Here is a 576716-nt window from a genome sequence, read left to right on the forward strand (position 1 = left end):
GTTCCCCCCAAGGCCTTAAAAATTAACTCCTTCCCGGCCCCTACTTCCACAGCACTTATGTACACATCCTTATACTCCTTTGCATCTTTCAACCTGTAATCTATTTTAATGTTGGTTTCCCTGCTAGTCTTTCAGCTCCTTGAGAGCAGCGATTATGTCTACTTAACTCTATTGTACTCTCCCTAGTGCTAAGTACAGTGTTCTGTCCTCAGTAAGTGCTCAATTAATACAATTGGTTGATGGATCCAAGGGGCTGATCACCATTTTATGAGATGATTTAGGGATCCCTGCCAGATTCTGAAATCCACTGTAATTTGATTCTTAGTTGATTCTGTCCTGGGACTCAGAGCCACCCACACTCCCATGACCGCTAGACTGTAAGCTCCTTGTGTGCAAGTAATGTGTCTTCTACCAACTCTGTTTCATTATATTCTCCCAAAGCTTAGTGCAGTCTCTGCATAAAATAAGCACTCAATGTCTTGTCTTACGCCATCGAGTCGTTTCCAACCCATAGCGACACCAAGGAATGCATCTCTCCAAGAACGCCCCACCCTCCAACTGCAATCGTTCTGGTAGTGGATCCGTAGAAATTCCACTAATTGATTGCTGTGTCCACCCTCCCAAAGAGAGATGAGGGTGTGTGGTTGCCATCCTGCATTAGGGCTGCTGAAAACCCACAAAGTTTCTAGTCTCCCTCACCTCATTCTGTTTGTCAGCTGGGGAATCAGGACTGGAGCAGATGATAACCCTCCGGATGGCTTAGTAACAATGCTCGGCACATAGTCAACACCCAGTAAATACCATGGATTGCTTAATTGGTCTTGGTTAGGGCTCTAATTCCTAGTCCCTGTTGGGCAGTTAGTGGTTTCAAAACTTTGTGAGAACAAGGCTAACCCAAAAACATACCCGCAAAAGGAGCGGCTAGAGCTACTCCGGGGAATAATCTCAATTAACAGATGTAAGGAAGAAGCCACGAGGCCTATTGGGAAGATAATGGGGGGATTCAGGGCAGCTGGGTTCTCATCCCGGCTCTGCCACTTGCCGACTGTGTGACTTAGGGCAAGTCACTCAACTTCTCTGTGCTTCAGTTTCCTCATCTGCAAAATGGGGATCAAATACCTGTTCTCCTTTCTTCTTAAACTGTGAGTCCCATATGGGACAGGATAATCTGACCTAATTATTTTTAACTTCTCCAGTATTTGGTATAGTGTTTGGCACATAGTGAGCACTTAAGCCGTACCATGATCATTACTGTTAAGTGCTTCTGGTTCTTCTTAATGTTTCTTTAGGGCACAAAGTCACAGTCTCTCTCCCCAGCATTTTCCAATTTTACAGAATCCAGTCCCAGAGAGAAGCATTTACTGCAATTTCTCCCACCAGTAACATGGCCTGAAATGACTCTGGTAGGAAGCAATTCAGCATTAAAGCTTCTCTCAGCAACTCTACAGCCCCTAGTTTTTGGCATTTAAATTTCAATTTAGCATCCTCTTCTCCGATCAAGGTACGCTGGAGCTGAGTGGCACCACGAAATGATTGTCAGGAATCAGAGTTTTCCCCATCTGTTCTCCCATTTACCAGTGTCCTATCTATCAATAATCAATTTATCAATCAATAGAATTTACTGGGCATTTAATCTGTGCATTTAATCTGTACTAAATGCTTGGGAGAATACAGTAGAGTTAGTAGATACGGATCCTGTCCTCAAACTGCTTACATTCTAGTGAGGGACAGACATTAAAATACATTTCAGATCAGGACAAGTAAGAGTAAGAAGATTTGTTCATACATGCTAAAGAGGGGAAGGAGTTCCCAAATGCTTAGGTGATGCAGAACTGCTGGAATATCCCTTGGGAGGAAAATAGGGTTGAGAGAAGAGGAATTAACCAGGGAAGGCCTCCCAGTTCAAATGACATGTGCAGTGATAATGTGTCAGCTGAAAAAGCAATTAATCAATTAATTGTATTTATTGAGCATTTACTGTAGCAGAGAATGGTACTTAGCAGTTGGGAGAGTACAATATAACAGAGTCAGTTGACATACTCCCTGCCCAAAGTGACTTTACAATCTAGAGGGGGAGACAGACAGACATGTACATAAGTGCTGTGGGGTGGAGGGAGGGGTGAAATAAAGAGTGCAAATCCAAGTGAAAGGGTGTCACAGAAGGGAGTGGGAGAAGAGGAAATGAGGTTCTATTTAGGGAAGGCCTCTTGGAGGAGATGTGCCTTTAATAAGGCTTTTAAGGTAGAGAGAGTGATCATCTTTTGGATGTGAAGAGGGAGGCTGCTTCAGGCCAGAGGCAGGATGTGGGTGAGAGGTCAGTGGTGCCATAGATGAGATTAAGGTAGGGTGAGTGGGTTGGCAATAGAAGAGTGAAGAGTACAGGCTGGGTTTTAGTAGAAAAGCAGCAAGATAAGTAGGAGGGGCCAAGGTGACTGAGTGCTTTAAAGCCAATGGTAAGGAGTTTCTGTTTGTTGTGGAGGTGGATGGGCAACCTCTGGAAGTTCTTCAGGAGGGAGGAAACATGGACTGAACGTCTTTGTAGGAAAATGATCTGGGCAGCAGAATGAAGTATGGACTGGAGTGGGGAGAGGCAGGAGGCAGGGAGGTCAGTGAGGAGGCTGATGCAGTAATCAGTCAGCGTGGCTTAGTGAAAAGAACATGGATTTGGGAGTCAGAAGTCGTGAGTTCTAATGCTGGCTTTGCTACTTGTCAGCTGTGTGACTTTGGGCAAGTCATTTAACTTCTCTTTGCCTCAGTTACCTCATCCTTAAAATGGGGATTAAGACTGTGAGCCCCTCGTGGGACAACCTGATTACCTTCTATCTACCCCAACTCTTGTACATATTTACTATTCTATTTATTTTGTTAATGATGTGCATCTAGCTTTACTTCTATTTCTTCTGATGACTTGACATATGTTTTGTTTTGTTGTCTGTCTCCCCCTTCTATACTGTGAGCCCGTTGTTGGGTAGGGACCGTCTCTATATGTTGCCAACTTGTACTTCCCAAGCGCTTAATACAGTGCTCTGCACACAGTAAGTGTTCAATAAATACAATTGAATGAATGAATGAATACCCCAGCATTTAGAACAGTGCTTGGCACACAGTAAGCGCTTAACAAATACCAGCATTATTATTATTATTATCAAGGCAGGACAGCATAGGTGCTTGGATTAACATGATAATGGTTGGGATTCATTAATTCAATCATTTTTATAGAGTGCTTACTCTGTGCAGAGCACTCTACTAAGAACTTGGGAGAGTACAATATAATAAACAGACATATATCCTGCCCACAACAAGTTTACAGTTTAGAAGATTGAGAGAAAAGGGTGGATTTTAGTGGTGATAATAATAATAATGTTGGTATTTGCTTAGCACTTATGTGCAAGGCACTGTTCTAAGCACTGGGAAGGTTGAACTGACAGGATTTCGGGACAAATCAAATATGTGGGTCGAATGGGAGAGATAAGTCGCGGATAATATTAAAGTTATGGGCTTTTGAGATGGAGGATAATTGTGCTGCCTACAGTGACAACAAGGGAAGCAGAAGGATTGAGTGGGAAGATTTTCCTGGGTGAAGCTCACTCCATTGGAAAAACTGGAACCAGGTTTGTGGTATCTAGCTCCCCTGGAACCTGGGACATGACATGGTAAGTCCCTGGAACTTGACTTGACTGTGACCACCCAGGGACTTGACCCTGGGGAATTAAGGGGGGGGAGGGGGGTTGCTGAGGAAGACATGCCCCTCCCCTCTTCCACCATCTCTCAAATAAAACTCACATGTCCACCAAGAAGCCTTCCTTGACTTACCCCTCATTTCCCCACCCTATTTGTCTTCCCCTCTGAGTCACCTAAGCACTTGGGTTTGTACCCCTTAGGCACTTGATATTCATCCCACCACCAGCCCCACAATACTTATGTATATATTGATGTTTTGTTTTGTTGTCTGACTCCCCCTTCTAGACTGTGAGCCCGTTGTTGGGTAGGGACTGTCTGTATATCAATCAATCAATCGTATTTATTGAGCGCTTACTGTGTGCAGACCACCGTACTAAGCACTTGGGAAGTACAAGTCGGCAACATATAGAGACGGTCCCTCTATATGTTGCCAACTTGCACTTCCCAAGCGCTTAGTACGGTGCTCTGCACATAGTAAGCACTCAATAAATACTACTGAATGAATGTTTTGAACATGTTAAATTGGAGGTGTCTGTGGGACATCCAAGTAGAGATGTCCTGAAGGCAGGAGGAAATGTGAAATTGCAGAGAAGAAGAGAGATCAGGGCTGGAGTTGTAGATTTGTGAATCATCCACACAGAGATTGTAGTTGAAGCCATGGCAGTGAATGAGATCTCCAAGAGAGTGGGTGTAGATGGAGAAAAGAAGGGGGTCCAGAACTGAATCTTGAGGGGCTCCCACAGTAAGGAGGTGGGAGAAAGAAGAGCCTGGGAAAGTGACTGAAAATGAGCAGCCAGAGAGATAGGAGGAAAACCAGAAGAAGACTGTCAGTGAAGCCAAGGTTGGATAATGCTTTCAGGAGAAAGCGTTGGTTGGCAGTGTTGAAGGCAGCTGAGAGGTTGAGGAGGATTGATTAGACTGGAGTAGAGGCCGTTGGATTTGGCAAGAAGATCATTTGTGACCTTTGAGAGGGCAGTTTGTCTACAGTGAAGGGGGAGGAAGCCAAATTGGAGGCAGTAAAGGAAAGATTTGGAAGAGAGGAACTGGAGACAGTAGGGGTGGACAACTCAATAAAGGAGTTTGAAGAAGAATGGTAGGAGGGAGATTGGGCAACAAAATGGAGAGAATCATGGGATTAAGGGAAGGTTTTTTTAGGCTAGGGGAGATCTGAACATGCTTGAAAGCAGAGGGAAAAAAGCTACTGGAGAGAGACAGTTGAAGATAGTGATCAGGGAGGAAAGAAGGGAGGAGGCAAATGTTTTGATAAGGTGTGAAGGGATGTGGTCAGATGCCCAGGTGGAGGGGGTGGATTTTGAGAAAAAATCAAGAGATCGCCTATGGAGATACTGCTTGGAAAGATGGAAGAGTTGTTGCCAACTTGTACTTCCCAAGTGCTTAGTACAGTGCTCTGCACACAGTAAGTGCTCAATAAATACAATTGAATGAATGAAGAGTTGAAGGGGCAGGAGGATGGAAGGATTGGGGGAGAGCAGGGGAGACTTTAGGGAGCTTATAATAATGATAATGTGGGTATTTGTTAAGGGCTTACTATGTGCCAGACACTCTGTATTAAGTGCTGGGGTGGATAAAAGCAAATCGGGTTGGACACAGTCCCTTGTCCTACATGGGGTTCACAGTCTCAATTCCTATTTTTCAGATGAGGTAACTGAGGCACAGAGAAGGTAAGTGACTTGCCCAAGCTCACGCAGCAGATAAATGGCAGATCCGAGATTAGAACCCATGACCTTCTGACTCCCAGGCCCAAGTTCTATCCACTATGCCATATGCCTGATTGTTTCAATTTTCTCAAAAAAGGACCTAGTCAGTCATTAGGGGCAAGAGATGCAGAAGATTAGAAGAGATGCAAGATTAGAGAAGCAGCATGGCTCAGTGGAGAAGAGCCCGGGCTTTGGAGTCGGAGGTCATGGGTTCAAATCCCGGCTCCACCACTTGTCAGCTGGGTGACTTTGGGCAAGTCACTTCACTTCTCTGGGCCTCAGTGACCTCATCTGGAAAATGGGGATTAAGACTGTGAGCCCCCCGTGGGACAACCTGATCACCTTGCATCCCCCCCAGAGCTTAGAACAGTGCTTTGCACATAGTAAGCGCTTAATAAATGCCATCATCATCAATCATATCATTAAGAGATGGGGAAGGGAGGGGAATGAGTGTAGAACTCTAATCAACTCAGAAGACCGATATTCTTAGCCTACTGTTCTTTATGCCCAGGTTAATTTCTTTAGGTCTCAAATCCCTGCCCTGACAGGACCAGGCAAGTTTTCACACCCCCTCAAGAGTTCCTTAAGGCGTTTCTACTCACCAATAAAACATCGGCAGGGCCGTGTTCACAAGAATTATTGGGATTTTTCCATCCACTAATTTCTAAAGGAGCTTCAGGATTTTCAACCACTTTGCAGATTCAGAAACTGGGGCAAGAGCCAAGATCTCTGCTCAAGGTCCTTGGAAACTGCTACCCCTGGTCTGCTGGGCTGGAGTAAAAATTCCAACCTTTATCCTATTCTGCTGGTTTTGTGCACTCATTACCCAATATTTGGAATTCATTTAAGTGCCTGTGTCCTACACTAAATTGTAAGGTCTGAGAGCAGAGATCATGTCAACCACATTGATAGCATAGTTCTCTCTCAAGCGCTTAGTAGAGTGCTCTGCATACAGTAGATGCTCAATAGACACAATTGATTGCTTGAAGTGGCTTAATCTCAATAAGCAATAACCTTCAGGGAGTGGGGGTGCTTAGGGTTCACCCCTGAATTAGCTTCCACTCTGGACCTTGGCTGGTAAGCAGGATGAAGTAATACAGAGTCAAAGGAATCAAGGAGCTGCTCATCACATTTGCGGAGAAAAGGACAGGAACAGAATTCAAAGTACACTTGATCAGTTAGAATAAGGATGACACCAAAGCAGGCAGAAATTTCATACGTGTGGACCTCGACTTAAGATGTTTAGAGTTGTCAGATATTGGTTGTGTTCCTAAATTCACACCTTGTTCTAACTTTACAATACATTTGTTGTGACTTGACCCATTAACTTCCCTGATGGCACTAAGTTAAAGTACTTACATTGTGCCAAGCACTGTATTAAGCGCTGGGGTAGATACAAGGTAATCAGATGAGACATGCTCCCTGTCCCACATGGGGCTCACCATCTAAGTGGGAGGGAGAGAAGATAATTAATCCCCATTTTACAGAGGAGGAAACAGGCACAGCAGAATTAATTGACTTGCCCAAGGTCATACAACAGGCAAGGGTCAGGGATTAGAACTCAGGCCCATGCTTTTTCCACTAGGTCATATTTTAAAAATTTATAACAACTGTCCCTGGGTGAAAGTTGGCTCTGACTTAGGTTTTGCCCTGCGATGAAGTCAGAAACAACTGGACCTTGAGTTTAAGAACTACCCGGAGGGGCAAAATATAATAACAAAATCCTGGATGGAGAAAAAAAAAAACAGCTTGGCACAAGAACAGCAGAAAAAGATCAGGAGGACAGAATTGACTGGAAGCTGAATGTGAGTCAGCAGTGTGTTGTTATTAAAACAGCCCAATTTAGCACTGAGCTATTCTCAGGATGTTTGTGAGTTGGGACGGATATCTTCTACTTTGTTCCGTTGAGATTCAGGCCTTCATTGCAATGTCCTGTCCCACTTTGGTCATGCCACTGATTATGACTAATGAGACGTAGTGAGAAATGCCCCAATCGTCTGCGGAATCTATCGTGTCTAACTAACCCTGTGCCTCCAGTTCGTTACCCGGTGAAGTACAATACCATTGAAATGCTTCTCTTGCTGCTTTGGTTGCTATTCAGAATGTGTTTTAGGTCTTCTGACCCTTCGGAAGCCTTGCCTCAAGGAGAGCAACTGGTCTTCTGAGCCCCTCCCACTAGCTTAGTCTATTTCCAACTTTACCATTGGCTTTATCAGTCGGTCAAGTGTATTTATTGAGCGCTTACTATGCGCAGAGCACCCTAGTAAGTACTTGGGAGAGATAATATAGAAAGAAATAGACACTTTCCCTGCCCACACTGAGCTTGCAGTCTAGAGCAGGGACTGTGTCTGTTTACTGTTGTATTGTATTCTCCCAAGTACTTAGTACAGTGCTCTGCATATAGTAAGTGCTCAGTCAATACATTAGAGTGGCTGCCTGTCAACCTACAAATCAGGCAAAAACTCTTCACTCTTGGCTTCAAGGGTCTCCATCACCTCGTCCCCTCCTACCTCACCTCCCTTCTCTCCTCCTACAGCCCAGCCCACACCCTCCACTCCTCTGCCACTAACCTCCTCAATGTACCTCGTTCTCGCCTGTCCCGCCGTCGACCCCCAGCCCAAGTCCTTCCCCTGGCCTGGAATGCCCTCCCTCTGCACATCCGCCAAACTAGCTCCCTTTCTCCCTTCAAAGCCCTACTGAGAGCTCACCTCCTCCAGGAGGCCTTCCCAGACTGAGCCCCCTTTTTCCTCTCCTCCTCCCCATCCCCCCCGCCCTACCTCCTTCCCCTCCCCACAGCACCTGTATATATTTTTGTACAGATTTATTATTCTATTACTTGTACATATTTACTATTTATTTTGTTAATTATGTGCAATAGCTTTAATTCTATTTGTTCTGTCAATTTTGACACCTGTCTACATGTTTTGTTTTGTTGTCCGTCTCCCCCTTCAAGACTGTGAGCCCGTTGTTGGGTAGGGACCGTCTCTATATGTTACCGACTTGTACCTCCCAAGCACTTAGTACAGTGCTCTGCACACAGTAAGCGCTCAATAAATATGAGTGAATGAATGAATGGAGGGGGAGACAGACATTAATAGAAATAAATTACAGCTATGAACATAAGTGCTGTGGGACTGTTGAGGTGGATAAATAAAGGGAGCATGCCAATGTGACGCAGAAAGGAGTGGGAGAAGAGGAAAGGAGGGCCTAATCAGGGAAGGCCTCTTGGAGGAGATGGGCCTTCAATGAGGCTTTGAAGAGGGGGAGAGTAATTGTCTGTCGGATATGAGGAGGGAGGGCATTCCAGGCCAGAGGCAGGACTTTAGGCTGTGTGACATTGGGCAAGCAATTTAACCTCCCTGGTCCTAATGCCTCATCTGTAAAATGGAGATAATACTTGCCTCAGCACACCTCACCAGGATGTTGTGAGGATAAAATGGAACATTTGATGAGAAAGCACTGGGGAAAATAAAAGCGCTCTCCAAATACATTCTGTTATTAACAAGCTATTGCTAATCCACATTTTCCAGACTCTGCTTCACCACGTCTTTAAATAATTTGTTCTGTCCTCCCAGCTTGCGTAGGTTCCATTTCAGTTCACTCCACAGCAGTTGCTTGGGTTCCCTGCTGTCACCCCTTCCCTTCCCAAGCCCCAACTTGTGAGGCTGTGCTGCTTGGAGTGTTCTCTCAGTGCCGGTGAGAGTCCTGGTTCCAGGACCTCGTTGTTGGCACCTTGTCCACTGTGCCTCAGTTTCCTCATCTGTAAAATGGGGATTAAATATCCGTTGTCCCCTTCAGGCTAGGAGCCCCTTGTTGGACAAGGACTGTGTCTAATAATAATAACAAATAATAATTATGGTACTGGTTAAGCATTTTCTATGTTCCAAGCCCTGTTCTAAGTGCTGGGGTAGATGCAAGTTAATTAGGTTGGACACAGTCCCTGCCCCACATGGGGTTCACACTCTCAATCCCCATTTTACAGATGAGTTAACTGAGGCCCAGAGAAGTTAGGAGACTTGCCCAAGGTCACACAGCAGACAAGTGACAGAGTCAGGATTAGAACACAGGTGCTTCTAACTCCCAGGCCCACGCTCTGTCCACTAAGCCATGCTACTTCTGTGTTTAGCACACTGCTTGGCACATAGTAATTCCTTACCAATGCCATTGTTATTATTATCATCATTATGAATGTGAAGTACACATCATAGAAGACCATAAAGAGACTGCCCAGGAAGCTTGATGTTTTTTCTGGGGAAAGACCAAATCTCCCAGTCGTAAAGATAGTAGAACTGTAGCGCAGGTTAGATTTCTTGGATGCTGGGATGCTTTGATGCTGCCCAATCCTGTCAATTTTCCAGAGGACATACTGGCCTTCCACCACTCACTCGAGCCCAGGAACTGACTCCCAGGGGCTGGGGGAGACCACCGCCCTGCTCCCTAGGCTGTTGGGGGCTGCTGCCGCTATGGGAAGTTACATTCGGAAAGCCCACTCTGCAATGCAGCCACGAATGCTTCAGGCTACGAGAGAAAGAGAAGGAGTGTAGGCTGAGGAAAGAAGATGAGTTTATTGTTGTTTCAGAGGGGAGGACACACTGTCCTGGCCAGTGCTTTGCTTTGGGAGGGAAAGGGGGAGGCGAATCCCAGGGGTTCCAACACCTAGCTCCATCTCCTCAGCTCTCGGCCTTCGGGAGCGTGTCCTTCTCCATGCTCAGCTGCCATTTCTGCTGCTGCCCACGTGCCAGCAGTTGGCAGGGTGGCAGAAGGGATGACCCTTCATGGCCGCAATCTGGCGGAGTGTGGAGGGGAGACGAGGTGACTTTGTGCAGCCCCGATCTGTTCTCGCCCCCACCCACATAGGCTTTCGTTCTGTTCTCCGCTTGCATTGCCAGCTGCACTGCCCAGGACTCACTGGGGAGAAACATCTATTGTCTTTTCACAACACAAAGGAAACCCTAAAACAAAGACCGCGACACCAGTAGATGATTTTCTTCCAGTCCAGCGGTCGAAATGACAGTTTGCCAAGTGCTGGCTCTCCGGGTTAACTCTCTCCCTCCCCTCATCCTCCAATGCGGACCTCTGGCTTCCTGTCATGGAGAGACACTGGTCTTCCTGACAGGCATGGAGGGCAGAGCTGGCCCAGGGCTGACCCTGGCTACTCCAACAAGCCAGTTGGCCTAAGGAAATGGGCCCCTTCCAAAGGCCTACTAAAATCATATCACCTCCAGGAAGCCTTCCCTGACTAACCTCTCATCTCCCTATCCTCATTTCCCTCCCTCTGTGTCATCTACGCACTTGGGTCCATAATCAGCAAATCAATGAATCGATGAGTGAATCACATTTATTAAGCACTTACTGCATGCAGAGCTAAGCGCTTGGGTGAGTAGACTACAACAGAGTTGGTAGACATGTTCCCTGCCCACAATGAGCTTACAGTCTAAGCACTTTCTGCTAAGGACTTCAATAATTGCCCCACCCCCTGCCCCCCAACACAAAAGTAAATATCTTTACGCTCCCTTGCTTCTTCTGTCTATAACTTATTTTATTATGTCTCCCTCATTTTCTCAATGGAAAGAGCCCGGGTTTTGGAGTCAGAGGTCATGGGTTCAAATCTCAGCTCTGCCAATTGTCAGCTGAGTGACTTTAGGCAAGTCGCTTCACTTCTCTGTGCCTCAGTTTCCTCATCTGGAAAATGGGGATGAAGATTGTGAGCCCCATGTGGGGCATCCTGATCACCTTGTAACCTCCCCAGCACTTAGAACAGTGCTTTGCACATAGTAAGCGCTTAATAAATGCCACTGTTATTATTATTATTATTATTATTATTATTATCATTATTACCAACTCTTTCATATTGTACTCTCTCAGTGCTTAGTATGGTGCTCTGCACATGATGAGTGCTCAATAAATATTGTGCATCTGATTCATTAGATACCATCGATTGATCGATTAGGTAGAAACAAAAATTGCATGGGGCAATGTCAGAAAGCAGATGGAAACGAGCGGGTGTTCTGCCGTGACCATCGACTAGGCTGAATGGACATCCAGGGAGGGCAATGGCAGGGTGAGACTAGGCTCTGCTCTCCTGTGGGGAGCCCAAATCCAGCTGGCCCTGTTTTCTAGTCATTCAATCACTCATTCATTCAATCATATTTATTGAACGCTTACTGTGTGCAGAGCACTGTACTAAGTACTTGGGAAGTACAATCGGCAACAGATAGAGAGGGTCCCTACCCAACAACAGGCTCACAGTCTAGAAGGGGGAGACAGACAAAAAAAACGAAACAAGTAGATAGGTGTCAATACCATCAGAATAAATATAATTATAGCTATATACACATCATTCATAAAATAAATATAGTAAATATGTACAAATAAAATGAATAGAGTAATAAATATATACAAGTGCTGTGGTGAGGGGCTGGGGGTAGGGCAGATAGAGGGAGGGGGGGTGAAGGGGAGGGGAGGAGGAGGAGGAGAGGAAAAAATGGGGGGCTCAGTCAGGGAAGGCCTCCTGGAGGAGGTGAGCTCTCAGTAGGGCTTTGAAGGGAGGAAAAGAGCTAGTTTGGTGGATTTGTGGAGGAAGGGCATTCCAGGCCAGAGGAAGGAGGTGGGCCAGGGGTCGACGATGGGACAGGCGAGAACGAGGCACAGTGAGGAGGTTAGTGGCAGAGGAGCGGAGGGTGCGGGCTGGGCTGGAGAAGGAGAGAAGAGAGGTGAGGTAGGAGCGGGCAAGGTGATGGAGCCGCTAGATGAACGGACAGTGGGATGGCGTCCCACAGAGCTGGCTCTGGCCAACAAGGACTGGAATAGCTTTGGTGACTATTTAATCAGCTTTTACACAAGAGGAGAGGCAGCGTGGCCTGGTGGAAAGAGCACAGGCCTGGGAGTTTGAGGACCTGGGTTCTAATCCCTGCATCGCCACCTGTCTGCTCTGTGACACTGGGCAAATCACTTTTCTTCTCTGGACTTAAGTTACCTCATCTGTAAAACGGGGGTGGTGATGATGATGGTATTTGTTAAGCACTTACCATGTACCAAGCACTGTTCTAAGCGCTGGGGTAGATACAGGGTAATCAGGCTGTCCCACGTGGGACTCACAGCCTTAATCCCCATTTTACAGATGAGGTAACTGCGGCACAGAGAAGTGAAGTGACTTGCCCAAAGTCACAAAGCAGATAAGTGATGGAGCCGGGATTAGAACCCACAACCTCTGACTCCTAAGCCTGGGCTCCTACCACTAAACCACGCTGATTCTCTATCAGGACGGTGAGCCCCATGAGGGACATGAACTGAATCCAACCTGATTAGCAAGTATCTACCCCAGCACTTGTTATAGTGCCTGGCACTATAGTAGATGCTTTACAAATTCCATTAAAAAAGAAAAAAGTGGTGGGGTGGGGGGAGGAGAAATTCAGTTTCAGCTTCCAACATTTTAAACTTGTAATAAAATATTTGTTAAGCCCTTACTATGGGCAAAGTACTGCATGGGGGTAGATAAGATCAGACCCAGTTCCTGGCCTACACGGGGCTCACAGTTTGTCTGCTGTGTGACCTAGGGTAAGTGACTTCACTTTTTTAGGCCTCAGTGACCTCATCTGGAAATTGGGGAATTGAGACTGTGAACCCCACGTGGGACAGGGACAATGTCCAACCCAATTTGTAGACACACCAGCGCTTAGTAGAGTGCCTGGAACAATGCTTTGCACATAGTAAATGCTTAACAAATGCCATCATCATCATCATAACAAGTACTTAACAAATACCATTATTATTATTATTAAGTGGGACAAGAACAGGTATGTAATCTCCATTTTACTGATGGGGAACCTGAGGAACAGAGAAGTTAAGTGGCTTGTCCAAAGGGCCACAGCAGGCCAGTGGCAGTGCCAGCATTAGAATACAAGTCTTCTGATTTTCAGGAACCCAGGCCTGGTCTCTTTCCACTAGGCCATTCTGCTTCTACACTTAAGTGTAATGGCAGGCACATTGACATTTAAGGATTGAAATGGTCATTTCCAGGTCAGCCCGAGGAGCTCAAAAGAGAGACGCCCCAAAGCAGGCGATCTCATCCCAGGCAGCGGAAAGTAATGATAATGATGCTGGTATTTGTTAAGTGCTTACTCTATGCCGGTCACTGTACTAAGCACTGGGGTGGATACAAGCAAATCCCGGCTCCGTCACTTGTTTGCTGTGTGGCCTTGGGCAAGTCACTTCGCTTGTCTGGGCCTCAATTAGCTCATCTGCTAAATGGGGATCGAAACTGTGAGCCCCATATGGGATTGTGACTGTATCCAACCCGACTTGCTTGTATCCACTCCAGAACCTAGTACAGTGTCTGGCACACAGTAAGGGATTAACAAATACCACAATTATTATTACTATTATTATTCATGAGACTTGGTATGAGGCATCAATAATAAATGTTGTTGACGATAATGAAGAAACTACAGTTTATCAGGGGACCTGACTTGTCGAACCACCTGAATTAACTAGGAGTAATAATTGTGGTGTCTGTTATGCACTGACAATGTGCCAAACACCGGGGTAGGAACAAGAGATTCAGGTTGGATACAGTCTCTGTCCCACATGGGGTTCACGGTCTGGAGGACAGAGGCTGAACCTCCATTTTACAGATGATTAAACAGAGGCACAGAGAAGTTAAGTGACTTGCCCAATTTTACACAGTAGGGAAGTGGCAGAGCTGGGGTTAGAACCCAGGGCCCCTGACCCTCTGGGCTATGCTCTTTCCACTAGACCACACTACCTCTCAGGCTGCTGTGGCTACTAGCTGTACCTCGATCTCATCAATCTCACCACCTACCCGTTACCCATGTCCTGCTTCTGGCCTGGAACGCCTTCCCCTTCATATCTGACAGACTATCACTCCCCCACTTTCAAAGCCTTATTAAAATCACATCTCTTCCGAGAAGCCTTCCCCTACTAAGCCTTAATTTTCCCTACTGAGCCCTCATTTCCCCTACCCCCTCTCCCTTCTGTGTCACCCTTGCACTTGGATTTGTACCCTTCAATTCACCCCACCCTCAGCCCCACAGTAATAATCATAATAATAATGATGGTATTTGTTAAGCGCTTACTCTGTGCCAAGCACTGTTCTAAGCACTGGGGGGGATACAAAATGATCAGGTTGTCCCACGTGGGGCTCACAGTCTTAATCCCTATTTTACAGATGAGGTAACTGAGGCACAGAGAATTAAGTGGCTTGCCCGAGGTCAAACAGCTAAGTGGCGGAGTACTTATGTACTATTCTATTTATTTATTTAATTTTGTTAATATATTTTGTTTTGTTGTCTGTCTCCCCCTTCTAGACTGTGAGCCCGCTGTTGGGTAGGGACCGTCTCTATATGTTGCCAACTTGGACTTCCCAAGTGCTCAGTACAGTGCTCTGCACACAGTAAGTGCTCAATAAATATGACTGACTCACTGACTGAATGAATGAATACATAAGGTGGTCCTCTATACTGAAAGCTTTGGGCAGGAAACAACCCCAAGCGCTTAGTACAGTGCTCTGCACACGAAAAATATTCCATAAATACCATTGAAAGATTATTTTAATGTCTCTCTCGCCCTCTGGGCTGCAAACTCCTTTTAGGAAAGGAACAGGTCTACCAATTCTGGTATATTGTAGTCTCCCAAATGTTTGGTACGGTGCTCTGTACACAATAAGCGCTCAATAAATGTGATGGATTGATCTTCAAAAGTTATAAATCCTTACACCTATGGGTGACTGCCTGAAGACCCTGACTTAAAATTCATCCCCAGAACTTGACACTGGGTGGGAAGGATTGAATGAATGGCCCTGCCTCCGCAGCCTGTCGAAACGGGTGAACCAGATGGTCGAGTGGCGACAACACTTCGAGCTTTACTGGGAGATGGTCTCTAGCTGCAGTCCGTCACAGATGTTGCCAGATGCAGGCAGGACTTGTATATGGGGTTGGTCTAGCGTGGGGGAAGTTACAGCTTTATATCTCTTTTATGGATGGTATTAAATTGAATGTTGTTTTTTTATGGAACAGAGTGGCTTTCTGCCAGTTTCTTTTATTCTTTCCCCTTGTGAGTTGAGGGGCATAAATTTTGAGTAGTTTTTCTGCATTTATTTGGGTACTTCTGGATTCGTGGCAGTGAAACGAGGACTCTAACCTCACGGTAGTATTAGGTGAACTCATATCCCATTTTGTCTTTATTTTCTTCAGCTTCCTTCTAGACTGTGAGCCCACTGTTGGGTAGGGACTGTCTATATGTTGCCAACTTGGACTTCCCAAGCGCTTAGTACAGTGCTCTGCACACAGTAAGCGCTCAATAAATACGATTGATTGATTGAAGACTGAAGGATAAAGGATTCAAATAACTCTTTCATTTCTTCCTTCTGTGACTTTGTGCAAGTCATTTAACTTCTCTGTGCTCCATTTGTAAAATGGAGATTCAATATCTGTTCTCCTTCCTGTGGGACCAGGGACAGTGCCTGACCTGATGATCTTGTTTCTACCAGGGTTTAATATAGTGCTTGGCACATAGTAAGTGGTCCACAAATAACCCAGTTATTATTATTATTATTAGTATTATCATCATTATTACATGTGGCGAATACCACCAGGCAACTTACATGAACCCAGAAAACCAACTTGTGTAATAATTTCCAATTAATTCAAGGCTAAAAAGAGAGTCCAGTATATGGGACTATTTAAATATATTGGAAAAACCAAGAGCACAGATTAAGTTCTTAAGAGGAACTGAGGCTTCAAAAAAAAACCTCATACTGTATAGAATGTATAAACAGTCTACTATATTGTACTGTAAGGTATATTATATACATATATATATATATGTATACATATATCATATAAGCTTTAGACTGTAAACTTACTGTGGGCAAGGAATGTGTCTACCAACTCTGTTGTACTGCACTTTCTCAAGACCTTAGGACACCACCAGGCACATGGCAATCACTCAGTAAATACCATTGGTTCATTGTCTATGCTTTAAGAAAAAGAACTAGAGTTGCCTAAGTCTGTGAAGAATTAGACAAAACTTTAGCCTATATAAGAGGCCAAAGTAAACTGTTTTCATCCAACTGTACATTTTTCAATGCAGATTAACATCTGCTGTATAATTAAAATCTCCCAACTGAGTTCTACCAATGAAACTTCAATAGTGGAAATTGATGTGTTTGTGAGACGAAACAGGTCAAAATGAATAGCGTAGTCTCACTCAATCCACCAATCAATAGTACTTACTTAACACCTTCTGTGTGCTTGGGAGAGCCCAATAAAAGTAAGAGAAACTGTTTCTGCTTGCAAGGAGCTTCTGGGAAATATAAAGGCAGACTGGGGAGGGAGAGAGATTGTGCTGGTTAAGCCTTTCCTTATCGTCACAGCTCATTAGGGTTGTTTCACTGACTCTGGTAATGATACTAATAATAATGGCATATCTTAAGTTCTTACTATGTGCCAATCACTGTATTAATAAGCACCGGGGTACATACAAGATAATCAGGTGGGACACTATCCCTGGTCCCACATGGGGCTCACAGTCTAAGTAGGAGGGAGAATGGGTATTGAATCCCCATTTTACAGATGAGGAAACTGAGGCACAGAGAAGTTGAATGATCTACCCAAGGTCACACCATTGGCAAATTGAGGAGTAGGATTAGAACCCAGGTCCCCTGACTCCTAGACCTGTGCTCTTTCTACTAACTTATACAACTTTAAGTAAATTGTTATCCTTTCCGTCACCCAGTTTTCCCGCTACTTAAAGGGACTATCCACTTTTATCTATCCCGTTTGGGTAGTTGTAAGAATTCAGAATTTAATAAGCTCAAGAGAAGACTTTCTTGAGTAATTGCAACAACATGAAAATATATAAACTCTGAAAACCCATGTTTATGCATAATAAATAGCATTTCACACTGATACAATTAATGAGTCTGTATTTAAAGTGCAGCAGAGTAAAATATCTTCCTGATGACAATTTCATTTAATCACATTAGAACTGTCTCTGATTACCCGTTCTTAATTGCCATTTGCAGTCTGAATTATTTTCATGGAAATTTCCAGGTAGTGGTTTACATTAAAATGAAATCGTTATTAAAGGTGCTGGAAAAAATAGCAAGGCTTGTTTTACTCTCCCAAGTGCTTACTGTAGTGTTCTGCACATAATAAGCACTCAATAAATACCATTGATTGACTGATTGATTCATACTGGCTTAGCCCATTAAGCGTCAGAGAAGGGATTTCCATAGTTCACCTATCTGGTTTTCCTGTCTCCTTCCCCTGCTTTTGAAACCTTCATTTTGAGTCCTGTTCTTTATGAGATGAAGTCTCAAGGCCAAATATGGACACATTTGGTCATGTGAGTTTACCGTCCACTGAAAACAAGGTTAGGGACCGATCTAATCAGGTTGTGATTTCCATCCCTTCTGCAGGGAGGGTTGATCTGCACTTCCAGTGCTGAGCTGCATTGAATGCTCCTTATTAATTCATTTATTCAATCGTACTTATTGAGCGCTTACTGTGTGCAGAGCACTGTACTAAGTGCTTGGGAAGTACAAGTCGGTAACATATAGAGACGGTCCCTACCCAACAACGGGCTCATAGTCTAGAAGGGGGAGATGGACAACAAAACAAAACATGTAGACAGGTGTCAAAATCGTTGGAATACATAGAATTATAGCCGTAATAAAAGGTAGTCAGGTTGTCCCACGTGGGGCTCAGAGTCTTAACCCCCATTTTGCAGATGAGGTAACTGAGGCTCAGAGAGGTTAAATGACTTGCCCGATGTCACACAGCTGACAAGTGGCGGATCTGGGATTAGAACCCATGATCTCTGACTTCCAAGCCCGGGCTCTTTCCACTGAGCCACGCTGCTTGGGAAACCTCCAAAGTTTCAACTCTTTACGAAAGTCATCATTCATCATACCTAGCACTGGTCATAGCAGAGGCAACAGTAGCTAAACCATCACTTCTCGCACTATGCCATGTTGCCTTGGAAAAAGGATCTGTAAAAACAGACCAGTGCTTCTTTTGGTCTGTCTCCCTCACTAGCATAGAAGCATCTTGAAGGCAGGGAATGTGGTATGTGTGCAGAGCACTGTGCTAAGTGACGGGAGAGATAATATAGATGGGAATTAGACACAAATTCTGTAACTTGTGGGACTCACAAGCTAATGTTTGTCCTCCTTTATGTGGTAGTCTCCCAAGCATTTAGTGCAGAGAATCAGCATGACGTGGTGGGTAGAGCATGGCCCTGGGAGTCAGAAGATCGTGGGTTCTAATCCCGCTCTGCCACTTGTCCGCTATGTGACCTTGGGTAAGTCACTTAACTTCTTGGTGCCTCAGTTACCTCATCTGTAAATTGGTACTGAGACTGTGAGCCCCACATGGGACATGGACTTTGTCCAACTTGATTTGCTTGTATCCACCCTAGTGCAGTGGAATGAGCACTGGCTGTGGAATCAGAGGTCACGGGTTCAAATCCCGGCTCCGCCACTTGTCAGCTGTGTGACTTTGGGCAAGTCACTTCATTTCCCTGTGCCTCAGTGATCTCATCTGTAAAATGGGGATGAAGACTGTGAGCCCCCCGGGGGACAACCTGATCACCTTGTAACCTCCCCAGTGCTTAGAACAGTGCTTTGCACATAGTAAGTGCTTAATATATGCCATTATTATTATTTATTATTAGAGTGCCAGGCACAAAGTAAACACTTAACAAATACCATTATTATTTTTATTATTATTACAGTGCTTCACACAGTAAGTGTTCAGGAAATATCACTAATTTTTTTCATTAGTCATGGAACTGGGCAGAAAAAGAGATCAAACAGTGCTTGGCACATAGTAAGCGCTTAACAAATAATAATAATGATAATAATGTTGGTATTTGTTAAGCGCTTACTATGAGCCAAGCACTGTTCTACGAGCTGGGATAGATACAAGGTTATCAGATCGTCCCACGTGGGGCTCACAGTCTTAATCCCCATTTTACAGATGAGGTAACTGAGGCCCAGAGAAGTTAAGTGACTTGCCCAAAGTCACAAAGCTGACAAGTGGCAGAGCTGGAATTAGAACTCATGACCTCTGACTCCCAAGCCCGGGCTCTTTCCACGTATCCTGTGGGCAGCTGAAGGGCTTTCTTGGCACTGAACTGACATCAGGCTTGAGGCCTAGAGTCATTGTAAACACGAACACCAGATCCTTCTACTAAGCAGAAGCAAAAAGTTATTGCCACCCGCATGTGATTTTACCCGTGAGCTGCCTGCCGGCTGGCTCTTCATCAAGTCTCTCAGATGTGAGGATGACGATGCTATCAGCACATACACACATGAGATTCCTTGTTGCCGAGGCAACACCACTTTGGAATGGCTGGAACCCTGTCTGTTCCCCAGAGCAGTGACCTGATCACAGACATGTTGGTGTGCGATAATTTTAACTTCGGATGTTGTGCCTATCCTTTGTGCTTGAAGAAGGTGTCACCAGTGGTCAAATTCACCTGTGAATTTGTGTGTTGCTGAAAAGACCAAAGTAGAGCCATCCCACAATCCCAACTTCATTAACACACACCAGTGCTCTTTGGTATTGTGCTTTCACACCACTGTTTGCAGCACCTAATCCGGTTTTCACTCCCGCTACGTGACCATCTGTGACATTCCTCATCTGTGAAACGGGGATCCAATACCTGTTCTTTCCCCTACTTAGATTGTGAGCTCCACACGGGACATGGACTGTGTCTGACCTGATTATTTTGCATATACCCCAGTGCTCAGTACAGTGCTTGATGCCCACTGTTGGGTAGGGACTGTCTCTATATGTTGCCAACTTGTACTTCCCAAGCGCTTAGTACAGTGCTCTGCACACAGTAAGCGCTCAATAAATACAATTGATTGATTGATTGCTTACCAAATCCCCCAATTATTATTTATTGTCTTATGGTCCTTAGGAAGTTTCTGCTCAGAAAGCACTGCTCCTTTGTTAATTGCACTGCTCTGTGCTTGTCCCTCTGTGTCAACCGACTGCAAGTTTTCATCTGAAATGTAGCACTAGAGGAGGCTTTGTTTTATTATATCCGGTAAATGTTGGATTAGGTGGAAACCAAAGCCTCCTTCCCCCAAAAGGCTATTTGAGATTTGAGTCAAGAAAAACCTGCATAAAATGAATGGCCTTAAATTCTTCCCAGCTTTTCAGGATGTTGACCTATCATGCAAACGATTAGCTCTGCAGCACCTGTCCATTCAGACACAACTTCTAATCAAATGCTTTTCCCATTTTGATATGATGTGATCAACGGGAAATGTGCCAGACTTCCCAGGAATTGAAGCACCTTAAGGTGCCCTGTCTCACTCAGAGCCTCACAATTTAGATTTTAGTAATAGGGGGAAAATTCCAAATTAAACACAATTGAGAAAAACAATCTGCTAAAGACCCTGATAAAATAGCATACAATCTGTAATTGACAGGTTCCACCCAGCCACAAATGGAGACAAGGAAGAAGGGTGGGGGGTGTCTTAGGAAGAGAATTAAACTAATGAAAGGAAAGAGAAAGAGAAAGAGAGAGAGAGAGAGAGAGAGAAAGTAAGCACAAGAGAAAAAGCTCTTCTAGGAAAAATGCCACAGGAAATTCTGAGAGAAGATTCTGCAGTGACCTCTGGGAGGGAAGGAGACTTTGAGGAAAACTTCCATAACAAAGTAATCCAAACCAAATCTCAGGCCAATTCCAAGAAAAATGAGGGCTTCTCTGTGAGATTAAGATGTCTCAATGTACATATGACCACCATTAGACAGTTAGTGGACATATACACTCCCTCTACACCACTGAATGAAAATGTCATGTCTATCTTATGTCACCTGTGAGCACATCCAAAGACTTTTTAAGAAATGAAAGGGAAAGAATGCACTCAGTTAATTTAGGAGCAGCTTGGCTTAATGGAAAGGGCATGGGGCCGCCACTTGCCTGCTGGGGGACCTTGGGCAAGTTATTTCCCTTCTCTGTGCCTCAGTGTCCTCATCAGCAAAATGCAGATTCAATGCCTGTTTTCCTTCCTACTTAGACTCTAAGTCCCATGTGGGACAGGAACTGTGTCTAACCTGATTAACTTATATCTACCCCAGCACTTAAGGAAAGTACTTGACACATAATGAACACTGAATAAATACCCTAATTACAATAATGATAATATATAATAATAATTCAGATCTTCTTCAGCCCCTATCTTCTTTAGCGGAGCCTAGGTAATATTACTGAGAATTCTGGCACTTAATCATACCCAAAGCCTTTGAAACTTCAGAATTTTACCATAAAATTCCCTATCCTCTTTCAATCAAACAGTTCAGTTGAGCATTACTGTCTGTTGCAGCTTGACAATTTCCAAAAATCCTTTAGGAAAATCTGGGTTTAACCTGGAATTTTCATCGCTCTCTGTTCTTCATGTATTAATTTCACTTGCTGAAATTACTGGCAGGATAAATTGGTTTCAAAGAGAAGGCAATGCAGAGTTTACAGGGGGTTATCATGCAGACAAAACGAACGTTAACATACTACCAAAACAGCGCCAAGGGAAGACACTCACCCATTCATTTCATTTCATTTCTAACTGTGAACCATGAAAACTCAGATTGTTATTTGTCTCGTGGAAATTTACAGAATTGAGCCTGGCAGAGCATTGACTCAATCAGTTGAACAATTAGTAGTATTTATTGAATGCTTAGTGTGTACAGAGTTCAATGCAGTTGGATCTGTGACCTTCGGAACCTTCCCACCCTGAGCCCCGCAGTTTTTATGTACATATCTATGAATTATATGTTGTAAGTTATTTAAAGATATTAATGTTTGTTACCCCCGCCCCCCCCCAGACTGTTAGACTGTATGATCGTTGGGGGCAGGTAATGTGTATACCAACTCTGTTGTATTAAACTTTCCCAAGCTCTTAATACAGTGCTCGGCAGACTATAATTTCTCAAAAAATACAACTGATGTTGGTGATGATGAATGCATTTTGTAGACACAATCCCTGCCCTCAAGGACCTTACAGTATTTACACATCTTTGGGTCTCTAAAGATATGCAGGTCATATATTTTCACCAAACCATTTCACACCATTCTCGTAGAGATGATGCATCTTTGTAAATGAGCATAAGTAACCTAATGGCAAGGAAATCACATATCATTATAGCAGACACGTTCCCTGCCCATAATGAACCCCAATTCATCAGGTTGCCCAGCTCATTTTTCTGAAGAACCATTCAGTCCACATCTCCCCACTCTTCAAAACCCCCAATGGTTGCCCATTCTACCTCTGCGTCAAACAGAAACTTCTTACTATTGGCTTTAAAGCACTCATTCAGATCCCGGACTCCTCCCTAACCTTGATGACTTCCTACTATAATCCAGTCCATGAATTCTGCTCCTCTAATAACAATCTTCTCACTGTATCTTAATCTTGTTTACCCAATCAATCATAGTCATTGAGCACTTACTGTGTGCAGAGCACAGCACAACAGAGTTGGTAGACCTGACCCCTGCCCAATTGAGCTACTACTACTACTACTACTACTACTACTACTACTACTACTGGCATTTATTAAGCACTTCCTATGTGCAAAGCACTGTTCTAAGCACTGGGTAAGTTACAAGGAGATCAGGTTGTCCCACGGGGGGCTCACATCATCATCATCATCAATCGTATTTATTGAGCACTTACTGTGTGCAGAGCACTGTACTAAGCGCTTGAGAAGTCCAAGTTGGCAACATCTAGAGACAGTCCCTATCCAACAGTGGGCTCACAGTCTAAAAGGGGGAGACAGAGAACAAAACCAAACATATTAACAAAATAAAATAAATAGAATAGATATGCACAAGTAAAATAAATAGAGTAATAAATCTGTACAAACATATATCCATATATACAGGTGCTGTGGGGAAGGGAAGGAGGTAAGACGGGGGGATGGAGAGAGGGGGCGAAGGGGAGAGGAAGGAGAATGCTCAATCAATCGTATTCATTGAGCACTTACACTAAGCGCTTGGGAAGTCCAAGTTGGCAACATACAGAGACAGTCCCTACCCAACAGTGGGCTCACAGTCTAAAAGGGGGAGACAGAGAACAAAACCAAACATACTAACAAAACAAAATAGAATAGATATGTACAAGTAAAATAAATAGAGTAATAAATATGTACAAACATATATACATATATACAGGTGCTGTGGGGAAGGGAAGGAGGTAAGACGGCGGGATGGAGAGAGGGGGAGAGGAAGGAGGAATCAATCAATCAATCAATCGTATTTATTGAGCGCTTACTGTGTGCAGAGCACTGTACTAAGCGCTTGGGAAGTCCAAGTTGGCAACATATAGAGACAGTCCCTACCCAACAGTGGGCTCACAGTCTAGACAGGGGAGACAGAGAACAAAACCAAACATATTAATAAAATAAACAGAATAGATATGTACAAGTAAAATAAATAGAGTAATAAATCTGTACAAACATATATCCATATATACAGGTGCTGTGGGGAAGGGAAGGAGGTAAGACGGGGGGATGGAGGAGGAATGCTCAATAAATACAATTGATTGATTGACTGGCTTGGGTGTGGGGGGGGGGTCCTCCCTTCCCCATCAGCGCGTAGAACAGTGCTTTGCACATAGTGAGCGCTTAACAAATGGTATGGTGATTATCATCCCCCACGCGTCCCGACGGTAGGCCCGGGCAGGGCCCAGGCTCCTCTCCCAGGGGGTGTCCCCCATCCCCCGACCAGTCGGTCCCGGTTCAGGGGTTGTGGGGCTGGGGGAGTCACCCCTGGGCCCGCCCTCCCCCCCGTCCCTCCTGGATCCGGGCTCACCTGCACCCGACCCCGGGGAGCGGAAGTGTCGGTTGGCTCAGGGGCCCATCCAGACGGGGGTCGCTGTCGGGGGGCTCCGTCGGGGGGCTCCTCCGTCATCGGGGGACCGGTCCTGCTCAATCCCGGCAGCCAATGCAGCCGGCCGGCTGCCCCTCACAGTCTTAATCCCCATTTTACAGATGAGGGAACTGAGGCACAGAGAAGTTAAATGACAGAGAAGTTAAGTGATTTGCCCAAAGTCACACAGCTGACAATTGGCAGAGCTGGGATTCAAACCCATGACCCCTGACTTCAAAGCCTGTGCTCTTTCCACTGAACCATGCTGCTTCTTCTACTACTTGTTAGGACAAGATATAAAACCATCAGGTTTGACACAGTCCCCGTCCCACATGGGGCTCACAGTCTATGTTAGAAGGAGGATGATTTAATCCCATTTTACAGTTGAGGTAACTGAGGCAAGGAGAAGTTAAATGACTTACCCAAGGCCATGCAGCGGACATGAGGCTGAGTCAGGATTAGAACCCAGGTCTTCTAGACTGTGAGCCCACTGTTGGGTAGGGATTGTCTCTATATGCTGCCAACTTGTACTTCCCAAGCAATTAGTACACTGCTCTGCACACAGTAAGTGCTCAATGAATATGATTGATTGATTGATTGATTGATTGTGATCCCAGCCCACTTGCTCTTTCCACTAGGTCCTACTGCCACTTCGGCACTTTTGGGTCACCTAAGCACTTATTATTATTATATTATTACATTTGCTGAGCTCTTACGATGTGTAAAGCACTATTGTTAAGTGCTGGGTTAGATACAAGTTAATCATTTTGGGCACAGTCCCTGTCCTACATGGGGCTCACAGTCTAATTAGGAGGAAGAACATGTATTTAATCCCCATTTTACAGTTTAGGAAACTTAGTCATGGAGGAGTTAAATGACTTGCCCAAGGTCACACAATAGGCATTTGGCAGAGCTGCAATTAGAACACTAGGCCATGCTGCTTCTGTTATATCTTTATATATATATATATATATATATATATAAACACCCTATTGCCTCTTTCTACTGGTAAATTTAATCTCCATTTCTCCCATTAGATGGTGAGCTTCTTGAAGGCAGGGATCACGCTGACCCACTCTACTGAACTCTTCCAAATGCTTCCATTTGTCTGCTGAATGACCTTGGGCAAATCATTGATCTTTTCTCTGTCTCAGTTTCCTCCTCTGTAAAATGGGGATTAAGTACCTATTATACTTCAACTGTAAGCCCCATGTAGGATGGGGACTGTGTCCGACCTGATTATCTTTTATCTAGTCCAACATTTTGTACAATGCTTGGCACATAGTCAGTGCTTTACAAATAACACAATTACTACTAGGTACTTGGGAATATACAGGCATTATCTCTGCTCTTAAGAAGCTAACAGTCCAATTAAAGACATCATTTCCTTTTCTATAAAAAAACCCAGAAAATGACTAATGGGAGACATTTCATTCATTCATTCAATTGTATTAATTGAGCGCTTACTGTGTGAAAAGCACTGTACTAAGTGCTTGATCATTGTGAAGGTGTCAAATAGGTTGAAATATATCAACTACAAATTGCCTAACTTTTACAAGACAGAAAAATAATCAGCTACAAACAGGATTCTGGTTAGTTAAAATTTTTAGCTGCAATTCAATCTCCCTCATTAACAGAGACAAATTTATTTCCCAAATCCAACAAATTCAGACGTGAATGTTTCCTTTGCCTCCAAATGTTTGGCATCCCACTCTTCCCATTTCAACTTAGAAAAACAAAGCTTTGGACATCACGGAATCATTTACGTGGGATGCCGTGTTCAGAAACACACTGGGAGACCTGTGTATTCAACTTGTTTATTATCAGTTAAAATATATTAAAATATGAACGTAGAGAAAGTGAGAGCTTCCAATGTCCAAGGAAAAATTTTGTAAAGCCACGGAAGTCAAAATTTACATCAATCAGTAATATATTAAAATTTAACTCGAAACAAGAAACTTCAAGAAACCTAATGTATGTAGTACAACTCACAGAAGAAATAGCTTCCCTCAGTGACCTGGTCTTTGTCAACCCATTCAAGTCCCCAAAATAAATTTCAACCTTTGAAAACCTAAAGGGTTTGGAACCAGTGGAACGGTGTGCTCAGAGTTTTGCTCGGATGGCCTAGATAGTATTAGATTGTCTGTGATCTGTTTCCCTGCCTGTCCATTAAAAGACAACTGCAGGTAAAAACAAGCTAGCACCTACTTGATTCAAACTTCGGTGTAGGCAAGAAGGAAACTGTCCTACAAACACACACCAACACTAGGTTAACAAACAACATTATTTCAAACCTCTCCCCCCTACTCGGTTCTTTCCCTTTATGAAGACCCACCCATGTCCCCCTGCCCCGCAAACTCCTTTGTTAAACAGCAGCTCAAAGATGATTGTCCTTAAGGATCTGGACCTTTCTTTTATGGTGTTTAAATGCTTACTATGTGCTAGGCACTATTCCAAGTGCTGGGCTGGGGTAGACTCAAGATCATTAGGTTGGACCCAGGTCACGTCCCACATGGGGCTCACAGTCTTAATCCCCATTTTACAGATGAGGCGACTGAAGTCCAGAGAAGTGAAGTGACTTGCCCAAGGTCACGCAGCATACAAGTGGTGGTGCAGGGATTAGAATCCAGGTCCTTCTGACTCTCAGGCCCATGGTCTATCCACTGTCCACTTTTATAGAAGCAGCATGGCCTAGTGGCAAGAGCACGGCTTGGGAGTCAGAGGTCACGGATTCTAATCCCAGCTCCACCACTTGTCTGCTGTGTGACCTTAGACAAGTCACTTCACTTCTCTGTGTCTCAAACACCTCATACGTAAAATAGGGAGTGACACTATGAGCAACCTAATTGGCTTGTATCTACCCCAGTGCTTGGAACAGTACTTGGCACATAGTAAGCACTTAACAAATACCATAATAATAATAATTATTATTATTAAAAGACCCAGGCCTGAGTTTTATATTGAATATGGCACTTTCTGGGCCCAGAGAAGCTGTCTGAGAGAAACAGTGGACTGGATACATGAACAAACAGAGCACGAAGAATAAATCTTGAAAAGATGTGCTTTACTTACAAAAACCTCCCAGCACATTCACACTTTCCTGAGTAAGTACACAAAAATTTCACATGAAGTCTTTTTCAAGCCCTAGGCCTTTTTCACTTCTCTCAATATGCCTTTTGCAGACATGTTATGGTACAGGTAATAACTTTGAACCCAGTTCAGATGTTGTTGTTCTGGTGACAATATTAGCAACCTATTTAAGAATACCGGTTTTCTAATATTTCACCACTTACGGGTTTTATGCTTGTAACATGGCAAATGGAAGATGCAGAATAAAAATGTACAAATAGACTTCTTTTGTATGTCTGCTTGATTTGACGTAACCAGGCTGAAAAGACTCCACCAAAGATAGTTTTTTTTTTACAAGTAAATGTGCCCAAATCTCTTGTTGTTGTTTTTGGCACTTAATCATCAAAATCTTCCGAATGTACAAAACTTGGACCCTTTTACATTTTCGGATTAAGTTTAGAGGCATAAAATGTGAAACGCTAAAATCAAGTTCACTTATCCCAAATGTTATTGCTTCAGTGATAAGAAGAGAACATTGCACTTATCCCCTGATGACCTAGCTAGATGAAGAATCCACTTCTACAACGTCTTGGGCATTTTTGAACATCAGGATGGAATTATAGATCTTTAATGCTGGACCAAGTTTGATGTTCATCACCTTAACGATATCTGTCTGGGTCAGAAGAAGGAACGCTCTGCCATCAATCTGCTGCAGATAAACAAATAAAAATAAATGGGTTGTAACCACTTTCCAAAACAAACTCTATGCTATTGTGACCTGAAATGCTCAGAACTGCTCTTTAATCTGTTTAAGGCAGAGCAGGTCAAATGTTTGAAATATGATCAAGAAGAATAGAGTCGGCTCTCAGGCCTTGAATTCTCTCCCCTTCATATCTGAAAGTCCACCATCCTACCCACCTTCAAAACCCTCCTTAAATCACACCTCCACTAAGAAGCCTTCCCAGATTAAGTCCCCATTTCCCCTATCTGCCCTCCCCTCTGTGTTGACTACACACTTGGCTGTGTCCCCTTTAAGCACTCTGAAAACTCACCTCAGCCCCACAGCACTTATATAAATCTCCTTACAATCTATTATTTTCCCTATAGGTAACACATTTTAATGTGTCTCTTCCTGCAGACTGTAAGCTCCTTGTGGGCAAAGACCACATTTTACTTGTTTTGTCTTATGCTGTCGAGTCACTCCCGACCCATAGGAACTCCGTGGACACATCTCTCCCAGAACTCCCCACCTACATCTGCAATCATTCTGCTAGTGCATCCATAGAGTTTTCTGGGTAAAAATATGGAAGTGGTTTACCACTGCCTTCTTCTACGCAGTAAACTTGAGTCTCCACCCTCAACCCTCTCCCATGTTGCTGCTGTTCAGCACCGGTGAATTTTGACTTGTAGCAGATTGCCTTCCACTCACCAGCCACTGCCCAAGCTAGGAATGGAATGGGTATGCCTCTGCTTGACTCTCCCTCCGGTAGGTGGGACTGGTAGAGTATTGGAAACTCTCCAGGTACAATCCTGAGAGAGGCATATTTTACTATATTATATTGTACTGTCCCAATAACTTAGTGCAGCACTTGGCACACAGTAAGTGCTTAATAAATATCATTGATTGACTGATTGATTAATTTGCTTCTCATAACTTATTTGAAGGTGATCTTTGAGATTCGGGTGGAGCTCGAGCAGGCGAAACCCCAAGTGCCTATGGGGAAGCCCTGCTTAAGTTGCCCATGACCAATGTTGTTAACCAATAATAATAATAATTATAATAATGGTATTTGTTAAGTGCTTACTATGTGCAAAGCACCGTTCTAAGCGCTGTGGGGTTTACAAGGTGATCAGGTTGTCCTATGGGGGGCTCACAGTTTTAATCCCCATTTTACAGATGAGGTAACTGAGGCACAGAGAAGTGACTTGCCCCAAAGTCACACAGCTGACAGTTGGTGGAGTCGGAATTTGAACCCAGGACCTCTGACTCCAAAGCCCGTGCTCTTTCCATTGAGCCATACTGCTTCTCCCAATCACTTTGGGATTTTTTTTTATAGTATTCATGATGAATTTACTATGTGCCAGGCACATAGATTCGTGGGGCAGATACAAGATAAACAGGTTGGCCACCGTCCATGTCCCACATGGGGCTCGCAGTGTTAATCCCCATTTTGCAGATGAGGTGACTGAAGCACAGAGAAATGAAGTGACTTGCCCAAGGTCACATGGTACACAAGGTAACTGAAGCACAGAGAAATGAAGTGACTTGCTCACGGTCCTCTGACTTTAAGGTCCATGCTCTATCCATTAGGCCACACAGCTTCCTGTTAGGTCTGGGCAGCAGGGAATGGGTGACCAGGGTGGATTGAGCCAGGAGTACTCAACACTGGGACATTGTTGGACATCGGGAAGGAAAATTCCCTTTCATCATGGTTGTTGTTTCTGTTTTGGTTGATTTTTTGACTAGTCGGGTCCATCCCAACTTGAGTTCTGAACTACCCTCTAGTTGTTCTCATTTCTGGTCCCTCATGGATTATTCTTTTAGAAAGAGGGTTCATTCATTCACTCAATCATATTTATTGAGTGCTTACTGGGTGCAGAGCACTGTACTAAGAGCTTGGGTGATCACAATACAACAATAAACAGGCATATTCCCTGCCCACAACGAGCTTACAGTGTAGAGAGTCAGTGCGGCTCAGTTGAAAGAGCCCGGGATTTGGAGTCAGAGGTCATGGGTTCGAATCCCGGCTCCGCCACATGTTTGCTGTGTGACCTTGGGCAAGTCATTTCACTTCTCTGAGCTTCAGTTCCCTCATCTGTAAAATGGGGATTAAGACTGTGAGCCCCCCGTGAGACAACCTGATCACCTTGTAACCCCCAGTGCTTAGAATAGTGCTTTGCACATAGTAAGCACTTAACAAATACCATTATAATAATAGAGGGGGTGGGTTCTGAGCCATGCTATGTCTAGAGCTGGAGATGACGCTCTCTAATAAACCCTTACCTCTTTTTGGAAGTCTTTCGCATGTTCTTCACACCCTGGAAGGGTCTGGATAAAGGTCGCCACCTATAGCACAAGAAAAAAACTCTAATTTAAACATGCATTTAATAAAATAATGATATTAACAATAATTATGATAATGATAGTGGGATTATGTTCAGCACTTACAAACACTGTGCCTGCCAAACCCTTTCCTAAGGGCAGGGGTAGATACAAGAAAATCATGTTGGACACACTCCTTTTCCCTATTGGGGCTCACAATCTGTCAGAGGTATTAAACAGGTATTAAAACTCCCTGTTATAGATGAAAAAACTGAGGCATAGATAAGTTAAGTGACTTGTGCAAGGACACACAGCAAGTCTCTGATTCCCAGTCCCATGCTTTTTCCAATTCCACTAAGCCCTGTTGCTTCCCTGAAGATCTTGTGCCATAGACAGCGCTGCTCAGTGGAAAGAGCATGGGCTCGGGAGTCATCGGTCATGGATTCAAATCCCGGCTCCTCTGCTTGTCAGCTGTGTGACTTTGGGCAAGTCACTTAACTTCTCTGTGCCTCAGTTACCTCATCTGTAAAATGGGGATTAAGATTGTGAGCCCCACATGGGACAACCTGATCACCTTGTATCTTCCCCCGCGCTTAGAACGCAATAAGCGCTTAACAAATACCAACATTATTATTATTATTATTATAGACATTAGGATTAGAGACAGCTCGGTACAATCCATCAGTTTTACAGAGAAAGGGAAGCTTTGCTTTGGCTAACTCTATAGTACTATCACTCCCATGCACCTAGTACAGTAATCTGCAAGAGAACACACTATTGACAGACCGAGAGGCAGTATGGCCAAGTGGAAAGAACACGGGCTTGGGAGTCAGAAGATCTGGGTTCTAATCCTGGCTCTGCCACTTGACTGCAGGGATAGGATTGGTTTGATCCGCTAATACTGTGTATCCACCACAGGGCTTAGTATGGTGTTTGGCACAAAGTAAGCATTTAACAAATACTATTATTAATATAAAATGATGGATTGTGGCAGCAAAGAGCATATTGACGAGGAACAAGGTGGAAGAAGCTCTGTCTTCCCAAACTGAAGCAGTGAGGCTTAGTGAAAAGAGCATGGACCTGAGAGTCAGATGACCTGGTTTCTAATCCTGCCTCTGCCACCGGTCTGCTGTGTGACCCTGGGTAAGTCACTTAACCCAGTCACCCACGGGCTGGGTTGTAGGGGGATAGAAGTGACATGAGGTAGGATGGGGTAAGGTGGTGGAGTGCTTTAAAAACAATTGTGAAGAGTTTTTGTTTGATGTAGAGGTGGATGGCAACCTCTCGAGCTTTTGTGGAGTGGGGTGAAGTGTTCTGACTGTTTTTATAGTAAATAGTAATAATAATAATAACAATGGTACTTGTTAAGCGCTTACTATGTGCCAAGAACTGTTCTAAGTGGTGGGGTAGATACAAGGTAATCAGGTTGGATACAGTCCCTGTCCCACATGGGGCTCACACTCTTAATCCCCATTTTACAGATGAGGAAACTGAAGCCCAGAGAAATTAACTGACTTGCCCAAGGTCACACAGCAGACATGTAGTGGAGCAGGGATTAGAACCCATGACCTTCTGACTTCCAGGCCCGTGCTCTATCCACCAAGCCACACTGCTTCACCTCTAGACTACAATGTTTCTCATTAAACAAAGTCTTGATTCTTCAAATTGTGTCCTGCCTTTCATTTACCTGCTAGAGTGTGACTGGGCATCAAGTCCAGTAACCAGTTAGCTCAAGAGTCCTGATCTTTACAGAAGCCCATATAATTGTCTCCCCTAGGCAGTGCTCTTTGGGTCCCACTGGACTCCGACATTGGGTGACCTGCTCCTCCTTTTCCAGATTCCCCACGATGATCGTGGTGGTTGACAGTAGAATGTGTTCAGGCAGCAGAGTGAAGTATAGACTAGAGTGGGGAGGTCAGCAAGGAGGCTGATGCAGTCATCCAGGCGGGATAGGATGAGCGACTGTAGTAACGTGGTAGCAATTTGGATGGAGGAAAGGATGGATTTTAGTGATGCTGTGAAGGTGGAACTGACAGAATTTAGTGATGGATTGAATATGAGGGTTGAGTGAGAGAGAGGAGTCAAGGATAACACCAAGGTTCCGGGCTTGTGAAACAGGAAGAATGGTGGTGCCATCTACAGTGATGGGAAAGCCATAGGGAGGACAGGGTTTGGGTGGGAAGATAAGGAGCTCTGTTTTGGACATGTTAAGTTTGACACTTAAGCTGCCTTTGACACTTTCGACCACTCCCTTCTCCTGGAAACATTATCCAACCTTGGCTTCGCTGACACTGTCCTCTCCTGGTTCTCCTATCTCTCTGGCTGCTCACTCTCAGTCTCTTTCATGGGTTCTTCCTCTCCCTCCCATCACTTTGCTGTGGGGGTCCCTCAAAGTTCAGTTCTGGGTTCCCTTCTTTTCTCCATCTACACCCACTCCATTGGAAAACTCATTAGCTGTAGGGAACTGTAGGGAGGTCATCATTCCTCCCACCACTTGTTAAAGCACTGGGGACCACGACTGGGCTTCAGACTAGGGAGGAGGACGAGGCAGCATCACAGAGTTTGACAAAGAGTAAGTGCTTAACAAATAGCATTAAAAAAATTTCCTTTGACATGGCAGGTCCAGTCAAGGAATAGAATTCTGAAGACGTGGCCACTACAGCCAAAGATGAGTTTGGCTCTCATCCTTAAAGCCAAACTTAGTGGCTGTTACAACATCCACAAAACTAAGAAAAACAAACTGTCTCACAGGGATTTCCTACCAACAATCTTTGAATACTGCCGTAATCACCACCTTCCTGAGGAAAATTGGCTCTAGAATGGTTGTTTCCATGACCATCCCAGATTCAAAGGGAGTCCCCTTTACACTTTATCATTTATCACCACAGCTTGTTTATCCAAGAAAGATTTCATTCCATGCGTTTTGAGCAAGGCCTCCGTAGTGTCTGAGACAGAGGTCTGATCCGTGATGGGCTTAATGCCAAATAATTATTTATGGGGTCACAACATTTCACACTGCTCCTAAGCCTCTGTATTTACTGGAGAGCTCTGTTGCACCATCCTTGACTTATAAAATACTTCAAAAGGCTTCCCAGAATGCTTGGGGTGTCACCCCTGGCTAAGCTACTTGTCCAGAACAAGAGTACAGGAAATGCAGGTCCATTTCCCCTTTGGCAAACAATAATTCAACAGCATGGCCTAGTGAGAGAGCATGGGCTTGGGAAGCAGGGGACTTGGGTTCTATCTCAGCCCTGCCTGTGGCCTGCTGTGTGAACTTGAGCAAGTCAATCAGTCAGACAGTCGGTCAACTGTATTTAGTGTGCAGAGCACACTGTACTAAATGCTTAGGAGAGTACAAAATAAAAACAGACATATTCCCTGCCCACAGTGAGCTTACAATCTAGAACCTGGTTGCTTCATCTGTAAAATGGGAATTCAATACCTATTCTCCCTCCCCCTTAGACTGTGAGCTTCATGTGGAACCGGGACTGGGTCAAATCTGATTATCAATCAATCAATCAATCAATTTTATTTACTGAATGCTTACTATGTGCAGAACACAGTACTACGTGCTTGGGAGAGCACAATAAAACAGAATAATCAGCCCCAATATTTTGCGCAGTGCTTGGCAACAGTAGTGATTGTGGGCAGAGCACTGTACTGTGCACTTGAAGGGGACAATCCAATTGAGTTGGGAGATATGATCCTTCCCCACAAGGAGCTTACAGTCTAGAGGGGAGACGGACATTGAAATCTGTAGATATAAGGGGAAGTGGCAGGGTATAAGGATAATAAGCATAGAGTAAATGGTCAACAAATTCAACAACTAATCAACTAATAATGGAGTGACCCTGGGAAGAGTTTTCCTCCAAGTATAGAGCCTGGGTCTGGAAGGCGGAAAGTCATGGGTTCTGATCCCGGCTCCACCACATTTCTGCTGTGTGACCTTGGGCAAGTCACTTCACTTCTCTTTGCCTCGGTTATCTCATCTGTAAAATGAGGACAAGAGTGTGAGCCTTATGTGGGACAGAGACTTTGTCCAACTTGATTAACCTGTATCTGCCCCAGCACTTAGAACAGTGCTTGGCACATAGTAAGCACTTTATAACTATCATAATAACAATAATCATTATTACTATTAATACAGCAGAAAGGAATTCTGCTTTGTCAAAAATAATACAGATCTGTGGGATTACATAGTTTCCTCTGGGCACATATGCACTCTTGTTCACAAAAAGAACACGGTCTGTGTTCAAGGTACATTTTCAACGGGACCTGGCATTACTATTCTTCTGCAATACTTCAGAGACCTGAATTCAGGGAATAACATCCCTGAATGGTGCTTAACAAGTTCCCTGCGGCTTAATGAATGTGTACCAATAGTACAGAAATTATGCTCTGTGGCCTGTTTTATGCTATTGCCATTGCAAAAGCATCCGTTAACCTTAGTGGTCTCACCTCCCGGTGTGTAACACCCATCGCCTCTGGAAACGTCACAGTGAATATGAGCAGTATAGACTTAGCATGCCAAGCCTGCCAACTGTGTTCCATTCTATTGTCTTAAAACTCAACCTGCTCACAAACTGTGGAACTCTCTCTTCATTTGCCTATTACCAGATATCAGAGAATTTGAGGGCTAAATACCACGGCCCTCTGGGGCACAAATAAAAGAAGGAGAAAAATTAAATATTCTCTACTTCCTCCTTTTTTTTTAAGAGCCACACAGTTTACTTTTTGTACATTTTGGGGGACTCATGGGTAGGGTGTCTATCCATATGTCTGTCTGTCCACATCCATCATTTTCCTCCACTGTGGAATCCTACTGGGGCAATCATGTTTGCTTTTTTCTCTTTCTGGGGGCAGATAGGCATACCAATTCCTTTTAATGGGCGGGTTGCAAAACCCATTCTGAAAGCTCCTTGGATTGTTTATACCTACTCTCATGCACTGTACTCTCCCAGTGCTCTGCACATATTAAGTGATTGAAAAATATGTTCTGCCCAAATTGCTTTTGGTTTATGCAATTCTCTAAGTGGTAGCGAGGACACCAAACATGTCTTTTTTTTTGTTGTCTTCTTATGGTAATTTGTTAGGTGCTTACTGTGTGCTAGGCACTGTTTAAAGTGCTGGAGTAGTAATCAGGTTGGACACAGTCTTGATCCCCATTTTACAAATGAGGTACCTGAGACACAGAGGAAGTGAAGGGACTTGGTCCAGGTCACACAGCAGACAAGTGGTGGAGCCAGGATTAGAACCCAGGTCCTTCTGATTCCCAGACCCATACCCTATCCACTAGATAACACTGCTCTATTACTGCCAACTTTGTTGGAAGGGTACATTCAGGAAGGTGGAAGGGAATTTTTGTTATGTGACTGTTTCAACATCCCAAATGCCAATCATTGTCACCGATCACTTGGTCATTCATTCATTCAATTGTATTTACTGAGTGCTTACTATGTGCAGAGCATTGTATTTGCGCTTGGGGCAAGTACAATACAACAATAAACAGTGACATTCCCTGTGGTCCTGAATGATGTGATTGGGTGTGTCCAGGCAGCTAAAAATACAGGCAATAGCTCGCTACTCTGGAAAATTTTGTTTCTTGTAGGCTCAGGTTAACCTCAGAGCTGACAAGGCCAATGAAATGTGCTGGAAAGGTTTTTGTTCGAGGGCATTTGTTTTAAAAACTTTTAAAAATATTTTATAAGTTGGGTGTAGTGTAGTAGTGCTGTCCAGTAAATATAGAAGCTTAGGAACACCTTTGAAGGTTGTGACCCCATAAATGGTCATTTGGCATTACATCAATCACAGACAGATCAGACCTCTCTGTCTCAGACACCATCAAGGCCTTGCTCAGAACACATGGAATGAATCTTTCTTGGACAAACAAGTTGTGGTGTTTATTCCACAATAAATGATAAAGCATAGAGGGGACCCTTTGAGTCTAGGGTGGTCATGGGAACAACCATTCTAAAGTCAATTTTCCTCAGGAAGATTGTGATTACAGCAATATTCAAAGTTTGCTGGTAGGAAATCACTGTGAGAGAGTTTCTTTCTCTTAGTCTTATGGGCGTTATAATAGCCACTAAGTTTGGCCCTGAGGATGACAGGCTTCTGATTCAACACTGTACCAGGTTGTAGTGGCCACCTCTTCATAATTCGATTCCTTGGCTGAACCCAACTAGTCAAAGGCAATTTTTTAATGGCATTCGTTAAGCACTTACACTGTGTCAAACACTGTTCTAAGCTCTGGGGAAGGTACAAGTTAATTACGTCTGACACGATCCCTGTCCCACATAGGGCTCACAGTCCAAGTAGGGGGGAGAGCAGTTATTTTTAACATTTTACAGTTGAAGAAACGGAAGCACAGAGAAGTTAAGTGGCTTGCCCAAGGTCACACAGCAAGCAACTGGCAGAGCTGGGATTAGGACCCAGGGCCTCTGACTCCCAGGCCTGTGGTCTCTCCTCTATGCCACGCTGCTTCCCTATTTTTTTTTTACTACTTCAGCTAAAAGTATGCCTGCTTTGGCATGGGGTTTTCCAAAAACCTGTCAGATATTAGACCAATCAATCCCTACCTCCAACCTCTCCTTTTCTACTAGTTAGTTCACTCCACTGCCTGGATCTGTGTTCTAAAATATTGTTCTGCACATGTCTTCCCAGTAGTCAAAAACTTGCAGTGGCTGCCAACCTTGACATCAAGTAGAAAGCCCTGGCCACAGGCTTTAAGGCACTCAGTCAGCTCTGTCCCCACTGTTGATTTAACCCTCCTCTCGCACTATAACCTCTGTCTACTGTATTTCATTGGTAGTCTCAGGGAAAAAACGTGGTTTGTGGATAGAGCACGGGTTTGGAAGTTAAAAGATAGGGGTTCTAATTCCGGCTCCCCCACTTGTCAACTGTGTGACTTTGGGCAAGACACTTAACTTCTCTGTGATGATAATCATGATATTTATTAAGCTCTTACTATGTGCCAAGCATTCTGTCTCAGTTACCACATCTATAAAATGGAGATTAAGACTGTGAGTCCCACATGGAACAACCTGATTACCTTGTACCTACCCCAGTGCTTAGAACAGTGCTTGGCACATAGTGCTTGGTACAATTATTTTCAGTATTATTATTGCAGAGGTTTTTGTCTAGGTAATTCCCCTCAATACAAGAGGAATTAATCAAAGGGTGGAATTGGTTTGGTATTTAAGACAAAGTCACTCCCAAACATATGCACTGGATTTGTTGTCAGAGGAAATAAATGATGGTATTTGTTAAGCACTTACTAGGAGTCAGGCACTGTTCTGAGTTCTAGGATAGATACAAGCTAATCAGGTTGGACACAGTCCCGGTCCCACATGGGGCTCACAGTCGTAATCCCCATTTTACAGATGAGGTAACTACCAACATGTCTACCAACCAGAGAAGTGAGGTGACTTGCTGAAGTTCACACAGCAGGGGAGCGGGGATTGGGATCCAGGTCCTTCTGACTCCTGGGACCGTGCTTTATCCACTAGGCCGTACAGAAGTGCTTTTGTTCACCACTGTAAGAAAAGTAATTCTCCTCTTGAAAATACACTTAATCAGGGGTCCAGCGTCAGGAGAAATAGTTATCTAAACATGGATGCTCCCTCCTCTAGGTTCATTGACAAAATCTCACCTTAAAAATGGATGAGAACGTCTGCTTTTGGAAAGCTTGGGAGTCTTGCTTCATGCTTTCCACATGGGCGATGAAGCCTCTTATCAGAAAAGCATTTCAACACCTCTGACAATCTTACGTCCTCAATGCTAGGCTCTGCTTTCTTCAGCTGAAAGTTGGTTCCTGCTTGGCCTGAACGTTTTTCCTTGAGGTTGACAATATGCTGTCTGGTTAGAGTTGATTGCTCCAGCTCATTTTTATTTTAGAAAAATATGGGCATATCTATGTCAGCCATTCCCTCAAAGGAGGAGAAAAGACAGGTTATCAGCCCCTACAGTATACCGTGTACCTGCAAATGACTGGTGTCCTGCTCATTTTGGAAGCAGTTTAATGAGCACACTCAGAGGTGAAAAGTAAAAAGAGGAAGTATGTGCAAAGAGAAAGCTGAACCTGAATGTTCAGCCCAGTAAATTTCAGAATAAGAAGTAGTCTTCTGCTTTGTCTTTCTTCTGCTCACTTGACAAATTGATTTCTCTCTCTAAACTGTAAGATCACTATGGGCAGGGACTATTTCTACCAACTCTGTTATACTGTACTCTCCCAAGGGCTTAGTACAGTGCTCTACACAAAGTAAGCGCTCAAGAAATATGACTAATTTATTGAAAGTGAATTTCCTTGTCTATGTAAACATTTTATTTTATATCCTTGCTGTTAAGGACACTAGAACATTTGCCTTGAAAAGCATAACTATGGCACCATTTTCAAAGTGCAATCTTTTTGAGGAGTTTTACGTGAATTTCTGAACATGATGAATTTCTGAACCTCATAGTTCAGTGCAGGCTGGATTGAACTACTGATCTTGGACTCTCACCTTTTCTGTATTTCTAGCCTCCTGTAAATAGTCTGATTAAATGGTAACTATGATCTAGTCTTTGGAAAGGGAAAAAACTTGCTATCCCATAGTGAACCCAGATTCAAACTCTGTGACTTTCTCATCACTGTAGACAGCACCACCATCTTCCTTGTCCCTCAAGCCCATAACCTTAGTGTTCTCTTCCACATGTCTCTCATTCACCACACATTTTTAATTTGTCACCAAATCCCATTGGTTCAATCTTCAAAATGGCTAAAATACTTCTCTTCTCCGTCCAGACCGCTACCACATTAATCCAAGCACTTATAATAGCTTTCATTACTGCATCAGCTTCCTTGCTGACCTCCCTGCCTCCTGTCTCCCCCACTTGACTCCCTACTTCACTCTGCTGCCCAGGTCATTAATCTCTAAAAACGTTCAGTCCGTGTTTCCCCACTTCTCGAGAACCTCCAACGGTTGCTCGTCCCACCGCCACATCAAACAGACCCTCCTCACAATCAGCTTTAAAGCATTCAATCGCCTTGCCCCATCCTACCTCACCTTGCTACTCTCCTACTCCAACCCAGCCCACACACTTCATTTCTCTAATACCAACCTACTCACTGTACCTCGATCTCGTGCACCTCTCCGCCGAACCCTCGTCCACATCCTGCCTCTGTCCTGATTGCCCTCTCTCTTCATACCTGACAGACAATGACCTTCCCCACCTTCAAAGCCTTATTAGAGCATAGGCTTTGGAGTCAGAGGTCATGGGTTCAAATCCCGGTTCTGCCAATTGTCAGCTGTGGGACTTCGGGCAAGTCACTTAACTTCTCTGTGCCTCAGTTACCTCATCTGTAAAATGGGGATGAATATTGTGAGCCCGACATGGGACAACCTGATCACCTTGCAACCTCCCCAGCGCTTAGAACAGTGCTTTGCAAGTAAGTGCTTAATAAATGCCATCATCATTATTATTGCTATTATTATAACCCACTTGAAAACCTTTTCACTGCTCAAGCCAACCAACGAGCTGGGCCTTATTCTTGTCTCTCTGGCCACCACCTCTTGCTCACAACCTCCCTTCTGGCTAGAACTCCCTTCCTCTTCAGATCTGGCAGACCACTGTTTTCCCCATTTTCAAATTCCCTCTGAAATCACATCTCCTCCAGGAGACCTTGCCTGATTTATCTGCCTCCCCAATCACTGCCATTTCAGCATTTCTACATCCTTTCAGATCACAGCCCATTAATTAATTAATTCATTCATTCATTCAATTGTATTTATTGAGCACTTACTGTGTGCAGAGCACTGTACTAAGAGTTCGGGAAGTACAAGTTGGCAACATATAGAGATGGTCCCTACCCAACAGTGGGCTCACAGTCTAGAAGGGGGGAGACAGACAACAAAACAAAACATATTAACAAAATAAAATAAATAGAATAAATATGTACAAGTAAAATGAATAGAGTAATAAATATGTACAAACATATATACATATATGCAGGTGCTGTGAGGAGGGGAAGGAGGTAAGGTGGGGGGATGGGGAGGGGGAAGAGCGGGAGAGGAAGGAGGGGGCTCAGTCTGGGAAGGCCTCCTGGAGGAGGTGAGCTCTCAGTAGGGCTTTGAAGGGAGGAAGAGAGCTAGCTTGGCGGATGTGCGGAGGGAGGGCATTCCAGGCCAGGAGGAGGACGTGGGCTGGGGGTCCACGGTGGGACAGGCAAGAACGAGGCACAGTGAGGAGGTTAGCAGCAGAGTAACGGAGGGTGTGGGCTGGTTTGTAGAAGGAGAGAAGGGAGGTGAGGTAGGAGGGGGCGAGGTGATGGAAAGCCTTGAAGCCGAGACTGAGGAGTTTTTGCCTGATGCATAGGTTGATTGGTAGCCACTGGAGATTTTTGAGGAGGGGAGTAACATGCCCAGAGCATTTCTGCACAAAGATGATCTGGGCAGCAGTGTGAAGTACAGATTGAAGTGGGGAGTGACAGGAGGATGGGAGATCAGGGAGGAGGCTGATGCAGTAAAACAGTCGGGATAGGATGAGAGATTGAACCAGCAGGATAGCGGTTTGGATGGAGAGGAAAGGGCGGATCTTGGCGATGTTGCAGAGGTGAGACGGGCAGGTTTTGGTGAAGGATTGGATGTGAGGGGTGCACGAAAGAGCGGAGTCGAGGATAACACCAAGGGTGCGGGCTTGTGAGATGGGAAGGATGGTAGTGCCATCAACAGTGATGGGAAAGTCAGGGAGAGGGCAGGGTTTGGGAGGGAAGATAAGGAGTTCAGTCTTGGACATGTTGAGTTTTAGAAGGCGGGAAGACATCCAGATGGAGCTGTCCTGAAGGCAGGAGGAGATACGAGCCTGGAGGGAGGGAGAGAGAGCAGGGGAAGAGATGTAGATTTGGGTGTCATCAGCGTAGAGATGATAGTTGAAGCCGTGGGAGTGAATGAGTTCACCAAGGGAGTGAGTGTAGATAGAGAACAGAAGGGGACCAAGAACTGACCCTTGAAGAACCCCTACAGTAAGGGGATGGGAGGGGGAGGAGGAGCCCGCAAAAGAGACTGAGAATGAATGGCTGGAGAGAGGACAGAGTCTGTGAAGCCAAGGTTGGAGAGCGTGTTGAGGAGAAGGGGGTGGTCCACAGTGTCGAAGGCAGCTGAGAGGTCAAGGAGGATTAAGGATAGAGTCCTATCCTCCACCACAGCAAATATGAACCTGTCTTTAACACTCTCACTTACCATTCCCTATAATTTCTTTCAGTGCATGTCCCCCGCTATCAGTCAATCAATCAATGATATTTATTCATTCATTCATTCATTTAATCATATTTACTGAGTGCTTACTGTGTGCAGAGCACTGTACTAAGCCCTTGGGAAGTACAAATCGGCAACACATAGAGACAGTCCCTACCCAACAACGGGCTCACAATCTAGAAGGGGGAGACAGACAACAAAACTAAACAAGTAGACAGGTGCAAATACCATCAAAATAGATAAATAGAATTATAGATATATACACCTCATTAATAAAATACAGTAATAAATTTGTACAAATATACACAAGTGCTGTGGGGAGGGGAGGAAGGAAGGGCAGAGGGAGGGAGTGGGGGAGGTGGGGAGAGGAGGAGCAGCAGAGGATAAGGGGGGCTCAATCTAGGAAGGCCTCCTGGATGAGGTGAGCACTCAGTAGGGCTTTGAATGGAAGAGGAGAGCTAGCTTGGTGGATGTGTGGATGGAGGGCATTCCAGACCAGAGGTAGGACATGGCCCAGGGTTCGATGGTGGGACAGGCAAGAACAAGGCCCAGGAAGGAGGTTAGCAGTAGAGGAGCAGAGTGTGCGGGTTGGGCTGTAGAAGGAGAGAAGGGAAGTGAGGTAGGAGGGAGTGAGGTGATGGAGAGCCTTGAAGACAATAGTGAGTTTTTTGCTTCATGCAAAGGTTGATAGGCAACCACTGGAGATTTTTGAAGAGGGGAGTGACATGCTCAGAACATTTCTGTAGAAAGATAATCCGGGCAGCAGCGTGAAGTATAGACTGAAGCGGGGAGAGATAGGAGGATGGGAGATCAGAAAGGAGCTGATACAATAATCCAGTTGGGATAAGAAGAGAGATTGAACCAACAAGGTGGCAGTTTGGATGGAGAGGAACTTATTGAGCATGTGCTATGTGCAGAGTACTGTACTAAGCACTTACTAGACTGTAAGTCCTTGAGGATAGGGAATGTATCAATTCTACTGCACTCTACTAACAGTTCAGTACTGGGCACTGCACAGAGCAATAGTAATTACTGTAATTATAGTAAACAAACTATGGCATTTGTTAAGTGCTTGCTATGTGCCAGGCACTGTACTAAGCACTGCACTGAGCAATACTGAGTGATGCTCAATAAATTCAAGCTACTTGAAGGCAGGGATCATGTCTACCAACTCCATTTTACTGTACTCTCCCAAGCACTTAGAACATGGTCTGGACAAAGAAAGTGCTCAATAAATATCACTGATTATTTGACTGACTGATTGGTATTTTTTAAGTGTACTCAGAGCTCAGAACCCATACCTGAGCGTCAGATGGACCTGGTTTCTAATCTCAGCTCTGTCACTTCATTCATTCATTCATTCATTCATTCATTCATTCATTCATATTTATTGAGTGCTTATTGGGTGCAGAGCACTGTATTAAGCAGTAGGAAAGTACAATTCAGCAATAGACAATCCCTGCCCACAACGGGCTCACAGTCTAGAAGGTGGGGAGACAGACATTGAAACAAGTAAACAGGAATCAGTAGCATCATTCTAGACTTCTAGACTGTGAGCCCGTTGTTGGGTAGGGACCGTCTATATATGCTGCCAACTTGTACTTCTCAAGTGCTTAGTACAGAGCTCTGCACACAGTAAGCGCTCAATAAATACGATTGAATGAATGAATCATTCTAAATACATAGAATTATAGAGATATACACATCATTAATAAAATAAATAGAATTATAATTATAAATAAGTACATATTTACACAAACGCTGTGGGGCGAGGAGGGGGGCAGAGCAAAGGGAGGGAGTGGGGTGATAAGGAGGGGTGACCTTGGGCAAGCCACTTTACTTCCTATGCCTTAGTTACCTCACTAGTGCAGTTTGGACCTTGTGTAAACAATGTGTGAAACTTAATGTCCTTCAGCATATCGTTTCCTGTGATCACAGCCAGACAGACAGATAGGCTCCAAGTGAAGACCAAATGATAATACATACTGGCTTATTCTTCCTATCTTTATGGCTATTGATTTGCCTAATACTCTGTTGTTTGCCTCTGTGTCCTGGATGTCAGGTTTATAGTCCCCCTGGGGCTACTCACAGCCTGGACACTGGAAATGAGCCAGGGCCACACTTTTGCTGTGGCCAGGTTGGAGTGTAGAAGGAAAACAGGCTAAGCTACAGGCTAATACAGACCTTGGTATTAACTTGACCCCAACCCACTTCCTAAAACTAACTCCTGGTAACAAAGCGCAACCCTGGACCCACTTCTTGAGACTACCTCTTTTTAACATTAACCCAACTCCTAATCCACTTCCTAAACTAACTCTTTCAACAAAAAAACACGACCCCCAGCCTTCTGCTTACTGGATCCTGACTAGGTGAAGGGACCCACGGCTTAGTGTGTTACTCCCCTCCTCAAAAATCTCCAGTGGCTACCAATCAATCTGTGCATCAGGCAGAAACTCCTCACCCTTGGCTTCAAGGCTGTCCATCACCTCGCCCCCTCCTACCTCACCTCCCTTCTCTCCTTCTACAGCCCACCCTGCTCCTCTGCCGCTAATCTCCTCACCGTGCCTCGTTCTCGCCTGTCCTGCCATCGACTCCCGGCCCACGTCATCCCCCGGCCTGGAATGCCCTCCCTCTGCCCATCCGCCAAGCTGGCTCTCTTCCTCCCTTCAAGGCCCTACTGAGAGCTCACCTCCTCCAGGAGGCCTTCCCAGACTGAGCCCCTTCCCTCCTCTCCCCCTCGTCCCCCTCTCCATCCCCCCATCTTACCTCCTTCCCTTCCCCACAGCACCTGTATATATGTATATATGTTTGTACATATTTATTACTCTATTTATTTATTTATTTTACTTGTACATATCTGTTCTATTTATTTTATTTTGTTAGTATGTTTGGTTTTGTTCTCTGTCTCCCCCTTTTAGACTGCGAGCCCACTGCTGGGTAGGGACTGTCTCTATATGTTGCCAACTTGTACTTCCCAAGCGCTTAGTACAGTGCTCTGCACACAGTAAGTGCTCAATAAATATGATCAATTGATTGATTGATTAGCGATTGGAGAAGAAAGAGAACTGGAGAAGAAAGAAAATCGTAGAAGTGAGAAAACTGTGCTGTCATCACAAATGCCAGAAACCAAACATACTATCCAGCGTGGTTCAATGGAAAGAGCACAGACTTTGGAGTTAGAGGTCATGGGTTCAAATCCCGCTCCGCCAACTGTCAGCTGTGTGACTTTGGGCAAGTCACGTCACTTCGTTGTGCCTCAGTTACCTCATCTGTAAAATGGGGATTAAGACTGGGAGCCCCCTGTGGACAACCTGATCACCCTGTAACCTCCCCAGCGCTTAGAACAGTGCTTTGCACATAGTAAGCGCTTAATAAATGCCATTATTATTATTAGTAGTAATAGATTAGGACACACCCAGAAGAATCTCGATGTTACATGAGAAGCAGCATAGTGTAATGGATACAACACAGGCCTGAGAGTCAGATGGTCATGGGTTCTATTCCTGACTCTGCACTTGTCTACTGTGTGACCTTGGGCAAGTCACTTCACTGGGCCTCAGTTACCTCAGTTACCTGTAAAATGCGGATTGAGACTGTGAGCGCCCACCTTGGGACAAGGACTGTGTCCAACCCGATTTGCTTGTATTCACCCCAGAGCTTAGTACAGTGCCTGGGCACATAGTAAGCGCTTAACAAATACCGTAAGAAAGAGAAAAGAATAAGAGGAGGAGAGGAGCGGGAAACAAGTCCCATGCTGCTGCTCGCCGTGCTCCGAAGGGAAGGCAAAGACAGTCCTGCTCCAGGGACTCTTAGGCCGGGGGCATCCATGCCAGGCTGCCTAGTTAAGGACCCGACCACCGGATTTGACTGATCGTATTATGGTAGGAAACATCTCTGCCTGGGTTGGGTGGGGTACAGTTGTGTTCTTTGCTATAGCTGAAACTTTGACTTTCTGCTGATTGCATATTGAATATTAAAGTATCTCATTCCTAATTAAATTATGGTGGTCACTCCTCGGTGACCTCAAGATCCGAGGAATATCTAATAATCTCAGGTAATGAGTTGGCAACGTGGGACATGGACTGTGTCCAACCTGAACAGCTTGCATCTACTCCAGTGCTTAATAATAATGATGGCATTTATTAAGCACTTACTATGTGCAAAGCACTGTTCTACGCGCTGGGGAGGTTAATACAGTACATGGGACACAGTAAGCACTTAAAAACCTTAAAAAAAATCACTTGGGAACTCAGCTCTCAGCCCCACAGAACATATGGCATATCTTCATACTTTATTGCTTCCCCCACCTATATTTATTTTCTCTAAGCTTGTTGTGGGCAGGGAATCTGCCTGCCAAACTTCATTGTACTGTACTCTCCCAAGCGCTTAGTACAGTGCTCATCATATAGCAACCGCTCCATAAATATCATTGATTGATGGGAAAGTGAGCAGAGCAGTAGCAAAACATGCATTCCCTAACTTCTCGCAGTTTTCAATGGCTACAATTTGGTGGATGGAAAATAGTCTGGTTTCACTTTTTCCAGCTTCATAAAAAGTCCCTTGTTACTTTACCTCCCTCCCGCCTAATGACCTACTTGAACTGAAATCTCTCTTTGGATCTCAGCAACTTTAACTTTTCCCGGTGCAGCTGAAGCTCTTCCCAATTCCTTCCAAATGATGGCATTCTGGGATTCACCAAGCCCAGCACACTGGGTACCATTTTATTTGCTTGGATTAATATTTCAGGTCTGCTCTCATTTCTCTGGCAGTAGAGTTTGAAATTTGCTCTCTACTTAGAAGGCTGAATTGTAAAACATTCCTCTGTTTGCGTAACAGCTATCTTATATTTTTCGCATTATTTTCCCTTCGGGAAAACCAGCTTTTTAAGTGTCTGACATCCTTTAGAGTTAACACACCTTTGGGGAATGCTTGGTTGAGACAGGGACATTTTTAGATATAGGGCTCGAAAGGGATTTTTTGAATATGTGGAATGGAAATTTCCATTGTGGTGCCAAGCACCGACTGCAAGTCTTCTTGAGGGCTACAGACATGGGCACCTTGGCACTGCACTGAGGAGAGCTCAAATGAATTCAGCGGCATGAAGCCAGATTGAACCCAACAGAAAATGGACACATCAAGCACTATCCCTTTCTTATTGTCTACCTGGCAGCCTTTGCTCCTCCCCAAAATCTCACTATCAATCTCATTTACTGAGCACCTACTTTGTGCAGATCACCAAGCTAAGCACTTGGGAGAGTACCATGGAATTAATGCACACGTTCTCTCTCCATAATGAGTTTATAGTCTAGAGGGGGACATGAATGCATACGTAATTTATAATATATCATTTGAAGATATGGACGTAAGTGCTGTGGGGTTGGGGGTAGGGTGAATATCGAATGTCCAAAGGTCGCAAATCCAAGTGAACAGATAATGCAGAAGGGAGAAAGAGATGGGAGAAGAGGGCTTAATTGGGGAAGGCCTCTTGGAGGAGCTGTGTATATTGTACACATTAGTACAGTGCTCTGCACACAGTAAGCGCTCAATAAATACAACTGAATGAATGAATGTGGCTTTAATAATGCTTTGTAGGTGGAATAATAATAATAATGATGGAATTTGTTAAGCGCTTACTATGTGTGAAGCACTGTTCTAAACTCTGGGCGGGGAATACAAGGTGATCAGGTTGTCTCACGTGAGGCTCACAGTTTTAATCCCCATTTTACAGATGAGGTAACTGAGGCCCAGAGAAGTTGAGTCACTTGCCCAAAGTCACATAGCTGACATGCAGCAGAACCGGGATTAGAACCCATGACCTCTGGCTCCCAAGCCCGTGTTCTTTTCACTGAGCCAAGCTGCTTCTCTAGCCATGATACTTTGCAGGTGGTAGTTTGGCATATATGGAGCGGGAGGGAGTTCCAGGCAAGGGGGAGGACACGGGAAAGGGGTCAGTGGTGAGACAGACAAGATCAGGGCACAGTGAGTAAGCTGGAGTTACAAAAGTGGAGTGTTTGGGCTGGGCTGTAGTACGAGATCAGTAAGGTGAGGTAGGATGAGCTAAGCTGATTAAGTACTCCAAAGCCAATGGTTAGGAGTTTTTGTTTGATGTGGAGGTGGAGATGAAATGGAAACTCTTGTTCAAGGCTGCCTGTAACATGCCTTCCCTCCCGGTCACCGCTTTCTTATCTGCTCCCTCCAGGCTCATATCTCCTCCTACCTTCAGGACATCTCCATCTGGATAACTGCCCACCATCTAAAACTCAACGTGTCCAAGACTGAACTCCTTATCTTCCCTCCCAAACCCTGCTCTCTCCCTGACTTTCCCATCACTGTTGACGGCACTACCATCCTTCCCGTCTCACAAGCCCGCAACCTTGGTGTCATCCTCGACTCTGCTCTCTCGTACACCCCTCACATCCAATCCATCACCAAAACCTGCCGGTATCACCTCCGCAACATCGCCAAGATCTGCCCTTTCCTCTCCATCCAAACCGTTACCCTGCTGGTTTAATCTCTCATCCTATCCCGACTGGATTACTGCATCAGCTTCCTCTCTGATTTCCCATCCTCTTGTCTCTTCCCACTTCAATCTATACTTCACGTTGCTGCCCGGATTGTCTTTGTGCAGAAACGCTCTGGGCATGCTTCTCCCCGCCTCAAAAATCTCCAGTGGCTACCAATCAAGCTAGGCATCAGGCAAAAACTCCTCACTCTCGGCTTCAAGGCTGTCCATCACCTTGCCCCCTCCTACCTCACCTCCCTTCTTTCCTTCTACAGCCCAGCACGCACCTTCCGCTCCTCTGCTGCTAACCTCCTCACTGTGCCTCGTTCTTGCGTGTCCTGCCGTCGACCCCCGGCCCACGTCCTCCTCCTGGCCTGGAATGCCCTCCCTCCATACATCTGCCAAGCTAGCGCTCTTCCTCCCTTCAAAGCCCTACTGAGAGCTCACCTCCTCCAGGAGGCCTTACCAGATTGAGCCCCTCCTTCCTCTCCCCCTCCCCATCCCCCTGCCTTACCTCCTTCCCCTCCCCACAGCACCTGTATATATGTACATATGTTTGTACATATTTATTACTCTATTTATTTTACTTGTACATATTTATTCTATTTATTTCATTTTGTTAACATGTTTTGTTGTCTGTCTCCCCCTTCTAGACTGTGAGCCCACTGTTGGGTAGGGACCATCTCTACATGTTGCCAGCTTGTACTTCCCAAGCACTTAGTACAGTGCTCTGCACACAGTAAGCGCTCAATAAATATGATTGAATTAATGAATGAAATGAATGCTCCCATCTTCTTTACTTCATCTGATTCCATTAGATTGTATGCTCCTTGAGAGGGAGTATGGCCTAGTGGAAAGAGCACGGGCCTGAGAATCAGCGGACCTGGTTTCTAATCCTGGCTCTGGCACTTGTCTGCTGTGTGACCTTGGGTAAATCAGTCATCTGTAAATTGGGGATTAAGACTCTGAGTCCCACGTGGGGCAAGGACTGTGTCCAACCCGATTATCTTGCATCTACCCCACTGCTTAGTATAGTGTCTGGCACATAATAAGCACTTAACAAGTACCACAATTATTACTGGGGGCAGGGAATAGGTCTATCAGCTCTCCCAAATGCTTAGTACAATGCTATGCACACTGCAAGAGCTCAGTAAATCCCAAAGATTGACTGACTATAGCTGAGTTTCCTGGCTACACACTTGGCTCTCCCACCACCTTGTCACTGCTCACACAATTCCCCCTCCTGGATTACCTCCTCACTCCCTCTTGGTCAAATTATGCTAAAGCCCTACCACTGTCTAATATATCAATCAATTAATCAATCAATCATATTTATTGAGCGCTGTGTGCAGAGCACTGTACTAAGCGCTTGGGAAGTACAAGTTGGCAACATATAGAGACAGTCCCTACCCAACAGTGGGCTCACAGTCTAAAAGGGGGAGACAGAGAACAAAACCAAACATACAAACAAAATAAAATAAATAGAATAGATATGTACAAGTAAAATAGAGTAATAAATATGTACAAACATATATACATATATAATACATCTTCCCAGATGGACCCAACCCAATTCCAGGCATTACAGTCACTCCAGTCCACCCAAGCACATTAACAACAGAACACCTAAAATTAAACCAACTAAAACGAAAACCCAATTGCTGAGATTTTTAACTTGTCCTTCCAAGTGACTGGAGAAACTGTCTCTGGGTAGAGTCTGTCTGCTTATCCTTACCTGCCTCATGGACTCCTCTGACAAGTCTTAGTGGCTGAATCCTTTCTGCCCCCAGATCTCCCTCTCCCCTTCTGACTCCCGCTCTTTCATTGCCTAATTCATCTCCTTTCCTATCTTCTGCTCTCTCTTACCTCCTCTTTCTATTCTCTTGTACCCTGGGGAATGGGGAAGAGTGAAGAGCAAGAGGGAGGGGGGTAAAGGTGAAGGTAAAGGTGGGGGTAAAGGTGAAGAGGATAGGGGAAGAGATGAGAAGACGGAAGGTGAAGGAGGGAGAAAGGGGAAGATGGGAGATGTAGGCAGGAAAGTGAGGCAATTAGGGATGTGAGTAACCACAAGAGGTAGCACCAATAAAGTCGGGCAAGTTTCACATGTAGTTGAGTCCATTCATTAAATCCAGGTTCACAGGGCTTTGGTTTTTTGGTTAAATAATTAGTGTTACAGTGAAACATTTTTCTGTATGCTTTCCAATTTCTGTAACGGTTTTTGGTTTACAAACTCTTGTTGCTTCAAATGTATGATTTATTATTGCATCAATTTCATTTATAAAGTTTAGTGGTTCATTTACATGTTTCATATATCCCTCTAGATTGTAAATTACTTGAGGGCACTGGTTGGGTCTTAATTTTACCTTTCTAATATTCCTTTCTAATTTATTTCCTTTCTATTTCCACTGCCCAGGAAAGTACTCTATACAGAGCAGGTGCTCAGTAAACACTATTGAATATATCATTATCAAAGGAATTAAGAAGCCGTCCAAAACTGTGCCAATAAAACAGTGTAAGGAGAGGGATGCTTTTAACTTGAGATTTTCTTGATACAAGATGACAGGTTAAGGAATGGATATCATTCGGGTTCATGGGATGATAGATGTGGGAGATGTATTTTTACTTTTTTTTTTACTATTTTTACTCACACATGTAGATGGTAAGCTCCTCATTGACAGAAAATGAGTCTACCAACTCTGTTGTACTGTACTCTCCCAAGAGTTTAGTATAGTGCTCTGCACACAGTAAACATTCAATAAATACCACTGATTGATACCCACCTTTTACCCCATTTAAGACTCACTCAAAAGAAGGTCCAGATGTTTGCTTCCAACTACACTGTACCACTGGCCAGTAACTTTCCCTCCATTACTATGCTAAACCAGCAAGAAATTAATCAATTAATCAATGGTATTTATTGACCATTTACTGGGTGCAGAGTGATTGATCAATAATAATCATGGTATTTGTTAAGCGCTTACTATGTGCCAAGCACTGTTCTAAGTGCTGGGGTTAATACAAGGTAATCAGGTTGTCCCACGTGGGGCTCACAGTCTTAATCCCCATTTTACAGATGAGCTAACTGAGGCACAGAGAAGTGAAGTGATTTGCCCAAGGTCACTCAGCAGACACGTGGAGGAGCCGGGATTAGAAGCCACGACCTTTGGTTCCCAAACCCGTGCTCTTTTCACTAAGCCACCTGTTGTATTTATTGATTGTTTACTCAGTACAGAGGAATCAACCAATCAATGGCATTTATTGACCCCTTACTGTATGCACAGTAATCAATCAATCAATGTAATTTATTGATTTTTTACTCTGTGCAGAACATTCAATAAATGTATTTATGTATGCAGAGTATTGTACTGTTTGGGAGATTACAGTATAACAGATTTGAAAAAAAGATATCCCTCCAAATTCCTCTGGTCACGAATTGCCTTCTCCAAACAATTCTCCTCTTCAGTCCAATCTTGATAAGAAGGTTTTGTTTTTAGTCTGTGCCCAGTGGCATAAAGGACATACAACAGAAAGTGACAGTCTATTTACTGCCTTTATTATGTCTCACAAAAGGTTCTCGCTATCCCTGATCTTCAACCTTCAAAATTCAGAAAAGCATTTCTTCTGAAACGCAAATACCTAAATTATTCAAGTGGCATTTTAATGGAATCACTGCATCCCTTTGTATGTAATGCCATTAAATGTTCTTCCAACTTTAGCCTTGCTTAGCTAGCTCAGTCCCTTCCAAAGGGACTGGGAGTCAGAAGGAACTGAATTCTAATTTGGCTCCATCACTTGACTGCTGTGTGACCTTGGGCAAGTCATTTAACTTCTCTGTGAAGCAGCATGGCCCAGTGGATACAGCATGGGCCTGGGAATCAGATGGACTGGGGTTCTAATCTCGACTCTGCCACTTTTCTGCTAAGTGACCTTAGGCAAGTTCATTCATTCAATCGTATTTATTGTGTGCAGAGCACAGTACTAAATGCTTAGGAGAGTACATTACAACAATAAACAGCAACTTTCCATGCCCATAACGAGCTTACAGCCTCGAAGGATGAGTTTACAATCCAGAGAGTCATTTAACTTCTCTGTGCCTCAGTTATCTCATCTGTAAAATGGGGATTAACACTGTGAGTCCCATGAGGGACAGGGACCGTGTACAACCTGATTAGCTTGTATCTACGCCAGCACTACGAACATGTTGGACAAATAATAAGCACTTAACAAATACCGTCATCATTTTTATTATTCTCTGTGCTTCAGTTGCCATGTCTGTAAAATGGGGATTAAGAACGTGAGCCCCACCTAGAGTGTGTCCAACCTGATTACCTTATATCTACCTTAGCACTTAGAACAGGGCCTGGCACAAAGTAAGAGCTAACAAATACCATAAAAAGAACTGTTGAAAGGAGTAATGTCCATAAATTTCCCTTACTCTGGATGCCTGACAGGGAAAGGAAGTCACACACATGAACCTTGGCTTGTATAGCAAGGAAGAACTCTGAGACGATGGAGTCTACGTGTGTGGTGAGGAATCAGAAGGCTTTCTGAAGGGACAGATCATAACTGGAATATGGTATCAGGAACCTGAAACCTTTCCAGTACAATCAGTTTTTTAATCGATCACACACTGGCCTGGTCACTGGGTTCTCCAGAGCACGCCTGCTACACCTGGTGAATGCATTCAGCACTTATGTACATGTCTTGATACCTGGTTGCTTCCCCGCTTCCCCGCTGGATTGTTTGATCCTTAAGAGCAGAGATTGTGTCTGCTAACTCTCCTGGACTTTAACAATCAATCAATCAATCAATCAATGAGCACTGTACTGAGCACTTGCTATCTCAGACACTTGGGTAAATACAGTACAGTATATTTGGGAGATATGATTTCCATCTTCTAGGAGCCTGCAGTCTATTGTGGGAGACATATTAAATGACCTAGAGGGGAATTAGCCAAGTATAAGAATATACAGATGATTGCTGTGGGCCTGACTTGTGCTGAGTATCAAAGTATTAAAGTGCTTAAGGGTGATGTGGGCTGAGATGGGGAGGGAATCAGAGAGCTTAAAGGGTAAAGAGCTAAGTGCCTAGGCAAAGCAGAAGGGAAGGCAAAATGAGGGGTTAGTCAGAGGACCTGTGATTTTAGTAAGGCTTGGAAGGTGGGGAGACTGGCAGTCTGTCAGATATGAACAAGGAGGGAGTTCCATAAGTTCCATAAGCAAGGGGACGATGGCAAAGCAAGGTCCAGTGAGCAGGTTGGAGTTAGGAAATGGAGTTAGCAGACTGGGCTGTAATGGGAGATTAAAGTTAGGAAGGAAAGGGAAAGCTGATAGAGTGCCTTAAAGCCAAGGATAAGGAGTTTTTGTTGGATGTGGACATGGATGGACAACCACAGGAAGTTTTTAAGACTACAGAGAGGACGTCTGAGTGTATTTTTCGAAAAATGATCTGGGCAACAGAGTGAATTATGGACTGGAGTGGGGAGAGACAGGAGGCAGGGAAGTCAGCGAGGAGGTTGATGCAGTAGCCAAGGAGGGATAGGATAGGTTTTTGGACCAGTTTGCATAGAGAACAATGGGCGGATTCTAGTGATTCTGTGAGAGCACTGTGACCTAGTGGAAAGAGCATGGGCCTGGGAATCCGAGGATTTGGGTTCTAATCACATCTCCACCATTGTCTATGTGACCTGGGGTAAGCCACTTCTCTGTGCCTCGGTTTTCTCAACTCTAAAATGGGGGTTGAGACTGTGAGTCCTATGTAGAACTAGGACTGTATCCAATGTGATTCTCCTGTATCTATCCCAGCACTTATTCCTGTAAGCGGTTAAAAAATACCATAAAAGAAAGTGTTGTGAAGGTAGAACTAGCAGAATTTGGTGACAGACTAAGTGGGGTGAATGAGAGAGGAATTAAGGATACTGCCAAGATTATGGGCTCGAGAGAGAGAGAGAGAGAGAGAGAGAGAGAGAGAGAGAGAGAGAGAGAGAAGATAGTGGTATGGTCAACGATGACAGAAAAGAGAGCAGGAGGACAGGGTTTTGCACATCAATCAATCGATTATATTTTATCAATCGCCCAGGGAGGTGACATTTAATGTGCACGTTGGTGGTTTTCTAAAGACTACTTGCTATTTGCAAGGCTGTGACATCTGCCTTGCAGAGAATAGAAAGACTAGAGCTGCAATGGGAAACCGAAGCTGGGGCAAATGAGGGTGAGATGTCGTCTGCTCCTCCACCTCACGCCTTCTTCTCCAGTTCGCTCCTACTCTACCCCGGCTAGTTTGGCTGGTGGGGTGTGGTCCAGAGGAAACAGCACCAGACAGGAAGAGACCCTACTGGGGAGGTGGTGATGAGGGGCTTCAAGGGGCAGCTCTAATAATAACAATAATAATAATAATTATGGTATTTAAGTGCTTACTATATGCCCTGACTTGCCCCCTTTGTTATTCTCCCCTCCCAGCCCCACAACATTTATGTATATGTCATCTGTCATTTATTTATTTATAATAATGTCTGTCTCCCTCTCCAAGACTCTAAGCTCATTGTGGGCATGGAATTTGTCTGATTATTGTTGTACTGTATTCTCCCTAGCACTGAGTACAGTGCTCTGCACACAATAAGTGCTCAATAAATATGACTGAATTGAATTAAATCAAGCTTATTTATTAAGCATTTACTGTGTGCAAAGCACTCTACTAAGTGCTTGGGAGAGTATACTATAACAGAGTTGATAGACGTGTTCCCTGCCCATAACAAGCTTCCAGTCTAGAATGGGAACATATTAAGTGTTTAGTACAGTGCTCTGCACACAGTAAGTGCTCAATAAATATGACTGAATGACATTTGAGGAGTCAGAGGGACACCTAAGTAGAGATGTCCAGAAGGCAGGAGGAAATGAGAGACTTCAGACAGAGAGAGGTCAGGGTTTGAGGCATAGATATGGGAATCATCTGCATAAAGGTATTAGTTAAAGCTGCTGGAGCAAATGAGTTCTACAAGGGAGTGAGGGTAGATGGGATCCAGAACTGTGCATTGGGGGACTCCCATGGTTAGAGGGTGGGAGGTAAAGGAGAAAGAAACTGGGAAGGTGTGGTCAGAGACAGGAGGACAGCCAGAGGAGGACAATGTCCTGGATAATGTTTCCAGGTGAAGGAGGTGGGTGACAGTGTCGAAGACAGCTGAGCAGTCGAGGAGGATTAGGTTGGAGTGGAGGCTGCTGAGTCTGGCAAGAAGGGGGTCACTGTTGACCTATAAAAGGGCAGTTTCCATGGAATAAAGGGGGCAGAAACCAGATTGCACTCTGCACAGAGTAAACACTCAATAAATAGCACTGATTGATTGGTTGACATGTGTGTACATGCCAGAAAACAACAGGAAAGACCCGACTGCCATGAAGGGGCACACTGAAAGGCGAGAGAGTGTATGTGAGCTCTCCAGAGTTATAGTCACAGTACCGTGCAAGTGCTTAGTACAGTGCTAAGTGCTTAATGCAGTGCAAAGTGATTAGTACAGTGCTTTGCACACACTAAGCGCTCAATAAATACGACTGAATACAAAGTTACAAACGATTTTTGCCCCAAATGGCAGAATTTCTAAAGTCCTACAAAGTATATTCTTAGTGCCACCTGACTGGAGAATGATGGGGGCAAATTTAGTGGCCCAGGATTGATTTCATGTAATGGAGTCTGGAGCCACTGGATTCTCTAACCAATGGAAGATGAAAATTCAAACTGAAACTCACCCCAGTCCAAAACAAATAACCCATCAGTGAGTGCCTGGCTTATTTTCCCTGCTTTACTGGGTGTTATATCAAGGTAAAAAAGATCTTGGAAAAAAAGGCTCTGTTTATTTTTTAACCACAGGAACAATAATTTTGGTTATTTGTTAAGCACATAATATGTGTTAAATGCTGTACTAAGAACAGAGGCAGATATAAAACAATCAGGTTCAGACACAGCCCCACTCCCATGTGGAGCGCACAGTCTAAGAAGGATGGAGAAGAGATACTGAATCACCATTTTACATATGAAGAAACTGAGGCATGGAGAAATTAAGTCCAACTCGATTTCCTTGTATCCACTCCAGTGCTTAGTACAGTGTCTGGCACATAGTAAGCGAATAACAAACACCATTATTATTATTATAATTATTGAGTAACTTGCTCCATGTCACCCAGAAGGGAAGTTCATTCATTCATTCAATCATATTTATTGAGTGCTTACTGTGTGGAAAACACTGTGTTAAGCTCTTGGGAAAGTATAATATAACAATAAACAGACAAATTCCCTGCAGAGACAGGAGGAGAAACCAGGCCCTCTGAATCCAGGTTTGTCCTATTTCTATTAGTCCACTAGGCAACACTCCTAACTCCCTTAGTCTTTTGGCTGGCCTCTTAAAAATACCCAGTTAACAAATACCCAGTTAGAGAAGCAGTGTTACCTAGTGGATAGAGCATGGGTTTGGGAGTCAGAAGGATCTGGATTCTAATTCTGGCTTTGCCACTCATCTGCTGTGTGACCTTTGATAATCTGCTTAACTTCTCTGTGCCTCAGTTACCTCATTTGTAAGACTGTGAGCCCTTATGGGACATGGGCTTTGTCCAACCTGATTATCTTGTATCTACCCCCAGCACTTAGTACAGTGCCTGGCACAGAGTAAGCACTTATCAAATACCAAAAGCAAACAAACAAACAAAAATCAGGTGAGGGGCAGAGCATGAGACCATAGAGAAAGCTCTGGTCATGGACCACTGAGGAACTCCTGGCAAATCTGTTACTTTTAGTCTCCATTTCCTTGCCTTCACCCACCTCTCTGGGAGAATAAGAGAGGGATCATTCTCAACAAACATTCTGACTTTTTCAGACAGTGGAATTCTGTTAAGCAATGATGCTTAATGGAACCCCATTAAAAACCACTATAGAAAGCAAAGGCAATGTTAAGCTGCCTGTTTAATCTTTCTACTTTCTCCTCAGTATTAGCTCTTGCACCAAACAAGTTAATGTTGGAGCTATATGTGTGTCTGTTAAACCTGAGACGTAATTTGAGCAATGCACCACCAGAGAGATTCTGGCTCCGGGGCCTAAGGATTCAGTCACAAGCCATGTGGAGGAGTGTTGATGGGATGTAAGCTTCTTCTGGGCAGGATGGCGTCTACCAACTCTGTTGTACTTCCCTAATCATTTAGTACAGTGCCCTGCACCCAGTCTACTCGATAAATGTCATCAATTGGTTGACTGATGAGACTTCTGGAGAGGAAAAGGAGCAAAACATTGGTCACATGATTTTCCAGGTTTCCTCAACATCTCTGCCAGTCCCTCTCACACTCTGACAACAGATCACAGTATTCTCATCCATATTTACCCGTTGGAGCTGTGAACAGTAGTTGGTTGTTCCTCCACATTTCCAGAATCTGGCCCTTCCTCTCCATCCAAATGACCATCACTCTGGTCCAACCGTTTTTCATATCACAGCTTGAATACTTCATCAGATTCTTTGCTGATATCCCTGCCTCTCTCTTCACTCTGCGGCACAGATCAGTTTTCTAAACTGTCATTCTTTACACACACCCCCTTCCTTGAAAATGTCCAATGGTTGCCCATTTTTCTCTATACCAAGCAGTAAGTTACAGCTAGTGGTTTTAAGACACCCATCAATTCTCTCCCTCCTTACTTACCTACTGTTTTCTCCCACCACATCCCCGCTCTCACTCTTCACTCCTTCCAAGCTCCTCTACTCACTGTGCCTCCGTCTCATCTCTCCCGCTGCCGACCTCTTCTTGCTTGTGTTCTCCACACCACTACCGGGGACTCCCTTCCCCATCACATCTGTCAGACAACTCTCTCCCTCTTCAAAGTCCTTAGGAAATCCCACTTCTTTCTGAAGGCCTTCCCCACTTAATTTATAATCTCACTTTATATCCCCTCAACTGCCCCTTTAGCAACTGAACTTCATCCTCTTAGATCTTGAACCCCTGGAGAGACAGAGACTTCTTAATTCCCATCTGTGCCTGCTCTCCCAGGGCTCAGGATAGTGATCTGTACACAGTAAGCACATAATAAATATCATTACTTCTCACATACTCACAACCTCCTATAGCAAAGAGTCCTGAAGCATTTATATGCCTATCTTATTTACTCTAGTACAACCTCCAATCAATAATTTCTTTCTGTGTCTGTCTCCCCCACTACGCTGTAAATTCTTTTGAGGTCAGGGAACATGTCTGTCTACTCTATTGTAACAACTGTGAGGTTTGTGAAGTACTTCTTATATGCAAATCAATCAATCACATTTATTGAGTGCTTACTTTGTGCAGAGCAGTTTATATGCATTTGGGAGAATACAGTATAATGAGTTGGCAGACATGAGTTGTGGGAACCCTGCCCTAAAGGAGCATACAGTCTAGAGGGGGAGGGCGGTGCTAAAGACTGGGGTAGATACAAAACTCACAAGCGCTTAGTATAGTGCTCTGTACACACTAGCCACTCAATAGATTTTATTGACTGATTGACCTACTAACCCTTTCAGTGCATCTGTTTTTGAGCACAATAAATCTTCACAAACAGCATTAGGGCAGGGAAAAAACGATCCCTCCAGAAAACATAAATCCAAATGATTTTTCTGCCCTACTTTTGGGCAGCCTCTGCTGACTTCTCTGGGGCAGGGGAGAAGAGGTAGGCCCCAGGCAGCACGATGCAGAAGAGAAATGATTCCCTCACCTGGTCCACGGTCCATTTGACAACTTCATTCGCCTGAATATCTCCCACTCCGGGAAGGAGCTTGCAGTGCTGCTCCCAGCAAAGGGGCAGGTCGCGGGAGGGGTGAACCGACATGGCCGACATGAAGATGGATTGGTGCAGGGCGCTCTGGATGCTCTCCGTGGAGTCTTCTGAGAAAGGAAGCAGGGTTGCATGAGGTCTTTCAGCTCACTGGACTGTGTGCTGGGGTGCCTGGACCACCCACCCTCCGGCTTCCCACCCATGACCAGGAAAAATGCACCCTTTCTGGAAGGTCCACATTGACTCACATAATTGCCTCCAGTCGATCATCACATAATAATAATCGTATTTGTTAAGCGCTTACTATGTGCCAAGCACTGTTCTAAGTGCTGGGGTAGATACCAGGTAACCAGGTTGTCCCACATGGGGCTCACAATCTTAATCCCCATTTTGCAGATGAAGTAACTGAGGCACGGAGAAGTGAAGTGACTTGCCCAAGGTCACCCAGAAGGCAAGTGGTGGATCAAGGATTAGAACTCAAGTCCTCTGCCTCTTTCCACTAAGACACGCTGCAATAGCCCCACCCTGATTTTTGAGGAGGAAATAAAACATCGTTATTTTTGTATACCACACAGTTGTAAGCGGTGATAGCCACGAATGCCAGGGGAAGCGGAGGGTGAGAACACGATGCCACAGAAGGAGTCAGGAGAGTTAACTCGTGAATCAATCAATCAATCGTATTTATTGAGCGCTTACTATGTGCAGAGCACTGTACTAAGCGCTTGGGAAGTACAAATTGGCAACACATAGAGACAGTCCCTACCCAACAGTGGGCTCACAGTCTAAAAGGGGGAGACAGAGAACAGAACCAAACATACCAACAAAATAAAATAGGATAGAAATGTACAAGTAAAATAAATAAATAAATAAATAAATAGAGTAATAAATATGTACAACCATATATACATATATACAGGTGCTATGGGGAAGGGAAGGAGGTAAGATGGGGGGATGGAGAGGGGGACGAGGGGGAGAGGAAGGAAGGGGCTCAGTCTGGGAAGGCCTCCTGGAGGAGGTGAGCTCTCAGCAGGGCCTTGAAGGGAGGAAGAGAGCTAGCTTGGCGGAGGGGCAGAGGGAGGGCATTCCAGGCCCGGGGGATGACGTGGGCCGGGGGTCGACGGCGGGACAGGCGAGAACGAGGTACAGTGAGGAGATTAGCGGTGGAGGAGCGGAGGTTGCGGGCTGGGCAGTAGAAGGAGAGAAGGGAGGTGAGGTAGGAGGGGGCGAGGTGATGGAGAGCCTTGAAGCCCAGGGTGAGGAGTTTCTGCCTGATGCGCAGATTGATTGGTAGCCACTGGAGATTTTTGAGGAGGGGAGTAATATGCCCAGAGCGTTTCTGGACAAAGATAATCCGGGCAGCAGCATGAAGTATGGATTGAAGTGGAGAGAGACACGAGGATGGGAGATCAGAGAGAAGGCTGCTGCAGTAGTCCAGACGGGATAGGATGAGAGCTTGAATGAGCAGGGTAGCAGTTTGGATGGAGAGGAAAGGGCGGATCTCGGCAATGTGAAGACTCCAGGGGAGCAGGAGAGGAGGAAGGATAGTTCATTTCCTGCCTATTTTGTTCAGCACTTGTGAGAGTGCAAAGGAAATAAGAGTTGTGGTGCCAAGTGACCCCTTACTTTCCTTTTTCTTCTCCCCTCCTAATTGTGACCTGGTTAATAGCCCCACCTCATTTTAATGTTACCAAAATTATGCCGAAATGGAAATAATCACGTAGGTAAATCTGGTAGAGACTATTTTGATGGACAGTCCAGCTCTTCTGTGGTTGGCTAGTAGCAATGTGCTATTATCTTACTTGATGCTCCCTCCAAGACTGCATTTACCATATGTGGTAACTGCTGGCATTTGGGACATAAACAAGTTGTTTTCAAAAATGGACATACGCCGTTGAATGGAACCACAACTCTCCATACGAGTAACCTCAAATCACACTGGTCAAGCATTAATGACCAAAACATAGACACACGGGCCACGGTGGCAGGCAGGGTGGGGAAACTGGTCCCACGTGGGGCTCACAGTCTCAATTTCCATTATACAGAGGAGGTAACTGAAGCCCAGAGAAGTGAAGTGACTTGCTCAAGGTCACAAAAGTGCTGGAGCTAGGATGAGAACCCACGACCCTCTGACTCCTAGGTGCGTGCTCTATCCACTATACCATCCTGATTGGCTACACACACACACTCACACATAAACACACACTATGAAGGAGACTGTTGGCCACACACTAGTCTTATCAGCCATATGTGGATAAAATCTAATTGTCAGTAGCTTTACCTTTGGCCGACCATTGATTATTTTCTTTTTCTGTCTCCCCTCTTTTTCTTTCTGAAGCACTGTCTGCCAAACCTCTCCTTTCTGAAAGAGTGTAGCAGATGAAGTAGGGTTTAGAACACTGGGGATTTGGGTGCTTCTGGGATGGAGAACAGGAGGAAGATTAGAATTGATTCTGATGTTAGAAAGTTCAGGTTTTTATGTTCTTGTCTAAGCCCGTTGTAGTCAGGGACTAACTTCGATCTCTACGTTCTCTGACTAGCTTCGGTCTCCTCTAATGCAGAGGCGGCCTTTCTGAAGGAAAGGAAAACTTGCACCTTCAGACTTCACCCCATGACTGACGCGGCTTTCCTGACCAAAGCTGTTTCTTCTAACGCCACATCGTGTTCTGTCCAGACAGATGAGGGTAGTTGGAAGAACATTCTGTAATTCTGCTGTCACATTCTATCTAAAATGTGTCATGAAAACCCAAATTACATAAAAATGGAGTATTTCCAAAAGGCTTAAATAATGCCACGCTTAAAAGTAGTTACTTAAAAAATGGTAGCTATCTCTGTATATAAGGGCTTACTATGTGGTAAACACTGGGGTAACAAAGGGTTATTAGACTAGACAATGTTCCTGCGCCACTCAGAGCTCACAGTCTATTTTATTCCTGTTTTTTAGAGGAGGAAACTGAGGCTGAGAGAAGTAGCTTGCCAATGGTCTCTCAGCAGGCCAGTGGCTGATCTGAGTCTAGAATCCAGCTCTCTTGAGAAGCAGCATGGCCTAGTAGAAAGAGCAGAGGTTTGGGAGCCAGGGGACTTGGGTTCTAATTCAGGCTCTGCCACCTGCCTGCTGTGTGAGCCAGGGCAAGTCACTTACCTTCTCCGTGCCTGTTTCCCCATCTATAAAATGGAAATTCTATCCTATTCTCCCTGCTAATTAGACTGTAAATCCCAAGTTGGGCAGTGACTGTGTCTGAGCTGATTATCTTGTATTTTTTATGGTATTTGTTAAGCACTTGCTAAGTTCCAGGCACTGTACTAAGGAATGGGGTAGATGCAAGTTAATCAGGTTGGACACAGTCCCTGTCCCACAGTCTCAATCCCCATTTTACAGATGAGGTAATTCAGGCCCAGAGAAGTGAAGTGACTTGCCCAAGGTCACATGGCAAACAAGTGACAGAGCTAGGATTCAAACCCGGGTCCTTCTGACTCCCAGGCCCATGCTCTATTAGTAATAATAATGGCATTTATTAAGCACTTACTATGTGCAAAGCACTGTTCTAAGCGCTGGGGGGATACAAGGTGATCAAAGTTGTCCCACGTGGGGCTCACAGTCTTCATCCCCATTTTACAGATGAGGTAACTGAGGCTCAGAGAAGTGAAGTGACTTGCCCAAGGTCCCACAGCAGACACGTGGCGGAGTCGGGATTCGAACCCACGACCTCTAACTCCAAAGCCCGTGCTCTTTCCACTGAGCCACGCTGCTTCTCTATTCTCTATTCATTAGGCCACGCTACTTCCGATTTTGTATCTATCCCAGAAGTTAGTTCAGTGTTTGGCACATAGTAAGTACTTAACAAAAACCACAATTATTGTTATGGGCCCCTTTAGACTGCAAGCTCATTGTGGGCAGGGAATGTGTCTACCAACTCTGTTATATTGTACTTTCCCAATTGCTTAGTACACGGTAAGTGCTCAATAAAAACCAATGATTGATTGATTCCAGTCCCATGCTATTTCCATTAGGACATCCTGCCTCCCTACTAGTAGGAATGGAATTTTGGTTTATGGATAAGGATCGGAAACATGATGACATAAAAAGCCAAAATCAGTGTTTACATGAGAAGGGAAGCGGGCATTTGCAAAAGTCCCTGCCGTCCCTGCAGATCCTTGTAAGAGGCTTCCTCTGAAATGAGCAGGAAGGGAAATATTTGAAGCCAATCTAAAACCTACCTCGACTGACTCGCATGGTAGGTTCGGTAAACAGTGATTTAAAGACCATTATAGTGGCATGGACTTTGCTAACACAGATCTGAAGAGAAGCTGTAACTATTATGTCAATATTATGTTCTTGAATCTGTTAGTTTCTAGTTGATGAGTCTGACCTGTGGGCTACATGTTTCTCTCCACAGTCGTATTCCCACCAGTGATCAGAAAGGTTTGAAACTAAAGGAATCTGTCAATCACAGGCTCCCCTCTAAAACCCGGTTGCTAAAGCTCGGCAAGGATGTCTCCAGCATATTTACCTATGCTGGCGGAAGCTACTGATAAAGAGACAGCAAAATTGCTGGCTTCTCCCAGCCTCAGTTGCACACAGCGCAAATTCATCTCCAAATGCTGAGGTGTCCAACCCTGACCTTATCAGAATGTAAATAGGTTATCTCCTTCCGTGTAGTGCCGTTAACAGCATGTAAGGCGGCGGGTTCACAAGAAAATCTGGTCTTGTCTTCGGAAAGCCCACGTCTTTGCTAATGAAAACCTTCTTTGATGAAATCAGCAGGTTGGCAGCAAACGACCCAGCATTCTCTGGCACTCTCACTGCAGGAGTGGGAAAGGGCCTGGCACCCAAATGGAGTTTGATTTCGGTATTACCACCAGACTTTAGCCAAGGTGCGGTGCAGAAACAGCGTGCAGTCTGAAGGACATGGGTGCTAATCCTGGCTCCACCACATGTCTGCTGTGTGACCTTGGGCAAGTGCCTTCACTTCTCTGGCTCTCAGTTCCCTCATATGTAAAATGGGGATTAAGAGTGTGGGCCCCTTGTGGGAGAGGAACTGTGTCCAATCTCCTTAACCTGTAAGTGCTCCAGTGTTTAGAACAGTGCTTGGCACATAGTAAACCCTTAACAAGTACTAGAATTTCCTTTTTCATTGGTACAGGAGTCAGGAGCTCTGGGTTTTAATCCTGAGTCTGACACTTCACTGCTGTATGACCTTGGGAAAATCAGTTAACTTCCCTTTGCCTCAGTTTCCTCACCAGTACAATGGGACTTCAATAGCTGTTCTCCCTCCCATTTAGATTGTGAGCCACATGTGAGACAGGGACTGTGTCTGATCCTCTTATGTTCTAACCTGGTGTTTAGAACTTGGCACAGAGTAATCACTTAACAAATATCACTATTATTATGAGGCAAGGGTAATAGTATTAACAGCATTTACTGAGCACCCACATGATAATAATAATAATGATGATGACATTTATTAAGTGCTTACTATGTGCAAAGCACTGTTCTAAGCGCTGGGGAGGTTACAAGGTGATCGTTGTCCCACGGGGGGCTCACAGTCTTAATCCCCATTTTACAGATGAGGTAACTGAAGCACAGAGAAGTTAAGTGACTTACCCAAAGTCACACAGCTGACAATTGGCAGAGCCGGGGTTTGAAACCCATGACCTCTGACTCCAAAGCCCGTGCTCTTTCCACTGCGCCACACTGCTTCTCATCAATCAATCATCAGTTTTGGGTCCCTTTTATTCTCTCTCTGAGACTGTGAGCCCCATGTGAGACAGGGACTGTGTTTAACCTGATGTGATTCTATCCACCCCAGTGCCTAGCACAGAGCCTGGCACATAGTCCGCACTTTACAAATACCATAATTATTACTACCATTATTACACCCACTCCCTTGGAGAAATCATTCACTCCCATGGCTTCAACTACCACCTCAATGCAGATAATACCCAAATCTACAACTCCAGTCCTGATCTTTCTCTCTCTCTCCAGTTTCGCATTTCCTCCTGCCTTCAAGATTTCTCTACTTGGATGTCCTCCTGTCACCTCAAATTTAATATGTCTCTCCCCCTCCCTCTCCCCCTCCTCCCCCTATCTCCCCTGCCTTACCTCCTTCCCTTCCCCACAGCACCTGTATATATGTGTATATGTTTGTATGTATTTATTACTCTATTTATTTTACTTGTACATATTTATTCTATTTATTTTATTTTGTTAGTATGTTTTGTTTTGTTCTCTGTCTCCCCCTTCTAGACTGTGAGCCCACTGTTGGGTAGGGACCGTCTCTATATGTTGCCAACTTGTACTTCCCAAGTGCTTAGTACAGTGCTCTGCACACAGTAAGCACTCAATAAATACGATTGAATGAATGTCTAAAACTGAACTTCTTGTCTTCCCGCCCAAACTCTGTCCTCTCCCTAATTTTACCACCACTGTTGATGGCAGCACCATCCTTCCTGTCTCACAAGCCCATAATCTTGGTGTTATCCTTGACTTCTCTGTCTCACTCAACCCACATATTCAATCTATCACTAAATCCTGTTGATTCCACCTCCACAACATCACTAAAATCCGTCCTTCCCTCTCCATCAAAACTGCTACCACATTAATCCAATCACTTCTCCTACGCCACCTTGATATTGTATCAGGCTCCTTGCTGACCTCCCTGCCTCCTGTCTCTCCTCATTCCAGTCCATACTTCACTCTGCTTCCCGGATAATTTTTCTACAGAAATGTTCAGGCTACGTTTCCCCACACCTCAAGAACCTCCAATGGTGGCCTATCCACCTCTATATCAAACAAAAACTCACCCTTGGCTTTAAAGCACTCAATCACCTTGCCCCCTTCTACCTCCCATCACTACTTTCCTACTACAACCCAGCCGGCACACTTCACTCTTGAACTGCCAATCTTCTCACTGTACCTCGGTCTTGTCTCTCTCACACTGACCTCTTACCCATGTCCTACCTCTGGCCTGGAATACCTTCCATCCTCAAATCTGAAAGACAATTGCTCTCTCTCCCCTTCAAACCCTTATTGAAGGCACATCTCCTCCAAGAGGCCTTCCCTGACTGAGCCCTCCTTTGATCTTTTTCCCTCTACCTTCTGCATTGCCCTGACTTGCTCCCTTTATTCATATCCCCCTCCCAGACACAAAGCACTTATCTGTAATAACTGCTTACCTGTTATTTATTTATTTATACTAATGTTTGTCGCTAGTCTATAAGCTTGTTGTGGGTAGGGAATGTGTCTGTTTATTGTTACTGCATTCTCCCAAGAGAATGTGTGCTCTGCACACAGTAAGTTCTCAATAAATACGATCGAATGAATGAATGAAAAGCACAGGCCCGGGAGTCAGGAAGATCTGGATTCTAATCCTGGCTCTGCCACTTGTCTGCTCTGTGACACTGAGAAACTCACTTAACTTTTCTGTGCCTCAGTTACCTCATCTATAAAATGAGGATTAAGACTGTGACCTCTATCTTGCTTCTATCCCAGGCCCTAGCAAAGTGCTTGGTACATTGGGATTGATAAGTACTAATTATCAAATTATTATTATTATTTCATTATCATTACTGTTATAATTCAACAGCCACCCCCTAGTAATTATGTATTTATGTATTATACACATTCAATGTACATTCCAATTGTATATTCAATTATATATGCTGATTTATTCTAATATTGCATCCTGGTTGCATAGCTCTGCTAACTCTATGTTCCTTGTTCTAACTACTCTCCACTACCTGTAAACAGTATTTTACTTCTGTTTCCCCGTTACATCATCATCATCATCAATCGTATTTTATTGAGCGCTTACTGTGTGCAGAGCACTGTACTAAGCGCTTGGGAAGTACAAGTTGGCAACATATAGAGACAGTCCCTACCCAACAGTGGGCTCACAGTCTAAAAGGGTGACACAGAAGGGAGTGGAAAAGGGGATAAGGGCTGAGTCTGGGAAGCCCTCCTGGAGGAGATGTGCTTTTAATAAGGCTTTGAATATGGGGAGGGTGATTTTCTGTCGGACGTGAAGAGGAAGAGCGTTCCAGGTCAGAGGCAGGACATGGGCGAGAGGTTGGTGGCGAGATAGAGAAGATCAGCGTACTGAGATTAGGTTTAATAAGGCTTTGGATGTGGGGAGAGTGGTGGTCTGACATATATGGAGTGGGTGGGTGTTCCACCAGAGGGAAGAAAGAAATCCTTTTCCACTGTGTATAAAATAGACCTGAAATGTCTGTGGGTCCCAGAGCCAATCCTTGAGGGACCCATGGTGATGAAATCGGAAGAATCACAGTCCTCAATACACCAAAAGGAGCCAATAAAAAGCCAATAAAAAGGAGTCAATGTTTCCAACAGAATCTCTGTCACAGAAAGACAGGATAACATTCTCACTGCAGTTCCTGGGAGAGTTAGGATATTTCATCCAGTAAGCTCCAGAGTCTTTAAATAACAGTCAAGGGAATACAACGTTATGACACCATTTTTCTCGACTGGACAGTTTGTGTAACTAATGAGAGTGCTTCAATATACCAGCAACATATCATGAAATTTGTAGTGAACTGCCTGAGCTTTGCCTAACTTGAAAGGTGAAACCAAATAAAAATTTAAGTTGCTTTTAAACTGACTGCCAAGTCACCTTATGCCATTTTGGGTGAGTTTATTATTATTATTAGTAGTAATAATACATCAGAATATAATGTGACATGATATAATGATAGTAGTGGTATTTGTTAAGTGCTTACTATATGCCAAGCACTGTCCTAAGTACAAGATGAGAAGATCTTTCATTCACGGGCCATTTTGCTGGCAGGATTTTTTTAAGCTCATCTTCCACTAGGGATGAGAAGCAGAGTCGCCCAGTGGAAAGAGCAGTGGCCTGCGAGTTAGAGGACCTGGGTTCTAATCCTGGCTCTGCCACTTGCCTGCAGCATAACCTTGGGCAAGTCACTTCACTTCTCTGTACCTCAGTTCCCTCACCTGTAAAATGGGGATTAAGACTGAGCCCTATGTGGGACAGAGATTGTGTCCAACCTGATTAGCTTGTATCTACCCTGGCACTTTGTACAGTGCCTGGCACATAGTAAGCGCTTAACAAATACAATGAAAGGAAAGATTTATTTAAAAGAATCTTGCCATTTTGGGGGTTGACAATCAAGTTATTATTGCTATTATTGTATTTGTTAAGCACTTACTATGTGCCAAGCACTGTTCTAAGCACTGGGGTAGATACAGGGTAATCAGGTTGCCCCATGTGGGGTTCACAGTTTTAATCCCCATTTTACAGATGAGGTAAGTGAGCCATAGAAAAGTGAAATGGCTTGCCCAAGACCACGGAGCAGACAAGTGACGAGCCGGGCTTAGAACCCATGTCCTCTGATTCCCAAACCTGTGCTCGACAGCAAGAGCGATGGGGGTGGTATGGAAGGCGTAAGCAGTTACACTTCTGTATACAGCAACTCTTACCTGGCATCTAGTCTGCCAGAGAATCAAAAACACCTTCCACACTGTGAACCACAGAACACTACCAACTGAATTCTCAACAAGCCTATACTCACTCCCTTGGTGAACTCATTCGCTCCCACGGCTTCAACTATCATCTCTACGCAGATGACACCAAAATCTACATCTCCACCCCTGTTCTCTCTCTCTCTCCCTCCAGGCTCACAACGCCTCCTGCCCTCAAGACATCTCCACCTGGATATCCGCCCGCCACCTAAAACTCAACATGTCCAAGTCTGAGCTCTTTATCTTCCCTCCCAAACCCTGTCCTCTCCCTGACTTTCCCATAACTGTGGATAGCACTACCATTCTTCCCATCTCACAAGCCCGCAACCTTGGTGTCATCCTTGACTCTGCTCTCTCATTCACCCCCCACATCCAATCCATCACCAAAACCTGCCAGTCTCACCTTCACAACATCACCAAGATCTGCCCTTTTCTCTCCATGCAAACCACTACCATGTTAGTACAGTCACTCATCCTTTCCCAACTGGATTACAGCATCAGCTTCTGTTCTGATCTCCCGTTCTACTGTCTCTCCCCGTTTCAGTCTATACTTTACTCTGCTGCCTGGATTATCTTTCTACGGAAACACTCTGGGCACATCACCCCCGTCCTCAAAAATCTCCAGTGGTTGCCTATCAACTTTTGCATGAAGCAAAAACTCCTCATTATTGGCTTCAAAGCTCTCCACCACCTTGCCCCCTCGTACCTCACCTCTCTTATCTCCTTCTACAGCCCAGCCCGCACCCTGTGCTTCTCTGCCACTAACCTCCCCACTGTGCCTCATTCTCGCCAATCACACTGTCGACCCCTGGCCCATGTCCTACATCTGGCCTGGAATGCCCTCCATCCACACATCTGCCAAACCTGCTCTCTTCCTCCCTTCAAAGCCCTACTGAGAGCTCACCTCTTCCAGGAGGCCTTCCCAGACTGAGCCCCCCCTTTCCTCTGCTCCTCCCCCATCACCCCCACTCCCTCCCTCCGCCCTACTCCTTTGCCCTCCCCACAGCACTTCCATATATTTGTACATATTTATTACTCTATTTATTTTATTAATGAGGTATATATATCTATAATTCTATCTATCTATTGTGATGGTATTGACACTTGTCTACTTGTTTTGCTTTGTTGTCTGTCTTCCCCTTCTAGACTGTGAGCCCGTTGTTGGGTAGGGACTGTCTCTATCTGTTACCGAACTGTACTTTCCAAGCACTTGGTACAGTGCTCTGCACAAAGTAAGCACTCAATAAATATGACTGACTGAATGAATTAATGAACTATTTTTGAGGATTTCTATCATGCTGCCCAGAAGGTGTGGGAGCGGAGCCTACTTGTGATGTCAATGATGGCAGTCCTTGGAGAAATTCCAGTGCTCCAGTGTTGCTACTGCCATAACCAGACTGCTCAGTCCCCTTCAAAGGCTGTCCAGGCCAGACAGAGGGCTGATGCGGAGGGCAAAGGCTGACAAGTCTCTCCTGGAAAACTCATAAAGGACGGATAAAATGGGTGGGTCTTTCCAAAATTTAAGTTACCAAGCAACTATCTCCTCAATGCTTACTGTGGATCCCTGATAATAATTGTGGCATTTGTGAAGTGTTTACTATGTACCAAGCACTGTACTAAGCGCTGGGGTAGATAAAAGCAAATCGGGTTGGACACAGTCCCTGATGAAATTCAAGGAATAACTGATTGACTCTCAATTGTCAGGGAAGTGAAAAAGGCCAGAGTCTTGTCTCCTTTTGTGGTGGAAAAATATACCCAGACAAAAGTTTCTTCTTTAAACAACAGTCTCTCAAACAATGGGCTGAATGAGATGGATCATGTGATTTAGAGGAAGAAAATGAACCGGAGGGAAGAAAATACAATAAAACTGTCCAGGTGCAGAAGAGCAAATGCTGTCATTTTCCTACCTTTTCGACCCAGGGCATTAGAGGCCCTGGAAAAGCAACCTATGGCCACCTTTGATTGTCCCTCCTACTCCTGTTCTTCCTCTTACTTATACTGTGAGCCCCAGGAGGGACAGGGACTGTGTTTGATCTATATCTACCCCAGTACTGAGAACAGTGCTTGACACACTGTAAACGTTTAACAAATACAATGATAATAACAATAATTCTCCACAAACAGAAGTGCGAAAAGATTGTCCTTCCCCCTTCATTCACTCCGTTGCATTTATTAAGTGCTTACTGCATGCAGAGCACTGTACTAAGTGCTTGGGAAAGAACAATACAACAATAAACAGTGACAATCCCTGCCCACAACGAGCTCACAGTGTAGAGGGGGGAGAGAGATATAAGTGCAGTGGGGCTGGGAGGTTGTGGGGGAAGAACAAAGAGCACAGGTCAGGGCGATGCAGAAAGGAGTGGGAGATGAGGAAAAGTGGGGCTTAGTCTGGGAAGGCTTCTTGGAGGAGATGTGCCTGAATAAGGTTTGAAGGGGGAGAGAGTAATTGTCTGGGGGATTTGAGGAGGGAGGGAGCTCCAGGCCAGAGGCAAGTCATGGGCCAGGGGTTGGAGGTGAGACAGGCAAGGTCAAGGCAAAGTGACCTCATCTGTAAAATGGGGATTCAGACTGTGAGCCCCATGTGGGTCACAGGGACTGTGTCTGACCTGATTAGCTTGTATCTACCCAGCACTTAGTACAGTTCCTGGTATATAGTAAGCACTTAACGAATAAAAAGGGTTCATATACAACTTAATTTCTGTGATACATCTGGGAAATAAGATGACTGTCAAATTCTAATCAATCAATGGTAGTTATTGACCACTTACTGGATGCAGGACACTGCATTGAGAACTTAGGGGAGTACAATATGATTCCTTCACTGGCCTCAAGCCTAGTGATGTCAGCCAGTTACTAGAGTAAGCAGGGATACTCAATTTTGCATTCGACATGCCCACCACTAACTATTGCCTTGGGCAATTTAAAAAACTAAAGTCATCTATAAATTTCGTTTGTTTGCGATTAAGGCAGAACTTTAATTTGTTTCTTCTCAGCAATAATAAAGAGCAAGTGGACTCATTCCAATCAAGAAGCCTCTTACCGATGAATAAAATGAATAAAACAAATAATCAGTGAGGGAAGCCACACGTTTTCTTTCAAAATAAATACCACTTGGAGAAGCAGCAAGGCCTGGTGGAAAGAGCATGGAACTGGGAATCTGATCCAGGCTCCATCACTTGTGTGTTGTGTGTCCCTGAGAAAGTTGCTTCTTTGTGTCTCTGTTTCTTCATCTGTAAAATCGGGATTAAGTAACTGTTCTCCCTCCCTGTGAGACTGCGAACCCCGGTGTGGGACAGGGATTGCATCTGATCTATTTATATTGTATCTACCCAGCACTCTGCACAGCACTTGACATAAGAGCTTGATAAATATTATTATTATTATTAGCAGGCCTCTATTGAATTTGACCACATCACTCGCAGAGGTAACAGCTGACTTAATGAATGCTGACATCATCTTAAGGAAAATGCGCAAGAGATTTCTTCTCAAAAGCCTCCGACCTGCCTATGAACAAATGAAGAGGCCTTGCCAAGTCAATCTTCTAGTGCAACCAAAGGAAAATTTTAAATAAAGTGTGTCAAGTTCCTTGACAACTGGAGTTCTGCATGCTCCAATGAGCTCTTGAATACAAGAAGTGACAGCTTCAGCTTCTACAATTCTATTCACAATAAGCCAATCTTCAAATTAGGGGAGGGAGGGAGGGAGGGTAATGCCAGTCTTCCAATGGGGGAAAGAAGAGAGGAATGGAGAAAGGTAGGAAGCAATAATAAAAGTAATAATTGTACAAGCAATAGTAATTGTAATACTTGTACTTGTTAAACTTGTTAAACGCTTACTATGTGCCAAGCACTGTTCTGAGCACTGGGGTGGATACAATTTAATCATGTTGGACACAGTACCTGTCCCACATAGGGCTCACAGTTTTACTCCCCATTTTACAGATGAGGGAACTAAGGCCCAGGGAAGTGAAGTAACTTGCCCAAGGTCACACAGCAGACATGTGGCAGGGCCGGAATTAGAACCCAGGACCTTCTGCTCTATCTAATATGTCATGCTGTTTCACATTAAGCCAAGCTGCTTCAACTGGGGTCTTCAATGGAGGGAAAGAAGGATGGAGTAGAGGGAGGGAGAGAGTAATTCAGGGTATCATGCAGTTTCAAACTTTGTCTCAACTCTGCTCAACAAAAGGTTTCAGCCACCCATCTAACTGGTCATGCATTGTGACCATGGAGATTTAACACTCCAGGATTTCACAGGTCAGAAAGAGACCACATAATCTTTTTTTTATTTCAGTGAGCAAATATCTCCCTATCTATTTATGTATCTGAGCGACAGTGTACTATGGACTGATACATGATGGCTGAGCTGGAAGACTAAGGTTTTGACCAAGAGAATTGATTCTGAGCTTGAAACTTTTCTGAGAAGACGCACGCCAGAGACAGGCAGTATTTCATGGTGTCACCAGTAGGGAGTGAAGTCTGTAAGCCTCAAATGCGCCTACAGTACTGAAATGGTTCCATGTCAGTCAGGCAGAAATCGCTTCTCTGAAATGATTGAAGCTTGGATCACTGTCTAAGTAAATTAATCGGAGAAGTAACTTCTTAGCCCAGTCCTCCCTGTTCTTGTGGAATTCCCAGCCCCTTTCCCAGACTTCCAAGCTCATTCCCCATCTTGCCAATCCCCAGGCCTTGCAGAGTGAGGGAGGTGGGGAGTTTGAAGTCAGACTGAGGGGGCAGAGGGAGGACAGAGGGGTAACGGCTTCAGCAGATGGGGAGGGGCGGAGGGAGGTTTCTCTCCTCTCTGGCATCCTGTGGCTGCCAGTTCTCCAGTTGGTGTTGGGTGGTATTTATGCCTATAAGTGGGGAGAGGGCTGGGGAGGAGAAGCTTTGAGCTTGGTGGCAGGTGGGCTAACAGTCATAAGGGAATTCCCGTCACCCCGCCCTCCCTCCGACCCACCCTCCACCCTGGATGGGCAGAGGAAAGGGCCTGGAAGAAGTAGGCATGGGGCTAGTATTACCAAACTCAAGAGGAAAGGTTCAACTACTTCTCCATCTCCTAAAGGAGCAAGATTTGCCTCTCTGATGGGTAACTTTCAAAATATTGAAAACAATATTGAAAGTTTGGGGGTGGGCAGTGGAGGAAGGGCCTTGAAATTTCTTCTGGATTTTTTTTCCTTTGGTCCTAGATCTCAGGGAATGATTATACTCCCAATGATTTGCAGCTGAGCTGTATCAATAGTAGCAGCAGCAGTAGTAACAGAAGTAGGAGTAATGATAAGAGTAATAGTAGTATTTATTGCATTTTTCTAAGTATGGGGAACACAAAACAAGGCAGTAACCTACTTCCTACCCAGAAATAGCTTATATTCCAGTGGAGGAAACAGGCATTAAGTTATTTCAAGGGAATAAAAACTAATAATTGAATGAACAATTGAATAACTCTATACGCCTAAAGGCTGGGGATCAGAATAAGTAGGTTCCTGAGTGCTAGAGATGACTGATGGGTTTCTATGACTTGAGGTGCTGGAATTAAGCAGGGAAAGCATGTTAATAATAATAAAAGTAATAACTGTGGTATTTGTAAGCGCTGACTATGTGCCAAGCACTGTACTAAGCGCTGGGATAGATACAAGTGAATAGGGTTGGACTCAGTCCCTGTCCCACATGGGGCTCACAGTTTCAATCCCCATTACACAGATGAGGGAACTGAGGCACAGAGAAGTGATGTGACTTGCCCAAGTTCACCCAGCAGAATGTGAAGGAGCCAGGCTTAGGACCTACATCCTTCTGACTCCTAGGCCTGTGCTCTATCCATTAGGAAACACTGCTTCTCCAGGCCACGCTGCTTCTTGAGGAAGTGGGCTTTCAAGGGGGCTCTGGACATGGTGAGGGCTATTGTCTGAGGTTTCCAAGGTTTATAGTTGGCTCCTGTTGCCTGGGGATGGGGATGGAACAAACAATGGAAAGTCCAACCTTGAAGCTAATGTAATGGGATGAATTTCCCAGGGCCCCCATAGATCTGCCCCTGGGCGACCCCAGAACTGATCCAGAGATGAGCCTAATGGGCATTTCCCTTCAGGTTTCCTGGGACATTGAAGGACTTTATCAGAATCCATAGACGGTGGCCATCCAAACCCCTAGCCCCTCTCCCTCAACCCCTATTATATTTAAGAAGAACCTCAAAAAACAAGGAGCTGCGTGGCCTAGTGCAAACAGCACAGGCTGGGAGTCTTCTGTTCACAGAGCTCCGCTGCTGAATGAGACTTGTGGAAATTCTGATCTTTGCTTCTCTGAAATCTGCCTCTATCCTTGGCAAGGAGCTCTGCACAGAAGTCAGAGTTGTTGCCAAGTTCCACCCTCATGGAGGGGCTGATGTTTTCACACCTATAAACTGGAAAACCGTTAGAATTTGTGGAAGCCTCCAGAATACAGGGAGAGCTTCAAAGCTCCTTTAACTCATCTTGCAATCGCAGTTTTCATGTTCTGGGATCTGATCCCATGATGTGATTTTCAGCAATCCCTTTGGATTTCTTAATAATACTACTGCCTAATTTTTTTTTCACTGATAATTATTCTTTAGAAAATGAGAGGAGCTGAAGGAAAAATGACGACCCCAAACTTTGCAATTTCCTGTTTTCTTCGATATATGAAACACTAGAATTGAGATGTCCTTCTCTGGTAGTTCAACTTTGATTCCTTCCCTTTCTCCAAAATGCAAAGAAATAAGTTCCTTTCTAATCCCAGAAGGATTCCCTTTTGAATCCCCCAAAAGGATTTCCCTCTACTAATCTTTTTTGCAGGTAAAATCAGGAAGCCATTAAGGAGAAAAGCATTTTTGGTCTATGGACAGCCTAGATTTTCAGACAGAAAAGAAGATTATAAAGTCATGGGGGGTAGAGAACATATGGTTTGCATCTATTTTACTCTCCCAGGCACTTAGCCTGGTGTTCTGAACACAGCAGGTGCCTGAATATAACCATGATTGATTGACTGATAGGACAATGACTGGGAATTGTACTAATTGGAAGATCCCAGACATTGTATATTTGGGTTCCTTTGTGCTTTAGATACTGCAGTGCAGTGCCAAGGCTAAGGAACATCAGTGGGGTTTTGTGTTTGGTTATCCATTCCTGCTTACTACTCAGACAAATTTTAAGCTCTTCTCACCCTTCAAATGGTCTCCTCCTCATCAAGCAATCAACAAATCGACGGTATTAATTGAAGGCTTACTGTGTTCACGGCGTTGTACTGAGCAGTTGGGAAGGCACACTACAACAGAGTTGGTAGGTGCGTTCCCTGCCCGGCAAGGAGCTTATGGTTTGTAGGGTTGGGAAGGAAATTATATTTTATTTTTTATTTACCACTATCCTCCATCTTCTACACTGACTTTGTATTTTTATAATAATAATAATATATATGTATAGATGTATTATATATGTATAGATGTATATATGTTTGTACATATTTATTACTCTATTTATTTACTTGTACATATTTATTCTATTTATTTTATTTTGTTAATATGTTTTGTTTTGTTGTCTGTCTCCCCCTTCTAGACTGTGAACCCACTGTTGGGTAGGGACCGTCTCTATATGTTGCCAACTTGTACTTCCCAAGCGTTTAGTACAATACTCTGCACACAGTAAGCGCTCAATAAATACGAATGAATGAATGAATAATAAAAATAATGATGGCATTTGTTAAGCACTTACTATGTGCGAAGCACTGTTCTAAGTGCTGGGGGGGATACAAGGTGATCAGGTTGTCCCACGTGGGGATCACAGTATTAATCCCCATTTTACAGATGAGGTAACTGAGGCACAGAGAAGTGAAGTGACTTGCCCAAAGTCACACAGCTGACAAGTGGTGGAGTGGGATTAGAACCCATGACCTCTGGCTCCCAAGCCCGGGCCCTTTCCACTGAGCCACACTGCTTCTCCAATCTTTTTCTTTTCTTTCTCTTTTTATTATTTCCTTAGGTGTCTGTCACCAGTCTAATTCTCACCTGTGTACTCATTTCCAGGGCATAGGATGGTGCTTTGCCCACATTAAGTGCTTAATAGATACTATTATTACTACTCAAATCACATCTCCTTCAGGAACCCTTCCTTGCTCTCCTCCTGCTATTTTCCCCTCTTTCTGCATCACATGAATATATCCCCCTTAAGCACTTAGGTATTCACTCCTCCCCTTCCCCCCTGACAGCATTTATGAACATACCCTTACATTCGGTGTCTTCCCTTACCTGTAATTCATTTTAATGTCTGCTTCCCCAGCTAGATTGTAAGGTCCAGGAGGGCAGGGTTCATGACCACTTACTCTGGTATACTCTTCTAAGTGCTTAGTACAGTGCTGTGCATGCAGTGAGTGCTCAATAAATATCACTGATGGATTGGTTGATTGAGTGAGTCTGGGTGCCAGGGCTGAGATGTGCACATTCATTCATTCAATCATATTTATTGCATGCTTATGTGCAAAGCACTGCACTAAGCACTTGGGAGAGTACACTATAACAACAAATAGATCCATTCCTGACCACAAGGAGCGCTCAGTCTAGAGGAAGAGACAGACAGTATTATAAATAAATAATAAATGACATTGAGAAAATAAGGTCATTTAGAACGGGGATCGGATCATTTCTTTCTTTTGCCGCCAATGTTTAGCTCTGTGCTCTGCACCCAGTAGGAGCTCAATGCATCCTGTTGATGAGGATGAGAGAATGTGAGGAAACTCCTTCATGCCTGGGCCCAGAGTAGTGAGATGGGCAAAGGGAGAGGGGTCTGGGCAGGACATAGGGGTTGGCCATTAAAATCAGCTGATGTGATCCATGAGTGTTGCCTTGGTCCACAATTTCCTGTGGATTGTTCCTGAATTAGATCAATTATTCAATGAAGATTTCTGAGTACTGCATTGCTTCAACTATTGCATCAGCCTCTTGGACGACCTCCCCGCCTTTGTTCTCTCCCCACTCCTGTCCATACTTCACTCTGCTGCCCAGATCATTTTTCAAAAATGTGTTCTGCGAACAACTCTCCACTCCTCAAAAACATTCATTCAATCGTATTTATTGACTGGTTATAATGTGTAGAGCACTGCACTAAGCTCAGTACAATTCAAAGTACAATTCAAAACATCCATCTATCCGTTCATCCATCCATCCACCAATCCATCCATCCTCCCATTGATCCATTCCCACATCACGCAGAAACTCCTTATCATTCTCCAACCTAACTTTACTACTTTCCTTTCACAACCCAGCCTACTCACTTGGCTCCTCCAACACCAACTTACTGTACCTCAGTCTTGTTTTTCTCACGACTGACACCTCACCCACATCCTTCCTCTGGCCTCGAAATCCTTCCCCCTTCACATCCGACAGACCACTACTCTCCCTATCTTCAAACCCCTAATAAAATTATCTTCTACAAGAAGCCTTCCCTAACTTCTCATATGCCCACCTCATTTTCCCTCTCCTTGCATCACCTCTCCACTTGGGTCTGATCTTCAGTAACAGTTTGATAATCACGCCATGCCCAACCTCATAAACTTATGTCCATACATTTACACTCTGTCCTCTCCTCTCTGAAATTAATTTTAATAGCTGTCTTTCTCACTAGAATGTAAGCTCCTTGAGTTCAGGTATAGTGCTTATCATTCTTTTATTTTGTACTCTTCCAAAACGCTTAGTACCGTACTCTGAACACAAAAAGGGCTCAATAAATAACACTGATTCATTGAGTCAGATTTTGTACGCAACTCAAGGCTATGCTGCCTCAAAGTGAGTTTTTCATAGGCAGGAATCACGTCTACTAACTCTATTGCACTCTCCCCAGTGTGTAGTAATTTGCTATGCAGAGTAAACCATCAATAAATACTACTGATTGATTGGTGCTAAGTAATTCATTGATGCTAAGTAATCCACTGATCCATGATCCATTTTCACCTAAAATAAATGCACCCTATGGCTAATAGACAAAGGAAAAATAACTTCAATTTATCAGCATCTGACATGAAACCCTTTCAGTATTCTTAGACAATTAAAAATAGAAAGGAGATGGTACAGGCTTGTCACCATTATAATATCTGGTCTAGCAGAAACAAAAAATGCGTCAAAGGAAACTAAAAAAATTCGAGTCAAACACACTTAGTCGAAATCTTGTATATTTAAAAAGTCTGGCAGCGAGAAACATTAGCATAAGACCTCACTATGACCTGCCACAATCTCAATCATGTGCCTTTCTTGCCTTACACCACTTAAAATCCTTTTTGTGTGTTCACTACCTCACCATCTTCATATCTTTCTGACAAGTTCCTTGACGGCCTGCCCTGAGCAATCTGGTGACTTCATTTAGCCTTGCTGTTTTCCTTATCCATGCTGGACAGAATTCCCTGAGCTGCTGCATTACTAGTATGGTCAAAGGCTTTCCCGTTAATCTGGCTGGAATCTCCATCCACAAGTCAAGCGAATGGGAAATTCACTGGACTTTGAAGACCTGTCACCTGGAGGTCACATAATTCAATTTATGGTCTTCACTAGCATGTATACTATACTCTCCCAAGAGCTTAGAACAGTGCTCTGAACATAGTAAGCACTCAATAAATATGACTGACCTATTGAGTGACATACAAGTCAGAGGGAAACAAAAGGGCTGTTGAAATCTGACAGAAATTGGGAAATATCTGGAATCATCTTGCCTGGATCTTGACAGGATAAAAGTGATGTAGGATGAAGTTACAGTCTATCCCACGATAATAATAATAATAATGATGGCATTTGTTAAGCACTTACTATGTGCAAAGAACTGTTCTAAGCACTGGGGAGGGGATACAAGGTGATCAGGTTGTTCCACGTGGGGCTTATAGTCTAAATCCTCATTTTCCAGATGAGGTAACTGAGGCCCAGAGAAGTGAAGTGACTTGCCCAAAGTCACCCATCTGACAAGTGGCGGAACCGGGATTAGAACCCATGACCTCTGGCTCCCAAGCTCAAGCTCTTTCCACTGAGCCACGCTGCTTCTCTCAATGATGATATTAATGTTCCAAATGAAGAAAATGTTGTTATCAATCAGTGAAGCATCATGGCCTACTGGAAAGAACAAGGCCCTGGGATTCAGAAGGACTTGGACTCTAATCACGACTCTGCCACTCGTCTGCTATGTGACCTTGGGCAAGTCATTTCACTTAACTGTGCCTCACTTACCTCTTCTACAAAATGGGGATTAAGACTGTGAGCCCCATGTAGGACATGGACTGTGTCTAACCTGATTAGTTTATATCTATCCCAGCACTTAGTACAGTGCCTGGCACACAGTAAGCGCTTAACAAATACCATTAAAATGTTATTTATTGACTCTTTATTCTGAGTTGGGCACAGCATTAAGCATTTGGTAGAGTACAACAGAGTAAGAAGACACTAACCTTGTCATCAAGGAGCTTACAATCTAATCTCCCCCTCTAGACTGTAAACTTGCTGTGGGCAGAAAATGTGTCTATTTATTGATGTATTGTACTCTCCCAAGTGCTTAGTACAGTGCTCTGCACACAGTAAGTGCTCAATAAAAATGACTGAATGAATGGGGAGTGTTCTCAAGGAGTCCTCATGGATCTGAAACCGCTCCAGTTTACGCTGCTTTTAATGAGCGGTCTGTTTCCTCTCGGCTCCTCTGAGGAAATGGACAGTGGCAATTGGGAATTTCCTTCTTTTACTTGAAAATATTTACTAAGTCATCTCTCAGCACCCTTTCTGCCAGTCTCTTTTTACCTAGTCTTTTAAATCTTTCCCCAGAGAACCTATTTTCCACTCCCCTCATCATTTTGCTCTTCTTCTCTGGGCCCTCTCCAATTTCAGCAGATTCTTATTGAAGTGGCGTGGTAAAAGTGGGATACGACAATGCAAAGAGGGCCTGAATCCCACAGAGCGGAGACAAAGGATTCCATACCAACTCTCAAAGCTCCTGAGAGTAGTAGGTTAGTGCTCAAATGCCTGTTTTAATGACACCCCACACTGCTGACTCATGTTCAGCTTCTGGTCAACTCTGCCCCTCTAAGTCTTTCGTGGCTGTTCTTGCACTAAGCTGGGCTTTGTCCATCCAGTACTTGTATTGTTGCCCATCCTTGGTGCTATTACTCAAAGCAACTATAATCATACCAATTATGGTATTTGTTAAGTTCTTCCTATGTGCTAGGCACTGTACTAAGTGAAGGGGTGGATACAGGCAAATAGGGTTAGACACAGTCCCTGTCATGCACAGGGCTTACAGTCTTATTCCGCATTTTACAGATGACGTAACTGAGGCCCAGAGAAGTGAAGTGATTTGTAGCTGACAAGGGGTGGTGCCGGGATTAGAACCCATGTCTTCCTGTTTCCCAGGCCCGTGCTCTATCCACTACCCCATGCTGCACTAGAGAGACTAGAACTCACGAAGTGGATGATGGGGTAGGGGGGCCTCTTGCTACAGGATGACTTTAAGGTTCAAGTAGCAAGCTCATAACTAATCCATAAATTGAACTAACCATGAGGAGCAGCTTCAGAGAAAATGAGTTTACTCAGGGCAGGTAATGTGTCTACCAACTCTGTTATACTGTATTCTCCCACGCATTTAATACAGTGCTCTGCACAGATTAAAGTGCTCAATAAATTCCATAGATTGCTTTACTCAATGAACTCCCTCTGAGTTGAATCCAGTGAGGAGTCACTAATGAAACAGACTTTGGGATAGAAGCTGGACTTTCCCCTGCAGGAGGCCAGAAAGGAACAACAAAACAAACTATTAAGAAGTAGCTGAATTATTTGCTTTTGGGGAAGCTATTCTGGAGAGATGAGACCATGGCGTCGCTATGGGTTGGACACGACTCGACAACAACAACAACATTCTTTTATGAATGCAAAACATGATTTCTGGTACTCGATGAATATGAACACAAAAAAATTCACTTGAGAAGAGGAATAAAAGATTGTGAAAATTAATGAATAAAAAATTGTAGTCAGCTAGAACTGCCAAACTGTCACGAGAAATAAAATACTTAGACCAATACACAATTTGGTCCACAACATGCATGACAGCAAAGAAACAGCATGGCTTAGTGGATACAGCAGTGCTCTAGGAGTCAGAAGGATCTGGGTTCTAATCCCAGCTCTGCCACTTGTCTGCAGTGTGACCTTGGGCAAGTCACATCATTTCTCCATGCCTCAGTTACCTCATCTGTTAAATGGGGATTAAGACTGTGAGACCCATGTGGGACAGGGACAGTGTCCAACCTGACAATCTTGCATCTACCCTATTTATCTATGTACATGGCATATAGTAAGGGCTTAATAAATACCATAAAACAGTAGAAAAAAGGTGAAGAGTTCAAGCAGTTTGCCTGACTAACAATAGGGGGATTTACTGTTTGTGCTTTCTGTTACAAGACAGGAGACCAGGGCAGAGCACTGTACTAAGCGCTTGGGAAGTACAAGTTGGCAACATATAGAGACGGTCCTTACCCAACAGTGGACTCACAGTCTAGAAGGGGGAGACAGACAACAAAACAAAACATATTAACAAAATAAAATAAATCGAATAGTAAATATGCACAAGTAAAATAAACGGAGTAATAAATATGTACAAACATATATATAGGTGCTGGGGGGAGGGGAAGGAGGTAAGGCGGGGGGGATGGGGAGGGGGAGGAGGGGTGGAGGAAGGAGGGGGCTCAGTCTGGGAAGGCTTCCTGGAGGAGGTGAGCTCTCAGTAGGGCTTTGAAGGGACGAAGAGAGCTAGCTTAGCGGATGTGCGGAGGGAGGGCATTCCAGGCCAGGGGGATGACGTGGGCTGGGGGTCGACGGTGGGACAGGCGAGAACGAGGCCCAGTGAGAAGGTTAGCGGCAGAGGAGCGGAGGGTGCGGGCTGGGCTGTAGAATGAAAGAAGGGAGGTGAGGTAGGAGGGGGCGAGGTGATGGAGAGCCTTGAAGCCAAGAGTGAGGAGTTTTTGCCTGATGCGTAGGTTGATTGGTAGCCACTGAAGATATTTGAGGAGGGAGTCATTTAGGCCTGCAATTAGGTTCCTCCTTATTGGAGCAGAAGGCTGTGTGATTGACAGCTGCTGTCCCAGGGTTGGATTCTTGAGAGGGCACCGAGGTGACAAGAGGGTTGGGGTGAAGTGCAGAAACAACAAAAGCTCTACCGATTGGGAAAATGTGAAGAACAATGGAGTTCCTAAGGTAAGCTCAGTGCTTAGTTCAGAGGCACTGCGGAAATGGGGCCACCCACAGATCCTTAAATTTGGGGATTAAAGTATGAAGTTTTAAAAGGGTATTAGCAAAGCAGCATGGCCTAGAGGCATGGCCTATTAGCAAAGCACATTCCATGCCTGCATGGTGCAAGTTACCCTCTAGACTATTCTCTGCTCCCTGTGGGCAGGGAACATGCCTACCAAATCAGTTGCATTAAAGTTTCATTCACTCATTCAACCAATTGTACTTATTGAGCACTTATTGTGTTCAGAGCACTGTATTAAGCGCTTGGGGAAGTACAATAGAGCAAAAGGGAGATACAATCCCTGCCCACAGCAAGCTCATTCATTTATTCAATTGTATTTATTAAGCACTTACTGTGTGCAGAGCACTGTACTAAGCACTTGGGGAGTACAATAAAGCAATAAAGAGAGACAATCCCTGCCCATAACGAGCTCACAGTCTACAGGAACTCACAGTCTAGAGAGTTTATAGTCCAGTGCTCTGCACAGTAAGCACCATGGATTGATTGATTGATTCCCCCATTACAATCAATACGGAGCAGAGCACGGGCCTGGGAGCCAGAAGGTCCCGGGTTCTAATCCCAGCTCCACCATGTGTCTGTTGTGTGATCTTGGGCAAGATCACTTCTCTGGGCCTCAGTTACCTCATCTGTAAAATGGGGATTAAAAGTGTGAGCCCTATGTAGGACAGGGACTGTGTCTAACCTGATTACCTTGTATCTACCCCAATGGTTAGAAAACTGCTTGGCATATAATAATAATAATAATGATGGCATTTATTAAGTGCTTACTATGTGCAAAGCACTGTTCTAAGAACTGGGGAGGTTACAGGGCAATTAGGTTGTCCCACAGGGGGCTCACAGTCTTCATCCCCATTTTACAGATAAGGGAATTGAGGCACAGAGAAGTTAAGTGACTTGCCCAAAGTCACACAGCCGATAACTGGGAGAGCCGGGACTAGAACCAATGATCCTCTTTCCACTGAGCCACTTAACAAGTACCATAATTATTATTATTATTATCATTATGAAGCACGCCCCATGTATATTCAATTCCCACACAGTTTCCACTGAAAATTTGCTGCATTAGCCTCAGGCCAATCATTTATGAGAAAAGCCAGTGTTAGTTTAGAGGCACTGGGGAAATGGGGCCACCCAAAGATCCTTAAATTTGGGGATTAGAGTATGAAGTTTTAAAAGGGTATTAGCAAAGCAGCATGGCCTAGAGGATAGAGCACGGGTTTAGGAGTCAGAGGACCTGGGCTGTAATACTGGCTTTGGCACTCGCCTGCTATGTGACCTTGGGCAAGTTACTTCGCTTCTTTGTGCCTCAGTTACCTCATCTGTTATCTCATCAGTCAATCAGTGACATTTATTGGGCAGTGTATTACGTGCTTGGGAGAGTGCGAAACAACAGAGCTGATGAAGACACCATCCCTGCCCACAATAAGTTTACATTCTAAAGATGGGGATTACTTATCTGCTGTGTGACTTAAGGGAAGTAACTTCATTTTCCTATGCCTCAGTTACCTCATTTGTAAAATGAGGATTTTAAGACTGTGAGCCCCAAGTGGGACAGGGACTGGGTCCAACCTGATTAGCTTGTATCTACCCCATGATTAGTACAGTGCCTGGCACACAGTAGGCACTATAGTACAGTGCCTGGCACATAGTAAGCACTTAACAAATAGCGTAAAAGAAGAGCATGATTTTTCTCTTAAAGGATTACATATTTGAGATAATTATTTCAACGCATTTACCAAAACCCTTAATTATCAAGTGAAAAAAATAAGCAGTTTACGTTCACGGAGCAAGGAAAACAAAACAGGTGTCAGAATATTAGGAAATGAAAAATAAAGCTGTTATCCCAGATGGAAAGATTTAGAGAAAATCACTGCCACAAACTCAGAATCTTGTTGGAGCCAGTGGGCATAACTTGGGACCTTTTCCCTACGACTGTTCTTAAGCCTTTTATAGAGAAGGATCAGATGAAGAGATTGAATGATTACCAAATCCAGTGCCAATGATGGCTGGGAAACATGGCCGATGAAAACAGGAAATGGAAAATTTCTTGGACAGAAAGGCTTTCCTAGCCTCACTCTATCCAGAATATTTCCGTAGGTGGGAACCGTTCAGATTTCCACAGACTTCCTCGGTCTTAACATCATCCTATTAAGTCTTATTCACTTTAGTTCCTCAGCGTGTTGCCTGGGAGTTGAATTTTACTTTAGTGCTTGAATTGCAATATTGTACAGAGTTGGTTGAAAAAGGTCTTTCAAAATGATTAGGTAGGACAGAGTACTGTAATCCTTTCTAAAACTTAGGATAAGGAGGTTTGCTGTCCAGAGGCCTATCTTTCCAAGATTAGATAAATTGTGCAGTTCACAGTCCCTGACTGTGTCTAACCTGATTATCTCAAATCCACTTCAGCACTTAGCCCAGTGTCTTAGCTCTTCATAATCAGCTAATGCCATCATTACTTTCGATGTTTTTCTCAGGTAAATTGGAGCCACCAAGGAACTGAAACAAGCCCAGGGGAAATTTGATATTTACTTGGCAATGCTTTATATCTTTTTAGAGGCAGCTATAGGATTACTCTTATTACTAATGTGGATACGTGTAAAGCAAATATTAAAGGAAAGTCCTAGAAGGATTTGTGCAAGAACATAATCTTCAAGTATTTTAGCACTTGAAAGGAATTGGTCCTCTCCTAAATTTCTCATCTTTAGAGCTGAAGTTTAACAGGTCGAGTGTAGTTTTTCCACTGCAATATATCCAGCTCTCAGTGATGGTTATTTCTGGTATTCACATGTGTCTCCTCCTAACTCTCTTACTACTCCTTCTCAGTCTCATTTGCAGGCTCCTCTCCTCTCAAACCCTAATTGTGGGTGTCTCACAAGGTTTGGTTCTTGATTCCTGGCTTTTCTGGCCTTATGGTACTGAATCTATCCCAGGACCTAGCACAGTGCTTGGCACATAGAGAAGCAGCATGGCCTAGTGGATAAAGCAACAGTCTGGGAGTCAGAGGACCTGGACTGTAATTCCAGCTCCACCATTCATCCTGCCATGTGATCTTGGGCAAGTTACTTAACTTCTCTGTGCCTCAGTTTCCTCATCTGTAAAAATCATTCAGTGGCATTTATTAAGTGTTTCCTATATGCCGAATACTGTACTAAGTGCTTAGGAGAGTACAATACAATAGAGTTGATACATTCTCTGCCCACAACGAGTTAACAGTCTAAAGATGGAGATTACAGTCTAAAATGGGAATTAAGACTTTGAGCCCTATGTGGGACAGGGACTGTGTCCAACTTGAGTATCTTGTATCTACCCCAGCATTTGATACCGTGCCTGGCATGGGGTAAACACTTAACAAATACCATAAAATTTATTATTAGTAACATCATTATCATTATTCATTCAATCATATTTACTAGGTGCTTACTGTGTGCAGAGCACTGTACTAAGCCCTTGGGAGAGTGCAATACAACAATTAACAGACACATTCCTTGCCCACAATGGGTTTACAGTTTAGAGGACAAGCTTACAGTCTCTACTCTGTAAACTCACTGTGGGTGGGAACGTTTCTACCAACTCTGTTGTAATGTACTCTGTCAAGTGCTTGGTACAGTGCTCTGCTCATGGTAAGAGCTCAAAAAATACCATTGATTGATTGATTGAATCCAACTCTTGGGGCATTCACCTGCGTGCAGGGCTTCAGTTACTACCTCTGTGCGGTAACTCCCAAACCTACCTCCCTAGATTTAACCTCCGTTCTGCTATATAATCTCACATGTCCTCTCGCCTCCTGATCATCTCCCTTTAGATGTTCCGCTGACCCTTTAACCTGAACAAGTCTAAACCTGAACTCAGCTTCCCTCCTAGACCCGATGCTCTTCCCAACTTCCCGTTTCTACAAACCACACTGCCCCATCCTCTCTTTCTCAGAATCCAACAACTACAGTGTTGTCTTTGATGGCTCACTATCTTTTAACCCTCTCATTCAGCCTGTTGCTCCATATTGTTTTTTGTATTTGTCAAATGCTAAGACATTGTATTAAGCACTGGGATAGATACGAGCCAGTCTGGTTGGACACCATCCATGTCCCACATGGGGCTCAGGTTATTAATCCCCATTTCTAGATAAGGTAACTGAGGCACATAGAAGTTAAGTGACTTGCCCAAGATTACACAGCAGACAACTGGCCTCCATTCCACTCTAAGCCCTCACCTTCTCTCAGTGAGATTACTTTATCAGCCTCCTCCTCACCGGTCTCCTGGATTCCAGTCTTTCCCTACTCCAGTCTATACCCCTATTTGCCATCCAGAGCATCTTCTACTCACATGGTTCTCTTCTTCCAAAACCTCTGATTCCTTCCATGTCAAGCAAAAACAACGAACCACTGACTTCAAGGCTCTCCACCAGTCTCTCCTTTTCCTTATCTGCCTTCTTCAATGTGTTAGTTCCTATCCAATCAATGTTTGACCCTCTTCCCAAAGGAACCCCTCATTTTCCCTCACTCTCATCTCTCTTGCCAGCTCCCATCATCTTCAAAACCTTTCAGAAATCCCACTACCTCTCAGAGGCATTCCTTGATTAGTTTCCTTCTCCCCAAGGCATACTACTGCCAAAGCACTACGAACTCCCAGGCTGTGAACTGCATGAGGGATAGGGTCCATGTAATAATAATAATAACAATAATAATAATAATAATAATAATAATAATAATAATAATAATAACGGTATTTGTTAAGTACTTACTGTGTGCCAGGCATTTTACTAAGTGCTGGGGTGGATACAAGCAAATCAGATTGGACACAGTCCCAGTCCCACACGGGACTCCCAGTCTCAACCCCCATTTTACAGATGAGGTAACTGAAGCCTAGAGAAGTGAAGTGACTTGCCCATGGTCACACAGGAGGCAACTGGTGGAGCCGCGATTAGAACCACAGCCGCGTGACTCCTAGACCTCCTAGACCTGTGCTCTTTCCACTATGCCATGCTGCTTCTCACATGTGTATTCTCTCTCAGCATTTAGTACAGTGCTCCACACAAAGTTCTTAATAAATACTATTACTACTATTACTTCTATTACTCAGAGCCACACAAGGAACTGAGATACGCAACGGTTTATATACTCTGCTCTTTAGGTGCTTATTTATTCACATCCATTTTTCCATTATCCTTTTCCTCATCTATAAATCATTTCTTGTCTGTTTCCCTCAACAGACTGGAAACTCCTTGAGAGCAGGGATCAAGTCTTTTATCTCTATTGTACTCTCCCAAGCATTTACTTAGTAGTGCTCTGCAAGCAGTCAGATCTCAATAAAATTCTACCGATTAATTTCCTCTTTCATGAAATAATCACTTAGACTGAGAGACCCATGTGGGACCTGATTATCTTGTATCTATCCCAGCACTTAGTATAGTTCTTGGCGCATAGCAAGCATTTAATAAACACCACAATTATTATTAATAATAATATAATTATGTTAATAATATATTGATGATAATGATAATAAGTAATCCATTTATGCTGGGTAGGAGTTTGCAGTCTTGGGATAATGATTTAGGGCTTCTTTTTTGCAGGGAGATGTAGTTGGGTGGCACCCTGAGAGAAGTCTTAGCCAGTGTGATGTGGTTTCATTGAACTGTACTTTCCAAGTCCTTAGTTCAATGCTCTGCACACAGTAAGTGCTCAATAAATACAACTGAATGAATGAATGAATGATAGCATGAACAAGTTCCCCCTTCTAGACTGTGAGCTCGCTGTTGGGTAGGGACCGTCTGTATTTGTTGCCAACTTGTACTTCCCAAGCGCTTAGTACAGTGCTCTGCACACAGTAAGTGCTCAATAAATACGATTGAATGAATGAATGAATTTCAGCTGTCATTAGACCCTATCTATCCTCTTCAAAATGCTCTAAATTTTCAGTGATCTTCAAATTGCTGGAAAAATTCTTTCATCTAGCCTATTTCCATGGCACTGTGGCCAGGTTCTGGCTATTAGAATGATATAGAGGGCATTATACGCTCTGTGATAGTGTATATTTCCCCATAATATAGCACTTTTATGGCTAATGTGGAAATGGACATAGAAAATCATGAACAGAAAGCCATTACCAGCAGAACTAATTAGCTATCTGGGGGAAATAAAGCCAAAAAGCTCTGCAAAGGAGATAACACATAGCTCTGATAGCACCTGCAGCACATTTTTGACTATCCAAATATGAGCTACCGGGACTTTTTTAGCTATGTGAGAGTGACACTGTACAGTCTCTGCCGTGTTGCCTGGAATTCCAAACTGCGAAGGATTAACCACAACACTCCTCCTACTGAATCTGGGATCCCTGGAACCTGATTTTGATCCAGGGGTGGGCCCAAGATCAAACCCTCTTGGGTCAGAATCAATCAATCCATCAGGGTATTTACTGAGCACTTATAATAATAATAATAATAATAACAATATTTGTAAAGCACTTACTATGTGCCAAGCACTGTTCTGAGCGCTGGGGTAGATACAAGGTAATGAGGCTGTCTCATGGGGGGTTCACAGTCTTTATTCCCATTTTACAGATGAGGTAACTGAGGCACAGAGAAGTTAAGTGGCTTGCCCAAGGTCACACAGCAGACAAGTGGCAGAGCTGGGATTAGAACCCATGTCCTCTGACTCTCAAGCTGTGCAGACCATTGTACTAAGCACCCGGGACAGCAGAATATAACAGACTAATCCCATGCTCTTGGATTCTTGGAAACACTTTGCAACTTGAAGGAGACCTACCTTTCTCAGATAAGTTACAAAGTCCCTAGATCTAATCAATCAATCAATTAATCAATGGTATTTATTGAAAGCTTATTGTGTACAAAGCACTGCACTAAGTACTTGGGAACATGAAATGTAAGAGTTGGTGGACATAATCCCTGCCCACAAGGAGTTTATAGTCTAGAGGAGGAGCTGATCAAAAGGTTTTCTCTCCTTCCCTTCAACCACAATTCCATGTGGAGAAGAACCTTCACTTAAAATGTCAAATTTGGGCTTTCTCTGTTTGTGGGACTGTGAGCTGTGTTGGGTCTGATAAATGTTTGATTCATTTTCGACACCTCATCCAGCTGCTAGAATACTGCCCCCCTTTAAAAATAGTATTTGTTAAGCGCTTACTCTGTGCCAGGCACTGTATGAAGCACTGGGGTAGACACAAGCTAATCATGCTGGACAGAGTCCCTGTCCCACATGGGGCTAACAATCTTAATCCCCATTTTACAGGTGAGGTAGTAACTGAGGCACAGAGAAGTTAAGTGACTTGCCCAAGGTCACACGTCAGACAAGTGGCAGAGGCAGGATTAGAACCCAGGTTCTTTGACTCTCCAGCCCATACTATTTCCACTATGTCATGCTGCATCTCTGCCACTTCACTTCACCCCGTGAGGTGGTAAAAAAATATTTGAGGATAATGTGGTCCTGCCCTACGAGTGTGACACTGACTCTTCTGGCACAAGGGCTAAGCACTCTGGTTAAGCGCTTAGTACAGTGCTCTGCACACAGTAAGTGCTCAATAAATACGATTGAATGAATGAATGGTTGCCTACAGAGGAGGCAAGATTGGGAATGTTCTAAATATCCCTAACTGCAAAGCCATGTACTCTGAGGATTCACTCATTCATTCATTCAGTTGTATTTATGAGCGCTTACTGTGTGCTGAGCACTGTACTAAGCACTTGGGAAGAACAAGTTGGCAACATATAGAGACGGTCCCTACCCAATAATGGGCTCACAGTCTAGAAGGGGGAGACAGACAACAAAACAAAACATGTGGACAGGTGTCAAGTCATCAGAATAAATAGAAGTAAAGATGCACATCATTAACAAAATAAATAGAATAGTAAATATGCACAAGTAAAATAAATACAGTAATAAATCTGTACAAATATGTATACAGGTGCTGTGGGGAGGGGAAGGAGGTAGGGCGGGGGGATAGAGAGGAGGATAGGAAAAACGGGGCTCAGTCTGGGAAGGCCTCCTGGAGGAGGTGAGCTCTCAGTAGGGCTTTGAAGGGAGGAAGAGAGCTAGTTAGGTGGATGTGCGGAGGGAGGGCATTCCAGGCCAGAGGAAGGATGTGGGGCAGGGGTCGATGGCGGGATAGGCGAGAGCAGAGGCAGAGGAGAGGAGGGTGTAGGCTGGTCTGTAGAAGGATTCAACTATGACCTCTAGGTAATGGTAGAAATGCTGCACTTTCTAGCCGAAAAACCCCAAACACACCAAGCTATCTATTTCTAAATGGTTTAATAATAAGGCGATCCTTAGAAGGGGTAATTCTGATGGCTTTCAGAACACTGCAGAGTGAAGCCGAACTCTGGGGATTCTGAGAACAGGAAGCTCCTGGAAGAGAGCAGTTTTGACCTTATGCCAAAGAAGACATGTTCTTCTAAGAGATAAAATGCTATCGAAAAGATAAAGTGGTTGAACTTCAGGTCTTTTAAAAATATATGGAATGCAGGTTGTTGTGATGACAATGCCACCATGATTTGGGGGATATCAGATATGGTATTTTCCATTAATACTGGCTGAATGATTCATCACACACAGTCCTGGATGAAATCCTCTAGACTGTGAGCTCATTGTGGGCAGGGACTGTCTGTCATTATTGCTGTACTGTACTTCCCAAGCACTTAGTTCAGTACTCTGCACACAGTAAGCGCTCAATAAATACAACCAAATGAAACGCTTCTTAACTTTTTTTTTAATGGCATTTGTTAAGCGCTTACTATGTGCAAAGCACTGTTCTAAGCACTGGGGGATACAAGGTGATCAGGCTGTCCCATGTGGGGCTCACAGTCTTCATCCCCATTTTACAGATGAGGGAACTGAGGCCCAGAGAAGTGAAGTGACTTGCCCAAAGTCACACAGCTGACAATCGTCGGAGCCGGAATTTGAACCCATGACCTCTGACTCCAAAGCCCAGGCTCTTTCCACTGAGCCACGCTGCTTCTCTGAACTTTGCTTCAGTACTAATCCATTGAGCACAGGCCTGGGAGACGGGGACCTAAGTTCTAATTCCGGCTCCACCACTTGTCTGCTGTGTGACCTTAGGCAAGTCACTTCACTTCTCTGTGCTTCAGTTTGTTCATCTGTAAAATGGGGATTCAAAACACGTCCTCCCTCCTACTTAGACTGTGAGCCCTATGTCGGACAGGGACTATGTCCAACTTGAATATGTTGTATCTACCACAACACTTAGTACAGTGCATAACACATAGTATGCACTACACAAATACCACTATCATCATCATCATCATCATTAGAGTTGCGAGGAGGGCACTACCAACTCTATTGTACGGTGCTCTCCTAAGTACTTAGTACACTGCTCTGCACATAGTAAGTGCTCAAAAAATATTACAATATTATTATTATTAAAATTTAATTATTAAATACAGTACTTATAAGGGCTTACTATGTGCTAAGCACAGTACTAAGTGCTGGAATAGATACAAGAGAAGATTGGACACCGTCCCTCTCTCACAGGGGACTCACAGATTATTATTATTAATAATAATTAATAATTATGGTATTGTTTACACATTTACTATGTGCCAAACACTGTTCTAGGCGCTGGGGTAGATACAAGGTCATCAGGTTGCCCCACGTGGGGCTCACAGTCTTAATCCCCATTTTGCAGGTGAGGGAACTGAGGGCCACAGAAGTGAAGTGACTTGCCCAAGGTCACACAGCAGATAAGTGGCATAGCTGGGATTAGAACCCATGACCTTCTGACTCCGAGGCCTGTGCTCTATCCACTAGGCCATGCTGCTACTCTAATAGATTATTATTGTTATTATTATTATTGCTGTTTTTGTTGGTATTATTATTGTTATTATTCCCATAGCTGAATTCAGATGTTTGTTGGACAGATGAGGCAGCCTAGAGGATAGAGCAGGTCAGGTTCTAATCCTGGCTCAGCTACTTGTCTGCTGTGTGACCTTGGGCAAGTCACTTCACTTCTCTGTGCCTCAGTTGCCTTGTCTGTAAAATGGCGATTAAGAATGTGAGCCCCACAGACTGTGTCTAAGCTAATGAGCTTTTATCTATCTCAGCGCTTAGCACAGTGCTTGGCACATAGTCAATGCCAAATACCATATAAAAAGAAAAAGATGACCTTAGCAAGAATAGTTAAGGCTTAGTGCAGCCATTAGTAATGAGCTCTATGTCACCTGAAGTCATTTTAAGGCATAATCTCGTAAAGAACAATATCTTAAATTCCCATTTCAGGATCTGATTCTTAGCTTTCCACAAATCTAAACGTGTCTGTGGCAAAGCGTTCTTCAAATGTTTCCCCAAGAAGAAGTATGAGAGGCTTCTATAAGGACACAACAAAGAATCAACAGTATATGTTGTCTTTTAGGAAATGTAAAAATAACTTGCAGCTTCCCAGAATCCTACGATGAACCTCTGAGCCACAGTTCTCTGGAAAGGCACAACATTTCCAGACAGCTTTTCACCTCCCTATGAAATAGGGCTATATATAGTTTGCCTTGAAATCTGTTATGCAGAAAAGCTGCTTACCACCTCGTAAAACCCATTTAGAGGGTCAGGTAAAAAAAAAAAAGATTGCACATCATAAAGTTCATTAAGAGAATCAGGGAAAAAGACTGCAAAGAAAAAATATTAGAACAATCAATCAATCATTGGCCTTATTGAGCACTTACTGTGGTTGGAAAGCACTATACTTAGGGCTTGGGAGAGGACAATTCAACAGAGTTGATAAACAGGTTTCCTGCCCACACAAAAAATAATCCCATAATGGACTGGACCCAACAGGAGAGGGTGTGAAATAACATGCAAAGTGCAGGTAAATCAGAAATCAGAGCCAAATAACACAGAAAGAAGGGTCTCCAGGGATACATAAGATGACCCTTTTTATGACAAGGAAAAACCAAGCCTGACTTTTTATGAGGAGAATCCCAAGACTACTGGAGTAAACTCTGGAATGAAACACACTGACTGCCAACTGTAGTTCAATAAGCCAAGAAAAATGAAGAGTTTGCCTTTATCGGGCTAAACTGGCTCAGATCCCAGAAATGACAAGCGATAGAGGAATGCAGACCACCAGCGGAGCATGCCAGATTTCCAAAAGGATGGGGATGGCTTTTGGACTTCAGGAAGTGACAGCGATGACTTTACAGGAGCGGAAAATTAAGACTGGCATCTGCAAGCAATACTATTGTCCATTTGAAGGTTCATGGAGGAAGACGAGGAGGTGTTTCAGGGAAGAAAATAAACCAAGGCAACAACCAGATCAAGGAGAGGCAAAGGGCACCTAGCTTGAGTGACAGATTCACATGAGCAAGGGTGACCCAATGCAGTTAAAGTAGAGGCTCTACAAGAGATCACAACCATCTCTTTTCCCCACTTGCAGATGAATCCGGCTATGACCAAAGGAGCCTTTTTTCTTCTCTTAATGATTCACGGCAGCACATCCGCATAAGCAGCCTGGCCTAGTGGAAAGAGCACGGCCCTGGAGTCAGAGGACCTGCATTCTAATCCTGCTCTGCCTCTTCCCTGCTGTGTGACCCTGGGCAAGTCACTTAAGTCTTCTGTGCCTCAGTTACATCTTCTGCAAAATGGAGACTGAAGCCTCTCTCTATGTGAGACCCATGAGGGACAACTACTGAGTCCAACCTGATCATCTTGAATCAACCCAGTGATTAGTACCATGCTTGATTCATAGTAAATGCTTAACAAGTACCATAAAAAAATCATAGGTAGAATACGATTGATCTGGTCCATATTTAGTGAAATGGGAATACTGAATAACGACAATAATAATCATAATCATAATAATAATGGTATTTGTTCAGCATCTACTATGCACCAATACTGGAAGGGTGGGTTTTTTCCTAAGAAAATTGGGTTCAGATTGTGATGTTGGAGACAAGGTAGAAAGAGCTGATCCAATCCAGAGGCATCCAATTGGGAAGAAGCCTTTAAAAGGAGTTAGGAAGCCTGTGTTTGAGGTTTTAACCAATGAACTGAAAAATATTTCTTCTCACCCGTACATCAATATTTTCCCAGGCACGAAATCTGCTGTCTAATCTGCATTCAGATTCCCTGTTTCTGAAAAATTTCCATTGTTAGGTGCATTGTACTCAGGCATACCTGAAAATCAGACCCACTGGGTGTTTGTGATGTATAATTATGTATGATTATATTAAAATATTAAACATTTACAGCCCTATTAGAAAATCATGCAATTCACTAGTGGAGAGTCACTGTGTGAATTACTGTGGTGATTGTTGCGACCCTCATCAAAAAAATCTGGAAGAAAGAGCCAAGGCTTAACTCTTGACAAGGTAGTGCAATGGATCAGCAAATCAGAGGACTTTGGGGAAAAAAATCCAAAAGTGCTATAGCATTAGAAACAATGGCTGACACATTCTTGGATGGATGATACCCCTTACTCAAGGGTTTATATAATTGACCAAAATGGTTAAATATGATTTGCACAAAATGATTAGAAAAACCCTAAAGCAATTAACCAATAAGATTACACAGTAACTCCCAGAATCACAGTTAAGAAGTAGTATGGTCTAAGGGATAGAACGTGGGCCTAGCAGTCAAGAGTACTTGGGTTCTAATGCCAGCTCTGCCACTTCTCTGCTGTGTGACTTTGGGTAAGTCACAATTTCTCTGCGCCTCAGTTACATCTCTAAAATTGGGGATTAATACTGTTAGCCCCATGTGGGACATGGACTATGTCCAACCTGATTACCTTGTAACTACTCCAGAACTTAGTAAAGTGCCTGGCACACAGTAAGCACTTAACCAACATCATTTTAGGAAAAAAAAATCACATTGTGACTTCATACCTGAACACGGCAGACATAATCTTTTCCACTTGACAGACACAAGAGAAGAGAGGAGAGCAACCACAAGAGGTCTGTAATGAATTCGGAGTCTGTACAAAAACATTTGACCCCACTGGCACTCCAGAATTCTGCCAACTACTAAGAACATTTTTATTTATCGTACCCTGAGCACTTTTGTATATAAAGCTATTCAACCATGCCTTCAAGTACTTCCTTTGATTACTTTGTTTGCAAATATTTTCATGACTTTTCCCCTTCCATTAGATTGTAAGCTCTTTGAGGGGAGGGAATTTATCATTTGCTTATTTTGCACTTCCCATGTGCACATTCATTCACTCATTCAATCGTATTTATTGAGGGCTTACTGTGTGCAGAGCACTGTACTAAGTGCTTGGGAAGTACAAGTTGGCAACATATAGAGACGGTTCCTACCTAACAAAGGGTTCACAGTCTAGAAGGAGGAGACAGACAACAAAACAAAACATGTAGACAGGTGTCTAAATTGTCAGGACAAATAGAATTAAAGCTATATGTACATCATTAACAAAATAAATTAAATAGTAAATATATACGAGTAAAATAAATAGAGTAATAAATCTTTACAAATATATATACAAGTGCTGTGGGGAGGGGAAGGAGGTAGGGCAGGGGGGATGGGGAAGAGGAGAGGGAAAAGGGGGCTCAGTCTGGGAAGGCCTCTTGGAGGAGGTGAGCTCTCAGGAGGGCTTTGAAGGGAGGAAGAGAGCTAGCTTGGTGGATGTGTGGGGGGAGGTCATTCCAGGCCAGGGGAGGGACGTGTGCCGGGGGTCAATGGCGGGACAGGCAAGAACGAGGTACAGTGAGGAGGTTAGTGGCAGAGGAGCGGAGGGTGTGGGCTGGGCTGGAGAAGGAGAGAAAGGAGGTGAGGCATTAGGGGGCGAGGTGATGGAGAGCCTTAAAGCCGAGAGTGAGGAGTTTTTGCTTGATTCGTAAATCAATACAAGATAGAAGGTAATTAGTTCAGTTCACTGTAACCCATGGGTAATCAATCATTACTACTACGACCGCTACTTCTAGATTACTATTACTAAATTACCAGCTAAGTTAGAGGTAAACTGCTGCATTATGGCCAGTTCGTTTCCAATCAATCAATCAATCAAGTAACTTGACTGATTTACTTCACAGGTCCTGGGTTCTAGTGCCAGTTATACTACTCATCTGCTGTGTGACCTTGGGCAAATCACTTTACTTCTCTGTACCTCCGTGACCTCAGCTGTAAAAGGGGGCTAAGACTGCGAGCCCCACTGTCCTGCGAGCAGGACAGGGACTATGTCCAATCTTATTTGCTTGGATTCATCCCAGTGTTTAGTACAGTGCCTTGCACACAGTAACTGCTTAACAAATACCATTATTATTATTATTATTATTATTATTATTATTATTGTTATCAATAAATTTATTAAGTACTTAATATGTGCAGAATATTATGCTACACATTTAGGAAGGTAAATTAGAGCTAGTAGACATGATCCTTGCTCTGAAGGAGTTAAAATCCAGTGAGACCTTTCAATAAGTCTATTCTGCGGTGTTTGCGGATGTAAGAAGATCTCTGTTGAACTGGAAGTAGGAGTAGGAGTAGCAGCCAAAGTAGATAGTAGCAGTAGTAGTAACAGAAGTGGTAGTAGTAGCATTTGTTTACTTATTATGGTATTTGTTAAGCACTTACTATGAGTCAAGCACTGCTCTAAACGCTGTGGTAGATACACGTTAGGACAGATACAAGCCTGTCCCACAGTGGGGCTCAAGGTCAAGTACAAAGGAGAACAATTAATGAAATCCCCTTTTACAATTGAGGAAACTGAGGCACAGATAGGTTAAGTGACTTGCCCAAAGTCACATAGGCAAGTGGCAGAGCCAGGTTTAGAACTCAGGTCACAATTCTCTCCTATCTCTCATTCAACCCACTTATACAATCTATCATTAAATCCTGTTGGTTCAATCTTCACAACATCACTAAAATCCACCCTTTCCTCTCCATCCAACTGCCACCACATTAGTCCAAGTACTTATCCTATACTGCCTTGACTATTGTTTCAGCCTCCTTGCTGACCTTCCTGCCACCTGCCTCTCCCCACTCCAGTCCATTCTTCACTCTGCTGCTGGGATCACTTTTCTACAAAACCATACAGTCCACGTCTCCACCTCCTCAAGAATCTCTGGTGTTGCCTATTCACCTCCGCATTCAACAGAAACTCTGCCATCTGCTTTGAAGCACTCAATCTGCTTGCCCCCTTCTAACTCCCCTAGTTGTCCCACGTGGGGCTCACAGTCTTAATCCCCATTTTACAGATGAGGGAACTGAGGCACAGAGAAGTTAAGTGACTTGCCCAAAGTCACAAAGCCGACAAGTGGCAGCGCCGGGATTTGAACCATGACCTCTAACTCCCAAGCCCATGCTCTTTCCACTGAGCTACGCTGCTTCTCACAACCAAGGTTACGGGTTTGTGAGACATGGAGGACAGTGGTACTGTCTACAGTGATGGGAAAATCGAGGGAGGACAGGGTTTGGGTGAGAAGATGAGGAGTTGGACATGTTGAATTTGAAGTATTACCAGAATATCCAAGTAGAGATGTCCTGAAAGCCAAAAGACATACAAGACTGCAGAGAAGGAGAGAGATCAGAATTGGAGATGTAGATTTGTGAATCATCCTGCACAGAGATACGAGTTGAAGTCATGGGAGCAAATGAGTTCTCAAGGGAATATAAACACAATTATAAGTACAATTACAAGCACAAAACTCAATAAGCTGCGGGGGTCTGAAAATAATTTTATCATTAAATTACTCTGAATATAAAGCCCTTCAATTTTTACCACCACCCCTCTTCCTCCACTTAAAATGCTTGATGACAGGTGCTTGCATTTCACAATCAATCAGTCAATCAATGGTATTTACTGAGTGCTTACTCTGTGCAGGGCACAGTCTAAGTGCTTGGGAAACCACAAAACAGTTGAATTGGTAGATGTGATTTGTGCAATGCACTGTGTGCATAAGTACATAATAATAAAAATTATTATTATGGTCTTTGTTAAGCACTTACTTTGTGTCAGGGACTGTACTAAAAGCTGGAGTGGATACAGGCTAATCGGGTTGTACACATTCCCTGTCCCAAATGGGGCTCACAGTCTCAATCCCCATTTTAGAGATGAGACAACTGAGGCACAGAGAAGTGAAGTGATTTGCCAAAGGTTACACAGCAGACAGGCAAAAACTCCTCACTCTCGGCTTCAAGGCTCTCCATCACCTCGCCCCCTCCTACCTCACCTCCCTTCTTTCCTTCTACAGCCCAACCCGTACCCTCCACTCCTCGGCCGCTAACCTCCTCACTGGCCCTTGTTCTCGCCTGTCCCGCCGTCGACCCCCGGCCCACGTCCTCCCCCTGTCCTGGAATGCCCTCCCTCTGCACATCCGCCAAGTTAGCTCTCTTCCTTCCTTCAAAGCCCTACTGAGCGCTCACCTCCTCCAGGAGGCCTTCCCAGACTGAGCCCCCTCCTTCCTCTTCCCCTCCTCCCCATCCCCGCCACCTTACCTCCTTCCCCTCCCCACAGCACCTATATATATATGTGTATATGTTTGTACATACTTATTACTCTATTTATTTTACTTGTACATATTTATTCTATTTATTTTATTTTGTTAATATGTTTTGTTTTGTTGTCTGTCTCCCCCTTCTAGACTGTGAACCCGCTGTTGGGTAGGGACCGGCTCTATATGTTGCCAACTTATACTTCCCAAGCGCTTAGTACAGTGCTCTGCACAAAGTAAGCTCTCAATAAATACGACTGAATGAATGAATGAATAGTGGAGGCGGGATTAGAACTCATGACCTTCTGACTCCCAGGCCCATGCTCTAACCATTATGCCATGATGCTTCCCATGGACTATGTACCCTGTATCTTTGAGTCCAAAGCCATATCCTTAAGCAATCCATTCCCAAATAAAATACGCAATCACAGTATATCTGAGGGCTCATTCCCAGTGTGGAGACGGAGATGAAATTAAGATCAAGGGATATTTAGAAAACAGACTAGTTTTTTTCCCCTGTAGAAAAATTCCTCTATTTTTAAATGATTTTAAAAGGGAATTGCTTTAGAAGGATATTTCCTGAAGGTTTTTTTTGTGCGACAGTTGTACAGCATTGCTTTTATCTTTGTTGCTAAATGTTTGTTCTACAATGAGATGGGGTAACTAAATACTCACTCTCAGAATATTTGGTTTTCCTTCATGTGTTTTGGCAATTTTCAGAAATATGAGACTATTATGGTCTTCCTGTGAGTTATGATTAGCAGATTTTACCTCACCCAAGGAACAGATTATATAGAATGAAATCAAAAGAAACCAAGTCTGGGTGAATGTAAATTTTTTTGTGCAGACTGTGAAAACAGAAATTGTTTGATAGAAATGAACTATCAAAACATTTCTATTAACATTTCACATTTGAAGAAATCCCAAGGGGTGAAAAGGACAAAAAATTAGAAATTACAAATATTGGAAGCAGCATTGCCTAATGGTTAAAGCAGGGGCCTGGAAGTCGGAAGGACCTAGGTTTTAATCCTAGCTCCACCACTTGTATGCTGTGTTACCTTGGACTAGTGACTTAATTTCTCTGTGCCTCAGTTTCCTCACCTATAAAATGGGGTTTAAGGTGGTGAGCCCCATAAGGGACATGGACTGTGCCCAACCTGAATAGCTTGTATCTACCCTAGTGCTTACTAGCATTTAACAAATACCATTTAAAAATAAATAAACAAAAAACACTGCTTCTTTACCGATTCAACATGAATTCACATTCCTAATTTACGGTGCCCTGGAAAATGATACCTAAAATAGCCCCAGGGTGAATTTTTAGTTCCAAAATATATCTAAGCATTCCAGCTAAATTTTCCAAAAGTTTGAAAAATGATTACACAGAGATAAATGACAATCTTTGTCAACAGGATGGACACAGATTTGATGCATGAATCTTGACAGCTGCCATCTGTGTGTGTTCTACCCAAACGATCATGCTTTTTGCAGCACTGAAAGGTAAAGATGCAATCAAGCACTTAGAAAAATAAAACAGCAGTAGGCAGAGCAGATTAGATTAAAACCTAAAGCAATCACTATCATGCATTACCCCAACAACATGCTGACACAACCTTCACTTTAGTGCAGAGCAGAGGTTGCAACCTAGATGCTGAAACACTTATTCAATCTTAAGTGGGGAACTTAAAGAAAAATAATGAGTTGCTGACAAGATGGACTTCTTTCACAGTGACCAAGACAAGGAAAATGGAAATCCAGGAATTTAGCCAGTGTTAGAAGCAAGTGAAATATTTTATTTTCAGAAAAGCTTGAGATTTATCTGTCTCTGCTTCTCTCTCTCTCTCTCTCTCTCTCTCTCTCTCTCTCTCTCTCATTCACTGCTTATGATTATCTAAGCCTATACTATTTATGTGAGCCTGAAAAAAACGATTTAAAATAAACATGCTTTGAAGGTGCTGAATGAAGTGCAATAAAATAAAATGTATCATAGAATAGCAGGAAACACTGCCTACTGCAGTAAGGGAAGGGAGGCTTCATAGCAAAATTAGAAACCACAGAGCCACTAAAATCCCACCTCTCCAACATACCCTAAGTCCCAACATCCCCTCGAATCAATCCAACAGATAATTTTTACACTGATTTCTACCTATACTCAAAACTTGAATTTGTGGGTGAATATACATAAGTGTACATTTCTTAATTTATTCTCATAACTCTATTTGTAAATGTTTTTGTTCCAGTCTCCCATTGGATGGGAAGCTCTTTGTGGTCACAGAACACATCTTAGACTTCTGTTACACTATCCCAAGTGTTTATTACAGTGCTCTGCACCCACTAGACATGCAATTAATACCATTACAACGTCTTTCAAACAAAGCCTGGACAGAATAATTCCAGAACTGACTTTCTCGACAGCGCTTCCTCCTGAAAAGTTAACCTCTAGTTTCTTTTCTCTAAAATGGGAGCAATTCTAACTCAGTGTATGATATGGCACTCATTTATTCAAAAATATGTATGGAGCCCCTGCTATGGGCAGAGCACTATGGGCACTTAAGAGAGTATGATAAATATGATAGGCATAGCAAGGGAAGAGTTCAAACCAACTTGGAGGTAGGGGGAGAAACTCTGGATTAGAAAGCCCCAAACATCTTTGAAACAAATGCCCCATGGTGGAAAAAAACCCAACAGATTATTCACATCTCTCTTGCCAACAATTTCTTCCTCATGCTCTCCTTTCTGCTTGGAATTTCCTCCCCCTTCATGTTCAAGCAGACCTCTGCTCTCCTCATCTTCGAAGCCCTTTTGAAATCACATCTCCTTCAGGAAGCTTCCCCTGGCTAATCCCTTAGCTCCCGACCCTATTTTTTTCTTCAGTATCACCTAAACGCTTAGTCCAACCTGAATTGATAGCCTGTACCCCACAAGGATTTCTGCACAGGTCCTTATGTTCAGTTGTGTCCCCTATCTATAATTTATTTTAATGTGTGTTTCTCCCTCTAGATTGTAAATTCCTTGAGGGACCTATTTTTATCAATCAGTCAATTGTACTTATTTAGTGCTTAATGTGTGCAGAGAAGTTTACTGAGTGCTTGGGAGAGTACAACACAACAGAGTTGGTAGACATGTTCCTTGTCCACAATGAGCTTACAGGCTAGAAGGGGAGACAGACTTTATTATACATAAATACATTAAAGATATGTATGTAAGTGCTGTGATGCTGAAGGAGGGATGTATAAAGGATGCAAATCCAAGTGCAAGGGTGACACAGAATAGAGTGGGAGAAGAGGAAGTGAGGGCTTAGTCAGGAAGGCCTCTTGGAGGAGATGTGTCTTCAAATAAAGTAATGATGGTGGGGAGAGGGATCCTCTGTCGGATATGAAGAGGGAGGGTATTCCAGGACAGAGGTAGGACAAGCAGCACGGCGTAGTGGATACAGCATGGGAGTCAATCAATCAATCATATTTATTGAGCACTTACTGTGTGCAGAGCACTGTACTAAGCACTCGGGAAGTACAAGTTGGCAACATATAGAGATGGTCCCTACCCAACAGTGGGCTCATAGTCTAGAAGGGGGAGTCAGAAGGTCATGGGTTCTAATTCTGGCTCTGCCACTTGTCTGCTGTGTTACCATGGACAAGTCACTTTATATCTCCGTGCCTCAGTTAACTCATCTGTAAAATAGGCATTGAGACTGTGAGCCTCACAGGGGACAGGGACTGGGTCCAACCCAATTTGCTTGTATTCACCCCAGAGCTTAGTAGTACCGTGCCCTGGCGTTCAGTACAGTGCCTGGCACATAGTAAGTGCTTAACAAATACCACAATCATTATTATTATTAGATATGTACATAAGGCTGTGGGATTGGGAGTGGGGTGAAATCAAATGTCCAAAGAACACAGATCCAAGTGCGAATAGATTGCGAATGTCTAGATGCAAAGAAATCTGAGCCCCCCTTTTTCTCTGCTCCTCCTCCCCTCCCCATTGCCCCCCTCCCTCCCTCTGCCCTACCCCATTCCCCTCCAAACAGCATTTGTGTATATTTGTACATATTTATTACTTTGTTAATTTTATTAATGATGTGTATAAGCATGGCTCAGTGGAAAGAGCACGGGCTTTGGAGTCAGAGGTCATGGGTTCAAACTCCGGCTCTGCCAATGGTCAAATTGTCAGTTGTGTGACTTTGGGCAAATCACTTAACTTCTCCATGCCTCAGTTACCTCATCTGTAAAATGGGGATTAAGACTGTGAGCCCCCTGTGGGACAACCTGATCACCTTGTAACCTCCCCAGTGCTTAGAACAGTGCTTTTCACATAGTAAGTGCTTAATAAATGCCAACATTATTATTATTATTATTTACTCTGATGGTATTGTCACCTATCTGCTTGTTTTGTTTGGTTGTCTGTCTCCCCCTTCTAAACTGTGAGCTCGTTGTTAGGTAGGGTCCATCTCTATATGTTGCCGATTGGTACTTCCCAAGGGCTTAGTACAGTGCTCTGCACACAGTAAGTGCTCAATAAATACAACTGAATGAATGAATGAAGCAGACAGAAAAAATAAAGTGACATTGCTCATGTTTTTAAGAATTTACTATCATAATTTTGTTGGTATGAATTGTTTTTAGGGAAGTATTTTTTAAAAATCAGAGCCTCGGAGCCATAGCTGTCAATTAGACAGCTTCCTCAGCCAGTCAGGGGTAGGCACGCAGCTGAATGCTTCTTCTGCTGTTCCTCTTAGGTCTTCTTGTTCAACCTCTTAATCCTTCCCATGCCTCTTCTCTGAACCTCCCCAAGTCCTCCCCGGCTCTCTTCCATTTTGCTTTTGCCTTGGCATGCTTTACGGGAACTTTTTTTAAAGCAGCTAAATTGGAAGTAATGTATTCCTGATGGAAGCCCTTTTTTTAACACAGGCATTAAAATTTAAAAGCCAGCACATGGAAGAAGTGCTAATGAAAATGCCACCGAGTGAGAGTTTCCATTTTAAAATGTGACTAGTCTGGAATGAAATACAGTATGATTGGGAAGTGCCTAGCAACTTTGATTTGATCCGTTCCACACCTCTGCTCTATCCCTTTGATTTCATATCAAAAATATTTGTCAGCTGTGTGTTTGGATTGGATTAAAAACTCAAATAATGGAAAAACAAAGCAGAAGATGTTGGTGTTGAAAGCAACTGTCCAGATACCTTTGCAAACAATTTCTTCAGTCGGAAACATTTACAGTTTGGAGGGTGAATGAACACTTCTTCTTTTGACATGGAAATGGGAAAAACAGATTGAAACCAGAACTTTTAGTGTTGGCCTGGATTTCCATGGCAGTTAAGAGATTTGGTTCACACTACCCACCTCCTCTTACTTAGACAATATAACATTTTTCATGGATACCTCTTTTAGCTCTCAGGCGCAGGGAAATAGAGACCTAAGAACTGGAAACGTTCTCATTAGAAAGGGCAAGGACACCATATTCTGAGCCTCCTTTGAATCTGATCCCGGCCATAAAAGAACAAGTACCAGCCTATGAGTCAAACTGCAAGGAGAATCAGAAATCCAGGAATGAGAGAGTCCTCTGAAACCGCTCCGAATTATGAGGTGAAATTGCATGGGTGGCTGCCCTGAGGGAGAGTAAATGAATATTTAAGGTAGTTCCTGGATACTTAATAATGCTAGCATCTTCACCCTGAGAGTGATAAAACCAATCTGGGTAATTACTCTCTACAATACCAGTCTTAGAAGTGTTTACGATTATGCAAACTCTGCTATTATTTCTGCTGACACCATAATCATTTAACAAATTATGGTGTCTTACTGGGAATATTGAAAAGTGCATGTCTGGGGAGAGAAGTCCTCTAGAGCAGATTTAATGACTCCATGTGCTTTTTATGTTTCTTTGAAAAAAGGCAAGATGACCAGCAGAAGCACTGTTTGTCCATCACTCAAAGTGACCTTCCAGAGAGAGATTAAAATACAAGATAATAATAATAACAGTAACTGGAAGTGGGAATGAGAGGTTGGAGTAGAGATGCCTCCTGCTTCTGATTTCTCAGACACTGGCCATAGTTACTTAGGGCTGGTGTATTTTGAGAAAAAGACTTTCTGCTGGAATCAATCAATCAGTAGTGGCAGTAGCCACAATGTTTATTATGTGTTTTCCATGTGCAGAGCACTGTACTAACTGCTGAGAAAGGGTGGGTGGGGGACATTAGTATTTATTGAGCCCCTTTGGGTACAGAGCATTTCACTAAATGCTTGGGAGAGTATGATAGATTTAAGAAGAAACGCTAAGGCCTTAATCTGCCAAGTGCACATTTGAACCACCTTGACAACCAGACATCTTCAGTGGGAGATAATAATAATAACTGTAGTATTTGTTCATTGCTAACAATGTGTGAAGCTTTGTTCTAAGCACTGGGGTAAATACAATCCAATCATATCAGACGCAGTCCTTGACCCACATGGGGGTCGCAGTTATTTAATCTCCATTTTACAAATGAAGAAACGGAGGCACAGAGAAGTTATGTGACTCAACCATGGTCACATTACAGGAACGTCTGTGAAGCAGAACGAAGCACCAAGAAGCAGCATGGCCTAGTGGATAGAGTCCAGCACTGGGTTCAAATCCCAACTCTGCCACTTGTCTGCTGTGTGACCTTGGGCAAATCACTTCACTTCTCTGTGCCTCCGTTACCTCATCTGTAAAATGGGGATTAAGATTGTGACCCCCATGCGGGACATGGACTGTATCCAACCTGACCAGCTTTACCCTGGCATTGACATGTAACAATCACTTAATACCATCATTATTATTGTTGTGTGGCAGAACAGAATCAGAATCCTCTTTCCACTAGGCCCCCCTGCTTCTCACAAAGGAAAATATTTGGAGCTGTAAACCACCCACCGTATTCAGAGCTCATTCCAAGAACCTGGACAGCAGCACATGGCCAGATTAGCAGGGAGTCCACCCTGCTGTCAGGCAGGACCCAATGGTCTAGATGGGCTAACAGAGGGGTAATGGGAGCCTCCTGGGGCCACCATTTAGTCATTCATTCATTCAACTGTATTTATTGAGTGCTTACTGTGTGCAGAGCATGGTACTAAGCGCTTGGAAAGTACAATACAGCAATGAAGAGAGACAATCCCCGCCCACAGCAGGCTTACACTCTAGCGGGGGGGAGACAGACAACAAGACAAGTAAACAGGCACCAATATAAATGAATAGGCTAACAGACATATGTATATATATATCTATATATATATATATATATCTAGCTATCTATATATCTATATCTCTATATATGGAGAGAGAGAGAGAGAGAGAGACAGAGAGAGAGAGAGAGAGAGAGAAGGAGCATGGCTCAGTGGAAAGAGAACAGGCTTGGGAGTCAGGTCATTGGTTCAAATCCTGGCTATGCCAATTGTCAGCCGTGTGACCTTGGGCAAGTCACTTAACTTCTCTGTGCCTCAGTTACCTCATCTGTAAAATGGGGATTAAGACCGTGAGCCCCCTGTGGGACAACCTGATCACCTTGTAACCTCCCCAGTGCTTTGCACATACTAAGTGCTTAATAAATGCCATCATTATATATATATACACATAAGTACACCAGACTACAGCTGTCAATTAGACAGCTTCAGCCAATAAGGAGAAGGCATGCAGTAGAAAAACTCTGTCTGTACTACCCCCTCAAGAAGACAGCTTTTAACTGAACTTTAAATATATGGACAAAAATAACTAGTGACAAATCTCCCTTTCATAATGATAATAATAAATGGCAATTATTAAAGCCCTACCATAAGTAAAAAGACTGGAAGATATAAGGCTGTGCAACACAGCCCCTGTTCCACATGGGGCTCATAATCTGTCTTATCCCCATTTTGCAGTTGATCAAACTGGGGCCCAGAGAGGTTAGGTGACTAGTCCATGGTTACACTGTGTGCAGAGCTGCAACCAGTCTCCTGATTATCCCTCCCAAATGCTTTCCACTATGCCAAACTGTGATTCTTCTTCCTTGCTGCCCCTTTCAGGAAGTTCTGTCAATCACAGAATCAATTAATCAGCCAATCACTGATATCTCTTCTGTTCTTACTGTGTGCAGAGCACTTTTCTAAATGCTCGAGAGAGTACAACAGAATTGGTACATATGTTCCCTGCCCACAAGGAATTCACAATCCAGAGGGACAGACAGACATTAAAATAAATTTGGGTTATGTACATAAGTACTATGGGTCTGAAGGTAGGGCGACTATCAAGTGCTTAAAGGATACAGAACTAAGTGCACAGGTGACACAGAAGGGAGAGGGAGTAGGGGAAATGTGGGCTTAGCTGGGGAAGGCCCCCTGAAGATGTGCTTTTGGTAAGAATATGAATGTGGGAAGAGTGGTGGTCTGTCAGATATGGAAGGGGAGGGAGTTCCAAGCCACAGGGAGGATGTATGTGATAAACTGTCAATGAGATAGGTAAGATCATCATCATCATCATCATCATCGATGGTATTTATTGGGTGCTTACTGTATGCAGAGCAGTATACTTGGGAGAGTGCTTGGGAGAGTGCAATACAACAGAGTCCCTAGACATGTACCCTGTCCACAAAGAGCTTACAGTGTAGAGGGATGATGAGATCTTGAACCAGGGTGGTGACCGTTTGGGATCTGGGAGAAGTTTAGAGGAAGAACTGGTTGGATTAACAATAGACAGAATGGGTGACCTAAAAGACAGTGGAGCCAAAGAAGACAACAAGGGCTCCTGGGATAGGGAGACAGTGGTGATGTCAACTATGATAGAAAAGTTATGAAGGGGAGTGGGTTTGGAAAGAAAATCAAGATACAGTGAGTAGATGGGTGTTAGAGGAGCAAAATCTGTGGGCTGGGTTGGAGTAGGAGAACTGTGAGGTCAGGAAAGGTAGGAGGGGGCAAGGTGACTGAGTGCTTGAAGGCCAGTGGTAAGGAGTAAGTGATGTGGAGGTGGACAGGCAATCACCGGAGGTTCCTGAGGAGTGGGAAGATTCATGAATAGAGAACAGGCCTGGGACTCAGAAGGTCATAAGCTCTAATCCCAACTCCACCATTATCTGCTACATGACCTTGGGCATGTCACTTCACCTCTCTGGGCCTCAGTTCCTCATCTGTAAAATGGGGATTAAGACTGTCAGCCACAGTGTGTCAGGGATTCTGTCCAACCTGATTTGCTTGCATCCACCCTAGCAGTTAGTACAGTGCCTGGCAACAGTAAGCGCTTAACAAATACCAAAATTATTATTATTACTATTACAAGAAGAGAGATCGGGGTACTTTTGATCTGGCCCCTTTACAGCAAGTCTGGCTGGGTCTTTCTGGTAGTTATGGAAAACTGGTAGCAGTGTAGTGATTCCCAATTTCAGGGATGGGAGTAAGGGGAACCAGCCACCCAGAAACTACCGGGGCCCCATAATGGCTTGATAACCTCCCATTGGACCAGGGAACCACAGACTATGCCCCTGACAACCTCCCATTAAGGTTGCTGTTAGGTCTCCCAGGCCCCACCCAGTTTGGAAAGGATGCAGAGGGTAAAAACCCCTCCAACTGGTTGGAAAATATTCTCTGCATCCACGCAATAGGGTGGGAGCTGGGGTTTCCTGGCCCAGTTTCACTTCTCCTTCTTTTAATTTTGCCTGGCAGACTTTATTTTCCAACCCTTTAGTCATCGTTGTGCTTTCCTCTAAATTCTCTCAAAGCCCACACATCCCTCTATTCCTGAAGAGCCCAGAACTGGAGACAGCACACTAATAAAGCTCCAACCCATTCTGAGCTAAAAAGGATTATCTCACAGCCCCCAAATGCTATTCTCCTGCCCTGGCATTCCAATATCAGATTTTTTGTCTTCTGGATACAGTGCTACCTTCTGAACATGTAATCAATCTGTGACCCACTTTGACCCTTGGATATTTTTCTACTCTTCTTGCCCATAGTCAATCAATTAATGGTATTTACTGAGCACTTGGTATGGGCAGAACACTGTACCAAGAGCTTGGGATAGTACAATAAAACAGAATTAGCCGGCATGTTCACTGTCTATAATGAGCTTAGAGTCAAGAGGAGAAGACAGATGTTAATATAAACAAAAAATGTAATTTATAATGTATAATTTAAAGATATGTACATAAGTGCTGTGGGGTTGAGGTTGGGGCGAATATCAAATGGTCACCTTCTAGTCAAGCATGTTGATTTTTCTTCCCAGAGGTTGATTTTTCATTTATTCATTCATTCATTCAATTATATTTATTGAGCGCTTACTGTGTGCACAGCACTGTACTAAGTGATTGGGCAGTACGAGTTGGCAACATATAGAGACGGTCTCTACCCAACAACGGGCTCAAAGTATAGAAGATCTTCAATGATCTTTAGCCTGGCAGTTTCTGACCACTCCAATGTAGTGTGCATTCTCTCACTGCACTCCATAGCATGCTTCACTCCTTTCAAGCTGACCTATGCACTGTGCCTCTTTCTCATCTCTCTTGCCACTAACCTCTTGCTCATTTCTTCCCTTCTGCTTGGAAATCCCTTCCCCTTCACATCTGCCAGGCCCTGCTCTCTCCAGCTTCGGTACCCTTCTGAAATCATCTCCCCTCCAGGAGGCCTTCCCTGATTAATCTACACATAGTACTTTCCCTCCTACTCCTCACCCTATACCTCACCAGTAGCCACGTCAGAACTTTCACAACTGCTAAACACTAGGGTACTCACAGCCCCCACTGAAAGTATGCATATTTCTTTATTTTCTATTGTTCTTCCTTTCTGCAATTTATTTTAGAGTCTCTCTCCCCTGCTACACTGTAAACTCCATGAGCTTACAGGTTGACCAACTCTACTGTATTTTTCCTAGAGATTAATACAGTGCTCTGCATAAAGGAGGTGCTTAGTAAATCTTTTAAGTAACTTCCAGCCTAGAGCATAGTAGACTAACTTTCCCTTAATATCTGTGATTTGCATAAACTGGCTGATAAAGGCAACTTAATTTAGAGGTGGAGATGGGGATACTGCAATAACAGTAGATTAGGCATCTCAAGAAACCAGAGCATCATAACCAATAACCAAAACTTGGATACTTGAAAGAGAAAACAGAATCCAAGATATAAAAATACCATTGCAATAAGGAAACAGAATTAAGAAACAGCTAGATAAGCACCTTGGTGAGGTCTGGGAAAAATACAGATCCTATAAAGCTATGTAACAAACCCACCTGCAGATAAGTGAAATAAATATCAGAAGACTAAAAACTCACTTGAAGAACATTTCATAAAAATGATGCAGGAGAGTACTGACGTTATTGTTGTCAATCAACATCATTATCATAAATAATAATGATGACAGTATTTGTCAAGTGCTGTCGGAGTCCCTTAAGGTTCAGTTCTTGGTCACGTTCTATATGTATATATGTTTGTACATATTTATTACTCTATTTATTTATTTATTTATTTTACTTGTACATATCTATTCTATTTTTTTTTTGTTAGTATGTTTGGTTTTGTTCTCCGTCTCCCCCTTTTAGACTGTGAGCCCACTGTTGGGTAGGGACTGTCTCTATATGTTGCCAACTTGTACTTCCCAAGCACTTAGTACAGTGCTCTGCACACAGTAAGCGCTCAGTAAATATGATTGATTGATTGATTTGTACATATTTATTACTGTATTTATTTTACTTGTACATATCTATTCTATTTATTTTATTTTGTTAATATATTTGGTGTTGTTCTCTGTCTACCCCTTCTAGACTGTGAGCCCACTGTTGGGTAGGGACTGTCTCTATATGTTGCCAACTTGTACTTCCCAAGCGCTTAGTACAGTGCTCTGCACACAGTAAGTGCTCAATAAATACGATTGATTGATTGATTGATTCTATTCTCCATCTAAACCCACTGCCTTGGAGAACTCATTCACACTCATGGCTTCAACTACCATTTCTATGTGGATGATTCCCAAATCTACATGTCCAACCCTGATCTCTCTCCTTCTCTGTAGTCTCACATCTCCTCCTGCCTTCTGGCACTTCTACTTGGATTTCTTGCTGACACCTCCAACTTAATATATCCAAAACAGAACTCCTTATCTTCCCACCCAGACCCTGTCTTCTTCTTGTCTTTGTCATCACTGTAGAAAACACCACCATCCTCCCTGCCTCACAACCCCCTAACCTTGGCACTCATCGTTCTCATTCAACATGCACATTCAACTTGTCACCTAATCCTGTCGGTTCTACCTTCACATCTGCCCTTTCCTCTCCACCCAAACTGCTACCACGTTGGTCCTAGCACAAAACCTATCCCGCCTCGACTACTGCATCAGCGTCCTTGCAGACCTCCCTGCCTTTTGTATCCAGTCAATACTTCACTCTGCTGCCCAGATCATTTTTCTAAAAATAAATTCAGTCCATGTTTCCCAACTCCTCAAGAACCTCCAGTGGTTGCCCATCCACCTCCACATCAAACAGAAACTCCTTGGCAATGGCTTTAAATCATTCAATCGCCTTGCCCCCTTTTATCTTATCTCACTGATTTCCTAGTATAACCCAGCCTGCACACTTGACTCCTCTAATGCTAACCTACTCACTCTGCCTCAATCTTGTCTCTCGCTACTGAACCGCTTGCCCATGACCTCTGGACTGGAAATCCCTCCCAGTCGATATACGATAGACCATCACTCTCCCCACTACAAAACCTCATTAAAATCACTTCTCCTTCAAGAGGCCAACCCCTACTAGGCACTCATATCCCGATTCTCTCTCATTCACTCAACTGTATTCATTCAATTATATTTATTGAGTGCTTACTGTGTACAAAGCACAGTGCTAAGTGCTTGAGTACTGTACTTAGCATTCTCACTGGATAAAGACTATCTAGTGCTTAAACCATGAGAACCAGGCACTTCTGTACATACCAGTAATTGATTTTAATGCCCGTCTCCCATCTACAACATAAGCTACTTGTGGGCAGGGAACATGTCGACCAACCGTATAAAATTGCACTCCTCCAAGTCCTTAGTACAGTGCTCTGCACACAGTAAGTGCTCAATAAAGACAATAAATTGATTGATTGCTTGACAAAATGCTTACTATGTGCCAAGCCCTGAACTAAGTACTGTGGTAGATTCGAGACAGTCAGGTTCTCAGTTCCTGACCTTCAAGGGGCTCATGGTTTGAATAGGCTGGTACCTAGGGTCCCTGATTTTAAAGACAGATTTTTGATGAAATCTTCTGACGATAATTTGCATGTCTGTGGGGTGGTAAAAATGATAATGATAGGAATGATGTTTTTATCTTATGGTACATGAGGAATGCTTTTGTGTGTACTCATGTAAATTGTACCCACAATGTATAGGTACACAATGGGAAACAGCATGACCTAATGGAAAAAACACAGGAACTGGGAGTCAGTGGACCTGGGTTCTAATCCTGCCTTTGCCACTTGTCTGTTTTGTGCCCTTGAACATGTCTTTTAACTTCTCTGTGCTTCAGTAATCTCATCTGTAAAATTGGGGATTGAAGCTGCTTCCTGCTGATTTAGACTGTGAGACCCAAGAGGGATAGGGACTGTGTCCAAACTGATCATCTTGTACAATGCTTGGCACAGAAAAAAATACCATTAAACCAAATATGTATTTGCACATATGGGTACACTGTGATTTCTACAAGATATTTCTGTTTGCTGATTAGAAAATCCTTGCAGCAGTTGTCATTTGATTTTTCCTCTGGCCATCAACTCTGCTCTGTCGACCCGATGATACCAAGTGGAGACCTTGGCTTCAATCTCAACCTTCTTCTTTCTTGGACTGAATGATCACTGATCGAATGGATGACTAATACTTGCTGTTGTTCACTCTCCTAAACTTGCCAGTTCATTTATCCTGCTAGGACAGACCGGCCAAATTGGAACTGACTTTTTGGAGGCCGATACAGGCTGACCCCTGCCCGTGGCTGCCAGGGCAGAGAGTCTTTCCCAAACACTATACAATGGTCAGTCAGCCAGTCAATCATATTTATTGAGCACCTACTGTGTGGAGAGCACGTGCGCAACGGACTCCATTCCTATGCCTTATAAAAACTCTCCCCTCTTCCCTCCTTAACTACCATCTTTAACCGCTCACACTCCAATGGCTTCTTCCCCACTGCCTTCAAACATGCCCATGTCTTCCCCATCCTAAAAAACCCTTTCTTGACCCCACAGTCCCTTCCAGTCATCGCTCCAACTAGGTAGGAGGAGGCTAGGTAATGGAGTGCATTAAAGCCAATGGTGAGGAGTTTTTGTTTGATGCAGAGGTGGATGGGCAACCACTGGAGGTTTTTTGTGGAGTGGGGTGTCATGTCCTGAACGTTGTTGTGTAAAAATTATATGGGCAGCAGCATGAAGCATGGACACACATATCTGTAATTTATTTATTTATATTAATGTCTCTCTCCTCCCCCATCCCTCCATCCCAGAATGTAAACTCACTGTGGGCAGGGAATGTGTTTGTTTATTGTTCTATTGTACTCTCCCAAGTACTCAGTAGAGTGCTCTGCACACAGTAAGTGCGCAATAAAAACGACTGAATGAATAAATGATTGAATGACTGGAGGGGGAGAGACAGAAGGCTGGGATATCTGCAAGGAAGCTGGTACAATAATCAAGATGGAATAGAATAAGAGATTGGATTAACATTAGCAGTTTGGAGAGGAAAGGGTGGATTTTAGCACCCAGTGGTCAGTGTTGAGATAGAGTTAACATTCATTCATTCATTCAATCGTATTTATTGAGCGCTTACTGTGTGCAGAGCACTGTACTAAGCGCTTGGGAAGTACAAGTTGGCAACATGATTGTGGTATTTGTTAAGCGCTCGCTACCAGTTAAGCACTGTACTATGAACTGGGGTTGATACAAAATAATCACGTCTGACAAGGGGCTCAGTCTAAGTAGGAGAAAAAACAGGTATAGAATCCCATTTTGCAGATGAGGGAACTGAGGCCCAGAGAAGTTAAGTGAGTTGTCGAAGGTCACACGGGAGACAAGAGGCAGACAAACTACAGATGACTAAATTCCAAGGCGGAACCGAAGCTGGACTAATGCTTGGCCCTTTGCTGAATACAAACAATGGGAGATCTTCAAAATGACAAATTGCCTGGGAATAAAAAGACTTGGATGTGAGTCCCAGCCTGACCACCTCTCCACTTAATGACTTTAGAAAAGTCACTTAATGTCTCTGTGCCTCATTTTCCTCATCTGTCAAAGGGGTTTTCATTCCTACTTAGCTTGGGAGCCCCATGTACATAGATTGTGCCCGAACTGATTATCTTGCAATCACCCCCAAGGACTGGGACATTATTTTTATTAATTATAATTTTTATCATTGAATATTCTAAAATGAGCATTAAATGGTGAACCCCCTGCAGAACAGGGACCAAATCTAAGTCCCATCTGTGATGTTTCTCCTAGTATTTAGGAAAATGCTCCGCACACAGTCAATGCATAATAAATACCATTACTACTATTAGAAAGTGTGCTCTACCACAGTAAATCCTTAATAAATTCCATTACTCCTATTAAAAATTGGGCTCTGCTTTGTGGCTAGGGTGTGCTTGAGTGCTCTGGATAATATCTCCTTAAACTCCTAAGACAGCTCCCTTGTTCAATGGGATTCCAATGAGGTTGGACGCATGAACTTGCTCCTCCCCTCTTCCCTCTTTGACTGCCATCTTCACCTGTTCACTCTCTGACGACTTCTTCCGCACTGCTTTCAAAAAAGCTTCTTTCCCCTTTCTTAAAAAAAAAAAACAATCTCTTGACCCCACAGCTTCCTCCGGTTATCACCCCATCTACCTCCTACCATTCCTCTCCAAACTCCTTGAGTTGACTACATCTGCTGCCTGCCTCCATGTCCTCTCCTTCAATTCTCTCCATGATCCCCAACCTTCTAGCTTTTGCCCCCTTCAAGCCACCGAAACTGTACTTTCAAAGGTCACCAATTATCTCCTTCTTGCCAAATCCAACTGTCTCTACTCCATCCTAATCCTTCTAGACCTCTCAGATGCCTTCGACACTGTCGACCACACACTTCTAGAAACATTATCAAATCTCGGCTTTACTGACACTGTCCTCTCCTGTTTCTCTTCCTATCTCTCTGGCCGTTCATTCTCAGTTTCTGTCATTGGCTCCTCCTCTGCCACCCACCCCCTACCTGGGGGGGGGGGCCCTCAATGCTCAATTCTGGGTCCCCTTCTGTTCTCCATTTGTATTCACTCCCTTGGAGAACTCATTTGCCCCCATGCCTTCAACCACCATATCTATCAGGCAGAAACTCCTCACCCTCGGCTTCAAGGCTGTCCATCACCTCGCCCCCTCATACCTCACCTCCCTTCTCTCCTTCTACAGCCCAGCCCACACCCTCCACTCCTCTGCTGCTAATCTCCTCACCATGCCTCGTTCTCGCCTCTCCCACCGTCGACCCCCGGCCCACATCATTCCCCCGGCCTGGAATGCCCTCGCTCCCAACATCCGCCAAGCTAGCTCTCTTCCTCCCTTCAAGGCCCTACTGAGAGCTCACCTCCTCCGGGAGGCCTTCCCACACTAAGCCTCCTCCTTCTTCTCCCCCTCCTCCCCCTCTCCACCCCCCCGCCTTACCTCCTTCCCTTCCCCACAGCACCTGTATATATGGTATATATGTTTGTACGTATTTATTACTCTATTTATTTATTTATTTATTTATTTTACTTGTACATATCTATTCTATTTATTTTATTTTGTTAATATGTTTTGTTTTGTTCCCTGTCTTCCCCTTCAAGACTGTGAGCCCACTGTTGGGTAGGGACCGTCTCTATATGTTGCCAACTTGTACTTCCCAAGAGCTTAGTACAGTGCTCTGCACATAGTAAGCACTCAATAAATACGATTGATTGATTGATCTATGCAGATGATTCCCAAGTCCATTCATTCATTCATTTGTATTTATTAAGCACTTACTGTGTGCAGAGCACTGTATTAAGCTCTTGGGAAGTACAAGTTGACAACATATAGAGACGGTCCCTACCCAACAGCGGGATCACAATCTACATCTTCAATCCTCATCTTTATCCTTTTCTGCAGTCTCATATTTCCTCCTGCCTTCAGGTCAACTCTACTTGGATGTACTGCTGACATCTCAAACTTAACATATCCAGAAAAGAACTTCTCAACTTCCCACCCAAACCCTATCCTCCTCTGGACTTTCCCATCACTACAGGTGGCACCACCCTCCCTACCTCACAAGCCGTGACCTTGTTATTGTCCTCAACTCATTGCTCTCCTTCAACCCACATATTCAATCTGCCAACAAATCATGCCCCGGCCCACGTCATCCCCCGGGCCTGGAATGCCCTCCCTTTGCCCATCCGCCAAGCTAGCTCTCTTCCTCCCTTCAAGGCCCTACTGAGAGCTCACCTCCTCCAGGAGGCCTTCCCAGACTGAGCCCCTTCCTTCCTCTCCCCCTCGTCCCCCTCTCCATCCCCCTCTCCATCCCCCTCATCTTACCTCCTTCCCTTCCCCACAGCACCTGTATATATGTATATATGTTTGTACATATTTATTACTCTATTTATTTATTTTATTTTATTTGTACATATCTATTCTGTTTATTTTATTTTGTTAGTATGGTTTTGTTCTCTGTCTCCCCCTTTTAGACTGTGAGCCCACTGTTGGGTAGGGACTGTCTCTTTATGTTGCCAACTTGTACTTCCCAAGCGCTTAGTACAGTGCTCTGCACACAGTAAGCACTCAATAAATACAACTGATCGATTGATTGATTGATTGATGTCACTCTCCTCCTCAAAAATCTCCAGTGGTTGCCTGTCAACCTACACATCAAGCAAAAACTCCTCACTCTCAGCTTCAAGGCTGTCCATCACTTCGCCCCCTCCAACTCACCTCCCTTCTCTCCTTCTCCAGCCCAGCACACACCCTCCGCACCTCCGCCGCTAACCTCCTCACTGTGCCTCGTTCTCACCTGTCCCACCGTCGACCCCCGGCCCATGTCCTTCCCTTGGCCTGGAATGATCTCCCCTCACACATCCACCAAACTAGCTCTCTTCCTCCCTTCAAAGCCCTACTGAGACCTCACCTCCTCTAGGAAGTCTTTCCAGACAGAGCCCCTGTTTTCCTCTCCTCCTCCCCATCGCCCCCGCCCCGGCCCTACCTCCTTCCCCTCCCCACAGCACTTGCATATATCTGTACATATTTATTACTCTATTTTACTTGTACATTTTTACTACTCTATTTTATTAACGCTGTGCATATAGCTATAATTCTATTTATTCTGACAGTTTTGACACCTGTCTACATGTTTTGTCTTGTTGTCTGTCTCCCCCTTCTAGACTGTGAGCCTGCTGTTGGGAAGAGACCGTCTCTATATGTTGCCAACTTGTACTTCCCAAGCACTTAGTACAGTGCTCTGCACACAGTAAGCACTCAATAAATACGAATGAATGAATGAATGAGTGAACTGTGCTTTCCAAGTGCTTAGTACAGTGCTCTGCACACAGTAAGTGCTCAATAAATACGGTTGAATGAAATGAATTGGCTTTAAGGCACTCAATTACCTTGACCCCTCTTATCTTACCTCTCTGATTTCCTACTGCAACCCAGCGTACTCACTTCGCTCTTCTAACACCACCCTTCTCACTGCAACTTGACCTCATCTATTTCACTGCTGACCTTTCTCCCCCATCCTGCCTCTTGTCTGGAATTCCCTCCTCATTCATACCTAACAGATCATCGCTTTCTCTACCTTAAAGCCTTCTTCATAGCACATTTCCAAAAGGCTTTCCCTAAGTCCTCAGTTCCCTAACTCCCTTTCCCTCTTGTGTTGTCCTGGCACTTGGATTTGTAATAATAATGATGATGGCATTTGTTAGGCGCTTACTATGGCAAAGCACTGTTCCAAGCTCTGGGGAGTATACAAGGTGATCAGGTTGTCCCACGGGGGGCTCACAGTCTTAATCCCCATTTTACAGATGAGGGAACTGAGGCACAGAGAAGTTAAGAGACTTGCCCAAAGTCACCTGACACGTGGCGGAGTCGGAATTAGAACCCATGACCTCTGACTCCCAAGCCCATGCTCTTTCCACTGAGCCATGCTGCTTCTCTTGTACTTTTTACTCACTCTGCCCTCAGCTCCATGGTGCTTATGTACATATCCGTAATTTATTTTTAAACGAGTAGCCCAGCCTAGTGAAAAGAGCACAGGATGCAGGGGCCCTGGGTTCCAATCCTGCTCCAACACTTTCCTGTTCAGTGACCTTGGGCAAGTCTCTTAATTTCTCTAGGCCTCAGTTCTCAAATCTGCACAGTGGGGAGTCAATACCTGTTCTCCCTCCTCCTTAGACTGTGGCCTCATGTTAGATCAGATTATCTTGAATCTACCCCAGCGCTTAGTATAGTGCTTGAAACATAAAAAAGCACTTATCAAATACCACAATTATTATTATTATTATCTTTACTATTATTTATTTTAACATCCATCTTCCCCTTTAAACAGAAAGCTCTTTGTGGGCATGGAACGTGTCTAACAATTCTGCCAAATTCACTCCCAAACCCTTAGTAGTACCCTGCCCTGCATACAGCAAGTCCAAATAAATATGATTGATTCGTGAAATTTTATCTGCTGATTCAATCAATAAACCAATGAATGGTATTCACTGAGTGTATACTGAGTGCAAACCATTAGGCTAAGGGCTTGGGAGAGTACAAAATAAGAAGAAACCCTTTCTCTACCTGCCCTTAAAGATCTGACAAAATAAAAATAATACTTATTAAGCTCCATGTCCAAGTACTGTACTAAGTGCTGGTACAGAACCAAGATAATCAGATCAGACACCGTCCTGTCCCCATGTGGGACTCAGAGTCTAAGAGAGAGGGAGAGTGGGTATTTAATCTCCATTTTACAGATGAGGAAACTACAAATGTTATTTACCAACAATGGGAATAGGAGGAAGAACACAGATTTAATAGGAAGCAGTTCCTCCAATTAATAAATTGCTTTATGCCTGCTTGTCTGTCTCTCTTTCTCCCTCTCCCTCTCTCACCCAATCCAACCAAGCCTACCAGGTGAACCTATTATTTTTTTAAAGGGGTGGGGGTAGTGGTTCGAGATTTTCTCTTTTTGTTATAGATCATTTTTACTTGACACATAGTAAGTACTTCATGCTCAATAAATACGAATGACTGATTGATAGAGAACCTGCATAAAGCAAATAGGGCTAGTGGTTTGCATACCACCACTCACGCACTCTCATTCCTGCCAGTGGTTTTCCTATTGTGGCTAGGAGGGCAACAGCTGGATGGGTGGCCAATCCCCAACAAGGGCACTTATGTATACAAATGACCACAGTACAGTGCCGCCCTCCCTGAGCCCTTTGGCACTCATGAAAATCCTCCTCATACACATACCACTTATATACAAATCTTTAAATTCTGTTGCTTCCTCCTACATGTAATTTGATAATAAGAGGAATAATAACTGTGGTATTTGCTAAGTGCCTAATATCTCAGCAGAAGCAGCATGGCTCAGTGGATGGCTTTCCACTTGGGAACCAGAGGTCATGGGTTCTAATCCCAGCTCTGCCACTTGTCAGCTGTGTGACTTTGGGCAAGTCACTTAACTTCTCTGTGCCTCAGTTACCTCATCTGTAAAATGAGGAGTAAGACTGTGAGCCCCACGTGGAACAACTTGATCACCTTGTATCCCCCCCAGCGTTTAGAACAGTGCTTTGCACACAGTATGTGCTTAACAAATGCCATTATTATTATTATTATTATTATTATTATCATTATTATTATTATTATTATTATTATTATTCCAGCACTCTACTAAGCACTGGGGTAGTTAAAAGACAATCAGGTCCTACATGAAGCTCACAGGATGAGGAGGAGGAAGAACAGGTAATTATGGCAGTGTGGTCAGGGAACACATCTGCCAACTCTGTTGTACTGAACTCTCATTCATTCAGTTGTATTTATTAAGTGCTTACAGTGTGGAGAGCACTGTACTAAGTGCTCGGGAAACTACAATACAACAAAAAAGAGTGACAGTCTCTACCCACAACAGGATCACAATTTAGAGGACACTCCCAAGAACTAAATACAGTGCTCTCTGTGCAGTCTGTAAGGTGTGGATTTGATGACTGTTCTCCCTCCCCCCTTGACTGTGAGACCCATGTGGGATGGGAGCAATGTCTGTTGTATAGAACCCAGTGCTTAGTGCTTGGCACCTCATAGGCACTTAAATAGTTATTATTGTTTGAGGATCCAGCTGGAGTGTGAGGGTCAGGTCTGGTTGAAGCTGTAGGGCCTAGGAACCAGAATGGAAAGAAAGTACTAGGAGTCAGAGTACATGAGTTCTCATGCTGACGCTGCTAGTTCATTCATTCATATACTCATATTTATTGAGCGCTTACTGTGTGCAGACACTGTACAAAGCACTTGGGAGAGTACAATACAACAATAAACAGACACATTCCCTGCCCACAATAAAGTTACAGTCTAAAGATTAGGTTACAATATAGAGGTGACCTGCTGTGTGAACCTGGCAAGTCACTTAATGTCTCTAAGCCTCAGTTTCCTCATCTGTAAAATGAAGCTATAGAACCTGATCTCCCTTCTACTTAGACTGGGAGCCCTTTGTGGGACAGGTACTTTGTCTGACCTGATTAACTTGCATCCAACCCAGTGCATAGCATAGTGCTATACAAATAGTAAGCACTTAACTGATACAATAAATAAATAAGAAAGCACTCAGTAAGTACTATTGACTGATTGATGCATGTTCTATTCATCATTCAGTTGTATTTATTGAACACTTATGTGTCCAGAGCACTGTACTAAGTGCTTGGAAAGTACAATTTGGCAACAGAGACAATCCCTATCCAACAACTGGCTCACAGTCTAGAATCATTGATTCATTCAATCGTATTTATTGAGCGCTTACTTTGTGCAAAGCACTGTACTAAGCGCTTGGGAAGTACAAGTTGGCAGCATATAGAGACGGTCCCTACCCAACAGTGGGCTCACAGTCTAGAAGACTGAAGAATGACAGAATCATTCTGTCATCATCTTCTATCATCAAAGATAATGCCACTGATGGGGCAATTTTTTAAATGGTATTTAAATTCTTACTATGTGCCAAGCATTGTATTAAGCACTGGGGTAGATGCAAGCTAATAAGGTTGGACAAAGTCCACGTCCCACATGGGGCTCACAGTCTTAATCCCCATTTTACAAATGAGGTAACTGAGGTCCAGAGTGGTTAACGCCTAGCCCTAAATCACACAGCAGAAAAGCAATGGAATGGGATTAGAACCCAGATCCTTCTGACTCTCAGGCCTGTGCTATATCCACTAGGCAATGCTGATTCCCTGTGATACTGAGCCCTCCCTGAGATAATGGTAATAATGATGGTACTTGTTAAAGTGCATACTATGTGCCAAGCACTGTTCTCAGCACTGGGGTAGATACAAAGTTATCAGGATGTCCCACGTGGGGCTCACAGTCTCAGTCCTTATTTTGCAGATGAGGTAGCTGAGGCACAGAGAAGTGAAGTGACTTGCCCAAAGTCACAGAGCTGACATGTGGCAGAGCCGGGATTAGAACCCATGACCTCTGACTCCCAAGCCCGGGCTCTTTCCACTAAGCCACACTGCATCCTGCGTAACGTCATGAACACCTCTCTTAACCTCCCTGTGCTTCACTTTCCACAACTGTAAAATGGGATAAGATTCCTGCTCTCCCTTCCTCTTTGACTGTGAGCACACCACGTGGGGTGGAAGAAGCATCTTGGGGGCCAGAGTTTTGATGCCCTTCTCCCAGGACATCAAGCTTTTACTGACTACCTCTGCTCATGTCCTGCTTTGGAGATTCCCATTCTGGATCAGGAAACGTTCGTCTGGATCTGAAAGCTACTTCTGGCAAAGAGCTGAAAGATCCAGGCTGTATCATGAGTCCTAGGTGGCTGCTAAAGAAGTTTCACTTAAAAAGAGCTTAACTATGTGCCACACATTGTGCAAAGCTCTGGGACGTGTACAATATTATGAGATTGGACAGAGGCCTTGGACCCCGAGGTGCACACATTCTTAATCCCCATTTTACAGATGAGGTACCTGAGGCCCAGAGAAGTTAAGTGACTTTCCCAAGATCTCACACACACAGAAGACAAATGGCAGAGCCAGGATTAGAACCCAGGTCCTTTGACTCCCCAGGCCCATGCTCTTTCTACTAGGCCACAGTGCTTCTCAGTTATACTGTTGCTTTAGTGGAACGATTCAGAGGAAAGTGATCTCCCATTAAGTATTTGGGCAACTCTTGATTATGGGAAAATTCTGCATTTTATAAGGATGTACGCTCAATGGCCTTAGGGGAATGAAGGAACAATGAGACATGGTTTCTTCTTTAAAGCTTCACATGTGAGTAATTGAAACATTCTAGCAATTACAGAACAATTACTGAAATTTCAAGAGCAATTACAGAAATCATGGGGGAAAATGGCTTCCTAATGCTTTTTAAAATCTTCCATCTCTGAATTAGCTAAAGGTAAAACTCGGAAAATGGGTATTTGATGCCAAAAATCTCAATCTATTTTGTTTTTTATTATGTTTTCATTTGTTATTATATCATTCATTACTTTTTAAGGGCTTCATGTTGTGTATAGCCTTATACCCTTAGAATGTGTGATGGGACAAATAATTGAGACCCCATCCTGGCAAAAAATGTATTTGCAGACACTTTGGCCCAAAATGCTCTCTTTATCCAGCTAAAGAGTTGACCATCCGGTCCATTTTCCTAAGGAAGCTATTCTTTGGCAGGCAGCTCACCTTCCCTTTCTACTGCCTCATAGAGACAGAAATGTTCCCCAAGCAAGAAATCTCTCACAGTACTCGTGATTCCACACCACGATACCATTTCCGGGCTCTTTCCGCTTCATTGGGCTCCGACATTTTTCAGTGGCTATTTAAGCAAGTCTTCCTGGGGACATGGATTTATCTTTTGATTGTAATTGACCTAGACTTAGGTGTGTCCAATCCATTATTTAGAGCATAATGGGTCTTCTAGTCTTCCACTGACAGAGACTTCCAAAAGGAGACAGCATGGCTTACTAGAAAGAGAATGAGTTTGGGTAGTCTGGAGTTCTAGTCCCAGCACTGCCCACTAGCCTGCTTTGTGACCTTGGCTCAGTCACTTAGCCTCTGTGGGCCTCAAGTTTTTCATTTTTAAGAAAACTTCTCTTCCCACCTTCACAACTGTGAACCCCATTTGAGGCAGGGACTGCATTGAAGGGACTCTTTTTGTATTTAACGGCCACTCCCTTTGCCATTGCACCACTGAATCTGCTGCCGTCCCTCATGTCATCAGGTCTCCCGGCAGCCCCTGTTGTCTTGAGTTAACGGACACCTATGGCCTGCGCTGTGACTGGTCCTTAAACCATCGGCAACAAGTCTCCTCAATTCTTAAAACATTAGAAAGGCTGTGAGTGCGACTATTGCGATTCTTAGCTGCAAAGAGTCTGTACCTCTGTTCCTTTAGCCACAGCATCCTATTGCTTTATCTGCTTTACCATTCTTTTAGAAGCAGTGTGGCCCAGTGGAAAGAGCCTGGGCCTGGCAGTCAAAAGGACCTGATTTCTAGTCCTGGTTCTGCCATTGGCCTGCTGTGTGACTTTAGGCAAGTCACTGAATTTCTCTATGCCTCAGTTTCCTCATCTGCAGAATGGGGATCCAATACCTGTTCTCCCTCCTACTTATGTTGTGAGTCCCAAATGGGACTTGATCTTTTACCTACCCCAATGCTTAGTACAGTGCTTGACACACAATAAGCACTTAACAAATGTAACAATGACTAACTTTAGCATTTATCATTTCATCTTTCCTTACACGTCTTTTGCCCTTACTCTTATATTGTCCCATGGCCCCTTGAATACTCATTTTTGAAGCAGGTGGGAAAAGGGTGACTCCCCTTGATGTAAGTCTGAGTGTGACCATCTTTGCAGAGGGAAGGCTGGGAAATCGCGGTAGTACTAGCAAACATATTTATCGAGCACACAGGAGTACTTACTGTGTGCAAAAACATTATACTACCCTCTGAGCCCTCCCAAAGGACAGGAGCCATGCTAATTTCCACCTGTTTTCTTTCCCAGGGCTTAATATAGCGCTCTACACACAAGTATTTAATAAATACTGTTACTTGAATGAGAAGCAGTGTGGCTCAGTGGAAAGAGCACGGGCTTTGGAGTCAGAGGTCATGGGTTCAAATCCCGACTCCGCCACTTGTCAGCTGTGTGACTTTGGGCAAGTCACTTAACTTCTCTGTACCTCAGTTACCTCATCTGGAAAATGGGGATGAAGACTGTGAGCCCCACGTGGGACAACCTGATCACCTTGTAACCTCCCCAACGCTTAGAACAGTGCTTTGCACATAGCGCTTAATAAATGCCATCATTATTATTATTATTACTTTAAAAATATCATTAAAAACCCCTAGTATTAAGTCATGTCATGTCACCACTGCTCTCAAAAACCAATACAGCTGTCACCAGTCTTTCTCCAGCTTCCCTGTAACACCCACCAGTCATGACAGAAAGTAGGACACAGGAGTAACAGCGATCCTGTTTGGAGCCGATGGGAAGATGTGATTTGCTACCTGTCCTATTCCTCTCTAATCCTCTCCCTTGTCCGGCAACCTCTTACCATGCGCCCCTGCCTCTGATATTCACAAAGCATTTAGAAAAAATATGCTAAGAAGCCTCTCGATTCTGTTGAAAAATCCAAGTCTAAAATTGCTTTTTAGAATTCCCTGAAAATCCAGTTAAACAGAAAAATCAAAGCTCCTTCTGGAGACGGTAAGCTCCTCATGGTCAGGGGTCATTTCTAGCAATTCTGTGGTATTGTATTCTCCCCGGTTCTTAGAACAGTGTTCTGCATATAGTAAATACTCCATAAATACCACTGAGTGAAATAAAATATCTGAAGGTAGTGAAGCTTGTAAAAACCAACTTGTGTATTCCTGAGAGTAGAAATGAAGTGAACTGATTAGGTGAGTTTCACAGCTATTAAGCTTCTTCCTTGACTCTTCTTCCCTGCACCAATCAACCAACCAGAGGTATCTACTGAGCGGTTACTTTGTACAGACCAATATCCTCACCAAATTTACATTATCCTGAAGATATACAAAGACAAGACTTCGTTAGGTACTTAAAAACAAGAATGAAGCTAGCATAATTGTTCACATTAGTTCATTAATTCATTCATTCAATCGTATTTATTGAGCGTTTACTGTGTGCAGAGCACTGTACTACGTGCTTGGGAAGTACAAGTTGGCAACATATAGAGACAGTCCCTACCCAACAACAGGCTCACAGTCTAGAAGGGGAAGACAGACAACAAAACAAAACAAGTAGACAGGTGTCAAAACCGTCAGAATAAATAGAATTATAGCTATATGTACATCATTATTAATGATAGCATTTGTTAAGCGCTTACTATGTGCGAAGCACTGTTCTGGGCGCTGGGGGGGATATAAGGTGATCAGGTTGTCCCACGTGGGGTTCACAGTCTTAATCCCCATTTTTCAGATGAGGTAACTGAGACTCAGAGAAGTTAAGTGACTTGCCCAAGGTCACACAGCAGACATGTGGCAGAGCCAGGATTGGAACCCAGAACCTCTGATTCCCAAGCCCATGCTCTTTCCACTGAGCCATGCTGCTTCCCTAATTAATAAAATAAATATAGTAGCTTGGGGACACAAAAGAAAACATCAAAAATTCAGGGATTAATACAAATTCCTCAAGCCATAAGGCTCTCTGAAAAGACCCTGAGGCCCTGAAGGCAACTGAGATAGTCAGTCAGCCAGTCAATAGTATTTATTGAGCACTTACTGTGTGCAGAGCACTGTGCTAAATGCCTGGTAGAGTGTGATACCACAATATGGCACATTCCCTGCCCACAACAAACTTACAAACTTGGCTCTGAAAGCGACCTGAAGCTTCAAGAGGCTTGTTCACAGTGAAGCCTCAATGAAACAGAAAAACCCATCTCTTGGGAAAGCTTCCTGTCAATAATAATTGTGGCATTTGTTAAGCGCCTACTATGTGCCAAATACTGCACTAAGTGCCGAGGTAGATACAAGGTAATTAGGTCCCACATGGGGATCACAGTCTAAAAAGGGGGGAAAAACAGGTATTGAATCCCCATGTTGCAGACGTGGGAACGAAGGCACAGAGAAGTTCGTGACTTGTCCAAGGTCACACAGCACACATGTGGTGTAGCCAGGATTAGGACTCTGGTCCTCTAACTTCAAGATTTATGCTCTTTCAACTGGGCCAGGCTGGTTTCCTTTATCATAATAACGATAATAATGATATTAGTGGCATTTGCTCCCAAGCACACAGTAATCGCCCCAAAACTACCAATGATTTATTGATATGTTCCAAGCACTGTATTAAGCACTGGGGTAGATACGAGGTAATTAGGACATATACAGTCTCTGTCGCATACAAGGCTCACAGCCTAAGGGTAAGGAAAAACAGGCATTTAATCCCCATTTTACAGATGAGGAACCTGAGGTGCAGAAACCTGAGGGACTTGCCTAAGGTCACACCACAGGCAAGCGGCACTGGTGGAGATAGAATCCAGGTCTCCTGACTCCCAGGACGGGGCTCTTTCCGTTAGGCCAACCTGCTTCTTAATTTCTTAATTTTGGCATTTATCAAAACTGTGTGGTCTATCCAGGGGTGGCACTTTTTTTTAAATCTGCTAGCTATTTTATCTAATAAAGGCAGGACATTCATCTAATATTTGAAATAAATCACTTCCAAGTCCCATCACATCGATGTTACCAGAACATCACAATGTCTTCAAGGAAGAATAGGCAGGATTTGAAGATTGCAATGTCTTCATTAAAGACCTGACCAAATTATCCAAAGCAGTGCCCCTTTTGTATAGGCCAAGTGAAGAGTAATTTGAAGCCACACATTAGCTTGCTCCTTGACTTTGCAAATTACTCAATTTCTTGCTCAGCGACCTAATTTTCTCAAACAAAAACAAACCCAAGAGCTACTTCTTTGTGTGGTGAGCAGTAGCAGAATTGTTTCTCATGAACTTTGGAGGAAAAAAATTAATCTGGGAAAAAGGGAAGATGGTGACAGCGATCCTTTCAGCTTTAAAGAATAAATCTCTGATTGAAATGGTTTCTGCACTCAAAAGCAAAACCAAGAAGCTACCTGCTCCGGTAGGGAGTATATTTGCTGACCTCAAAAACCTTTAAGCAAGCAAAAAAACTAGCTGATACCTGTGAAACTTTCATGCTCTTTCAACATTTCTCTCCTCTCTCTCCATCTACTTAGAACATTCTGCACTCTTTTGCCTGCCTGATTTTCTTCCTAATAACATTCCTGATTCTCTTCTTTTAATTGCTCTGTGCTCCCTCTCCTTTTCATTTCTATCGCTGCCTCTCCGCACCCATTCCCATATCCACCTCTTCTTTCCTCTTTCTGTTCTTTTTCCTATGTCTCCCTTCCGGTCTGTTTTTCTCTCCCTCCAAAACTGTCCTCCTCTCATCTTTTTCCTTATTTTCTCCTCTTTGTCCAGTTGACTCTCGCTTTCCTCTTTCCCTTCTACCTTCCAGTCCTCTTCCTCAGAATCCCCTCTATTTTCCTCCTCCTTCTTCCAGTTTCTTAATAGTCCTAATATTTATTAAGCATACTTCCAGTGCCAAGCACTGTGCTAAGTGCTGGTGTGGTATCTAAAAGTTAAACAAACCAGGACATGCTAAACAAAGCTCAGAAGCCATGCAGCCTAGTGGATAGAGCACAGGCATGGGAGTCAGAAGGACCTGGATTCTAATCTGGGCTCTGCCACTTGTCTGCTGTGTGACTTTGGGCAACTCGTTAAAAGTCTCCGAGCCTCAGTTACCTCATCTGTAAAATGTGGATTAAAATTGTGAGGCCCATGTGGGACATGGACTGTGTCTGACCTTATTACCTTGTATCTACCCCAGTGGTTAATACAAAACACCTGCCCCCTCCCCTCTTTCCTCTTTGCCATCTTCAACTGTTCATTTTCCAATGGCTCCTTCCTCACTGCTTTCAAACATGTCCATGTCTCCCCTACCTAAAAAAAAATCCCTTGACCCCACACCTCCCTCACATTATCACCCCATCTTCCTCCTACCATTTCTCTCCAAACATCTTTACCACTAGCCATCTCCACTTCCTTTTCTCCAAATCTTTCCTAGATCCCCTCCAATCTGGCTTCTGGCCCAAGCACACCACAGAAACAGCCCTCACTGAAGTCACTAGTGACGTTTTTCTCACCAAATCCAACAGCCTCTACTCTATCCTAATCCTCCAAGATCTCTCAGCTGTCTTTGACACTGTAGACCGACCCCTTCCCCTTGAAACTTTATTGAACCTTGGCTTCAGTGACACTGTCCTCTCTTGGTTCTCCTCATCTCTCTGATGGCTCCTGAGTTTCTTTTGCTGGCTCCTCCACTGCCTCCCATCCTCTGACACTTGCAGGGGGTCCCCTCAGGGCTCAGTTCTAGATCTTCTGTTCTCCATCTCCACCCGCTCCCTTGGAGAACTCATTTGCTCCCACGGCTTCAACAACCATCCCTATGCAGATGATACCCAAATCTAAATCTCCAGCCCCGACTGCTCTCCTTCCCTGCAATCTCTCATTATGTCCTACCTTCAGGACATCTCTTACTTGACGTCCCACCAACACCTTAAGCTGAACATGTCCAAAATAGAACTCCTTATCTTCCCACTTAAACCCTGTCTTCCTCCTGTCTTTCCCATCAATGTTGACAATACCACTACTCTCATCACACAAACTCATAATCTTGGCGTTATCCTCCATTCATCTCTCTCATTCCATCCACATAGTCAATCTATCTCCAAATCCAACTGTGTCTGCCCTCACAAAATTGCTAAAATCTTCGCTTTCCTCTCGATCCAAACTGCCACTGCACTGATCCAAAAGCTTTTCCTATCCTGCCTTGTCTACTCCACCTGCCTCCTCACTGACCTCCTGGACTGCTGTCTTTCCCTACTCCAGTACACACTTCACTCTGCTCCAAGATCATTTTTCAACAAAATCTTTCAGTCCATGTCTCCCCATTCCTCAAGAGCCTCCAATGGCTGCCATTCAACTTCAGCATCAAAAAGAAACTCCTTACTGTTGGCTTTAAAGCAGTCAATCATCTCATCCCATCTTACCTCACCTCAGTGATTTCCTACTACAGGCCAGCCCACACACACTGCTCCTCTAGCTCATTTCCTCATTGTGTCCTGATCTTATCTATCTCACCACTATCACTTTTCTACATCCTTCCTCTAGCCTGGAAATCTTCCCCCTCCATATACACCAGACTACCATTCTCTCCATCTTCAAAGCATTCTTAAGGTCATATCTCCTCCAACAGGTCTTCCCTGATTAAGCTCTCTTTTCTCCACCTTGCTCTCCCATCTTTGTTGTCTATATAGTCTGATCTGTGCTTTTAAGGCATTTGATATTCACCTCACCCACAATAATAACAATAATAATGATAGTAACAATAATTATTATATTTGTTAAGCACTAACTATGTGTCAAGCACTGTTCTAAACACTGAGGTAGGTACAAGGTAATTATGTTGTCCCACGTGGGGCTCACAGTCTTAAATCCCATTTGCCAGATGAGGTAACTGAGGCACAGAGAAGTTAAGTGGCTTGCCCAAGGTCACACAGCAGACAAGTGGAGGAGCCAAGATTAGAACAGACGTCCTCTGACTCCCAAGCCCGTGCTCTTTCCACTCCGCTACGTTGCTTCTCACAACAGTACTTACATACGTATCTTTAAATCATATATTACAAATTATTCATTTATATTAATGTCTACATCCCCCTCTAGACTGTAAACTCATTGTGGGCAGGGAGTCTATCTACCAACTCTGTTATGCTGTACTCTCCCAAGCATTTAGTACAATGCTTTGCACATTGAATACACACCATTGATAGACTGATTTAAAGCACCCTATAGCTTTGCCCGCTTCTAACATACCTTGCTGAATTCCTACTACAACCCAGCCCAAACAATTTGCTTTTCTAATGCCAACCTACTCATTGTACTTCAATCTCTTCCATTTTGCTACTGGCCTTTTGCGCTTGTCCTCCCTCCGGCTTGTAACTCCCTTCCCGTTCTTATACAACAAACCACCATTATCTCCACCTTCAGAGTCTTATTAAAATCACAACTCCTCCAAGATGCCTTACTTGACTAATCCCTCCTATCCTCTAACCCCTCTCCCTTCTGTGTTGGCTTTGCACTTGGAACTATATCCTTTAAGCACTTGACATTCACTCCACTCTCAGCCCCAGAGTACCTACATGTGCATATCCAAAATTTATTTTAATGTCTGTCTTTCCTTCTAGGCTGTAAGCTCCTTGAGGGCAGGGAACACATCTCCCAACTCTCTTGTACTGTCCCCTCCCAACTGCTTAGGATAGTACTCTGCCCACAGTAAGTACTCAATAAACACCATTGATTGATCCAATAATTTATTGAATCCTCAGCCCAATTTTTCCCAGTTCCTTAATTCACACCATGGAGAGAGTTAATTCTTCCTCCTGAAGTTCCCAACTGACTATCTGAGAGGAAACTTACAGGCTGGGTGAAATGGAAGATATATATAAGACATCATTAGAAAAGGTTCTTTTAAGTCCCCTAGAAAATGTTCAGGCAATTTTAGAAGGGTGCTGAACTTTATTTTCAAGTATGTGATCTTTTCACAATCACATACAAATTTCCGGGATGTGGTAGAGTGCTAATTATATATATATATAGTAATATATATATAGCGTGGCTCAGTGGAAAGAGCACAGGCTTAGGAGTCAGAGGTCGTGGGTTCTAATCCCGGCTCCGCTGCTTGTGAGCTGTGTGACTTTGGGCAAGTCATTTCTCTGTGCCTCGGCTCCTTCATCTGTAAAATGGGAATTAAGACTGTGAGCCCCACGTGGGACAACCTGATCACCTTGTATCCACCCCAATGCTTAGAACAGTGCATTGCACATAGTAAGCGCTTAACAAATGTCATTATTTTTATTATATAAATTAAATATTATATATAATTATACATAATATATAATATTTCATAATATAATGTATTATGTATAATATATAATAAAATTATATATGTCATTAAAGAGGGCATTCATCTTTCAAAGAGTTGACAAATTATATCAAAAGAAGCCAATCTGCCTTATTTCAAACAACAGTATCCCTAGTACATTTCAATCCTCACCTAGTTAAGAACAAGAGACGCGAAGGCCAACTCCTACTGCTTCAAGTTGTTTAATACACAACGGGTTCTTCTCACATGATTGACATCAGTGGTATTTAAAATCATTGATTCTCATAGGGTGAAGCTTGCTTGCGCCTGTCACAGTAGCTAATTAGCACTCTACCACACCCCAGAAATTTGTATGTGATTGTGAAAAGATCACATACTTGAAAATAAAGTTCAGCACCCATCCAAAATTGGCTGACTATTTTCTACGGGTGCTTAAAAGAACCTTTTCTAGCGAAGTCTGTCAAACATCTTTTCCATTTTGTTCTCTAGCTTTACTAGTCTTCTCCCAATTCCTCTGCATCACACTTGCACTTGGATTTGCATCTTTTATTCATCCCTCAGATCCACAGCACTGATGTACAGATCTGTAATTTCTTTATTTATATTAATGTCTGTCCCCCTTTGTAGTCTGTAAACTTGTTGTGGAGGAGGGAATCTGTCTGTTACATTGTATTCTCCCAAGCACTTAGTACAGTGCTTTGCACACAGTAACACTCAATACCTATGACTGATCAGTTGATTGGTTTTCCTTCTTTTTCTTCACATTGCTCCCCTGCGATTCCCTTTTCCTTCTGCTCAGTTTTTGAGTCATGATTTTTCAGATTGTCCAGGATTCTTATGGGTCTGCTTTGGTTTCAGGCAAATAGACATCTTTAAATTGGACACCTCAATACTATCAGAGTAGCATGGCATAGTGGATAGACCAAGGGCATGGGAGTCAGAAGGACCTGGATTCTAATCCTGTTTCTGACACTTGTCTGCTCTGTGACCTTTGGGAAGTCACTTCACTTCTCAGTGCTTCAGTTTCCTCATCTGTAAAATGGGGATTAAGACTGTGAGCCCACGTGGGACAGGGACTTTGTCCAACCCTCTTTGCTTGTATCCATCCCTGTGCTTCATACAGTGCCTGGCACTCAGTAAGTGTTTAACAAATAAGATAATTATTATTATTACTAATAATAACAATAATCATTATTATGGAATTGGTTAATAATAATAATAATGATGGCATTTATAAAGCACTTACTGTGTGCAAAGCACTGTTTTAAGCGCTTTGGGAGATTACAAAGTGAGCAGGTAGTCCCACAGGGGGCTCACAGTCTTAATCCCCATTTTACAGATGAGGTAACTGAGGCACAGAGAAGTTAAGTGACTTGCCCAAAGTCACACAGCTGACAATTGGCAGAGCCGGGATTTGAACCCCTGACCTCTGACTCCAAAGCCCGTGCTCTTTCCACTGAGCCACGCTGCTTCTCATATGTGCCAAGCTCGGTGCTGAATACGAGAAAAGCAGATCAGACTTAGTCCCTGTCTAACATAGGTCTCATAGACTAAGTAAGAGGGAGAATGGGTACTTGATTCTTACATTTTAGAAAAGGAAACAGAGGCATTCAGAAGGGAGGTGCCTGGTACAGGGTCATAGAGAAGAGAAGTGGCAGTCAGAATTAGAACTCAGGTTGTCTGACTCCCAAGCCCCTGCTATTTCCACTAGGTCACACTGGTGCTCTTTGGTAGCACTATGGTGGCTCAGAAAAAAACCTAATCAACAATTCTCCCATATTTTCTGCTAAGCAATCATCATCATCATCAATCCTATTTATTGAGGGCTTACTATGGGCACAGCACTGTACTAAGCGCTTGGGAAGTACAAATTGGCAACATATAGAGACAGTCCCTACCCAACAGTGGGCTCACAGTCTAAATGGGGGAGACAAAGAACAAAACCAAACACACTAACAAAATAAAATAAATAGAATAGATAGGTACAAGTAAAATAAATAAATAAATAGAGTAATAAATATGTACAAACATATATACATATATACAGGTGCTGTGGGGAAGGGAAGGAGGTAAGATGGGGGGGTGGAGAGGGGGACGAGGGGGAAAGGAAGGAAGGGGCTCAGTCTGGGAAGGCCTCCTGGAGGAGGTGAGCTCTCAGTAGGGCCTTGAAGGGAGGAAGAGAGCTAGCTTGGCGGATGGGCAGAGGGAGGGCATTCCAGGCCAGGGGGGATGACGTGGGCTGGGGGTTGATGGCGGGACAGGCGAGAACGAGGTACGGTGAGGAGATTAGCGGCGGAGGAGCGGAGGGTGCGGGCTGGGCTGGAGAAGGAGAGAAGGGAGGTGAGGTAGGAGGGGGCGAGGTGATGGACAGCCTTGAAGCCCAGGGTGAGGAGTTTCTGCCTGATGCGCAGATTGATTGGTAGCCACTGGAGATTTTTGAGGAGGGGAGTAATATGCCCAGCGGGTTTCTGGACAAAGATAATCCGGGCAGCAGCATGAAGTATGGATTGAAGTGGAGAGAGACACGAGGATGGGAGATCAGAGAGAAGGCTGATGCAGTAGTCCAGACAGGATAGGATGAGAGCTTGAATGAGCAGGGTAGCGGTATAGATGGAGAGGAAAGGGCGGATCTTGGCAATGCTGCGGAGCTGAGACCGGCAGGTTTTGGTGACGGCTTGGATGTGAGGGGTGAATGAGAGAGCAATCCAGAAATCAATCAAGAAATGGACTTTTTTAGCTAGATAGTTTAAGCCCTTCTCCTCTGCCTTTCACTTGGGCCCTCCAAATTTGGAGAGCAGGCCCTAGCTCTGAAACGTCTCGACTTGATTTGACTCAAGCATCTGCCTCCCTCACTGACACCGATGATGAGTTTGGAGACTGCGTTTTCCTGAATCCAGGTCAGTCTATTTGTTTACATGCTTTCACTCAGCCAAAAATAGGCCCGGATTCCCACCTCCACTTTCTGAAACTGCCTCCCACCCCTCCCTTCTAAATCGCTAATGCTCCCATGATCACCATGTTCATTAATCTGATAGGAGCATTTTCTCTCTCCATTACACCTTAATTATTAGTGGTTTTTACCGATGAACATTCTCCTCTCAACTCCACTCCTAGCTTTCCCCTACTCCATTACTGGCTGGGTAGTAGCTGTAATTTCCTGACCGTTTATTAGACAGAAGCACATTAAGGGGAAACAATAGCTCCACACCACCGGAGCTATCCGACCATTTACTACCGCATTATCTCCCTCTGCTTGAGTTTCTTCCCGCCTTCCCTGATCCCTGTGATATCTCCTTGGAGGAACTCATCAAGCACAGAACCAGGGAGAGAGGCGGAGGAGCAGAGCTGTAATTTTCCCCAAAGGATCAGTGGTCCGCGGCCATGCCCATATTGGAAAGGGGCAAAGGTTAGACTCTCCCAGATTCATCGCTTTTTACAAGCTTATCTCCCCGCTGCTATCCTTCCATGGACAATGAACGGTATTTTTTTTTCTCTTTTTAATTTCCACTGCTTTAATCTGCTCATCAGTACGGGTGCTAGTAATTCATATCATATTCCTAGGCGATGAGTCAGTATTTACAATGAGCCGGGCTCTTCTACCCAAGGCTTCCCAGGGCAAGCCCTTGTCTCTCCATACTGTTTTTCATTTCAAGCAGATGGGTAGCTGTTTCAGCAGGAGACCGGCCAGCCAGGGAAATGCTGCCAATGCCGCCCTTCTACTCTGGTCCTTCCTGGCCTGGCTGGTGAGCTAAAGAATGAGCAGAATCAGTCCGGATCTAAGCCAGCCCCCCGCCACTTCCCCAGCATGGCTCAGTGGTCAGAGCATGGCTGGGAGTCTGAAGAACCTGGGTTCTAATCCCGGCTCTGCCACGTGTCTGCTGTGTGACCTGGGGCAAGTCACTCAACTTCTCTGAGCCTCAGTTACCTCAACAGTAAAATGGAAATAAAGAGTGTGATTCTTATGTGGGACAAGGACTGTGTCTACTACATGAGTCTATGAATGACAACAAATAATAATTATAATAATGCTAATAATACTTGTAGCATTTTTAAAGCACTTACTATGTTCCAAAGACTGTAATAGGAACTGGAGGAGATACCATATAGTCAAGTCCCATATTGGGCTCACAGTCTAAGTAGGAGGGAGAACAGGTATCGAATCCTTACTCTGCAGATGAGGGAAGTGAAGTTAAATGACTTGCCCAAGATCACACAGCAGACAAGTGGCATAACCATGATTAGAAGGTCCTCTGACTCCCAAGTCCCTGCTCTTTCCAGTAGGCCATGTTGCTTCTCCCTGCAATCTCTACTGCATTTACTATCACTCAAGTAAGCAATCAAGAAATCAATCATATTGAGCACTTACTGTGAGTTCAGAGCTATGGTCTAGGAGCTTGGGAAAGAATAAAATAATGGAGTTGGTAGACATGTTACCTGTCCATAGGAACTTGCAGTCTAGACAGGGAAACAGACATTAAAATAAATTACTGATTGTATGTAAATTCTGTGAGGCTGAGGGTGGGCAGTGACCGAAAGGTACAGGTAATAATACTGATTGTGGTATTTGTTAAGTGCTTATTATGTGCCAGGCACTCTACTAAGCATTAGGGTGGTTACAACTGGACACAGGCCCTGTCCCACACGGGGCTCACAGTCTTTATTCACATTTTACAGATGAGGAAACTGAGGTACAGTGAAGTGAAGTGACTTGCCCAAGGCCACCAGCAGAAAAATGGCAGAGTCAGGATTAGAACCCACGACCTTCTGACTTACAGGTTTGTGCTTTATCTACTACCCAATGTGACTTCTCCTACAAATCACAGTGCTAGGACAACACATAAGGGAGAAGGAGTAGGGGAAATGAGGGCTTAGTCAGGGAAGGCCTATCATCTATTCTCCCCTCCAAAGTGATGGGGGAAGAGGAGGAGGAGCCTAAGAAGAAAGGGGAGGAAGTGGAGAATGAGGTTAGGGAGGGGAAGGAGAAAAAGAAGGAGAAAGCACGCAGTACAGTCCTATGTGCTTAGTACAGTGCTCTGCACAATGAAAGACCTCAATAAATACCCTTGATTGTTTAATTGAGAAAGAAAAGTGGGAGGACAAGGAGGAACCTTTTTTGTCACCTATGCCTTTATGCCCTTACCCCTGAAAACAGTTCTGTGCATATCCTTATCCTGTGCCGCCTCACCTAGCGGCAATTTATTTCAGTGTCTGTCTCTCCTGCTAAACTGTAAGCGGCTGAGGGCAGCACTCCCCCAAAGGCTAGGTACAGTGCTCAGCACCAAGAATCACTCGATAAATTACAATGATCGATCGAGGAGGAATAAGGTCATTAAGTGTTTCATAAGTACCATGATAATTATTATAATTGCCATATTAAAAAAGAAGGGGGGGGGGGAGAGGAGGAACTGCACTCAATATTTAAAACTCCAAATGTCCAGTGAATATGACAAAGAGGTAGCAGATTATCCCCCGCTGAGCCACTGAAGGAGAGGGAATGGCCACCCCTGCATTCCAGCCTAAAACTAAAGTGGTCTGTGTACTCTGACTCAGTCTTGGCCATTCTCTTTTTTATGGCTGTGGGGCAAGATGTGTAACCACCCAGTCACTTTGTCTGTATGACAGAGAGAAAATCAGAAGCCTAGGCTATGATTCACGATGTGCTGGGGTAGATACAAGATAATCAGGTGGAATACTGTCCCTGTTCCACAACAGGCTCACAATCTTAAGTTTTGTTCTTTCACTATTGAACAAAGTCTTGAAATGATTGCTAACTCTTATTTCTTAGAACTTGTTTTTTTCCCAATTTTTACAGAATGCTAAAAAAAGAATTAAATATGAAATGAAATATCACTTTATTGCAAAGCCATGTGTCATTTTAAAATAATCTTGAAAAAGTGAAGTTGATCTATAATAAAGAATGATCACAGGACTTTCAAAGATTTACCTTTTATTGATAATACAGCCACCTATCTTGGGTAGATGTACTTATGAATGAATGATAATAAAAATTTCAACCAAGGAAAGACTCTCTTCTACATTTCCTAATCTTGCTACCCTCTACTAGACCTCCCCCTTGTAGTCTGTGAGCCCATTGCTGGGTTGGGACTGTTTCTATATGTTGCCGACTTGTACTTCCCAAGCGCTTAGTACAATGCTCTGCACACAGTGAGCACTCAATAAATACGATTGAATGAATGAATGATGGCAGTTGCTAGCAATTCCAGTCAACCTCAGAAGTAACAAAGAAAGAACAAAGGAAGAAAGAAATAACAAAGGAAAGGAGAGGAGGCAAAAAAACGGGCAAAAGGGGGCAAACAATTCAAAATCAGAAGAGAAAAGGACAGGAATCAATCCATCAGTGGTCTTCACTGAACGTTCATTCATTCAATTGTATTTACTGAGCGCTTACTGTATGTAGAGCGCTTGGAAACTATAATTCGGCAATAGATAGAGACAATCCCTACTCAACATTGGGCTCACAGTCTAGAAGAGGGAGACAGACAACAAAACAAAACAAGTAGACAGGCATCAGACATGGCCCTACTTGAAGAGTCAGGATTAAACCCCAGGTCTCCCGATAGCCAGAGCTATACTCTGTCTATCAGACTGACTGCAGGACACACTACTGATTAATATTGGTGGGTTGTGAAAAGGTGCCAAGGACTGGCATCATTTGGGTCTGAACAGTTACTGAGCTGAAGGAAGCAACTGGGAGAGTACACTTCAACAGAGGTGGTAGACACGATCAGTGACCACAAGGAGCTTACAGATGACGGGGAGGATGAGAGACATCAAAATACTTTCCCAAGCACTTAGTACAGTGCTCTGCACACAGTAAGCGCTCAATAAATATTCATTCATTCATTCAATTGTATTTATTGAGCGCTTACTGTGTGCAGAGCACTGTACTAAGCGCTTGGGAAGTACAAGTTGGCAACATATAGAGATGGTCCCTACCCAACAACGGGCTCACAGTCTAGAAATGACTGATTGAATAAATTATGGATATGTACATAAATGCTACGAGGTAGAAGAGAGAGAGAGGGAGTGTGTGTGTGTGTGAGACACACACACACACATAGAGAGGGAGGGGGGAGAGAGAGAAAGAGAGAGAGAGAGGGGGAGAGAGAGAGAGAGAGAGAGAGAGAGAGAGAGAGAGAGAGAGAGAGAGAGAGAGAGAGAGAGAGAGAGAGAGAGAGAGAGAGAAAGGCTTGTGAGGGCTAAGAGGGGTAGTAGTAGGTGAGTGAGAAGATTCTGGAGGATGTTAGCGAAGTGAACACGAAATGCCAGTTGTGTCTGTGATTCCTTTGTACAGTCATCCCAGGGCCATAGGTCTGTGCTATCTCAGTCACGTTCCTGAATACCAAGAATCCAAAGTCCTTTCATTTCTTTAGGTCCTGAAAATATCACATTCATGAACAAAACTATGTTGTTTCAACTGATGATTTTTTACACGGTCTAGATGCTTGCCTGATTTCTCCCAGTGCTATAAGTTAACTGGGAATCTTTCAAATTCAAATGTTATTTACCCATTTTTAATTCCCGAAGACAACCTATCTTTTTTTCAGAATATGGGACGCAACATATTTTAAAATGGGACCTAAACACACACAGTCTAGCAATACCTGCAATCCGAACAGCTCGAAAAACCGCCTGTTCAATTAACTCAGAAATGTAACACTCTTCCTTTATTAGTATAATGTACTCATTGCTAACCAGTAATTAGAAAATGGCACTTCGTACTTACCTCATCTGTAAAATGGAGATTAAGACTGTGAGCCCCACGTGGGACCCTACTCCTCCCATCTTTGTACCGGAGATGAACACCTGGGTATTGCTTTTAAATCCTTCTTAATTTTTATGCATTTTTGGCTTCTCTATGGATTGTCAGAGATCCAGAATGGTTATTGAACCTGGCTTCAATCAATCAATCAATGGTGCTTACTGAGCACTTACTGTATGCAAAGCATTGTATTAAGCACTTAGGAGGGGTTAAACAACAAAGTTGATAGATGTGTTTCTTGCCCAAAAGGAGCTTACAGTCTGGCGGGGGTTGGGAGGGGGGGAGACAGATGCCAATATAAATAAATTATGGATATGTACATAAGTGTTTTGGGGCTGAGTGAGGGGTGAACACTTAGTGCTTAAAGGGCTTCAAATGATCCAAATTGCAGCTCCTCAACTATTCTTCAGTTTATTGGGAAACTGGAGCTTCCTCCCCTTTGTAAAGGGGTCGTCTCGCATGAGGGGTCCGCACCTCATTCACTCTCCCCGGACACTTGTGAGCATTTCTGTGTGTCTGAGTGTAGTTCATCTAGAGAGGCTGGGAAATAAGAATTTAATCTCACTTGAAGATAATCAATGTGATGAGGAATGTTTGTAGCTATCTCTCCCCCTACTGCCCTCTTCCAACTACTTGAAGGGGAGGGGGGAGAGAAAGGGTTAGCTTGGCCTCGTTTAATGAAGGATGGCAAGACCACTGGCACGTGGGCAGAGGATTTTCCTCAGGGAATACTGCAGAATGAAGGTAGTGAAAAGAAGACGGGCCTGGGATTCAGAGGACCTGGAATCTGGATGAGCTTGGGTAAGTCATATAACTTCACTGTGGCTCAGTTTTCTTGTCTGTAAAATGGGGACTCAATACCCATAGTCCCTCCCCCTTAGACCATGAGCTCCCTGTGAGACAGGGATGTATCTAACATGCAGTGTGGCTCAGTGGAAAGAGAACGGGTTTTGGAATCATAGGTCATGGGTTCACATTCCAGCTCCACCACTTGTCAGCTGTGTGACTTTTGGCAAGTTACTTAACTTCTCTGTGCCTCAATTACCTCATCTGTAAAATGGGGATTAAGACTGTGAGCCCCACGTGGGACAACTTGATCACCTTATAACCTCCCCAGTGCTTAGAACAGTGTTTTGCACATAGTAAGCACTTAATAAATGCCATTATTATTAGTATTATTATTAACACATATCTACCCTAGTGCTTAGCTCACTGGGCTGGATTAATTTAGCAGTTTGGATAGAGAGGAAGGGGTGGATTTTAGCGATGTTGTGAAGGTCGAACCGACAGGATTTAGTGATGGATTGAATGTGTGGGAGGAATGGGAGGAGGGGAGTCAAGGATAATGCCAAGGTTATGGGCTTGTGAGACAGGAAGGATGGCGGTGGTGTCTACAGTGGTGGAAAAGTCAGGGGAGGACACGGTTTGGGTGGGAAGATACGAAGTCACTGGTCACTGGGGTCACCTACCTGCAAGCAAATGATCAGGTCGGAGGCAGCTCTTCTCCCTTTGAAGCCCAGGGAAGATGGCTCGCTGGGTAGGGGAACCCTCTGCTGACCCCCATGGCTCCCTGCACTTATCACCCCATTTCCCTCCTACCATTCCTCTCCAAACTCCTCAAATGAGTTATCTACATCTACTACCTCCTCTTCCTTTCCTCTAATCCTCTGTTTCAACCCATCCCATAAACCTCCCAGAAGACTGCTAAGGAAGCCACCCCTAAGTTCAGAGAAGCAGCATGGCACAGTGGATAGAGCATGGGCCTGGGAGTTGGAAGGTCATGGGTTCTAATCCCAGCTCCACTACCTGTCTGCTGTGTGACCTTAGGCAAGTCACTTCACTTCTCTATGCCTCAATTATCTCATTTGTAAAATGGGGATTGGGACTATGAGTTCCACATGGGACAGGGGCTGTATCCAACCCGATTTCCTTGTATACACCTCAGCGCTTAGTGCATTGCTTGGTACAAGCTTGGTACATAGTAAACACTTAACAAATTCCATCATTATTGTTATTATTATTATTCTCATCTCCCACATCCTATTTTCCTTCCCTAACATCTCTATGTGCTTAGTCTTTTCACCTAAGCACTTAGGTACCCCCTCCACCAACAGCACTTAGGTACATATAAACTCAGTTGCTTTTCATATCTGTAATATTCTTTCATGCCCGTTTTCCCTGCTAAATTGTAACCCACTAGGACATATATGTATATGTGCATGCGCACACCCACACACAGATGCGCAAATATACACGTATATACACCCCTACCTCAAACCATTTAAAATTAAACCGGAAGGTAGTTACAATAAAAATAGTTACAACAGAGCAATTAACCTGCCAGAGAAGATATCACTACTTAGCACATCAAATTAGGTTTGACAGTCCTAGTAAATGTTTTCTTTTTCAAATATGCCCAACTTGAACTGATTAAAACTTTGACAACCTTGATTATGAGAAAGAGACTGCATCAATCATGAGCAAATGAGCGCAGCAAGGAGCTTCATAAATCATTTGCTATGAGAACTAGACCGGTTCAGAAAAGACGCTATATATATCAGAGTTTCAAGCCTTGATGACGACACAAAATCATTAATCAAAGATGTTTTCTTCAATTCTCCTGCAGAATCATGATGGAAATGGAGCTGTCTAACAAAGGCGGAAAGAAGGTATGGTTCTCTTAATAAGGAAAAGTCAGCACAAAAAAAACTCTACTGAATCACAGGCAGGAAAAGATTACTCTCTCTAGGAGCATAGCAGAGATCCTTTCTTCGAGTCTATTATCTTCTCTTCAAAGAGCAGTGGATTTAGCCAGCGAAAAAATACCTTTTTTGATATGGACGCTACTAGACAGTGGTATTTATTGAGCACCCGTTAGACTGTAAGCTCCTTGAGGACAGGTATGGGGGTGGTGACTACCAATTTTACTGCATTGTTTTCTCCCAGGGACTTAGTACAATGCTCTGCACACAGTTAGCATTCAGTAATTACCATTGTTTGAATTGTTGATTGAAAAGCTGAACACGTATCAGGCACCATTTGCTTCAAAACTAAGACTGAGAGGCGTGAGGCCTATTGGAAAGAGCCTAGGCCTGGGAGTTAGAGGATTAAGGTTCTAACTCTGGCTCTGCCAGTTCTCTGCCATGTGACCTTGGGTAAGTCACTTCAGTTCTCTGTGGCTCAGTTACCCTATCTGTACAATGGAGATTAAGACTATGATATCTAAGTGGAACAGGGATCCTATCCAACCTCATTATCTTTCATCTAACCCAGCACTTTGTATAGTGCCTGGCACATAGTAAGCACCTGATAATAGCAATAATAATAATAATAATAATAATGGTATTTGCTAAGCACTTAACAAATACCATAAGAAAAAGCCATTGCTCTAAGGCCTTAATTTTTTAATGGTATTTGTTAAGTGCTATGTGCCAGGCACTGTGCTAAGCACTGGGGTAGATTCAAGCTAATCATCATCATCATCATCATTCTTATTTATTGAGCGCTTACTATGTGCAAAGCACTGTACTAAGCGCATGGGAAGTACAAATTGGCAACATATAGAGACAGTCCCTACCCAACAGTGGGCTCACAGTCTAAAAGGGGGAGACAGAGAACAAAACCAAACATACTAACAAAATAAAATAAATAGAATAGCTATGTACAAGTAAAATAAATCCTGTTGGACATAGTCCATATCCCACATGGGGCTCACAGTCTCGACCTCCATTTTTTAGATGAGGTAACTGAGGCCCAAAGAAGTGAAGTGACTTCCCCAAGGTGTCACAGCCGATAAGTGGCAGGGCCGAGATTAGAACACAGGTTCTTCTGACTCTCAGGCTTGGGCTCTACCCACTAAACCATGATGCTACTTCCGTGATGCCTGCCAAAGGCCGGGGTGACCTTCTCGTCAAGCAGCATGGCCTAGTGGATACAGCATGGATAGTGGATAGGATAGTGTGTCCAACCTAATTTGCTCGTATCCACTCTAGCGTTTAGTACAGTGCCTGTTATATAGTAAGCACTTCACAAATACCATAATTATCATTATTATTATCTGCAGTATATACTCTAAAAAACATATTTGCAGCACTGTACTGAATTTAAAAGGAAAAACGTCATAGTGTGAAGCTGTCCATCTGCATCTGCTCTCGCTCCCTCTTGGCCCGTGATTAGCCCTGCCATGTCCCCCCTCCCCGAAGGTCCCTCCTCCAGCCCCCAAGCCCTGGCATTTTCTATGCCCAATGAGCTTAGTACAGTGCTCTGCACACCGTAAGCGCTCAATAAATATGACTGAATGAATGAATGAATGAAAAGCTGCTCCCACATGCCCCTGGACCCCTCCAGATCCACAAAGACTTTCAGCCTAGTTTGTATACTTGTGTTATGTTTTAATGTTTCATCACTCCTGATATGTCTGGCTCCAATCCCTTCTGTCTTCTCAAAAGTCTTCAATGTGAGCCCCCAAAGAGGCAAGAACCGTGCCAAATTCCTACCTGTCTTCTCTCCCAGTGCTTACTACAGTGTTCTGCACATAGTAAATGTGTAATGAATACTTCTACTACTACTACTCTTCCAAGTACTACTACTACTACTACTGCTGCTACTCTACTACTACAACTATTACTACTACTACTACTTTTCCAATGGGAGTCAGAGGTCATGGGTTCTAATCCTGGCTCTGCAACTAGTCAGCTGAGTGACATTGGGCAATTCACTTAACTTCTCTGTGCTTGAGTTACCTCCTCTGTAAAATGGGGATTAAGACTATGATCTCCACGTGGGACAACCTGATTACCTTGTAGCCCCCCACTCCAGAGCGTAGAACATAGTAAGTGCTTAGCAAATACCATGATGATCATCATAAGCTTGTTATGGGAACAGGTCTACCAACTCTGTTATATCGTATTCTCCTAAGCACTTAGTATGGTGCTCTGCAAACAGTAAGCACTCAATAAATATCATTGATTGATTGATTGATTGACCCCCTACATGGGAGAGGGACTTTATCAGATCTGATACTATGTTACCTCCTCCTGGGCTTAGTTAAGAGCTTAATACTTGGTTAGTACTTAAAAATACCATAATTAAGTTATCCACATTAGCCTTCTGGAAATTTCTTGCAAAACGAGCACGGAAGAAGAGGAAAATCCATGCCATGCTCTTAAAGAGGTGACACTTTTGAATGCACCTCTCACACGTGAGTGACATCAGAGGATAAGGGAATTTTTGCCCACAGAGAGCTGCCCAGCTTGCCCTGGCTGTCTGGGGAAAGTCTACCCACAAGGTCTTTCCGATATGAAACACCAGCACCAAGTATTGCAATGGTCACCAAACGGCCACAATGCCAGGGGCAATGCACCAATGGCATAGGTCCTTTTTTATGCCATTTGTTAAGTGCATACTCTGTGCCAGGCACTGTATTAAGTGCTGGGGTGGATACAAGCTAGCCAGGTTGTACACAGTCCATGGTCCACATGGGGCTCACAGCCTTATCCCCCATTTTACAGATGAAGTAACTGAGGCATAGAGATGTTACGTGACTTGCCTAAAGTCATACAGTGAACATATGGCGGACTTGGGATAAGAACCTGGGTCTTTCTAACTCCCAGGCCTATGCTCTATCCACTGAACAACAGGGCTTCTCACTTGAGGAGAGACCTAGTCCCCTCAAGGGGTTTACAGATATCACTGGGGAGCAGAGGACAAATAAAATGCGGCTAAATAAGTACACTGGCTAAAAAACAGGAGACAGAGGGGTGAGATGAACAGCCACTTTGGGATAATAATAATGATAATAATAATAATGATAATCACATTTGTTAAGCGTTTACTATGTGCAAAGCACTGTACTAAGTGCTGGGGTAGATACAAGGTAATCAGGGTGTCCCACGTAGGGCTCACAGGTTTTATCCTCATTTTACAGGTGAGGTAACTGAGGCCCAGAGAAGTTAAATGACTTGCCCAAAGTCACACAGCTGACAAGTGGAGGAGCCGGGCTTAGAACATGACCTCTGACTCCCAAGCCCAGGCTCTTTCCACTAAGCCATGCTGCTTCTCAGATGGAGAGGAGGAAATGGTGTTATTCTTCAAGGATCAGAGGTAGGATGATTTAGCATTCAAAAATGATCTGAAAGAGGAAACGTACTGTGAAATCCCTAAATGAACAGATAACACTAAGCCTTTCTAGATGGTTAAATGAAGCACAGATGAGGATGAACTGCAAGAAAACAATACAAAGCTGAGTGGTGAGGCAGAAGAATGACCTATGAGCTTCACTGTGAGCCAATGCAAGGAAATCCACTAAAGAGAAATTAATCCAAGCTTCAAGGCCAGGACTGGGGCATCCATTGGACCTGGGCAGTGGCAAGTTCAGAACACAAAACTGACACAAAACACTTGTTTGTAGCTTGAATGATAATAATAATAATAATAATAATGGCATTTATTAAGCACTAACTATTTGCAAAGCACTGTTCTAAGCACTGGGGAGGTTACAAGGTGATCAGGTTGCCCCCGTGGGGCTCACAGTCTTAATCCCCATTTTACAGATGAGGGAACTGAGGCCCAGAGAAGTTAAGTGACTTGCCCAAAGTCACACAGCTGACAAGTGGCAGAGCCGGGATTTGAACCCATGACCTCTGACTCCAAAGCCCGGGCTCTTTCCACTGAGCCATGCTGCTTCTCAAAAAAAAATGGCATTTGTTAAGTGCTTACTATGTGCAAAGCACTGTTCTAAACACTGGGAGGAAACAATGTGATCAGGTTGTCCCATGTGGGGCTCACAATCTTCATCCCCATTTTACAGATGAGGTAACTGAGGCTCAGAGAAGTTAAGTGACTTGCCCAAGGTCACACAGCAGACACGTGGCGGAGCTGGTATTTGAACCCATGACCTCTGACTCCCAAGCCCGGGCTCTTTCCACTGAGCCACGCTGCTTCTCAATAGAATTGAATAGAACATAATGGAATTTACTGCAGCAGGAAACGGTGCAGATGAGAAGCAGCATGGCTTAGTGGATAGAGCCCAGGCCTGGGGGTCAGAAGGACCTGGGTTCTAATCCCGGCTCCACCACTTGTCTACTTTGTGACCTTGGGCAAGTCACTTCACTTCTCTGTGCCTGTTACCTCATCTGTAAAATGCAGATTATGACTATGAGCCCCAAGTGGGACAGGGACTGTGACCAATCTGATTAGCTTGAATCTACCCCAGTGCTTAGTACAGCACCTGGCATGTAGTAAGTACATAACAAAAACCACTGAAAACAAAAAAGGATAAACATATGAATCTGTTTAGAAGGGACTCAGGGAAATTACTGGGAAAGACAGCCAGGATGGGGTATCTGAGGGGAATTTAAGGCGGAAGCTCAGCCTGGAGGGTCCAATGAGCAGCCCCCGTGGGCAGGGAATGTGCCTGTTTATCATTATTTCGTACACTCCCAAATGCTTAGTACGGTAAGCACTCTATTAATACGACTGAATGAAGGAATAAATGATATTGCTTACATGCAAAGAATGACCCTTTTAAATCTAAAATACTCCCTCAGCAAACACGACCTCCTGGAAACCTTCCTCTTTCTATTATGAGCAATAGGAACTGCCCATTCTCTTTTCTCACTAGCATTTGTCACCAGAGAATGTGAACAAGATTCAGTGCCCTTCCTGAGCCAGATCACTTAAATACTATGTTTAAATTGGACAATCCAGTAACACCTGAAGTCTAGGCATTTAGGGAAAATACAGAAAGCCTCACTCCCCTTTCTTTTTAAAATGCTGTTTATCACCCACACTTCAATCCCAGGGCAAGCTCTGTGCACTTAATGAATACCATTAAAAAAGAAAAAAAAAGTGACTTGCTCAAGGTCACTAAGCAGAGAAATGGTGGAATGGGATTCGAACCCAGGTCCCTCTGACTCCAAGACCTGTGCTCTATTTATTAGGCCAGGCTGGTAGTTTTGAAATTCTGTTTGGAGCACATGTGTTTGGATGGACTACTTTTAGCAAAAACTACCTGAAAGGATGTACCACAAAACTGGACAATGACATTAAGCGCTTAGTACAGTGCTCTGCACACAGTAAGCGCTCAATAAATACGATTGAATGAATGAATATGGCATTGTTGCGGTTAAGCCCCACAAAAGTGCTTTACTGATCAATAGAGATGCGGCGTAGCCTAGTGGAAAGAGCACGGGTCCATGAGTCAAAGGACCTGGGTTCTAATCCCGACTCTGCCACTCGTATGATGTTTGACAGTGGGCAAGTCACTTAACTTCTCTGGGCCTCTCTGTTCCCTCATCTGCAACATAGGGATTCAATACCTGTTCTCCCTCTCACTTAGACTCGGAGCCCCACGTGAGACCTGATTACCTTGTATCTATCTCAGGGCCCAGTACAGTGATGATGATGGTATTTGTTCATTCATTCATTCATTCAATCATATTTATTGAGTGCTTACTGTGTGCAGAGCACTGTACTAAGCGCTTGGGAAGTACAAGTTGTTAAGCGCTTACTATGTGCCAAGCACTGTTCTAAGTGCTGGGGTAGATACAAGCTAATCAAGTTGTCCCACATGGGGCTCATGGTCTTAATTCCCATTTTACAGATGAGGGAACTGAGGAACAGAGAATTTAAGTGACTTGCCCAAAGTCACACAGCTGACAAGTGGTGGAGCCAGAATAGCACCCATGACCTCTGACTCCCACACCCGTGCTCTTTCCATTAAGCCACGCTGCTTCTCATGATCATGGTATTTGCTATGTGCTTACTATGTGCCAAGCACTGTTCAAAGCGCTGGGGTAGATACAAGGTAATCTGGTTGTCCCACGTAAGACTCCCAGTCTTAATCCTCATTTTACAGATGAGGTAACTAAGGGACCGAGAAGTTAAGTGTCTTGCCCAAGGTCGCACAGCAGATAAATGGTGGAGCCAGGATTAGAACCCATGTCCTCTGACTCCCAAGCCTGTGTTCTTTCCACTAAGCCACTGGGTAGACACAAAGTAATCAGGTTGCCCCACATGGGGCTCACAGTCTTTATCCCCATTTTACAGATTAAGTAACTGAGGCCCAGAGAAGCAAAGTGACTTGCCTAAGGTCACACAGCACACAAGTGGCGGAGCCGGGATTAGAACCTGAATCCCAGGCCTGTGTTCTATCCACTACACCATATATGTTTGTACATATTTATTACTCTATTTATTTATTTATTTATTTTACTTGTACATATCTATTCTATTTATTCTATTTTGTTAGTATGTTTGGTTTTGTTCTCTGTCTCTCCCTTTTAGACTGTGAGCCCACTGTTGGGTAGGGACTGTCTCTATATGTTGCCAACTTGTACTTCCCAAGCGCTTAGTACAGTGCTCTGCACACAGTAAGCACTCAATAAATACGATTGATTGATTGATTGATTGATTGATTGAAGGCATGACGGCTACCAGCCAGCACATCCCTCCCAATTGTTGGGCCTAAATGTTTGGGGTGGGTCTCACTGAAGTGACTCGGGAAAACAAGTGGGACACTAGCTGGCCTTCATTGCTCTAGCTCTTAATGAGACCTTTTCATTCATTTTATCATAAAAATCTTTACACTGGATTTACTAATGGTCCCTGATAGGACAGTTCTGAGAAAGAGGAGTAGGGATAAGACTCTTAAACTCATGTCCATGGATCCTTCTCATTCTCCCTCAGGGTTTGTCTACACCAACTGAGTTTAAGCTCTCTGAGGGTGCAGATCATGTCCACTAACCCCACTGTACTCTTTCGAGAGCTTTTTCTTTATGCATTTTGTTAAGTGCTTACTATGTGCTGGGTATCTTTCTAAGTGCTGGGGTAGATATAGACTGTGAGCCTGTTTCTGGGTAGGGATTGTCTCTGTTGCCAAATTGTACTTTCCAAGCACTTAGTACAGCACACTGCACACAGTAAGCGCTCAATAAATAAGATTGATTGAGTGAATGAATACAAGCTCCTTTCCGAATACCATGGACTGCCTGAGTAACAAACAAATGGATTTTAGAGCAAATTAAGTCAAAGTGGTCTTTGGAAGGCCGAATGACTCGACTTAGATTAGCATATTTTGGATACATAATCAGGAGGAATAATTCTCTGGAGAAGACACTAATGCTAAGAAAAGTCCAGGGAGAACATGGAAGAGGCATGCCGGCAGCCAGATGGATAGAGACCATAAAAATGATGACGGAAGAACCGTTAGAAAGGTTGTAAGTTCTGGAGAAAGTATATCCGTGGAGTAGCTATAAATAGGAAATGACTCGATGGCATTTAGTAATTATAATTGATACAAGCTAAAAGGGTTGGACACAGCACCCTGTTCCACATGGGGCTCATGGTCCTAATTCTCATTTTACAGATGAGGTAACTGAGGCACAGAAAAGTTAAGTGACTTTCCCAAGGTCACAGAGCAGAAGAGTGTGCATTAGAACCTGGGGCCTTTTGACTCCCAGGCCTGTGCTCTATCCACTATGCAACACTGCTTTTTATGGTATTTGTTAAGTGCATACTTCGTGCCAGGCACTGTTCTAAGCACAGGAGCAGATACAAGGTAATCAGGTTGGACACGGTCCCTGGCTCACACAAGACTCACAATCTTAATCCCCATTTTACAGAGGAGTTACCTGAGACACAGAGAAGTTAAGGGACTTGCCTAAGGTCACATAGCAAACATGTGGCAGAGTCAGGATTAGAACCCAGGTCCTTCTTACTCCCAGGCCCCTGCTCTAACAATAAGATGAGGTTGCTTCTCCATTAGTCCATTAGGGCACTGTTTCTCAGTCTTAGTATAGTGCTCTGCACATAGCAGACTGTACACTCCCCAAGGACAGGGATCATGCTTATCATCCCTACTGTACTCTCCCAAGTGCTTAGCACAGTGCTCTGCACACAGAAGAATGCATGTTCTCTAAGACAAGGGATTGGTGTCTACTAACCCGATCGTTTTCTCCCAAGTCTTAAGTACAGTGCCCTAAATCAATCAATCAATCAATCATATTTATTGAGCACTTACTGTGTGCAGAGCACTGTACTAAGCGCTTGGGAAGTACAAGTTGGCAACATATAGTGACAGTCCCTACCCAACAGTGGGCTCACAGTCTAGAAGGGGGAGATGTAGAACAAAACCAAACATACTGACAAAATAAAGTAAATAGAATAGATATGTACAAGTAAAATAAATAAATAGAGTAATAAATATGCACAAACATATATACATATATACAGGTGCTGTGGGGAAAGGAAGGAGGTAAGATGGGGGGATAGAGAGGGGGACGAGGGGGAGAGGAAGGAAGGGGCTCAGTCTGGGAAGGCCTCCTGGAGGAGGTGAGCTCTCAGTAGGGCCTTGAAGGAGCTCAACAAATACCACCAATTGATTGATTGATGATGGGAATACTGAAGCTTGAAAGTTGAATAGTCTTGTCTAAAACCACAAGTACAGAACACTATACTAAATGCTTAGGAAAGTACAGAACAGCAGAGTTGGTAGAGTGTCTGTCGGACATGGGATCAGAATTGCAGCTGAGTTAATTTCTGCGCCCCATAATTAATTCCTCTCTTACAAAGGCAGTTCCTCATCTTTAAAATAGGGATTATATACCTCTTCTCCCTCTCCTCTAGACCATGAGCCCCATGTGGGACAGGGACTGTGTCTGACTTAACTGGTATCTTTCCCAGTGTTTAATACAGTGCTTGGCACTTAGGAAGCATTCAATAATAATAATAATAATGATAACAATAATTATAATAATAATGGAGGGCCCAAAATATAAAGTTAGATGGGAAGCAAATTTCCCTCCTAAGGCTTTTTATCAGAGAGAACTGCAAATAACTAATTTTAAATAATAATAATAATTACAGTATTTGTTTAGCACTTACTATGTGCCATGTTACTATGTTCTAAGCGGTGGTGTAGATACAAGGTAATCGGGTTGGACACAGTCCCTGTCCCACCCAGGGCTCAAAGCCTTCATCCCCATTTTAAAGATGAGGGAACTGAGGCACAGAGAAGTGAAGTGACTTGCCTAAGGTCACACAACAGACAAGTGGCAGACCCAGGATTAGAACCCATGACCTACTGATTCCCAGGCCCATGCTCAATCCACTATGCCACTCTGCTCCTTGTGTTTGGTGTGGGCCACTACCTAAGCTGACAGCTCAACACACTCTTTGGTAAAGCTTTAGGCTCCCCCTGCCCCCCAAAATTAATGAAAAATATAAACTATGTGCAACTAGCTATTTATTGTGTGACTCCAAAGAGCAATTAACCGTGGTAATAATAATAATAATGGTATTTGTTAAGCGCTTACTGTGTGCCAAGCACTGTTCTAAATGCTGTCTCTGGAATGATAAAATATATTATTAACTTCAATAGTATGTGCAGAGCACTGTAGTAAACACTGGGAAAGAATCCACAGTCCCTGTCCCTGGAGGGCTGACAATCTAAAAAATAAAAAGGGGTAAAGGGGACTGGTGACAGACAGATATGGAGAGATGAAGCTAAAGGCACTAAAAGAACATAAAAACGAAAACCAGGAACTGTAGGGTTCTATGTTTCAACACGTTAAGAACAAACTTCTTTCACCCTGTATAAGCTGATCATTTCTATTATAAAAACCTATATAGGGATTTCAAGGACATACAATTTCATTCATTTGGTCGTATTTATTGATCGCTTACTGAGTGCAGAGCACTGTACTAAGCACTTGGGAGAGTACAATATAACAAGAGACACATTACCTGCCCAAACACCTCAAAAGAATCAATGTCATGCAATATTTTTCAAAATGCAAATACAGGTCCAAATGTGCACAATAATTCTTAGCATTTGTCACTAGTTGAACTGAATCAATAGTTTCCTCTGTCATTCCAATAATTTGGCCTTTCAGGATAGGGCTTCTATTTTTAATGGGAGTCTTCTCTTAGGATAATACCTGGCTTTAAAAATGAGTTCCGGAGAGGAAATCTGAATATTTCTCCTTCTAGGTTTTCTCAAAAATTATCTTCTTAAATGAAATAAAATAAAATTAATTGAATTACCCGATTTAAATATATTGGAGTTACTTCTTAACTTAGCTCTTACACTGCCCATAATGAGAACAGAACAAGAGAGAAGCAACAAAGCGAAGTGGATAGAGCACAGGAATGGGAGGTAGAAGGTCTTGGGTTCTAATTCTGGCTCTACTAATGTCTGCTGTGTGACCTTGGGTAAGTCAATTCACTTCCCTGTGCCTCAGTTTCCTCATCTGTAAAATGGGGATTAAGACTGTGAGCTCCATGTATGACAGGGACTGTGTTCAACCTGATTACTTTGTATCCACCTCAGTCCTATAACAGTGGTTGGTGCGTTGTAAGTGCTTAACAAATACGATTATTATTAAGAATGAAACCAGAGAGACCTGACTGGTAACTATTACTATACACGAGATTGTCCAAATCCAGATTTGAAACTTCGGTCCCTAACCGACATCTAATTAAATTAGTTTTCCCACTTCTCTTCCATCTGCAATGAGTTTCTGGAGGGAACAGAAGGACATGATCAAGGCAGGTAAAATCGCATTACTAACTCTAGTCAATTAGGTTTTCATTAAGACCAAAAGTGTTCTTTAGTTCAGTGCATCTCATACATTTTTTGAAAGGCAGAATTTCAATGCAAGCTGCAATACCTGGAACTTGAATACATGTGCGATAATCAGTGCCCTGATTTGAGCACAACAAGAATATCTGCAGAGTTTTTAAGTTCAGGCATCTATTTTCAGAAATGATCCATCTTAAAACCTACAAGTTTTTCAATCAAGACACAGTTAAATCACTTTGCGTAGGGGAGGTGAAAAGAATTGGAGGAATCATTCAGTCCATAAATGCCACTGCTTATGCAAGGGGCTGTTCGATCTTGTCACGTGTTGATACTTGGCTGTTTAAGGCACCTCGGCTTCCCAACACATCACTATTGCAAACGACCTAGTTTCCCTGATGAGGCTTTCTGCATCACATTCAAAATTCCTCCCTTTGGAGCATTAACATTCCAAAGTGGAAATGCATGCATCCCAAGACCTCTCTTTCCACTGGACAGTTGGGGCAGCCACTGGGAAAGAATGTCTCCTTGAATCTGTCTTCTAGACCATGAGCCCACTGTGGGCAGGGATTGTCTCTACTTGTTGCTGAATTGTACTTCCCAAGCACTTAATACAGTGCTCTGGGGGAAACAGCGTGGCTCAGTGGAAAGAGCACGGGCTTTGGAGTAAGAGTTTGTGGGTTCGAATCCCGGCTCTGCCAATTGTCAGCTGTGTGACTTTGGGCAAGTCACTTCACTTTTCTGTGCCTCAGTTACCTCATCTGTAAAATGGGGATTAAGATTGTGAGCCCCCCGTGGGACAACCTGATCACCTTGTAACCTCCCCAGTGCTCAGAACAGTGCTTTGCACATAGTATGTGCTTAATAAATTCCATCATCATTATTATTATTATTATCATCAATAAATACGGTTGAATGAATCAATCAGTCACGGGACTTACTGAGGCTTACTATGTGAGGAGCACTGTATTAAGCGCTTGTGAGAGTACGATACAACAGAAGATAGATAGTGGACATGCTTCCTGCCTAAAATGAGCGCACATGCCCAGTGCACGTGGGGTCCTTGGGCATTCAAACAGCGGCTCCATGAGCTCTCTACCCACTGAACAATTCTAGGGAGCTTTGGATGCAAGCAGACCCTCGATGCCCTGGGGTGCAGCGGCCTCAACTTCCTCCATCTTCCCTTGACCACTGGACTTGTCAGATCCTGAACTTGGTCTTTCGTGTTGTTTTTGTCTTTGTATCACTGCAGCCTTTAGATGGTAAGCTCGTTGTGGGCAGGGAATGTGTCTATTGTTGCATTGGACTCTCCCAAGTGCTTAGTACAGTGCTCTGCCCACAGTAAGTGCTCAATAAATGAACTTGACTGACTGATTTCACCTTTTCCATCTTATCTTTGGCCAAACTCTTTCCCACCTTATTCTAACTCTCTAACATAGGTCTAACACTCACCTAGGCATCTTCCCTAGCACTTTGTTCAGTTTTGTGCACACAGTAAGTGCTTAATAAATACTATTTCTTCTTCTTCTACTACTACTATCACTATCAATCAATCCATCAATGCTATTTATTGAGTACTTACTATGTGCTGAACACTCTACTAAGCACTTGGGAGAGTAATAATGATAACTGCAGTGTTTGTTAAGCACTTACTATGTGCCAGGCACTGTAATAAGAACTGGGGTAGATACAAGATAATCAGGTTGGACACAGTCCCTGTCCCACTTGGGGCTCACAATCTTAATCCCCATTTTACAGATGAGGTAACTGAGGTGCAGAGATGTGAAGTGACTTGCCCAAGGTCAGACAGCGGACATGTGGCAGAGCCGTGACTAGAACCCACATTTTCTGTTCTTTCCATTAGATCATGCTACAACACTACTTCTACTATTACTACTATTACTATGGTGTAGTGGATAGAACCCAGGCCCTGGAGTCAGAAAATCATGGATTCTAATCCTGACTCTGCCACTTGCCTGTTGCGTGACCTCAGGCAAGTCACTTAATTTCTCTGGGCCTCAGTTACCTCATCTGTAAAATGGGGATGTGTCCAACTCGATTTGCTTGCATCCACCCCAGGAAGTAGTACAGTGCCTGGCACAGAATAAGTGCTTAATAAATACCATAATTATTATTATTGTTACCACTACTACTAGTATTAGGGTTCTTGTCTTTCAGAGTAAAGTACTGTAAGGTGGTTTCTTGTGCTCAGCATCGCCTGTTTCCCTTGTTGAATTTAACGGCCACAGAACATACATGGATCCTGAACTTTATATTTAATTGCTGACGGATAATCCTTGGGGCTTCTTTGCTTAGATGACTGGGTTTGGAGGCTGCTGCTTTGGTGCTGAGCTGGGCTGTAAAATAAAATGTCCAATTTCAAGGTCTCAGAGTCAAGAAGACTTAACTCCAGAGCTTCTCAGGGCCTCAGAGGAGTATGGAAAATGAAAGACTGGCTGACGTTTCTCGTGGGAGTCTGAGGCTGTATGTGCAAAGGGAAAAACAAACAGCTCCTTGAGAAAAACCCGCAAAATCACCTACTTCTTAATAGCAGGCACTTTTCCAATGGCACCGATAGAGAATTTTGGCATGTATTTTCAAAGACAATAATGATCATTATTAGGGTTTTGTTAAGTTCGTACTATGTAATGATAATAATAATAATAATAATGATCGCATTTGTTAAGCGCTTACTATGTGCGGAGCATGCTCTAAGCGCTGGGGGGGGATATGAGGTGATCAGATTTTCAAAGACAATAATGATAATTATTAGGGTTTTGTTAAGTTCGTACTATGTAATGACAATAATAATAATAATAATAATAGTGATCGCATTTGTTAAGCGCTTACTATGTGCGGAGCATGCTCTAAGCGCTGGGGGGGGATATGAGGTGATCAGATTGTCCCACGTGGGGCTCAAAGTCTTAATCCCCATTTTACAGATGAGGTAACTGAGGCTCAGAGAAGTGAAGTGACTTGCCCAAGGTCATCCAGCAGACATGTGGTGGAGCCGGGATTAGAACCCATGACCTCTGACTCCCAAGCCCATGCTCTTTCCACTAAACCACACTGATTCCAGGCATCGTAATAAGTGCTGGGGTGGATACAAATTGAGTTGGACACAGTCCCTTGTCCTGTGTGGGGCTCCCAGTCTCAATCCCAATTTTACAGATGAGGTTACTGAGGCCCAGAGAAGTGAAGTGACTTGCCCGAGGTCACACAATAGACAATTGGCAGAATCAGGATTAGAACCTAAGACCTTCTCACTCCCAGGCCCGTGCTCTACCCATTAAGCCATGCACAGATGAACTGAACTTAGTGGACAGGGCCAGAGTCCAAGCACGGCTGAACTGGGCTGAGCCTGGAGGACACACTGGTGGAGGTGATCAGGGCTGGATCTGTCATCATCAATCGTATTTATTGAGCGCTATGTGCAGAGCACTGTACTAAGCGCTTGGGAAGTACAAATTGGCAACATATAGAGACAGTCCCTACCCAACAGTGGGCTCACAGTCTAAAAGGGGGAGAGGCTGTCGAGAGGCTGCCATTGAAGCAGCAGCCAGTCAAATCTGAGCTTCTATTCCTCCGCCTCTTCCCTCATTTCCCTGCCTCAAGCCTTCAGTTGGGAAATGATACTAACGATAATAATAATTGTGGTATTTGTTAAGGCAGGGAATGCCTCTGTTTATTGTTAAATTGCACTCTCCAAAGTGCTTAGTACAGTGCTCTGCACACATTAAGCACTCAATACATATGACTGAATGAATGAATGAATGAGTATGTGCTAGGTGCTTGTAGTAAGTGCTGGGGTAGGTACAAAGTAATTGGGTCAGACACAGTCCCTGTCCCTTGTGGGGCTCACAGGCTTAATCTCCATTTTACAAATGAGGGAACTGAATCACAGAGAAAGTAAGGCTTCCCCATGAAGCTTCTCAGAACCAATCAATCAATCAATCAATGGTATTTAATAGTAATAATGGTGGTATTTGTTAAGTGCTTACTGCACTGTTCTAAGTGCTGGGGAAGAAACAAGAAAATAGGGTGGGACAAGGTCCCTTTCCCACATAGGGCTCATGGCGTTAATTCCCATTTTAAAGATGAGGTAACTGAGGCCCAGACAGGTGAAGTGACTTGACCAAGGTCACACAGCAGCTAAGTAGTGAAGCCAGGATTAGAACCCATGACCTCTGTTCTTCATAGTCATAAATAAATGTATTTATACATTATAGTATTTATTTATTAGTTCTATTAGTTTTCCTTTATTTACTTTAGTTTTATTTACTAGTATTCCTTCACAGTCTTAGACAACTAAGAAGATATATATTAAGTAGTTTGGTTGGCCAGGGCAAAGAAAGTTTATTGCAGTTTTCAGGCCTGAGCTAAATAATTCTACATAAAATACAGTTTTTTCTACGTTTCAAGATGCAGTGACTAAGGACCCAGGGTACTGGAAATCAAGAATTGAGGTCTATTACTTTAAATGGAAAGAATATTTCACTAATCAGGAAACATGCAGCAACAATATGAAATTATTTTGCAATTGCACATGCTATAAATCCTCAGAATGGCCCCCACGCAAGCAGATATGGGAAAACACATTTAGGAGGCAATAAACTCCATCACAAAATTCCAGCACGTCCATTTCCCATTGGATATTAATTGTATTTGAAGGCTCCATTTAATGCCCATATGAAACGTTGGTTTCATTTCCCTGCCTGCCCCGCTCGACTGTTATAAGAGACTTCCATTCTATGTTTTCCGGTAGCCCTGGATTTTAATAGACGCAATATCATTACAGTGGCAAATGAAATTTGAAACCTGGAGATAATTGTTTATTTAATCACTGTAGACATCTGAATTATAATTAACTAAAAGAATGACTCAGGCTTTAGCTGGGGCTGGGCAGACGCATACCTGAAGCGCTCAATCTCCCTTCCTGTTCCTAGAAAACGTTTAGTCACCCACAGATGTACACACACACACACCCCAGTACACACAGGTGTACACGTGCCCACACGTGTACACACCCACACACTCATAAACACACACACACTCAACACCAACAGCCATTATGGTCAGTCAGTAAGTGACTTCATTCATTCAATCGTATTTATTGAGCGCTTACTGTGTGCAGAGCACTGTACTAAGCGCTTGGGAAGTACAAGTTGGCAACATATAGAAACTGTCCCTACCCAACAAAAGGCTCACAGTCTAGAAGGGGGAGACTTGTATTCGTTGAGCGCTTACTTTGTGCAGAGCACTGCACTAAACACTTGGGAGAGGACAATATAACATTATAACAGAAACATTCCCAACCCACAACAAGCTGACAGTCTAGAAAGGGAGACATTCATATAAATAATTCTGATGCACACACAGAGACACAAGTTGAATGTCACATCTCCAGAGCAGAGCAGGCCAGCCGAGACAGGAGCAACAAAGAGAAGCTTCTGCTCCTGCCATCATTCATTCATTTAATTCAATCGTATTTGTTGAGCGCTTACCGTGTTCAAAGCACTATACTAAGTGCTTGGGAGAGTACAATCCAACAACAGACACATTCCCTCCTCCGCCAAGCAAAACTATTTTTCCTCCCTTACTGACACCCATGCCCATCACCCCTGTCAGCACTTAACTCCCTCCTCAGGCCCCCTGTTTCTCCCCCTCCTCCATCACTTACCCCCAATGCTCTAGCCTCCTACTTCATTTGAAAAATTAACACCATCAGGTATGAGATCCCCAGTCACCCCTCCTCCTTCTCCATCCCACCCGCTCTCAACCCTCTCTGCTACTCTGCCATCCTTCCCAGCAGTATCTTCATATGAAATCTCCTTCCTCCTCTCAAATTCTACTCCATCCACCTGTGATTCGTACCCCATTCCCTCTCATCTTACGAAAACTCTCGCCCCTTCCCTCCTTAACTTCCATCTTCAACCACTCACTCTCCACTGGTTTCTTCCCCTCTGCCTTCAAACATGCCCATGTCTCCCCCATCCTAAAAAACCCTCCCTTGACACCACTGCCCCTTCTAGTTATTGCCTTATCTCCCTCCTACCCTTCCCTTCCAAACTCCTAGAATGAGTCTACACTCGCTGCCTCGAATTCCTCAATGCCAACTCTCTCTTGACCCCCTCCAATCTGGCTTCCGTTCCCTACACTCCACCAAAACTGCCCTCTCAAAGGCCACCAATGACCTCCTTCTTGCCATTGGGGCTCCTACTCTATCCTAATCCTCCTCAACTCTCAGCTGCCTTCAACACTGTGGACCACCCCCTTCTCCTTAACATGCTATTGAACCTTGGCGTCAGACTCCGTCCTCTCCTGGTTCTCCTTTTATCTCTCTGGCTATTCATTCCCAATCTCCTTCGTGAGCTCTCCCTCCCCTCCCAGCCCCTTACTGTAGGGGTTCCTCAAGGGTCAGTTCTTGGTCCCCTTCTGTTCTCTATCTATGCTCACTCCCTTGGTGAACTCATTCGCTCCCATGGCTTCAACTATCATCTCTACACTGATGACACCCAAATCTACATCTCTGCCCCTGCTCTCTCTCCCTCCCTCCAGGCTCGTATCTCCTCCTGCCTTCAGGACATCTCCATCTGGATGTCTGCCCGCCATCTAAAACACAACGTGTCCAAGACTGAGCTCCTTATCTTCCCTCCAAAACCCTGTCCTCTCCCTGACTTTCCCGTCACTGTAGACGGCACTACCATCCTTCCCGTCTCACAAGCCTGCAACCTTGGTGTCACTCTTGGGTCCGCTCTCATTCACCCCACACATTCAATCCCTCAACAAAACCTGCCAGTCTCACCTCCACACCATCACCAAGATCAGCCCTTTCCTCTTCATCCAAACCGCTACCCTGCTGGCTCAATCTCCCATCCTTTTCCAACTGGATTACTGCATCAGCCTCCTCTCTGATCTCCCATCCTCCTGTCTCTCCTCGCTTCAGTCTATACTTCACTCTGCTGCCCAGATTATCTTTGTACAGAAATGCTCTGGGCACGTCACTCCCCTCCTCAAAATCTCCAGTGGCTGCCCGTCAACCTACAAATCAAGCAAAAACACCTCACTCTTGGCTTCAAGGCCCTCAATCACCTTGCCCCCTCCTACCTCACTTCCTTTCTCTCCTTCTACAGCCCAGCCCGCACCCTCCGCTCCTCTGCCACTAACCTTCTCATTCATTCATTTATTCATTCAATTGTATTTATTGAGCGCTTACTGTGTGCAAAGCACTGTACTAAGCGCTTGGGAAATACAAGTTTGCAACAAATAGAGACGTTCCCTTCCCAACAGTGGGCTCACAGTCTAGAAGGGGGAGACAGAAAACAAAACAAAACATATAAACCAAATAAAATAAATAGAATAAATATGTACAAGTAAAATAGAGTAATAAATATGTACAAACATATACACATATATACAGGTGCTGTGGGGAGGGGAAGGAGGTAAGGTGGGGGGGATGGGGAGGGGGAGGAGGGGGAGAGAAAGGAGGGGGTTCAGTCTGGGAAGGCCTCCTGTACACTCATTCTCCCTATTCATTCACTCATTCAATCATATTTATTGAGCGCTTACTGTGTGCTCACCTGTCCCGCCATCGACCCCCGGCCCATGTCCTTCCCCTTGCCTGGAATGCCCTCCCTCCACACATCCGCCAACCTAGCTCTCTTCTTCCCTTCAACGCCCTACTGAGAGCTCAACTCCTCCAGGAGGCCTTCCCAAACTGAGCCCCCTTTTTCCTCTCCTCCTCCACATTGCCCCCCTGCCCTACCTCATTCCCCTCTCCACAGCACTTGTATAGATTGGTACATATTTATTACTCTATTTTATTGGTACATATTTACTACTCTATTTTATCAATGATGTGCCTATAGCTATATTTCTATTTATTCTGCTGGTTTTAACACCTGTCTACATGTTTTGTTTTGTTGTCTGTCTCTCCCTTCTAGACGGTGAGCCCGTTGCTGGGTAGGGACCATCTCTATACGTTGCCGACTTGAACTTCCCAAGTGCTTAGTACACTGCTCTGCACACAGTAAGTGCTCAACAAATACGATTGAATGAAATGAATGAATTCCCTGCCCACAACGAGCTCACAGTCTAGAAGATCTTGGTGGGGCCTAGAGTTTCTTAGCATCAATGCTACCTCTGAGCCTTTCCTTGCAGCAGCAGGTTGGTTTCTTTTCTTACCTGCTCATTTTTCTCTCGTTGGATCCCACTCTTGGGAAGCCAGAAGTGGCGGGGTGATGAGCAGTGACACTTCCTACCTTCTGCTCTGTCTCTTGCTGGCTCCCCACCCGCAATTCTTTCCCCACCCAGGAGACCAGCTAGAAGAGGACTGATCAGTCAGTCCGTCAGTCCCTTGTATTTACTGAGTGCTTGCTGTGTGCGAGCACAGTACTAAGTGCTTGGGGAGTCGAATATAATAGAGTTGGTAGGTCTGCTCCCTGCCCACACAAGCCTTACAGCCTAGATGGAGAGAGACATTCATATAAATAGATCAATTACAAATATGTGCATTCATTCATTCATTTAATCGTATTTCTTGAGTGCGTACTGTGTAGAGAGTGAGCACTTGGAAAGTACAATACAGCAATAAAGAGAGACAATTCCTACCCATAGCGGGCTTGGACATAAGTGCTGTAGGGCTGGTGGGGGGAAGGAATAAATGGAAGCAAGTCAGGACAATGTGGAAGGGAATAGGAGAAAAGGATTGGATGGCTTAGTGAGGGAAGGCATCTTGAAGGAGATGTGCCTTCAATAATGCTTTGAAGTGGGGGACAGTAACTGTCTGTTGGATTTGAGGAGAGATGGTGTGGCCTAGTGGATGGAGTGCAGCACTGGAAGTTTGGATACCTGGGTTCTAATCTCTCCTCTTACATAATAATAACAATAACTGTGGTATTTGTTAAGAACTTACTATATGCCATGCTCTGTTCTAAGTACTGGGGTAGATACAAGATAATCTGGCCCCACATGGATCTTACAGTCTCAGTAGGAAGGAGAACAGGTATTGAATCCCCATTTTGCAGATGACGGAACTGAGGCACAGAGAAGTTAAGTGACTTCCCCAAAGTCACACAGTGGGTATGTGGCAAAGTTGGGATTGAAACACAGATCCTTTGTCTCCCAGGCCTGTGCTCTTTCTACTAGACCACGCTGCCTGCTATGTGTCACAACTTTTCTGTGCCTCAGTTTCCTCATCTGTAAATGGGGTTTAAATATCGTTTTTTTGCCTCCCCTTTCAACTGTGAGTGATGTTGTTCAGGTGCTGTGTCTGACCTGCTCCTACATCTACCCCAGCACTTACCACAGGGTTGGGCACATAGTATAGTAAGGGCGTAACAAATATTATCATTAATAATAATAATAATAACAGAAGTCCTAGTTGCTGCCACAACTACAGCCATATTGATTAAGGTGTGCACAATCACAATCAAGTTAGGGGCTGGATTGCTGAATAACCATAAATCAATCATCAGTGGTATTTATTGAGCACTTACTGTTTGAACACCACTGTACTCAGCGCTTGGGAGAATGCAATTGAACCATGAACATCCACTACTGTACTTTAGGTCACCAAAGGAAGATACATAATTAGGTAGTTCATAAGTGGGCACAGAACGTGAGTGCATAGAGAGTTACTAAGTGCTTACTGTGTGCAGAGCACTGTACTAAGCACTTGGCAGACTGCAATATAACAGAATGGGCAGACGTTACCTGCCCACAATGAATTTACATTCTAGAGGGGGAGACAGGCATTAATATAAATAAATTAGGTATATGTACATAAATGCTGTGGGGCTGACGGTGGGGTGAATACAGCCTGCATGTCTAAGTGCAAGGGTGATGCAACAGGGAGTAGAAGAAAAGGAAATGAGGGCTCAGTTGTGGAAAGCCTCAAAGAGGAGATGTGCTTTTAATAATAATAATAATAATAATGATGATGGTATTTATTAAGCGCTTACTATGTGCAAAGCACTGTTCTAAGCGCTGGGGAGGTTACAAGGTGATCAGGTTGTCCCACGTGGGGCTCACAGTCTTCATCCCCATTTTACAGATGAGGTAACTGAGGCACAGAGAAGTTAAGTGACTTGCCCAAAGTCCCACAGCTAACAATTGGCGGAGCCGGGATTTGAAACCATGACCTCTGACTTCAAAGACTGTGCTCTAATAAGGCTTTGAAGGTGGGGAAAGTCATTGTCTGTCAGGTATGAAGAGAGAGGGCAATCAGGACAGAGGCAGGATGTGGACAAGGGTTTGGAGGAGAGGTGGACGAGATCGAGGTACAGTGAGTAGGTTGGTATTAGAGAAATGAAGTGTGTGGGCTGGGTTGCTGTAGCAGAGTAGCAAGGTGAGGTAGGATGGGGCAAGGCGATCAAGTGCTTTAAAGCTGATGGTGAGGAGGGTCTGTGTGATGTGGCGGTGGGACGAGCAACCGCTGGAGGTTCTCGAGGAGTGGGGAAACACGGACTGAACGTTTTTAGAGATTAATGACCTGGGCGGCAGAGTGAAGTAGGGACTCAAGTGGGGAAAGACAGGAGGCAGGGAGGTCAGCAAGGAAGCTGATGCAGTAATGAAGGCTAGGATAAGTGCTTGGATTAATGTGGTAGCAGTCTGGATGGAGAAGAGACGTATTTTAGCCATTTTGAAGATTGAACCGATGGGATTTGGTGACATTAAAAATGTATGGTGAATGAGACAGACGTGTGGAAGATAACACTATGGGCTTGAGGGTCAGGGAAGATGGTGGTGCTTCCTACAGTGATGAGAAAGTCACAGAGTTTGAATCTGGGTTCACTATGGGATAGCAAGTTTTTTCCCTTTCCAAAGGCTAGATCATAGTTACCATTTAATCAGACTATTTACAGGAGGCTAGAAATACAGAAAAGGTGAGAGTACAAGATCAGTAGTTCAATCCAGCCTGCACTGAATTATGAGGTTCAGAAATTCATCATGTTCAGAAATTCACGTAAAACTCCTCAAAAAGATTGTACTTTTGAAAATGGTGCCATAAAGTTATGCTTTCTAAGGCAAATGTTCTAGTGTCCTTAACAGCAAGGATATAAAATAAAATGTTTACATAGGTAGACAAGGAAATTCACTTCCAATAAATCAGTCATATTTCTTGAGCGCTTACTTTGTGTAGAGCACTGTACTAAGCCCTTGGGAGAGTACAATATAACAGAGTTGGTAGAAATAGTCCCTGCCCACAGTGATCTTACAGTTTAGAGAGAGAAATCAATTTATCAACTTGAGTGAGCAGAAGAAAGACAAAGCAGAAGACTGCTTCTTATTCTGAAATTTACTGGGCTGAACATTCAGGTTCAGCTTTCTCTTTGCACACACTTCCTCTTTTTACTTTTCATCTCTGAGTATGCTCATTACACTACTTCCAAAATGAGCAGGACACCTGTCACTTGCAGGTACACGGTATACTGTAGGGGCTGATAACCTGTCTTTTCTCCTCCTTTGAAAGAATGGCTGACATAGATATGCCCATATTTTTCTAAAATAAAAATGAGTTGGAGCAATCAACTCTAACCAGACAGCATATTGTCACCTCAAGGAAAAATTTTCAGGCCAAGCAGGAACCAACTTTCAGCTGAAGAAAGCAGAGCCTAGCATTGAGGAAATAAGATTGTCAGAGGTATTGAAATGTTTTTCTGATAAGAGGCTTCATCGCCCATGTGGAAAGCATGAAGCAAGACTCCCAGGCTTTCCAAAAGCAGACACTCTCATCCATTTTTAAGGTGAGATTTTGGCAATGAACCTAGAGGAGGGAGCATCCATGTTTAGATAACTATTTCTCCTGATGCTGGACTCCTGATTAAGTGTATTTTCAAGAGGAGAATGGCTTTTCTTACAGTGGTGGACAAAAGGGCTTATGTACAGCCTAGTGGATAGAGCATGGGCCTGGGCGTCAGAAGGACCTGGATTCCAATCCCGCTCCCCTACTTGTGTGCTGTGTGAACTTCAGCAAGTCACTTTACTTCTCCGGTTGGTAGACATGTTGGTGGTTACCTCATCTGTAAAATGGGGATTACGGCTGTGAGCCCCATGTGGGACAGGGACTGTGTCCAACCTGATTAGCTTGTATCTACCCCAGAACTCAGAACAGTGCCTGACACCTAGTAAGTGCTTAACAAATACCATCATTTATTTCCTCTAACAAATCCGGTGCATATGTTTGGGAGTGACTTTGTCTTAAATCCCAAACCAATTCCACCCTTTGATTTATTTCTCTTGTATTGAGGGGAATTTCCTAGACAAAAACCTCTGCAATAATAATAATGAAAATAATTATAGTATTTGTTAAGCACTTACTATGTGCCAACCACTGTTCTAAGCACTGGGATAGATACAAGGTAATCAGGTTGTCCCATGTGGGACTCACAGTCTTAATCCCCATTTTATAGATGTGGTAACTGAGGCAGAGTGCTTGGCACATAGTAACAGCTTAATAAATATCATTATTATCATCACAGAGAAGTTAAGTGGCTTGCCCAAGGTCACACAGTTGACAAGCAGTGGAGCCGGGATTAGGACCCATGTCTTTTAACTTCCAAGCCCATGCTCTATCCACAAACCACGTTTTGTCCCTGAGACTACCAATGAAATACAGTAGACAGATAATTAGAAAATAAATTCTGGCCCAATATGGAACACAAAACATCTCTGGGTCATATACTGTGTGTGGAAATTTAACAAAAAGGAGGAAAAAAGATGTTTTCAGCTTGGAAGAGTAAAAATAAGAGTAAGAGAGTAAAAGAGTGCTCTGCTCCCTATTTACCATATTTATTCACATAATTGCCTCTGCTAGTTCTCACCCCCGACCATTTATTTGAAGAGGGTATATGTTTCTTTCCCCTCTCAAAGGTGGCACGTGGAGAGTTTCCAGTCCTCTACCAGTCTCGTCTATGGGAGGGAGAGTAAAGCAGAGACGTATTGATTCCATTCCTACTTTTGGCAGTGGCTAGCAAGTGGAAGGCAATCTGCTACAAGGCAAAACTCACCCATGCTGGGCAGCAGCGGCATGGGAGAGAGTCGAGGGTGAAGACTCGAGTTTACTGTGCGGAAGACGGCAATGGTAAATCACTTCTGTATTTTTACCAAGAATACCAGAACAACTGCAGATGGAGAGCGGGGAGTTCCAGGAGAGATGTGTCTGTGGTGTTGCTTATAGGTCGGAAACGACTCGACGGCATAAGATAAGATACATCTCTTTGGATTTTTTGCACCACGAACTGCTAACTAGAAGTGGTTGGACTGGTAGGAATAACCAGTCATATTTATTGAGTGCTTACTATGTGCCAAGTACTGTACTAAGCAATTGGGAGAGTACACTATAAGAGTTGAAAGACACATTCCCTGTCGACTGACCTTACAGTTTAGAGGAAAAGGGCCAGAATGACGAAATGCTGAAGAGATAGGTTTGGGCTGGGGAAGGGGAGTATTTTCTTCAAAATGATCTTGCTCTGGAGTAGAAAGTGCAGAAGAGCAGAGGGGTTACTGTAATTTATTAAAGGCCTACTGTTTGCTGCAAGCTGGAGACTGGAATAGAAATAATCAATTGAACAGTCAGTCAATGGTAATTATTGATTCATTCAATCATATTTATTGAATGCTTACTGTGTGCAGTGCACTGTACTAAGCACTTGGGAAGTACAAATTGGCAACATATAGAGACAGTTATTGATAGCTTACTATATGCTGTGCATTGTTTGAAGTGCTAGGAGAGTACAAAACAATAGAGTTGGTAAACATGATCCCTGCCCACAAGTACCTTAGTCTACAGGAATCAATCAATCAACAGTATTTATATAGAGCTTACTATGTGCAGAGCACTGTACTAAGTGCTTGGGAGAGTACAACAGAATTAGCAGATATGTTCCCTGCTTCTAATGAGTTTACAGGCTGGAGAGGGGAATGTGGATAAATGTGAATAAATAATTCATAATATGACAATTTGAAATATGAACCTAAGTGCTGGGTGGTTGGGGGTGGGGAGAATATCAAATGTCCAAAGGACACTGATTCAAGTGCATAGAGGATGCAGATGGGAGAACTAGATTGTGAAAAGAGGGCTTAATTGGGAAGGCCACTTGGAGGAGATGTGACTTTAATAATGTTTTGAAGGTGGAGACAGTGGTGGCCTGGTGTAGTTCACGGGGAAGGGAGTTCCAGAGTAGGGGGAGGACACGGGGAAGGGGTGGGTGGTGAAATAGATGAGATCAGGGTACAGTGAGGAAACTGGTGCTAGAGAAACGGAGTGTGTGGGCTGCGTTATAGTTGGAGAGCAGATAGGGGAGGTAGGAGGGGACTAGGTGAATGAGTGCTTTAAAGACTATGGTAAGGAGTTTCTCTTTGATGTGGAGGTGGATGGGCAGCCACTGAAGATTCATGAGGAGTGGCAAGACATGGACTGAACCTGTTTGTTGATGAATGATCTGAGCAGAGTGAAGTATGGCCTAGAGTGGGGACAGACAGCAGGCCGGGAGATCAGAGAGGAGGCAGATGTAGTAATCAAGGTGGGACATGATAAGTGCTTGGATCAGCAAGGTAGAAGTTTGGATGGAGCGGAAAGGGCAGATTTTAGTAATGTGGTGAAGGCAGAACCAATAGGATTTGGTGACATATTGACTATGTGGGTGGAATGAGAGCGATGAATCAAGAACCATGCCAAGGTTAAGGGCTTGTGAGTTAGGGAGGATGGTGGTGTTGTCTACAGAGTTTGGATGTGAACACAAGGAGTTCTGTTTTGGACATGTTTAATTTGAGGTTTTGGCAGGATATCCAGGTACAGAAGTTCTGAAGGTAGGACATAGTGCGAGACTGCAGGGAAGGAGAGAGGTCGGGGCTGGAGATGTAGATTCGGGAATCGTCTGCTGAGAGGTGGTAACTGAAGCCATGGGAGCGAATGAGTTCTCCAAGCGAGTGGGTGTAGATGGAAAGGACCTAGAACTGAGCCTTGAGGGACCCCCCCTTCCCCCCCGCCCCCCTCACCACCATCAGAGGGTGAGAGACAGAGGAGGAGCCTGCAAAACAGATTTAGATGGAGCGGTCAGTGAGATAACAGGGAGGAAGAGATGCAATCTTAAGTATCCTCCTACCTTCCTATTCCTTCTTCCCCCATTCCTCCTCTCTCTCTCTTTTTTTCTTTTCCTCTTTTTTGTCCTAATCTCCTTAATTGCTTGACTTAATTCCCAGTATTACCATCCTCTTGCCTGTTTGGGGGTTGCAAAAAATTGGTCCAAAAAGTGGCAATTATGCAGATAAAATGTTAACTATCTCTTACTTGAAGATAAATGTTTTAAAATGAGCCATCCAGTAGTGTGGAGATACTTACCTTTGGTCGATGTAGCCAGAGATTTCAGAGTCCACTCAGCTATAATGAGCTTTAATTTAATATAAAATATATCAAAGTGGAACAGCATAACTTGCATTAAAAATTATCTGATTGTTTTGCCTTGAATGATATATAAATGTAAGTGTTAAAAGCCCAAGTCAATTAACAAGAGCTCTCATCTTTTAGGTTAAGACACTACCCACAGATTAATGCAACTTGAAGATGAGAATGATCAGATGAGGTTCAATACATCTAGTTTAATGAGGTTTTTCACCGGGGTTTGGCCAGGTCTCTGGTTACTGTGTGGCCCTGTTTATTATCTTCTACATAATTGCCACCATGATAGTTATAAAGGGCACATCTCTGACCCCTTTTCACCTCTGAACATGCTGAATCACTTCTCCCTTCTCTTTATTGGTTCACCAAATAGCAATTGCAGTGTTAAGATGTTATAGTAAATTCAGAGCTACTGCTCGATCAAACTGGTGAGGTGCAGATAATTTTCTGCCATTCTATCATTACAAATAAATGTCATCTGAAAGGGATCAGATAATTAGTATGAAACCTGCAATGTGGCTCTCTTCCACATATAAAGCATTGAAGGTTTTACATTTGTCAGCCAAATCTTGGAGGTAAAATAGTATTACCGCTCATGCCATTTGCTTCATTTGAAAACACACACATCATTTCACAAGAGAAATGTCTGTCCAGAAAAACACAGCCAAGAAGGGAACGAAATGGAGAATGATGTAAATAATAGATGAAATTGCTGTCTTTTCCAGTAAATAAAGTGCAAGACATAAGTAATACACAATGTACCTTACAAGGCAATGGTAACTATGGCAACAGCTAGAGATGCCATGTATTCTTGTGACTCAATAAAATATCTCACTGATGTACAAAATTAATGTCTAATACCTTCTTATTATATAGGTCTTTTCTTACATCAAACTAGTCTCCAAATATTCTAACGTAAAACATCTATTTTCATTGCTCGCTCTGTGTTCTAAAGATGACCCAGAGTATTAACTGCCGTGGGTCATCTTTATAGTCAGTTCAACAGACTGGGATGAATTCCAACAAGGGACTTAAAAGCCCGAAGGTCTGGAGCCACAGTCTTCTAATTCTCTAATGAGCAACTTTCACTTCCAAAATTTGACTTGAAGCATGTCTGAGACTCTAAATAGGGGCTAATGAGCAGTACTATGGTTCCATGCTGTTAAATCTATGGATTTTGATAGCTGTCTACATGTTTTGTTTTGTTGTCTGTCTCCCCCTTCTAGACTGTGAGCCCGTTGTTGGGTAGGGACCGTCTCTTTATGTTGTCGACTTGGACTTCCTAAGCACTTAGTACAGTACTCTGCACATAGTAAGCGCTTAATGAATATGAATGAATGAATGAATGAATGAATGAATGAATGAAAGCAATGTGACCTAATGGAAAGAGCATGGGCCTAGAAATCAGAGGCCCCGGGTCCCAATCCCAGCTCTGCAATGTGTCTGCTGTATGACCTGGGGAGAGTCATTTAACTTCTCTGTGCCTTAATTACCTCAACTGCAAAATGGGAACAATAATGATTGTGGTATTTGTTAAGAGCTTACTATGTGCCAGGCACCGTACTAAGTGCTGGGGTAGATACGAGAAAATCCAGTTGGACCCAATCCATGTTCCATGTGGGGCTCACACTTTTAATATCTATTTTACTGATGAGGTACCTGAAGCATACAGAAGTTAAGTGACTTTCATTCATTCATTCATTCAATCATATTTATTGAGCGCTTACTGTGTGCACAGCACTGTACTAAGCGCTTGGGAAGTACAAGTCGGCAACATATAGAGACAGTCACTACCTAACAACGGTCTTACAGTCTAGAAGGGGGAGACAGACAACGAACCAAAGCAAGTAGACAGGTGTCAATACCATCATAATAAACAGAATTATAGCTATACACACATCATTAATAAAATAGAGTAATGAATATGTACAAATAAAATAGAGTAATAAATATGTATAAATATATACAAGTGCTGTGGGGAGGGGAAGGGAGTAGGGCAGAGTGGGGGGGTGATGGGGAGGGGAGGAGGAGGAGAGGAAAAAGGGGGGGCTTAGTCTGGGAAGGCCTCCTGGAGGAGGTGAGCTCTCAATAGGGCTTTGAAGGGAGGAAGAGAGCTAGTTCGGCGAATGTGCGGAGGAAGGGCATTTCAGGCCAGGGGAAGGATGTGGGCCGGGGGTTGACGGTGGGACAGGTGAGAACGAGGCCCAGTGAAGAGGTTAGCGGAGGCAGACGAGGGGGTGCCGGCTGGGCTGGAGAAGGAGAGAAGGGAGGTGAGGTAGGAGGGGGCGAGGTGATGGAGAGCCTTGAAGCCAAGAGTGGGGAGTTTTTGCTTGATTAAGCTTTTTTGCTTGATTAAGCACTCTCCCAAGTGCTTAGTACAGTGCTCTGCACACAGTAAGCATTCAATAAATATGGTTGAATGAATAAACGGATAACCGCAAACTATTTAGATTAATGTCTGTTTCCCCATCTAGACTGTAATTTAACTGTGGGCAGGGATTGTGTCTTCTCACTCTGTTGTACTTTACTCTCCCAAGTGCCCACTACGTACAGTGCCCTGAACGTAGTAAGTACTCAATAAATGCCACTGAGCATGATGAGAAGATGATATGCACCATAATTCTAAGTCACTCAACAATAATAAAAATGGTAATGACAATTGTAGTATTTGTGAAGTGCTTACTATGTGTCAAACACTTTACTAAGCACTGTGGTATATACAAGATTATTAAATCTGGACACTGTTGCCGTCCCACATGGGGCACAGAGGCTTTCAATCCCTATTTTACGGATGAGGAAACTGAGGCCCAGAGAAGTTATGTGACTTACAGAACGTCACACAGCAAGCGACAAGAGCTAACATTACAATCCAGATCCTCCAACTCCCAGACTCAAGCTCCTTCCCCTAGGCCATGTGGCTTCTTTAACTCAATAGACCAGTGTATTTTATGGTATACCCAGACTTACTGGACTCAAGCTTTGCTGCTGGAAGAGACCTCTATGAAAGATAGAGATGAATTCATCTCTGAAATAAGATTTGCTTTTGGAGTTTTGGGGCTTGTAGAACTCCTATGGAGTGGCTCTGCTTTGGCCTAAAATGAGTCATGAATCAACTGCAGGCTCAGAAATACAGCCTAATGGCTGCGGATCAGTTCTAATTAATGTTAATCAAAGTTAGTCACAAACTTAGTAGAGTCCCTTGAACAAACCTGCATGGGGAAATAGGGGTCTTTCCTTCCCTGGTCACCATTAATGATTAGATAATGATTCTCTAATAATGATAATGATCATAATATTATCATTGATAATAATATCATTATCTTGGTGGCCTCATTCGCTCCCATGGCTTCAACTATCATCTCTACGCTGATAACACCCAAATCTACATCTCTGCCTCTGCTCTCTCTCCCTCCCTCCAGGCTCGCATCTCCTCCTGCCTTCAGGACATCTCCATCTGGATGTCTGCCCACCATCTAAAACTCAACATGTCCAAGACTGAACTCCTTGTCTTCCCTCCGAAACCCTGCCCTCTCCCTGACTCTCCCATCTCTGTTGATGGCACTACCATCCTTCCCATCTCACAAACCCGCAACCTTGGTGTCACCCTCGACTCCGCTCTCTCGTTCACCCCTCACATCCAAGCCGTCACCAAAACCTGCCTGTCTCAGCTCCGAAACATTGCCAAGATTCGCCCTTTCCTCTCCATCCAAACCGCTACCCTGCGCATTCAAGCTCTCATCCTATCCCGTCTGGCCTACTGTATCAGCCTCCTCTCCCATCTCCCATCCTCCTGTCTCTCCCCACTTCAATCCATACTTCACGCCACTGCCCAGATTGTCTTTGTCCAGAAACACTCTGGGCATGTTACTCCCCTCAAAAATCTCCAGTGGCTACCAATCAACCTACGCATCAGGCAGAAACTCCTCACCCTGGGCTTCAAGGCTGTCCATCACCTCGCCCCCTGCTACCTCACCTCCCTTCTCTCCTCCTACAGCCCAGCCCGCACCCTCCGCTCCTCTGCCACTAATCTCCTCACTGTGCCTCGTTCTCGCCTGTCCCGCCGTCGACCCCCAGCCCACCTCATCCCCCTGGCCTGGAATGCCCTCCCTCCCAACATCTGCCAAGCTAGCTCCCTTCCTCCCTTCAAGGCCCTACTGAGAGCTCACCTCCTCCAGGAGGCCTTCCCAGACTGAGCCTCCTCCTTCCTCTCCCCCTCCTCCCCCCTCCTCCCCCCTGCCTTACCTCCACCCCTTCCCCACAGCACCTGTATATATGTATATATGTTTGTACGTATTTATTACTCTATTCATTTATTTTACTTGTACATATCTATTATATTTATTTTATTTTGTTAATATGTTTTGTTTTGTTCTCTGTCTCCCCCTTCTAGACTGTGAGCCCACTGTTGGGTAGAGACCATCTCTATATGCTGCCAACTTGTACTTCCCAAGCGCTTAGTACAGTGCTCTGCACACAGTAAGCGCTCAATAAATATGATTGATTGATTAATAATGATTCTTGATTCTCTAATAGTGATTAGAGGAGCAGCACGGCTCAGTGGAAAGAGCACAGGCTTTGGAGTCAAAGGTCATGGGTTCAAATGCCGGCTCTGCCAACTGTCAGCTGTGTGACTTTGGGCAAGTCACTTAACTTCTCTGTGCCTCAGTTACCTCATCTAGAAAATGGGGATTAAAACTGTGAGCCCCCGTGGGACAACCTGATCACCTTGTAACCTCCCCAGTGCTTACAAAAGTGCTTTGCACAGAGTAAGTCCTAAACAAATACCATCATCATTATTATTATTAAAAAGAAAAAAAAATGGAACTGCCCTGACTAGGATCATTTAGGGGCAGTCCTGCCAGGAGGCTGGGGAATGGACTTGGCAAACTGAAGTTCTCTCCACCGGATGAGTTATCCATGAAGTGGAAGGGCCCTCTTCTCAGATACACCCATAGATAGGGACTGTGCCAGTTTGGAGAGCAAGGAGACCTGACAGAGATTGACTGCACTAAGAGAGGCATATTATTTTTGGAATTCCTTGAGGAAGCTTACATCAGATTAAACGGTGTGGGATTCAGTTTACAGAGATGACAGTGCTCCTCCAGCCTCATATCCCAGAATATATATTATTTATTAAACGGATTTATTTTTAGCCTCATTTCCCAGACTCTTCCATTTTATATAATCCCACGTTTTAATTTTTTTTTAAATTTCCAGGGCAGTTTTACCCTATACTCACCCACACACAGAAAACAGACAACAAATTCAAGTCAAGTACATGAGTAAGAAATAAAGAAAAAGTTCTCATTTGATATCTGCACTTGGATCTGTATCCTTCAAGCACTTGCTACCTCACCCTCACTCCAAAAGCACTTATGTACATCTCTGTATTTCATTTATTTATATTAATGTCTGTCTCCTGCTCTAGACTGTAAAATCCCTGTGGGCAGGGAACTTGTCTACCAACTTTATTTTATTACTCTCTGAAGCGTTTGGTGGCTTCCCTTCCGGCTCCACCACGAATCTTCTGTGTGACCTTGGGCAAGTCACTTCACTTCTCAGGACCTCATTTACCTCGTCTATAAATGGGGATTAAGAGTGTGAGCCCCATGTGGAACAGGAACTGTGTCCAACCCAATCAACTTGCATCAACCTCAGTGCGGAGAACAGTTCTGGCACATAGAAGGTGCTTAACAAATACCATCATCATTATTATTATTATTGTAAGCACTTAACAAGTACCATAATTATTGTTATTAAGTGTTCAATGAATATCACTGATTACTCTGTCCAGTGAATTGCTAAATGATAAATTAACTAGTAAAAGTCTTAAAAGTCTTACAACATCCTCACAAATTTAGTGCATAACAATTTCCTAAAAATATTCATGGCACAAGTTGTAAAAATCCACATGCATACAGTAGTAATAATAATAATAATGATGGCATTTGTTAAGTGCTTACTATGTGCCAAGCACTGTTTTAAGCACTGGGGGCGGGGGGAGATACAAGGTGATCAGGTTGTCCCCTGTGGGACTCACAGTCTTAATCCCCATTTTACAGATGAGGGAACTGAGGCTCAGAAAAGTTAAGTGACTTGCCTAAGGTCACACAGCAGATATGTGGCGGAGCCGGGATTAGAACCCATGGCCCCTGACTCCCAAGCCCGGGCTCTTTCCACTGAGCCATGCTGCTTCTCTAGTAGTAGTTAAATGTGTGCACATACACAATACATATGCAGTCTCATATCTTGAGTTCAATAAGAAAATTGCATATTATTATTCAAGCATTCCAAGGAGACATTTTTGCTGTAGAAAGTGAAAATTTCTCTCATTGTTTTTAAATATGACTGAAACCAGAAAACAAATGTTATCACCATGATTTAAAGACTTAGAGTTGCATGACATCAAAGAAATTTTCACTACGGAGGAGGTTGTTTCAGTAATTCAAGTCAATTAGAGCTTAAATGCCCTGTTGAAAACCATGCACCTATCTTAATACCCTTGTCATCAAGCTTAGGGTTAGAGCACCTCTGTTTTTTGGGAAAATGCCATGAATTTTCTCGGGTTCCTTTTTAATAAGCATTTGAAAAATATCTGATTTTTCAATGAAGTTCTTTTTGTTCATATTGTAATTCAAATCCAAAGCTGGGAGCAGATTGTCTGCAGGAGGGGATAGGAAGGAACAGATGCAATATACATGCACTGTCTAAAAATGGCACTATTCACGTCACTGAAGGGAATCTCTCGGCTCATCATTCATGCACTCCTACAGCATTTCAGAGGCTTGGAATGAGCTACTAAAACTTCTCTGGACTAAAATTTGAATATATGTTCCATTTTTTACATAGTTTGGGAGGAAAGCGTTGTTTATAATCTTTCCAATGCCTAGCTCTCTCTTCCCTCTCACTCTCACTCTCACTCTCTCTCTCTGTCATGCACTATCACACATTGCTTTTTTTCTGAAGGAAGATAGTGAGATTCCAGCTTTTATTAATGGGGAAACAAAAAAAAACCATGCGGAAATGGCTCAGTCGAACGTTAGAACCAAATACCAACTTTCTGCAAAGCACTGTGCTAGACATTGAGGGGATGTTCAAAAGAAGTAAATGAAATAAGTGCCTGCTCTCAGAGCTTGAGAAACACAAGAAAATGTAATAATATATGGTATTTGTTAAGCGCTTACTATGTACCAGGCACTATACTAAGCACTGGGGTAGATACAATTAAATCAGGTTGGAAACAGTCCACGTCCCACATGGGGCTCACAGTCTCAATCCCCATTTTACAGATGAGGTAACTGAGGCACACAGAAGTAAAGTGACTTCCCCACGGTCAGACAGCAGACAAGTGGCAGAGCTGGAATTAAAACCCAGGACCTTCTGATTCACAGGCCCGCGTTCTATCCACTACACCATGTTGCTTTAACTAAGACCATAAGCAGTTGAGAGTGTAATAAAATGAAGAACTTCATTTCTATAAGAATAAATTATCAAATCCATCTTAACTATATGAACTGTTTAAATAAGAAATGGTAAAATAATATATTCCATTTTCCCCATGGAGAGAGTCAAAAACTTAAACATGAATTAAAACATCATGTTTTCAGATTCACTGACACTGATAGTGTTTTGATAAAGCAGTGTGGTAGCAGAAAATGTTATTTGGAGGATATCTCTTAAAATGAAGAATTCAATATTTGTTAAAGATTTCTACTATACAGGGCCACTTCAAGTCTGATCTCCAATCAATCAATCAATTAATGGTATCTATTAAGCACTTACTGTATGCAGGGGCATTATACTAAATGCTTAGGAAAGTACAGTACCTTAGAACAGTGCCTCAGAGCCTGATACAGTGCCCGGCACATAGTAAGTGCTTAACAAATACCATTATTATTATTATTATTATTAATAAAAATATTATTACAACAGTGTTGGTAGACATATTCCCCACCCACAACGAGCTTACAAAAAAGAGAGGGAAATGGACACTAATAAAAATTAATAAAACCCCAAATGTATATATATACACACATAATTCATAATATAATTCATACATTATTAATAAAAATATTATTACAACAGTGTTGGTAGACATACTCCCCACCCACAAGAGAGGGAAATGGACATTAATATACATTAATAAAACCCCAAATGAATATATATATATATATATATATATATATATATACGCACACAATTCATAATATAATTCATATACACTGTAAATCATAATTTATAATTATATTGTAAATATGCTGGGAATGTCATGGTTATATGGGTGTGAAATACAGCCATGGTGTTTTATCCAACCTTTATGGTGTTTGTGACAGAAAAGAGCCTTCTTCGTGGCTAGGAGGAAATTAAGAGCTGTATTTTCAACCACAAGCTGTGCTTCGTCCCCAGCTGCAATTAGCAGAAATAGACTGGTGTATTTGTAGGAATCGCAAACTCTGTTCAAAAAACTGCTAAGTACACTTTGTTTGACGGTGAAGAAAAGTCTAATGGGCATAGAATTACAAAACTTGGGGGACTCCAGCTGGGTTAATTTGAGACCCACTTTTGGCTCAGTCAGTGGAAACTGGCTTCACGCATGATGTTTTGTTTTTTTTTTACACCTGGCCAGGAAGAAGCCTATGAAGGTCATGAATCTGGTTTGAGACTTTTATTGATGGTGACATGGAGATGTGTGATGGGGATTTGTCATTTGTGATTTCCTTGACAACTGCATCAGCCTCCTTGCTGAACTCCCTGCCTCTCCCCACTCCAAGTCCAAATTTTACTCTGCTGCCCAGGTCATTTTTCTGCAAAACAATTCAGTCCATGTTTCCCCACTTCCAGTGGTTGCCCATCCACCCCCATATCAAACAGAAACTCCTTATCAGGGGCTTCAAAGCACTCAATCATCTTGCCCCCTCCTAAACTTATCTCTCTAATTTTCTGCTACCACCCAGCCCACACACTTTGCTCCTCTTAGGCCAAATTACTCACTGTACCTAGATATCTATTTTACCACCACCCTATCACCCATGTCCTGCCTCTGGCCTGGCATATCTGACAGACCATCACTTTCATCATCTTCAATACCTTATTAAAAAGCACATCTCCTCCAGGAGGCCTTCCCGAACTAAGCCCACATTTCCTCTACTCTCCCTTCTGTGTCTGTTGCCTTTGCCCATGGATTTGTGCCATTTATTCACCCCACCCTCTGACCCACAGCACCTATGTACATGTCTGTAATATTTTAGTGTTTATCTCCCCCTCTAGACTTTTAAAATCCTTGTGGGCAGGGAGTGTGTCTACCAACTCTGTTATACTGGACTCTCACAAGTACTTAGTATAGTGCTCTGCACCCGGTAAGCACTCAATAAATACCATAGACTGATTGATAAAATGAAAAATACAATGGCAAGTGATGGGATCCCCAAAGGGGCTGATCTGAAAACCAGCAACTAAATTAATTCCATCCTCAATCATGGAGTCATATAGCAGATAGGCAGCTGACAAACAAACAGCTGAACTTAGTCTCACCCTAGCTACCTGGTCTCAGTACCGGGCTAAAATATCCCCAGGGCTTTAAGGCAAAAATGAAAAGTCCCAGATTATCCTCCAGTCCAGACCCAAATCCATCAGGCCAGATAAAGGTATACACCCTCATCCTTCAACCAGAATCCACTAATACCCCGGCTGGAATGGCGATCTTGACTACTTCACATCCAGGGCAGGTTTATGAGATTTTCCTGATGAAAAATGATGGTTGCAGCAAGTAAATTTCAGGCCCAGAGTTATGGCCAACACAATCCATTTCTGCTGGAAGCAATGCAGTGCACTATCATCCGCTCAAAACGCCGAGATGTTCCGGGATTTAAGAGGACCTTCAGAAACCTGCTCCTTCTGAATGAACCTGCTACTTCTGAGAGGTGAATACTATTTCATCTTTCTACTCAGCTTTCTGGAAATCTCTGCGTCTCTCTTTCCCTTTCCACCTTTCTCCCCCTTTCAACTGACGTGTTACATTTGCTAAAGTCCAGCTAAATAAAAGGCTTCTGGCGGATACTGAGGAAGCCTCTGATGAAACAGACATAGAGAGGCTGTGTCTTTCTATGGGGAGAAAGAGGCAGAGGGAGAGGAGTTTGAGGCAGGGAAATTGTAGACTGTGAGCCCATTGTTGGGTAGGGATTGTCTCTGTTGCTGAATTGTACTATCCAAGCGCTTAATACAGTGCTCTGCACACAGTAAGCGCTCAAAAATAATAATGATAATGATAGCATTTATTAAGCGCTTACTATGTGCAAAGCACTGTTCTAAGCGCTAGGGTGGTTACAAGGTGATCAGGTTGTCCCACGGGGGGCTCACAGTCTTCATCCCCATTTTACAGGTGAGGTAACTGAGGCCCAGAGAAGTGAAGTAACTTGCCCAAAGTCACACAGCCGACAAGTGGTGGAGCCAGGACTTGAACCTATGACCTCTGACTCCAAAGCCCGGGATCTTTCCTCCACTGAGCCACGCTGCATAAATACGATTGAATGAATGAAATGGACAGGCAGGGATTTAGACATGGAAGAATGGGAAAGAAAAGATGCAAAGCAGAGAAAGGTTGAAGTATCACGAGGGAGGGAAGAGAGGAGTAGCAAAGCAAAGGCTAGCCACTCCATGCAATTTCCCCTGCAAAAATATTCTCCCAGGGCTGCGTTCTGCCCGCTTTTCAAGCAAGAGGCCAACTCCTCCCTCTGGCCTGAAACTTCCTTCCCATTCAGAAGTGACAGATTATCACTTTCCCCACCTCCTAAACTGCCATCTAATAATAATGGAACTTACAAAATTCCATTGTGCCAAGGACTGTTCAAAGCACTGGAGTAAATACATCATAATGAGGTCGGACACAATCCCTTTCCCACATGGGGCTCACAAACCTCATAGGAGGAAGTAGGATTTGGTTCCCATTTTACAGCTGGGGGAACTGAGGCACAGAGAAGTTAAGTGACTTGCGCGAGATTACACAGCAGGCAAGTGGCAGAAGCCAGGGTAAGAACCGAGGTCCTTGGAGTTCCAGGCCTTTGCTCTACCCCAGCTGCTTCTTATGGGAAGCAGCACGGCGTAGTGGATAGAACACGGCCTTGGGGATCAGAAGGTCATGGGATCCAATCCCTTCTCTGCCACTTGTCTGCTGTGTGACTTGGGCAAGTCACTTTACTTCTCTATGCCTGGTACCTCGTCTGTAAAATGAGGATGGAGACTGTGAGCCCTACGTGGGACAGGGACTATGTCCCACCCAATCTGCTTGTATCCACCCCAACGTTTAGTACAGTGCCTGGTACAGAGAAAGTGCTTAACAAATACCATAATTATCACTATTATCCACTAGACTTGTGACTTCCAACAAGAGGCCTTCCCTAACTAAACCCTCATTATTCGCCTTCCCTTCTGTGTCACCTCTGCACTTGGGCCTGTAACCCTTCAGCACTTTGCTTTTCACCCCACACTCACAGCACTTCAGTACATATACAGCTGTAATTTGTTTGAATGTTCGTCTGACCTTCTAGTGTGTAAATGCTTAAAATCACATCTCTTCCAGTAGGTCTTCCTCATTTCCCAATTCTCCCTTCCTCCTCCACTGCCTAGGCAAATGGACCTGCACACCTTAAGAAGGCTGTGAGCCTGATGTGGGACAGATCTATTAACTTGTATATATCCAAGTGCTTAGAACAACAGTGCTCAGTACATAGTAAGTGAGCCCGTTTCTAGACTGTGAGCCCATTTCTAGACTGTGAGCCTGTTATTGGGTAGGGACTGTCTCTATTTTTGCTGAATTGTACTTTCCAAGCACTCAGTACAGTGGTCAATAAATGCGATTGAATGAATGAACAAATACAATAATGATACTAATAATCAGCAGACTTGTTTTCTAGTCCTGGCTTTGCCTATAGATGACTAATAATAATAATAATAATAATAATAATAATAATAACAACAACAACAATTGTAGCATTTGGTAAGCGCTTACTATGTGCTAAGCATTGTTCTAAGTGCTGCGGTAGATACAAGGTAATCACATCGGACACAGTCCCTGTCCCACAAGTAGCTCACAGTCTTAATCCCTATTTTACAGATGAGGTAACTGAGGCCCAGAGAAGTAAAATGACTTGCTCTAGGTCACACAGCAGACATGTGGCGGAGTAGGGATTAGAACCTACGTCCTCTGACTTCCAAGCCTGTGTTCTTTCCACTAGGCCATGCTGCTCCTGCTCACTTCCTGGCTGGTCGCAGGCCACGGCCCAGTGGGAATACGACTGGTAGGGAAGAGAGTGGCACTGTGCAGCTCACCAGAGGACCACCGATTCCTCTCTGCCCGCCCTCGGGCCAGAAGGTCTCAGAGCTGAGTCTTGGCTGTCGTTTCCGACTCCATCAACGGCCATCAGTGTGACATATCTGGTTCCTGGGCCCCAGCCCTCCTCTCCGCAAGCCTCCAGAGAAGAGTGGGGAGAGGGACTGAAAATCTACTGAAGGAGCGTGGCTCAGTGGAAAGAGCACGGGCTTGGGAGGCAAAGGTCATGGGTTTGAATTCCCACCCTGTCAAGTGTCAGCTGTGTGACTTTGGGCAAGTCACTTAACTCTTCTGTGCCTCAGTTACCTCGTCTGTAAAACGGGGACTAAGACTGTGAGCCTCATGTGGGACAACCCGATGACCTTATATCCTCCCCAGCGCTTAGAACAGTGCTTTTCACATAGTAAGCGCTTAACAAATGCCCTTATTATTATTATTACTGGCTTAGAATTCAGGATAGAACTATCTGAAGGGCACACTGGTAGGCAATTGCTATCACTGTGATGTGGACAGGATGCTTTGGTTTATAAAGAACTCAATCAACCCTCTATCTCCTACCTCCTATAGTGCTTGTTAAGCGCTTACTATGTTCCAAGTCCCTGTCCCAGTTGGAGCTTACACTCTAATCCCCATTTTTTACAGATGAGGTAACTGAGGCATAGAAGTGACTTGCCCGAGATCACACAGCAGACGCGGTGGAGCCGGGATTAGAACCTAGGTCCTTCTAAATTCCAGGTCCATGCTCTAACTACTGAGTCCCGTTACCTTGCCCTAACATCATTCCTATCAATCAATCAATCGTATTTATTGAGCGCTTACTGTGTGCAGAGCACTGGACTAAGCGCTTGGGAAGTACAAGTTGGCAACACATAGAGACAGTCCCTACCCAACAGCGGGCTCACAGTCTAGAAGGGGGAGACAGAGAACAAAACCAAACATGCTAACAAAATAAAATAAATAGAACAAATATGTACAAGATAAATAGATAAATAAATAGAGTAATAAATATGTACAAACATATATACATATATACAGGTGCTGTGGGGAAGGGAAGGTATGTCCTGGATCTCCCTCCATTTTCATATCTGAAAGACTCAATCTCTCCACGCTCAAAACCATCCTAAAATCACATCTCCTCCAATAGGTCTTCCACGATTTAACCCTCATTTCCTCAATTTGCCCTCCCTTCTCCATTGCCTAAGCCCTTGGATTTGTACCCCATAAGCACTTGATATTCACCCCATCTCCGGCCTCCCATATGCTCTTACTCCCTCCTTTCCCCTACGTGTAGTTTATTTTAATACGTGTATCACCCTCTAGACTGTAAGCTCCTTGTGGGCAGAGATGGCCTACCAACTACTGTGTTGAACTCTCTCACACACTTAGTACAGTGCTCTGCACACAGTAAGCACTCAATAAATATCACTGATTGATTAATGGTTTTAAAATGAAAGGAGGAATGACAAAGGAATCAGAGAGGTGGCCTGGCCTAGTGGAAAGAGCATGGGATTGGGAGTCAGAGGACATGGGTTCTAATCTTGGATCCATCACTTGTATGCTGTGTGACCTTGGGCAGGTCACTTAACTTCTCTGTGCCTCAGTTACTTCATCTGTAAAATGGGGATTAAGACTGTAAGCCCCATGTGGGTTAACCTGATTATCTTATATCTACCCCAGCACTTAGAACAGTGCTTGGCACATAGAAAGCACTTAACAAATACTATAATTATTATTATTATTAAAGAAAGAAGAAAACAAAACTCATCTTGGTTTTGAAGCAACCGTTCTTCAGGTTGCTAAATGTAATTGATTGATTCTTGGAAGTGTAAATAAAACAAAAGTGAAAAACTTGATTTGATGATCTGTAGATAGTAATTTCAGGCAACACCTATACCATAGGATATCTCAGGGAAAATCCAGACAGATTGAGGAGACGGATAGTTTGCTTCTGTTTCCAGATTGTGAGTCCACTGCTGGGTAGGGACTGTCTCGATTTGTTGCTGAATTGTACTTTCCAAGCATTTAGTATAGTGTTCGGCCTACAGTAAGCGCTCAATAAATATGATTGATTGAATGAATGAGAATATGGAGGAACAAAAACAACTGGAATGTTTATTACTGACAACTTAGGGTGGGAGGAGTTGAAGACAAGGTAGATGGACCTGAAATGGTGCCTTGGCAACCTTTCCTTCTTCCAGATTTCCCCCCTCGCAAAATTTCCCCTGGGAAAGACCTTTCCTCACCACAGAGCCCCATGTGGGACAGGGACAGGGACAGGGAATTTTCTGGGAGAAAGACTGATCATGACTGAATCCTCGATAGTTCAAGCGGCTCTGACAGCTTTCATTCAGGAGTACTTTGTCCTCTTAACTTCTCGTGTTCATGTACCAGATCTTTTGACTTTCTTATCCAAGTGGCTTCTTTCAGCTTTAACAGGTCGCTGTTCCATTTTTTTTCTTTCAATTTTGGCAGGGAGGAAAGGGCAAGGGAGAGGGAATTCTTCCCAGGAAAAAGCAAAATGATCTTACCTCTGAGTAGATGATCTAAGTCAATATCTTCTTTTCCTTTCATTTTCAGACACTTTTCCTGCGGTACAAGGCTGGCAAAGGAACAGAAATAAAACCTAGGTTCATTATCCTGGAAGGTGGAAATAAATCAAGATAGCACCAATTTAAATAAACACCACAGGGCAAACACAAGTGATTTACCCAGCACTTTACAGCAGCAAGCTTTCCTTATTTTTTTCAGGTAAGAATTCATTCATTCATTCAATAGTATTTATTGAGTGATATGGTGAGCGGAGCATTGTATTAAGCCCTTGGGAGAATACAATACAACAAAAGACACATTCCCTCACAACAACCTTACAGTCTAGAGGGGGAGACAAACATTAATATAAATAAATAAACTAGTGCTGTGGGGCTGGGAAGGGGGATGAATAAAGGGAGCAAGTCAGGGTGATGCAGAAGGGAGTGGGAGAAAGGAAAGGTAAGAAGAGACTGACTGTTAAATGTGGAAAATATAATTTTATAATCTGCTGTAGGGAATGCCACAGACCTTCAAGAGACAACTCCCTTTGGAAAGGGAAAAAGAGGTGAGCACAGGAAAAACAATTGCTTTTGGAGACTTTAACTCACATCAGGACAAAGAGATTAATAGTAACACGGTACTTTACTGCAAAACAGGGACTCCAACTGAGTTGTTGAATGTCAGGGAATTCACTAACTTTTAAAATATTACAGTAGGCACTAAGGTTTAATTTTTTAACCATTTCATCATTGAACTTTATTAAAACCGGTTAGCAGACTTGATAATACATATGCAAGCTTTATTGAAAGAAATATGTCTCGGGCTGCTAAGTACTAGAAGGAGGGTAGACACTGAATATATTTATATGGCTTCTGATTATAGAAACCATATACTATGATAATAGAGGAACTGGGATGTGAATCTTATGTCCTACTCAAAGATCTGAGAGAATCTGGGAGTTTATTGTATTGGGAGTAATTGAAGTAAACATCTTACAACAACAAAGGATGACTAAATCCCCTGTGTCCTAATCATGGCAAAACCAAACCCCAAGGAAATGCACGTTCAAATCTCAAAGCTTATTTTGGCTACTCAATTTGAGAATCGTCTCAAAAACAACTGGCTTTCATCGAATTCTAATACTGTACAACTGGGTTACTTATTCATTACACTAAAGTTCCTTCTCCCACATTCCCCAGACCTCCAGCATTCTTGCTTCTAAGGGGAAAACACAAAACACAGGTGGCCGACGAGTCCAAAATAAGAGTGTAAGCTCCTTGCGGGCAAGGTCCTTGCCACTTCATCATACTCTACTTCTTGAGTGTCACGTCAAGTGGGAGCTCAATAAATACTGCTCCTATTATTACTGCTATGACTACTGCTATTGTTGCCGTTGATACTACAACTCCAATACTATTGATAGTGCTGATACTACTACTTCTGCAACTTCTATAGAGAAGCAGTATGGCTTAGTGGAAAGCCACACTGCTTCTCTAAAGCAGCATGGCTTAGAGGATAGAGCACAAGCCTGGGAGTCAGAAGGCCATGGGTTCTAATCCCAGCTCCAACAACTGTCTGCTGCGTGACCTCGGGAAAGTTACTTGAATTCTCTGTGCCTCAGTTACCTCATCTGTAACTCACTTGGCATATAGGAAGCACTTAACTCATATCAAAATCATCATCATCATCACCATGAAGGAGAATGGAGTTGCAGGATAGAGAAAGGACTTGAGCAAGGGGTTGATGACTAGAGACATGAGATGAAGTAGGTGGCTATTAGAGGGATAAAATGTGTGGGGTGAATTGTTGTGGAAGGTGAGTGTAGTTAGGTGGGATCGGGAGAAGTGACTGAGTGTTTTAAAGCCTATGGTGAAGAACTTCTGAGTGATGTGAAGATGGATGGGCAACCACTGAGGGGTTTTGAGGAGTTGGGACATGTGGACTGAATGATTTTTTCAAAAAATGATCTGGGAAAAAGAGTGAAGTGATGAGAGACTGCAGGCAGGGAGGTCAGAGAGGTGATTGATAAGAGTAGTCATTCATTTATTCAACTGGATTGTATTAACTGCTTAGAAAGTACAGTTCAGCAATAGAGAGACAATCCCTCTCCACACCAGGTTTACAACCTAGAAGATGGCATTTGTTAAGCTGTTACTATGTACCAAGCACTGTTCTAAGTGCTGGAGAAGATATAAGATAATCAGGTTGGACACAGTCTCTGTCCCCCATGAAGCTCACAGTCAATCTCCCATTTTACAGATGAGGTAACTGAGGCCCAGAGAAGTGAAGTGACTTGCCTGAGGTCACACAGCAGACACGTTGCAGAGCTAGGACTAGAACACATTACCTTCTGGCCCCCAGGCCCGTGCTCTATCCACTACTCCATGCTGCTGTCTAGTTGAGATGGGACTAGACAAGTGGATTAGCATGGTAGCAGTTTTATGGAGAGGAAGGGATGGATTCTAAAGATCATAGAAACATAGGACTGATAGGATTTAGTGATAAACTGAATATGAAGGTTAAATGAAAATGATGAGTTGAGGATAATGCCAGGGTTTCAGTCTGATGAGACAAGAAGGATGGTGGTGGCTTTTACAGTGATGGGAGAGTTGCGGGGAAGATAGAGTTTGGGTGGGGAGAAAAAGGAGTTCCAGGAGAAAGGCCTGGTCCAAAATGTTAAAAGTAGTTGGGAAGTTAAGGAGGTTTAGGTAGGAGTGGAGTCCACTGAATTTGTCAAGGAGGTCATTAGATGACCTTAGAGAGGACTATTTCCTTAGAATGGAGGGAGTGGAAGCTGATTTCAGGAGTCAAGAAGAGAACCGGAGGCTAAGAAGCGGAGGCATCAGCAGTAAACAACTCACTTGAGCTTGGGAAGAGAATGATTAGGACGGAGGTGGAATGATAACTGGAAGGAGTTGGGGGGAGGCGGTGGTGGTCAAGGGAGCGGCTTGGGGGATAGGAGAGACATGGACATTTTTGTAAGCCGCTGGGAAGGAGATGAGGTGATTGAGTGGTTGAAGATCAAGGCCAGGGAGGAAAGCAGGCAAGGGTTTTAATAAGAAGTGATGGGATGGGGCCAGAGGCAAAATGGAAGGGTGAGATTTAAAGAGGAGGTGGGCATTCATGCGTTTAGTACAGTGTTTTGCACATAGTAAGCGCTCAATAAATATGACTGAGCTGAACTGAACTGAACCTGTTGAGATCCTGTTTGGAAAGATGGTAGTCTTAGAGGGGATAACGAACTTGGTGGAGGATAAAGAATAGCATTGGAGACCATCCAGGAGCTCTTTTGTGGGTAGGAGTTGGGGGATGTGGCATTATCCTTCTATTTGAAAAAAGCACAGGACTGGGACTCAGGAGACCTGGGTTCTAACCCCTGCCCGTCCATTTGCCTGCTGTGTGACTTGGGTAGGTCACTTCCCGTCTCTTTGCCTCAGCTTTCTCACCTATAAAATGGGGCTAAAATATTCGTTCTACCTTCTAGGGAATGAGTCCCGGGTGCGAGTGGGACTCTATCCAATCTGACACAATCCAATGTTGTAATTATCCCAGTTCTTGGACAAGGTTTGGCCTTGTAGGAAAAATTTAACATACAGCATTATCGTTATCATCACCATCATCATCATCATCACCATCATCTGTAGGTAGCAACCCTAATACAATCTGCCTTATTTTGGGGTTGCCAGAAAACCGAGACTAGCACTGCGCACAGTGTGCTGGAAATGAAATGAGGAAACTGGGGGTAAAGGAAAGCTAGGAACCCTATACAGAACCCCACAACTAAGTTGTGCTGCTCCTGAAAAGTGTAGTGATCCCCCCGCCCACCCCCAAAAAGTAAGACCATGGGTCTTTAAGAGGTTGGCTATTTAATTCAAATTTCTCCTAAAGAATATCACCGATACCTCTCCTCCAACTGGCCCATCCGTAGAGCAGAGCAAATTTTTGGTTCTCTGTCAGATAGGGTAAACTCTTGACGTGGAGAAATACATTTCTTCTTATAATTACAATGTTAGTAAATATTTTCAACTGAATACAAACATGATTTTCCTTGCAACTCAAGTTCATTCTGTAATCAAGGTCTCAGCACAAAGCCACAAACTCAAGATGGGCTATTATGCTTGGTAATGATGTTGATGATGATGATAATGGGGGAGAAGAATATATGTGCTGAAAAGAACAAATCACATTTATTTTTCTAAAAGAAGACGAAATTTCCTGGCACAAGGAACCCAGCAGTAACATTGTGTTCTCTTTTCCTGGCCTCATATCTATTTTTTCATTTTTAAGGCTTGAATGATTTTACATTTGCACAAATGATGGGATGCCATTGTGCTCCTTAGAGATCACGTTTTTGATACTGTTAGGAATCTGATTTTATAAGCATAGGGGTGACAGAAAAGGTTTTAAAATATCGAAATCATCAGAGTCTTTATTTTACAAATTATGCTCTTGGGGTTTAAGCTAATGAAACTTTCCAAAATCTTCTTTTTTTCCTCCCTTCTAGTAATCTGAAACCAGAGTTGGCAACCTGGGGCTTCAGTGCGAAACTACGGGGTCCCAGTTGCCTGTTTCCCGATATAAACATTCTTCAAAATATATTTTCCAGACATTATTTTACCCAGGTTTGGCAGAAAAAAGATCCAAGCTTAAGATGTTGTGAAAATTTGACTAACTTAATTCCTAGTTTAAAGGGGGGAGAGTGCTTCCTAATAAGATATTTATGCTTAAGATGAGAAGAATAAAGCTCAACAAAACTGCTGGATTACCTTCTCATACTGTTCTGCAGTGCTTTGTGACAGATCGCCTCTTCAAAGCCAGGTGAGTGTGAAGAGGGAAAACAAGCAAACCTATGCTTTATTCCTAATGGCAGAGGTTTGTTTCCTTTCAGCGCCACAGAAATGTCACTATCTCATTTAGGGATGGAACCATGGGCAGTTTGAGCACAGATTGTTCCATCAAATTTAATTACCAAAGACCCAGGCCAAAATTGAAATTAACAGATTCCACCTTGAATGACAAAATATTTTAAGAAAATCCGCTCAGGAAATTGTTTTCCTATAGTGCTTTTTTTACAGTTGACAACCACAGCCTTGGGAATACGATATTTCCTGGACTTTGGAAGAGTGCATGTGCACTTAATGAATTCCGGCTACTTTGCCATCTCATCAGCTTTGACTCCTATTCTGGTCCATTACACAGCAGTACTAGTGGTCCTAATAACATAGCTGACTCAGAACTAGGTTAGGGATAATAACAATAACAATGATTATGGTAATTGTTAAGCACTTACTACGTGCCAAACACTGTTCTAAACCCTGGGGTAGATACCTGTTGAGCAGGTTGGACATCCTCATTTTACAGATGAGGTAACTGAAGCCCAGAGAAATGAAGTGACTTCTCCAAGGTCACACAGCAGACATGTGGCAGAGCCGAGATTAGAACCCATGACCTTCTGACTCCCAGGCCTGTGCTCTCCACTAAGCCACGAAAGTAGGTAGACACCATCCCTGCCCACAGGGAACTGTTCATCACCAATTCATCCTCACCTAATTTGATTCTGCCTTCTCACCCAATGGCAATGGTACTTCTCCATCTGTATTAATTCCCATGCTCACTGTCCATGACAGCCATTTCATCTTTAAATTCTCTACTCAAACCCTACACATTCCCGCCTCCGCCGACCCCCACCCCACCCCGCATCTCTTCTCCCCTAATGACCTGGCCGTGTACTTGGTCGGTCACTGTGAAACCATCTCCCCTGCTCCTCTACAGTTCCTTTCTCCTCCAAGCCCCTCTTCAACTTTCCTATCCATTACAGCAATACCATCCATTCCTGCCTCCTCTCAACAGTGCTCTGCAATCAATCAATTAATCAATCATATTTATTGAGTGATTAATGTGGCCAGGGCACTGTAAAGACGCATGGGAGAACACAATATAACAGAGTTGGTAGACAAGGTCCCTGACCACAAGGAGCTTACAGTCTAGAGGGGGAGACAGACATTAATGCAAATAAATAAATTACAGATATGTACATAGGTGTATGTCTGTCCCACCGTTGACCCCTTGCCCACATCCTCCTCCTGGCCTGGAACTCCCTCCCCGCTTCATATCTGACAGACCATCACTCTCCTCACTTTCAAAACCCTCCTAAAATCACATCTCCTCCAAGAGCCCTTCCCAGAGAAAGGCCTTTATTTTCCCTATCCATCCTCCCTTCTTCATCGACTACAAACTTGTCGCAGTAACTCTTAAGGTCTTTGACACTTACCCCAGCCTCACAGTACTTTGGTAAATATTCTTAGTGGCTTAGTGGCAAGAGCCCAGGCTTGGGAGTCAGAGGATGGGGGTTCTAATCCCAGCTCCTCCACTTGTCAGCTGTGTGACTTTGGGCAAGTCACTTAATGTCTCTGTGCCTCAGTTCCCTCATCTGTAAAATGGGGATTAAGATTGTGAGCCCCAGGTGGGACAACCTCATTATCTTGTATCTACTCCAGCGCTTAGAACAGTGCTTAGAACATAGTAAACGCTTAACAAATACCATAATCTTCTAGACTGTGAGCCTGTTGTTAGGTTGGGATCGTCTCTATATGTTGTCAACTTGTACTTCCCAAGTGCTTAGTACAGTGCTCTGCACACAGTAAGCACTTAATAAATACGACTGACTGAATGAATAATGATAATAATAATAATATTTTTATACTCTACTACTTCCCTTTTCTCTAATCTACTTTAAATCCTGTCCCTCCATGGACTGTAAGCTTCTTGTGAGCAGGGACTGCACCTACCCACTCTGTTATGCTTTCCAAGTGCTTAGTATAGCCCTCTGCACACGGTTAAGAGCCCAATAAGTATGACTGATTGATTGATTAAGCAGGAGGGAGAGGCCTCGTGGAAAGCACAGAGGCCTGAGAGTCAGGGGACCTGGGTGCTAATTCTGGCTCTGCCATTTGTCTACTCCATGACCTTGGGCAAGTCACTGAATTTTTTTTTGCTTCACTTTCCTCATCTATAAAACAGGGGATCAAATACCTCTACGCCTTTGTCCCTTAGAGTATGAGCCCCATATGGAATAGGAAAGGTAGCTGACCGGATTAGCCTGTATCTGCCACAGCACATACCTTAGAACAGTGCTCGTTACATTCATATTTATTGAGTGCTTGCTGTGTGCAGAGCACTGTACTAAGCGCTTAACAGATACCACAAGTATTATTATTGTTATTGCCTTGTCCCCCTCTCCATCCCCCCGTCTTACCTCCTTCCCTTCCCCACAGCACCTGTATATATGTATATATGCTTGTACATATTTATTACTCTATTTATTTATTTTACTTGTACATATCTATTCTATTTATTTTATTTTGTTAATATGTTTGGTTTTGTTCTCTGCCTTCCCTTTCTAGACTGTGAGCCCACTGTTGGGTAGGGACCGTCTCTATATGTTGCCAACTTGTACTTCCCAAGCACTTAGTACAGTGCTCTGCACACAGTAAGCGCTCAATAAATACGATTGATTGATTGATTATTTATCCACAATGTATTTATTCATATTTATGTTTGTCTCCCCCTCTAGACTGGGAATGTATCTATTTTATTGTACTCTCCCAAGTGCTTAGTACAGTGCTCTGAATACAGTAAGTGCTCACTAAATACGATTGACGGACTGACTGACTGTCTGTTAGTCTCCTCGGCCTGTAAAAATCAAGGGGGTAAATTTCTCAATTCACCTTTAAATTAGTGTGTTCCGAGGTTTGGCTCCGAGGCTCCGGGTGAGAAAAGGTCTGGGGCCCAGGGGTGTGTGTCTCCACATTCACCTGGCCTTCAGGCGGCTGTGCAGGATGCCCGTGAGGCTGGATGCCCGACGGACTGAGGAGCTGGTCCCCTCATCATCTTCATCATCATCATCATCATCATCAATCGTATTTACTGAGCGCTTACTATGTGCAGAGCACTGTACTAAGCGCTTGGGCCGCTTGGGCACCTGGCTGCTGCCCTGTTGGCTTTTCAGGTGGCACTGCTGCCCTAGCAGGAGAAGCCTGAACCAGGGATGCGGACTTTGGTGTGTGACTGGCCCCATCACCCTACAAGGAAGGAGTGTGGCCTAGTGGATAGAGCTCAGGCTTGGGAGTCTGAAGGACCTGGGTTCTAATCCGGCTCCACCACGTGGCTGCTGTGTGACCTTGGCCAAGTCACTTCACTTCTCTGGGCCTCAGTTCCCTCATCTGTAAAATGGCGATTAAGACTGTGAGCCCTGTGTGGGACAGGGACTGTGTCCAACCTGATTTTGATGTGTCTACCCCAGCGCTTCATGCAGTCCCTGGTATGTAGTAAGCACTTAGCAAATACCACAATTATTATTACGATGGGCTGGCCTGATGCTCTTTCTAGCTTCACCCCTGCCCCCTCAGTTCTGAGGGCCTCATTTGTCCAATGAACTTCGGAATGTATGAGGCCTTCTGTCTTCAACAGAAGAGAGGACACACTGGCAATTGCTCTTGTCAATCAATCAATGCTACTTAGTGAGTGTTTACTTTCTGCAGAGCATTGTAGTAGTAGTAGTCGTAGTAGTAATCCAATTCAATTCAATCACACTTATTGAGCGCTTACTGTGTGCACAGCACTGTACTAAGTGCTTGGTGGTGGTAGTAGTAGTTGTAGTAAGAGAGTAGTGGCAAGAACTTCTAGACTGTGAGCCTGTTGTTGGGTAGGGACCGTTTCTATATGTTGACGACTTGTACTTCCCAAGCACTTACTACAGTGCTCTACAATCAATCAATCGTATTTATTGAGCGCTTACTGTGTGCAGAGCACTGGACTAAGCACTTAGGAAGTACAAGTTGGCAACATATAGAGACGGTCCCTACCCAACAGTGGGCTCACAGTCTAGAAGGGGGAGACAGAGAACAAAACCAAACATATTAACAAAATAAAATACATAGAATAGATATGTACAAGTTAAATAAATAAATAAATAAAGTAATAAATATGTACAAACATATATACATATATACAGGTGCTGTGGGGAAGGGAAGGAGGTAAGACGGTAAGCACTCAATAAATACGACAATGGATGAACACGGGTGTCGGAGTCACGGGCTGTGTGTTCTAATCCTAGTTCCACTTGTCTGCTGTGTGACCTTGGGCAAATAACTTCTTCGTGCCCCCGTTACCTCATCTGTGAAATGGGGATTAAGACTGAGTCCCCCAGGGGACAACCTGATTACCTTGAATCTAACCCAGTGCTTAGAAAAGTGCTTGGCACTAGTAAGCGCTTAACAAATACCATAATTATTATGATTAGTAGCAGTAGTTAGAATTTGTAGTAATAGTACTCATAATGCTTTTACTGTGTGCAGAGCACTGCACTAAACACTGGGGGAGAATACACAGGAGAGAAGTAGGCATGGTCCCTGACCCTCAAGGGGCTCATAATGTAAAACTATAAATGGGGAGAAGGAAATGGAGGCAGTCATATCAGGACTTCTGGAACATTAAAACCCAATGTTAGTCCAGGTCATGCAGTCATTAAGCAGCGTGGCTCAGTGGAAAGAGCACGGGCTTTGGAGTCAGAGGTCATGGGTTCAAATCCCAGCTCTGCCACTTGTCAGCTGTGTGACTTTGGGCAACTCACTTAACTTTTCTGTGCCTCAGTTACCTCATCTGTAAAATGGGGATTAAGACTGTGAGCCCCCCGTGGGACAACCTGATCACCTTGTAACTTCCTCAGCGCTTAGAACAGTGTTTTGCACATAGTAGGCGCTTAATAAATGCCTTCATTATTATTATTATTATTAGGAGAGCAGAAATACAATAATTCTGCAGGACCTCAGTTTGACCTTTTTTTTGGTATTTGTTTAGCACTTACTATGTGCCAGGCACTGTTCTAAGCACTGGGGTACATACAAGATGATCAGGTTGTCCCACGTGGGGCTCACAGTCCGAATCCCCATTTTACAGATGAGGTGACTGAGGCCCAGAGAAGTGAAATGACTTGCCCAAAGTCACACAGCTGATAAGTGGCGGAGCCCGAGTTCATTCCACTAAACCACGCTGACTATGCTGTCAAACAGTGGACTTAATCGAGCACTTCCTATTCACAATATTATTCATCATAACAATAACAACTGTGGTATTTTTAAGGACTTACTATATGCCAAGCACTGTACTAAATTCTGAAGTGAATACAACAGAGCATGTGTTGAATCACCACTTTGCAGACGAGGTGCCTGAGGCACTGAGAAATTATGTGACTTGCCCCAAGTCACACAACAGGTAGGTAGTGGAGTCATGTTTAGAACCCAGATCCTCTGACATTCAGGCCTGTGCTCTTTCCATTAGGCCATGCTGTTTCTCTGTTGTGTGCAGAGTACCATATCGACCCTTGGGAGAGTGCAAACAAGGTTCTTTGTTTGGCAAACAGCTTTTTGGAACAAGACAACAATGAAGCTGCTATTGATTTTCTACTCCAATATCATTTGAACAGCCTATCCCTTGTCTTTTGATTTGCAAGTATCATGCTCATCATAGATTTACATTATGTCTCTTGCAATACTAAGGTAACAACAGGGACGTACAACAGAAAAACAGACTGTTCTGGGATCATAAAGGAAGCAGAGGCAAGGAACTGATCAAACAAAACCAAATCTCTTTTCCGGGATAGGATCACAATCCCTTTTCTGCCCAGGGCTTTGTTTGCTCCTTCTGCTTTTTCACTCTAAGAAGGAAAATCTTGAGGTGACTTGAAGGGAAGGAGAAATTGACTGGCTTTTCAGAATGAAAGGGCCAATGATCGGCACAGCTTATCCTTGGTAAATCCGGCGAATTTGGAGGGAATGAGCAGTATGAAGTCAATTGCAATACTGGAGCGATATTCACTATTGTGTCTACCAATTCTGTGTACTGTATTGTCCTCTTCCAAGTTCTCAGTTCAGTGCTCTGCACACAGGAAGCTCTTAGTAAATATAATTGATAGACCGACTTGCACCAGAGCTGTGAGAAGAGGGTGGTAGAGGAGGGGAAGATGGAACCACTGTAAGCTCCTTGTGGGCTGGGAATCTATCTGTTTATTGTTGTATTATAATAATAATAACTATGGTATTTGTTAAGTGCTTACTATGTGCCAAGCACTGTTCTAAGCACTGGGGTAGAAACAAGGTAATCAGGTTGTCCGACGTGGGGCACACAGTCTTAATCCTCATTTTACAGATGTGGTAGCTGAGACAAGAGAAGTTAAGTGGCTTGCCCAAGGTCACACAGCTCGTTGTCTGTCTCCTCCTTCTAGACTGTAAGCCCGTTGTAGCATAGGGACCGTCTCTATATGTTGCCAACTTGTACTTCCTAAGTGCTTAGTACAGTGCTCTGCACACAGTAAGTGCTCAATAAATACGATTGAATGAATGAATGAAGTGGCGGAGCCAGGATTAGAACCACGATATCTGACTCCCAAGCCCATGCTCTTCCCACTAGGTCAAGCTGCTTCTCTAAGCAGCCTGTACTCGCTCAAGTGCTAAGTACAGTGTTTTGCACATAGTAAGCACTCAAAAAATATAACTGACTGCCTTTCCAAGTGTTGCTGGAATTCATGGTTCATGAGTTGCTGGAACTCATGGTTGTGGTGAGACCACAAGAAGCTGCCTTATTAGTTATTGCAATCCCATGAACAACAATAAGGAAGAGGCTGGGGAAGGCATTGTTGGGCTCTACTCGAGGATAGGTGGTTGCCAGCCTGTGGGGGTGGCACACGGAGGGATAGCCTTTTCTATCCCTAACCCTAACAATATCCCAGAGCCTATCCCTATCCCTAAGCCACAGCTGCGACGCCTAAAGCAGATAAAAGGCGGGCATTTTGAACTGCGATGAAGCACGCGGAGAGAAGCAAGGAGGAAAACAGCTTTGACACAAAAGCAGCAGAAGGCAGAAGTACTTGGAAGCAGAGAGGAAGCAGTGTTTTGGGGGAAGCAGCAGTGGCAGCTTGCAGCCTCAGCGGTCCATGCCACCAGGAACTTCTCCCAACCTTCCGCCGCGGAATCGGCAGAATGGGCTCCCTTGACCAGCAGACTGGTACTGCACCATTGGTGGAGTGGAGTGAGTGAGAGTATGTATGCATCACTCCCTTGCACGTTGGTAAAACTCAATAAAGAACCTTTCAATGGTAATCTTGGTGGTGTGGTCTGACTCTCTATGTGTCACTGAGGCTCCTTCTGGACCAGAAAAGTCCTGGCTTCTCCTGGAAAGCCCCAGGGGGGCTTGTGCCAATAGTCTCCCCAATCACTGCCTCACGGTCCAAAACTATTCTAGAACCTCAAGCCGCAGAAATGCTTGTCGGACACCATGTTCCCACAAATGCAGATTCCAAGGTATTCGTGGAGCCAATACAGAAAGTCCTGTTCTTTTGAAAAATAAAGAAGGAAAAGGAAGAAAATAAGGATGTGTCTATACGAGCAAATAGCAAAGATGTTAGGGGTGTGGGAGCTCTCCAAAACTTGTAAACAGTGTGGGTGTGAAAAAACACTGAAGAACAACTAGATCCTGAATGATTTCTATGAAGGGGAGTGGGTGGATAACAAATGATAAATTGAAAAATGCAGATTCATCCACAGCATGCCCTAGTGGATACAGCAAAAGGGCCTGGGTTCTAATCCCGGCTCTGCCACTCGTCTGCTTTGTGACCTTGGGAAAGTCACTTAACTGTGCTGGGCCTCAGTCACCTCATCTGAAAAATGGAGATTAAAACTGTGAGCCCCATGGAGGGTACAGGCTGTGTCCAACCTGGTGCTGCTTAGAAGAGTGCCTGGCACATAGTAAGAACTTAACAAATACCATAAAAAAGAGATAACATAATACAGAAACAGAGGGAAGTTCATCTTCCTGGGGTTAGCGAGAGGAATAATTTGTAAAACTGAAAGCAATGTCTTTTATAAACATGAGTCTATCATGTGATAAATAAAAATGTCAGTGAAAAAAGAGAAAGCAAACCTTCCAAATTCTCCATGTAAACTTCAACTGCATTGTAACAGTGATTCAAATTCCACTACTACAAAAGTCAGGTCTGTAAGCTCTCTAAGCCCCCTGAATTCCATTTGACTCTGAGTTAAAAAATGGTGTCCTGAACCAATCAATCCATGGTATTTACTGAGTGCTTATTATGTACAGAGCACTGCACTAAGTGCTTGGCAAGTACAATGCAACAGAGTTGATAGACATGACCCCTGTATCAATTCAGCACTTACTGTGTTCAGAACACTGCACTAAATGTTTGGGAGAGTACAATGCAAGAGAATTTATAGACACAATCCCTGCCCACAAGAAGCTTAAAGTTTAGCGGGGAGATAACCATCCAAATTGATTATTGAGAAGGGAAAGAGAAGACCATAAGACTACTTACATAAATACTGTGAGGCTGGGGTGAGTATTGAAGTGCTTATTGGGAACACAGCAATGTGCAGAATCAATACAGATGGGAGGGCAGATAAGAGAAGGCCTCTTGGAGATGTGATTTTAGGGGGATTTTGAATGTGGGTAGAGTGGTGGACTGGCGGATACTGAAGGGACAGGAAATTCCACACAAGGGGTGGACATGAGCAAAGGGCAGGGGCATGATACACCAGACAGAGGTACAAAGAATAGGGTGGTGTTAGAGAAGCAGACTGCGCAAGCTGGGTTGCAGTTGGAGATCAGCAAGGTAAAGTTGGAGGGAGAGAGCAGACTGAGTGTCTTAAAGACCAATGTGAAAAATTTCTGTTTGAAGTGGAGATGAATAGGCAAACACTGGAGGTTTTTGAGGAATGGGGAGATATGGGGAGAAGCAGCGGAGCCTGGCAGTCAGAAGCGCCTGGGTTCGTTCATTCATTCATTCATTTGTATTTATTGAGTGCTTACTGTGTACAGAGCACTCTACTAAGCGCTTGGGAAGTACAAGTTGGCAACATATAGAGACGGTCCCTACCTAACAACGGGCACACAGTCTAGAAGGGGGAGACAGACAACAAAACAAAACATGTGGACAGGTGTCAAGGCGACGAACAAATAGAAATAAGCTAGATGCACATCATTAACAAAATAAAAACAACAGTAAATATGTACAAGTAAAATAAACAGAGTGATAAATCTGTACAAACATATATGCAGGTGCTGTGGGGAGGGGAAGGAGGTAGGGCGGGGGGGGATGGGGAGGAGGGGAGGAAAAAGGGGGCTCAGTCTGGGCGCTAATGGCACTCCACTATTTGTCTGCTGTTAGACCTGGGGCAAGTCACTTCATTTCTTTGTGCCTCAGTCATCTCATCTGTAAAATGGGGATTAAGAGTCTGAGCCCCAGTGCCTGGCACTGGTTGGAGAAAAACTGGGTGAAAGACTTTCACCAATCATCTTCGAACCTTTGTGAAATGAATGAAGCAAAAGTTGTCCCACTACAACTGTCAGAGCTGTTACCATGAGCCTCACACATGCACGTTTCTTACCTGGGCTGGCTGGCTGTCTTCTTGTGTCTCCCGTTAATGTTCAGGTTACAGAGGTCTTTATGTTTTGAGGGCGGAGCATCTGGAACTGAATTTGCCTGGGCTCTTTCTCCGAGACGGTCATGAAGTGTTGCCTCCTTTTTCAAGTTAACGTCTGAATACGGGCATCCAAAAGCACTGGGTCACACAGAGAAGAGAAAGGTGCTGTTAGTATGAGAAAGCAAAAATCCACCAGAAGCACCCTGGCCTAGTCGAAAGAGCCTGGGCCCAGGCATGAGGACCTGGGTTCTAATAGGTTTGTTTTCAATTTTTTTTCAATGGTTACAGCTATGCTACAACCACATTTTATTTCAACTCACCAGTTTCAAAGGAACAGAAACCCTCTTTCTGTTAATTTAACAAAATAAATAGCTTAGTGATTGAAAAAGCCACAAATTATAATGAGGGGATACATACTGACAAGGAGTATAGATATATGTCAATAGATCTCTCTATCTAAAGATAGATGCTATATTTCATCATGGAATTGAGGGGTGGAAAACCACTGCAAAGTCCTTAATAATAATAATAACAGTGATGATTATAATAACAATAATAATAATGATATTTATTAAGGGCTTACTAGGTGTCAAGTACTGTTCTAATCATTAGGGTAGATACAGATTAATGTGGTTAGACATAGACCCTGTCCCATATGGGGCTCACAGTCTAAGTAGGAGGGAGGACTGTATTAAATCCCCATTTTACAGATGAGCAAACTGAGGCACAGAGATGTTAAGTGATTTGCCTAAGGACATACAGCAGGCAACTGACTGAGCTAGGGTCAGAACCCAGATCCTCTGACTTCCAGACTCATGCTCTTTCCACTAGGACACACTGCTTCTCATGAATTTAGTTTTTTAAGTATCTTGAAATTCCAAACATTTTTTTGGCTTACGAGGCAAATTCAAAGAGATCTATCAGTTCACAGAGAAATGGAGAAGAAAGATTTTAATCATTTAAACCACTTCCTGGAAAATGCTAAATTGCTCCTTATAATAACTCTCATTGTGTTTTGTCCCATCAAGTTTAAAAAATCAATGAAGATATAACCATTTCACTAGCTTCTATGAGAGAACCTTGCAATTCAGTTCTTTTCTCTGAGAGAATTTTTATTACCATTTTAATTCCTAAATTTCTTTGACTGTGAGCCCATTGTTGGGTAGGGACCGTCTCCATATGTTGCCGACTTGTACTTCCCAAGCGCTTAGTACAGTGCTCTGCACATAGTAAGCGCTCAATAAATATGACAATGAATGAATGAAACCTTTGCACTACCCATTTTTTTCTTCTAAACTTTTATCTTTTATTCACTGACAGTTACCATTTCCCTTGCTTGTTGCTTATTCAAGTTACACAAATCTATTTTCATTTATCTTTGCTTGCAAATCAATCCCTCCAGCCATATTATCTTCTTATTTCATCTTTCCTGAGTACCCTCTAGCTTGTCTTTATCTCTCTGTTAATGAGGGATTCAGAACTGAATGTAAACTCCCACAGCCTCACTAGAATTTAATACCTCCAAGTTTCACGAGGCATAGTTTATAAGGATGTTTCTGCCCCAAAACCTGAGTTCCCAAGGAAAACCTGAAGCTCAACAGGAAATCTTAACAGATTAGACCAAAAATCTGCCAAACCCAGAAACTTCTGGTTAAGAGGGAAAACTAATTGCCGGAGGAAAAGAGAGAGAGAGAGGAAAAGAGAAAAAAAAGTAAGAGACCATATGTTGGAGATTTTGGAACAAAACTATTTTGCAATGACCTCAGATTAGTATTGAGTGGTTCAGTAATTTGTCACCTTTCCTCTCTTCATAACCGAGGCTAAACTATACCTGTTCAGAGTCTTATTGCCTTTAATAAGTAGGTACTCCAGACTGCTGGTTCACGTTAAATGGATGCCTTCTATTATTATGAAAAGACTGCTTTCTTTGCCGAATGCCATCAAAGAGACAAGATAAAGACTGTAATACCAGCTATGGCCTTAATTACAGAATAGCAACAGTACTTGCCATAAAATATAGAAGTCTTTTGAAGATGCTCCATTTTCTACTTCATGAATTTTATCACTGATGCTGATTTCACCTTTATGAAAATTAGCTAACAAGGAAATGCAGAGAATGCATATTGCGATTAACAATGGAAGAGTGGCAAGACTCTTTGCGCTCTAATGTCTTTTGGCTATAATTATTATGAAATTGCTCCTGGAGGTCGATAGAAGTTGGGCCCAAATATTGAGGGCAAATAGAAGTCACTTAGTAAAACTCTTTCACACTCCTGCATGTTTAGAGTGTAAAATGTCAAAATTTGTGTCATGTCTCTCAACTGTAATTACATGTATTCCTTTTTCACGGAACATTAACTTAAAGCAAACTGATGGCTTTGATTGAGGTATTAGCTCCAAGAGTTTGGAAACCTCTCCAACATAATTACCACTGTAAAGTTGACTAATATAGTTAACAATGGTTGACCCACAAATTGATTTTGGATCAATCTTCTACAGAGTCATTGTGGGCTCTTCTATACAAAATCACATAAGATGTTCCGAACCCACAGTGAGCTAGGAGATAGTAGAAAGTTGATAGAAAATGATCTCCCTTAATCCCTTTCAGGAAGCTGATTTATAATGTTAGTGATCCCTCTTACTGTTCTCAACCACAGGAATTGAATTAATCAATAGTATGTATTGAGTTCCTACTGTGTGCAGAACAGTACACTAAATGCTTGGCACAGTACAATAGTAATAGGCCTGATTGTTGCATGTTAGGAGCTTGTGATCTAGGCAAGAGGGGAAGACAAGCATGAAAATGAATTGCAGATGGGAGCAGTAATAAGTATAATTCCGCATACTCCTCTTGCCCCTTCATCGATTCTCCCATCTTTCCTACCAGTATTTTAAGAAGAGATGTACCACTTTTTCTGAAAATCTACCCCCTCCACCTGGGCCTTGAATCATATCCCTTCACATTTTATCAAACAGAACACTTGCTTCCTTCCTTCTTCCCTTTCTGACTACCATTTTCAACCTGAATCACTCCCTTCTCCTTGAAATTTTATCCAACTTCGGCTTCCCTGAAACTGTCCTTGCCTGGTTCTCCTCCTAACCTCTCTGACTGGAGGTATAGATTTGGGAATCATCTGCATAGAGATGGTAGTTGAAGCCATGGGAGCAAGTGAGTTCTCCAAGAGAATGGGGGCACATGAAGAATAGAAGAGGACCCAGAACTAAGCCTTGAGGGACCCCCACAGTTAGGGGGTAGGAGGCAGAGAAGGAGCCTGCAAAAGAGACTGAGAATGAGCAGCCAGAGAAATAGGAGGAGAACCAGAAGAGGATGGTGTCAGTGAAGCCAAGTAGTGATAATGTTTCCAGGAGAAGGGGATGATCAACAGCGTCGAAGGCCGCCTAGAGGTTGGGGAGGATTAGGATGGAGTAGAGGCCGTTGGATTTGGCAAGAAGGAAATCAACTACCATTGGATGATTTCCAAACTACATCTCCAATTCTGATCTCCCCCCTTCTCTGCAGTCTTGCATTTCCTCTTGCCTTCAGGAACATCTCTACTTGGATGTCTCACTGACACCTCAATCTCAACAATGTCCAAAACAGAATTCCATATCTTCCCACCCAAACTCTGTCCTCCGGGTGACTTTCCCATAACAAAAGACAGTATCACCATCCTCTCTGTCTCACAAGCCCCTAACCTAGGCATTATCCTTGAATTATCTCTCATTCAACTATTCAATCTGTCACCAAATCCTATCAGTTCTACCTTCCAAACAACTCTAAAATCCACACTTTCCTCTCCCCACAAACTACTGCCATGTTAAGCCGCGCACTTACCCTATCCCTCCTTGACATCAGCCTCCTGGCTAACATCTCTACCACCTGTCTCTCCCCACTTCAGTCCATATTTCACACTGCTGCCTGGATCATTTCTCCACAAAACCCATTCACTCCATGTTTCCACACTCTGCAAGAACCTCCAAGGTTGCCCATCTACCTGCAAATTGAACTTAAACACCTCATTTTAGGCTTTAGAACACTCAATCACCTTGCCCCCTCCTACCTTACCTCCCAGATTTCCTACTACAAGCCAACCCACAAACTGTGCTCCTCTAATGACAACCTACTCACTGTACTGCGATTGCATCTATCCTCAAGGCCAACCATTGCCTCTGGCCTGAAACTAACTCTGACAGAGCCCATGCTCTTTCCACTAAGTTATGCTACTCATGATCATTTAAATTTACAATTTATAATTTTAAGGGTACAATTACAGTGTTTCAGATCTTTCTGTACAAAGCTGTGATGAAGATGATGACGATGATGGCATTTGTTAAGCGCTTACTATGTGCCAAGCATTGTTCTAAGCGCTGGGGTAGATACAAGGTAATCAGGTTGTCCCATGTGGGGCTCACAGTCCCCATTTTACCGATGAGGTAACAGGCACAGAGAAGTGAAGTGACTTGCCCATGGTCACACAGCAGCAGCACACAGCAGACAAGTGGCAGAGCGGAATTAGAACCCATGTCCTCTGATTCCCAAGCCCGTGCTCTTGCCACTAAGCCTGAGCTGCCTTTCTAGTGACTGTTTGTGATCCTGCAAACAACAAGAAAGAAGAGACTGGTGAAGCTACTGATGGGCTCTACCTGAGGCAGGTGATTGAGGGGCTGTGCGGGTGGAGCATGGAGGAAGGAGGGGCTTTCTCTCCCTGCTCTACCCAGTAACAGGCCTGGACCAATCAATGACAATCTGAATTGTACTTTCCAAGCGTTGAGTACGGTGCTCTGCACACTGTAAGCGCTCAATGAATACGATTGAATGAATGAATGAATGAATGACTGCCACGTGGAGCCACAGCTGCGACGTCTAAGGCAGATAAATGGCGCTCGTTTTGAATTGCAAGAGGGCATCTGGAGGCAGCACGGAGGCACAAAGAGGGGCAGAAGCACACAGAAGCATAACGGAAGCACTCTGAGAGCAGGCAGGAGCACCAGGAGAGCAGCACTCAGAAGTAGCAGAAGGCAGCGGCACTTGGAAGCAGAAAGAAGAAGCACTGGCAGAACCAGCTCCATTGACCACAGATTGGTATTGGACCTTTGGTGGAGTGGAGTGAGTGAGTGAGTGAATGTGTCACTCTCTTGTATGCTGGTAAAACTAAGTAAAAAGCTTTGCACAATAACCTTGGTGATCAGAGGTGTGATTTGACTTCTACTACGTGTCACACTGAGGCTCCCCTGGTCCAGCAAGGTCCTGGTTGGTACGAGCTGGGGGCTCACGACACAAGCAACATTAAATTAGATATTAAATCAAACATGAGACAAGATTAATATATCATTATGAATGCCTTACGATCACAAACATAATCATGAATTTGTGTTAATAATAATAATGGCATTTGTTAAGCGCTTACCTTGTTCCAAGCACTGGGGTAAATATAAGTTAATCAGGTAGTCCCACTTGGGGCTCACAGTCTCAATCCCCATTTTACAGATGAGGTAACTGAGGCACAGAGAAGTTAAGTGACTGGCCCAAGGTCACACAGCATACAAGAGGTGGAGCTGGGATTAGAACCCATGACCTCTGAACTCCCAAGCCCATCATCTGTTGCTGAATTGTATTTTCCAAGCACTTAGTACAGTGCTCTGCACACAGTAAGCGCTCAATAAATATGACTGAATGAATGAAGCCCATGCTCTTTCCACTAAGTTATGCTGCTCATGATCATTTAAATTTACAATTTATAATTTTAAGGGTACAATTATAGTGTTTCAGATCTTTCTGTACAAATGGTTTCAACGTGTCTATTCTTTGTCTGGCCTTATGATTTGGCAAAAATATTTATTTCACTGATCAATTTAACCTAGCACTGTTACTTAACTTCTCTGTGCCTCAGTTCCCTCATCTGTGAAATGGGGATTTGGGGATTAAATCCTACTCACTCAGACTGCGAGCCCCTGTGGGACAGGAACTGTGTCCAACCTTATGTTCTTGAATCTACCTTAGCATACCTGGCACATAGTAAGTCCTTAACAAGTACCAGTTTTAAAAAAAGAAAAGAAAAAGATGGATTTGGGGGTTAAAATGTTGAGACAATTTCATTCATGAGGATGATTAATTGAGCAGGCTCAAATGGATCTTAATTTTTTCTTGGACACAGTGCTAAAATAGGCAAATTACAATCATTACAGTTCAGGCCATTTCATTACCCAACTTCGAAGACTCCTTCGTTGTTTAATCAAAGAAGAGTGCAAATGCAGAAGTGCAAATTTTTGAAAGTCAGTCCAGAAGTTAAAAGCACCTGTTTCAGTGCTATTTACATATCAGACCATCTGTTATGACCTGGCTTCAGTATAATGTTAGAAATTCAAATAAACTTGTAAAAAACAAAAAAGCTCGATTTTAGGGATTTGATAAAGATTGGCAAATACGTACAGTCTGGAAAAAAGATATTTTCTTTCTCAACTTGCATGATTGACTATTTCACAGAATTTCCCTGAGTTTCCTGTTCAGGCGCTGACCTTCAAACATTCTATAGTGCAGCCAAAAAGCACCCCCACATTCCTAAATTCAAATATACATAGGCAGATTCCTCATTTAACGCAGCTGACTGCCAATTCCATTCTCTTTAAATAAATTGAGTAAACATCCAGTGGCAAACATGTGCAGTAAATTACTGTTCAGAAAGCAATATTGTTTTAATTAGCCAAAGGTATAGACACTGGGAATCTTTAAATGAATCTTGAGGGGACGTTATTTCCATATTTTTAATTCTGAGCAATTAGGTTACAGGGCAGAATTGTAATTTATTCATAAGGGTGGATTTTCACTTTGTTTCAGGAGAAGAATTCTGGAGTATGCTCAGATGGTATGGCCTATTTATGGTTTATCTTTCTAGTAGAGCAAATATAAAAAAAGTGTGTGATCTTTCGAGTCACATCAGATGGACCAGAAATGGTAAGGGGGCTTGTAATTTTTCTAGTGAGAAAAACCTTTAGATATCAACTTTGCCCATTAAATGAATAGGGAAATTTTGTCAACAATCAGTAAATCATATTTATTGAGCGCTTACCAAGTACACGCATTCTACTAAGCACATGGGAGACAATATAAAGCAGTTTTAATTTTAGACACCACCCCTTCCCACAAGAAGCTTACTATTTGAGAACAACTTCCACTCTCGTCTAGAAACGATTCCTTTCCACTCTGATTCTATAATGTATCCACTGTAATTGCAAACTATAAGGGGAAAACAGGGGAAGAAGTTGTCTGAAGAAAATTCAACTACTTTTGGGAGTTGGAAATATCTTTTTCTCTAAAATATCGCAATGCCACCGAACACAATATGTGGTAGGATGAGTAGACTGAGCCTTGGGAAACAAAGGCATGTTGTCGCCACAGAATAAAATGGAATGTGAAGAATTGGCCATCTGGATCATTTTATTTGGGGACAAGCTGTTTTTCATAAAGCCTTAGGACAAGAAAGGAAAATGGAAGAGTAGATAGCCCTGAGACGTTGCCACAGAAAGATCAAATGATCCAGCCCAAACCTATTAGAGGAAGATAATTAGATGATTATTTTTATTTTTCTAGTAGTGCACTAAGTGTTTACTCAATTCATGAGAACATATAGCAGCATGTCTGCATGTGTGTGTGTGTGTGTGTGTGTGTGTGTGTGTGTGTGCAGGAAGTTTAAAGCAGAGTGCTGTGACAGTGGGAGATTAAAATTAACTCCCTACCAAGTTGAAGGTCTAGACCTGGTGGTAATAATATTATTTCTCAGGCGCTTACTGTGAATAGAACACTGTACTAAATGCTGGTAAAGAATGTAAAGGTGGGACCTAGACATAGTCAATCCATCCATCAATCAATTGTATTTACTGAGCACTTCCTGTGTGCAGAGCACTGTACTAAGCACTTTGGAGATGATAACACAACAATATGAAAGAAATACTTCCTGCCCACAATGAGCTTACAGTCCAGAGGGAGAGACAGACATTATTATAGGTAAATTACGAATATATATACAAGTGCTGTGGGATTGGGGGAGGGGGCAGTTGGTAAATAAAGGGAGAAAGTCAGGGTGATGCAAAAGGAAGTGAGAAAAGAGAAAATGAAGGCTTAATCAGGGATGGCCTCTTGGAGGAGATGCGCCTTTAGAGAAGCAGCGTGACTTAGTGGAAACAGCATGGGTTTGGGAGTCAGAGGTCATGGGTCCTAATGTCGGCTCCACCACTTACAAGCTGTATGACTTTGGGCAAGTCACTTAACTTCTCTGCTTTTCAGTTCCCTCATCTGTAAAATGGGGATTAAGACTGTGAGCTCCACATGGGACAAACTGAAAAGCGCTTACTACCATCCTTATTATTATTATTATTAAATAAGACTTTGAAGGTGGGGACAGTAATTGTCTGTCGGATGTGAAAAGGGAATGCATACCAGGCTAGAGGCAGGACGTGGGTGAGAGGTCAGTGGCGAGATAGATGAAACTGAGGTACGGTGAGTAGGTTGGCATCAGAGGAGTGAAGTGTGTGGGCTGGGTTGTAAAAGGAGAGTTGTGAGGTTAGGTAGTAGGAGGAAGGGTGATCGAGTGCTTTAAAGCCGACAGTAAAGCATTTCTGTTTGATGTGGAGGTGGATTCAATTGTATTTATTGAGCGCTTACTGTGTGCAGAGCACTGTACTAAGCGCTTGGGAAGTACAAGTCGGCAACATATAGAGATGGTCCCTACCCAAAAACAGGCTTCAGCCTAGGTGGATGGGGAACCATTGGAGGTTTCTGAGGAGCGGTGAAACATGGCCTGAATGATTTTGCAGAAAACTGATGCAGGCAGCAGGCTGAAGTATAGACTGGAGAGATAGGAGAAAGGAGGCAGGGAGGTCAGCAAGGAGGTTGATACAGTAATCAAGGTAGGATAGGATAAGTGATTGGATTCATGTGGTAGCAGTTTGGAGGAGAGGAAAGTGTGGAACTTAGCAATGATGTGGAGGTTGAACGGATAGGATTTAGTGATAGACTGAATATGTGAGTTGTGTGACAGGAGTCGAGGATAAAACCAGGGTTATGGGCTTGTGAGACAGGTAGGATGGTGGTGCTCTCTACAGTGATGGGAAAGTCATGGGGAGGACAGGGTTTGGGAGGGGAGTTGAAGAGTTCTGTTTTAAGTTTGAGGCAATAGCGTGACATCCAAGTGGTAATAATCTTCTAGACTGTCAGCCCATTGTTGGGTAGGGACTGTCTCTATATGTTGCCTACTTGTACTTCCCAAACGCTTAGTACAGTGCTCTACACACAGTGAGTGCTCAATAAATATGATTGAATGAATGAATGAATCATAATTCCGGTATTTGTTAAGCACTTACTATGTGCCAGGTACTGTTCTAAGTGCTGGTGTAGATACAAGATAATTGGCTTGGACATAGTCCCTGTCCCACAAAGGGCTCACAGTCTTAATCCCCAATTTTCAGGGGAGGGAACTGAGGCCCAGAGAAGTGAAGTGACTTGCCCAAGGTCACACAGCAGACAAGTGGTGGAGCTGGAATTAGAACCCATGACCATCTGACTCCCCTGTCTGTGCTCTATCCACTTGACCATGTTGTTTGGAAGACAAGAAATCATCCTCATAGAAATGGTAGTTGAAGCCATGGAAGTGAATAATTTCTCCAAGGGAGGGGGTATAGATGAAGAAAAGAAGGGGACCCAGAACTGAACTGTGGAGGACCCCACATTGTGGGGGGGGAGGCAGAGGAAGGGCCCGTGAAAGAGGCTGAGAATGAGCAACTCGAGAGGCAGGAGAAGAGTCAGGAGGACAGTGTCAGTGAAGTCAAGGTTGGATAATGTTTTCAGAAGGGGGTGGCCGACGGCATCAAAGACAGCTGTGAGGTCGAAGAGGATTAGGATGGAATTTGAGGCCATTGAATTTGGAAAGGAGGAGATCATTTGTGACGGTTTCTGTGGAGTGAAGGGGATGGAAACCTGACTGGAGGGGGTCAAGGAGAAAATTGGAGGCGAGGAACTTTGGACAGCACGGGTAGGCAACTCACTCAAGGATTTTGGAGCGGAATGGTAGAAGGGAGATGGGGTAATAACTGGAGGGAATTGTGGGGTCCAGGGAGGGTTTTTTAGGATAGGTGAGATATGAGCATGTTTGAAACGGTGGGGAAGAAGCCATTGGAAAGCTGACAGTTAAAGATAGCAGTCAGGGAGGGAAGAAGGCAGGTGGCAAATGTTTTGATAAGGTGCAAAGGGATGGGGGGCTCAGAATCTAAGAAACAAAGCTGAAGTGGGGGTCCATTTCCATAAGACAAGAACACCTGACCTTACTAAAGAAGACACTTTCTGCTCCTGAAGGACTTTTGTCAGCGTCACCTACTCAACATCAAATGGCAAGGCAAGGCTACCAAAAGCAACAACTTGAAAAACGATCGATTCTCCAGCATGGAAGCAAAGCCCAGCCCTAATAAATGTGATGAAGACAGGCTCGGAAAACAGCACCATCAATCAATCATAGGCACTAATTGAGTGCTTACTGTGTGCAGAGCACTGGACTATGTGCTTGAGAAAGGACAATACAATAGAATCGACAGAGGTGCTACCTTCCCACAAGGAGTTTACAGTCTACCTGGAGAGACGGAGATTAAAATAAATGACAGAAAAATTCCAGATTTCAAAAGCAGACAGACCCAATGTGGAACAAACTTACTAGTATCATAAGCCTCTAAGTTGGGTCTATTCTTCATTGGTCCTTTCAGCCACACATGTGGCTGTGGATAGGACCTCACTGCGAGTAATAACAAATTTGAATATATACCACATGTAGTGGAAGATGACCATGCTGATGATGGTAAGATGACAATGAGGGATGAATGTGGCTGAAAACACTGATACCGGGACAAGACTGTCTGGACTTGTGGAAAGACCATGGGCCTTAGAGTCAGATGATGTGCTTATCTGCTGTGTGACCTAGGGCAGTCACTTAACTTCCTCAGTTTCCTCATCTGTATAATGGGGATTTAGATTGTGAGCCCTATGTGGGACAGGGACTGTATCCAACCTGATTTTTGTTTATCTACCTCAGGGCTTAGTACAGTGCCAGCACATAATAAGCACCTAACAAATAACACAAATATTATTATTACTATCATTCCCTACTGTGGGCTCTAGTTCCCTGTGGCAATCAATCAACCAGTCATTCATATTTATAGAGCACTGACTGTGAGCAGTGCACTGTACTCAAAACTTGGGAAAGAATACAGTATAACAGAGTTGGCAGACATGTTCTGTGCCCAGAGTGAGTTTACACTATCGGGTAGGGACTGTCTCTATGTGATGCCAATTTGTACTTCCCAAGCGCTTAGTACAGTGCTCTGCACATAGTAAGCGCTCAATAAATACGATTGATTGATTTACAGTCTAGCACCGGTGCATTATCCTCTCAGACCAATTTGGCATCTGTACCACCAAAATAACCAGGATGCTTTGACAACTACTTGGATAACTTGGTCCGGTTGTCCTGTTGGACAGCACACATTCATAAAGGATCGACCGTTGGATTCAAAAAGGAACCTGGCATTTCTTCTGGCTTCTAATCCTGGTGCTACCACTTGCTGCTGCGTGACCTTGGGGATTAAAATGGGGATTAAGACTGGAAGCCCCACGTGGGACATGGACTGTGTCCAACCTGTTAGTTCATATCTACCGCAATATTTAGTAGTGTGCCTGGCAAACAGTTAGCAATTAATAAATACCATATATTAAAAAGACACCATACTGAATATTTTTTATGCTTCACCGAGCTACGTAAAGTTCTGCCTTCCTGGTGCCCATACATACTGTGTTGCCCAAACTGTAAGCTCATTGCGGGCAGGGGATGTGTCCGTTTACTGTTGTAACATACCCTTCCAAGAGTTTAGTACGGTGCTGTGCACACAGAAAGCGCTCAATAAATACAACTGACTGTCTTTGGGCCAGGAATTCTCCAAGAACCTAGTTAGTCTATATGATGGTGCTTAGTACAGTGTGGAGGTGCTCAGTAAATCCTCCTGACAAAGTGACTGGAGCTCACTGGATCTGGATCCAAATCCCTTTCTACCCACATTTTTTAAAATGTGGCCACAAAGAGGTTGTGGCCACCAAAATGATGAACCCCAGATGAACTTCCTGAAAAGGCCATAGGTGTAATCTTGCTTTTTCTACCTGTTTTCATATTCAATCGTACATATTGAACGCTTACTGGGTGCTGCACACTGTATTAAGCGCTCGACCCACTCAATAGTGTTAGCAGATATTTGTACTTTGGGTCTTTAGGTTTCTTTATTTCATTTTATTACACTGCCATGCAGAAACACCTACAATTGGGACTTGCCTTAAAAAAGTTTTCCCATTAGTGTTCGGGAACGGATCTTTGAAACCTATTAAGCCATTCGAACAAAACCAGTTCCAATTGCAATCGTTTGTCCCATCAGGGGGCAGTAAGGTGAAGACGCTTTTATTTCATACAATTAGCTTTCACAGCTAGAGTCATGGATGGGGTATATACCCTCCATGAAACTGGAGGCAGATTTGCCGTCCCGGAACAGATGGTCTTCCCCTTAGCTTGGAAAGCACAGCTGTGTCAACTTCCCTCTGCAGAAAGCACTTCCTGAAAATTCTGTTTTAGTCCTTCGACAAGTAGCTCAGAGGGGAGGAAACAGTAAGGCTGATCAATTTGGAACTATGCTAATTTAAAAAAGAAAAATTACCATCTGAATTCCTGGGACCTCAAGTCTCCCACAGTTCTCCACATAGTGAGGCTTCTAACTAATAACAGTAGTAGTAATAATTATGGTATTTAATAATAATGGTATTTGATAAGCGCTTAGCTATGTGTACTAAGCGCTGGGATGGATATAAGCAAATCGGGTTGGACACAGTCCCTGTCCCACGTGGGGCTCACAGTCTCAATCCCCATTTTACAGTTGAGGTAACTGAGGCCCAGAGAAGTGAAGTGACTTGCCCAAGGTCATACAGCAGACAAGCGGCGGAGCCGGGATTAGAACCCAGGACCTTTGGACTCCCAGCTCCGTGTTCTATTTGATACGACATGCTGCCTTGTCCACCATCTACTTCCAATGTAAGTTCTTTCTAATGTGAAACCCAAGAGATTCCTCGATTCCCCACTGTTTTCCCTGGAACTACGCTCATTAATATTCTACTTTTAGCTCTCCCCACTTCTAGACTGTAAGCCCGGTATGGGCAGGAATTGTCTTTGTTGCTGAATTTTGCTTTCCAAGCACTTAGTACAGTGCTCTGCACACAGTAAGCGCTCAATAAATATGATTGAATGAATGAATGAGCTCGATCTGGTGGTTCAGTATTTTCCTACCACAAGGTTTCAGCCAAGTGCAATGAAAGCAGTAAGTGCTCGATAAATACGATTGATTTATCAAATGAAAGTCTCCTATTTCCTCTAATTTGCACAATTTTGGGGTCAACAATTTCTGTTCATGCCTCTGCAGGTTCCACTCATTTACTTTCAGCCAGGCATGTACAATTCACTTCTGCAGACAGGTGACATTTGTGTTGTATGCATATGGACTGTGATTCATGCAATCATCATCATCAATGGTATTCATAATAATAATGATAACTGTGTTATTTGTTAAGCACTTACTATGCGCCAGGCACTGTACTAAGTGCTGGGGTGGATACAAGGAAATCAGTTTGGATACAGTTCCTGTCCCACATGGGGCTCACAGCCTTAATTGCTATTTTACAGATGACGTAACCGAGGCACAGAGAAGTGGAGTGACCTGCCCAAGGCCACACAGCAGACCAGCTGTGGAGCCAGGATTATAACCTGTAAGTAAGAAGCAGTGTGGCTCAGTGGAAAGAGCACGGGCTTGGGAGCCAGAGGTCATGGGTTCCAATTCTGGCTCTGCCACATGTCTGCTGTGTGACCTTGGGCAAGTCACTTAACTTCTCTGTGCCTCAGTTACCTCATCTGTCAAATGGGGATTAAGACTGTGAGCCCCATGTGAGACAGCCTGATTACTTTGTATCCCCCAGCGCTTAGAACAGTGTTTTGCACATAGTAAGCATTTAACAAATACCATCATTATTATTATTATAACCCATGACCTTATGACTACCCATTTATTAAACCCTTTTCTATGTGCACAGCACTGTACTAAGCACTTAATAACAATAATAATTATGATGGTATTTGTTAAGCATTTACTATGTGCAAAGCACTGTTCTAAGCACTGGGGGGATACAAGGTGATCAAGTTGTCCCACGGGGAGCTCACAATCTTAATCCCCATTTTACAGATGAGGTAACTGAGGCCCAGAGAAGTTAAGTGACTTGCCCAAAGTTACACAGCTGACAATTGGCAGAGCCAGGATTTGAACCCATGACCTCTGACTCCAAAGCCCGGGCTCTTTCCACTGAGCCACGTTGCTTCACTTGGTAGATATCAGGATTGGTAGGCACCATCCCTGCCCGCAAGGACCTTAGAGTCTACTACACTGTGAATTATGAAGAAATTATTTGTAAAACTATTAGTGGTAGTAGTAGTAGTAGCAGTAGTAGTGTAATAGCATTTTTGACTTTCCATTTGGCAAGGGGCACTGTATTAGGTGTTTGGGAAGTACAGGATAATGAACTAGAAGGTTTCCTGCACCTAAGGGGCTTACAATCCAATGGAGAAATAAACTAAAATATTTACAACTCTGACAATAAAATTGGGTAGACATATATAGGTGAGTGTTAAGGAGGGTGTAAATATATTCATGATATGGCTCCAAGATATATGGCGATTAATCACGGAAAGCTTATCGGAGGAGGTGGGATTTTACGAAGGATATGAATGTAGGGAGACCTGGTATCTGTCCGATAAGAGGATGGAGGAAGTTCCAATTCAGGGGAATAGTGTGTACGAGAGAATGGAGATGGAAGAATCAAGTACAACTAGAAGGTTGCCAGAGGACGGAGAAAGAGTGAGTTGGGGGAGAGCAGATGCAGAGAATAGATAGGTGGTTGGGGGAGGATGGTGGAGAGCCTTTAAGTAGATTGTGAGGTGTTAGATGTGGAGACAGAAGAAGCTGATGGAGGTTTTTAAGGAGAGGAGAAATGTGGGCCGAGAGATAAGGCTTAAAGAATGATCCGTGGAGTAGAGATTGGACCGGGGTGCCGGGGGGGAAGGAAGGAGACAACGGAGGCTGGAAGACCAGTGAGGAAGCTAAGGTGATGCCTGGTCTAGCAACGGGTAAGACCAGAACTTGTACCAGAGTGGTAGCAGTTTGATGGGAAAGTAAGGGGAAGAGCCAGGAGATCCTCTAGACTGTCATCTTGTTTTTTTAATGGCATTTGTTAAGCGCTTACTATGTGCCAGACACTGTACTGGGAGTTAATCAGGTTGGCCATAGTCCCTTGCCCTACATGGGGCTCAGTCTTAATCCTCATTTTGCAGATAAAGTAACTGAGGCTCAGAGAAGTGAAGTGACTTGCCCAAGGTCACACAGCCAACAAATGTTGAAGCTGGGATTAGAACCCAGGTCCTTCTGAATACCAGGTCCATGCTCCTTTCAATAGGCCATGCTGTTTCTTTTGTTGTGGTCAGGGAACGTGTCTACCAACTCTGTTGTACTGCATGCTCCCAAGTGTCCAGTACAGTGCTCTGTACATAATGAGCACTCAGGAAATATGATTAGTTGATTGATCCTGGAGAAAAGCAGTAGTGATAAGAAGCAGTGTGGCCAAGTGGAAAGAGCAAAGGACTGAGAATAAGTAGGCCTGGGTTCTAATTCTGGCTCCACCAACTGCCTGCTGTGTGACCTGGGACAAGTCAGACAGTGGCCCTCAGTTTCCTCATCTGCAAAATAGGGACAACATACCTAGAGAAGCAGCGTGACTCAATGGAAAGAGCACGGGCTTTGGAGTCAGTGGTCATGGGTTCAAATCCTGGCTCCACCAATTGCCAGCTGTGTGACCTTGGGCAAGTCACTTAACTTCTTTGTGCCTCAGTTTCCTCATCTGCAAAATGGGGATTGACTGTGAGCCCCCTATGGGGCAACCTGATCACCTTGTATCCCCCCAGCGCTGAGAACAGTGCTTTGCACATAGTAAGCACTTAATAAATGCCATTATTATTATTATTATTCTCCCTTCCCTTTAGGCTGTGAGTCCTAAATGCGGCAGTGACTGTCTGAAACGATTGTATTGTATCTGCTTCAGGGTTTAGCACAATGCTTGGCACAGGGTAAGCACTTAACTAACCCCTCAAGTAGTAGCTCAGTGGAAAGAGCCCAGCTTTGGGAGTCAGAAGTCATAGGTTCTAATCCCGGCTCTGCTACTTGTCAGCTGTGTGATTTTGGGCAAGTCACTTCACTTCTCTGTGCCTCAGTTACCTCATCTGGAAAATGGGGATTAAGACTGTGAGCCTCACGTGGGACAACCTGTTCCCCAGTGCTTAGAACAGTGCTTGGCACATAGTAAGTGCTTAACAAATACTATTATTATTATTATTATTATTATTATTGTAGCAGCAGCACTAGCCCCTTCAGCCGTGACCAAGGAGCTGGGGTCTGGTGTGGGATGGGCCCCTTGGCTATAACGTTTTCTTTCCGATTCCCTGCTGCAGCCGGCTGCTGGCCTGAAAACCACTGTCGCTTCAGAGTGAAGCTGTGTGATCTCTGAATTTGATATAGCCTGTTCTGGGCCACCAAAATGACTAGGGGGGTTTCTATTTCTAGCGAGTGAATATGGCTTCCTCTGCTTTTGATGTCACACTGTAAAAAGAGAGCAGTTTGGATGAGTGTGATCAATTGGTCAATCCTATGTAGTGAGCACTTACTGTGCGCAGATCACTGTACTAAACACTTGGAAGAACACAAACTCACAGGGTGGGTGTACGCGTCTGCTGCCCACAATGAGCTTAAGGTCTTCAAACTCATGAGTTCATGGTAGATAGAGCTCTAATAATAATGATGGCATTTGTTAAGCGCTTACTATGTGCAAAGCACTGTTCTAAGTGCTGGGGCGATACAATGTGATCAAGTTGTCCCAATGTGAGGCTCACAGTCTTAATCCCCATTTTTACAGATAAGGTAACTGAGGCTCAGAGAAGTTAAGTGACTTGCCCAAGGTCACACAGCAGACGTGGAGGAGCCGGGATTCAAACCCATGACCTCTGACTCCAAAGCCCGTGCTCTTTCCACTGAGCCACACTGCTAGAGTTCTAGATAAAAATAGTCCCAACTAATCTGGGGTTTCAGGCTTGCTTTAAGATGTTTTCAAACCAGGAGGGAGTCTTTTTTGTTTGTTTGTTTTTGTTTTTGCATTTTCCCTTTTCGTTTGTCTATCTTTCCTTAAAGAAAAGTGGCAGGAGTTCTCCCTTCCCTTTCTTCCAGCTGGCAGTGCCAACTCCTGCTGTGTATATCGACTTTGTTACAACTTTTGTGTTTACAAAGACAAGTCACTCAGTGGACATAAAAATACCTGGATCCATGGAACATCAGACTACATAAAAGGCAATACCAAGTAGCTACTGTTGGGTGATATCATTCTTCAGGATGTGCTCATTCCTTTTCTGTTTGTTAATCTTCCTAGAAAAAAAAATCCATTTGCACCACTTGGATTTGAGGGCCCTGTCGAGCTTCAATAATTAATTTGCTAGGTTTAGTGAAGGAACACGAATGCACTAATCAGCCATTATTTCTGAAAGGCATTATGAAATATATATGTGTGTGTTTGCCATCGTGCAAATTGCTATCTAATGAATTTGTATTACTGCCCAGAATTCTCAACTTCCAATGAGATCATTTACTGATACATCCTTTAACTGGCTCACAGGGCTGGCGACAAATACATCGTGAGCTATTTCCTATTTCCAGCACACAGTCTTTTCTTTTGCAACTATTTTGCAATTTCTGTTCTGCTTCATCTTCTAAAACTGAACAATGCTACAAATATAACTAAATAAAAATAGATTCACCTTACCTACAGTTTGTATTTAGATTTTTTTAGAGCATAATAAAGTCACCTTATCCATTATTTCCAATAGGAATCCCACACATGAAAGAAGAGAAAAACTTATTTTCTGGGATGTCTTAAGGTGTTCCTACCCTTCAATGGAAACTTGGTCATTTGTGTTCAAATTAACGGGTAAGAATCTATATGATGATTAAGAGAGAAGTTCCTTTTTGCCCCATGTAGTTCATTCGACATAATCAATTTTAAATCCCAATCAAGCTGAAAAAAAAAAAAAACCCTCAGAAAAAATCCATCTCTGTTATTTGGAAGTGCTCATGTTAATAATGAATTTTTCCATTAGTGTTAATGAGCTATGCCTGCATAACACCTTAACTCATTAATGGAAAATAAATTAGGTCCCAAATCCTGTAATTGCTCTTCACATTTAATTCAATTTAGTTGTGTCTGGGAGCTTCCACACAATGTCTCTGAAAGAGGGAATTCCATGAGAGATAAAATAATGAGAAATGCTTTACAAAATTGGATATACTGATAACAAAAACAAAAGGAGATGGACCAAACTAGAGAAAGAAAAATTACTGACTCATGTTCTTTGATTGTTTGGGTATTAACTGATTAGAATTAAAAGCTAACATATTCGTCCCCCAGGAAGGGAACTGCTTCCTCCTTTTCTAGAAACTCTCTGATACGATGGAACGAGGACTTAAACAAATAAAAATTTTCAAATGAGGCAAAAATAAATAAATGTACACTACGGCACGCATGAGTGCATCAGAATTTTCATTTCATCTTCAGCAAAACAATGACATCTGTAAGTACGTGCACTGGGGGCGAAGTGAGAAAATAAGAGAGAAATGAAAATCACAATAGCACATGGAGTAGTCACGAGCCTCTAAATTTACCTAGCCTTTCTCACCAACCAACCTCCAAATCTTACAAATGTTTCATTAAGAAAATTTAGAGTGAATTGTAAGTGTATCGGGACGTGTATCAGGATGTTGCAGAACTCCATTTGGCATTCTGGATGTGATCTCCGCTCTGCATCAGATCCAGGACAAGGGCTAGGAAAAGCACCCGACTCTACACCATCCACAGAGCTCTCAAACAAAGCTTTTGATGCTCTCTGTACATCTGGGCTCTGGAAATTACTATGAAGATTTGGTGGCTCTGAAAAATTCCTCGAGATCCTGAAACAAGCAGCGTGGCTCAGTGGAGAGAGCACGGGCTTGGGAGTCAGAGGTCATGGGTTCTAATTCCGCTTCTGCCAATTGTCAGCTGTGTGACTTTGGGCAAGTCACTTAACTTTCCGGTGCTCTCAGTTACCTCATTTGTAAAATGGGGATTAAGATTGTGAGGCCCCAGTGGGACAACCTGATCACCTTGTAACCTCCCAAGCACTTAGAACAGTGCTTTGCACATATTAAGCACTTAATAAATGCCATTATTATTATTCATTTATTCATATTTATTGAGTGCTTACTGTGTGCATAACACTGTACTAAGTAAGAGCTTGGGAGGGTACAGTATAATAATAAGCAGACACATTCCTTGTCCTCACTGAGTTTACATGACAGCATGGCTTGCTAACTGATCAATTCCCCATTAGCAATGGAGCAAAGTAAGGCTGTGCAATGAGCCTGATCTTGTTCAATTTGTTTACTCATTCACAACACCACTAAAATCCTCCCTTTCCTCTCTATCCAAACTGCTACCATGATAATATAATCTGTCATCCTATCTCACCTGGATTACTGCATCAGCCTCCTTCCTGACCTCCCAGCCTCCTGTCTCTCCCCACTCCAGTCCATACCTCACTCCGCTGCCCGGATCATTTCTCTACAAAAATGTTCAGAACATGTCACCCCCTCCTCAAAAATCTCCAGCGGTTGCTGATTCACCTCCATATCAAACAAAAACTCCTCACCATTGGCTTTAAAGCAGTCCATCACCTTGCCTCCTTGCTGCCAACCTGAAGCAGCGTGGCTCAGTGGAAAGGGCATGGGCTTTGGAGTCAGAGGTCATGGGTTCAAATTCCGGCTCCGCCACTTGTCAGCTGTGTGACTTTGGGCAAGTCACTTCACTTCTCTGGGCCTCAGTTACCTCAACTGTAAAATGGGGATGAAGACTGTCCCCCCATGGGACAACCTGATCACCTTGTAACCTCCACAGCGCTTAGAACAGGTGCTTTGCACATAGTAAGTGAAGCAGCGTGGCTCAGTGGAAAGAGCCCGGGCTTTGGAGTCAAAGGCCATGGGTTCGAATCCCGGCTCCACCACAGGTCTGTTGTGTGACCTTGGGCAAGTCACTTAACTTCTCTGAGCCTCAGTTACCTCATCTGTAAAATGGGGATTAAGACTGTGAGCCCCACGTGGGACAAATTAATCCCCTTGTATTCCCCCCCCAGCGCTTAGAACAGTGCTTTGCACATAGTAAGCACTTAACAAATTTCATTATTATTATTATTAATAAAATGCCACTATTATTATTACTACCTCATCTCACTTCTCTCCTTCTACAACCTGCATACTTCAATCCTGTGGTGCTAATCTGTTCACTGTGCCTTGATTTCTGCCGCCAACCCCTGGCCCAAATCCTGCCTCTGGCCTGGAACACCTTCCCTCTTCTCCAGACAATGACTCTCCCCCAACCCTTCAAAGCCTTACTGAAGACACATCTCCTCCAAGAGGCCTTCCCAGACTAAGCCCCCCATTTCCTCATTTTCCACTCCTTTCTGCATCGCCCTGACTTGTACTCTTTGCTCTACCCTCCGCCTCCCAGCCCCAAAGCACTTATTTCTCTCTCCCTGCCTCTAGACTCTGTGCTCGTTGAGGGCAGGGATTGTCACTATTTACTGTTGTATTGTTCTTTCCCAAGTGCTTAGTACAGTGCGCTGCACACAGTAAGCGCTTAATAAATGCAACTGAATGAATGAATGAATAAATGATAAGGACTGTGTCCAACCTCTTTAGCTTGTATCTACCCCAGTGCTCAGAACAGTGCTTGACACATAGTAAGCACTTAACAAACACCTTCATTATCATCATGAAATCCTTCTGACTCCCAAGCCTGTGCTCTATCCACTAGGCCAGGTTGCTTCTCATCCATTTAAAAATACATTTGAATATAGAGTAATAATTAATGATAATTATGGTATTTGTTAAGGCTCTTACTATGTGTCACTCACTGTACTAAGCACTGAGGGAGGATAAAAGTTACTTGAGTTGAACACAGTCCCTGTCTCACACGGGGCTCAGAGTCTCAATCCCCATTTTGCAGATGAGGTAACTGAGGCACAGGGCAGTGAAGTGACTTGCCTAAGGTCACAGAGCGGACCATTGGTGGTGCTGGGATTAGAACCCATGATCTTCTAACTCCCAGGCCAGTGCTCTATCCACTATGCCATGCTGCTTCTCTATAAATCACTATATGTATATATATATATATATATATCTCACTATATATCACTATATTTCTACCTACCTATAATCTACAGCATATACACACACACACACACACACACACACACAAACACTTACATACCTTCAGTTATATATTTATGCTACGGTACAGGAGAGGCATTGAGAGATGAGAGCTTCCCTGAAACAAACTCAGTGATTTCCCTCTGATAAGAATTTATGCAACTATGATTGGTAATACCAAGCCTCCCATCTAGCTGATTTCCTTCCCGTTACACAGCAGTGGCAAGACAACCACCATCACTGGAATTATTAATGTACTCAACCCTGTGGCTTTCATCAGAATTTATTTAGCACCCAGTGCATAAAATGCACCGCATGTGGCACTAGGGGAAAATACAAAGGAAAAACATAATTCCTGCTCTCGGGGAATTTACGTTCTACTGGAAAGGGGAGATGAGAATAAGGGTACAGGAGTAATACTGTGAGGAACATTTAAATGTTCAAAAATGTTCAAAAACCACAGGGCAATGGGATAGAATCAAAAAGGCAGATAAGTGCAGTTGACATGCATCGTTCACAGTGATGGGTGGTTGGAGGTAACAGAAGAGATTGGAAAGCTCAGTGGCTGAAGGGGTTAGGGTGAGAAGGGTTCAGGGGATGGGTGAGGCTATGTGCTTTAAAAAAAACCTCTTAGATTGTTTTAATTGAATTTGTTAAGTGCTCACTAGGTGCCAGGCACTCTACTAAGGTCTAGGGTAGATAGAAGATAATCAGGTTGAACACAGTCCCTGTCCCACATAGGGCTCACAGCCCTATTCTCCATTTTTACAGATGACGTAAATGAGGCCCAGAGAAGTGAAGTGATTTTCCAAGGTCACACAGCAGATGAGTACGGGGCTGGAATTAGAACCCAGGTCCTCTGACTCCAGCTCATGTTCTTTCCACTGAGCCATGCTGCTTTTCTTATGGCCACCTACACAATCACAGAATGCCAAAAATAAATGCTAAAAAATTAAAAAAAGGTCAAGATCACAGTCCCCAAATGCTTAAATAAGCACTACTCTCTGCCCACAACTTCTGTGATCTTTCCCGAAAATGTCATTGATATCTTTTTTTATTTTTATCCATTTGAAGTGGTTCTATCAATAACTCTCAATAACCTAGGCAACAATTTTAACTTCTCTGACGGTCCCTTTCCTGATCAATACACATCACTCTTTGACTCTTAAACCATTCCTCTTAAACCATTCCACCTAGAGAAATCCCACTCCTGGGCAGATATGGATTTGGCCTTCGCGGAAGGCTGAGCTGGGTGAGTTCCATCCTTGTTACCTAACCCACCGGAATGGCTTTTAACAGCAGCGGTATTGATCTGCCAACAATCTGCCCTTCAGAAGATCTCCTTTGGGCAAAAACTAAGTTCACAGCTTCCTCTTCATTGCTTTGCCTTGGAGGAAGAAGTTCAGTCCCAAGACTATCTACAATGTCTTCAACAGTGGCCCAGCAAGGAGGCATAAAATTTTCCCGTAATGTACGCCTGTGGCACTGAGCTTTAGAATCAAAGACGATGTCATGGAGGATAAGCTCCAATATGTGTCTAGGTGTGTGAGGCTGAAGAGACTTATAAATGCACAATCGCACGATGAAAATCCAAATACAGGAGGAGAAATATACAAATCAAACATTATTACTACTACTTTCTATTATGTTATATAATAATGATATTGTTTGAATTGGGTTTTTCTCCTCCTTAAACTGGACTTTCATCATGTAAGTGTTCTATATTGTTGCCATTTGTAGGCCTCATAATAATAATAATAATCTGAACAAATCATAACCTTGACATATAGACAAGTCAATCAATTGATAGTCAATCAATTGATCATATTTCTTGAGCACTTACTGTGTGCAGAGCACTGTACTAAGTGCCTGGAAGACAATATAACAGAGCTGGTAGACATGGTCCCTGTCCAAAATGTACTTACAGTCTGAAGATAATAATCTAATAATTATCTAATAATGACAACAATGGTAATGCTACTGGTATTTGTTACTTACTACGGACTAAGCACTGTGGTAAGCATTAAGCAAGTTACAAGACCATCAGGTTGTATACAGTCCTATGTGGCACTAACAGTTTAAGAGGGAGGGAAAGCAGGCATTATATCTCCATTTATGGTGAAAAAGGGGGCATTGAGAAGTTGAATGATTTCTCCAAGGTCACCAAGTGGGCTAGTGGCAGAGCTGGGCTTATAAATCAGGTCTCCTGACTACCCATCCTGTGCTCTTTCCACAAGAAAATGCAGCTTCCCTATGACTATTTTAGGGAAAAGAGTCTATCTCCCTCAAGCTCTTGTAAAGGCAAAAACTGCTCCTCAAAAACCCATTTACTTGTAGGGCATACTGAGATATGGTCTGTGGAAAATGATTTTTTTTTTTAAGCTGGGGAAAATTTTTAGGAGATAGAAGGGAAGTGACATTTCATCCGCACTTTTGTTATAAGCTGCTTGTAGGCACTGGGGGTGATGGGAAGAGGCCACATCTGGACACTCCTTATTTGGGGAGATCTTTCCTCAGAGGGCAGTGCAAGAGTAGTTTTGTTAAAAGTTTAAATACTCATTCATTTTTGTTTGGTCTCTATTCATTTCCACACTGTTTTCCAATGGTAAATGCCCCAAGTACTAGTTAATTCAAAGGAAAATATTTACATTCTTTTTGGTATTTATCAAGTGCTTATGATGTGTCAAGCACTATTCTAAGTGCTGGGGTATATTCATTCATTCATTCAGTGGTATTTATTGAGCGCTTACTGTGTGCAGGACACTGTACTAAGTGCTTGGGAGAGTGCAGTTACAACAATAAACAGACACAGTCCCTGCCCACAGAGAACTTACAATGTAGGTGGTGGTGGTGTTGGGGGGAAAACAGGCATTAATCAATCAATCGTATTTATTGAGCGCTTACTATGTGCAGAGCACTGTACTAAGCGCTTGGGAAGTACAAGTTGGCAACACATAGAGACAGTCCCTACCCAACAGTGGGCTCACAGTCTATTAATATGAATAAATAAATGACAGATATGTACCTAAGTGCTGTGGGGCTGTGAGGGAGACAACAGCAAAGGGAGCAAGTCTTGATGACGCAGAAGGGAGTGGGAGAGAAGAGGAAAGGGGGGCCTAGTCAGGGAAGGCCTCTTGCATAAGATTTACCCTCAATAAGTTTTTGAATGTGGGGTAGAGTAATTGCCTGTTGGATCTGAAGAGGGAAGGCGTTCCAGGCCAGAGGCAGGATGTGGGTGAGGGGTCGGTGGTGAGATAGATGAGACTGAGGTACAATGAGACGGTTGGCATTGCAGGAGCCAAGTGGACGCGCTGGGTTGTAGTAGGAGAGTAGCAAGGTGAGGTACGAGTGGGCAAAGCGATGGAGTGCTTTAAAGCTAATAATAATAATAATAATAATAATAATGGCATTTATTAAGCACTTACTATGTGCAAAACACTGTTCTAAGTGCTGGGTTTGATGAGGAGTTTTTGTTTGATGTGGAGGTGGATGGCAACCACTGGAGTTGCTTGAGGAGCGGGGTGACATGCCCTGAACATTTCTGTAGAAAAATGATCCGGGCGGCAGACTGAAATATGGGCTGGAGTGGGGAGATACAGGAGGCTGGGAAGTCAGTAAGGAGACTGATGCAATAATCCAGGCAGGACAGAATGAGTAATTGTATTAACATGGTATTCATTCATTCATTCAATCGTATTTATTAAGCGCTTACTGTGTGCGGAACACTGTACTAAGCGCTTGGGAAGTACAAGTTGGGCTTGGGAAATACAAGTTGCAGTACTGGTAGCAGTCTGGAGGGAGAGATTGGACACCATCCCTGTCCCTCATGGGTCTGATAGTCTTAGTTGGAGGGAAGAGCGTTCAATTCCCATTCTACAAACAGAATAAATGAGGTATGGACAAGTTAAGTGAATAGCCCAAGGTCGCACATCAAGCAATTGGCGGAGGCGGGATTAGACTCCAGGTCCACGGACTCCCAGGCCCATGTGTCTCTTTGTTGTCATATTGTACTCTCCCAACCACTTAATACAGTGCTTTCACACCGTAAATGCTCAATAAATACAATTAAATGAATGAATGAATGCTCTTTAAAACAGAGCCATGTTGTTTTCTTGTGGTTTTAAGGTTAACAGGCTAACAGCCTAAGAGGCTCTAGACTCATTGTGGGCAGGGAATGTGCCTGTTTATTGTTATATTGTACTCTTCCAATTGCTTAGTACAGTGCTCTGTACACAGCGTTCAATAAATATGATTGAATGAATGAATGAACTATATCACAAATCTCGAACATCAGTACTGACTGAAAAAATGTAGATTAAAGACAACATTTTTTAGGGCTTCTACTCTGGTTCCTTCTGTAATGGAGACATAGAAGTTCAATAATTTCATACAAACATTTTCTTTAAGTGAAATTGACTTTATAATTCTCCTTTAATGTATTATATCTTAGTGTTGATTTATTGCTGGGAATGGCTGGTAAGTTAGTGCCTGCCAAAGAGTGTCTTTGACAAATGAGGCACCGAACCCAGGTGAACTAGTACTTCACTAATTACTTAATTGTCAGAAGTCACAACAGAGTTAGTCTTTCAGAAACAGGCTGACTCAAACAGTAAAAGAAATGTTAACTTTTTATCTAGTAGAAGGTGAATCAGCAGATCCTGGCTTGGATTCAAGAAATACAATTATCACAGTCCTTAGATACTTTATCTGTGTGCAAAACTAAGGAGTCATTCAAAAGGAACTCTAGAGAAAATAACAGAACTGAATCAGAGTTCCCAGCACCTGAGAGTGATTTTCACAAACCGTTGAAAAACAATGACTGACCTTCATATTTTTTACCGACACCATTTTACGTGTTACAAGATGGGTCCAAATTAAAAAACTGAATGACACAAAGTTTTTTACATCGGACAGTCATTTCATTAGGCAAACTTAGCCAAGCTGAAGCAGCATGGCGTAATGGATACAAAACGGGCCTGGGAATCAGAAGGTCATAGGTTCTAATCCCTGTTCTACCACATGTCTGCTGTGTGACCCTGGGCAGGTCACTTTCTTCTCTGTGCCTCAGTTACCTCATCTATAAAATGGGGATTGAGACTGTAAGCCCTCCATGGGACAGGTACTGTGTTCAACCTGATTTGCTTCTATCTACCCCTGCACTTAGTACAGTGCCTGGCACGTAGTAAGAGCTTAACAAATATCATTATTATCATTGTTATTATTATTGATAATGCTGCACTACTGACATTGCTGCACCATTTTTTTCCAAGACCATTTTTGACAGAATAGAGAAATAATCCTATTTCTTATATCATACTTTATAGTTTTCATGGCTGAGCAAGCACTTTCTGCTTCTGCAGTTCCATACAGAGGTGCAAATATGGAACTGCAGAAGCAGAAAGTGTTTCCTCACTTGGGTTACATGCAAGGCGAAGGCACTGATGACCAGAGAGATCAATCTACCATACTCCGTTGCCTCCCTTGGAGAGAGAATGGGGGTAACCCAGGTTGCAGATTCTGAGACTACCAAGGCAAAGGGTGATGCCCTTCTTTAGCTAGACTCCACATCCACCCCCTGGCCTGGATTGCCCTCCCTCCACACATCCACCAAACTAGCTCTCTTCCTCCCTTCAAAGCCCTACTGAGAGCTCACCTCCTCCAGGAGGCCTTTCCAGACTGAGCCCCCTTTTTCCTCTCCTCCTCTCCATCACCTCCCCTCTGCCCTACCTCCTTCCCCTCCCCGCAGCACTTGTATATATTTGTACATATTTATTACTCTATTTATTTTACTTGCACATATTTACCACTCTATTTCATTAATGATGTGCATATAGCTATAATTCTATTTATTCTGATGGTTTTGACACCCGTCTACATGTTTTGTTGTCTGTCTCCCCCTTCTAGACTGTGAGCCCACTGCTGGGTAGGGACCGTTTCTATATGTTGCCAACGTGTACTTCCCAAGCACTTAGTACAGTGCTCTGCACACAGTAAGCGCCCAATAAATATGAATGAATGAATGAACGAAAGAGCCTGGGCTGGGTGGTGTTTTTAGGCCTGCCTCCTCAGGTCAGGGCCCTAAGGGCATCACCCCCTCACTCCCTTCCCCCACTCATGGAGCTCTTGGTCTTAATCCCCATTTTACAGATGAGGAAACGGAGGGCCAGAGAAGTGAAGTGACTTGCCCAGGGTCACACAGCAAAGTGGAGCGCTTAGTACAGTGCTCTGCGCACAGTAAGCACTCAATAAATACAACTGAATAACTGAATGAAGTGCAGGAGCCAGGATTAAAACCCACGTCCTCTTACTCCCAAGCCTGTGCTCTTGCCATTAGGCCATGCTGCTTCTTCTCTGTCCCTGCCAGCTCCAGGGATGATGAGGGTGGGGAGGGGACTCTAGGTGGAGGAGGAAGATGCTTGTAGAGGACTCTCCTTTCCCCCAAGCCTGCAACTGTCAATCAATCAGTTGGTCATTCGATCGTATTTATTGAGCACTTCCTGTGTGCACAGCACTGTACTAAGCACTTGGGAGAGTACAATACAACAATAAACAGACACATTCCCTGCCCACAACCATCTTACAGTCCAGAGCAGGGGAGACCAACATTAACATAAGTAAATGAATTAATAAATGAATTACAGTTATGTACTTAAGTGCTGTAGGCCTGGGATGGGGGATGAACAAAGGGAGCAAGTCAGGACGATGCAGAAAAGAAACTGGAAAGGGGGGCTTAGACAGGGAAGGCCTCTTGAAGGAGATGTGCCTTCAATAAGGCTTTGAAGGCGGGAGGAGTAATTGTCTGTCGGATTTGAGGAAGGAAGATGTTCCAGGCCAGGGGCAGGATGTGGGCGACAGGGCGGTGGTGAGACAGACGAGATGGAGGCACAGTGAGAAGGTTGGCACTTTGGAGCAAAGTGTGCGGGCTGGGTTGGAGTAGGAGAGTAGTGAGGTGAGGTAGGAGGGGATGAGGTGATTTGGGCACCTTTAATCCAAATGGTAAGGAGTTTTTGTTTGATGTAGAGGTAGATGGACTACCACTGGAGTTTCCTGAGAAGTGGGGAAACATGTCCTGAACTTTTTCGTAGAAAAATGATCAGGGCAGCAGAATGGAGTATGGAATGGAATCGGGAGAGACAGGAGCCTGAAAGGGCAGGTAGGAGGTCGAAACGGTAACCAAGGCAGGAGAGGATAAGAGATTCTATTAGTGTGGTAGCAGTTTGGATGGAGAGGAAAGGGCGGGCTTGCCCAGTGTCACACAGCAGACATCTGGTGGAGCTGGGATTAGAACCCAGGTCTTTCTGACTCCCAGGCCCAACTTGTACTTCCCAAGCGCTTAGTATAGTGCTCTGCACACAGTAAGCGCTCAATAAATATGACTGAATAAATGAATGAATGTTCTATCCACTAGGATCTGCTTCTTTTGGGTAACACGAAGATTATGGGTTTGTGGGAAAGTCTTGGAAAGACAGGGTTTGGTTGGGAAGATGAGTTCAGTTTTGGACATGCTAAGTTTTAGGTGTCGCTGGACATCCAAGTACAAATGTCCTGAGGACAGAAGAAAATGCAAAACTTCAGAGAAGGAGAGTGATGAGGGCTAGAGATGTAGATTTGGGAATCATCCGCTTAGAGATGGTAGATGAAGCCATGGAAGCTAACAAGTTCTCCAAGGGAGTGGGTGTAGATGGAGAATACAACAGGGCAGACTGTCAACTGCCCCACTCTAAAACCCAACAGACATAAAAAGAGGAAGATCCATAGTAAAACAAGGCCAATACCCCCTCTTCCTTTGGGGTGATCCAAACAGTCCAGGCCTGCTCTGTTCCCTAAACCACAAGATGGATTTCTTCCTCCTCAACAACATCAGTATTTATAGAGGGCCTCCTGGGTACAGAGCACTGTACTGGGTTCCAGAGTGCTCTCCTCATTCCTTGTAAAGTGCTCAAGGGAGATTTCAGGGTAGACACTAGAAACCTAAAGTGGAGGGGTCTTTCTGGACTAAACACTTGGCTGGAGGTCAGTCAGTTGAGAAGCAGCACGGCCCAATGGATAGAGCATGGGCCCCAGAGTCAGAGTACCTGGGTTCTGATTGTGTGTCTGCTGCATAACCTTGGGCAAGTTGCTTAACTTCTCTGTGTCTCAGTTACTTCATCTGCAGAATGGGGATTAAGACTCTGAGCCCTATGTGGAACAGGGACTGTGTCCAACCTGATTATCCTGTATCTACCCCAGCGCTTAATACAGTGCCTGGCACACAGTAAGACCTTAACAAATACCATTTAAAAACAAAAGGCCTTAAAGAAGACGGATGCTATACTTGCTTTGCCACACCAAACTGTGTAAGGCCTACACTCACACATTTCTTGATTCTAGCAACAGGCTAATCTTTTCTTGAGTTAGACCATCTGCTAGTGTGCCCTGTTGGGAGCAGATTTCAGTTTGGGCTTGAATTTTTGGATTAATTTTGGGCTTGAAGTGGAAGGGCACAATGAGGGATTTCTTTGCAAAATAAACCCAGCTGGCCAGACTTTCACTGGGGGTGTATTCAGCTCTGCTTTAGGCAGAGTCAACACCAGTCTGCAGATTCTGTTTGAAATGGTTGTCTAAAAGAATGGCCAGGCTTCCCATGAGAGTTTTTGATTCTTATCTAGAAATGCTGTTTTACAGCATCCCATAAAGATTTATAATCACTAGAAAATGATAATAATAATTATTATGGTATTATTATGGCACTTACTATGTGTCAGACACTGTACTAGGTGCTGGGGTGGGTGAAACTGGGATGGACAGTCCCTGTCCCACATGAGACTCACAGTCTTAATCCCCCTTTTTACAGATGAGGGAATGGGGCCCAGAGAAGTTAACTGACTTGCCCAAGGTCACACAGCAGATGAGTGGTGGAGTTGTGATGAGAACCCATGACCTTCTTATTCTATGGCCCATGCTTTATCCGCTATGTCATGTTGCTTCTATTTTAGCATCATTCTATTTCTAGTTGCAGAAAATGTGAAATGGGGTACCTTTGTGGTGGGTTGGGGAAGGACTTCCCGTCCCCCTCATCACCTTCTGAATAACAATCCCGGACCCTTCAGAGGTACTAATCTCCCACAGCATTAGGGGCATCCCTCTTAAGAATGCTCACCATTTTTTTTTTTTGGAATAGTACCTACTAAGCACATACTATACATTAATGACTGTTCTAAACACTGGGGTAGATACAAGATAATCAGGTTGGGCACAGTCTCTGTCCTACATTAGGCTTACAGTCTATGACGGAGAATTTAATCCCCATTTTACATATGCGGTAACTGAGCCACAGAGGTATATTCTCCCAAGAGCTTAGTACAGTGCTCTGCACCCAGTGAGTGCTCAATAAACATCACTGATTGGTTAAATGACTTGCCCAAAGTCACCCAGCAGACAAGTGGTGGATCCGGGATTAGAACCCAGATCCTCTTACTCCAAGGTCTGTGTTCTTTCCACTAGACCACGCTCCTTGATCGAACAAGGAGCTAGAAATTTATGCTATTCTTCCATCTGTTTCACACAGGGGGAAATCATTTTGCATCACACATGGATGAAATGTCAGTATCAGTAGCTTTATCTTCAAATCCAAAGGACAGCTGGACTGGTGATCAGCTTTAAAGACTTGGACAGCCAAGCCTCAGATGACATATCACAGTGGGATTTTGGAAGACAGCAGCGGGAGACAATTTTTCTGACATAATAATAATAATTATGGTATTTTTAAGCACTTACTATGTGCCAGGCATTGTCCTAAACACTGGGATGGAAACAAGCAAATCAATCAATCAATCAATCAATCGTATTTATTGAGCGCTTACTATGTGCAGAGCACTGTACTAAGCGCTTGGGAAGTACAAATTGGCATCACATAGAGACAGTCCCTACCCAACAGTGGGCTCACAGTCTAAAAGGGGGAGACAGAGAACAGAACCAAACATACCAACAAAATAAAATAAGTAGGATAGAAATGTACAAGTAAAATAAATAAATAAATAGAGTAATAAATATGTACAACCATATATACATATATACAGGTGCTGTGGGGAAGGGAAGGAGGTAAGACGGGGGGATGGAGAGGGGGACGAGGGGGAGAGGAAGGAAGGGGCTCAGTCTGGGAAGGCCTCCTGGAGGAGGTGAGCTCTCAGCAGGGCCTTGAAGGGAGGAAGAGAGCTAGCTTGGCGAATGGGCAGAGGGAGGGCATTCCAGGCCCGGGGGATGACGTGGGCCGGGGGTCGATGGCAGGACAGGCGAGAGCAAGGTACAGTGAGGAGATTAGTGGTGGAGGAGCGGAGGGTGCGGGCTGGGTAGTAGAAGGAGAGAAGGGAGGTGAGGTAGGAGGGGGCGAGGTGATGGAGAGCCTTGAAGCCCAGGGTGAGGAGTTTCTGCCTGATGTGCAGATTGATCGGTAGCCATTGGAGGTTTTTGAGGAGGGGAGTAATATGTCCAGAGCGTTTCTGGACAAAGATAATCTGGGCAGCAGCATGAAGTATGGATTGAAGTGGAGAGAGACACGAGGATGGGAGATCAGAGAGAAGGCTAGTGCAGTAGTCCAGACGGGATAGGATGAGCGCTTGAATGAGCAGGGTAGCGGTTTGGATGGAGAGGAAAGGGCGGATCTTGGCAATGTTGCGGAGCTGTGACCGGCAGGTTTTGGTGACGGCTTGGATGTGAGGGGGGAATGAGAGAGCGGAGTCGAGGATGACACCAAGGTTGCGGGCTTGTGAGACGGGAAGGATGGTAGTGCCGTCAACAGAGATGGGAAAGTCAGGGAGAGGACAAGGTTTGGGAGGGAAGACAAGGAGCTCAGTCTTCGACATGTTGAGCTTTAGGTGGCGGGCGGACACCCAGATGGAGATGTCCTGAAGGCAGGAGGAGATGCGAGCCTGGAGGGAGGGGGAGAGAGCAGGGGCAGAGATGTAGATCTGGGTGTCATCAGCGTAGAGATGATAGTTGAAGCCGTGGGAGCGAATGAGGTCACCAAGGGAGTGAGTGTAGATTGAGAACAGAAGGGGACCAAGCACTGAACCTTGGGGAACCCCCACAGTAAGAGGATGGGAGGGGGAGGAGGAGCCTGCAAAAGAGACTGAGAAAGAACGACCGGAGAGATAAGAGAGAACCAGGAGAGGACGGAGTCTGTGAAGCCAAGGTCAGATAACGTGTTGAGGAGAAGGGGGTGGTCCACAGTGTCAAAGGCAGCTGAGAGGTCGAGGAGGATTAGGACAGAGTAGGAGCCGTTGGATTTGGCAAGCAGGAGGTCATTGGTGACCTTTGAGAGGGCAGTTTCCGTGGAATGAAGGGGACGGAAGCCAGACTGGAGGGGGTCGAGGAGAGAGTTGTTGTTGAGGAATTCTAGGCAGCGCGTGTAGACAACTCGTTCAAGGCAACTTGAACAAGACAACTTGTTCAAATCGGGTTGGACACAGTCCCTGTCCCACGTGGGGCTCACAGTCTCAATCGCCATTGTACAAATGAAGTAACTGAGGCACAGAGAAATGAAGTGACTTGTCCTAGGTCACACAGCAGAAGAGTAAAGGAGCGGACATTAGAACCCATAAACTTCTGACTCTCAGGCCTGTGCTCTATCCACTACGCCATGCTGACATGATTGCCTCAATTAAATTCCCAATATCCCATCGGCCATCTCTATCAATCGAAGGTAGTCCCCTTCTAATAATAATAATAATAATGGTGGTATTTATTAAGCGCTTACTATGTGCAAAGCACTGTTCTAAGCGCTGGGGAGGTAACAAGGTGATTAGGTTGTCCCATGGGGGGCTCACAGTCTTAATCCCCATTTTACAGATGAGGTAACTGAGGCACAGAGAAGTTAAGTGGCTTGCCCAAAGTCACACAGCTAAGTGGCGGAGCCGGGATTTGAACCCATGACCTCTAACTCCAAAGCCCAGGCTCTTTCCATTGAGTCACGCTGCTTCCCTAGACTGTGAGCCCATTGGGTAGGGACCATCTCTATATGTTCTTCCCAAGTGCTTAGTACAGTGTTCTGCACACAGTAAGTGCTCAATAAATACAATGGAATGAATGAATGAATTTATCAATCGGCGGTGTTTACTGAATAATTACTATGCATGGAGCACTGTACTAGATGCTTGGGAGAGTACAACAGAGTAAGTCCACACAATGCCTGCACTCAAGAAGATAGCACTCTAGTAATTATGGATTCATTTATACTAATTGTCAAATTTAACCACTCAAGTATTTATTCCAAATACCCCATTTGTAAACATATTTATGACTACCATCCTGTTAGACTGTAGGCTCCCTGTGGGCAGAGAATGTGTTCTTTGAGGTCAGAAAAGCCACATGAACATAGGCCCCCGAATCAGAAGGTTATGAGTTCTAATCTTGGCTCCACCATTTGTCTACTGTCAGACACTGGGCAAGTCACTTCATTTCCCTGTGCCTCAGTTACCTCATCTGTGAAATGCGGATTGAGACTGTGAGCCCCATGTGGGACAGGAAATGTGTCCAACTTGTTTTGCTTGTATCTACCCCAGCTGTTTGAACATTGTCTGGCACATAGTAAGCACTTAAGCCCCCGTGTCCTCTATTTGCCTCTAGCCCCGTGTCAGCTATGCACTGGCTGCATACCCCTTGAGCACACAGTTATCCCAATCACATCAATTATGTACATATTCTTATAATCTATTTCCCCATCCATATTTTTTTTAATGTCTGTCACTCCCTACAGACTGTAAGCTCTTTGTGGGCTGGAATGGTATCTGCTAACTCTCTTGTACTGTACTTTCCCCAGCGTTTAGTTCAGTGCTACCGCTGCTTGACTGATAAATAGATGGTACAAGGACAATTAAGACAGCCTGACCCGATGGTTGGAAATTACAAATGGAGTCACAAGAGAGACCGGGAGGATTCGACGCCAGCAGAGAGAAATGGAAACAGTGCAAGTCAAAGCAGGTAAGAAATGCTAAATATTGCAGCCAAGGATAAGTCCTTCTATGCACATTATATGGAAGGGATCATTAGTTTAGTATCGATCTGCTGATTAATCACTATTTGCAGACACAAGGAAAATGTCACAGTCTGTAGCATCAGCTTCATACCTAAAAGGCAGCTCTAACTGTATATAGACACATGTAGATGTGTGTACAATGTCCTTGAAACTGAACCTTCGCATTTTAAAATATGCTCAATGAAAATCAATATCCTTGTGCATTGTTTGCAATTTGGATGAGCCTATTATACAAATATTCCACAATGTGTCATTTTCCATCGATCACAGCTTTGAGATTTGTTTATGCATTTGCGACATCCTCAATCTCACTGCTCTCATTCGGGGAATTTGGAAAATGCAGTAATCACTACTTGCTCTTTCTAAATGGGAAATGTACTTCTTCCATCTGGCTCCATGCACACTTACACAAGCAAATGGATATAAAAACTGACATATGCACATAATAAAATGAAATAATGAAGGATGATATGAAATCTAGTCCATCAAAACGATGATGACGACTAAAAAGTCAATCTCTTTTTGCACACACCTTAACTCCCTTATTTTGCAGCTAAAGCTATTATTCCACTTTGTCAGCTTCATATAATTCTAGGGCAATTTAGCTGTTACACACCAAAAGCTGAGCAGCTTGCACTCAGATTGCTTTCTGTTTCACATTTCGAACAGGAACTACATTTGGCAAGAAGTGTGGGTTGTTGTAGTTGGTGAGTTGATGTTTAATGTGGAGTTGAGCAGCTATCTCTACAAACCTCTGTCTCTGAGCTTTCTAGCTGAGACTAAGCAACTTCTCAACGTACACACACACACACAAAAACAAAAAACAAAAAACAAAACATTCCTGGAACTGGCTTTTAAGCCAGTTTGTATTTTGTTAATGATGTGCATCTAGCTTTATTTCTATTTACCCTGATGACTTGACACCTGTCCACATGTTTTGTTTTGTTGTCTGTCTCCCTCTTCGAGACTGCGAGCCCGCTGGTGCGTAGGGACCGTCTCTACATGATGCCAACTTGTACTTTACAAGCACTTAGTACAGTGCTCTGCACACAGTAAACACACAATAAATACGATTGAATTGAATGAATGAATGCCCAGTTTTCTTTACTAAAACATAAGCAGCTGGGTTCTCATCTTACCTGAGAAACTCCCTGGAGTACATTAAGACATTTTGTGAAGATGCAGTAGTTTTGTTGCCAGGCCACGAGGGTGTGTTCATTATACAACACCACTTGCAAAGATAGCCAACGTATTACAGGGAACAGAGGAATGCCAAGAAGACCTGCCTCGATGTGTCTCGATCAAAACCCAGGAAAAGCATTAGTAGAGTAAGAAACCTCCTTACTAGTGAGTTAGCTGAAAGGATGTTGGCTAAAACTGAAAAAAAAAAAACAGATTTTTTTTTTTGTGTGTGTGGCATTTGTTAAGTGCTTACTACGTGCCAGGCACTACCCTGCGCACTGGGGTAGATACAAATTAATCAGGTTGGAGACAGTCCCTGACCCACATAAGGCTCAGAGTATTAATCTTATTCATTCATTCAACCATAGTTATTGAGCGCTTACTGTGTGTAGAGCACTGTACTAAATGCTTGGGAGAGTACAATACAACAATAAGCAGTCCCATCCCCTGCCCATAATAAAGGAAGGAGACAGGCATCAATACAAATAGATAAATGACAGATATGTATATAAGTGTTGTGGGGCTGGGAGAGCGGAAGAACAAAGGGAACAAGTCAGGGTGACCAAGAAGAGATTGGGAGAAGAGGAAGGGGGGTGGTGGGTTGTCTGGAAAAGCCTCCTGGAAGGCCTCTCCATTTCACAGATGAGGCAACTGAGGCACAGAGAAGGGCAGTAACTTGTGCAAGGTCACACAGCAGACTGTCTCAGAATTAGGATTAGAACTCAGGTCCTTCTGACTCCCAGGTTCGTGTTCTATTCACTAAGCCATGCTGCATTCCCCTGCACCAACTTGGTCATTCCTAGCCTGTTCCAACCAAGGACACCTTTCCCAGCCCCTTCCTGTTGGGGCTTCCATGCTTGGGAGGACAAAGTGACCCTGAATCCTCCCTCAGACCCCAAGGGCTGGCCACAAAAAATGTGTCTGCCTCAAAATTCGCCATCCAATTTGCACTTCATACCTGGAAACACCCTGGGATCACAGTAAATGTTGATGGAAGCATTTCCGCTCAGTAAGATAGGGCCGGGATTTCACCTTAGAGTATCTGACAGGACTGCAGGAGATAGAAAGGTTTTAAACACTTGTGCCCTACCTTTGGTTACTTAATGAACAATTTTAACAGTTGCAAAGGGAATCAGGTCACTTAAAAACCCAAACGGGATTTTGAAGGTGGGGATGCATAACTTCTCTTTTCATGGTTCACTATCTCAGGTCTTCCACTAATTCCTAAATGGCCTTATGCCTCTGCATACCTTCCTCTGCATATCTTTTGCAACCACACCCGTATACTGAATGATTCAAAATTTTCCCACGTCAAGAACTCCTGATTGAGCACTCTGTGGAAACAGTAACAGACAGTCCCATTTACTTGAGAAAATGGCTGAATAGAACACAGCTGACCTCCAAACCCAAAGAAGAACATAACTCATAAAACACAGGAAATATGGTTTGCATTTTATGTCTTGCCCATCTTTATCCATCAATCAATGGTAACTACTGAGTGCTTAGTTTGTCCAGAGCACTCTACTAAGCCTTGGGAGAGTCCAACAGAGTAAGCACCCATGATCCCTGTCCTCAAGGAGCTTACCACCTGATGGGGGAGACAGACACTAAAATATATTAAAGAGAAGCAATATAATAGTGATAATGATGATAATAATAATAAGAATAGCATGGCAAAGTCAACAGAGCATGGAATAGAGAGTCAGAAGGTCATGGGTTCATTCATTCATTCAATCAACCGTATTTATTGAGCACTTACTGTGTGCAGAGCACTGTACTAAGCGCTTCTGCTGGGTGATCTTGGGAAAGTCATTTCAACTTTCTGTGCCTCAGTTCCCTTATCTGTAGAATGGGGATTGAGACTGTGAGCCCTATGCGGGACAGGGACTGTTCCAACTCAATTTGCCTGTATCCACCCCAGCACTTAATACAGTGCCTGTCAAACAGTAAGTCCTTAACAAATACCATAATTATTAGTTATTCATTCAATCGTATTTATTGAGTGCTTACTGTGTGCATTGTTAAGTGCTTATTTGTTAAGTGAGTATTTGTTAAGTGATTCTATGTGCCAGGGACTGTTCTAAGCACTGGGGTAGATATAAGATAATCGGGTTGGATACAGTCCCTGTCTCTCATAGGGCTCACAGTCTTAATCCCCATTTTACAGATGAGGGAACAGAGGCACAGAGAAGTGAAGTTATCGCGAGTCCCCCCTCCCCGGTTTGTACCAACCAGGACCTTCTTGGATCGGGGAAGCCTCGGTGACATCATTCATTCATTCATCCAATTGTATTTATTGGGCGGTTACTGTGTGCAGAGCACTGTACTAAGCGCAAGCGCTTAGTACAAGTACAGTCGGCAACATCTAGAGATGGTTCCTACCCAACAACGGGCTCTCAGTCTAGAAGGTGGAGACAGACAACAAAACAAAACATGTAGACAGGTGACAAAACATGTAGACAGGTGACAAAACATGTAGACAGGTGCCACGTAGTAGAGTCAAACCACACCTCTGATCAACAAGGTTCCTGGAGAAAGCTTTTTTACTTAGTTTTACCAACGTGCAAGGGAGTGACACAAACACACACACTCTCTCACTCCATTCCACCAAGGGGCCAATACCAGTCTGTGGTCAAAGGAGCCCACTCTGCCAATACTTCTTCTTTCTGCTTCCAAGTGCTGCTGCCTTCTGCTGCTTCTGAGTACTGCTTTCCTGCTGCTCCCTTCTTCTCTTCGTGCCTTCTCGTGATTCAAAACGAGCGCCTTTTACCTGCCTTAGGCGTTGCAGTTGTGGCTCTACGTGGCAGTCACTGATTGGTTCATTTATTCATTCAATCGTATTTATTGAGCACTTACTGTGTGCAGAGCACTATACTAAGCTCTTGGGAAGTACAAGTTGGCAACATATAGAGATGGTCCCTTCCCAACAAAGCGCTTAGTACAGTGCTTTGCACACAGTAAGCGCTCAATAAATACAATCAAATCATCATCATCATCATCAATCGTATTAATTGAGTGCTTACTATGTGCAGAGCACTGTACTAAGCGCTTGGGAAGTACAAACTGGCAACATATAGAGACAGTCCCTACCCAACAGTGGGCTCACAGTCTAAAAGGGGGAGACAGAGAACAAAACCAAACATACTAACAAAATAAAATAAATAGAATAGATATGTACAAATAAAATAAATAAATAAATAGAGTAAAAAAAATGTACAAACATATATACATATATACAGGTGCTGTGGGGAAGGGAAGGAGGTAAGATGGGGGGGATGGAGAGGGGGACGAGAGGGAGAGGAAGGAAGGGGCTCAGTCTGGGAAGGCCTCCTGGAGGAGGTGAGCTCTCAGCAGGGCCTTGAAGGGAGGACTTGATGACTTGACTGTGAACAACGGGCTCACAGTCTAGAAGGGGGAGACAGACAATGAAACAAAACATGTGGACAGGTGTCAAGTCATCAGAACAAATAGAATTAAAGCTAAATGCACATCATTAACAAAATAAATAGAATAGTAAATATGTACAAGTAAAATAAAGAGAGTAATAAATCTATACAAACATATATACAGGTGCTGTGGGGAAGGGAAGAAGGTAGGGCGGCGGGGATGGGGAGGAGGAGAGGAAAAAGAGGGCTCAGTTTGGGAAGGCCTCTTGGAGGAGGTGAGCTCTCAGTAGGGCTCTAAAGGGAGGAAGAGAGCTAGCTTGGCGGATCTGTGGAGGGAGGGCACTCCAGGCCAGGGGGAGGACATGGGCCGGGGGTCGATGGTAGGACAGGTGAGAACAAGGTACAGTGAGGAGATTAGCAGCTGAGGAGCGGAGGGTGCGGGCTGGGCTGTAGGAGCAGAGAAAGGAGGTGAGGTGGGAGGGGGCAAGGTGATGGAAAGCCTTGAAGCTGAGAGTGAGGAGTTTTTGCTTGATGCGTATTCACTGAGCACTTAACATGTGCAGAACACAGTACTAAGAATTTAGGAGACTAGAATACAACAGGGTTGGTAGATAGGTTCCCTACTCACAGTGAGACTACACTCATGGGACAATTGTTTGCAGATTTGTTGATTTCAGTGTCCAAACTTCGAAATTCCAGCAGGAAAAAAAAGGCAATCAATTGAAACAACAAAGAAAAATATGGTACTTAGCCCTGAAGTCGAGAGTGAGGGGTTTTGCTTGATGGAGGCATTTTTGCTTGATACAAATGGTTCAGGCCCTTTACCAGGTACAGTAGAGATGGAAGGGCCAGCCTCCCTCCATACTCTGCCCCCACAGGGCAGCCATCACCTGCCTCAGGTAGAGCCCATCAGTGCCCTCCCCAGTCTCTTCTTCTTGTTCACGTAAATACAAACAGTCACTACTAAGGCAGCTTCTTCACACAGCAGACAAGTGGGAGAGACAGGATTAGAACCCAAGACCTTCTGACCCCGAGACCCATGCTCTATCCACTAGGCCATGCTCCTTCTCTAATCTCCTACCAAGCCACTGACATAAAAACCCTAACCACTACAGCAGGAATGCAGAGCATTAGCAGTAGCAAATAAATTCACACTGTACACCTACAATGAGCAAAGAGTACTTTAGGAATCCAATCTGGAAAAATTTTTGGTAGACTTAAGCAGTGTAAGCAAATCAAAAAATGTGGTCCCCATTAATTAGAGGGTGAGCCCCTTGAGGGCCAGGAACCTTGCCTATTTTTAATCTAAATACCTTTCCCCAGTGCGTAATACAGTGCTTTGAACACAGTAAATGCGTAATAAATATTACTACTCTGGCTGACCAGTCCAGTGGTTAGTACAGTCCAGCACTGGCACCGGACTAAGCGCTAGGGTGGTTGTAGGTTGGACACAGTCCCCGTCCCATATGGGGCTCACAGTCTTAATCCACATTTAACAGATGAGGTAACTGAGGCACAAAGAAGTGAAATGACTTGCCCAAGGTCACAAAGCAGAAAGGGGTGGAGGCAGGATTAGAACCCATTACCTTCTGACTCTCAGGCCTATGCTGTATCCACTAGACCACGCTGCTTCTCACTAAGCCTCCCAATAAAGGTATGGTCACGGTATAACAGAGAAGAAGGATTATGTCTGATTGTTGCAGACCCATATATTCTTAAGTGAGAGTTCCCCACAAGTGGCTCAAAGTTGAATCTTTACACTACAGTCATCTTAAAGTTGAGACAGTGCCTCAATCATCAATCATATGTATTGATCAGTTACTGTGTGCACAGCACTGTACTAAGTGCTTGGGAGACTGGAATATAACAAGAACCAACACATTCCCTGCCCATGATGAGCTTACAGTCTAGAGGTTGGAAGCCTCAAAAGCACAATGGAATAAACAACTGGAGATGTGATTCTTAAAGTTTTGATGATGATGATGATATTTGTTAAGCGCTATGTGCAAAGCACTGTACAAACCAAGTGACATTTCTCAGGTTGGAAAGCAGTGGGTTTTTTTCCAAATTTCAGAGTCAACATGGAATTCTTTCCAGGTCAGGAAACTTTCATACAGCATAAATTGGAGAATGCAGCATTGGAGTCCCTGCTTACTACCTGATAATCAGATTCTAGTTATTCATTCCAAATTTAATCTAGCATATAATCTAGCATATTCCTTGCTTTGAGCATTTAAATATGGTCTTTTTTTAAAGGCCAGTGTTAACGGAGTTTTCCTTTTCCAACAACAAGCATTATGGTAATATAATATGGAAAGACTTCTATTAAATTGCCAAACGGTAATGGGAGTGGTATTGGCTGATTTCTCAACCATATGCTAAGGGACAGCTGTTTTCAATGACCTCGTTGGAACTCTGCATGCATAAATCTAGAGAAGCAGGGTGGCCTAGTGGAATGAGCATGGACTTCATTCATTCCTTCATTCAATCATATTTATTGAGTGCTTACTGTGTGCACAGCACTGTACTAAGGACTTAGGAGAGTACAACAATAAATAGTCACATTCCCTGCCCGCAATGAGCTTGCCGTCAGCCTCCTCTCTGATTTCCCTTCCTCCTGTCTCTCCCCGCTTCATTCTATACTTCATTCTGCTGCCCTATCTTTGTATAGAAACGCTCTGGGCATGTCACTCCCCTTCTCAAATATCTCCAGTGGTTGGTTGTCAACCTATGAATCAAACAAAAACCCCTCACTCTCGACTTCAAGGCTCTCCAACACCTCACCCCCTCCTACCTCACCTCCCTTCTCTCCTTCTACAGCCCAGCCCGTACCCTCCGCTCCTCTGCCGCTAACCTCCTCACTGTACCTCGTTCTTGCCTGTCGCACTGTCGACCCCTGGCCCACGTTCTCCCCCTGGCCTGGAATGCCCTCCCTCCACACATCTGCCAAAACTTGCTCTCTTCTTCCCTTCAAAGCCCTACTGATAGCTCACCTCCTCCAGAAGGTCTTCCCAGACTGAGCCCCCTTTTTTCTCTCCTCCTCCCCGGTCCCCCTGCCCTACCCCCGTCCCCTCCCTGCAGCACTTGTATATATTTGTACAAATTTATTACTCTATTTATTTTACTTGTACATATTTACTATTCTATTTTTTAATGATGTGCATATAGTTGCAATTCTACTTATTCTGATGGTTTTGACACCTGTCTACATGTTTTGTTTTGTTGTCTGTCTCCCCCTTCTAGACTGTGAGCCCGCTGTTGGGTAGGGACCGTCTCTATCTGTTGCCGACTTGTACTTCCCAAGTGCTTAGTACGGTGCTCTGCACACAGTAAGTGCTCAATAAATATGATTGAATGAATGAATGGAGTGGGGGAGAAAGACATTAATACTAACAAACAAAATGACAGATATGTGCATAAGTGGTGTGGGGCTAAGAGGGGGGTAAGAGCAAAGGGAGCAAGTCAGGGTAATGCAGAAGGGAGTGGGAGCTGAGGAAAAGTGAGGCTTAATCTGGGAAGGCCTCTTGGAGGAGATTTGCATTCAATAAGGCTATGAAGACTGTGAGCCCACTGCTGGGTAGGGACCGTCTCTCTATGTTGCCAACTTGTACTTCCTAAGCTCTTAGTACAGTGCTCTGCACACAGTAAGCGCTCAATAAATACGATTGAATGAATGAATGAAGGTGGGGGGAGAGTAACTGTCGGTCGGATTTGAAGAGGGAGGGTGTTCTGGGCCAGAGGCAGGACACGGGCTAGTGGTCAGCGGTGAGACATGCGAGATCGAGGCCCAGTGAGAAGATTAGCGCTAGAGGAGTGAAGTGCAAGGGCTGGGTTGCAGAAGAAGAAAAGCGAGAGAAGGTAAGAAGGGGCAAGGCGATGGAGTACTTTACAGCTAGTGGTGAGGAGTTTGTGTTTGATGCGGAGGTGGATGGGAAATCACTGGAAGTTTTTGACAAGAGCAGTGGTAGGTCCTGAACGATTCTGTGGAAAAATAATCCAGACCCAGAGTGAAGTATGGACTGGAGTGGGGAGAGACAGGAGACTGGGAGGTTAGCAAGGAGGCTGATGAAGCAATCCAGGTGTGATAGGATTTCAGATAGAGAAGGACATATTTTAGCTATATTGTGAAGGAGGGACTGATAGGATTTGGGTTCTAATCCCAGCTCTGCCAATTGCTTGTGGTGTGACCTTGGGCCAGTCACTTAACTTCTCTGTACCTCAGTTTCCTCAACTACAAAATCAGGATTCAATACCTGTTCTCTCTCCTATTTAGGCTGTTAGCCTCTTGTGGGGCAGAGGTTGTGTCCAACCTGATTAACTTCTAGCTACCTTACCTTAAGGGTAGATACAAGTATCGGAAGCAGAGTGGCTTAGTGGATACAGCAAAGACCTGGGAGTTAAAAGGACCTGGGTTCTAATCCCAGCTCCACCACGTCTGCTGCGTGACTTTGGACAAGTCACTTAATTTTCTATGCCTCAGTTACCTCACCTATATAATGGGGATTAAGAGTGTGAGCTTCATTTGGGACAGGAACTGTGTCCAGCCTGCTTAATATATATCTACCCCAGAGCTTAGAACAGTGCTTGGCACACAGTAAGAACTTAACAAATACCACAATAACAATGAAAGAGGATGTGACAAAGCATATATTTTATATTACTACCACAATGCAAAACTACTCTTTGCAAGATGGAGAGGATGGGAGTTGGAGGGAGGAGATGAAGAAAGAAGAAAAGAGAGGCAATTCAGGGGTGCCGATCAGAGGGGGGTCTCTGAGTGTTTTTCTGAATCTCCTATTGGTGCCCCTGAAGACTCTGCCCAGCTCACTCAGCCTTTCAGGAATAATATTTTCTAATCAGGAAAATGATGGGAAAATGGGGCACTGACCACAAAGGAGATGGCCCAGTGAAAAACGACATGGCAATATTTAACAATATTGTTAAAGAAAGGCAGAGAATTGTATCAAAGTCTTCTGCTGCGAATCAGAGGGATCATCTGTGGAGAATAAAGCTCTGCACTGACTGTTTTATTCATTCACTTATTTCACTCATTCATTCAATCACATTTTTGAGTGCTGACTGTGCACACAGCACTGTACTAAGCACTTGGGAGAGTACAATATGACAATAAACAGAAATTAATATAAATCAATCAATTATTTGTGAGGTTCCTTCATGGGTTCACAGTTCAGGAAAAACTGACATGCTCTCGACATTCCCGAAATCAACATGGCTGATATACTGTCTGGCTCAATCAGGCAATCATAATTATTGCGGGCTTTCTATGTGCAGAGCACTGTACTAAGCACTTAGGAGAGTACACTACAACAGAGTTGGTGGACACATTCCCGGTCCGCAAGGAGCTTCAGCCGGAAATAAACAGAAAAAATCAAGTCTGACTTTCATTCATTGTTCTAATAATAGACTGTAACCTCGCAGTGAGCAGGGAATGTATCTTTTTACTGTTATACTGTATTCTCCCAAGCATACAGTACAGTGCTCTGTACACAGTAAGGGCTCAATAACTACTATTCAATGAAAGAATGAATCTCCATTTTACAGATGAAGTAACTGAGGCACAGACAAGTGAAGCAACTTGCCCAAGGTCCCACACAGCATACAAGTAGGGGGCCCGGGATTAGAACCCTTGACTTTCTAACTCCCAAGCCCCTGCTCTATCCACTACACCCTGCTGCTTCTCTATGTAAACACCTTGAGGGCAGGAATTATGTCTACCACATGTACTGAACTCTCCCAAGTTCCTGGTACAGTGCTGTTCAAACTGTAAGCACTCAATAAATACCACTGATTGATAAGCGTTAGTCTAGTTAAGAGTGAATATGGTCTTGCAGAATGGGCTTGCAACTGGGCATTCAGGACAACTAAGATGCTCGTCACAGCCCTACAGCTGTTTGAGCTGGAGAAAGGTACTTAACTTCTCTGTACCTCAGGTTTTTCGCCCCTAAAATGGGGATAAGATATGTTCAGAAAAGACCAGCTTGATGGTGAGGTTCATGTAGATAAGGAACTGCATCTTGTCTGATTGTCTTGTATCTCTCCCAATGCTTAGTCTAATGCTTAGTGCCATATAGACAGTCCTACAAAAACTGTGTTTCTCCAGCATGGGTTTAAAGGAATTATTGTGCTGCCTTCTCTACTTCTGCCCCCAGGCAATATATGGCCTTCTGTTGGGGTAAACTGAGAGGCCAGTGGACTATAAACAGTCTTTGGCTACGTCACCTCTGGTCAGGGAACATGTCTACCAACTCTCCCAAGAGCTTAGTACAGTGCTCTATACAAAGTAAGCGCTTAGTAAATATGATTTATTGACTGACTGAATTGCTAGGAGGACTCTTCCTTAGCCAGGGTTTACTTATTACCAGCCCTTAAATAGATCCTCCTCTCGGGTTCTACGGACAGAAAGTACTAGAAGATGGCTTCCAAAGCTTGAATATTACTAATCGAGGCTAAATAGAGGTCTTTTTTTTTTAATAAGGAAGTGGAATAGCAAGTTCTTGACTTGCAGCCTATTCCCTCCCATTTTCACTTGTTTATTTCTCTATTAACAAATACACCTATTTAAATTTGATCACTATGTAAATGCATTCAAATAAAATGTAAATTGGGGGATAATTGTGTTCCCAGTGTCCCATTTTCATCCAGATAAGAACGGTTGCAATTCTTTTCAAATAATGGTTTATGCAGATTCCACATGTTCTCAGCAAGGCCTTGACTATTACTGTTTATCCCTTGACTGTTTTGATGAAAGCAAAATGAAACCCATCTGCAGTAAATAAAAAGAGTCGAAATGGTCCATTTAATGTACTTAGATGATTGAAACATTTTCAGATTTCCTAATATCTTCTCCCTCAATCAATCAATGGTACCTACTGAGCCCTCACTGTGGACAGAGAACTATACTAAGCGTTTGGGAGAGTACAAGGCAACAGAGTTGGTAGAGGCATTCTCTGCCTACAGGGAACTTGGAGGCTAGGGTCTTATTAATCTCCATATCCTAGCTACCTCCTCAGCCAAAGTAAGAAGCTCCCCAGCTTATACTAGGAAGCAGGATTTTCTTCCACTTAAAGCAGAAAACCTTCGTCATAGAAAACTTTGTAACTTAAAAGCAAATGGGGAAAAATACATTCGACACTATATTTAACTAACTGTACATTTTTTACTGTACAAGAGAAGCAGCGTGGTCCAGAGCACAGCCCTGGGAATCAAAAGGACCTGGGTTCTAATCCTGAATCCAACACTTTGTCTGTTGTGTGACCTTGAGCAAGGCATTTAACTTCTCTGTGCCTCAGTTCCCTCATCTGTAAAATGGGGATTAAGACTGTGAGCCCCAGGTGGGAAAAGGATTGTGTCCCACCTGCTTACCTTTTATCTACCCCAGCAATTAGTACAGTGCCTGGAACGTAGTTAGCACTTGACAAATGCCATAAAATAATACATAACTCCTTCCCCCAAAATATGCATTTTTATCGACTTGCAGCTCAACAACAGCCCTCTTAGAGGAGAGTTCTGATTTGACACTTTTTCTGGCATCTTCTAGTGCCATCCTGTCAAACATGAATATGGATTTGCATCAGTGCAACAAGGGCCAACCTATCTGCAAAATGTGTCAGGAACTGTGGATCCCACATTGGTATTTTCAGCCACACATACACTCACTGGTGAACTTCACCATCAGTGTCTTCAAATAAACACACACAGTGGCAACACAATCTAACAGATTCTTCTTAGATGCCATCGAGTCATTTCTGATTCATAGAGACTGTACAGTTCTTTTGCCATAGTGTTTTCTTGGTAAAAATACAGAAGTAGTTTACCATTATCTTCTACTATGCAGTAGTCTCTGCTGTTGTCTTTTACTGACATTTTGATCACTTTATCATCTGCCTTTGACTATTACTCATGCCGCTGCTGCCCAGCATAGTAGAATCAATTTCGTCTGACACTTTGGCTTAGTACAGTGCTCTGCACACAGTAAGCGCTCAATAAATACGATTGATAATGATGACCTTGCCATTATGGGTAACCCTGACTCAGTATCTCAGTGGCAAAGCTCTAAGCCTCATTAGCAAACACAAACTCTCCTGCCTTGGTAATGTGTTGATTCATAGGAGACAAGAGATTCTAGGTGACAGTAATACGGCTTTATCTAACCATATATGCTTGAAAAAAGAACCTAAAAACACATGGTTTCTCACTTCCATCTGTAGGGTACTTTAATTGTACACTCCATGCAGATCCTTTCTAGTAAATTATGGTATTCCCACAAGATTTAGAACAGTGCTCTGCACAAAGTGCTCAATAAATACCACTGACTGAATGAATTATGGTATAGGGAGCGTGGTGATGTTCACACGTGACCTGAGATGAGACAATGGCCCAACATGCGGAAACAAAATATGCGGTAATGGCAGCCTCATCTCCTTGCAGGCTTTGGAAGATCCTGAGGCAGGTTTCTGAAGGGCAGGAGGCTGAAAAACGTTCAATTAACCCTGATGCTTTGTGGATATGTGTTTATCCAATTTGTAAATGTGGCATTTATTACACATTTGCTATGTGCTAAGTGCTGGGGAAATGCAAGGCTAGGAGATCAGAAACAGAACCTCTCCCGGATAGTGCTCACGATCTGTCTCATCCCCGTTTTACAAATGAGAAAACTGAGGCCCAAAGAGGTTAAGTGACTTACCCCAGCTCACCTTGCAGGCCAGTGGCACAGCTGGAATTTGAGTCAAAACTCACGATTCCCTGTCCTGTGCTCTTCCCATTAAGGTATGTTATCTTCCAAATTAGGCATACAATTATTTACTTTGACTCCATTTGTAAATATTTTTATTATAATAATAATAATAATAATGGCATTTATTAAGCGCTTACTATGTGCAAAGCACTGTTCTAACTGCAGGGGAGGTTACAAGGTGATCAGGTTGTCCTACATGGGGCTCACAGTCTTCATCCCCATTGTACAGATGAGGGAACTGAGGCCCAGAGAAGTGAAGTGACTTGCCCAAAGTTACACAGCTGACAAGTGGCGGAGCCGGAATTTGAACCCATGACCTCTGACTTCAAAGCCTGGGCTCTTTCCACTGAGCCACGCTGCTCCTCCTCCTTTTATGCCTTTATCCTACATTAGAGTGTGAGCTCCTATTGGGCAGGGAATGCACTGTCTCTTATTTTTGCACCGGACACTCAGAAAGTACTAAAACTACCTCAACTACTGTCTCAGTAGGCAAAGGAAAGAGAAAAAAGGAAGATAAATGTCCAATTAAATGTTCTTTCGATTTGGGTTTCATTCTTTCCTAAACTCAGGTAGATTCAAAGCAAAGGTAGGAATGTGAACTTTTATCAATCAATCAATCAAACTATTTATGGTATGTGTAAGCCACTGACTATGTGTCGGGCATTGTACTAAGCCCTGGAGTAGATACAAGCTGCTCATAATAATAATAGTTTTGGCATTTAAGCACTTATTATGTGCCAAGCACTGTACTAAGCACTGGGGTGGGTACAAGTCAGGTTGGACACAATTCTTGTCCCACATGGGGCTCACAGTCTTAGTCCCCATTTTACAAATGAGGTAGCTGAGGCACAGAGAATAGAAGTGATTTTCCCTAGGTCACCCAGCAGACAAGAGAAGCAGCATGCCTCAGTGGAAAGAACATAGGCTTGGGAGTCAGAGGTCATGGGTTCTAAACCTGGCTCCGCCACTTGTCAGCTGTGTGACTTTGGGCAAGTCACTTAACTTCTCTGAGCCTCAGTTACCTCATCTGTAAACTGGGGATTAAGACTGTGAGCCCCAAGTGGGACAAACTGACCACCTTGTATCTCCCGCCCCCACTGCTTAGAACAGTGCTTCACAAATAGTAAGTGCTTAACGAACGTCATCTTTAATTAAGTGGCAGACCCAGAATTAGAACCGAGGTTCTTCTGATTCCAAGGCCCAGGCTCTATCTATTAGGCAATGCTGCCCTTAATCAACTCACAAGTGATTGCAATTGCTACCTGGACTGATGGAGTAATAATAATGATGATAATTATGGTATTTGTTAAGCACTTACTATGTTCCAGGCGCTGTACTAAGCACTGGAATGGATATGAGAAAATTAGGTTGGACACAGTTCCCGTCCCACCTGGGGCTCACAGTCTCAATCCCCATTTTACAGATGAGGCAACTGAGGCACAGAGAATTGAAGTGACTTGCTGAAGGTCACAAAGTAGACAAGTGGTGGAGCTGGGATTAGAACCCATGGCCGGTGCTCACTGACCAAAACGATTGGCAGGGCAGCTCACAGCCTGCGTGGACCCTGAACAATCGGGATTTGGCTTGTATAGAGTGCAAACGTCCGGTGGAGTAACAGAGTGGAGGAAATACAAAGTGTTTGCTGATTTTCCCCAACGCGTTGGAGGAAGAGACTTGGAGGACTGAAAGTGTTCCATAAATTCTTTACTTGTCTGCGGGTCCCATTTCCCTCATTTTATTGCCCTCTAGGCAAACTCATGATCCCGTAACGTCGACTGTGTTATGGTAAATCCCTTGCAGTAATGTGCACATAGCAACAAGGAAAATGCCCTCGATGCCTTTCTCAGATGAGAAATATTGTAAATCAATGTGGTTTTCCCTTAGGAAGCATAAAACTGAAGAATACTGCAATCTACACCGCATGAAAACAAATACCAAAATTACGGGTAATGCCAAAACACCCCAGCCTTGTCAATCATAGAGGAATAGAAATCTGTTCATTTACTTTGTGTGCGTTGTTAGCAAACGATGCTGATGGTTTGCCAAGTGAAGTTTGGAAGCAGTGATTCTCAGAGAAACAGGCAGAACTCATTGCTTTCAAAGAAAGAAATCATACCTCAGTGCTCTGCACACAGTATTCACTCAATAAATACTATTGATTGGTTGATCACTGAAATGTGATTTCATAGAATATTCATCATTATTGATATTCATTCATTCATTTAATTGTATTTATTGAGCACTTACTGTGTACAGAGCACTGTACTAAGTGCTTGGGAAGTACAAGTTGGCAACATAGAGATGGTCCCTACCCAACAGCGGGCTCACAGTCTAAAAGCGGGAGACAGACAACAAAACAAAACACGTGGACAGGTGTCAAGTCATCAAAATAAATGGAAATAAAGCTAGATGCACAGCATTGACAAAATAAATAGAACAGTAAATATGTACAAGTAAAATAAATAGAGTAATAAATCCGTACAAACATATATACAGGTGCTGTGATGAGGGGAAGGAGGTACGGCAGGGGGGATGGGGAGGAGGAGAGGAAAAAGGGGCTCAGTCTTGGAAGGCCTACTGGAGGCGGTGAGCTTTCGGTAGGGCTTTGAAGGGAGGAAGAGAGCTAGAGGACGTGGGCCTGGGGTCGATGGCGGGACAGGAGAGGACGAGGTACAGTGAGGAGGTTAGCGGCAGAGAAGCGGAGGGTGCGGGCTGGGCTGTAGAAGGAAAGAAGGGAGGTGAGGTAGGAGGGGGCGAGGTGATAGCCTTGAAGCTGAAAGTGAGGAGTTTTTGCTTGATGCGCATTCACTGAGCACTTAATGTGTACAGAACACAGTACTGAGAATTTAGGAGACTAGAATACAACAGGGTTGGTAGATAGGTTCCCTACTCACAGTGAGATTACACCCATGGGACAATTGTTTGCAGATAAACATTTGTTTATTTCAATGTCCAAACTTTGAAATTCCAGCAGGATAAAGATGGCGATCATTTGAAACAGCAAAGATAAATAAGGATCGAGACCCCCTTCCAGCCTCAGAGCTAAATGAACATTTTCCACCTCCCGCCCATCAGAAAACTGCCATAGAAGAATCCAGATTGTAGCAACAAAATTCTTGCTGGCCCCATTCATTTAATTGTATTTATTGAGCGCTTACTGTGTGCTGCGCATTGTAGTAGGGAAGCAGCACAGTGTAGTGGATAGAGCATGGGCTTGGGAGTCAGAAGGGCATGAGTTCTAATCCTGCCTCCTCCATTCCTCTACTGCGTGACCTTAAGCAAGTCTCTTCACTTCTCCATGCCTCAAGTTACCTCATCTGTAAAATGAGGACTGAGACTGAGAGCCCCAGGTGGGACAGGAACTGTGTCCAACCCGATTTGGTTGTACCCACCCCAGTTCTGAGTTCAGTGGCAGGCGCATAGTAAGCAATTAACAAATACCATAGCTATTATTATTATTATTATTATCATTATTATTACTAACCCTTGACTAAAGCAGTCACAAGCAGCATGACTTGTCTCACCCCTTCTAGACTGTGAGCCCTTTGTTGGGTAGGGATCCCAGCTCCACCAATTTTCAGCTGTGTGACTATGGGCAAGTCACTTAATCAATCAATCAATCGTATTTATTGAGCGCTTACCATGTGCAGAGCACTGTACTAAGTGCTTGGGAAGTACAAGTTGGCAACATATAGAGACAGTCCCTACCCAACAGTGGGCTCACAGTCTAAAAGGGGGAGACAGAGAACAAAACCAAACATACTAACAAAATAAACAGAAATGTACAAGTAAAATAAATAAATAAATAGAGTAATAAATATGTACAAACATATATACATATATACAGGTGCTGTGGGGAAGGGAAGGAGGTAAGACTTCTCTGGCCCTCAGTTACCTCATCTGTAAAATGGGGATTAAGACTGTGAGCCTCCCATGGGACAACTTGATCACCTTGTAACCTCCGCAGCACTTAGAACAGTGCTTTGAACATAGTAAATGCTTAATAAATGCTATTATTATTATTTGTTGCCGAATTGTACTTTCCAAGTGCTCAGTACAGTGCTCTGCACACAGTAAGCATTCAATAAATACGACTGAATGAATAGAAACTGAGGCACAGTGAGATTAAGTGATTTGCCCAAAAAATTGCACAGAAGACCAAGACAGTCAGTCAATCGTAGTTATTGAGCACTATACTACGCACTTGGAAGAGTACAACAGAACAATATAAAAGGCACATTTCCTGCCCACAGCTAGCTTACAATCTAGAGGGGAAGACAGATACTAACAGAAATGAATAAATGAATGAATCACTGGGATTAGAAACTGGGTATCCTGGCTTTAAGCCCAAGCCTCTTTCCACTAAAGTGTACTGCTATCCTACGATGCTGGGAGAGCAGAAGGGGTTCCACTGTGCGATACCTGTTGGGGCTTCATCATCATCAATCGTATTTATTGAGCGCTTACTGTGTGCAGAGCACTGTACTACGTGCTTGGGAAGTACAAGTTGGCAACATATAGAGAAAGTCCCTACCCAACAGTGGGCTCACAGTCTAAAAGACTTCATTCCCCTATGGCGCTAGGCCAAGTTGGTTTTTCTCTGCTGACGTGACTTATTTAGTCTTCTAGACTGTGAACCCGCTGTTGGGTAGGGACTGTCTCTATGTGTTGCCGACTTGTACTTCCCAAGCGCTTAGTACAGTGCTCTGCACACAGTAAGCGCTCAATAAATACAATTGATTGATTGATTGATTATTTAGGAGGGAATTCCAAAAGGAAAAACCTTACCTGTGGTGGCCCGCGTAGCGGGGACCTCGGATGTGGCCAATTCCCCGGCACTCAGGGGTAGGACAACAAGCCTGCCCCGGTGTTGTCTTCAAATCTTTTGCTCCTGCAGGAAAAAAAAGAACTTATATTGAAAAATAAAAACCTCCTTAATACATAACAGAAAAAAAACTAAAATGACGCCAGGAGGAGATAATAATAATAATAATTATGGTATTTGCTAAGCACTTACTTAACACTGCACTAAGCACTGCGGTGGATATTAGCAAATCAGGTTGGACACAGTCCCTGGCCCAAGGAGGGCTCACAGTCTCAATCCCCAATTTACAGAAGAGGTAACTGAGGCCCAGAGAAGTGTGAGCCCATTGTTGGGTAGGGACCGTCTCTATATGTTGCCAACTTGTACTTCCCAAGAGCTTAGTACAGTGCTCTGCACACAGTAAGTGCTCAATAAATACGATTGATTGAATGAATGAAGGAATGATGGGACTTGCCTGAGGTCACACAGCAAACAAGTAGCAGAGCTGGGATTAGAATGCTTGACCTTCTAATTCCCAGGCCCAGGCTCTATCCACTACGCCATGCTGCTTAATTAATTAATTAATTGATGTAGATATTTGTTAAGCGCTTATTATGTGCCAAGCACTATTCTAAGCGCTGGGGGGAAACAAGGTAATCAAGGTTGTCCTATGTGGGGCTCACAGTCTTAATCCCCATTTTACAGATGAGGGAACTGAGGCACAGAGAAGTTAAGTGACTTGCCCACAGTCACACAGCTGACAAGCGGCGGAGCTGGGATTAGAACCCACGTCCTCGGACTCCCAAGCCCGTGCTCTTTCCTCTGAGCCACGCTGCTTCTCTGCTTTTCATATAGGTAGATACACAGATAGATGGAAAGATAGATTGGAGCACCTTTGGATGGAAAACACAGCAGGAGAAGGTGGAAGAGAGATTGTATCTGCTACAGGTGAACTGCAGGGAAGTTTGGGAACACTGCCTTGAGGCTTTGAAGTCAGAGTCACGAAGACGAGCCAAGCAATCAACTAATCAATCATCTTTATTGACAACTTAGTGTGAGCAGAGCACTGTTTTACGCACTTGGGAGTGTACAACGTAATCAAGCTGGTAGAGGTTCCCTGCCCTGCAAAAGCTTATAGTCTAGGGGGAAGACGGACATTAAAATGAATTACAGATACGTATGTAGGTGGAGTGGGGCTGAGGATGGAGTGAATAGTAAGTGCTTAAAGAGCACAAATCCAAGTGCAAAGGTGATGCAATGCCCTCCTTCCGCACATCCGCCAAGCTAGCTCTCTTCCTCCTTTCAAAGCCGTATTAATAATAATAATAATCATGGCATTTGTTAAGCGCTTACTACGTGCAAAGCACCGTTCTAAGCGCCAGGGGGGATACAATGTGATCAAATTGTCCCACGTAGGGCTCACAGTCTTAATCCCCATTTTTACAGATGGGGTAACTGAGGCTCAGAGAAGTTAAGTGACTTGCCCAAGGTCACACAGCAGACTTGTGGTGGAGCCGGGATTCGAACCCACGCCCTCTGCCTCCAAAGCCCGGGCTCTTTCCACTGGGCCACGGCTGCTTCGCTCACCTCCTCCAGGAGGCCTTCCCAGACTGAACCCCCTCCTTCCTCTCCCCCTCCCCATCCCCCCCGCCATACCTACTTCCCCTCCCCACAGTACCTGTATATATGTTTGTACAGATTAATTACTGTATTTATTTTACTTGTACATATTTACTATTCTATTTATTTTATTTTGTTCATGATGTGTCTCTAGCTTTAATTCTATTTATTCTGATGACTTCACAACTGTTCACATGTTTTGTTTTGTTGTCTGTCTCCCCCTTCTAGACTGTGAGCCCGTTGCTGGGTAGGGACCGTCTTTATATGTTGTCAACTTGTACTTCCCAAGCACTTAGTACAGTGCTCTGCATACAGTAAGCGCTCAATAAGTACAATTGAATGAATGAATTAGGGAGAGGGATTAGGGGAAATGAGAGCCTGGTTGGGTAAGGCTTTTCGGAGGAGATGGGATTTTAAGGAGGCTTTTGAGGGTGGGGAGAGAGTGGTGGTCTGTCACAGATGAAGGGGAAGGCAGTTCTGGGCCAGAGAGAGGATGTGGCTAAGGGCTTAGTGGAGAGATGAAGGTAGAGAAGCGGTGTGGCTCAGTGGAAAGAGCCCGGGCTTGGGAGTCAGAGGTCATGTGTTCAAATCCCGGCTCCACCAATTGTCAGCTGTGTGACCTTGGGCAAATCACTTCACTTCTCTGGGCCTCAGTTACCTCCTCTGTAAAATGGGGATTAAGACTGTGAGCCCCCTGTGGGACAACCTGATCACCTTGTAACCTCCCCAGCGCTTAGAACAGTGCTTTGCACATAGTAAGCGCTTAAAAAATGACGTTATTATTATTATTATTATTATTATTATTATTATTATTATTATTATTACCCGGCTCCTGGGTGGGCCAGTGAATGCCACCCTGGTCATATGTCCACTTCCTCAAGATTTGGTGAGTCCATGGGGCCTGCACATTACGACCTATAGGACTGTGAGCTCGTTGTGAGCAAGGGAACGTGTCTACCAACTCTGCTGTAGCCGAGAAGCAGTGTGGCTTAATGGATACAGCACAGGCCTGGGAGACACAAGAACCTGGGTTCTATTCTCAGCTCTGTCACCTTGGGCAAGTCACTTCACTTCTGAATGCCTCAATTACCTTACTAGTAAAGTGGAGATTAAAACTGTGAGCCTCATGCAGAAGAGGGACTGTGACTAACTGATTACCTTGTATCTACCCCAGCACTTGGAATACTGCAGGCCACTTAGTAAACTCTTAATAAATATCACATGGTGGTGATGGTATCTCCTAAGTGCTGAGTACAGTGCTCTGCAAACAGTATGTGCTCAATCAAAACCACTGATGAAGACAGGTCACTTTCTTTGTGGGCAGGTAATGTGTCACTTCATTATTCTGTACTTTCTAAGTGCCTAGTACAGTGCAGTGCACGAGTGAGAAATCATTAAATGATACTTCTATTACTAGGGAGTCATAGAAGTACTACTACTATGGGAAGCAGCATGGTCTAGAGGAAAGGGTCCGGAATCAGAAGACCTGAGTTCTAATCCCTCTTCTCCCATTGGCCTGTTGTGTGACCTTGGGAAAGTCACTTAACGTCTCTGTGCCTTAGTTTCCTCATCTGAAATGTGGGGGATTCACTGTCTGTTATCCCTCCTACTTTCAGCACTATGTGGGGCAGTGTCCACCCTGATCATCTTGTATCTACCCCAGCGCTTAGTACAATGATTCCCACATAGTAAGTGCTTATCAAATCTCAGTGCCCGGTGAATCTGAGTCTTAAACACCATGATTAGTTATTTCAAGTATCAGAGATTTTACAGAAAAAACTCAAAAAGCAAAAACCTTGCATGCCTGGTGTACACACACTGAGATGTACATGCAAAGTACAACTGGTGTACAAGCAATGAGGGAAGCTGGAACTCCCTCCCCCTCCGTATAAACCAGACAACCATTCTCGCCACTTCCAAAGCATTAATTAGGTCACATCTCCACCAAGCGGTCTTCCGTCATTAGCCTTCTATCCCCGGCTCACTCTCCCTTCTGCGTCATCTATGCACTTCGATCTGTGACCTTTGGACATTTGATATTCATCCCACCCGCAACCCCACAGCACTTATGTACGTATTTTCATATATTATAAATTACTTATTAATTCATACCAATGTCTGTCTCCCCCTCTAGACTGTAAGCTTGTTAAGAGCAGGAGATGTACCTGCTAATTCTGTTGCACTGTACTCTCCAAGTGCTTAATATAGTGCTCTGCTTAGTACAGCGCTCAATAAATACCACTGATTAATTGACTGATTGCATGAGTGGGCAGTGGAATAAGTATTTTGCTCTTAGCCTGAATTAATAACTAAAATTTAGCCAACAAGAAGGTCTATGGCTTTGACCTACAGTCACGAGTAAATGTCCTTCCTTATTTGCATAGGATCCAGGGAAGAATTTTAGATCTCCCATAAGTCTCCACCCTCTTTCCCCTCGAAGGCTCCTTTCCAGTGCTGATCACCAAGTCAGGTGTCCCCAGCACCAGCTGGTCCATCAGCCAGTCAATCGTATTTACTGAGCGAATACTGTGTGCAGAGTTAAGCGCTTGGAAGAGTACAATATGACAATGAGCAGACACATTCCCTGACCAAAACGAGCTTACAGTACTAGACAGGGAGTGGAGAAACCAGCAAGGTCATGGTTACCTCCTTGTCCTTTAGCTCTTCTTTCCATCCCCAGGGCTAACTTTCTGTGAACTTGAATTATTGTTTTGGAGCTGAAGTGCCCCTCCATGGAGGTAGTTCTCCTTTGCAATTGGATTTGAAACCATTATCTGACTCTCCCCCAGCCTATGGCACTATTGTATATATACCCAAAATTCATTTAATCAATCAATTGTATTTACAATAATCTGTTTATAGAGCACTTACTGTGTATACAGCACTGTACTAAGCACTTGGGAGAGAACAGTAGGATGGAGTTGGTAGTCACATTCCCTGCCCACAATGGTTTTGCAGTCCTGGGAGGTGGTGATTAATTTAACTTGCTTAATAATGACAGTATTGGTTAAGTGCTTACTATGTGCCAATCACTGTTCTAAGCGCTGGGGTACATGCAAGGTAATCAGGTTGTCCCACGTGGGGCTCACAGTCTTAATCCCCATTTTACAGATGAGATAACTGAGGCTTGGAGACTTTTAGTGAGTTGCCCGAAGTCACACAGCTGACAAGTGGTGGAGCGGTGATTAGAACCCACAACCTCTGACTCCCAAACCCGTGTTGTTTCCACTAAGCCACGCTGCCTCTCATTTATTCATATCAATTGATGAATTCATATTCATATCATATCAATGAATTTCTCCCCCTCTAGACTCTAAACCCCCTGTGGGCAGGGAACGGGCCTACCAACTCCATTAAATTGCACTCTCCCAATCGCTTAGTACAGTGCTCTGCACACAGTAAGCGCTCAATAAATACAGTTGATTGACTGGCCCCTATAGATACTTAGAGTTGTGGGCTAGAGGAGGATTTTAGGAACTACAGAATTCTCCTGAAATCATTGCCAATCAGTTATACAAGCCACTCTCATCAAGAACCACCTTTTCTTTCTACTCAGCTTGACTGCGTTCTTCTCGTCTTTCAAAATGGTGCTGAATCTATCACTCAATCAATCAATTCTATTTATTGAGCACTTACTGTGTGGAAAGCACTGTACTAAGTGCTTGGGAGAATACAATAAAACAATGTAACAGACACATTCCCTACCCTCAGTGAGCTTACATTCTAAAAGGACAGATAGACATTAATACAGATAAATTACCTATAAGTATGTAAGTGCTATGGAGCTGAGGTGGGGGTGAATAAAGGAAGCAGATGAGAGCGATGCAGAAAGGAATGGGAGAAAAGGAAATGAGGGCTTAGTCAGGGAAGGCCTCTTGGAGGAGATCAATCAATCAATCAATCGTATTTATTGAGCGCTTACTATGTGCAGAGCACTGTACTAAGCGCTTGGGAAGTACAAATTGGCATCACATAGAGACAGTCCCTACCCAACAGTGGGCTCACAGTCTAAAAGGGGGAGACAGAGAACAGAACCAAACATACCAACAAAATAAAATAAGTAGGATAGAAATGTACAAGTAAAATAAATAAATGAATAAATAAACAGAGTAATAAATATGTACAACCATATATACATATATACAGGTGCTGTGGGGAAGGGAAGGAGGTAAGACGGGGGGATGGAGAGGGGGACGAGGGGGAGAGGAACGAAGGGGCTCAGTCTGGGAAGGCCTCCTGGAGGAGGTGAGCTCTCAGCAGGGCCTTGAAGGGAGGAAGAGAGCTAGCTTGGCGGATGGGCAGAGGGAGGGCATTCCAGGCCCAGGGGATGACGTGGGCCGGGGGTCGATGGCGGGACAGGCGAGAGCGAGGTACAGTGAGGAGATTAGTGGTGGAGGAGCGGAGGGTGCGGGCTGGGCAGTAGAAGGACAGAAGGGAGGTGAGGTAGGAGGGGGCGAGGTGATGGACAGCCTTGAAGCCCAGGGTGAGGAGTTTCTGCTTGATGCGCAGATTGATCGGTAGCCATTGGAGGTTTTTGAGGAGGGGAGTAATATGTCCAGAGCGTTTCTGGACAAAGATAATCCGGGCAGCAGCATGAAGTATGGATTGAAGTGGAGAGAGACACGAGGATGGGAGATCAGAGAGAAGGCTAGTGCAGTAGTCCAGACGGGGTAGGATGAGAGCTTGAATTAGCATGGTAGCGGTTTGGATGGAGAGGAAAGGGCGGATCTTGGCAATGTTGCGGAGCTGAGACCGGCAGGTTTTGGTGACGGCTTGGATGTGAGGGGTGAATGAGAGAGCGGAGTCGAGGATGACACCAAGGTTGCGGGCTTGTGAGACGGGAAGGATGGTAGTGCCGTCAACAGAGATGGGAAAGTCGGGGAGAGGACAAGGTTTGGGAGGGAAGACAAGGAGCTCAGTCTTCGACATGTTGAGCTTTAGGTGGCGGGCGGACATCCAGATGGAGATGTCCTGAAGGCAGGAGGAGATGCGAGCCTGGAGGGAGGGGGAGAGAGCAGGGGCAGAGATGTAGATCTGGGTGTCATCAGCGTAGAGATGATAGTTGAAGCCGTGGGAGCGAATGAGGTCACCAAGGGAGTGAGTGTAGATTGAGAACAGAAGGGGACCAAGCACTGAACCTTGGGGAACCCCCACAGTAAGAGGATGGGAGGGGGAGGAGGAGCCTGCAAAAGAGACTGAGAAAGAACGACCGGAGAGACAAGAGGAGAACCAGGAGAGGACGGAGTCTGTGAAGCCAAGGTCAGATAACGTGTGGAGGAGAAGGGGGTGGTCCACAGTGTCAAAGGCAGCTGAGAGGTCGAGGAGGATTAGGACAGAGTATGAGCCGTTGGATTTGGCAAGCAGGAGGTCATTGGTGACCTTTGAGAGCGCAGTTTCCGTGGAATGAAGGGGACGGAAGCCAGACTGGAGGGGGTCGAGGAGAGAGTTGTTGTTGAGGAATTCTAGGCAGCGCGTGTAGACAACTCGTTCAAAGGAGATGTGCTTTCAATGTGGCTTTGAAGGCTGGGGGAGAGTAATTGTCTGTCAGCTGTGAAGAGGGTGGGCATTCAAGGCCTGATGCAGGATGTGGGTGAGAGGTTGGCAGCGAGATACATAAGATCGAGGTACAGTGAGTAGGTTGGCATCAGAGGTGCAAAATGTGTGGGCTGGGTTCGAGTAGGAGAGTAGTGAGGTGAGGTAGGAGGGGGCAAGATGTTTGAGTGCTTTAAAGCAAATGGAAAGGAGTTTCTGTTTGATACAGAGGTGGATAAGCAACGACTGGAGGTTCTTAAGGAGTTGGGAAACATGGACTGAACGTTTCTCTAGGAAAATCATCTCAGCAGCAGAGTGAAGTATGGGCTGGAGTGGGGAGGGACAGGAGGCAAGGATGTCAGCAAAGAAGTCCCATGTGCAGAGCACTGTACTAAGCACTTGGGAGAGCACAACAGAACAATAAACATATTCGCTGCCCACAACTAGCTAACAGTCCAGAGGGGGAGACAGACATGGATATTAAAAAAAATAAATGATGGATATGTACATAAGTGCTGTGCGGCTGGGATGGGGTTGCAGTAAGGGAGCAAGTCGGGGTGAGGCAGAAGGGAGAGGGAGAAGAGGAAAGGAGGGCTAAGGCAGAGAAGGCCTCTTGAAGGAGATGACAGGGAGAAGTGGCAGGTCAGGCTTCTACCTCCTCCTGTTTTCCCAATTCACTCGGCCACTCTGCCGCTACACAGAACCAGGGCACCGTGAAAGCACTGCAGGGCTGCCTTCCAAGAGGAACATCTTAAAATCAGCTCCATCCCACTAAATGTAATATGGTTTTATTCCCACTGGAAAAACAAGGAAGGAAAATCACCATTCCTGTCTTAAGAAATGATTCAAATGGATATAGATATACGCCTCTAGACTGTAAGCTCGTTGTGGGCAGGGAATGTGTCCATTTCTTGTTATATTGTACTCTCCCATGTACTTAGTACAGTGCTCTGCATACAATACATGCTCAATAAAAACGATTGACTGATTGACTAGACTGTGAGCCCACTGTTGGGTAGGGACTGTCTCTATGTGTTGCTAACTTGTACTTCCCAAACGCTTAGTACAGTGCTCTGCACACAGTAAGCGCTCAATAAATACGATTGATTGATTGATTGACTAGCCCCTTAACAGAGAGTTAAGAAGTCAAGAGGCCTTTCCCCAACTAGACAGAGTCAGAAACGATTTCCACTCAGAGCAGCTCTTGACTTACACCTTATTTGATGGGATGAGGAGTGACTGCATCTAATGAAGATGATTTCATGGAGTTGGGCAAGATCTTTTTCCAAAGTGCAGATTTAGAGATGTCAATATTATTGCACAGGTAGAAAAATCAACACATGGGAATGAGGATGTTTCAAACTATTTAGTAGCTGTCAAGCATAATTACCCAATTGACTAGTACTTGATAATTTTGTCAATTCTTCCTACACAGAAAATAACAGTAGTACTGAGGCGGTAACATCATCAACATCATTTTGTCTTTTTGTTGATAAAACAATTACAAGGCTTCTAATGAAAAAGAGCTACATGGTGCCATCACCTTCCCATCTGAGAACTTCTTCACATCTTTTCATAAATGACTGATTTACCAAAGAGAAAATACAGAGTAAAAAAATTCAAACTTTGTAATTGCAAATATGACAGATTCTCAGAGACTTAATTTCACTCTTCTTGCCTGGATTTGGAGAATGTCCAGGGGAAATTAATTTTCTCTGAGAAAGTTTCTGACTTTCTCAAAGTCACTGACTCACAGGATTATTAAGAGTCACTTACTTCAAATGTGGATAAAGTAAACATTCTGCACCTCTCTGAATCTAAAACCATAGGTTGATCATGAGTTAGTCAATCTTTGTATGATGAGAATGGATTCAATCAGAGCTGATTTTCTTTATAATAGAAAAAAAGGTTCTGCCAGCAGGAATTAGAAACAAAAATTCCCTGGAGTCCCTTTGTCCCCTCTGCCAAGAGAAAATGATACTAATGGTGGTATTTGTTAAGTGCTTACTGTGTGCTAAAAACACTGTACTAAGTGCTTGGGTAGATTCAAAATAATTAGGTCAGACACAGTCCCTGTCCCACATTCATTCATTCATTCATTCAATCATATTTACTGAGCACTTACTGTGTACAGAGCACTGTACGAAGCGCTTGGGAAGTACAAGTTGGCAACATATAGAGACGGTCCCTACCCAATAGCAGGCTCACAGTCTAGAAGGGGGAGACAGACAACAAAACATCAATCAATCAATCAATCAATCGTATTTATTGAGCGCTTACTGTGTGCAGAGCACTGTACCAAGCGCTTGGGAAGTACAAGTTGGCAACATATAGAGACAGTCCCTACCCAACAGTGGGCTCACAGTCTAAAAGCGGGCTTACATCCTAAGACGGAGGGAGAAACAGGTAGTGGTCAGAACACGGGCAGGAGTTAGAAGGACATGGGTTCAAATCCTGAACACGCAACTTGTCAGCTATGCGACTATGGGCAGTTCACTTCACTTCTCTGGGCTTTGGTTACCCCATATGTAAAATGATGATTAATAATCATGGCATTTATTAAGCGCTTACTATGTGCAAAGCACTCTTTGAACTCTGGGGAGGTTACAAGGTGATCAGTTGTCCCACGGTGGGCTCACAGTCTTCATCCCCATTTTACATATGAGGCAACTGAGGCACAGAGAAGTTAAGTGACTTGCCCAGAGTCACACAGCTGACAATTGGCAGGGTGGGATATGAACCCATGACCATGCTCTTTTCCACTGAGCCACACTGCTTCTCTAATTAAGACTGTGAGCCTCATGTGGGAAGGGACTGTGTCCAACCCCATCTGCCTGTATACCCCCAGTGCTTAGTACAATGCCTGGCACATAGTAAACACTTAAAACCACAGTTATTATTATCATTATTATTATTACTATGTTTCAAACCCCCAATTTGAACCCCCAATTTACAGATGAGGGACCAGAGGCACAAAGAAGTTAAGTGATTTCTCCAAGGTGACACAGCAGACAAGTGGCAGAGCCAGGGATTAGAACCCAGTTCCTCTGACTCTCAAGACTGTGCTCTTTGCATTAGGGCATGCTACTTCCCTTGCTCAAATCTGGGAGGTCCCTTGCAGGAAGAATGCTGCAGCAGGACACTATAATTAGCAGCTGAGATGCTGCAAGAAAATAAAAAGCGTGGCTCAGTGGAAAGAGCACAGGCTTTGGAGTCAGAGGTCATCATCATCATCATCAATCGTATTTATTGAGCGCTTACTGTGTGCAGAGCACTGTACTAAGTGCTTGGGAAGTACAAGTCGGCAACACATAGAGACAGTCTCTACCCAACAGTGGGCTCACAGTCTAGAAGGGGGAGACAGAGAACAAAACCAAACATACTAACAAAATAAAATAAATAGAATAGATATGTACAAGTAAAATAAATAAATAGAGTAATAAATATGTACAAACATATATACATATATACAGGTGCTGTGGGGAAGGGAAGGAGGTAAGATGGGGGGATGGAGAGGGGGACGAGGGGGAGAGGAAGGAAGGGGCTCAGTCTGGGAAGGCCTCCTGGAGGAGGTGAGCTCTCAGCAGGGCCTTGAAGGGAGGAAGAGAGCTAGCTTGGCGGATGGGCAGAGGGAGGACATTCCAGGCCCGGGGGATGACGTGGGCCAGGGGTCGATGGCGGGACAGGCGAGAGCGAGGTACGGTGAGGAGATCAGCGGTGGAGGAGCGGAGGGTGCGGACTGGGCTGTAGAAGGAGAGAAGGGAGGTGAGGTAGGAGGGGGCGAGGTGATGGACAGCCTTGAAGCCCAGGGTGAGGAGTTTCTGCCTGATGCGCAGATTGATTGGTAGCCACTGGAGATTTTTGAGGAGGGGAGTGATATGCCCAGAGCGTTTCTGGACAAAGATAACCCGGGCAGCAGCATGAAGTATGGATGGGTCATGGGTTTAAATCCCAACTCGGCCACTTGTCAGCTGTGTGACTTTGGGCAAGTCACATAACTTCTCTGTGCCTCAGTTCCCTCGTCTGTAAAATGGGGATTAAGACTGTGAGCCCCACGCGGGACAACCTGATCACCTTGTATCCACCCACCGCTTAGAACAGTGCTTTGCACATAGTAAGCACTTAACAAATACCATTATTATTATTATTATAGTTGTGATTTCATGTCCAAAAGAAAATACAATCCTGTATCCAATGAATATACAGTGTGCTGACACCAGGAGTTTTTCAAACAGACAAATCTGTGCAACTACATGCTATGTGACTTTGGGCAAGTCACTTAACTTCTCTGGGCCTCACTTTCCTCATCTGTAAAATCGGCATTCAACATATGTTCTCCCTCCCTCTTGGACAATAAGCCCCATGCAAGACAGGGACTGCAACTGATCTGACGTCACTGTATGTACCCCAGCCCTTAGTAACAATAATAATAATAATAATAATGATGGCATTGTTAAGAGCTTACTATGTACAAAGCACTGTTCTAAGCACTGGGGAGGATACAAGGTGATCAGGTTGTCCCACGTGGGGCTCACAGTCTTAATTCCCATTTTACAGATGAGGTAACAGGCATGGAGAAGTTAAGTGACTTGCCCAAAGTCACACAGCTGACAATTGGTTGAGCTAGGATTTGAACCCATGACCTTTGACTCCCAAGCCCTGGATCTTTCCACTGAGCCACGCTGCTTCTCTTAGTACAATGTCTGGCACATTGTAAGCGCTTAAGAAACACAACAATTATTATTATTCCATGAGTCTGGGTGAAAAAAGTCCTTGAATTTCTAGAAGCAAATGGTTCACCAAAAGAACCAAAATTTCAGGATCAATTTATTTGAGAGTGGAAATGCTCAAATGATTAGATGTGGAACTTAGGTTACACATAAGAGATTGAAGTGAAAAGGGATTACTACTGGAAGATACTAGGGCTGCTAACTCTACAAAAAGTATTCTCTAAGACTCATCTGTCTTATTCAACCCACACATTCAATCTATCACCAAATTCTGTTGGTTCTTCCTTCACATCTCTAGAATCCACCTTTTACTCTCCATCTAAACAGCTACCACTGCTGAGCCAAGCACTTTACTTATCCCTCCTTGACTACTGCATCTGGCTCAGAGTTGACCTCCCTGAATCCTATCTCTCTCCACTCCAGTCCTTACTTCCCTCTGTGCCCGGATCTTTTGTTTCTTTAAAAAATATTCTGTCCATATCTCCCCTCTGGTCAAAAACCTCCAAAGCTTGCCCATCAGTCTCCGCATCCAGCAGAAACTCCAGACCATTGCCTTGAAGGTGCTCATTTAATTATCCATCTCCTTCCTTATCTTGCGGATCTTTATTACTAGGACACAACCAGCACATTCTGTTCCCCCAGTGTCAACCTATACCTTGATCTTATCTCTCTTACCACCAAAGTTATCACACGTCTGTCTCCCTGCTCTGGCCTGGAATCTTTCCTCACTTCATAGCCCGCTGCTGGGTAGGAACCGTCTCTAAATCTTGCCAACTTGTACTTCCCAAGCGCTACGTACAGTGCTCTGCACACAGTAAGCGCTTAATAAATACAACTGAATGAGTGAATATCCAACAGTCCCCCATTCTCCCCACCTACCAAGCTCTACTAAAATCACATCTCCTCCGTGAGGCTTTCCCTGACTTCTCATATTTGTGTCTCCTTCTGTGTCACTTATGTACTTGGATTTTCTTCCACTTGAGTACATTGATATTCACCGCAACCCCAGAATTTATATACATATCCTTACACTCTGCCATTACTCCTTTCAGGAATTTATTTTAATGTTCATTCAATTCACTCCACCATATTTATTGACTACTTACTGTGTGCAGAGCACTGTACTAAGTGCTTGGGATAGCACAATATAACAATCAATCAATCAATCAATCATATTTATTGAGCGCTTACTGTGTGCAGAGCACTGTACTAAGTGCTTGGGAAGTACAAGTTGGCAACATATAGAGACAGTCCCTACCCAACAGTGGGCTCACAGTCTAGAATGGGGAGACAGAGAACAAAGCCAAACATACTAACAAAATAAAATAAATAGAATAGATATGTACAAGTAAAATAAATAAATAAATAAATAAATAAATAGAGTAATAAATATGTACAAAAATATATACATATATACAGGTGCTGTGGGGAAGGGAAGGAGGTAAGATGGGGGGATGGAGAGGGGGATGAGGGGGAGAGGAAGGAAGGGGCTCAGTCTGGGAAGGCCTCCTGGAGGAGGTGAGCTCTCAGCAGGGCCTTGAAGGGAGGAAGAGAGCTAGCTTGGCGGATGGGCAGAGGGAGGGCATTCCAGGCTCGGGGGATGACGTGGGCCGGGGGTCGATGGCAGGACAGGCGAGAACAAGGCACGGTGAGGAGATTAGCGGCCGGTCTGTCACCCCCTTTAAGAGATAAGCTCTTTGGGGCTGGGCACTAACTCTATCATGCTGTATTCTCCAAGTAACAACAGCACTTGTTAAGCACTTAATGTGTGCCAAGCACTGTTCTAAACACTGGAATAGATACAAAGTCATCAGGTTGAACACAGTCCCTGTCCCACATGGGGCTCACAGTTTTATTCCCCATTTTACAGATGAGGTAACTGAAGAACAGAGAAGTGAAGTGACTTTGTCCAAAGTCACACCACAGGCAAGGGGCGGGGCCAGGACTGGAACCTGAACACCTTGACTCCAAGGCTCGGGCTCTTTCTACTGGGCCATTCTGCTTCCCATCAGATGATTTCTGAACCATATAAAATGAATGTGAACTAGAGCAGAAACCCTCCCTGAGAAGTTGTTTTCAAAATGACACACTACCAAGCCGCCTGGCTCCTACCCAGGCCCCAAAATGTACTGCAGCACTCCACGACATCAGCCATTAGTGACCAAATAACCTAAAGGCCACTTTAAATCAGAAAGGGCTCGGCAGAATACAATCAGCTAAAACGTTTCCCTCTCTCTCTCTCCAGATGATTACATTTTCTTTTGCCTAAGACCTGTGCTCGGCTTCATCTACACTCCTAAATCCCTGGAAAAATTCCCTCAGCCACCTCAGTGTGTGGGCTCAAAGGGAAACACTGGTTACAGATGCGACACAGCAAACTCTCTGGCTGCCAGCCTGCCTGTTCAAAATAACTGTGACTATGGTAGGAGCCAAGCACTTGCTATAAGCCAAAAACTGGCTTAAATTCTACTCTCCCTGAGGGTAGGGGTCATGACTACTAACTCTACTGTCCTCTCTCAAGCACTTAGTACAGCACTCTACGCAGATTAAATGCTTAATAAATACTTTTTTATGGCATTTGTTAAGGGTGTACTGTGTGTGACGCACGGGCACCATACTAAGCACTGGACACTGTTCTAAGCACTGGGCATTGCTACTATTCATTGATGAACTCCACTGTCCTTTCATTTTGTACTCTTCCAAGTGCTCAGTACAGTGCTCTGCACCCAGTTAAGTGTTCAATAAATATAATTTATTGATTGATTGATATTCCAGTGCTTAGAACAATGTTTTGCACATAGTCAGCACTTAACAAATGCCATCATTATTATTTGGAGAAGGTAAATATGGACTTAGTACAGTGCTCAACACAGTATGTGCTCAATGAATACGATTAAATGAATTTAAATGATATAATAATAATAATAATAATAATAATCGTGGCATTTGTTAAGCACTTCTTTACTATGCACTGGAGTGGAGAGTAGTAAATAGGGCTGGACACAGTCCCTGTCCCATGTGGGGCTCAGTCTCAATTTCCATTTTCCAAATGAGGTAACCGAGGCACAGGGAAGTGAAGTCACTTACCTTAGGTCATACAGCAAACAAGTGGAGGAGCCGGGATATACACCCACAGGCTCAATTAATCAATATTTTACTGGGTTCTTGGCACTCTGCTAAAGATGGTGGAAGACATTAATAAAATAATCACTCATCTTCTCCTTACATTCTAAGAAATGCAGGCTGCCATGGTCACCACGAGTAGAGGTTTAGCAGCTAGACCAATGTTTTAATAGTCCACTCCTAAATAGCAAAGAGTAGCCCTTCATATGCTCCCCTCAGGGTCACACCAGGGGAGTTTCCAGTACTCCACCAGTCTCGGCTATAGGGGGGAGAATCAAGCCATTCCATTCCTAGCTGGAGCAGTGGCTGGTGAGTGGCAGGAAATCTGCTACAAGTTGAGACTCCCTGTGCTGGGCAGCAACAGCCGGGGAGAAAGTCGAGGTCGGAGACTGATGTTTACTATGTGGAAGGAGGCGATGGTAAACCACTTCCGCATTTTTACCAAGAAAACTCTACGGATTCACTACCAGAACGATTGCAGATGGAGAGCGGGGTGTTCTGGGAGAGATGTGTTCGTGGCGTCGCCATGGGTCGGAGATGGCTCAACGGCATACAAGAAGTCCTTCAAATAATTAAATCATTTTCTACTTATTGCTTTTTTAGGCTCTGGCTTCTGTGTGCAGCTTAGAAAAGAGGAAGAGTTCATTCATTCATTCAACCGTATTTACTCAGCGCTTACTGTGTATACAGCACTGTGCTAAGTGCTTGGAAAGTACAATATAGCAATAAAGAGAGACACTCCCAGCCCACAACAGACTGTTGAACAATGAAGAAGAGAAGGAGACAGCTTATTGTGGGCAGGGAATGTGTCTGTAATACTGTACTCTCTCAAGCACTTAGTACAGTGCTATGCACACAGTAAGTGCTCAATAAATACGATTGACTGAGTGACTGAAATATTCATTCATTCATTCATTCAATCATATTTATTGAGAGCTTACTGTGTGCAGAGCTCTGGACTAAATACTTGGAAAGTATAATTTGGCAACTAGTAGAGACAACCCCTATCCAACAATGGGCTCACAGTCTAGAAGGGGGAAACAGATAACAAGACAAAACAAGTAGACAGGCATCAATACAATTAAAATAAATAGAGTTATAGATGTATACACATCATTAATAAAATAAATAGAATAATAAATGTGTACATATATACACAAGTGCTGTGGGGCGGGGGGGGTAGAGCAGAGGGAGGGAGTCAGGGTGATGGGAAGGGGAGGAGGAGCAGAGGAAAAGGGGGGCTCAGGCTGGGAAGGTCTCCTGGAGGAGGTGAACTTTCAGCAGGACTTTGAAGGAGGAAAGTGTGCTAATTTGGCGGATGTGTGGAGGGAGGGCATTCCAGGTCAGAAGTAGGACATGGGCCAGGGGTCAACGGCAGGAAAGGCGAGAACGAGGCCCAGTGAGGAGATTAGCGGCAGAAGAGGAGCAGAGTGTGCAGGCTGGGCTGTAGAAGGCAAGAAGCGAGGTGAGGCAAGAGGAGGCAAGGTAATGGAGGGCTTTGAAGCCAATAGTTTTCGCTTGATATGAAGGTTGATAGGCAACCACTGGAGATTTTTGAGGAGGGAAGTGACATGCCCAGAGCATTTCTGTAGAAAAATAATCCGGGCAACAGAGTGAAGTATATATAGACTGAAGTGGGGAGAGACAGGAGGTTGGGAGATCAGAAAGGACGCTGATGCACTAATCCAGTCGGGATATGATAAGTGACTGTACTAACAAGATAGCTGTAAAATGAAGAAAGAAAGAAAGAAGAGAAGAAAGAAGAGGTGAAAGGGGCTGGAGGTTGTGAGTTTTTTCTGAGCAGGTAAAGTGTCTATTAACTCTTCATTTTATTGTACTCTCCCAGGTGCTTAGTACAGTGATGATGATGATGATAATGGTATTTGTTAAGTGCTTACTATGTGCAAAGCACTGTTCTAAGCGCTGGGGAGGTTACAAGGTGATCAGGTTGTCCCATGGGGGGGCTCAGAGTTTGAATCCCTATTTTACAGATGAGGCAACTGAGGCACAGAGAAGTGAAGTGACTTGCCTAGTCACACAGCTGACAGTTGGCAGAGCCAGGATTTGAACCCATGACCTCTGACTCCAAAACCTGTACTCTTTCCACTGAGCCACGCTGCTTCTCATGCTCTGCACGCAGTAAGCGCTCAGTGAATACCACTGACTGAGGGTTTCAGTGGAAAAGACCTAATAACTTATCCTCCAACAGCCCTTAGATACGTATCCCTCTTTGCTGCTACTTCCCTTACCTGCAACTGATTTTAACATCTCTCTCCCCAACTAGACTGTGAGATTATTGAGATGAGGTATGGGCCAACCGACTGGATTGTACTCTCCCAACTGTTCAATACAGTGCACAGCACAGAGTAAGCAATCAATGAGTATCATTGACTGATTGAATGAATTATGATCAAGGCAATGCCAGCAACCAGGAAGTAGCATGGCCTAGGGGAAACAACATGGGTCTGGGAATCAGAGGAACTGGGTTCTAATCCTGTTTCTTCCAGTTGCCTGCTATATCACCTTGGGAGAGTCAATCACTCAATCAATCCATTACATTTATTAAGCACTTACTATATGCAGAGCACTGTAGCAAACACTTGGGAGAGTACAATCTGAGTTGGTTTAAATTCCCTGTGAATTAAATACTTGTTCACCTTATTATTAAATGCCCCCCTTCACCAAAGCATCTGTGATAACTACTGCCTTCCTTCCCACCAGTGAGGGTGCCTGTTTCCGGCATACCCTACGCACCAGGCCAGGGATAAAAGCTGCTCCCACGAACTCGTGGACCCCCTCCATCACCACCGATAAAAGCACCCTGGTAAATGCCTCCTGGAGGAAAGGGCACGGGCCTGAGAGTCAGAGGATCTGGGTTCTATCCACTCTGCTGCTGTGTGACCTCAGTCAAGTCACTCCACTTCTCTATGCCTCCGTTTCCTCACCCAAAAAGTGGGGATTCAACACCTGTTCTCCCTCCCACCTAGACTGTGAGCCCTATGAGAGACAGGGACTGTGTCCAACCTGACCTTATATCCACCCCGGTGTTTAGAACGGTGCTTGACACATAGTAAGTGATTAACAAATATCATTATTATTATGATCTGACACTCTGAGGTCCCGGCATGCTCCGTGCCCATGGGGCCAGGGATGAAAGCTGCTCGGGTGCCCTGTCAATGCCAACCACAATGGACACCGGGCAGCTAACCAAGCTGCCTCCATGGCACCATTCCCTCCCTCTTCTGTGCCATCAGGGTGACTCCATCCTATCAACTCCACCCCAGAGAAGCAACATGGCTCAGTGGAAGGAGCACGGGCTTCGGAGTCAGAGGTCATGGGTTCGAATCCCAGCTCCGCCACTTGTCAGCTATGTGACCTTGGGCAAGCCACTTAACTTCTCTGTTCCCCAGTTACCTCATCTGTAAAATGGGGATTAAGACTGTGAGCCCCACGTGGGACAACCTGATCACCCTGTATCTCCCAAGCGCTTAGAACAGTGCTTTGCACATAGTAAGCGCTTAACAAATACCATCATTATTATTATTAGTATCACATCTTTCACCTCTCTGGTGGAAAAGAGAAAAACACCTGCAGCACTTACATCTTATGCAGTCGAGTCATCTCCAACCCATAGTGACACCATGGACGCATCTCTCCCAGAACACCCCGCTCTCGCCTGCAGTCGTTCTGGTAGTGTATCAATGGAGTTTTTTTGATAAAACTACAGAAGCAGATTTTAACACTGCCTCCTTCTGTGCCATAAACTTGAGTCTCCACCCTCAACTCTCTCCCATGCTCCTGCTGCCCAGCATGGGTGAGTTTTGACTTGTAGCAGATTGCCTTCCACTCGCTAGCCACTGCCCAAGCCAGGAATGGAATGGGTGACCCTCTGCTTGACTCTCCCTTCTGTGTACTGATAGTGTACTGGAAAGTCTCCAGGTACGACTCTGAGAGGGGACCTACAGCATGAGGCCTCCTAAAAATCCCACTTCCACACCCTGCCCCCTGCCCTGGGAAGACGGGTGGCTACTGCAGTGGTTGCCGTGGCTATGAGGGTGTCCTGAACTCTGAGAACCCTGATATTCTGCTCTCCTAGCCACATCACCCTGATTTTTTTTTTATTTTATGTATTTGTATGCGCTGTGTTTTCTTGTTTCATCATTCCTCGTCATCGTCATCATTCATAATCAAACTCCAGTACCTTCTCCCCACTTACACTCTTAATAATAATGATGGCATTTGTTAAGCGCTTACTATGTGCAAAGCACAGTTCTAAGCGCTGGGGAGGATACAAGATCATCAGATTGTCCCACATGGGGCTCACAGTCTTCATTCCCATTTTACCGATGAGGTAACTGAGGCCCAGAGAAGTTAAGTGACTTGCCCAAAGTCACACAGCTGACAATTGGCAGAGCCGGGATTTGAACCCATGACCTCTGACTCCTAAGCCCATGCTCCTTCCATTGAGCCATGCTGCTTCTCTAGATTCCGCTTCTCTAGACTGTGAGCCCTACAGGGGATGGGGGCTGTGTCTAACTCCTTACTGTGTATTCTCTCCTAGTGCTCAGAACAGTCCCCTGCACAGAATAAATGCTTAAAAATACTATTATTACTACTGTTAATACAAATAATGATAATCATGAATAATTGAGATATTTGTTAAGTGCTTACTATATACCAAGCACTGTATTAAGAACTGGAGTAGATACAGGATAATTAGGTCCCACATGTAGCTCACAGAGTAAGTGAGAGGAAGAACAGACACTGAATCCCCATTTTGCAGAGGAAACTGAGGCATAGAGAAGATAAGTGACTTGCCCAAGAGCACACAGCAGGAAAATGGTGAAGCTGGTAGTAGAATCCAGGTCCTCTGACTTCCAGGCCAGTGTTCTTTCCACTGGACGACACTGCTGACAACTGCACGGTGGCTTAGTGGAAAGAGCCTGGGCTTGGGAGTCAGAGGACGTGGGTTCTAATCTCGGCTCCGCCACTTGTCAGCTGTGTGACCCTGGGCAAGCCACTTAACGTCTCTGTGCCTCAGTTACCTCATCAGTAATTGAGACTGTGAGCCCCAATTGGGAGAACCTGATTATCGCGTATCTACCCCAGCACTTAGAACAGTGCTTGGGACATAGTAAGTGCTTAACAAATACCAGTATTATTATTATTACTACTACTCCAACTCCTACTACTAACTCCTACTGCCTTAGACTTAACTTTTCTGTGCCTAAGTTACCTCACCTACCTGTTTTCCCTCCAACTTACTCTCCGAATCCCATGTGGGGCCTGATTATTCCTGTACCTACCCCAGCACTTAGGACAGTGCTTGTGACATATGAGAAGCAGTGTGGCTCAGTGGAAAGAGCCAGGGCTTTGGAGTCAGAGGTCATGGATTCAAATCCCAGCTCTGCCAATTGCCAGCTGTGTGACTTTGGGGAAGTCACTTAAATTCTCTGTGTCTCAGTTCCTCCATCTGTAATAATAATAATAATAATAATATAATGATGGCATTTATTAAGTGCTACGTGCAAAGCACTGTTCTAAGTGCTGGGGTAGATACAAGGTAATCAAGTTGTCCTATGTGGGGCTCACAGACTGAATCCCAATTTTCCAGATGAGGGAATTGAGGCCCAGAGAAGTGAAGTGATTTGCCCAAAGTCACACAGCTGACAGGTGGCAGAGCCAGGATTTGAACCCATGATCGCTGACTCCATAGCCTGGGCTATTTCCACTGAGCCACGCTGAATCTGTAAAATGGGGATGAAGACTGTGAATCCCCCGTGGGACAACCTGATCACCTTGTAACCTCCCCCGCCCTTAGAACAGTGCTTTGCACATAGTAAGCGTTTAATAAATGCCATCATTATCATTATTATATAGTAAGTGCTTAACAATGACCACAATTGCTAATCGAGCCCTTAGAACAGTCCTTGACACGTAGAGAGCACTTAACAAATGCCATCGTTATTAGACTGCCAACTGTCCAGCAATAGTCATGATTTGAGGTGGAGGCACCCAGCTCCCCAGACGGAGGGCAAGGAATGCATCTACCAACTCTTTCGTATTGTACTCTCCCAAGCGCATAATACAGTGCTCTGCACTCGGTAAGCACTCAATAAATACCACTGATGGATTGGAGAGAGACCTGTCCCACATTTTCTGCATACATTAGTGAAAGATGAGAGTGTGTCCCTGAGGATAGAGGCTTGAAGAAGAAGAAGCAGCAACGTGAAGCAGAGAAGCAGCATGGCTCAGTGGAAAGAGCATGGGCTTAGGAGCCAGAGGTCATGGGTTCTAATCCAGGCTCTGCCACTTGTCTGCCGTGTGACTTTGGGCAAGTCACTTAACTTCTCTGGGCCTCAGTTACCTCATATGTAAAATGGGGATTAAAACTGTGAGCCCCATGTGGGACAACTTGATCACTTCGTATTCCCCCAGCACTTAGAACAATGCTTTGCACATAGTAAGCGCTTAACAAATGCCATCATTATTATTATTATTATTGAAGGCAGGTCAACAAAACCAGAGGATCTTGGCTGGCAGGTAGGAAAGGTTATGGCAGCCTTGAAACGAAAAGTTAATCCGTACTCCAGCGGGGCTGGCGGTTCATGATAATTCCAGGGAGAATTCTCTTTGATTTCTGAATTGGATCTTGTCTGTCTTGCCTCGATCTCGTCTTATCCCTCTGCTGACCCATCGCCCTCATCCCGCCTCTGACCTGGAACGCCCTCCCTCTTCATATCCGACAGACGAAGACCCTCCCCACCTTCAAAGCCTTATTGAAGGCACACAAGCCCTTCATTTCCTCTTCTCTCACTCCCTTCTCTATCGCCCTGTCTTGCTTCCCCTATTCATCCTCCCTCCCAGCCTCACAGCACCTATGTACAGATCTGTAATTTTATTTATATTAATGTCCGTCTCCTCCTCTAGACTGTAAGCTCATGGTAAGTAGGGAACTTTTCTGTTACATTGTACTCTCCCAAGCACTTACACAGTGCTCTGCCAACAGTAAATGTTCAACAAATACAACTGACTGATGGAATTTTCTCCAGTTAAACCAACTTTGGAGAGAAAGAATATTCTTTTTCTATGCTCACTTGCTCCAGGTAAGATTCTCTGAGTTGACTCTACTATTGCAGAACCGGATACTCTGAGCAGATACTCATTACTGTCCAGGGAAGAACAACCTGTAATGTTTTAAGTCCAAACCCCCAGATCTGAATTTTATCCCTGAGGCTAGGAGAAGAATCAATCAATCAATCAATCGTATTTATTGAGCGCTTACTGTGTGCACAGCACTGTACTAAGCGCTTGGGTAGTACAAGTTGGCAACATAAGAACTGACCAAAGACTCAGATGTTTAGAATAGGCCTTCACATGTCACTTAGATAACAAACAACCAAATCACAATTGAAGTTTGCTATTAAATCAGATGAGGGAGATTGTAGCACAGTGGACTGTTAAAAAAAAACTATGGTATTTAAGCAGTGATGGTATTTCTTTGTGCAGAGCACTGTAATGGGAATGCATTGTAGAGAAGCAGCGAGGCTCAGTGGAAAGAGCACGGGCTTTGGAGTCAGAGGTCATGGGTTCAAATCCTGGCTCCGACAGTTGTCAGCTGTGTGACTTTGGGCAAGTCACTTCACTCCTCTGTGCCTCAGTTCCCTCATCTGTAAAATGGGGATGAAGACTGTGAGTCCCACGTGGGACAACCTGATCACCTTGGATCTACTCCAGTGCTTAGAACAGTGCTTTGCACATAGTAGGCGCTTAACAAATACCATCATTATTATTATTAGACTGTGAACCCTAAGTGGGACAGGAACTGTGTCCTACTTTATGATCTGGCATCTCCCTTAGTACTTACTACATAACAGGCACTAAATAAATACTATAATTATTATTATTAATATTGGCCAGGTAGCAGATTTGGGCATCATTAGAACACCACCTGCAGCTCTCCTCTGTCCCGTACGGGAAGGAAAGGGAAGAACTTGCCCTCCACTCTTCTTTGCTCCACAACTCTGCCTCGTTTATATGGGGTCAGCTGCCTTTTCTTTTTTTATGGTATTTGTTAAGTGCTTGCTATGTGCCAGGCCCTGTACTACACACTGGGGTAGATACAAGTTGATCAGGTTGGACCACAGTCCCTGTCCCACATAGGGCTCACAGTCTTAATCCCTATTTTACATTCTGCTTTGCATCAGAATGGACCTCACTCTCAGCTGATTACATTCTCTGAGTGATGAGGCTCATTTTTCACTATGTGAGAAAATACTTGGTTCCATTCAAATCCATTAAAAATGAAACTAATTCATGGGCAGGAGACTCAGCTAAAACACTGCCTACACAGATTTACATTTATCTAGATTTGTGTCTATGGTACTATTCACTGAATTTCAATTTGTGTACATATCCCTCTTATTGATTCCCAATAAGAATCACAAATAGAAATAGCTTATTGATTTAAAATAAAAAACACCAGATGACATATGGAGAAATTACGTTTCACTGTTTCCTTTGTATCACAGAAAAGCATACTTTGATTTAAAGCATGTTTATGATCACTCCAAAGAATAATTCAAAGATCTATCGCCGAGGCTTTGATTTAAAGTACATTCATTGTCACTCATGACTCCAAAGAATTATTTAAAGATCTATCCACCTGTAAATTGACATATACATGGATAGTAAATTGAACCACTTTAGTAATTATGGAGATATCCACCAAGTATGTGTTACTTAAAGACATGATGAGATGCACTGTCAAATGGCATTGTTCCTTTTTTTGTTTGGCCTTCTCTCTAATAAAGAAAGACAGGTGTGCTTGATAAGCCTGGCAATCTCCCCATATTAAATACTTCTGCAGTGGACAGCCAGATCGCAGAACATTTTCGACTGATGACCCCACCTCTCCTCCCTACCTCGTGAAAAGGCAGAATTCTTTTCAGGAGAATATAAAATATGTTTATGAGAAGCAGTTTTGCCTAGTAGATAAAGCACAGGCCCAGGAGTAAGAAGGATTGGGGTTCTAATCCCAGCTCTGCCACATGCCTGCTGTGTGACCTTGGGCAAGTCAATTCATTTCTCTGTGCCTCAGTTCCCTCATCTGTTAAATGGGGATTAAGTCTGGGAGCCCCATTTGAGACAGGAACTGTGTCCAAAACAATTTGCCTGTGTCCACCCCTGCACTGAGAACAGTGTTTGGCACAAAGTAAGTGCTTAACACCACAATTTACAGGTTTCCAGTTGTCCAGCCAACAGTTAAATGACATTTTTATGCCTAGACTGTGAGCTCCTTGAGGGCATGGATCATGTCTCCCTCCCAACCACTGGCCTGAAATGCCCTCCCTCCTCAAATCCACCAGACAATTACTCTCCCCTGCTTCAAAGCCTTACTGAAGGCACATCTCCTCCAAGAGGCCTTCCCAGACTAAGTCCCACTTTCCTCACCGCCCACTCCCTTCTGCGTCACCCTGACTTGCTCCCTTTGCTCCTCCTCCTTCTCCCCACCCCACAGCACTTATGTACGGAGCTGTCATTTTATTTATTTATGTTGATGTTTATTTCTATTTGTATCTAGACTGTGAAGCTCCTTGTGGCCAGGGATTATCACTGTTCCTGTACTGTACTTTCCCAAGTGCTCTGCACACAGTAATCAGTCAATGAATATGACTGAACGAATGAATTGAATGAATGAAAAGTACAGTGCTCTACACCCAGTAAGTGCTCAAGAAATGCCAATGCCTGATTGATAATAACAACTGTGGGATTTGTTAAACCCTTAATACGTGTCAAGCACTGTCCCAAGAGCAGGGGTAGATAAAATATAATAATGCTGGGGTTTGTTAAATGCCTACTATGTGCCAAGCACTGTTCTAAGCACTGAGGTAATAATAATAATAATAATAATAATAATAATAATAATAATAATAATAATAATGGCATTTGTTAAGTGCTTACTACATGCAAAGCACTGTTCTAAGCGCTGGGGGGGATACAAGGTGATCAGGTTGTCCCATGGGGGGCTCACAGTCTTAATCCCCATTTTCCAGATGAGGTAACTGAGGCTCAGAGAAGTTAAGTGACTTGCCCAAAGTCACACAGCAGACACGTGGCGGCGACAGGATTCGAACCCATGACCTCCGACTCCAAAGCCCGTGCTCTTTCCACTGAGCCAAGCTGCTTCTGGCTCAGGTAGATACAAGGTAATCAAGGTAGATTCAAGGTAATCAAGGTAGGTAATCAAGGCTCAGGTAGATACAAGGTAATCAAGGTAATCAAGTTGTCCCACGTGGGGCTCACAGGCTTCATCCCCATTTTACAGGTGAGGTAACTGAGGCCCAGAGAAGTTAAGTGACGTGCCCAAGTAACACAGCTGACAAGTGGCAGAGGTGGGATTAGAACCCACATCCTCTGACTTCCAAGCCCATGCCCTTTCCACTAAGCTACACTGCTTCTCCAATACAATATAAGCAGAGTGGACACAGTCTCTGTTCGCTATTTCCCACATAGTTACAGGACACCCACTAGCAGAGGCCTTCCCCGACTAAGACCTCATTTCTTCTTCTCCCCCTCCCTTCTGTGTCACCCCTGCACTTGGATCTGCACTGTTTATTCACCCCTCCCTTAGCCCCACTGCACTGTTACATTCCTGTAAATTCTTTATTTACATTAATGTCTGTCTCCCCATTCATTCATTCAATCGTATTTATTGAGCACTTACTGTGTGCGGAGCACTGTACTAAGCCCCATCTAGACTGTATGCTCATTGTGGGCAGGGAATAAGTGTATCAACTCTGTTATATGGTGATAATAATAATTACGGTATTTGTTAAGCACATACTATCCATCAGGCACTGTACTAAGCGCTCGGATGGATACCTTGGGTAATCGGGTTGGACACAGTTCCTGCCCCACATGTCGCTCAAATCCTCGGTCCCCATTTTTCAGTAGCAGCGCGGCTCAGTGGAAAAACCATAAATAAATAAATAATAATAATGATGGCATTTATTAAGCATTTACTATGTGCAAAGCATTTTCTAAGCACTGGGGAAGGTACAAGGAGATCAGATTGTCCCACGGGGGGCTCACAGTCTTAATCCCCATTTTATAGATGAGGGAACTGAGGCACAGAGAAGCTAAGTGACTTGCCCAAAGTCACACAGCTGACAATTGGCAGAGCCAGGATTCAAACCCATGACCCCTGACTCCAAAGCCCGTGCTCTTTCCACTGAGCCACAGTCGTCAGCTGTGTGACTTTGGGCAAGTCACTTCATCTCTTTGAGCCTCAGTTACCTCATCTGTAAAATGGGGATTAAGACTGTGAGCTCCCCATGGGACAACCTGATGACCTTGTAACCGCCCCAGCGCTTAGAACAGTGCTTTGCATATAAGAAGCGCTTAATAAATGCCATTATTATTATTATGAGGTAAATGAGTCACAGAAAAGTGAACTGACTTGCCCGAAGTCACACAGCAGACAAATGGCGGACTCCCAGCCCGTGCTCCATCTACCATGCAATGCTGCTTCTTACTGTAGTCGCCCAAGTGCTAGTACAATGTTTTGCACATAGTAAATGCTCAATGAATAGGATTGATTAATTGATTGATGGGTTTCACAGCCTGAGAGGGAGAACAGGTATTTTATCCCCTCTTTTGAGATGAGTTGATTGAGGTACAGAAAAGTCGAGGGATTTGCCCAGACTCACACCTTAGCCTATACAGCATACAATAAATTAGGTGTCATCACATCAAAAGAATGTATTACTTTCAGAACTTCTGTTTTTGTTTTTTTTAACTGAGGTTATTTATGTGCTGGAATGTGCCATCCTCATCCTGGACCCCTCAGCCCATCAGCATGGAATCAGGACCCATCAATCAATGAGTCGATGGATCAACGGTATGGATTGAGCCTTGACTGTGCGCAGAGCACTGAACTAAGCATTTGGGAGAGTACGATATAGCAGAGTTGGTAGACCTGTTCCCTGCCCACAAGGAGCTTGGACAACAGCAAGCTACCCCAACTGCTGCTCTATAGTGAGCTGAAATGAGGAGAATCTAAAAAGGAGAGACGGGGAAGTGTTCCAGCCGCCAATTTGGGAGACAGCAGAAGGCAGGCCAGTTTAGAATAATAAGGCAACACAGCTTCTCTACCTCAGCACTTACACATGCTTAGCTTACAAGTAGGGCTTAGTAAATACCACAATTAATGATGATGATGACTGCTGTGGATAACTAAAGCTAAAGCTCAGAAAGGGATTATTTTTTCATGCTTCTTGAAGGCAGGGATTGTGTGCATCAATTATACTGTATGTTTCCAAGTGCCTACTCCAGTCCTCCATGCAAAAAAAGGGATTAACGAATATCGCTGATTGACTGAAGCACAATAAGTAGAAGGAGTCAATTGGCCCTAGCCCTTCTCTGCAACACTTACAGAGAAGGATGAAATCTCCCTGGAGCAGCCTCCTTTTCAAACCTGAATACAGCAGCATTTAAGCAGAGCTCAGTGTTAAATACCAGGAAGAATGGTAATGGCTATTCTTTATATATATATAGATATATTGCTAAACAAAAGGATCAAAAACCTGAAAAATTATTTTGAGCTTTCAATTGTTATTCAAAGACTATGTTTTGAAATACGGAGCATTATTTTTGCTTTTAGGTTGCAAGTGGTTACAAACATATGCTGTAGAGGATAAATGCTGAACCACAGGTATTTAAAGCAGGCGGTGTTGTTGAGAAGTCTGTAACTACATTTGGAAAGGCATTTTTGCTGAATAAGTCTATCATGTAAATCTGTAATTAGGGACTTTTAAAATAGCTGACTTTTTTTTTTACACCGTGCACTGTAATTGTTTATTAAGTCAACGAGTACTTAGGGACTCTTAAACCTGCAGATTACTTGCTTGCCATTTTCTGGAAGAGCTAGTGCTAAAATTCCTTTTGAAATTTCCACTGAAATTAGGCGTAACTGAGCCCCTTCTCACCGAAGTGACCCGTTTGCTGTGCATACTGAACTGAACTCTCCCAAGCGCTTAGTACAATACTCTGGACAAGGTAAATGTTCAATCAATACCATTGACTGACTGGGGTTAAGCCAGATGGGATGTAGTATGAGAGCAGCAAGGTGAGGTAGGAGGGGGCAAGGTGATTGACTGCTTTAAAGCCAAAGGAGGTTTTGTTTGATGTAAGTGGGATGGGCATCCACTGGAGACTCTTGAGGGGTGGGAAAACATAGACTGAGCATTCACTCTTTCGCAGTCAATATTTACTTGCAGGATTCACATTACTCACACAGCATACAACCACAGCATGTGATATGTTGGCAGTGTATTCAATATATGAGTTCCACGATCCTTGATAAAACCACTGAAAAGAGGATTCTCAGAGGAGCTTTCAGATTTTTACTGTGATTCCTTACAGCTTGACTATTTTGCAAAGATGTGTATTTACCAGTGTTCTGTTCTGTTCTTCGTTTAACCTACCCTTGTTATCAAGTGTCAATTACTTTCAAATGTAAATAAACCATGAACTCAAGAAACACAATAGAAAAATTATTAGATATGGATGCTAAATGTGAAATTGTCTTCGGTCAGCTGATCAACTTTCCATTTGTGAAGGCAAATTTAGCCGTTAATGAGGTTGGAGAAATGTGACCTGAATGGCAATGTGGCAGAGCTGAGAACCATTTACCGAGCAACCTTGAATAATAATAATAATTGTGGTATTTCTTAAGTGCCTACCATGTACCAGACACTGTACTAAGCGCTCGGGTAGATACGAGCTAATCAGGTTGGACACAGTCCCTGTCCCTCTCTATTAAATTAGACCACGGGTCTGGGTGTTAGAAGGACTTGGATGCTAATCCCGGATCTGCCACTTGTTTGCTGTGTGACCTTGGGCATGTCACTTCACTTCTCTGTGCCTCAGTTACCTCCTCTGGAAAATGGGAATTAAGATACTGACCCCAATGTGGGACAGGGACAGTATCCAACCTAATTACCTCGCATCTACTAATCTCAGTGTTTAGTACAGTGCCTGGCACATAGCAAGCCCTTGACAAACACCACAATTATTATTATTATTATTTTTCTTAGTACTATTAATCCATTTGCTTACTAGCAGGGCAAAAGCACCCTCAGAGAGCATCCCTGCTCCTTTGTGTCAGACAATCACTCTCCCATCTCAAAGCCTTATTAAAATCATATCTCCTCCAAGAGGAAGAGCAGCATGGCCTGGTGGATAGAGCACATGCCTGGGAGTCAGAGGACCTGGGTTCTAATCCTGGCTCTGCCACTTTTCTGTTCTGTGACACTGGGAGAGTCACTTACCTTCTCTGGGCCTCATTTACCTCATTTGTAAAATGGGAATTGAGAATTTGAGCCCTACAAGGGACAGGGACTGTGTCCAACCCAATTTGCTTCTATCCACCCCAGCTCTTAGAACAGTGGCTGGCACACAGTAAGTGCTTAACAAATACCATGATTATTATTATTTGGGCCTCAGTTCCCCTATCTGTAAAATAGGGATTAAGACTGTGAGCCCCATGTGGGATGTGGAATGTGTCCAACCTGATTATCTTGGATCCACTCCAGGACTTGGTATAGTACCTGAACACAGTAAGTGCTTTAAAAAAGCACAAAAATAAGACAGCTTCCCTTTCTGAGCCTTCATTTCCTCCTCTAATCCCTTCTGAATCGCTCTTGCACTTTGGTTTGTACCTTTTATTCACCCCATCCTTAGGCCCCCAACACTTAATGTACGTACCTGTAATTCATTAATTTATAGAATGTCTATCTCCCCTTCTGAACTGTAAGCTCCTTGTGGGCAGGAAATGTGTTTACCAACTCTTACACTGTACTCTCCTAGGCATTTAGTACAGTGCTCTGCAAACAGTAAGTACTCAATAAATACAACTGACTGACTGATTGACTGACTGTAAGCTCCTTGAGGGCAGGGAACATTCATTCATTCATTCAATCACATTTATTGAGCGCTTACTGTGTGCAGGGCACTGTACTAAGCACTGGGGAAGTACAAGTTGGCAACATATAGAGACGGTCCCTACCCAACAGTGGGCTCACAGTCTAGAAGGGGGAGACAGACAACAAAACAAGACATATTAACAACATAAAATAAATAGAATTAATATGTACAAGTAAAATAAATAAATAAATAAATAGAGTAATAAATATGTACAAACATATATACATACGTAAAGTGCGGTGGTGAGGGGAAGGAGGTAAGGCGGGGGGATGGGGGGGAGGAAGGAGGGGGTTCAGTCTGGGAAGGCCTCCTGGAGGAGGTGAGCTCTCAGTAGGGCTTTGAAGGGAGGAAGAGAGCTAGCTTGGGGCATGTGGGGAGGGAGGGCATTCCAGGCCAGGGGGATGATGTGGGCCGGGGGTCGACAGCAGGACAGGCGAGATCGAGGCACGGTGAGGAGATTAGTGGCAGAGGAGCGGGGGGTGAGGGCTGGGCTGTGGAAGGAGAGAAGGGAGGTGAGGTAGGAGGGGGCGAGGTGATGGACAGCCTTGAAGCCGAGGGTGAGGAGTTTTTGCCTGATGCGTAGGTTGATTGGAAGCCACTGGAGATTTTTGAGGAGGGGAGTAACATGTCCAGAGCGTTTCTGCACAAAGATGATACGGGCAGTGGCGTGAAGTATGGATTTAAGTGGGGAAAGACAAGAGGATGGGAGATCGGAGAGGAGGCTGATGCAGTAATCCAGTCGGGATAGGATGAGAGACTGAACGAGCAGGGTAGCGGCTTGGATGGAGAGGAAAGGGCGGATCCTGGAGATGTTGCGGAGGTGAGACCGGCAGGTTTTGGTGACGGATTGGATGTGAGGTGTGATCGAGAGAGCGGAGTCGAGGATGACACCAAGGTTGCGGGCCTGTGAGACGGGAAGGATGGTAGTGCCGTCAACAGTGATAGGAAAGTCAGGGAGAGGGCAGGGTTTGGGAGGAAAGACAAGGAGTTCAGTCTTGGACATGTTGAGTTTTAGATGGCGGGCAGACATCCAGATGGAGATGTCCTGAAGGCAGGAGGAGATGTGAGCCTGGAGGGAGGGAGAGAGAGCAGGGGAAGAGGTGTAGATTTGCGTGTCATCAGCATAGAGATGATAGTTCAAGCCGTGGGAGCGACTAATAACTCTTTGGTACTGTACAAATTGTCAACTCATTGGGATTTCTAGTGACAAAGTAAGGATCTGAAAGATGGACAGTGAGAAAAGATAGAAAGAACATTGATTCTTTTGAAATGTGGTGTCGGAGAAGGCTTTTGTGGATACCATCGACTGCCTGAAAAACAAGCGAATGGATTTTGGAGGAAATTAAACTGAAGTGGTCTTTGGAAGGCTAAATGACTCAACTTAGATTAGCCTATTTTGGACATGTAATCAGGAGGACTATTTCTCTGGAGAAGACACTAATGCTAGGAAATGTCCAGGGAAAACATGGAAGAGGCAAACCAGCTACTAGATGGATAGACCATAACAATGATCACGGAACAACCGTTAGAAAGCTTGTGGATTATGGTAGAGGACATGACGTTCTGGAGAAAGTGTATATCCATGGAGTTGCTATGAATTGGAAATGACCTGACAACACAATAATAATCATAGTAAAAACTGTATTTTACCCAAAAGTATAGTGCAGTGCTCTGTACAGTGCTCCATTAATACCCCTGACTGAACCATTATTCCTGCCACTATGTATCCAGCAATCCTTCAGGCTCAAAGACGGACAATGGTGCGTGGGTTGGCCATACAGAAGAAACCCAAATCAAGAGAGTCACGACCCTTTGACGGTATCAGTGAGAAGCAGAATGGCAGAGTGGATAGAGCACGGCCCTGGGTTCTAATCTCAGCTCTGCCACCTATCTGCTGTGTGACTCTGGGCAAGTCACTTCACTTCTCTGTCCCTGTGACCTTATCTGTAAAATGGGGATTGAAACTGTGAACCCCACTTGGGACAGGGAATGTGTCCAACTCATTCATTCAATTGTATTTACTGAGCGCTTACTGTGTGCACAACACTTTACTAAGTGCTTGGGAGAGTACAATATAACAATAAACAGACACACTCCCTGCCCAAAACAAGTTTACAGTCTAGAACTCGATTCATTCATTCATTCATTCAATAGTATTTATTGAGCGCTTACTGTGTGCAGAGCACTGTACTAAGCGCTTGGGAAGTACAAGTTGGGAACGTATAGAGACGGTCCCTACCCAACAGTGGGCTCACAGTCTAGAAAATTTGACTGTATCCACCCCAGCTCTTAATACAGTGCCTGGTACACAGTAAGTGCTTAACAAATACCATTATTATTATTATTATTATTATTATTATTATTATCATCTAAGCCTTTATGCCAAATGAACCTGGTGTTGTGGTGTCCAGGCTTCTCCAATGGATCAATCACAGTTTCACTGTCATCACCTATGTACCATCAGGCAGACTGTTGGGACAGAACCGCCACAGGAAGATGTGCTTGATGAGAGGCAATCAGGAGAGGCATTTCCTTCTGGGCACAGAGACTTCCAGAAGATGTTAGAAAAACAGCATGACTTCTTGGATAGAGCATGAGGCTGGAAGTCAGAATAATCTGTCTCTGCCACTTGTCTGCTCTGAGCCCTATGACAAGTCACTTAACTTCCCTGTGCCTTGGTTAGCTCTTCGGTAAAATGGGGATTCAATATCTATTCTCCTTCCCGCTTTGACTCTGATCCTCATGGAACATGGACTGTGTCCAACTTGATTAGTTTGTATCTACTCCAGTGCTTAGCAGAGTGCCTGCAACACAGTAATGGCTTAACAAATGTCATAAAAAGGAAGATTAGGGCACCAAAAAGATAGAGTTTTAAAAAGCAACAGGTATTTTAAGGTGCCACCAGATAAGTCTTTACTTGGCACATAATACATAATCTTTTTTTTTTTTTTACCTTCTAGACTGTGAGCCCGCTGTTGGGTAGGGACCATCTCTACATGTTGCCAACCTGTACTTCCCTAGCGCTTAGTACAGTGCTCTGCACACAGTAAGTGCTCAATAAATACACTGAATGAATGAATATGGGAAATGTTAGCACATGGCAAAGGAAAATCTTTACACACAAAGAATATAGAGTGGACTGCCCCTAAATTGAATCCTGTGACTATTTCATCCAAGATTTGGGGCTAAGGATTCTGAGAAATGTGAAGGTATCAAAAGAGTATTACTTGGCTGATAATCCTTTCCTCTAACCTTCTGAATATACTATCTTCTTAAGTCTCAGAGTGGAAAATAGCTGACTCATGTTTATGATATAATATGTCAACATCAAAAAAAGCTTAATCAATCAAGCTTAATCAACCAATCAATAGTATTTTGCTCTATCAGCAGAGAACTGTACTAAGTACTTGGGAGAGTTCAATACAACCGAATTAGAGGACATGTTCCTTGCCCATAATGAGGTTAATATCCTAATTTGCTGTGCTGATCTTAACAGGGAATGCTGTTGGAAAATTCTACAATATTTTACACCCTACACCCCGATGAGTCTTGGCTGATTTCAAATTATGATTCTTTCTAGTTTGGAATTATCCTTTTTCATTTTTCAGGAATCCTATCATGTATAATTTTGTCTGGACTGCAATTAATTGAGTATTGGCTTTATAACACTTCAAAGCCTTTCAAAAAAGTTTCTGATTAGTCATCACTTTCCAGGACATTCCTCCCATCAGCCATTTCAGGCCTCAAGAACACAGGTAATTTCGTGTTTGTCATTTATTTATTCTCATGTGTCCCATTCGTATCACTTTTCTCACTCTCTACTTTGAGGGGTTTTTTTATTTATGTAGACTATCACTTTCATCAAGAAGCAGCATGGCTCAATGGAAAGAGCACAGGCTTGGGAGTCAGAGGTTATGGGTTCAAATCCTGGCTCCACCAATTGTCAGCTGTGTGACTTTGGGAAAGTCACTTAACTTCTCTGTGCCTCAGTTACCTCATCTGTAAAATGGGGATGAAGACTGTGAGCCCCATGTGGGACAATCTGATCAACTTGTATCCTCCCAGCGCTTAGAACAGTGCTTTGCACGTAGTAAGTGCTTAACAAATGCCATCATCATCATTATAAACCCCCCTTAGACTGTAAGATCACTGTGGGCTCTGTTTAACTCTCCCAAGCTTTTAGTACAGTGCCCTGCCTACAGTAAGTGCTCAATAAATACAATTGATCGACAGGGATTACACCCTTTTCTTCTTTCATAATGTTCTTCAAACACCCAGTACAATACTCTGCCCACAGTACATGATCAATAAACACTATTGATTCTGAAAAGAGCTGGTCAAATTTGGTTTGTCAAACAATGACATTTATTGCATGCTTACTGTGTTTAGAGACTGAAATAAGCACTTGGGAAAGTACAAATGCTATTGGTAGTAATTTTACTTATTAAGCATTTACTGGGGCAGAGCCCAGAACTAAGTGCAGGAAGAGAATACACAGTTGGCAGTTAGACATGTTCCCTGTCCCTTGATGGGGCTCGCAATCTAACCAATGGTAGAAACGATCCCTGCCCACAAAGAACTTACAGTCTACAGAAGGAGACATCACATTAAAATAGAATAGGGATTGGGGAAATAGCAGGGATTTAGCTCTAAAAATGACTAATATCTAACAATTTAGAAAATAAACATATTTTTTGATAAAGCTCCACTTGCCTAACAGATCAGCAGCGTGGTATCCAAGTAAGAATTCTATACTCCACAGAAATAAGACTAGAAACAGAGAAAGGGATACTAAGGAAGCAGAATATGGGCCTGGGAGTAAGAGGACCTGGATTCTAATCCCTGTTCTGTCATTTGTCTCCTGGGTGACCTTGGGAAAGTCACTTAATCAATCAATCAATCATAAGTATTGAGTGCTTTCTGTGTGCAGAGCACTGTAGTAAGCTCTTGGGTGGGTACAATACAACAGAGTTGGTAGACAGTCCCTGCACACAACATATTTACAGTCTAGATGACGAGTTTACAGCCTAGAGGGGGAGATAAACAACAGAAATAGACAGATTATGGATAGTATAAGTGCTGTGGGGTTGAGGGACAGGTGAACAAAGAGTACAAATTCAAGTGTAAAACGGACTCAGAAGGGAATGGGAGATGAGAAAACTATTTTCTCTGAGCCTCACTTTTCTCACCTGTGAAATGGGGATTGAATCCTATTTCCTCCTACTTAGATTGTGAGCCTCATGAAGGACAAGGACTGTGTAAGGCATGGGACAGTAAAAAAAGAGGTAAAAACCGCTATCCCTGCCCTGGAGGAGTTTACAATCTAGCAGGCGAGACAAAAAAACAAAATTACTTGCACTGAGGTTAAAATAAAGATTCAGTCAGTTATACAAAGAGAATGGAAAGATGGATAAGTGGAGAAATATGCATCTAAATGTAAACTAAATAAATTACTATGTATGTAAGTGCTTTGAATGGTTGTAGTGGTAGTTGTAATACTCACTGAGAACTCCTTGCCGTCATCTCAAACTTAATATGTCCAAAATAGAACTTCTTATCTTTCCAGCCCAATGCTGTCCTCCCCGTGATTTTCCCATCACTGTAGACAACACCACCATCCTTCCTGTCTCACGAGCTTGTAACTTTGGTGCTACCCTTAACTCATCTCTCTCATTTAACCCACATATTCAATCTATACTAAATCCTGTCAGTTCAATCCTAAACCCTTGCAACATCAATAAAATCTGCCCTTTGTCTCCATCCAACCTGCTACCACGTTAATCCAAGCAATTATCCTATCGCACCTTGATTACTGTTTCAGCCTCCTTGTTGACCTCCCTGCCTCCTGTCTCTCCCCACTCCAGTTCATACTTCACTCTGCTGCCCAGATCATTTCTCTACAAAAACACTGAGTCTATGTTTCCCCACTCCTCAAGAACCTTGAATGGTCGCCCATCCACATCTGCATCGAAAAGAAACTCCTCACCATCAGCTTTAAATCACACAATCACCTTGCCCCTGCCTAACTCACCTCACTGCTCTTGTACTACAACCCAACGCACTTCCTTCACTCTAATGCCAAACTACTCACCATACCTTTATCTCGCCACCGACCTCTCTCCCACATCCCACCTCTGGCCTGGAATGCCCTTCCTCTTCATATCCAACAGATAATTATTCTCCCCACTTTCAAAGCCTTATTGAAGGTACATCTCCTCCAGGAGGGCTTCCCTGACTCCCTCATTTTCTTTTCTCCCACTCCCTTCTGTATCGCTCTGATTTGCTCCCTTTATTCACCACCTCCAACCCCTCAGCCCCACAGCATTTATGTACATAGAGTAATTTCGTAATTTATTTATTTATATTAATGTCTGTCTCCCCTTCTAGACATTAAGCTCGTTGGGGGCTGAGAGTGATTGACTGATTAACCCATGTGATGTAGAGCACTATACAAGGTACTTGGGAAGGACCGATTAATGGAGTGACCCAGCCCCTGTCCACAGGGTGCTTACCATCTAATGGGGAGACAAACCAAAATGTCTAGGACTTAAGTGCTGACATGGTAATTGGAAGGCAATGTCTTGAGGAGATGAAAACCACTTTGTAGAATGTGATGGGGACACAGTAAGCCCTTTATCGATAGCATTATCATTATTGTTAGCATTAGTAGTATTGTTAGTAGTATTAGCAATAATGATAACAAAGACTGACAATATCACAAGGTGATTCAAATGTAAAGTGGAAATCCTTAATAATATCACCGTCATCATCATCAACGGTATTCACTGAGCACTTACTGTGTTCAGAGCACTGTACTAAGCACTTGAGAAAGTACAATACAACAGGGTTCGGAGACCTGTTTCCTGCCCACAACCAGTTTACAATCTCGAGGTGGTGATGGACATGAATATTAGTGAATAATCTGTATGACATGATTTATAGATATGTACAGAATTTCTGTGGGGTGGAGGGTGGAGCAAATATCTACTGCCCAAAGGCTACAGATGCAAGTGCAGATCCAGATAACACAGAAAGGAGAGGGAGCCAGGGAAATGAAGGCTTAATCGGGGAAGGCCTCTTGGAAGAGATATGACCTTTATCAGACTTTGAGGACGCAAAGAGTGGTCTGGCGTAGGTGGAGAGGGAGGGAATTCTAGGCTAGAGGGAGAATGTAGGAAAGGTTAAAAAGGATATGACAATCATATTTTACAGAATACTCAGGATGCACTGAGTAGATAATAGTGTTGTGCTTGTAATAAATATTAACTCATCATTTGTCAGATGGTACTCCCACGTTACCAAGGAAATGTAAATAGTATGTGATTTATTCCATAAGAAGACAGCACATCATTCTTTTATACACACCCTAGGGTTTCATCTAGGCTAAATCATATTTCAATTGCAAAACACTAGATTTTAGAAAAGACACTGCACTGGACAGAGCCAGCATCCTCTATCTCAGAAGACGAGGAGAGCCAAGTGATTATTTAAAAACTTCTGTCCAAGTGGCTTTGAGAACTCACCTTTTCTCATATCAACCCTTTACACAAATCCCCCGTGATTTTAGTTACTTTTCTTTGAAAAACTGTTCAGTCATCTCGTTTCATAAATAATCAGGCAAGTTAGGGAAGAAGATAAATAGGGGCCTGCCACTATTCCAAATGAGTATTTGCTATAGTTACACTGAACGCACAACACTGAACAAAACCATGACTGTAAAATAATCACACCAATGATGCTCTGGAGTCAGCATGGCCTAGTGGATACAGCACGGGCCTGGGAGTTAGAAGGAACTGGGTTCTAGTCCCGGCTCTTCCATTTGTTTGTGTGAACTTGGGCAAGTAATTTTTTTTTCTTTGTTAAGTGCAAAGAGCCTACCCTGGGACTAAAGTGTGGGTGGAAAAGAGTACTTTAAAAAGAAAGGGGCTTTCAATATTTTCCCCAAATGCCTTGCATTGTCCAACTTAAACATAGCATTGACGTGATCTGGCCTGGGAAGGGCACTGAATTTTGTTCACATTTCATATTTTCTGGTGACAAATGATTCAGAGAATAGAAACTGAGGCACAGATATGTGAAATGACTCACCCAAGGGCACACAGCAGACAAGTGGTGGAGCTGGAATTAGACTGCATGACCTTCTGACTTCATTAACTTGTACCTATCGCAGTGATTAAAACAGTGCTTGGCACATAGTAAGAGCTTTATAAGTACCATAATTATTATTATTATGAAAGAAGGGGCAAAGAAGTAGAAAAGCAAATCTGGAAGGCTAGCGTGCCCTTTGGGAAATTCAAAGATGGATGATGGCACCAAGATGGGATCAAGATTCACACCAACCAGAAGATAGAGAGAGGAACTGAAGTATATAACCTCCTTTCTGGCTGTGAATCTTGGAACCATAGAGATGATAATAATAATAATAATAACAATAATAGTATTTGTTAAGTGCTTACTATGTGCAAAGCACTGTTCTAAGCACTGGGGAGGTTACAAGGTGATCAGGTTGTCCCACAGGAAGCTCACAGTCTTCATCCCCATTTTACAGATGAGGTAACTGAGGCACAGAGAAGTTAAGTGAATTGCCCAAAGTCACACAGCTGACACTTGGTGGAGCGTGATTTGAACCCATGACCTCTAACTTCAAAGCCCATCCTCTTTCCACTAAACCATGCATTCCACTTCTTGAACAGTTCTGCACACACTTACAGAATATCAAATTCTCAGATACCAATGTCCAAATGGTACTAAGGAGAGGACAAACCCAAAGGTCCAGAAAAATGTTTGAAATGCTCCTTTATTATGTCCTACCCTCAAACTCAGTGCATTTTTCAACTCTTCTATATCATCATCATCATCATCATCATCATCATCATCATCATCAATGGCATGTACTGAGTGCTTACTGTGTGCAGAATACTGTACTAAGTGCTTGGGAGAGTACAGTGTAACAGAGTTGGTAGAAATGCCCCCTGCCCACAATGAGCTTACATTCCAGAAGGCTGTACTGCAAAATTAGTATGGGCAAGGTGTAAAAATGAAATATGAGTTGTCATCGCTTCTTCAAATAAAACAGAGAGATAGAGTAGGAGTTGGAGAAAGGTCATGTACTCTTTTCCACAAGCACTTCACATAAAAAACGATTAAGCTTTAATCACATTCCCAACACCCAAATCATTTTGACGTTACTGTTTAAAGGAGGATCATCCCGACGCTTGCAAATAGCACCTGAGAAACACCATTATTAGTTTTCTAATGTGCTTTTTATGATCAATTTTTTGTCGGTTGTCTGTCATGAGACATCTAAAAACTCATGGCCTCCTGGATACAGCACGGGCCTGGGAGTCAGAAGGCCGTGGGTTCTAATCCTGGCTTTGCCATTTGTCTGGTATGTGACCCTGCAGAAGTCACTTCACTTCTCTGTGCCTCGGTTACCTCACCTGTAAAATGGGCATTGAGCTTGTGAGCCCCATGTGGGAAGGGGAATTTGCTTGTACCTATCCCAGTACTTAGTACACTGCCTGGCACACAGGAAGCACTTAACAAATACCATTATTATTATTATTGTTATTATTGCCTGTGCCTCAGCTACCTCATCTGTAAAATGGGGATTTAAGACTGTGAGCTCCATGTGGGACAGGGACTGTGTCCAACCTGATTAACTTGCATCTACCTCAGCACTTAGAACAGTTCTTGACATATAGTAAGCACTTAACATATGTGGCTCACTGGAAAGAGCCCGGGCTTTGGAGTCAGAGGTCGTGGGTTCAAATCCCAGCTCTGCCAACTGTCAGCTTTGTGACTTTGGGCAAGTCACTTAACTTCTCTCGGCCTCAGTTCCCTCATCTGTAAAATGGGGATTAAAATGGTGAGCCCCCTGTGGGACAAACTGATTACCTTGTAACCTCCCCAGTGCTTAGAACAGTGATTTGCACATAGTAAGTGCTTAACAAATACCATTATTATTATTATTATTATATACCATTATTATTATTAATAATAATTCAGTAGCCCTCCTTCTTTAGAGATAAAGAAGCAGCATGGCTTACAGAAAAAGCACGGACTTGGAAACCAGCGGAACTGAGTTCTAAATACTTTTAATGGTATTTATTGAGTGCCTACTATGTGCAAAGCCTGGTACTAAGTGCTTGGGATCTACAATGTAAGAAGCAGTGTGGCTTAGTGGAAAGAGCATGGGCTTGGGATTCAGAGGTCGTGGGTTCTAATCATGCCTCTGCCACTTGTCTGCTGTGTGACTTTGGGCAAGTCACTTAACTTCTCTGTGCCTTGGTTACCTCATCTGTAAAATGGGGATTAAGACTGTGAGCTCCACACGGGACAACCTCATTACTTTGTATCTACCCCAGTGCTTAGAACAGTGCTTGGCACATAGTAAGCACTTAACAAATACCATCATTATTATTATTACTATTAGATGTGCTCCCTGCACAACAACAATCTTAGGCTGTAATCCAGGCCCCACTACTTGGCTGCTGAGTGACTTTGGACAAGTCACTTAACTTCTCTGTTCCTCAGTTTACTCAACTGTAAAGTGGGGATTTAATACCTGTCTCCACGCACTGCAAGCCTCACGTGGGACAAGACCTGAGTCCAACATGATTAACTTTTTATCTACCCTAGCTAGTGCTTAGAACAGTGCTTGACACATAGTCAGTGCTTAATAATTGTCATCATCATAACAATAAGCAAGTCAGAAGCTATCCTTCTTCAGAGATAAGGACAGGAGGCAGGTCAAGTGTACTGGAATAGTGCTGGCCTTTTAGCCAGAGGACCTGGATTTGAATCTGTGTTCTGCCACTTGCCTGCTGTGTAAACATTCATTCACTAATTCTATCATATTTATTGAACGCTTACTGTGTGCAGAGCACTGTACTAAGCACTTGGGAACTTGGGAAGTACAAATCGGCAACATATAGAGACAGTCCCTACCCAACAATGGGCTCACAGTCTAGAAGAGGGAAACTGACAACAAAAGAAAACAAGTAGACAGGTATCAATACAATCAGAATAAATAGAATTATAGCTATATACATATCATTAATTAAAAAAGTAATAACTGTGTACAAATATACACAAGTGTTGTATGGAGGGGAAGGGGGTAGGGTGGGGGGGCAATGGGGAGGGGAGAAGGAGCAGAGGAAAAGGGGGGCTCAGTCTGGGAAGGTCTCCTGGAGGAAGTGAGCTCTCAGTAGGGCTTTGAAGGGAGGAAGAAGCAGTGTGGCTCAGTGGAAAGAGCCTGGGACTTGGAGTCAGAGGTCACGGGTTCAAACCCCGGCTCCGCCAATTGTCAGCTGTGTGACTTTGGGCAAACCACTTAACTTCTCTGTGCCTCAGTTACCTCATCTGTAAAATGGGGATTGAGACTGTGAGCCCCTCGTGGGACAACCTGATCACCTTGTAACCTCCCCAGCTCTTAGAACAGTGCTTCACACATAGTAAGCACTTAATAAATGCTATTAAAAAAAAAAGAATAGAGTTAGTTTGGTGGACGTTTGGAGGGAGGGCATTCCAGGCCAGAGGTAGGATGTGGGCCAGGAGTCGATGGCGGAACAGGCGAGAACGAGGCCCAGTGAGGAGGTTAGCGGCAGAGGAGTGAAGGGTGCGGGCCGGGCTGGAGAAGGAGAGAAGGGAGGTGAGGTAGGAGGGGGCAAGGTGATTGATAGCTTTGAAGTAGAGAATGAGCAGTTTTTGCTTTACTCGAATCTTGATACGGCAACCACTGGAGATTTTTGAGAAGGGGAGTGACATGCCCAGAGCATTTCTGTACAAAGATAATCCGGGCAGCAGAGTGAAGTATAGACTGAAGTGGGGAGAGACACGAGGACAGGAGATCAGAAAGGAACATGGCCAAGTCACTGAAACTCCCTGAACTTCAGTTTCCTCAACTGCTAAATGAGAATGATCTCTGCCAATCTACTTCCCTCACAAGGCTGCTATTAGGGCAAAAATGAGATTATGTGAGAGTGCTTTGGGAGAGCAAGGGATTGTACCTACCAATTCTATGGCATTCTCCCAAGTGCTTAGCATGGTGTTCTGCACACAGTAAGCTCTTGATAAATACCAATGACTCGGCAAGTCATTTAACTATGCTGTGCCTCTGTTTCCTCATCTGTAAACAGACAGTGACAAGGATGCCCAAGGGCTTGGTGGCCAGAATGAAAAATCCTCCACTAGACCATAAGCTCCTTGAGGACATGGATCATGTTTGCTATCTCTAAGGTATTGTATACACTTGAATGACTGACTGACTGATTGATTATCCTGTATCTTCCCCAGGACTTGAAACAGTGCTTGGCACATAGTAAGAACTTAACAAATACCACAATTATTCTTATTATCATTATAATTACAAGGGAGTTTGTAGACATAATCCCTGCTCTCTAAGAGCTTGCAAAATACCAGGGGAGAGAGACATTAAAATAAATTACAGTTAGGGGAAGTAGCTGGGAATCAAGATAAATACAAAGATATATACAAAGCTCATTGTGCCACTTGTCTGCTGTGTGACCTCGGGAAAGTCACTTTACTTATCTGTGCCTTAGTTATCTCATCTGTTAAATGGGGATTGAGGCTGTTAGCCCTATGAGGGACAGGGACTGTATCCAACCCAATAAATCTGTATCTACCCCAGCACTGAGAACAGTTTTTGGCACATATTAAGTGCTTAATGAATACCATTATTAATCAATCAATCATATGTATTGAGTGCTTACTGTGTGCAGAGCACTGTACTAAGCGCTTGGGAATTACAAGTTGGCAACATTTAGAGACAGTCCCTACCCAACAGTGGGCTCACAGTCTAAAAGGGGGAGACAGAGAACAAAACCAAACATACTAACAAAATAAAATAAATAGAATAGATATGTACAAGTAAATAAATAAATAAATAGAGTAATAAATATGTACAAACATATATACATATATACATATATACCATTACTACTGTTATTATTATTGTGGACAGGGAATGTGTCTACCAACTCTGTGATACTGGTATACTGTACTCTCCCAAAAGCTTAGTACAAGCTCTGCATGCAGTAAGCACTTAATAAATATGATTGATTGATAACTGCTACAGAGTGGGGGGTGCAGTAAGTGACTAGGTGCTTAAGGGCTACAAAGCCAAGTGCAAGGAGCACACTTGGGTGTCCAGGTTGGCTGGTAGTGGAATCAGGTGGAAGGAAGGGAGAGTCAGCACAACTGGGCCTCAACTGTCACCAGAAAGATTCTCAGTGCACACCTGATAATAATGGCATTTATTATTCATTCATTCATTCAAAGGTATTTATTGAGCGCTTACTGTGTGCAGAGAACTCTACTAAGCGCTTGGGAAGTACAAGTTTGCAACATATATTAAGCACTTTAAGCGCATTATTGAGCGCTTACGATGTGCAAAGCACTGTTCTAAGCTCTGGCGAGGTTAGAAGGTGATCAGGTTGTCCCACATGGGGCTCACAGTCTTCATCCTCATTTTACAGATGAGGGTAACTGAGGCACAGAGAAGTGAAGTGACTTGCCCAAAGTCACCCAGCTGACAATTGGTGGAGCCGGAATTTGAACCCATGACCTCTGACTCCAAAGCCCAGGCTCTTTCCACTGAGCCACGCTGCTTCTCAACACGATTTCACTGCAAAACTAGCCCAGAGGCTCAAACTAAGATTATTCTTCTTTCCCACGCTGAAATCCTTCAAAAAGTACTAGCAGATCTCCTCCTAAACAATACACTAAAGAGTCAGATTCCATTAGGACCCCTGAACTTCACGGGTTCCCGGGGGGTGGTGGTGGGGAGTATATTTTCAGAATTAGGTAGTGTCCCTGAGTGGGAGAAGCACAGGGTTGGGGGTCAGGAAACCTGAGTTCTAGTGCCGGCTCTACAGCTTGCCTGCTGTAAGGCCTCCGGCAAGTTGCTTAACTTCTCTGTTTCCCCATCTGTGAAATGGGGATTAAATATGTGCACTTTCCTCCCCTGGATTCTGAGCTCTGTGAGGACAGGGACTGTGCCTGATCTGACTATATCATTTCTATCCAATTGCTTACCACAGTGGCACAGGGAAAGGGTACTGTCATCACCCATTCCATGCACCAGAAACCAAAAAGAGCTTTTGTTAAGGCTTGAGATAGTAGTTGCTGACAGTTGCTGGCTCTAAAAGGAGTGCACATGAGGTAGAAGTAGGAGGAGAGGAAATGAATTTGAAGAAAAAAAAATAATTTCCTCTGCAGTAATACTTCTATCGTTGGGAAAAACCTGAGCATTCCACCGATCACATCAAATATGGAAATATGTTTATGCACTCCTGGAGCTAAACACATTCAAATGAAATGTACAAGAATTAATAACATTCTACGGTGCCTGGGGTTGCAGTGAAAGCTTCCTGGTAGAATGCTGATAACCAGTATGCCTGTCAAGCCTTATACTTTAGCATAGACGAGGCACTGCAAATTGATAATGTCCTGGCAAAAAAATCACGAGAAGACACAGGTTAAGAGGTGTTTGAATACAGCAGGCTGTTCTTTCAAAAACTGTTAGCTCTCCTAGGGTGCAGTGGACAAAGCTGTGACAAATGAAAATACTTAGGAATTAGGTCTTCAGGGTATTCATTCGATCATTTTATTGAGCACCTACTCTGCGCAGGGCACTGTATTTAGCACTTGGGGGTCCATAACAATAAACAGACACATTCCCTGCTCACAACAATCTTACAGTCTAGAGGGGGAGACAGACATTAATATAAATAAAGAAATTACAGATTTGTACAGAAGTGCTGTGGGGTTGGGAGCAGAGGAGAATAAGGAAGTAAATCAGGGCAAAGGGAGTGGGAGAAGAGGAGAGGAGGGCTTAGCCAAGGAAGGCCTCTGGGAGGAGATGAGCCTTGGATAAGGTAGAGTAATTGCCCGTCGTATATGAGGAGGGAGGGCGTTCCAGGCCAGAGGCAGGACGTGGGCAAGAGGTCGGCAGCCAGATAGATGAGATGGAGGTACAGTGAGAAGGTACAGTGAGAAGCAAAATATATGGGCTGGGTTGAAGTAGGAGAGTAGCCAGGTGAGATAGGATGGGGCAAAGGAGTAAGGGCAAGGGAGCAAGGGTATCACAATTTCCCCTCAATTTCCATCATGGGATGCCAATGGGCAATTGCTTTTCAATTTCTCTCCTTCTAAAGCCCAGCCCGCACCTTCGGCTCCTCTGCCGCTAACCTCCTGTGCCTCGTTCTCACCTGTCCCACTGTCAACCCCCAGTCCACGTCCTCCCCCTGGCCTGGAATGCCCTCCCTCCACACATCCGCCAAGCTAGCTCTCTTCTTCCCTTCAAGGCCCTACTGAGAGCTCAACTCCTCCAAGATGCCTTCCCAGACTGAGCCCCCTTTTTCCTCTCCTCCTCCCCATCCCCCCGGCCCTGCCTCTTTCCCCTCCCCACAGCACCTGTATATATGCTTGTACAGATTTATTACTCTATTTATTTTACTTGTACATATTTACTATTCTATTTAGTTTGTTAATGATGTGCATCTAGCTTTATTTCTATTTGTTCTGACGACTTGACACTTGTCCACATGTTTTGTTTTGTTGTCTGTCTCCACCTTCTAGACTGTGAGCCTGTTGCTGGGTAGGGACCGTCTCTATACGTTGCCAACTTGTACTTCTCTGGTGCTTAGTACAGTGCTCTGCACACAGTAAGCGCTCAATAAATACAACTGAATGAATGAAAAAATGAACTTGCCATGAGATTGTGCCAGCTGTCAGACCTGGAAGATAAAGTCTCTGCACTCACAGACTTCGCTCAAATCCCCTGAACCACGACAGTTCTTGATGAAATTGGGAAAAAAAAAGGTTCAAATTTTATACTAAAACCACAGCATCCAATACATCAGAGTCTCCTATCTCCTAGTTTAAAATTTCAGTCGGTCCATCCCCTAAACCGTCAGCTCTTAATGAAATTGGAAAAAAAAAGGTTCAAATTTTATACTAAAACCACAGCATCCAATTCATCTGAGTCTTTTGCCTCCCAGTTAAAAATTTCAGTCGGTCGCACAGGATTTTGTTTTTTCATTCATTCATTCAATCGTATTTACTGAGTGCTTACTGTGGGCAGAGCACTGTACCAAGCACTTGGAAAGTACAATTCGGCAACAGATATGAGGAGTCAGTTCTACAAAAGACCACTGGACCTACTGGAAGGAATTTGGGCCTGGGAGTCAGAGGACCTGGGTTCTAATGCTGCGTGGCTCAGTGGAAAAAGCACAGGCTTGGGAGTCAGAGGTCATGGGTTCTAATCCCAGCTCTGCCACTTGTCAGCTGTGTGACTTTGGGCAAGTAACTTCACTTCTCTGTGCCTCAGTTCCTTCTTCTGTACAATAGGGATTAAGACTGTGAGCCCCACATGGGACAAACTGATCACCTTGTAGCTTCCCCAGTGCTTAGAACAGTGCTTGGCACATAGTATAAGCTTAACAAATACTATTATGATTATTATTATTATTAATGCCACCTGTGCCACTTGCCTGTTGTGTGTCATTTGTTACATCACTTAACTTCTCCGTGCCTCAGTTTTCTCCTCTAAACTGGGGATTCAATACCTGTTGTCCTCCCTAGACTGTGAGCCCTGTGGGACTCAGATTGGAACTGATGTGACCGTACTGAATCTACCTTGGCCCTAACCACAGGTCTTGGCACACAATAAGCTTAACATAGTTTATGTTATCTATCATTACTATTATTATTAATCAATCAATCAATCAGTGCCACTTGTGCACTTTCTGAAAAGCAGTGTGGCTTAGTGGAAAGAGCACAGGCTTGGAAGGCAGAGGTCATGGGTTCTAATCCCGCCTCTGCAACTTGTCAGCTGTGTGACTTTGGGCAAGTCACTTAACTTCTCTGTGCCTCAGTTATATCATCTGTAAAATGGGGATTAAGACTGTGAGCCCAACGTGGGACAACCTGATAATCTTGTATCTACTCCAGCCCTTAGAACAGTGCCTGGCACATAGTAAGTGCTTAACTAATGCCATTATTATTATTATTATTATTATTACTATTATTATTATTATTATTACTGTGTGCAGAGGACTCCACTAAGCACTTGAGAGAGTACAAATGTAACAATATAACAGAGTTGGTACACGTATTCTTTGCCCTTACTATTGCTACTATCATTGCTATTATAAAGGTCCTTGTGAGAAGGGGACATGTCACTTTGTTTTGCTCTGCTCAGTTGTTCCATTCATTCATTCATTCATTCATTCATTCAATCGTATTCATAGAGTGCTTAGTGTGTGCAAAGCACTGTTGTAAGTACTTGGAAGAGTCCAATATAATGATAAGCAAACACATTCCCTGCCCACAATGAGCTTACAGTCCAGAAACGAACTCACAGTCAGTGAGTGCACTGTACCAGTAGGTACTCAACAGATGCTCAATAAAGAAATGTGCCATTACTACTACTTTGCTTGTGCACTTTAGAACCAGACACTTTTTCTTACTCTTGGAAAATACTCCTCCTCTGTTTTAAAAAATGCTATCTTTAACCACAGTTTGATACACAGAACATCATTTTTTTCCCCATTTTATATTCTTATTTGACGGGCCAGTTTCAAATTGGTCTAGGCCTACCTCCCCACAGCTCACACTCTCGAAGTTAAGGGACGAGGAAGTCCGGGGTTACACTAAAAAAATACAAGTAGGCCAGAAGTCCTAACTCTTCTACCAATGTGCTGTGTTCCCTCGTGAATATGGCCTAACCTCGCTAAGCCTCAGTTTACCTCCTCTGTTTTAAAGGGAACCACAAACTCCCTCCCCTCCCTAAATGCTAAGGCAGCTGTGAAAATGAAATTCTATAATCGAAGGAAAAACGCAGTGTGAGTTTATAGGAACAAAGGGGTGAAATAAATCTCAGACCACAATAAATGACTGGGTTAAATTCTCCCGAGTCATTTCCTCAGAGTGAAGTTGGAGCACTATTTCATTCAGAAGACAAAGAGAGGATCTCGGAAATATTGGCAGCAAATTTATTAATAGTACCCAAGGCATGGGGAAGAATAGATATCACTATTCCTGTTGGCTGCTCTGATTTATCACCTTTACTCTTCCCCCTTCTGAATCTTGACTATCGTAAGCAACCAATAAACCAGAGTGCTTTTTCCTCACAGAAAGTACTGGCCTAGATACTGAGAGGGTAAAGGCCAGTTTCAAGAGGCAGGTGTTTTCTTTCTTCATATAATGAAAGCATAGTTTCTCTGGGTATTAACAACATCCTCCTTCCTCTTCCCCTCCTCCCCCTCTCCATCCCCCCCACCTTACCTCCTTCCCTTCCCCACAGCACCTGTATATATGTATATATGTTTGTACGTATTTATTACTCTATTTATTTTACTTGTACATATCTATTCTATTTATTTTATTTTGTTTATATGTTTTGTTTTGTTCTCTGTCTCCCCCTCCTAGACTGTGAGCCCACTGTTGGGTAGGGACCGTCTCTATGTGTTGGCAACTTGTACTTCCCAAGCGCTTAGTACAGTGCTCTGCACACAGTAAGCACTCAATAAATACGACTGATTGATTGATCCTAGATAAGTGAATAACCTTCAACCCAAGGAAAATCCTGAAATCAATAAAATTGGAGAAAAAGAGAAAGCCTGAACTTGCTACATGACAGGACAAAGAATTAGTCACTTTGGTTCATAGTTACAGGGATCTGAGCGGCAACTGGCTCTGTTCTGAACTACTGGGAGGTAGAGTCAGAGTTTGTCTGGCACCAGTCCTAAGAAACTGATTCCTACATTTCTTTGTTTTCAGTTAATCCTTCTTCTCCCACAGCAGGAGCAACCAATCAATCAGTTTATTGAGCTCTTACTATGGGCAGAGCACTGTACTAAGTGTTTGGGAGAGCATATTATAACAGAGTTTGTAGACAAGTTCCCTGCCCAAAGGGAATCAGTGAAAGGAGCAGAGGCCTGGGACACTAAACTATGTTCTACTCCCGGCTCGGCCCTGACCTGCTGTGTGACCTTGGGCAAGTCAAGTAACCTTTCTGTTTCAGTTCCCTCATCTGCAAAATGGGGATTCAGTACCCGTTCTCCCTCCTACTTAGCCTGTGAGTCCCATGAGACACCTGATTATCTTGCATCTACTGTAATAATAATAATAATAATGGTATTTTTAAGTGCATGCTATTTGGCAAGCACTATTCTAAGCACTGGGGTAAAAACAAGGAAATCAGGTTGTCCCAAATGGGGATCACAGTATTAACCGCCCGCTTTACAGATGAGGGAACTGAGGCAAAGAGAAGCGAAGTGGCTTTCCCAAGGTCACACAGCAGACAAGTGGCGGAGCCGGTATTAGAACCCACATCCTCTGGCTCCCAAGCCCAGGCTCTTTCTGCTAAGCCATGTTGCTTCCCTAGCACTTTGTACCGTGTGAGGCACACAATAAGTACTTAACAAATACCCTAATTATTATTAATTATAAGGAGCTTGCAAGATAGCAGGGGAGACCGATGTTAAAATAAATTATGTATATGTATATAAGCACGGTGGAGATGAGGGTGGGGTGAAGAAATGGTACAAATTCAAGTGCCTGGGCTTATTGAGACCTTTTTGACTCCATTTATATAATGAAAATGAATGAATTAAAGCCTGCTTTGACTAATACTATCAATATCAATTCCTCCCTCTTGGGGAAGACAAGCAAACCCATAATTTACACATGGAAATGTTTGAGATAGACTTCTGGTTTGTAGGGGTATTCCACCCTGGACAAATCCTTTTTTACCTTCTGAACCTTTGGCTTTCATTTACAATACATGACTTCACAAGTAAATACAATCGTACTTACTAAGGGCTTACTGTGTGCACAGCACTGTACTAAAGGGAAGACTCCAAAGCCTCGGACCATCTTTGGAAAAAAAAAGTAATCAAAGCACTTGACTTACGATGGGGCAGCTCGAGTGGATGTCCTGTGATGTCACACCAACCCACCGGATGAATGTCATGGCTGTCGGCGTCGATCCAATAATCGTATTTCTCGCTCCAGCCATCAAAATGGACCTGTAGAAAAAGGCCTCATGCTTAGAGAAGTTTCCCATCAGAACATGGCACAACATCAAAGTTGTACATGAATAGGAACTAGTGATTACTGGTTGGATGTCATGTGATTCACTGAGGACACTGATATTATTATTCAGGTCAAATCTCTTCCCCCTCTTTTCCCCGGCTCACTTTCCCCTCTGCGTTGTCTATGCACTTGTATGTTTGACCTTTGGATATTTGATACTTGCACCACCCCACAACCCCACAGTACTTGTGTACATATCTTTAAATTACATATTATAAATTACTGATTTATTCATATTAATATTTGTGTCCCTCTCTAGACAGTAAGTTCAGTATGGGCAGTGAATGGGAACGTGTTTGCTAATTCTGTTGTATTGTACTCTTCCAAGTGCTTAGTACAGTGCTCTGCACATAGTAAGTGCTCAATAAATACCATTGATTGGCCCTACTGAGAGCTCACCTACTCCAGGAGGCCTTCCCAGACTGAGCCCCTTCCTTCCTCTCCCCCTCGTCCCCCTCTCCATCCCCCCCATCTTACCTCCTTCCTTTCCCCACAGCACCTGTATATATGTATATATGTTTGTACATATTTATTACTCTATTTATTTATTTATTTATTTTACTTGTACATATCTATTCTATTTATTTTATTTTGTTAATATGTTTGGTTTTGTTCTCTGTCTCCGCCTTTTAGACTGTGAGCCCACTGCTGGGTGGGGACTGTCTCTATGTGTTGCCAACTTGTACTTCCCAAGCGCTTAGTACAGTGCTCTGCACACAGTAAGTGCTCAATAAATACGATTGATGATGATGATGATGATGATTGATTGATTGACTGAGTAACACACATTCTGATAGCCACTCATCCAAATGTACAAGAACAAATTCACTACGGTAGTACAGTGACCTAGAAATTTATCAACCTGGCAGCTTTGTAGTAACGGATGAGCAGTACTTTCGACATTGCTTTCTTCCGTAATTTTTTTGTGGTGCTTGTTGTGGGCAAACTCGGTTATATTCATAAATAATAACTATGGTATTTGTTAAGCGCTCACTATGTGTCAGGCACTGTACTAAGCGCTGGGGCGGATACAAGAAAATCAGATTGACACAGTCCTTGTCCCTCATGGGGATCACAGTCTCAACCCCCATTTTACATATGAGGTAACTGAGGCACGGAGAACTTAAGTGACTTACCCAAGGTCACATAGCATACAAGTGGCAGTTGAACCCATGACCTTATGAGTCCCAGGCCCATGCTCTATTCACTATGTCATGCTGCTTGCCTATACTGTACTCTCCCAAGTGCTTAGTACAATGCTCCGCACACAAGAAGTGCTCAATAAACATGATTGATTAAGTGCTTACTCTGTGGCAAGAACTGGGGCAGATACAAGTCAATCGGGGGGGTGGGGGGCTCAGTCCCTGTCCTACAATGGGCTTCCAACCCGAGGAAGTACAGGTATTCAATCCCTATTTTACAAATGGGGCAACTGAGGCCCAGAGAAGTTAAATGACTTTCCCAAGGTCACACAGCAGGCATTTGGCATAGTCAGGATTAGAACCCAGGTCTTCGGACTCCCAGGCTCCTGCTCTTTCCACTAGGCCATGGTGCTTCTTCTAATTCAGTGCCAGTCTTCCCCCTGCTAGATTGCAAGCTCACCAAGGGCAGAGAAATGGTCTACCTACTTTATTGTACTCCTCCCAAGTACTTAGAACTGTGCTCTGCACACAATATGTGCTCAATAAATACTATGGACTGATTCCCTTCTAGACTGTGACCCCACTGTTGGTAGGGATTTATTACTCTATTTATTTATTTATTTTACTTGTACATATTAATTCTATTTATTTTATGTTGTTAATATGTCTTGTTTTGTTGTCTGTCTCCCCCTTCTAGACTGTGAGCCCACTGCTGGGTAGGGACCGTCTCTATATGTTGCCAACTTGTACTTCCCAAGCGCTTAGTACAGTGCTCTGCACACAGTAAGCACTCAATAAATACGACTGATTGATTGATTGGCAGCTGTCCATATTGGCATGTCATAACATTTTTAAGTCACATCTACTGATGATGATGATGGCATTCATTAAGCGCTTACTATGTGCAAAGCACTGTTCTAAGCACTGGGGAGGATACAAGATGATCAGGTTGTCCCACGGGGGGCTCACAGTCTTCATCCCCATTTTACAGATGAGGGAACTGAGGCACAGAGAAGTTAAGTGACTTGCCCAAAGTCACACAGCTGACAATTGGCGGAGCCGGAATTTGAACCCATGACTTCTGACTCCAAGACCGTGCTCTTTCCACTAAGCCACGCTGCTTCTCCAAAGCAGCTCAGGAACTGAAGCAAAATTACTGTTAAGGAACCTAAAGCAAAATTGGTGTAGACAAACGATCCAGTGACATGTTAACCTTCAAATTCTCAAGATTCAGAAGTTAAAGCACTGGTTGAAATAGTTCTTAATGGAAAGAGAACATGAAGAGGAAAGATGGGCTTGATCAGTGTATAATTCCGCTTACACTCACACTTAGATTTCAGTACACAGAATGTATTAGTCGGAGTTCCCCTATGTAAACTCAATCTCTTCACCATTTCTGCATCACCTGGAACAGCCATACCTTTACCTGAAAATCAAATCATACTTGTAAAAAGCCAGGTGAATGCCAGGAGTCCCCAAAACATGGAAAATACTAACCCAACACTTCTAAAATTGCAAATATCCAAGCAATAATATTCAAAAGGTGGTTATGGCCCCAAGCGGCTTCCCCATGTTTCACCTAATTTCATTCATTCATTCAATCATATTTATTGAGCACTTACTGTGTGCAGAGCACTGTACTAAATGATTGTGAATGTACAATACAATAATAAAGACAGGCAATCCCTGCCCACAACCAGCTCACAATCTAGAAGGGGGGAGACAGACATCAAAGCAAGTAAACAGACATCAATATGAATAAATGAAATTACAGATATGTACATAAGTGTTCTGGGGGGGGGCAGAGGAAATGGAGCGAGTAAGGGTGATGCATAAGGGAGTGGGAGATGAGGAAAAGTGGGGCTTAGTTTGGGAAGGCCTCTTGGAGGAGATGTGCCTTCAGTAAGGCTTTGAAGTGGGGGGGAGTAATTGTCTGGTGGATTTGAGGAGGGAGGGCATTTCAGGCCAGAGGCAGAATGTGGGCCAGGGTTGGCAGCGAGAAAGGCGAGATTGAAGTGAGAAGGTTAGGGACAGGAGTGGAGTGTGTAGGCTGGGAAGTAGAAGGAAAGAAGGGAGGTGAGGTAGGAGAGGGCAAGGTAATGGAGAGATTTAAAGCCAACAGTGAGGAGTTTTTGTTTGATACGGAGGTGGACAGGCAACCACTGGAGATTTTTGAGGAGGGGAGTGACATGTCCACAGCATTTCAGTAGAAAGATAATCAGGGCAGCAGAATGAAGTATGAACTGGAGTGGGGAGAGGCAGTAGATTAGGAGGTCATAAAGGAGGCTGATCCCCTGTCAGTGTCACATCCGGAGAGTTTCCAGTACTCTACCAGTTTCAGCTAAGGGAGGGAGAGTGAAGCAGAGGCATACCCATTTCATTCTTAGCTTGGGCAGTGGCTAGTGAGTGGAAGGCAAACTGCTACAAGTCAAAACTCACCTGTGCTGGGCAGCAGGGGCATGGGAGAGAGTCGAGGGTGGAGACTCAAGTTTACTGCACAGAAGTAGACAATGGTAAACCACTTCCGTATTTTTACCAAGAAAACTCTGTGGATACACTACCAGAACGATTGCAGGTGGAGAGCAGGGTGTTCTGGGAGAGGTGTGTCTGTGGTGTCACTGTGGGTCTGAACAACTTGACGGCATGAGAAGACAAGAAAAGAGGCTGATGCAGTAATCTTGGTAGGATTGGATGAGTGATTGTACTAACATGGTGGCGATTTGGATGGAGAGGAAAGAGTGGATTTTAACGATGTTGTGAAGATGACCAACAGGGTTTGGTGACAGATTGGTTACGTGGGTTGAATGACAGAGTAGAGTCAAGGTTGAGACCAAGGTTACAGGCTTGCTCGGCGGGAAGGATGACTGTGCTGTCTACAGTGACGGGAAAGTTCGGGAGAGGACAGGGTTTGGGAGGAAGTTAAGGAGCTCCCTTTTGGAAATGTTAAGTTTGACATGTCGGGAGAACATCTAAGTAAAGATGTTTTGAAGGCAGGAGGAGATGCGAGCCTGTAGAGAAGGAGAGAGAACCGGGGAGAGGACGTAGATTTGGGTGTCATCCACAAAGAGATGGCAGTTAAAGCCTTGGGAGCTAATGAGTTCTCCAAGGGAGTGAGTGTAGATGGAGAATAGAAGGGGACCAAGAAATGAACCTTGAGGGACCCCTACAGTTAGGGCATGGGACGGGGAGGAGGAGCCCACGAAGGAGACTGAGTATGAACGGCCAGAGGTATAAGAGAACCAGGAGAGGACGGAGTCAGTGGAGCCAAGGTTGGATAATGTATCCAGGAGAAGGGGATGGACATTAGGCAAGGTCAAAGATCACAAGAGTCTTATATTCAAGCACCAACACGCTTTATTCATTCATTCAATCATATTTACTGAGCACTTATTGAGTGCAGAGCACTGTACTAAGTGCTTGGGAAGTACAAGATGGCAACATATAGAGACGGTCCCTACCCAAAAACGGGTTATGAGTGGGGCAATCACAATGGACACACTTGCTTTAGAGTCATGCCTCACACTGGCAGTTTTTAAAAATACTAACAAGTATTCATATAAACAAGTGTTTAATAGGTGTTCTGCACACAGTAAGCACTCAATAAATACTACTGATTGATTGATAACCTCATTAGCCTGCTTCTAGTGGCAGGAGCTGGACCATTGTGTATTTATTAAGAGCTTATTGTGTGCAGAGCACTGTATTAATGATCTTAGGCTCAAAACATTCAGAGTCGTTTCTCAGAGAAATCAAGACGGCAGCTGGCTAGAGAATAACTCCTTAAACATACTCCCCACAGGGGATAGCAACCGGGAACAAGGTGGGAGTGATGGGAAGGTCACTCTCAGAGAAGACTGGGAAATGTCTAAAGCTCGAGGTTTCCTCACAGTGATTGGGGGTTTGAGCTACAAAGAGAACCTGGGGGAGAAAGGAGCCTATTGCAAGAATGAAATATAAATCTGCTGTTCCCACAGGCCTTGACGTGCTGCCCCTCTCAAAGCACAGCAATTATGTCATCTCAAAGCCAGAGAGGAACTGCTGTACTACTACAAATGACCAGAACCCCTTGAATGTTTTCTCGCTAAAGAAACACTTTCCTAGGAGTTTGCTGACACACATTTGTAGGAAGGAAGCCTTCATTTTCAAGCCAAAATATACACACATTTCATTAGAACTGATGAAACTAATTTTAATTCTGACAGAGGGAATACAGTATGGTAAGCCAAAGGGACACTGAACTGAAAAAAAAAAGGGTCTGCTGAATTTCTGCTGGATTTTTTTTCTGTAGGGATTGTTCATGCTTATCTGAACTGTCCTTTTTCATCATGGAATTTACCCAGTTGACAGCAGGAGCCAGCATCCTTAAGTATTGTGAAATTGAATAACTACTAAAACACAACACTGGCTCTTGAGAATGAATTAAATGTCTAATGAAGCTCAGGAAATATTACAAAAATAGAGCAAATTTTAGACAACACAGTTTTAACATGCGTGGACTGAAAATTTTGAAGGCTGGGTCTGAGGGGCCATTGTGGTCTGCTCTTGTGATGCTGTCCAGTTCACTTGCAATGGGCAGAACATGATCTTCAACGGCTCTACCATGGGCTGAAATTGTCCAGGGTCAACAACCCCCAATGTGGACACTATCTAGCCCAAATGGAGGATGGGGCTCCTCTGGATATCTCACCATCACCCAAGGGCTGGGAATGAACTCAGACACCTTGGTTCAGGATGCAGTTATGGGGCCTGGGGGCTTCCCCCAAAGGGCCACCTGTTTCAAATGAGCACAGCTCTATATGGGGTCTCAGGACTGGTAGCTATGCCCAATCTGCCTTGATTACCATTGTCATCCAGTGCCAAGAGCAGACCCCCAATGCTTATCCTGGTCTGTCATAAGGTTTAGAATTGATTTACACCACTCTATACAAGTCTGCTAAACTGAGGACTCCCATCTAAACCATCCTGGTTGAGAAACCTTCTTTGGACATTCTTACTCCGCTCTCTCGTTCACCCCTCACATCCAAGCCGTCACCAAAACCTGCAGGTCTCAGCTCCGCAACATTGCCAAGATCCACCCTTTCCTCTCCATCCAAACTGCTACCTTGCTCGTTCAAGCTCTCATCCTATCCCGTCTGGACTACTGTATCAGCCTCCTCTCCAATCTCCCATCCTCTTGTCTCTCCCCACTTCAATCCATAATTCATGCTGCTGCCCAGATTGTCTTTGTCCAGAAACGCTCTGGGCATGTTACTCCCCTCCTCAAAAATCTCCAGTGGCTACCAATCAACCTATGCATCAGGCAGAAACTCCTCACCCTCGGCTTCAAGGCTGTCCATCACCTCGCCCCCTCCTACCACACCTCCCTTCTCTCCTTCTACAGCCCAGCCCGCACCCTCCGCTCCTCTGCCGCTAATCTCCTCACCATGCCTCGTTCTCGCCTGTCCCGCCATCGACCCCCGGCCCACGTCATTCCCCTGGCCTGGAATACCCTCCCTCCCCACATCTACCAAGCTAGCTCTTCCTCCCTTCAAAGCCCTACTGAGAGCTCACCTCCTCCAGGAAGCCTTCCCAGACTGAGCCCCCTCCTTGCTCTCCCCCTCCTCCCTCTCTCCATCCCCCGCCTTACCTCCTTCCCCTCTTCACAGCACCTGTATATATGTATATATGTTTGTATGTATTTATTACTCTATTTTATTTGTACATATTTATTCTATTTATTTTATTTTGTTAATATATTTTGTTTTGTGCTCTGTCTCCCCCTTCTAGACTGTGAGCCCTCTGTTGGGTAGGGACGGTCTCTATATGTTGCCAACTTGTACTTCCCAAGCACTTAGTACAGTGCTCTGCACACAGTAAGCACTCAATAAATACGATTGAATGAATGAATGAATGAATGAATACTGTAAGTGGTTAACAAATACCATCATCATCATCATCTTATTATTAGTATTATTATCATCATTATCAATTAGTAATACAGTCCAGGGTTCACATCTCTAGAAACACAAGTCCCAGAAATACTCCCAAGTTGACTATTCTAGTTAGTCATGGTAAAATTGATTTCCATTTTCCTGGCATGCTACCGCAGCAAAAAGCAGAATAAGTGCTGTCTCTACTATAGGTTTCCATGCTGTGGCACATTGGTAGCATCCCCACCCACCTGCACTGGCAGGGAACATGCAATTCAATAAATCAATAGCATTTACCGAGCACTTACCATGGGCAAAACCCTGTATGAAACACTTGAGAGAGTACAAGAGAATTAGTAGCCATTGCTCCTTACCTCAGGGGGCTTTCAATCTGGCGGGGCAGATGTGCACAAAAATCTATTTTAGCCAGGAGGAAACAGTAGAGTATTAAAGCCACACAGAGGCCCCCAGATGACTAAATTTCAGACAGTCTGTGAGCTGTAGCAGCTGCACATACTGTGGTGGAACCAGACATGTGAGGCACTGATCCTGCCAGCCCCGGTGCGGGCCCCAGGATGATTTTTCCTCAGGACACTCTAGCTTTCTCCAGGTCTACCCGATGACCCAAAAGCCACACACCAACTTTATTCTCATTCTTATGGTATTTATTAAGCCCTTACTATGTGCCAAGCACTGCACTAACCCACTGCACTGACCCACATCCCTGGATCACCTCCACAGTCTGCTTCCTTTGCTCCTGTGCCCGAGCTGCAGAGCACTGCTGAAGGAAATCCAGGCATCTCTCTGACCTCATCAACCTTGACTTCATTCTTAGCTGCTTCAATCCGTCCCCCTCCACTGTCGGCTGACAATACTTCTCCTTCTTAATTCATTCCCATACCCACTGCCCCCGTCAGATGTTCCAGACATTTAACTCTGCACTCAAGCTTCCTGTCCCTCCACCTCCACCATCTCTCTCTCCTAATGATCTGGTTCCATACTTCATTAACAAAATTGAAACTCTCAGGCTTCATCACCCTAGAATTTCCCCAGATCCTCTCCAGTTCCCCCTTCCTCCTCCACCATCTTCGACTCTCACTATATTCCCCGCAGGAATTCAAGATGAAATCTCTCACCTCCTCTCTATACTACCCCATTCCACTTGTGCTTCTGAAATCATCCCTTCATACCTTTTTAAAATACTTGCCCCTTCTCTTCTTCCCTCCTTGACTGCCATCTTCAACTGTTCACTTTCTAATGGCTTCATCCCCACTGTTACCAAACAGGCTTAAGTATCCCATATCCTAAAAAAAAACCCTCCCTTGACCCAATGGCTCTCTCCAGTTTTGCCACATCTCCCTTCTGCCATTTCTTTCCAAACTTCTTGAGAGAGTTGTTTTTACTGGCTGTCTCCATTTCCTCTCCTCCCGTCTCACAGGCCCGCAACCTTGGTGTCATCCTCAACTCTCATTCACCCCTCACATCCAAGCCATCAACAAAACCTGCCGGTCTCAGCTCCGCAACATTGCCAAGATCCGCCCATTCCTCTCCATCCAAACCGCTACCCTGCATGTTCAAGCTCTCATCCTATCCCGTCTGGAATACTGCATCAGCCTTCTCTCTGATCTCCCATCCTCGTGTCTCTCCCCACTTGAATCCATACTTCATGCTGCTGCCCGGATTGTCTTTGTCCAGAAATGCTCTGGGCATGTTACTCCCCTCCTCAAAAATCTCCAGTGGCTACGAATCAATCTATGCATCAGGCAGAAACTCCTCACCCTGGGCTTCAAGGCTGTCCATCACCTCGCCCCCTCCTACCTCACCTCCCTTCTCTCCTTCTACAGTCCACCCCACACCCTCCACTCCTCTGCTGCTAATCTCCTCACCGTGCCTCGTTCTTGCCTGTCCCGCCATCGACCCCCAGCCCACGTCATCCCCCGGGCCTGGAATGCCCTCTCTCTGCCCATCCGCCAAGCTAGCTCTCTTCCTCCCTTCAAGGCCCTACTGAGAGCTCACCTCCTCCAGGAGGCCTTCCCAGACTGAGCCCCTTCCTTCCTCTCCCCTTCGTCCCCCTCTCCATCCTCCCCATCTTACCTCCTTCCCTTCCCCACAGCACCTGTATATATGTTTGTACATATTTATTACTCTATTTATTTATTTATTCATTTATTTTATTTGTACATATCTATTCTATTTATTTTATTTTGTTAGTATGTTTGGTTTTGTTCTCTGTCTCCCCCTTTTAGACTGTGAGCCCACTGTTGAGTAGGGAATGTCTCTATATGTTGCCAACTTGTACTTCCCAAGCGTTTAGTACAGTGCTCTGCAAACAGTAAGCACTCAATAAATATGGCATTGATTGATTGATTGAATTCTTTCCTAGATGCCCTCCAATCAGACTTCTGCCCCGTCCACTCTACTGAAACAACCCTCTCTAAGGTAACGAATGACTTTCTTCTTGACAAATCTGACCGCCTCACTGCCGGCCCCTCTCCCACATCCTCCCTCTAGCCTCCCTCTCCCTCTTCCCCCTCCATATCAACCAAACCACCACTCTCTCCACCTTCAAAGCATTACTAAGGTCACATCTCCTCCAAGAGGCCTTCCCTGATTAGGCCTTCTTTTCCCCAGCTCGCTCTCCCTTCTACGTCATCTAAGCACTTCCATCTATGACCATCAGCCAAACTAGCTCTCTTCCTCCCTTCAAGGCCCTACTGAGAGCTCACCTCCTCCAGGAGGCCTTCCCAGACTGAGCCCCTTCCTTCCTCTCCCCCTCGTCCCCCTCTCCATCCCCCCATCTTACCTCCTTCCCTTCCCCACAGAACCTGTATATATGTATGTTTGTACATATTTATTACTCTATTTATTTATTTATTTTACTTGTACATATCTATTCTATTTATTTTATTTTGTTAGTATGTTTGGTTTTGTTCTCTGTCTCCCCCTTTTTAGACTGTGAGCCCACTGTTGGGTAGGGATTGTCTCTATATGTTGCCAACTTGTACTTCCCAAGCGCTTAGTACAGTGCTCTGCACACAGTAAGCGCTCAATAAATACGATTGATTGATTGATTTGGAGATTTGATATGCACCCGCAACTGCACAGCACTTATGTACATAGCTTTAAATTAAATATTATGAATTACCTATTCACTCATATTAATGTCTATCTCCCCTTCTAGACTCTAAGCTTGTTATGGGCGGGGAATGTGTCTCCCAACTTCCGAATGCTTAATACGGTGCTCTCCACATAATACGCGCTCACGAAATGCCATTGATTGATTGATTGATGCTGATAGCTGAGGTCTAGCCAAAATAATCAGGTTGGACACAGTCCCTGTCCCACCTAGGGCTCACAGACTGTGTCCAACCTGATTGTCCTGTATCTCCCCCAGTGCTTAGTCCAGTGTCTGGCATATAGTAAGCACTTAACAAATAACATTAAAAAAAGAAGAAAAAAAAAGGAACCTAAGATGTTTTGGGTTTTTTTTTTTTTGGCTTTTTAATGTTATTTCTTCAGTACATACTATGTGCCAGGTACTTTATTAAGCACTGAGGTAGACACAAGCTAATCAGGTTGGACAGAGTCCCTGTCCCACATGGGGCTCACAGCCTTAATCCTTCATGTACAGATGGGGAACCTGAGGCACCCAGAAGTTAAGTGACCTGTCCAAAATCACACAGCTGACGTGGCAGAGTCGGGATTAGAACCCAGGTCCTCCTGACTCCCAGGCCTGTGCGCTATCCACTAGGCCACGCTGCTGCTCTACGACACTGAACATTTTGATGTTCAATAAATGCAAGGCAACATTTCATTACTACAACGTAAGATACAAAGACCATGCACCCTATGTGCTGAAGATATAAAGCAACTGTCCGATGCAGTCTTCTTAAAGTTGTGAAGTTTGGACCCACAGTATCCTCAATTAGAGTGCAAATTCCTTATGGGCCAAGAAAGTGCCCCTTTCTTCAGTTGTGATCAATTATTCAAACGCTCAGGAAATCAAATAATTATATTTATTGAGCACTTACAATATGTAAAGCACTGTACTAAGCTTGGGAGAGTAGAATATATCAGAATTGGTAGACATGTTCCCCACTCACATTGAGCTTACAATCTAGAGAAGCATACAGTCATTGTTATAAATGAATAAATTATGGATATGTACATTCACTCAATCAATTGTAGTTACTGAGCACTTACTCTGTGCAGAGGACGCTACTAAGTGTTTGGAAAGTACAATACAGCAATAAAAAGAGACAATCCCTGCCCGCAATGGGCTCACATTCTAGGGGGGCGGTGGGGAGAGAGACATCAACAAAAGTAAACAGGTATCAGTATAAATAAATAAAATTATAGGTATATACATATATACATAAATGCTGTGGGGCAGGGAGATGGGGAAAGAGCAAAGGGATTGAGTCTTGATGAGGCAGAAGGGAGTGGGAGCTGAAGGAAAGTAGGGCTTATTCTGGGAAGGTCTCTTGGAGGAGGGGTACCTTCAGTAGGGTTTTAAAGGAGAGGGAGAGTGATTGATTGGAGGATTTAAGGAGGGAGGGCATTCCAGGCCAGAGGTCGGACATGGGCCAGGGGTCGGCGGTGAGACAGGTGAAATGGAGGCACAGTGAGAACGTTAGCGGCACCAGAGGAGCGGAGTGTGCAGGCTGGGATGTAGAAGTAGAGAAGGGAGGTGAGGTAGGAGGGGGCGAGGTGATGGAGAGCTTTAAAGTCAATAGTGAGGAGTTTTTGTTTGATATGGAGGTTGATGGGCAACCACTGGAGATTTTTGAGGAGCGGGGTGACATGCCCTTAACGTTTCTGTAGAAAGATAAGCCGGGCAGCAGAGTGAAGTATGGACTGAAATGGGGAGAGGCAGGAGGTTGGGATGTCAGAAAGGAGGCCGATGCAGTAATCTGGGCGGGATAGGATAAATGACTACTAACATGGCAGCTGTTTGGATGGAGAGGAAAGGGTGTTTCTTTGTGATGTTGTGAAGGTGAGACCGACAGGATTTGGGAAGGACTGGATAAGTGGGGAGAATGAAAGAGTGGAGTCAAGGGTGAAACACCAAGGTTATAGGCTTGTGAGACGTGAAGGATGGTTGTGCCATCTACAGTGATGGGAAAGTTCTGGAGAGGACAGGGTTTGGGAGGGAAGAAAAGGAGCTCTGTCTTGGACATGTTGAATTTGAGGTGGCAGGAGGACATCCAAGTAGAGATGTCCTGAAGGTAGAGGGAGATGAGAGCTTGGAGGGATAGAGTATAGAGGAGGAGATAAAGATCAATCAATCAATCAATCAATCATATTTATTGAGCGCTTACTGTGTGCAGAGCACTGTACTAAGTGCTTGGGAAGTACAAGTCGGCAACACATAGAGACAGTCTCTACCCAACAGCGGGCTCACAGTCTAGAAGGGGGAGACAGAGAACAAAACCAAACATACTAACAAAATAAAATAAATAGAATAGATATGTACAAGATAAATAAATAAATAAATAAATAGAGTAATAAATATGTACAAACATATATACATATATACAGGTGCTGTGGGGAAGGGAAGGAGGAAAGATGCGGGAGATGGAGAAGGGGACGAGGGGGAGAGGAAGGAAGGGGCTCAGTCTGGAAAGGCCTCCTGGAGGAGGTGAGCTCTCAGTAGGGCCTTGAAGGGAGGAAGAGAGCTAGCTTGGCGGATGGGCAGAGGGGCCCGGGGGATAACATATATACAGTGTATATATATGTACAGTGGGGATAACATATATGCTGTGGGGAGGGGAAGGAGGTAAGACAGGGAGGATGGGGAGGGGGCTCAGTCTCAGTTAAATGACTTGCCCAAAGTCACACAGCTGACAAGTGGAAGAGCTGGGATTAGAACCCATGACCTCCGACTCCCAAGCCCGGGCTCTTTCCACTGAGCCATGCTGCTTCTCATCGTGGGTGTCATCCGCATAGAGATGATAGTTGAAGTCTTGGGAGCAAATGAGCCAAGGGAGTGTGTGTAGATGGAGAATAAAAGGTGACACAGAACTGAACCTTGAGGGACTCCTACAGTAAGGGGATGGGATGGGGAGGAGCCCGCGAAGGAGACTAAGAATGAACGGCTGGAGAGATAAAAGGAGAATCAGGAGAGGATGGAGGCAGTGAAGCCAAGGTTGGAGAACGTATCAAGGAGAAGGGGATGGTCCACAGTGTCAAAAGAATCTAAGAGGTTGAAGAGATTAGGATAGAGTAGGAGCCACTGAATTTGGCAAAGAGATCATTGGTTACCTTTTTAAGGGCGGTTTCAGTGGAGTGAAGGGGAGGGAAGCCAAATTTGAGAGGATCCAGGAGAGAGTTGAAGGAGAGGAATTCGAGGCAGTGAGTATAGACGACTGCCTCAAAGAGTTTGGAGAGGAAAGGCAGGAGTGGAAAGGTAGGAGTGGTTGAAGATGGCAATTAAGGAGGAAAGGGGTGAGAGTTTTTTTAAGGTGTGAAGAAATGGGGTACAATGTGCATGTGGAGGGCATGGCACTTGAGAGGAGGCAGGAGATCTCCTCTGGAGATACTGCTGGGAAGGATGGGAACTGAAAGGAGGGGGGATTGAGGAGGGTGGTGATTTGGGGGAGCTCATACCTAATGGTTTTAATTGGGGGCAAGGAATGGGGGAGGTGGGGGCGATAGGGGCCTGAGAAGGGAGTTAAATGTCTGAACAGCTGGCAAGGGTGATGAGCATGGGTGTCAACAAGGGAAAAGAAATAGTTTTGCCCGGCAGAGGAGAGGGCAGAGTTAAGGCAAGAAAGGACATACTTGAAGTCAACAAGGAAGTGCTGGGGGCTGAGGGAGGGGTGAAGGAAGTTTGCAATTCCTAGTGTAACGGCAAAGCAGAAGGGAGTGGGAGAAGAGGAAATGAGGGCTTAGTAAGGGAAGGCCTTTTGGAGGAGATGTGCTTTTAATAAGGCTTTGAAGCTGTGATTATCTGTTGGATAAGAAGGGGGAGGGAGTTCCAGGCCAGAGGCAGAACGTGGGCGAGGGGTCAGCGGTGAGATAGACGAGATCGATGTATAGGGAGTAAGTTGGCATTACAGGAGTGAAGTGTGGGGCATTTAGATCAGCTAATTGCAACTAGAGGGTCTTAAATACTGTGGTATCATCAAAGTCAACAATGTACATTACATAAAACGGTAAGGCAAGATCACTAATCAAGAGAACTTGAAAATCAGACCAACAACGCAAAAAGGCAATACAGATTGAGAACTGAAATGACTTGCCCAAGCAGACAAGTGCAAACCCGGGATTAGAACTCAGACTCTTCTGAATTTCAGGTCCCAGCTCTATCTACTAGGCCACATGAATAGTACTGGAAGAGAATGACCAAGGGAAACGTTATGATATGTTGGCTTGTCAAAAGCACATCCGATTTGTATCTATGGTTATTCCGCTCACTGGAGTGATTGAGGGTAGTCTGAGTGTTCTCCAACAAACTAACCCTCTTAAAAACTATATAAGCCTCATGTAGGACTGAAAGAGAGATACAAATCCATTCCATTCCTTCTGATCCAAAAAGGACTTGAAAATTCAAAGCAGCTAACAGACAACGAAGAATTAGAGTTATCATCTAGTGTCATTTTCTTAACCCCTGTGGACTTTCTTATCCATCAATGCAATTGCATGCTTATGTCCTTCTGAGCTTCTTCTCGCAATAAAATGGAAATAAGATCTCTGCAAAGGACCAAGCGGGCTACAACATCAAAAAGGAAACTGAAAAAGAAAGATAATCATGTGCTCAGAGCCATGCTTAGTGGCTCACTCTTCTAAAGTTTGGCAATTTTAAAATGGATTAGCAACCAACCTCCAGGTTTCTGTTTTAATAAGAACTCATCCTACTGTACAGTCACCTGGGCTTTAAAAAAACAAAAACTGAGCTTGTGATGCCAATACATTTATAGTTGAAATGTCAAAGTGGTTATTATGATCAGAAATGAAACACAGCGAGAGATATCTTACATAATTATAGTTTAATTCTACCCAGTAGGGGTTTTCAATGTATGCTCTGCTTTCCCTCTTTAGTTCAGTATTTGTTACTTTCTAATAAATGTCAGATCCAGACATCATGGCTATTACAGGATTGGGGTGGTGGACAACTGTTTGGCCATAACATGCCAGGTGCAGCCGGCAATGACTTAGAAAGCAGCATGACCCAATGGAGAGAGCCCGGGCTTGGGAGTCACAAGGTCATGGGTTCTAATTTCGACTGCGCCACTTAAGAATAATAATGATGGCATTTGTTAAGTGCTTACTATATGGAAAGCACTGTTCTAAGCGCTGGGGAGGATACAAGGTGATCAGGTTGTCCCACGTGGGGCTCACAGACTTAATCCCCATTTTACAGATGAGGTAACTGAGGCACAGAGAAGTTAAATCACACAGTTGACAATTGGTGGAGCCAGAATTTGAACCCATGACCTCTGACTCCCAAGCCTGTGCTCTTTCCATTGAGCCATGCTGCTTCTCCAAGCAGCCACTTATCAGCTGTGTGACCTTGGGCAAGTCATTTCACTTCTCTGGGCCTCAGTTACCTCATCTGGTAAACGGGGATTAAGACTTTGAGCCCCATGTGGGACAAGGACTGTGACCAACCTGATTTGCTTGTACAGTTCCAAGCAGTTCCTAATACTTCATACAGTTCCTGGCACATACTAAGCACTTAAAAAATACCGTAATTATTATTATTATTGCTGTGAGGGGCCAGTGATGTCTGAGGAGATCATGGTTTGGTTTTACCCCAGTGGGATTGTGAGCTCCTTGTGGGCCAGAGGCTGTGTCAATTCTCTGGAGTACTTAGTACAGTGTGTCACATATACTGAACACTTAAATTATTTTAATGTCTGCCTCCCTCTCTACACTCGAAGCTCCTTATGGGCAGGGAACGTGTCTACCAGATTTGTTATACTGTACTCTCCCAAGTGCTTAGCACAGTGAGTGCTCTGCACATGGTAAGCACTCAATTCATTCATTCATTCAATCGTATTTATTGAGCACTTACTGTTTGCAGAGCACTGTACTAAGCACTTGGGAAGTACAAGTTGGCTCAATAAATACCATCAATTGACTGAAAAATGTTTGTGATTAACTGACTTGCCCAAGGTCACACAGTACACAAGTGGCACACCTAGGATTAGAACCTGGGTCCTTCTGATTCCCAGGCCTAGTGGTTTATCCCCTAGGCGACACTACATTTGTCAAGCCAGGGTGGTGTGGGGGGGATTGATTTGGCTTGCTCCTTCCGTGAGGCTGATGGAAGCTGTTGTCTTTTGGGCTGTTGATAGATTATTTAGGATGAGTCAGCCTTTAAGCTTTGCATTTTTTGAGGAATACATGCATTAATGTATGCAAACATGTCAAACCCAAGAAATGCTTCATGGGTCATTTCCTGCAGCCGCACAAGACAGCTTCTCCTGAAAAATACTCCTCTCTTCTGTAACCCCAAGAACAAAGGAAATTATTTCTGGGATTAAGAAAAAAAACAACCAACGAGCTCCCTTGACTTGGGTCAGCCTCCTAGGTGTCAATGTCTCTCTATTTTTCTATTTTCCCTCACTGACCCTCTTTTCTTGAAAATCAAACATTTGCAAGATATACTGTCAACTGGGGGAGAGAGAGCCTCTGTGTGATCAGCAGCGTGGCTCACAAAGCAGCGTGGCTCAGTGGAAAGAGGAGTCAGTGGTCATGGGTTCAAATTCTGACTTCACCACTTGTCAGCTGTGTGACTTTGGGCAAGTCACTTAACTTCTCCGGGCCTGTTTCCTCATCTGTAAAATGGGGATGAAGACTATGAGCCCCACGTGAGACAACCTGATTACCTTGTACCTACCCAGTGCTTAGAACAGTGCTTGGCACACAGTAAGCGCTTAAATACCAACATTATTATTAGTAGTAGTAGTAATATAGCATACTCCTAGTAGGGGCCTTGTTTCTTATTTTTAGTTTTTCCCTTCTTCTCAGCTTGGCCCACGCGATATGCTCCTCTAGTGCCAGCTTGCTCACTGCTAACTGCTCATTGCATCTCAATTTCATCTATCTTGCTGCTGACCTCTTTCCCACATCCTGCCGCGGGCCTGGCATTCCCTGGCATATATGTCAGGCCACCACTCTCCCCACCTTCATTCATTCATATATTCAATCAACCATATTTATTAAGCCCTTATAGTGTGAACAGCACTGTACTAAGTATGCTTGGGAAAGTACAATACAACAATAAACAGTGACAACCCTTGCCCACAATGAGCCTTACTAAAGTCACATCTCCTTCCAAGAAGCCATCCCCGATTAAGCCCTATTTTCCCCTATTAATTCTCCCTTCTGCATCACCTATGCACTTGGATATCTACCCTGTACTTGATATTTGACCCCACCCTCAACGCCACTTCATTTATGTACATATCCATAATTTATTTAGATTAATGTCTATCTACCCCTCTATACAGTACATTAATTATGGGCAGAGAAAGTTCCTAGCAATTCCTTGGTTTCGTACACTCCCAAGCACTTAGTACCGTGATCTGCACGTGGTAAACGCTCAATAACCAGAACTCCTTATCTTCCCACCCAACCCCAGTCCTGCCCCTGCCTTGCCCGTCACTGTAGACAATACCACCTTCCTTCCTGTCTCACAAGCCCGTAACCTTGGCATCATCCTCGATTCATCGCTTTCAGGTACACCACATATTCAATCTGTCAATAAATCCTGTCGGTTCAACCTTTACCATATCTCTAAAATCCACTCTTTTCCTCTCCATACAAACTGCTACCACGTTAACCCTAGCCCTTATCCTACCCACCTTGATTACTGTATCAGCCTCCTTGCTGACCTCCTTACCTCCTGTCTCTCCCCACTCCAACCCATACTTCACTCTGCTGCCTGGATTATTTTTCCACAAAAACGTTCAGTCCATGTTTCTCCACTCCTCAAGAACCTCCACTGGTTGCCCATCCACCTCTGCATCAAACAGAAACTCCTCACCATTGGCTTTAAAGCACTCAACCACCTTGCCCCCCTCCTACATCACCTCACTGCTCTTCACCTACAACCCAGCCCACACACTTGGCTCCTCTAATGCCAACCTACCCACTATACCTCAATCTCATCTATCTTGCTGCAGAGCTCTGGTTTGTGTCCTGACTCTGGTCAGGAACACCTTCCCTCTTCATATCTGACACACAATCACTCTCCCCACCTTCAAATCTTATTGAAGGCACATCTCCTCCAAGTAGTCTTCCCTTAGTATGCCCTCATTTCCTCTTCTCCCACTCTCTTCTGCATCGCCCTTGCATTTGGATTTGCTCCCTTTTATAACCCCTTTCTCATTCCCACAACACTTATGCACATATCCCTAATTTATTTATGTATATGATCGTCTATTTCGCCCTCTAAACTTTTTGCTCATTGTGGGCAGGGAACATCTCTACCAGCTTTATATATGTATATATACAGATATGTGTACATCTATATATATACATATATAGAATAATAATAATAATGATGGCATTTGTTAAGCGCTTCCTATGTGCCAAGCACTGTTCTAAGCACTGTGGGGGGATACAAGGTGATCAGGTTGTCCCACAAGGGGCTCACAGTCTTAATCCCCATTTTACAGATGAGGTAACTGAGGCTAAGAGAAGGTCACACAGCAGACATATGGCAGAGCCAGGATTAGAACCCATGACCTCTGACTCCCAAGCCCATGCTCTTTCCACTAAGCCACAGTGCTTTTATATATATATATATATATATATATATATATATATACACACACACATACATACATATACATACATACATGCATACGTATTTACATATACACACATATATATGTATATGTATTTTTATGGTATTTGTTAAACACTGACTATGTGCCAGGCACTGTACTAAGCTCTGGGATTGGTACAAGCTACTCTAGTTGGACACAGTCCCTGTCCCACATGGGACTCACAGTCTAATCCCCATTATACAGATGAGGTAATTGAGGCACAAAGAATTAGTAATTTACCCAAGGTCACACAGCTGACAAGTGGTGCAGCCAGGATGAGAACCCACAACCTCTGACTCCCAAGCCACTTTCTACTAAGCCACGCTCTATCCACTAGGCAACACTCCTTATTTTAAGTGCTTAGCACACTGCTCTGCACACAATAAGCACTCAATAAACATGATTGGTTGACTGGTTAATTAAATACCATAGATTGATTCCTTGGTTCTCTAGAACCACAGCAACCAGTTTAAGGGTATCCCAAGTGTCTCAGTTTATTGCAAGCACTTCATTACCCCCTGCACTTATAACTGAGGCACAGAGAATTTAAGTGATTTACCCAAAGTCACACAGCTGACAAGTGGCAGAGCCGGAATTAGAACCCACGATCTCTGACCCCCAAGCCTGGGCTCTTTCCGTTAAGCCATTCTAGAACTAAGGTTCTAATCTTAACTCTCCCATTTTCCTGCTGGGTGACCTTGGACAAGTTACTTAACTGCTGTTGGCCACAGTTCCCTCAAGAGCCCGGGCTTTGGAGTCAGAGGTCATGGGTTCAAATCCTGGCTCCACCACTTGTCAGCTGTGTGACTTTGGGCAAGTCACTTCACTGCTCTGGGCCTCAGTGACCTCATCTGTCAAATGGGGATGAAGACTGGGAGCCCCCGGTGGGACAACCTGATCACCTTGTAACCTCCCTAGCACTTAGAACAGTGCTTCTTTTAGACTGTGAGCCCACTGTTGGGTAGGGACTGTCTCTATATGTTGCCAATTTGTACTTCCCAAGCGCTTAGTACAGTGCTCTGCACACAGTAAGCGCTCAATAAATGCGATTGATGATCTGTAAATTGAGGACTGAATACCTGATCTCCATCCTACTTTGACTGTGAGCCCTCTGTGGGACGGGGACTGTGTCTGAGCTGTTCATGTTGTATTCATTTAATCATATTTATTGAGTGCTTACTGTGTGCAGAGCACTGTACTAAGCACTTGGGAAAGTACAATACAACAATCAACAGTGGCATTCCCTGCCCACGATTTCACAGTCCAGTCATCTACCCCAGTCCTTAAGGAAAATGCTTGGCAAATAGTGAGTGCTTAAATACCACCATCATTATCGATATGTGGTTTAAATTTGTGATTTGTTGCAGGGAAATTTTATTCTATTCATGACTTGTGTAACTTCCCTTTCTCCGGCAACTGGGTGGGAGAAGGAGGGGGTCTTCTTAGCGAGGAGGGATGTCATGGGACTTGAGGGTGAATTAGGAGAAGTTCTGTATTGCTTCATTGCCTGTATATATGTTTGTACATATTTATTACTCTATTTATTTATTTATTTTACTTGTACATATCTATTCTATTTATTTTATTTTGTTAGTATGTTTGGTTTTGGTCTCTGTCTCCCTTTTAGACTGTGAGCCCACTGTTGGGTAGGGACTGTCCCCATATGTTGCCAACTTGTACTTCCCAAGCGCTTAGTACAGTGCTCTGCACACAGTAAGCGCTCAATAAATACGATTGATTGATTGATTGCCTCCAGCCCTGGGGAAACTCAACAGGGAAACTAATCAAAATCACCTATGTCCTCCACTCCCAATGCCTTCCTGGGTGTAATCTGGCAGGTGCAAGAACAGTTGAGAATAGCAATAATATTAATGATGGTATTTGTTAAGCACTTACTATATGCAAAGTACTGTTCTAGGTGCTGGGGGGTAGATACAAGGTGATCAGGTTGTCCCACATAGGGCTCACAGTTTTAATCTCCATTTTACAGATGAGGTAACAGGCACAGAGAAGTTAAGTGACTTGCCAGCAGTCACAAAGCTGAACAAGCGGCAGAACCGGAATTAGAACCCATGACCTCTGGCTCCCAAGCCCATGCTCTTTCCATTGAGCCAAGCTGCTTCTCTTAGAGAAGCAGCCTGGCCTAGTGGAAAGAGCATGGACTTGGGAGTTAGAAGGACCTGGGTTCTAATCCAGGCTCTGTCACTAGTCTGCTGTGTGACCATGGGAATGTTACTTCCCTTCTCTGTGCCTCAGTTACCTCATCTGTAAAAAGGGGATTAAGACTGTGAGCCCCATGGGGACAGGGATTCAGTCCATGCTGATTTGCCTGTAATCACCCCAACACTTAGTACAGTGCCTGGCACATAGTAGCCACAAAGTAAATGCTTACCAAGTACCACAATTGTTATTAGTATTAGCTGAGAAACAGGCTGAGAAGAGGTTTGCTTCCAAGGCAGGGAATTCAAAAGGCAATGTGCATGACTTCCTACCAACAGGTTCAATCATTCAATCGATCATTCAATGGTATTTATTCAGTGCTTACTGTGTGTAGAGCACTGTACTAAGTGCTTGGAAAAGTACAATGCAACAGAGTTGGCAGACATATTCCATGCCCCCAAGGAGTCTACGGGAGACAGACATTAATATAAATTGCAGATATGTACATAAGTACTGTGGGGTTGAGGGAGGTGTGAATAAAGGGTACAAATCCTAGTGCAAAGGTGATGCATTCATTCATTCGATCATATTAACTGAGTGATTACTGTGTGCAAAGCACTGAACTAAATGCTTGGGAGAGGACAAGACAATAACAGACACATTTCCAGGTCAAAATGAGCTCACCATCTAGAGGGGGAGACAGAAATTAATATATATATAGATGAATAAATTACAGATATCTGCATATGTGATGTGGGGCTGGGAGGGGAGTCAAGGATAACACCGAGGCTTTTGAGACAGGAAAGATGGTAGTGCCATTAACAGTAACTGGAAAGTGAGTGGGAGGACAGGGTTTGGGTGGGAAGATAAGAATTCCAATTTTGGCCATATTTAGTTTGAGGTGATGCGAGGACATCCAAGTAGAGATGTCCTGAAGGCAGGAGGAAATGTGAGACTGCAGAGAGGGTGAGAGATCAGGGCTGGAGATGTAGATTTGGGTATCGTCCTCTAAGAGGTGGTAGTTGAAGCCGTGTGAATGAAAGGAATGGATGTAGTTGTTGAATAGAAGGGGACTCAGAACTGAACCCTGCGGGATAGCCACAGTTAGGGGACAGGACGTAGAGGAGGAGCCCGTGAAGGAGACTGCAGAAGGGAGTGGCACAAGAGGAAATGAGAGCTTAGTTGGGGAAGGCTTCTTAGAGGATAGGGCTTTTCTCCCAATCACTCCTGGTCTCTTGAGCAAAGGACAGTAGGGCAGAGCATTGTACTAGGCTCTTGGGAGCTTGGAAGGGTATAATATATGGACACATTCCCTACCAACAATGAGCTTACAATCTAGACAACAAGCTTATAGTCTAAATTGGGATTAAATATCTGTTCTCCTTCTTTAACTGTGAGCTATATGTGGGACCGGGATTGTGTCCAACCTGATTAACGGGTATCTATCCCAGTGCTTAGAACAGTGTTTGACACATAGAAAAGGTTTTAACAAATGCCATAACAGCAATACTACTAATAATGGTATCCACTGGGTGAAATGCACTGTACTAAGTGCTTAGGAAAGTTCAATAGCCTGTGAAATCTCTGCCCATACGGTGCTTTCATCCTCATGGAAGAGTCAAAGATAAAAAATATTTACAAATTGCAGACTACGAATAAGTAATTGAGTGTAGAGCAGAAAGTACATATATACATGGATGCTAAGTAGGGGTACAACCAAATAGCAATCAGATTTATTGAGTGCTTATTCTGAGAAGAAAACAATAGTTAACAGACAGGATTCTGGTCCTTCAAGAACTTACAATCTAGCTAGAATATGCAAGTTCTAGAGGGGCTCTGGAGCTCACGTGACTTTAGATGTGGGAATTAATTAGGGAAGATTTGTTGGAGTAGATGGGATTTCAGGGAGACTTTCAAGAGAAAGAGAACTGTGGAATGGAAAACTTGAGGGTAGAAAGAGTTTCAGGGTGGGGAACAGTGTGAGTGGCAGTCAATCAACTGATCATATTTATTGAGTGCTTACTGTGTACACAGCAGTGTACTAAGCACTTGGGGAAGTACTATATAATGAAATAACAGAGTTGGTGGATATGTTCCCTGCCCCAAAATGAGCTCACAGTCTAGAGGGAGAGAATGGAGGCAGAAGAGTAAAAAATGAGGTACGATAAAAGAAGATAAGCTTGGGAGAAAGGAAGAACGGAAGCTGGAGAATAGGAGGTGAAGGGGCCTGATCTGTAAGATGGGGACAGTTAATGGAAAGCTTTGAAGCCAAGTGTGAGGAGTTTTGCTTCAAGTTGAATGAAATGGGAAACCAGTGGTGAATGGCAAGGAAAACACATGAAGATGATTTGTTCAACAATGGCTAATATAGTTTGGGGTACTTTCCCAAGCGCTTAAATACAGTGCTAGGAAGGAAGGAAGGAAGGAAGGTAGGTTAGAGCCAGGAAAACTATTGAGGGAGGTGATATAAGTGTGATATTACGTGTAATACAAGGAACAATGTTTTCATGTGCACACTGCAGCTGGGACCCTGGAGCCCAAATTGGACTCATTAGCCACGCACGTGCTTATAGGTGAACTTCGCCATGACTGATGTTTTCTTCAAATATCAAGGACATCATATCTGCAATGGCTGGTGGCTAGGTGGAAAGACAGAAAGGGGCAGATCTGGGAGGAGAGTAAGTCCATCTAACTTAAAATATACACATGGATGCTAATTAGGGGCATAACCAAATAGCAATAGGATTTACTGAATGCTTAATCTGAGAAGAAAACAATAGTTAACAGAATGATTCTGGTCCTTCAGGAGCTTACAATCTAGCTAGAATATGCAAGTTTTAGAGGCACAGTTTTTTCAAATATAGAAAGTTCTATATTTGAGAAGCAGCGTGACTCAGTGGAAAGAGCACAGACTTTGGAGTCAGAGGTCATGGGTTCAAATCCCGGCTTCACCAATTGTCAGCTGTGTGACTTTGGGCAGGTCACTTAACTTCTCTGGGCCTCAGTTCCCTCATCTGTAAAATGGGGATTAAGACTGTGAGCCCCCTGTGGGACAACCTGATCACCCTGTAACCTCCCCAGTGCTTAGAACAGTGCTTTGCACATAGTAAGCGCTTAATAAATGCCATCATTATTATTATTAAAATAAAAATTTTGTTCCTCCTCAGAACCCGAGGAAAAACGTAATATCTAAAATCTACAATTGTTCATCTTGTCTCCCTCTTTTGTAGAGTAGGGGGTTCTCAAGAACTGGTGTGGATTTTATTTATAAAGTCATTTTGTAATGAATGTTGCTATTAATGCTAAAAATTCACTAGCCATTTCAGTTAGAGTGTTTCTTGTTCATTTATTCTCCATTATGTACCCATTACTATTATATGATCCAACTGATTTCAGTAGTAGGATGATGATTCCATAATAGGCTATTCATTTATGCTGTTACAACTTCACACAGATTTACAGTGTCAACATTCCAAGGAGTAATAGAACCAGAACCAACTGCAATGATGCATTATTTTCATTATCCAAATGCTATATGAAATGCCTCAGGCCAATGTATGTGCTCTCTTCTAATAAAAATAACTGTAGTATTTATTGTTTACTATGTGTCAAGAACTGTATTAAGCACTGAAGTAGATATAAGATAATCAGATCAGAGACAGGCCCTGGCCCACATGGGGTTCATAGTCTGAGAAGGAAGGTGAACAGGTATTGAATCCCCATTTTACAAAAACTGAGGCACAGAGAAAGTTTAATGAATTTCCCAAGGACACATAACACACAACTAGAAGAGCTGGTATCGGAACTCAGATCCTTGGACTCCCAAGCCCATATTCTTCTCACTGAGCCACACAGCTTCCCTATATCTCATTAAAATCAGAGAGAAGCACTAATGGGGCTGTTGGAGGAATATACAACACTGTATGGTCCATTCTCCAAGTACAACAGGAAGATTTAATAAGAACTATCTCATGTAAGGGGAAACCATGCCTTAGGTTAGCATTCAACTTTACAAACAATTACAGCTAAATGATTATCAAGAGCAACTAATCTCGTGTACATTGAATTGGTGATGAACTGTACTATCCAAGTAGTGTGGCTCAGTGGAAAGAGCATGGGCTTTGGAGTCAGAGGTCATGGGTTCAAATCCCAGCTCTGCCTATTGTCAGCTGTGTGACTTTGGACAAGTCACTTAACTTCTCTGTGCCTCAGTTACCTCATCTGATAAATGGAGATTAAGACTGTGAGCCCCATGTGGGACAACCTGATCACCTTGTAACCTTCCCAGCGCTTAGAACAGTGCTTTGCATATAGTAAGCACTTAATAAATGCCATCATCGTTATTATTATTACTGTGCTCTGCTCAGAGTAAGTGCTCAATAAATACGATTGAATGAATGAATGTAAAACCAATCCCATGTATTATAAAACCGGTAATCTGGTGATCTGAGCCCTATACAGTGTTTAAGCAAGGTTCTCTCTTTGTAGGTATTCTGCTGACCAGAAGATTGTAAAGTATTTTATTCATTCAATCATATTTATTAAGCGTTGTGTGCAGAGCACTGTACTAAGCGCTTATTTCTGCAATGTATCGCTGGCTATTGAGCTAATACCTATGGAGTCAAATTACCTCAGGTATTCAGCTCATCAGACCTTACAGGTTTGACAGCATTGGCTGGGTCATGTGGGAGATGACACAGGAATAACTAAATTTTGCAAGAAGCAGTGTTAACTAGTGGATACTAATAATAACGACGGTATTTGTTAAGCACTTACTATATGCCAAGCACTGTTCTAAGCACTGGGATAGAACCCTCTCTTGACCCCACCTCCCCTTCTAGTTATCGCCCTATCTCCCTCCTTCCCTTCCTTTCCAAACTCCTGGAATGAGTTGTGTACACCCACTGCCTCGAATTCCTCAATGCCAACTCTCTCCTTGACCCCCTCCAATCTGGCTTCCATCCTCTACAATCCACCCAAACTGCCCTCTCAAAGGTCACCAATGACCTCCTTCTTGCCAAATCCAATGGCTCCTACTCTATCCTAATCCTCCACGACCTCTCAGCTGCCATCGACACTGTGGATCACCCCCTTCTCCTCAACACACTATCCAACCTTGGCTTCACAGACTCTGTCCTCTCCTAGTTCTCCTCTTATCTCTCTGGCTGTTCATTCTCAGTCTCCATTGCCGGCTCCTCCTCCCCCTCCCATCCCCTTACTGTAGGGGGTCCCTCAGGGGTCAGTTCTGGGTCCCCTTCTGTTCTCTATCTACACTCACTCCTTTGGTGAACTCATTCGCTCCCACGGCTTCAACTGTCATTTCTAGGCTGATGACACCCAAATCTACATTTCTGTCACTGCTCTCTCTCCCTCCCTTCAGGCTCATGTCTCCTCCTGCCTTCGGGACATCTCCATCTGGATGTCTGCCCACCATCTAAAACTCAATATGTCCAAGACTGAACTCCTTATCTTCCTTCCCAAACCCTGCCCTCTCCCTGACTTTCCTGTCACTGTAGATGGCACTACCATCTTTCCCGTCTCACAAGCCCGCAACATTCTCGACTCTGCTCTCTCATTCACCCCACATAAACAATCTGTCACCAAAACATGCCAGTCTCACCTCCACAACATTGACAAGATCCACCCTTTCCTCTCCACCCAAACCACTACCTTGCTGGTTTAATCTCTCATCCTATCCCCACTGGATTACTGCATCAGCCTCCTCCCTGATCTCCCATCCTCCTGTCTCTCCCTGCTTCAGTCTATACTTCATGCTGCTGCCAGGATTATCTTTGTGCAGAAACGCTCTGGGCATGTTACTGTCCTCCTCAAAAACCTCCAGTGGCTGCCTGTCAACCTAGGAATCAACCAAAAACTCCTCACTCTCCGCTTCAAGGCTGTCCATCACCTTGCCCCCTCCTACCTCACCTCCCTTCTCTCCTTCTACAGCCCAGCCCACACCCTCCGCTCCTCTGCCGCTAACCTCCTCACTGTACCTCACTCTTGCCTGTCCCGCCATTAACCCCTGGCCCAGGTCCTTCCCCTGGCCTGGAGTGCCCTCCCTCCACACATCTGCCAAGCTAGCTCCCTTCCTCCCTTCAAAGCCCTACTGAGAGCTCACCTCCTCCAGGAGGCCTTCCCAGACTGAGCCCCCCTTTTCCTCTCCTCCTCCCCATCCCCCTCTCTGCCCTATCTCCTTCCCCTCCCCACAGCACTTGTATATATTTGCACAGACTTATTACTCTATATTTATTTTACTTGTACATATTTACTATTCTATTTATTTTGTTAATGATGTGCATAGAGCTTTAATTCCATTTGTTCTGACTATTCTGACACCTGTCTACATGTTTTGTTTTGTTGTCTGTCTCCCCCTTCTAGACTGTGAGCCTGTTATTGGGTAGGGACCATCTCTATATGTTGTCGACTTGTACTTTCCAAGTGCTTATTACAGTGCTCTGCACACAGTAAGCACTCAATAAATCTGATTGAATGAATGAATGAATGAATACAAGGTAATCAGGCTATCCCACGTGGCGCTCACAGTCTTAATCCCCATTTCACAGATGAGGGAACTGAGGCACAGAGAGGTTACATGACTTGCCCAAGATTGCACAGCAGACAAGTGGCGAAGGAGGGATTAGAACCCATGACCTCTAACTCCCAAGCCCCAGCTCCTTCCACTACAACATGTTGCTTCTTAAACACAGGCCTGGGAACCAAAAGTCCTGTATTGTAAACCCAGCTCCACCATTTGTCTGCTGTGTGATCTTGGGCAAGTCACTTAACTCTGTGCCTCGGTTTCCTCAACTGTAAAATGGGGATTCAATACCTGTTCTCTATCCTACTAAAACTGAGTCCCATGTGGGACAGGGACCGTGACTGACCTTGCATCTACTCCAGAGCTTAGAAGAGTGCTTGACACATAGGAAGCACTTTACAGATACCATTTAAAAAAACTCAACTATAATGTTTCAACAAGTGGTAATTCTATCTCATTACCAAACTAATTCTTCACCATCAGAAATAATCGAACTTCTGAACATACTGGCTTTAGGGAAAAAATATGAAACTGAAGTCCACTTGCAAGCATTTAAGTTACAAGCTATTAAGTTAGGTACAAGCTACTCAGGTTGGACACAGTCCCTGTTCCACATGGGGCTCACAGTCTAGTAAGACCCCTTTGGGCAGGAACATATTTAATGTTTCTGTTTTGCCTTCCCAAGCACTTAGTATAATTCATTACACTTAGCAGGTTCTCACTAGTACTAGTTCAAATTTGGCTGCTGGCATATTGTGAGCAATTCTTCATTTTCATCATCGTCGACAAGCACATAAAATGTGCAGAGAACTGCCCTACAAATGTGAAGGATTTTCAGCAACTCTGTTGTGTGGTACTCTTTGTTTTTTAGTGTTCTTTTTAAAGGTTTTTTGTTATACATTTACTATCTACCAGGCACTGTAGTAAGTGCTGGAGTAGATTCAAGCTAATCAGGTTGGACACAGCCCATGTCCCACATGGGGCTCACAGTCTTAATCTCCATTTTATAGATGAGGTAACTGAGGCACAGAGATGTGAAGTGACTTGCCCAAGGTCACAGAGCAGACAAGTGGCAGAGCTAGGATTAAAACCCAGACCCCTCTGACACTCAGGCCCATGCTCTATCCCCTAGGCCTCGCTCCTTTTCTAAGACGAGAGGCAAGGAAAATGACCCAATCGACGGCAAAAACAATAAGGCAAAAATGGTTTATGAGAAGGAAATGGTGAATGACCTTGTTCGGCCATTTCATTCAATCGCATTTATTGAGCACTTACTGTGTGCAGAGCGCTGTACTAAGGCCATTTGATTTGAATGGCAGAATATTTTCTATGCTGAGTCTGGTAAAGGGAAGTTTCCTCATTCCCACTTAATCATTTTTTTGACTGTTCTTATTTCCCCATTTGAGTAAACTTAAATTCACCAATTAAGCTCGAATTCCATTATTACAGGTCCTCTGGGTTTACATGTGTAAATCTATCTCATACCTATCATACGATCTGAAAGATCAGACCTTAACCTTCCAAGCACTTTGTGGACTGTAAGCTCGTTGTGGGCATGGGAATGTGTATGGTATACCACTATATTTTACTTTCCCAAGTGCTTAGTAAGGTGCTCTGCACACAGTGAGCTCTCAATAAATACGATTAATTGATTGATTGATATACTGCTCTACCCAGTAAGGCTCAATAAATACAACACCTTGAGGATTTTACAGTCTATGGGGAAAGACAAATTAGCATATAGTGATTCAACAGTAGTTGAGATGAGAATAGCTATTATAACAATAAGTACAGGAAGTTAAAGGCAGTAGGCTAGGGGACAATTTGAGACATTTTGAAATCTTTATTAAAACAAATATAACTTTGTATGGAGGCTGGAGTTAATCTAGTTTGACGCCTACGTGAATGCCAAGTGCGAAAAACATCGACTCCACAAGTTAAAAAAAAAACCCTCAGAATTCAAGATAATCAGGTCCATTCCCTAAATTTAATTATGTACATCAAAACCAAAGGAAAAATACCTAATCCATATATTAATTTTGTTAGTTCCAATTCCTCAAAACAGACACTTTTCAATTCTTGCTTGATCACTTTATGCAAATTCAGCCTCGAGCACAGCTAATATTTTCTAGAATCGAGGTGATGAACTATACTGTTTTCAAGGTGTTTATGGAAAGGAAAAATATGCATTACTTGTAAACAAACCCTTACCTGCTTCAACTGTAAAATGTCACAGCTGTAAACCTATCTTAAAGAAACTCACCTCCTGCTCCTTAGCCAGATTTCTAACAAACAAAAAATTCCTAAAAACACTGTTTCCTCTGTTGCCTTGCGTTTCCACTGATATTTTACTGGGCAGCCAAAAGGGGGATGTGGAGTGTCTTCACAATCTTAGGTGCTGACTTTTAACTTTGAATGGAGGGGTGAAATGGGTAGGGAGAGGTGTTGGGATTTGAGTGAGTGGATGAAAGAGAGAGCGAGAGCGAGAGCGAGAGAGAGAGAGAGAGAGAGAGAGAGAGAGAGAGAGTGTTGGTGGGGAGGGTGGGATTAAGACTGGGAGGAAGAAGGCTTCAAAGAGCAACAATCAGAAAGCTGCCATTTTGGATCTTTTCAGCTCTGAGTTGAAAGACTCAGATCTTGAAAGAGAGCTGGGATGACCGAGGCCAGGAGTCAAATTCAAAAGCCCTGGAAGCCATTACCCCCTTACCCTTGTGGAACTGACACCCAAACTGACAATGAACCCAAAATATCCAAACTCTCTAAGACCAAAGACTGAGGGTGCGATGGAAAGTAGCTGGTGAACATAGAGGGTGGACTTCTTTTGAGGATATTTTTTTCACTGTCCTAAACCCCAGCCAGGCAAGATACAAGGAGTCATTAGAGTGTAAAATCCTTAAAGGCAGGGATCATGCTTTTATTATATTTCCCAAGTGCCTAGTGTAGTGTTCTGCACAGAATAGTAGCACATAAGCACTAATAATTGAGTTTCCTTTAGGTAATGCATCCCTTGGTGGATTCATGTGATTCATTTTTTTCTCCCCTTTTTACTGTATTGGTTAAGCGCTTACTATCTACCAGGTACTGTACTAAGTGCTGGAGTAGGAGCAAGATAATTGGGTTGGACACAGTCTGTCCCACATAAGGCTCACAGTCTTAATCCCCAGTTTACAGATAACATTACTGAGGTCCAGAGAAGTGAAGTTATTTGCCCAAGGCCACACAGCACACAGGTGGCAGAGCTGGGATTAGAACCAGGCCCATCTGGTTCCCAGGACTGGGATCTTTCCACTAGGCCACGCTGTTTTTGCACCAACCAGTGCTGTGAAACAAAGCTACTTCCCAGTCACTCCTCCTCACCTCCAAACTATTTTTTCTGCTCTTTTTCACAATTTTCGAAGCGATTACATTTTCCAAATCTTTCCCAAATGGGGATAAGCACCATCATATTACTCAGCCTATTCATATTTATAAGCCTGAGGAGTAGAATGAGCAGACACTAATTAAGTAATTCAGTACTAACATTTTATTCTAAATGGCAGATCTTTCAAACAGGCATCCCAGTGAGGAATTTTGTCAAGTCTAATAAATGTTCCCTCCCGAATTCTTTCAATATTTGACCACCACAAACACTCACAGAAGTCGTGAGACTTTCTCAAAGGCAAACAGGACACTGACAGTCAAGCCCTAACTAAAAATGTCATTTCTTTACTCATAGGCTTGGATTTAGACTGTTATCCCACACCAATTTCCCTTTATCTTTTGAAACAGAAACAGAAACTGAACTGCTTAAACTAAAGTTCAGTCCTGTTTTCCAAATGAGCTGTTAAATGATCTGTGCTTATTCTTCTTGGCCAGAAGATTCTTAATTCAGTTTACGAAAGGCCATAAATACATAGAGTTAATGCATTAAATATGAAAAGTCTTATTGGAGGGATTTAATTTATAAGTGATTCAGCAGGCCTTATACTGAAAGCATCTATTTGGAATTCATTTGTTATTCATTTCATCACTTAGTTGCAGTTCCCACTGGGCAAATATTTATTGAATATTACTTTGTTTTAAGTACTCCTGGTATGTTTATTTGGAGAAGGTCATTTTTCCCAAATAAAGGCCTAATTTTGGGAGAGGCTCCATCAACCCAATGAAGACATTACAGGGACCTTCTAATCAAGTGCCAGTAGTAGACTTTCTGATTAGACAGAGCATGTTAAGCAAAGCATAATTATGAAGATGAAAGGTAAACTGAACAGAAACATGGACATTCATAGTAGATTATCATAAATATGAATTACACAAGAGGCAAACATGGTGATTGATAAAAGATTTCTAATCTTCAACACAGGGGAAATATCATGTTTCCCTGGAAATATACAAGATTTCCACCTCTTCCTGGGCAAAAGAAGCCCCACCCCAAAAGCCATACTCTATCCTCCCTTGTGACAGGGAAGCAGCAGGAGTCTTGGTGGGAGAAAAGGTCCGTGATTTTCCCCTAAAGTTTAAGTCTTCTCTGGGGGAATTTTCCCTGCAAAACTGCCCAGAGAAAAGAAGCAAGAGGTAGCTAATAGAGAGGAAAAGCAAGATGGTCTGGTGGGACAGCAGAGGCTTGCATGTCGAGAGACCTGGGTTCTAATACTGGTTTTGCCACTTGTGCACTGTGTGACCTTGAGTAGGTCACTTCACTTCTCTATGCCCCGCTTCCACATCTGTAAAATGGGATTTAAGTACTTTGGCTTCCAATTGCTCAAACTGTGAGCCCAGTGTGGGACAGGACTGTAGCAAAGCACTGTACTAAGCAAAGCTTTCTAAGTGCTGGGGAGGATACAAGCAAATCAGGTTGGATTCAGTCCTTGCCCCAAATGGGACTCACAGTTTCAATCCCTATTCTACAGATGAGGTAACTGAGGCACAGAAATGTGAAGTGACTTGTCCAAGGTCACACAGCAAATAGAGGCAGGATTGGAACCCATGACCTTATGACTCCTAGGCCTGCTCTATCCACTACACCACGCTGCTTCTGAAACTACTGACTGTACACACTAATCACCTGAGAATAGGAGTCCCTTCCCCTTTTATTCCACTCTTTCCCTTCCCTCCACTTTACAAAATAATGATCAGTGATATTTATTGAGCACTTTCGGAAGATCAAAGGAATTAAGGGATTATTTCATCCTCGGATTAGCTTTGTCAAAAGCAAAAATGGACTGATGATAAATGATGCCAGTGGAATCTAAGATGGAAAGAATACACACAGGAACTATACCAGAAAGATAGCAATATACAAGAAGTATCTGAAGAAGTTCCTTTTGAATTACAGCCACTAATCATGGGGAGTGAAATTACACCAGCTTTATACTGCCTTGCCAAAAATAAGGCACCTGACTTTGATAAGCTTCCGACTGAGGTGTTTCAGGCAGCTGGAGAGGAATAGGTTAAAGTCCTTACCAAATTATGTCAATGGGTATGGCTAACCACTCAATGGCCACCTGATTGGAAGAGATCAGTTTATGTTCCAATATAGTAATAATAATAATAATAATAATAATAATAATAGCATTTATTAAGCGCTTACTACGTGCAAAGCACTGTTGCAAGCGCTGGGGAGGTTACAAGGTGATCAGGTTGTCCCACGGGGGCTCACAGTCTTAATCCCCATTTTACAGATGAGGGAACTGAGGCCCAGAGAAGTTAAGTGATTTGCCCAAAGTCACACAGCTGACAATTGGCGGAGCTGGTATTTGAACCCATGACCTCTGACTCCAAAGCCCGTGCTCTTTCCACTGAAAATGCGACAATTATAATAGTTTCCTTGATCCCACACACCAGCAAGGTACTGCTAAAAGTTCTACAGCATCGAATGGAGACCTACATGGAATGTGAACTGTCCGATATTCAAGCAGGATTCCTGAAAGGATGAGGGACATGAGATATTATTGCTGATGTCCTTTGGATAATTGAAAGGATAAGACAATATAAAAGGACATCAGCATGTGTTTATTAATTATAGTAAATCCTTGACTGCGTGGATCACATGGAACTCTGGAGCACATTAAGGGAAATGGGCATGCCAGCCCATTTAATCGCATTAATATGGAACTGTGCGACAAACAAGAGACTATGTTAAGAACAAAGCGCTTAGTACAGTGCTCTGCAGATAGTAAGTGCACAATAGATATGATTGAATGAATGAATGAACAAAATATGGAGAAACAGATTGGTTTCCCATTAGTAAGGATGTAGGACAAGGATGTATCTTATAGCCTTATCTGTTCATCCTTTACACCTAATTATACCTAATGAGAGAAACCAGATTGGATGAACGGGAAGTAAAGATTGGAGGAAGGAATATAAACAACCTTCGTTATGCTGATGATCCAACTCTACTAGCAGAAAGTGAAGAAGATTTGAAGGGCTTATTATCAAAAGTTAAGGAACAGAGGAAAAAGATGGGCCTACATCTAAATGTCAAGAAAACAAAGATCATGACAACTGGAAGTTTTAACACAATTGTAGGGAATGGAGAGAAGACGGAAACTGTTGACAGTTTTTCTCTCCTGGGATCGCCAGTCAAAAAAAAAAGGAACTAGTAGCCAAGAAATATGCCGAAGATTAATGTAAGGAAGACTTGCAATGAGGAACCTGGAAAAAGTCAGGAAATGTGCTGATGTAACAATTAACACAAAAATGCAAATGATCAACTCTGTGGTGTTTCCAATGACAATGTAAGGACCTGAAAGCTGGACAGTGAAAAAACAGGATAGAAAGAATACCGATTCTTTTGAAATGTGGTGTTGGAGAAGGCTTTGGCGAATACAATGGATTGCCCAAAAAAATAAATGGATTTTAGAGCAAATTAAACCACAGCAGTCTTTGGAAGGTCAAATGACTCGACAGATTATTTTGGACAGATAATCAGGAGGACTAATTCTCTGGAGAAGACACTAATGCTAGGAAAAGTCCAGAAAAAACGTGGAAGAGGCAGACCAGCAGATAGATGGATAGAGATTATAACAATGATACTGAAAGAACCCTTAGAAAGGTTGCGGATTATGGCAGAGGACAGGACGTTCTGGAGAAAGTATATCCATGGAGTCTCTGTGAATCGGAAATGACTCAACGGCACTTTATAGTAATAATACTAAGTGCAGAACACTGTACTAAGTGCTTGGGAGAGTACAACACAATGGAGTTGGTAGACATGTTCACGGCCCACAATGAGTTTACCGTATAAATGGGGAGACAGACATTAATATGAACAAATATTTATAGATATGTACATAAATGAGGGGCCTCTCAGGGTCACACCTGGAGAGTTTCCAGTACTCTTCCAGTCTTGGCTAAGGGAGAGAGAGTCAAGCAGAGGCCTATCCATTCCATTCCTAGCTTGAACAATGGCTAGCCAGTGGAAGGCAATATGCTACAAGTCAAAACTCACCCATGCTGGGCAGCAAGCAGCATGGGAGAGAGTCGAGCGCAGAGACTCGAGTGTACTGCGGGGAAGGTGGCAATGGAAACCGCTTCCGTATTTTTACGAAGAAAACTCTATGGATACACTACCAGAACGATTGCAGATGGAGAGCGGAGTGTTCTGTAGGAAATGTATCCGTGGTGTCGTGATGGGTCGGAAACAACTCGACGGCAAAAGACAAGACATATATGAGGGGCTGAGGGATGGGTGAATATCAAATGCCCAAAGGGAACAGGTCCAAGTGTAACGACGACACAGGAAGAAGAGGGAGCCAGGGAAAAGAGGGTTTATTCGGGGAAGGCCTTTTGGAAGAGAATCACCTACTTCGGTTCTAGACTGTAAGCTCCTTATGTGCAGGGAACGTGACTACTGATTACGTTATATTGTACTCTCCCAAGTGCTTAGTACAATGCTCGGCACACAGGATGCACTTAATAAATACAACTGTTTGACTGATTGATTCTGCCCTTTTACTGACTGTCCATTTTTTAGAAATCTGGGTGAAGGGGAATTGAAAAGCAACGTTCCCAGAAATGTTGGCTGATTGGAGTGAATCAACTGAAAACCCGGAGCAGAGGTGGGTTACATCTCCCTGAATCATTTCATTATTATCATTATTAATATTATTACTATTAGTAATAATAATCAATTATATACCAGGAGCAGAGCAGGTAGCTTACATCTGCCTGAATTATTTCCCATTACTACTATTAGTTTTACTATTATTAATAATAATAATCAATTAGATACCAGAAGCAGAGTAGATGTGTCACATCTGCCTGAATTATTTCAACATTTTACTATTATTGTCATTATTATCATCACCATCATTATTTTATTTTTTTGTTTTATTTGTTAAGCATTTACTTTGTGTCAAGCACTGTAGTAAGCACTGGAATAGATACAAGTTTATCAGGATGGGCACAGTCCCTCCCCAACATGGGGCTCACAGTCTAAGTAGGAGGGAGAGCATGCATAAAATCCCCATGCTACAGATGAAGAAACTGAGGCACAAATAAGTAAAGTGACTTGCTCAAGGTCAAATGGCAGGCATGTGGAAGAGCCAGGATTAGAATCCAGGTCCTCTGACTTCCAGGTCTGTGCTCTATTTACTAGACCACACTGATCCTCAGGTAATTAAGAATGCTTAGTACAAATTTGGACATTCAAGTACTTCGATCATATTCCTTGAGTGCTTATTGTGCACAAGGCGCTAAGCTCTTCATTCATTCATTCATTCAATCATATTTATTGAGCGCTTACTGTGTGCAGAGCACTGTACTAAGCACTTGGGAAGTACAAGTTGGCAATATATAGAGACGGTCCCTACCCAACAGCAGGCTCACAGTCTAGAAGGGGGAGACAGACAACAGAACAAAACATATTAACAAAATGAAATAAATAGAATAAATATGTACAAATAAAATAAATAAATAGAGTAATGAATACGTACAAACATATATACATATATACAGGTGCTGTGGGAGGGGAAGGAGGTAAGGCGGGGGGATGGGGAGGGGGAGGAGGGAGCTCAGTCTGGGAAGGCCTCCTGGAGGAGGTGAGCTCTCAGTAGGGCTTTGAAGGGAGGAAGAGAGAGGATGTGGATGTGGCGGATGTGTGGAGGGAGGGCATTCCAGGCCAGGGGGATGATGTGGGCTGGGGGTCGATGGCGGGACAGGCGAGAATGAGGCACATTGAGGAGATTAGCGGCAGAGGAGCAGAGGGTGCAGGCTGGGCTGTAGAAGGAGAAAAGGGAGGTGAGGTAGGAGGGGGCGAGGTGATGGACAGCCTTGAAGCCGAGGGTGAGGAGTTTTTGCCTGATGCGTAGGTTGATTAGTAGCCACTGGAGATTTTTGAGGAGGGGAGTAACATGCCCAGAGTGTTTCTGCACAAAGATGATCCGGGCAGCGGCATGAAGTATGAAGTAGGGAGAGAAGTGGGGAGAGAGTGGGAAGTGCTTGGAAGGGTACTTTCATTGGATATTAATTAACTTTCTGCTTGGAAGACAGCATAAAATTTGTGGACTTCCCTGACATTCTGCTTGGTTAAATCTTGCAAATAGCTAAGGAAAACAAAACTGGTCAGGTGTGAGCCCCAAACTGATTTCCAGACCACAGCATCAACTACTGTAAATACCAAGTGTGAAAATCAAGGACTCCACTAATATCAAAATATAAGAGCATGGGCTTGGGAGCCAGAGATCATGGGTTCTAATCCCGGCTCCACCACACATTTGCTGTGTGACTTTGGGCAAGTCAATTAACTTCTCTGAGCCTCAGTTACCTCATCAGTAGAATGGGGATTAAGACTGTGAACCTGATCACCTTGTACCCCCGCCAGCGCTTAGAACAGTGCTTTGCACATAGTAAGCGTGTAACAAAGGCCATCATTATTATACCAGAATTCGGAATGATCAAGTTCTCACCCTAAATTTCAAATGGATATTAACATCGAAGGGTAAAAAAACTAATCTGTAAACTATTTTTGTTATTTTTTCACATTCCTCGAAAAAATTAAGACACGACGTGATTCTTCCTGCATCGATTTATGGCCAATTCAGATGTTATCACCTCAAATATTTAACAGAATCTCTGAATTGATTAAATACTTGATCTGGATCTGAAATACGTGCTTACAACTTAGCATCCTTCACTCAAGAAATGACAAAACCCAGAAGTTTCTCCCCCCCCCCCTTTTTTTTTTACAGTATTTGTTAGCGCTTACTATGTGCAAGCACTGTTGAAACACGGGGATAGATACTAGCTAATCACTCCAGATGGAATCCCTGACCCATATGAAGCTCACCACCTAAGTAGGGGGGGAGAACAGGTATTGAATCCTCATTTTGAAATTAAGGAAACAGAGGCACAGAGAAGTTAAGTGACTTGCCCAATATCACACAGCAGGCAAGTGACAAAACCTGGATTAGAACCCAGGTCCTAAAGGTTCCCAGACCTGAGCTTTATCCATTAGGTGACCACCTTCACCTAAAACATGAATAATTTGCTTCTTCTAGCACAAAACGTGTAAAAGTAACATTGCTTTCAGTTTTTTATTGTTATGAAAATGAACCATGACTCTGGAAAGTGGTTTCTTAATTGACATTATGTGTTTTGGATAATTTAATGAATTTCTCAGATCCTTTAGGCTTACTGGCTGCGAAAAAATGCAATCAAAATCATTCTTTTTAGTACATTTGCACCGCCTGACATCTGGAAATGAATATAGAATACATTGCCTCAAAAGTAAAGCTTTTTTATGTTCAATAGTTTTGATTTGCATTTGACACAATTAAAAGGAATTCTAAGAGAGAAGCAGGGTGGCTAATGTAGAGAGCATGGGCCTAAGTGTCAGAAAGACCTGGGATCTGCCTCTTGTCTGCTGTATAACCTTGGGCAAATCACTTCACTTCTCTGTGCCTAGCTACCTCATCTATAAGACTATGATCCCCATGTGAGACATGGACTATGTCCAATGTGGTGAACAGTGACTGGCACATAGTAAGCCCTTAACAAATACCATTAAAAAAGAAAAAGTCACTTCACTTCTCCATGCCTCAGTTACCTCACCTGTAAAATTGGGAATGCAGTCTGTGAACTCCACGTGGGACATGGACTGTGTCCAACCTGATTAGCTTATATCGACCCAGTGCTTAGTACAGTGCCTGGCACAAAGTAAGCACTTAAAAAATACCACAAAAAGAAAAAGAAAAACTGCATTATATTGTAAGGTCCTCGAAGGCAAGGACATCTCCAGTGTACTCTCCTAAGAGCTTACTTACTACAGAGTGCGCTGCACACCAGAAGCATGGAATAACTGCTGTCGATACATTTGCTCACACGACTGGCTATGGAGGCTAAACTCACCTGAAGCTATACTGAAGGTTTAAATGGGGCGAGTTCAGAAAAATGTACCGTTCACCCTGTCAGATCAGCGATTCACTTTGTTTCTGTTCTTGATACATGCACAGACAGGTGAAACATGGGCCCAGAAAGCTATGGTGAGGATCTTGGCTCAATACTGTGGGAAGCAGAGTGACACTATTGGAAAGAGCACCGGCATGGGAGTCAGAGGACCTGGGTTCTGATCCCAGCCCTGCCACCTGCCTGCTTTGACCTTGGGCAAGTCACTTCCTTTCTCTGGGCCTCAGTTTCCTCCTCTTTATAATGGGGATCTGAAGCATGTCCTCCCAGCTATGCAGACTGTGATTCCTTTGTGGACACAGGGACTGTGTCTGACCTGATTAAGTCATATCTACTACAGGGCTTAGAATAGTGTTCGGCACACAGTAAGTGATTAATAAATGCCAAAAAAAAAAACTAGACTTTCTAATTTCTAGGCTGCTCTTCAATCTATCAATGGTACTTATTGAGCGCTTAGTGTTTGCAAATCACTGTATTAAGCGCTTGACGGGCAGCGGGCCGTAGCCAAAAGCAGAAGCAGCAAGGGCCACTCCAATCAGCTTTGCGCTAACCTCAACCTTCTGTTCAGGGACACGAGCACACCTAGCCAATCGCCACTGACAAGGTCAGAAGCATCAATCATTCAATTGATCAATCATATTTACTGTGTGCCGAGCACTGTACTAAGCACTTTGGAGACTACAATATAACAGTGCTGGAAGACACACTTCCTGCCCAAATGATTTTACAGGCTAGAGGAATGAGAGCAATGTGATTCATTGTTCTTCTCCAGACTAATCTGCTGGCAGCAAGGTCATCCAAAGGAAATGAAAAGGAAACCAAATTAAGGCAATGGAAGCAATGTCCCAAAGGCCTCACCTTTATCCTTTGGTCTTCTACATCTGCAATGGTGGCTACGCGGATTAATCTGGGATTCCGTTTATCCACCACTTCAAGTTTCATATTCGCCAGGAACCCGTGGGAAGCCCTCTGAAACAATCAGGACAGATATGAATTAGGCCAATGAGACCCATCCAAGAAAGGCAGCAGGACATGAATGAAGCTGATTATGCAGATTGATGTTCGACAGATAATAAATTACATGGGCAAACCACTATTAAAGTAATCATTTTTGTGTGAAATTCATTATAATTGGGTGTTAGAAATGGGCTCATTTCAGTCATGGCAGGGAATTAACCTAAAGCCATTGCTCAAAACAGGCCAAGGGATGAAATGATTCAATGATATATTGAATTTGTATAGGGCCTTTTTTCTGAGAAGCTCAGAATATAATGGCACAGAGACAAGCATTAGCATTATCACTTTCAAAGGTGGAGAAGGAAGCTCAGGAAGGTTAGGTCACAGAGGTAGTGCTACAGCTCAGGACAAAACCCTACCCTGCTGTGCGATCTTGGGGACACCCCTTAACTTTTTGGTGCCTCAGTAAAAATCAAGATATGAGACCTGTCCTCCCTTCCGGGATTGGGTGTGATCTGATTGCACTGTATCTAGTAATAGGAAGTAGCATGGCCTAGTGGAAAGAGCAGAGAGAACCTGGGTTCAAATCCCAGCTCCGCCACATGAGTACTGTGTGACCTTGGGCAAATCACTTAACTTCTCTGTTCCTCAGTTGCCTCATCGGCAAAATGAGGATTCAATATCTGTTCTCCCTCTTACTTAGACTGTAAGTTCCACGGGGGAACCTTGCATAATCAAAGAACATGTAAATATGGACCAATAATAAAAGGATTAATATTTTAAAACAATCACGTGATTATCTTTTACCTGCTCCAGCACCTGGAACAGTGTTTGGAATATTAACAAATATTCATGCGTAACAAATACTATCATTACTATTATTATTATTATTATTAACATTATCACTGTTATCATCATCGTCATTATCATCTACCCCGGTGCTAATTCAGGGCTTGACACATAGTAAGTACTTAGGAACAATAATAATAATGATAATAATATAATATAATATAATATATAATTAATATAACTAAGTACTTAGGAATAATAATAATAATATATAATTAATATAACTGTTATCATCATCACTGACATCAACTCCAGTGCTAGTTCAGGGCTTGACACATATTAAGTGTTCAGCAATAATTACTATTATTATTATCAAAAGCAGCAGCAGCAGCAGCCGGCTCCTGGTGGTGGTTCTACTTGCGTTTGTAATGGAAGCTTCCTTTTTTTAAAAAAAAGTGAACCTGGATCTGCCAGTGATTCAGTTGAATTTGAAACAAATAAAAGCCTGAAACCCTTCTCTTCACAAGCTCCATATTGCGAAGGAGGAGGAGGAAGAGGAGGAGGTGAAGGAGAATCAAGAGACCTGGGTTCTAGTCCAGGCTCTACCCCCTGACTTGCTATCACTTCTCTGAGTCTCGTTTTCTCATCTGAAAAATGGGGTTGCAATACTTGTTCTCCCTCCAACTTAAACTCTGAACCTTAGTACATGCTTAATAGATATTATTATTATATTTTTATTATTATTAAAGATGAAGCAGAATGGCAGAGATAAAAAGAGAAAAAGGAGAGAAAGCATAGAGAAAAACACACCATGATTCAGGTAGACAGTTATTCTAACAGTAATAAGCTCATTTAAATTATTCAATCCACTGAAATTTGAATAAGAACAAAAATAATAATAATAACAACTGTGGTACTTGTGGTACTTGCAACTACTGAGGGAGATACAAGATTAAAATGTTGGACATAGCCCCTGTCCCATGTGGTACTCACAGTCTAATGAGCAGGAAGAACAACAGGTATTTAATCCTCCATTTTACAGATGAGGTAACTGAGGCACAGATAAATTAAGTGACTTGCAGGTCACCCAGGAGGCAAGGGGCAGATTCAGGATTAGAACCCATGTCCTCTGACATGCCCAAATCTACATCTCTGCCCCTGCTCTCTCTCCCTCCCTCCAGGCTCACATCTCCTCCTGCCTTCAGGACATCTCCATCTGGATGTCTGCCCGCCACCTAAAACTCAACATGTCCAAGACTGAAATCCTTGTCTTCCCTCCCAAACCCTGCCCTCTCCCTGACTTTCCCATCACTGTTGACGGCACTACCATCCTTCCCGTCTCACAAGCCCGCAACCTTGGTGTCATCCTCGACTCCGCTCTCTCGTTCACCCCTCACATCCAAGCCGTCACCAAAATCTGCCGGTCTCAGCTCCACAACATTGCCAAGATCCACCCTTTCCTCTCCATCCAAACCGCTACCCTGCTCGTTCAAGCTCTCATCCTATCCCGTCTGGACTACTGCATCAGCTTTCTCTCTGATCTCCCATCATCGTGTCTCTACCCACTTCAGTCCATACTTCATGCTGCTGCCCGGACTGTCTTTGTCCAGAAACGCTCTGGGCATGTTACTCCCCTCCTCAGAAATCTCCAATGGCTACCAATCAATCTGCACATCAGGTAGAAACTCCTCACCCTCGGCTTCAAGGCTGTCCATCACCTCACCCCCTCCTACCTCACCTCCCTTCTTTCCTTCTACAGCCGAGCCCGCACCCTCCACTCCTCCGCCGCTAATCTCCTCACTGTGCCTCGTTCTAGCCTGTCCCGCCGTCGACCCCCAGCCCACGTCATCCCCCTGGCCTGGAATCCCCTCCCTCTGCCCATCCGCCAAGCTAACTTCCTCCCTTCAAGGCCCTACTGAGAGCTCACCTCCTCCAGCAGGCCTTCCCAGACTGAGCCCCCTCTCCATCCCCCCATCTTACCTACTTCCCTTCCCCACAGCACCTGTATATATGCATATAGTTTTGTACATATTTATTACTCTATTTATTTATTTATTTTACTTGTACATATCTATTCTATTTATTTTATTTTGTTAATATGTTTGGTTTTGCTCTCTGTCTCCCCCTTCTAGACTGTGAGCCCACTGTTGGGTAGGGACTGTCTCTATATGTTGCCAACTTGTACTTCCCAAGCGCTTAGTACAGTGCTCTGCACACAGTAAGCGCTCAATAAATACGATTGATTGATTGATTGACTCTCTGACCCATGGTCTTTACTCTACACCACACTGCTTCTCACATGTGACGAAGGGTTGTGATCAACATTGGTTTTTGACAATCATGTGCATTGGTTGCATTCAGGATCAGTGTGAGAGTCAGAGGACCTGGGTTCTGAGCCCGGCTCCACCACTTGTCTGCCGGGTGACCTTGGTCAAGTCACTTCACTTCTCTGTGACTCCCACATGGGACAACCTGATTACCCTGTATCTACACCAGCATTTAAAACAGCATTCGGCACATTGTAAGCGCTTAACAAATTCCATCACTATTATTATTATTCTCTGTGCCTCAGTTTCCTCACCTGTAAAATGGGGGTTAAGACTGTGAGCCTCATCTGGGGCAGGGACTGTGTCCAAACTGATTACCTTGTATTTCCCCCAGTTCTTTGGACAGTACCTGGCACATAGTAAGTGCTTAATGGACACCACAATTCTTATTCAGGAGAAATGAGAGTAGCGCTGTATCCAAAAACAAATAAACAAAAAAAAGACCTAATGAAGGCAAACTGGCCATGAAGACGTGGAATATACACAGTTCTCCATTTCCTCACCAGTGGAAGTACCGTCTCAGTTAAATCATTTTGTAAACTGAATAGCTTCCTGAGAGACTGACCGTTTTAAATGCTTTGGCAGGAACCGCTGATGTCTGTGTAGCTTTCAGATATTCTCTCCAGCAAAAATGTTCAGGATCAGGGTAATCTGTACACAAAAAAAGAAAGGAAAAAAGGAACTGCAGTAAGGTGTTTTGGTCAAACCAATAGGAAACGTGGTGTACTTAAAAAAAGAGCTGTTGAATAATTATATTATATAAGGTCTCAAGTAGAAAAATAGCATTTTAATAGCATTTATTTTTTTTCTCCCTAGCGTTCTATTCATACCAAGGAGTTTGCATTGCAGGATCCATCTTATCTGTAAAAATCACTCCTAAAAACTAATGTATCAATAGGCATTTCCTACTAACGAGATAAAAATCAGGAACAATGAGTATATGCATATTTAAATCAGTTCTTGAGCAGGTTATGTAGTACTAGTGCTCTGCACACGCTCAATAAATACAATTGAATGAATGTATTTGTTATAAAAAAGTTATAAAAAAGTTGCACTTTCACTGAAAGGATCAATTTCTAAAGTCAATATACCATTTGGGAAAGATGCCACAAGTCAGCTGAGTGACCTTGGGCAAATCACTTAACTTCTCTGAGCCAACATTTCCACAACTGTAGAAACACAACTGTTCTCCCTCCCTTTTAATTAATCAATCAATGATATTTATTGAGAGCTTACTGTGTGCAAAGCACAGTACTGAACATTTGGGAAAATACGATACAACAATAAACAATGCCACTTCCTGCCCATAATGAGCTCACAGTCTTCACTTGAACCAGACTGTGAAGTGGCAAACCCAGGTGTAAACCTAAGTATATCCAGAGCGTGGAAGTGTGACTCTGAAGTCAAGCTTCTGGTCACTGCATTGAGCGCTCAGCATTATTTAAAGTGCTTTCCTGCGTGGATGGGCGTTTGCTCACTGGAGTAATCATAACAGTAATGATAATAATTACAGTCACGGTATTTTTTAAGCGCTTACTATGTTCCACGCACTAAGCGCTGGGGTGGATACAAGGAAATCCAACTGACCATGTCATGGTTCAGTCTTGCAGGCTATGAATTTTCTTGACTGTGCCCTCTTTTGCGATTCTCCTAGGCCTATGCCAAGTCTTTCCTTTGCCTCCACACTCAGGATGCTTTCTAGGCCCCCCTCTGACGAGCATTTTACAAATCCACCTCCCCAGGTGCAGCCGCAGAGAGTGATCTTCACTTTTTCTCAGAGTCCTGAAACCAACAATTTTCCCTCTAAGCTGCCACCATCATCCAGTGACTTGACTCAATCCAGTCCTGGAACTGGCTGGGATTTGACACGTCTGGTCCAGTCCTGTGGCTGGTATATAGATGCCTTGCCAAAGGGCTTTCAGTCATTCGACTGTATTTATTAAGCACTTACTATGTGCAGAGCAGTGTATTAAACGATTGGAAAAGTACAATACAACAATAAACAGTGACATTCCCTGCCTACATCAAGGTCACAGTCTAGAGGAGTGGAGACAGACATCAATACAAATAAACACAATGACAGATATATACATAAGTGCTGTGGGGCTGGGAGGGGGGAAGAGCAAAGGGAGCAAGTCAGGGAGTGGGAGACGACAAAAAGTGGTGCTTCTGGATCAATCAATCAATTGGCGGTATGTACTGAACACTTACTGTGTGCGGAGCACTGGACTAAGCACAATCATAAGAATTGGTAAACCCGCAAGGAGCTTACCATCTAGAGTGCTCTCTTTAGTGAGGTGATAAAGAGGTTATGACTGTGCAAGTGCCATGCACTTGTATATCTACTTTCAAGGAGAGAGTATATGTTTCTAAAACTAAACAGACTCTTAGGACAAACCAAAGGGAGAATGAAGCACTTAACAGATCTGGAATTTTAGCAGCTCCAGTTAATATCAGTGCAGGGGACCAAAAGAGCTTAAAATAAAATCCATTATATAATAATAATACTTTTAAAGCGCTATGTGTCAAGCACTGTTCCTAACACAAAGTGAAATTCATTCATTCATTCAATCATATTTATTGAGCGCTTACTGTGTGCCGAACACTGTACTAAGTGCTTGGGAAGTACAAGTCGGCAACATATAGAGACGGTCCCTACCCAACAACAGGTTCACAGTCTAGAAATATTTTCCTTCCTGAGACCTAATCCATAACTACTGGTATGGTTCAGGAGTTCAGGAAGGTTAAGTAGCCTGTGACTTTGCAGTTCTTCTCTCTGGTTATTCCAGCACCCCCTTCCCCCGACACTGAAATAAATACTCCTCGACCTCTCAGCTGCCTTCGACACTGTGGACCATCCCCTTCTCCTCAACACGCTATCCAAACTTGGCTTCACAGACTCCGTCCTCTCCTGGTTCTCCTCATCTCTTTGGCCGTTCATTCTCAGTCTCCTTTGAGGGCTCCTCCTCCGCCTCCCATCCCCTTACTGTAGGGGTTCCTCAAGGGTCAGTTCTTAGTCCCCTTCCGTTCTCTACCTACACTCTCTCCCTCGGTGAACTCATTTGCTCCCATGGCTTCAACTATCATATCTACGCAGATGACACCCAAATCTACATCTCTGCCCTTGCTCTCTCTCCCTCCCTTCAGGCTTGGGTATCCTCCTGCCTTCAGGACATCTCCATATGGATGTCGGCCCGCCACCTGAAACTCAGTATGTCCAAGACTGAACTCCTTATCTTCCCTCCCAAACCCTGCCCTCTCCCTGACTTTCCTGTCACTATAGACAGCACTACCATCCTTCCCATCTCACAAGCCCGCAACCTTGGTGTCATCCTCGGCTCTGCTCTCTCGTTCACCCCTCACATCCAATCCGTCACCAAAACCTGCTAATCTCACCTCCGCAACATCACCAAGATCTGCCCTTTCCTCTCCATCCAAACCGCTACCTTGCTGGTTCAGTATCTCATCCTATCCCAACTGGATTACTGCATCAGCCTCCTCTCTGATTTCCCATCCTCCTGTCTCTCCCCACTTCAGTCTATACTTCACGCTTCTGCCCGGATCATCTTTGTGCAGAAACGCTCGGGGCATGTTAATCTCCTCCTCAAAAATCTCCAGTGGCTGCCAGTCAACCTACGCATCAAGCTAAAACTCCTCACTCTCGGCTTCAAAGCTCTACATCACCTCGCCCCCTCCTACCTCACCTCCCTTCTCTCCTTCTACAGCCCAGCCCGCACCCTCCGCTCTTCTGCCACTAACCTCTTTGTGTACCTTGTTCTCGCCTGTCCTGCCGTCGACCCCTGGCCCATGTTCTCCCCCTGGCCTGGAATGCCCTCCCTCCGCACATCCGCCAAGCTAGCTCTCCTCCTCCCTTCAAAGCCCTACTAAGAGCTCACCTCCTCCAGGGGGCCTTCCCAGACTGAGCCCCCTTTTTCCTCTCCTTCTCCCCACCCCCTGCCCTACCTCCTTCCCCTCCCCACAGCACCAGTACATATGTTTGTACAGACTTATTATTCTTTTTGTTTTACTTGTACATATTTACTATTCTATTTATTTTGTTAATGATGTGTATCTAGCTTTATTTTTATTTATTCTGGTGACTTGACACCTGTCCACATGTTTTGTTTTGTTGTCTATCTCCCCCTTCTAGACTGTGAGCCCACTGTTGGGTAGGGACCGTCTCTATATGTTGCCGACTTGTACTTCCCAAGCACTTAGTACAATGCTCTGCACACAGTAAGCGCTCAATAAATATGACTGAATGAATGAATGAAGGCATTTTTTAAGTGCTTACTATGTGTCAAGCACTCTTCTAAGCACTGGGGTAGATTCAAGCTAATCATTATGGACACAGTCCCTGTCAATAATAATAATAATTGGGGTACTTGTTAAGTACTTACTATGTGCCAGGCACTGTACTAAGCACAGGGGTGGATACAAGCAAATGGGGGTGGAAAGAGTCCCTGCCCTCATGGGGCTCACGGTCTCAATCCTCATTTTACAAATGTGATAACTAGACCCAGAGAAGTGAAGTGACTTGCCCAAGGTCACACAGCAAATAAGAGGTGGAGCCAGAATTAGAACCTACGACCTTCTGACTGCCAGGCCCAGGCTCTAGCCACGCTGGGGCTCACAGGCTGAATCCCTATTTTACAGACGAGGTAACTGAGGCACAGAGTAGTGAAGTGACTTGTCCAAGGTCACACAGGCAGACAAGTGCCAGAACTGGGATTAGAAACCAGGTCCTTCTGTCTCCCAGGCCTGTGCTCTATCACGTGTTCGAATTGAGGCTCCCTCTCGCTTCCAGCCCAGCTCCTCAGCTCCCTCAACAGTTTTGAGTTCCCTGGGTGTTTTTCTATTTCTCCACTGGGGTCTAGTCCTGCTTAGGCCTGGACCCCTGGAGTGGTAGGCCTGGGTACAAATGTTGAAAAGCACCACCAAGCTGGGGCTTCCTGAGTTTTGAAGGATGGAAATTGGGCTCACGGTGTCACCTCCCTATTCCTTCCAGGTCTCCCAACATCCTTCCTGAGGGGGTTTCCTCACAGGTTGTGTATCCTAGCAACTGATACTAGTCAAGCGGTTGCTCAAAGCATCCCTATTCACATCTCATTTAACTTCCACGGTCCACGGGAAAAAAAAAAATGATGCTCTCTTTTGGATACACTTGGATTCAGTCAAGACTTGGTATATGTACGCCCAATAAATTAAAAAAAGAAATGCTTTTGACAAAATTACTCTCCTACTAAAGTTATTATGGCTTCTGTGATTAGCAATTTAGACTAATAATAATAATGATGATAATTATGTTATTTGTTGAGTGCTTATTATGTGGCAAGCACTGATCTAAAAACTGGGGTACATACAAGGTCATCAGGTTGGACACACTCCCTGTCCCACATGGGGCTCACAGTATTAATCCCCATTTTACAGATAAGGGAATTAAGGCCCAGAAAAGTGAAGTGACTTGCCCAAGGTCACACAGAAGATAAGTAGCGGAGGTGGAATTAGAACCCACATCCTCTGACTCCCAAGCCCGTGCTCTTGCCACTAATATCTTGGGAAGGGGGAAGTGAGAAGCAGCTTGATCTAATGGAGAGTGCAAGGAGCTCAGAGTCAGAGGACCTGGGTTCTACTCCTGGCTCTGCTTGGTGAACTTGGGCAAGTCATTTAACTTCGCTTTCCCTCAGTTTTTTCATCGTAAAATGGGGATTCAATAATAATAACAACAATGATGGCATTTATTAAGCGCTTACAATGTGCAAAGCACTGTTCTAAGCACTAGGGAGGTTACAAAGTGATCAGGTTGTCCCTCGGGGGATCACAGTCTTCACCCGCATTTTACAGATGAGGTAACTGAGGCACAGAGAAGTTAAGTGACTTGCCCAAAGTCACACAGCTGACAATTGGCAGAGCCGGAATTTGAACCCATGACCTTTGAGTCTCATGTACTGGCAGGGACTATATCCAACCTGAGTAATTTATCCACCTCAGTGTTTAGAACTGTGATAAGACAAACAACATACACCACATACCAGGGTCAGAGAAGGATCAGATTGAGGGGGAAACTGGTTGACCAGAGCTACTTGAAGTAGCTGGGTGTTTTCTGGCCTGCTGTTCACGTTTACTGTTCTGCCAGTATGGGCAGGCCCAGGGTTGGCGTGGGAAGGCAGCTCTGGCCTAGAGGGATGGTCTGGTGATCAGTACCCCTGAGGGAGAGCTTAGCTCCACCTTTGAGGAATCTGTTCTTGCTTCGGGCTCCTGGTTATAAAATGGGGATGAAGAACCTTCCCCCACCTAAGAGTCAAAGAAAGAGGTCTCCGGATCTTCTTATTTTTTATGGTACTTGTGAAGTTTTTACTATATGTTCATAATAAAAAGAATAATAATAATGATAATAATTGTGGTATTTGTTACTTATTATGTGCCTCAGTTACCTCACATGTAAAATGGGGATTAAGACTATGAGCCCTATGTGGGACAGGGATTGTGTCCAATCTGATTACCTTGTTTCTACCCCAGTGCTTAATACAGTGCCTGGCACATAGTAAGTGCTTAACAAATATCACGATAATTATTATCATTACTATTATTATGTGCCAAGCACTGTCCTAAGCACTGGGGTAGATAGACAATAATCAAGTCTCACATGTGCCTCAGAGTCTAAGTAGAAGGGAGAACAGGTATTGAATCTCCACACTGCAGATGAGGGAACTAAGCACAGAGAAGCTAAGTGACTTGCCCAAGGTCACACAGCAGGTAGAGGGCAGAGTCAGGAGTAGAATCCAGGTCCTCTGACTCCCAAGGCCGTGTCTTTCCCCCTGTACAGTTGAAGAAATTGAGGCATAGAGAAATTAAGTGGCTTACTGACTTGCCCAAGGTCACATATGCCTAAGTAATTATCAGAGCCAGGATTACAACCCAGATCCTCTCATCTCCAGGCCCATGCTCTTTCCACTAGACCATTCTGCTTTCCTATTCTTTTTCTTTTCATTTTTTTAAAATGATAATTGTTTACCACTTACTATGTTGTGACAGGCACTGTTCTAAGCACTGGTGTAGATACAATCCAACGGCTCCTACTCTGTCCTAATCCTCCTCGACCTCTCAGCTGCCTTTGACACTGTAGACCACCCCCTTCTACTCAACACGCTATCTGACCTTGGCTTCACAGACTCCGTCCTCTCCTGGTTCTCCTCTTACCTCTCCGGTCGTTCTTTCTCAGTCTCTTTTGCAGGCACCTCCTCCCCCTCCCATTCTCTCACTGTGGGGGTTCACCAAGGTTCAGTGCTTGGTCCCCTTCTGTTCTCGATCTACACGCACTCCCCTGGTGACCTCATTCGCTCCCACGGCTTCAACTATCATCTCTACACTGATGACACCCAGATCTACATCTCTGCCCCTGCTCTCTCCCCCTCTCTCCAGGTTCGCATCTCCTCCTGCCTTCAGGACATCTCCATTTGGATGTCTGCCCGCCACCTAAAGCTCAACATGTCGAAGACTGAACTCCTTGTCTTCCCTCCCAAACCTTGCCCTCTCCCTGACTTTCCCATCTCTGTTGATGGCACTACCATCCTCCCGTCTCACAAGCCCGCAACCTTGGTGTCATCCTCGACTCCGCTCTCTCATTCACCCCTCACATCCAAGCCGTCACCAAAACCTGCCGGTCTCAGCTCCGCAACATTGCCAAGATCCGCCCTTTCCTCTCCATCCATACTGCTACCCTGCTCATTCAAGCTCTCATCCTATCCCGTCTGGACTACTGCATCAGCCTTCTCTCTAATCTCCCATCCTCGTGTCTCTCTCCACTTCAATCCATACTTCATGCTGCTGCCCAGATTATCTTTGTCCAGAAACGCTCTGGGCATATCACTCCCCTCCTCAAAAATCTCCAGTGGCTACCAATCAATCTGCGCATCAGGCAGAAACTCCTCACCCTCGGCTTCAAGGCTGTCCATCACCTCGCCCCCTCCTACCTCACCTCCCTTCTCTCCTTCTACAGCCCAGTCCGCACCCTCCGCTCCTCCACCGCTAATCTCCTCACCGTACCTCGCTCTCGCCTGTCCCGCCATCGACCCCCGGCCCACGTCATCCCCGGGGCCTGGAATGCCCTCCCTCTGCCCATCCGCCAAGCTAGCTCTCTTCCTCCCTTCAAGGCCATGCTGAGAGCTCACCTCCTCCAGGAGGCCTTCCCAGACTGAGCCCCTTCCTTCCTCTCCCCCTCGTCCCCCTCTCCATCCCCCCCATCTTACCTCCCTCCCTTCCCCACAGCACCTGCATATATGTATATATGTTTGTACATATTTTTTTACTCTATTTATTTATTTATTTGATTTATTTGTACATATCTATTCTATTTATTTTATTTTGTTAGTATGTTTGGTTTTGTTCTCTGTCTCCCCCTTTTAGACTGTGAGCCCACTGTTGGGTAGGGACTGTCTCTATATGTTGCCAATTTGTACTTCCCAAGCGCTTAGTACAGTGCTCTGCACATAGTAAGCGCTCAATAAATACGATTGATGATGATGATGATGATACAAGGTAAGCAGGTTGGACACGGTCCATGTCCCACACAGGGCTCACAGTCTTAATCTCCATTTTAAAGTGGTAACTGAGGCCTAGAGAAGTGAACTGGCTTGCCCAAAGTCACACAGCAGACAAGTGGGAGAGCCACGACTAGAAAATGGGTGCTTTAGACTCCCAGACCTGCACTCTAACCACTAGGCAAAGCTGCTCTTCCCTGCAGTTTGAGAATTATTGTTGCAAAATATCCTTCCATACTTTATTGGAAATGTGCAACATACGGAGAGGAGAGAGAAAAGAGAAAGAGACAATAAAACATAGACATAGAGAGCTAGAGAGAGAGAAATAATAACAATGATGTGATAACTGTTCAAGTACTTACTATGTGCCAAGTACTGTACTAAGTGCTGGAATGGGTATACGATGATCAAGTTGGATGCAGTCCCTGTCCTACATGGAGCTCGCAATGTAAGTAGGATGGAAAACCTGTATGGGACCTCCATTTTACAAATTAAGAGACTAAGGCATAGCGAAATTAAGTGACTTGCCCAAAGCCCCACAGCAGGCAGGTGGCAGAGCTCACATTAGAACCCAGGACCTCTGACTTTCAGGGACGATGGAAAGAAAAAATGTGAGAAAAAGAGGGAGAGAGAGCGTGAGAGTGGGCAAAAGAGAGAACAATAGAGTGAGAAAGAGAGAGCAAAAAAGAGAGAGAGAGAGAATGAGAGAGAGAAGGTTTGAAAAGACTAATGTGTGAACAACAGTCCCTGGCCTGTGGTGTGCACTTAAAGACAGTTGATTCCCAGGGCCCGTGTCTGTTTTTGAGACTGCCACTCACCCGATCTTGGCAATGCTTTTGCCCGAAGCAGGCAAGTCTCTCCACATTGCTGTCTGCCAGTTCAGTCTGTGTTGCTGCTGTCTTCCAAAAACCCACTGCTATGGAGAATTGTTTGACACTGCCAATCCCTTTTGTTTTTAAATTGTGGGTTCTGCTCCCCCGGTTTGCGGGTGTCCTGTTTCCAGTTCATTATGCAGCAGCTGCTTCAGACTCCATCCTGCCTGGTTCCCTTCTCCACACTTGTCCCTCCCAGTAGAGTTTGAGGCTGAGGACACTGACTCAGTGCTGCAGCAGCCTTGCCTGTGTTGTTGGCCTTGTTATCCGCAATCTTATCTTTAATGATTCTCTACTGCACATTCCAAGTCCTATTCGCTATAACTTAAAACTTCTCCTTCAGTTAACAACAGAATTTATTCTTCTGGATGCTCGTTTTTCTCTGATAATGTAGCCTTACCCAAAATATCAAATTGTGTTTGGTAAAGCATTTTATGGAATCCTTAATTTTCTGGGGTTTTTTTTGTCCCTCACCATAAATATCCACAGCTACAGTAAACATAAATGATCTATAAATGATTTCCTTTTCAAAGGTGCTTGAATTGTTAAATCAATTTCTTCCAACTACTTAAAAGTAAAATACCCTTAATAGCTTCTTTTAGGTCTGTAATTATAATGCCACCGTTTAATGAAAGAGGTTATATTTCTCCTCTTCACTCCAACGGCTTCTGGGGGAGGGAACATGATGCCATTTACAGCTCTGCCATAATTCTTCCTAGCACTAAAAAAATGGGGTCTATTAATAAAGCATGATATTATTTGAATATTTATACTGAACATCTTGCTACCATAATTTTAACTTTTCAAAGAAATGATGAAGTGTGCTCAGTATCAAAACACAATTAATCTGATTTATTTAACTAAACTAACTATTTCTAGGAACTCCCTTTACAGTTACCACAACAACAGTATCTAGGTCAAATGCGAGAACCACTATCATCTGATGGTTAGAGCACAGACCTAGAAGTCAGAAGACCTGGATTCCAATTCCTGCTCTACCACTTGTCTGCTTACCAAGAGCAAGTCATTGAACTGCTCTGTGCCTCACTCACCTCACCTGCAAAATGGGGATTAAGACTGTGATTCTCCATGTTGGACTGTGACCAATCAGATTAGTTTGTCTCTGCTCTAGGCTTAGAGTACAATGCCTGGGCACATAGTAAGCACTTAAAAAATTACCATTTTAAAAAGCAATTAAAAAGTGTGATTCCGTCAATAGCCACAGGCAAATGACCTCCTGAGATGTAGAAGAAACAGAAGACAAAGGGCCCCGTTTTCATTTGTTTCTGACAAATCACAATCACTCCTAGAGTATTTACTAAGTGCTTTGAGGCTTTTGAAGTCAATCAATCAATCAATCGTATTTATTGAGTGCTTACTGTTTGCAGAGCACTGTACTAAGCGCTTGGGAAGTACAAGTTGGCAACATATAGAGACAGTCCCTACCCAACAGTGGGCTCACAGTCTACAAGGGGGAGACAGAGAACAAAACCAAACATACTAACAAAATAAAATAAATAGAATAGATATGCACAAGTAAAATAAATAAATAAATAAATAAATAAATAAATAAATAAATAAATAAATAAATGAATAGAGTAATAAAGATGTACAAACATATATACATATATACAGGTTCTGTGGGGAAGGGAAGGAGGTAAGATGGGGGGATGGAGAGGGGGACGAGGGGGAGAGGAAGGAAGGGGCTCAGTCTGGGAAGGCCTCCTGGAGGAGGTGAGCTCTCAGTAGGGCCTTGAGCCCTACACCATTTCTATTCAGATGGATGAGCCTGCCTGGAATGAACTCTGGACCACTTAAATCCAGCACCCACCCAGGATTCATTCTTTCAATCCTATTTATTGAGCGCTACTGTGAGCAAAGCGCTGTACTAAGTGCTTGGACGAGTACAATACAAAAAGCAGACACATTCCCTGCCCACAATGAGTTTACAGCCTATGGGGTGGAGAAACATATTAATATAAATAAATTAATGACAGATACATACCTAGGTGCTGTGGGGCTGGGGGCGGGAGGGGTGAACAAAGGGAGCAAATCAGGGCCACAGAGAGTGGAGGGGGAGAAGAAGAAAGGGGGGCTTAGTCAAGGAAGATGTCTTGGAGGGGATGTGCCTTAACCAAGCGCTTAGTACAGTGCTCTGCACATAGTAAGCACTCAATAAATACGATTGATTGATTGAATAAGGCTTTGAAGGGGAGGAGAGTAATTTGAGGAGGGAGTTCCAGGCCAGAGGCAGGAAGTGGGTGAGGGGCTGGTGGTGAGATAGAGGAGATGGAGGCCCACAGAGAAGGTAGGCAGTAGTAATAATAATAATAATGATGGCATTTATTAAGCGCTTACTATGTGCAAAGCACTGTTCTAAGCGCTGGGGAGGTTACAAGGTGATCAGGGTGTCCCACGGGGGGCTCACAGTCTTCATCCCCATTTTACAGATGAGGGAACTGAGGCTCAGAGAAGTGAAGTGACTTGCCCAAAGTCACACAGCTGACAGTTGGCGGAGCCGGGATTTGAACCCATGACCTCTGGCTCCAAAGCCCATGCTCTTTTCCACTGAGCAAAGTGTGGGGGCTGGGTTGTAGTGGGAGATTAGTGAGTTGAAGTTCAAGGGGGCATGGGGATTAAGTGCTTTTAAACCCTTTGTGAGGAGCTTTTGTTTGATGCTGTGGTGGATGGGCAATCTCTGGAGTTTTTCTACCCTCAGGAGACAGCCTACTCACTTCATCAATCCCTGTGTTGCTTCTGTGGCTTATGACAATGTCACTGGAATCAGGGTGGCTTCAGCATGGGGGCAGAAATTCAAACCTGAGGTGCAGCATGGGGGTCCTAGGCTGTAAATTCATTGTGGGAAGGAAACATGTCCCCCAATCCTGTTTATTGTACTCTCCAAGGCACTTAGTACAGTGTTCCATAGACAGTAAATGCTCAATAAATGGGAGTGATTTAATTGATTGATTTAGAGGTAGCAGTGTGGCCTAATGCAAAGAGCCTGGGCCAAGCTAGCTCTCTTTCTACCTTCTAAGCCCTACTGAGAGCTCACCTCCTCCAAGAGGCCTTCCCAGACTGAGCCCCCTTTTTCCTCTCCTCCTCCCCATCCGCCCCACCCTACCTCCTTCCCCTCCCCACAGCACCTGTATATGTTTGTACAGATTTACTACTCTATTTTACTTGTACATATTTACTATTCTATTTATTTTGTTAATGATGTGCATTTAGTTTTAATTCTATTTGTTCTGATGACTTGACACCTGCCCACATATTTTGTTTTGTTGTCTGTCTCCCGATTCTAGACTGTGAGCCCGCTGTTGGGTAGGGACCATCTCTATATGTTGCCAACTTATACTTCCCAAGCGCTTAGTACAGTGCTCTGCACACAGTAAGTGCTCAATAAATACGATTGAATGAACGAATGAATGGGTCCGGGAGTTGGAGGACTTGGGTTCTAATCCCAGCTCTGACAGTTTCCTGCTGGGTGACTTGAGGCAAATCACTTGACTTCTCTGTGCCTCAATTTCCTCATCTGTAAAATAGGGATTAAATCCCTGCTCCCCCTCCTACTTAGGCTACAGAGCCCCATGTATCTGTATCTGATCTGACTATCTTGCATCTACCCTAATGCTTAATACATTCCTTGACACATAGTAAGCACTTAAATACCACAATTGGTAATATTATCATTAGTAGTACTATCGATAGGTGTGCCAACAAGCAACGCTCTCTCCAAGCAGCTTTGAAAGGGAGTGAAGCCAAAGGAAGTAATGCCTGCTTTACTGGAAAATCTGACTGTAAACTCATTATGGGGAGTCTGCTAATTCTCTTGCATCATATTCTCCCAAGTGTTAGAAGAGTGCTTTGTACCTAGTAGGCGATCAATATATACCACTGATTGATTGACTGATTGAAAAGGAAAAAGCTTGAAAAGCTCCTTTGGCTACACCCAGCACTGCTCTCTGAGGGAACTGTAGTTTGGAGAATGGAAGTCATCGTGTCTAAGGACTGGGAACAAACTGAAAGGAGACGACTGGTTGAGAAATCGTTTTCTGCTGAGCCACTGGCCAGGATGGCTTAGTGGACAGAATACGGGCTTGGGAGTCAGAAGAACTTGCAGTGTGACCTTGGGCAAGTCACTTCACTTCTCTGGGCCTCAGTTACCACAGCTGTAAAATGGTGAAGAAGAGAGTGAGCCCCGTGTGGGACAGAGACTCTGTCCAACCTGATTAATGTGTATTTACCCCAGAGCTTAGAACAGTGCTTGGCACTTAATAATAATAATAATAATGATGTTGGCATTTGTTAAGCGCTTACTACGTGTGAAGCACTGTTCTAAGCGCTGGGAGGGGATACAAGGTGATCAGGTTGTCCCACGTGTGAGTCACAGTCTTAATCCCCATTTTACAAATGAGGTAACTGAGGCACAGAGAGGTTAAGTGACTTGCCCAAAGTCACACAGCTGACAAGTGGTGGAGCCAGGATTAGAACCATGACCTCTGGCACCCAAGCCCGTGCTCTTTCCACTGGGCCACGCTGCTTCTCAGCAAGCACTTAGTAGGCACTTAACAAGCACCATAATTATTGTTATTATTATGAGGATGGGATTTTAGCTAGGGATGTGTCTTGTTCTATTGGCCCTAAGTGCTCTTCTAGCCATGTTTAGGGGAAAAGCATACTGGCTTCAGACATGATCAGGTTGGAAACAGTCCCTGTCTCACAATGATGATAACAGTATTTGTTAAGCGCTTACTATGCGCAAAGCACTGTTCTAAGCGCTGGGGAGGTTGCCAGGTGATCAGGTTGTCCCACCGGGGGCTCACAGTTTTAATCCCCATTTTACAGATGAGGTAACTGAGGCCCAGAGAAGTTAAGTGACTTGCCCAAGGCCACACAGCTGACAGTTGGCGGAGCCGGGATTTGAACCCATGACCTCTGACTCCAAAGCCCGGGCTCTTTCCACTGAGCCACGCTCACAAGGGGCTCATATCTTTAATCTCCAACATACAGATGAAGAAACCGAGGCCCAGACAGGTTAAAACACTTGCCTAGGATCACACTGCAGGAAAAATGGCAGGGCCAGAATTTGAACCCAGGTCCCTTGACTTCCGTATCTGTACCCTTTCCACTAGGCCATACAGCTTCTTGAGGGTTAGAGGCTGATTCAGTTATCCTGCTTGTCTGGTTTATGGAAACTCATCCAATTTACATTGTGAAAAGAGAGACTTATGACAGGTCTTGCTGAAAGAGATCATGGATTCAAATGTGAAAATATCTTCATTTCTATCACTTATGGCCTGTAAGCTCCTCCTCAAGAATGTGCCGGTTTACTGTTGTATTGTACTCTCTCTAGTGCTTAGTACAGTGCTCTGCACATAGTAAGTGCTCAATAAATACAAATGAATAAATGAATGAATGTGAATATAAGCTCCTTGTAAGCAAGGGGCATGCCTGCCAAATCTGTTGTAGTCTCCCAAGTGCTTGGTACAGTTTCTACAAAGAGTAAATGCTCAATAAATAAAGTTGACTGATTTATTTGCTTGAAAAATTGACCTTTTCTCCTGGTTTTTTAAGAGTTTTTAAAATCTCAAAATTTTAAGATTTCAAATCTACAGAAGAGCAATGGCAAAGATGCACATGCTGTTCTACTTTCAAGTACTTTAATTGCTTTCTGAAGAGCCAATTGTTAAAAACTTCGGATATAGAAAATACATTATTCTGATAACAATATGATTGCTCTTATAAAATATATTTGGATGTGAAATCCATTGACATAAAATTTTGATGGACAGACTCATACAATTTACAGAAAATAACTAAAGCGGCATAAAAGCTGGGACCTATTACCCTAAGCGATGATGAGAATATCCACTACAATATCTCTTGGTCACTAGACAGTCTCTCTTCTTAATCATTCAAAGTGATTCCACATCTTTTATTCACTGTTCTTTATGGCCAAGCTCACATTACACATTTCGGTATTTCCTAAGTGTCTAGAACAATATTGATGGTTCTTATCTCACTACTGAGGCACAGAAGAGCTGATATTATTCCCATTTTACAGAGAGGGAAACTGAGGTTCAGAGAAGTGGAAAGAGTTGTCCAAATTCAGTCAGAGGAGCTAGGCCTAGAATCAAAATTTCTTGCTCTCTCTAACAGAACACGCAATTTTAATTGGTTGTTGCATGTGTGATTGACTGATAACATATCTTTTACCACAAATAAGGCAGTCACTCAGTCGATCATATTTGTTGAGTGCTTACTGTATGCAGAGCACTGTACTAAGTACTGGGGAGAGTACAATATAACAGACACATTCCCTGCCCACAACGAGTTTGCAGTCTAGGGGGGCAAATCAGGATTAGACATAATGCACATGTACCAGACATTCTCATCTTGAGATGTGGATAGGAGAAAGAAGTCGTATTTCTTAGAGAAACTGCCTAAAAATGACATGAGGAGGGATTACCTGATTTGATGGAGACATCTACAATTGCAGTATAATCTCTTTTTAAAATTAATATCATGGTCCTTATGTATTTGTTAAGTGCTTATTACACGTCAGCTATTGTTTTAAGTGCTGTGGTAGATACAAGTTAATCAGGTTGGACCAAGCTACTATCCCAAATGGGGCCCTCAGCCTAAGGAAGGAGAACAAGTACTGAATTTTACAGTTGAGGAAAATGAGGCACAGAGAAGGTAAATGACTTGCCCAAAGTCCAACAGTAAGCAATGGCATAGCTGGGCTCAGAACCCAGGCCCTCCAACTTCCAGGCCCATATTCTTTCAACTAGACCACACATGTTGCTTCTTACTGTGGGTAGAAAATGGTTTTCATGTTTCAATTGTTCTTTCCCACTTAGCACACCGCACTGCACCCAATGGAGTGCTCAATAAATTCCATTAAACCTAAAATGGTAACTAGTGTTTTATCTAGAAATCAATTCTAACACTAATCAGAGCGAGAGATCCTTTATCATTATCTTTCACTAGATTGGGTTCTTATGTCCTATGTTGTTAAATGCCCTCATAATATGAGTGCCCTAAAATCAATTTTTCAATATAAACTGCCATCCGATTGCATTTTTGGGACCGTTCCAGTAGGTGCTTAGTGTTCGAAGGAACTCAGAACCAGACTGAATACAGCACTGATATAAGAACAAGATCTGGGAGAGGAGGGAGGAGGAAGGAAGGGAGAGGGGCGGCCAGATAGGGAAGGAGAGGGGAGGGTGCAGAACACTGTATTAAGCGCTTGGAAAGTACAATACATCAATAAAGAGAGACAATCCCTGCCCACAATGGGCTCACAGTCTACAGTCACACTCTCCCACCTTAGTAATAATTAATGTGGTATATCTGTAATTTACTTATTTATATTGATGACTGGCTCCCTCTCTAGGCTGTCAGCTCATTGTGGGCAAGGAATGAGTCTGTTTACTGTTATACTTTACTCTCCCAAGCACTTAGTAAAGTGCTCTGTAGTATTTCATTCATTCAATTCATTCAATCGTATTTATTGAGCACTTACTGTGTGCAGAGCACTGCACTAAGCACTTGGGAGAGACAATGTAACAATAAACAGACACATTTCCTGCCCACAGTGTCACAGTAAGCACTCAGTAAGTATGACTGACTGATTACTCATTACACAGTTGTTCTGTGTGAGCATGGGCTTTGGAGTCAGAGGTCATGGGTTCAAGCCCCAGCTCAGCCAATTGTCAGCTGTGTGACTTTGGGCAAGTCACTTAACTTCTCTGTGCTTCAGTTACCTCATCTATAAATGGGGATTAAGACTGTGAGCCCCCCGAGGGACAACCTGATCATCCTGTAACCTCCCCAGCACTTAGAACAGTGCTTTGCACATAGTAAGCGCTTAACAGAATGCCATTATCATTATTACTATTATTACAAAGTCCCAGGGTAGCTACAAGACTATCAGGCTGGTCACAGCCCCTGTGTCACCCGGGGGTCAGAGTCTAAGGAGGATGGCGAAAGGGATTTAAATTCCCGTTTTATAGACGTGGTGACTGAGGATAACGAAAGTTAAATGACTTGCCCAAGGTCACAAGGTAGGCAAATGGCAATGTTAGGAATGGAACCCAGGTCTTCTTTCCACTAGGCCCCACTGCTTAGTCCCCTCAAGGCCCTGGACTGTGTGGCCAGCATGTTCTGCAGGCCTGCTTGCCCTCAGCCCATCCGCCGGCTCACAAATGCCAGCTCACTCACCACCACAGCCGATATCACCACCATCACTCACCCTACTCCTTCCCTCCAACACCCCTGCAGCCCCTGCTGATCCCCAGCACGAGGGGATCGGAGTGGCCACATGACTATCAATCAACCAATCAATCGTATTTATTGAGCTTTTACTGTGTGCAGAACACTGTACTATAATTTAGGAGAGTACAATATAACAGACAAATTCCCTGCCCAAAGCGAGCTTACAGTCTAGAAAGGGAGATAGACACTAATATAACTGAATACATTCCAGATAGGTATGTAAGTGCGGTGGGGTTGGGAGGTGGGGAGTGAATAAAGGGAGCAAGTCAGGGCGACACAGAAGGGAGTGTAATCAACCTCTCACTCAATAGTATTTGAGAGCCTACAGTGTGCCAAGCACTTACGAAGCACTGGGGCGAGTACAATGGAGTTAATAGACCTAATCCAACCCATTTCCCCTGAGAGGGATAAACCTGAGTTCTAGTTTCTGATGCTCTTTATTCATTCTACACCCAAATTAATCCACTCTTCATATAATAATAATGACGGCATTTGTTAAGCGCTTACTATGTGCAAAGCACTGTTCTAAGCGCTGAATCCTCCAAGAGCAATCAATTCTCTGCCTCACTGGCTTTTTGGCTCATCTTGCTATTTGCCAATGATGGTGGCAATTCTGCTTTAGCCTCATGATGGATTGCAGAGACTATTTCTAGAATCATTTGGTGCCAAAAGATGAGGGTGTTGGGCTTTAAGTCGAGCATCAAATTCTATCCCTGGAGTGCACTGAGAATAGGCTGGGAGGGAGTGTAAAGGGCATTCTATCAACAGAGAAATTGGAAGGCAAGACTTGCTCTCTCTGCAGGTGCACAAGGCATCCCTGCATACATGAGAGATACTTTCTAAATGCATCCTTGACAGATCAAAATTAGACATTCCAAGAAATCTTCCTAGACTGATGACTTGACTGTAGCTCATTTTGCTTCTAGATTCTTAAACGTTGTTTTAAGATTGATTTATTTTAATCCTCAAATCTCCAGTGGCTACCAATCAACCTACGCATCAGGCAAAAACTCCTCACTCTCGACTTCAAGGCTGTCCATCACCTCGCCCCCTCCTACCTCACCTCCCTTCTCTCCTTCTACATCCCAGCCCGCACCCTCCGCTCCTCTGCTGCCAATCTCCTCACTGTGCCTCGTTCTCGCCTGTCCCGCTATTCACCCCCAGCCCACGTCATCCCTCTGGCCTGGAATGCCCTCCCTCCGCACATCCGCCAAGCTAGCTCTCTTCCTCCCTTCAAAGCCCTCCTGAGAGCTCACCTCCTCCAGGAGGCCTTCCCAGGCTGAGCCCCCTCATTCCTCTCCCCCTCCTCCACTCCCCAACCCTCCCACCTTACCTCCTTCCCCTCCCCACAGCACCTGTATATATGCAGATATGTTTGTATGTATTTATTACTCTATTTATTTATTTATTTATTTTATTTGTACATATTTATTCTACTTATTTTATTTTGTTAATATGTTTTGTTTTATTGCCTGTCTCCCCCTTCTAGATTGTGAGACCGCTGTTGGGTAGGGACCGTCTCCATATGTTGCCAACTTGTACTTCCCAAGCACTTAGTACAGTGCTCTGCACACAGTAAGCGCTCAATAAATACTATTGAATGAATGAATGAACTAAATTTAAAATCTTTTAAGAGCTCAATAAATAACAATGATTGACTGTTTTGTTCAAGTCTCCTTACGGCAAGTAAGCCACAGGTAAAAACATTTTCGTGTCCATATCTAGGAAGATTAGGAGCAAAAAGGAAAGGAGGCAGGGAGAGAAAGAGTAATATGAAGAGGGAGGGCATTCCAGTCCCTGCCCCACATGGAGCTCACAGTCTTAGTCTCCATTTTACAGATGAGGTAACTGAGGCACAGAGAAGTTACGTGACTTGCCCAAGGTCACAAGCAGACGAATGGTGGAGCTGAGATTAGAATCCAGGTCCTTCTGACTCCCATGCCTGTGTTCTATCCACTAGGCAATGCTCCTTACCTTCACAGAAAAATTTCAACCAGCCAATTACCTAGCCCAGGTTTTTTGGTCATAAAGTACTACTACTACTACTAATTATTATTAGTATCATTTTTATATAAAAGTAGGTGTTAACTGCTTACTGTGTGACAAGCACCGTAATAAGTACTCGGATAGATGCAAAGTAATCAGGTCAGGCAAAGCCCCCGTTCCACAGAGGGCTCAAAGAGTCTTAGTAGGAGGGAGAGCACATATAGAATCACCTTTTACAGGTAAGGAGACTGAGGCACAGAGAAGTTAAGTGATTTGCCCAAGGCCACAAAGTAGGCAAATGGCAGAGAGGGGATTAGAACTGGCCTTCTTATTTTTAGACCCATGCTCTTTCCTCAAGGACTCACAGCTAAAGTGGGGATAACACCTCTCCCTTACTTACTGAGATGTTGTGCCCTCAGCGTGGCTCAGTGGAAACAGCACGGGTTTTGGAGTCAGGGGGTCATGGGTTTGAATCCCACTCTGCCAACTGTCAGCTGTGTGACTTTGGGCAAGTCACTTCATTTCTCTGGGCCTAAATTCCCTCATCTGTAAAATGGGGATTAAGACTGTGAGCCCCACCGCAGGACAACCTGATCTCCTTGTAACCTTCCCAGCGCTTAGAACAGTGCTTTGCACATAGTAAGCGCTTAATAAATGCCATCATTATCATTATTATTATTATTATTGTGGGGATACAATGAGTGAGTGACATTTGCAAGGTCTCCTAGCAGACAACTGGCAAGACAGAGCTTTGCACACAGTAAGAACTCAGACCTTCTGACTTCCAGGCTCAGACACTTTCCACTCATTTGTGTGAGAGGCCCAAATTCAGCTCCTCCGTGAACATGAGAGCTGAGTATTTCTTCCACTTTGAACCATGCCCTAGGAATATTGTTCCCACAGTAACAACAGAAGCACAGATATTGCCAATCAAAAGAATGCCATCAACAGAGAAGACAGAAAGTGGGAAGCTCACTCACCTTGGGGGGCTATCAGCGTTCGGCCATTTTCTTGACACCAGCCAACAGGATGGATGTATGGACTGGTAAAATCACACCTGAAAAAAAATCACGGACAGTTCTAAAGGTGAGTGGAGAAAGATCCCATTATGGAGGGTTGGGGGTACAAGAAGAATATAAATGAGGATAATTGTATAACAGAAAAGCTAAAATTGCCATTCTAGTGCTGCGATTAACAATAAATACGTCAAAATCCATACACTAAGCAACTGGCCTGTGGGATGGGGAGGGAAGAACCTATAATAATAATAATAATGATGGAATTTATTAAGCGCTTACTATGTGCAAAGCACTGTTCTAAGTGCTGGGGAGGTGACAAGGTGATCAGGTTGTCCCCCGGGGGCTCACAGTTTTAATCCCCATTTTACAGATGAGGGAACTGAGGCCCAGAGAAGTGAAGTGACTTGCCCAAAGTCACACAGCTGACAGTTGGTGGAGCCGGGATTTGAACCCATGACCTCTGACTCCAAAGCCCGTGCTCTTTCCACTGAGCCACGCTGCTTCTCTATAAGGCCTATAGCAGCTCCAAACAGGCCCCAAGCCTGACAAGGCATCAACCGACAAAGCCCACTCAAAGAGGCCATCATTTTGTTCTCCTTTTTGGTGGGGGGAGGTGGAGAGAACTGGATTATAAATTTCTTCTTGTCATTGTTCATAACCCTTTAAAGAGTTCAAGGAAAAATATACCACTGGCTTTGTAAATCAAAGGCAGAATCAACTGCCCTCTGGATTGAAAATTCATCATCTTCCAATGGCTGCAACACTTGTGCAGTATGGCTGTTCAGTGTAGTCATACATTTCTAGAGCCAAGTTCTGTATCTCGTTTCATTTTTCATTTGTTCCTGGTTTTTAATGCTACTTATTAAGTGCTTACTGTGTACCAGGTGCTGTACTGGGCACTGGCATAGATACAAGATTATTCACACTCTTCTAGACTGTGAGCCCGCTGTAGGGTAGGGACCGTCTCTATATGCTGCCAACTTGTACTTCCCAAGCGCTTAGTACAGTGCTCTGCACACAGTAAGTGCTCAATAAATACGATTGAATGAATGAATGAATGAAGTCCTCAATTCCCCTACTTCCTCTCCCTTCTGGATCACCCTTGCACTTGGATTTGCATCCTTTATTCACCACACCCTCAGCCCCACAGCACTTAAGTCTGTATCTGTATTTTATTCATTTATATTGTCTGTTTCCCACTCTAGTCTGTAAACTCGTTGTGGGAAGGGAATATGTTCACCAATTCCATTATATTTTACTCTCCCAAGTATTCATTTAGTACAGTACTCCGCAGATAGTAAAAGCTCAATAAAGATGTCTGATTAATTGTTCCAGTCTGTTCATAATCTAAATTGGAGGGAGGAAAAACTGATTCCTCCATTTTAAAGATGAAGTAATTGAGGCACAGAAAAGTTAAGTGAATGGCCCAAGGTCACACAGCAGTCAAGTGGGTGGAGATTAGAACTCGTGTCCTCTCAATCAATCATATTTATTGAGCATGTAGTGAGAAGCGGCATGGCTCAGTGGAAAGAGCCCAGGCTTGGGAGCCAGAGGTCATGGGTTCTAATCCCACCTCTGCCACATATCTGCTGTGTGACCTTGGGCAAGTCACTTAACTTCTCTGAGACTCAGTTACCTCACCTGTCAAATGGGGATTAAGACTGTGAGCCCCACGTGGGACAACCTATCACCTTGTACCCCCCCCCTCCAGCACTAAGAAAAGTGCTTTGCACATAAAGTGCTTAACAAATGCCATCATCATTATTATTATTACTTTATGCAGAGCACTGTAGTAAGTGCTTGGGAGAATGCAACACAACAATAAAACCAACACATTCCCTGTCCACAACAAGCTTACAGTCTAGAGGGAGAATTAGGCAATAATATACATTAAGGATAAGAACATGAATACTGGGAGGCTGGGAGTGGGGTGGTGAATAAAGGGAGAAAGTCAGGGTGGCACAGAAGGGAGTGGGAGAATGGGAAATAAGGGCTTAGTCAGAGATGGCCTCTTGCAGGAGATGTGCCTTCAATAAGGCTTTGAAGGTGGACTAAGTAATTTCTGTCAGACGTGAGGAGGGAGGGAGTTCCAGGCCAGAGGCAGGACATGGGCAAAGGTTGGCGGCGAGACAGACGAGATGGCGGTACACTGAGAGACAGTAGAGGAGCGAAGCGTGTGGGCTGGGCTGCACTGTTTGATGGTCTTACGGCATCCATGTTCCCAGCCATCTGTAGGCTGAAGAGTTTCCTCCAAACCTTTTCATTTTAATTTGCAGACCTATTTTCTCAAAGCTTTTTGGAAAAAGAAACTAAGATCCTTCAATCCCCAGACAATCATATACCCCTTCGCCAGTCACACTTCCTGAACTAACTTTTCTAAATATAGCAAGGTGACCGGAACCGAGACCAGCATTTCAAACGTGGTCTCATTAGTTAATGTCTCCGGGAATGCTGGAGGAATTTTCCTCTCCTCTTTAATTCATTACTCCATCTCTTAAAGACTAAAGCAGTGGAGCAATCCCAAGAAGTACACCTGTTTTTTAATGGTATTTTTTAAGGATTTATTATGTGTCAGGCACTGTACTAACCACTGGGGTAGTTTCAAGATAATTAGTTTGGACAAAGTCCACGTCCCACATGGAGCTCAGTCTTAACCCCTATTTTACAGATGATGAAACTGAGACACAGAAATATGAAGTGACTTGCCCAAGGTAACAGCAGACAAGTGGCAGAGCTGGGATTAGAACCCAGGTCCTCTGACTCTAATGCCCATGCTCTAGAAGCAACGTGGCTTAGTGGAAAGAGCACATGCTTGGGAGTTAGAGGTTGTGGGTTCTAATCCTGCTCCGCCACTTGTCAGCTGTGTGACTTTGGGCAAGTCACTTTGCTTCTCTGTGCCTCAGTTACCTCATCTGTAAAATGGGGTTTAAGACTGTGGGCTCCACGTGGAACAACCTGCTTACCTTGTATTTCCCCCAGTGCTTAGAACAGTGCTTGGCACACAGTAAAGCACTTAACAAATACCATTATTATTATTATTATTATTCACAGATCTTCTCCAGTTAAACCTCTCACCACTTTTGGCATGCTGAATTTGAGGTCACGCTCCTTACCAATAATCGTAACTGTCCTCCCAGTTGTCAAAGTGCACAAGTAATCGGTCTTCAACAATGTCTGCGATGGAGGCCACACACACCAAGGAAGGATTTTTCCTGTCCACTGCTTCAAGCTTCCTCCCAACCTGAAATGCTTCAGGCATTGGGGTGTTCTAGACAGGGGTGGGAAGGAAAAGACAAGCAAAGGTCTAAGTTGATATCAAGAAAGCAAGGACTTTATCGAGTACAGCCATAATCTGTTCCATACCGTCTCTTGTCATCTGGAATTCGGAAAGGGACCGGGTCAGCCCTAAACGTTACACTGAGCTAGTACACGGCTCACAATCCATACATATGTCAGAGGAAGTGAGCTTTTATATTTTGTTTTCATTTGGCCTAAATGGCAGGCTTTTTCTCTCATAATTTAATTCTCTATCCTCACAATCCTTTATGCAATCAGAGTTTTACAACCAACGATGCTGAAACAAGACATGAAATATTTACACAGAGAATTTGCAATTACCTTGATATTCTAGTTGTGCTTATTTAACTCAGTGGAAGGAAAAAAAACTGAATACTGTCTGGTCTACTAAGAGGAACATGCGAAATGAATTCATGCTGAGGTGGACAAATGAAAAAGAAAAAGTATCTCCTATGGGCATTAGATCTTGAAAACTGCGGCTGGTTCCCAAGATTTAGGGTGTATCTGCCTGGATTTCTAAACAAACTGCGATAGAAATGCCTAATGCTCAAGTCTGTCTGTGTTACAGTTTACATTTTGCTTTATACACATATCCTTTAGACTGTAGGCTCATTGCGGGCAGGGAACATGTCTACCAACTCTGTTGTATTGTACACCCCCAAGTACAGCGCTCAGCACATAGGAAGCATCCATCCATGACATCCATTTGCTGCTGCACTGCAGATTTAGCTTATATCTGCAAACTAAACTCTCATTTACAGCTTGGAGTCTGAGGGTCAGAAGATAGGGAGATAATAGGGAAGAATTAGAATTGGGTGGAGACCAAGAGAGGAGAATTTCCCCTTCACCACAGAGCAGATTCCTGTTTCCTTCTTCCCTTAATCAGAGAGGGATCACTATTTATTGAGCAATGACCACTGACCTGGCCATTTACTTTATTAAGAAAATTGACACTATCAGGCATGAGCTCCCTAAAATCTCTCCTGCCCCTCCCCAGTCCCTCCCCCATCCTGCCCCTTCTTCAACTCTCCCATCCTCCTCAGCAGTATCTCTGGAGGAGATCTCCTGCCTTCTCTCAAAATCCACCCCCTCCGCCTGCGCATCTGACCCCATTCCTTTGCACTTTATCAAAACACTTGTCCCCTCCTTTTTTCCCTTCCTGTCATCTTCAAATGATTGCTTTCCGATGGCTTCTTCCCCACCGCTTTCAAACATGTCCAAGTCTCCCCTATCCTAAAACAACCCTCCCTTGACCCCATGGATCCCTTCAGTTATCACCCCATCTCCCTCCTACCACTCTTCTTCAAACTCCTTGAGCGAGTGTCTACACCTGCTGTCTCAAATTCCTCTTCTTCAATTCTCTCCTTGACCCTCTCCAATCTGTCTTGCATCCCCTTTACTCCACAGAAACCGCCCTCTCAAAGATCACCAAGGAGCGCCTTGCCAAATCCAATGGTCTGGACTCCCTCACTGCAGTCTCATTTCCTCCTGCCTTCAAGACATCTCTACGTGGATGTACTCCCATCATCACAAACTTAACATGTCCAAAACTGCGTTTCTTGTCTTTCCACTTAACCCTTAATCTCGCCCTGACTTTCCCATCATTGTAGACTGCACTACCATCCTTCAGGTCTCAAGACCGTAATCTTGGCTCCTCTCTCTCATTCAATCCACATATTTAATCCATCACTAAATCCCATCAGTTCTACCTTCACAACAAGGCTAAAATCCATCCTTTTCCTCTCTATCCAAACTACTGCTATGTTGATCCAAGCACTCATCCTATCCCTCCTTGATTCCTGTATCAGCCTTTTTGCTGACCTCCCTGCCTCCTGTCTCTCCCCACTCCAGTCCATAGTCCAGTCTGCTGCCTGAATCATTTTCCTACAAAAATACTCAGACCATGTTTCCCCACTCCCCAAGAAACTCCAGTTATTGCCCATCCACCTTCATATCACACAAAACCTTCTCACCATTGGCACTCAATCACCCTGAACCATCTTACCACGCCTCACTACTCTCCTTCTACAACTCAGCCTGCATACTTTGCTCCTCTAACACTAACCTTCTAACTGTACCTCAACTCATCTATCTTGCCACTGACCTCTCACCCACATCCTGCCTGTCTGACAGACAATTGCTCTCTCCATACTTTAAGGCCCTATGGAAGGCCCATCTCCTCCAAGAGGCCTTCCCTGACTGGGCCCTCCTTTCTTCTTCTCCCACCCCCTTCTGCATTGCCCTGACTTGCTCCCTTTGTTCATCGACTTCCTAGCCCCACAGAACATAATGATGGTACCTGTTGAGCACTTATTATGTGCCAGGTACATAATTACATATCTGTAATTTGCTTATTTATATTAACGTTTATCTCCCCCCTAGACTGGAGGCTCACTGTGGGCAACGAATGTGTCCGTTCATGGTTACACTGTACTCTCCTAAGTGCTTAGTACAGTGCTTTGCATACAGTCAGCACTTGATAAACACAACTGAAGGAATGAACAGACTGTAAGCTCGTTGTGGGCAGGGAATGTGTCTGTTATAGTGCTGTGTAATGCTCTCTCAAGTGCTTTGTACAATCCCCTGCTCACAGTAAGCACTCAATAAATATGATAGCTTCATTCATCAGGTTGGAAACAGTTCCTCTTCCACATGGAGCTCACAGTCTACATAGGAGGAAGTTGTTTTTAACCCCCACTTTTATAGCTGTGTAAATTGAGGAACAGAGTAGTGAAGTAACTTGCCCAAGGTCACACAGCAGCCAAGTGGCAGAGCTGGGATTGGAAGGAAGCCCCGTTCCTGTTCCAGATCGCTGCTCCTCTGCATCTGGACTCTGCTCAGCTCTCCCTCCGCTGTCCCAATGGCTTTGCCCCCAATGCCTCCCTGGCACTCTAATTCTTTCTCGCTCCTCGTCCTCAGAGAAGCAGTGGATACAGCACAGACCTGGAAATCACAAGGTCATAGGTTCTAATCCTGACTCCGCCACTTGTCTGTTATGTGATCTATGTGAGAAGCAGCGTGGCTCAGTGGAAAGAGCCTGGGCTTTGGAGTCAAACATCATGGGTTCAAATCCCAGCTCCGCCAATAGTCAGCTGTGTGACTTTGGGCAAGTCACTTAACTTCTCTGGGCCTCAGTTCCCTCATCTGTAAAATGGGGATTAAGACTGTGAGCCCCACGGGGGCAACCTGATCACCTTGTATCCCCCCAGCACTTAGAACAGTGCTTTGCACATAGTAAGCACTTAACAAATACCATCATCATCTTGGGGAAGTCATTTCACTTCGCTGTACCTCATTTACCTCCTCTGTAAAATGGGGATTGAGACTGTGAGCCCCACATGGGAGAGGGACTGTGACCAACTCGATTTGCTTGCTTCCACCCCAGCGCTTAGTACAGTGCCTGGCACATAATAAGCGCTCAACAGATACCATCATTATTATTATTTGCCCTCCCCCTTCTTCCTGCTAGCACTCTAACTCTTCCCGTAGCCTTGGCCTCCCTGCCAATCACTGCCTGGTAGCCAAGAAGAAAATCCGGGGTGGACGCAGCTGGGGCTGCCTTTGGCTTAATTTGCTTGAAGACAGTAGCAGATACTCACAGAACTTTGATTCCTGAATAATCTCCTGGGGGCATTTCGCAATTTGCAGGATTTCAAATAATCTGTCCAAATAAATTTATCTTTTCTGTAACCTAATGAAAAGTTAAAGACAGAAAGACCTATGATTATCCCAAGCATTCTCAATGAAAATAAAATTATACCACATCCCAAGGGATGTTAATAATTACCCCATACAGAGCCAGTAATGACATTAAGGACTAAATGATGTTGACTGTCCAACGGCCTGCACATTCAGTCAATCACATTACACAGAGCAGAGCACATGGTAGGAGCTCCACCAGACAAATTCTCCCAATGAATTCTTCAATTCCAGGGAATCAATCAATCATATTTACTGAGCGTTTACTGTGTGCAGAGCACTGTACTAATTGCTTAGGAGAGTATGATACAATAGAGTTGGTAGACATGTTCCCCGTCCACAATGAGTTTATAGTCTTAGAGGAGCGGCTCATATAGTCTCAATCTTTAATAATAATTATGGTATTTGTTAAGCTCTTACTATGTGCCAGGCACTTAATGGTGTCCCTCACACCAGGCACCTCAAAATATGCCATAAAAATAATAATAATAATTGTGATATTTGTTAAGCACTTACTATGTGACAAACACTGTACTAAATGCTGGGGTGGATACAAGCAAATTGGGTTGGACACAGTCCTTGTCCCATATGGGGCTCACAGTCTTAATCCCAAATTTACAGATGAGGGAACTGAGGCCCAGAGTAGTTAAGTGACTTGCCCAAGGTCACACAGCAGACAAGCGGCAGAGCCAGAATTAAAACCCATTTGTCTGCTGCATAATCAACAGGGAGTGACGTGCTTTTGGATCACCAGTAGAAAAAAAAAAAAAAAAACCTTTGTAACAAGTCCCCTTGACATTACGGGATCTGTTGGGTACAGGTAACCCAGTTATTTGTCACCAACACTTTCTACATCACCCACAGTGTTTTATAACCTTCTCTTTGCCACAGAATGAAAAAGTACCACTGGATATCTTTTCAATGGGGAGTAGTGCGGTAGAGTGGATAGAGCAGGGGCCTGGAGCCAAACGACTTGGGTTTTAATCCTGGCTCCACCACTTACTTCCTGTGTGACCTTGAGCATGTCACATAACTTCCCTGTGCCTCAGTTTCCGCAACTAAAAAATGGAGATTAAATACCCATTCTCTCTCCTACTTAGCCTGTAAGTCCCATGTGGGACAGGGACTGTATCCAACCTGATTAACTTGTATCTACCCCAGTGCTTTGAATAGTGTTTGACAAACAGTAGGCGCTTAACAAATATCGTAACAAAATAATAATAATAATTATAATAATAATGATGATGGCATTTGTTAAGCGCTTACTATGTGCAAAGCACTGTTCTAAGAGCTGGGAAGGACACAAGGTGGATCAAAATGCTTCTGCTTACCTTTAGGGATGTGTAGCTCATGATCTGTACTTTCACACCATCCCACAGGATGTATGTCAGGGGAGCCTGCATTGGTCCAAAAATCATAGCAGCATAAGTAGCCATCAAAATGAAGCCTCATGCGATAACCACACACCTGGAAAAAGAGAATGAATGACAAAGCTTTAATTGAATTTCATGCTTTCCGGTAAGACACAAATAGGCTCCAGCAAATTTGCACAGCCTTGATTTCTAGCCCCTGGAATCCCAAACCTAAAGCTGTATGAACAGCGTAACAATTGCATTAGCTAAACAAAATTCTTATAAAAGGGATAAATTTCACTGTTCATGAAATGAGGGAGGGTCTTCCCCACTTTGGCTGCTTGTTTTCTATCTTGCTGCGCCTTATTAAAGTTGAACAAAAGCATGAGAATATTGGCATTAGGAATTTACCTAAATTCCTTGTGGGCAGGGAATGTGTCTAGTCAGTCAGTCAGTCAGTCAGTCAGTCAGTTGTATTTATTGAGTCCTTACTGTGTTCAGAGTACTGTACTAAGCTCTTGGAGCATGCAATATACGTTTCCTGACCTTTCCCGTCACTGTAGATGGCACAACCATCCTTCCCGCCTCACAAGCCCGTAACCGTGGTGTCATCTTTGACTTTGCTCTCTCATTAGACCCACATATCCAATCCGTCACCAGATCATGTCGATCTCATCTTCACAACATCTCCAAGATCCGCCCTTTCCTCTCCATCCAAACTGCTACTACATGATTACAATCACTTATCCTGTCCTGCCTGGATAACTGCAGCAGCCGCCTTTCTGACGTCCCAACCTCCTGCCTCTCCCCACTTCAGGACAGACTTCACTTCACTGCCTGGATTATTTTTCTACAGAAAAGTTCAGGGCATGTCATCCCCCTCCTCAAAAACCTCCAGTGGTTGCCTGTCCACCTCCGTATCAAACATAAACACCTCACTATTGACTTCAAAGCTCTCCATCACCTTGCCCCCTCCTACCTTACCTCCCTTTTCTCCTTCTATATTCCAGCCCACACAATCTGCTTCTCTGGTGCTAATCTTCTCACTGTGCCTCAATCTCAGCTGTCTTGCCGCCAACCCCTGGCCAACGTCCAACTTCTGGCCTGGACCGCCCTCTCTCCTCAAATCTACCAAACAATCACTCATCCCCACTTCAAAGCCCTACTGAAGGCACACCTCCTCCAAGAGGCCTTCTCAGACTAAACCCTGCTTTTCCTCAGCTCCCTCTTCCTTCCGCATCATCCTCACTCCCTTTGCTCTTCCCCCTACTCCGCATCCCACAGCACTTATATATATATAAGTATGGATATGGATAAGAATTATCCATATCCATATATATATATATATATATATATATATATATATATATATATATATATGGATATGGATAATTCGATTTATTTATATTGATGCCTGTTTACTTGCACTGATGTCTGTCTGTCTCCCCCACCTCTAGACTGTGAGCTGATTGTGGGCAGGGATTGTCTCTATTGCTGCATTGTACTTTCCAAGCGCTTAGTACAGTGCTCTGCACACAGTAAGCACTCCAATAAATATGACTGAATGAATATACACTATAACAGTCACATTCAGCATGGCCTGGTGGCAAGAACACAGGCTTGGGAGTCAGAGGTTGTGGGTTCTAATTCCAGCTCTGCCACTCTTCTGCTGTGTGACCTTGGGCAAGTCACTTAACTTCTCCGTGCCTCAGTTACCTCATCTGTAAAATGGGGATTGAGACTGTGAGCCCCACATGGGACAACTTGATTACCTTGTTTTTAGCCCTGCACTTAGAACAGTGCTTGGCACATAGTAAGTGCTTAACAAATACCATAATTATTATTATTATTCTTCCCTGTCCACAATAATCTGTTGTGTTGTACTCTCCCATGCACTTAGTACAGCTCTCTGAACACAATGAGTGCTCATTAAATACTTTTGATGGATTGATCTGTGATCCTGGGCAAGTCGCTAAACTCTCTTGTCTTTCAATTTCCTATTCAGTAAAATGGCAATTAAATACATGTTCTCTCTTCCCCTCAGACTGTCAGCCAACATGGGGCAGGGAGGTGTCTGATCTAATTTTATTGTATGACCTCAGTGCTTTGGACATAGTGAGTGCTTATGAAAGCCATAAAAATAACAACTACAAAAATAATACTGTTTTCATTATCTCACAGTAACTGCCACAACCTCAGATGAAAAGTATCCACCAATGATGTTGGGAATAGTTGCAGGCAGATGGCACTCATTATGTAGCTGGTTATTAATAATACTATGGAATTAAGCGCATCCTATTTGTTAAGAGCTTACTATGTGCCAAGCACTATGTTAAATACTGGGGAAGAAAATCAGACTGGACACATTCCCCATCCCACCAGGAGCTCACAGTCTAAGAGGCAGGGATAAGCAATTTACTTGGAAGCACATCCGCCCCCATTCAACACACAGGTAAATCCAAAAGGCCCTGGGATTTTTCCCTTAATTCCTACGTTAGGGTATTTGTTAAAAGATGAATGCTCAGAATCTCTTCACATTGCCTGAGGGCAACCATTCCAGAGTCCACACAAAGAAATTTATCTTACCTCTGCTACTGACAGCACACAGAATATGGAGGGATGGCGGGGGTCAATGCCTTCCAATCTCATTCCAACCTGAAAGCCATTTTCATGTTCAGGAAAAGACTGGTCCTGGGGGGAATTATTGAGGAGCAGACAATTAAACAGCAGTGAATACAATCTCTTTCTGTCGCTCGCTATCAGTGAAGAGTGGTCACAAAGACAACTCCATTGATGAAACTATGGCTGTGCTTGGAAAAAAATGGCAGGAGAAACTTCTCTGAGACTTGTAGGTGGGATGCCAAAAGATGACCTCTTCAAAGTGTGGAGACTCACTACACTTCAAAGAGAGATGCAGAAACACAACATTGTGTTGCTTTCACGTTTCAGAATGACCAGGTCAAAAAGCTACTCACTTCATTCTCAGTCTCTTTTGCAGGCTCGTCCTCCCCCTCCCATCCCCTTACTGTGGGGGTTCCCCAAGGTTCAGTGCTTGATCCCCTTCTGTTCTCGATCTACACGCACTCCCTTGGTGACCTCATTTGCTCCCACGGCTTCAACTATCATCTCTACGCTGATGACACCCAGATCTACATCTCTGCCCCTGCTCTCTCCCCCTCTCTTCAGGCTCGCATCTCCTCCTGCCTTCAGGACATCTCCATCTGGATGTCTGCCCGCCACCTAAAACTCAACATGTCCCAGACTGAACTCCTTGTCTTCCCTCCCAAACCCTGCCCTCTCCCTGACTTTTCCATCTCTGTTGACGGCACTACCATCCTTCCCGTCACACAAGCCCGCAACCTCGGTGCCATCCTCGACTCCACTCTCTCATTCACCCCTCACATCCAAGCCATCACCAAAACCTGCCGGTCTCAGCTCCACAACATTGCCAAGATCCGTCCTTTCCTCTCCATCCATACCATTACCCTGCTCGTTCAAGCTCTCATTCTATCCCGTCTGGACTACTGCATCAGCCTTCTCCCTGATCTCCCACCCTCGTGTCTCTCCCCACTTCAATCCATACTTCATGCTGCTGCCCAGACTGTCTTTGTACAGAAATGCTCTGGGCACGTTACTCCCCTCCTCAAAAATCTCCAGTGGCTACCAATCATTCTGTGCATCAGGCAGAAACTCCTCACCCTGGGCTTCAAGGCTCTCCATCACCTCGCCCCCTCCTACCTCACCTCCCTTCTCTCCTTCTACAGCCCAGCCCGCACCCTCTGCTCCTCAGCCGCTAATCTCCTCACTGTGCCTCGTTCTTGCCTGTCCCGCCATCGACCCCCAGCCCACGTCATCCCCCAGGACTGGAATGCCCTCCCTTTGCCCATCCACCAAGCTAGGTCTCTTCCTCCCTTCAAGGCCCTACTGAGAGCTCACCTCCTCCAGGAGGCCTTCCCAGACTGAGCCCCTTCCTTCCTCTCCCCCTTGTCCCCCTCTCCATCACCCCTTCTTACCTCCTTCCCTTCTCCACATCACCTGTATACATGTATATATGTTTGTACATATTTATTACTCTATTTATTCATTTATTTATCTTACTTGTACATATCTATTCTATTTATTTTATTTTGTTAGTATGTTTGGTTTTGTTCTCTGTCTCCCCCTTCTAGACTGTGAGCCCGCTGTTGGCTAGGGACTGTCTCTATGTGTTGCCGACTTGTACTTCCCAAGCGCTTAGTACAGTGCTCTGCACACAGTAAGCGCTCAATAAATACGATTGATTGATTGACTGATTCTTGATCTGCTGTGAAGCGTCTAATTGCTTGCAAGAGATGAACCACCTATATTCTGAAGTATCAAGAAGCACCACCGACTAATGGAAAGAGCACGGGCCTGGGAGTCAGAGGATCTGGGTTCTAATCCCAGTTCTGTCACCTGTCCTGCTCCCTCTCCCTTCTTTGTCAGGTACGCACTTGGGCGTACTTTAAGCACTTGATATTCACCCCACCTTCAGCCCCACAGCACTTGGGTACACACGGCCAACTTATTTATTTATTCATTTATTTATTTATTTTAATATCCATCTCCCCTTCTAAACTGTAACCTCCTTGTGGGCAAGAAACTACTGACATTGTTGCATTGTACTCACTGTAAGTACAGTGCTCTGCACACAATAAGCACTCAATAAATACCACTGATTAACTGCCCATTGGGTGAGCTAGGGTCAGCAGCGGGGGTCGCCCAGCCGGGCCCAGGTTCCCCTCACCTTCGACCTGAGGGTGGAAATTATTTCTCTTATTTCTATTATTATTATTTCCAGTATTTTTTATTATTAGTTCTGCTTATAGAGAAGCAGCGTAGCCCAGTGGAAAGAGCCCGGGCTTTGGAATCAGAGGTCATGGGTTCAAATCACCCTCCCCATCCCCCCGCCTTCCCTCCTTTCTCTCCCCACAGCATTTGTATATATGGTTGTACATATTTATAACTCTATTTATTTTACTTGTACATATTTATTCTATTATTTTATTTTGTTAATATGTTTTGTTTTGTTGCCTGTCTCCCCCTTCTAGACTGTGAGCCCGCTGTTGGGTAGGGACTGTCTCTGTATGTTGCCAACTTGTACTTCCCAAGCACTTAGTACACTGCTCTGCACACAGTAAGCACTTAATAAATACAACTGAATGAATGAATGAACTAGAACAAGTCATTTATCTTCTCAGTGCCTCAGTTTCTGTAAAATGGGTATTCAGTACCTGTTCTCCCTCCTCAGTCTGTGTGCTCTATGTGGGACAGGGATGTGTCTAATCTAATTATCTTGAATCTACACCAGCGGTTAGTACAGTGCTCGGGATTTAGTAAGCCCTTAACCAATACCACAGTTACCATCATTATCATTAAGCCCTATGACATCAGACTCAAAATATTATCATTGCGTATGAAGAACACAGATGTTGAAAATGATATGATTCATCCAATGTTGGCAGAAGACCTAAAGAGGTGGACATTCAACATCTTGGAGGCTCTGTCAAGCTTGCAGAAGAGGCAGGGGACTCTGGGTATTAACAGCTGCCTGTCTACTTGTTTTGTTTTGTTGTCTGTCTCCCCACTTCTAGACTGGAAGCCCATTGTTGGGTAGGGATTGTCTCTATCTGTTGCTGAATTATACTTTCCAAGCGCTTAGTACAGTGCTCTGGACACAGTAAGCGCTCAATAAATGCAACTGAATGAATGAATGAATGAATGAACAGCCCCTTTGCCTGGTCCACTCTGCTCTTCCATCCCTAAACCAGTCTCCAGTCTTTCCACACTTGCCATATAAAAATCCATCTCTCTCTGTGTGTCCCACTTATTTTCTCCTTGATCTTCAATATTTCCTTTAATATAACCCTCCTACCTCACCTCCTTCCCTCACCTTGACTCTCTCTTTCCTGTGCTTTCAGCCTGTCTCTCCCTCAGGTTGCTTCCCTTTATAAACAAAATTAATTAAGTGCATACTACGTGCCAAGCACTGACCTAAGTGCCACAGCAAATGCAAGGCAATCAGGTTGGATAAAGTTCCAGCACCTGGCTCACAGTCAAAGGTGGGGGAGACTGGGTACTTTAATCCCTGTTTTGCAAATGAGGAAACAGAGGAACAGGGAGGTTAAATGAATTGTCCAAGGTGACTGAGGAGGAGAATGGTGGAATGAGGACTCAAACTTGTGTGACCTGTCCCACAAACTCTCGCACTTTCAACTAGACCATCTTGCCTTGAACCTTCCTCTCCTAAAGGTCATGTAGATAATGTTTTTTTAATTTTAATATTATTTCAAAAAGTTTACAAGAATTCCCGCACTCTGCTGTTAAACCTTCTTCCCCATGTTGTATTAGTAATGTTAATAATGATAATGATAATAATAAGAATAATAGGCCATGAGTCAATCATATTTATTGAGCACCTACTGTGTGAAGATCATTCATTCATTCATTCAATCATATTAATTGAGCGCTTACTGTGTGCAAAGCACTGTACCGAACACTTGGGAAAGGACAATCCAACAGTAAACAGCTACATTTCCTATCCTTAATGAGCTCACAGTCCAGAGGCAGACACAGACATTAATATAAACTTCAGATTCTTGTAGACTCCAGATTCTGGTAGCTGTTATCTACCGCACCCTTGGACCCAGCTCCAACTTTTTTAACCATTTTGACCCTTTCTCACCTTCCTTCTCTCCTTTTCCATGCCCACTCTGATCCTCGGAGACTTAAACATCCACATGGATGTCCCCGGTGACTCTTCTGCCGCCCCCCCTTCTATCTCTCCTTGATGCTGCAAACCTCCTGCTCCGTTCCACCTCACCCACTCACCAACTAAGTCACACCCTCGACCTCATCATCAATCAATCAATCAATCATATTTATTGAGCGCTTACTGTGTGCAGAGCACTGTAATAAGCGTTTGGGAAGTACAGTTGGCAACATATAGAGACGGTCCCTACCCAACAGTGGGCTCACAGTCTAGAAGGGGAAGACAGACAACAAAACAAAATATATTAACAAAATAAAATAAATAGAATAAATATGTACAAATAAAATAAATAGAGTAATAAATACGTACAAACATATATACATATAAACAGGTGCTGTGGGGAGGGGAAGGAGGTAAGGCAGGGGGATGAGGAGGGGGAGGAGGGGGAGAAGAAGGAGGGGGCTCAGTCTGGGAAGGCCTCCTGGAGGAGGTGAGCTCTACCTCCACCTTCACCAACTCTGAAATCCCTCTCTCTGATCATAACCCTCTCACCTGCTTCCTCTCATACTCCTCCCCGCTGTAAATCTATATTACTTCCCCACAGAGACCTCCGCTCTCTCGACCCCATCCACCTCTCTCAGCACATCACACCCCACCTTGCCTCCCTATCCTCTCTACCCACTCTTGGTGACCAGATTATTACTCTCAACTCCACCCTTTCTACTCAACTCAACTCGCTTGCTCCCCTTTCCCTTCGCCGCTCTCATACCACTAACCCACAGCCTTGGATCACTGCCACTGTCCGCCTCCTTCACTCTTATGCTAAAGATGCTGAACGCTGCTGGGGAAAGTTTAAACACCAAACCAACCTTGTTCACTTTAAATTTATCCTTTCCTGCCTTAACTCTGCCCTCTCCTCTGCCAGGCAAAACTATTTTTCTTTCCTCATTGACAACAATGCCCATCATCCATGTCAACTGTCCCAGATATTTAACTCCCTCCTCAGGCCCCCTGTTCCTCTCCTCCATCCCTCACCCCCAACTATCTGGCCACCTATTTCATTAGTAAAATTAACACCATCACGTCTGAGCTCTCCAAAGTCACCCCTCGCCCTTCTCCATCCCCCTCCACTCTCAACCCTCTCTGCTACTTTCCCATCCTTCCCAGCAGTATCTTCAGATGAGATCTCCCTCCTCTCAAGTGCCACCCCATCCACCTGTATTTCAGACCCCATTCCCTCTCATCTTATGAAAACTCTCACCCCTTGCCTCCTCCCCTCCTTAACTTCCATCTTCAACTGCACACTCTCAACTGGTTCCTTCCCCATCTACCTTCAAACATGCCCAGGGCTCCCCTATTTTAAAAAAAACCCTCTCTTGACCCCAATGCCCCTTCTAGTTATCACCCTATCTCCCTCCTATCCTTCCTTTCCAAACTCCTAGAATGAGTCGTCTACAAATTCCTCAACTCCTCAAATTCCTCAACTCCAACTCTCTCCAAACCACCTCCAATCTGGTTTCCATCCCCTACACGCCACCGAAACTGCCCTCTCAAGGGTCACCAACGACCTCCTTCTTGCCAAATCCACTGGTTCCTACTCTTTCGTAATCCTCCTCGACCTCTCAGCAGCCTTCGACACTGTGGACCATACCTTTCTCCTCAACACGCTATCCAACCTTGGCTTCACAGACTCTGTCCTCTCCTGGTTCTCCTCTTATCTCTCTTGGCTGATCAATCTCAGTCTCCTTCGTAGGCTCCTCCTCCCCCTCCCACCCCCTTACTATAGGAGTTCCTCAAGGGTCAGTTCTTGGTCCCCTTCTATTCTCCATCTACACCAACTCCCTTGGAGAACTCATTTGCTCCCACGGCTTCAACTGTCATCTCTATTCATTCATTCATTCAATCATATTTATCGAGCGCTTACTGTGTGCAGAGCACTGTACTAAGCGCTTGGGAAGTACAAGTTGGTAACATATAGAGATGGTCCCCACCCAACAGCGGGCTCACAGTCTAGAAGGGGGAGACAGACAACAAAACAAAACATATGACAACCAAATCTACACCTCCGCCCCTGTTCTTTCTCTCCCTCCCTCCAGGCTCGCATCTCCTCTTGCCTTCAGGACATCTCTACTTGGATGTCCTGCTGCCACCTAAAACTCAACATGTCCGAGACTGAGCTCCTTATCTTTCCTCCCACACCCTGTCCCCTCCCTGACTTTCCTGTCACTGTAGACGGCCCTACCTTCCTTCCTGTCTCTCAAGTCCGCAACCTTGGTGTCATCCTCGATTCCGCTCTCTCATTCACCCCACACATCCAATCTGTCACCAAAACCTGCCAGGCTCACCTCCACAACATCACCAAGATCCGCCCTTTCCTCTCCATCCAAACTGCTACCTTGCTGGTTCAATCTCTCATCCTATCCCGACTGGATTACTACATCGGCCTCCTCTCTGATCTCCCATCCTCCTGCCTCTCCCTGCTTCAGTCTATACTTCACTCTGCTGCCCAGTTTATCTTTGTACAGAAACGCTCTGGGCATGTCACTCCTCCTCAAAAATCTCCAGTGGTTGCCTTCAAATCAAGCAAAAACTCCTCACTCTCGGCTTCAAGGATCTCCATCACCTCGCCCCCTCCACCTCACCACCCTTCTCTCCTTCTCCAGCCATCCCGCACACTCTGTTCCTCTACTGCTAACCACCTCACTGTGCCCTGTTCTGGTCTGTCCTGTCGTCAACCCCTGGCCCACATACTACCCCTGGCCTGGAATGCCTTCCCTCACACATCCGCCAATCTAGCTCTCTTCCTGTCTTCAAAGCCCTACTGAGAGCTCACCTCCTCCAGGAGGCCTTCCCAGACTGATCATCCCCTTTTTCCTCTCCTCCTCCTCCTCCCCTCACCATCTGCCCCCCTCCCCTACTCACTTCTCTTCCCCACAGCACATGTGCATAGTTGTACATATTTATTAATCTATTTATTTTATTAATGATGTGTACATAGCTATAATTCTATTTATTCTGATGGTATTGACACCTGTCTACTTGTTTTGTTTTGTTGTCTGTCTCCCCCTTCTAGACTGTGAGGCCCGTTGCTGGGTAGGGACTGTCTCTGTATGTTGCCGATCTGTACTTTCCAAGTGCTTAGTACAGTGCTCTGTACACAGTAAGTGCTCAATAAATAAGATTGAATGAATGAATGAATATAACAACAAAATTAATTAATTACAGATATATCCATAAGTGCAGTGGGACTGGGGGGATATGAATAAAGGTAGCAAGTCAGGGCAATGCGTAAGGGAGTTGAAAAAAAGGAAAAGAGGGCTTAGTCAGGGAAGGCTTCTTGGAGGAGACATGCCTTCAATAAGGCTCTGAAGGAGGGGAGAGTAACTGTGTGTTGGGTTTGAGGAGGGAAGGCATTCCAGACCGGAGGCAGGATGGGGCAAGAGGTAGGTGGGGAGATAGACGAGATCTATGTACAGTGAGAAGGTTGGCATTACAGCAAAGTGTGTGCACTGGATTGCAGTGGGAGAGGCAGGAGGGGGCAAGGTGACAATGATAATAATAATAATAATAATGCTGATTTTTAATTGCTTACCTGTAGAGACCGTCTCTATATGTTGCCAACTTGTACTTCCCAAGCACTTAGTACAGTGCTCTGCACACAGTAAGCGCTAAATAAATACGATTGAATGAATGAATGAATACTGTAAGTGGTTAACAAATACCATCATCATCATCATTATTATTCTTATTATTAGTAGTATTATTATCATGCTAAGAGCATACTAACTGCTGGGGTACATATGACATAGTCAATGTGAACCGAGTCTCTCTCCCATACGAGGCTCACAATCTCAGTAAGAAGGGAGAACAGGGATTTAGGGTTTTGCATCATAATGCCTAACCCTGACATTTTCCTGAAGTCTTATGACGACCTGGGCAGAATTTAGCACACGGAAGATGCTCTGAAAGGAGGCTACAGGGGGAGCCCACATGGAAGACTAAAGGGAGACAAGGGAGAAGACGGGGATAAAGGTTCATAAACTTGCTTCTTCTTGTTCCTCTCACTCTATTTTTTTAACAGTATTTATTACGCATTGACTATGTGAAAGGCGATGTACTAAGCATTGGGGTAGGTACAGAATAAGCAGACTGGACACAGTCCCTGGCCCAAACGGGGTTCACAATCTAAGGAGAAGAGGGCTTGAATCCCCATTTTATGGATGAGGAAACAGGCAAACAAAAATTAAGTGACTTGTCACAGAGAAGGCAAGTGGCACACCCAAGCCGTCACCATCACATCCAAGCCGTCACCAAAACCTGCCAGTCTCAGCTCCGCAACATTGCCAAGATCCACCCTTTCCTCTCCATCCATACCGCTACCCTGCTCATTCAAGCTCTCATCCTATCCCGTCTGGAATACTGCAACAGCCTTCTCTCTGATCTCCCATCCTCGTGTCTCTCCCCACTTCAATCCATACTTCATGCTGCTGCCCGGATTGTGTTTGTCCAGAAACGCTCTGGGCATGTTACTCTTCTCCTCAAAAATCTCCAGTGGCTACCAATCAATCTGCATATCAGGCAGAAACTCCTCACCCTGGGCTTCAAGACTGTCCATCACCTCGCCCCCTGCTACCTCACCTCCCTTCTCTCCTTCTCCAGCCCACCCCGCACCCTCCGCTCCTCTGCCGCTAATCTCCTCACCGTACCTCGTTCTCGCCTGTCCTGCCATCGACCCCCGGCCCACGTCATCCCCCTGGCCTGGAATGCCCTCCCTCTGCCCATCCGTCAAGCTAGCTCTCTTCCTCCCTTCAAGGCCCTACTGAGAGCTCACCTCCTCCAGGAAGCCTTCCCAGACTGAGCCCCTACCTTCCTATCCCCCTCGTCCCCCTCTCCATCCCCCACATCTTACCTCCTTCCCTTCCCCACAGCACCTGTATATATGTATATATGTTTGTATATATTTATTACTCTATTCATTTACTTATTTATTTTACTTGTACATATTTATTCTATTTATTTTATTTTGTTAGTATGTTTGGTTTTGTTATCTGTCTCCCCCCTTTTAGACTGTGAGCCCACTGTTGGGTAGGGACTGTCTCTATATGTTGCCAACTTGTACTTCCCAAGCGCTTAGTACAGTGCTCTGCACACAGTAAGTGCTCAATAAATACGATTGATTGATTGATTGGCAGAACTGGGTTAGAACCCAGGTCATCTGATTCCCAGGCCTGTGCGCTTTCCATTAGGACATGCTGCTTCTCTTTACCCTCCTCCTCTTCATCGTTTACCATCAATCATTCACTGGTAATTATTGAGTGCTTACTGTGTGCAGAGCACTTTACTAAGAGCTTGGGGGAAGCAGCATGGTGTAGTGGCTACAGCTCGGGCCTGGGAGTTAGAAGGTCAATCAACCAATCAATCAATCAATCAATTGTATTTATTGAGCGCTTACTGCGTGCAGACCACTGTACTAAGCGCTTGGGAAGTACAAGTTGGACATGAGTTCTGATCCCAGCTCCACCACTTGTCTGCTGGGTGACCTTGGCAAGTCACGTCGCCTCTCTTGGCCTCAGTTACCTCATCTGGAAAACGGGGATTAAGACTGTGAGGCCCACGTGGGACAACCTGACTACCTTGTAGATACAAGATGCTCGGCACATAGTAAGTGCTTAACAAATACCATAATTATAATTATTACAATAAAACAAAGTTTGTAGACACATTCCCAACACCTTATTCCCCTCATCCCTTTAACATGTCCTTAACATGCTTACTTCAAATGACTACCATAGGTCTCTACTCACAGCAGGTATTCAATTACACCACTGCTAACTTAATAATTATGGTATTTGTTAAGTGCTTACTATGTGCCGAACACTGTTCTAAGCACTAGGGTAGATACAAGGTAATCAGGTTGTCCCACGTGGGGCTCACAGTCTCAATCCTCATTTCACAGATGAGGTAACTGAGGCACAGAGAAGTTAAGTGGCTTGCCCAAGGTCACACAGCAGACAAAAATGTATCCCTAAATGCATTTTTATGGTATTTACTAAGTGCTTACTATGTGCCCGGCACTGTTCTAGCCCTGGGGTAGGTACAAGGCAGTCAGGTTGGACACAGTCCCTGTCCTATGTGGGGGCTCACAGTCTTAATCCCCATTTTGCTGATGAAGTAACTGAGGCACAGAGAAATGAAATGACTTGCCCAAGTTCACACACAGAGAAGTGATGGAGCTAGGATTAGAACCCAGGTCCTCTTGACTCTCAGGCCCACACTCTATCCACTAAGCCATGCTGCACTGTTACACTGTAATTTCCCTGAGAGCAGGGATTGTGCCCACCAACTCTACTTCAACCCAAGTGCTGAAAACATTAATAATACTAATAATGATGGCATTTATTAAGCGCTTACTCTGTGCAAAACACTGTTCTAAGTGCTGTGGAGGTTACAAGGTGATCAGGTTGTCCCACAGTGGGCTCACAGTCTTAATCTCCATTTTACAAATGAGGTAACTGAGGCACAGAGAAGTTAAGTGATTTGCCCAAAGTTACAGAGCTGACAAGTGGTGGAGCCGGGATTTGAACCCATGATTTGAACATTGCTCTGCACAAATTAAGTATTCAATAAATATTTCTGATCCCTCACACCCCTCCCTCTCAGCATCCCTCATCTCCCCTCTCCCTGTTTCTCACACCTCACTGGTCCTGAGCTAAGCTACCCTTGGGCAGAGTCTCTCATGTGTCAGTTTATTGTTGTACTGTACTCTCCCAAGCGCTTACTAATAATAACGATGATATTTATTAAGTGCTTACTACGTGCCAAGCACTGTTGTAAGCGCTGGAGTAGATACAAGGTTATCTGCTTGTCCCACGTGGGCTCACAGTCTTAATCCCCATTTTACAGATGAGGTAACTGAGGCACAGAGAAGTTAAGTGACTTGCCCAAAGTGTCACACATTTGACAAGTGGTGGAGATGGGATTAGAACCCATGTCCTCTAACCCCTAAGCCCGGGTTTTTCATTCATTTATTCAATTTTATTTGTATCTACCCCAGCACTTTGTACAGTGCCTGGCAAAAAGTAAGCACTTAAATGCCATTATATATATATATATATATATATATATATATATATATATATATATATATATATATATATATATATATATATATATATATATATATATACACACACACACACATATATATGTATAAATATATATATAAATAAATATATATATATTTATATATATTTATATATGAATATATATTATTATATAGGAAAAGGAGGAGAGCTGTAAATTAATGTGGTGCTTATATTCATTCATTTATATATATAAAATGGCATTTTTTAAGTGCTTACTTTTTGCCAGGCACTGTACAAAGTGCTGGGGTAGATACAAATAAAATTGAATGAATGAATGAATATATATATGAATATGAATATATATGAATATATATGAATATATATGAATATATATGAATACAATGGCATGTATACAAATAAAATTGAATGAATGAATGAATATATATATGAATATGAATATATATATGAATATATATGAATATATATGTATATAATGGCATTTGTTAAGTGCTTACTTTTTGCCAGGCACTGTACAAAGTGCTGGGGTAGACACAAGCAAATTGAGTTGGACACAGCTCCTATCCCATGTGGTGCTCACAGTCTCAATCCCCATTTTATAGATGAGGTAACTGAGGCCCAGTGAAGTGACTTGCCTAAGGTCACACAGCAGACAAGTGGTGGAACCGGGATTAGAACCCATGATCTTCTGACTCCCAAGCCTATGCTCTATCCACTACACCATGATGCTTCTCTATAAATGAATGAATAAATGCATGAATCTCCAGCCACTGTCTGCTGGTTGCCCAGGGTCCTAGCTTTCCTGTCATCCTTTGGTTTGCCAACGATATTGTCATCTGTGAGGCAGTGACGCCTCAATACCGCGATTATCACTATCTTTATTATCATGAATATTACTATCCCATGTAACTTAAGAATCAAGAGCTACGTGGACATTTCAGAGACAAAATGGCAGATTACTGTATTTTTACCAATTATAATAACCTGGATTAACATTTCCCAGTGATTAATTCTTACATGGAAATGAAACAGACCTGAACCCAGCACCGCTAGTGCTCAATCATTTCACACACCACTTCCAAACAGCTTTTCATTGCTAAATTAGGTTAATAAACTGAGATGGACTTAACATTTAAGGGCCATTTTAGTTTGAAAATAAAATCTGTTTTCAGAACATTAAAAGTTCCAAGTATCCAAAGAAATCCACAAATATAAATCGTGTATATTTGAGCAAAGCATTTCTTTAAAGATGGCAAAAGCCCCAAATGAAATGCCAAGGCGGAAATATTTCAAAGGCATTTTATATTTGTATAAAAGTAAAATGCCATGTGCGTGTATGTGCATGTGTGTGTGTTTTACTATCTCAGTCCTCCTCACACATCCACCCTGCTTTCTAGCAGATTTTATTTAACAAGTTTGTGTGACTACCTCCTGTTCACTGCTTTGAAAATTTTCACTGTGATCTTTCTGAAAAAGTGCCATTTGAAAACAGGAAAAAATATATTGATAACACTGAAATGAAATTTAAGCAGCTGAGGCAGTTGACAGAATATGGCTCAGGTTTTGGTTTTTTTTTTCAGAAATGACAAATTATTTCAGAAAAAAAAACCTGGATTCCCCAGTTGCTCTCTCTATTTTGTTATATTACATAGTAGTCACATAAAGCACCAACAATAATTCAGTCAGAAAATGACCAATGGAAGTGCTATCAGTATATCAAAACTGCTTGCCAATTGCTCATTTTAGAGCTGTAAGCAAGTATAACACCGAGACTAGCCCTAACAGCACATTTCCTCTGGGGATTTCAAATTCAAACCAAAGCTAACATTTTAAGTATTTCCAAGAGGAATACACAGTAACAAAGCCCACTAGCTCGTTACAGGTTTTTGAGTTTTTTCTCTGTTTTATTCACCATTTCAAGCTTCCTACTAAATGCTTTTAAGTATATCTAGAACAGATGTGTAATAATAATAATTATTATTGTTATTATTATAATTGTGGAATTTTTTAAGCTCTATGTGTCAGGCACAGTACTAAGCGCTGGGGTGGTTACAAGCAAACAAGCAAATTTTTAAGGGAGGAGGAAAGGGAGAGGAGGAGAGCTGTAAATTAATGTGGTGCTTAAAGGCTGCTGTTTACTAGACTGACAGTGTATAACCTATTCCCTGGGAATAAGACAGATCTCTGTGGAAACTGGTTTAATCCAGCATGTGCCCGGAAATGACTTATGATTTTCCCAGTTGCCTAAAAATGTTTTTTAAAAAAGTTTCCAAAAATGCCTGGTTTCTCATAGGTGTAACATACCATGATAGTCTGCTTCTCCCAACAATGTTGTAGATACCTGTCATATATTCATTCACTCATTCAATCGTATTTATTGAGCGCTTACTGTGTGCACAGCACTGTACTAAGCGCTTGGGAAGTACAGGTTGAAAACATATAGAGACGGTCCCTACCCAACAGTGGGCTCACAGTCTAGAAGAACATATATAGTTGTCCTTTATTTTTGAAGATTACACCACAGAAAATAAGATCCAATAAGGGAGTGAGCATGTTCAAACACTCGCTCCCTCCCTTCTTCCTTCCTTGACTGACATCTTTGACTGTTCACTTTCCACCTACTTCTTCCCCCCCCACCATGCTTAAGTACCTGCCTCAAAAAAAGCCTCCCTTGTCCCCACAGTTCCCTCCAGTTATTGCCCCACATCCCTCCTGCCATTCCTCTCTAAATTTCTTGAGTTGTTTATATTCATTGTCTCCACTTCCTCTCCACCAATTCTTTCCTTGATCCTCCTTCAATCTGCCTCCTGGCCCCCTCCACTCCACAGAAACAGACCTCTCTAAGGTAACTAATGACCTTCTTCTCCACAAATCTGAGGGCCTCTTCTCTATTCCAATCCTCATCGAAGTCTCAGCTGCCTTCGATTTTGTGGACCATTCTCTTCTCCTAGAAACATCCAAGTTAAGCTTCATCAACACCGTCCTCTCTTGGTTCTCCTCCTTTTGCTCTGGACACTCATTCTCAGTCTCTTACACAGGCCTCCTCTGCCTCCCACCCCCTAACTGCGGGAGTTCCTCAGAGCTCCATTCTAGGTCATAATTATAATGATATTAATAATAATAATTGTGTCATTTGTTAAGTGCTTAGTATATGCCAGACTCCATAATAATAATAATAATGATAATAATAATTACTATGTGGCCAGCACTGTTCTAAGCACTGGGGGAGATACAAGGTAATCAGGTTGTCCCATGTGGTGCACACAGTCTTAATCCCTATTTTACAGATGAGGGAACTGAGGCCCAGAGAAGTTAAGTGACTTGCCCAAAGTCACACAGCAGACAAGTGACAGAGCCAGGATTAGAACCCATGACATCTGACTCCCAAGCCTGTGCTCTTGCCATTGAGCCACGCTGCTTCTCTATACTAAGCCCTGGGGTAGATAGAAGATACTCAGGTCAGACACAGTCCCTGTCCCACATGGGACTCACAGTCTTCATTCCCATTTTACAGATGAGGCAACTGAGGCACAGAGAAGTTAAGTGACTTGCCCAAGGACATACAGTAGAGAAGTGGCAGACTGGGCATTAGAACCCAGGTCCTCTGACACCCAAGCCCGTGCTCTTTCCACTAGACCACACTGCTTCCCTCCTATTCTCCATATATATCCATTGTCTTGGAGAACTCAACTGTTCTCATAGCCTCAACTACCGTCTCTAGGCAGACAATGCACAAATCTACGTCTCTAACGCTGAACTCTCTCTTCTGCAATCTCCAATTTCCTCCTCCCTTCGAGACATATATACTTGGATATATTCATTCATTCATTCAATCATATTTATTGAGAGCTTACTGTGTGCTGAGTGCTGTGTGCTGCTGCCCGGATTATCTTTGTCCAGAAACGCTCTGGACATATTACTCCCCTCCTCAAAAATCTCCAATGGCTACCGATCAATCTGCGCATCAGGCAGAAACTCCTCACCCTGGGCTTCAAGGCTGTCCATCACCTCGCCCCCTCCTACCTCACCTCCCTTCTCTCCTTCTACTGCCAGCCCGCACCCTCCGCTCCTCCACCACTAATCTCCTCACTGTACCTCGCTCTCGCCTGTCCCGCCATCGACCCCCGGCCCACGTCATCCCCCGGGCCTGGAATGCCCTCCCTCTGCCCATCCGCCAAGCTAGCTCTCTTCCTCCCTTCAAGGCCCTGCTGAGAGCTCACCTCCTCCAGGAGGCCTTCCCAGACTGAGCCCCTTCTTTCCTCTCCCCCTCGTCCCCCTCTCCATCCCCCCGTCTTACCTCCTTCCCTTCCCCACAGCACCTGTATATATGTATATATGGTTGTACATATTTATTACTCTATTTATTTATTTTACTTGTACATTTCTATCCTACTTATTTTATTTTGTTGGTATGTTTGGTTCTGTTCTCTGTCTCCCCCTTTTAGACTGTGAGCCCACTGTTGGGTAGAGACTGTCTCTATGTGATGCCAATTTGTACTTCCCAAGCGCTTAGTACAGTGCTCTGCACATAGTAAGCGCTCAATAAATACGATTGATTGATTGATTGATTGATTGCTGAGCACTATACTAAGCACTTGGGAAGTACAAGTTGGCAACATATAGAGACGGTCCCTACCCAACAGTGGGCTCACAGTCTAGAAGGGGGAGACAGAGAGCAAAACAAAACATATTAACAAAATAAAATAAATAGAATAAACATGTACAAATAAAATAAATTAATGAATAGAGTAATAAATACGTACAAACATATATACATATATACAGGTGCTGTGGTAGGGGAAGGACGTAAGGTGGGGGGGATGGGGAGGGGGAAGAAGGAGGGGGCTCAGTTCGGGAAGGCCTTCTGGAGGAGGTGAGCTCTCAGTAGGGCCTTGAAGGGAGGAAGACAGCTAGTTTGGCGGATATACCTGTAAATATATCCCACCAAAACCTCAAATTAAACAGGTCCCAAACTGAACTCCTTAGCTTGCCATCCAAATCCTGTCTCCCCCTGCCTTTCCCATCACTGTAGTCAACACCACTAGCCTCCCTACCTCACAAGCCCATAATCTTGACATTGTCCTCAACTCATCTCTCTCATTCCACCCACATACTGAATGTCACCAAATCCTGTCAGTTCTACCTTCACAACATCATTAAAATCCACAATTTTCTCTCCAACCAAACTGCTAGGATGCTGATCGAAGCATTTATCTATCCCACCTTGACTACTGCATCTGCCTTCTGACTGCCACCCCGATTTCCTGTCTCTCTTCATCCAATCCATACTTCACTCTGCTGCATGAATTATCACAAAACATTCAGGTCAGGTCTCCCGTCTCCTCGAGAACCTCCAATGGCTGCCCATCCACCTCCATATTAAACAAAAATTCCTTACCATCGGCTTTAAAGCACTTAAATCGCTCATTCCACTCTATCTCACCTCACTGATCTACCACAGTCCAGCTCACAAACTTCCCTCCTCTAGTACCAGCCTACTCACTGTGCCCTGATAATAATAATAATGATAATAGCATTTAAGTGCTTACTATATGCCAAGCACTGTTCTAAGCGCTGGAATAGGTAATCAGGTTGTTCCCGGGTGGGGCTCACACTTTTAATCCCCATTTTACAGATGAGGTAACGGAGGCACGGAGAAGTGAAGTGACTTGCCCAAGGTCACACAGCAGACAAGTGGTGGAGTTGGGATTAGAACACATGTCCTCTGAATCCCGAGCCCACGCTCTTTCCACTTTCCACTGCTCTTTCTCTATTTCCTGATCTTTCTTATCTCATCACCAAATCCCTTCCCACATCCTCTCCCTAACTTGGAACTCCCTAGCCCTCCATATATGCCAGACCACCACACTCTCCTTCATCAAAGCCTATATTAAGGTCACATCTCCTCCAAGAGGCCTTTCCCAATTAAGCCTCCATTTCACTTGCAACACCACAGCCCTTATATATATATATATATATATATATATATATATATATCTCTTTATATATAAGATATATATATATATCTTTAAAGTCTACATAAGTTATTTATTTATGTCAATGTCTAACTCTCCCTCTACACTCTAGGCTCACTGTGGTCAGGAAATATGTCTGCTAGCCATGTCCTATACTGTAAACTCCTCTATACTGTAATCTCATTGTGGACAGGAAATGTTTCTGTTATATTGCTAAGTACTTAGTACAGTGCTCTGCACACAGTAAGTGCTCACTAAATACCACTGATTGATTGCTTACTCTGCTGTACTCTTCCAAGTGCTTAGTACAGTGTTGTGCACATAGGAACCTCTCTCTATACATTAAGGAAATGTGTCTCTAGTGCTTAAAACAGTGCTTTGCACATAGTAAGTGCTTAACAAATACCATCATTATTATTATTATTACCAACTCAGTTGTACTCTGTCAAGAGCTTAGTACAGTGCTCTGCACACACTAAGTGCTCAATAAATACCATTGATTGATTAATTATTGATGGGTGTGCTGGAAAAGAGTTTGGCTCAAACACTGCAAAATTGGTACCCAAAAAGAGACTGACACTAGCTGAATTAATTGGTTTGTTCCACTACAGTTCTATCTCTGTTTTTCAAAGTGCCTCTTGGAATCTCAAAGTGGATGATATCTGCTCACAGACAGCGGCACCTCTCCCGATTGCTGGTCTGTCCACTGAGGCAGCACTTTTTAATGTATTTGTTAAGTGCTTTATATGTGCTAGGAACTGGACTGAGAGCTGGGGTAGACACAAGTTAATCAGGTCAGACACAGTCCAGGTCCCACACGGAGGCTCACAGTCTTAATCCTTATTTTCCAGAAGAGGTAACTAAAGCATGGAGAAGCAGACAAGTGGCAGAAACGGAATTAGAACCTACGTCTTCTGACTTGCAGACCCATGCTTTTTCCACTAAGCCACACTCCTCTAATTAAAGAAGATTAAATTAACTGATGAGCATTGATGTATAACACTACTTTGCCATGACTAGGCATAATCATTTATTCTAAAATTCTTAACAAGACTTACAAACTCGGTATCAGTGGATTAATTCACACAATCTCCATGTGCCTCATACAAAAGCAGAGAACACTGCATCACAGGACATAGTGTTGCTATGTACTATGGGCCTGAGAGTCAGAAGGTCCTGGGTTCTAATCCCGAATCTGCCATTTGTCTGCTGTGTGACCCTGGGCAAGTCATTTAACTTCTCCTTGCTTCAGTTACCTCTTCTGGAAAATAAGGATTAAGACTGTGAGCCCCCGTGTGGGACCTGGACTGTGTCTGACCTGATTAACTTGTGTCTGCCCCAAGTCACTTTTCTGTGCCTCAGTTACGTCATCTATAAAAAGTGGATTACGACTGTGAGCTCCATGTGGGATAGGGACTGTTTTCAACCTGATTACTCCAGTGCTTAGAACAGTGTTCGGCACATAATAAGTGCTTAATAAGCAAATACCATGTTTACTATAAGGTACCACAAACAGTGATCTGAGCCATTCTGCAGTCCTTAACCCTGGGTGGAATGGTGAAGTCTATGATGTGCCTAGGAGGAACAAAGCCTTATGGAAATCACATCACCTCCAAGAGGCCTTCCCAGATGATGCCCCACTTTTCCTCATCTCCCATTCCCTCCTGCATTTCCCTGACTTACTCCCTTTGCTCTTTTCCCCTCCCAGTCCCACAGCACTTATGTACATGTCTGTCAATTTATTTATTTGTATTGATGTCTGTCTCCCCAACTCTAGAATGTAAGGTTGTTGCCACATGTCTGCTGTGTGATCTTGGGCAAGTCACTTCACTTCTCTGAGCCTCAGTTACCTCATCTGTAAAATGGGGATTAAGACTGTGAGCCCCATGTGGGACAACCTGATCACCTTGTATCCCCCCCCGGTGCTTAGAACAGTGCTTGGCACATAGTAAGTGCTTAACAAATCATCAATCGTATTTATTGAGTGCTTACTATGTGCGGAGCACTGTACTAAGTGCTTGGGAAGTACAAATTGGCAACATATAGAGACAGTCCCTACCCAACAGTGGGCTCACAGTCTAAAAGGTGGGCTCACAGTCTAAAAGTGACAAATGACAAATGACATTAATATTATTATTACTATTATTATTATTCTTATTGTGGGCAGGTAATGTGACTGCTTATTGTTGTACTTTACTCTCCCAAGCACTTAGTACAGTGCTCTGCAAGCAGTAAATGCTCAATAAATGCAACTGACAATGAATGAATGAATAAACTTTCTACTCTGAGGAGATTCCAAATGGCCTGTATTTAGTCAGGCCCTATATGACTGTTACCTAAGAAAATGGAAAACAGCCAAGACACTCTCCCAAGTGCTTAGTGCAGTACTTTACACACAGTAAGCGCTTAATAATACAACTGGATTAATGAATGACATTCATGGGACCTTCAGATTTCTGGCACAGGTTTGTATGTAGGGTAGTCGCTCTGTGTCAGCTAAGGATTACAGTTAGTTTCCAGAATTCCTACATTTCTCCCACATCCCCAAGGTGGTCATGAAAGCCCTCAAGCTCTCTTGAGACACATCTTCAGCTCACTGGGAACTGATCATTCAACAGTATTTTCTGAATGCCTACTCTACACTATAATGAGTGCTTGACAGTGTACTAAGCACTGAATCCAGTGCTTGAGTTAGAGACACGTGTTGTACGTTGTTGAGAGGAGAAAAAGATACATGGACAGTGAAAATGACAATACAACCATCTTCTTTGGCTTTAAGGCCTATGGTTTTGGTGCCATCCTTAGCTCCCACATGATGCTCCTTTGAGATACTGGTTTCACCCAAAGAACCAAGCCTCTAGATTGTAAGCTCATTGTCTCTAGACTGTAAGCTCGTTGTAGGCAGAGAATGTGTCTGAACACAATAAGCACTCAATATATACCACTGGTTGAATGTCCTGGATAGCAATGGCTGAAAGTAGTAAGATCAAAACAAGGGTGACCAAGATGCAGGCAGGTTCACAGATGCATTCATTTTGAATTTAGAAAAGCATTAGGCTGCCCTGCTTTCATGGCCTCCATGCTATCAGGGGAAATTAGTCTTTCGCCTTCTGCATGGACATTTTGGTCTTGATTGGTTCAAATAGGGAGACATCAGAATATCCACTTTGTCCCAAGAAGATCTGCTGTGACCTTATCCAAACAATGCTTGGTGTTCCCAGTAGAGGGTAACATCCTATTGCAAAGCACTTAGTACATTGATGGATTGGAATTTCAATTGCCGGGTACAAGGTTTTTGGTTTGGGTTGGGTTTTTTTTAATGGTATCTGTTATGCACTTAGTATGAGCCAGGTACTTCACTAAGTGCTAGGGTACATGAAAGATAATTAGGTTGGAAACCATCCATGAGCACTCTCTCATTCACCCCACACACCCAATCCGTCACTAAAACCTGCCGGTTTCGCCTCCACAACATCACCAAGATCCGCCCTTTCCTCTCCATCCAAACCGCTAACTTGCTGGTTCAATCTCTCATCCTATCCCGACTGGATTACTGCATCAGCCTCCTCTCTGATCTCCCATCCTCCTGTCTCTCCCCGCTTCAGTCCATACTTCACTCTGCTGCTCAGATTATCTCTGTACAGAAACGCTCTGGGCATGTCACTCCCCTCTTCAAAAATCACCAGTGGTTGCCTATCAACCCTCGATTCAAGCAAAAACTCCTCACTCTCAGCTTCAAGGCTCTCCATCACCTCGCCCCCTCCTACCTCACCTCCCTTCTCTCCTTCTACAGCCCAGCCCGCACCCTCTGTTCCTCTGCCGCTAACCTCCTCACTTTGCCTCGTTCTCACCTGTCCCGCCGCCGAACCCTGGCCCACATCCTTCCCCTGGCCTGGAATGCCCTCCCTCCACACATCCGCCAAACTAGCTCTCTTGCTCCCTTCAAAGCCCTACTGAGAGCTCACCTCTTCCAGGAGGCTTTCCCAGACTGAGCCCCCATTTTCCTCCCTTCCTCCCCATCCCCCCCGTCCAACCTCCTTCCCCTCCCCACAGCACTTGTACATATTTGTACAGATTTATTATTCTATTTATTTTACTTGTACATATTTACTATTCTATTTATTTTGTTAATGATGTGCATACAGCTATAATTCTATTTATTCTGCCGACTTTGACACCTGTCTACATGTTTTGTTTTGTTGTCTGTCTCCCCCTTCTAGACTGAGAGCCTTTTGCTGGGTAGGGACCATCTCTACATGTTGCCAATTTGTACTTCCCAAGTGCTTAGTCAAGTGCTCTGCACACAATACGACTGAATGAATGAATGAACAAATACCATTATTATTATTATTATGGGACTTGGTGATAATACAATCTTCTGGTTCCAATGTACTTGAAGAACTCAACTCTATGCCATCTGATGGTGGCCTAACAGGAACTCCTTTCCATTTTCCAATCCAAAGAAATCATAAGTGGTAGTATTCATTGAAAGTCTACTGTATAATTGTGCTGAATACTTGGGGGAGTAATTAGTAGTATTCATTGAAAGTCTACTGTATAACTGTACTGAAAGCTTTGGGGAGTTCTACAGCAATAAAAACCAATCTCTACCCTTGGAGAGTTGGAGCCCTGATAATCTAATTCAGAATATAGGGAACAGTCATATAAAAATTTAGGTGGCACTGGGGCATATTTTTCTGCCATACTTTGGAGGGCACTTTCATTCTATTTTGAACTTTTTTCCTTAATTCATTACTTTGATTTCAAATATCTGAGACTTAGATTACACAATAGAAAATAAATAGCAGATACACAGTTCTTTAGATCAGGGAATATTTCTTTTTCATCTCTGAACCCTATTAAGCATCAATTATTCTCGGTCATAAACACTGCCAATTAAGCCCACTAAAACTAAAGTCAACAAAGGTAACTAGTCAGGCTGCACAATAAACCTCTTGATAAATACTGAGAATCTATGCGCACAAAAAATATCTAGTTTCAAACCTCCTACTAAGTGACTAAATTACATTTCCAGTATTTGGCATATAGAAAATTCTTCATACCATAATTTTCAGTAAAACACATCCACATGGGTTTAAACGACGATCAACTGCTTTTGAGTAAATCTAAGAATCTAAACGAAGATAGATCCTTACAGAACAGTTACTTGCACTGCAGCTACCAAAAAGAACACTATTATTAATAATTGTGGTATTTGTTAAGCACCAAGCACTGGAATAGATGCAAGGTACTCAGCCTGAACACAGTCCCTACCCCACATTGGGCTTACGGTATCAGCAGGAGAGAGAATAGATACTGAATCCCTATTTTCAGATGAGGAGGCTGAGAAGTTAAGTGATTTGCCCAAGGTCACAGAGAAATCCAGTGGTGGATGGAGGACTAGGACCCAAGTCCTCTAACTCAACCCGTGCTCTTTCCACAAAGCCAGGATCAGGAAATAGCCACTCTCTAGGCTGTTTCCCTAAAGCTCTCAAAATTGTTTTAACCTAAAAGTTTGTAACACACTCTTTCTAGGTAAAGTCTAAAACAGTGTTTCCACAGATGTAATTTACTCTCGAAGAGCAAAGAGACATAGTTTCCTTCATTATGGACACTTTTTTTTTTAACTGAATGGTAGGAATGTAAATCCATCGTCCCATGATTCTGGGAGTTTCCATTTTCTCCTTTTGATCTTCCAGCCTTTGAGACGGCTATGAACTCGACATTCAGTTTCCAGCTGGAACTATAGATAAGCAGCCTCCAAAGAAGTTAATAACACACTTCTCAGAACAAACATGCAGCATTCATCTTACTTTCTGGCAACCAACTTCTTTAAATTTACTGAACTTCTTGATTCATCCCTTTGTATTTGTAACTATTATGTTCTTAACTCACGGACTTCAACTGCATGAAAACTTTGAACTACCTGATCTTTTTTACCTCCTCTCAAACAGCGAGCAAATCTGAAGGATTACTATAATGAAGCATCAATACTAATATCTCCAACTAACACCAACATTCATGGAAAATGATCTATGAGGAATGGCCCTCTCTTTTCCCTCTATAGATTTCAATTCTTTATGATCACATGAAAACCCTATTACATTAACCAAAAGGCCTCACTTAGGAATTTCTACTCCTAAGCATGCAGAAGTCAGTCATGCTTTCTCAATCATTCAATCGCTCAGTCAATTGAATTTATTGAGCACTTTATGCAGAGCACTGTACTAAGCACCTGGGAGTGTACTATATAATCGAGTTGGTAGACACATTCCCTGTCCACAAGAAGAATCCTATTGAGAAAGTTTACTAAATGATCTCAGCTGTATTTTGTAGCCAAACTGTCCACAAAATGTATTTTGTAGCTGGATTTTTTTTTATCCCAAAATGATCTTCTGATAGTCTAATCAATCAATGGAAGCATCAAGTTATTCATTTACAAAAGAGCCCCTCCTGTAACAACTGCTCATGTGTTTAACAAAAGAGTAAAATGTGGAATGACTTACCCTGGAGAACAGTTCTACTGGTGCTGCAACAGCCTTCTGTTCTTTCAAGTACTCATCCCAAGACCATACTCCCTGGGCAGCAGCTTGAGTTATAAGAAGAGAAAGGACTTAAATTACTTTCCAACAAAAGTGACAATTGCAGCTATAAATTCTTTCACTGATTGATAATCTGCAAAAAGATCCAAAAGTTGTGTGGCCTAGTGGAAAGTGCAGGGGCCTAGGAGACAGAGGACCTGGTTTCTAATCCTGGCTCCATCACTTTGCTGTTATCTGGATCTCATCTATAACGCCACCATCTCCCCAGCCTCCTGCTTCTGACCTGGAACGCCCTCCCTCCTCATATCTGGCAGACAATTACTCCCTGCACCCCCTCCAAAGCCTTAATGAAGGCACATCTCCAACAGGCCTTCCCTGAGGCCCTCTTTTCCTTTATTTCAACTCTTTTTTGCTCTCCCTGATTTGCTCCCTTTATTTATCCCCTTTCCCAACCCCACAGCACACATGTCCATATCTGTCAATGATTTACTTTTACCAGTGTCTTGTCTCTCCCTCTAGATTGTAAGATCATTCTAGGCAGGGAATATGTTATACTGTTCTCCCCAAAGTGCTAAGTACAGTGCTCTGCACACAGTAAGCGCTCAATAAATATGATTGACTGACTTTAGGCAAGTCACTTTAGGCAAGTTTGTGCATATTTATTACTCTATCTATTTATTTATTTTATTTGTGCATATCTATTCTATTTATTTTATTTTCTTAGTATGCTTGGTTTTGTTCTCTGTCTTCCCCTTTTAGACTGTGAGCCCACTGTTGGGTAGGGACTGTCTCTATATGTTGCCAACTTGTACTTCCCAAGTGCTTAGTACAGTGCTCTGCACACAGTAAGAGCTCAATAAATACAATTGATTGATTGATTGATTGACAACTTCTCTGTCAGTCCCCTCATCAGCAGAATGGGGATTCAATACCTGTTCTCTTTCCTACTTAGACCGTGAAGTGCCTGAGGAACCTGAATATCTTACATTCATTCATTCATTCACTCATATTTATTGAGTGCTTACTGTGTGCAGAGCACTGTACTAAACGCTTGGGAAGTACTTACATTTACCCGAAAACTTTGTACAGTGCTTGGCATGGAGTACATGCTTAACAGATTCCACACGATTATTAGGTAGGACTTGGTGATTAATGCTGACCAACAAGAGGGCTCAATAGCAGTTGTAGTAAAGGGTTTTGAGTGCTGACTGAAAACAGTGTGCTGAACTATGCTCTTGGAAATATTGCAGAGCAGAAGTTTCCTGCTCACAAGGAACCTACACTCTAACCGGGGAGAAAGACAAAGGAAATTAAATATTGATATCAATCAATCAACTAATCAGATTTATTGAGTACTTACTATGTGCAGAGCCCTCTACTAAGCACATGGGAGAACACAATATACCAGAATTAGCAGACCCACTCCTTGCCCATAATAAGAATGGACACTAATACATGCATAAGGGCAAGAAGTGGCTGAAGGGATGATGAGAAATGGCATGCTAATAATTAGCCAGGGAAGATGTTGTAATAATTGTAGCATTTGTAAAGTGCTCACTATGTCCTAGACAGTGTATTAAGATAAAAGATAATTATGTTGGACACAGTTCCTGTCTCTCATGGGACTCAGAGTAGAGTAGAAGGGAGAACAAGAATCGAATCCCCATTTTACAGAAGAGGAAATGAGGCACGGAGAAATTAAATGACTTGCCCAAGATCTGAAAGAAAGCATGCATTCTGCTCCAAACTCCTTGAGTTGTCTACACATACTGACTCCATTTCCTCTTCTCCAATTTTCCTCTTGATCAACTCCAACCTGGCTTCTGTCCCCCTACATGCCACAAAAACTGCCCTCTCACAGGTCAAAAATGGGCTCCTTCTTGACTAATCCAACTGCTTCTATTCCACCCAAATCCTCTTTGATGTCTCAGCTGCCTCCCTTTCCTGGACACATAATCCAATCTTGGTTTCACTGACACAGTCCTCTCCTAGTTCTCCTCCTGTCTCTCTGGTCACTCATTCTCAGTCTTTCATGAGCTCCTCCTCTGCTTCCGACCCTCTAAATGTGGTAGTCCTTCTAGGCTCAGTACTGGGTCCCCTTTTACTCTAACTGTAGGGGTACTTCAAGGTTCAGTTCTTGGTCCCCTTCTATTCTCCATCTACACCAACTTCCTTGGGAAATCATTTGCTCTCAAGGCTTCAACTATCATCTCTATGTGGATGACAACCAAATCTATATCTCCTCCCCTGTTCTCTCTCCCTCCCTCCAGGCTCACATCTCCTCTTGCCTTCAGGACATCTCTATTTGGATGTCCTGCCGCCACCTAGAACTCGACATGTCAAAGACAGAACTCCTTATCTTTCCTCCCAAACCCTGTCTCTCCCTAACTTTCCCATCACTGTGGACAGCACAAACATCCTTCCCATTACACAAGCCCACAACCTTGGTCTCATCCTTGACTCCTCTCTCTCATTCACCACATATACAATCCGTCACCAAATTCCGCCAGTCTCACCTTCACAACATTGCCAAGATCGATCCTTTCCGCTCCATCTGAACCGCTACCATGTTAGTACAATCACTCATCCTATCCCGACTAGATTACTGCATCAGCATCCTTTCTGATCTTCCAACCTCCTGTCTCTCCCCACTTCAGTCCATACTTCACTCTGCTGCCCGGACTGTCTTTGTACAGAAACGCCCTGGGCATGTCACCCCCACCTCAAAAATCTCCAGTGGTTGCCTATCAACCTTGGAATCAAGCAAAAATTCCTCACTCTTGGCTTCAAAGCTCTCCATCACCTCGCCCCCTCCTACCTCACTTCCCTTCTCTCCTTCTACAGCCCAGCCTGCACACTCCGCTCCTCTGCTGCTAACCTCCTCACTGGGCCTCGTTCTCACCTGTACCGCCATCGACCCCTGGCCTACGTCCTACGTGAACAGTGCTTCACAGATAGTAAGCACTTAACAAATGCCATTATTATTATTATTATTATTATTATTATGGTGCATAGACTCAAGGGGATAGGTGGTGCACTAGGGGCTAGGATGCACTTGGACTAGGGTAGTGGCACTTTTGATGGAGAGGAAAGGAGTAGATTCTGGAGGTGTTATGAAACTAGAATCAACAAGATTTAGTGACTGACTGAATTTGTGATTGAAGAAGAGAGATGAATCACGAACAATTCCAAGGTTGCCAGCTTGTGAGATAGGGAAGACGGTGGCACTGTCAACAGTGATGGGAAAGTCTGGGGGAGGAAAGGGGAGGGAAGATACGGAGTTTGGTTTATGACGTATTGTGTTTCAACAAGAAACACCAATCTGGGCCCTGTATCACTTCAAAGAGGCTCACAGACTATCTGCTGGTTTCAGGGTCTGGCCAGCCCTCACTCCACGAAAAAAAGAAAAAGTTCCACAGTGTTGCTACGTATTGTGTATCAAGAAAAGTAATTAGAGAAACCAATCAGGCTACAGAATGAGAAACTAAAGCAAGTGAAAATGAATACATTCCAAACAGAAAGGCACCTGCTCCCAAATAACCCACATGCGCTTCTGGAAAAATGAAACCCATAAAGATCGTCGCCGAAAACAAAAACAAGGCGTTGCTCAGCTGGTTAAAAAAGCCATAAGGACTCCGACGGTCAGAAAACACTCTTGGCCTTGTTCAAAAGGCACTCTCTTCACTCTCTTGGATCACGTCCCTGTTTTTGAAAGTCATCACTAGAAATCCACTGAGGAAAACAGGACACGAGTCAGGCAGAGCAGGACACGGTCAGGAAGTGGCCGGAGAGTCTGCAGCTGCTTCATCGCCTTCCTCAGAGTCCCATACCTCAAACTGCAGGTAATCTGCAAAAAGGGCCTTGGCCGGGTAGAGGGTCTTACTGAGGCTGTGTTTCCGCACCAGTCAGTCAAAGTGCATGGCCAATTCATTGTAGTTCATGTTGTTCTTCATCTTCCCCTCCCCACAGCACCTGTATATATGTTTGTACAGATTTATTACTCTATTTATTTTACTTGTACATATTTACTATTCTATTTATTTTATTTTGTTAATGTGTTTTGTTTTGTTGTCTGTCTCCCCCTTCTAGACTGTGAGCCCGCTGTTGGGTAGGGACTGTACATGATGCCAACCTGTACTTCCCAAGCACTTAGTACAGTGCTCTGCACACAGTAAGCTCTCAATAAATACGACTGAATGAATGAATGAATGTGGTCTCTGTGCTCCAGCAGGATGGCCAGGCGAAGGAAGAGCATGAACGGATTGCCTTTGCCAAACTCCTGGGAAGGGGGCAAGCTAACTGAGCCAAGTGGAGAGGTGGAAACCGGAGTAGGAGGCGAAACTGGACCAAAGGGGCTGTGAGACGGAAAGAAGGGAGTCGGGGGTGCTCGCCAATGAATCACCCCTCTCCAAGAGAGAGCCATCCTTCCCACAGGCTGGGGACAGCTCCAGGGACACCTCCGGGGACAGGGACGGAGTCTCCTGACTGGGAGAAGGAAGAGCTTCAGGAGGCCTCAGAGAAGAAGCTGAAAAGCTCTTTGTCATGTTGAGGAAAACTGGGCAGAGGAGCTGGATTAGAGGATCTCTCTCCCCACAGTCTTCATCCTCTCCTTCCGTGGGATGATTGGACTGTACTAGAATCCTGGTAGTGAAACTCAAGACTGGATCCTCTTCAGGGAGATCCTCACTTGTGGCACTATAATATTTAAATTCTACAAAACTGGCTTGCTTCACCAAGAGACCGTTCCCAGTGACTTTTTCGCTCGTCTCAGTTTCCTCTGCTTCCTCTTGACCTGGGAGCAGGACTTTATCCCTTATCTCCTTGTCAAAGTCACATGTGGGTCTCAGCATGTGCCTCTGATGGATGGACTGTCCACTCTGGCCCTCTTGGGTAGGCGGCCCCACTAGCTCCACTTCCCTCTCTGGTGGATCCAGTGGGAGAGAGCTCCAGGTGACCTCCAGCATCCTCAAGGCATCCTCAAAGGCAAACTCCTGCTTGAGTTCCAGCAGGAGCCATGGATAGCAAAAAAAAAGGTCATCAGCCCAGGTGGAAAGGAGATTACTGTAGAAATCCGGGTCAGAATATTGAAGCAAAAGCTTCAAATAAGAGATTTTGACTGACATCATCTCGCCATCCATGCAGAAGTTTCTACATCCACTCCCCTAGAGAACTCATTCGCTCCCAAGGCTTCAGTTACCATCTCTATGAGGGTGATTCCCAAATCTATATCTCCAGCCCAGTAGAGTCTCCCATTTCCTCCTGTCACCAGGACATCTTTCCTTTGAAATCCTGTGGACACCTCAAACTTAAAATATATAAGCAAAGCTCCTTAGCTTCTCACCCAAGCCCTGCTCTCCCTAAGACTTTCCCATCACCGCTATCCTCCATGTCTGACAAGCCCATAACCTTGGCATTGTCCTTAACTCATCTCTCTCATTCAACCCATATATTCATTCTGTCACCAAATCTTGTTGGTTCAACCTGCACAACATTCCTCTCCATCCAAACTGCTTACCACTTTGCTCCAACTGCATATCCTATCTTGCCATGACTACTGCATTGGCCTCCTTCTGATGTCTCTGCCTCTTGTCTCTCCCCACTTCAGTTCATACTTCACTGGATCATATTTCTCCAGAACCATTCAAGCCATGTTTCCCCACTCCTCAAGAAGCTCCAGTGAATGTCCACCTACTTCCACATCAAACCAAAAATTCTCTCCATTGGCTTTAAAGCACTCAATCACCTTGCCCCCCACTCCTACCTTACCTCTCTGATTTACTATAGCAACCCAGCCCACACACTTCCTTCCTCTAATGTCAACCTACTCACTGTACCTTGATTTTGTCTATCGCCTTACTGACCTCTCACCCACATCCTGTCTCTGGTTTGGAATTCCCTCCCTCTTCATATCCTACAGAAGAAGATCATTCTCCCAACTTCAAAGCCTCATTAAAAGCACATCTCCTTCCCAACTAACCCCTCATTTCCTCTTTTACCACTCCCTTCTGTGCCACCCTTTCACTTGGATTTGCAGCCTTGATTCACCCCTCCCTCAGTCCCACAACACTTTAATACATAGCTCTAATTTAATTATTTACATTAATGGCTGCCTCCTCTTCTAGACTGTGAGCTCCTTGGGGACAGGGAACTGATCTACCAGCTCTGGTATATTCTACTTTCCCAAATGCTGAGTAAAATGCTCTGCACACAATTAACATCAATAATTATAATGGATTTGTTGACTGACAGGGAGAGCCTACGAGTAATGCAGTAGGAGCCATAAAGTAAATGGTGAGGAGACTTTGCTTGATGCAGGGATGGGTGGTTAACCATTGCAGGGATTTGGAGACAAGAGAAAACCAAATCAAGTCCAACTGATTTGCTGGGTGACAGTAGGCCAATTACCAAACAGCTCTGCCCTAGGTTTCTAGGAACTGTAAAGTTGAGTGCTGCTGACATGAGCTAGAGAAGCAGCTTGCCTAGTTAATACAGCACCGGCCTGGGAGTCAGAAGGACCAGGGTCCTAACCTCAGCTCTGCCACTTATTTCCTGTGAGTCTTTGGGACTCACTTCTATTTGCCTCAGTTACCCCATCTGTAAAATAGGAATTAAGACTGTGAGTCCCATGTAGGGCAGGGACTTTATCCAACCCTATTTGCTTGTATCCACCTCAGCACTTAATGACACACAGTAAACACTTAAATACCACAATCATTATTATTATTACTATGTGGAAAACACAGGGTGACCCTGAGCTGAGTGGGCAATGGGAGCTACAAATAGCATGTTAGGGAGAGGGACCATACTTGAGGGAATATAATCAGATAAGAAAATTAGGAAAAAGTTTGTTGTGGGCAGGGAATGTGTCTGTTAATTGTTATATTGAACTCTCCCAAGCACTTAGTACAGTGCTTTGCACACAGTAAGAGCTCCATAAATATGACTGACTGAATGAGTGAAAACCAAGGTAAAAGATGAGGAACAGAAAATTCAAGGAAACACTGTAACACTTGTATAACTAGTCAGAAAAGTAGGAACATAACTAACACAAAATTCCGCAAAAATAATATTCATATACATTACTTGGGGGATCACATTCATGGTAACTGCTCAAAATCAGGAACAGAAGATAAAACAGGACTCATAGAAGAACCTAAAATGGACAGCATAGGAGAAGCTAAACTGGGAAAACTCAGCTTTGGCGAATAAAATTGCAGTAATACTACTAATAGTATTTACTAAGAGCTTAGATTGTGCACGGCACTATACTGTCAGGGAAGACTATATGGCTGGGAATTAGACCCGGTCCCTAGTCCTTAGTGAATATTAAAGACAATATGGGGAGGCACGAACGCCTATGGTAAGAGCTTGGGTCTTGTAGCAGAAGGACCTGCCTGGGTTCTAATCTCAGCTCTGCCATTTGTCTGTTGTGTGACCTTGGGCAAGTCACTTAGCTTCTCTGTTCTCTTACCTGCAAAATGGGGATTAATACTGTGAGTGCCACATGGGACATGTATTGTGTCCAATTTGACTCTCTTGTATCTACCCCAGTGCTTAGTATGATGCCTAGCACATAGTATTTAAATACCAATGCAAAAAAAAAAGAGACCTGGTTCTAGTCCAGATTCCGGCATTTGTCTACTACATAACTTTAAACAAGTCATTTAATCTATCTGTGTCTCAGTTTCCTAATCTATAAAATAGGGTCTAAACACCTCCTCTTCCTATCTCAGACTGGGAGCCTAGTGTGGGACAGGGATTGTATGTGATCTGATTATCTTTGATCTACTCTTTTTCTTAGTAAAGTGCTTGACACAGTAAGCACTTTAGAAGTACCATTATTATTATCATCGTCATCACTATTACTATCCCATTTGTGTGTTGGAATTTAAACTGATTGTTGAATTTTACAGTCCAATATTTTGTCAACACAATTTTGCTACAAACTTAATGAAGAAGAATATTGATTCTGATACCCATCTGCTAATATTACGAATTCTGCCCTCAGTGCATGGACTACACTGGCATTTCACTCATTGCTGTGCATTTTGATTTTTTTTTCAACCCAGTGAAAACTTAAAAGCTGGAATGGAAACTGAAGCAATTCTACTCTTAAGAACCTAAGAATTTAGAGCTCAGAGTTATGACTGAGGAATGCATTTCTGAAGCCACACTAACACTCTCAATTCTCCTCACCAACATTTGAACTTCAATTATTCCCACTATGTTATTTTAGAGTATGGCCCCATAATGTCAAGGATTATCTAATACTGGAGCAGGCTGTGATGGACAATCATTCCTCTCAGAAGTGCAATAAAAGAATTTTCCTGGTGTCATCCACCATTATTGCACTGTAATGAAATCGTAAACATTCTTTATTAACTTTGTATGTAAATCACCGAGCCTATTAAACTCTCCCCATATAATGACACTGCAGCATGTTTAGCAGGGTGTCTAATGAAACAATTTTCCCTTTCCATCTAGGCTTTCCAATGGCTAAGTTTCTTCTCTTGTCATGAGACCTCAAGTGACATTGATATGGAATTGAGAAAGCCATGAAATTAACTCTTACCTGATAGGAGTTCAGAAATTCTGAGAGGAACATCTGACTATAATAACATTCAATTCATAAATCAATATAGGTAGCCCCCATACTGAAAGAACTTTCCTTAAGACACCCTTCTAGCACCCTCGAGTTATCACCTCATCTCCCTCCTACCATTCCTCTCCAAATACGCTAAGTGAGCTATCTACACTCACAGATTCCACCTCCTCTCTTTCAACTGTTCCCTTGTCCACCTGCAATCTAGCTTCCACCGCCTTCACTCCACAGAAATGGCTTTCTCTAAAAGTTACCAATGACCTCCTTCCCACCAAATCCAATGGCTTCTATTCCACCCTATTCCACCTTGATCTCTCAGCTGCCTTTGGCACTGCGGACCACCCCCTTCTCCTGGAAACATCATCTAACCCTGGCTTCACTGACAGTGTCCTCTCCTGGTTTTCCGCCTATCTCTCTGACTGTTCATTCTCTGTCACTTTTGCAGATTCCTTGTCTGCCTCCCGCCCTCTAGCCTTGGGTTTTGAGGGGGTGGTCCCTAAAGGATCATTTTGGGGTCCCCTTCTATTCTCCATCAACACCCACTCCCTTGAAGAACACATTCACTCCCATCACTTTAACTGCCATCTCTATGCGGTTGATTCCCAAATCTACATCTCCAGCCCTGATCTCTCTCCCTCTCTGCAGTCTCACTTCGCCTCCGGCCATCAGGACATCTCTACCTGGACGACCTGCTGACATCTCAAACTAAACATGTCCATAACTCCTTACCTTCCCACTCGAACCCTGTCCTCCCCTTTCTTACAGTAGACAGCCTCACTCTGCTTCCTATCTCACAAACCCATTACTTTGGCATTATCTTCAACTTCTCTCACTAATTCAACCCACAGATCTGAACTAAATCTGCCTTCACAATGTAACTAAAATCCACCCTTTCCTCTCCATCCAAACTGCAACTACACTGTTTCAAGCACTTATCATGTCTCATCTAAACTACTGTATCAGCCTCCTTGCTGACCTCCCTGCTCGCTATCTCTCCCCACTCCACTCCAGATTTTGCTGGTTGGTTCATCTTTCTGAAAAAACTATCAGTCCACATCTCCCCACTCGTTAAGACCCTCCAGTGGTTCCCAACCCACCTCCGCCACAAACAGAAACTCTTTAACATTGGCTATAAATCCTCAATCAGCTCTCCCTTGCCCACCTTACCTCACTAATCCACTACTCATGCCCTGCCTGCACATAAGAAGCACTGTGGCTTAGTCAATAGAGCATGGGCCTTGGAGTCAGAAGGACTTGGATTCTAATCCTGGCTCCACCACGTTTGCCGTATGAGTTTGGGCAAGTAACTTCGCTCCTCTGTGCTTCAGCTACTTCATCTGTAAAATAAGGATTAAAACTGTGAGTCCCATGTGGGACAGGGACTGTGTCCAACCTGACCTTGTATCTACCCCAAGACTTAGAACAGTGCTTGGCACATAGTAAGTGCTTAAAAAGGATCATAATTATTACTATTACACTTTGCTACTGCAGTGCCAGCTTGCTCACCCTGCCTCAATCTCATCTATCTCGCTGCTGACCTCTTTCCCACATCCTCCCAATTGCCTGGAATTCCCTCCCCTTCCATATATGCCAGACCACCACTATCCTCACCTTCAAAGTCTTACTAAGGTCACATCTACTCCAAGAGGCCTTCCCTGATTAAACCCTCTTTCCCCCCACCCCTTCTCCCTTCTGTATCATCTAAGCACTTAGATCTGTACCTTTGGGATTCACCCACCCTTTAGCTCCAAAGCACTTATGTATATATCTATTAATTATTTATATTAATGGCTGTCTCCTCTCTAGAATGTAAGCTCATTGTGTGCAGGAAACATGTCTACCAACTCTGATGAACTGTACTCTCCCAAATGCTTTGTACAGTGCTCAGCACATTGTAAGAGCTCAATTAATACTACTGATTGATTGGCAGATAGTAAGTGCTGAACAATACCACAGTTATTATCATGAATAAATGATTTCATATTATGATTTATAATATATCATATCATATATATCATAATTTATATCATATGATATATTATATTTATAATATAACCATATTGATACAATTTCATATCAGTGCCAAAAACCTGACCCAGGAAATTAAAGTTCAATGTACCTTGATTACAGAAATGATAGCAGAGCTGTTAATCAACTCCTACCATTAACCTGTAGTATTTGGTTTTCTCAATGGACTTTTCCATATAAAAATAACATTAGGAACAACTCAAATTGAAAGCCGTGGAAATACAGTGGGACTACGCAACAACCTTTATGCCAAGCAGTGACTTTCAAATGCAAGCTAATGTACCTGAACTGTTATTTGGCGTAATGGAATAGTTATTTTCTTCCCTTATTGCCTTAGTTACAGAGAAGTAGCAGAGAATTGGCCTTAGGTGATAACATATTTTAGGAGTTCACCGGGAATGGCACAGTTAATACAGAACAAAATAGAAGACAACACCAGGTTCATGGGAGTGTGTGTTAGGCTCTCAAATTTATTAAGCAACTCCTGCTGATTATCCTCATCTCAATGCCCTGTTAATAACAATAAAAATCGAAAGGTAATCCAAGGAACAGTTGGGAAATTGCCTGCCATTTCCAACTATCCTTATGCGTTAACATCTATATGACGACACCTGCCTTATGAATTTAGTTCAAGCCTTGCTAAGTTCAAATTAGTTTATCACAAATGGCTTACTGAAATAGCTGAGATTAATCTATCATTTTCTTTCCAAGACCCTGCATACAGTGGAGAAAGCTGCAGATAAATGAAAGTACAACAACTGCAACCTTTACGCTTGTTCTCTGTTTATCAGCACGAAACAGACACCATAGCCACTGCTATGTCTTGCATTATAATAAACATGTTTCTGACTTGGAATACTTGGATTGTTATTATATGTTACTTCTTTAATGCGTGTTTCTGTTCCAAGACCCAGATCTCAACAGATCCTTTGACCAGGCATCCAGAACAATTGAAAATAGGTCACATACAATTTACAAACAACTATGACCTTCTAGAGAATACTCCATTACATCTCAGGACCTCAAAATGAAGAACTAACAATGCACTTTCATACCTTATTTTTTTGAGATGTAATTTTACTGCATTTTTTAGATGGAGGGAAAATGAGGAATAAAAAGTGCACATCATCAGGCTCCTGGATTCATGATGAGGAAGCAGCACAGCCTAGTGGAAAGACCACAGGCCTTGGGAGTCAGAGGTCGTGGGTTTGAATCCCAGCTTTACCAACTGCTTGCTGTGTGACCTTGGGCAAATCATTTTTCTGTCCTTCTGTTTCTTCAACTTTAAAATGGGGATTAAATACCTGTGTGCCTTCCTCCTTAGACTTTGAGCCCCATGAAGGACAGGGCTGTGTTTAATCTAATGAACCTGTATCTACCTCAGTGCTTAGAACAGTGTTTGACACATAGTAAGTGCTTAACGAATACCCTAAAAAAATGAAAATACCATTTGTGATTTCTGAATCTTCAATTCCAGCACTAATCATAAGGCTATTCCTCAAGGCATGCTTCTGATGAATCCTTTTGTATAATCTGGTTTTCTCCTGCATGTCTAATTAAATTATAATAATGATGATGATGATGATGGTCCTTATTAGTGCTAAGCACTGAGGTAGATACAATATATTTAGATTAAATGCTGCTCTGTCCCATGAGAGCCTGAAAGTCTAAGAGGGAGGGAGATGTGGAAACAGAGGAGCAGAGAAGTCAAGTGACTTCCCCAAGGTTCCAATGAAAGTAACCTGTGTTTTCTGACTCCCAGCCAATCGATCAATAAATCAATGGTATTAATGTGAGGAAGGCACTGTACTAAGTGCCTGGGGAACACACTTGCATTGTACTCCCAATTTCAGGCTCTGCTGCCATGTAAAAGGAATCCAGAGATTAAAAGAACCACGTTACCAACCTGCTTTTCAATAATCACTACAACCAGCAGTATTTCACTGTGTGCCAAGCACAGACAAGGCACTTGGGAAATATAATAATAATGATAATAATGATGGTATTTGTTAAGCACTTACTATGTGCCAGGCACTGTATTAATGAACTGATGTGGATACAAGCAATATATATAAAGGTAGTGGAATACACAGTCAGTCAGTCAATCATATTTACCGAGTGCTTATTGGGTGAATAGCACTTTACTGAACTCTTGGGAAAGTTTAATATAACAACAGAACAGACACAATCCCTGCCCACAACAAGCTTATAGTCTAGCCTTAAATTCCCTAACAAGCTAATGGGAAAGGCAAGCACATAGGCTACTAATATATGTGTCTAGCATCTTCTGCTGCCTTCCTCTCACTACCAGCCTCTCCTAGCTCCTAGTACGCCTTCTGCCCGCGGGACCCTGAGGATTTGAGTTGGAACAGTACTTTATCTTGACCAATTTTAGAACGCCGTGAGGGCTCTGGTCAAGACTGGACTTTGGGAGGCCCGGGAGGCTACACACGGAGATCCCTACCTGATGCGTCTTCCAACAGAAGGATGAAGCAGCATTGAGAGGGACACAGACCCTGTTCCACATGGGGCTCACACTCTCATCCCAATTTTATAGATAACTGAGGTACAGGGAAGTTAAGTGACTTTCCCAAGGCAACACAGTAGACATGTTTGCGGAGCCAGGATTAGAACCCAGGTCCCTTCTGACTCCCAAGTCTGTGCTCTATCCACTAAGCTACACTGCTTCCCCATACCATTACCACTAAGAAATACAGGTTGACAAATAAATCAGTAGCAAATGAACAGTGAATGAAGAGGGCTGAAGTTGCCCGAAAGGAAGGGTGGTCTGCGGGTGGCAGCCAATCGAATTCCTTATGGAGAAATGTGGCTTTGAAGGAAGATTAGTCAGAAGGAAAATATAAAGGGACAAAATCAGGTCTAGCTGTCTACAAATAGGTATATGAATAAAAAAGAGTTGTGCACTCTCACCTCTTTGCATTTCACTTCACAGAACTAATTGGATTAGTATTGATTTCTTGGTCTTGTCTCTGAGCTCAGGGTCAGCTGGGCAAAACTGGCTCAAGCAAAACTCGATGAAGAGTAAGGAAAAGGCGGGAGATGATCCCTGAGATCAGATCTCTAATTTAAGGGATTCAAGAACCCTTAAGGGCTGGAAAATATACATTTTGTTTTAAACTGTATAAAAATATTTTCTAAAGCTAGAGGTCTAATAAATTATGATGGGTGTTAATCACTGAAACTGGAATTTAAATAATTCTGATTAGAGTAAAGGTGACCAAATATATTGATGATCTGCAGGGATAATCTAATTAATTTCTATGAAATGATAGCCCTTTTTGATGTAAACTGTGGGGAATAGTGAACTCAGTTATGCATCTGAAATCCTGATATCTGAGCCAGTAAATATTAATTCGAATCATGACAGGCACTTAAGGCCCCATTTCTGTTTATGAGAATCTGGAAAGAAAATAGAGTGAGTGTAGTTTCAGTGTTAATCTAAATAAAAACAATAATGGTATTTGTTAAGCTAGGCACTGTGCTGAATGCCAGGGTAAATAGGAGCAAGTCAGTTCGGGCACAGTTTCTGTCAAACTTGGGGCTCACAGCCTCAATCCCGAGTTTACGGTTGAGGTAACTGAGGCCCAGAGACTTGAAGTGACTTCCCCAAGGTCACAGAGCAGACAGGTGGCAGAGATGGGATTAGAACCCATGACCTATCCACTCCACCATGCTGCTTTTCTGATTTTAGCAATGGTGTGAAAATAGAACCAATGGAATTTGGTGGCAGAGTGAAGAACCCCTCCACACACAGAAATGACTTTTAAATGGTATTCAAGTCCAGGAAGTGTGACTACAAAGGAGATCAATCAATGGTATGTATTGAGCATTTACTGTACTAAGCACTGGGGAAAGTACAATACAAGATAATTGGTAGATGTGACTCCCGCAGACAAGGACGATGGTGATGGGTAAATCTGTAGCACAAGGGATAAGATTAGACAATTTACTGGTATGGAGGGTTAAAGCACCAGAATGGGTTACTAATGGGGCCTGCCGAATCATCTTCTTCTCTAGAGTTCTTCTGAAACAAGGACAATTCATCTGATTGGGCACAGGTATCAACCTCTGGAGAAGCAGCATGGCTCAGTGGAAAGAGCACGGGCTTTGGAGTCAGAGGTCATGGGTTCAAATCCCAGCTCCACCAATTGTCAGCTGTGTGACTTTGGGCAAGTCACTTAATTTCTCTGTGCCTCAATTACCTCATCTGTAAAATGGGGATGAAGACTGTGAGCCCCCTGTGGGACAACCTGATCACCTTGTAACCTCCCCAGCACTCAGAACAGTGCTTTGCACATAGTAAGCGCCTAATAAATACCATTATCATCATTATTATTATCAACTTGGGTTCTGCAGGAAAACCAAATGTAGCATTTGCCAGACTACAGGAAGATGAGGGCTCATGTAGTTGCTGATTTGTTGCCCTAAATCACTGTTGGACTTCTTTCAGGAGAGTTTATTGTTCAGAGTTGACAAGGCACCTCGAAGTGTGGTTATAGTTCTCCAGTCTAAACCTCCCTGCCCCAATCCTCCCCAATCCCACTTGGCCTCCAGTGGTGTAAAATGCGGATAAATCATTATCTGAGAATTGCTCCTCCCTTCTCCCCACTGTAAAGGGTTGCAGTGTTCTTGCACCTTGCCCCCTCCTATTGTTCTTGGCTACTTTCCTACTACAACCCAGCATGCTTGCTTCAGTCCTCAAAGACCAACATACTCACTATAGCTCCAGCTTGTCTATTTCGACTCCAACCCCTCGCCCATGACCTGAATCTGGCCTGGACCTTCCTCTCCATTCATATCCAACAGATGATCACTGTCCCCATCTTCAAAGCCTTACTGAAAACACATCTCCTCTAAGAAACCTTCCACAACCAAGCCCTCATTTCCCCTCCTCCTCTCCCTTCTGCATCATCCTTGCACTTAGATCTGTACCCTTTACCAAACCATCAATCAACCCATTGTATTTTTTGAGCACTTGCTATGTGCAGAGCGCTGAACTAAGCGCTTGGGAGAGTACAGTATAACAATATCACAGACACAGTTCTTGACCACAGTGCACTTATAGACTAGAGGGGGGAAGAGAGACATTAATATATATATATGTATATATACATATATATATACTATATATATATATAGTTGCTGATTATATACTATCAGCAACTGTACTATCAGTACAGCAGCAGTACTATCAGTACAGTTGCTGATTATATATTATATATATATATATATATATATATATATATATATATATAAATTATGGATATGTACATAAGTCCTGCGGGGCTGGTAGAGGGGTTAATAGTAATAATGATGGCATTTATTAAGCACTTACTATGTGCAAAGCACTGTTCTAAGCACTGGGGAGGTTACAAGGTGATCAGGTTGTCCCACGGGGGGCTCACAGTCTTCATCCCCATTTTACATATGATGTAACTGAGGCACAGAGAAGTTAAATGACTTGCCCAAAGTCACACAGCTGACAATTGGCAGAGCCGGGATTTGAACCCATGACTTCTGACTCCAAAGCCCGTGCTCTTTTCCACTGAGCCACACTGCCTCTCATGAATAAAGAATAAAGAAGGATGATGAATAAAGAAAGCAAGTCAGGATGACGCTGAAGGGAGTGGAAGAAAAAAAAAAGAGGCCTTAGTCAAGAAGTCCCCTTGGACGAGATCTGCCTTCAATACGGGTTTGAGGCAGGGGAGAGTTATTGTATGTCAGTTCTGAGGAGTGCGGGCATTCCAGGACAAATGTAGGATGTGGGCAAGGGTTCGGCAGCTAGAGATGAAACTGAGGTACAGTGAGAAGGTTGGCATTAGAAAAGAAAAGTGTGCAGACTGGATTGTAGTAGGAAAGTAGAGAGGTGAGGTAGGAGGGGGCAAGGTGATAATGTGCTTTAAAGTAGATGGGAGGAATTTTTGTTTGATGTGGATTAGAATGGGCAACCACTGGAGGTTCTTGAGGAGGGGAAAAATGGTCTGAACATTTTTGTAGGAAAATGATCCGGGCAGCAGAGTGAAGTATGAACTGGAGTGGGGAGAGCCAGGAGGCAGGGAGGTCCACAGGAGGCCGACACAGTAATCATATCATGGAGGAATAGGATAAGTGCTTGGATTAATGTGATAGCAGTTTGGATATAGAGGAAGGGGTGGATTTTACCAAAATTGTGAAGGTTGAATGGACAGGATTTAATGATAGAGAGAATATGTGGGTTGAAGGAGAGAGGATTCAAGGATAATGCCAAGATTCAGGGCTTGTGAGAGATGAAAGATGGTGGTGCCATCTGCAGGGATGGGAAGGTCAGGGGAAGGACAGGGTTTGGGTGGGAAGATAAGGAATTCTGTTTTGGACAAGTTCAGTTCTAGGCAACAGCAGGACATCTGAGTAGAGATGTCTTAAAGGCAGGAGGAAATGAAATACTGCAGAGAGGGAGAGAGATGATAATAAAAATAATAATAATAATGGCATTTGTTAAGCATCTACTATGTGCAAAGCACTTTTCTAAGCGCCGGAGCATTTGTTAGGTGCTTACTATGTGCCAAACACTGTTCTAAGCGCTGGAGGGATACAAGGTAATCACGTTGTTCCACATGGGACTCACAGTCTTCAACCTCATTTTACAAATGAGGTAACTGAGGCCCAAAGAAGTGAAGTGATTTGCCTAAAATCACACAGCAGACAGTGGCGGAGCTGGGATTAGAACCCATGAACTACGACTCTCAAGCCCGGGCTCTTTCCATTGAGCCATGCTTCTTATTATCAGTGCTGGAGATGAAGTTTTATTCACCCCCCCCCCCCCCACCCCCGCCATGCCATACAGTATTTATTCAATTACATTTATTGAAAGCTTACTATGTGTAAAGCACTTATGTACATAGCCACAGTTTGTTTTATTATCTGTCCCCGCTCTAGATTTTAAGCTCCTTGTAGGCAGAGAACAAGCCTACCAACTCAGTCTTACTGCACACCACTGCACACTCCTAAGCACATAGTATAGTGTGCTGCACATGGTAAGCGTTCAATATATACAATTGATTGATGGATAACCTCACAAGATCTCTTCCACAAAAATGATTTTCACATTCTAAATAGGCGACCGTCTTGAACAAGAGTTTAGATACGTGTCGTATTCATATTCCTGTCCCTTTGCTGGGGCTCAGAACTGCATTCACCTTGAAATGGAGATTGAGATTCTGAATCTCATGTGGTCTAGGATCTGTTTCCCCCACCCACTACTGTCTTCATTCTCATCACAGAGCCCCCTGACTAAAGGAACACTGCACATTCAGGGTTTCCATAATCACCCCTACTTTTTCCTCAGATGCTTTCCACAGAAATTGTTTTCCACACTTATTTGCATCCCAGGGTGATTGCTTGGGAAAGGTTTGAGGAAAATCTATTTGGGAGATTTTCAGTTTTGCAAGGAAAGGAAAACTAATAAGAAACAAGTCAGCTTTAAAGCTTTTAAACTTCAAACAGAGCCGGTCCGTGAGGAACAACTTCTTGCTTGAGTTTTAAGAACACTGCAGAGTCACAAAATTATGAGGTGATGAAAAATTTTTTCTTCTTAAACACTCAATTGCCATCGGTTCCTCATCTAACACATAACTGTTTAAAAACATCTCAAATACTACAACTTACCTGACATTCATTCATTCATTCACTCATATTTACTGAGCGGATACTGTGTGCAGAACACTGTACTAAGCGCTTGGGAAGTACAAGTTGGCAACATATAGAGATGGTCCCTACCCCCATCAACAAGGGTCTAAGTGCCCATAGGGTACAAGGCACTGTGTAAAATGCCATTAACAGAAACTGTTTACTGAGTGTCTATCTCATTCTGCAGACAGCTGTACTGGACCCTGGGGATGACACAGAAAATGGAGAAAGAAGTCCCTGTCCTCAAGGAGCTCAGGAGCTAGGAAGAGTGCTTAGAACAGTGCTTTGCACATAGTAAGCGCTTAATAATGCCATCATTATTATGTAGGAATTATTGTTCAATGGGGGCAGATTTCTGTATTATTCCGAACAAAGTGGGCAGGATATGGGCTACAAGCAGTGGGGGGGGACAAAAGTGAAATCTGTAGATTTCCAGGTGACCCATAGAATTCCTTCTTCTATTTTTTAATGATATTTGTTAAGAATTTACTATCTACCAAGAACTGTACTAAGCCCTGGGGTAGATACAAGTTAATTAGGTTGGACACAGTTCCTGTCCAACATAGGGCTCACAGTTTTAATCCCCGTTTTACAAATTGAGGAACTGAGGCCCGGAGAAGTTAAGTGACTTGCCCAAGGTCACACAGCAGACAAGTGGTAGATCTAGGATTAGAACCCAAGTCCTTATGACTTTCAGGTCCATGCTCTACCCATTAGGCCACCCTGCTGCTTCAGACTATTTACAGTGAAGCAACATGGCTTAGAGGAAAAAGCACAGGACTATAAGCCATGAGACATTCATTCATTCAATCGTATTTTTTGAGCACTTACTGTGTGCAGAGCACTGTACTAAGCGCTTGGGAAGTACACGTTGGCAACATATACAGATGGTCCCTACCCAACACCGGGCTCACAGTCTAGAAAGGGGAGACAGACAACAAAACAAAACACGTGGACAGGTATCAAAGTCGCCAGAACAAATAGAATTAAAGCTATATACACATCATTAACAAAATAAACAGAATAGTAAATATGTACAAGTAAAATGAATAGAGTAATAAAACCGTACAAATATATAAACGTGCCAAATACTGTTTGAAGCCCTGGGGTAGAAACAAGGTAATTGGGTTGTACACAGTCCCTGTCCCACATGGGGCTCACAGTAAGCACTGAACAAGCAGTACAATCACTATTATTGACTTACTAGGCCAGTTGGCAGTTAGCAGCTCTTGCCGACGTCTGGGTGCTATCTAAGCCTATGCCACAACAAATTGGTCTGAAATGCTTCTGCTGAGATGGATTAAATCAACTTGTCTACTGGGACTAGTGCTTAATACAGTGCTCTGCATACAGTTAAGCGCTCAATAAATACAACAATGAATGAATGAATGTATTTCAATACATATGTACTTCTACACAGAAAAATACAGCAAGATGTTTTAAGATCTTTTATAGGTCTTGAAGATCGCCTAGCCTATCTAATTATCTAATGAAATCTTTTAAAAGGTATGTTTTTTCCTAAAACTATTCTTTCATGTATTTGCCTGAAAGTTGACAATTTTTTGGCTGTATGCACGACATATCACGCAGTGTAACATTAAGCAACATAATAATAAAAGCAGAAAAGTACCATGGGATAGTGACTACAGCACAGGTCAGGAGTTCTTATCCTGTCTCCACCACTTCTCTGCTGTGTGACCCTGGGCAAGTGAAATGAAGTGAAATGACTTGCCCAAAGTCACACAGCAGACAAGGGGCAGAGCCAGGAATAAAACCCAGGTCCTTCTGATTCATTCATTCATTCACACACAGAACTGTGTGACTTTGGGCGAGTCACTTCACTTCTCTATGCCTCAGTTACCTCATCTGTAAAATGGGGATTGAGACCATGAGTCCCACGAGGGACAGAGACTATTCCAATCTGATTTGCTTGTATCCACAATAGCTTTTAGTACAGTGCCCTGCACAAAGTCAGTGCTTAATTCCACAGTTGTTATTTTTACCACTAACAACTGTAATGAAATCATTATTATCACTGTATTTGTTGTGCTCATTAAGTGGGTGTTTACTATGTGCCATGTACTCTGCTAAACTCTGGGTAAATACACCATCATCAGACTGGATTTAATCCTTGAATACCAAGGGGCTCACAGTCTATCAATCAACCAACTGTATTTTTTGAGCACTTACTGTGTACAGAGTACTGCAGTATGCACTTAGGAGAGTACAATATAATAGAGTTGGTATGCACGTTCCCCACCTTTGAGTTTATAGTCTAGAGGGGGAGACAAACATTAGTATGAATAAAGAAATTATGGATATGGACATAAGTGCTGTGGGCCTGAAGGGAATGGTGAATAAAGGGAGCAAATCAGAGCAATACAGAATGGAGTGGGAGAAGAGGAAATGGGGGCTCAGTCAAGGAAGGCCTCTTGAAGGAGATGTGCCTTCTAACAGGGATAGAGACAGAACGGGTATTTATTTAATTCTATTCTACAGATTAGGAAATTGAGGCACAGAGAAGTTAAGCACCTTGCTCAAAATTAGACAGCAGGCAAGTGACAGGGAGGGATTATAACTCACCTCTCCCGACATCAAGGCCTGTGTTCTTTTTACTAGGCCATTCTGCAGAAGTTTATATTCTTATTCATTAATGAATCCAACCTTCACAGGCTTCCCCTAGGGCTATGGAGTCAGGCACCACCATGGGAAAGGCGACTCAGATTGACAGGGCAAGTACTAGCCAAAGCCAAAACTTCATGGGGAGAGCAACGGCCATCACAGCCCCCGTGGATCATCATCATCAATCGTATTTATTGAGTGCTTACTGTGTGCAGAGCACTGTACTAAGCGCTTGGGAAGTACAAACTGGCAACATATAGAGACAGTCCCTACCTAAAAGTGGGCTCACAGTCTAAAAGGATATAGGCTGGAGGCAGGGCCTGGTAGCCCACGACACCGAAGTTCAGAGTGAAGATCTGGATCTGTTCCAGCCGCTGCTGTTGTGCCTGCTTTCAACTGGGACTGCGATTCGAGCAAGGAGGAGCCCAGCAAGGAAGGGCAAGAAAGGAAATTGGGGCCGCTTCCCACACCACCGCAACCACCATTTCTGCCACAGCCGAGGCCAGTTGCTAGAACCTGGGAAGGTGCATGTGTGCTGTGCGTGTCCTCTTTCCATTTCTAGGCACAAGGGCAGACCAGATCCGATGCCCGTTGTTGGGTAGGGACCGTCTCTATATGTTGCCAACTTGTACTTCCCAAGCGCTTAGTACAGTGCTCTGCACACAGTAAGTGCTCAATAAATATAATTGAATGAATGAATACATCATCATCATCATCATCATCATCAATCGTATTTATTGAGCGCTTACTATGTGCAGAGCACTGTACTAAGCGCTTGGGAAGTACAAATTGGCAACATATAGAGACAGTCCCTACCCAACAGTGGGCTCACAGTCTAAAAGGGGGAGAAAGAGAACAAAACCAAACATACTAACAAAATAAAATAAATAGAATAGATATGTACAAATAAAATAGAGTAAAAAAATATGTACAAACATATATACATATATAATACATGCATGCATGCGTGCGCACACACACACACAAATTTAAGGGGGAAATCAGGAAATGGTAATCACTTATTTAATTTCATAAAGAAGCTGAATAGCCTAAAGCACGAAGAAAGCCTGAAGCAAGCATGAAAGAGTAGAGGCCTGGGAGTCACACGGCCGTGGGTTCTAATTCCAGCTTTGCCACTTGCCTGCTGTGTGGCCTTGGGCAAGTGACTTAACTTCTCTGGGCCTCAGTTTCTTCATCTATAACTTGGAAATCCAATTACGGTCTCCCTCCTATTTAGATGTGTGCCCCGCATAAATCAATCAATCAATCGTATTTATTGAGCGCTTACTGTGTGCAGAGCACTGTACTAAGCGCTTGGGAAGTGCAAGTTGGCAACATGTAGAGACAGTCCCTACCCAACAGTGGGCTCACAGTCTAAAAGGGGGAGACAGAGAACAAAAACAAACATACTAACAAAATAAAATAAATTGAATAGATATTCACAAATAAAATAAATAAATAAATAGAGTAATAAATATGTACAAACATATATACATATATACAGGTGCTGTGGGGAAGGGAAGGAGGTAAGATGGGGGGGATGGAGAGGGGGACGAGAGGGAGAGGAAGGAAGGGGCTCAGTTTGGGAAGGCCTCCTGGAGGAGGTGAGCTCTCAGTAGGGCCTTGAAGGGAGGAAGAGAGCTAGCTTGGCAGATGGGCAGAGGGAGGGCATTCCAGGCCTGGGGGATGACGTGGGCTGGGGGTCGATGGCAGGACGGGCGAGAACGAGGCCTAACGGGGAGGAGATTAGCGGCAGAGAAGCGGAGGGTGCAGGGTGGGCTGGAGAAGGAGAGAAGGGAGGTGAGGTAGGAGGGAGCGAGGTGATGGACAGCCTTGAAGCCCAGGGTGAGGAGTTTCGGCCTGATGTGCAGATTGATTGGTAGCCATTGGAGATTTTTGAGGAGGGGAGTAACGTGCCCAGAGCGTTTTTGGACAAAGACAATCCGGGCAGCAGCATGAAGTACGGATTGAAGTGGGGAGAGACACGAGGATGGGAGATCAGAGAGAAGGCTGATACAGTAGTCCAGACGGGATAGGATGAGAGCTTGAACGAGCAGGGTAGTGGTATGGATGGAGAGGAAAGGGCGGATCTTGGCAATGTTGCGAAGCTGAGACCGGCAGGTTTTGGTGACGGCTTGGATGTGAGGGGTGAATGAGAGAGCGGAGTCGAGGATGACACCAAGGTTGCGGGCTTGTGACACGGGAAGGATGGTAGTGCTGTCAACAGAGATGGGAAAGTCAGGGAAAGGGCAGGGTTTGGGAGGGAAGACAAGGAGTTCAGTCTTGGACATGTTCTGTGCCCAACTTGATTATCTTTTATCTTTTATCTACTCCAGTCCTCAGTACAGTGCTTGGCACACAGTCAGACCTTAACAAATAACACAACTGTTACTGATTATTATTATTCTTGGTTGATACATTTTAGCCAGAAAGACCTCGAGATTTGCCAGAAAACTGAAAAAAAAAATCATTTGGCAGAACTATCATTTTTTCCAAGTTCAGTTTGGATGTAGAAAGACCAAAAACATCACAACGCAAAATGCAATGTTAGAATTATCATTTGGGACCAAAATATTTATCAATTTAAGTATTTTGGTGTGCATTGAAAAATGGTGTTCATTAATCTCAGGAAAAGAAACTAACCAAGTTGGAATCATTTTGGGATTCTTTTCTGGACCCTACAGATATCTCTAGGTAGGAGAGTGAAGAGACTGCTCATTAAATCAATGAAGGATTTTTTTTGACTGACATTTTTCAAGAAAATAGTGCATGATCAAGAAAGTCAAGTGGTTTTGTATGTTTTCTCTGGGGAGAGCACCACCATGAAGAAAACTCAGTCCGACAACACAGGGAGGAAAGCAGACAAAATTTGGTACCACAGGAAATTGGCAAGGCAGAAAATATCGGTGGTTTCAATAGAAGTAACTCACGTTTCCTTTTCTCCCACTCCCTTCCGAGTTGCCATGATTTGGTCCCTTTATTCACCCATCTCCTTCCATCCCCATAGCTCTTATGTACATATCTGTAATTTAATTATTTATATTAATGTCTGACTCCCCAACTCTATACTGTTAGCTTGTTGTGGGCAGGGAATGTTATATTGTTATATTGTAATCTCCCAAGTGCTTAGTACAGTGCTCTGCACACAGTAGGAGCTCAATAAATATGAGTGATGGACTGACTGACATGAACATGAACAGTGCCTGGCACATACCAAGTGCTTAACAAATACCAAAAAATAAAAATAATAAGGAAATTTCACCATCTGACACAATCAATTAAAGTACTTGGCTTTTCCCAGGAAAATATTCTAGAGTGGCAGCAAAAGACAACTATTATAATGAAATGAACTAGAGCTAAAAGGAAATAACATCATATGCAAATCACAATTTACTTCTGATGAGGAAAAGCTAGCATAAAAATTAACTTGCTATGGCTAGGCACATCCAAATTTGCCTAAGAATCTCCAGTGTTTCATGAGTAGAATGCACTTTACTAGACCTAAATGTCAAGATCCATAATTACTAAAATTACTGCACCCTACTTTGCTTCTCAGCAAAGCACCAAGAGTTCTGTAAAACACATACACTCAGAGCAGTAACTGTTGGTTTAGAGAAAACACAGTTTCTTTCACTGGAAAAATCTTTTGATGAATATAACAAAGCTACTGTGTTATGGTGTCATGAGGAAATAACATGAAAAGCACCAAGTGTTAATCAATGGCACTTAATGAGTGATTACTGTGTGCTGAGCACTGTACTAAGCACTTGGGAGAGTACAATACAACAGAATTGGTAGACATGTTCCCTCCCAATCACAAGCTTTTTCCTGTGACTCACAGTTAAACTCATTTTGAAGGTTGTCCTTTCCCTATCTTTAGCTATGTCAATCATCTTTTTAAAATGTAGCAAACTAGAATCAAGCATTTTCCCAGATTTGCCGTAAATGAGAAACAGTGTGTCCTAGTGGAAAGAGCATGGGGCTGGGAATCAGAAGACTAGGGTACTAATCCTACCTCCACCACTTGTCTGCCATTTGACCTTGAAGAAGTTACTTCACTTCTCTGTGCTTCAGTTATCTCATCTGTAAAATGGGCACTAAAACTGTGAGGAGAGTGGTGGTCTGGTATATACAGAGGGGAGGGAGTTCCAGGCCAGTGGGAGGATGTGGGAAAGGAGTTGGTGGTGAGATCACACGGCATATTTTGAATCCACTGTTTTAGTTTTTCAAATGAATTCAATTTATTAAGGGCTCTTTTAGTTACTCCTAAAATTATGTTTCAGATGCAATTAAGTTTGCATATTACGGATATAATACCGCCAAGATAGTATTTTAACTCATCACCATCAATCTTATTTATTGAGCGCTTACTGTGTGCAGAGCACTGTACTAAGCGCTTGGGAAGTACAAGTTGACAACATATAGAGACAGTCCCTACCCAACAGTGGGCTGACAGTCTAAAAGACTCATGATTCTTTTCAATTTTTTGGCTACTTTTATTAGACAAAGATGGCTTGATTGCTACTTAAACCATTGGTGGGGTTACTGCTTGCACTGTAGAATTTTTGCACAAGGTGAAAATAAATACCTGCTACCGTGTTGCATTAGAGTATAATACAAAACATACTTTTAATGGTATTTGTTAAGCACTTACTATGTGCCATGCAGTGTCCTATGCCCTGGGGTAGATTCAAGGCAATCAGGTTGGAATAGTCCATATCCCACATGGGGCTCACATTCTTAATCCCCATTTTACAGATGAGATAACTGAGGAACAGAAAAGCTAGGTGACTTGCCCAAGGTCACACAGCAGACAAGTGGTGAAGCCAGGTTTAAAACCCAAGTCCTTGGAATTCCAACACCACGCTCTTTCCATTAGTCCACACTTCCTGCATAAATAATACTCATTTATATTAATATCTGTCTCCCCCTGAGACTGTAAGCTCTCTGCGGGCAGGGAACATGCCTATCAACTCCAATGAACTGTACTCATCTAACCACTTAGTTCAGTGCTCTGCACATAGTAAACACTCACTACATAAACAATACATACACAATAAATACTGATTAATTGATTGGCATGACGTGTTATTATCTTTACCTTGAAATGTCAAAAGAATAAAAAATATTACCATAACGCTTTTAAATAAGCAAAAAAGAATTTGTTTGTTGAACCATTTCCTTGTGCGCATGTACCCGAATCTTGGCCACTGATTGCAAAAAAAAAAATCCCATAAACTAGATTTCCTACAGAAATGTTATGAATTGGTAGAATTAAATAAAATTTAGAAGGATTTTGCTAGTTTTAAAGAATATCAATCATTATTTTAATAATAATAATAATGAATTATAATCAGAATTACTGTCACAGGAAGAAGCCACATTATCCATCTGCTTCTTTTCTTCTTCACTTTGCACCTATAAGACAGAAAACTTCCAGTTAACGTAGTGTTTCTCGATAATTATTACCAAAAAAACCCACTAAATTTTATCTGTGCAAGAATAATGTTTGTGGGCAGCACTTTGTTTGTGGGAACATTCTATTCAACAGGTCAGTTAATACAACCGCTTGATACAGTTTCCTGATATGAATTCCAATGATTTACATGGCTTCTGGATCTTTGGTCTTGCTAATTCCCTCTCCCCCGCAGCTAATGCATTCTTTCTGCCAATTCATAAAATGCACTGGTCAGTCAATTGTATTTATTGAGTGCTTATTTTGTGCAGAGCACTGTACTAAGTGCTTGGGAAAGTACAACAGAGTTGGTAGACACATTCCCTTCCCACCACAATCCAAATTGCCTATCAATTTAAATTTATTTGTAATGCACATCTCAGCTACACAGAAAAACTGAAGATATTTGGTCAGGGAGGAATCCAGGGGTGATGCTGGATGGATGGCTTTAAAAGCCCTGTAATGGAATCATCCACACAAAATATCTTTGGCTTCCTTTTGATCCCCTCCTGCCGTGTGGACCAATATCACAAAAGATAAAAGCACAGCTCTAATTTGAGTCTCTCACCTCCCTTGCTACTACAAATCATCATGTACCACAGAAACCTGAGAGGAGAAAAAATGGCAAAAAAAGATAAAAGGAGAAAGAATGGGCAATAATGCACTAGCCTTGTGCCCAAAAGGAGTCTGGTTTTAATCCAATCCTAATGGGTTCCCTGGGAATTAATGAACTGCTGTAAATCCCAAAGGGGTGTTTTCTATCCCCAGTCCATGGCCTCTTCCCGCCTAAAGACTTTAACTCAGAACACCACCCAGATCTGTGAACGAAAAGCCTCCTGCAGCACATCTGAAACTGGGACAAAACTGGCACTGGGGAGCTGATGAACTCATGCTTTAATGGATTCCCAACTTCCCCATGTTAGCAAATCATTTTTGGCAGCGTTGAACAATCCCCTAGAGAAAGGTATCATCCAGTCTCATTGTCGCAAAGATAGTAACATATGAATAACATGTCAAGGTCCTGCTGAGAGCTCACCTCCTCCAGGAGGCCTTCTCAGACTGAGCCCCTTCCTTCCTCTCCCCCTCGTCTCCCTCTCCATCCCCCCCATCTTACCTCCTTCCCTTCCCCACAGCACCTGTATATATGTATATATATTTGTACATATTTATTACTCTATTTATTTATTTATTTTACTTGTACACATCTATCCTATTTATTTTATTTTGTTAGTATGTTTGGTTTTGTTCTCTGTCTCCCCCTTTTAGACTGTGAGCCCACTGTTGGGTAGGGACTGTCTCTATATGTAGCCAATTTGTACTTCCCAAGCGCTTAGTACAGTGCTCTGCACATAGTAAGCGCTCAATAAATACGATTGATTGATTGATTGATTGATTGATGTCAGATTGACGTTTCTCCACTCGACAGTCAAGTTCTGTCGGACAAGGAAATAATACGCTTCATGCAATAACAATAATAATAATAATGACATTTGTTAAGCATTTACTATGTACCAAATACAGTTCTAGCACTGGGGTAAATTCAAGTTAATCGTGTTGGACACAGTCCCTGTCCCACATGAAGCTCAGTCTTAATACCCATTTTACAGGAGGGATAACTGAGGCACAGAGAAGTGAAGCGACTTGCCCAAGGTTTCACAGCAGACAAATGGCGGAGTCGGGATTAGGACCCAGATCTTTCTAATTCCCAGGCCTGTGCTCCATCTGCTAAGCCAAGCAGCTTTTCACTTTGATTCCTCCAACCTTGGAAACATTTATTGCCTCTGTCTTCATTCCGCTCATTCTTTCTCTCAGTAGCGGAATTTAGTAGCTACCCCAAAAATGTTTCAGCCCATTCTAATTTGTTCATTGTATTCCAGACCACTCTGTCATGCTACTCTGATCTGCTTATCCCCGGTAGTGGATAAGTGTGAAAGCTGAATGACGAAATGATTAATGATTTAAAAGGTCTGCACAACATGAACCGTACTGCAAATAACTGGAAGAAATTTTAAAAAAAAAACTTAAGGGGAGAAAAAATGGTCCCAGTAGTTTTTATCCTTACCTGTGAACGGTCAAGAGAGTAGGGTGGAATATGTTAGTTTTTGAAACTGGAGAACGAAATGCAGAATATCTCTCTGCATAAATAAATCCTACTAGAAAAGGTGAATAAAATTTGCATAATGTAGTCCCAAGCAAAGGATTTTAGAGAAACATAAATTCTTGCCATGGAGCATAAAAATGTCCATCCACTGACTAACAATTTAGTTGTTCTAAAAAGGGGACTGATAGGTGGGAAAATATGCCAAGGATCCTAAGGTTCCATTTCCCCAGCTGCACAGAATAAATCTCGTTCCACAGAGCTGCTTCATCTTTTTTTCCCTATCTAATCAACAGCTCCATTTCCTAAAATCCACGAAAAGGAGCAAAATAAAGATATTCAGCAGATTATGAGCCACTTGAGGGACTGGGACCATCTAATTCATATCCAGATATTCTTTCCAGGATTTAGTTACAGTGCTTTGCACACAGTAAGCATTTAACACTATGACTACCACTTCTACTACTATTACTGCTTTGCACACAATAAGAGCTCAATAAATACGACTGAATTAATATTACTATTGAATTGTTTGTGGCAACTCCATGCCACCATCTTGGCACTGACAGAAAATTTTCCCTTCGCTTTACGCCCCTGATAACCAGGACCATCCCCCAGGACTTGAGAATTTTATTGGTGCGACTTCTCTTTCCAACTTCCCTGACATCACTGCCCCATAGGGTGTTGCACATTGGCCTCATGAACTGTGGAAAACACTGAAAGCCAATTTAATAAATCTATTAACATAAATGGTAACCCAAAGCTGACCCCATGTTTTTGATACACCTTCCTCTTTCCCCTCAGCTCCCAGACAAAGTAGGTCACTGAGAATTGGTGGAGACTCGAAATGCAGAAAAGCATTTAACCCTTCAGTCACCATGCTTGGAAATTAAAGAGCTCATCCTTGCTGCTCTGTCTGTTCGCCTGAATCTTGCGAAGGAAAAGCATGATGGAAAAGGCAACACTAAAAACACTTGAGCCCCAAACTGAGAAACATGTATTCACCCTTCCTTTTGTGTCACTTGTGCACTTGGATCTATACCCTTTAAGCACTTAAAGCACTTCCTCTTCCCCTCCTCCCCTTCTCCATCCCCCACATCTTACCTCCTTCCCTTCCCCACAGCACCTGAATATATGTAAATATGTTTGTACATACTTTTTACTCTATTTATGTATTTATTTATTTTACTTGTACATATCTATTCTATTTATTTTATTTTGTTAGTATGTTTGGTTTTGTTCTCTGTCTCCCCCTTTTAGACTGTGAGCTCACTGTTGGGTAGGGACTGTCTCTATATGTTCCCAACTTGTACTTCCCAAGCACTTTGTACAGTGCTCTGCACACAGTAAGCGCTCAATAAATATGATTGATATTCTCCTTAACCACCAGCAGTTAAGTACATGCTACTATAACCCAATTTGCTTGTCTCCATCCCAGCGCTTAGTACAGTGCCTGGCACATAGTAAGCACTTAACAAACACCATAATTATTATTATCATCAATCATCAATTGTATTTATTGAGGACTTCCTGTGTGCAGAGCACTGTTGTAAGCTCCTGAGGGAGTACAATGCAACAGTTTCATAGTGCACTCTGCACACAGTATGCGCTTAATATATATGATTGAATGAGTTGGTAGACCCACCCAGCCTCTCTGAAATTTATTTTAATGTCTGTCTCCCCCTATAGATTGGAAACTCCTTGTAGGCAGGGAACAGTCCTCTAGACTGGAAGCTCATTGTCCGACAGAGGATTACTCTGCACACAGTAAATGCTCAATAACTTCAATTCATTCATTCATTCGTATTCATTGAGTGCTTACTGTATGCACAGCACTGTACTAAGCACTTGGGAAGTACAAGTCGGCAACATATAGAGATGTTCCCTACCCAACAACGGGCTCAACTGATTGATGGGAACAGGTCTACCAACTTTAGGTGACTTTACTCGCCCAAATGTCAAATACAGTACTGGGCACACAGGTGAGCACTCAAAAAAAAAAAAAACAAATGACAGATGGATAAGGGAGATTTCCCTATGTATTTATTAACATTTAGGCAAAATGTTAAGAAGAGATGTATTCCCTAACCCTTCCCTTGCCTTCTGTCTAGCAGAACCGCTGCGTTTATTTTTTGTAATTGTTGGTGTGTTTAAATGTCCTTGTGTTCCTAGGCATCCTTCCATTTGTAGATCTAAGGTGAATGGGATTGTAGGCTGAGAGTTGGGTTTTATGTGTTATTCATTCTGGTATGTAGTGACTTCAAATGCATGTGATTTTACTAGGCCTCTGAACTACAATGCTAATAGGGAATTAAAGAGTTCTAATTGGACAAAGCATCTATCCTGATGGATGAGGTTGCAATGTCAATAGAAATGTTTGTGTTTTTTTAATGGCATTTATTAAGTGCTTACTATGTACAAAGCATTGTTCTAAGCGCTGGGGAGGTTACAAGGTGATCAGGTTGTCCCACAGGGGGCTCACAGTCTTAATCCCCATTTTACAGATGGGGTAGGTGAGGCCCAGAGAAGTTGAGTGACTTGTCCAAAGTTACACAGCTGACAAGCGGTGGAGCTGGGATTTGAACCCATGACCTCTGACTCCAAATCTCGGGCTCTTTTCCAGTGAGCCACGCTGCTTCTTTCAAATGGCCACATGTGTTGTTTTGTCTCTCCCCACTTCAATCCATACTTCATGCTGCTGCCCGGATTGTCTTTATGCAGAAACTCTCTGGGCATGTTACTCCCCTCCTCAAAAATCTCCAGTGGCTACCAATCAATCTGCGCATCAGGCAGAAACTCCTCACCCTGGGCTTCAAGGCTGTCCATCACCTCGCCCCCTCCTACCTCACCTCCCTTCTGTCCTTCTCCAGCCCAGCCCGCACCCTCCGCTCCTCTGCCACTAATCTCCTCACTGTACCTCGTTCGTGCCTGTCCCGCCATCGACCCCCGGCCCCCGTCCTCCCCCGGGCCCGGAATGCCCCCAATCCCTCTGCCCATCCGCCAAGCTAGCTCTCTTCCTCCCTTCAAGGCCCTACTGAGAGCTCACCTCCTCCAGGAGGCCTTCCCAGACTGAGTCCCTTCCTTCCTCTCCCCCTCGTCTCCCTCTCCATCCCCCCATCTTACCTCCTTCCCTTCCCCACAGCACCTGTATATATGTTTGTACATGTTTATTACTCTATTTATTTTACTTGTACATATCTATTCTATTTATTTTATTTTGTTAGTATGTTTGGTTTTGTTCTCTGTCTCCCCCTTCTAGATTGTGAGCCCACTGTTGGGTAGGGACTGTCTCTATATGTTGCCAACTTGTACTTCCCAAGTGCTTAGTACAGTGCTCTGCACATAGTAAGCGCTCAATAAATATGATTGATTGATTGATTGGATAAGGTTTACCATTAATAAGGTATCTTTAATTGTAAAAAACAACTCTCTCTTTTTCTTCGTGTGTGTGTGTCTGTGTAACGTACACAGTCACATACATATATACACATACTCTCTACATTATATAGGTCATATCTATTATCATGCAGCGTGGCTCAGTGGCAAGAGCCTGGGCTTGGGAGTCAGAGGACATGGGTTCTAATCCCGGCTCTGCCACTTGTCTGTTGTGTGACTTTGGGCAAGTCACTTAACTTCTCTGTGCCTCAGTTCCCTTATCTGTAAAGTGGGAATTAAGACTGTGAGCCCCACGTGGGAAATCCTTGATTACCTTGTATCCCGCCCCAGCGCTCAGAACAGTGCTTGGCACATAGTAAGCACTTAACAAATACCAACATTATTATTATTATTATTATTATTATTATTATTATTATTATTATTATGTAGAGAACAACTGCCTGAATTAGGTTATGTGCACATAAGTGCTGAGTAAATACTTTCCAAGGACAGTGATGAGGTAGCAATGTGGTCTAGATGAAGTCAATTCAGAAGTCTCTTAAGAATATGAAAAAATATTTTACAAAGGAACAAATATACTTCAGAATATCAGTATTATTTTTGTATTTCAAGGTACATAATCAATGTCCAAAACACCACCTTCTCCACTCAACCCTCTTGATCTCCTGTCCCTCCACTGATCTCATCCCACTAACCCACAGCCAGTCAGCCTGTCATTCACTCAAATTTATTGAGTGCTTACTGTGTGCAGAGCACTTGTGTACTGGGAGAGTACAATATAACAAAATCACAGAAAACATTCCCTGCTTGCAATGAGCTTATAGGCCTGAATCACCTCCAAGATACACTTCTTCTGATCCCGTGCTTGAACTCTGGAGCACTCCTGGTAGAAATTCAGACACCTGGATGATGTTATCCATCACAACTTCATCCTCACCTGTTTTAATTTTGCCCTCTCCTCCACCTGGCAGCTTTATTACTCCATTCTTATTTACTCCAAATCCACCTCTGCAGCAATCAAAAACTACTCACCATTGGCTTTATAACAATTAATCACCACACCCCCTCCTACCTCACCTTACTACTCCCCTACCACAACTCAGCCTGCACACTTCAATCCTCTAATACTAACCTTCTCGCTGTACCTTGAGCTCATCTATCTCATCACCGACCTCTCGCCCACATCCTACCTCTTGCCTGGAGCCCCCTTCTTCATCATATTAGACAGTAACTGCTCTCCCCAACTTCAAAGCCTTATTGAAGGCACATCTCCTCCAAAAAGCCTTCCATGACTAAGCCCTCCTCTCCCATCTCCCGCCTTACCTCCTTCCCTTCCCCACAACACATGTATATATGTATATATGTTTGTACGCATTTATTACTCTATTTATTTAACTTGTACATATTTATTCTATTTATTTTATTCTGTTAATATGGTTTGTTTTGTTCTCTGTCTCCCCCTTCTAGACTGTGAGCCCACTGTTGGGTAGGGACCGTCTCTATATGCTGCCAACTTGTACTTCCCAAGCGCTTAGTACAGTGCTCTGCACACAGTAAGTGCTCAATAAATACGATTGAAATGAATCTCCCACTCCGTTCTGTGTCACCCTGACTTGCTCCCTTCATTCATCCTCCCTCCCACTCCCACAATACATATGCATATACTTCTCTGTACCTAAGTTACATCATCTGTAAAATGGGAATTGAGGCTGTGTGCCCCACATGGGACTGGGACTGCATCCAACCCGATTTGCTTGTATCCACCCCAGGTCTTAGTAGAGTGCCTGGCACCTAGCAAGCGCTTAACAAGTACCATATTATTATTATATCCGCAATTTATTCCTTTATTTATATTAATGTCTTTCTTCCCCTCTAGACTGTGAGCTCATATTGGGCAGGGAATGTGTCTGTTGTTGTATTGCACTCTCCCAAGTGCTTAGTACAGTGCTCTGCACACGGTAAGTGCTCAATAAATACAATTAAATTGAATGAAAAACTCCATGCTCATTCAGATGTTTAACACCCTGTCCATAATAATAATGTTGGTATTTCTTAAGCGCTTACTATGTACCAAGCACTGTTCTAAGCACTGGGGTAGATACAAGGTAATCAGGTTGTCCCACGTGGGGCTCACAGTCTTCATCCCCATTTTACAGATGAGGAAACTGAGGCCCAGAGAAGTTAAGTGACTTGCCCAAGGTCAGACAATTGACAAGTGGCGGAGGCTGGATTAGAACCCATGACCTCTGACTCCCAAGCCTGTGCTGTTTCCACTAAGCCACGCAGCTTCTACCATCTGCTCCCTACCCCATATCTTCCTCCTAATGACCTGGCCATGTACTTTATGGATTAAGGAGTAATCAATCAAAGGTATTTATTGAGCACTTACTGTGTGCAAAGCACTGTACTAAGAGCTTGGGAATATACAAAGGAACAGAGATGGTAGACACATTCCCTCTCCACATATAGTTTACAGCCTAGCCTGGGAATCTCATTATTTATTTTTCGAGTGAGCTTTTTATTTTCAGAGTCAAAACCAGACCTTGAGAGTGTCTAAACGGTAACACTCAATGTTTCTAAATGCTCTATCTTGCCTAGTTACCATTCATTGGGATAGGACGACATCTCTTTCATTTTCTAGTCAGATATGAGAACCATAACTTAAAATATGGAAATACACCATTTCTCCAAATAATTACTAAATTCTGATCTCCCAACCTCCTGTCTCTCCCCACTTCAGTCTATACTTCATGCTGCTGCCCGGATCATCTTTATGCAGAAACGCTCTGGGCATGTTACTCCCCTCCTCAAAAATCTCCAGTGGCTGCCTGTCAACCTAAAAATCAAGCAAAAACTCCCCACTCTCGGCTTCAAGGCTGTCCATCACCTCGCCCCTTTCTACCTCACCTCCCTTCTCTCCTACAGCCCAGCCCACACTCTCTGCTCTTCTGCCACTAGCCTCCTCACTGTACCTCGTTCTCACCTGTCCCGCCGCCAACCCCCAGCCCACGTCCTTCCCCTGGCCTGGAATGCCCTTTCTCCATACATCCACCAAGCTAGCTCTCTTCCTCCCTTCAAAGCCCTACTGAGAGCTCACCTCTTCCAAGAGGCCTTCCCAGACTGATCCCCCTTTTTCCTCTCCTCCTTCCCATCCCCCCCAGCCCTACCTCCTTCCCCTCCCCATAGCACTTGTACATATGTTTGTACAGATTTATTATTCTACTTATTTTACTTGTACATATCTACTATTTATTTTGTTAATGCTGTGCCTATAACTATAATTCTGTTTGTTATGACAACTTGACACCTGTCCACATGTTTTGTTTTGTTGTCTGTCTCCCCCTTCTAGACTGTGAGCCCGTTGTTGAGTAGGGACCATCTCTATATGTTGTCAACTTGTACTTCCCAGGTGCTTAGTACAGTGCTCTGCACACAGTAAGTGCTCAATAAATACGGTTGAATGAATGAATGAATAAATTCAAATGAAATTGCACCTTGTCTCCCAGAGTGAATGCATTCCTAGATGTGTGCCTGTTCAGTGGACAAAACTGTTAAATTCAACTAATGAGAATGGATGAAACTCCTGGCAACAAATCAAACTCCACAATTTAACTTGGGACATATTCTTGAGGACGTTCCTTTCGACATCAATGGGGCTCTACACTCTGTCTTCCTGACGCAACGGAAGTGGGCTGGAGCGTCACCAGGTAATGCAGCTGTGGCAGCAGCAGCCACCATCACTACCCACCACCTGCCTCTGGCCTGAAACGCCCTCCCTTTTCATATTCATTCATTCATTCAATCGTATTTTTTGAGTGCTTACTGTGTGCAGAGGACTGGACTAAGTGCTTGGGAAGTACAAGTCGGCAACATATAGAGACGGTCCCTACCCAACAAAAGGCTCACAGTCTAGAAGGGGGAGACAGACAACAAAACAAAACACGTGGAGAGGTGTCAAGTCGTCAGAACAAATAGAATTAAAGCTAAATGCACATCATTAACAAAATAAATAGAATAGGAAATATCTACAAGTAAAATGAATAGAGTAATAAATCTGTACAAACATATATACAGGTGCTGTGGGGAGGGGAAGGAGGTAGGGTTGTGGGGGTGGGGAGGAGGAGAAGAAAAAGGGGGCTCAGTCTGGGAAGGCCTCGTTGGAGGAAGTGAGCTCTCAGTAGGGCTTTGAAGGGAGGAAGAGAGCTAGCTTGGCGGATGTGGGGAGGGAGGGCATTCCAGGCCAGGGGGTGGACGTGGGCCGGGGGTCGACGGTGGGACAGGTGAGAACGAGGCACAGTGAGGAGGTTAGCGGCAGAGGAGTGGAGGGTGCGGGCTGGGCTGGAGAAGGAGAGAAGGGAGGTGAGGCAGGAGGGGACGAGGTGATGGACAGCCTTGAAGCCAAGAGTGAGGAGTTTTTGCTTGATGCGTAGATTGACTGGTAGCCACTGGAGATTTTGGAGGAGAGGAGTAACATACCCAGAGCGTTTCTGCACAAAGACGATCCGGGCAGCAGCGTGAAGTATAGGCTGAAGTGGGGAGAGACAGGAGGATATATCCAACAGACAATGACTCTCCGCTCCTTTAAATCCTTACGGAAGGCCCATCTCCTCCAAGAGGCCTTCCCTGACTAAGCCCTCCTTTCCTATTCTCATTCATTCAATCGTATTTATTGAGAGCTTACTGTTTGCAGCCGATCCTGGAGAAGCCGGCAGGAGCCCCGGGGAGAGTTCTCTTTTCTTTGTGAAGGACAGGGTGCCCTGGAATGGGTTCACCCCGAGAGAGGGGCTTGCGCCTTGGAAAGCATCTTCTCCCACTCCCTTCTGCATTGTCCTGACCTGCTCCTTTTATTCATCCCCGTTTCCAGCCTCAAAGCCCTATGTCCATATCTGTAATTCACTTATTTATATTAATGTCTGTCTCCCCCTCTAGACTGTAAACTCATTGTGAGCTGGGAGTATGTCCGTTATATTGTACTCTCCCAAGCGCTTAGTACAGTGCTCTGCACACAGTAAGTGCTTAATAAGTGCCCTCCTCCCCTTCCCATAGCCCCAACTTGTTCTCTTTGCTCTACCACCATCCCCGCCCCACAACACTTGTGAATATTCATTCATTCAATCACATTTATTGAGCGCTTACTGTGTGCACAGCACTGTACTAAGCGCTTGGGAAGCAACAAATTGGCAACATATAGAGACGGTCCCTACCCAACAACAGGCTCACAGTCTAGAAGGGGGAGACAGACAACAAAACAAAACAAAACACGTGGACAGGTGTCAAGTCGTCAGAACAAATAGAAATAAAGCTAGATCATTAACAAAATAGAAGAGTAAATATGTACAAGTAAAATAGAGTAATAAATCTGTACAAACATATATACAGGTGCTGTGGGGAGGGGAAGGAGGCAGGGCCTGGGGGATGGGGAGGAGGAAAGGAAAAAGGGGGCTCAGTCTGGGAAGGCATCTTGGAGGAGGTGAGCTCTCAGTAGGGCTTTGAAGGGAGGAAGAGAGCTACAGATTTATAATTATAATTCTATTCATTTTTATTAATATGTATGTATCCATAGTTCTATTTATTTATAATGATGCTACTGATGCCTCTTAACTTGCTTTGATGTCTGTCTTCCCCGTTCTAGACTGTGAGCCCACTGTGGGCAGGGATTGTCTCTGTTGCTGAACTGTACTTTCCAAGCACGTATTACAGGGCTCTGCACACAGTAAGCACTCAATAAATGACTGAATGAATGAATGAATAAATACAACTGACAGTAATTCTATTTATTCTGACATTTTTGATACCTGTCTACATGTTTCATTTTGTTGTCCATCTCCCCCTTCTAGACTGCAAGCCCTTTTTTGGGTAGGGACCGTCTCTATATGTTGCTGACTTGTACTTCCCAAGCACTTAGTACAGTGCTCTGCACACAATAAGCGCTCAATAAATATGAATGAATGAATGAATGAATTCATTAATTAATTAATTAATGACTGGTTGACGTAGCAGGACCCCAAGCAGCTCAGACAGCTAGCAGGAAAATCGGGAATGCTGCCCAACGATCTCATATGTAATCCCATTTTACAGATGAGGTAACTGAAGTCAATGAAAGCCAAGTGATTTGCCCAAGGTCATTCAGCAGTCTTCTACACTGTGAGCCCGTTGTTGGGTAGGGATCGTCTCTACATGTTGCCAACTTGTACTTCCCAAGTGCGTAGTACTGTGCTCTACACACAGTAAGCACTCAGTAAATATGACTGAATGAATGAACTAATTCAGCAGGCTAGCGGCAGAGCTGGGATTAGAACCGAGGTGATCTGACTCGCAGGCCCACGCTCTTTCCACTAGGCCACAGTTGAAACGGACTTTTTAAACCAAAATACTTTTCATTGACCTCTAAAGCATTTAGTACTTGGCTTGCTTTCAGAAAATGCCACCTGTGGAGGTGCTTAGTCTACCAGCATTTAAATTGTGCTGGGGATTCTACATCGCCAGGTTCAAAATCCCACGTGTTGCCAAGTCAGACAGTGAGAAACACATGGGTGAATATTCCACAGCATGCTGCAATTGCACTCTCAACATCAGCCAGGAGCAGGAGTGTACACTAAGAGACCAGAAGCTGACAACTCACCAAATAGTCATCTTGCTTCTGTTCTTTTGAATTCACACTCAACCTTCTCTTTCTGGTCAGCTGTCTCATCCTTCCGGGTTCCTTGTCACCAGGTTTTCTACAAAACAATGTCAAATACAAGAGCTTTGGATTATTTTCTGCACTTTCTTTATATTTTAGGACATGTAGAGGTTATAAACTGCCTGGCATATAGACCAAATAAAAACTACATAATGAATTCCACCATTGTTAACACTGAAATAACAGAATGTGCTACATTATCCTCTCCTGGTTCTCCTCCTCTCTCTGGCCCCTCCTTCTCAATTTCTTTCACTGGATCCTCCTCTGCCTCCCACTCTTTATCTCTGGGTGTCCCTCAAGCCTCAGTTCTAGGACCCCTTCTATTCCCCATCTACACCTATTCTCTTGTAGAACTCATTCGCTCCCACAGCTTCAACTACATCTCTTAAGCAGATGATCCCATATCTACAACGCCATCACAGCCTTCTCTCCTCTGCAGTCACGCATTTCCTACTGCCCTCAGGACATCTCTACTTAGATGTTCCACCAACACCGCAGAGTTAACATGTCCAAAACAGAACTCCTCATCTTTCCAGCCAAACCCCGTCCACTCCCTGACATTCCTATAGCCGTAGACCAAACTGGAATCGTCCCTGACACACAAGGCCATAACCTTGGCATTATCCTTGACTCACCTCACTCACTCAACCCTTACATTCAATCTGTCACCAAATCCTGTCAGTTTTGCCTTCACAACATCCAAACTACTACCAGGCTAATCTAATCACTTCTAGAAAGGTAGCGTGGCTCAGTGGAAAGAACATGGGCTTTGGAGTCAGAGGTCATGGGTTAAAATCCCAGCTTAACCAATTGTCAGCTATGTGACTTTGGGCAAGTCACTTAACTTCTCTGTGCCTCAGTTCCCTCATCTGTAAAATGGGGATTAAGACTGCGAGCCCCCTATAGGACAACCTGATCACCTTGTAACCTCCCCGGCACTTAGAACAGTGCGTTGCACATAGTAAGCACTTAATAAATGCCATCGTTATTATTACTCACTTTTACCCTGCCTTGATTAAAGCATCAAGCTCCTATTTCACCTTCCCATTTCCTGTCTCTCTCTCAATACATACATTACTCTGCTGCCAGATCACTTTTCTTAAAAAACAAAACCTTTCAATACAGTTCTCCCCACTCCTCAAAAACCTCCAGTGGTTGCCTACTCATCTCCTACTCTACTCATCTTTTACACTGTGAACTCTTTGTTGGGTAGGGACCGTCTCTATATGTTGCCAACTTGTACTTCCAAGTGCTTAGTACAGTGCTCTGCACACAGTAAGCGCTCAATACAATTGAATGAATGAATGAATCTCTGTAACAAATGGAAAAGCTTTACCATCAGCTTTAAGGCACTCAATCAGCTCTCCTCCTCCTGCCATACCTTGCTGCTCTCCCACTAATAATAATAATAATAATGGCATTTATTAAGCGCTTAATATGTGCAAGGCACTGTTCTAAGTACTGGGGAGGTTACAAGGTGATCAGATTGTCCCACGGCAGGCTCTCAGTCTTAATCCCCATTTTACAGATGTAGTTACACTACGCTGCAACCCAGCCTACACAGTTCGCTCCTTTAAAATCAATCTATGCATTGTCCCTGGATCCTATCTTTCCCACCACCAACCCCTGGCCTATGTCCACCCTTTGGCTTAGATCTCCCTCCCTCCCCCTTCATACCTGACAGATTGCCATTCCCAAGTCCTCCTCAAATCACCTCTTCTCCAAGAAGCCTTCCCTGACTAAGCACTCATTACCCACTTCCTGCATCAACTACGCATTCAGATCTGTACCTCTTAAGCGCTTGATATTCACTCCACCCACAGCCACTCAACACATATGTTCACAGCCTTATGTACATACTTACAGATCCATTTCCTCTATAAGTATTTCATTTTAACGTATGTTCCCCCTCCAAAATGCAACCTCTGTTAGCAGAGATCTACCAACTCAAACTGAACTTTCCCAAGAGCTTAGTACAGCACTCTGCACACAGTAAACACTCAATAAATACCACTGAACAAGTGATCGATCGATAAGTATATGAGGTGGATTCTTTACCACAAAGCAGCTTAAAAGTGGAAATGGCATTATTTATTATGTTACTGTCTATGAAGTCATTTCTGCTTTCTTTCTTGGGCACTTGTGAGTACTGAGAAGATAACATCGCTAATTCATAATCCATTTCAGAACATCAGAAAGTGCAATGCTTAACACTCAAGTGATATTTTGATCAATGTGACAGCATTTGAGGAGTAAACCTATATTAAAAAGCTTGCTTAGCTATTATGATTATAAAAGCATTTCCAAAATTTTTTTTGTTGCTTTCAGCAAATGTATATCTCATTTCTCTTCAATGAAATTTTCATTCCATCTATACTCACATTTCCTTATGGACCAAAGCTGCCAAAGGAAAGCAATCTTCTTTGTAATAGTCTTTGTCATGAGAGGTATATCACAGCAGTCTGTAACAGAGCAAACATGAAAAGGTACATTAATAATGCTAGGAGCAACAATGTTCTTAGTGCACTTATAAACAGTGGCAGGCACTTGCTTTGAAGAGGGAGTCAAGAATAATGGTGTCTTAGAAGATCTTAGCTGCTTTGAAGAACTGATTACCAACCCCTTCCTGGACATCATTAAAGCCAAAAAGTGAAAGTGACAAAGTACATCTTCTATTCAGAGACACACAGAAGTTACCATTCTTTTTAGTGAGTTAGAAATCCATCTACAAATCAATTTTTTCTTTGTACATGAGATTTATGCTAAAGCATTACCACAGTGGATTGAACCTACACCATAAAGATCATTTCCTTTCTCCGTTTTCAACAGGGAAGAGGTACCATTCTAAGTCACCAAAACTTGCTTCTATCAGGAGCTATTTATACCTTTAAGAGATGCTCCCATTTAACGGAATTTGATACAATAACATTTATATTAATATGTATTTTTCCTATTCTTCTAGACTGTAATCTAGTTGAGGGAGGGAATGTGGCTACCAACTCTGTTATACTGTACTCTCCCAAATGCTCACTACAGTGGCCTGTGCACAGAAAGTGTTTAATAAATATGATTGATTTTTTTATATATGGTCTGAATATGAATAACATTTTCAAAACAGCTCCTATGTTAGCTTTGTTAGTTGACTGTTAGAGAAGTAGCATGGCATAGTGGCAAGAGCACAGCCTTGGGAGACAGAGGTCATGGGTTCTAATCCTGACCCCGCCAGTTGTCTGCCGTATGACCAGGGGCAAGTCACTTCACTTCTCTTGGCCCCAGTTTCCTCCTCTGTAAAATGGATTAAGACTGTGAGCCCCATGTGGGACAACGTGATGACCTTGTATTCACCCCAGTGCTTAGAACAGTGCTTGGCACATAGTAAGTGCTTAACAAAGACCATTATTATTATTATTATTATTGTTATTATTATTATTATTTTTACCGTATAGTGCCTTGGAAACACATTATCACCCTAGCTAACTCTGCATTATAGGCACTGTCTAGTCTATCTTACCTTTCATTATTAATTATGCCCTCAAATTTGGAAAACTCAATGAGACAGTCTGATCTTACTTTTCTCCCTGTTTTCCAATGCCTTCCGCTACCTGTATGACTGACTCTCTTTGATATTCATGTCATCAACCAGTCTCTAAACATTTCTCCAAAATAACGAGAACCCCTCAAGGTTTCCTTAACTTAATATCTCCACGGTAACTGTGACTACTTAAAAAATGCAGTCGCTATTTTTATTACTAATGCAAAATTACTGCATTTAGCATTCACTCCATGTCCTTTAAATTTATAATCAATAAAGCAACAACAACAGAACTGTTCAACTCTCAGAACAGTTCAAGAGTCCTCTAAGATCTCATTCTCAGTCAAAAAAGAAAGACCCTTGTAAGCCAGACAGGAAGAAAAAACTTGAAAGTAATACTTTTACAAGTCAGCATCAGCAAGAGCAACCTTGCCAGGCATATTTCAACTGAGAGAAACTTGCCTTTCTATCCCCTGTAAAACCCATGCTCAAACTACAGGAACATCACAGACGATGAAGACACACTTTAATATAATACGGATAAATGCTGTAATTGTTAAACGCTGGGATAGATACAAGACAATCAGGTTGGTCACACTCCCTGTCCCATTCGGCTCACAGTCTAAGTCAGAAGGAGAACAAGCATTTATTATTATTATCAAATGTCATCAAATCATTTCCGATTCAGGCGACTCTATGGATATATGTTCTCCAGAACGTCCTATCTTCTGCCATAATCCATAAGCCTGCTAACAGTTATTCCGTTATCACTGTTATGGTTTCTATCCATCCAGCTGCTGGACTGCCTTTTCCACGTTTTCCCTGGACTTTTTGTGGCATTACTATCCAGGCCAGAGAATTAGTCCTTCTGATTATGTGTTCAAAATATGCTAATCTAAGTTGTCATTTGGCCTTCTAAAAATCACTTTGGCTTAATTTGCTCCAAAACCCATTTGTTTGCTTTACAGGCAGTCCATAATATTTGCAAAAGCCTTTTCCAATACCATATTTCAAAAGAGTCAACAGGTATTTAGTCTCCTTCTTACTGATGAGGGAACTGAGGCCAGAGAAGTTATGTGACTTGTCCCAAGTCATACAGCAGGAGGTGGCCTACATGCTCCCCTATAGATGGAATCAATCCTTAAAGTTCTTTTCACACTGGGTTCTTAAATATTGATCCCAGTTATTTCTCTTATGATGTGCAAGGTTGGGCATGTCATATTCGTTAATCATCCTGTTCCCTCAAGGGCCTCATTTAATAGTTATTGTTGACATGACTGATTTTCCCCAGACTGAATTTTCTTCAGAAAACCTATGTCCATATTGTGTGAATCTTGAGACGTGAGGAAATCGGCACTGTTTCCTGCTCTGTATCTGTTAGCAAACATTTCAATTTTGGCATCTTTCTTTCCACAGAGACTCTTTCTAGCCAAGTACGATATCTATTATGATTCCCAACCACTGAAGGGGAAAGAAGATGAATCTTTCTTGGTTACGGAAGGATGAAGTCATCCTGAGTATGCTAAACGGCCTCTTTTTCTGGTCCTTAATCTTGTTTTGACTCCACATACCCATCAGTTTAAATGCAAATTTTTGAGGGAAAAAATACTTAGAAAAATTAAACTACAAGCACAAGGGCTAAAATGTGGCACTGTTCATGTATCTTTCAGAAGATGAATTGGGGATCTGAGTGTTAGAGATACTTGCAAGCTGTAAAAATGATTTGAGATACAAGAAACTTGATCTAGTCACTCATCCATTAATGAAAGTAGTTTTTTCCTTAAATTTATCTTTAATGCTTAAAGATCAAGACTAGTACAGCTGCTTTATAGGCAAACACATTCTAAATTGGGGTTATGTTCCCATTATGTGGTCCATAATTTGAAACTCTTATAGCAAATTCGAATTTCCCAATAAACCAAATGATTTAAGTACGGGTTGCATACCCAAGCCTTTCAGCTGCACAGAAAGAACACATACACACATGCACCCATTTGTTGGAAAACAAAGGGGTATTTTGTAATTTTGTTAGGTGTTAATCATAACTCAGGATGAAAGCTGTTGATTTATGCATTCAGGAGAAGCAATCTGCTCCAAGGAAATGGGTGTAGATGGAGAATAGATGGGGACCCAGAACAGAACCGTGAGGGATCCTCACAGTTAGGGGGAAGGAGGCAGAAGAGGAGGCCGCAAAGGAGACTGAGAATGAACAGCCAGGAAAACAAGAGGAAGAACCAGGAGAGGACAAATTCAGTGAAGCCAAGGTTGGATAAGATTTCCAGGAGAAGGGGGTGGTCCCCAGTGTCAAAGGCAGCTGAGAGGTGGAGGAGGATTAGGATGGAGTAGAGGCCGCTGGATCTGGCAAGAAGGAGAACACTGGTGACCTTTGAGAAAGCGGTTTCTGTGGACTGAGGGTGATAGGAGCCACATTAGAGGGGGTCAAGGAGAGAACTGGAGGAGAGAAATTTAAGACAGCAAGCATAAACACTCGCTCAAGGAGTTTGGAGAGGAATAGTAGGAGGGAGATGGGGCGATAACTGGAGGGAGCCATAGGATCAGGGGAGGGTATTTTTTTAGTTTAGGGGAGACATGGGCATGTTTGAAAGCGGTGGGGAAGAAACCATGGGAGAGCCAACAGTTGAAGATGGTTGTTAGGGAGGGAAGAAGGGAGGAGGTAAGAGTTCTGATAAGGTGGAAAGGGTTAGAGAGCTCAGTCGAGGATAAGGCCAAGGTTACAGGCTGTGAGAAAAGGAGGATGACGGCGCTGTCTACCGTAATGGGAAAGACCCGAAGAGGCCAGGGTTTGGCTAGGAAGATGATTTGAACACAGCTACACTATCTCCATTTACATGTACAAATCTGAATGATTTTTTAATGACATCTTTTAAGTGCCTACTATCTGCCAGGCACAGTACGAAGCGGGGGGATAGGTACAGGATAATCATGTTGGTCAAAGTCCATGGCCTCCATAGGGCTCAAATCTTCATCCCCATTGGGCAGATGCGGTTACTGAGACACAGAGAAGTGAAATGACTGGCCCAAAGTCACACAGCAGACAAGTGGCAGAACCAGGACTAGAACCCAGCTCATTCTGACTCCCAGGCCTGTGATCTAGTCACTAGGCCACACTGTACATTCGCAGGAAGTTAGGCTTACAATTAAATCGTCTCAGTGGGTGAAAGAACACTTAGCAGTGAACTAACAAATGTTGAGCAGTTTTTACTCCTACATAACCCCTCTTTAATAGTTATTTTTAATACTTTAATTTTGAATAATCATAACAACTGTGGTAAGCGTGGGGTAGATACAAGGCAATTTCTTTACACACTATCCCTGTGTCACATGAGGCTCCAGGTCTAATAGGGAGAAAGAACTTCTCAAAAACCTTCAATGGCTGCCAATCCATCTTCGGTTCTTACAGAAACTCCTTAACATCCATTTGAAGGCACTCGACCAGCTCTCTCTTTTTTCCTGTCTCATCTCCCAGGAGGAATGTAATGTGGCCTAACGGGAAGAGCATGGGCTCGGGAGACGGAGGACCTGGGTTCTAATCCCAGCAACCTCACTTGCCTGCTGTGTGACCTTGGGAAAGTCACTTAACTTCTCGGTGCCTCAGTTTCCTCATCTGTAAAATGGGGGTTAAGGGCCTGTTCTCCCTCCTAATTAGACTGTGAGCACCATATAAGACAGGGGCTGTGTCTAATCTGATTACTTCGTATCTACCCCTGTGCTTAGTACAGTGCTTGGCACATAGCGATCACTAAACAAATACCACAAGTACCATGGAGAAGCAGCGTGGCTCAGTGGAAAGAGCCTGGGCTTTGGAGTCAGAGGTCATGGGTTCAAATCCCGGCTTGGCCAATTGTCAGCTGTGTGACTTTGGGCAAGTCACTTAACTTCTATGTGCCTCAGTTACCTCATCTGTAAAATGCGGATGAAGACTGTGAGCCCCACGACGGACAACCTGATCACCTTGTAACCTACCCCCAGCGCTTAGAACAGTGCTTTGCACATAGTAAGCGCTTAGTAAATGCCATCATTATTATTATCATTATTAAATCTTAACCCCCACACTCCAATGCCAACCCACTCACTGCACCTCAATTTCATTTATCTCAGCGCCAGCCCCTTGCCCACGCTCTCTTTCTGGCCCCAAATTTCCTCAGCCAATTGTATTTATTGAGTGCTTATTGTGTGTAGAGGACTATACTAAACACTTGGGAGAGTACAATGTAACAATCAACAGACAGACTCCCTGCCCACGAGTATACAGTCTACAGTCCCCCTTTATTGCTGACAGTCTACCACTCTCCCCACCTTCAAAACCCTTCTAAACTCCTATTTCCCCCCAAGAGGTCTTCCCTATACCCTGCTTTTCCCCTATTCATTGAGAAGCAGCATGGCTCAGTGGAAAGAGCCCAGGCTTTGGAGTCAGAGGTCATGGGTTCGAATCCTGGCTCCACCAATTGTCAGCTGTGTGACTTTGGGCAAGTCACTTAACTTCTCTGGGCCTCAGTTACCTCATCTGTAAAATGGGGAGTTAAGACTGTGAGCCCCCTGTGGGACAACCTGATCACCTTGTAACCTCCCCAGTGCTTAGAACAGTGCTCTGCACATAGTAAGCACTTAATAAATGCCATTATTATTATTATTATTATTATCACAGCATGGCATAGTGGATAGAGCACAGGCCTGAGAGTCAGGAGGTCATGGGGGCTAATCCCAGTTCTGCCATTTGTCTGCAGTGTGACCTTGGGCAAGTCACTTCACTTCTCTGTGCCTCAGTTACCTCATCTGTAAAATGGGGATTAGGAATGTGAGCCACACACGGGATATGGACTGTGTTCAACCCGATATGCCTATCTCCACCCCGGGGTTCAGTACAGTGCCTTGCACCCAGAAAGCACTTAAATACCATCATTATTATTATTATTATAATTCAACAAAATTAGACCTATTCCCTGCCCTTAATGAGCTTAGTCTACAGGGGGAGACAGACAATGGTATAAATAAGTAATTTATAACCTAGAATTTAAAGACTTGCATGTAAATACTGTGGGGCTGGGGTGAATATCAAATGTCCAAAGGTCACAGATTGAAGTGCATAGACGATGTAGAAGGGAGAGTCGTGGGTCTGTGATACGAGGCGGTGGAGGGTCAGGGGAGCAAGGGAGATCAGTTCAGTGGAGACGGTGGTGTTGAGTGGGTCGATCTGTGCGCCAGAAGGTAGTTTGAGTATGGAGACCATTTGGGGTAGGATGGCTATAGAACACTGAAGGGGGTCAAAAGAACAGAGGACTCTGCGGGGGAAAAGGACAGGTTTGCCAGGGATGGGTGTATGGGAAAGAGAGCACGTGAGGAGGTTATGTTCAGGTAGAGGAATTTCAGAATAGGTGAGGGCACAGATTGAATAGATTGATCACATACACTCTTTCTGGGAGCGAACAAAGGGATTTTTTCCACTTTTGTTAGGTGTCATTCATAAGAAGCATGAATGAGAAGCAGCGTGGCTCAGTGGAAAGAGCACAGGCTTTGGAGTCAGAGGTGATGGGTTCAAATCCTGGCTCCACCGACTGTCAGCTGTATGACTTTGGGCAAGTCACTTAACTTCTCTGTGCCTCAGTTCCCGAATCTGTAAAATGGGGATTAAAACTGCGAGCCCACCGTGGGACAACCTGATCACCTTGTAACCTCCCCAGTGCTTAGAACAGTGCTTTGCACATAGTAAGCGCTTAACAAATACCATTATTATTATTATTATTATTCATAACTCAGGATGAAAGCTGTTGCCTTGGGCATATTCAAACGTTGGATTTGCACACTTTAGTCAGCCCACCCTTGGCCCCATAGCACTTACATACATATTCATAATTTATTTTAACTTCTGTCCCTCCCTCTAGACTGTAAACTCCTTGTGGGAAGGGAACAAGTCTACCAACTCTGTTAAATTGTACTTTCCCAAGTGGTTACTACAGTGCCATGTACACAGAAAGCAATCAAATATGATTGATCGATGTGATTCCTGTGCCATTGCTCAGGAGTTCAGAAAGACTACACCTTAGAAAAGAGATGCCTTCAGTACCAGCTTACAATATAAAACACCATATCAAAGTAGTAATGGAAGTAGCAGTGATAACATTTTGTCCACAGCACTGTACTGAAGGCTCAAAATAAATACACAGGTGAAAACCTGAAACAGACCCTAGCTCTTAAGGGACTCATGATCTAAGAATAAGGGAGGTGGGAGGACATGAGACAGACACTTGTAAGGAAGGAACAAACAATATGAAAACCAAGGGTGCTATCCTTTGGCATATTTTCCTTCATCTGGACTTTTATTTTTTACCTTGAGAACAAATGCATATGAAGCATGATAAAATTACCACATCAAATTAAAATCTCTGGAGAAGAGGAAGTAGATTTTTGATCTTCGCAAGGAAATTGCTTTTTCTGTATTCCCAGATTTTGATCACGTTACCCCGATCTGCCAGTCAATCTGTTTCTGTCCCTCCTGACTGGCACCACCAGGTATGCTGGAGGACTTAAAATGTACTATAAATTTCTCACTAGGTGTTCACTAGACATTCACCAGACACTCACCCCACCCTCAGTCCAAACAGCGCACGTACAAATGCATACAAACACGTGCACACAGATTTTTCTTAATACAAAAAAATATTGCTTGGATTTGTCAAGTCAAATTTTAGTGAACTCTAGCAAGCTTTTCATTTGTGTGTACCTGTCTGATTGGTTAAAAACAGTATCTACCAATTCAGAGCTGGGTGGACTTTTTACACCTCTGGGCCTGTAAACCACTTTAGATGAAGATGCAGGAAGATTAAAAGGTTTAAATCAATTTCACAAATGGTTCCTTCTAGGTGAGGTTTATACTCTAGAAATCTAAGAAGAAATTACTCACATTAGCTTAAATTATGCGGGAAAAAAAATCCAGAGAGTTTAACAGGACTGGCTTAGTGGAAAGAGCATGAGTTGGGGAGTCAGAGGACGTGGGTTCTAATCCCAGCTCCGCCACTTGTTTGCTGTGTAATCTTGGGCAAGCCATTTAACTTCTCTGTGCCTCAGTTACCTCATCAGTAAAATGGGGATTAAGACTGAGCCCCACATGGGACAACCTGATTACCCTGTATCTACCTCAGCACATAGAACTGTGCTTGACACAGAGTAAGTGCTTAATACCATTATCATTTTGAAATGCCCAGTGATTGTCACAGTCATCCTTACATCTATTGAATGTGGCTCACTCCGGATGACATGGTCTCTTCTGCTGTTCTCTCCAGTGGAGGCCTCTTCTTCTCCCACTCCCCCAGACTCACCGGAAAAGGAAGTGGTGTTGGTTTCCTTCTCGCTCCCCAATGTCGCTTTCGCACTATCCCTCCACCCGCTTCCCTTTCCTTCCCCTCCTTTGAAGCCCACATTATTCGCCTCTACCACACCCTCCAGATTCTTGTAGCCGTCATCTGCTGCCCCCCCCCCCAGCCCCACCTCCAACTTCTTTAACGATTTTGACCCCTTTCTCACCTTCCTTCTCTCCTTCTCCATGCCCACTCTGATCCTCCGAGACTTTGACATCCACATGGATGTCCCTGGTGACTCCTCTGCCGTCCGTCTTCTATGTCTCCTTGACGCTGCCAACCTCCTGCTCCATCCCACCTCACCAACTCACCAACTTGGCTACACCCTCGACCTCACCATCTCCTACCGCTGCACTATCTCCACCCTCACCAACTCTGAAATCCCTCTCTCTGATCATAACCTTCTCACCTGCCTCCTCACTCACACTCCTCTCCCCTGTAAATCTATATTACTACCTCAGAGACCTCCACTCTCTCGACCCCATCCATCTTTCTCAGCGCACCACACCCCACCTCTCCTCCCTATCCTCTCTACCCAACCTTGATGACCAGATTACTACTCTCAACTCTACCCTATCTACTCAACAACTCGCTCGCTCCCCTTTCCCTTCGCCGCTCTCGTACCACTAACCCACAGCCTTGGATCACTGCCACTGTCCGCCTCCTTTGCTCTTATGCTCGAGCTCCTGAACGCTGCTGGCGAAAGTCTAAACACCAAGACAACCTTGTTCACTTCAAGTTAATCCTTTCCTGCCTTAACTCTGCCCTCTCCTCTGCCAGGCAAAATTGTTTCTCCTCCCTTAGTGACACCCATGCCCACCATCCCCGGCAGCTCTCCCGTACACTTAACTCCCTTCTCAGGCCCCCTGTTTCTCCCCCTCCTCCATCCCTCACCCCAAATGATCTGGCCTCCTGCTTCACTAGTAAAATTAACTCCATCAGGTCTGAGCTCCCCAAAGTCACTCCTCCCCCCTTCTCCGAACCCCCTGCTCTCAACCCTCTCTGCTACTCTCCTATTCTTCCCAGCAGTATCTTCAGATGAGATCTACTCCCTCCTCTCAGGTGATACTCCATCCACCTGTGCTTCAGACCCCATTCCCTCTCATCTTATGAAATCTCTCGCCCCTTCCCTCCTCCCCACCTTAACTGCCATCTTCAACCGCTCACTCTCCACTGGTTCCTTCCCCTCTGTCTTCCAACATGCCCACGTCTCCCCCATCCTAAAAAAAACCCTCTTGACCCCACCTCCCCTTCTAGTTATCACTCTATCTTCCTCCTACCATTCCTTTCCAAACTCCTAGAACGAGTCATCTACACCCGCTGCTTCGAATTGCTCAACGCCAACTCTCTCCTTGAACCCCTCCAATCAGGCTTCCGTCCCCTACACTCCACCAAAACTGCCCTCTCAAAGGTCATCAATGACCTCCTTCTTGCCAAATGCAACAGCTCCTATTCTATCCTAATTCTCCTCAACCTCTCAGCTGCCTTCGACACTGTGGACCAGCCCCCTCTCCTCAACATGCCATCCAACACTGGCTTCACTGACTCCGTCCTCTCCTGGTTCTCCTCTTATCTCTCCGGCCGTTCATTCTCAGTCTCCTTTGCGGGCTCCTCGTCCTCCTCCCATCCCCTTACTATAGGGGTTCCTCAAGGGTCAGTTCTTGGTCCCCTTCTGTTCTCGATCTACACTCACTCCCTTGGTGAACTCATTCGTTCCCACATCTTCAACTATCATATTATTATTATTATTATTATTATTATTATTATTATTGTTGTTATTATTATTATTATCTCTATGCTGATGACTCCCAAATCTACATCTCTGCTCCTGCTCTCTCCCTCCCTTCAGGCTCGTATCTCCTCCTGCCTTCAGGACATCACCATCTGGATGTCTGCCTGCCATCTAAAACTCAGTATGTCCACGACTGAACTCCTTTCCTTATCTTCCCTCCCAAACCCTGCCCACTCCCTGACTTTCCCGTCGCTGTAGACAGCACTACCATCTTTCCTGTCTCACAAGCCCGCAACCTTGGTGTCATCCTGGACTCCGCTCTCTTGTTCATCCCACACACCCAATCCTCACCAAAACCTGCCGATCTCACCTCCACAACATCGCCAGGATCCACCCTTTCCTCTCCATCCAAACTGCTACCTTGCTGGTTCAATCTCTCATCCTATCCCGACTGGATTACTGCATCAGCCTCCTCTCTGATCTCCCATCCTCCTGTCTCTCCCCTCTTCAGTCTATACTTCACTCTGCTGCCTGGATCATCTTTGTGCAGAAACGCTCTGGGCATGTTACTCCCCTACTCAAAAACCTCCAGTGGCTGCCTGTCAATCTAAGAATCAAGCAAAAACTCCTGACTCTCGGCTTCAAGTCTCTCCATCACTTCGTTCCCTCCTACCTCACCTCCCTTCTCTTCTTCTACAGTCCAGCCCGCACTCTCTGCTCCTCGGCCGCTAACCTCCTCAATGTACCTCGTTTTCGCCTGCCCCACTGTCAACCCCTAGCCCATGTCCTTCCCCTGGCCTGGAATGCCCTCCCTCCACACATCCACCAAGCTAGCTCTCTTCCTCCCATCAAAGCCCTACTGAGAGCTCACCTCCTCCAAGAGGCCTTCCCAGACTGAACCCCCTTTTTCCTCTGTTCCTCCCCATCCCCCCCACCCTACCTCCTTCCCCTCCCCACAGCACTTGTATATATATTTGAACAGATTTATTACTCCATTTATTTTACTTCTACATATTTACTATTCTATTTATTTTGTTAATGATGTGCATTAGCTTTAATTCTATTTGTTCTGATGACATTGACACCTGTCTACATGTTTTGTTCTGTCATCTGTCTCCCCCTTCTAGACTGTGAGCCCGTTGTTGGGTAGGGACCATCTCTATATGTTGCCAACTTGTTACTTCCTAAGTGCTTAGTACAGTGCTCTGCACACAGTAAGCACTCAATAAATACAACTGAATGAATGAATGTCTCCCCTCTAGACTGTAAGGTCACTGTGGGCAGGGAATTTGTTTACCAACTCTGTTGAATTGTACTCTCTCAAGTTCTAAGTGCAGTGCTCTACTCACATCAAGTGTTCAATAAATACCCACTGATTTATTTATTGGTAGCTGAGAGGCTTAGCTGACTTTTCAATTTTAAGTCCCAAAATTTTAGTGCCTTGCTTTTCGTATTTGTCAATTTCTAAAAATGCCAGAGGTCAAGAGCAAATGTCAAAGAATGTATAGTTTTTGAAACTACATCTCTTTTTTTACTCACTGTATTAAATGATTATTTAAGTACAAGCTGATAATCCAGAACTGCTACATGACATATTAATAACAAGTTGTCAAGTGAAAGGTAATTCTCTGTCATCTAAATACAATAACAAATGCCTTAATAAATGACCTTAAACAACATTTTGCAGCTAGACAGGACAGGGAATTAATTCCCATGTTTCACTTAAACTAAATGTTTTGGAACCTTATGGAGCCTTGAATACATAAACCAGAAAACACTTAAAAGCTCATTTGGGCTGAATTTTTTTTTAATGGTATTTTTAAGTGCTTCCAATTGGCCAGGCACTGTTCTACATGCTGGAGTAGATACAAGGCAATCAGGTAGGACACAGTCCATGTTCCACATGAGGATCACAGCCTCAATCCCCATTTTACAGATGAGGGAACAGACATAGAGATGTTAAATAAGTTACCCCCCAACCCCACAGTACTTATGTAAGTTACTTAAAATCATATTATAAATTGCTTACTCATATTCATGTCTATCTCCCCTCTAGACTTTATAGGCAGAGAATGTGTCTGCTAATTCTGTTGTACTGTACTCTCCCAAGTGCTTAGTACATCACTTACTAAGTGTTCAATAAATACCACTGATTGATTGATTGCCCAAGGTCACACAGCAGACAAGTGGCAGGTATTAATATAAATAAACTATGTATATGTACATAAATGCTGTAGGGCTGAAGGAAGGGTGAATAAAGGGTGCAAATCCTAAAGCAAGGGTTACAAAGAAGGGGAAACGAGGGCTCAGTCAAATTGGAGATGTGCTTTTAATAAGGCTTTGAAGGTGGGGAGAGTGATCATCTGTTGGGTATGAAGCAGAAGGTTGTTTCAGGACAGAGGCAGGACAAGGGCAAGACGTCTGTGGCGAGATAGATGAGACTGAGGTACGGCTAGTAGGTTGACAGTAGAGGAGCAAAGTGTGCAGGATGGATTGTATTAAGAAATCAGGAAGGTAAGGTAGGAGAAGGCAAGCTGATCGAGTGCTTTAAAGCCAATAGTAAGGCATTGCTGTCTGATGCAGAGGTGGATGAACAACCACCAGTGGCTCATGAGGCATTTGAAAACATGGACTGAATGGTTTTGTAGAAAAATAATCCAGACAGAAGAGTGAAGTATGCTGGAGTGGGGAGAGACAGGGACATCAGCAAGGAGGTTGATGCAGCTATTATAGTGGGACAGGAAAAATGCTTGGATTATCGTGGTAGTAGTTTGGATGGAGAGCGAAGGGCAGATTTTAGCCACATTGTCAGGGTTGAACTGACAGGATTTGGTGACAGATTGAATATGTGGGTTGAATGTGAGAGATGAATCGGAGATAACAACAAGGGCAGGTGGCGGTGCTGTCTGTAAAGATGGGAATGTCACCCGAAGGGAAGGGTTTGGGTGGGAAGATATAGAGTCCTTAGTACATGTGTCAGACTTTCCTCAGGGAAAGGATGAGCACAGCCCCGCAATGCTAAGTAGTCTGTTTCATTCAAAAGAATGGGTCAATTGGTGATCCAGGGGACATGTCAACTCTGTCCCAAAATGTCTTCCCCTAATACAAGCAGAAGCAGCGTGGCCTAGTAGAAACAGCTCGGGCCTGGAAATCATAGAACTGGGGTTCTAATCCCAGCTCTGCCACCGCTGCATAACTTGCCCAAGGTCAAGTCACTGAACTTTTCTACACCTCAGTTACTTCATTTCTAAAATACGGATTGAATCCTTCTCCCTCCGATTTAGACTATGAGAACCACGTGGGACAAAGGATATACCCAAACTGAATATCTTGTAATAATAATAATGGTACTTGTTAAGCACTTAATATGTGCAAAACATTGTTCTAAGTGCTGGGGGGATACAAGGCGATCAGGTTGTCCCACGTGGGGTTCACCATCTTAATCCCCATTTTACAAATGAGGTAACAAGCACAAAGAAGTGAACTGACTTGCCTGAAGTCGCACAGCTGACAAATGGTGGAGCCATGATTAGAATCCATGACCTCTGACTCCCAAGCCTATCCCAACACTCAGTACAGTGCTTAACAAAGTGCTTACTACTACTATTAATAATAAGGGTATTTGTTAAGTGCTTACTATGTGCCAAGCACTGTTCTAAACACAGGGGAAGATAAAAATTGTATTTATTGAGCCTGTTGTGGGCAGGGATTATCTCTTTTTGTTGCTGAATTGTATTTTCCAAGCACTGAATACAGTGCTCTGCACACAGTAAGCGCTCAAAAAATATGATTAAATGAATGAATAAATGTATGTACCGGGCACTGTACTAAGCACTGCAGTAGACACAATTTATCAGGTTGGACACAGTCCCTGTCCCACGTGGGGTTCACGATATCAGTCCCCATTTTACAGATGAGGTAACTGAGGCACAGAAGTGAAATGACTTGCCCAAGGTCACACAGCAGACAAGTGGCAGAGCTGGGATTAGAGCCCATGACCTGACTCCCAGGCCTGCGGCTCTATCCACTAGGCCATGCTGCTTCTTACTAGGCCATGCTCCTTCCATCAGGCAGGAAATTACCAAATTGAGTTCCAGAGCAGTCCTTAGGTCAGTATCTCATATTCAGTGTGTCCAGCTGTCCAGTTTTTACGAGATGGTAAAGCACCAAACACCTTTACGTCTGATACTTTTATTTTCAGCATCCAGTCTCCCTCCAACTTGGCTCCTGCCACTGCATTTTGAAGAGCAGATGACACCCATATGTTCATCTGGACATGGCAGGGGTGGGACACAGAGGCTTATAACCGAGTGGAGAGGACAGTGGGCCCCTAGTACTCTATTTTACTTGTACATATCTATTCTATATTGTTAATATGTTTGGTTTTGTTCTCTGTCTCCCCCTTCTAGATTGTGAGCCCACTGTTGGGTAGGGACTGTCTCTATATGTTGCCAACTTGTACTTCCCAAGCGCTTAGTACAGTGCTCTGCACACAGTAAGCGCTCAATAAATACGATTGATTGATTGATTGATAGGAGAATGCTCTAAGTTCAGGTAAACGTAACAAGCTGTTACAAAATGGTGCATATGACATCATCACCACATTATGCTGCATGCCCAGCATTATGCAGATGACATCACATGCATTTAGCATCACATTCCCTGACCACAGAGAGCTTACAGTCTAGCAATGCATTTACGGTCTAGAGATAGGCTAGAAATAAGCCCATTAAGGTCACCTTGCACACACTCTGAATTCACCTAAAGACACATTTAGTTAATATCATTAAATGTGACAGACTTTAATCCTGCACATTTGGGCTCAGGAGGATAATGTCCTATACTGCAAGCTAGTTTCTTTCAAAACAAAACAGCTTTGACAAGAGTGCCAAATCTAATAAAAATAGTCCAGTTTCCAGAGCCAGAAGCCAGATGAATACGTTCTTCCTGTCCACACACCAAACAGAAAAAGCAGTTATTTTTGTTCTCTCCAGCTGTCTCCTTCTCACCTGCCTGCTCCACTTCCACCTGGTCAGCCCTTGGTGGACAAGAAGAAATGCTGGCCAATCTCTGCCTCATAAAAATCCTTCATACACTTTTTTAATGGCATTTGTTACGCACGTACTATGTGCCAGACACTGTTCAAAGCTCTGGAGTATATATAAAGTGATCAAAATGGACACAGTCCCTGTACCACCTGGAGTTCACAGTCTTATTCCTCATTTTCCAGATGAGGAAACTGAGCCATAGAGAAGTTTAAGTGACTTGTCCAAGGTCACACAGCAGATATGTGGTGGAGCTGGGATTAGAACCCAGGTCCTTCTGACAACCGGGCCAGTGTCCTGAAAATGGTATTACGTTACCCATACTAAATGGTAAAACAAAATTGCAAATAATGAAATTCTGGATGGCAGGGAATCTCATGGCAACCAAGTTATGTTCCCTTCAACACAGCTCCACTGGGTGGGATATGCGAGGAGAATGAAAGATGGCAGGTTAGCCAAACTATTATTTGATTAGGGTGACTGTTTTACCTTGTACAATGCTTCAGCGCTTAGTACAGTGCCTCAGCACTTAGCACTGTGCCTGGCACATAGTAAATGCTTAACAAATCCCATAACAATAATAATAATAAATATCATTAATTATTAATATAATAATTATTGTCACCACCATATGCCTCCATCTCTGGGTGACTGGGAACTGGTAGGAAACAGTATGGTCAATCAATCAATCGTATTTATTGAGCACTTACTATGTGCAGAGCACTGTACTAAGCGCTTGAGGTATGGTATGGTCCAGGGAAAAGAGCATGGGCCTTGAAGTCAGAGGATCTGGGTTCTAATCTCAGCTCTGCCACTTGTCTGTTATGTGACCTTGGACAAGTCATTTAACTTTTTCTATGCCTCAGTAGAATATGCTGTTTACTGTACTCTCCCAAAAGCTTAGTACGTTGCTCTGCACACAGTAAGCACTCGATAAATATAATTAACTGACTGACTGGCTCTCCTCATCTATAAAATGACACCCAAATCTACATCTCTGCCCCTGCTTTCTCTCTCTCTCCCTTCAGGCTCGTGTCTCCTCCTGCCTTCAAGACATCTCCATCTGGATGTCTGCCCGCCATCTAAAACTCAATATGTCCAAGACTTAACTCCTTATCTTCCCTCCCAAACCCTGCCCTCTCCCTGACTTTCCCATCACTGTTAACGGCACTACCATCCTTCCCGTCTCACAAGCCCACAACCTTGGTGTCATCCTTGACTCTGCTTTCTCATTCACCCCTCACATCCAAGCCGTCACCAAAACCTGCCGGTCTCACCTCCTCAACATCGCCAAGATTCGCCCTTTCCTCTCCATCCAAACTGCTACCCTGCTGGTTCAATCTCTCATCCTATCCCGACTGGATTACTGCATCAGCCTCCTCTCTGATCTCCCATCCTCCTGTCTCTCCCCACTTCAATCTATACTTCACGCTGCTGCCCGGATCATCTTTGTGCAGAAACACTCTGGGCACGTTATTCCCCTCTTCAAAAACCTCCACTGGCTACCAATCAACCTATGCATCAGGCAAAATCTCCTCACTCTCGGCTTCAAGGCTCTCCATCACCTCGCCCCCTCCTACCTCACCTCCCTTCTTTCCTTCTACAACCCAGCCCTCACCCTCCGCTCCTCTGCCGCTAAACTCCTCAATGTGCCTTGTTCTTGCCCGTCCCACTGTCAACCCCCGGCCCACGTCCTCCCCCTGGCCTGGAATGCCCTCCCTCCGCACATCCACCAAGCTAGCTCTCTTCCTCCCTTCAAAGCACTACTGAGAGCTCACCTCCTCCAGGAGGCCTTCCCAGACTGAGCCCCCTCTTTCCTCTCCCCTTCTTCCCCCTCCCCGCCCCCCCACCTTACCTCCTTCCCCTCCCCACAGCACCTGTATATATGTTTGTACAATTTATTACTCTATTTATTTTACTTGTACATATTTACTATTCGATTTATTTTATTTTGTTAATATGTTTTGTTGTCTGTCTCCCCCTTCTAGACTGTGAGCCCGCTGTTGGGTAAGGACCGTCTCTATATGTTGCCAACTTGTACTTCCCAAGCACTTAGTACAGTGCTCTGCACACAGTAAGTACTCAATAAATACAATTGAATGAATGAATGAATGAATGAAAATGGGGAGAAAATATTTGTTCTCCCTTCCTCTGAGGCCATGAGCCCCTCACGGGAGGGAGACTTTGTCCAATCTGTCTTTATTACATCTACCTCAGGGCTTGGACCATCATAAATTTACTATTCTATTTATTGTGTTAATGATGTGTATCCAGCTTTATTTCTATTTATTCTGATGACTTGACACCTGTCCACATGTTTTGTCTGTTGTCTGTCTACCCATTCTAGACTGTGAGCCCGTTGTTGGGTAGGGACCATCTCTATATGTTGCCAACTTGTACTTCCCAAGCGCTTAGTACAGTGCTCTGCATAGAGTAAGCACTCAATAATTATGACTGAATGAATGAATGAATAAATGCTTAACAAATACCATGATTTTCTCCTTTAATATTACTATTACTGTTGTCTCTTCTGTCCACAATCTATGGCGAACAAGCACAAAAACCTGCAAAAGTCCTACATCCACCTGTTGCTTCCTCCCACAAATTGGGAATTTTTACTTACTCCTCTCTGACTAAACCATGATGGAGGCCAATAGAGTATATAGACAAGGCAGCCCAACTGCTTTGTTCCTCAATTTTCCTCATCACCAGGAGAAGCAGTGTGGCCTAGTGGAACAAGCACAAGCCTGAGAGTCGGAAGACTTGGGTCTAATCCCCAATCTGCCAATAGCTTGTTGTGTGATAATAATAATAAGAATAATGATAACTGGTATTAAGTGCTTACTCTGTCCAAGGCACTGTACTAAGCGCTGGGATAGATACAAGATAATTGGGTCGGACACAGTCCCTGTCCCAAGTAGGGCTCACAGTCTTAATCCCCATTTTCCAGATGAGGTAACTGAGGCCCAGAGAAGTGAAGTGATTTGCCCAAGGTCACACAGCAAACATGTGGCAGAGCTGAGATTAGAACCCAGGTCCTTCTGACTCCCAGGCCAGTGTTTTATCTGTTTTTCCAGCTTGGGCAAGTCGCTTAACTTCTCAGTGCCTAAATTACCTTATCTATCAAAGAGAGATTAAATCTTCCTCCCTCCAATTTTGACTGTCAGACCCATGTGGGACATGGACTGTGTACAACCTGATAGATTTGTATCAACAACAGTATTTAGAATATTGCTTGGCACATAGTAAGCATTTAAGAAATGAAAATACTGAGAGCCTGAGCATAAGGATGTCTTCCCGGGGGTAGAAAAAATGACAGGTTGTCATTTATCCAAAGCCTATACCAGATAGGAATCTTTGGTCTCTAAAATTATACCTGGCCATGCTAGAGAAATGGGACTCCGCAGTTTAATAGCTTTCTGCTCATAGATTCCATCCTCCACCTTCACAATTTGTCAGAGTTCTTCTTCCACTCACCAATGAACTCAGAAAGGAAGGGAAAACATAAGAGATGATAAAGATAATCACTCTTCCCTTCTCCTCTCTAACCCCCCACATCAAAGAGCTACTGGGTTCAGAGGCTTCAGAGTAATTTATTTAGCCAGTGCCATTTTCAACCTCTCTTTGATCTGATTGTTCATGACCACTCTCTACAAGTAACTATTTCAGAACAAAAAGAACCCTATAAATTAAAGCAAAACTATCTATTTAGGAGACATATATAACTCAGAAGGCTCATCACAAAAATGTTTTAACGGTCAGAGACTGAGTCCATGTGAGTTGATGTTGAAAATGACTCTATTAGTATGTTTAAAAATAGTTGTTTGACTTCATGTCTCCAAAAACAGTTGTTGCAGAAGGGACAAACTTTGAATAGTCCCAGTAAATGACTAATATACAGTATGCTCAGTGCAGATGTTTGTTTTCTACATTTGGAGATCAGGAAGCCATTGAAATGCTAGTATTTTCCCACACGGTCTGCCTGCTTTATTCTTAAAGAGTCAAGTACACAGATTAATTCTTTTAGAAGAGAGATCTATATTTATAGCAGTCTCCCTCAACCATGGAGAAACATCGTCTTCTAAACAAAGAAACCCTGTCCTGAGGAGAGGAATATAGTGTTATGAGTTCATAAAGACTCCCATTGGTTGGCAGTTATGTGACTAATTCAATGACCCCCACCCTGGATTAAAATACCCTAGAACCCTTCCTGGAGATGATTCACTGATGCAGATAACAAAGACCAGAACAAAAACATCACCCTTGAATAAAGGACCTCACCTAGAAAGAAAAGAACAGCACATCATCTAGGTTCTCACTGGAGTTCACACTAAGTGCCTAGTGGTGGTAATAATAACAATGATGATGATAATAATACAAATAATTACTATATGCCAAGCACTGAACTAGATACAAGATAATCAAGTCAAACACAGTCCCTGTCCCACACAGGGTTCACATCCCAAAAAGGAGGAAGAATAGGTTTTGAATCTCCTAGTACAGAGGAGGCTGTAAGCTTTAAACTGTAAGCTCTTTGTGGGCACGGAACGTGTCTACCGACTCTGTAATACTGTAGTCTCCCAAGCGCTCAGTACGGTGCTCTGCACACGGTAAGCGCTCCATAAATATGATTAATTGACTGGGGAAACTGAAGCATGGAGAAGTTAAAAGACTTACCCAAGGTGAAACAGCAGACAAGTGGCAGAGCTGGAAGTTGAACCCAAACTGGTGCACTTTCCATTAGACCACATAGTCATTTCCTCTTCAGGAAATCCAGAAAAATATCCTGAGCATGATGGGGATATTACCTCATTTACCAGCTGGAGGGCTGCCACAGACCTGACAGGTCCTAATTCTAAGAACCATCTCTTCGGTGCCATGAATTAAGGGAGACCAATCCAGTTACAAACACCTAATCTAATCTCTGCTGGTTTGTACCTCTTGCTCCAGATTCAATTCCAACCATACCACCAGGTGCTGACCTGCATCTGATGTCCACAGGTATTTGGGGACTGGGCTAATTCACAAAATACTTAAGGCACTGAGTGAGTGCTTATGCTGTGTTAAGCACCCAGGAAGATACAAGATCGAGATAATGATAATAATGATGGTATTTGTTAAGCACTTACTATGGGCCAAGCACTGTTCTAACTGCTGGGGGAGATACAAAGTCATCAGGTTGTCCCATGTGGGGCTCACAGTCTTAATCTTAATGAGAAGTCTTATTGAGAGTCTTAATGAGAAGCAGCGTGGCTCAGTGGAAAGAGCCTGGGCTTTGGAGTCAGAGGTCATGGGTTCAAATCCCAGCTCCGCCAATTGTCAGCTGTGTGACTTTGGGCAAGTCACTTAACTTCTCTGGGCCTCAGTTCCCTCATCTGTAAAATGGGGATTAAGACTGTGAGTCCCCCGTGGGACAACCTAATCACCTTGTAACCTCCCCAGCGCTTGGAACAGTGCTTTGCACATAGTAAGCACTTAATAAATGCTATCATTATTATTATTATTATTAATCTCCATTTTACAAATGAGGTCACTGAGGCCCAGAGAAGTGAAGTGACTTGCCCAAAGTCACACAGCTGACAAGTGGCGGAGCCAGGATTAGAACCCACGACCTCTGACTCCCAAACTTGGGCTCTTGCCACTAAACCATGCTGCTTCTCATGATCAGATCTAGTCCCTGTCCCACATGGGGCTCAAGCTCCACTTTATGCTTGTTTTACAGATAAGGAAACAGCATTGCCTAATGGATAGAACACAGCCCAGGAAGTCAGAAGGAACCTGGTTTCTAATCCCAGCTCCACCACTTGTCTGCTGTGTGACTTTGGGCAAGTCACTTAACTTCTCTGTGCCTCAGTTATCTCACCTGTAAAATGGGGATTAAGACTGTTAGCCCAACGTGGGACAACCTGATTACTTTGTATTCCCCCCAGCGCTTAGAACAGTGCTTGGCACACAGAAAGCACTTAACAAATGCTATTATTATTATTATTATTATTATTATTATTATCTGCAAAATGGGGATTAAGAGCGTGAGCCCCAGGTGGGATATGGACTGAGCCCAACCTGATTATCTTGTATCTAACCCAGAGCTTAGTAGTAGGTATTATTATTGTATTATTATTAATACAAATAATTCCTATATGCAAAGTGCTGAACTAGATATAAAATAATTAAGTCAGAAACCGTTCCTGTCCCACACAGGGCTCACAGCCTAAGATGGAGGAAGAATAGGTTTTGTCCAGTTTTGTACACTTAGTGCAGTGCTCTGTACACAGTAAGTGCTCCATTGTATTTCTTTATATTGATGCTTGTTTACTTGTAGTGATGTCTGTCGCCCCCCACCTCTAGACTGTGAGCCTGCTGTGGGCAAGAACTGCCTCTCTTTATTACTGTATTGTACTTTCCAAGGTGTTAGTACAGTGCTCTGGACACAGTAAGTGCTCAATAAATACGACAATGAATGAATTAATAAATAAATAAATACAAATGTCTGACTGACTGATTGACACAAGCAGTTTTGGAACATCTGAGTGCCCGGAATGAAAAATCTACTGCACTCTCCCAACACCTCTATCATACTCTCCCAAGCACTTACAACAGCGCTCTGAACAAGGTAAGCACTCGATCAACTATTCTATTTATTTTGTTAATGATGTGCATTTAGCTTTAATTCTGTTTGTTCTGACGACTTGACACCTGTCCACATGTTTTGTTTTGTTGTCTGTCTCCCTCTTCTAGACTGTGAGCCCATTGTTGGGTAGGGACCATCTCTATATGTTGCCAACTTGTACTTCCCAAGCGCTTAGTACAGTGCTCTGCACACAGTAAGTGCGCAATAAATACGATTGAATGAATGAATGAATAAATGCCCTGATTGATTATCGGACAGAAGCTGCTAATAACAATAATAATAACTGTTGTATTTGTTAAGACATTACAAGTTACTGGGTTGGACACAGTCCCTGTCCCACATAGGGCTCACAGTCTAAATCCCCATTTCCCAGATAACGTAACTGAGGCCCAGGGAAGTGAAGTGAATTGCCCAAGGTCGCATGGCAGACACGTGGCAGAGCCGGGATTAGAACCCAAGTCCTTCTGATTCCCGGGCCCCTGCCCTATCCACTAAAAGCCACACTGCTATTTCCGGGATATCTGCCAGTGGCCGGAGTGACTGACGCCCGGCCTAAGGGATGGTCTCGACGCAGGAGGGAGAGTAGGTCAATAATATTCCACATCAGGATCTCCCTCCCATTGTGAAATTTCCTCCCTAAGTAATTCTGGACAATAAGGCACTTTCACAACCTGCTTCTAAGCTGTCTGAATGGTAAGTGGCAGTGCAATGAAAAGGCAGCAGCATCCAGCTATGACTGTGCCAATTCAGAAATGAGAAATGTTCCGCTGAGAGAAATAAAACTGATTTTCAAAAGAAACTCATTTGTCTTTCCTCTGCCTATCTCCTGTTCGAGAAGAAAGCGAGTCTATTGTTTTCCTTTATTGGTGAGCCACCAAAGTATTTCCATTTTACATTTCCAGCGGAAAGAGAAAATCTGTTTGATGCAGGGTACTTTTCACTTTAACCACTTCCTAGACCCTTCTGAGCTCTTCAGGAGAAGCAAACCAAGAGACATTTCTTCTCCTTCATTCATTCATTAAATTGTATTTATTGAGCGCTTACTGTGTGCAGAGCACTGTACCCCCGGCCCACGTCATCCCCTGGGCCTGGAATGCCCTCCCTCTGCCCATCCGCCAAGCTAGCTCTCTTCCTCCCTTCAAGGCCCTACTGAGAGCTCACCTCCTCCAGGAGGCCTTCCCAGACTGAGCCCCTTCCTTCCTCTCCCCCTCGTCCCCCTCTCCATCCCCCCCATCTTACCTCCTTCCCTTCCCCACAGCACCTGTATATATGTATATATGTTTGTACATATTTATTACTCTATTTATTTATTTTACTTGTACATATCTATTCTATTTATTTTATTTTGTTAATATGTTTGGTTTTGCTCTCTGTCTCCCCCTTTTAGACTGTGAGCCCAGTGTTGGGTAGGGACTGTCTCTATGTTGCCAACTTGTACTTCCCAAGCGCTTAGTACAGTGCTCTGCACGCAGTAAGCGCTCAATAAATACGATTGATGATGATCTGCCTCCTTGCTAAACTCCCTGTCTCCTGTCTCTCCTCACTCCAGTCCATACTTCCTGCTGCAGGAATCAACAAAAACATTCAGTTCATGTCTTCCCACTCAAGAACCTCCAACGGCTGCCCACCCACCTCTGCTTCAAACAGAATCTCCTTACTATCGGCTTTGAAGCATTCAATTAGCTTACCCCATTCTACCTCATCTCATTAATCTCCTACTATAGCCCAGCCCGCACACTCTCTTCCCCTGGCTTCAGCTTACTTGTCTTGTCTTATGCTTTCGAGCCATTTCTGACCCATAGCGATTCCATTGACACATCTCTCCCAGATCGTCCGATCTCTACCTGCAATCGTTCTCTCCTTCTACAGCCAAGTCTGCACTCCCCGCTCCTCTGCTGCTAACCTCCTCACAGTACCTCCTTCTCGCCTGTCCTGCCGCCGACCCCCAGCCCACGTCCTTCCCCTGGCCTGGAATGCCCTCCCTCCACACATCCACCAAGCTAGCTCTCTTCCTTCCTTCAAAGCCCTGCTGAGAGCTCACCTCCTCCAAGAGGCCTTCCCAGACTGACCCCCCTTTTTCCTCTCCTCCTTCCCATCCCCCCACCCTACCTCCTTCCCCTCCCCACAGCACCTGTATATATGTTTGTACAGATTTATTACTCTATTTATTTTACCTGTACATATCTACTATTCTGTTTAATTTGTTAATGATGTGCCTATAGCTATTATTCTATTTGTTATGATGACTTGACACCTGTCCACATGTTTTGTTTTGTTGTCTGTCTCTCCCTTCTACACTGTGAGCCCGTTGTTGGGTAGGGATCGTCTCTATATGTTGCCAACTTGTACTTCCCAAGTGCTTAGTACAGTGCCCTGCACACAGTAAGCGCTCAATAAATACGATTGAATGAATGAATGAATCGTTCTGGTAGTGTATCAGTAGGGTTTCCTTGGTAAAAATATGCAAGTGGCTTATCGTTACCTTCTCCCGCACAGTATATATAAGTCTCTGCCCTCGACTTTCTCCCGTGCCGCTGATGCCCAGCACAGGGGAGTCTTGATTTGTAGCAGATTGCCTTCCACTTGCTAGCCACTGCCCAAGCTAGGAATGAAATGCTTGACTCTCCCTACCACAGCCAGGACTGGTAGCATATTGGAAACTCTCCAGGTGAGATCTTGAGAGGGGCCATCTTACTTACTATGCCCTAATCTCATCTATTTTGCAGCTGACCCCTTTCCCACATCCTCCCCCTAACCTGGAACTCCCTCCCCTCTCCAAGCCAGACCACCACTCACTCCCCTTCAAAACATTACTAAGGTCATGTCTCCTCCAAGAGGGTTTCCCTGATTAAGCCCTCTTTTCCCCAGCTCGCTCTCCCTCCTGTTTTGTCTAAGCACTTTAAACTGTGACCTTTGAACATTTGATATTCACCCCACCCCCCAACCCCACAGCACTTATGTACATATATTTAAATGACATATTATAAATTGCTTCTTTATTCATATTAATGTCTGTCTCCCCCTCTTGTCTGTAAACTCATTAGGAGCTGGGAACATTCCTTCTAATTCTGTTGAACTGTACTCTCCCAATCGCTTAGCACATGCTCTGCAAATAGTAAGCACTCAAGAAATACGAATGATTGATTGCACAGACAATGAAGAAGGGAGCTCCAGTAACAAACACCAAATGCCCTTCATACACGAAACCCTTCCGTTCTCCTTCACCAGGTTATAGCTAAAACCCTTGCTTTACTATCAACTTCACAGTTTCCCACAGCCCCTTCTTCACAGTTCCTCTTTTGCAGTTACTTTTTGCCAACACCAAATCAGGAGACAGGAAATATGTGTCTACACAAGTGCGAAAAATATTCTCGAAATATAAAGTTACCAATTAATTCATCATTTAAATTAAATGCATATCAAACAAAATTTAATGACTTCCTCAGTTACTGAACATGTTCTCAAAATGTATAAAAATGCAGATTTCTAAAAGGACTCAGCTTTGGTTTGCCACTGAATTCAACGGTGCAGTTTAATCCTCTTTATAAAGGGTCTGATGCTAAAGAGGATACACAGAAATATGTAGTATTATTAATATTGGCAATGAGCACCCACTTGGTGAAATGCACTGAGGTACAAAACAAAAGCATGACCGTAGACAACACCAGTACCCTCCAACTCATAAGCCTTTAACCTTGCAGTTTTCCTGGACTCATCTCTCTTAGAAAAGCAGCATGGCTCAGTGGAAAGAGCATGGGCTTTGGGATCAGAGGTCATGGGTTCAAATCCCAGCTCCACCAATTGTCAGCTGTGTGACTTTGGGCAAGTCACTTAACTTCTCTGTGCCTCAGTGACCTCATCTGTAAAATGGGGATTAAGACTGTGAGCCCCACGTGGGACAACCTGATCACCTTGTAACCTCCCCAGCGCTTAGAACAGTGCTTTTAACATAGTAAGCGCTTAATAAATGCCATTATTATTATTGTTATTATTGTTATCTCTCTCATTCCACCCACATAATCAATCTGTCACCAAATCCTGTGGGTTCTACCTTCACAACATTGCTCCTACCCATAAAGTTCCCTAGAGATGACACCCATACTCTAACTAATCATTTCCCAATATGGGTTGTTTTTGTTTTTTAATGGTATTTTTTGAGCACTTACTATGTAGGAAGCACAGTTCTAAGTGCTGGGGTAGGCCCAAGTTAATAAGGTTGGGAACTGTCCCTGTCCCACATGTAGCTTACAATCTAAGTGTGAGGGAGAAAAGCCACTGAATCCCCATTTTACAGTTGAGGAAACTGAGGCACAGAGAGGTGAAGTGACTTGCCCAAGGTCACAGCACAGCAGGCCTGGCAGATCTGGGTTTAGAAATAACTCACTGGCCCCTAGCTTCTCCACTACGTCCTGCTGTAGTCTAAGAAGTTAAGAGTGTGAATGGCTAGTGCAAACTATCATCACCAATGCAAAAACAGCTCGATCAATCAACGGTATTAACTGAGTGCTTACTATGTGCAGAGCACTGTGCTAAGCACTTGGGAGAGGACAATACAACAGAGTTAACAGACACATCGCTGCCCATAATGAACTGACAGGCACATGTCCAACTGATAGTAGGATAACTTCTCGTGGGCTTTAGAGTCAGAGGTCAGAGGTCATGGGTTCAAATCCCAGCTCTGCCATTTGTCAGCTGTGTGACTTTGGGCAAGTCACTTAACTTCTTTGGGCCTCAGTTCCCTCATCTGTAAAATAGGGATTAAGACTGTGAGCCCCACATAGGACAACCTGATTACCTTGTATCTACCCCAGCATTTAGAACAGTGCTTGGTGCATAGTAAGCACTTAACAAATACCAACATTTATTCTTTTTAAATAGGTGTTCAGGATATTGGTCACCATTTCTCTTTAAAGGCAGTAACATTTGGGATGACGCTGAACCCTTTCTAGACTGTAAACTCAGGGTGGGCAGGGACTGTCTCTCTTTATTGCTGAACTGTACTTTCCAAGCACTTAGTACAGCGCTCTGCACACAGTAAACGCTCAATAAATACAATTGAATGCATGAATGAATGAATTTCTGATTCCTATTTAGGAATGCTCTACTCATTCTGAATGAAGAAGGTTACAGGAAAAGCTGTCCCTAAATGTTGCCAGTCAACCCAATCTATACTGGTGTTCACATTAGAACCTGACTGAAAATGTAGTTTCAGGACACAAAATTGACTGGAACCTTTTCCATAATGGACATGGGATAAGCCAACTGAAAATCAGACAAATCAATCAATTGCATTTATTGAGCTTTTAATGAGAGCAGAGAACTGTACTACATACTTAGGAGAATACAAGACAATGGAGTTTGATAAACACATTCCCTGCCCAAAAGAAGCCTACTGTCTAGATGGAAATCAGCCACCATATAACAACGGGATAACCAAGCAGATGCTGGATGGTGAGCTAAAATTGGGAAACCAAAAGGAATGACAGAAGAAAATAATAATAATAATAATAATGGCATTTGTTAAGCGCTTACTATTTGCAAAGCACTGTTCTATGCGCTGGGGGGATATAAGGTGATCAGGCTGTCCCACGTGAGGCTCGCAATCTTAATCCCCATTTTACAAGTGAGGTAACTGAGGTACAGAGAAGTTAAGTGACTTCCCCAAAGTCACACAGCCGATAAGTGGCGGAGGTGGGATTAGAACCCTTGACCTCTGAATCCCAAGCCTGGGCTCTTTCCACTGAGCCACGCTGCTTCTCTTTTAAGGAAAAAGTAGAACAAAGCCACATTTCAGATTTCTAGCCCCTTTCTAGACTGTGAGCCCACTGTTGGGTACGGACCGTCTCTATATGATGCCAACTTGTACTTCCCAAGCGCTTAGTACAGTGCTCTGCACACAGTAAGCGTTCAATAAATACGATTGAATATGAATATGAATGAAAACTAGGAATCAATTGCTGCAGAAAGCCCAATACTGCACACTGCAATCAAGAAATGAGTGGCTCTTTTCAAGCAGAAGTTTTGTAAAGACTGTGGGGCTGTGAGAAAATAGCATCAGGCTCTCCAAGCAAACATAACAGCATAATAAACAGCAGTTAATCTACCAACATATTTTGAACAGTGCTTTGCACATAGTAAGCACTTAATAAATGCCATCATTATTATTCTTACTGAGTGCTTATTGTGTGCAGAGCACTGTACTAAGCACTTGGAAGAGTACAATATAACTGAGTTGCTCACACGGAGTTTTCAGTCTAGTGGGGGAGACAGACATTAATATAAATAGACAAAATTTGGATATGTGCATAAGTGCTGTAGGACTAAGGGTGGCATAAATAAAGGGACAAAACCTGAGTGCAAAGGCAAATAATAATAATAATCATGGTATTTGTTAAGTGTGTACTATGTGACAAGCAGTGTTCTAAGCACTGGGGTAGATACAAGGTAACCAGGTTTTCCCACATGGGGCTCACAGTCTTCATCCCCATTGTATAGATAAGGTAAATGAAGCACAGAGAAGTCAAAGTGGCTTGCCCAAAGCCACACAACTGACAAGTAGCAGAGCCGACATTCGAACCCATGACCTCTGACTCCTAAGCCCACTAAGCCACGAGGGAGTGGGAGAAGAAGAAATGAGGGCTTAGTCCAGGAAGGTAATGTGTCTTTAATAAGGCTTTCGAGTTGGGGAGAGTTATCATCCGTAGGATATGAAGGGGGAGGGAGTGTCTGGCCAGAGGCAGGACATGGGTGAGGAGAGGGAGGAGAGATAGATGAGATCAAGGTATAATGATGGTTGTTATTAGAGGAGTGTGGTGTATGGGCTTGGTCCTTGTAGGAAATCAGAGAAGTAAGGTAGGAGGGGGCAAGGTGATAGAGTGCTTCAAAGCCAATGGTAAGGAGTTTCTGATTAATGCAGAGGCAATGGGCAACCCCTGGAGGCTCTTAAGGAGTGAAGGAACACGGACTGAACAGTTTTGCAGAGAATGATCCAGGCAGCAGACTGAAGTATGGACTGGAATGGGGAGGGACAGGAGACTGGGAGTCAGCAAGGAAGCTGATGCAGTAATCAAGGCAGGTTAGAATAAGTGATTGGATTAAGCAGTCTCTGTGGGTGCATGGTGGAGAGGAGTGTGAATTCTGCATTCAACTACAGTTTAATTTTTAAATCACTGCCGCCTTCTTCAAGCATAAAAACAACTATATATCAGTATATTTATACACACACACACATATTCTGATCCTATGTATCACTGAGGAGATAGAATCAGGATGAAGATGTCTACCAGTCATTTTGTCAGGTCTTGATTTTTAAACTGGTTCTCATCTACGCTACCCATAACATCCCATTTGAGCTTAAAGACAAACTTAAAAAGACTGACCAATTGCTTCATCATTCCAATCAGTACTCTCCACTCCATCTCACCCACTCACCAATTTGGACAAATGTGAGATCTCATATCTCCATTCACTGTAAAATCACCATCCTCTTCCACTGTGAAATTCCACTCTCTGATCACAACGTCCTCACTTGCTTCATTTCCCAAACACTGCCTCCCCACAAATCTATGATGTTCCCCTGAGACCTGTGACCTTGTGATCTCCTCCAATTTTCCAGTCATCAAGCCCCATTTCTCTCCCACCCTACCTAGCAGTACCTCAAGAGGAGATTGCCCACTTCCTGTCAAATTCTACCCCCCAACTGTGCCTCTGACCCCCATCCCTTCTCACCTTATCAAAACATTTGCTTTGTCCCTTCTTCCTTCCCTGACAGTCACCTTACACCACTCAATTTCGAATCGCTCCTTCCCAACTGCTTTCAAACATGTTCATGTCTCAGCTAACCTAAAAAACCCTCCCTTCACGCCGTGGCTCCCACCAGTTATCACAATATTACCATCCTACCATTCCTCTCCAAACTCCTTGAGTGAGTTGTGCACACCTGCTTACTGCCTATGCTTCCTCGCCTTCAACTCCCTCCCTGATCCTCTCTATTCTGGCATCCTCCCTCTTCACACCACAGAAACAGCCCTCTTTAAGATCACTAATGACCTCCTTCTTGCCAAATCCAAGGTCCATCCTAATCCTCCCCAACCTCTCAACTGTCATCAACATTGTGGTACACCCCCTTCTGGAAACATTCTCTGAACTTGGCTTCACTGACCCTGTCCTTTCCTCGTTCTCCTCCTATCTCACTCTCTATCCCCTGCTCCTTCTCTGTCACTTTTGCAAGCTCCTCCTCTGCTTCCCACCCTCTGTTTATAAGGATCCCTCAAGGCTCAGTTCTGGATCCCCTTCTATTCCATATCCATACCCACTCCCTTGGAGAATGCATCCATTCCCACAGTTTCAACTACCATCTTTATGTGGATGATTTCCAAATCTGTATCTCCAGCCCTGATCTCTCTCCTTCTCAACAGTCTCGTATTTCTTCTTGCCTTCAGGACATCTCTATGTGGATGTGACGCTGACACCACATGTCCAAAATAGAACTCCTCATATTCCTAGCCAAACATTATCCTCCCCGTGACCTTGCTATCACTCAAGACAGTACCACCATCCTCCCTGCCTCACAAGCCCATAACCTTAACTCATCTCTCTCATTCAATCCACACCTCCAATCTGTAAAGAAATGCATTCACTTCTACGTTCAGGTCATCGGTAAAATCTGCCCTTTCATCTCTAACCAAACTGCTACCATGCTGATTCAAGTAGTTATCACATCTCAGCTGATTACTGCATCAGAGAAGCAGCATAGCTCAGTGGAAAGAGCATGGGCTTTGGAGTCAGAGGTCATGGGTTCAAATCCCAGCTCCACCAATTGTCAGCTGTGTGGCTTTGGGCAAGTCACAACTTCCCTGTGCCTCAGTTCCCTCATCTGTAAAATGGGGAATGAGACTGGGAGCCCCCCGTGAGACAACCTGATCACCTTGTAATATCCCCAGCATTTAGAACAGTGCTTTGCACATAGTACACGCTTAATAAATGCCATCATTATTATTATCAGCCTCCCATCTGACCTCCCTGTTTCCGGTCTCTCCCCTCTCCAGTTCATACTTTATTCTGCTACCTGAATCATTTTTTTGAAAAATGGTTAAGCTCATATCTCCCCACTCCTCAAAAACTTTAAATGCTTGCCCACCCACCTCGGCATTAAACAGAAAATCCTTAGCATCAGCTTTAAGGCACTCTATCTGCTTTCTCCGTTGTACCTAAGATCATTGATTTCCTAAGCCCAACCTGCACATTTCACTCCTGTTAAACCAATCTACTCTCTGGACCTTGATCTGGTCAATTCCACCACTTGGAGCATTTTCCCCATGGGCATGGGACACCCTCCCCCTTCATACCTGACAGTCTACCACTCTCCCCACCTTCAAAACACTCCTAAAATTACATGTCTTCCAGGAGGTCTTCCCAGACTAAGTCCTTTATTCCCCCCATCTGCCCTTCCCTCTGCATCAACTATGAACTTGACTGTGCTGTACCCCTTAATCACAGCATGGCTTAGTGGAGAAGCAGCGTGGCATAGTGGAAAGACCATGGGCTTGGGAATCAGAGGTCATGTGTTCTAATCCCAACTCCACCACTTGACAGCTGTGGGACTTTGGGCAAGTCACTTAACTTCTCTGTGCCTCAGTTAACTCATCTGTAAAATGGGGATTAAGACTGTGAGCCCCACGTGGGACAGGGACTGTGTCCAACTCTTTCATTCATTCATTCAATTGTATTTATTGAGCACTTACTGTGTGCACTGTACTAAGTGCCTCGAAAGTACAATTCAAAAAGAAACACAGACAATCCCTGCCCACAGGTGATTTAATAGTATCCACCCCAGTACTTAGTACAATTCCCTTCAAAGCCCTCCTGAGAGCTGACCTCCTCCAGGAGGCCTTCCCAGACTGAGCCCCCTCCTTCCTCTCCCCTCCCCATCCCCCCGCCCTACCTCCTTCCGCTTCCCCCCACACCTGTATATATGTTTGTACAGATTTATTACTCTATTTTACTTGTACATATTTACTATTCTTTTTATTTTGTTAATATGTTTTGTTTTGTTGTCTGTCTCCCCCTTCTAGACTGTGAGCCCGTTGTTGGGTAGGGACCGTCTCTGTATGTTGCCAACTTGTACTTCCCAAGCACTTGGAACAGTGCTCGGCACACAGTAAGCGCTCAATAAATGTGACTGAATGAATGAATGCCTGGCACACAGTAAGCACTTAGCCTGGGAATCAGAAGGTCATGCGTTCTAATCCCAGCTCTGCCACTTGTCTGCTGTGTGACCTTGGGCAAGTCACTTGACTTCTCTGTGCTTCAGTTCCCTCATCTATAAAATGAGGATTGAAACTGTGAGTACCACATGGGACAGGAACCAACACAAAGCTGATTTGTTTGTATCCACCCCAGTGCTTAGTACAGTGCCTGGAACATAGTAAGCATTTAACTAATACCATCATCATCAAATACTATCATTATTATCATTATTTAGTAAAGCCCCTACACAGAGTAAACACAATATATATCAGTGATTGATTGACCCAAATCCAGGGAGCCTGTCCAAAATAATACCTATCACTCTCATGTACAGTTAGGAAGGACAATTAACCTCTTTGAGACATTCTGTCTAAAAAAAATAAACTTCCTATTAGATTTCAGGGCTTCCCTAGTCATGTGACAATGAAATCTCCCAAGAAATATTAAAGCACAAGGAGAAAGATAAAGAACTTGGCTCAACTCTCAGATATATTTTAAATTTCAGTTAAAAAATCCAAACCAGTTTACCCATTCCCTATTTTTATTACTAACTTTAAAATGGCAACCTCAAGGCTTTTACTTCAAAACTCACAAGGTTTTTTCTGTAGGCCTTTAAATCAACTGTTGTATGGGTACCTCTATAGCTGGAAAGAAATCACAGCTAAATTACATAAGCTACTTTCTGAAAACATAAAATGTGAGCTCAATTCTTTGTTTTCCTCTGGAAAGGATAAAAATTAGCACTACACAGTAGCCTTTTCAAGTGCATTTAAAGGATGTGTTAATAGGAAAAATGAAATGCTAATAGACACAAGAGTTCTCCTGGGTTATCTTGTTTGCCTGCTGAATATAGTCAATATATGGATTGTTTTGAGAAAAAAGCTAAAGTGCTTTATGTGTTTATTTTTATGTGATAATATTAGCATTTAAATAAAGATATTTAATGCTACATTAGGTGTAAGATCATGTTAAAGAATGAAAAGCAAACAGCACAAATCCTGGAGGGAAAAGCCCGACTAAGCTCCTTTACAAAGAAAAGGAGTTCAGAAGCCCCTTACTGGGTGGAAGCAGAGTTATGCATCAGTAACAAAATGCTATAAAGCTCTAGCAAACCATCAGTCAATCAATTAATCATATTGGAACTCTTACTCTGTACAGAGCGCTGTACTAGGTCCTTGGGAGAGTACACTGCCAAAGAGTTTGTTGCTGCAATCCCAGACCAGAAGTAGCAGGGCAGGGATTGTCGCTATTTATTGCTGAATTGTACTTTCCAAGCGCTTAGTACACTGCTCTGCACACAGTAGGTGCTCAATAAATGCGACTGAATGATCAAGGAAGAGACTCGCAAAGGCACTGATGGGCTCTACCTGGGACAGGTGATTGCTGGGCTGTGGGGGTGGAGCATGGAGGGAGGTGCGGCCTTCTCTCCCTGTTCTACTCCATAACAGGCCTGGACCAATCAATGAAAATCAAGTAGAGCCACGGCTGTGACGCCTAAGGCATATAAAAGTCTGTCATTTTGAATCATAAGGTGGCCCGCAAAAGGCATTCATTCGATCGTACTTATTGAGCGCTTACTGTGTGCAGCACACTGTACTAAGCGCTTAGGGCACACAGAGAAGCAAGCACCCTGAGCAGAGCACGCAGAGCAGAAGCAAGAAGGAAGCACGCTGACAGCAGCACTAGAAAGCAGCATCAGGCAACACCATTTGTAATCAGAAAGTAGCAGTACTGACTCCTTTGACCAGCATACTGGTATTGGGCCCTTGGTGGAGTGGAGTGAGTGAGTGTGTGTCTGCGTCACTCCCTTGAACGTCGGTAAAACTAAGTAAAAAAAACTTTCCACATTAACCTTGGTGATCAGAGGTGTGGTTTGAACTCTGCGATATGTCACCGAGGCTCCCTTGGTCCAGGAAGGTTCTTGTTGGTATGAACCGGGAGCTCGCGACAGAATGAAGTAGCAACATGGCCTAGAGGAAAGAACACAGGACAGTCTCCCTGCCTCCCAAGCCCATAATCAATCAATCGTATTTATTGAGCGCTTACTGTGTGCAGAGCACTGTACTAAACGCTTGGGAAGTACAAGCTGGCAACATATAGAGACAGTCCCTACCCAAAAGTGGGCTCACAGTCTAGAAGGGGGAGACAGAGAACAAAACCAAACATACTAACAAAATAGAATAAATAGAATAGATAGGTACAAGTAAAATAAATAGAGTAATAAATATGTACAAACATATATACATATATACAGGTGCTGTGGGGAAGGGAAAGAGGTAAGATGCAGGGAATGGAGAGGGGGACGAGGGGGAGAGGAAGGAAGGGGCTCAGTCTGGGAAGGCCTCCTGGAGGAGATGAGCTCTCAGTAGGGCCTTGAAGGGAGGAAGAGAGCTAGCTTGGCGGATGGGCAGAGGGAGGGCATTCCAGGCCCGGGGGATGACGTGGGCCGGGGGTCGATGGCTGGACAGGAGGGCTGAGTAGGTGCGAATGAGGTTGTCGTTAATGTAACAATGTGACATAACCCATAACATAAGCCCATAACCTTGACTCTGTCTCTCTCATTCAATCCACACATTCAATTCATAGTGAAATCCTGTCAGTACTGCCTTCATGTCACCTCTAGAATCGCTTCTTCCTCTCCATCGACGTGATACTACTCTGATTCAAGTACTTAGTGTATCCTGCTTCCATTACTGCATCAGTCTCCTTGCTGACCACCCTACCTCCAGCTTCTCCCTGCCCCAGTTTCCACACTTCACTCTGTTGCCTGGATTATTTTTCTGGAAAATCATTCTCTGCACCAAATAGAGATGTGTCATCATCACCTTTAAGGCACTTTAAAGGAACTGTTCTTTCCACCCAAACCCCGTCTTCATCCTGACTTTCCTATCACTATAGATGCCACCACCATTCTTTCTGTCTCCCAAAAGTATCAGGATGTAGTGGATAGGGCACAGGTCTGGGAATCAAAAGGTCATGGGTTCTAATTCCAGCTCTGCCACTTGCCTGCTGTGTGACTCTGGCAAGTCACTTCACTTCTCTGTGCTTCAGTTACCTCATCTGTAAAATGGGAAACAAGACTATGAGCCCCACCTGAGACAGGGACTGTGTCCAACCCAATTTGCTTGTACCCACTTCAGCACTTAGTACAGTGCCTGACACATAATAAGTGCCTAACAAATACCATAATTGTTATCCTTATTACAACCCCATAACCTTGGTGTTATCCTTGACTCCTCTTTCTCATTCAACCCATATGCTCAATTTATCATTAAATCCTGTTGTTTCCACCTTCACAATGTGATTACAATCTGCCCTTTCCTCTCCATCCAAACTGCTACCTCATTAACAGTCACTTATCCAATCCCGCCTTGATTACTGTATCAGCCTCCTTGCTGACCTCCCTGCCTCCTGTCTCTCCACACTCCAGTCAATACTTCACTCCGCTGCCCAGATCATTTTGCTACAAAAACTTTCAGGCCATGTTTCCCCACTCCTCAAGAACCTCCAGTAGTTGTCCATCCATGTCCTCATGAACAAAAACTCCTCACCATTGGCTTTAAAGCACTCAATCACCATGCCCCTTCCTACCTCACTTGGCTATTCTCTCACTACATCCCAACCTGCACACTTCGCTCCTCTAATACTAACCTTCTCACCGTACCTTGATTTTGTCTATCTCGACGCCAACCTCTCACCCATGCCCTGCCCCTGGCCTGGAATGCCCTCCCTCCTCATATCCGACAGACATTTACACCCTGCCGCTTCAAAGCCTTAATGAAGGCACCTTTCCTCCAAGAGGCCTTCTCTGACTAAGCCCTCCGTTCCTCTTCTCCCATTCCCATTCCCTTCTGTGTCACACTGACTTGCTCCCTTTACTCATCCCCCCACCCAGCCCCACAGTACTTATGTACACATCTGTACTTTATATTAATGTCTGCCTCCCCCTCTAGACTATAAGCTCTTTGTGGGCAACGAATGTGTCTGTTTATTGTAGTATTGCACCCTCCCCAGCACTTAATATGGTGCTTTGCACACAGTAAGCACTTAATATGAATGAATAATTGTACTCTTCCAAGTACTTTGTATAGTAAGCCCCCAATAAATACCATTAATTGATTAATGCAGTCAGTAGTCAATCTACCTGTGAAGAAAGACTAAACGAATTGGGCTTGTCTAGCAGGGAGAAATGCATACATGAGGCATTTTCACAGGAGGGAGCAGACTATTTATTCTCTACATTCACTGAGGACCTAAGCATATAAAATGGATTCAAATGAGATATTTCAGTCGTCTAAAAGGAAGAACTCTGTGATCATCAGGGTTAATAAAATGCAGACTAGAATTCCAAACAGACACTGTGGAACAGGAAAGAACATGCATCCTCTCACTGTGGGCAGGAAATGTGTCCACCAACTCTGTTACAGTGTACTCTCCCAAGCACTTAGTAGAGTGCTGTACACATAGTAAGCACTCAATAAATATGTTTGATCCAACGATTGATCCATCCATCTTAGAGAGGAGGAAGAAGTTGGTCATTCACTTGCCTGTGCCCAGAGAGCTGGACTAGATGGCTTTCCGAGGTCTCGTCTAATTTTTGGACAAGGACATGCGTTCAATAAAACCACAGAGAAATACTTAATTGTCAACCAACAAGTATCTGCCACAGTTTTGTAGTTGCATTTAGAATCCTGCAACATTTCCACCGTCACTCAGTCGTGCTTATTGAGTGCTCACTATGTGCGGAGCACTGCACTAAATGTGTGGGAGACCACAATCCTTTGGAATCCATCGTTTAGGCACAAATGGGACCTTCCACTCTTACCAAAATGCCACCTAATACAATGCTATCCTAACAGGTGGCATGGGGTTAATCTTGATCACCGCTGAGTAGCCTGAAAATCCTCCCAATACGAAGAGCTCAATGGCACGGCAATATCACCAGGCAGTAATCCTTCCTGTAAGAGAGAGGCCTAACTAAGATGTGCTTCTGCGGCCTGCACTGCTTAACACAACTGTCGCCTGAGAGCTAGGAGGCGAAGAGAGGCACTGAGGAAACCCTGCATCTCTTCACTTCTCTCCTGAGTACCTACCTGTTGCAGGAATAACAAGCATTGTGGCCGGGTGGAAAGTAAAAATCGAAGGTTCTTGAAAAAGCACTGAAATTCTACATCCCTTTCTGACAGGAAAAGCACCTTTTATCACCAAAGATTTCAAATATGGCCTCCTCTGAAACTACGGAAATATCCCTGTATAGATTCACCCTCCCTTCTGTGTCAAGTATCCACTTTGGTCTGAGCGCCTTAAGCACTCTGATTCTTAACCATACCCATGTCATCTTTAAAGCCCTTTGATAACCTCCTTCCTCTAGACTGTAAGTTCCTTTTTTTAATGGTATTTGCTAAGGACTTACTATGTGCCAGGCACTGTATTAAGCTCTGGTATAGACCCAAGACAAGAAGGTTGGACACAGCCTATGTCCCACATGAGACTCACAAATTTAGTTTCCAATTTACAGAAGAAAGAAGTTATGTACTGAGTCTCAAATGCTTTAATTGAAAATCCTAATCCACATTATCCACACTGTGTTTCCCTTGGTGTAGCCACTGCATTCCAGTGGGCCATTAAAGGAGAGCTATAAAAAGAATATCATTTTTTTCTAGCACACCACACCCTTTATGAACTCCAACTGACTAATACTCATGAAGCCACTGTCCTCTTGACATTTGCAGATTTTCTTTTTTAATGTCTGTTCCATGACTTTATAAATTATTCCTGCTTGCCTTAGAGTTCTGTAATTTCCAGGATCACCCTTCTTTGTGCTGATAAATTATCATTAGAGAGGCACCTGCTATCTCATTTCCAAAACTGGCCATTCATCTCAGGCCCTTCTCACAGCCCTTAGGGATGGGCAGAGGGTTTGCCACTGCCCTACACACATGGCTGAGATAGATGGAAAGAATGTGGTAGAAATGACAGGAGAAGAGATTCTCCACTCTGTGTACATCCAGCTGAGAAGCTAATTTCCTAGTGGAAAAAGCACAGACCTGGGAGGCAAATGACCACAGGAACAACCTTCTAGAAATCAAGAGTCATAGGAAAACTTCTCCCCACGAGTGATCCCAATGGAGGACTTGAGTCAGACGGTTCAATTCTTCTGATAGAGCTTTATTTTCTCTCCATCGAAAATCAACAGGCAGCTCTGGGCCTGTCTGAGAACAATTCCTCCGCTCAAACTGTCATCTCCTGTTAAAACTAGATCGGAATTGGGATTGGTAAAATAGTCCAAGAAGAAGAAAGGCTCTTTAAGTGTCCCAAAATTCTTGTTTGTTCACCTCCAAATTTTTTAGTTTGACAAAATAGGAGGCCGTGATAAACCGGCAGACATGAACATTTTCAACCAAGTCCAAAGCTAGCATGGTTCAGTCATTTTATCTGTAGCCATGAGAGTTTATTAATTTATTCAGTTATATTGTCTGATTCCCCCTTTAAAATGTAAGCTTGTTGTGATCAGGGAATGTGTCCGTTTACTGTTGTATTGTACTCTCCCAAGCTCTTAGTACAGTGCTTTGAACACAGTAAGTGCTCAATAAATACGACTAAATAAAAAAATGCAGAATGACACAGGTAGATCTTTTCCTACGAGGCCCCCCAACTTCTAACTCAAACATCTTAACCCAGCGGGGAACAAAGACAGTTGTTCAGTCTCACCAAGAAAGAAACAGGAGTGATGGTCATAAAAAAAGAGAAGGGGGTCAGGTTGCTTCCATTCTTCCTCACAGTTCAAGAAGCTCAACTATGTTGAGGAAGTCAACTAGACTGTAAGTTCTTTATAGGCAGGGATAATGTCTACCAACTCCGTTGTACAGTACTCTCCCAAGCGCTTAGTACAATGTTCTTGAGGTGTGCAGGGAATGAGTCTGTTTATTGCTATACTGTACTGCCCCAAGCACTTAATACAGTGCTCTGCACACAGTAAGTGCTCAATAAATACGACTGAATGAATGTATGCTCAAACAGTAAGTGCTCAATAAATGCCCAATAGAGTACAAAAAAGCTTCCTTCTATGACAGATATTACCTAGAGATGAATCAAAAGAACTTGTATCAACTCCAGTGCTTAGAACAGTGACACACTGTAAGCCCTTAATGAATACAATTTAAAAAACCCCACAATCATTGGTATTTATTGAACGCTTGCTATGTACAGAGCAATGTACTTAGCGGTTGAGAGGGTACAACAAAATTAGCAGACGTGGTCCCTATCCTCAATGAGCTTGCTGGCTACCTCATTGGTTTCAAAAGGAGAGTGTCAAATTCCTGTCTAATAGACGTGAGACACTGAACTGTGTCAGCACCATATAATAAGGAAAGGGGAAAATTTCCAAACATACTGTGAGAGCTCAGATCTACTGTAGGAGTCAGACAGACATGGGATCTATTCCCAGCTCTCCACTCATCTGCTGTGTGACCTTGGGCAAGTCACTGCACTTCTTTGTATCTTAGTTACCTCATCTGTAATATGGGGTTATGACTATGAGCCCCATGTGGGACAGGGACTGTGTCCAACCTAATTATCTTGTATCCACCCCACTGCTTATAATAATAATGATGTTATCTGTAAAGCACTTACTATGTGCCAAGCACTGTTCTAAGCACTGGGGTACATACAAGGCAATCAGGTTGTCCCTCATGGGGCTCAGTCTTAATCCCCATTTTACGGATGAGGGAACTGAGGCACAGAGAAGTTAAGTGACTTACCCAAGGTCACACAGCAAATGAGTGAAGGGGAACAGGGATTAGAACCCATGACCTCTTACTCCCAAGCCTATGCTCTTTCCAGGAAGCCATGCTGTGTGTCTGGCAACAGAGCCAAGATCTGCCCTTTCCTCTCCATTCAAACCGCTACCCTGCTCGTTCAATCTCTCATCCTATCCCAACTGGATTACTGCATCAGCCTCCTCTCCGATCTCCCATCCTCCTGTCTCTCCCTACTTCAATCCATACTTCATGACGCTGCGCGGATCGTCTTTGTGCAGAAATGCTCTGGGCATGTTTCTCCCCTCAATAATCTCCAGTGGCTACCAATCAACCTATGCTTCAGGCAAAAACTCCTCGCCCTCGGCTTCAAGGCTGTCCATTACCTCACCCCCTCCTACCTAGCCTCCCTTCTCTCCTTCTCCAGCCCAGCCTGCACCCTCCACTCCTCTGCCGCTAATCTCATCACCATGCCTCGTTCCCACCTGTCCCGCCGTCGACCCCCGGCCAACGTCAGCCCCCTGGCCTGGAATGCCCTCCCTCCACACATCTGCCAAGCTAGCTCTTTTCCTCCCTTCAAAGCCCTACTGAGAGCTCACCTCCTCCAGGAGGCCTTCCCAGACTGAGCCCCCTCCTTCCTCTCCCCCTCCTCCCCCCTTCATCCCCCCGCCTTACCTCCTTCCCCTCCCCACAGCACCTGTATATATGTGTATATGTTTGTACGTATTTATTACTCTATTTATTTTAGTTGTACATATCCAGTGCTTACAACAGTGCTTTGCACGTAGTAAGCACTTAACAAATACCATCATTATTATATTTATTCTATTTATTTTATTTTGTTAATATGTTTTGTTTTGTTGTCTGTCTCCCCCTTCTAGACTGTGAGCCCGCTGTTGGGTAGGGACCGTCTCTATATGTTGCCAACTTGTACTTCCCAAGTGCTTAGTACCGTGCTCTGCACACAGTAAGCACTCAATAAATACGACTGAATGAATGAATGGCACAAAGTGCTTAACATTTACCATTAAAAAATGTTGTTGTTTTTTTACCATGTCCATAAAAAGTGTATAAAAGTCTTGGTGCTACTGCCACAACTGACAGGCTTCAAAGACCGAGTCTGGTGTGCCACACCCATTAAGATTTCAAGAGTAGGCAGTCAGTCAATTGTATTTATTTACCGTGTGCAAAAGACTGTACTAAGACTGTACTAAGACCTTGGGAGAGTACAATCTAACAATATAACAGGCGGATACCCTGAGTTTACAGTCTAGAAGGGGCGACAGACATTAATATGAATAAATAAATGACAGATATGGATATGAGTGCTGTGGGCTGGGACACAGGAATGAACAAAGGGAGCAAGTCAGGGTTACAGAGAAGAGAGAAGGAGTAGAGGAAAAGTCATTCAATCATTCATTCATTCAGCAGTATTTACTGATGGTAGGACCTTACCATCAATGAAGAGTCATTAGAGGCTACTTTAGTTGTTGCTGTTTGACCTTGCCCCTTTCTTCATTCATTCATTCACTCATTCAATCGTATTTACTGAGCGCTTACTGTGTGCAGAGCACTGTACTAAGCGCTTGGGAAGTACAAGTTGGCAACATATATTGAACCGCTTCTTGAAAGCGGTTATGACAGAGGACTGGCCAATAATCTATGGTATACTTTCAGTAGCTTGGGTGTTGAGGAAAAGCTTGTGGTAGGGGCTTAAGCAGAGTATTTCTCCATGCTTCTGGATTTTTTTTTTTCAGTATTTGTTAAGCACTTATTATGTTCCAGGCACTGTTCTAAGTGCTAGGTTCATCATCATCAATTGTTGTTGAGTCTTTTTTGATTCATAGCAACTTTATGGATTTATCCATAGAGTCTTCTTGATACAAAATACGGACGTGGTTTGCCATTGTCCTGCTCTGCCACTTGTCCGTTGTGTGTCCTTCAGCAAGTCACTTCACTTCTCTGGGCTTCAGTTCCCTCATCTGTAAAATGGGTATTGAGACTGTGAGCCCCATGTGGGACAGGGACTGTGTCCAACCTGATTTGCTTGTACCTTCCCAGTGCTTAGTACATTGCCTGGCACATAGTAAGAGCTTAATTGCAAATACCATCATTATTATTACTATTGTCTTCATCCACGCAGCAAAAACTGAAGTCTCTACTTTTGATCAACTTTTTGATCACTTGATCAAAAGAGCCTCAGACTCTTTCCATGACACTGCTGCCCAGCACAGGTGAATCAACTTTGTCAGATGCTTCGGCTTAGACCTTTCTACTGCGGGTAACCCTGACGAAAGACTATCTCTCAATGGCATAGCTCTAAGCTTCACTGGTGTATGCAAACTCTCTTGTCATGATAAGGCGTTACAGAAGTGTTAGGTTAGATACAAACTAATCAGGTTGGACATAGTCCATGACCCTCATGGGACTAACAGTCTTAATCCCATTTTATAGATGAGTAACTGAAGCACAGAGATTTCAGCAGATGTGCTATTTGGTCGAGTTAATTGCCATTTTCTGAGATTCTACTGGAAGGGGTGACTTCATCCATCACTCAACCAATAGTTTTAATTAATAAATATTTGTTAAACTCTTACTATAGGTCAACACTGTTTTAAGTGCTGGGGTAGATACAAGTAATCATGCGAGATATTGTCCCTGCCTCACATGGGGCTCACAGTCTAAGCAGTGGGGAGAAGAGGGACTGAATTCCCATTTGACAGGTGAGGAAATGAGACACAGAAAAGTGAAGTGACTTTCCCATGGTCAAACAGCAGGGAAGTGGTGGATCAGAATTAGAACCCAGGTCCTCTGACTCCCAGGCCCGAGCTCTGTCCAGGAAGCTAGGCTGTTCCTCTATTTATTTATTCCTCTATTTACTGGGTGCCTACAAGTGTGGAAGGCATTGTGCTAACTGCTTAAGAGAGCACACCACTTAAGTACATTTTCATTTACAATATACTTTAACATCTGACTCCCTCTCAAGTCTATAAGCTCACTGTGGGCACGGATCATGTCTACCTGTTGACTGTATTGTAATAATAATAATAATAATAATGGCATTTGTTAAACACTTACTGTTCTAAGCGCTGGGGAGGATACAAAGTGATCAGATTGTCCCACGTGGGGCTCACAGTCTTCATCCCCATTTTACAGATGAGGTAACTGAGGCGTAGAGAAGTTAAGTGACTTGCCCAAAGTCACACAGCTGGCAACTGGTGGAGCCGAGATTTGAACCCATAACCTGAGACTCCCATGCCCGTTATCTTTCCACTGAGCTTTCCAACCTCTTAGTACTGTACTCTGAACACAGTAAATGCTGAATAAATATAATTTATTGATTTACCAAGTGATCTGATACCATGACCAGAAAGCCCTATCTAAATGTAAAAGGGTCCTATGCTTAAGATGGTGAGCCCCACATGGGACAACCTGATCATCTTGTATCGCCCCCAGCACTTAGAACAGTGCTTTGCACATAGTAAGCGCTTAATAAATGCCCTAATTATTATTATTATTATTTGTTGGGCCTTGATTAGGCAATAAAAGGAATGATCATGAAAATATTGAAGGATTACTGCCATTTCTTCCAGCTCTGTTGCCTTGCACTTTCTCAAGCATTTAGTAGAGTGAACTGCACACATAAGAGCTCAAAAACATGACTCACTGATTTTCTCAGGATTCCCTTCATTCTCTAATGAGTCAGGGGCCATCTTCACCTTCCAGGTTTGACAGAGTGCAGACAGCACCCCAGGAAGTAATTTATTTTGTTAATATGTTTGATTTTGTTCTCTGTCTCCCCCTTCTAGACTGTGAGCCCACTGTTGGGTAGGGACCGTCTCTATATGTTGCCAACTTGTACTTCCCAAGCGCTTAGTACAGTGCTCTGCACACAGTAAGTGCTCAATAAATACAATTGCTTGATTGACTGATTGATTGATTAATGGTTTTAGAGGCAATCTGCCTCACCTTGGATCATTTTTATGCTTGCTACTTTTCTTAGAATGACATTTGTTAAGCACTTACTCTGTGTCCGGCACTGTACTAAGCACCGGGGTACATACATATTAATTAGGCCACATACATTCCCTGTCCCACATGGGATTCACAATCTTAATCCCCATTTTACAGATAAGGTAACTGAGGCCCAAAGAAGGTAAGTAGTTTGCTCCAAGTCTCACAAATGACAAGTGGAAGAGCTAAGAACCCAGATCCTCTGTCTCCCAGACCCGTGCCCTATCCACTAGGCCAGACTGCTTCAATTTTTTCTCATTCAGCTTTGACATCTGACTTCCTGGGCAACTCACTTGACTTTCATATCCTGACCCAGGCTTCAATAGGTCTCCTTTTAAGTCGAAATCATAAGCTACTGGAAGGTGTCAATAGTGAAATACCTGTTTGGCTGCAAATCATCTTTTTAACCTCAGAATCATTTTCATTAAAGCAATCTTGGGGAAAACAGTCACAGATGGTCTTACTCAAGGTCCCAAGAAGGAGAAGAAGGAAAGTCAGCAAGATAAACAAAATGAACTTTAGCAAACCAGGGTTTTAACAGATTTAGGGCAGAACCTTGGGTGGGGGGAAAGGTTTGTCTGTAAGGCTAATGAGTCAATCACATTTGTTGAGTGTTTACTGTGTGCAGAACACTCTACTAAGCACTAGGGAAAGTACAATATAACAAAGATGGAAGACATTCCCTGTTCCAAACAAACAACTGGATTTCAAAAAGATAGTTCATCAGGCTCAGGAACAACTTGTTCCAATGCCCCAGAATGCAGAGAAGGCTAGAAAGATGTTAGGTTGGGTAAACCAAGAACCACACTGGGGTGAAATCCAAATGAGGCATTAAACAGAGACCCCTAGAGAGAACAGAGACTACCTTGGGACCAAGAGCAAGTTAAAGCCATAAAAGAGCTATAAACTAAAAGGAGATAAAGACACACCAGCTTCTTGCCTTTGGCCCGGAATGCCCTTGCTCTCCATACCCAATAGGTGATCACTCTCCCACCCCTTCAAAGGTTTATCAAAAGCACATCTCCTCCAAGAAGCCTTCCCTAACTAAACCCTCATTTCCTCTTCTGTGTCACCCTTGCAATTGGATTTGCCCCCTTTATTCACCCAACCACAACCCCATAGAACTTATGTACATATCCATAATGTATCTGTGTTAATGTCTGTCTCCCTTCTAGACTGTAAACTCAATGTGCACAGGGAAAGTGTCTACCAACTCATTTGTACTGGATTCAGTCAAGCGCTTAGTATAGTGCTCTACACACAGTAAGCGCTCAATGAATATAATTCACTGACTGATAGATATTTTTTAAAACTTCAATTATATTACAAAAATTGCTGTCAGTTCCCGGGTCTACTACCCTCATTCTCCAGTTTGGGCACAACAGAAAAAGGTCAGTTTGATAACAGACAGCTGTACAAAGAAATGCATTTTTTTATATCTGCCTTTAAGAAACTGATCAAATGTGAAGAACAGGCTAGTGCAAGTCCCATTTGAGAAGGAAGTTTGAAAGCTAAACAGACAAAAGAAGGAAGAATGTCGACCCCCGGCCCACGTCCTTCCCCTGGCCTGGAATGCCCTCCCTCCACATATCCACCAAGATAGGTCTCTTCCTCCCTTCAAAGCCCTACTGAGAGCTCACCGCCTCCCGGAGGCCTTCCCAAACTGAGCCCCCTTTTTCCTCTCCTCCTCCCTATCCCCCAGCCCTACCTCCTTCCCCTCCCCACAGCACTTGTATATATTTGTACAGATTTATTACTCTATTTTACTTGTACATATTTGTTATTCTATTTATTTTGTTAATGGTGTGCACATAGCTATAATATTACTTGTTCTTACCATGTTGACACCTGTCTACATATTTTGTTGTATGTCTCCCCCTTCTCGACTGTGAGCCCATTGCTGGGTAGGGACCGTCTCTATATGCTGCCGACTTATACTTCCCAAGTGCTCTGCACACAGTAAGCGCTCAATAAATACAATTGAATGAATGAATGAATCTTGAAAAAGAGCCAAACAAACCCACTGAAACACCCAGGACCCAAAGAAATGGGTGGATGATCCCAGCTGGACCTAAACATCATTTTCACTAATTTATGGATCACAGCAGAATTCCACAGGGACTGGAAAAGAGCAAAAAATGGGTCTATCCTTGAAAAAACAAAAGAGGAAAGAAACATGATAATTACAAACCATTTAACCTAACATTTTTGTTGTTCATGGTTCTATTTGGTATTTGTTAAGCGCTTACTATGTGCAAAGCACTGCACTAAGCACTGGGTTGATATGAAAATGTGGGGAGATACAAGACCAAACTCCAGGAAGAGTCCAAAATTCTAGGAAGCAAAAAGCTTGTCTTAACGGAAGGCAAATCCTACCAAACCTATTTTCCCCTCTTTCAACTCCTTCAACAGAAGCAAGCCTGGCCTAGTCCACAGAGGACAGGCCTGGGAGTCAGAAGGATATGGGTTCTAATCCTGGCTCTGCCACTTGTCTGCCGTGTCACCTAGAACAAGTCACTTCACTTCTCTGTGCCTCGGTATCCTTATCTGCAAAATGGGGATTAAGACTGTGAGCCCCAAGTGAGACATGGACTGTGTCCTATCTGAATAGCTTGTATCTACCCTTAGTACTTAGAACAGTGCCTAGCACAAAGTAAAAGCTTAACAAATACCATAAAAAAGGCCGACTACAGGAGAAACTGATGAGGGGCTAGGGACAATGGGAAAGGCAGTCATTCAGTCATTCGTTCAATCGCATTTATTGAGTGGTTACTTTGTGAAGAGATCTGTACTACGAGCTTGGGAAAGTACAATACCACAATAAGCATACACATTCCCTGCCCACAACAAGCAGTCTAGAGCAGGGAGACAATCATCAATACATATAAATAAATTGACAGGATGTAAGTGCTGTGGGGCTGGGAGCGGGGAAGAACAAAGGGAGCAAGTCTGGGCAATGCAGAAGGGAGTGGGAGAAGAGGAAAGCGGGGGCCTAGTCTGGGAAGACCTCTTGGAGGATAGGCCTTCCCAGTCGATCCAGTAAGTGAAGAGAACACAACTTGGGGTTGCCGAGGAATGGAGAGATTAAAGGAGAGAGTCGGCAACTGCCTTGAGAGCAGGAAGGTACTTATTTGGCCTGGGCTCTAGATCCGCAAAGGACCGTAGACTGCAGGCTCCTTGCAGGAAGGGATTACGTCTACCAAATCTGTTGTATTGTACTTTCCCAAGTGCTTAGTACAGCGCTCTGCACACAGTGAGTGCTCAATAAATACCACTGACTGACTGGAGAAGAGGAAAGGGGCTTTCACTAAACCGGGAGAGTTCTCAAGATCCAGGAGAAACTTCACACACAGGGGGCTTAATTCGTTCCCCGGCTTGCTACGGTTCGTTCTGAGGACTTGTCATCAGAGAGTCCTTGGACGGATCCCAGGGCCCTGGTGGCTTTAAGGATATTCCCAGCACCTTTGGTGGCCGAGCTAGACTGTAAGCTCCTGGAGGACAGGGATCATGACTACTACCTCTATTGAAGTGTGCTCTCCTAAGTGCTTAATACGGTGCTCTGCACACAATAAGTGCTCAATTAATATCTGGATGGATTGGTCTAGGAAATGCTGTCTAGGCCTGGGGTGAGATGCCAGCAGTCTCCAGGGATTGGGCAAGGAATCACAGGGTGTGACGCGGGTGAGGGGAGAGCAAGAAATGCTTAACTCTTCAAAACACCTTCCCACTGGCCCCATTTCTGCAGACTCTCAGTTCGTGAAGAGACAATCAGTCAATCGATGGTATTTACTGAACACCTCCTATGGGCCGAGCACTGTACTAAGCAATTGGGAGAGTAATAATAATAACTGTGGTATTTGATAAGTGCTACATGCCAAGCACTGTTCTAAGCACTGTTCTAGATACAAGGCAATCAGGTTGGACACAGTCCACGTTCCACATGAAGCTCATAGTCTTACCCCCCATTTTACAAACGAGGTAACTGTGGCACAGAGAAGTACAATTCTGTTGCCGAATTGTACTTTCCAAGTGCTTATTGCTCTGCACACAGTAAGCACTCGATAAATACGACTGAATGAATGAATGAAGTGAAATGACTTGCTCATGTGGCAGAGCTGGGATTAGAACTCAGGGCCTTCTCACTCCCAGATCTGTGCTCTTTCCACTTGGCCATGCTGCTTTCAGTGCTGCTTCAGTCCAATACAACAGAATTAGCAGACACGTTCCCTGCCCATAACGAGCTTTTGGTCTAGAGGGCATGTAGACACTTCAGTCATCAAGACCAGTGTCAGTTTGATGTACCCCTATACCTTGTCCCAGTCACAATATGCACAGCTCAAATATGAGTGATAAAATACTTGTAATGCGGCTTAGGGAGACTGTGATGTTTCCAGTCCTGGAGTATGGGAAGAAGGAAACCTCAGAGGCTTTAGCCATTGTCCTGTTGGGGGCAATAGATCAGGCCAGAAGATTTTTAAGTCTTTACCAGCTCCATGATCCCATGTCTGTGGTTAATGCCTGGATTTCACTTTCATTTTCCTAGTTATGCCTCTGACCTAACGACACCCAAAAGAACTGAGCATTTCATTATTTTATATATACTGAATCAAAGCTTTCATAAGAAAAAGGGAACAGTGCCACCTAACTGTAGCAATTGCCTCATTTTTTACATGAAAATTACATTTATAAGCATTGGCTTCTAAACAACTTGCAAAATCAAGCATCTGATGAGCAGTGATTACCCAGACATACGCAGAAGTTGCCAACCTCTCTAAAAGCATTAGCAAGAAGTATCAGGAAAATAGGCTGAATACGATTTGGAAATATAGTTCAGTATTTTTAAGTTAAGAGAAGAACGATCAGGGCAGCAGTCATGCATGTTTGCTCTTAATGTCAGTGGGAAACTTCAGATTGCTTCTGTCAAGGTTCCAGGAAGTTTCCTATAAAAATTAAAATTCTATCACTACAGAAATATGTGTACATACAAGCATTCCACTTCTTTCCTAAACATCCATAAAGTTTAGTAGTCATCTTTCAAAAATTGTCTTAAGAGGATTTTATTTTATTTTTAAATTGATAGTGAATTGAGTCCCTTTCCCCCTCAACAAAAATGACAATGAAAAATATCCTTAGTGTTACTGAAAAGCAGACACAGCCAAGACAATATAAAATGGGTCCTTAAAAAAATGAATTACCATTACAGGACCTTGAGTGTAGAATCTTCAACCACATTTTATCAAAATCTGTTTTAGGTTAATCACTAGAGAGATACAGATGAAAATATGAGAATGTTCCTCAGAAAATCAATCGCATTTATTGAGCGCTATATGCACAGCACTGTACTAAGTGCTTTGGACAGCACAATACAACAGAATTAGCAGACCCGTTCCCTGCCCACAATGAGCTACAGTGATCTTATTTTAGACTACTTGAAAAAATTGGGAAATACCCTGGGAAATAGGAACATATTAATTACAACATCTAACAGACTGTGATTCCAAGTTAACCCCTCTGTAATGTTTCATAAGTCTATTTTGATATTCAACCAAAATATTTAGTTTCCATGGAAACAGGTATTACAGAATATTCTGCCTGTTCTTAACACAGCTAACTTTTAAAATATCTATATGAACACCCAAAAGAATGTACAGTCATTTTTACTGATTACTATACTTGAAAATATTCAAGTATTTGTAGCCTAAGATGCTTCCTACTTTAAAAGTTGTCTCTATTATATTGTTGTACCGTACTCTCCCAAGTACTTAATACAGTGCTCTGTACATAGTAAGCTCTCCATACCCTGACTGACTGACAACCCTTTCCAAATGCATACTAAAAGAGCACAAGGAAGAAAATTTAGGAAGGTATCCTCAACCTGAGGGACTGTCAAGTTTTATTTGAGTGCTGGAAAAAATTGATCCTTAATAATTATAACAATTGTGGTGTTTGCTGAAAGTTTTCTATGTGCCTAGCCCTGCACTAAGCACTGGGGTACGAACAAGATAATCAGGTCAGATAGAGTCTGACAGTTGACTCACAGCTGGGGCAGAGGGAGAACAGAGATTAAATACCCATTTAACTGATGAGAAAACCAAAGCACAGAGAAGTTAAGTGACTCTGATGGTACTGACACCTGTCTACTTGCTTTGCTGTTTGTCTCCCCCTTCTAGACTGTGAGCCCGTTGTTGGGTAGGGGTCGTCTCTACATGTTGCCGATTTGTACTTCCCAAGCGCTTAGTACAGTGCTCTGCACACTGTAAGCGCTCAATAAATACAATTGAATGAATGAATGAATGAAAGTGACTTACCCGAGGTTGCACAACAGGAAAATTGTGGAACAAGAATGGAATTCCATCAAAATACACATAGTTTAGTTTAAACCAACAAAAAAGTGTGAAAACTGTTCTCTTCCTAGCATTGGTGCCAAGCGCTTAAAACAGTGCTTGGCACATAGTAAGCACTTAACAAATACCATCATTATGTTTATTATTATTATCATCTGTACTACTCTGCCTCAGTCAGTCAGTCAATCGTATTTACTGAGCACTTACTGAGAAGCAGCGTGGCTCAGTGAGAAAAGCATGGGAATGGGAGTCAGAGGTCATGGGTTCTAATCCTGGCTCCACCACTTGTCAACTGTGTGACTTTGGGCAAGTCACTTAACTTCTCTGTGCCTCAGTTACCACATCTGTAAAATGGGGATTAAAAGTGTGAGCCTCATGTTGGACGACCTGACTACCTTGTATCCCCCCCCCACAGCGCTTAGAACAGTGCTTGGCGCATAGTAAGTGCTTAACAAATGCCATCATCATTATTATTATTATTATACTGTGTGCAGAGCACTTTACTAAGCCCCTGGGTGAGTACAATACAACAACAAACACATTCCCTGCCCACAATGCGCTTAAAATCTAGAGGGGGAGACAAACATAAATATAAATAAAAATTAGAGGTATGTACATAAGTGCTCTGAGGCTGGGACGGGGGATGAATAAAGGGAGCAAGTCAGGGTGATGCAGGAGAGAATGGGAGAAGAGGAAAGGAGCGAAGGCCTCTTGCAGGAGATGTGCCTTCAATAAGGTTAGAAATGCATCTCAACGAGAAACACCCAACTGTTAAAGAGTTCATTATGGCAGGGGAACTGACTGAAGAAAAAGGTGGCTTTTTAACCGGAAAGAATTGTTTCTTTTGATCTCAATGGGCCAGAGCCCCCTGAAGTCCAGGGCTGGGGGTTCCACAGAGTGACTCTCTGGTCTGGCTGGCATTTGTTTGTGCTAAGGGAAAGGACCATGACTAGGAATAATCCTCTCCTTTATACACAGTGGGTGGGGCTTTGGGTGGAATTTCCTTCCAACTCCTGCCCCAACACACACACACACGACACACGACACACCACAGCCTTAATCCTCTACCACACTCAACCTCACACTTGCCAGTGGATCTGCAGAGAGCTGGGGGAGAGAGAATGCCCTGAGCGGCTGGTAAATCTCATAGAATTTGGGTGCCCACAAGAAGGGGAGACTCTGAAGGCAAATGTGGGTAAAGAAAGGAAGAAAAGCAAACATAAATTTGCTTTTTTATTTGTTTTTTTTTTTTAATGCAACTTCAGGGGAAGTTGACCAGATGTCCCATCTTGGGTACCAGTGGCCGTAAAATGAATCCTCATCCTACCAATCCAATTCCAGCAAGCGCTGGCTTTAACTAGTAGCTTTGGGGCCACGGCTGTGGAGGGAGGCCCAGCCCTACCCCTGCTTCTCTCGGATGGGTTTCTAGGGGTTGCCAAAACCCCACAGTGGTGATTGCACCTGATAGAGCAGCAAACCCTCCGAGAGCAAGTTTGGAGCTGGGGACAGACCAGCCAGGCTGAGGGTGAGCGAGAGAAGAGGCACAGGAATGTGAGTACTGGGGTTTTTGTTGTTGTTGTTGTTTTTTTTTAATGAAGGACAGAGATCAGAGTGAGCTCTGTTGCTCTTCTCTCTCTCTCTCTTCCCCCTTTCTCCCTCTTTTTTCCACCTCCCCCACCCCATTCTCTGCCTTTTCCCCTCTCTTCTATCTTGGACCACTGGTCTCACTCTCTATCCTACTCTGTTCTGGAGGCAATGAGATTCTCTTTCTTGGAAGCCTACTGGGAGGTAGGTGTAAAATGACAGATCACACAGACTGTTTGGGCCTGAAAGGAGTGGATTTTTTCAGGTTCATGAACCTTCAATATCTGCCATGTGGATGGAGCTTCACATCAGCCTACACTCCTCTTTCCCCCCTAACTCAGGATTCTAGCAGACACCCATCCCAAGGCCCTTATTTATCCAAAGGCACTTGGGAAAACTGAGGCACAGAGAAGTGAGGTGATTTGCCCAAGGTCACATGGCAGACAAGTGGCAGAAATGGGATTAGAACCCTGGTCCCCTGATTCCCAGACCCGTGCTCTTTCCACTATGCAACACAGCTTCTGCTGCTCTAGCAGAATCAATCAATCGTATTTAATGAGTGCATACTGTGTGCAGAGCAGTGTACTAAGCACTTGGGAGAGTACAATATAATGGAGTTGGCAGACACCTTCCCTGCTCACAATGAGCTTACACTCTAGAGAGCTCCAACAAAAATAGAAACGATCTATTGGGGCAAGAATCCTGGCCCAACCCACTAAACACTAATGACACTTGAGATTATGGTATTATTATTATTATTAACTATTATGGTATGTTATGCACTATGTGCCAAGCACTGTACTAAGCACTGGAGTAGACACACATAATCAGATCAGATACAATCCCTGTCCCTCACAGGGTGGTTGTCTAAGGGGAGAGAGAGAACAGTTATTGCATCTCCATTTTATGATGAATTATAATATAATAATTATAATTATAACTATAACTCTATTTATTCTGACAGTTTTGACACCTGTCTATATGTTTTGCTTTGTTGTCTGTCTCCCCCTTCTAGACTGTGAGCCTGTTGTTGGGTAGGGACCGTCTCTATATGTTGCCGACTTGTACTTTCCAAGCACTTAGTACAGTGCTCTGCACACAGTAAGCTCAATAAATACGACTGAATGAATGAATGAGGAAACTGAGCACAGAGACATTAGATGACTTAACCATGGTTACCCAGCAGGCAAAAGGCATAGTCAGATCCTCTTACTTCCAAGCCCATGTTCTTTCCACTGGGCCTTGCTGATATCCACCTGCCTCCGTTCCTTTTATTTTTCTCATAAAACCAAGGGAGTAGATTTATTATCCCAAGCTAATGCTCATAAAGCTTCAAGGTTAAAGTCTCCTTGCTCCGGGTTTGCAAACAGTCCATAAATTTGTCACCAAAAGGGCTGGATCAGCTGCAGCCACTGTCAACCCTCTGATATTCACAGGCAGTCCATGACAGGGAGTTCTAACTGGTCTCTTCCACAAATCCTATAAGACTTTTCCGATGCCGGTAAATACTAAGGCAGAAGCTGTGGTGGACCCAGCACTGTAGCTGATCCTGAGAGCTCAGACCTCAGCATTCTAGGTGACTGAGAAAAAACAAATGGATACAAGCCATCAATGGATGCAAGCCATCAGCAGCTGGAAGATGTCACACTGGTTGGACAGGACCAATCAATCAGTGCTATTTAGTAAGCACTTTCTATGTTCATTTTCGACAAAAACATTCAGGACATGTTTCCCCGCTCCTCAAGAAACTCCAGTGGCTGCCCATCTACCTTTGCATCCAACAAAAACTCCTCACCGTTGGCTCTGAAGTACTAAATCTCCTTGCTCCCTCCTACTTTACCTTGCTACTCTCCTCCTACAACTCAGCCCGCACACTTCGCTCCTCAAATGTAAGCCTGTTCCTCGATCTCGCCTCCAACCCCTCACCCACATCCTGCCTCTGGCCTGGAAAGCCCTCCCTCTTCATATCTGACAGACAATTATTCTCCCCTGTTTCAGAACCTTATTGAAGGCCCATCTCCTCCAAGAGGCGTTCCCTGACTAAGCCCGCCTTTCCTCTTCTCCCACTCCCTTCTGTCACCCTGACTTGCTCTCTTTAAACATTCCCCTTCCAGCCCCACAGCATTAATGTAGGATATGTACATATCCGTACATCTGTACCACACCTCCCTTCTAGACTCTAAGCTCTTTGTGGACAAGGAATGTGTCTTTATTGTTATAGACTACTCTCTGAAGCACCTAGTACAGTGGTCTGCACATAGTAAGTGCTCAGTAATTTCAATCGAATGAATGAATGTTCAGAGCATCGTACTAAGCACTTGGGAGAGTAAAGTGCAACAGAGTTAACAGACATGTTCCCTGCCCACAAAACTGGAGGCCAGCTAGCATCTGCTGTCTGACCTGGTCTACAGAGATGTGCACACCACAATCTATTCTTTTTTGATAATGATAAAAGAAGTCTTCTCTGGGCTTCGGTGAGGAAGACAGAACATGCTGCTGCGTTAGTTTTGTTCCATGAATTTGTCTTCACGCTTGAGAATGTGTTCCAGGACAGAAACAAACTCCTTCAAAGCCTGCCAAAATTTCATCAGAACTTTCCCTGTTAACCTTGCAATCAGAAAGGCACCAATTAGCTGCCCAGAAAAGTCAGCTACCTTCTAAGAAAGAAGATGATACCAAGTTTCTGTGATCAAAAGCAAGCCTGAGTGAGCGACTACTTTGACAAAGTGATTCAGCCATGGTTTGGAGAGCACAAATGGACATTTTTGCACCGAGTCCCTCTCGCTGCCATTAGAAATAACAATGAATAGCAAAGCAGCATGGCCTAGTGGTAAGAGCATGGAGCTGGGAGTCAAAGAAACTGGGTTCTAATTCCAGCTCCGCCAATTGTCTGCTGTGTGACCTCAGGCAAATCACTTAACTCTTCTGTGCCTTGGTTACCTCACCTGTAAAACAAGGATTAAGGCTATGAGCCCTAAGTGTGACAGGGACTGTGTCTAACCCGATTATCTTGTATCTACCCCAGGACTTATACAGTGCCTGGCACCCAAATAAGCACCTAACAAATACCGTTAAAAAAAGATGATTGGACAATTAAAACAAACTCATACACTTTAAAGAAGGGCAGAAACAGAGAGAGAATTAGCTATACAGTAGTTTACTATTCTTAATATACCCATAAAAACAAAGTGAACACTTCAAATGTTCAACTACCACCTTTCAACTTGAAATGATGTGACCATTTACTATCTAATAAGAAACCTCATCATGTTAGGCATCACAATTTGGACAGGAAAGAAATGCATTGATCCAGACAATAAAAATGCATTCAAGCACCTATAAAACTGCATGGTTCCCTATTAAAAGTATTTGATTGAGATATAACACCAGATATCTGTGCTCGAAGAAAAGTTCTTGGGATGCACAAATTAGTTGTGTTTGAAGACAGCTCTGGCATTTGTAAAGGTGTGCCAGCTAGTTTATCAAGGGTCATCCAACTAGCACTGGCACCGGCATAAATTTTTGGCTGACAAATGCCCAGTCTTCTACATCTGAGGTTGTAGAAGCTGAAATCAGTTGAGTTTAATTGATGGTGTGTATTGTAAGCCCTAGAATGTTAGGGGCTTTGGTTGGGCACAGTTTTATGAATATGTCTGTTATACTATTATGTGGTATTTTCCCAAGCGCTTAGTACAGTGCCCTGCAAACAGTATGGCCTTAAAAAATACGATTGATTGATTTTAAGAACACACATAAGACATCCCTTTTTTATGAAGTTATGTTCACCATTGGTGGGTGAAACTTCACAACCATATAAGAGAAAAGCCAATGAATGAGGTTTATAACACTGGAAACGTTTCCACACCAGTATCATAATCGATGGCATTTACTGAGCACCTACTGTGAGCAGAACACTCTATTAAGCACTTGGGTGAGTACAATACAACACGGTTATCAGACACCTTCCCTGCCCATAACAAGCTTACAGACTAGAGGGGAGAGAAACACTAATATGAATAAATAATTTATAATATATCATTTAGAGATATGTACGTAAGTGCTGTGTGGTTGGGGTGGGGTGAAAATCAAGTGTCCAAAGGTCACAGATTCAAATGCACAGGTGACATAGAAGGGAGAGGGAAATGGGGAAAAGTGGGCTTCATCAGGGAAGGCCTCGTGGAGAAGATGTGACCTTAAAAAAGTACTCTCCCAAGCTCTTGGTACAGTGCTTTGCACACAGTAAGCATGTAATAAATGCTACTGAATGAATTAATTAATTAATAATGCTTTGAAGGTAGAGAGAGTGGTGGTCTGCCATATAATAAGGATAATAATAATAATGGCATTTATTAAGTGCTTACTATCAATCAATCAAATAATCATATTTGAGCGCTTACTGTGTGCAGAGCACTGTACTAACCGCTTGGGAAGTACAAGTTGGCAACATATAGAGACAGTCCCTACCCAACAGTGGGCTCACAGTCTAAAAGGGGGAGACAGAGAACAAAACCAAACATACTAACAAAATAAAATAAATAGAATAGATATGTACAAGTAAAATAAATAGAGTGCAAAGCACTGTTCTATATGGAGGGGAAGACATTCTAGAGTAGGGGGAGGACGTGGGAAAGGGGTCGGCAGTGAGACAGACAAGACTGGGGCACGGTGAGTGAGCTGGCAATAGAGGAGTGGAGTGTGCGGGCTGGGCTGAGGTAGGAGATTAGTGAGGGAGATAGGATGGGGTGAGCTGATTGCTTCAAAACTAACGGTTTGGAGACAGCCATTGGAGGCTCTTGAGGAGTAGGGAGACATGGACTGAACATTCTTGTTAAATAATGATCCATAAAGCAGAGTGAAGCTTGGACTGGAGAGGGGGGAGACAGGAGGCCGGGAGGAGGCAGATGCAGCAGTCAAGGCGGGATAAGAAAAGTGCTTGGATCAGCATAGTAGAATTTTGGATGGAGAGGAAAGGGTGGATTTTAGCAATGTTGTGAAGGTAGGACAGACAGGATTTGGTGACAGACTGAATATGTGTGTGGAATGAGAGATGAGACAAGGACAACGCCAAGGTTATAGGCTTGTGAGACAGAGAGGATAGTAGTGTTGTTTCCTAGAGTGAGTACAACAGAGGTGGTAGACATGCTTCCTACCCACAACGATCTTACAGTCTAAAGCAGCATGCTATAGTGGGAAAAGCACGGGCCTGGGAGTTAGAGGACCTGGGTTCTAATGTTGGATCCTCCACTTGTCCGCTGTGGGACCTTGGGCAAGTCACTTAATTTCTCTGTGTCTCAGTTTCCTCATCTGTAAAATGGGGATTAAATACCAGTGCTCCCTCCTACTTAGACGGTGAACCCAGTGTGGGACCTAATGATCTCGTAACAACCCCAGTGCTTAGTACAGTGCTTGACACACAGTAAGCGCTTAAGAAATACTACAATTATCATTAATTATTACAACAGCAAGGTTACAGACAACTGAAGAAATTGAGCATATCTGACTAAGAGCATCTGTAGGGCCTAGAAGCAGCATGGCCTAGTGGAAAGAGGATAGGCTTGGGAGTCACAGGTCCCGGCTCCTAATCCCAGCTCTGCCACATTTCTGCTGTGTGGCCTGGGCCAGTCACTTAACTTCTCTGTGCCTCAGTTAACTCATCGGTAAAATAGGGATTTAATCCCACTCCCTCCTACTTAGACTGTGAGCCCGAAGTGGACAGGAACTGTGTCCAACCTGAGTAACTTTTATCTACCTCAGCTCTTAGAACAGTGCTTGGCACTTAACACTTAATAAATATTATTATTATTATTGTTATTACAAGTCTAATGTCTCTCATACAAAGACCAGTAAAAATGTCAAGCCAGTTTTCATTGATTTCTACACACCCAAACTGGCTTCTCTTGTAATTGATAATTTTGAAGATAAATGTCAGGAACAATTCTTTTACTCTTTGTAAAATGAGAAACAGATCATTTGCATCCTCAGGATTTAACACTTGATAACAGAGCTGAAAATTTTCATGCTATGGGACCCATGGCTTTAGACAATAGACTACAATTGGGTCATCAAGTAATATTTCATTCTCGATCAAGTGAGGGAAGTTATGAATGAATGATCAGGGGAAATAAGTGAGACAGGATCTGACTGCTGTTGATGTGGATTTGCTGGCAAGAGGGCAGAAGACCGAGGTTAGACCCTCTGCTGCCTTGAAGAAAACCCCTTCTAAGGGCTTTTCTAAGACTTCTAAGTCTTCTAAGACTTTCTAAGACTTCTAAGACTTCTAAGTCAAAGGAATCTGAATGCCAGATGCCAAGCCCTCTTCTATCCCTGAATCAATTTTGTGCCTCTCAGTCCACTCACAAAATAAGGCAATGAGCCCAATTACTTACTGGACTTTGGAGACAGAAAAATGATTCGGATTGACTGAGCCATCCAAAAAAACCTTATCATTGCACCACTCTCCACTTGGCTTTGGCTGGGTCTAACCTAGTAATTAGGATCAACAAAAACCTCTCTATCAATCAATCAAATGTATTTACTGAGTGCTTACTATGCGCAGAGCACTGTACTAAGTGCTTAAGAGAGTACAATATAACAGAGTTGGTAGATGCATGCCCTGCCCACAAAACCAGTCAATCCAATTAATACATAGGCCATCATTTCACGACAGCTAAGCTTTCCAGTGTTCTTTCTGTTTAACGAATTCAAATATCACTATATCAAAAAGCTAAAAAACATTGAAAAAACACTTCTGAAGTTGGCAGATGATCCCCAAAATTAAACATTCTAAAGGGCAACTATGGTGGCCACTGACAGCACTGAAAAATACCAAACATGGAAACGTACATGATTTCAACTGCATCACACAGGGCACAAGAGCAACACACAGAGACATCGCATGCACCATTTTGCGGCAGTCCATCAAGTTCACCCAGATGTTAGAGTGTGTCAACGCACTGACCCTTTGAACCCTCTTCTTGCTCCAGAGCCTTTGCGTCCCGCTCCAAGCCCCCCTGAACACGAGATGTGCATGAAAAATGAAGATGCTGGGCAAAAGCAATCACTGCTACATCCGTAATAGGGGACAGTACAAATGAAAACCAGATTATCTTCCGTGTTACTGTATAGTTGGCCACCCTAATGAAAGAGCCACCCAAAAATGATGATTTCCCAATGTCACCAAAGACATAATTAACAAAAGTAACCCAAGTTGCTGTCCTTTCTCTGAAAAACCTAAAGTGAAAGCATTTAAAGATAAACTGGAAAGCCACCATAATAATAATAAAAGAGAAGAAATAGCATCCAGTAAATACTGAAAAATTTCTTCTGAAGACACTTCTATTAATAGTAAACTTGGGGGATATATACATATATACGCACATCTATTTCCAAAATTAGACTTCTCTTTCTGTTTGAGTCCCTACATTCAGCCAGTCACCAAACTTTATTTTTTGTCTTACTGGTATTTTTTAAGCATTTACTAAGCAATCTTCTAAGTGCTGGGGTAGATTCAAGCTAACTGTGCTGGACACAGTTCATGTCCCACATAGGGCTCTCGGTCTTAACTCCCATTTTACAGACGAGGGAACTAAAGCACAGATATAATAATAATAATAATAATAATAATAATAATAATAATAATAATAACAACAATGGCATTTGTTACACACTTACTATGTGTGAAGCACTGTTCTAAGCGATGCGGGGGGATACAAGGTGATCAGGTTGTCCCATATGGGGCTCACAGTCTGCATCCCCATTTTACAGATGAGGTAACTGAGGCCCAGAGAAGTTAAGTGACTTGCCCGAGGTCACACAGCAGACATGTGGCAGAGCCGGGATTAGAACCCATGACCTTTTAGACTGTGAGCCCACTGTTGGGTAGGGACTGTCTCCATATGTTGCCAATTTGTAGTTCCCAAGCCCTTAGTACAGTGCTCTGCACATAGTAAGCGCTCAATAAATACGATTGATGATTGATGATGACCTCTGACTCCCAAGCCTGGGCTCTTGCCACTGAGCCACACTGCTTCTGTTAAGTGTTAAGATATGTTAAGTGACTTGCCCAAGGTCACATAGCAGACCAGTGGGGGAGCCAGGATTAGAACCCAGGTCCTTCTGACTCCCGGGCCCGTGCTATAACCACTAGACCATGCTGCTTCTCAGTTCCAGTCAGTTCTCCTACAATCAGCCTTCTCCTCTCCATTCAAACTGCCACCAACCCAATCAAGCCCTCATCATATCCCAACTTGACGGCGGCATCAGCCTCCTTGCTGACCTCCCTACTTCTAGTCTCTCACCCCTCGAGTCTTTACTTCACTCTACCAAGGTTGTTCTAGAAGTCCCCCAACTCCTCCAAACCCTCCAATAGTTGCTATTCCTCCCTACATCCCACAGGAACTCCTGCCCAGTGAATTTAAGACCTTCAATCAACTTTCTCTCCACTTCTTATTCTCCGTCCTTTCCCACCCCTCCTAGCTCACACCAATTACACTCAAACTACTCTCAAAGTGAGAAGTACTTGGTTTTTTTCTCTCCAACCGCTAATAACCTCAAATCATCTGGTGGTACCTCCCTCCCCCTTGGCATCCAGCAGACCACTGCCCTTCCATTTTCCAAGCCCTTAGGCCATCACACCTCCTCCGAGAGGCCTTCCCTTATTTATTTCTCACGCCTCACAATTGCCACACCACCATCTGCCCAGCACTTGCAACCTTGACAACACTACACCTTCCCCCACGCAAAACTTATAGACATAGCAATATATTTTACCTCCAACATAATTTTTTGAGTTTTAGTGTTTGTCTCCTCCGCTATATTCTAAGTTCCTTGATGATACGTATCAAATCACTAATTCTCATTGTTCTCTACCAAACGTTTAGTACAGTGCTCTCCACCCATTAGCCAATGCAACTATCGATTAATTATAGGTTCCAACGACTAGAACTGTTAACTCTCACAAGAATTCGTAACGAACACGCACTCACAAAATCCAGTGCCCATTTATTCTACATTGTCAGCTTTTTGATACACATTTTTCCCTCCAACATTTCTTTCCTCAGTTTCCCTATTTCGCTGATATAGAGACAACGCCTGGGGGACTAGGGGTCCCTAGAGAGCATTATTGTTACCTCTCGCCACTCTAACTTTAAAAGAAATAAATCATAAATGTTGCTTACAAATTCAGGGACAGCTCCACCACCGTGACACACTGTTTCCAATTCAAATCTAACAGATGTGAAACAGCTAAACTATTGTACCAGGACTTTTTATTCTAACCCCACAGAAGAGGAAAATCTCTTATCTCCTATTTGTGCCTTGTGCAACATAAGGCACGTCTGGGCAGTTGCGTATCTTGTTACACTCATGTGGGTCAACCCACAATTCCCAGCGGTGGTGGCACCGGGGTGATGCCATTTGTTACACAAACACACACTCACATGACAGAGAGGATGCTGAAGCCCCCAGAGACATTCCAGTAGCTTTTTCTAAGGACAAAAGAAAAGCTCAGTAACAAAGGGCAGGAGGAGATGAAGGACTGAGAAGTCCTGGTACAATGAGTCCACCACATTTATGCGAGGGGCCATAAAACCGATTGGGGAGAAGGACCTTCCTCTGCAGACCCGCTTCTTTGACATCTGTTGTGACATCACTTTGTCAAGATCGGCACTGACAACATCAGTCAGTCAACCAATCAATCACATTTATCAAGCGCTTACTGTGTGCAGAGCACTGTACTAAGCTCTCGGGGGAGTACAATATAAAAATATCAATCAATCGTATTTGAACGTTATGCGAAGAACACTGTACTCACCGCTTGGGAGAGTACCAGACAACAGGATTAGCAGACAAATTCCCTGCCCCTAATGAGCTTACAGTCTAGAGGGGGAGACAGACATTCATATGAATAAGTACTTTATATTATATAATTTAAAGATATATACATAAGTGCTGTGGGGTGGGGGTGGGCCAAATATCGAGTGTCCAAAAGTCATGGGTTGAAACGCAGATATGACACAGAAGGGAGAGCGAGCCCAGGAACACAGGGCTTAAACTGGGAAGGCATGTGTTTGTACATATTTATTACTCTATTTTACTTGTACATATCTATTCTATTTATTTTATTTTGTTAATATGTTTGGTTTTGTTCTCTGTCTCCCCCTTCTAGACTGTGAGCCCACTGTTGGGTAGGGACTGTCTCTATGTGTTGCCGACTTGGACTTCCCAAGCGCTTAGTACAGTGCTCTGCACACAGTAAGTGCTCAATAAATACGATTGATTGATTGATTGAAGGCCTATTGGAGGAGATATAACCTGAATAATGCTTTGAAAATAACAGGTACATTCTCTGCCCACAAAGAATTATAGTCTAGAGGGGGAGACGGGCATTAATATAAATACATTACAGATGTGTTCATAAGTGCTGTGGGGCTGGGGGGGGGTAAATAAAGGGAGCAAATCAGGGTGACGCAGTGGAGTGGGAGAAGAGGAAATGAGGGCTTAGTTAGGGAAGGCCTCTTGGAGGAGATGTGCCTTCATTAAGTCTTTGAAGGTGGGGACACTCATTGTCTGCCAAACATGAAGAGAGATGACGTTCAGGACAGAGGCAGGATGTGGGCGTCAGTTCGGCGGCAAAATAAAAGAGATCGAGGTACAGTGAGTAGGTTGGCATTAGAGAAGCCAAGTGTGTGGACTGGACTGTTTGGTTAATATGTTTTGTTTTGTTCTCTGTCTCCCCCTTCTAGACCGTGAGCCCACTGTTGGGTAGGGACCGTCTCTATATGTTGCCAACTTGTACTTCCCAAGCGCTTAGTACAGTGCTCTGCACTCAGTAAGCGCTCAATAAATACGATTGAATGAATGAATGAATGAATGAATGAATGGTGGGAGAGCAACGAGGTGAGGTAGGAGGGCGTAAGGTAACTAAGTGCCCAACTGCTCTAATCTTAATGGCAACACAGAGGAGCAGCATGGCCTAATGCCAAGAGCACGGGCTTGGGAGTCAGAGGTCATAGGTTCTAATCCCAGCTCTGCTACTTGTCTGCTGTGTGACCTTAGGCAAGTCACTTAACTTCCCTGTGCCTCAGTTACCTCATCTGTAAAATGGGGATTGAGACTGTGAGCCCCACGTGGGACAACCTGATTACCTTGTAGTTACCCCAGCACTTAGAATAGTGCTTGGCAGACAGTAAGCGCTTAACAAATTCCATAATTATTATTATTATTATTATCACACCAATGGTGGGGGGAGACCACCCACTCCCCATCTCTCCAATGCAAGATAAACTTACAAGCCATGAATATCAGGGGAGGATGCTGACCCAAACATTCCTCACACTCCAACCCATATCTTGCTGAGGTCAAGGGGTGAGACCACTACACAGTAAGCGCTCAATAAGTATGACAGAATGAGGGGGAGGTGTGCGGGGGGCTGAGGTGAATCCTGCTTGGGATGTACCACCAATACTGAAGGGAGACCTTGGCCATCTTGCAGAGTCAATAGGCTCAGCAGGCTCTCCTTACCATCAACTTCAAAGCACTCAATCAACTTTATCATCATCATCATCAATCGTATTTATTGAGCGCTTACTGTGTGCAGAGCACTGTACTAAGCGCTTAAACATAAACTTTATGTCTTTCCAATCTTACCTCACTGGTCTCCTCGTACAAACCAACCCACACACTCCACTCCTCTAACGCCAACCCAATGTCTGTACCTCCATCTCACCTATCCCTTGCCCATATTCTCCCTCAGGCCCGGAACTCCCTCCAACCTCAAATAATAATAATAATGGTGATATTTGTTAAGTGCTTACTATGTGCCAAGCACTGTTCTAAGTGCTGGGGTAGATAAAAGGTAATCAGGTTGTCCCACGGGGGGCTCACAGTCTTCATCCCCATTTTACAGATGAGGTAAAAGACCCAGAGGAGTTAAGTGACTGGCCCAAAGTCACACAGCTGATAATAATAATAATAATAATGAGAGCATTTATTAAGCACTTACTATGTGCAAAGCACTGTTCTAAGTGCTGGGGAGGTTACAGGGTGATCATGTTGTCCCACAGGGGGCTCACAGTCTTCAGTCCCATTTTACAGATGAGGTAACTGAGGCCCAGAGAAGTTAAGTGACTGGCCCAAAGTCACAAAGCTGATAAGTGGCGGAGCCGGAATTAGAACCCATGACCACAGACTTCCAAGCTCGTACTCTGCTGCTTCTCATATCTGACATATCTGTCAGTCCACTACTCTTCCCACCTTCAAAACCCGAAATCACACCTCTTCCAAGAAGGGCATGGAATGTCTCTGTGTTGCATTTTACTCTCCCAAGTGTTTTGTACAGTGCTCTGCACACAGTAAGTGCTCAATAAATGGAGAAGCAGCGTGGCTCAGTGGAAAGAGCATGAGCTTTGGAGTCAGAGGTCATGGGTTCGAATCCCGACTCTGCCAACTGTCAGCTGTGTGACTTTGGGCAAATCACTTAACTTCTCTGTGCCTCAGTTACCTCATCTGTAAAATGGGGATTAAAACTGTGAGGCCCCCCCAGGACAACCTGATCACCTTGTAACCTCCCCAGTGCTTAGAACAGTGCTTTGCACATAGTAAGCGCTTAACAAATACCACTGTTATTATTATTATAATAAATACCACTGGTTAATAGACTGACTGATTGAAAATAACGAGCTAACATGGGAGGCAAAGACCACACCCATTACTGAGATGGCTACTCTGGCACCTGACACTTTGTTCTTTGCTGGCTGTCTGGTACAGTGCTCGGCACACAGTAAGAGCTCAATCAGAGATCTTGAGAAGCACAACAGCTTATTGGATACAGCAGGGGCAGGGGAATCAGAGGAAACTGTGCTTCCCAAGCACTTAGTACAGTGCTCTGCACGCAGTAAGCGCTCAATAAATACGATTGAATGAATGAATGAAATTGGGTTCTAATCACGGCTCTGCTACTTTTCTATTTCTGTGACTTTGGGCAAGTTATTTCACTTCTCTGTGCCTCATTTTCCTCATCTGTAAAATGGGGATTGAGACTGGGAGCTCTGTGTGGGACAGGGATTGTGTTCAAGCTGATTAACTTGTAGCCACCCCAGCACTTAGAACAGTGCTTGGCACACAGTAAGCACTTAACAGACACCGTAAATAAATAAATAAATAAATAACACCGATCGATTGATAGTGCTTGTCAATATACTGTATTATGATACAAAACTAGAATCATCAATCGTATTTATTGAGCGCTTACTATGTGCAGAGCACTGTACTAAGCGCTTGGGAAGTACAAATTGGCAACATATAGAGACAGTCCCTACCCAACAGTGGGCTCACAGTCTAAAAGAATGGCCAATACAGTCACTTTGGCTATAAATAATATTAATTTTGGCATTTGTTAAGCGCTTACTATGTGTCAGGTACCGTACTAAGCGCTGGGGTGGATATAAGCAAATCGGGTTGGACGCAGTCCCTGTCATTCATTCATTCAATCGTATTTATTGAGCGCTCACTCTGTGCAGAGCACTGTCCCACAAGGGGCTCACAGACTCAATCCCCATTTTACAGATGAAGTAACTGAGGCACAGAAGAGTCACTTGCCCCAAGTAGCACAGCAGACAGGTGGCGGGGCTGGGATTAGAACTCGTGACCCTCTGAATTCCAGGCCCATGCTCAATCCAATCCCAAAAAATCTTGCCAGCACTTGGCAATGCGCTCCATGGATTCTTATCTCCTTACTTGTGGCACCCTCTCCCCAAAAGAAACGTGACTGGAAGGGGTGAGAGTGGAAATACGCGCACCGCTATCACTATAACAAGGGATCTGGATCCCAGAATCGGACTTCCCAAGCGCTTAGTACAGTGCTCTGCATACAGTAAGTGCTCAATAAATGCAATTGAATGAATCCCCCCCTTACCTCCTTCCCCTCCCCACAGCACCTGTATATATGTTTGTACATATTTATTACTCTATTTATTTTGTTTGTACATATTTATTCTATTTATTTTATTTTGTTAATTTGTTTGGTTTTGTTCCCTGTCTCCCCCTTCTAGACTGCGAGCCCACTGTTGGGTAGGGACCGTCTCTATATGTTGCCAACTTGTACTTCCCAAGCGCTTAATACAGTGCTCTGCACACAGTAAGCACTCAATAAATACGACTGAATGAATCCCCCCCCTTACCTCCTTCCCCTCCCCATGGCACCTGTATATATGTTTGTACATATTTATTACTCTATTTTGTTTGTACATATTTATTCTCTTTTTTTTTATTTTGTTACTATGTTTGGTTTTGTTCTCTGTCTCCCCCTTCTAGACTGTGAGCCTGCTGTTGGGTAGGGACCGTCTCTATATGTTGCCAACTTGGACTTCCCAAGCGCTTAATACAGTGCTCTGCACACAGTAAGTGCTCAATAAATACGACTGATTGATTGATTGAGCCTGTAGCGGGATCTATCCCTCATTTACTGAGATCACCTTGTATCCCCCCCAGCGCTTAGTACAGTGCTTCGCATTCATTCATTCAATCATATTTATTGAGCGCTGTGTGCAGAGCACTGTACTAAGTGCTTGGGAGGTACAAGTTGGCAACATATAGAGACGGTCCCTACCCAACAGTGGGCTCACAGTCTAGAAGACTAGAAGTCGCACATAGTAAGCACTTAACAAATGCCCTTATTAAGCAATCAATCAATCATATTTATTGAGCGCTTACTGTGTGCACAGCACTGTACTAAGCACTTGGGAAGTACAAGTCGGCAACACATTATTAAGGGAGACCCCCGCCAGCGTCACACCAGGATTGCACTCTTAGGCCACACCTCAATGCCAGGGGCCTATGAAAAAATGATTCTCCATCCAGATTTGGACTTCATCATCAATCGTATTTATTGAGCGCTTACTGTGTGCAGAGCACTGTACTAAGCGCTTGGGAAGTACAAGTTGGCAACATATAGAGACAGTCCCTACCCAATAGTGGGCTCAGACTTCAACCTGCCTACTCGATGTCCAGCCCCTGGTGACCAGAGGAGGGGCGAGTCTCGGATCAGCGCTTAGAACACTGCTTTGCACATAGTAAGCGCTTAATAAATGCTATTATTATTATTATTATTAGCCAAAGGCAGAGCTGCGAGCAACGATAGGCCCAGGATGGAACAGCTGTAGCACCCGTCACCAACTCCCCATGGAACCCGAGATTGGGCAAAGCACTGGTCTTTTCTGCCTCTGCATCTTCAAAACTCATGTTTCCTCTGATCAAGCTTTTGTGTTTCTTCCACACTCATTTATTCGGATACTTTCTGCGAGGGTGATCATTGGAAATTGGAACTGATGAAAAGTTGCAGCCCATTTTCCCCGTCCCCCTCCACAAAACCCTTTCAGGAAAAGCAATTCCATACGTTTGGAGGAGCCAAAATACACAAGATAACTAGCCATCGGAGAGAGAGTAAATAAGGTTCTGCTTCAATAAACTCTACTTTGCCCTGCAAAATCCCGGTTGGAGCAGGGCTATTCCCCTCCCCAGGGCCCAGGGGCCGGGAAGGATGGGTCCTCCCAAGTTTCCAGCTGATTTCCTGGCTTGCTTTTTGTGCACAGGCTTGTCGTTCGGTGCATCACGATGGAGAGGAAAAGAGGGATGAAGGATCACATGATCCCGATCCCTTGTTTTCCCAGGGCGGATCGGGGAAGTCCGGGTCCAGCTCCCAGGGACCCAATGGACCAACCACCCCTTCCTCCGGATAGCATGGATAGGGGTGGAGGAAAAAATAAAGAAAAAACAAAATCCATCTTGCGGCTGCTCAGTTGGGTAGGGACTGTCTCTATAAATTGCCAACTTGTACTTCCCAAGCGCTTGGTACAGTGCTCTGCACACAGTAAGCGCTCAATAAATACGATTGATTGATTGATTGATTCCCCTCCAAAGTGTCCGGGGAAATGTTGGCGACTGTGAGCCCATTGTTGGGTAGGGACCGGCTCTATGTGGTGTACTTCCCAAGCACTTAGTACAACGCTCTGCACACAGTAAGCGCTCAATAAATACGGTTGAATGAAGCGCTCAGTACAGCGCTCTGCACACAGTAAGCGCTCAATAAATACGATTGAATCCATTCAGTCGTCTTTATTGAGTGCTGTAGTAAGCGCTTGGGAAGTACAAGATGGCAACATATAGAGACGGTCCCAACGGTGGGCTCACAGTCTAGAAAGGGGAGACGGAGAACAAAACATCTTAACATCTCCCCCTGCACCCCCAATCAATCAATCGTATTTATTGAGCGCTTACTGTGTGCAGAGCACTGTACTAAGCGCTTGGGAAGTACAAGTTGGCAACATATAGAGACAGTCCCTACCCAACAGTGGGCTCACAGTCTAAAAGGGGGAGACAGAGAATCAATCAATCAATCGTATTTGTTGAGCGCTTACTGTGTGCAGAGCACTGTACTAAGCGCTTGGAAAGTACAAGTTGGCAACATATAGAGACAATCCCTACCCAACAGTGGGCTCATAGTCTAAAAGGGGAAGACAGAGAGTCAATCAATCAATCGTATTTGTTGAGCACTTACTGTGTGCAGAGCACTGTACTAAGCGCTTGGGATGTACAAGTTGGCAACATATAGAGACAGTCCCTACCCAACAGTGGGCTCACAGTCTAAAAGGGGGAGACAGAGAATCAATCAATCGTATTTGTTGAGCGCTTACTGTGTGCAGAGCACTGTACTAAGCGCTTGGGAAGTACAAGTTGGCAACATATAGAGACGGTCCCTACCCAACAGTGGGCTCACAGTCTAAAAGGGGGAGACAGAGAACAAAACCAACCATACTAACAAGAACAAAACCAAACATACTAACAAAATAAAATAAATAGAATAGATATGTACAAGCAAAATAGAGTGATAAATATGTACAAACATATATACGGGGCCGGGAGGAGGGGGCGAGGGCAGGGGCTGCTCCGGGGGACCCCCGGGAAGGGGGGGATCCCCGCAAAAAGCCGCCCCCGGGGCAAAAAGGGGGGCGACCCCCGACTCTTTGGGTGTTGGCGGAGCGGCCCTCACCTTCCAGAAGCAGGGGCACGTGTCCCGAGGGGTGCACGCAGGTCGCAGGGGTGGCCGGGGCACGGGGGGCACGAGGTGCACGCGGTGCAACGGTGCAACGGTGCAAGGTTGCACGGTTGCAAGGGTGCACGCTTGCAAGGTTGCACGGTTGCAGGGGAAGGGCGGGCCAGGAGCCGGAGGGCCAGCCCGGCGCCGGCACAAACAGAAAGAGAAAGGAAGGAAGGAGCAGGGGAAGGGGAAGGGGAAGGGAGCAGAGAGGAGAGGAGACCGGGCCCAGCCCTCGCCCTCCCTCCCTCCGGCTCGGGTCCCGCGGCCCCAGGTCCGGGAGCGCCTCCTTACCCCCGGGCACAGCCGCCACCGACGCCGACGCCGCCACAGGGGGCGCCAGACCGACGGGCGGGCGGATTGATTGACGGGCGGGGCCTCCAGCAGGGACACGCCCGCAGCCACTGCCGCCGCCGCCGCACCCACAGACCAGGGGGCGGGGCCTGAGCCAATAGGGGCGGGGTCGGAGTCAATAGGGGCGGGTCTGAGCCGATGGGGGCGGGGTCTAATTAAACAGGGGCGGGTCTACTCCTATAGGGGCGGGGCCTGAGTCGATGGGGGCGGGGCCTACGTAAATAGGGGCGGGTCTGCTCCTATAGGGGCGGGGCCTGAACCGATGGGGTGGGGCCTGAGCCAATAGGGACGGAGCCTGAGCCGATGGGGTGTGTCCTGCGCCAGTAGGGGCGGGGCCTGAGCCAGTAGTGGTAGGGCCTGAGCCAGTAGGGGCGGGGCCTGAGCCAATAGGGGGCGAGGCCTGATCCGATGGGGTTGGGGCCTGAGCCAGTAAGGGCGGGGCCTGAGCCGATGGGGCGGGGCCTAAGTAAATAGGGGAGGGGTCTACTCCAATAGGGGCGGGGCCTGAACCGATGGGGTGGGGCCTGAGCCAATAGGGGGCGGGGACTGAGCCAGTAGGGGAGGGGCCTGAGCCAATGGGATGGGCCTGAGTCAGTAGGGCAAGGGCCTAAACCAGTGGGGGCGGGGCCTGAGCCGATGTAGTGGGCCTGACCGATGTGGTCAGATGGCAGAAACTCATCACCCTGGGCTTCAAGGCTGTCCATCACTTCACCCCCTCCTACCTCACCTCCCTTCTCTCCTTCTACAGCCCAGCCCGCACCCTCCGCTCCTCTGCCGCTAATCTCCTCACCGTACCTCGTTCTCGCCTGTCCCGCCATCGACCCCCAGCCCACGTCATCCCCCGGGCCTGGAATGCCCTCCCTGTGCCCATCCGCCAAGCTAGCTCTCTTCCTCCATTCAAGGCCCTACTGAGAGCTCACCTCCTCCAGGAGGCCTTCCCAGACTGAGCCCCTTCCTTCCTCTCCCCCTCATCCCCCTCTCCATCCCCCCATCTTACCTCCTTCCCTTTCCCACAGCACCTGTATATATGTATATATGTTTGTACATATTTATTACTCTATTTATTTATTTATTTATTTTGCTTGCACATATCTATTCTATTTATTTGATTTTGTTAGTGTGTTTGGTTTTGTTCTCTGTCTCCCCCCTTTAGACTGTGACCCCACTGTTGGGTAGGGACTGTCTCTATATGTTGCCAACTTGTACTTCCCAAGCGCTTAGTACAGTGCTCTGCACACAGTAAGCGCTCAATAAATACGATTGATTGATTGGGGTGGGCCTGAGCCAGTAGGGGTAGGGCCTGAGCCAATAGGGGGCGGGGCCTGATCCGATGGGGGTGGGGCCTGAGCCGGTAGGGGCGGGGCCTAAGGCGATAGGGGCGGGCCTGAGCCCACTGCTGGGTAGGACTGTCTCTATATGTTGCCAGCTTGTACTTCCCAAGCGCTTAGTACAGTGCTGTGCACACAGTAAGCGCTCAATAAATACGATTGATTGATTGATTGAATGGGGGCGGCAAGGACCTGAGCCGATAGGGGCGGGGCCTGAGCCGATAATAATAAGAATAATAATAATGATGGTATTTGTTAAGCGCTTACTATGTGTACAGCACTGTTCTAAGCGCTGGGGAGGTTACAAGGTGATCCGGTTGTCCCACGGTGGGCTCACAGTTTTAATCCCCATTTTACAGATAAGGTAACTGAGGCACGGAGAAGTTAGGGGTGGAGCCTGAGCCAATAGGGGTGGGGCCTGAGCCAACGAGGGCGGGGCCTGAACCGATAGGGGTGGAGTCGGAGCCAATGAGGGCGGGGCCTGAACCGGTAGGGGCAGAGTTGGAGCCAATGAGGGCGGGGCCTGAACCGTTAGGGGCGGAGTCGGAGCCAATGAGGGCAGAGCCTGAGCCGATAGGGGCGGAGTCGGAGCCAATGAGGGCAGAGCCTGAGCCGATAGGGGCGGGCCTGAGCCGAGAGGGGCGGGGCCTGAGCCGATAGGGCGGGGCCTGAGCCAATGGGGGCGGGCCTGAGCCCCCTAGGGGCGGGGCCTGAGCCAATGAGGGAGGGGCCTCGTCCAAAGGGGCGGGACCTGCACCTCTGCTCTGCCAGTTCTCAGCTGTGTGACCTTGGGCAAGTCACTTAACTTCTCTGGGCCTCAGTTCCCTCATCTGTAAAATGGGGATTGACTGTGAGCCCCCCAACCCCCGTGGGACAACCTGGTCACCTTGTGACCTCCCCAGCGCTCAGAACAGCGCTTTGCACATAGTAAGTGCTTAATAAATGCCATCATTATTATTATTATGGGGGTGGGGCCTGATCCAAAGGGGTGGGGATAGAGGACGGGTGGCGGGGTCTCAGCCTCAGGGGGCGGGGCAGGATAGGGCAGGGCCAGGGAGGGGCCAGAGGAACCTGGGGGCGGAGGCTGGGAGAGGGGAGAGCCTGGGAGGGTCGAATCCTGGGTGGGAACTATGATAACAATAATAATAATAATAATAATGATGATGGCATTTATCAAGCATTTACTATGTGCAAAGCACTGTTCTAAGGGCTGGGGAGGTTACAAGGTGATCAGGTTGTCCTCCATGGGGCTCACAGTCTTCATCCCCATTTTACAGATGAGGGATTCATTTAATCATATTGACTGAGCACTTACTATGTGCAGAGCACTTGACTAAGCCCTTCGAAAGTACAACCCAGCAATGAAGAGAGACCATCCCTGCCCACAACGAGCTCGTGGTCTCCTAAGGACCTTTCCTCTTAGCCGCCAGGCCCCCCAGTCAATAAACCAGATGCTTCATCGCCATTTCTTTCCCCACTGTGGGAAATTAATGCAACAAAAGAAAATGGTTATCAGTAGTAATTATTATTACTAGTAATTAGTAATTATTAACCATCATCATCATCAATCGTATTTATTGAGGGCTTATTATGTGCAGAGAAATGACAGATCTGGCTTTAGAGTGTAAACTCCATGTGGGCCAAAAACTAATATTGTAGTTCTGTTCTTCGCAAGCACCTCTTGCATTCAAAAGGAGTTCAGTACACACTATTAGTTGTATTTCCTAGATAATCAGAATAATAATAGTAATAATAATAATAATAATATTGATAAGTGCTTAACTATGTGCCAGGCATTGTTCTAAGCACTGGGGTAGATACAAGCAAATCGAGGTGGACACAGTCCCTGTCCCACGATGGGCTCACAATCTCAACCCCCATTTTACAGATGAGGTAACTGAGGGCCAGAGAAGTAAAGTGACTTGCCCAAGGTCACACAGCAGACAAGTGGCAGAGCAAAGATTAGCACCCATGACCTCCTGACTGCCAGGCTCATGTTCAAACCATTAAGCCATGATTGCTTCCCAGTTGTAGCCACCAGTATTTGGGAGGTAAGCACGAAAAGCAAACACCCATTTGGTATGGAAAATATCTGCCACCGGATCCCTGATGTGGTATTTCATCCCTGCTCTTTGACCTTACGGACCCTACCGAAGCATACTGGTGATTAATCAATCATGTTTCAATCAATAACATTGATTAGAATAGTGTTGAGTACGGTGCTCTGCACACAGTAAGGTCTTAATAAATACAACTGAAAGAGAGATAGAATTGAGCCCTATTGAGAGCTCACCTCCTCCAGGAGGCCTTCCCAGACTGAGCCCCCTCCTTCCTCTCCCCCTCCTCCCCTCTCCATCCCCCCGCCTTACCTCCTTCCCTTCCCCACAGCACCTCTATATATGTATATATGTTTGTACGTATTTATTACTCTATCTATTTTACTTGTACTTATCTATTCTATTCATTTTATTTTGTTAATATGTTTTGTTTTGTTCCTTGTTTCCCCCTACTAGACTGTGAGCCCACTGTTGGGTAGGGACCGTCTCTATATGTTGCCAACTTGTACTTCCCAAGCGCTTAGTACAGTGCTCTGCATACAATAAGCACTCAGTAAATACGATTGATTGATTGAGCAGATAATGATAATAATAATAATGGAATTTTTAATAATAATAATAATGGCACTTATTAAGTACTTACTATGTGCAAAGCACTGTTCTAAGTGCTGGGGTGGTTACAAGGTGATCAGGTTGTCCACTGAGGGGATCACAGCCTTAATCCCTGTTGCATTCATTCAATCGTATTTATTGAGCGCTTACTGTGTGCAAAGCACTGTACTAAGTGCTTGGGAAGTACAAGTTGGCAACATATAGAGACGGTCCCTACTCAACAGTGGGCTCACAGTCTAGAAAGTGGGCTCAGATGAGGTAAATGAGGCTCAGAGAAGTTAAGTGACTTGCCCAAAGTCACACAGTTGGCAATCAGCAGAGCTGGGATTTGAACCCATGACCTCTGACTCCAAAGCCCATGCTCCCTCCACTGAGCCACGCTGCTTCTCTTTTAAACGCTTGTATGTTCCAGGCACTGAACTAAGCATTGGGATGGATACAAGCAAATCTGATTGGACACAGTCCCTCTCCCACGTGGGGTTCACAATTACAAACCCCATTTTACAGATGAGAGAACAGAGGCACAGAGAGGTTAAGTGACTTGTCCAAGGTCACACAACAGACAAGTGACGGAGCTGGGATGAGAATCCATGACCTTCTGATTCCCAGCCCTGTGCGCCATCAATTATACCATGCTGCTTCACGTACTAGGTTCAGAGGACTGTATTAAGTGCTTGGGAGAGTACAGTGTAACGGAGTTGGGAGACAGGGGCTTTGGAGTCAGAGGTCATGGGTTCAAATCCCAGCTCCACCGACTGTCAGCTGTGTGACAACTTCTCTGTGCCTCAATTACCTCATCTGTAAAATGGGGATTAAGACTGTTAGCCACCTGTGGGACAACCTGATCACCTTGTAACCTCCCCAGGGCTTAGAACAGTGCTTTGCACATAGTAAGTGCTTAATAAATGCCATCATTATGATTATGATTATTATTTCCTTCACCCAAAAATTTTAATCCTAGGGGGATTAAGGATTAACACTTTCAGGTCTCCTTCCTTGTCCAGTTGCTAGGTTAATTAGGGATATCGTCATCAATCGTATTTATTGAGCGCTTACTGTGTGCAGAGCACTGTACTAAGCGCTTGGGAAGTACAGATACAGATATATTACTGTTCTGTCCTGCGCAGGAGTCGTGATGTGAAGACCTAGCTTGGAAGATAGAGGATTAGTAGAGTTGACTCTGCGGACCAATATGGTTCCCTGACAGTGAGATTGCGTCGGTGAACACAATCGTCACTGAACCCTTTGAACAACCTGCACACTATCTGTGAAGGGGTAATTAAGACTAGCAAACTAACATCACTTCATTTTGCCGCTTTAAAGCAGAATCATTACTATCTAATATTTGGTGAGTACAGTGTGCTCAAACTCTACAAAACAAAAAAATTCTTCCCTGTGATTACACCAGAATAAATAATGAAGTGTTCACCAACAAATGAAACTGCTACTGGCAAATCTTAGTCCCAAACTAATTTTAATATTGATATTGTTATAAAAATTAAAAACTGATTTTAACACTTAGAGAAGCAGCATGGCTCAGTGGAAAGAGCCCGGGCTTTGGAGTCAGAGGTCATGGGTTTGAATGTCGGCTCCACCACATGTCTGCTTTGTGACCTTGGGCAAGTCACTTCACTTCTCTGGGCCTCAGTTCCCTCATCTGTAAAATGGGGATTAAGACTGTAAGCCCCCGTGGAACAACCTGATCACCTTGTAACCTCCCCAGCACTTAGAACAGTGCTTTGCACATAGTAAGCGCTTAATAAATGCCATTAAAAAAAACCACAATAAACTGTAGTAATAACTGTATTTATTAAGTATTTACCTGGTGCAGAACACTACACTAAGTGCTAAATTCACAGTAAACTGTATCACCAACTACAACATTCCAGGTGAATAAATATGACAGAATGATGGGGGAAAACACATTCTGAACAGCATCGATTTGATCATTCATTCATTCATTCATTGTATTTATTGAACGCTTACTGTGTGCAGAGCACTGTACTAAGCGCTTGGGGAGTACAAATCGGCAATAAAACCACCAATCCTGGAAATATATTTACTTACATCCTTTGCCAGTGCTAACTGGAATTGTTAAATCACACCCTGTCCATAGTTTCAACTATAGAATTGATTCACAGAGCAACTCCTCAGTGCATTTTTACCAACAGTTTGGGAATGTTTATTCTATTTAAATGGCTCATTATTGGAGAAGAAAGCAAGCATGAAACTCTTGTATCCACCTCATAAAAAGCAGATTATCTCAGTTGAGAACTCTTCTTAAAAGCCATATTTTGTCGATAGCTGATAAGTACAACTAAATCCATTCATAGGGCCGAAGGCAGTTGAAAGTTACATCTTTATTCAAATTATATGGAAAAAGAATCAGTAAAGAGTTTATGCAATTCATAGAAAATAAAAGAACTCGGGTAAAATATTTTCTATTTGAACAGGTGATGATGAGATTAAAATGACCAAGCTCTTGATAAAATAGACTTCTTTCCATGGACAGTGGTGAAGAGAGAGAGCGAGATCAGAGGGGTACTTAGAGAAGCAGCGTGGCTCAGCGGAAAGAGCCCGGGCTTTGAAGTCAGAGGTCATGGGTTCACATCCCGACTCTGCCAATTGTCAGCTGTGTGACTTTGGGCAAGTCACTTAACTTTTCTGTGCCTCAGTTCCCTCATCTGGAAAGTGGGGATTAAGACTGTGAGCCCCGCGTGGGACAACATGATTACCTTGTAACCTTCCCAGCACTTAGAACAGTGCTTTGCACATAGTAAGCGCTTAATAAATGTCATCATTATTTTTAAAAGTATTTTAGTGAGGCTTATTGTTTTCAAGTTGAATTCTCCCAGAGTCCCAGGAGTAAACTGGGCTTTTTTTGAGGGGGGGGAGGCCGGGCGCAGGGGGCTAACTTTTTCATGCCCTAGATGTGAGCTGGTAGGGGCTAGAGAGTCCTAAATGGTTTGTACTTGTAGGTGTATATGTATATATATATATATATATATATATATATATATATATGTATGTAAATGCACATAGTCTATTGGTGGCCTGAAAGAGTGATGATGCATCCCTCATAGGGTCTAAAAATCATTAAGCATTTCCTAAATTCAAAGCACTGTGTTGATGAAAGACATTCATATCAGACTCAATCCCTGGCCCCATGGAGAATGGGATAATGGATAGAGCATGGGTCTGGGAGTAAGAAGGTCATGGATTCTAATCCCAGCTATGCCATTTGTCTGTTGTATGACCTTGGGCAAGTCACATTGCTTCTCTGTGCCTCAGTTACTTCATCTGTAAAACAGGAATTGAGACTATGAACTTCGCATGAACTATGAACTTCCTCTCCCCTCCATCCCTGCTGCCTTACCTCCTTCCCCTCCCCACAGCACCTGTATATATGTACATATGTTTGTATGTATTTATTACTCTATTTATTTATTTATTTTATTTGTACATATTTATTCTATTTATTTTATTTTGTTAATATGTTTTGTTCTCTGTCTCCCCCTTCTAGACTGTGAGCCCACTGTTGGGTAGGGACCATCTCTATATGTTGCCAACTTGTACTTCCCAAGTGCTTAGTACAGTGCTCTGCACAGAGTAAGCGCTCAATAAATACAATTGAATGAATGAATGAATGAACATGGGACAGGGACTGTGCCTAATCCATTTTGCGGGTAATAATAATGATGGTACTTGTCTACCCCAGGGTTTAGTATAGTGCCTGGCACAGAGTAAGTGCTTAACAAATACCATAATTATTATCTAAAAGGGTGCGAGAGCCAATATTTTATCTCCACTTTACTGATGAGGAAAATTGAGGCATAGTGAGGTTAAGTGACTTTCCTAGTCTCACAGAGCTGGCAAGTTGGAGGTGCCCAAATTAGAACCCAGGTCTCCTGACTCCCTTCCAGTCTTGTATTCTTTCCACTATGTTCATTCATTCATTCAATCCTAGTCATTGAGTGTTTGCTGTGTGCAGAGCACTATACTAGGCACTTGGAAAGTTCAATTCCGCAACAAATAGAGACAATCCCTACCCAACAACGGGCTCACATTCTAGAATGGTAGCGACAGTGAGCCCATTGTTGGGTAGGGACCGTCTCTATATGTTGCTGACTTGTACTTCTCAAGTGCTTAGTACAGTGCTCTGCACACAAAGCGCTCAATAAATACGATTGAATGAATGAATGAGTGACAGACAACAAAACAAGTAGACAGGCATCAATAGTGTCCATATAAGTAGATATAATTATAGATATATACACATCATTAATACAATAAATAGAATAATAAAATAATATAATAAATATGTACATATACTCACAAGTGCTGTGGGGCAGGGAGGGGGATAGAACAGAGGGAGGGAGTAGGGGTGATGGGGAGGGGAAGAGGAGCAAAGGAAAATGGGGGCTCAGTGTGGGAAGGCCTCCTGGAGGAGGTGAGCTCTCAGTAGGGCTTTGAAGGGGGGAAGTGTGCTAGGTTGGCGGATGTGAGAAGGGAGGGTATTCCCGGCCAGAGGTAGTATGTGGGCCAGGGGTGGACGGTGGGACAGGTGAGAACAAGGCACAGTGAGGAGGTTAGTGGCAGAGGAGCGGAGGGTGTGGGTTGCACGCTCCGCTAATGTCATGCTGCCTCTAATGTTATTATTTTGTATTATATATTTTCCACTTTCTGTAGAATTTACCCGCTCTAAACATCTGGAAGCAACTTTTCCTGGTCACAGGCAAAAATAATTGCTCCGTTTTCCACTTAAAATACATAAATTATTTGAGCTAAAAGATGACATGGATTTAGTTTACCACCCTACTGGAATTATGAAGGAATAAAATCAAATTTGAAAATAAACAAGGCAACAAGATGACCCATTCTTCAATGTTGGTGCTATCTCCTGAGATTTCCTCCTCTTATGAAAACCAACATAAAATCAACACCTAGAAATCGATTTCCCCTCTCCATCCCCTTGAGCTGGTGTAAATGCTGTGGAATTGGCCTAGAATTGGCTAGGGTTTGTGGGGAAACTGATGTCAACAGAGAACCTGGAAGAAATAATGGGTCCTGGGCAACTGACCCCACCTTTTCTTCCACAGATGCCCTTCCAAAATACATATTCATTCATTCATTCTATTGTATTTATTGAGCTCTTATTGTGTGCAGAGCAGTGTACTGAGCACTTGGGAAGTACAAGTCAGCAACATATAGAGACGGTCCCTACCCAACAACGGGCTCACAGTCTAGATGGGGGAAACAGACAACAAAAGAAAATATATAGGCAGGTGTCAAAACCGTCAGAAAAAATAGAATTATAGCTATGTGCACATCGTGAACAAAATAAATAGAATAGTATATATGTAAAAGTAAAATATATAGAGTAATAAATCTGTACAAATATATACAAGTGCTGTGGGGAGGGGAAGGAGTTAGGGCAGTGGTGGGGATGGGGAGGAGGAGAGGAAAAAGGGGGCTCAGTCTGGGAAGGCCTCCTGGAGGAGGTGAGCTCTCAGTAGGGCTTTGAAGGGAGGAAGAGAGCTAGCTGGCAGATGTGTGGAGGGAGGCATTCCAGGCCAGGGGAAGGATGTGGGCCAAGGGTCGATGGCAGGACAGGCGAGAGTGAGGCCCAGTGAGGAGGTTAGCGGCGGCGGAGGAGCGGAGGGTGCAGGCTGAGCTGTAGAAGGAGAGAAGGGAGGTGAGGTAGGATGGGGCGAGGTGATGGACAGCCTTGAAGCCGAGAGTGAGGATATTGTAAATTATTTATTTATATCAATGCCCGTCTTCTCCTCTAGACTTAAAGCTCGTGATGGGCACGGAACGTCTCAATAATAATAATAAATAATAATGATTGTAGTATTTGTTAAGCTCTTCCTAAGTAGGCACTGTACCTAGCAGGGGGGTGGAGACAAGCAAATCAGGTGGATGCAGGCCCCTGTCCCAGTTTCAATCTCCATTTTATAGATAAGATGACTGAGGCCCGGAGAAATGAAGTGACTTGCCCAAGATCACACAGTAGAGAAGTGATGGAGCTGGGATTAGAACCCACAACCTTCTGGCTTCCAGGCCTGTGTTCTAGCCACTACGCTATGCTGCTTCTCGGCGTGTCTACCACCTCTGTTGTATTGTACTCTCGCAAGCATTTAGTATAGTACTCTACACATAATAAGTGCTCAATAAATAGCATCGTTGCCATTGTTCAGGGTAGACCACAAGGCGCTCAAGCTCCTTTTCACCCAGTTTTGAACCCCAGTTAAAGTCTGACTTCATGAACACAAGAGACTGAAAATTCCCTGTTCACCATAAAGTGAAGGAGTGGCAACTCAGCAGAGCAGGAATTTTCTCTTTAAATTTCAATTTATGTCAATTGAGTTTAAATCAAATATGATTGATGGATTTAAAGGAGAATGTATGCCACATTATCAAGCGATCACCAAAAGAGAAATAGCATTCACTAATAATTTTACATCCCTGCTTTTCAGGCCTGATTAGTTCCAGTTCTGCGAATTCATTCTATGTTAAATTTCATATAGCTAATGATGAATCAGTATTTTACATGGTTTAAATATTGAATTATACACAAACTATGTATTATATCTTTGAAGTGTATTTGTTGGACCAAACAAATAGTTTCTCCTGCTGTCAAAGCTGTATAATTAGGACCAGTGTTTTACATATCTCAGAAAATTATATTTTCCTATTTTTCTATGCTTTCAGAATTACTAAATTGAGTTTCTGCCTTGAAGTACCATCATGCATTTCATTTCCACTTATCGGATTAGATACAAATACATTGAATACCATGTTTTTTAGTACCGAGATGTTATATAGTATTATTAGTAACATCAAGTGTATTTATTGAGCAGCTATTGGGCTATTTGTGTGTATATTTGTACATATTTATTACTGTATTTTATTAATGATATGTATATATCTACAATTCTATTTATTTTGATGCTATTCACACCTGTCTACTTATTCTGTTTTGCTGTCTGTCTCCCCCTTCTAGACAGTGTTACCCCATTGTTGCATTGGCATTGTCTCTATATGTTGCCCAATTGTACTTTCCAAGCGCTTACTACAGTGATCTGCACACAGAAAGAGCTCAATAAATACCACTGAATGAATTTAATGAATGAATGGGCGAAGAAAACAGTGTGGCTTAATGGAAAGAGCACTGGCTTGGGAGTCAGAGGTCATGGGTTCTAATCCCACCCCTCCACTTGTCAGCTATGTGACTTTGGGCAAGTCACTTCACTTCTCTGTGCCTCAGTTACCTCATCTGTAAAATGGAGATTAAGACTCTGAGACCCACATGGGACAACCCGATTACCTTGTATCTACCCCAATGCTTAGAACAGTGCTTGGCACATAGTAAGCACTTAACAAATACCATCATCATTATTAAGGGCTTCAGGGAGTGCAATACAAGAAGAAGACATGATCTATGCCCTGAAGGGAGTTCACTATGGAAAGGGGAAGACAGACGCCAAATAATTTACAGTTAAGATGAAGATGTGAATGGATAGGTGAATGGATGAATAAAGAAATGTGAATAGGAAAGTATTTATCAATCAATCCATCAATCAATCATATTTACTGGGTACTTACTGTATGCAGAGCTCTGTACTAAGCACTTGAGAGAGTACAAAATTATCGAGTTGATAGGCACATTCTCTGCCCACAAGGAGCTTACTGCCTACAGAGTTTATGGAGTGTAAAAACTGAAGGACAACTTTCCCACACTCCTATAATAATAATAATGATGGTATTTGTTAAGCACTTACTATATGCAAAGCACTGTTCTAAGAGCTAGGGAGGTTACAAGGTGATCAGGTTGTCCCATGGGGGGCTCACAGTCTTAATCCCCATTTTATAGATGAGGGAACTGAGGAACAGAGAAGTTAAGTGACTTGCCCAAAGTCACACAGCTGACAATTGGCAGAGCCGGGATTTGAACCCATGACCTCTGACTCCAAAGCCCAGGCTCTTTCCACTGAGCCACGCTGCTTCCTACGGGTAATGGCCCTTTGGCTTGAAGCCAGTTAGAGTGATGAGAAGAAAGTAAATGAATTTCTGTGAGCCACGTGGACTGACCTGATTCTTAATGTCTGCCTCCCCCTCTCCAGACTGAAAGCTCATATGAGCAAGGAATGTGTGTTTATTGTTGTATTGTACTCTCCCAAGTGCTTATTACAGTGTTCTGCACACACTATGTGCTCAATAAATATGACTGAATGAATGAATCCCACCCTACCTGGATTTTCCCAGCATCACACCAAGCCAAAGCCTCACAGATGAATGAATGAATATCCATTTTTGGCCTTGTCTACAGCTCAGATAGCTCCACTTCTTTGTTCTTCTCTGGTGTTACTCGCTGGGTCTTGATCTCATCTATCTCACTGCTGACCTCTTTCCTAAATCATCCCCCTAGTCTGGAGCTTCTGCCCACTCCATATCATCCAGACCACCACTCTCTCCACCTTCAGAGCATTACTAAGGTCACAACTCCTCCAAGAGGCCTTCCCCAATTAAGCCCTCTTTTCCCCGGCTAGCTCTCCCTTCTGCATCATCTCTGCACCACAATCTGTGACCTTTGGACCCTTGATAGTCTAACCACCCTCAACCCCACAGCACTTATGCACATATCTTTAAATTACAGGTTATAAATTACTTATTTGTTCATATTAATGTCTGTCTCCCCCTCTAGTCTGCAAGCTTGATAGCAGGGAACATGTCTGCTAATTCTGTTGTACTCTCCCAGTGCTTAGTACAGTGCTCTGCACATAGTAAGTGCTCAATAACAATAATAATAATAATAATAATAATAACAATAAAGAGAAGCAGCGTGGTTCAGTGGAAAAGAGCATGGGCTTTGGAGTCAGAGGTCATGGGTTCAAACCCCAGCTCCGCCAATTGTCAGCTGTGTGACTTTGGGCAAGTCACTTAACTTCTCTGTGCCTCAGTTACCTCATCTGTAAACTGGGGACTAAGACTGTGAGCCCCACATGGGACAACCTGATCACCTTGTAACCTCCCCAGCGCTTAGAACAGTGCTTTGCACATAGTAAGCGCTTAATAAATGCCATTATTATTATTATTATTATTATGGTATTTAACAACTTCTCTGTGCCTCAGTTTTCTCAGCTGTGAAATAGGGATTAAACACCTGTTCTCCCTCCCCCTTCACAATAATTGGCATATTTGGTAAGTGCTTATTATATGTATCTACTATGTGGATATAAGATAATCAGGTGGGACACAGTCCCTATCCTACATGGGGCTCACAGTCTAAGTAGTAGGAACAGGTATTGAAACCCCATTTTGCAGATGAAGACACTGAGGCACAGAGAATCAATCAATGATATTTACTGAGCACTTACTGTGTGCAGTGCACTGTAATAATAATAATAATAATGAATAATTATGGTATATGTTAAGCACTTACTATGTGCCAAGCACTGTTACGAGTGCTGGAGTAGATACAAGGTAATCAGTTTGTCCCATGTGGGGCTCATAGTCTCAATCTCCATTTAAAGAAGAGGTAACTGAGGCACAGAGAAGTTGTCCAAGGTCACACAGCAGACAAATGACAGAACTGGGATTAGAACTCACGTCCCCTGACTCCGAAGCCCATGCTTTTTATACTAAGCCACGCTGCTTCTCATAGGTAAACATATGTAAAACCCTAACATAGAAATCAATCAATCAATTTTATTTATTGAGCTCTTACTATATGCAGAGTCCTGCACTAAGCACTTGAAAGAGTACAATACAACAGAATAAGCAGACACATTTTTTGTCCCAAATGAGCTTACAGTCTAGAGGGGGAGACGGACATTAACATGAATATGGAGGTGAACTTTTAAGGATCCATACTTGGACTCCTTGGTGTCAAATTCAGCAGGCCACCAAAACGTTGTTTTATTACACCGTTATTAGCATGTACCTAAAACTAATCAGAAAGGCTATTCTCTTATGTATAACAAATGTTATCAATAAAATAACCCTTACGAGGCAAGAATATATTATCCACAAGTTTGTTGCAATGATTCCTCAAAAAGCACATCTTTCCCTCTCCACTTTGATCTTCCTAATCAATCAATCCATGGTATTTATTGAGTACTTACTGGGTGCAGAGCACTATACTGAGCTCTTGGGAGAGCACTCTATAACAGAGTTAGTAGATGCATTTCTTTCCCACAAGGATCTTACAGCCTATAGGAGGAGACCAACATTAAAATAAATTATGGTTATGTACATAAGTGCTGTGGAACTGAGAGTTTTGTGAATAAAGGGTACAAATCCAATGTGGGGGGGACGCCGAAGGGAGAGGGGGTAGGGGAAATGAAGCTTTAGTCAGGGAGGGACTCTTGGAGAAGGGAAGCACCATGGTGTAGTGGATAGTCCATGGGCCTGAGAGTCAGAAGGTCAAAATCCTAGCTCCACTGCTTGTCTGCTGTGTGACCTTGGGAAAGTCACTTCACTTTGCTCTGCCTTATTTACGTCATCTGTAAAATGGGGATGGAGATTGTGAGCCCCACGTGGGATAGGGACTATGTCCGACCTGATTTGCTTGTATCCTCCCAAGCGCTTAATACGGTGCCTGGAACAGAGTAAGCGCTTAACACATCCCATAATTATTATTATCATTATAATTTCTATGTGCTTTTCACCAAGAGTTCATGGATGGGGATGGGTGATAACCCAGAGGAATGGGCAGAAAGTCCACTGGAAGCTAGGGCCTCAGGTGGAATTCAGGTATTGAGGTCCATGATTTGAGAAAAATGGGAAGAAGACTTGGGAGAATTCCAGGAGAAGGGAAACACTTCTACAGCTTCCTTACAGCTAACTCTGGTAGAATTTATTTCCATAATCAGGACTAAAGAAGCATCTTTAGAATGAGTGCATTAGACCGTCCGACTACAACTAAATTCTAATTTTTCAGGGGTGAGGATAAGCACAGCACCAAATTCAGGCATATCAAACCTATTTCTGTAGTACTCAGTTTAAATATTTTCTGACCCTCCCTATAATGAGCGAGCAGACTGTCTTCCAGGAAATCATTATAAAGACTAAGCTGCGTGGCTACTGATTTAAATCTTTCAAATGACAAAAATATCTAAGAAAAAAAACAGACAGAAAGAACTCACAGACAATCTGTCTCGTGATAAGGCTCAAAATAATCATGTTATAATTGAAGGTGTGAATTAGGACATGAGGTGAAGATCAGAGGAGTCCACTAGTTATTGGAAATTATAGAGACAGGTTTCCAGGGATAGGGAAGAAGTCACTTATTAGAAATTCCAGAGCCCCCATCATCCACTACAGTGTAAGCTCCTTCAGGGCAGCAATCACGAAGCAGCATGGCATAATAGATAGAACTCAGTCCTGGGAGTCAGAAGGTCATGGGTTCTAATAATCCCGGCCCCACCACTTGTCTGCAGTGTGATCGGGGGCAAGTCACTTCACTTCTTTGTGCCTCAGTTACCTCATCTGTAAAATGGGGATTGAGACTGTGAGTCCCATGTGGGAGAGGGACTGTGTGCGACTTGATTTGCTTGTATTCACCCCAGTGCTTAGTACAGTGCCTGGCACATAGTAAGCGCTTAACAAATACCATCATTCATTCATTCATTCATTCATTGAATCGTATTTATTGAGCGCTTACTGAGTGCAGAGCACTGTACTAAGCACCTGGGAAGTACAAGAACAGTGCTTTGCACATAGTAAGTGCTTAATAAATGCCATTATTATTATGTCGGCAACATACAGAGATGGCCCCTACCCAACAACAGGCTCACAGTCTAGAAGAGGGTGACAGCAACAAAACAAAACATGCAGACACTTATATGGTATATATTTAAGGACTGAGTATTCATTCATTCAAATGTATTTATTGAGTGCTTACTGTAAGCAGAGCACTGTATTAAGTACTTGGGAGAGTATAAAATGATAACAGACACATTCCCTGCCCATGGTGAGCTTACAGTCTAGAGGGGATGTTAAGTGCTAGAGTAGATCCAAAATAATCAGATCAGACAAAGCCCTAGTTCACCACATACTCAGAGTCTTAGAGGGAGGGAGAACAGGTATTTTATTCCCATTTTACAGGTGAGGAAACTGAGTACAGAGAAGTTGTGACTTACCTATTCTATGAAGCATATATAAGGGCCTGGCACGTAGTGTTTAACAAATGTTGTTGTTGTCTTATGCTGTCGAGTGGTGTCTGACCCATAACACGCCATGGACACATCTCTCCCAGAACACCCTGCCTCCATCAGCAATCATTCTGGTAGTGTATCCGTAGGGATTTCTTGGTAAAAATACGGAAGCGGTTTACCATTACCTCCTTCTGCAAAGTAAACCTGAGTCTCCATCCTCAATTCTCTCCCATGCCGCTGCTGCCCAGCATAGGTAACTTTTGACTTGTAGCATATTGCCTTCCACTTGCTAGCCACTGCCCAAGCTAGGAATGGAATGGGTAGGCCTCTGCTTGACTCTCCCTCCTGTAGTCGAGACTGGTAGAGGACTGGAAACTCTTCAGGTGTGACTCTGAGAGATGGCTTAACAAATACCATAACAATTAATTATCATTATTACCTAAGGAGAACCATGGTCTCCTGACTCCCAGGCCCATCTTTTTCCCCCTAGGTCATAGGGTCTCAAACTCTTAGTAGAGTGTTTTGCACGGCGTAAGTATACAATATATTTTATTGATTAACCGAGTCCATTTGTCAACATTGGCGATTTGGAGGAACAGGTACATTTAACTCCCTTCTCAGGCCCCCTGTTCCTCCCCCTCCTCCTTCCCTCACCCCCAACGATCTGGCCTCCTACTTCATTAATAAAATTAACTCCATCAGGTCTGAGCTCCCCAAAGTCACTCCCGCCCACCCCCTTCTCCAACCTCCCGGCCCTCAACCCTCTCTGCTACTCTCCCATCCTTCCCAGCAGTATCCTCAGATGAGATCTCCTCCCTCCTCTCAAGTGCTACTCTGGCCGCCTGTGCTTCTGACCCAATTCCCTCTCATCTTATGAAATCTCTCGCTCTGTCTCTCCTCCCCTCCTCAACTTCCATTTTCAACTGCTCACTCTCCACTGGTTCCTTCTCCTCTGCCTTCAAACATGCCCACGTCTCTCCCATCCTAAAAAAACCCTCTCGTGACCCCACCTCACCTTCTAGTTATCGCCCTATCTCCCTCCTACCTTTCCTTTCCAAACTCCTTGAACGAGTCATCTACACGCGCTGCCTCGATTTCCTCAATGCCAACTCTCTCCTCAACCTCCTCCAATCTGGCTTCTGTCCCCTACATTCCACTGAAACTGCCCTCTCAAAGGTCATCAATGACCTCCTGCTTGCCAAATCAATGGCTCCTACTCTATCCTAATCCTCCTTGACCTCTCAGCTGCTTTTGACACTGAACACGCTATCCAACTTTGGCTTCACAGACTCTGTCCTCTCCTGGTTCCCCTCTTATCTCTCCGGCTGTTCATTCTCAGTCTCTTTTCTGGGCTCCTCCAACCCCTCCCATCCCCTTACTGTAGGGGTTCCTCAAGGGTCAGTTCTTGGTCCCCTTCTGTTCTCAATTTACACTCACTCCCTTGGTGAACTCATTCACTCCCACGGCTTCAATTATCGTCTCTACGCTGATGATACCCAAATCTACATCTCTGCCCCTGCTCTCTCTCCCTCCCTCCAGGCTCGCATCTCCTCCTGCCTTCAGGACATCTCCATCTGGATGTCTGCCCGCCACCTAAAACTCAACATGTCCAAGACTGAACTCCTTATCTTCCCTCCCAGACCCTGCCCTCCCCCTGACTTTCCCATCACTGTTGACGGCACTACCATCCTTCCCATCTCACAAGCCCACAACCTTGGTGTCAACCTCAACTCCGCTCTGTCGTTCACCCCTCATATCCAATCCATCTCCAAATCATGCTGGTATCACCTCTGCAACATCGCCAAGATCCGCCCTTTCCTCTCTATCCAAACCGCTACCCTGCTTATTCAATCTCTCATCCTATCCCGACTGGATTACTGCATCAGCCTCCTCTCTGATCTCCCATCCTCCTGTCTCTCCCCACTTCAATCCATACTTCACACCGCTGCCTGGATTGTCTTTGTGCAGAAATGCTCTGGGCATGTTACTCCCCTCCTCAAAAATCTCCAGTGGCTACCAATCAACCTACGCATCAGGCAAAAACTCCTCACCCTCGGCTTCAAGGTTCTCCATCACCTCGCCCCCTCCTACATCACCTCCTTTCTTTCCTTCTACAGCTCAGCCTGCACCCTCCACTCCTCTGTCGCTAACCTCCTCACTGTGCCTCGTTCTCACCTGTCCCACCGTCGACCCCTGGCCCACATCCTCCCCCTGGCCTGGAATGCCCTCCCTCTGCCAATCCACCAAGCTAGCTCTCTTCCTCCCTTCAAAGCCCTACTGAGAGCTCACCTCCTCCAGGAGGCCTTCCCAGACTGAGCCCCCTCCTTCCTCTCTCCGTCCTCCCCCTCCCCCACCTATCTCCTTCCCCTCCCCACAGCACCTGTATATGTGTATATATGTTTGTACATATTTATTACTCTATATATTTTACTTGTATATATTTATTCTATTCATTTTATTGGGTTTATATGTTTTGTTTTGTTGTCTGTCTCCCCCTTCTTAGACTGTGAGCCCGCTGTTGGGTAGGGACTGTCTCTATATGTTGCCAACTTGTACTTCCCAAGCACTTAGTACAGTGCTCTGCACACAGTAAGCACTCAATAAATACGATTGAATGAATGAAGGAATGAATACTGTGATTTTCCTGTTCAACGTGAAGAAGAGATTTTTGAGAAACTGGCAAAATAATTCAATTAACTTGTAGTGTTAATCGAGTACTTTCTGCCTGCTGAGAACTTGGGAGAGGACAATATTGTTAAGGCACGATCCTCAGGACCTCACATTTGGTTTCTGTAATTCTCAACCACTTCTACTCTAAAATTTTAGTTAAACTTAAAATCACGTGCTAATATTTTACAGAATTCTTGCATATTAAATATTTTGTTTGTAATGCTCAGGTTTATTAAAAAAATGCTATTCACTAAATGACTTTAAATTGATTTATGTTTCTTTCAACATTAATTATTATCCCTATTGGTAATTTTATGAAATCCTCCCTGTTTTGGCCAGAGAAATCTAGATTGTCTCTTTAGTAGTCTTTTGTTATCTTTCATAGTTTTTGAAAACAAGTGCAGGTTGCAAAGCTCATTGGTTGAAAACCACTGAGCTATTGCTTTGTTTTACCTGAAATCGCTCTAACTTACCCTTTGAAGTTCCCCACCTTTTTCATTTGTTGAAATAATGGCTACCTTTCCCCAAGACAAGCAGATTTCAACTATACTGAAGGGCCCCTCCATTCTCCCAGAAATCATCAATATGCGATACACTTTGCAATTCTTCAGAACTTTTAGCATGGAATATATTTGGATGTGAAAGAACATATCAAATAGCTTTTATTCTTCAATGTTCAGACAACCTGACTCAATCATGGTTTACTATGGTAGACCTGAAAAATGAAATTTCATAAGCTACAAGGTGTTGGATATGTTTTAGAATTGCTAAAAATCTACATTTCTTTTTATGTCATCCTGACATAGACTCAGTACTGTCCCTCTTCATTTTTTAAATCCCCTTTAGACCATTTAAGTAGATTACGAGAAGCACAGCGTTGCATTAAGATATACTTTTATATATTAGGATATATCCTATTTCCTTATAACAAAGAAGGTTCAGACGTCTAGAAGGAATAGGCCTTATGGGATTCATACCACATTATAAAAGTAAAATAGAAAGTAAGGAATCTATGCTAATACTTCCCTCTCCATACACGCCAGACCACTGCATTCCCCACTTTCAGAGCCTTATTAAAGTCACACCTTCTCCAAGAGGCTTTCCCCCATTAAGCCCTCTTTTCCCAGGTTCCTTCTCCCTTCTGCATTGTCTGTAGACTTGCATTTGCTATTCACCCTGCCCTCAACCCCACAGTTCGTACGTATAGTTCTATAAATTATTTATTTATATTAATGTCTGTCTCCCCCTCTAGATTGTAAGCTCCCTGTGGGCTGGAAACACGTATACCAACTCTTTTGTATTGTACTCTACTGAGTGCTTAGTACAGTGGTCTGCACCTAGTAAGTGCTCAATAAATGGCATTGATTGAATGATTATTTAATAGGTACACCCATATTTCTTTAGCATGTAAACTCAAAGATAGCAGGGGATGTATTTTCATTGTTTTGTAGTGCTATAAACCAGTAATCCTAACTTAGTTATCCAAAAATCCTTCCTGTTATTATAGTTTATCTTCTGTCACGTACTCATTACCAGCAAACCATAGAGGAACATACCCATTCTTTTTTAAAACTCTGCCTTCTGTCCCAAAGCTCTGCCTATTGTAATTTAGTCTGAGAGGCATTTACTCAGAGGCTGACAACCCCAAGCAGGAAAATACCAACCTTTCTCTGAACTCCTTTTGGGGCTCGCACTGACCAAGAGATTAATGTATTTCTAATTATAATTAATGCATTACATGGAGTTCATTTTAAAGTCTGATGCTTTTTAATTTGTGATGAATAGGCTACCAGAAAAGATGCTCGCTGATGGATGTAATTGCTGCTATCGCATTTATTCCCCAGAGGTATCATGAAGACGAGATTCCAGAGAGGAATTGGAGGCAATATTGGGTCTTAGTTGAATTAACGTTGGCAAGAATATTTCAGTTTAACCACCTCTACTGTCAACAAGGTCTTCCTTATTTCTAACCGAAGAGCTCACTTGTCTTATGCCGTCGAGTCGTCTCTGACCCATAGCGGTGCCATAGACACATCTCTCCCAGAACGCCCCACCTCCATCTACAGTCATCCTGGTACTGGATCCATAGACTTTGCTTGGGAAAAATATGGAAGCGGTTTACCATTGCCTCCTTCTACACAGTAAGCTTAAGTCTCCACCCTCGCCTCTCTCCTGTGCCGCTGCTGCCCAGCACAGGTGAGTTTTGACTTGTAGAAGACTGCCTTCCACTCGCTAGCCACTGGCCAAGCTAGGAATGGAATGGGTAGGCCTCTGCTTGACTCTCCCTCCCATAGTCGAGACTGGTAGAGTACTGGAAACTCTCCAGGTGTGACCCTGAGAGGGGAAGAACTCAGTAGCTTTGATTTAAGCCCGTTTCCTGAAGGAATCCTTTGTAGAGATGGAGAAAAGTCTCAATAAGTACCCTCTCATACCAAGGTTTCCCTTAAAACTTTGGAAGACAGTTACTCAGTGACCATCGGTCTTTTCTGCGGGGCAGAACTCTAGTTTAGGGCAGGATTAGCTCACAGCATTGGCATGGAATATCTCCGCTAATATACTACAATGAAATCTTTTTGAGCAAAGCTGCACAGCTACTCATAATACTGCCTACATCACACAGAAGAAAAGGACAAACAGGCAATTATGTAGTTAATCAGCTCTAGATAGTCGGCCAGTCCATATAGCACCTTTTTTTTTTTGGTCTTCAATTGACCATCAGATGATCAAATATCCATTTCTTTTCCTTTTGTCACTTTGCATAGCTGATCGTAATCTGCATGGAATCCCCCTGGTTTTTTTTCAGCTGTACTTGTACCTAGCTAATCATCCCCACTACTTTTGACTCTGTTCTTCATTTTCTATTGCCTCCCCTAATGAATGCATCCCAGCTTCACTGGACCATTTTCTAGCTTACTACAGTAACTTTGAATTCTAATTCTGGCTTCTGAAATGTGAGCAACTCTGCCTAACTTGCTGTCAGTCAATCAGTCAGCCAGTCAATCACATTTATTGAGCACTTACTGTATGTAGAACACCATACAAAGTGCTTGGGAGAGTACAACCACTTCGAGTCACAGCGTGGCTTAGTGGAAAGAGCCTGGGCTTGGGAGTCAGAAGTCGTGGGTTCTATTCCCCACTCTGCCATTTATCAGCTGTGTGACTTGCCAAGTCGCACTTGGCAAGTCACTTAACTTCTCTGTGCCTCAGTTACCTCATCTGTAAAATGGGGTTTAAGACTGTGAGCCCCACGGTGGACAACCTCATTACCTTGCATCTACCCCAGCACTTAGAACAATGCTTGGCACATCGTAAGGGCTTAACAAATATTATTATTATTATTACAATATTACCAACATAATGAGAAGGCTTTTAATTGAGAAGCAGCATGGACTAGTGGAAAGAGCACGGACCTGGGTGTCAGAGGACCTGGGTTCTAATCTTGGCTATATCACTTGTCTTCTGTGTGATCTTGGGAAAGTCACTTAACTTTTCTGTGCCTCAGTTATCTCATCAGTAAAATGGGGATTAAGACTGGGAGCCCCATGCGGGACATGGACTGTGTCCAACCTGGTTAGCTTACATTTACCCCAGATCTTAGTACAGTGCCTGGCACATAGTAAACTCTTAATAAATATCATGAAAATACAAATTCCATCATTCAAGCTAACTATAAGTAATACCATTCTCTGAATCAATCTGTAAATGACGGCACTTATACCACTTCTCAGCTATGAGACTTTGGGCAAGTCACTTAATTTCTCTGTGCCTCAGTTACCTCATCTGTAAAATGGGGATTAAGACTGTGAGTTCCATGTGGGACAACCTGATTAGCTTGTATCTACCCTAGTGCTTAGAACAGTGCTTGGCACATAGTAAGCACTTAACAAATGCCATCATTATTATTATTATTATTCCCTGCCCACAATCAATTTACGGTCTAGAGCAGCAGACAGACATTCTCCCTCAAGACTGTAAACTCGTTATGGGCAGAAAACATATCCCTTAAGTGATTAAGTACAGTGCTCTGCACGTAGTATGCACTCAATCAATACCAAGGGTTGATTAATAAATAAATTATGGATATTCACATAGGAGTTCTGAGGTGAAGGAAGGGTGAATAAGTGCTCGGAAGAGTCCGCTATAACAGAGTTGGTAGACAAGTTACCTGCCCACAAGGAGTTTCCAGTCTAGAAGGGGAGACAGCCCAGTGGGGAGCTGTGTTGTGATTCTGGAAAAGGCCTAGAATCTCCACCACAGAATTTCCAATTCTCTAAGATTTGGACAAGCAAGATTTCCAATTTCCAAACCTCCTGGAAAATATCTTCTCAGGCAATATATTTGTGGATAAATATGTTCAGAAGATCAATCAATCAATCGTATTTATTGAGTGCTTACTGTGTGCAGAGGACTGTACTAAGCCCTTGGGAAGTACACGTTGGCAACATATAGAGGCAGTCCCTACCCAACAGTGGGCTCACAGTCTAAAAGATAAGATAAAGAGATGAGGTGAGCAAGGAAGGAGGTCTAGGAAGGAAAGTAAGTTGAGATGTTGGAAGACAAAAACATTGGTGGGAGAAAGTGAGAGAGAAAGAGAAAGGCAGAGCAACCCTAGTCAGTAGAGATGTTAGGTAGTTAGGTGTTTTTTTTTTTACCATAGATCCACTGCGTACACCAGGCAGGGAATGTCACTGTGTATTATTGTATTGTTAAAAAAAAAATAATAATAATAATAACAACAGTATTTGTTAAATGCTTACTATGTGCCGGGCACTGTACTAAACACTGGGGTGAATACAAACAGATAGGGTTGAACACAGTCCCTGTCCCACATGGGGCTCACAGTCTCAATCCCCATTTTACAGATGAGGTAACTGAGGCACAGAGAAGTGAAAAGTGACTTGTCGAAGGTCACATAGCAGACAAGTGGTGGAGCCAGGAGCTTTTATCTCCCATTTTGTAATTTCCCAAGCGCTTAGTACAGTGCTCTGCACACAGTAAGCACTTAATAAATACCGCTGAATGAATGAATGAATAAGAAATCATCTGCTTCTGACCCCAGGGTTAGGAGGTTGGCAGTAATGGGTTCCAGATAAGCCTTTATATATACCACATTCCTTTATTTAAATAAATGATAGCTTCTATTTAAAATATCAAAAATGAATAACTACGGTGTACTTACCTTGTGGGAATGGCTAGTCTTTGTACTGTTTATTCCCGGCAATGTTATGTTTCTTTTGTTTTGAAACTGTTAAGACAACTGCCATCGTTAATCATGATCACTAACATTGCATAAATAAGGGGATCATAAGGTCACGCACTATTTGGTGGTAATTTGTCCATCTCCTGTAGTTGCTGAGGATGCCCTCTGACATCCACAAACCACTGCCTTCCCCTCCCAGGACCCTAAAAATACGGACACTGCTTCCTTGAGGTGGCACGTGGGGGCAGAACCCAAGGTGAAGGGGAAGCTGGGTGTTTAGAAATGAAAATGCCCACATAAAGGCATAGCCTGGAATCATGGATAGAGCAAGGGAGGTTACGAGGTCATGGGTTCTAATCCTGACTCCACCACTTGTTGCTGTGTGACATTGGGCAAGTCATTTCACCTCTCTAGGCCTCAGAAACCTCATCTGTAAAATGGGGATTGAGACTGGGAGCCCCATGTGAGAACGGGACTGTGTCTAACTGGATTTGCTTGTATCCATTCCAGCACATAGAACAATTCCTGGCATATAGTATGCCCTTAAAAAATACCACGGTTATTATTATTATTGTTCTGGGGGATTCATACCACCAGTCAGGGGACAGACAGCTGAGCCCTAGGAGATGGGTCTGAGAAAAGCAGGGGGAAAGAGGGGCTGCAGTTTCTTTCTAAGCATCCCCCTTCAGAGGGAGATCAGGACCCTCAACCCCCGGCATGAGTTTTAGTCCTTCTTGGACTCCTCCATGTCCAATATCTAAGCAATAATAAAGATAATAGTATTTTTGATGGAGCTACTGTATGCCAAGTACTGTACTAAGTGATGGGGTTGATAGAATGCAGTGAGATCAGAGACTTAGTCTCCTACCCATATTGGGCTCTCAGACAGAGTGGCCTAGTGGAAAGAGCAGTGCTCTGCACACAGTAAGCGCTCAATAAATACGATTGAATGGAGAGCACAGGCCTGGGAGTCGGAGGATTTGCATTCTAATCCTGGCTCTGCTACTTGCTTGCCTTGTTACCTTGGGCTAGTTACTTAACTTCTCTAGGCAGGGAACATGTCCAATCAATCAATCAATCAATCATATTCATTGAGCGCTTACTGTGTGCAAAGCACTGTACTAAGAACTTGGGAAGTACAAGTTGGCAACACATAGAGACGGTCCCTACCCAACAGTGGGCTCACAGTCTAGAAGGGGGAGACAGAGAACAAAACAAAACATATTAACAAAATAAAATAGAATAGATATGTACAAGTAAAATAGAGTAATAAATAAGTACAAACATATAAACATATATACAGGTGCTGTGGGGAAGGGAAGGAGGTAAGGCGGGGGGGATGGAGCGGGGGAGGGGGAGAGGAAGGAGGGGGCTCAGTCTGGGAAGGCCTCCTGGAGGAGGTGAGCTCTCAGTAGGGCCTTGGAGAAAGGAAGAGAGCTAGCTTGGCGGATGTGTGGAGGGAGAGCATTCCAGGCCAGGGGGATGACATGGGCCAGGGGTCGACAGCGGGACAGGCCTGAACGAGGCACGGTGAGGAGATTAGCAGCAGAGGAGCGGAGGGTGTGGGCTGGGCTGGAGAAGGACAGAAGGGAGGTGAGGCAGGAGGGGGCGAGGTGATGGAGAGCCTTGAAGCTGAAGGTGAGGAGTTTCTGCCTGATGTGTAGGTTGATTGGTAGCCACTGGAGATTTTTGAGGAGGGGAGTAACATGCCCAGAGCATTTCTGGACAAAGACAATCTGGAAAGCGGCGTGAAGTATGGATTGAAGTGGGGAGGGACAAGAGGATGGGAGATCGGAGAGGAGGCTGATACAGTAGTCCAGATGGGATAGGATGAGAGCTTGAACGAGCAGGGTAGCAGTTTGGATGGAGAGGAAAGGATGGATCTTGGCAATATTGCGGAGCTGAGACCAGCAGGTTTTGGTGACAGCTTGGATGAGAGGGGTGAACTAGAGAGCGGAGTCGAGGATGACACCAAGGTTGCAGGCTTGTGAGACGGGAAGGATGGTAGTGCCGTCAACAAAAATGGGAAAGTCAGGGAGAGGGCAGGGTTTGGGAGGGAAGACAAGGAGTTCAGTCTTGGACATGTTGAGTTTTAGGTGGCGGGCAGACATCCAGATGGAGATGTCCTGAAGGCAGGAGGAGATGCGAGCGAATTTCTTCCACCACGTCTGGGTCACATTCTCTGTATTTTTCTACTTCTGCCTTTAGCTGTTCCCTTTGCTGCCGAAGAGAAGTAAGCTCCTTTGCTAGCATAGTACGTTCTGCCGTGTCCTCATGGCCAATCTTTGCTTTCTCAATGCTTTGCTGAAGATTTTCTTTCTTTTGGTTCCCCTCAGAAAGCTGTGACTCCAAAGCCTCCAATTTACATTTCCTCGTATGAAGAGCTTTACTTGGGAAAGCCTAAAAATAATTAGATTGGAATGTCCACCAATTCTTCTTATATTGTACTCCCCCAAGCACTTAGTACTGAGAAGCATCGTGGCTAAGGGGAAAGAGTACAGGCTTCAGAGTCAGAGGATGTGAGTTCTAATCCCGGCTCTGCCACTTGTCTGCTATGTGACCTTGGGCAAGCCGCTTCTCTGTGCCTCAGTTATCTCATCTGGAAAATGGGGATTGAGACTGTGAGCCCCATGTGGGACAACTTGATTACCTTGTGTCTTGGAAGAAGCAGTGTCACTCAGTGGAAAGAGCATGGGTTTGGGAGTCAAAGGTCATGGGTTCTAATCCCAGCTCCCCCGCATGTCTGCTGTGTGACTTTGGGCAAGTCACTTCACTTCTATGAGCCTCAGTTACCTCATCTGTAAAATGGGGATTAAGACTGTGAGCCCCACGTGGGACAATGTGATCACCTTGTATCCTCCCCAGTGCTTAGAACAGTGCTTTGCACATAGTAAGTGCTTAACAAATGCCATCATTATTATTATTATTACCCCAATGCTTAGAACAGTGCTTGGCACATAGTAAGCACTAAACCAATACCATAATTATTACTATGCACTGTACACAGTAAGTGCTCAATAAGCATCACTGATTGATTGATTCTCTGTGCCTCAGTGTCTTCATCTGCAAAATGGAGTTTCAATACCTGTTCCTACTACTAAGACTGTGAGCGCCATGTAGGATAGGGACTGTGTCTGACCTGATTACCTTGTGTCCACCTAGTAGATACATATAATAAGCACTTAACAAATACCCTAATTATTGTGAAGGGGGAGGGAGAACAGGTATTTAATCCCCATTTCACAACTGAGGAAACTGAGGCAAAGAGAAGTTAAGTGACTTGCCTAAGGTCCTACAGTAGGAAAATGGTAAAGCTGAGGTCCTCGGACCCCCAGGCCTTATTTCTTTCCATTAGGCGACATTGCTTCTCTCCAAGCAGACAGTTTTGGAGTGTAAAGCTCTGGCAAAATGATCCATTAAAGGCCAGTGTTTGTGGCTTGTGGGATCTCTCAAAGTTCTAAAACCCGTTCTAGGTCTGTCCTCCAGACTGTAAGCTCCTTGTTGGCAGGAATGTGTCTATCAACTGCAGACCATAAGTGCTCAATAAATAGAATTGATTGATTGATTAATTGATATCTCTGTCCCCCTCTAGACTTTAAGCTCCTTTAGCAGGAGACATGTCTACCAACTCTGTTATAGTGTACTCTCCCAAGGGCTTAGTTCAGTGCTGTGCACTCAGCAAGCACTCAATAAATTCGATGATTGACTGACTGATGGATTGATTAGTGTTGACTGCACCAACGATCCCCATTATTCCAAAGGGAAATGGACAGTAGCTGCTAAATGCTGGGCAGTGATTGAATGCTATGGTAAATACCCAAGACAGCTGTAACTAAAGAGGAAAAACTAATAAGACTCATCAAGGGCCAGAAAATGATCTCTGACGATCTCTCACTTCCTCTGCTCCACCAGCCGTGGTACAATCTTGCCATCTTTCAGTTTCGTTCCACACGAAGGCTTCCAGTCCCAAATGAGTTTGACGGAGAAGTTTTCCTTGAGCTATGTTGTTTACGTCAGGATGAAATATCTGCTTCTTTCAGAGAGCTTGACAGCTTGCCTTTCTATCTTGATTGGAGCCTTTCTCACTCTGAAAGTGCGAATGCACCTGTCATTTAAGCTGGGCCCATTTTATGATGGGAGTTTGGGCCAATTACTGAACAGTGATTAAAATACCCCAGCCACAATCTTTAAAGTCATGGCCATATGTGACGTCTCTACTTTGCTCCTAAATACCAACCTACTCACTGTGCCTTGATCTGGCTTCTCTCACGATCAATCCCTTGCTAATGTAAGCTTTCCTGCCTAGAATACCTACCCTTTTCAAGTCTGAAGGATTATCGTACACCCCAAATTCAAAACCCTATTCTAGGGTTTCTCTTCCTGGAAGCCTTCCTTGATTAATCTATCATAGATTGTAAACTTACTGTGGGCCGAGAACATGCCTACCAAATCTGTTGGTAGGATGATGTAGTGAGAAGCAGCATGGCGTAGTGGGTAGAGCATGGGCCTGGGAGTGAGAAAGTTATGGGTTCTAATCCCGGGTTTGTCACTTGTCTGGTGTGTGGCCTTGGGCAAGTCACTTAAGTTCTCTAGAACCCAAGTACCTCATCTGTAAAATGGGGAGTAAGACTATGAGCCCCATGTGGGACAGCGACTGTGTCCAAACCCATTTGCTTGTATCCACCCCAGCTCTTAGTACAGTGCCTGGCACTTATTAAGAGTTTCACAAATACCACAAGTATAATAATAATTATTATTATTATACTGAACTCATCTGAGCAGTTAATACAGTGCTCTGCACCCAGAGTAAATGCTCAATAAATATGTTGGAGTGATTGATTGATCCCTCTACCATATTTTCTCTTTATTCTGTGTCACCTTTGCACTCAAATCTTACCCCCATCATCATCATCATCATCATCATCATCAAATGCTGTCTAGTCATTTCTGATCCATAGCTACTCTATGGATACATTTTCTTCAGAAAGTCCTACCTTTGATCTTCTGTAGTTGTTCTGGTATGTATAGCCATAGAGTTTTCTTGGTAAAAAAATACGGAAGTGATTTAGCATTCCCTTCTTCCATGCAGTATCTGCTACTGTCTTTTGATCACACTTTGATCACTTGATCATCCGTCTTTCACTCTTTCTCATGCTGCTGCTGCCCAGCACAAATGAATTGACTCTGATGCTTCGGCATAAACTTTTCCATTACGTGTAACCCTGGTGAGAGAATGTCTTTCAATGGCATAACTCTAATCTTCATTAGCTTATGCAAACTCTCCTGCCACTGAGGCGTTGATTCATAGGAGAGCTTCCCCATTAAGCACTCTGATCATCACCCTGAGCTGCCCCCCCCCACCAGAGCTCTTATGTAAATATTGTTTTACTCCATTGCTTTTTCAAAGTGAGTATATTGAAATGCCTGGTTCCACCACCAGATTGTATGTTCTTTGAGGTTAGGGATCTTGTCTACGGATTTTACTATTCTTTCCCAACACAGTTCAGTGTGGTAGTTAGCACAGGGCTCTGCATAAAGTGCTCAATATCACTGATTGATTGATTAAATATTTTTATGCCCATCTACTACCTTTGAATGTAAGATCCTTATGGACAGGAATATGGCACATCTTTATTTTGTACTTCCCAAGAGCCTAGTTCAGTGCTCTACATCAAATGGGCACTCAATAGTTAACTACTACTACTACTTCTTTTTGTACAACTACTATCAATCATATTTATTGAGCATTTACTGTGTGCAGTACAATATACTAAACAATGGGAGGGTACAATATAATAGAGTTGGTAGACACGTTTCCTGCCCACAACAAGCTTAGTATTACTACTACTACAACTGCTACTGATAACAATAGTAACAATAATAATAATAATGACTGTATTTGTTAAGCACTTAATATGTGCCAAGCACTATTTTCAGCGCTGGAGTAGATACAAGATAATCAGGTTGTCCCAGGAGGGACTCACAGCCTTAATCCCCATTTCACAGATGAGGTAACTGAGGCACAGAGAAGTGAAGTGACTGGCCCAAAGCCATACAGCTGAGAAGTGGCAGAGTGGGGATTAGAACTCATGGCCTCTGACTCCCAAGCCTGGACTCTTTCCACTAAGGCACGCTGCTTCTACTAAGCCACTCTGCTTCTGGTTAGTACTACTAAATAAACTCATTTATTGCTCACTGGTACAAGGAAATAAAGAAGAAACAACCACAATCTTTGAATAAGCTTAATCAATCATTCAATGGTATTTATTGAGTGCTTAATGTGTGCAGAGCTCTATAATAAGCGCTTGGGAGAAGACACTATAATAGAGTTGGTAGATATGATCCCTGCCTACAAGGATCTTACAATCTAGAGAAGGATTTACAGTGGAGGGAGTCTTTCATTTTCTTTTTGGGTCAGAAAAGACAAAAGCTAGTCCTCTTACCTGCCCTGCCCCTGAGCTTGATCCTTAGAATTATTATTTTCCCTTAGAACCTTTGAGTCACCCTATCCAGTGACTTTCCCTCCCTCTAAATTGCCCAGTTTCAGGTTTTTCCCAAGTTAAACGTAGTCAACAATAATAATTACCTTAAAATTATAGGTTTCCTGTGTTTTTCTCTGTCCTTCCTGTCACTGTTGCTGTTCGTTCATTTCCTTGCACAGTCTTCATGATCGCTTCCGACCTCCCTTCAGGCAGCCAGCTCTCTGTACTGCCAGAAAGATACTGGAGCTGGGATATTTTAATCTTGTCGATACGATAGAAAGGTAACATGCCGCCTGAGTCACAGATGGAAACGAAGCAGATAGGCTTAACGGAGAGAGAATCTTGAGCTCCTGACAGGAAACAGAACAGAAGATAAGTCCAGAGGCATCACACTAGGGAAAAGACTGCAGTTATACTCCTATCCCAAAACAGAATCCCAAACCAGAGCAAGTTTAGAGTTAATAATAATAATAATAAAATGATAACAATGATGGTGTTTGTGAAGCACTTACTATGTGTCAGACAAGGTACTAAGCGCTGAGGTGGATACAAGCTAATCAAGTCAGACACAGTCACTGTTCCAGGTGGGGCTCACTGTCTCAGTCCCCATTTTACCCATGAGGTAACTGAGGCACAGGGAAGTGAAGTGCCTTGTCCAAGGTCACACAGCAGACATGTGGCGGAGTTGGGATTAGAACCCATGACCGTCTGACTCCCAGGACCGTGCTCTATCCACTAAGCCTTACTGCATGGAAAGGTCTACTAGATAGTCAGGTCTCGCTCCCTCGCCCAGAGAGTAAACTGATGATTTTTGCAAGGAGAGCATGTGTATTTTAATACACAAAGTACCCAGGGAACATTTATATTTAATGGGGAAGCCACATGGCCTAGTGGATGGAGCAAAGGCTTGGGAGTCAGAAGGGCCTGAGTTCTAATCCTGGCTTCACCATTTGTCTGTGTGACCTTGGGCAAGTCACTTAACTTTTCTGTGCCTTAGTTGTTCATCTGTAAAATGGGGATTAAGACAGTGAGCCCCATGCAGAAAAGGGACTGTGTCCCACCTGATTTGCTCATATCCACCCTAGTACTTAGTACAATACCTGGCACGTGGTAAGTTCTTAACAAATACCATTATTATTATTCAGCGCTTAGTACAGTGCCTGCCACATAGTAAGCGCTTAACGAATACCATAATTATTTACAAGTCTCGAGTAGCAAGCCAGGCCAGGGAAAAGTGTTCCAGCAGGCCAGAAGAAAGAGAAGTAACAATAATTCTCCTCTCCAACATATCTGGAATTTATTCATTTATCTTGATTTCTGCCCTCCCCCTTTACACTGCTAGCTCCTTGTGGGCAGGGAACATGATGGAGATGTAGATTTGGGAATCATCTGCATAGTACAATGCTCTGCATGTAGTGAGCTCTCAATAAATCCCAGTGATGATGATGATGATCTAGACTGTGAGCCCTTCTAGACTGTGAGCCCGTTGTTGGGTAGGGACCGTCTCTATATGTTGCCAATTTATACTTCCCAAGCATTTAGTACAGTGCTCTGCACACAGTAAGCACTAAATAAATACTACTGAATGAATGAATGATGCTCTGCACCCAATAAGCATTCAATAAATACTGAAACTGATTGACTCTTTGATTGAAAACAGTTGACAACATAAACTTCTTCCACATTTCTCAAAACTTGCTATCATCTCTTTCAGTATCTACATTCTGCCTGTTCTTAAATCATCTCAATTCTCCCTCCACACCATTTCCAGAGTCTACCCTTTTTTCTCCAGCTGAGCTACCATTATGTTGGTCCCAGCTTTTGGCATATCCCAGTTTGACTATTGCATCAACCTCTGAACTCCCTGCCTGAAGATATTAAAGGGAAAAAAAGTGTTTGAGAAAGAGTCAGTCAACTAATCTCTCAGTGGTATTAATTGAACCTCCCCAGCGCTTAGAACAGTGCTCTGCACATAGTAAGCGCTTAATAAATGTCATTATTATTATTATTATTATTATTATTGCAGAAGCCCTAGGAGAGGACTGTGAGGTATAGTGTCACCAGGAAAGCGGGCTGCTCCATGGGGTCAGTGCAATCAAATGGGTGAGAAAGGTCAGAACAATGGAGAGTCCAATAGATCTCAGGGAAGCAGCGTGCCTCAGTGGAAAGAGCATGGGCTCTGGAGTCAGAGGTCATGGGTTCAAATCTCGGCTCTGCCAATTGTCAGCTGTGTGACTTTGGGCAAGTCACTTCACTTCTCTGTGCCTCAGTTACCTCATCTGTAAAATGGGGCTTAAGAATGTGAGCCCCCCGTGGGACAACTTGATCACCTTGTATTCCCCCCCCAGCGCTTAGAACAGTGCTTTGCACGTAGAAAGTGCTTAACAAATGCTATTATTATTATTATTATTATTATTATTATTATTATTATTATTCTCTGGGCCTCAGGTACCTCATCTGGAAAATGGGGATGAAGACTGTGAGTCCCCCCATGGGACAACCTGATCACCTCGTAACCCCCCCCCCCCCCCCGTGCCTAGAACAGTGCTTTGCACATAGTAAGCACTTAATAAATGCCATTATCATCATCATTATTATTCTCCGTGTCTCAGTTCTCCCATCTGTAAAATGGGGGTAAAGTCTGTGAGCCCTATGTGGTACAGGGACTATGTCCAACTCAATTATCTGGTACCCACCCCAGTGCTTAGAACAGTGCCTGGCACATAGTAAGCACCTAACAAATACCATAGTTACTATCTTGTTGTGGACAGAGAACACATTATATTGTACTTAAGCGCTTAGTGCAATGCTCTACATATAGTAAGCACTCAATAAATGCTATTGATTGACTGACTAAAGAGAGAGTGGTTTCAGTGGAATGAAGGGGGCAAAAACTGCACTATAAAAGATAAAGGAAGGAGTTGGAAGAGAAAAAGTAGAGGCAGCGAGTGTATATACCCTTTCTAGGTGTTTCGAGAGGAATTGGAGGAGGGAGAGGTAGGCTCGATGGTAGAAGGGGATCCAGAGAAGGTTTTTATTTTTTGTTCATTTGTTTTTTAGGAAAGAAGAGACTGAGCATGCTTGAAGGCAAGTTTTCAAGCACTTAGTACAGTATTCTGCACACAGTAAGTGCTCAGTAAATACAATTGAATGAATGAAGGCAGAGGAGAAGGAACCATTAGAGTGAATTATCATCCTCAAAACTTATTGAGATCCTACAGTCGCAGATATCCTGGGTCTCTTTGTAAATCACCAGCATTATTTTCTAACTCTTAAGGAAACACAGAACTAAAAGGCTGAGAGGGGCATTAAAATTTCTCCTTCCCCATCTCAGACATAGGGACTCCTAGGCTGTTCTCAAAAATCTCCACAACCTTCAATGTCAGGAAACCAGAGCTCTTGTAAATGGAGAATAGATACTCATCTTCTGAGCAATATCTCTTAATATTCTTGAAGTCTAGAGTTGATTCTGTAAAACTCACAAAGGCCAAAAATACAAACATAAACCTCTAAGAAGCATGCCAAAAATATACCTGAGCTCTGCCCTTTTTGCCTGATCACCTAAGTATAAGATGCTAAGAATGAATAGCTCCATGCATACTTTTAAGCACTTAGTACAATGCTCTGTAATATTTGTGGTATTTGTTAAGTGCTTACTATATGCCAAGCACTGTATTAAGCACGGGGTTAGATATGTGATGATCAGGTCCCATCTAGGACTTGCAGTCTGTGTACGAGGGAACATAGATAATGAGATAATAAATCCCCACTTTGCAGACAAGAGCACTGAAGCATGGTGAAGTTAAGTAACTCGCCCAAGGTCACACAGCAGATAAGTACTCAACCCTAAGTACACACAAAGTGCTCAAAAAATACCATCGGGTTGATTAATTTTGATGCAAAATCACATCCACATGATACACACTCGGATGCTTTTTGCAAGAAATCTCTAATATCTACTTTTATGGTTTGCCTGAAAAATTTGACTGAAATAAAAATGTTTTACACAGATGTTACCACTTAGAGTCCCATGGAAAAGATTCCTTTTCTAGACTGCAAACACCTTAACTGGTTGATTGATTTGTGTAAAAATTGGGGTGGAGCTGTTCACAGATGCTTGTGGTAAAGACCCTGGATGCTTTTGAACAGTCCCTTTACTGACTTCTTTTGGGAAGAACTTGAAAATCAGGCTGAAAAAATTAACTTTTTCAAAGACTTGTATTTGTAAGCGTACTTCATTTACCATTTAGAGCCCTGTGGAAAAGATCGCTTCTCTGGACTGCAAACTCCTTAATTGATTGGTTTGTGTAAAAATGAGGGCGGCGATATCCAGGAACGCTTGCGGTAAAAACCTTGGATCCTTTTGAACAGAGTCCCTTACTGTCTACTTTTGGGAAGAACCTGAAAATCAGGCTGAAAAAATTAACTTTTTCACTGACTTGTATTTGTAAGCATACTCCATTTAGCCTAGAAGCACAATGGCTTTAACAGACTTTCTTTGATTTAGCACATGTGTGCCGGGAATGGCTACACAAACACATTCTTCTGCCTACCCAGCTTTAAGTAAAACCATGAAGACAATACTATATTAATTAATCCAGTTCCACTTTGTAACTCATAAGAAGGGTATACCCATGGAACCATACAATCCATATGCATTGTGAGATTATGCTAAATGATAATGAGATTTTTATGGTACTTCTTTAGCACTAAATGTTAAGTGCCTACTATGGGCCAGGGCCTGTACTGTGGTAGATACAAAGCAATCAGGTTGGACACAGTCCATGTCCCACGTGGGGCTCACAGTCTTAATCCTCATTTTACAGATGAGGAAACTGAGGAAGAGAGAAGTGAAGTGACTTGCCCAAAGTTACAGAGCAGATAAGTGGAGGAGTCGTGATTAGACACTACGAAGGTCCTTTCTGACTCCCAACCCCGTGTTAATAATAATAATAATAATGATGGTATTTGTTAAGTGCTTACTATGTGCCAAGCACTGTTCTAAGCACTGGGGTAGATACAAGCTAATCAGGTTGTACCCCATTTTACAGATGAGGTAACTGAGGCACAAAGAAGTGAAGTGACTTGCCCAAAGTCACACAGCTGATAAGTGGCAGAGCTGGGATTAGAACCCATGACCTCTGACTCCCAAGCCCGGGCTCTTTCAACTAAGCCACGCGGCTCCACTAGGCCAAGCTGCTTGCACTGCTTATCATTACCATTATATTATGAGTGTTATTATTATGGCCTTTACTACGCACTTGCTATGTGTCAAGCACTGAACTAAGCACTGGGATTGGTACAATATAAGGAGATTGGACACAGTCTCTAGCTGTCATGGGGTTCACGGTCTAAGTGGGAGGGAGAACAGGTGTTTTTATCCCATTTTACAGATGAGGAAACCCAAGCACAGAGATGTTAAGTCATTTGCCCTAGGTCACCCATTAATTAGGCAAATTTCTGATTCTTCACATTTGCCTTCTCTGGAAGTCAGAGACTCCATTTATCCTGTCAGAGTGTTGAGTGATGTCCTAATAACTGTCACAAGCTACATGGGATGTTGGAGAGAGGCTATTCTCACCTAAATTTGTGAAATGAAGAGAACCCCTAGAAAAATTATTTTTCTTTTTAATGTTCTTTCTAATGATGAATAAATACATGTGTCTGTCTTCTATTTCCAGTTCAGAAATGGACTTATTTAATATGCCCCCACACTTTATTTAGGACTGTCCCATCACTACAGGTGGCACCACCAATCCTCCTTATCTCATAAACCCTTAATCTTGGTGTCATCCTCAACTCATCTCTCTCGTTCAACCACATATTCAATCAGTCACCAAATCCTTTCTGTTCAACCTAAACAAAAACCGAAAACAAAAATTGCTAAAATCTACCCTGTCCTTTCCATCCAAACTGCTACCACGTTAATCCAAGCATGTATCTTATCCTGTCTCGATTACTGCATCATCCTCCTTGTCGACATCCCTACCTCCTGTCTCGCCCCACTTCAGTCCATAATTCACTCTGCTGCCAGGATCATTTTTTCTACAGAAATGTTCGGTCCCTGTTTCCCCACTCCTCAAGAACTTCCAGTGGTTGCCCATCCACCTCCACATCAAACAAAAGATCCTTACCATTGGCTTTAAAGCAGTCAAATCACCTTGCCCCCTCCTATTTCACGTCTCTGCTCTCCACTTCAACCTAGCCCATACGCTTTGCTCTAAGGACAACCAACATACTATACCTCGTTCTTGCCTATCTCACCTACAACCTCTTGCCCACGTCCTGCCTCTGGCCTGAAACACCCTCCTTCTTCATAGGCAACAGATGATCAGTCTCCCCATCTTCAAACCCTTATGAAAAGCACATCTCCTCTAAGAGGTTTTCCCTAACTAAATCCTCTTTTCTTCTCCTCCCACTTCCTTCTGCCTCACCCTTGCATTTGATTTGCACCCTTTAGTCACCCAACCCTCAGCCCCACAGCACTTGTGTATATATTTGTAATTTATTTGTATTCATTCAATCGTATTTGTTGAGCGCTTACTGTGTGCAGAGCACTGTACCAAGCGCTTGGGAAGTACAAGTTGGCAACATATAGAGATGGTCCCTACCCAAAAACGGGCTCATATCAATGTCTGTCTTCCTTTCTAGACTGTAAGCTCACTGTGGGCAGGGAACATGTCTATGAACTGTTATACTATACTCTCCCTAGCATTTAATACAGTGCTCTGCACACAGTAAGTGTTCAATTAAGATGATTGACTGATTAATTTATTGATACAAATAAGAACAAAAGTAGATTGAGGCAAAATGTTTCACCTCACTTTGAGCCAAATGCAACCCTTTAGAACTTTAAAATATTGCAAATGTGAGGTAGTTAGCAAAAATAGTAGAATGGGGTTAAAGGGTGGAGAGTTTGAATATTTGTTACTCTACTTCCAATCCATGAAATCATTCACTACTCCACAACTTAAATAAGGGGTCTATGGCCCCTCATTTACATCTAAATGAGGAACAGCATGGCCTCGTGGCAAAAGCAGGCTTCGGAGTCAGAGGTTGTGAGTTCTAATCCTGCCTGTGCCACTTCTCTGCTGTGTAACCTTGGACAAGTCACTTCGCTTCTCTGGGCCTCAGTTACCTCATCTGTAAAATGGGGATTGAGATTGTGAACCCAGTGTGGGGCAGAGACTGTGTCCAACCAGGTTACCTTGTATGTACCCCAGTGCTTAGAACAGTACTTGGCACATAGTAAGCACCTAACAAATTCCATAATTATTATTATTATCAATTATTAAACTCTTGAGATTTTGCTAGACATCTGTTTAATCTATTCCCACTAAACCACAAAGACTTGTCAGTTTCAGGGGACACGGGAAATTTGCCAAAAATATGCTACTCATAAATAGTCTTAGCAAAGGTCAGTGCATTTGTACTGCTTTTTAAAAAAAAAAAACCCAAATTTTTGTTAATTATATGTCCTTCGAAGTACCTGTTATATTGTTAGTTTTGTGAACTGTGGATTAAATACCAGTTCTCTCTCCTACTGTTTCCATTTTCTCATCTGTAAAATGAGGATTAAGACTGCGAGCCCTATGGGGTTCAGGGGCTGTGTACAACCCGATCATCTTGTATCTACCCCAGAGCTTAGTACAGATGAAGAATCAGAGGCAAATAACTGACTTGCCAAACTCACACAGCAGATAATTGACAGAGCTGGGATTAGAACCCAGGACCTCGGATTCCCATTCCCATGCTCCTTCTACGAGGTTGAACTGCTTCTCCACGTATACAATGGAATCCCTTACTGAACAACTTTTTTGATTACCTTTATAACACGAAATGTTTTGACCCTGAAATCTTTTATGCTAGCAATTTAATTTCACAAATGCAGTGTTTTAAGAGATACTTAGAAGGTCAATAAAACTAAGGCATCATTAGCCATCTTTAATGAAGTGTTCACGGCTGTGATTTCAAGGCAGGCAAAGAAATAAAGTCAGAGCCCCAAAAGTTAACCTTTTAATAAATAAAGAGCTGCTTTTCAGTAAAATGCACTGACCCTACCAAAACTATATGTAAGAATGAAATAGTTATGGTAAATTAACTTGTAGCCCTTGCAGAAGGGCTATAACCTAGCACTTCTCACATAAATTCGACGTTCCACTTGGCTGATTTTGAGACAGTAATTTGAAGCCCAGCATACATTCCCCTTGACTTTTTTTATTTAGAACAGACAACTTCATCTCTTGTAACAGGATGATAAGCAATAAATTCTCTCATGAATTATTTCATTTCCCAGGTTGTACTACAATATAAGTAAATGATAAACTCAAAGCTCTGCTCCAATGGGCACTGAAAGGCATAAAGGGAATCAGAGAAAGATGCAAGGAGAGAATCTGACCTAATTTTAAAGCAAAGTCCATACTTTTGGAAAGTGAAAATACAGTGGTTGCTGGCTTTTCCCCCCACCTACTTTTTGCAATTTATTTTGAAGTCTGTCCTTCTTGCTGGAGTGTAAGCTTTCTGAAGGCAGGAATCACGTCTACTAACTCTGTCCTCACCGAAGCACTTAGCTCAGTGCTCCACACACAAGAAGTGCTCCACTCATTCAATCGTATTTATTGAGCACTTATTGTGTGCAGAACACTGTACTAAGTGCTTCATAAATCCTATTGCTGGATGGAATGCTCCTTTTTGTTTTAGCGCATTTGTTAAGCACTTACTATGTGCCAGGCACTGTTCTAAGCACTAGGGTTCACTTCAAGTTTATCCTTTCCTGTCTTAACACTGCCCTCTGCTCTGCCAGACAAAACTATTTCTCCTCCCTTATTGACACCCATGCCCATCATCCCTGCCAGCTCTTCCGTACATTCAACTCCCTTCTCAGGCTCCCGGTTCCTCCCCCGCCTCTTTCCCTCACCCTCAACGATCTGGCCTCCTACTTCATTAGTAAAATTAACTCCATCAGGTCTGAGCTCCCCGAAGTCACTCCTCCCCCTTCTCCAACCCCCCGGCCCTCAACCCTCTACGCTACTCTCCCATCCGTCCCAGCAGTATCCGCAGATGAGATCTCCTCCCTCCTCTCAAGTGCTACTCCGGTCACCTGTGCTTCTGACCTCATTCCCTCTCATCTTATGAAATCTCTCGCTCCATCCCTCCTCCCCTCCTTAACTTCAATTTTCAAACGCTCACTTTCCACTGGTTCCTTCCCCTCTGCCTTCAAACATGCCCACGTCTCTCCCATCCTAAAAAAACCCTCTCTTGACCCCACCTCACCTTCAAATTATCACCCTATCTCCCTCCTACCATTCCTTTCCAAACTCCTTGAATGAGTCATCTACACGCGCTGCCTCGAATTCCTCAACTCCAACTCTCTTCTCGACCCCCACCAATCTGGCTTCCATCCCCTACATTCCACTGAAACTGCCCTCTCAAAGGTCACCAATGACCTCCTCCTTGCCAAATCCAACGGCTCCTACTCTATTCTAATCCTCCTCGACCTCTCAGCTGCCTTCGACACTGTGGACCACCCCCTTCTCCTCAACACGCTATCCAACCTTGGCTTCACAGACTCTGTCCTCTCCAGGTTCCCCTGTTATCTCTCCGGCTGTTCATTCTCAGTCTCTTTTGCAGGCTCCTCCTCCCCCTCCCATCCCCTTACTGTAGGGGTTCCTCAGGGGTCAGTTCTCAGTCCCCTTCTGTTCTGTATCTACACTCACTCCCTTGGTGAACTCATTCGCTCCCACAGCTTCACCTATCATCTCTACGCTGATGACACCCAAATCTACATCTCTGCCCCTGCTCTCTCTCCCTCCCTCCAGGCTCGCATCTCCTCCTGCCTTCAGGACATCTCCATCTGGATGTCTGCCCGCCATCTAAAACTCAACATGTCCAAGACTGAACTCCTTATCTTCCCTCCCAGACCCTGCCCTCCCCGTGACTTTCCCCATCACTGTTGACAGCACTACCATCCTTCCCGTCTCACAAGCCCACAACCTTGGTGTCATTCTCAACTCCTCCCTCTCGTTCACCCCTCACATCCAAGCCGTCACCAAAACCTGCTAGTATCACCTCCGCAACATTGCCAAGACCCGCCCTTTCCTGTCCATCCAATCCGCTACACTGCTCATTCAATCTCTCATCCTGTCCCGACTGGATTACTGCATCAGCCTCCTCTCTGATCTCCCATCCTCCTGTCTCTCCCCATTTCAATCTGTACTTCATGCTGCTGCCCAGATCGTCTTTTTGCAGAAATGTTCTGGGCATGTTACTCCACTCCTCAAAAATCTCCAGTGGCTACCAATCAAGCTACGCATCAGGCAAAAACTCCTCACCCTCAGCTTCAAGGCTCTCCATCACCTTGCCCCTTCCTACCTCACCTCCCTTCTTTCCTTCTACAGCTCAGCCTGTACCCTCCACTCCTCTGCTGCTAACCTCCTCACTGTGCCAAGCTAGCTCTCTTCCTCCCTTCAAGGCCCTACTGAGAGCTCACCTCCTCCAGGAGGCCTTCCCAGACTGAGCCCCCTCCTTCCTCTCCCCCTCGTCCCCCTCCCCATCCCCCTGTCTTACGTCCTTCCCCTCCCCACAGTACCTGTATATATGTATATATGTTTGTACATATTTATTACTCTATTTATTTATATATTTTACTTGTATATATTTATTCTATTAATTTTATTTGGTTTATATGTTTTGTTTTGTTGTCCACCTTCCCCTTCTAGACTGTGAGCCCGGTGTTGGGTAGGAACCGTCTCTATATGTCCTCTATATACAGAGGAGCAGCGTGGCTCAGTGGAGAAGAGCCCGGGCTTTGGAGTCAGAGGTCATGGGTTCGAATCCCGGCTCCGCCACATGTCCGCTGTGTGACCTTGGCCAAGTCACTTAACTTCTCTGAGCCTCAGTTACCTCATCTGTAAAATGGGGATTAAGACTGTGAGCCCCATGTGGGACAACTTGATCACCTTGTATCCACCCCCAGCGCTTAGAACAGTGCTCTGCACATAGTAAGCGCTTAACAAATGCCATCATTATTATTATAGAGAAGCCGCGTGGCTCAGTGGAAAGAGCTCGGGCTTTGGAGTCAGAGGTCATGGGTTCAAATCCCGGCTCCGCCACTTGTCAGCTGTGTGACTTTGGGCAAGTCACTTCACTTCTCTGGGCCTCAGTTCCCTCACCTGGAAAATGGGGATGAAGTCTGTGAGCCCCATGTGGGACAACTTGATTACCTTAGTATCTACCCTAGCGCTTAGAACAGTGCTTTGCACATAGTAAGCGCTTAATAAATGCCATCATTATTATTATTATATGTTGCCAACTTGTACTTTCCAAGCGCTTAGTACAGTGCTCTGAAACACAGTAAGTGCTCAATAAATATGACTGAATGAATAGGGTAAATACAAGGTAATTGGGTTGGGCATAGTCTTAGACACAGTGGCTCTTCCACGTGTCTGCTGTGTGACTTTGAGCAAGTAACTTAAGTTCTCTGTGCTTCAGTTACCTCATCTGCAAAATTCATTCATTCATTCATTCAATCGTATTTATTGAGTGCTTACTGTGTGCAGAGCACTGTACTAAGTGCTTGGGAAGTACAAGCTGGCAACATATAGAGATGGTCCCTACCCAACAGTGGGCTCACAGTCTAGAAGGGGGAGACAGAGAACAAAACAAAACATATTACCAAAATAAAATAAATAGAATAAACATGTACAAATAAAATAGAGTAATTCATTCATTCATTCATTCAATCGTATTTATTGAGTGCTTACTGTGTGCAGAGCACTCTACTAAGCACTTGGGAAGTACAAGCTGGCAACATATAGAGACAGTCCCTACCCAACAGTGGGCTCACAGTCTAGAAGGGGGAGACAGAGAACAAAACAAAACATATTAACAAAATAAATAGAATAAATATGTACAAGTAAAATAAATAGAGTAATAAATACGTACAAACATATATACATATATACAGGAGCTGTGGGGAAGGGAAGGAGGTAAGGCATGGGGGATGGAGGGAGGGAGGGGGAGAGGAAGGAGGGGGCTCAGTCTAGGAAAGCCTCCTGGAGGAGGTGAGCTCTCAGTAGGGCCTTGAAGGGAGGAAGAGAGCTAGCTTGGCGGATGGGCAGAGGGAGGGCATTCCAGGCCAGGGGGAGGACGTGGGCCGGGGGTGGACCGTGGGACAGGCAAGAACGAGGCATGGTGGGGAGATGAGCGGAGGGTGTGGGCTGGGCTGGAGAAGGAGAGAAGGGAGGTGAGGTAGGAGGGGGCGAGGTGACGGACAGCCTTGAAGCCGAGGGTGAGGAGTTTCTGCCTCACCCTCATTGGTAGCCACTGGAGATTTTTGAGGAGGGGAGTAACATGTCCAGAGCGTTTCTGGACAAAGACAATCTGGGCAGCAGCATGAAGTATGGATTGAAGTGGGGAGAGACAGGAGGATGGAAGATCAGAGAGAAGGCTGATACAGTAATCCAGACGGGATAGGATGAGAGCTTGAATGAGCAGGGTAGCAGTTTGGGTCTAGAGGAAAGGGCGGATCTTGACAATGTTGCAGAGGTGAGACCAGCATGTTTTGGTGATGGTTTGGATGTGATAAATAAATGTGAGTTATAAATACGTACAAACATACATACATATATACAGGTGCTGTGGGGAGGGGAAGAAGGTGGGGGGGATGGGGAGGGGGAGGAGGGGGAGAGGAAAGAGGGGGCTCAGTCTGGGAAGGCCTCCTGGAGGAAGTGAGTTCTCAGTAGGGCTTTGAAGGGAGGAAGAGTGCTAGCCTGGCGGATGTGTGGAGGGAGGGCATACCAGGCCAGGGGGATGATGTGGGCTGGGGGTCGACAGTGGGACAGGCAAGAACGAGGCACAGTGAGGAGATCAGCGGCAGAGGAGGGGAGGGTGTGGGCTGGGCTGTAGAAGGAGAGAAGGGAGATGAGGTAGGAGGGGGCGAGGTGATAGACAGCCTTGAAGCCGAAAGTGAGGAGTTTTTGCCTGATGCATAGGTTGATTGGTAGCCACTGGAGATTTTTGAGGAGGGGAGTAACATGCCCAGAGCGTTTCTGGACAAAGACAACCTGGGCAGGGGAGTGAAGTATGGATTGAAGTGGAGAGAGACAGGAAGATGGGATATCGGAGAGGAGGCTGATACAGTAATCCAGATGAGATAGGATGAGAGCTTGAACAAGCAAGGTAGCAGTTTGGATGGAGAGGAAAGGGCAAATCTTGGCAATGTTATGGAGGTGAGACCAGCAGGTTTTGGTGATGGCTTGGATGTGAGGGGGGAACAAGAGAGCAGAGTCGAGTATGACACCAAGGTTGTGGGCTTGTGAGACAGGGAGGATGGTAGTGCCATCAACAGTGATGGGAAAGTCAGGGAGAGGGCAGGGTTTGGGAGGGAAGACAAGGAGTTCAGTCTTGGACGTGTTGAGTTTTAGGTGGCAGGCAGATATCCAGATGGAGATGTCCTGAAGGCAGGAGGAGATACGAGGCTGGAGGGAGGGAGAGGGAGCAGGGGCAGAGATGCAGATTTGGGTGTCATCAGCATAGAGATGATAGTTGAAACCGTGGGAGCGAATGAGTTCACCAAGGGAGTGAGTGTAGATCAAAAACAGAAGGGGACCAAGAACTGAACCCTGGGGAACCCCCACAGTAAGGGGATGGGAGGGGGAGGAGGAGCCCATAAAAGAGACTGAGAATGAACGGTCAGAGAGATAAGAGGAGAACCAGGAGAGGACGGAGTCTGTGAAGCCAAGGTCGGATAGCGTGTTGAGGAGAAGGGGGTGGTCCACCGTGTCGAAGGCAGCTGAGGGGTCGAGGAGGATTAGGATAGAGTATGAGCCATTGGATTTGGCAAGCAGGAGGTCATTGGTGACCTTTGAGAGGGCAGTTTCCATGGAATGTAGGGGACGGAAGCCTGATTGGAGGGGGTCGAGGAGAGAGTTGGCATTGAGGAATTTGAGGCAGCGCATGTAGATGACTCGTTCAAGGGGCTTGAATTCACTGGGAATTGAGACTGTGAGCCCTATGTGGACTTGCTTATATTCACCCCAGTGCTTAGTACAGTGTCTGGCACATAATAAGCACCTAACAAATACCATTGTTATTATTATTATTATTATTATTGTTGTTGTTAATAATGACATTTCAAGGATATCGTATTTTGGGACCAAAATGCTTTCTCTCTACATTTTCTCATTAGTTGATCTTATAACAAGCAAGAAAAAAATTAGGTCTTATGGTGGGATGATTTATGAATAATTGCTCCAACATTCCACATTTAACTATGTCCATTGGGAGACTGGTTTTGCAAAAGAAAGCAGTGGCAAAGAACACAGTTTGCGGAACTGAACAGAGCCAACACGGTGATTATGGACTGTGAACTCTGACTTTTCCCACAAAAACAATGCATCCCATTCCTTCTGTGGTCCAATTTCAATTCCCAATACTGAAACAATAACGATGGCAACCCATCTTCCATTTTGAGCAGCAAAGATGCTGGTGAAAGAACCCAGTTTTCTCCACGAGCACAGCTAAGCTCATTAAGAACAGGAAATAGCTGCTAATTCTGTTGTATTGCATTCTCCCAAGTGCTTAGCACAAGGATCCACACATAAGAAGTGCTCAATAAATATTATTGATTGGTTGACTGTGAAAGACGGGGGCAATGCAGCATTGATGTAGCTCCCACCCTGATTCAATGCCTAAATCAGAGTTGAACCTGCATCACTCACTGATCACAAGGAATATCACAATCAATCCAAGGATGATAATCTTGAAAAAAATAACAATGGTTGTGGTCTTTGTTAAATACTTTCCAGGGAAGATGCAAGGTAATTTGGTCAATGCCTGTTCTCCCTTCCTCTTCGACAGACAGTCCCTTGTGGGACAGGGACTGTGTTCCACCTGATTATCTTTTATCTAAACCCAGTGCTTAGTCCAAGGTTCGGCAGCTGGTAAGCACTACCAAACAAGACATTTATTTGCATCTTGGGGTAAAATGCAGGAGGGAAAATGATCCCCATCACCCCACAGGGCCCCCCCAGAAAGAATTCCCACGTTTGGTTTAGGCCCCCTTCTCCCCACACTCACATGGGAGGGAGAAGAAAGGGATTGATGTCAGCAACGGCTCTCTCTGATCAGGATCAACCTTGGTCAGGTAACTGATTCCATTTTTTTTAAAATGACTAAATTTCACGTGCAGTCTCAGTCACACAGATGGCTGTGCTCTGTAACTTTCTAATTTACTCAAACCCTGATAGGCTTTCTCCTCCTGAACCCTGATAATAAAAGAGATTCAGGGATACCAACTGAAAGGAAAGATAGACCTAAAGACACATCCATTGTACTGAAGTAAATCTGCCTTATTCTAACTAGACATACTTTTTTATGGTATTTGTTAAGTGCTTACTGGGTGCCAGGCACTGTATTATACACTGAATAATAATAATAAGAATGATGATGGCATTTATTAAGCACTTACTATGTGCAAAGCACTGTTCTAAGTGCTGAGGAGGTTACAAGATGATCAGGTTGTCCCACAGAGGGCTCACAGTCTTAATCCCCATTTTCCAGATGAGGTAACTGAGGCCCAGAGAAGTTAAGTGACTTGCCCAAAGTAACACAGCTGACAATTGGCAGGGCCAGGATTTGAACCCATGACCTCTGACTCCCAAGCCTGTGCTCTTTCCACGGAGCTACTCTGCTTCTCGACAAGGTCATCAGGTTGGACACAGTCCCTGTCCCGCATCGGGTTCACAGTCCCAATCCTCATTTTACAGAGGAGGGAACTGAGGCACAAAGAATTGAAGTGACTTGCCCAAGGTCACACAGTAGACATGTGGCGGAGCCAGGATTAGAACACAGATTCTTTTGACTCCCAAGCCTGTGCCCTATCCAGTAGACCAATTCTGCTTCTGTGTGTGAATGTTTCCTCAGGCATATAGAACAACACTGCAGGACAAATCGGGACAAATTTTGCTGTTAGCAAAATTTCATAATCATTTTTTGACCTGCCCAATGCCTGTAGCCACAGCATTGTTAAAAGGCCTGTGTCTTGTATTTAAACAGCAACTTTGTCATCTCTTTATGCTACTTAGTTGGGCTTCAACAATTCAAAATGTGTTGCTTTCAAACAGGCCTCTGGGAAGTCTAGAGGAGAAACATTACTTGAAAATATTGAAGCTAGTTATCTATCTTCAAACATTTCCAAAGCAGTGGGGACCCTATGAGGGATGGCTGGAATTAAGCTAATGAGCTCTCTTCCCCTTCCAGGATTCTATGTTTATTACTTGCTTGGAGCATTATTCCTTCATTCAGTTTTATTTATTCAGTGTTTACTGTACATTAGAGTACTAGGTACTGTAGAGTACAAGGAAAACACATGGTCCCTGCCTTTAAGAAACTTCCCATCTAATGGGAAAGCTAAAAATGAGCAATAGAGAAAAAGAGGGCTAATGAGATTGGAATATTTGCTTTTCCAGGCCTGCCTGGAGGCAAAGGGAGGAAAAGATGAGATAGGAGTTGTGGACCTAATTATGCAGCATGGCCTAGTAGAAAGAGTTTGGGTTTGGAAGTCAGAGGACCTGAGTTTTAATCCTGGCTCCGCCATTTGCCTGCTGTGTGACTTTGGGCAAGTCACAACTTTTCCTTCCCTCAGTTTCCCTCATCTATGAAAAGGGAATTCAATACCTGTTCTCCCTCCCTTTTAGAATGTGAGCCCTATTTGGGAGAGGGATTGAATCTGATATGAATATCGTGTATCTACCCCAGCACTCAGTGCAGTACTTAGCACATAATAAGTACTTTATTATAATATATAATAATAATATAATATATATATGTATATAAGTACATAAGAGAAGCAGCGTGGCTCAGTGGAAAGAGCACAGGCTTGGGAGTCAGAGGTCATGGGTTCTAATCCCAACTCCGCCACTTGTCAGCTGTGTGACTTTGGGCAAGTCACTTAACTTCTCTGTGCCTCAGTTACCTCCTCTGTAAAATGGGGATTAAGACTGTGAGCCCCACATGGGACAACCTGATTACCTTGTATCCCTCCTAGCGCTTAGAACAGTGCTTGGCACACAGTAAGTGCTTAACAAATACCAACATTATTATTATTGTTATTATTACTTAAACAATACAATCATCATTATTATCAGCTCAGACACCGCCTCTGTCCCACACTGGGCTCACAGCCTAAAGGAGAGAACCAGTAATCCCCATTTTACAGATTATCATCCATAGATTGTGGTATCAGTAATGATTCAAGTTCAACCCTGTTTCAGGCACTGAATCGGTGTAAGAGCTACATCAAGACTGAATTGCCCCCTGTCCCTTTCAGTCAGTCAATCATATTTATTGAGCCCTACCTATGTGCAGAGCACTGTACTAAGTGCTTCGGAGACTACAATGCAACAGAATTATCAGACACGTCCCCTGCCCATTTTACAGATAAGGAGGCTGAGGAACAGCGAGTTTCAGTGACCCTTCCAAGGTCACACAGCAGGCAAGTAGGAATGAGAGATGTCCAAAGCTTTTTCCCACGTGTCTGAGTCCAAGATGCTGGAGACAGAGTGATCTAATGGGAAGTGGTCCCCTATTTCTGCCTGTTGGCATGAACTGGCAGAATCTCTAGACACCTGGGACTGGTAGCTGTAAGCAGAGTATATGTTTGGTCGGAATTAGCCATCTGTTGGACCACAGTGTAACAGGAGACAACCTTATTTTGTATAATCACTTTGGTTATGCCTACACAACTTTTTGTGTAACTTTTTCTAGGCCATAAAACTCTACTGGGGCTTCCACAAGCAAACTCTTTCCTTCCTTTGGCGGATTTGTAGGCAATTGGGAATCTTTTTCGTACCATTGTTTGGTCTGTAGCACACATTCTGAAACACTAAATCCTCAAAAGGGGACACACACACACACACACACACACACACACATTTGTCATTGTATACATATGATTACCATAGAACACATTGTTAACTTCCATGTTAAAGGAAGATTTATTGCAAGTGTAAGCCTTTCTGATCAACACTAGATCAATCTCCTGGAACAGCAGTTGGTATAGAAAGGTACATAAACTCAGGGATGGTTTCATTAGAAAAAAGAGTGGATTTTGCAACTCAACCCCGTGGAGACCAATGAGTCTCCCCCCTTCATAACCTGGGGAAGTGAATTCAAATGGTTCACATCTGAACAAATTACCCAGACATCGACTGCCTGGGGTTACAAGTAATTTAATCTCATGAGGTTTTCGATTCATAGCTGTTCCTTGAAGCTGACAACCTCCACAATTTGAGCCAAGGAAACAGAGGAGAAAACTGAATTCAAAGTAATTTTACACCTACCATAATCAGTCCCACTGAAAATAGGGCCTAGGTGATTGGACTTAACCGATCGGTAGGGCAGTTCAGGTATGAGTCTGGTACTCCATTTAGAGAGTAAACTCCACAGGGGTGGGGAAAGTCCTCTATATTATATTCTGCTAAGCACCTAGTCCCCTCTCAGGATGGCACCTGGAGAATTTCCAGTACTCTACCAGGTTCGTCTATGGGAGGGAGAGTCAAGCAGAGGCCTACACATTCCATTCCTAGCTTGGGCAGTGGCTAGCAAGTGGCAGGCAATCTGCTACAATTCAAAATTCACCTGTGCTGGGCAGCAGCAGCATGGAAGAGAGTCGAGGGTGGAGGTCAGGTTACTGCACGGAAGAAGGCAATGGGAAACCACTTCCATATTTTTACCAAGAAAACTCTATGGATAAACAACTAGAATGATCGCAGATGGAGATGGGAGTTTCTGGGAGAGATGTGTCCATAGAGTCGCTATGGGTCGGAGACGGCTTGACAGCATAAGACAAGATAGAGTAAACACCTAGTACAGTGCTCTGAACACAGCGTGGTCTCGGTAAATGCTGATGATGCCTGACTGACTAGTTCTTGTCTCGTCTTATGCTGTCGAGTTGTCTCTGACCCATAGCGACACCATGGACACATCTCTCTCAGAATGCCCCACTTCCATCTGCAATCGTTCCGGTAGTGATTCCTTAGAGTTTTCTTGGTAAAAATATGCAAGTGGTTTACCTTTGCCATCTTCTGAGCAGTAAACTTGAGTCTCCACACTTGAATCTCTCCGCCAACTGCCCAGCACGGTTAAGTTTTGACTTGGGGCAGATTGTCTTCCACCCGCTAACAACTGGCCAAGCTAGGAATGGAATGGGTAGGTCTCTGCTTGACTCTCCCACCCATAGATGAGACTGGTAGAGTACTGGAAACCCTCTGGATGCATCCCTGAGATGGAGACTAATTCTAAGAGTAATTGAAATGGTAGAGGTGGTTCTTGTAGAAAATCCCTTAATGGCTTCTCATGGTTTTATTATTTTTTTTTACTGTATTTGTTAAGCTACCTCTCAGGATCACACCTGAAGAGTTTCCAGTACTCTACCAGTCTCGACTACAGGGGGGAGAGTCAAGCAGAAGTATATCCATTCCATTCCTAGCTTGGTCAGTGGCTAGCGAGCGGAAGACAATCTGCTACAAGTCAAAACTCACCAGTGCTGGGCAGTTGGCGAAGCTCCCATGACCTCTGACTCCAAAGCCTGTGCTCTTTCCATTGAGCCATGCTACTTCTAGTGGGTCAATCAATCAATCAATCAATCATATTTATTGAGCACTTACTATGTGCAGAGCACTGTACTAAGCGCTTGGGAAGTACAAATTGGCATCACATAGAGACAGTCGTCCCTACCCAATAGTGGGCTCACAGTCTAAAAGGGGGAGACAGAGAACAGAACCAAACATACCAACAAAATAAAATAAGTAGGATAGAAATGTACAAGTAAAATAAATAAATAAATAGAGTAATAAATATGTACAACCATATATACATATATACAGGTGCTGTGGGGAAGGGAAGGAGGTAAGACGGGGGGATGGAGAGGGGGACGAGGGGGAGAGGAAAGAAGGGGCTCAGTCTGGGAAGGCCTCCTGGAGGAGGTGAGCTCTCAGCAGGGCCTTGAAGGGAGGAAGAGAGCTAGCTTGGCGGATGGGCAGAGGGAGGGCATTCCAGGCCCGGGGGATGACGTGGGCCGGGGGTCGATGGCGGGACAGGCGAGAGCGAGGTACAGTGAGGAGATTAGTGGTGGAGGAGCAGAGGGTGCGGGCTGGGCAGTAGAAGGAGAGAAGGGAGGTGAGGTAGGAGGGGGCGAGGTGATGGAGAGCCTTGAAGCCCAGGGTGAGGAGTTTCTGCCTGATGCGCAGATTGATCGGTAGCCATTGGAGGTTTTTGAGGAGGGGAGTAATATGTCCAGAGCGTTTCTGGACAAAGATAATCCGGGCAGCAGCATGAAGTATGGATTGAAGTGGAGAGAGCCACGAGGATGGGAGATCAGAGAGAAGGCTGGTGCAGTAGTCCAGACGGGATAGGATGAGAGCTTGAATGAGCAGGGTAGCGGTTTGGATGGAGAGGAAAGGGCGGATCTTGGCAATGTTGCGGAGCTGAGACCGGCAGGTTTTGGTGACGGCTTGGATGTGAGGGGTGAATGAGAGAGCGGAGTCGAGGATGACACCAAGGTTGCGGGCTTGTGAGACGGGAAGGATGGTAGTGCCGTCAACAGAGATGGGAAAGTCAGGGAGAGGACAAGGTTTGGGAGGGAAGACAAGGAGCTCAGTCTTCGACATGTTGAGCTTTAGGTGGCGGGCGGACATCCAGATGGAGATGTCCTGAAGGCAGGAGGGGATGCGAGCCTGGAGGGAGGGGGAGAGAGCAGGGGCAGAGATGTAGATCTGGGTGTCATCAGCGTAGAGATGATAGTTGAAGCCGTGGGAGCGAATGAGGTCACCAAGGGAGTGAGTGTATATTGAGAACAGAAGGGGACCAAACACTGAACCTTGGGGAACCCCCACAGTAAGAGGATGGGAGGGGGAGGAGGAGCCTGCAAAAGAGACTGAGAAAGAACGACCGGAGAGATAAGAGGAGAACCAGGAGAGGACGGAGTCTGTGAAGCCAAGGTCAGATAACGTGTTGAGGAGAAGGGGGTGGTCCACAGTGTCACTCTGGGAGAGCTGTTTGGTCAGTTTGGGTCACTCTGGGAGAGCTGTTTCCATGACATCACTATGGATTGGACACGATTCCAACAACAATTTGTTAAGTGCTTACTTCATAAACACTATTCTAAGCACCGGGGTACATACAAGTTGATTAGATAGGACACTGTACCTCTCTCTCATGGGGCCCGCAGTCTAAGGAGGAAGGAGAACAGGCATTTAATTCCCATTTTATGAGTTTCAGAAACTGAGGCCCTGAGAAGTTAAGTCACTTGCCCAAGGTCACACAGCAAGCAAAGGCAGAACTGGGATTAGAACCCAGGTCCTTTGATTGCCTGGTCCACGTTCTTTCCATTAGGCCACACTGCTTCTTAAGTTTATGTAGATTGCCAAGTATTATGGGAAGCCTTTGACTCCGACATCTTGTAGTCTGAAATCAGATGGAAACACACCTCTTCAAGCTTTCATGAGTACCAAGTGCTGGTAATTCTTTGATTCCTTTTTTAGGCCAGATGAATCCTGGGATAGAAGGAGTCTCCACTGAGTGAAGTTTTTTCCCTTCAGATAACTCCTTGTGTGCGATTGTGAAATTCTTCAAGCAGGTCTGTGGAAGAGGATGAGAGTCCAGTGTCTTCACACTGGAGCAGCAACTTCTGAAATAAAAGCAGCTGAAGCACCATCAATTACCAATAAAGCAGAATCAGTAATAAGGGAGGCTCACAGGAGAAATCTGTTCCTCTTTCTGCTAATGAGATTTGGAAAAAAAAATCAGAAATAAAAGCTTGAATTGCTCTCCTATTCTTTATGAGGAGTGAAAGGGAAGTTCTTCAGATATTGTGTCTCATTTACCAGTAAAGGTTTTTTTTTTTTTAGGAAAACAGCATATGTTAATTCACAGCAGGGCTCTGCATAGATCCCAGATCTTCAGCCTGGCCCAAACTAGGCCAGCTGGCCCCATCTAATAATAATTATAATAATCATTATACGGTTTTTTAGGTACTTACTATGTGAGAAGCAGCGTGGCTTAGTGGAAAGAGCATGGGCTTGGGAGTCAGAGGTCATGGGTGCTAATCCCAGCTCTGCCACTTATCAGCTGTATGACTTTGGGCAAGACACTTAACTTCTCTGTGCCTCAGTTACCTCATCTGTAAAATGGGGATTAAGTCTGTGAGCCCCACGTGGGACAACCTGATTACCTTGTATTTACCCCAGTGCTTAGAACGGTGCTTGGCACATAGTAAGCACTTAACAAATACCATTATTATTATTATTATTATTATTATTATGTGCCAAACACTATTCTAAGTGCTGGGGTAGATACTAGGTTGCCAGGTTGGACACATATGGAACTCACAGTCTTCCATTTTACAGTTGAGGTTACTGAGGCACAGAGAAATGAAGTGAATTTCCCAAGGTCACCCAGCAGACATATACTGGAGGCAGGATTAGAACCCATGACCTTTGACTCCCAGGCTCAGGCTCTTTCCACTCCGCCATGCTGTTTGTCTGAGCTGGACTCCAGGACTGAGGTGGCCAGGTCTGGCCTGGGTCAGGTGGGAACTAGAAAGAAGACAGGACTCACTTCTTGGATAGGTGGAAGAAGGCTTATTTATTTATTTATTTTACACACATTGCACAGGTTGATGAGACTTGCAGTTCCAGTGCCAATTGAGGCATCTAATAATCATTGATCATTGTGGCATTAAAGGGATTACCTTAGGCTAAGCACTGTACAAAGCCCTTGGGTAGATACAAGGTAATCGGGTCAGACACAGTCCCTGCCTCAACTAGGGTTCACATTCCAAGTATGAAGGAGAACAGATATTGAATCCCCATTTACAGATGAGGAAACTGGAGCACAGAGAAGTCAAATGACTTGCCCAAGGTCACACAGCAGACATGTGGCAGAGCTGGGATTGAATCCCAGCCTGGGAGCCAGAAGGATCTGGGTTCTAATCCTGACTCCACTGTGTGTCCGCTGTATGATCCTGGGAAAGGTATACTTCACTTCTCTGTGCCTCAATTATCTCATCTGTAAAGTGGGGACTGAGACTGTGAGCCCCATGTTGGACAGGGACTGTGTCCAAACCAATTTGCTTGCATCTACCCCAGTGCTTAGTACAGTGCCGGGCACATGGTAAGCACTTAACAAATAACACAATTATTAATTATTGTTATTGTTACCTCAACTGTAAAATGGAGATTAAGACTGTGAGCCCCATGTGGGACAGGGACTGTGTCCAACCTGATTACCTTGTATTAGTACAGTGCCTTGCACACAGTAAACACTTAGTAAATATCTTCACCATCATCATCATCATTTGGGACAGAGACTGGATCCAATCTGTGAGCCCGCTTTTGGGTAGGGACTGTCTCTATATGATGCAAACTTGTACTTCCTAAGTGCTTAGTACAGTGCTCTGCACACAGTAAGTGTTCAATAAATACAATTGAATGAATCTGCTTGCATCCACCCAGCACCCAGCTCTTAGAACAGTGCCTGGCAAGTACTCAACAAATGCCACAATTATTATCTTTATTATTATTATTATTATTATTTTATGTGTGACTGTTCATATATGTGCCTATTTGCCTACCCAGTACCCTATTTCTGAAGGAAGCAAAAAGAATAGGATACTGGTACTTCTCTTTCCAGGAGAAATGCAGATTGAAAAGACCACAAAAGGTGCTCATGTACGGCTTCTTAATAAGTGTTATCAGATGACTACAAAGATGGCATGAACAGATGCTCATCAAGCCATTTTAATTATAGGTCAATCAAGCAATCAATGTCATATCCCTCCACACATCCGCCAAGCTAGCTCTCTTCCTCCCTTCAAAGCCCTACTGAGTGCACCTCCACCAAGAAGCCTTCCCAGACTGAGCCCCTTTTTCCCTCTCCTCCTCCCCATCCCCCCCGCCCTACCTCCTTCCCCTCCCCACAGCACCTGCATATATGTTTGTACAGATTTATGACTATTTTACTTGTACATATTTACTATTCTATTTATTTTGTTAATGCTGTGCATATAGCTTTAATTCTATTTGTTCTGATTATTTTGACACCCGTCTACATGTTTTGTTTTGTTGTCTGTCACCCCTTCTAGACTGTGAGTCCATTGTTGGGTAGGGACCGTCTCTATATGTTGCTGACTTGTACTTCCCAAGCATTTAGTACAGTGCTCTGCACACAGTAAGTGCTCAAAAATTATGACAATGAATGAATTTATTGAGCACTTTCGATGTTCAGAGCACTGTACTAAGCACTTTGGAGAGTATAATCCAACAGAGGTTGTAGACATGTCCCTTGTCCACAGTGAACTTGCAGTTGAGAGGGGTTGACATTCATTCATTCAATCGTATTTATTAAGCGCTTCCTGTGTGCAGAGCACTGTACTAAGCGCTTGGGAAAGAACCAAACAACAATAAAAATAGTGACAATACCTGCCCACAATGAACTCACAGTCTAGAGCAGTGGAGACAGACATCAATACAGAGAAGAGAAGCAGCATGGCATAGAGGATAGAGCACAGGCCCGGGAGTCATAAAGTCATGGGTTCTATACCTGGTTTACCATTCATCTGCTATGTGACCTTGTGCTTCGCACATAGTAAACACTTCACAAATACCATTATTATTATTATTAAGTCACTTCACTTTACTGAGTCTCAGTTACCTCATCTGTAAAATGGGGATTGTGTCTTTGAGCCCTATGCAGGACAGGGACTGTGTCCAGCTGAACTTGCTTGTATCCACCCTGGAGCTTAGTACAGTGTTACTAAGCACATAGTAAGCACTTAACAAATACCAGAGGGGAAGCAATGTGGCTCAATGGAAAGAGCATGGGATTGGGAGTTGGAGGTCATGCGTTCGAATCCTGGTTCCACCACTTGTCAGCTGTGTGACCTTGGGCGAGTCACTTCACTCCTCTGTGCCTCAGTTCCCTCATCTGTAAAATGGGGATTAAGACTGTGAGCCCCACGTGGGACAACCTGATCACCCTGTATTCCCCCAAAGCACTTAGAACAGTGCTTTGCAAATAGTAAGTGCTTAACAAATACAATCATTATTATTAATACAGGGAGCAAGTTAGAGCAATGCAGAAGGGAGTGGGAGATGAGGGAAAGTGGGGCTTAGTCTGGGAAGGTCTCTTGGAGGAGATGTGCCTTCATTAAGGCTTTGTAAGGGGTATGATATTAATGGAAAAAAATTACGGACATATGGCAAAGGTACTAGTAAAATTTGTGGCATATTTAAGTGCTTACTATGAGTCAAGCACTGCCGTAAGCTCTAGGGAAAGTACAAGGTATTTGGGGCACACATAGTCCCTGCTCCACATGGGGCTCGTAGTCTAAGTAGAAGGGAGAACTGTTATTGAATCCCCATTTAATCAATGAAGAAAATGAAGGACTGAATAGTTAAGTGATTCACCTGAGATCAAGTAGCAGAAAAGAGGCAGAACCTAGATTAGAACCCAGGTCCTCTGACTCCCAGGACCATGCTTTTCCACTTGGCCATGCTTCTTGGGAAAAGGTCAGATAAGAGATATAGAGAGGGGATAGAGGGAGAGAGAAAAATGAGAGCGAGGGAGAGAGAGAGAGAGAGAGAGAAAGAAAGAGAGAGAGAGTTCCTCCGCTAAGCCGTAAATAGAGGGGGAAAAAATTTTAACAGATGCACTGGACCACCCTAGCTTCAGTCTCCAGAGAAGAATGTTTTTATCAGAGAAAATCAGTATTTTTCTCAAAGTGCATACCACCCTCCTCCACAAACACTCACAAAGACTTATTGCATATCTTATAAGCTACTATTTCGTCTATCAATCTATTTCTAATTTCTATTTCCCTCTGTAGTCTGTAATATTTTTGTGGGCAGGGATTGGGTCTACCAACTGTACTGTATTTTATTCTTTCAGGCACTTTATACAGTGCTCTGCACTCAGTGGTTAACAAATACGATTGATCCATTCATATTGTTAGTTTGCTGAACTACTGAACTTTCTAGTAGTAATAGTATTTATTAAGCCTTTACCTATGCCAAGAAATGTACCAAGCATTGGGAAAGAGTATACAGGTAGGAATTAGATATGGACATTGTCCCTGAAGGGGATTACAATCTTTAACTGCACCATTGCACTGTAGGCCTCTCCAGAGCAGAAGCAATGTCTTACACTGATATTATGTTTCCATGCACCCAGCTTTGCATATACAGCAAGCATTCAATAAATTATGAATTATTATTATTAGAAATAATAATAATTGTATTTGTTGAGCACTTACTAGGTGCCAGGTACTGAACTAAGCAATGGGGGGGAATGGTAGTGGTCCACATATGTACAACAAATGGCTATTTGTAGATCCTTTGGGGGCTTTTGTATGAAAATCCTTTTCTCCTTCCTGGGATGGACTAAATTGACATTTTCAAACAGTTCAGTGAAACCCGGGGAGTGAGACTTTAATACTCCATGTTTGGAAATATTAAAAAGGAATTATTTTCACTTGCAGCTGGAAAACAAGCCCCCAGATCCTGCAAATAGATTAAGAATTAAATGTATCTTTCTTCTCCCACATAAACACACACTTAGTATTAAAGTCAGTAGGGTAACCTAATAATATACCAAGGATGTGATGCTAGAAATTTGCTTCTTCTCTCCATTCAATCCTTAAGCCTCTGTGCGGTCAGGGAGTGTGTCTACCAACTCTGTTATATTGCATTCTCCCAACAACTTAGTACAATGCTCTGCATTCAATAAATGCTCAGTAAATATGATTGATTGACTCACTTATCCTTTCCAATCTGAAATGTGCATTTACATTTTAAAATTACTAATAAATGTGGAAGGGGAAAAATATAATTTTGCTACCATATCAGAGACATCCAGAAATGAGTGTATTTTCAATAAGAATTTGATGAGGTGAATATCCTACTACTAAAGCAAAAATTAAACACACATTAGTACAGTGCCTGGCACTCCGTGCTTAAGAAATACCATAATTATTATTCTTATTCTAGTTAGACAGTGCCTGGAGTTGAACATGTAAAAGATGTTTAACTATAGTAACCTAAAGTTTTTAAATGCAACACTGAATTCAACTGGCATCCAAAACCATCAACCTGAGTTTCCATCCAATTGAGACTGAGGATTTCAACTATAATATACTTACTAGCCTCCAGATTTTTTTTAAGAAATCAATTGTATTTTTTAAATCTTCCTATCCAAAAAGATGAAGTGAAAAAATTAAAATTGGTGTCTTAAAAATCACATTATGGTGCAATAGGAATCTTATTACATCTGTCTTCCTCAATGAGGCTGTTTCCCAATATGTTTGCTTCATAACCTATATTGTTTTAATTGCCATTTTACGTGTCTGGTGAAGACTTCGAGTTTTATACCCTTAACAAAAGAGATATTGACTGACAATGGAGGATGAAACTTTGAACTGCAATGTGGTGAGTGTGTTGTCATTTCTGTGTTTTTACTGGAATTAAAAGAGAGAGGATGTGCAGGTGATGAAAGGATATCTAGAAAAAAATTCTTCAAGAGGAATTAGTTGCACATTATTTGACCAAAACATTTCCTCCATCATCATCATTGTTATTGTTTATCTGGTGCCTACTGTGTGCTAGTACACAGTGTTTGGATACATTCAAAGGAAGAGAAGAGGACATAAATCACCATTAGGCACTAGTTAGAAGACCAAGAGCACTGATAAAAGTGATAAACAGCAAAAATAGCTAAATAAATAAACAAATATAAATAATTGCTAACATAGGTGAACCTCCTTGTCTAGGAGGGCTTCGAAAGCAGAGTGAGACCTAAGTTTGAGCATACATACAGGGAGGAAATTTTTTGAAGGGGGAAAGGTGTGCATTGCACACAGTAAGCACTTAAATATGATTGACTGACTGATTTTTAGTCAGCCAATTGTATTTATTAAGCACTTACCATGTGCTGAGCTCTGTACTAAGCAGTTGGGAGAGTACAATATAACAATATCAGAGACACATTCCCTGCCCACAGTGAGCTTACAAACTAGAGGCAGGGATAGACATTAATATAAATAAAACAAATTACAGATATGTACAGAAGTGCTGTGGGGCTGGGGGGGGTGGGGAGCGATTAATAAAAGGAGCAAGTCAGGGCATTGCCAAAGGGAGTAGAAGAAAAGGAAAAAAGGATTTAGTAAGGGAAGGCCTCTTTGAGGAGATGTGCCTTCAGTGAGGTTTTAGAGGGGAAGAGAGTAATTATCTGTCATATATGTAGACAGAGGGCATTCCAGGCCAGAAGAAGGTTGTGGTGAGAGGTCGGCAGTAAGTTAAATGAGATTGAGGTACAGTGAAATGGTTAGCATTAGAGGAACAAAGTGTGCAGGCTGAGTTGTAGTAGAAGAGTAGTGAGGTGAGGTAGGATGGGCAAGGTGATTGAGTGATTTTAAGTCAATGGTCTGGGGTTTTTGTTTGATGAGGAGGTGCATGGGCAGCCACCGGAGGTTCTTAAGGAGTGGGGAAATGTGACCTGAATGTTTTGTAGAAAAAATGATCTGGGCAGCAGAATGAAATATGGACTGGAGTGGGGAGAGACAGGAGGCTGGGAGATCAGCAAGGTAGCCGATACAGTAATCAAGGTGGGATAGGATAACTGATTGTATTAACATGGTAACAGTTTGGATAGGGAGGAAAGAGTGGATTTTAGTGATGATGTGAAGGTCAAACTGACAGGATTTAGTGATGGATTGAATATTTGGGTTGAATGAGAGAGAGGAGTCAAGGATAGCACCAAAGGGTCAAAGATGGGTAGAGCGGGAGAGTTGCAAGTGAAATACCAATAGAGAAATGGCTTGAGAGGGGCAAAGTGTGTACGCTGAGTGGTGGTTGCGAAGAAAGTGCATAAGAAAGAGGCAGATGGTGACTGGAGGATCAGAGTTTTCTTGCCAATGTTTGGAAGTATAAGTGATTTTCCTACAGCAGAACTAAAATATTGGGAAGAAGTTGCTAAACTTTAATGATTTCCTTCTTCTTTTTCATTTTTACTTTTGATTTTTCCTGTTTTTCTTCAGTCAGCTACTTTGGTCCTTGTCACATTTCTCATACATAACAATGATAATGACAATAATAATAATATAATAATGTTGATAATGGTGGTATTTGGTAAGCACTTACAACATGGCAGGCATTGTTTTAAGCCCTGGGGTAGGTACAAGATAATCCAGTTGGATACTCTCCCTGTCCAATTTGGCGCTCACAGTCCCCATTTTACAGATGAGGAAAGTGAGGCACAGAGAAGCTAAGGGGCTTGTCCAAGGTTACACTGCAGACAAATGGCAGAGATGGGCGTAACAATTCAGCAAACATAAAAGGAAACCTTGGAATGAATAAAGAGTGGATCAGTGTGAATTCTTTTAAGAATTTTAAAGTCTGGAATTAAGTAACCGTACAGCATTTCAAAAGCCCTTTATCGAGGGTACATAAATATTGTATGTACTTTCTAGAAGTTAATAATGTGTAGCCCTGGCAACTTCGGTTTAAGAACTATTTATATTCTCATTCTTTCTGAGCCATCTCCTCCCCAAAAACAACTGCTCTAATAGATTATGGTGAAAATAATTCCTGCCTTTGGGGGAACTCTGTTACCCAGTCATGTTTCTTTTGGTTTGTCTACATTTTCTTCATTAAATTTTTGCATCAAGGGAATCAGATTATATCATTTTCAAGTATCTGGGTTCCCTCTGTAATGGACAATTTTTTAAATGGTATTTGTTAAATGCTTATTATGTGCCAGACACTGTACTAAGTCCTGGGGTAGGTATGACATAATCAGGTTGGATATGGCCCCTGTCCTGCATAAGGCTCACAGTCTCAATCTCCAGTTTACAGATGAGGTACCTGAGGCCCAGAGAAGTGAAGTGACTTGTCCAAGGTCACACAGTAGACAAGTGGGAGAGCCAGGATTAGAACCCAGGTCAATCAATCAATCACATTTATTGAGCGCTTACTGTGTGCAGAGCACTGTACTAAGCTTTTGGGAAGTACAAGTTGGCAACATATAGAGACAGTCCCTACCCAACAGTGGGCTCACAGTCTAGCAACTGACCCCCTCCAATCTGGTTTCCATCCCCTTCACTCCTGAAAAGCCACTCTCTCAAAGGTCACCCATGATTTCCTTATATCCAACAGTCTCTATGCCATCCTCCTTCAACTCTGTCAACCACCCCCTTCTCCTGGAAACATTACCCAACCTCGGCTTCACTGACACCATTCATTCATTCAATCGTATTTATTGAACGCTTACTGTGTGCAGAGCACTGTACTAAGCGCTGGGGAAGTCCAAATTGGCTGAGTCCCAGGCCTGTGCTCTATCCAGTAGGCCATATTGCTTTTAAAGAAAAAAATGGTATGCGCTAAGTGCTTACTATATGCCACGCACTGTTCTAAGTGCTGGGGTAGATACAAAGTAATCAGGTGGGACAAAGTCCCTGTCCCACATGGGGCTCCCAGTCTTAATCCCCATTTTACAGATGAGGTTACTGAGGCACAGGGAATAATAATAATAATGATGGCATTTATTAAGCACTTACTATGTGCAAAGTACTGTTCTAAGCACTGGGGAGGTTACAAGGTGATCAGGTTGTCCCACAGGGGGCTCACAGTCTTCATCCCCATTTTACAGATGAGGTAACTGAGGCCCAGAGAAGTTAAGTGACTTGCCCAAAGTCACACAGCTGACAATTGGCGGAGCTGGGATTTGAACCCCTGACCTCTGACTCCAAAGCCCATGCTTTTCCCACTGAGCCTCGCTGCTTCCCCAAAGTGAAGTGACTTGCCCAAGGTCACGCATTTGACAAGTAGCAGACAAGTGGGAGACATTAGCACCCAAGTCCTTTGGGCTCTCAGGTCCACGTTCTATCCACTAGACCACACCACTCCTCTGATTCTTGCCTGGGGGAGGTTGAAGAGTGGCATGAGGGTAAGATTGGAAATTAATACTGGAAAATGGTGAGACCTGCTGTATAATTTCATCCACTTATGTTTGATAAGGAAATGGAAAGTAAAGCGACAGAAATGCAATTGATATTTCCAGTGTACCTTTGAACCTCAGAAGCCCTGCCTTCACTGAAAGAGCTAGCAAGGTTTAATATTGTATTCTCCCAGATTAATCTCTCATTTTCTAATCCTGTTTCCCTTGCTGTTGCCACTTCAACACTGGTGTGTCACCCAAGCACGTCCCAAAGCACACCCGCACATCTCTTTAAATTCTGTTGCTTCCCTCTGTCTGTAATTTTTTTCAGTATCTGCATCCCCTATTAGATTGTAAACTCCTTGAGTGCAGGGACTGTGTCTACCTCACTCTGCCTCCTACTTAGACTGTGAGATCTGTGTGCATCAGGGATTGTGTCTGACCTGAGTACTTTGTATCTAACGCTTATGACAGTTCTTGCCTCGTAATAAGCACTTAAAGGAAGCAGCATGGCCTAGTGGCTAAAGCATGGGCCTGGGAGTTAGAAGGAGCGGGGTTCTAATCCTGATGCTGGCACTTGTCTGTTGTGTGACCTTGGGCAAGTCACTTCACTTCTCTGTGCCTCAGTTTCTTCATCTGTAAAATAATAATAATAGTAATTTTGGTATTTTTAAGTGCTTAGTATGTGCCAAGCACTGTTCTAAACGCTGGGATAGATACAATGTCATCAGGTTGTCCCACGTGGGGCTAACAGTCTTAATCCCCATTTTACAGATGAGGTAACTGAGGCCCAGAGAAGTGAAATGACTTGCCCAAAGTCACACAGCTGACAAACTTGCCCAAAGTCACACAGCTGACAAGCGGCAGAGCAGGGATTAGAACCCATGATCTCTGACTCCCAAGCCCGGGCTCTTTCCACTGAGCTACACTGCTTGGCTCAGTGGAAAGAGCCCGGGCTTTGGAGTCAGAGGTCATGGATTCAAATCCCAACTCTGCCAGTTGTCAGCTGTGTGACTTTGGGGAAGTCACTTAACTTCTCTGTGCCTCAGTTACCTCATCTGTAAAATGGGGATTAAGACTGTGAGCCCCACGTGGGACAACCTGATCACCTTGTAACCTCCCCAGCACTTAGAACAGTGCTTTGTACATAGTAAGTGCTTAATAAAAATGCCATTATTATTATTATTATTCCCTGGAGATTAAGACTGTGAGCCCCATGTGAGACAAGGACCGTGTCCAACCCAATTTGCTTGTACCTAACCCAGAGTTTAGTACAGTGCCTCAAATACAGTAAGCTCTTAACAAATGTTATGATTTTTATAATGAACAATTACCTCAATTATTATTACTATTATCATTACTAACCCTTCTCCTAAGTGTTTAGTATGGCACTGTGTAGACAGTAAACCTTTAATAAATACCATGGCTTGATTGATTGGTTGAGGTGGGGTGGCAGCACCATTCAGTAGTTCCCTGGGTACATGAGCAATTCTCTTGAGGAGCTTACTGTTATCCCAAGTGGGGAGAAGAACAAGTAAAAGTGTCTCTAAAACTGGTGTGGGCAAAACCGATATGAACCTACCTAAAAAAGAAAAATGACCACCGTGTCATGTGTGGAAACTGACTCAAGACCCAAGCCAACTCCATCTTAGCTTTTGGAACCTTAACCTTGCATAGTCACCTCCTGGTACATCTTTCCTGTTCATGAAAAATGAGATAAACAGGGAAAGAAAGAAACAGAGAATCAAACATAAAAGAAACCAAGAGAGGAGAATCATCCACTGGACTTCATCAGAAGCAGGAAGCAGAAGTAGTAGAGCAATGTCAGAGACAAGGTCACGCAACTGATTTGCTCTCCTGCCATTACCACCAACTGGCGGGAAAAGATACGCTCCTCTCACCCTGGACCGCGTTTTCTGCCTGGACAGCGGTGAGGTGGATCTCGCTTTTAGAGCAACTGACTCTGTCTGTTGTCACCCAGACAGATCTATATTACTATTGCAATAATAAACCCCTTGGGCTGTGTTGCTGTGACTTGATTCTTTTTCTAGAACCTGACACATGGAACATCAGGATTTTACATAACGAATTGTCGGAGGAAGAGAACACTTACTCATGAACTACCCAGATAAGGAGTTAACGTGACAGCACTGAGCGAAACAAGACGTCCTGATCAACAGCTGACAGAAATAGATACCCGATTCTCAGTTTACTGAAGGGGAATACTTCTGAGCCAAGGTTCACAGGCATGGTTGTCAACATCACACACCCTCTTGTCTCAAGTCTTACTTCAGAATAGCTAATTACCTTATGCCTACTTCTCAAACTGAATCTCTCCGTCACAATCAGCATCATTTAAGCCCCGACAATGAGGCAAAGAAACGTTTTGTTAGGAACTAGTTAGACAAGTCATAACAGTATCCAATCTCTCTCTCCTAAATGGAGTCTCATGAGAGATTTCAGTTCACATTGGAGTAGCAGTGCTAAATCCAACAGTAATATTTATTGAACCCTGACTGTCTACAGTATATTCTGTGCTTGGATGATGGTTATGGCATTTGTTAAGTGCTCACTATGTGCCAAGCACTGTACTAAGCACTGGAGAGTATAATAGAGTTGTAGATACGTTGAGAAGCAGCACGATTTAGTGGGTAGAACATGGGACTGGGAGTCAGAAGGACCTGGGTTCCAATTCCAGCTGTGCCACATGTCTGCTGTGTGACCTTGGGCAAATCACCTAACTTCTTTGGGCCTCAGTTACCTCATCTGTAAAATGGGGATTAGGACTGTGAATCCCTTGTGAGACAGGGACTCACCCTGTGTCCACCCTGATTAACTTGTACCTACCCCAGTGCTTTGTACACAGAATAGTGCTTGGCACACAGTAAGCGACCCTTATGGAGTTTACCAGCTAGATGGGGAGACACTAGAATAAATTACAGGTAGAAGAAACAATAGAGAATAAACTCCTTGAGGGCAGGAATTGAATCGCCTTAGAGAAGCAGTGTGGTTTAGTGTAAAGAGCCTGGGCTTGGGAGTCAGAGATCATGGCTTCTAATCCTGGCTCTGCCACTTGTCAGCTGTGTGACTTTGGGCTAGTCATTTAACTTCTCTGTGCCTCAGTTACCTCATCTGTAAAATGGGGATTAAGACTGTGAGCCCCACGTGCTACAAGCTGATAAGCCTGTATCTATCCCAGTGTTTAGAACATTGCTCGGCATATAGTAAGCGTTTAATAAATACCATTATTATTATTACTCTATTGTAGCCAGTCAGTCATATTGAACGCTTACTGTGTGCAGAACACTGTACTAAAGCATTGAGAGAGTACAGTAGAACAATTTAACAGACAAATTCAATTATTGTTAGCATGGTGTTCTGCACAAAGTAAGAGCTTGATGAATATCATTAATTGATTGATCTAAGATCTGTGAATGAGTGCTCTGGGGGGAGGGGTGGTGTGACTACCTAAGTGGTTTAGAGGGTGGGAACTAAAGTGCAGAGGTGACAGAAAAAGGGAGATGAATAGGATAGGGAATTAGTTAGGAAAGGCCTCCTGAAAGAGATATGATTTTAGTAGGGATTGGAAGATGAGGAAAGTAGTGATCTACCTTATAGCCATTCATTCAATCAATTTACTGAGCCCTTACTGTGTGCAGAGAACTGTACAAAGCACTTAGGAGAGTACAACAATAAACAAAGTATGAACAACCCAAAGCGTCTATCGTCTAGGGTGTATGCTCCATTAGGAGAGGGATTGTTTCTTCTAATTTTATTGCACTCTCCCAAGTGCTTAATTTAGTGCTGCATAGAGTAGTCACAAAGTAAATACTATTAATCAATTCTGTAACTCAGGGCTTAGAACCTTCCACTTCAAGCGTGTTTCTCAGTTTTAGCTCCTGATATTAACCTACATTTCCTCTGTCCATCCATTACCCCAAACCAACCCTGGACCCAATGAGACTCAGTTATATTTCTCCAGGGTGGCTTTAAAGCCATGCAAGAAAAGAAAATATTTTTGGAAGCACCAGAAATGATTGCCGGATCTTGTACAGAATAGGATGAGAATGGCTGGTATACTTGCACCACCTTGGAAAGCAGTGTGGCCTAGTGGAAAGATAATAATAATAATGATGGTATTTGTTAAGCGCTTACTATGTGCCAAGCACTGATCACGGGCCTAGGAGTCAAAGGACCTGTGTTCTAATCCCGGCTGCACCACTTTTATGCTGTGTGAACTTGGCATGTCACTTCACTTCTCTGCACCATAAGACCTCATCTGTAAAATGGGGATTAAGACTATGAGCACCATGTAGGACATGGACTGTGTCCAACCTAATTACTCTGTAACTACCCCAGCACTTAGAACAGTGCCTGTGGCACAGTAAGTACTTCACAAATACAACTATAACCATAATGGCTGCACATTATAGTGAATGAATATTAGATATTTTTATGGCATTTGTTAAGAGCTTGTTATGTGCCAAGAACTGATCTAAGTGTGTAGAATGTAATTATCCCATTTTTAGACTTCTGTTTGCTCATGCCGTGTACAATGTGTAAACTCTGATCTCATGTCTCTGCTAGATGAAGAACTCAGGTGTTCTCTCAACCATCACCAAGTTCTACTCTAGAAAGATATGGCTAATTCTATTTCACAGTACATTAACTCACGAGTGGTTCACTGAAGTGATCTCTTACAGAGGATAAGGGCCTCAGATAATAGTCAAACCTAACAGTAAAAAAATGGGAGTGGACAGAATGTTTGCAACCTGCAATTATTTCCAGCTATTCTCAATTGGTGGGAGACCTTTTCAAAAACATTATAGGTGTTTGTGTCACTTCATTTCTAAATGGTAACTCTCAGGAGCTGGAAGATTAAAACCCATGGGATGCAGGGAGTTTATACCCCTGTAGAAACTTACATCTTGTTTAACCTGTGAGCTGAAATGCCAGTTAGCTTGGGCTTTTAGAGAAGGAAAAGGTCAGTCAGTGGTATATATTGCGTGCCTACTACGTGGAGAGTATTGAACTATACGCTTAGAAGTGTAAAATACAATAGAGTTGGTAGACGTAATCCTTGCCCACAAGAAGCTTGCAGTCTACAGGGGTGGTGTGCTACAGTGCTCAATGAGTACCATGGGTGGATTGAAAGAGAGGGAGCAGTTGCTAACACTGGATAGAAAAGTATATATTTAACAGGACTGTCTACTTGTGTACTACATTGTTGGTATGGGAAGCAGGGTGGCCAAATGGGAAGAGCCCAGATCTGGAACTCAGAGAACCTGGATTCTAATCCAGACAATTACTCTCCCCACCCTTCAAAGCCTTACTGAAGGCATATCTCATCCAGGAGGCCTTCTTAGATTAAGCCTCACTTTTCCTTATCTCCCACTCCCTTCTGAGTCACCCTGACTTGCTCCCTTTGCTCTTCCCCCCTCCAAGCCCCTCAGCACTTATGTACTTATCTCTAATTTTAATTATTTGTTTGTAGTGATGTCTTTTTCCCCCCTCTAGACTGTAAGCCCATTGTGAGCAGTGAATGTAACTGCTTATTGTTCTACTGTACTCTCCCACGCACTTAATACAGTGCGTGCTACACACAGTAAGCACTCAGTGAATATGACTGAAACAATGAATGCCAATTGTCAGCTCTGTGACTTTGGGCAAGTCACTTCAATTCTCTGGGCCTCAGTTACCTCATTTGTAAAATGGGGATTATGACTGTGAGTTCCCCGCAGGACAACCTGATCACCTTGTAACCTCCCCAGCACTTAGAACAGTGCTTTGCACATAGTAAGTGCTTAATAAATGCCATTAAAAAAAAATGAATGAATCCTAGCTCTATCACTTGTGATGTATCTGTGCCTCAGTTCCTTCATCTGCTAAATGGGGATTCAATACCTGTTCTCCTACTTAGATTGTGTGTCCCAGGTTGGACCTAATGATTTTGTGTCTACCCCAGTGCTTAGTACAGTGCTTGGCACATACAAATTGCTTAACAAATACCATTATTATTATTATTAGGGTTTCAATTACCTGAGGTCAAATGTGGGAGCTTCCCAAGCAATTAATCAATCAAGCAATCATATTAATTGAATGCTTACTGTATACAGAGAATGGTACTGAACAAGTAGGAGATTTTTTAAATGGTATTTTTAAGCGCTTTGTTAAACTGGGATTTCTGAGTCTCTGGGTCAGACCTTTCTTAAGCTTCCATGTCAGTTTCTCTCCAGAAGAACTAGTACATGAGAACATGCTAAAGAGGATGTTTGGAGGAGCAATGTGATGGTTATCCTTCTTGTCACTGAGCTAAACAGTTAAGTATTCACCATCTAATATTCTCCTGTGGTGGCTGTGGCCAAGGAAATGATCTCCACTTCGCCACCTTACCTTTCCTTGAGACAGCAACGAACATATTCAGCCAAGTAGATTTGGAGCTAATCCAACTCCACCTCAACTGTGGGAAAGGAAAGGCAACCCTTTATCCTGATTTTAATGGACCAGTCCCCAAACTTGAAAGTCTATCTCACCACCTGATTGAG

General features: G+C 43.7%; 1 protein-coding gene and 5 non-coding genes across 6 annotated transcripts; 3 read left to right on the forward strand and 3 right to left on the reverse strand.

The window, feature by feature from the left end:
• Window positions 1-27204: 27204 nt before the first annotated feature.
• On the reverse strand, window positions 27205-439434 carry L3MBTL4 (L3MBTL histone methyl-lysine binding protein 4). The gene is made up of 18 exons (XM_038747457.1): window positions 439353-439434; window positions 436912-437008; window positions 424704-424758; window positions 398367-398449; window positions 374639-374743; window positions 372032-372167; window positions 370601-370692; window positions 366818-366972; window positions 363666-363742; window positions 343570-343655; window positions 339790-339900; window positions 299827-299941; window positions 249876-249978; window positions 197270-197443; window positions 182813-182883; window positions 58858-59027; window positions 30373-30435; window positions 27205-28077 (listed from the first exon to the last, which is right to left on the reverse strand). Exons 2-18 carry the CDS (start codon window positions 436978-436980, stop codon window positions 27925-27927), a joined length of 1818 nt encoding a protein of 605 aa, XP_038603385.1. The 5' UTR covers window positions 436981-437008; window positions 439353-439434; the 3' UTR covers window positions 27205-27924.
• Window positions 28771-28908, reverse strand: LOC119929046. Its single transcript, XR_005451190.1, has one exon. It is a non-coding gene; the product is annotated as a small nucleolar RNA SNORA7 (small nucleolar RNA).
• On the forward strand, window positions 334828-334965 carry LOC119929157. The gene has a single exon (XR_005451295.1). It is a non-coding gene; the product is annotated as a small nucleolar RNA SNORA7 (small nucleolar RNA).
• Window positions 439435-529708: 90274 nt separating the features above from the next.
• Window positions 529709-529846, reverse strand: LOC119929000. The gene has a single exon (XR_005451144.1). It is a non-coding gene; the product is annotated as a small nucleolar RNA SNORA7 (small nucleolar RNA).
• Window positions 529847-557675: 27829 nt separating this feature from the next.
• On the forward strand, window positions 557676-557813 carry LOC119929252. Its single transcript, XR_005451386.1, has one exon. It is a non-coding gene; the product is annotated as a small nucleolar RNA SNORA7 (small nucleolar RNA).
• A 764-nt stretch (window positions 557814-558577) lies between these two features.
• On the forward strand, window positions 558578-558715 carry LOC119929020. The gene has a single exon (XR_005451164.1). It is a non-coding gene; the product is annotated as a small nucleolar RNA SNORA7 (small nucleolar RNA).
• Window positions 558716-576716: the final 18001 nt, after the last annotated feature.

Source organism: Tachyglossus aculeatus, chromosome 5 (genome assembly GCF_015852505.1).
Source record: "Tachyglossus aculeatus isolate mTacAcu1 chromosome 5, mTacAcu1.pri, whole genome shotgun sequence".
NCBI lineage: Eukaryota > Metazoa > Chordata > Mammalia > Monotremata > Tachyglossidae > Tachyglossus > Tachyglossus aculeatus.

Bases quoted from the DNA above. Each gene is read 5' to 3' on its own strand.
- L3MBTL4 (XM_038747457.1), bottom strand. From the start codon at position 436,980: ATGAGACAGCTGACCAGAAAGAGAAGGTTGAGTGTGAATTCAAAAGAA. The intron at 299,942-339,789 runs GTGAGGCCTTTG...CTTTTTCTACAG, and splicing joins TAGAAGACCAAAGGATAAAG to GTCCATTTTGATGGCTGGAG. The intron at 59,028-182,812 runs GTAAGATCATTT...TTCCTTTCTCAG, and splicing joins CTTAGATCATCTACTCAGAG to AAGACTCCACGGAGAGCATC.